We start from the raw sequence: 576716 nt of genomic DNA, 5'->3' as shown, positions 1-576716 counted from the left end.
ATCCATTTCTGGGTTTTCAACTTCACTCTAACATATTATTCCAGAGATGAAGTGCACTCAGGGGCTTCTGGTGACAACTAAATATCTTTGATTTCTTTTTCCTTTTATTTCTGTCTTTAATTTCTTCCTACCTCTGGGATTATACAGCACCTTCTGGGTAAGAACTGTCAGATTTTTCTCCCTGTGAAACATTTGTGGTTTACAAAAGCTGAGGTTTAAAATTAACTGATTGCAAGTCTTGAGAGTTGACAGGAAGCAGAGAAGGCAAAGAATAATACTTGAATTCATATTTTAAAAAAAGTAAAGGAGGAACACCAGCTCCTTTTCAGGCAAAGGGTGGTGAAGTTGGGCTTGATGATCTCAAAGGTCTTTTCCAACCTAGTGATTCTATGAAGTCTGTGCAGCTCCCTCAGTGTTGAGCTGGCACCGTGGGAGAGCCAAAGCACCCATACAGTCTGCGTTGCTTCCCTGGCTTCTGCTGAAGCCTCCAGGCTGTGAGACTGGCTGGATCTCCACTGAGTCTCTGGACCTCGGCACATCCTCCCCATGGGCACCTCGGTTCTCCCTGTGCATTACAGGGCCAGCTCTGCATGGGGAGCTGAGCACAAATGGGAGCAGCCAGGGCTGCTGGAGACTAATCCCCTGGAGGATTTATCACCAGGGATTGCAAGGTGCAGACAGCCTGCACGCGAGTGCTAAGCTGCAGCAGTTTGCAGCTGTGCTACAAGCCCCTGTGAGAGCAAGGCCAGGCACAAGGGCTGCGGAAATAAATGCACAGCAGCTCCTCGGTGGTGGGCAGGACTTCTCCAGTGAGTCACAGCATTTTACCCAGCACTGGAGCCACCACCAAGGGCTGCCCTTTAGTGCTTCTGGGATGCTGAGTACTAATTTTGTTGCACATTCTTCCCTCCTGAGAGGAGCTGACAGGTGTTGGGGAAAAATACATGTGCTTCAGTGCTGCTATTGACTCATAGAGTCATAGAATGGTTTAGGTTGGAAGACCTTAAAGATCATCCAGTTCCAACCCCCTGCCATGGGCAGGGACACTTCCCACCAGATCAGGCTGCCCAAGGCACCATCCAACCTGGCCTTGAACACCTCCAGGGATGGGGCAGCCACAGCTTCCCTGGGCAACCCATTCCAGACCTTCAACACCCTCTTCATGAAAAATTTCTTCCTAAAGCCTAGTCTAAATCTTCACTCTCCCTCCCTCCCCTAACTGAAAACCAAAATGGTCTCTGTGCCCAGGGAGCATTGAGGAGTAGGACTAGGGAGATCATAGAGGAGTCTCCAGGGGGGTCTTCACTGCATGAACACCCCTGCTCCTGGGCTAAGAAAAGTGCCTTATGGTGCATTAGACCAGAACCCACAAATCCCAGTGCTATATGAGTGGTAAGGGCCATGCTGAGTACAGGGAAAAGCAAATGCCACTCCCTGGACAGCCCTGCGTGGGAGAGGAGAATTATTCTCCCTGCCCAGCCCAGGCAGAGCCTCTTGCCCTACCAGCCATGCACTAGGGCTGTCTCTCTCCTTGGCTATGGGATCATCATTTCATAGAATCATAGAATCATAGAATAACCAGGTTGGAAGAGACCCACCGGATCATCGTGTCCAACCATTGGACTATTTCCCATAGGTTCGTCTTCCAGTTTGCTGTGAGATATTAATCTTCCCCTTTCAAGCACAGAACCAAGTGGGACTTTGATTGAGGCAAGCCTGGCCCCCAGCTAGTCAAACCTTGTTTTGATCACCATTGACTAGCTTTTCACCATGGAGCATGGCTCTGAGGCATCTTCTCCCCTGGAGACCTTGAGACACCCACAAAGCCCTTTCCTCCTGGCCATCAACTCACTACCCTGCCATGCAAAGGTTTACACTAAGTATCTAATAGAAAGCTGCAGTAAATCTCTCTGTTCCCCAGTCCTTCAGAGACTGAGGCCAAGATTTATCCAACCCCATGCAGACTTGTCCTGAAGGCAGGCACTGGAGCGTGGAGCTGCATTGCCTTTTCTTCTTGCTTCTGCTCCTGGTTTTGGAGACTATGGGTGACCAAGGACATACCCTCACAGTTCATGGCCAAAAACTCTTCCTGACTGAGAGGCTGAAACTTAAATGATTTCAGCTCTCAACCTTTGAGACAATGGCAAGAAAGACAGGCTGCATTTAAAATATGAAGAGCTACTCAGTGAAATATAATCTTTATTAATGTGATATTTATTTGCATTAAATCAGTGTTATTTATTAATAATTGTCACTCATAATGGACATGTTTTGCAGAAACACTCAGATCCATCATTCTTTGCCACCCGATTACTGTTATTAACTGCCATGGCTTTGTGATTTGCTGCTTTTAGATATCGTAGATCACCTGGATCACATGTGACTGTCATCTTCCTGACTAAGCATTGTAGATTTTTATGAACAGTAGTGCCTTCACCTCCTCTATAAGTACATGCAGGTAAGTTCAATTTTTTAATGAGTACCTCTAATTTATATTCTCTTAATCATTTGGTAAATAAAAGTTCTTCACAACACCCAAAAAGCAATTTCAGCAAGTGCCTTCCCAAAGACACTATTATCATCATCATCATCATATTTTATTACTACAGTGCTAGTGTCTAAAGATCAGAACATCACCAGAAAGCACTGAGTCATTAAATAGGAATAATATCCCTACCTTAAAGAATTTATGTCTATGCACAACAACATAGATCTGTATGTAGCTTAACATATAGATTTTATTTGCATTTAATGCAAATGTGTTTGCATTTAATGCAAATAAATTCTTGAGGAAACACAAGGAAATTAATGATGCTCCTGGGGGACAAAATAATTCCACTGGCATCATCAAATATAATGTGCTTCATTCAAGTTATCCAGCAGAGAAAACTTGTGCAATCAAACACCTGGAAAATTGAACTCACTTGATATGTAATGTTACTAATATTCTCCATGTTGTTTTTGTTTTGCTCTATTTACCTGGTCCTCATCTTTAGGACAATATGTTTCATTCCACCCCACCACTGGAGCACTTAACACCCCGCTGTGGTGATGCACAAGGAAACCAGGACTGTGGGCTGTTGCCTGGTCTGAACTGATTAGATAGTTGCTTCTTTTGACCTAGGGAATTTAATAAATTAATAAATTAATAAATGTTTCTACAAGGAAGAAAAAAAAGAGAGGTATGTTATTTTCAAAGTATGCAAAGCATTTTTTCTCCTGAGAGTAGTAAGAGCCCATAAGCAACACTCATTGTCTCTGTTCACGACTCCTTCCACCCAAAGTTTCATGCTTTGTTTTTTTTTCTCATGGTTTCACAGAAAGCACCTCTCTGGTTGTCTGCAGAGCTGAACCTTAACAGTTTCCCTCTTTGTCTCATAAATATGCAGCACCTACCACATCTTTCCTTCCTCCTCAGGATTTTCCATCACAGCATTAGGAAACATCTCAGACCCCAGGGTTGAAACCCATCACTTTATCGTAGAAGCATAGAATCATAAAAATGTTTGGGTTGGAAGAGACCTTTGAAGATCTAGTCCGAGCTGTTGACCATGGGCAGGGACATATTTCACTAGATCAGGCTGCTCAAAGTCTAGTCTAACCTGACTTTGAACATTTCCAATGATGGGGCATCACAACTTCTCTCGACAACTTGTCCCAGTGTCCGACCACCCTTATCACTTTTGCAGTAGCTTTCCACTATGTCTAAGCAAGGGGGACACTTAGTCTTCCCTTGTTACCCGAAAGCAAAGGCAGCACCCATGGTCAAAAGCTTCTGCATGTTGATATAACTGCTGAGCCCCCGGCACACCAAAGGTTCATTCTCCTTCTGTTTGATGGTGTTATGAATTCATGAAATCAAAACACACAGATCAGTCCCATGTCTAGGTCTTTGATGAGGTATTGGCCCCTCAGAGCAGAATGTTTAGGACACCACAAAAATGAAGCATTATGCTTACTACTTCTGCTGTATCGGTTTTGACCTGGCTGGAGGCTACTTTGGTTCCAGAAGAGAACAGAGCCCGCTCAGGGTGAGCAGGGAATTGATAACCCGGCCATTGAGCTTTAGAGAGGCATCTGTAGCACTTGAGAGCTTGGTAACCAGAAGGCTGTTTCGCAGGCTAGGTAGTGCCCACCTCACAATGACAGTCTCCTCCAAGCTGTCAAATATCTCTGATGGGAAGGAGGTTTGCACTGAGGTATATGAGAATGTAAGCTACCAAACTGTCTTTTACTTTGAGCTTCTTGCTTCAAAAAGGCAGAGGAAACCCATGAAATGAAAACACTTGCACTGGTTTTTATTAGCAATTAATGTGGGTCTCAGTGAATGAAAACAATATTGAAAAATGAAGAAATGCTTCAAAGAATTACGTTATGCAAATTGTTTTAATGGGAAAACATGCCTGCTTTATTAGAACCCATATTGCCTGCTCTAGAGTCATGTTCTTTATCAGACTAATTGCTCTTGCTTCTGCAGTTTAGAGGAAAGGCAGAGATGCACACAGTTGTCAATGTAGACTATAACTTGTTTATAACCTTAGAATCTGCACCACGCTCTGCAGTATCTCAGCTGAACCACAAATACAGCCTTCCTCCTCTGACTGAGCTTGACAATACTGTGCAAGGCAACAGTTTCTTGAAGAAGTGCCAAAATGTGGCTGTGCTATTGCCCTTGCTCCCCTTTTAACATAATCAGGCTATCTCTAAGAACTAGATAACAAGTACAAGCCCCAGGAAATGAGGTGGGTGTGCATGGACATCTACTGGGTTCACAGTAAACAGTACTGGTCTGAAAACTTGTCCCCTAGATGATGAGGACCTCTAGAGCAAATTTGCACATGCACAAGAATTGCTGTTCATATACACAAGGTGCACAGTGAATAGAAAGGCTGTTGACCTTCTCTGTGTTTGTCCATATGGGAAATACCACTTTTATTTAGGAATATAGCAACTACAAATTGTGCTATTCTGGAACACCTTATTTACCTAGAACAGTGATAGTCAATTTGTCATGTAAGACAAAAGGAATAAAGAGCTTATATGCTTTACCTAAAGAAAAGACTTCCACAACAGCCCCGTTCTCCATATGAGCTTTCCATATCAGAAACAAAAGCCTGCTCAACAAGCTTGGATCTTGCCATGCATCGATATGATACTTTAGTGACATTTTATGCAGTAATTCTTTGGACGGCACACTTTTCTGGTAGCACCAAAATAAGATATCTGCAAATTAACTAATGATTGTCCTTCCTTCTCCTCTCTTGGGCTGAAAACTGTGTGAGAATCTTCCCAGTTCCTACCAGCAAAGTAGATTTGTTGCTAGAAGAGCTGGATCTCAATTTAAACATGAATAAAACCTTCAGATCATCAAGTCCAACTCTCAGCTCTTGCAGTATTTTCCTTGGAGAGGGCTGCAAGACAATTAAATCAACATACAATTGGATTTGGACCTTCTTTATTTTTCCAATTGTTTGAAAACATCAAAGGTCAAAAGTGTGTCATTACTGTGAATACTTGCACAAATAGGGAAGACTCGGGTTTCTGTGTGTTTTCAGCACAATGATCACTTTGTAAAGAGCCTGTGGAAGTTCTGAGCAGAGAAACAAAGAGATGGGTTACTACTGCCAGCTTCAAATATTTAAATATCATGAGTCATATTTCCCCAAATCCAAACAAACAATTTTCTTTAAATAGCAGTAACTAAGGAGCTCTCTTGACCTAGTCATTATTATTCCTTTGGATCTCATTTCCTCTGCAAGCAAAAGGGCAAAATACTTACTTTCTGTAAAAGGCAAAACCCTCACCTCTTCTCCAATCTCCAGGACCAAGAGGTCTAAAAGCTCCCATGGTGACTAAAAAAATCACAGGCATGTTGCTAAATAAACCCGTCTCCGAATGCTGCTTTGGTTTCCAAGTGCATTGACTTGGCACCTGGGTAAGAACTGTGCTTCTCTTTTCTTCAGTGCTCTTTTGTTTCACATTACAGGGGCAAAACCAGTGCTTTTCCAGAAGGTAGTTTGATAACATCCTTGCAAGTAAGTCCAGAGTCTCTTTTTACCTTTGAAATGCTTTAGATTATGAGATATTTTCAAGTTAAAAAATTGCCAGGGAAGGAACTTTCTTCAGAAGGGTCCTTTGAGTCAAAGATAAAAGTGATGCCCAGCAGGTATAGGCTAGCAGTAGTCAAAGAAAAGCTGAACTCCCAGAAGAAGCTGTGAAATTCATTCCCTCTCATTCTGCTACTGTATAAAACTATGCAGTTCTCTATTCCTAATTTTTTTTCCTTATCCAGTGCCTGTACCAATAAGTGTGCAATAAATCCACCTGTGGGTTTGCCTTCCTAGCCTAAATATCCTGCTGTTTATCATGTTTGCTGTGAGAACAGAACTTAGGCCACAAACTATTTCATGCAATGACCCAAGTTCCACCCAGGAATGCCTTTGCTGGATGCCTTTGCAAAAAGTGGAGCACACATCAGGGCTAAGGGAGCAGGCACTAGCTTGGACCTCAGGAAGGTGATCTTCGGCTTCCAGGTTTGGCAATGACCTCCTGATACAACATTGAGAATTTACCAACTTCTGCATTGGTAAATCTGAGATTTTGGGGAGGTCCCTTAATATTCTGTGGAACTATACTTTTGATGCAATGCTATGGATACAGGGAATGGTAAAATCCTTTTGCAGAAGGGAGAAAATTAAAATGAAAAGGTAGGGTAAGCATCCACATCAAGTACCAAGAGAGATACTGGTGGAGAGAGGAGAGTTTCTGAAAAACTTGCTGTTATCTCCTCTAAATCTGTACTACTGTTTCAGCCCATACTATTCATTTTGATAGGAATGGTTGGACTCGATGATCCGGTGGGTCTCTTCCAACCTGGTTATTCTATGATTCTATGATTCTATGATTTGTCCTCAAGTCAACCATGTTGATTGTCACTGTAATTTAAAACTAAGGCAAGCCAAGGAGAGAATCTCAGCCTCAGGTCTGTATCCTCAGGTCTCTGATGCTACCTCCAGCTTCCCCGAGAAAGCCAGGTCTGCGAGGAGAGTGACATAATGCTGAATTTGTTGGTGCTACAATATAAAATCAATATTGCACATTAGAATGTCCTTTAATGGACATCAAGAAGGGAATATCATACTTGTTGGACTAGATAAATTAACTTTTAGAAATTAACTACATTCTTAGCACATCTCTAACTCATAGTCCTTTAAAATTGTTGAGGACCACATCACCCGTAAGATATTTCTCATCTCTAACTCCAGATGCATTTACAAAGAAAGCTGGTGTCTTCCTGGCCCCCTGTTAATACCTAGGAAACTTGAGTTTGGGAGATCAAATGACTTCCCCCAGTCACCTAACAGCCCTGTGGCAGACTGAGTCTCCAGTCTCAGATCCTGGGGTTCCAGCCGTCAGCACGGCCGCTCAGACCATGGCAGTTTCATCGTGTTATCTGAGAAGCTGTAATAAAATAGCTTATTTCCATGCTTTCTAAGTAACCCCCATTGTGCTGGTATTGCAAGCAGAAACCCAATAAGCCTGTGCTGACTCCTACATACCCAAACAGTAACCAAACAATACCATAACCCCAGTATGCAAAGAGGCTTTAATATACTTCTAAGTTAACTAAATGTTGCTGATGTTCTCTGATAAATAAAAGCCCTATAAACTATTCCCGCGGGTACAGTACTGATCAGGGAGAAATGTATCTCAAGGCAACTACTTTACACTGAAGTTTTATATCAAGAATATGCTGAAGCTTCACCATAAATAATTAAACACCTTTCTGAAATATTAATGCAGTTTGTTGATGGCTTCTGTTTTGCTTATGGTGTTTCAGAGACGTTGACTGTAGGCAAGTATAGATCTTATCTCTGATGAAAAAAAAGCTTTGAAAAAATAGTTTAACACCTTTGCAGTTGAAAGTCTTTCTCCAGACAGGAACTTTTAACTGAAGTGTGCTGTCTACAAGGCAGTGCTTCTATGGAGAAAGATCTAAATAGAGCCCAGTAAAGTCACTGCAAACAAATCTTTTCGGTGTTTGACCAACTAATGTCAGCCACTTACAAACGACAGAAGTTTGACTCCATAAGGCTACTTCCAGAAACATGCTGTTCTAGTAGAGATGATCTGAAGCAATGATTTGCATTATTTCCAAACTAACTACTAATTACTACCAAAATTGGTTCATCAAGGCACTTAAGTGAGAAATCAGATAACAGACTACAGTACATTACTTTTGTTATAGTAGTTCCCCTCCCATTCGGAAGACCTTATGGGTATCAAACCAATGAGTACCACTCCAGTTTCTGGAACCAATCATGACATTAAAGATAATTAGAAATGCATTTTTAAACTTGGAGAAATGTGACAAATATTTTCCAGTTATTTTTCTGTTTGGAAAGGTTCAAGGTTTCCAGTCAGATCAGGAGCGGGCCCAGAGTGGAATCCAAAGTACTCCAGTCTGGACCCTCTGCTGAAAACAGGGCACAAATGCCACAGCTCTGGTGCCAGCATTAGAAGTTAAATATCTGCCTAAGCTCACTCTTCTAAGAACGATCCCACTTGGCCAAGAGCAACTTTTGTTGTGAGATATGTGCCCTCTGCTCACAGCAGCACCAAGCTCGTCCATTGCTAATTTTTCTATGCCATTTGTTGATGAGGGCAGCCTGGTAAGGGCAAGTGTCCCAGTAACTTGTACTGAACACTAGGCATTTTGTGTCAAGAAAAGAAGGTTTATATCAAAGGAAACAGAGAAAATGAAGTATTGGATCAAAAAAAAAAATCTTCTGTTTGCTTATAAGCAAAGTCTCAGGTGTGAAAAAGCAGCCCTCACAACCTTGCCTTTGTGCCATTACCTTAAAATAACCACTTTCAAAATGCCAAAATTAAATTACCTCCTGTTACTGCAGTAAATCTGCAGACAAACATCGCTGATCTCTTGTACTGAGAGCAGAAAGCTATTGTTTGTGTTATTATCTGCTGAACACAGATTCCAGTGCTGCATACAAGTGCAGGGCATTGGTATGCTGTAGCTTGCCTGCTCTGGTATTTATGTTAAATGGCCTGACATAAGTCACAGCATAAATGGTCAAACTCATTATTCACTTCCCGGAATATGTTCTTTCTGTTTCAACATGAGAAGGAAGTTCTTCTGTTGACTCCCACGACTTTGCCAAACAACCAGATTAAGGTTTGCCTGCAGACCTGTCACTGCAACATGGCCTCAAGTCAACTTGGCCATTTCAAAATAGAAAGAAAATATAGAATGTCACTGGCAGATAGTGAAGCTCTGTACTAAGTAGTTAAAGTCTACATACATTTTCAGGGAACACGGTTGGAAAGAATAAGCAGATAAAACTGAAATGTTGCTAGACGTTGGAGCAGAAATGCAGTTTTCTGGGCTGTGTCCTGCCCCAGCGGAACAGGAATAGCAGAGCAAGAAGAAGAGGCATCAGAGTCAGTGTTCTCCTGCAGCCTGCCCTGAGTCATGGTCCTGCCTGCACCACTGAGGTTCCCAGCAGCCTCCATTCACAACAGAGTCTAAGCAGAATAATCAAGGTCCTGAGCGCTCATAGCTCAAGCCATTTACCTCTATGAAGAAGGATGTACATAACTTCCTCTCTGCTTCATACAGCACCAAACTTCAGTGGTGCTATCTTAGGGTACAGATGTTTTTCTGAGTGTCTGGTCCATCTTCCAAAAACAGCACTTTCAAAACCACCACCAAAGTACTTTCAAATTGATTTTGTACAGCACTATTGGTCTAGATTCTTATTTTAGCAATTCGGCATCAAAATGTCATCACCTGATCAAAGCAGTGGAATTCACACTACTTTCCTTCTGCTTGAAGAAATGAAATTATTAACTAGGTTATTAGAATAAAATTTAACACAGTATGTATTCACAACATTTTGCTCCTACTAATTAATTTCTGTCTGAATACCCTGCCAGAAGATCAGCTAACTACTGAGATAGAAATCACAGCTTAATTGGATGGGAACAAGTCCCAGAAGGACACAACTCTGGTGCATCTTGTTGCTGTGCCGTAATGAAGGATTCAACGGGCTGAGCAGAGCTGGAATTTTCTGAGCTTGTACAAATATATTTGCAAGGCTTTGCTGGCAGTGAATCTCTCATTGCAATTTTCGGAGCAGGACCATGTGTCTTTGAAAACAAAGAGGGGCTTTACTCAGCGTGGCATCCCTGAAGGAGTTAGGAGGGAGCTGGCCACTTCTCCCAGGGGACAGGACAAGAGGGAATGGCCTCAAGCTCCGCCAGGGGAGGTTCAGGCTTGACATAAGGAAAAAACTCTTCACTGAAAGGGTCATTAGGCTCTGGAACAGGCTGCCCAGGGAGGTGGTTGACTCGCCTTCCCTGGAGGTGTTTAAGGTGCGGGTGGATGAGGTGCTGAGGGACATGGTTTAGAGATTGGTGGGAATGGTTGGACTCAATGATCCAGTGGGTCTCTTCCAACCTGGTGATTCTATGATTCTATGATTCTATGACAGGATAGTCAGGTGTTCAGCAGCACCATGTCCATGCCAGGATGTCAGCAAGCCTCAGGTCTGCCCCTGAACGGCACATGTCCAGGGACAGCTGGAATAGCTCTTGCTCATTTGATTCCAAATTGCCCCATCACACCATGGCATCCACGCAAGCAACTCTTTTCTGTGTTGCCTTTAAGAGCAGAGGGGAGGGACAGTGGGGCTGGTGGGAACCATGCCCATGACTCTCCTTCCTGGGACCCACAAGGACACTCAGGATCGCATCCCACCTGCCAGATCATGTTGCCAGGATCCACCACAGATGGACATACCCGTAGTCAGGCAGGACTAACCTTGCTCTGGTTGATCACAGAAAGGGGAGACGAATGTGTTCATTTTAGCCAACATGAGAGAATCAAACCGGGAATGCAACCAAAATTCATCGAGCAAAAGCATCCATAGGGCAATCCCTTACTGGGAGAAACTAGACTGGCAGTTGTCATCTGCTCTGTCTCTCCTTCTTTAAGAGAAGACCAAGAAGGATTTGGTCACAGGTCAGCACCTGTCCTGCACTTACCTTTAAGGCCTCAATCAGTCTTGGTTTCAGTACATGGTCAATACCTCAGGGACACAAATCCATCAGCTTTGTCTGGAGCACCGTTCTCAGAGGGGCTCTTCCTGGAGGCTACAGGTTGGTCCAGTAACAAGTAACTCAACACAGCATCCCCAAAACACGATCAAAATTGAATATTGGGTTATTTTAATGAACTCTCTTTGATCTGCCACTTCTGCTAACTGAAAGGCAATCAAATGACCTGGGGCAAATCAAGACAGTCCCCGTGGAAAACTTCATAGCACTACCAGTAAATTAAAAAATAAAATGCAGGGTTTTTTTAAAACAATCTTAATTCAGTTTGTTACAAACCTGAATCCAAGTTCTGCCAGCAGCCTGATAACGCTACTAAAAGACAGATGTACTTTTTTGCAGAAAGAAAGGGTAGCAGTTCTTCAGTTCTCCTCATTCAGTTCTGAGATGAAAGGTCCTTTTCTTCACAAAAAAAAGCTTCTAGCTCTCAATATACCATAACCTTCATGCTGGAGTCTTAAGGTTAACTGCCTGGGTTGGGACATTTGTCTTTTGAAATGTCCTTCATACATGAATACATCATTCCCTTCCCTCGATGCGGTATCTTTTTACCCAGCGGTCATTCAAGAACAGTCAAAACATCTGTGAAGGGAGCGTAGATGGGAGAGACAGACACCTCAAAATTTTGAAAACTGCTGCAGGAAAATCAGATGGGTGTTTGATGCAACATTTTATATTTTATTAGCAGTAGTCTTAGTAACTTGCTGGAGCCTTTGAAGTGACTTGCTTTCTTCTCAGAGAGACTTGTCTCTCCTGTATCCCAAATCCTGCAGCCCATCGTGACAGGCAATACTTAAGTGGTAAGAGTGTGTGTTCTCCAAATTCTTTAATGAAAATAGGCCTTGCAGAAACAAATCAGGGCCTAGGTATGTGCATGAACTTGACATTTAAGAGACTGCCTTCACACTGACATCAATAACGTTCACGCTAATGCTCATTACTGGTTGATCCTGGATGAAGTACATGCAGATTCCTGGCACCCAAATGATTCTTGCAGAAAGCACACACCACAGGGGAGCAAAGGACATTACAACAGGAACCTGGAGTATGAGGTGAATCAGATTTATTTACCCCTGCTCAGTCTCCTCAAACTGTGTCACAATAGAATCATGTTGTGCACCTCGACCTGGGGACATGGAAGAACTGCAGGGTCCTTCCTCCTCCATTGACACCACCTGAGCTATCCAATGGTTCAGCTAACTTATGCGACAGCTTTCACTGGATGAAACATAGAAAATAAAATAAAGGTTGGCAAATTGTGGTCTGTGCTGGCTGGACTTCCCCAAACAAATTCAGAGAAGATCAGCACACACCAGCAGCTCATCCTGGAAGTCAGATCCATGTGGCCCTAGCTTTAAGGAAGGCAGTGTAGCTGTACAGACACAAGCTGTGGCACGTCACCTGTTGTCATATCTTGAATATTTTAGCTTCCTCACAGACAGTCTCTTGGGAGTGGGTCGGTCAGCCTCCACTGAAACCAAACTGGTGCACGGTTCCTGGCAAGAACCACTCCAGGTGGGTGTTGTGGACAAAGCTGCAGCAGGCTGAGCTCCCGCTGCTCTCTGCAGCCTCCCAGCACCCCCCTGGGGGACCTCACTGATCAGACAGACCCCCCCATGCCACCTGCCAGGGCCTATCTGATGCATCCTCAATTTCAAGAGATAAAACTATTCTGCTAGTGGGCTCTGATTCACCCTTCATGCCTTTTCAGATTCTGCAACTAAAGAAACTCTCAAAATAATAACCAGCATCTTAGAACCAACAGGGATTTCCAGAGATCCCAGGGAAAACGAGAGCTGAGTACTGTGCAAAGGGAGCATTGTTGCCAGCTGGAGGCACGATGGTGTGTGCTGTGCAGAAATTATAGAATCATAGAATCACCAGATTGGAAGAGACCTCTTGAATCATCAAGTCCAAGCCAATGGCCTCACCCAACACAGTGTCTCCTTCAACTGCTACCGTTCCCATTCAGAGAGCTGCTTCACTCAGGCTTTTGTGGTCACCTAGGGACACACTGCTGCCCACCCAGCACCCTGCTTTGATCAGGATCTCCTCCACACTGCTCCAGGAGACCAGAGCGGGAGCACCAGCCAAATTACATGATGTTTCACGGTTTCGCAGAAAGAGTTACTGCAAATCTGTGTGTGAGGGAACTCATCTTGGTGGAGGGTTTTTTTATTCCTGCTCCCTTCTCCTTTCTGATAAACCAACCTTCCAAAAAAGTTGATTTTTATGTTATTTGGGCAAGAAAAGTAGATAAATACATACACAGCAAGCAAAACTAAGAGGGGAAAAAACCAATAAATACAAAGCATAGGTTAAATTTGGCGTTGTACTGGTGTTTCTCAGAGCCTTTTACTTATTAGTTGTGATGAAGCTGCGAATGCCTTCATCTTTTCAAAAGCAAAATCCAAGCTGTGGCTGAACACATCCCAGCCAAGCGCCAGGCTCCCCACTGCCCCAGCAGAAGCCCCACGGCAGCTCGTGCAAGGATTAGAGGCAGGCAAGATATGCCCAGCACCCAGCCCTGCCTCCCCAGGCTTCTGTGCAAACAGAGAAGACACGGTCCCCACCAAATACATCCCTTAGATTAAGGGATAAGAGCAAAATCTCTCTGACAGAGTACAGCGTGTGTCACCATCCATGAGCTGGTGCAGCACAGAGATGAGACGGCGTTTCCTGTCTGCATGGATGAAATACATAGGTAGTTCTCAGACTGTATCTAGCTAATGCAGTCATCTCTCAGGTTAGCACGACTAGGCAAACACTGTAGGAAGGAAGGAATCGTGTCCTTGTGCACACCAATTCCTGTTTCACTTAATTCAGGACCTTCATATCGCATTGCCATGGCACGTGGGTTTATTCTATAATTGCATTCCAGCTGCCTGAATGCTTCTTTTAATTTAATTGTGCTCTCAAGAAACAAACTAATTTACAGATGTTACAAGAGACAGGATTACAGAGCAGGATTTCTTTTTATAACACATACAATGTATAAACTTTACTAAATGAAAGTAATTTCTTCAGGGAAATCCAACAGGCACTTACACTAATGGCAGAGGGACGCAAATTACAAAGGTTTTTGAGCTTCAAGGAGCATACAGTCTCCTCACAGTGGATTTGAAAGAGCTCTGCTGCAAACAACGCAGCAAAGCAAGAACATCAACAGTATCCTATACCTGTACAGGCTTTTACATACACACTGTTTTTTCAAGAGCACAAATATTACAGACACACACACACATTAAGGGCTTTAAATTGAACAGGGGATGATTTAGAGTAGCCATTAGGAAGAAATTCTTCGTGGTGAGGGTTTTGAGGCTCTGGAACATGTTGTTCAGGGAAGTTGTGGATGTCCCTTTCCCAGAAGCATTCAAAGCCAGGTTGGATGGGGCCTTGGGCAGCCTGGTCTGGTGGGAGGTGTCCCTGCCCAGGGCAGGGGGGTTGGAACTGGATGATCTTTAAGGTCCCTTCCAACCCAAACCATTCTATGATTTTGTTCTATGATGTTATCATCAGAATATGAAGCCGTGTCTTGTTTGAGATTGGTTGCATCTTCCTACTCGGAGTAAGCCTTTTCAGTCAGTTCAAATTCTTGTAATGGTCTTGGGTGATTTTTCAAGGAAGGGGTGTTTTATAAGCTCCACAATTACAGGCTAAAACCTAAAACATTCTCCACTTTTTTTGCAGAGATGTGTGTATGGATAAGCTATCTGGTTTATTAAATAATAATAATGAGTTTAAAAAAAAAACAAAACAATCTTTTCTGGACTACTGCCAAGCAGCCATACCCTTGTGCAGTCGTCTTCCTACCACATTTACCCTATTTCCAACCACACCCTTGGTTACTGAGTTATATTGTTGTGTTGTGGAAGGTGCACTTTTGCCTGTCAGAGTGCTGTTCCTAATTAAAATAATTAGACACAGTGTCAATAGATGGTGCTGTAGAGCAGCAGCAGAGCCCTGGACTGCTGTAGCATTAAGAATATTTCTAAAGAATTGCAACTGTTGTCACTAACTGCTATTTACATAAACTTTCAGTCTCCTTGACCTCTGGAGATCCGTACATAATAAACCTTGGTATTTCTATAAAAACATCTTGAAATTCTCAAATAAACATGAAAATATGTTTTGTACAATCGTAAGTCTCCATATTTTTTTTAGTCATCCTCTTCAATGCCTTCTTTGGAAGTTGTCTGTAATGTAGTTTTAGTATACATTGTTCTTTCAGAGTACTCTGGCTACTCTGACACTGATTCGTGAAAACAAAGGCATCTTTCACCTGTAGTCCCAGTGATCTTTCTGCCTTGTTGCACAAGTTCTGCCTATGGTATCGACAGCTAGGGAGACAGGCTGGAGATGAGCTGGTGCAATAAAGTCTGTTTTGAATAGGGTGATGTCATGGGCTTGAGTTTGGTGATACTGACCCCAGGCCATAGATTTAAGATGAAAATATCACAACTGTTCCCAGCTGGTAGCTTAACAAAAATATATCAGTCTGAAAGGGCATGGGAACCTGCTCTTGGAGGCTGCATGCTCTCAGAGGGCTCTGAGAACTCTTTCACTCTTCACTCTTTATACTTCCAAGAGAAAATGGATCATGAAAAAAAAAAATCGATTCTCCTACTTCCATAAGAAATGAATTTGATACTGCTTTGGGAATTCAACATCAAGATTTTAAAGAGATGCCACAACTTAACTGAAGCTACACATTTGACTCTGAGCAATCAGATGCAGTGTGTTGATCTGTGTTGTATAAGAAATCAGATTTTTCCTTCTGGCTCTTTTCTGTAAAATCTTTAACTTTCAGTATGGAATTCTCTTATGTGAGAGAAAATTGAATTGTATTTAGAGAGGATGGAAGGATGCACACTTTGGATGCCACTGCACACAAAGCTTGTTGAACCGGCCATAGGCTTCTCATAGCCGCTAAGCAAATCTCTCTATGCCTCTTTCATCTGTCACACTAACAGTAAAACTTCCAGCTTGGAATATCCCTTATTAGAGACACCAATACCCATAAGAAGGGGGAATTGAACTTGGTTGGGTCTCTACACTTGGCTTTATTCCACCAGAAACTAGGCACTCAAAACAAGGAATCTCAATAAACAAACACTGGCATCTCCAAAGGAAATGTGAATTGCTCCCTCCAAGGGCTGCAGAGGAAGAGCTCAGGAGAATGAGACTCCAAAAGTTTCAGATGCTGTTTGTCTGATGGGTATAGGTTTAGGTGTAGCCTCAAGTTATATATTAAATGCTGTAACATCACAGCTGATCAGATTGTCGTTGGCTCTAATGCTTAAACTGCCAGTTGGCTGTGTTTTGGTGAAAGACCAAGATAGTCCCAGGATCCTTCACTTTGCATTTTTAGGAATCTCTGTCTGTTTGCTTAAAATTGTTCAGGATTGTATATATTGTATATATATAGCTTGTGAAGCCTCCCTCTGTCAAAATCCCTAAATTGATTGAAGATTGTAGATATTTACAAGACGGGTACATATAACACAATGAAACATCCCACAATACATAAAGTGTGAGTGAATGGTGTTGACAAGCACTGATAAGCTTGTCCCAGACATCACATCATATAGAACTGAATATGTGCAACTTAAGAAAGGTCAAAAGCATTAAAATGACTGATGTCCAAAAGCTCATCCTCTCCCTCACACTCTAGCATGGATACTGCTGCACTATTTTTTTTCTTTTTTTCCAACACACCATGGCATTCTGATGTCAGATAATTTTTAACATCTTGCAACTGAACCTTGGAGACTGGTTGTCACACTTCTTTTTTTTTTTTTTTTGATTCTTGGGCTTAATGCTAGTGGTAGCTGGATTTTTTTCTACAGCTTATTCCAATGTTAAAAAGATATATGTTAAGAGACTCATCCATGCGCCTTGTCTAAGAGGTACCAGATGATCCAGCATATGCGATTCATTAACTGAACATGTTTCCCCAGGAGCAATACATGTGTCACTTGTGCTCTGAAGCGATGCATCTTTCTTAAAGAATCTGCACCTGCTTTCTTCGGGGGACAGTGATTAGGGGTGGTATATCTGTCTCTCATCCCTCACAGAGCAAGTTTAGGGCACCATCACCCCATGCTTAGGAGTTTGGAAGGCTAGGCTTCAAGTACCTCTCCTGTTCAAAGCCTGGACTACACTATAGTGCTGGTTTGTGATGTACATCCCTTCCACAAGTCATCCTTGCTTCTTCTTCCCCCAGGTAACTACTCCACAAGGACAGGAGTAGGAATTTAAGGTGAGGGAGGGTAGGACACCAGCCACGCAAAGCCATCGGCATGTGGCTGTCCACCCTCCCAGGCTGACGGAGGAGACCTCCTCATCCAGCAGAGTCACAGGCATAGAAATGAGAGCCTTGCATCATAGGGATGGCAAGGGCATAGCGTCATTGACAGAACGATTGACGAAAGTATCAACCCTGTCCTTGCCGAAGCCTGAAAGACCTTCTGGACCTTCTTTGCATTAATATACATCTTTTTGTTAGCTACCAACAATGTGGCATGAAAATATTTCTTGTGAAGTTAAATCACAGCTCGTATTTGTAAAATAAAGTTTTAAAGTTTTCAATTCTGAATATAAGCCAGCCAAATCACTAAGCCGTCCCAGTGGACCTTAAAGATCATCCAGTTCCAACCCCCCTGCCATGGGCAGGGACACCTCCCACTAGATCAGATTACCCAAGGCCCCACCCAACCTGGCCTTGAACACTCCAGGGATGGGGCAGCCACAACTTCCCTTGGAAACCTGTTCCAGTGTCTCACCACTCTCACGGTGAAGAAATTCTTCCTAATGTCTAGTCTAAAACTGCCCTTCTCCAGTTTATATCTGCTCCCCCTCACCCTATCACTGCAAGCCTTTATGAATAGTCCCTCTCCAGCTTTCTTCTTGTAGGCTCCTTTCAGGTGCTGGAAAGTCGCTATAAGATCTCCTTGGAGCCTTCTCTTCTCTAGGCTGAACAAGCCCAACTCTCTCAGCCTGTCCTCATATGGAAGGTGCTCCCGCCCTCGGATCATCTTTGTAGCCCTCCTCTGGACCCATTCCAACAGCTCCATATCCTTCTTACACTGAGGATTCCAGAACTGGGGGTAGAAAGGAAGATAGATGGAAGATAGTTTTGTGCTTGCACTAAAATATATTGGCATCCAGACTTCAATAATCAAATGTTTTGCCCTTGATTCTGCTACAATGGACATTTAGCAGTCTTCAAACACAGCCTGTGATGCTCATGGGTTTAAGAAGCACAAAATCTTTGTTGAACTGTTCATGCAATTGATCCATTTACTTTCAGAATTTCTCAAAAATGTAACCCCTCAATAACAGATCTACAAATTCTCAGAAGACATTGCAAAAGATACACCGTTTCTTAACTCATAGCCAAGATCTAATCCTTATTTTAATGCAGATTCATATGGTAGGTAATGCCGTTCCTCAAATCTGGAGAGCTGTAGTATTTTCTGCGCCAACACATAGGCAACAGCTAGTGGTTATCAAATTTAGTGAGATTATTGCTCAATCAAAGAAACGTTGTAAATTAACATTTAAACCAGGTGCACTTTTTCGTGGCACAGAAAAGCTTGTAAGTTTTCCGGATGTTTTCCAACATGTCCTCTACCATTTAAGTCATCGTTTATTTGAAATCAGGGAAGCAATCCCACCACAACTAAGTAATGAGTAAAAGACCAGCAAGTGGAGTTGAAAACATCCCAAAAAAGGTAAACACTATTTTTACTTCTCATATAGAAATCTCACTAAAAAATGTCCTTAGGTTAGATAATCGTTCTGAAGATAGCTATAAGAATATCTCTAATGTCCTTCCTGCGAGCAGGCCAGGGGGAGGCTCCACTCGAGATGCTACAGAACAATGCTAAGGTCCAGAAGGTAGCAGATACAGGCAGAGGAGGCATGGACCAACAGTGGGACATGCCAGGGGAGCTTCAAGATGAAGGCGTCCACATGGCCTCACTTAGGTATCTATTGCCAACAGAGTTCCTTACCCACTTGGTCGCCAGCTGCTTTAGATGTAGAGATGTCTATAGATGTAGAGATGTCTACAGATGTAGCAGTTTAGGTGTCTTAATCCATGACCTGAATCTCACTCCAGTAATAAAGGAAAATTAACTGGGCTGAAATGCTTTTCTGAAAACGTCAGCACCTTTTTACCCTTTCATGCATAAACTGCTCAATGAAAAGGCAACGTGCGTTGTTGTCGTGTCTACTGAACATTTGGTTTGCTATCACTAAATAAAATCAGGTAAGATTTTTGCAGAATTATTTTACTTGAATAAACTACATCAGAAGCACAGAAAACCAGTTTGTGTCATTTGATCACCAGTACCTTCAGAAAATGTTGGTCTTCCTTCTTCCAGCAAAGCTCAGACATTAAAAGAATTATTTGATGAGTAAAATCAACAGTATAATTTTAAGCTAGAATTTCTTTATTGCTCAAAAAAATATACAAACCAAGAGATGCCTCTTCAGCTGCTGAAAACTTTATTAATTTGTTCCTTCAAACACCTGAGCTACAAAGACTTGTACAAAAAAAATAAAATAAAATAAAGTCCCAGTATGTTTTACTGATGTTAAAACTGCAGCCTTGTATTTTTTAAATTATTTACTGTAAATATGAAGAGGGGGAGGAAAACTGCCAATGAATCTACTGAAAGCATTGAACCTTTTGGAGATTACGTCATTATTGATGCAATGAGGAATGCCTAGGATGCTTCAATTTGTTTTTAAGAAACGCCAATTTTATTCAAATCTTTCCAAAGAAATATGTCCTGTTTCAGGGAGAAATTAACTGAGAACTGAACTTCAATTCAAACTCTTTTGCTGTCTCTTCCAGAAGAAAAAAAAACACACATTCAGTTCTTACTGAATAGCGTAAGGCCTGAAGAACCTGATTTTGTCTCCTCCACCTAGTGGAAATGCACCAAACAACAGCCCACTGAGAGAGAAAAAGAAGGGATTATAAAAAAACACATTCAGACTTCCCTTACTAGCAAAATTCAAACTGAAACACTTGCTGCAGCTCCAGCTGTGACAGTGAGTGCAGCACTATGAAAAGATGAACATTTGGATGGGATGTAAGAAGCAAATCTCCAGCAGAGGAATGAAGTCCATCAGCACATGGAAGGCATTTCTATGTAATATGGCTTGAAGAACTAGATCCTCTGAGAAGCTGAGTGGCTTTTGTAAGATGCTGTTTGAGAGCACCCAGCACTGAGGTGTGGGAACCATTAAGCCCCCAGATAGTATCTTGCATATTTAATTCCCTAATGCAATATAAAAAAATATTTGCTCCTGTTACTGACCTGAGAGCTTGGTTTGGCTTAGTTTTTTCCCCTATGTACTTGCTGTTAAGTTAATTAAGCATTTAAAAATAACAGCCCTCACTTTGCAGAGACTCCACATAAATACTACTCTGTCTTCTTCTGAGGGCCAGATTTTCTGCCAGGGTAAATCAATACAGCTTCACTGATTGAGGATCTGGCCTTAAAAGTCCATCCAGTGCATTAAAACCAGCACAGCATGACATATGCCTTGACAGTATAACAGTTCTCCAGATTAATATTTGAGGGAATTTTGACAGTTAAAAAAAAAAAAAAAAAAGCTCCATTTAGAAATGCTGCCATTTCTTTAATCAGTGCTGACCACCACAGTTTCTCCTCTTGTGAACTGTACAGTTATGGCAGGAGTTTCACTGTCACTCTCCTCGAGCTTTAGTGCAGCGTTGTCCAAGCCGGTGCTGCTGGGCTGTGGCAAGGCAGTGGGTTCTGCTGTCCGAGTTGGAGTCGAGCAATACAGGGTGAAGCCCACCATGATGATAATGAAGGACAGGATATAAAGACCTGAAAACTGGCAAAAGAAAGAGACACATTAAGTCATCTGATGTCAATGCTGCCTTGTTTTAAGAATGTGAAAGCTACCCTTCCTTTTAAACATTATTTTAATGAGGATTACCACCACCATCTGTACTGAGGTCTGAAAATCAAAATTCAACAGCTCCATGCACTAATAGACTCAAGCTGCTGGCTGGTCTTCTCTGCATTTCATCCTCAACACTGTTGGACAGGGAGTTTCTCTAGGTCTACATACAAGAAACTTATGAAAGAGAACAAATGGCTGTAAATCTGGTGATGCACAAGGACAGTTGTCTACATGCATGAATGCGGAAACACTGTACCCCTAAGAGAATTTTGTTTCAGCACAGCCAAATATTTCAGGTCCTGGCAAGAATCTCTTCATCTTACTGCAAGTCACCAGAGCAGCTGGTTCTCTGCACAGCTCTCACAACCATCTGCAGGGCTAGATAAATGTTATTACTGGACTAAAACCAGTTTTCGCTCTACACCCAGTAAATTCTTGAAGAGAGGGAGACTGGGACTCCTTTTACAAGACTGGTATTTGTGCTGTGTTAAGAGTTGTGTGAGGTAAGACTCTGAACTGCTCAAGTACATTAGGCATTTCATTCTTTATGGTTTACTTGCCTGTTAGAAGTTCAATAATTGCCAAGATTCATTCACCTTGACAGAAAAATAAATGCTTACTTCTTAATGCCAGATTCAATAATACAAAGTGTTGAAGTTATCCACAGCCAGGAACACTTTTTCAGCAGATTTGCTGAAGTCTTCTGTTTTATCTTTGCCAAATCACACTGATTTAAACAGCAGGACAAAGGACACAACACATCCTACATCATAGTATCAATACTCCCTAACCTCCTTAGCTTCCTTAGGTGTACTTGAAAAATTCCTTCTGGCTTATCAAACAGCTGAACTGAATGAAATGAACAGTAGGACCTGAACAGTGAACTCTGATCAAAAAAAAGATGGAGGCATCTACAATTAAGGCATTGCAATTCCTTGGCTTGGAAACCCTTGGACTGTACCATGCAGAAGGAAAAGTAGACTGAAACACAGTGGCTTTGTGATACGTGCCCTTTCTCTCATCTTGCTGGCTGTTTGCCTGGAGGAGCTTGGCCTCAAGTATTCACTCTGCAAAGGAGGAAGCACCAAGCTCTGAAGATGTCCAGACGGAGGCAGCAGCAGCGTCCATGGCCCTACCTGTGACTCATCTGTTTCCATCAAATGAGCCAAGTCTGGGTCTGTGTCAAGGCACCTGCACAACTTCTCAGGCCAAACCTGTTGCAGCACAGCTATGATTCAAGGCCTGTCTGTGTTTCCAGTAACTGACACTCTTTCTTTTCTTCCTTCCTTTCCTTCCTTCCTTTCCTTCCTTCCTTTCCTTCCTTCCTTTCCTTCCTTCCTTTCCTTTCTTTCTTGGGGAGGGCTCACTTTTCCTGGGTGTTTCCCTTCCTTTTTTTTCTATTTCAAATATTTCTTCAAATTCATTGCTTCAGATACTGATTTCAGTCATACCTGCAAAGCTTATATCCCCATGCTCATTATCAAGACTAAAGATTACTTTAAGGTTAGCAGAGGACTCTAACTCCATCTAGTGTCAGTATTTGCAGTAAACTCCCTTCCATATGGATTTTAGACAAGAATATTTGGAAACCTTTTTTAACATCTCTGGTGGAATTATAAGTATCTATATAATTAGCTCACTAGGAACAAGCACAGTAAAGATTCATTATGGAATAAAAGAAAAAAAAAGAGCTTATCAAAACAGGAATGCAAAATTCACATTTCACCTTAAACAGGGCTGAAAAGTTTAGAATCATAGAATCACAGAATAACCAGGTTGGAAGAGACCCACCGGATCATCAAGTCCAACCATTCCCATCAATCTCTAAACCATGCCCCTCAGTGCCTTGTCCACCTGCACCTTAAACACCTCCAGGGAAGGCGAGTCAACCACCTCCCTGGACAGACCATTCCATTGCCTAATGACCCTAGGTAAAGAAACTATATGGTTAAATTGGCAGTAAAGATTTTCTACTGCTAAGTGTTCAGTTAGATTAAAAGCTGTGTCAAAATCGGTCTCTTAGTTCTTGGTTCCTAAGCTATCTCAGACCCTTTGGTTACCAAAGATGCAGCATTATTATTGCTCTCTTTTTTGCTATTTCATTGTTTCTAACCACAGATGCAAGTTCCTATTTTAATAAATATCTGAAATTCTCTCACAATACAATCCCAAAATCTTCTTTAATTCTTTTTTCGGTTTTGCCACCAGAATACCCTGCAGTGAGCAACATGAGACAAATCGCTCCCAGAAAAAGAATTCCCCAAAATAAGCTAAAAATGCTGAAGAATAAAAGTTTATTGTATCCCTTCCAAAGCTCTTGCTTACTTCTTCCTCTTTATTATTATGAATATAAATTTATCAACACTTCTTGAGTTAAGCTATCTGGGTGCCAAAATACATGTTTGGAAGTGACTTAGAAAGGATTTTTTTAATTGTTAGAATGTAAGTACAGTTTGATTCCTACATTCTTTTTAATGGAGGTTTTGTAGCTTGGGGTGAGTTTTGGAACCCTAACCAGGAAAGACAGCTGAGCTAAGACACTCTTGAAAAGAGTCAGATCTTACCATTACCAGACATCCCTGCTGTAAAATAAATTGGCCTTCATTTTCAGAAACAAATCTGACCTAAAAAGCTTCTGGCTCTCCATAATGCTGAAGAGAAAGCAACCACATGGAATAATACAAATTAAGTTCTTAAGCAAAGTTCACAGGCTTCTCACTAAGCCCTTCTAGTCACCAAGCAATTGATTCAATTACTCCAACTGCTGTAAAAAGGTTCCCACAAATTTTTCTGGATTAAAGCACAGAGTGGAATGAAATCTTTTTAGCACTGTCATTTGGCTTGAATAGACACTACCAGAAATATTTTAGACCACTGACTTTTGAGAACATACAGAATAGTATATTTGTCTGCATTTTTTTCAGCTCCTTTAGTCTCTCCCTAATACTGAGAGCACCTGAATCTTATCCCAAGATTCTTATCACAGAATCACAGAATCATAGAATAGTCTGGGTTGGAAGGGACCTTAAAGATCATCTAGTTCCAATCACCCTGCAATGGGCAGGGACACATCCCACTAGATCAGGCTGCCCAAGGCCCCATCCAACCTGGCCTGTTGGTAATGAACAGATTAAATTTCTAGAAGAAAACATCAATTTCTGGAAATTAGGCAAAACTGCTCCTCTCTCGGACATGAAATGCCTTTCAGAGCAGAGATTCAAACCCTTTGGGTACCTGGAGAGAAGAACCATATCACAGAATCACAGAATAACCAGGTTGGAAGAGACCCACCGGATCATCGAGTCCAACCGTTCCCATCAAACACTAAACCATATCCCTCAGCACCTCATCCACCCGTGCCTTAAACACCTCCAGGGAAGGTGACTCAACCACCTCCCTGGGCAGCCTGTTCCAGTGCCCAATGACCCTTTCTGTGAAGAATTTTTTCCTAACGTCTAGCCTAAACCTCCCCTGGCGGAGCTTGAGGCCATTCCCTCTTGTCCTGTCCCCTGTCACTTGGAAGAAGAGGCCAGCACCCTCCTCTCTACAACCTCCTTTCAGGTAGTTGTAGAGAGCAATGAGGTCACTCCTCAGCCTCCTCTTCTCCAGGCTCTCTCTTCCCCCAGCTCTCTCAGGCGCTCCTCATAAGGCCTGTTCTCCAGCCCCTTCACCAGCTTTGTTGCTCTTCTCTGGACTCGCTCCAGAGCCTCAACATCCTTCCTGTGGTGAGGGGCCCACAACTGAACACAGGATTCGAGGAGCGGTCTCACCAGTGCCAAGTTCAGAGGGAGGATAACCTCCCTGGACCTGCTGGTCACGCCGTTTCTGATACAAGCCAAGATGCCATTGGCCTTCTTGGCCACCTGGGCACACTGCTGGCTCATATTCAGTCGGCTGTCAACCAACACCCCCAGGTCCCTCTCCTCCAGGCAGCTTTCTAGACAGACTTCTCCCAGTCTGTAGCACTGCATAGGGTTGTTGTGCCCCAAGTGCAGGACCCGGCATTTGGCCTTGTTAAACCTCATGCCATTGGACTCTGCCCAGCGGTCCAGCCTGTTCAGATCCCTTTGCAGAGCCTCCCGACCCTCCAGCAGATGGACACTTCCACCCAGCTTAGTGTCGTCCGCAAACTTGCTAAGGGTGCACTCGATGCCTTCATCCAGGTCATTGATGAAGACATTGAACAGGGCTGGACCCAGCACTGAGCCCTGGGGAACCCCACTTGTCACTGGCCTCCAGCTGGATTTTGCACCATTTCCCACCACTCTCTGGGCCCAGCCAGCCAACCAGTTTTCCACCCAGGAGAGTGTGCGCCTGTCCAGGCCAGAGGCTGACAGTTTCTCAAGCAGAATGCTGTGAGAAACTGTGTCAAAGGCTTTGCTGAAGTCCAGGAAGACCACATCCACAACCTTTCCCTCATCCAGCAGCCGAGTCACTTTGTCATAGAAGTTGATCAGGTTAGTCTGGCAAGACCTGCCTTTTGTGAACCCATGTTGACTGGGCCTGATCACCCGGTTCTCTTGCATGTGCTTCATGATAGCACTCAAGATCACCTGCTCCATGACTTTCCCTGGCACTGAGGTCAGACTGACAGGCCTGTAGTTTCCTGGGTCCTCCCTGCGGCCCTTTTTGTAGATGGGCACAACATCAGCCAGCCTCCAGTCCAGTGGGACTTCCCCAGTCTTCCAGGACTGTTGGAAGATGATGGAAAGGGGTTTGGCCAGCACATCCGCCAGCTCCTTCAGTACCCTAGGGTGAATCCCGTCCGGCCCCATAGACTTGTAGCTGTCCAGTCGGGCTAGCAAGGCTCTGACCACCTCCTCTTGGATCACGGGAGCCTCATTATGCTCCTCTAGCTCCTGGGTTTGTACACAGACGGAACGACCCTCCTTACAACTAAAGACTGAGGCAAAGAAGGCATTAAGTACCTCAGCCTTTTCCTCATCCCCTGTTACTGTTGTCCCTTCTGTGTCCAATAGGGACTGTATGGTCTCCCTAGTCCGCCTTTTATTATTTATATATTTGTAGAAAGATTTTTTGTCATCTTTCACTGACTTGGCCAATCCAATTTCTAGCTGAGCCTTAGCCCTTCTGATTTTTTCCCTACACAATCTCACTTCCCTCCTGTAGTCCACCCAAGAGGCCTGTCCCTTCTTCCAGAGGCCATAAACATTTCTCTTCTTCTTGATATCCCTCAAGATCTCTCTATTCAACCAAGCTGGCTTTCTCCCCTGCCGGCTTTTTTTCCGGACCACGGGGATGGCTTTCTCCTGAGCTGCTAGGACCACCCTTTTGAAGAGCTCCCAGCCCTCCTGGGCTCCCTTGCCCTTGAGTACTGTCTCCCATGAGACTTCACCAACCAGCCTTCTGAAGAGATCAAAGTCTGCCCTCTGGAAATTTAATGTTACCGTCTTGCTAACCACCCTCTTCACTTCACCTAGAACAGGAAACCCTATCATCTCATGGTCACTTAGTCCTAGGCGTCCACCTACCGCCACATCCCCTACAAGGCCTTCTCTGTTCACCAACAGCAGGTCCAGGAGGGCACCCTCCCTTGTTGGTTCATTCACCAGCTGTGCGAGGAAGTTGTCTCCCACGCACTCCAGGAACCTCCTAGACTGCTTCCTTTCTGCTGTGTTGTACACCCAGCAGATATCAGGCAGATTGAAGTCTCCGACAGATTGAAGTCTCCTAACATACAGTTCCACATAGGGATTACAGCAAGAACTCTAACAGTTGAACAACTCAGGAAATTATTTACTGTCTCTTAACATTGACATATTCCATCAAGCATCAAATTGTTCGAAAATCACTATCTTCCTAAGGGTGCAGTGCTATGTAATTAGCTAAGCCTGATTCCTCCTGACTGACATCTGCCAGTGATGAGAGATACAAACTATAGAAATGTGCGAGTACAAATGACTGTTCTGGGGCTTTTCAGAATGTTATGCTTTATTTATAATTCTGGAGTAAAATCATATCTGAAATTATAGTGAAAAAACAAAGCTACTTACCTTATAGTAAAAGAGGAAAAGCCCAAAGAACAGACTGTAGAGATCCGCAGTCAGAATACCCAGGTTGACTGAGGTTGCGCTGGTAACTTTAATCACTACTGGCATGAAGCTATACAGCGCAAACATACACAGGGCAAAGACTGTAAACAGTAATGCTGTAAAACAAGATGACAATTTACTTCTAAGGCACAGAATAATGGTTTTTAAGAGCACTGATATTCTTCAGATGCTTTAAAACTATGCATTTTTATCTTTTAGGATAAGGTTTCCTAAAAGATATGGAAGCATAAGCTTAACAAAACATGGAAGAAATACTTCTTTTCCAAGACTACCTCATACGGCAAAAATTACTGCATCTACACAAAAAACTTCTCATTCTTTCCTAGTTAATGTAAGAGATGTACAGTTCTGTTGAGGTCAAAATGTGTCACAAAATCCATTTTTCCCATATTTCATTTAGGAAGGACAACAGAAAAATGTTTTTGTGATGTTCCAATATCAAACACATTTGTAATTAAATAGGATTAATTTTAACTTATTTCAATTTAACTTGAAAAATTATTTCATGTTATATGTAAAATGCAAAATTTGAGCTCGAAGCTTTTAATGTTTAATCCTGCAAACCTTATCTCTTTGCTGAGCTGTAAAGTTTGCAGAAAACAAATTTGGGACAGTATAATATGAATACTGCTTTATAGCGAAGGAAAGAAAATGAAACCCCCAGCATTTAAAGCCTAAAAGATTATCATTTTCCAGTGTTCTGTAAAAACGCATATCATTTTGTCAAGCACATACCAATTTTCCAGTTCCACTGAATTTTCATTATCTCCCTATGTTCCACAATGGCTCTAGAGTTAGAGAAATAATATAATACAGTAAAAAGAAAAAAAAAAGCACATTCAAATAGAGAATTTAAACCAAAATATATAAGAACCATTTTGATTAATAATTAGGGTTTTTTTTTTAAATTTTATTGAATGACATTAACTCCAACATCTAACAAGCATGAAAAAAAGACTTGAAAATTCAAGTGCCTGAAAGGCAAGAGCACTTTTATTTAATTCTTATGGCTACTTCCCAGGCTTTTTCATCCTTCAGATATTCAGTTTTATTTGATAAACCATGTGAGGAAATTATTAACTATAATGATGAGAAATTAGGAACATAAAATTCATTAGATAGACTTAAGTGCATGTGGTCTGTTACTGTAACGCGGTTATCTGTAGGAGTACACATGGCTTCATTTTGAACTGAAGTTTAAAACACAAGACCTCCTGCTAATGATTATCTCCTAAGCTTTTCCACAGAAAAAAATCATTAAGAAATATATTCCTGCGAACAGTCCTCAGCATACTGAGTGTCCTCATGAAGACCAACAAAATCAAAAATACAGGCAAGTATAGCATGTGTTCTATTGCAGGATTTCAGCTTTAGGATTGCTGTAATAAGAGTAGAGCAAAGAAAAAGAACACATAACGGATGCTGATCAGCAACAAAAATGAAATTCAAGTGGAAGGACTCCCATATAGGCCAAATGCAGATGTAGCAAAGAATTAATTTAATAAAAACAACAACATTTCATGGTAGACAAGCAATCATCTGTAGAATATTCTTAATTAGTTTTAAAATAAATATTAGATCCTTACAGCTGTAGACCGCTGATAACAGTCCCAAACAAGCCCACCATTCCTAGAAACTCCACTCTGCTCAGATTTTTCACAATGTATTCCTCACTCACATTAGAAATGGCATATAAAGAAGCACCAAGAAGCACTAAGACATCTCCAATCACCACGTCACTACCTGTACAGAAATATTAATCCACAATAAGGGCAATGCTGCAAACACTTTTTAATTTTCCTTATAAAAACAAGCAAATTTATCTCTAACATCTCTATCTTCCTAGCATTTTCAGGGGCAAGGGGAAAGGAAACATCTCCTGTGTGTGCAGAGGAGCAGCCTGGTGTCTGAGCACCAACTCCGCTACCTGTGCACCTCATCCTACACAATCTGGAATAAGCTAAACCCAGTGTTTAAATCTCATCCTGACCAAGCCACTGCTGTTTAGTCTGGTCCAACTCTACTTTTGCTGACCTTAGGCACTGTAGGGACTAGAGAAAATTCCTGGTTGTAGATGCTCTCCACCTTTCTAGAGATTACCCCTGTTTCTGCAGTGAGGCCTGATTCCAGTCTTGCTAAAATCAGTCTATCGATTTCAGCGGGACTGGATTCAGGTTCAGATTTATGACAGGTCTTAAGTGGGCGCTGCAGATGGTTGGTGTTGTGTGTCCTCTTGCGGTTTATTTATACTGTGCAAATGGGACTCCCTGTGATACAATCACTCATCAAGTAACTGCTGTTATGCATCAGCTAAATAGCAAGGGGATCACTGATGTTTAAATCCTTGAATTGATTTAAAATTTCCTTCCCTAAGCCAGCTGGCAATCACTGAGAAAACATGAGGGTAAGCAGTAGTAAGGATACCCAGGTCAGTGAATAGAGCACAAATGTCTTGAAGTCTCAGCAAAAGAAGGCTTTTTTCCCTGTGATACTTGTACCACATCACATTAAAGCTAAACCTCAGTTTCTCTTATCTCTTACCTACAGTTAAGGCCTCAAAATAACACCAAAGAAGCTTATCTTTATGCTGCCTGATGAAGGCAATACCCTGAAATTTACCTTGCCTCATAACCCTCTGGCTCTGAAAAATGCAAAATTCTTATTCAAAATACTATTGCAATGATGTGGGTTGATTTAGGCATGCGTCCTAGAGAAGATGAGATCTTCCCTTATCTGCAGCCGGATGGATCCTGGACCCCAGAGCCCAGCCTCCCTCACGGAGGTCCCAGGAACCCCAGCACCCTGCCTAGGTCTCCTCTTGCTCTCCCAAAGTAAGTCCCTGCTTCCCAGAATACGACCTGTGGGCCTTGAGGATACATGGACCGTTTCTGCTGGGTCTGCCAAAGATAGCTTGGAGAAGTCAGCCGCTGTTGAGTAACCTTTTGTTTGCTATTTGTGCTTATTAAAAACTGCAAATCAGAGAAGTCTGTTTGCCAGCAGCCTGATACTGTGTAAGCAAGACAAGGTTTGCAGGGAGAAGCAGCAACATTTATTAGACCATCTTACGTGATTAAGTAAAAGTGAACGAGCTTTCAAGAATGAGGTGCTTCATCGCATCCGATGAACAGCATCAAAATTTAAACTTGACCCAAGTGTTTCTCTTTTAAGGTGTAATAACCCAAATCTACAAGTAAAAACTTCCACAGCCCCCTGTAAAAATCAGCATCTCCTCAGCCACTACCTTCTTGGACAAGAAACAGAAATAGCAGTGTATCTTCTTCTCTTCTAAGATAAAACTATATCTGCTCCCCGCTTGCTCCTCTTTCTCCTTCACAAGTTAGCCCACCATGGGAAACATCTCTCCACTTTTCCCCCCGGGAATATAGGGCTCCTTACCTTCGCTGTCCTGTCTCCCTGCCAGAATGTCTGCACCCACCATTGTTCCCACACCCAGCAAGCAGACGGCAACAGCAAGAAAATGGATCAGCCTGTATCTTGCGCGGAGAATGAACCATGACAAAGCCATCAGCACAGGAATCCCAAAACAGTCCAGGAGCTGTGTGTGCAAAGAAACGGTTTGAATTAGAAACCCATCCCAAATCTGGATTGCCCTGTCCTGAAAGCAAAGGAAGAGGATTTTACTTTCCATCGCTATCAAATGTTAATGAAAGCTGCAAAGCAACCCCAGTGGATTAACTTGAGATGTCAGACCCAATTTTTACCATGAAAATCACTTTGCAAGTGAAGGAGGAGCTGGGGCAGAGTGTCCACTCTCTTCTGGTAGGAAGGGACTGATCTAGAAACTCTTCTACTAATGGATCTAATCGATCTTCACATCTTCACAAATGAATGCTAGGATGTTGCTCTGAAAGCACGTCATTCCCCATTAAATCAACAGAAAGGAGATGGTTCTCCGACATTACCTTTGCTCCCCAACACGTTTTGTCTTTTCACTCCTCCACAAATCTGTGATTAGAATCTAGGGCTCCATGTACACAAAGTAAAAATCTGAAACTATTAAAGGACACAAATGATCTGATTTTATATCAAAGCGAACGGGGCAAGAATCTGACCTGCAGTTTTGGTTTTGAGTTTATTTTCCCCACATGAATCCTACTGAAACAGAAATGTACATGAGCTGGAAGCCACAGGCAAAACTGGTAAAAGGAAGACAGGAATGGAAGAATAGCTTTCCAAAAGTCAGCTTCCCAATCTTCCAGCTTCCCACAACATCACATGCAATTCACCAATGCATTTTTGCTACTCTATTAGAGCCGACTCACAATTAGTCAGAAGCAGGTAAACCACTCTACTTCATCCACATCACAGCAGCAGAGATACAGGCAGCTGGAGTTTTGAAGTACTCTGGATGTGTTTGCAGGCACTGCCCAGAAGAGACCTAATAACTACTGCTCAAGGATGTCTGCCCTCCATGATAAGCAATGACATCAACCTCTCTTGTCTTTCTTCATTATTCCCCGTCCACGTGTTCCTAAAATGTTACATATCTTGGCTTTCATAGACCCACTCACATTCCACCCATCCTCCTTGATTACAGAAAAAAGTCAAAAGTCAGTTGTGTGTTTAATACAGAAAAACACATTGCAGCATAAGATGGTCATAATGTTCCAGAATAACCAAATAATACCAAGAACATTAGGTAATCATAACTAGTTTAATATTCAATTCAATCATAGAATCATAGAATCACCAGGTTGGAAAAGACCCACCGGATCATCAAGTCCAACCATTCCTATCAAACACTAAACCATGCCCCTCAGCACCTCGTCCACCCGTGCCTTAAACACCTCCAGGGAAGGTGACTCAACCACCTCCCTGGGCAGCCTCTGCCAGTGCCCAATGACCCTTCCCATGAAAAATTTTTTCCTAATGTTCAGCTTAAACCTCCCCTGGTGGAGCTTGAGGCCATTCCCTCTTGTCCTGTGCCCTGTCACTTGAGAGAAGAGGCCAGCACCCTCCTCTCCACAACCTCCCTTCAGGCAGTTGTAGAGAGCAACGAGGTCTCCCCTGAGCCTCCTCTTCTCCAGGCTAAACACCCCCAGCTCTCTCAGTCGCTCCTCGTAAGGCCTGTTCTCCAGCCCCTTCACCAGCTTTGTTGCTCTTCTCTGGACTCACTCCAGAGCCTCAACATCCTTCTTGTGGTGAGGGGCCCAGAACTGAACACAGGATTCGAGGAGTGGTCTCACCAGTGCCGAGTACAGAGGGAGAAGAACCTCCCTGGACCTGCTGGTCACGCCGTTTCTGATCCAAGCCAAGATGCCATTGGCCTTCTGGGCCACCTGGGCCACTGCTGGCTCATGGTCAGTCGGCTGTCAACCAACACCCCCAGGTCCCTCTCCTCCAGGTAGCTTTCTAGACAGACTTCTCCTAGTCTGTAGCACTGCACAGGGTTGTTGTGCCCCAAGTGCAGGACCCGGCCTTTGGCCTTGTTAAACCTCATGCCATTGGACTCTGCCCAGCGGTCCAGTCTGTTTAGATCCCTTTGCAGAGCCTCCCGACCCTCCAGCAGATCCACAATATAATAGAATAGATCCACAATAAAATAGACTTTGTTTCTAAATTTGCCTGGGGAAAAAATAGGTCTATTTTCTGATATGCCTCAGTAAAGTGCCATAAGAATATCAAAGCAAACAGTCTAGAGTACAACATACAGTCAGCCTTTCAAAGACTACTTACAAATTACTCTTAAATGTCAGCCCTTAAAATCTGGCCTCTTGAAGCCACTATGAAGTATTAGGAACAGGTCAATAGGATTGGGACATGATCATTAAAATCAAGGCAAAGCCCTTAGTCTTTAAAAGTTCACTGCGAACTACTGCCTGCCTGAATGCACAACCGCTGTTTTCTGCTGTGCTGGCTTCCACTAGCTCAGTCATCACCTCCAAAGGGCTTAACCAAACTCATAAGACTTCACAGTAACTACATAACTAGACATATTGAAGCCTCACCAGCACAGTACTAAGGGGAGTTTAATTACAGATTAAATCCTAACAGTGCTGTCTAAGCCTTCCATTTGTCTCTGTTCCTTGGATTGCCTCCAGCACGTCCAGTTTGAGAAGTGTGTGCAAAAGCACTTGTCTAGGCAGTTGTAAGGGACATTAGAGCCACACATGTCCTAATACGCAATACCATATATTTCAATACAACTTTGTTCTATCTGAAAAGTATTGTGCTGTGAGTTTTTATGTAGATCCAGGTTTTTGTCTCTATCTTGCCTTTTCTCTAAGCTCAAAACCAACTTTCTGACATTTCCTTCACATTTGACTAAAACAAGCATCACACAAGAGTCATTTATCTGTTTCTGCAAACGTACAATTTAACTCTCATAACTCTATCTTTCCACCTTTGGTCTGAACCACTTCTGTCCTGAGTATGGAAATGTATTTGTTCTTTCTGGCATGAAGTTGCAGTTCAAGAAACTAAGAAATATTACAAAAATTAGAAAGCAAAAATTTTACCCCCCTGGTAGTACACATCTCTCACATTAATACGTAAGTTTTCACTTCCTTGTTTAGTGAGACATTACCATATAGCTTTACAATCTCCCAAGCAGTTTTTCACCCCAAACAGAAAAAGTGGAATGAAAAGCCTTTTAAAAAAAAAATCTTAATTAGGATGTAAGGGGGTAGTAGATAATGAGCCACATGCTCTTTCAGTAGTGCCAGATGGGGAATTGCTGCATTCAAATCAATAACATGCTGTGGAGCTACAGCATCCTGGTTAGAGGACTTGCATCCAGGACACACAGGCACCAAATGATGAAGAATAAGCCCCGGCACTCTGTTCCAGGGGACAATTACCCTCAATTACAGACAGAAGAAATGTGATTTCAACTACTGGACCTTCCCTTCCCTTCATGTACTATGCTACAGGGCACTTTGGTGGAAAACACTCTCTTCCGTACTGAAGATCAAAGAGGTGCAAAGCAGATGTAACATCACAATGAATTATTTCAATGGAATAATTTAAAAGAATAACATTTATTCATTCAGGTTTTCTGACATTTATGGCAGCATTGCCATACAGATCATTACTGCCAGGAGAGCCTCAGCAAACTCATTCAATTCTACTCCGTATTTGTACAATGGAAAAGGCCAAATAACCTGTTAATTTGTTTTATAAACATTTTGACTCAAGCCAGCCTTTGGCCACATTGTTTATAGGAAGGCTTTAAAGGTACGGTGAGTAAATTATTAAAAGATGCTTTAATAGCTGGTTAATAAATGATCATAGACTGCTGGAGGTCATTGGTTTGCTTTGAAAGCTCCAGACAGCTTTGTGAGCAAGAAAGCTCAACAGCTCATCCTGTTTCCTTTTCCGCACAGTTCCTTTCAGGCAGCCTCTAGCTGAGCCCCAGGGGTTCATCCCGCATTTTCTCTTGTTGAGGTTAACACATTTCTACCAGCTGATATTCTGTTATTAGCTGCCTGTAAAATGCGTCCACTCAAATTTTCATCATCATCATCATCAAATGCTAATTGTGTCCTACTGGGCAACATGAAAAAAACCACAGATATGCTGCTTGGCTTTCATTATGAAAGATGTGGTCAAACAGCAGCTCAGCCAAGTCCTGCCACAAGACAGAAGGACACCAGCAGCAAGAAGTCCCTCTGGCACTGCCTCAGCCACAGCTGAACAGAAAGACTTCAGTTGTGGACCAAAGCCTTTGTCTGTAGGTATGGAGAAACGAGAGCTGCCATCCCAATGTTATCTATTTTAAAATCTTCCCAACCCCTTCCGTGTAATGCTACTATTTGATAACTACAGGAAAATCAGTTCTGCTTTTGTGTGCATGTGTGAGAAAATACATGGAAGTCCCCTGCTGAGCTGAGGAAACATCTTTGAAGACAAGTTTCACAGGGCTGAGATGAAGCTCCAGTCAGCCAGCATTTTAACAGTGATGACTTTGTATTCAGGAAGGTAAAATATACTCCTGCCTTGCTTTTATACCTCCCAGGCATCCACTCACAGGCAGTACTGCAAGCAGGCAAACAGGGTGGGTGCTCTGAACCACAGATTCTGATGCAGCTGTAGAACTGCTCGGTACTGACAGATAGCAAATGTCTTGCACTAGAGCAAATCACGGTGATTTTTTGGTCCTGTATCTCATTTCTGACAGTGATGACTTCAGAGAATGTGCAAGAAGCCTTACAGAAACAGGTAGTTACAATAAATTCATCATTACTGAACTGACACAAAGCAGCATCAGCCTGAGGGCTAGCACATGGAAAAAATGTTCAGTAAATGCTTGAGTGTGGCAATCAGACAGGACAACTTACTCTATTCTTTGTCGATTATTCATGGGAATGGCTTTACTACTTCTGAGAACTTGGATCAAAGTCCTGGCTTTTTCAGCTGTAAAGTATATGACTAAACAGTGTCTCGGTTGTCAGCTTAACTTGATCTTGAGACTAAAACCTGTTGCTCCTAAAGCTTTGATTTCTTAGGCATTATTTGTGAGGAAGTTAAAGGCCCACTGAGTCATAGCATGTTAGGTATGAGGTGGAAATGCGACAATAATCATACAGCACACACATGTTACTGGTCTTTACTAGCGCAAAGAAGAGTTACTGCGATTCTCTAAAGGGAGTCCAGACCACAGGAGTTTATTGCTTTACAGGTAATTCTTTTAAATATTAACCCCTGTTACTTTGACTCTGTAAAACTCTGACACCTAAACACTCCTTTCCAACTAACAGCCAGTTCTGTAAGGTACATTATTTTTTATTCAGGTAAGTAGGACCATGACCCCAGCCACAGATCCACCATCGGTAAGAGCAGGCGTAGGCTGGCACGGCCCCAGACACACTTTCTCCTTGCTTCTGCAGTGCCCTTCTTTGTTCTGGCAGCAACAGTGGAGCTAACTTGGTGAGCTAACTGAGACCTGACATGGCTTGCCAATAGCGCAGCAAAAGACAGGTTTTACTCCAACCTCACTCAGTACCCTGAGCCAGTTTGCTCAAAGGATTTGGCCACGGAAGCACAGCAGCATGCAGTTGAAGGCAGAAGGAAGGCACTAACTCCTCCAGTACCTTATGTCTATGTAGAGTGACAAACCTCAGCCTTAGCCCTCCTGCTTGTAGAGCTATTTCAGAACACAAGATTTATCCTAGTGGAACAGTGGAGCACCAAGCACTGGCATTGCAGAGGATGTCTGTCGCTTCAGGAGCCGGGCACACCGATGTCCCCTCCATTGCTTCCAGAGAGGGGCCTCAACTGAAGTGCCACATTCAAAAGCCATCAGGCTGGTCCTTCACTACATGCTCAGGAACACCAGCTAACTATTAGTATGTCCTCACATGTGGGGTTACACCTCACAATGCCTCCAACAGCTTCTAGGACTAGGCAAGAAATCCACCTCACTCTCATCAGCAAGAACCCATGCTGAGTGAGTGTTACCTGGTCATAAATCTTTATTTTGTGTTAGGAAAAAGCCTGAGTGGCTGTCTCTTAGAAGTGCTTTCTAGCAAAATAATTAGTGTTCAACTCAAGAGCTGGCACTGGGTAACACCTGCCAATTTTCTCTGCTTCCTGGAAATGTTATTCATGATGTAGGATGCTCTTTCCTGTACTGCAGAAAGAAAATAAATATTGGAACGTTTTTTCAAGATTAAATAGCTTTAATATCTGTCCTATGAATCTTATTTCAGAAACCAGTCCAAAACTGTAATAAAAGCAACAGCTCAAAAAGGGAGGTTGGTCCTTACCTGCACACTTGTGAGGGTCGTGTATTGGTAGGCTTTTACAATCATGTAATTGGCTTCAACATCAGCCAGTCCCAAAAAAATATACTTCCACCACCTCCGTTTCAAAATTTGCCAAAGACCGTCACTGCCTGTTTAGAGGAAAGCAGCAATCAATATATATTTCTTTCCAACCAAATTCTGCACAGAAATCTTGCTTTTTAGAAGCATAAATAATACTGAGATGCTCAATTCTGGTTGCCTCTGCTTAACAAAGATATAATACAGCAAAATGAAGCTTGGGAGGCAGTAAAGCAAATGGTAAAAAGAAATTCTTCCACATGAGCTAAAAAATGACAAGACTATACTTGTTTAAAGAGTAAATTAATAACAATAGGAGAAATATTACATAGCTTCTGGTAAAGAAGCTTGTTACAACAGAGCCTGTTTTCCCTAATATACCACAGAACTTGAAACTAAAGAGCACATAACTTTAAGCAGATGTAAAATTAAATCAAATTAAACGGACATTTAACCTGTGAAATTCATTTCAATATGTTATTACAAGGCAGGAATGTCAGCGGGAACTTTAAAAAGCTAAGATGAGGATGAAGTTCTTTAGTTTCTAAATCTGAAAAGAAAACATAGAAGAGAAAAAAAACCATGAACCAGAATCTCCCACCCTGTATTTCACATACCAGTCCTAAATGCCAGCATTGTTGTATAAACTAAAAGCAGCAAAGAATAGTTGATAAAGCTTTGAAACATTGGAGTATTCACTTGATAGCGTTCTGCTAGGTACTGGCTTGTAACAGCAGTCCCACAGATAAACAAGGACAGCATCTGGCCCAGAATTATCGTCTTCAAAATATGCCTGTGAATACAAAAGACCACACAGTAAGCTTAGAATTAAAAATTCATTTTTAAAAAAAAAATATTTGTTAATTGTACTGGGGAAATGCCATTGTTTAGACTGACAATTCATTCTTTTTTTACTCCCCATCAGTGTTGTTCTGATTTACTAGTAAGCAGGGTTTTGTCTACACAGAAGATCCAGTCTAACCTCACGACAGCCATATACGAAGGGAGGGCAGTTCAAACCACCAGTGACACAGACTGCAATAATTTGCACGGATATTCAAGCATCTCACCTGGGCAGGTTCAAACCAGTGGCAGAATCTATTCTCACCAAAAGAGGTTTTGATACACATGGCCTGAGTTAAAACCTTCATCTTCCAGCAAGTCCTTTTCTGACATTGGTCAATGGAAATCTGCCACATGGAGCTAAGGCACAACTGCATTCAGGCTCTTCCAAAACTTGAGTCTTTTAAAGTGAGTTGAGACCTAAGCTGAAGCATGCTAAGGAATAACAAAAGCATTAACCACAGAATTATAGAACAGCCCAGGTGAGGAGGACCCAGAAAGACCATCTGGTTCAATCTTTCATCAGAAAGGGACCTTAGATGAGATTATCCAGCACCCTGTGCAGACACATCTTAAAAACCTCCAGTGATGGGGACTCCACCACAACCTCTGGGAGGTTGTTCTAGTGACTGATTGTTCTCACTGTAGAAAAAAATCTTCCTTATAATAAGAATTGTTGGACTTAATATGCATTGTGGATTTTTTCTGCTGTATTGCATCACGTCCAGCTGTAAATGAGGATAGAGTCAAGAACATATTTTGGCCCAAGAACATGTTAGCATTTTCAGTACCTTTCAAGTCCAACCTGCAGCTGGAGAGGGCAGGTTTTGGTGAAGCTCATGGTTTTCTACTAGCAATTCTTCACCTAATATAAAGTCAACCATCCCAGATGATCCTAGACAAATACATATATTGTTGTGTATGCTTTGGTTTGCTGTTATTCCTGCCAGTGAAGCTATGCAGATTTGTGCCCCCCACAGTGGCACATTGTTGGGGGGCACCCCCAATATGCAGTGAAAGGGGCCTCAATGCTGTGCTGTCTGTACAGGTCTGCAAGGTTCACATCTAATCTGTTTACTCTGAAGACTACTGATGACAATTAAACTGTCTGCACAGTTGCTTCATTTGTTCCTACTCGAAGTAATCAAGCAAGGGACGAAAGCATCCCATTAGGATTCTGCACCTACCCTGCACCCACATCTCTCTCCCCAATGATTTCTGGCAGGGCAACCACGTGCCACGCACACCACCTGACAGTAACACCAGTTGTTTTTCCCAAGGTGGAAATGTAATAAATACCAGCTCACCCAGCTATGCTGTGCAATTTCGCTGTCAGGTAATGAGAAGGGTGTGTTCAGGGATGCTAAAATCAACTATAATTATACAGACAATCCTTCCTCTTGGAAAGGAGACATCTTCTCCGCATGACTTCTACCTCAGCTGCAGGAATCTCGTCTTCAACTCACTCTGACACCAAAGCTCTTCTGGCTTTAAAAACGCTGCACAGCACATTTTTCTCTCCAAGCCCATTTTGATGAGAGAGCAACTCTCTGCAATGTCTAGACAAACTGTATTTCCAAGAGATTCAAGCCCCACATTTTGCTACAGCTTGCCTTGCCAATCCAAGCAACAGTGCACATCCACGTTTTAAGTATCCATATATAATGAGACAATCTTGTAAGGTCCTATCCAACCTCACGTAAATAACTGCTTCTGGTGCGTGAAAGAATGAACATTCTTATTTCAGGCATTTTGAATGTTGAAGTAAGCAACAGAGACCACGTTTAACCTAGAAATTCATCATGGCTATTTGTAGCATCGCATACATACATGTATTTTTATACTTGTATATATTTGCACACTAAAAAAACCCCAAATCCTTTGAAGCTATCTCACTTCTGTTATATAAAATTTCAGGAATTAGACTACCTCTTCTCCCAAGCAGGCATGGACAATGGTGGCAGCTCACCCTTTGCCAGCCCTGCTGCTCCTTTGCAGGAAGTAAGACAATAGAAGACCCATAGAAATTTCAAAAAAGAAATAATATGGTGAACAACACATAAAAAATGTGGTTTCGGGCACTTAAAAAATACATATATACTTTTTATTATTCAAATTAAAAGTTCCTTGTTCAAAACTAGTGGAAAACATTTCTTCTTTACCCCTAGCGCTTGGACTAGCTGCAATGAGGACGTGGAGGTGGGGGATCAAACCTGAGTGAAGATGTGACCAGGCAAAACTGCTGCAATACTACTACAGCAAAGCTGCAAAGTCAACAAGATGGATTGTGCTTGTCAATACACTCCCAGGAGAGGTTAAAGCTGCTTGGGCTGGTAGAAGCCCTTCTCTCCCAGAAGCAAACTGGCCTCAAGCTCTGCCAGGGAAGATTTAGGCTGGACATTAGGAAAAAATTCTTCACAGAAAGGGTCATTGGGCACTGGAACAGGCTGCCCAGGGAGGTGGTTGAGTCACCTTCCCTGGAGGTGTTTAAGGCACGGGTGGACGAGGTGCTAAGGGGCATGGTTTAGTGTTTGATAGGAATGGTTGGACTCGATGATACGGTGGGTCTCTTCCAACCTGGTTATTCTATGATTCTATGAAACCCCCCTTCATCTATCTCCTGCCTGGTGCCACAAGGAGTGGCAGAAGCACAGGCGATGCTACTCCACAGGCACTTGGTTTGTTTTACATGGACTCCTCTGGGGCAAGGTTTTAAACATTTTCCTCCAGGATATGATATGCAAGGGGTAGCTGTGCTTCTCCTTAGCTACAACACTCACTCCATAGCAGATGCCAGGACGCTACTTGCACAGTGTTTTGGCAAACTGGATGGTGGCCAAGTTTCAGCACAAGGGTGAAACGGGGAAAATCTGCTGCCATCCAAATTTGCTAACAATTGATCAACTTCAATCATCATTTATTAACATCAAGAAATACCAGGTTGCCCTCTTGCAGTTGAGTAACTCTCCTCTAAGCCGATTTTCAGCTTTTCTAATAACTAAGTTTCTCCAGATTAAAGTACCTAGGGAGTGATGACCTTGCGTTTTTCTATAGGGGAAAAGAGATGTGAGTCCAGAATCTACAGAACTGTTTGTTTAGTCGTTACTGCACTAGCAATCATTGCTGTTTAGTTAATGTATGTCTCAGCAGTTCTACAGCATTTACTTCTATAGTACCAAAGCCATCTGACAAGGCAAGCAGTCAGTCTTCAACCTGCCTCATTTCCTTCTGTATTTTTCTGCCTGGGGATTTTTTTCTTCATGAAACAGATTCAAACTGTTCAGATCAAAAAAGCTACATAAAGACACTGTTCCCTGACAGTGGAAGGCTGCCCTGAAATCCTCTGTGAATCCCAAAAAATTACACGTCTGGCATCTTTCTCAGCTGTGTGTAAAATAAGACTCTAGCCCCACTCCCAGCTCCACATCAGGTGCAAGGCACAGCAATGATTTCCCTTCACGCCATTTGCCAAAGGGTCAAAATGAATTTCTTCAAAACGTGAAGGTGACATCAGTGCAATGTCCTGCACTCAAAGCAGGTGGAACAGAGTAAGATGACCTTAAGTGTGGGCTCAAGAGCCGCTTTATTTTAGTGCCCACTAAATTCCTGTATTTTGCCCTCTGTAAAAATTGAGAGTAAACTTTAAACCCTATTGGCTTCATTCTGCAAGACCATTTCTTATGAGAAAAATGTTTGGAAGATACGAGTTTCCATTCCTTTTGGTACTGACATGAGTATTGATGACTGTGATTTTCTTATTAATAATTTATCATCATTTTTTGAAATATATTAATTATTAACTTTCCCATGCCAGAACTTGATCCTCTCTGCTCATTTTTTTAATGCATTGGTAAGGACTAAATCACTTTGGACTCTCAGATGACGCAAGGTAAGTGGTCTGAAATGGCCTTCTAGTTTTATAATTTGGGACATGAGGGGTGTTGTTGTTTTTGTTGTTTTTTACTGCTTGTTATTTGGCTACTAAGTAATTGGTCTTAGTAATTGGAACCTCTTACTTCAGCCACCATATCTTAGGTAGCTATGTCTGTGGCTAGCAGCCAAGCTAGGAAACATTTGGGAATTTTTTTAGAATATACAAGTTTGCCACAGACTGGTCTAAAGCTGACACTGAACAACACGCAGCTCTTGACATCACGAGAAAGTCAGGTTGGCTTTCTTCAGCTTCATGTGAGATGCAGAAGAAAAATAACCCAAGATTTAAAATACAGAGTCAATATATGAGGGACTTAAGAAAATCTAATAAGCCCACAGCTAACAATTTTATTGTCTATTACTCTAATTAATCCTATAATTTTAATGTGATTTTTTTTTATGAAAGTAAATACAGCTTTACAAAAATTAAATTTATTTATGCCACCAGGTTTAAAGGGGCAAAGTCTGATAACACTTCACATAGACAGTTTGCTTGCACTTTAGCTTTACCTACAAACCCTTCCTGAAGGTGCAGGGGAGACACGATGGGGACACGGATGACACATAGACATGACTGCTTAATTTCTATTATCTCACACTTTCATGCAAGTAATTAAAGGAAAATCCAGGTTCAGACTGAGGCCATATTCCAACATGAGTATCAGGTAGCTCAGGACAGGAAAAGAATATTTTCAAGAACTACCATTTTCAGAAGTTAATGCTTCAGTGTTCTGCTTTGAAACTAAGGTCAATTTGATTTGTGAAAGTTAAAGAACAGAAATGAAAGATTTGTCTCAAGAACCAATAAGCATATTTTCTACTGGTCTTACTCCAAAAATATTGAGCTTATTACATACAAGTCTTAAACCTTGCTATGACCCAGAAAAGCCTCTAACAAAACTGAAGTGGCTGAGCCTCCAGCCACCCGGGCAAAAGAAGAAGAATCAATTCAGTATTTCAGTCCACACTTCGCAAAACTCAGTGGGAGCTCTTTCTTTTCTTTCAAGTACCATCAAAAGACTCACTTAGTGCAGCTCTCTAGTAACATTTTGGCAAAATGACTAGCACAGGTGAGGTTCCTGAACAGTTCAACAAGATCCTGTTTTCTCTTTTGGGGGAATTCCTTACAGGCAGGAGAAATAAAAAGAGAAAAAATCTATAAACAAAATCTAGAGCCATAAGAAAAGACTTTTAAACAGGATTTTTTTTCCCAGATGGATACTGAAACTGTAAGGGAATGGTAGCTCCTGCAGGCTGGAGGTGGTAGTTCTGCTCTCGCTAAAGGCACCACTTGGCAAGTACCAGTTTTGAGACGTGTGCAATGCCTGCACAACTTGGCAGAGCTTTTCCTCAAGTTTTCCATGCTTCACCAGAGCTCACATTTTAAGTAATATAACTTAGAATCACAGAATTACCAGGTTGGAAAAGACCCACCAGATCATCAGGGCCAACCATCCCTATCAAACACTAAACCATGCCCCTTTAGCACCTCGTCCACCCGTGCCTTAAACACCTCCAGGGAAGGGGACTCAACCACCGCCCTGGGCAGCCTGTTCCTGTGCCCAATGACCCTTTCCGTGAAAACTGTTTTCCTAATGTCCAGCCTAAACCTCCCCTGGTGGAGCTTGAGGCCATTCCCTCTTGTCCTGTCCCCTGTCACTTGGGAGAAGAGGCCAGCACCCTCCTCTCTACAACCTCCTTTCAGGCAGTTGTAGAGAGCAATGAGGTCTCCCCTCAGCTTCCTCTTCTCCAGGCTAAACACCCCCAGCTCTCTCAGCCGCTCCTCATAAGGCCTGTTCTCCAGCCCCTTCACCAGCTTTGTTGCTCTTCTCTGGACTCTCTCCAGAGCCTCAACATCCTTCTTGTGGTGAGGGGCCCAGAACTGAACACAGGATTCGAGGAGCGGTCTCACCAGTGCCGAGTACAGAGGGAGAAGAACCTCCCTGGACCTGCTGGTCACGCCGTTTCTGATCCAAGCCAAGATGCCATTGGCCTTCTTGGCCACCTGGGCCACTGCTGGCTCATATTCAGTCGCTGTCAACCAACACCCCCAGGTCTTTCTCTTCCAGGCAGCTAACTTGAATGGGTCTCTTTCCTAAGCTGATTCAAGGAAAAAGTAATTGTTTTAAGTTAAAAGAGGGTAAATTTAGGCTGTATATAAGGAAGACATTTTTTATAATGAGGGAGGCGAAACACTGGAACAGGTTGCCCAGGGTGGTAGTGGAGGCCCTGTTCCTAGAAACATTCAAGGTCAGGTTGGATGGAGCTCTAAGCAACCTGATCAAGTTAAAGGTGTCCCTGCTCCTGCAGGAGGATTGGACTAGATGACCTGCAAAGGTCCCTTCTGCCGCAAACCATTCTATGATTCTAAGGAGGGAAAGGGGATATTGTTCTTTCCGGACTCCACACCTCATTTCAGCTATTTTGTTCTGTTATCTTTTTTCCCACCCCGGTCTCCCCCAGCCCTGTTTTTCACAACAATGTTGGTAAGAATACAGAAAGTATGAGAAAAATAGGAAGACTAAAAAAAAAAAACTAATCCAGAATTACTAAAGAAAACCCCAAGTACATATGTGCATATGTAAGATTACACAGAAGTTTAACACCATCAAACACATTACTTGCTAATCCTGCACTTACTTTAGCTCCTCACTCTCACAGAACTGCAGGTGCTGCCTGGAGCTTGCCTGTGCTTCCCGATACACAATCACAGAGTCATAGAATGGTTTCATTTGGAAGGGACCTTAAAGATCATTCAGTTCCAATCCCCCTGCCATGGGAAGGGACACCTCCCACCAGACCAGGCTGCTCAAAGCCCCATCCAACTTGGCCTTGAACACCTCCAGGGATGGGGCAGCCACAACTTCCCCGAGCAACCTCACCACCCTCATCATAAAGAATTTCTTCCTAAGGTCTAATCTAAATCTCGCCCCTTCCAATTTAAAGCCATTTCCCCTCGTTCTGTCACTCCATGCCCTTATCAAAAGTCCTTCTCCAGCATTTCTGTAGCCCCCTTGAGGTACTGGAAAGCTGCTTTAAGGTCTCCTTGGAGCCTTCTCCAGGCTGAACAACCCCAACTCTCTCAGCTTGTGCTCACAGCAGAGATGATCCAGCCCTCTGAGCATCTTCGTAGCCCTCCTCTGGACCCGTTCCAACAGCTCCAAACCCTTCTAAACGTTGGGGATATCCCAACCCGCTGGGCACCCTGATGCTCTTCCCTCTGCCGGGCTCAGCAGAAGCCTGACGGCTTTCAATGCTCTCCCGAAGGACCAAAAGCTTCTCTCAGCCTCACGCAGCCCCCTGGGGCTCGCAGCCAGCCCACGCCCCTCACCCCGCGGGCTCCGGGTACCACAGGGTGACCACGCAGGAGCCACCGAGTCATCACCCGGCGCTCCACGTGGAAGCCGGGAGGATGCTGAGGACTCACCATGTGCAGAGCTTGGCCCCGAGCAACGCCAGCAGCCGGCGTGGAGGGGCTGTGGCAGCCCCGGGGGGGTGCTCAGCACCAGCACCACCAGGAGGGGTCTCAGCATCAACACCAGGAGCACCAGCAGCTCCAGGCGGGGTCTCAGCAGCACCAGCAGCACCTCCAGCAGCACCAGTAGCACCAGGCGGGGTCTCAGCAGCACCAGCAGCACCAGCAGCCACCTCCTCCATGCCCCAGCCCTGCGAGAGAGAGAGAGGGGGGCGGGCGCTGCGGAGGCGCACGGGGAAAGGGAGGAGGGAGGGGTGGAAGAAGGAAGGGAGGGAGGGAGGAGCGGTGGCTCCGGGCCTGCAGACGCAGCTCCACCAAGCGTGGCAGGGCTGAGCCAGCTTTGTAGCCGCCGAGGAGCCGCCCCCAGGCGGGGCACGGCTCGTCCTGCAGCGTGGGGGGGGCCAAGGTGGGGAGGGATGAGGCGCTGCTGGCAGCACAGGGATGCTCCTCGTGGTCCTTCACCCCCGGGAGCCTCAGCCCAGCTCCAAGGGTTTCCTCCCCCACGCTGGGTGCAGGTGAGCAGAGGAGCTGTGAAGCTGGCGGAACGTGAGGCAGCAGTGACCCAGGTGGCCAAGAAGGACGACAGCATCTTGGCCAGTGTCAGAAACAGGGTGGCCAGCAGGACCAGGGGGGTGATTGTGCCCCTGCCCTCGGCATCGGCTTGGATCCTGGGTTCAGTTTTGGGCCCTTCATTATAATTTCTTATAATTATACATTGAGGGGCCGGAGAGCATCCAGAGAAGGGCAACAAAGCTGGTGAAGGGGCTGGAGAACAAGGGTTATGGCGAGCGCCTGAGGGTCCTGGGGTTGTTTAGCCTAAAGAAAAAAGGGCTGAGAGGAAACCTTATCACTGTCTAGAACTGCCTGAAAGGAGGTTGTAGTGAGGTTGTGTTGGTCTCTTCTCCCAAGTGACAGGCGATCGGATGAGAGAGGATGTCCTCAAGTTGCACCAGGGGAGGTTCAGGCTGGATATTAGGAAGAATTTCTTCTCTGAAAGGTTTCTCAGGCACTGGCAGAGGCTGCTCAGGGAGGTGGTTGAGTGACCATCCCTGGAGGTATTTAAGAGATGGGTAGATGAGGTGCCCCCCCACCTCCCCCCGCAGCAACAATAATTTTAACCAAGCTTTTTGTTAGGTTTCGGCACTGAGTTCATTTCAGGTTATGATAAACTTGACTCTCTACAGACGTTTTTACAGCTTGTAGACAGCATTGCCCTGAACACAGAGATATCTGAGGTGTCTAAACATGGCTTTGTGTTCAACCTCTTCTGCTCCACGCTCCTGCCTTTACTGTGATTCAGGTTTCCCCTGTGACCGTGGCTGTGTGTTTCAGGATTTTTGTAAGCCCCTGAGCTTGCCTTGTGCCACACTGAAGCAATACGGCTGCCCAGAGTGTGTGCCAGCCAGGCTGCCTGCCCCAGAGACACCCCCCATGCAGCCCAGGACTGCTATTACCTCTCCACCATGCTGTCTCACCAGCAGAAACTCAGCCATGGATGTCCCATCCCTGGAGGTGTTCAAGGGCAGATTGGATCATAGAAGTGTCCATGGGTGGAAGTGTCGATCTGCTGGAGGGTCGGGAGGCTCTGCAAAGGGATCTGAACAGGCTGGACTGCTGGGCAGAGTCCAATGGCATGAGGTTTAACAAGGCCAAATGCCGGGTCCTGCACTTGGGGCACAACAACCTTATGCAGTGCTACAGACTAGGAGAAGTCTGTCTAGAAAGCTGCCTGGAGGAGAGGGACCTGGGGGTGTTGGTTGACAGCGACTGAACATGAGCCAGCAGTGTGCCCAGGTGGCCAAAAAGGCCAATGGCATCTTGGCTTGTATCAGAAACGGCGTGACCAGCAGGTCCAGGGAGGTTATCCTCCCTCTGTACTCGGCACTGGTGAGACCGCTCCTCGAATCCTGTGTTCAGTTCTGGGCCCCTCACCACAAGAAGGATGTTGAGGCTCTGGAGAGAGTCCAGAGAAGAGCAACAAAGCTGGTGAAGGGGCTGGAGAACAGGCCTTATGAGGAGCGGCTGAGAGAGCTGGGGTTGTTTAGCCTGGAGAAGAGGAGGCTGAGGGGAGACCTCATTGCTCTCTACAACTACCTGAAAGGAGGTTGTAGAGAGGAGGGTGCTGGGCTCTTCTCCCAAGTGACAGGGGACAGGACAAGAGGGAATGGCCTCAAGCTCCGCCAGGGGAGGTTTAGGCTAGACGTTAGGAAAAAATTCTTTACAGAAAGGGTCATTGGGCACTGGAACAGGCTGCCCAGGGCGGTGGTTGAGTCACCTTCCCTGGAGGTGTTTAAGGCACGAGTGGACGAGGTGCTGAGAGATATGGTTTAGTGTTTGGTAGGAACGGTTGGACTCGGTGATCCGGTGGGTCTCTTCCAACCTGGTTATTCTATGATTCTATCACAGAATCACAGAATCACAGAATAACCAGGTTGTAAGAGACCCACCGGATCATCGAGTCCAACCATTCCTATCAAACACTAAACCATGCCCCTTAGCACCTCGTGCCTTAAACACCTCCAGGGAAGGTGACTCAACCACCTCCCTGGGCAGCCTGTTCCAGTGCCCAATGACCCTTTCTGTGAAGAATTTTTTCCTAATGTCCAGCCTAAATCTCCCCTGGCGGAGCTTAAGGCCATTCCCTCTTGTCCTGTCCCCTGTCACTTGGGAGAAGAGGCCAGCACCCTTCTCTCTACAACCTCCTTTCGGGTAGTTGTAGGTTGGATGAGGCTTTGAGCAACCTGATCCAGTGGGAGGTGTCCCTGTCCATGGCAGAGGGGTTGGAACTGGGTGATCATTAAGGTCCCTTCCAACACAAACCATACAATAACTCTGTGATCTAAAGCTGTGCATCCTCTTTCCCATGCAAAAAACTCCATAGAAGTAACTAATTTCACTGGTTACTGTGTCTTTTCCAGGGTGAGTGAAATCCCTGTGAGTGGCTGTTGTTTATCTGAGCGCAGGATGTATTTGGATGGTTAACAGGCCTCTAGACTAGCAGGCACATTCCTCTATTTTGACTTTGAAATACTCTTGACAAAGAACTCTTACAATGTATTTGCAGAATTCCTAGAACCCAAGAATAGTTTGGGTTGGAAGGGACCTTAAATATCATCCAGTTCCAGCCCCTCTGCCAAGGGCAGGGACACCTCCCACCAGACCAGGCTGCCCAAGGCCCATCCAACCTGGCCTTGAACACCTCCAGGGATGGGGCAGCCACAGCTTTCCCTGGGCAACCTGGGCCAGGGCATCACTGCTCTCATGGTGAAGAAATTCTTCCTTATATCTAGTCTAAATCTGCCCCTCTCCAGTTTATACCCATTGCCCCTCATCCTATCACTACAAGCCTTTGTAAGCAGTCCCTCCCCAGCTCTCTTGCAACCTCCTTCAGGTACTGGAAGGTCGCTATAAGATCTCCTCAGAGCCTTTTCTCCAGGCTGAACAACCCCAGCTCTCTCAGCCTGTCCTCACATGGGAGATGCTCCAACATTTCCAGCAATTTCAAGCTGTTTTGAAGTGTGAGTGAAAGGGACTAGGAATCTAAATATTTCTTTTAGTCAGTTAATTGTAGAATGACTGAAGTACAGTCCAAAAGTAACAGCACAGCTTTTTTTCACTGCTTTTCCAAATAAATTAATTTTGAACTGAGAGCAAACAAAAGAATTAGCACAGCCTTAACAAATGAGACACTGACACAGCTCTCATATCTTAATCTGCTTTCAACTACTTTTTGTTGAACAGTTTTCCTTCAGTGTTTTTTCTTTCTTTCCTCCAGCAAAGAAAATCATGTGTTTGAGTAGGTGATATAAGTAGATAACAGTGGTAACAAGTAAAAACACAGAACATAATTTTTAAGTTGACAGCATCTGCTTTAAGTTTCAGGCAAGCTGTAGGGCAATGCCATTCCATGCCTAGACCTTTTATTGTCTGTTACTCTGATAAAATTATATTTTCCTTGTCAACAAAAGGAAAGACAAAAAAAGGTCTAATTTAAAATATGAAATTGCAGACCTGATCCCTTGTAAAATGATAAGCAAGCACAATTTTAGGGTTTATTTTAATTGACAATATCTATGTTACTAGAGGTCCTTCATAGTCAGAATATGATCTCCTCCACAGATACTTTGGGGTTTTTTTTCTATTTCTTTATCCATGCTACTACATACGAGAATTACTGTCTCTAAGAAAATTGTTTTATTAATGTAATGCATTCTTAGAATAACCGAGTGAGTTTTCCCTGATTCAGACTTTTCTAGGAAAATATCAATATAAGAATTTTTCAAATAGACTTCCTTTAATAAAAGCTCTTGTTTTATTATAAAATAAAATTTTGTTTATTTTTTAATTCAACAATTACACATTTTAACATTTCCAGTTTTTCATCATCTTACACCTCTCTCCAACATAACCACTTTTCTCTTCGAAAAATAAAGAATGAAGCAAAGCAAATGAAAAATTATTTCGAACTAATAAGAAAACTTAGAATAAACAACTGGAACAACAAAACACTATGTAAGGTAGTTTTTCTCTGTTGCTCGGTTATTTTCTTCTTATTTTTCATAATTAGAAGCCAGTTAAAAGTGTTTGAAAAAAACTTTTGGAAGAACTGTGCAGCCTTGGGAAACTGAGTGAGAGGACAGAGATTAAATTTATCACTACAGAACATAATGTTATTTAGTAGGAAATTAGTAACAAAGATTATAGCATAAACTCTTCGTTTGGAAATTATTAGGAACTAAGGCAAAGAAATACTTGCTGTTCCCAGGGTGACCATGAGCTGAAAAAGCCTAATAGCTGCCCAAAGGGTAAATGTAATTCTAGAATGCACCAGCTGGAATCAAGATGTGTTAGACTATACGAAGTCCTGGGGAGGCAACTCCTGAAATGTGGTGTTTGTGTTGGTTACTCCTGTTCAAGGAAAATGTGCAGAAAGATGCAGGAAGTTCTACAAGAGGTCATGGGAGCTTGGCTTGTAAGTCTAGCAAAACATACTGAGATGGGATGGGACTGCTGTCAAAAAGTGCACTGAGAGCAAACCCTAGGAAAAGAAAGAAACTTCTTTAAATATAAGACAACGTTAGCACAAGAACAAACATGACGAAATATATTGATGACACCAAGCTGAGTGGTGCAGTTGCCACACCGGAAGGATACGACGTCATCCAGAGGGACTTGGACAGTCTGGAGAAGTGGGCCTGTGTGAACCTCATGTGGATCAACAGGGCCAAGTGCAACGTCCTGCACCTGAGTTCAGGCAATCTGCTGTTTCAATACAGGACAAGGGATGATGCAATTGAGAGAGTCCTCTAGAGAAGGACTTGGGGGTGCTGGTTGATGAGAAGCTTGACATGAGCCAGTGATGTGCGCTCGCAGCCCAGAAGGCCAACCGTGTCCTGGGCTGCATCAAAAGAAGCATGGCCAGCAGGTCAAGGGAGGTGATTCTGCCCCTTTATTCCTCTCTTATGAGACCTCATCTGGAGTATTGAGTCCAGTTCTGGAATCCTCAACATAAGAAGGATATGGAGCTGTTGGAAGGGGTCCAGAAGAGGGCTACAAAGATGATCAGAGGGCTGCAGCACTTCCCATATGAGGACAGGCTGAGAGCATTGGGGTTGTTCAGCCTGGAGAAGAGAAGGCTCTGAGGAGACCTTAGAGTGACCTTCCAGTACCTGAAAAGTGCTACAAGAGGAGCTGGGGAGGGGCTTTACTTTACATGCTGTTACAAAAGCACATATTGATAAGACTAGGGGGACTGGCTAATAATTGGAAAGGGGCAGATCTAGACTAGACAGAGGAGGAATTTCTTCACTGCGAGAGTGGTGAGGCACTGGCACAGATTACCCAGGGAAGCTGTGGCTGCCCCATCCCTGGAGGTGCTGAAGGACAGGTTGGATGGGGCCTTGGGCAGCCTGGTCTAGTGGGAGGTGCCCCTGCCCAAGGCACTGGGGGGTTGGAACTGGATGATCTTCAAGGTCCCTTCCAACCCTAACTATTCTATGATTCTAAATATTATTTGGTTTGGGCTGAAAATGAGGAGATAGTTGCTTACTAATATTTGCAATACAACTGTCCTTGTTAGGACCATCAGGGACTGGAACATGTTTTCCACAGGAGAAGCAGAAACAAGAAAAGAACTACCTGGCAGCAGGACATTAGCTGTGATACAGCCAAGAGATTCTTCCCTGTTCTGTAGAAAAAAAGGGTTTGCAGACTAAGGAAATCACGATTTTAAAATTAAAGTATTCTAATATTCTTTAAAACTAGCCATAAAAATTAATATGAGAAATATCACAGTAGCTGCTCAGTGCAAAAACACGCCTTATGGCTGTGCCAACATTCCCTACAGTGCAGTGCTGGGTCTGTCTCTAGCAAGAAGGAAATATTAAGCAGAATGTGTTTCCACATGTCAATGTCAAAAAAGATATTAACTAAACAAAAGCAACCAAATGAGGAAGGCTGTGAATTTCAATACACAGAAAATTTTAATTAAGATAAAAGGTTAAGAATGGAATTTATGTACTTGATTGTTGCTGAAAATCACTGGAGCCAACAGAAATGGTATAAGAGGGCAGAATTAGGAGAGTGATTAATACGAGGTCACTAGAGTTTTAATGCGTTCCTAATTCCAGCCTCACACACCATCCTCACTTCACATTCATCTGTGACTACTCGCTTGGAACTGCACCCAGGCAAAAAACTGGGGTTCTGTTGCAAACATAGTGCCCCTGCGGCCTAAGAAAACTGATGTGAACATTGATTTCAGTAGTGTAAAATCTAGTAAAATCTCGAAGGACAATGACTTTGTACCCAGTCCAAACACAGCTCCCCCAGATCTTTAGTCTTCCAGTCCTGACACGAAAATAAATGATAATGGAAGAGCTAATGGGAAAACTGGAGATTACAGCTTCAAATCACAAGCTGTGCCTCAGAAAGGCAGACATAATAAAGCCCAAGGACCATCAAGATTTGAATCCACTTAGCAAATGTTGATAATATGATTGTTCTTTTTCAGACTCTGTCCCTGAAATGAAGGAAACAGTTCTTCAACCCTCTGACAGATTTCTTTCTCTTAAAAGAAATATTCTCCCAGTGGTTTCACAGAGTAGCAGTTAACACCTCTGACTGTGTAGCCACAGCCTACAATAAGACCTCTTCAACAAGCATCTCCTGCTCTTTGGACCAAACAGAATAGTTTTGACTTTTTTTTTTTGGTTGTATCACTCCGATGACCGTGCAAATAATATTTGAAAAGACACAGTGAGTTGCCTAGTGTTTTCTCTATACATACTGGGGTACAACCCTACCTGAAAGCTTTCCATGTTATTTAGGCTTTATAGCCCAATGAATACTCCTGAAGTCCAGGAAGACTTTGTGTTTTGTTTTCCTGGGAGAAACTCCTGGCAATGTGAATTTGGTGGGTGCACTTGGCTGCATTTCTGTCAGACTGAGCAAAGCACGCAAAATGGTTCTTCTGGCCGGCACTGTAGGCCTGGGATTTGATAAAAGGTGTGTTGTGTGCACCACTCAGTTCATGCCTTTAGCACAGGATCCCTGCCCAACTCTAGTATGGGAAGTTGAGAGCCATACTCTCCCACGGACTGACTGTCTTTCCTTTTGTAGGATGAGCCACTATGCCAAGCCTTCCACCTCTGGTTGTGTGGTCCTGCCTTTTTGATATTCATAGAATCATAGAATCGTAGAATCGTTGGGTTGGAAGTGACCTTAAAAATCATCTAGTTCCAACCTCCCTGCCATAGGCAGGAACATGTCCCACTAGATCAGTATAATTTGAAGACAGTTTGGCCTGGCACATAAGCAGTTCATCCAGTTTTCAGTACTGTGGACTTGGGCTACATCAACAAATTCTTTTTAAGATAGGGAACTAAGAAGGTGGTTTTCTGAAAGAGCTTGCGCCAACTTATTTTACCTCATCAATGAAAGACTGGATGTGAGGCAGCATGTCATGTAACTGTAGTCTCTGGCACACAGATAATTCGTCACATCTGAAACAGTAAGTGAAGAAAAAAGCTGCTTCTTTCATTTCTGCCCATTTTTTGCCATAGTCTTTCTTACAAGTACCAAAACCATTTCATCTGTATGGTCTGTATTTAAGATATGACAGGGCTCCCTTTAAAGAGCTGTCTACCCTAAAATACTCTGTGTAGTATTTGTGGGGTTTATATTGTTCATATGAACCCAGCTAAATCATTAAATTTCTGGTAATCACACTGTGAGTCTCTGTAGACTCCAATATTAACACTATCAGTACTACAAGTTTCAAAATATGCCCTGAATTTTACTTATTTTTGCACAGGAATGTTCTAATTGTTATAAGCTAATCGCGTGAATGTAGTTCTCCAAGTGTCCCACCCTAATGAATGGTCCTTTGCAAGTGTTTCTTAAATTTTGTTAAACAATATTCATAGAATTGCAAAATAGTTTAGGTTGGAAGGGCTCTCTGGTGGCCACCTAGCACAACTCCCTGCTCAAAGCAGGGTCAGCTAGAACAGGCTGTTCAGGGCCATGTCCTGTTATCGTAGAATCATAGAATCCAAGAATAGTTTGGGTTGAAAAGGACCTTATAGATCATCTAGTTCCAACCCCTCTGCCATGGGCAGGGACACCTCCCACCAGACCAAACAGGCCCCATCCAAACAGGCCTTGAATATCTCCAGGGATGGGGCAGCCACAGCTTCCCTGGGCAACCTGTGCCAGTGCCTCACCACTCTCATAGTGAAGAAATTCTTCCTTATGTCTAGTCTAAATCTGCCCCTCTCCAGTTTATACCCATTGCCCCTCATCCTATCACTCCAAGCCTTTGTAAATAGTCTCACCCCAGCTCTCTTGCAGCCTCCTTCAGGTACCGGAAGGTCGCTATGAGATCTCCTCGGAGCCTTCTCTTCTCCAGGATGAACAACCCCAACTCTCTCAGCCTGTCCTCATATGAGAGGTGCTCCAGCCCTCTGATCATCTTTGAAGCCCTCCTCTGGACCTATTCCAACAGTTCCATATCCTTCTTACATTGAGGATTCCAGAACTGGACACAATCCTCCAGACGAGGTCTCACAGAGAGGAACGGAGGGGCAGAATCACCTCCCTCACCCTGCTGCCCACGCATCTTTTATGACTGAGTATCTCCAAGGCTGGAGATTCCACAGCTCTCTGGGTTCCCGTTTCAGTGTTTAAGTATTCTAATGGGAAAAAAAATCATTATATCTAGTCAGAAATTCCCTCATTGTGAATCATTTTTGTCAGCCTTTGTCCTTTTGCTGTGTGCCTCCAAGAAAAGTCAGGGTTTGTCTTCTCTATGTTCTCCCATCAGGAAAGATGATGTCTGCGTGAAGATCTCCCTGAGCCTTACTTCTGGTTCCCTCATCGTCTCCTTAAATACCCTATGCGGCAGACCCTGATGATCTTGATGGCCTGGACACCTCCTATATGCTGTTTTCTTTCTTGTAGTGGAAAACCTAAACCTCAACACAGTAACACTTATCGAGGTGATCATACAGGGTGTTTTCAGAGTTTTTAACAGAAGCATGGTTTCTGCCAGCTCCTTTATGACACCTTACATTGCATTATTTATTTTCCTTCATTCTTTTTGCTGTTTGTAGACATTATTCTTAAAACAAAATACAACTTCTTTCACTTTAAGCCACATTTGGAGGAAAAGAAATGTAGAATCTTCTAAAGTGTTACACAAGAAAAAGCAGACATTGAGTACCAACTTTAATGTAGAATTAATATAAAATTATTCTTCATTTTAGTTTTTGTCAATGAAGACAAAACATGAGTAATAGCAAACAAGTGAATGGTGTAAAATCGAAGTATTCTACATATGAAAAGGTCCTGTGGAAAACAGATATTACAAGGTTATACAAATAATGCAGAGTTTAAACTACTTTTCCTAAAATTCCTACATATACAATAGCCATTTCATTAAAATTTCCTGCTTGAAGAAATTTTAGATACATAACATGTTTCATATCAATACCTTCTTTGAAAAATAATTACCTTTTATCAAGAACACTCTATTTTGGTATAGAGTATGTAAAGTTTTTTTTACTTTAATATGTGTGTTTTTATAGAACAGACATATTGGAATTGGAGTGTAGGTCTTGGTATTTTTATTCTGAACAGCTCCTAAACCCCTTATTTAAATGAGGACAGGAAAATATTTTGCCCAAGTAGAATAAAAGTTAACGAGGTTAGATGTCAACCAGACCTGTTGAGCAGCATTCCACACTGTTTTATTCTTGGCAAGGTAGTCCACTAATGAGTAAATGATGTAAGCTGCACCTTTAACATAGCATTACTTTAGTCAAACTTTCTCCATGTGGGAAGATACTGGAAGATGTTTTGAACCTACAGTTTAATATACACTCAAAGGGAAATTGTTTAGTTGTTCTCATAAATAAACACAAAATAAGTGAGGTTAATTCACTTTTATTTTTCTTTTGTTAATATGAGTGTCAGAAAATATTAGTCTTCCAGACACTTGCAGAGCTTAGTTGTTAGGTTAGGAAAATGTTAAATATCTACTTAACTTTATGCATTGAAGTGCTTTCCTAAACATTTTTGCTAAGAAATATAACCAGGTAGTTTCAGCCATTCCTGTTCCTGTTACAACTAACATTACTATTCTGCCTATTATTAGTATAGGACAAAGACTGATCACAGAATTCTCTTTATCTGGCAGTCTTAACTTACGTGCAACCTAAGTAAAATTAGTGTTATGTTGAAAAATAAACTAATAGGTAGAGGAATTATTCTTGGAGTTTTGCGGGGAGAGAGTTTACAAAAATAAAATACGTTCTTATCTGAAAGCTTAGCTATTTCATGGTAAAGTGTTGACTACATTTCAAAATTTTGTCTCATTTATAACTGTCTAGGGTAGCAGTAACTATATGGAAATTGCTAGTCTTGTCTAAAGATATGCAACTTAACTTACAATATTGACCAGAATTTTGGGTTTTTTTGTTTGGTTGGTTTTTTTTCTTACAACTTTTTCTTACACTCCTGGGTTTCAGTCCTAGAAACTACAAGTTAGGTCTTTTCACAGGAAATACCCAGGAGAAGAGTTGGTATCCCAGACTGAATAACTATGTAACAGAGTGCTATGATTGTTGCTTTGTCATTCTGTTTGGATATGATAAATGGAATATCCCATATAAGAAGTAGTTACATCTGTGAAAGAAGAAAAAGAATGACTAGACTGATCTACCGGAATGACTTGCATGATTTTATTACAAAGTCATTATTTTCTGATACCTGTAACTTTTGGTGTGTTCTTTTGTTTACAGGACTTTTCTGTGTGATGTCTTTTTGGCTTACAAATTTTGCAGGTATTCCCTCAACAACCATTTGATCCACTAACACCCCTTACTCCGCCACTACCACCCAGCCCACTTACACCACCACACCCCTTGCCACCGATTCCCAGCCTACCAGAACCAGACAGCGATATCAGCCACAACATCAGCAGTCACATCATGACACCTCAGTATTACAGGGATCACTTCCAAGACACCTTCTGTCTCTGTGAGCGCCATGTAGAAACCAATGGTTGTTAAATTCCCTTAGCACACTAAGGTACACTCTCCTGTTACCTGCACAGCACTAATGCAGAGTTAAAACTTTTTGAAAGAGCTCTAATTTTGCATTGTGAAAAGACCATTGTGCATTCCGGAGTTGTAAACAGTACAATATATTAGACAATGCATACGCAAGAAAAAGACATTTCTGAATTTGTGGTCAAATATGTATTTACTTGGATTTTGACCCATGTGGAGCTGTCAGACCTTTTCTCATTTCCTTCCAAGTAAGTCAGAACTTTAACAAAAGAAAGAATCAGGGATTCTGTTATTTGAACAACACCAGCCAGGTTTGGCTCAGAGCTACACTGGAATAATTTCAGACTTCCAAGACTGTACATACACATCTCAACTTGAACTTTGATCTAGTGACACTTCACGATCATCATGAAGGCTTGCATAGAATAATGACCTAAATCAAAGGACCCGGTAGTTGAGCTTGACAGCTGCCTTTGGCTAGCTGTAACTACTGAATGTAGGCAAAAAAATATTTAAAAAAAAATGCCCCTACAAATATTTGATATGAATGCATCTGCTTGAATGAACTATGAAAACCAGAATGTTTGAAACTATGGAATTGCAAAAGTCCTAAACAGTTTCAAAGAAATCACCTTTCCTTCCGAACAAGAAAAACAATGTGCATGGCAACCTAAGTGATAATTAAGAAGATAAAAGTCCAAAAGTTCCCATAACAATTGTTGTAAAAAAAAGAAAAGCAAACACTGTTCTGTTAAAAAGTGCTCTCTGGTATTGTGACGAAATAATAACTATATCATTGCTAATGTTTGATTATTAAACAGTTAAGAGCAATTTTCTCAGTACGTATCACACTCGTTCAGACCATAAAGTGTGTCTTGAGGAAGGACAAGTGGTTACATTGTTTGCTTATCCAGGAAAATCTTCAACATTATTGTCATACTCTGAATGTTAGAATGTGAGTTCTGCTAAATCAGTAATACCCACACATGGAAACATTACAGATACAGAGATGTTACACCTTTATTTTATGGAATAGGTATAATTTAAGAACTGTGAGAACGTTGGAGATACTCTAGAGAGCTTTAATTTCTGAAGTTAGATAAAATTACAAATTCTGTCTCTGCATTTCCACACTGTAAATAAATGTTGCGAGTTGAAGTTTCAGCAATGTTCTGCATTCACAGTGACCTTTTGTTGGTGGATTAAATGGCTATTACACATGCAATACAGATATGCTCATTTGAGCAAAGGCTCTGGTGCAGTGTTAGCCCTCTGGAGCATTTGTATGGCTCACTTCCAATTCTATCTATTTTATCTTTTTCTCTGCTTCCCTATATCTGTCTCTTCAGATTTGCACTGTACTTTTTGTACAGCTGAGAAGGAAACTCAGAGTTCTTCCTAGTCAGTCCTAGTTTATGTGTGGTGTGTGCAGTTTCCCCACAGGGGCAAGCAGCTCCTTACCCCTTCTAGACTTGGCAGGGTAACAGGTTTTACAGAGAAAACAATAGCACTGCTATTGTCCACTGTGTCCCCTCTGGTGTTTGGAAATAAACACACGCCTGCCTTCCACTCCAGTTCTTCCACAGGCTTTGCTAGAGCAAGCCCCAACCAACAGCCAGGCAGGTCAGAAACAAGAGTCGGGTTACCCAGCAGTGAGCTGAGGCTGCTATTGTGAACTTAATAAAAACTTGCAATAGCAAACAGAAGCACTGTAGAGAAATAGACCCTGACATCCTCTGCCCACATTGTGATAGTAAATCACTATCATAGAATCATAGAATCACCAGGTTGGAAGAGACCCACCGGATCATCGAGTCCAACCATTCCTATCAATCACTAAACCATGCCCCTCAGCACCTTGTCCACCCACACCTTAAACACCTCCAGGGAAGGTGACTCAACCACCTCCCTGGGCAGCCTGTTCCAGTGCCCAATGACCCTTTCTGTGAAAAATTTTCTCCTAATGTCCAGCCTAAACCTCCCCTGGTGGAGCTTGAGGCCATTCCCTCTTGTCCTGTCCCCTGTCACTTGGGAGAAGAGGCCAGCACCCTCCTCTCCACAACCTCCTTTCAGGTAGTTGTAGAGAGCAATGAGGTCTCCCCTCAGCCTCCTCTTCTCCAGGCTAAACACCCCCAGCTCTCTCAGCCGCTCCTCATAAGACCTGTTCTCCAGACCCTTCACCAGCTTTGTTGCTCTTCTCTAGACTCGCTCTAGAGCCTCAACATCCTTCTTGTGGTGAGGGGCCCAGAACTGAACACAGTATTCGAGGAGCAGTCTCACCAGTGCCGAGTAATTATGATGAAGAGAATCCTGTATGCTCTCCTGTACCCATAGTCACAGTTCAAACGCATTCAAGGAGCATCCAGTTCACTACCAGTACAGCATCCCTGCCTCAGTCAAGGCTCATCAGGCCTTCTCTTTTACTGGCAATGCATTATAACCCAATCTATTTACTGCACTGAGCAAGTGGGAACACAGGTAGCCCATTGCCTGGAACTGGTTGTCATTTTCTTCCCCGTTTCTCTTTTTGATTCTATTTGTCTCAAGGAGAGGGTGCTCTTTGATGACCCCTGATTTCTGTAAGTATTTGATAGGTATGGCCAGTTGCCACTGAGGACCTGAGCTCCTGCTGCCTGCCACACAGCAAGTTGCTCATCTACCTTCTCTAACTGCTGCCTCAAATCCCAGGAAGGAATGGTCATGTCTTCTCTGTCTCAGTGGTCAGCATATCACCTGAGAAAGCTTGAAGACCTCTGTTGAGCTTGGGCCTTGGAGGATTTGGGAAGGATGTAAGGAGAATCATAGATTCATAGAATCATAGAATCATTTGGGTTGGAAGGGACCTTAAAGATCATCCAGATCCAATGCCCCTGCCATGGACAGGGACACCTCCCACCAGCCCAGGCTGCTCAAGGCCCCATCCAATCTGTCCTTGCTTCCGTGGGCAGTGCCTCACTACCCTCATCATGAAGAATTTCTTCATAATGTCTAAGGTAAATCCTCCTCTTTCCAATTTAAAGCCATTGCCCCTTGTCCTATCACTCCATGCCCTTGTCAAAAGTCCCTTCCCAGCTTTCTTGTAGCCCCCTTCAGGTACTGGAAGGCTGCTCTAAGGTGTCCCCACAGCCTTCTCTTCTCCAGGCTGAACAATCCCAACTCTCTCAGCCTGTCCTCATAGCAGAAGCACTCCAGCCTTCTGATCATCTTTGTATCCCTCTTCTGGACCCGTTCCAACCTTTGTATGCTGGGAATTCCAGAACTGGACACATGATACCAGATGAGGTCTCATGAGAGCTGAGTAGAGGGGCAGAATTGCCTCCCTCAACCTGCTGTGCCTAGTGCAGTGTCACTCATCTACAAATACAGGAGCTTTTTTCTGTATTGTGAAAGAAACTCATCGTCTTGAGGTTTGCCAAATCTGGTAACCAAACAGAAGAAAGGCTGCCACAGCTCCATTTTGCCAGATGCAGTCAGCAGTGAAGCGGCCTGTTGCACCTATTCCCACTAGGCCCACAGATGCCATATATTATGTGTGTGTGTGTATACATATATATATGTATATGTATATATTTATATATAAAAATAAATATATATATTTATATATAAATAGATATGTATTTAAATAAATATATATCTATTAAAAAAATATATGCACACAGCTGGCCACACAATCATAGGTGGTACAAGCAGCCTAATCCTGTCTCCCTCTTTGACAGTTAAATGTTCATTAGTGTGAAGTGCATATGTATACATCCTATGGTATGTATAGTTCACCTTAGACACACTCAGTCTGTCCAGTAACTGACCCCAGACCCCTCGCCTTCCAGTTTACTTTGCATGCCCCCACACAGATCAACATCAAATCATTTGCGCTATGGATCTCCCCAATAACTGTGTCTGGATCTTCTTTTCTCCCTTTGACGCATGCACAGAGACATATACACGCAGATGGGTTTCAGTGAACACCTGACCTCATGGTCTCTTGAGTAATTGGCTTGGACCTCCTTTTCCCTACAGGATCCAACTGTTAGACTACTCCAGTGTGAGTAGTATCCAGGCCAGACGTATGGCAGCTCCAACACAAAGCTCCCAAGCCTCTTATCCTGCTCATCTTCTAATCCAACCTGATATCTGCAGGTGGACACACACTGACATACTCCCCTGCACAGTATCCAGTCTTCTCCAAAAAAGAAGCACCCTTCCTCAAACCAAAATTAATTCACCCGTACTTGTTCAAATTATAAGTCTCAAGTGAACTTTTCAAATAACACTGGAACAAGAGTTATTTCACTACAGCATCAAATAAGGTCTCAGTGAGATGTCTCTGAAGGTGGATCCAGTGTCCTTCATCACATGTGCCAGAGCCAATATACTTCTACCTACAATCTCAGAAAAGATAATGGCCTAGATGGACCTCACACCAGAACAGGTCTCATACCTTCTTGTCTGCAAGAACAAAACACGAGCTTCTCACTCTTACTACTTTTAACATTTGTTCTCTATCATTTCTTCTAAGGGCTGAATTTTCTAAGCACCGTTTCAGAGCAGATCTTAGCTCAACGATCCACATTCTGCACCAAATTATACCTCTGCAGCCAGGATGGCTCCTAAACAGCATAATATTGAGAAAGACCATCAATTGAATCTTCTGATCTGTCTAGTTGTCATGGACAAACCAGTCTCATCTTGGCAAATTTCACTGATTTGTAGTTTATTGCCAACTACATATTTTTCAATTACTGATGCAGGGGTACTGAGAAACAAGACAAAAACTAAATGCCTAGGTAAAACACCTCAGCTTCAATCCAGACACCTCTCTTCCCCCTTTTCTAGGGTCCACCCCCCTTGCTTTTGCCACATGTTATGCTTACTCCCTTCAGCAAGGCACCAGGCAGCACAGGAGGTTGGTAGCAAGGCACAGCGGTTTCCTTTCTTGCCACTCCACTTTTCTAACACTTTTCAGCTGCCTCAGAGTGGATTTCTCCCCAGACTGCAGCCCCCTTCAGGGATGACCTGCTTCTGTAGGGATTCCTTTAAGGGGACCTCTGTATATAGCCACTCCTGTATCTTTTTCTGTGTATCATCATGTGTATCTTCACACATGTCCTCCCAGCAGCTGCTCTGCTTTAAATATGTTTTCACAGAGGTGCCATATGCTTCTCTGGTTCAAGTTTTGGTGCATGGTGGGTTGGCATTGTCCGTTGCCAAGCCATCTGGGAACAGCTATGACTGAAGGGCAGTCTATGACCCTCTCTGCACAGGGCACCCCTGTAGCCCTCTTGCTACAAAATCTCTGCCAGCTATGTCCAATGTACCCGTCATTTTCAGTCCTGGGTAACTCGAGATGTTTCTAGTCAGGGCTCGTATTCAGGCAGAAGCGTTTTCAGACTCACCTCGGATTTCCCCAGCCTCTCACTGCCCTCCGGTGGTCAGTGCTGCTTATCAGCTTTGCCTGCTGTGGCAGCTTAAAGGAGCTTCCTTTCCTTCAACACTCTATCCTTCAGCACATAAAAAGACAGAAAAACATCTATTTGCACCAATTTATTGATTCAAACCAGCCATAGCATGTGAGTAGCAGCATTCTAGAATCTGAACATTGAGAAAAAAAAAATCTTTGACTGATTCCTAAAAAATCAAAGAGCTTTCCTTTTGAACCCAGACACGTTCTGGGGCGTAAGAGCTGAACGTTCTTAGTGACAGGATTGGTTAGAAAATAACTCATCAATTATTACATCATTTGCTTTCTGATTTGTTGCGCCAGTTACTCCTGGAAGCTTTTGCACTTCTTGATGATCAACAGGTCATTTGCACAGCTTGGCTATTCATGTCCTGAAGCACACCAGACCCACCCACCCCTGGGATGGAGACCTAGCTGGCAATGGCCCTGGCCCTTGCTGCACGTAAGCACAAGCATACTGACCAATAACCTGTTTACAGATGTCCAGCATCTTTTATCCCTTTTCTACTGTATTTCTCCACGCTTGTTCCTTCCCAGTTTAATTTGTTCTTTCCCTTCCCCTGTCTTTGATTCTGCGCCTAAATATCCCATAGTAAGTCTCACACAACCCCAAAGTATTTTTTCCAGCTTCCCATAATGAGCCCCATATTCCTGTAAGTAGTAATTCTCCCTGAGTCTGTAACAGGACTGATGGGGAGTTGATGGGGGACTATGGGTCTGACATCCATTAATGTCTGCTAATACCCTTTTACAAAACTCTTATTTGTTCTAAATATTCTCATGCGATACATGCTTTTTTGAGCAGAGGCACAGCATCTTAAATTTTTAAGAAACTTTATTGACTTCTAAGTGGCTTTAAATTCCCATGGGCTAGAGGCAGTCAGTCTACCTCCTGTGTAAATCAGGTGGAGCTCCAACTGGAAGCACAGGGGATGAAGTTTGGAGTAAAACACCATGGGATGTACTTCCAGTTACAAAGTCTAAGAAGAAAAGTCTTTGCACCAGAAGCAAGTGTGCAGGGCAGCTGTCATTTTTTAGAATGAAAGTTGTCTACCCTGTGCATCCAGTGGTAATGAAGACATCACGTGGTGTAGTGCTGTACTCAGTGATACACAGTCTAATATTTACCTTGGATGATGTGTACAGCAATCGGATAATGATTCCTGTTCTGCAAGCATACATATCACACACAGAACTCATCTTCAGTCCCACCAGTCCTATACTAGTAACCCCAGAAGAACAGGTCATATCGATATGCTAAGTCTATGGATGGCAGCTCAGCTTCTGTGTGTTTTGTTCCAGCTCTTGGTCTCCAACTTCTACATGGCATCAGATGGTCTGGTGCTTGCCTCAAGGGGCTATTGTCTTAAGTATTTATTATCTTTTATGTTAGATCATTGATAGAAGCTGGCAATGGCTCTGATAAACACATGGCCTGAGGCTCAATCTCTTTGATGTCCTCCATCCCTGAGGCAAATTAATCACTGCCACTGCAATTTCTATAATGCTTCAGCCTCCCACCCAAGTAATTTGCAAGGAAAGAAACAAGACCTGTGTTACCAGCTCACACTGGGTTAAGCTAGTCAGTTTAAGCTTGGCAGATGTAGTCACAGCTCATTTGTCTGGGCAATTCTTCCAGATAGACTAAACTCAGTGGTATCTACCATACACAGAATTTCTTTGTTTATTTTCTGCCAACAGTGCAAGGAGATTTGTCTGATTGTCCTGAATTAGCTCAGCAATTACATTTACATTATCAGTATCTTCAATGTCTTTTGCAAGGCATGCAGTAGTATGAAGCATGAAAAGAGTTGCAGATATTGGATAGGACAGAGACGTTGGGAAGGAAATTAGAAATCATTGTAGAATCATAGAATCGCTTGGTTAGAAAAGACCTTTGAGATTATCAAGTACAGCCTTACCTGTCTGCTAATAAACCATAATACTTCTCTTAAGAAATTATCAGAGAATGCATCTGGAGCAAAAGTGGGAATCTGGGAAAACAGATTACCATGACAGTGGGCAATGAATTGTAGGATTCTTTCAGAGATGCGATGCTTACAGAAAAAAAAGTATCTCTGAAAACGGTTGCATGTTTCTGTGTTTTCCTGACGCTTTGCTGAGTCAGATGTTCTTCTGTAACTGTGGCTATCTAAGATACCATCTTAGATGTCTAAGATGACAAGATTTTCAGAGATAGATACCATCTATTATACCTGGAGTAAACAGCCATTTGGGTGGGAAATACTATTCTTGTTATACATCTTATCTAGACACAACAAACACCAAGCTGGGAGTGATTTCTCTGAATATAACATAATATTACTTACATTCGGAGGAAGGAGATCATTAACAAAGAGGGATGAGACAATAATGGGTCTATAGATCAGATACAGGTGATTTGCTTGTGTGAAAAAGGATGTCTTAACAATTGGTGAGATGTGAGGAAAAGTATAGAAATAGCTAATGCTTTTAGAATGTTTATTGACTAAATACTCAGTCCTTGGTTTTTAATACTTTGAGAAGTTATGACTTTCTGTTCCCAGGCTTGTCTTTGAAGTTAAGTTGCAGTTCCTTCTGGAAGATCAGGTTTGAGAAGTTATGCAAAAATTTCCTTGTCCCAGCTGCGTGCTCCTGTTTTTCCCTGACTGCCTCTGTGAGCTCATTCTGCTCTGCAGTGGTTTCACTTGCACCACCTCCAGAGAGCTATTTTAATGCCTCATGAACAAAGTGGATATGTATGTGTAGGATCCATGGATTCGGATGACTCCATTGTGCATCCATTCCCTTCCTGGTTTTATACTGATGTTATACAATGCACATGTCTATCTCAAAAACATAAGGAACGCTGTCATGAAACAAGGACATCTTCTACGTGGTCAGAGTGTACCTTTTAATGAACAACCACATTAACACATAGATACATAAGTCACTATAAAAATATACCAAACAACCACTTATTTGTTGAAATCTATAGAGGAAATCATTAATGATACCATAAACTGAAAGAAGCTTATAACTCCTGCCATGTTTTCCTAGAATACTGCTTTCTCTTTCACCTCTGAAGAGCTGCAGGTGTTCCAGACACAGTAGCAGTAATAGACTTTCAGCAATAAATGACAAATGCACTAAGATGATGCAAATCAATAAACATTTTCAAGCACTTATCAAACACATATTTTCACCATCTTGCTACGTGAATATTGTCTCTGCACTTCTTTGCTATCCCATCATTTCTTACCACAGTAAAGCTAGCATAATGAGATGAACCCTAGCATTATGCAGAGCTGTTAATCATGATGAGGTGAACCCTGGCATCCTGCTACAAGATCAAGAAGTTGGACCTGGGCAGCTGGAACATTCCATTGTTCCTGTTCGTACTGCTGAGGATTTCTGTGGATCACGGGGGTAGCAGGCCTGGTGTCCTCCAGGTTTCCTGTCCTACTCAATTGTCTTTGGTGTCTGAGGAGATATGAGCACTCTTGGAAACTTTCAGAAGGAAGGCTTACAGCAAGAGTGGTGTTAAAATCTTGGCCTCAACCTGCTGCTCCCCCTCGACCATCCCAGCCAGCAGCAAGAGCTTTAGCTTCAGCAAGAGCTGGAGTGACTTACTAATTAACACCACAGAAGGAAGTATGAAACCCATCAAATACTATGTACGGCAAAAGATAAAAAGGGCAGTAGGTTTGTTCTTATACCACATACAAGATTGTTGGGCAGACTCATCACTTCACCATAGTGCTGTTCTACTACTCAGATATTAAATTTATACCTGTGCATCAGAGAAGTCTGTGGAAAAACCATTACCAAAACGTTGTGGTTTAAGAAATGTTCTTCCCAGCATCAGGTGAAACCTAGCTGGCTTGATGACATCTTAGAGGAAGGAAGAGTCATTGCTCATTAGTAGAGAGTATCCCATCTCCGGTTTATGTCTGTTGAAACTTTCACTGATAAAATGAGCATCTGTATTGGCCTCCAGACTAATAGCCTAGTCAATTAAAACAGGCATAGATGGCATCTCACTTCCAGACTGCTTCCTCAGTTCTCAGGTGGCAGCAGAAAACATAATTTCTCAGTCTCAGGTTGACTAGGATTGAGAATCAATTACATTCATCCATGCTTCTTTAAACTTCCATGTAATCACGTGTGCACATTCTTCAGGAGCGCTGTGCTCTACGTAATCCCTGGTAACTTACCAAAGGCTGAGAAAAACCCATGCCAAGTCAAAAATGTGAAAAGAAATAAACAATTTTTGATTGCAAGGTCTTGGATTTATAGCTTAGTGCAGTCATCTCACCAATAATGCAGTAGATTTGGAGGTTTGGGTTGCTTTGGGTTTTTTATTATTTCCCAAAATTTAGGTTTGTTTCAGCCCTTCTGGGAAGAGGAGATTCATTCCACCAACACCCAAGCAGTGGAAACTGTCTGCAGGGAGGTCTGGTTCATATTGCTGCTTTAACATCTCCCTTTTAACCTGTCCAGCTCCGTAAAGCATATCCATTTTTGATCGCTTCTTCTGACTGCTGGTTGAAGACCTTTGTGATGGATGCATACAGTGAGGGCTCCCATACTCACTGGCAAGAAACAAAAACTGAATGGCTGAGAGATAAAATTTACCCACCTTGTACATTCCATATTAAACAGGACAAATGCAAGTTCTCTGGGCAGCATTTCACATAAGCCATTCAAAAGGTCCCAGATGAATGTCTAAGGTTGAGCTTTGGATCTATGTGAATTTGCATACCATTGTCTTTCTATGACAACAAGCTTAGCTAGACAGACCAGACTGTGGAAGCCTGGAAATAGTTGCAAACGTATTTAGATCAACTGTAATGCCACAGGCATATTAACTTTGCTTACCTGTTAGGAATGAAATGAGCTGTGTCATTCATTAGTGTGAGGTTCTTGAGCCCAGAAGTGCAGAGGACAGTAATCTGCTGCGTATCTAACTGGAGAGAACTTATTTTAGGCTCTGAAGACCTGTGAGTGTCAGCCAGGGTGGTGATCCATGCAGGATCCAGCTATTATAGAAAGAGCAAAGTCTACTTAAGATTTTATCCTATTCACATTTGGCAAGTATGAGAGCTACTGATATCACATACCTCACATCTCTGTTTTATTTGCAAATCTTTCTTGTATCCAAATGCCACTTTTGTGAAAACATTCCTAGGAATGACCTGTAAGCATTGTCCCATGTAAAACTGCAAGAACTGAACTGATTTACCCTTCTGGAGGTTCATTTGCATGAGTTAATATTGTTTTGTTTAAATGGTTACTCGAAGGAGCAATTAGTCAAGTACAAGCCACATTCAACTTATTTTTTACAGACTACCTGGTTAAAGTAGAGGGGAGAAATGTGTAAGCTTCAGGGGGAAACACACTCCGAGACACACACATTTACCAGGTCCTGGAGACTGACTGGCCACACCAAAAGGTCCCTGGAGAGTGTGGATTCTTGGAACAGGCAGCATCCTGCAGCTTCAGCTCAGTGTGCATAGCAAGATAAAACCCTCTGGCATCTCCTGGCTGTGTCTTTTATAGGCAGGCGGGCAAGTTTGGCTGCTGGAAGGCCAAGCCTCTGCTGGAAGCTTTTGGGCTCACCCAGATGAGACTCCCAGGGCCAGTCATGCTCGTACATCCCACACAGACTCATTTGGGGGCTGGAGGAATCATAGAATAATTTGGGTTGGAAGGGACCCCAAAGATCATCTAGTTCCAATCCCGGGTGTCTCCTGAGCAGGAGATGCAACTCCCTCTTCTGACTTCACCCTTCCCTTGGTCAGATGAAGGGCCAAGGTGCCCTTGGTCTCATATATCCAGGCTGTGGAGCTGTGAGGTCTAGCAAAGTCTATGTGAGGAAATAAACTGGTCTCACAATGGTGACCACATAATGCACTGGAATTACAAAACCAGACTCAGGTAATAAGAATACTCTTCATAAAAAAACTGCCCCACAAAGTTACAAAATAAATGTAGTTTCAGATGTGCCCCTAGCCAGCCACAGGCAGTGCATATGTGCCTAATATTAACAGAGGAATACAGCGGGCTGTGTGAAAAACAACTGTCACCCATCTCTTCTCCCTGTCCTTTTCAGTATCAAAGTGCCTATTCAAATGAGTATTCACTTGTTGCTGACCTTCTGCCAGCAACAATCTACTTCCCAGCTCACTCACTCTGCTTTGCTCAGTTCTCAGGGTCTCTGCCCCCGGCTCCCTCACCCCAGCCCAATGTGCACAAGAAGTTGCTGCAATTCTTTTTACCAGAAGTCCTAGGATTTCTGTTTATTTGACTCTAATGTCCTTACCAGCTGTCTGAGGTCTGTTGGGTTTTGTTCTCCCAAGTGGCTCTGCGATTTTAAAAGAAATCTGAAGGATGTATTGCTCAGAGGATTTATCAGAACCTGATACTTCACTGACATCCCAGGGGGAGCAAAGACACTTCTCCGATTGGCAACTCTACCAACAGAATTGTTCTATTACCATAGGTAAAGGTAGTTCCACAAAGGCCCAATCCATGCAGTTTGTTGTACCAGGAAATGAAAAGTGTACATCCCTGTCATTTCCAGTAGTATGCCTTTTCTCAAGACAGTTGGCATAGTTCTCTCTAGGAATATCTTAATCCCTAACTCTCCCTTTCCCTTTAGCCACTTGCCCAGCCCATCTTTAGCACCTGGCACTTGTTCCTGTACTTGTTGTTCTCTCTTTCCTGGCTCACACTTCTCTGGTTGGTCCCTGCTCAGGAGCCACCCCACCTGGCAGCTTCTGTTTGGCTCCCTGCCCCTCTTTCACCTGCTGATCTGGTTCCTCCACTTCTTCTCACGTGTTTCCTTTCTGCTCCCACTTTCCTTTGCAAATCTCATATTTTAATAGCCTGGTTCTCTCTCACCTGATTTTCCAGGCTGGCCTGGTTCCTCCTCTCCCTAGCATCCCCTTTCTCCTCGGCCACCCCTACACGTGTCGCCCATGGAAGGAGCTGCACCATCCCACCTAGAGTATTGTGTGCAGTTTTGGGTGCCATAGTGCGGTATTATCATAAATCCCTCTGGCATCTTTTGGCTGTTCCTTTTATAGAAGGCAAGCTACTGAAGAGTGTCCAGAGTAGGGCCACAAAGTTGGTGAAGGGTGTAGAGGGGAAGGCATATGAGAAGCAGCTGAAGTCACTTGGTCTGTTCAGCCTGGAGAAGAGGACATTGAGGGGCCACCACATAGCAGCTTACTGCTTCCTCACAAGGGGAGGAGGAGCAGCAGGTGCTGATCCCTTCACTCTGCTGACCAATGACAGGACCTGAGGGAGTGGCAGGAAGATGTGCCTAGTGACATTTAGGTTGGATATTAGGAACAGATTCTTAACTCAGAGGGTGGTGGAGCACTGGAACAGGTTCCCCAGGGATGTAGTCATGGCACCAAGCCTGACAACATTCAAGGAGCAATTGTAAAATGCCCTCAGACACATGGTGTGAATGTTGGGGTTGTCCCTATGCAGGGACAAGAGTTGGACTTGGTGATCCTTGTGGATCTCTTCCAACTCAGGTCATTGATTCTGTAATTCTGTGAGTGACCTGGACCCTCCGGCTGTAGCCAGCAGGCAGCGTCCTCGCCACAGCAGTACAGCCAACAGCCAGTGGGTGCGGGGGAGTGTCCGTCTTGCCTTGTACATGACAGGACGGTGGAAGGCCCCGGCGGGCGGCTGGGCCGCGGCACCGCAGAGCGACCGGGAGGGGCGGCCCCGGCGGCCAGAACCGGGGATCGGGGCCGTTGGCAATGGTGGGGGCGGCGCGTGGTGCTGAAGGGACAGCGCCCGGGGGCACCACTAGTCCCGCTCGCGGTGGTGCTGAAGGGACAGCGCCTGCGGGCACCACTAGCCCGGCCCGGCTTTGTGCTGAAGGGGCAGCGCGCGCCCCGCCCCGGAGCCACGGGAGCCCGGGTGATGCTGAAGAGACAGCACCTGCGGACACCACCTGCCCCAGGCGGCGTAGGGCTGAAAGGACAGTGCCGACGGGCACGCCCAGCCCAACCCCGGGTGGCACTGAAAGGACGACGCCCGCTCTGGAGGCGCGTGAGCCTGGCGTGGTGCTGAAAGGACAGCGCCCGCCCCGCCCCGGAGCCGCGGAAGCCCGCGTGGTGCTGAAGGGACAGCGCCCGCCCCGGAGCCACGGGAGCCCGCGTGGTGCTGAAGGGACAGCGCCCGCCCCGCCCCGGAGCCGCGGGAGCCCGCGTGGTGCTGAAGGGACAGCGCCCGCCCCGCCCCGGAGCCGCGGGAGCCCGGCGGGGCGCCCCGGGAGCGGGGCGGGGGGACCCGGCCTCCGCCCGCCTCCCTACCCCGCTCGGTGTCCCCCGTGCTGTCCCCGAGGCTCCCCAGGCCCCGCGCAGCGCCGCCGCCTCCCGCCCGCTACGCAGATGCCGGGCGTTGGGGCGATCGGAGCGCGGTGCAGGCACCGCCCGCGCAGGAGCCCCAGGAAGAGCCCCAAGGCGGAGCCGGGCCAGGCCGGGGCCGCCATGGACGCGGCGATTTGGATCTACCAGTTCCGTCTGATCGTGCTGGGCGACTCTACCGTGGGCAAGTCCTGCCTTTTGCACCGTTTCACCGAGGGCCGCTTCCCGGGGCCGCTGCACTCCGACCCCACCGTGGGGGTGGACTTCTTCTCCCGGCTGGTGGAGATCGAGCCCGGCAAGAGGGTCAAGCTGCAGCTCTGGGACACGGCGGGGCAGGAGCGCTTCAGGTATGGGACCCGGGATCTTCTCCATTCCCACCCCCTTTCTCTCCACCTCGCCAAAACCTGGCGGCCCCCGGGCACACCCTCCTCCCGGTGCCGTACCCTCATCGTCCAACACATCTGCTGTCCCGAGGACTTCGCCTGGTCCCCCAGCACGTCTCACACTGCACCCGCTTGCTGATGTGCCCCAAACAGCCCTCCACTCCATTGCCTGCTGATGCCCCCCTGTCCCTCTCACCCCACTGTCCCTCTCGCCCCACTGTCCATTTCCTCCCCAGGAGCTTCCTCCTTCTCCTCCCATTCCCTTCACACCCACCGGGGAACAGCTGCCTTTCCCTTCCCAGCTCACACTAGCGGGTAACAAGTGGCCTTGTCCTGTTCCTCCTTCCCTCCCTCATCTTTGTCCTGAAGTCCTGGACCTACCGCAGCAATCCCTCCTCTGCATTTTTTTGTCTTCTTTGCAGCAAGAGGCCCCTGCTTCACTCTGCATTTCTTACTTTGTCATCACCTCCGAACTCATCCTCCCCTGCAGTATTTCCCTCTGCCATAACTCACCCTCCCATGCAATCTGGAGAGACCAGGCCACCTCCCTGCTTTTCATCCTTCCAGCGCAGCATCTCTGCAAGCACCAGGGCAGCCTTGGCAGTGTGGAAGCCACCGGGCAGCCAGCTACAGTCCCTCATTAGTGTTTTATCGGCCTTTTGCACCTGCTCTGCACTGATGGTTGCCAGGAGCCTTCAGTAATATCTCTGACGTTTATAGTGTAGCTAAACTAGCTCAAATGCAGCACTATTAAATCCTCTCCTTTCTTCTCTCTGTCACAAAAGGGTAGAAAAACTACCCTCTCTTTCTGCCCCAGAAGAGTCACCATCATTCCCCAACATACAAACTGATACTATCATTCACTCACTCTTGTGGCTGGGTTGTAGCTGTAGTGCAAGTTGTGCATGGATTTTAGTTTGGACTTGCGGTTCACCAAGTATGAATTTAGCTGGGAGGCTAATATGTAGCCTATCGGTGCGGTACCTGACCCACACACTTGTTACTGTGATGTTAGTAGTAGGGTTGAAATGCGTATCTTCACTGGCCAGAATAATTTTTTCTATGTTCCCTATCTTCTGCTGCAACAGTTGTGCAGGTTCTTGCACTCAGCTGAAGAGGTGGGATTTCACTATCTTACTAGGGGGTAACAACCCTGTTTTTCAAGAACAAGCGTAACAGTGAAACAAAAAACTTTCCTGGGCTTGCATGAGTCACATCTTTATATGTATTTTTGCAGGCAGGCCTCTTTAGGGCTATCAAAGAAAGTAACCATGATAATGGCAAGTTCCTAACATTTTTCATCCTCCTTGTGCTTTCGAGTGAAGCGCATAAAATACTTGTTAATAAGTGACTAAGAATGTATAATCTCTTTATTTTGAATTTGCTGACAAATAGCTGGGATGGCCAATGACAAGGCAGCTGCCTGAAAGGAATGCAAATGCATATAGTTTTGCATACAAATGACAGCCTTCCTTTAACCTGGGAATACTCAGGGGATATACAGTGATGAGTCATGTATTCGGTTGTTTATAAAATTACAATTAGTATACATCTAAGTTTTTTTTCTAATACCCAGAAGATAGAAACTGAAGGAACTAATTTTAAATATTTGTGTTTGCTTTTTTGCTAAGAGTTTCTTTTCAGTGTACGAAATATTGTAGCATTTATTGTATACTCTGTTTTACACTTAAGTAAAATATAACTATTTTACAAAGTTATACATCATGGGTTAAAATCTTGCACATTCTGTTCTCTGCTAATGGAGAAGACCACAGATCACAAGCAAAGATGGTCTTGGGGAAGAACTAGTTATTCCAAGAAGTAATCTAATTTTGCATAATGCCAAGCAGTTTGCAGTTCTGATTCCCGGTTCTGCGGTGATTCACTTGCTTTGTTTCATTAGAGGATGTAAAACCAGGCTTTAAAGTGCCCTGGGGAGTTCCCTGCATGCAGAGCAAACTACTGACTGCCTAATAACCCCCTTCTTTTGGTCCCAGGCATTAGGGAAATTCCCAGGGAAAAGGGTGTATGACACACCTGCCATCACACTCTCTTAAAAAAGGAAGTACTTATTTTATTGAAAAAAATTGTTTTGGAAAAAACTTACTTGTGTCTAGTTCATTGGTGCTGCTTTATTTGAACTGGATTTCATGTATTGTCTTAGAAATCATCTTTAACATGCATTGTTCACAATACTTCTCAAATAAAGTAATTTTTACCACTTCCACAAGAAGGGTAAGCAAGCTACAAATACTGATGCTGGAGAATTTACTTATTTTGAGCTCATACAGGGTAGCTATTGACTATATTTACTTTGACAACGGTAAGGTATCACCAAGCGGAATCTCCCATTGTTCTAGGTGCCATACCAACATTGTGATCAATAACTCCAACATTTCACTAAAACAAGAACCTACAGACTTGCTTAGTATAGACTCAGGTCCATAATGCAGACTGAGGTAAATGAGGGATACACTCTAGGTTGAGATTAGTTATTTAGAGCAATCTGCTGCTTTGGCTGTGCTTCACATTGTCTACTTTGCTGTGATTTGTTTGTTTAGTTTTCCTGTATATAAATCCAACAGTAGCTCTAAATCATGAACCTTCCAAGGCTAGAAAGTGCTTGGTAGATGTGCTAAGATTGAGCGTTCATGTCACAAACATAGGGCCAGAATATTGTGGGGATGTCTTAGTTATATCCCAATTAGATTCCAGAAGAAAATTTTTCACTATGAGAACAGTTCAAGGTTGGAATAATCTCCCCAGGGAAGGGATAGATTCCTCTACACTGGACACTTTTAAGGCTCAGCTTCACAGGGTTCTGGGCCATGGCATTTAAACTCTATATTGCCTAAAAAGGTTGGACTAGATGGTGCTTGAGGTCCCTTCCAACCTGGCATTCTATGATTCTACAATTCTATGGTGTTAACCCACATTTCAGTAAACAATGATATTATTAATAGATACCTTCTGTTTTAAACAAACGGCTCGAAAATAAAACATTATCCTTATTCTTCTTTTTGAGTAAGTAATGCGTATTTTTAAAATTAATAACATTGCACTGTAGTCTTTAGTCATAGCATAAAAAGGAGTCTTCAAAATTAGATAAAACATTTAGTGACAGTTTGGTTCATCTGGTAAGTATCAGTAAGATCAAAATGAAAAAGAGACATTGTGACTGATTTAAAGTCACCCTAAAGCCACAATCACAGAATCACATAGAAGATGTATTAATCAGATGTGATTAATGCATCTTCTAATTCATTTTTAGAAACAGTTGTCCAGTGGCCATCATCTCACCAAGGCTTTTCTTGAGAGTATTAATTAGGGCCTTACATCTTTAATCTAATATTTAGGTTAAGCTAAGAGGATGACTTCTGTTCCACTCAGCATTTTCCCCTTCCATAATGTTAGTTTAGGCAGAACTAATTAGCAGAACCAACACATATTCTACATGAAAATTCATGGAACAGGCACTGGAACAGGCTGCCCAGGGAGGTGGTTGAGTCACCTTCCCTGGAGGTGTTAAAGGATGTGTGGACGAGGCACTGAGGGGCATGGTTTAGTGATTGATAGGAATGGTTGGACTCAATGATCCAGTGGGTCTTTTCCAACCTAGTGAATCTATGATTCTATGATAATTTCAAAAAGAATCTGGGACTTTCATTTAACAAATATTCCCAATTAAAACTAAAGACTTTGAAGTTATCCTTTGCAAAAACATTCTAACATATCATTATTGCACATCACAACATAAAACTTCTTGAGGAGTAGTCTCATCTCCAGCAATTTCAAATACAGAACCATCTGGAGGTACCTTACTGCATTCAATATCAAGTGCTGTGGTTCCCTTTTAATACTTAGTGCAGTCTTACCTTTTTAGCTTGTTCTAATAAAAAAACCCAAACCAAAACAAAACAGATTTTCTCCAACCCTTTATCTGTATTTACCTTTCATTTATTACAAATGCCAAACATTATATGGAATAAGCAAAAATATTACTCATACAAGTATTCTTGATGAAAATAAAAGCTTAGGATAGTCTGGATGCTAGCACAATCCATATAACAACAGCATATATAACAACAGCTTTGTAATCTCTATTTATTTACAGAGCAGAGGAGAAATTAAGAATTACCTTTTCAATGTTTAATCTATGTTTGCAACTCTCAGGCAAAGAGGGCATAATAGTTCACATATTTAGTGTGGAGCAGCTGGAGGTTGTAGCGCACACCTCACCAGTGACTGGCATGACGTGCATACTCCAGTCTGAAACAGGAGGTGCAGCACAGCCATACAGACCTCTGGACACCAAAAGGATATAGTCACCTCTATTAAGTAGAAGGGTTGTTTCCTTGCATTTAATGTAGCCATAGATAGGAGGCAGAGTCCCTCCTGAAATATCAGTTTGCATTTTGAACAAAGGCCTGGGCAGACACATTAGTTTGGGCGCTTCCCTTTAGCTATCACTTTGAATCACAGAATCACTAGGTTGGACAAGACCCACTGAACCATCGAGTCCAACCGTTCCTATCAATCACTAATTGAGAAGGATTCAGAGTCTTCTGTGAAAGAGAAGCTGAGAGAGGAGTCAGCAAGGAAGTACTGGGCACAAAGAAATAGAAGAAAATGCATTTTGTGCAGAGATAGACAAGACAACGTGAATAAAGACAGATGCAGGGATGGATTTAAAAGTTCAATTCCTCATATATTCAAAGTCACAGGCATATTGGCCAGATTCTAAATCTGAACAAATTTCTGCTTCCAGCTTCCAACCAGCACTGCTTCTCAACAGTTTCCTAGGAGGAGGTGGCAGGCTTCATTGCTGTCTCCCAGATTTTAGAGGAAAGGCTGCTCTTTGGCCATTACTTTTTCATCCTAATTGCATCCTGGCCCTAACTTAAAGCTTTCCCCCTACTAAAGGAAGTACACCCCTCTCCTTGCCTCCCCACAGAATCATGGTGCTGCAAGTGACATGTTCCGTTCCATAGTGCTAGTTTAATGATGTTAATTAGTTGAAGAAAAGTTTATGTAAGAAGCCATCATTTTAGCAAGAATAATTTGAGAAATGGAAATTCAAACATCCTTTGGATGGATAAAATTAGACGATATCAAACCTGACCAGCCACCAGTTCCTCATCCTGACTTGAAAAAATTGCAGGACCCTAGGGTATTTTTTCTTCTATTAAAAAAGGGACAACTATAAGGGAATTAAAAACTTCATTTTTCTTTTAGAGTCTGATCTTGCAACACTTACCAAAGTGTGTATAATCATGTACATGGGTTTCCTGCTTGTGGAAGAACACAAGAGAGGCCAGTCTGATTTTGTCTGTGGTCCATATGTGGGTATTTTGTCTCTGATAAGAGTCTTCTGAATTCTCCTGAGTACTCTGCTATCCTCTACTTTCAACTTGAGGGACTTCTGGAGACTGGTACATTTTGTCTGTTTACTAAAGTTCACTTAGTCTCTAGTTCAGGACTTGTTCTGTCTTCCATGGAATACAGATACACTCTCTGCATTTGTAACGTCTTCCTCAAGGAGGTCTACAAGTCTACCAGCTGTTGCATGAAGAGCCATTTACTGTCAGCCGTCCTCAAATTTTGCTGGCCACCATGCACTCTCATCATCAAGCCTTTCAGTGAAGACGTATGCAGAACATTGGCATGGTCCGTAAAGTCTATAAAGCTGTATGTCTTCTGAGCAAGACCCCTCGAGCAGCCTCTGCACCATAGGGTCTGTGAACACTGACCTATGACTCGTGAAGTAGTGTGTTAGGAATCTGTGGGAAAGACAGGTACTGCCACTACATTGAAAGAAACCTCCTCTGCATTTTGCAAGGAGCTTGAACACATCTGAAGGTGTTGGTGTGCTCTTGGGAAGCCCGTCCAAGCAGAATCCTTATCACTCATCCAGGGGAATGGATTGTTTTCAGCTTTAATTTGAACCAAGAGGGAAGGGAGGACTCTCCCCTCTGGGTGGCTCGCAGCCTGCGCAGAGGTAGAGCGCTCAGGTCTCCAAGGAACATGCTCATTCACCATGTCTGAACACGCAGCTGAGAGGTGCACAACTTCAGATATTGGTGTTACAGTTCTGCCTAAGCCTTCTTGAAGGCACTTAAAGTCTTATAATCCTTAGTGATAATATTTAAGAGGCAAAAATTGCCCTTGCATTTATATTTAGAGAGAAAAAAACCAAACTAAAACAAAATCAGAGACCTACCAGACCACCTAAGTCAATGCTTTTTCATTCTTTCTAGGTGTGGTACAGGGCATCTATTAAAATTATATATGTCTATTCTTCATCTACTCTGATTGTCATATTTAAGTCAAATATTTTTGCATCTATATGATATTTCAGATACCATTGAACAATCTACAACATCGCCATGCCCAGACATTTTTCCAGTTGGTGGTCTAAACATTTGGCTTCAAAATTTTATCTTATTTATCAGGAATGTTTTCTATTAAAATAGAACTGTGAATAATAACTCACCTTAATAGTAAAACTATTCAAATATTTGTAGACCGTATTTTAGCAAACATCATCCTTTTCTCAGGCGTTGTCAATCACATAACAGGACAATGTATCACATATATTTTTAAAACTTTTGTGTTACTTTTTTCTTTTTTTACTGTTTTCTGTGGTACTCTAGTATCATAGACACATAGAATGGTTTGGGTTGGAAGGGACCTTAAAGGTCATACAGTTCCAACCCCTCTGCCATGGGCAGAGACACCTCCCACTCAGACTGTCCAAGCTGGCCTTGAATATTTCCAGGAGGAGCCATTCACAAACCCCCTGGGCAACCTGTGCCAGTGTCTCACCACCCTCACTGTGAAGAATTTCTTCCTAATGTCTAATCTAAATCTTTCCCCTTCCAATTTAAAGCCATTCTTCCTCATCCCATCAATCCATGCCCTTTTAAAAGTCCTTTCCCAGCTTTCTTGTAGCCCACTTCAGGTACTGGAAGGCTGCTCTAAGGTCTCCCTGCAGCCTTCTCTTCTCCAAGCTGAATAGCCCCAGCCTGTCTCTCACCCTGTGCTCATAGCAGAGGTGCTCCAGCTCTTTGGTCATCTTTGTAGCCCTGCTCTGGACCCATTCCAACAGTTCTGTATCCTTATTTTGGGAGTTCCAGAACTGGACGAAGTACTCCAGATGTGGTCTCATGAGAGCAGAGTAGAGGGGGAATACATCAACCTCAAGTTATGACCTCAAGTTGCACCAGGGAAGGTTCAGATTGGACATAAGGAAAAACTTCTTCATCAAAAGGGTTATCAAGCACAGGCAGAAGCTGCCCAGGGAGGTCATTGTGCCACCATACCTGGAGGTATTTAGAAGACAGGTAGTGCTTAGGGAGATGATGTAGCAGTGAACAGGTACAGTTGGGCTTGATGGTCTCAAAGGTATTTTCCAGCCTACTGATTCTATGAACCTCTTTTTGGTAATGAGAAAACTAATTTCAAATCATACATACTAAAACTACAGAAAAAATTACTCTCATCTATTAACCCAGTTTTCGTGATGCACAGCCCAAAGTTACAAATGCTTTTTAATCCTCTTTGTTACAGGCAACACATACACATAATTAACTATAATGGCTTAGATCACCAGGTACTGTAAATTAGCATAACTCTGCAGAAGTGAGTTACAGCAATGAGGGTACTGACTGTTTTGTATAAGCACCCAGTAACATACAGAGGGCTGTTTTTCTGTGCTGCAGTTCATAGATACATGATATTACATCATTCTGTCTAGAAATGTTTGGTAAATGGTGCACTGCATCTTCACTGCTAATGTACTTTCTTCCCTGGCTAATGAATCTCTTTGCCATAACAGTTTTCAAGATTTTTTAAAAATGAAAATAGGTTGTATTAGCTTCCATTTCTCCAAATTGAATCCTATTTTGTTACCCATTTCTGCTCTTTCTAGAAACACTTGAGTTATTTTAATGCACTCTTGCAGTGTTTGCAACTGCCCTACAGCCAAAAAGTTCAAGAAATACCTGAAACAGATGTTTATGACACCTTTATTTAATAGTTCAGAAAATGTATTGCCCCTCATTCATAGTCTTAAATAATTTTGTGAAACCATGTGTTATTTTTCATATCCAGGCTTTTTTAATTAATCTGAGGGTAAGTTCCTGTTGTCTTCACATTCAAACTGTTCAGACACTCCATAGACTCTGTTGCTGGAAATGTAAAGATCTTTCTAAACATTAGGGCAAGCAATCCTTCCCTGTTATCTAAATAAAACCATTTCCAAAGCCGTTTGCTGTAGCTAAATGGATTTAGATATGCCAAGAAACCAAAGCCTTATCTAGCTGTGCACTTCCCTATGTGTAATATGACTACTGCAGCTAATTATACAATTAAGTTTTCAAATTGTTATAAAACACTATGTGAAATGCAACAAACTGAAAATCAGAGGGAGCTCCTGTTATGGAAAGACATGTTACTGTGTAAGGTTCATCCTGATTTCAGAAGTTTTGAGGCTGCATCCTCTTTATAATCCTAAAATAAAATTGAATTAACTCTTGGCTAAATTATAATTTCAAATAATGGCTGTTAATAGAGCTTGTGCATTTTGTCTCAGTTGGAGAATACTTAAACACTAGCTATGAATTTATGCTAGTAATGAGTGTATGTGTTCATTCCTTGATAGGCTGCCACTTCCTTTAAAATGTCTCTTCTCACCTTCTCCATCCTCACCTATCACTCAGGATTACAGACTTACAATAAAGTTTTGATTTTTTTAATCACAGAATCATTTAGGCTGGAGAAGACCTATAATATCATCAGGTCCAACTGTAAACTAACACTTCCAAGACCACCACTTAACCTCAAGGGATGATGACTCAACCGCTTCCCTGTCTCTTTCTCTCTCTCCACATACTAACAAATACCATTTTCTTCTTCTAGAGCATGTTAAAAATCTTTTCAACCCAAGGACAAGTTTCCTCTTTTCAAAATTCCTTCCAGTAAATGCTCTGGAAAGTAGAAGGCTCAAAAGCAGAAAATATCTGTTGCCAACCCTGGAAGTCTCATCCTGAGAAAGAGTAAATATAATTTTAAAAAGCTTTTGAGTAGAAGTGTTCCTTGCCACTGCTGTAACAAGCATGTGTTTGCCCAGCTCAGTTACTTTTGGACAGTTTTGTTTAGGGAGTTTCCTTTCCTAGTCTGTTTGTTACCTGCTGATTTCTGCAAGCACAAAGAATTATGATTATCTGTACCTATTTCGCTATCAAAGAATTTTCTGCAAAGAATACAAAAGGATGCACTTGTACATCGGCAAGTTTAGGCTCCAGGTCTCTCAAAATCTGCCTACATAGTTCAGTTTGAAATCAGTGATTTGAACAGAGCAAAGTGCAAACTTGCATAAAACTAAAGGACTCAGACTTTAACACAAGTAAGTATTTGATAAATAAGTATATATTTTATTCTGTGAACATGTGCTACTGTTTGCTAATAAAGCATGCTTTGCGGAATAATTCAGCATTCAAAATTCACTCCAGAGATGTTTGCTTCAAGCATGTTTAGAAAATTACCTCTGAACAGGGCCTTGAGCAGCCTGATCTAGTAGGACGTGTTGCAGGGTTGGAATTAGGTGATCTTTAAGGACCTATCCAGCTTAAACTATTCTGTAATTCTATGATTCTAATGTAAGCAAAAATGAAAAGCAACATTTTTGTGCGTAGAGGGTAAATTAATAAATTCCAATGAGTTTTAAAAAAGGAAAGAAGTTTCATAAAGCTTATAGTAGATGAAAACACGTTGACACATGGGAAGGTAACCTACATACAAATGCAAGGAGACGTATTTTAATTTTCCTTTTTCTTTTTTTTCCTTCACAGGTCAATAACACGATCTTATTATCGCAATTCTGTGGGTGGCTTACTAGTCTTTGACATCACAAATCGTAGATCTTTTGAACATGTGAAGGACTGGCTAGAAGAAGCAAAAATGCACGTGCAGCCCTTTCAGATTGTGTTCCTGTTAGTAGGACACAAGTGTGACTTAGCGTCACAGCGTGAGGTTACGAGAGAAGAAGCTGAAAAACTGTCATCTGACTGTGGTATGAAATACATAGAAACTTCAGCAAAAGATGCCACGAATGTTGAAGAGTCCTTTACCATTCTTACACGAGATATCTATGAACTTGTGAAAAAAGGAGAAATCACAATACAAGATGGATGGGAAGGTGTCAAGAGTGGCTTTGTTCCAAACGTTGTACATTCATCAGAAGAAGCTGTAAAGCCCAGACAACAGTGCATCTGCTGAATTTGTAGCATGCCAAAGAGCACATTGGGTGTTCAGAAGATGATGCCAACCTAAATAACAGAATAATCATTTTGAAACAATATTAGATCATTACATAGCTGACTCATAGAACGGTAATTTGGTTTTTTATCCTACTGTCTAGGTCATAACTTTATAAAACTTTAAGTGCTTTTTTTCTGTTACAGACTACAATATCTTTGTGTAGTCTTCAGAAAAAGAAATTATATATTGCTAAAGGAAAAATGAATCCTATAGCAAGATACTGAGAAAGCGCAATAATCATTGTGACAACATCCTCTCTTGGGCTTTGTATTTTGAATACTGTTTAAAATCAAGGCTTGCTAGGTGAGGATCAGATGAGCTCATTACTTATTTTCATCCTGCCTTAGTTTTGGACAAGAAAATATTATACCTTATACTTTTTTAATGGGATTCCTTACTCAAGTGCAGGGTTGCTAATGACCATTAAAGTTTAGAATGCTGTAGAATTTAATAATAAAGATAACTCTAAAGAAAGCAAGTTGAAAGATTGCTCCAATAGCAAACACTTTTGATATGACTATGAATACAAGCCTTACTAAAGAAAAAGAATGTTTTAGAAAAGATGATTTATTTGTATACTAAAAAGGGGAATAGAAGCAATGAAATTTATTATTTAATATTTTCTGAATTGCCAATGATGCTAAATGTAACATCACATATGATCCAGCTGTTATTTGACTTGTATACAAAACGTATTTCCCAACTACTGGAGTTAACGTTTCAGAGGCTGGATCCTCATCTGGGTAATTATCATACCCACACTGACGCCTAGGGAATTATGTTAATTTACACAAACAAATTCCTTACTAGCTTTAAAAAATAAATCTACTTCTAGCTAGAAGTAAAAACAAGTTAAAAACTGCTGCAACCCATGGGGACCCAGGCCTTAAATTTGAATAGAGCAAGGATTGTTTTATTCTCAGCCAGCAAATGTTAAACTGTTGTCTAGAAACTGAAGGTTTTAAAACCAGAACTTTTATGAATAGACTGTTTGAAGAGGAGAGAAATTATAAAATGATGCTTTGCTAACAGTGATCAAAGCTGGAGAACCCCTGCTCTAAGGAAGCAACTCATAATAGCTTTTAATAACAATAACAATAGAAGAAATCTGTGATCGTGTAGCATTGTACTGAGCTCGAGGTCATCTTCCTGCTCCTCTGAATATAACACACACTAGCTTTATGCAAACTATGCCCTATATGCCTAGCACTTAAATGCCAAATAAGTCTACTTCTCTTGTATTGTAGTAAAATAACAAGGTGACTTGATCTCCAGAGTTGTTAAGCATCCACAGTTTATCTGGGCATACTCATAACCTCTGAACATCAAGCCAGTTGTCTTCATGTCAAGGTGTGTTATCATGTTACAATTCTCCATTTTCAAGACCAGGCAACAAGTCTATTTAATCTAACCTTTTTCTTCAACGTCTAAGTGATTTTCCCTCAGGTTACTTTTAGGTCCTTTTACAATCCTTTTGTAACTATTCCACAGCATAGAGACGGATTGTTTGGTTCCAATTATTTCATTCATCTAGAGCCACTAAAATTATTGACTTCAAAGGGAACTGAAAGATTAATGTTTTCAACAGCCTAAGTCTTGCTTGCACTGAGGCACTGTTACATTGTCATAGAAGGACACAGAGGCCTTAATATAAACAGGAATCAGCCTTAATTCATTAGCAAATAAAACAGTTAGTTAATTCTAGTCTCAGCATGCCACAAAGTAATTGCTGTGAGCCTGATTCTCTCTTAAACTATATATTTTAGTCATTTACACTGAAAAATTTTTGATTGAGGGCATTTTAGGCCCTCTTTGCATAAACGTAAGTTACTACAGATACCAAAAGATAGTGCAGAATCAGATTGTTTGCATTTTACACTGATTCCCCTACGATACTAGGCCTGTGTTATTTATCTCAAAAGGTATTCTCTTAGCTGTTTAAGAGGATAGAATGGGCCAATGAATAAATCAGTGGCTGGGGAGTAAACAGGGTCAAAGCCTGGCACTGGTGCACTGTGTGTTTCTGAGCAAGGCATTCGTGTTTTCCGTGCCTCACCTTCTGTATCTCAAAAATAGAGATGATCGTTCTGCCTCGAATTCGCAAAGACTGCTGAGACACAATCTGACTGTATGATCTTCAGCCTGGACTCTTCTCTGTGTGCTGCCTGTTGTAGAGTGTTTAGCACCATGGGATGTGGATACTGGTTTCTTCTGCCATACCAAAAAATATATTAAAAATATTAAATCAACTTTTTAAATACCCGGTATTGCTATTACTCTGAATATGTATTTCATTACACATTTCAGTACTTTCAGGTGAAAGTCTTTTATCTTAAACTTTTCTTCCTGAATCCTCTGGAGCCAATGAGATTTTCATTCTGTATGAAAAAATCAGAGGTGTTGGCAGGGGGAGGGACTGGTAGAAGACTGGAGTGGAGGGGAGGTACGCACAGAGAAATAAGCAGTCATCAGAACAGAGCCTATCTCTGCTGTCGATGTTGTACTTGTACTGTCACATTTATTACACTGGGAAGAGAGCTTTTAGCCAGGTTCAACTGTGTAAGGAACTGGTATTGTCAATGCAACTAGGAGAGAAGTTCACTGCATTTTAAAGTACTGTGCACATAGTTGTCTTATTTGTAAATCCGAAAAATGTGGATTAACATGTACGTTCAAACACTGTCTATCTTGGTGATATATTAAACCACTACTTTACCTTCTCACTACACACTTGCAGTTAATAGAATCTTCTGATAAATTGAGTTAACAGAATCGTCTATTAAAACCACTTTTTTTTTAAGATGCTTTGCAGTACAGTGTACAAGGAACATCTTGAATAGAATGTAGAACAGATTACAGTTCAGTGCATATATTTTTTTTTCTCTCAAGGAAGAACAAATACTGATACCAGAATGAAATTTCCAGAAATTACAAAAATCAGAGAAGTCTCATTAGTCAAATTAGTAAGTGGAAATTACTAATTAAGAAAACATCACAGCTTTGCAAATTAAATTTTGGTAAATCCCAGCTAGGAAAAACTTGCTGAAATAGTAAAAAGTTTGTATTTGGATTCACAGGCCTGGCAAATTAATGGATAGAAAGTTTTGGTTTGGGCTTCTAAAATGTTTACATTTTCATTGATTTTATTTTAAGTTTTATAAAGAAGAATAAATATCTTCTTCTACTCATTTAAATATTTTACATATTGATTTTTCTGATGTGTTGGCTTGCTTATAATCACATTTGTCCTATGCATGAAGCAGAACCTAACTGCACACCCTAGGAATCAACTAAGGGAAAAAATTCAAAGTAACATGTGTTCATACTATTTGTTTATGACTTCAGTTGGAATAGGCTGACCAACCTAACTCTGAGGTGGTGACTGTCCTGTGCTCACAGAAATAATAGAGACTTGGCTGAGCATCGAACTACACTGCAGTTGCTCTGTGCTGAGATCCCTCCTGCTGCAGCCAAACCACGACTGGTACCCAAGTTGCCCTACTTAGAGCAGTGGATGCACTATGCTCTCAGATACCTCAGTCTCAGTGTCTCAGCTCCCTTATTGAATACATGCTTCATTGCCCTCTTTTTACATGATTAACACCCTGGAAGAGTGCTTTTCTCCCAGCACATAACATCAAGTCCTCCAGATCTCCACCCTTGCCTTTTGCGGGGAGCTGGCACAGCAATAGAGCAGGCTTTCATCAGCCTTGAAGAGAAAGAAGGAGGGCTGAGGGTTCATTCTCTACAGGGGCAGGGAACCACACCACAAACATGCTAGGCTGTTTAAGAAATTTTTCAATATCAAACCACAATTGTCGATAGCAAACAATTGCGTTGCTCATCTCTCAAGTCTGGAGACAACCTTTTAAAGAAGCAAATGATATTGCAATTCTAAAGGAGGAATTTGTAAAATATAAATCTCTCTAAAAAGCCTCATGGATAGGACTGCATGGCAAAATAATTAGATTCTAAAATAACAGAAGTCCAAGCATTTGTGTAGCGATCCTTTGCATAAGTGCTTAACTGTATGCAGTAACACCTACGATGCCTAGGCTTATTAGCAATAATAATGGTATCATTGAATGCATTTAAAACTAGAAGAGTTCAATCAAAAATTCATCTGCCTGGTCCTCAGAGGAAAAAAAAGACTGTACCTCATGAATGTATGTACACTTATTTCCCAGCTCATTAGTAGTAGTAATCCATCTGGGTTTAGTGCTACGTTCCATGAGGCTTTCCTCTGAAAACCACCTACCTACATATACCATCATTTTCGTCAGTGACATTTCCTCTTCTGCAAAGTGAATACAGCTATGTATTCATAAAAAAAAAGCTGAATTTTACTTTCAAGCATGGCAGAACCGTTTATCGCATTCCAACGAATGTGCAAATCTAGTGAAAGTAATGTGAGTGAAGACGTGCCAGTTGAGCATAATATGAAGACAATGAAGTTGTACAGGTTCCTGAAGACAGTTTGCCTTGCATAACACATTATCAGTGGGAGTGTAGCATACATGTGAAGAATATTAAGGTGGTTCTGCGAACCCCAGAATATTTTGCTAAGCAGCACTATTAACATTGAACAGCTGGATCTATAGGCACAGGACTCCACAGAGCAATCATTTTTCTTCATGAAGTTGCTGCACCCACAACCAATCAATGGAATAGCAAACATGCAGGTAAAATGCATCCTGGAAAAGAACTTGATAACATAAATCCCCAAAAATATAATACACACACTGTTGGCTTTTTACCCCTGTGGAAAAAAGGAACGGTTGTTCAGCAGTAACCACCACAGCACTTGCACAATACCTCTTCCCACAACTGCCCATCACCCACAGAGGCCAGACAGGAATGGGAAGAAGAGGCTTTTTACATAGGGATAGGTAATTCTTCATTTAAACTCAAACTGAGGAATCCAAAAGCCCAAACTCGAGCTGCTAGAATGGATTACCATCTTTGAAAGTATTTCGTTCACTCATTTCTCAGGGAAAGTCACATTTTAACCTAGGCTTGAGCTACTTGGGAATGGACACTCAGCATGTAATCTTCTGAGAGGCTACTGCTCCATGGGAGCAGAGCTGTAATGCAGCCAACACCAACTTTCAGCCTCAACATCAACATCAACTTTTTTCAGCCTCACAGACTACAAAAGCAGCTCAAACTAAGAACAGCTCTGATTACCTTCACAGGCTACTTAAGGCCCACCTGGCAGCTAAAGGGCTTCTGTAGACACAGCAGAGTTGAAGTTAGAAAAAGTAATTCCATGTATTGCAAATAAAATGCATGTTGAGGTAAACAAGCTGAAGTTTCAGCTATAGTTCAACTACTGTGATTCCTCATGCCTGTGGCTTCAAATCTGCTTGCATGCAAACTGGTTTTTCCTGCTTCATGAGAACTGTGGAGAGATAGTCCGAGCCTCCTGTAGCAATAAACTCGGTCACCAGGGAAATGAATGTACAAGATAAGGATGGAAAGGAGAACACAGATAATTTCTTCCATCCCTGCACAGCCCTGGGGAGCAGTGAGACCAACCACTGCCAGAGCTGTCAAGACCCTATAGAAATTTCCACCACTCTTATGGGACTTGCAGCATGAAGGAAAGAGACAGGTACCCAGAGACAACACTGAAATGCAGACTACCAACTCTTCAACTTCATCGGCTCCCTAAGGAACAGTTAAGTCTGTGGGACAACCACCCAAAAGGAACAGTTGAGTAGAAATCTACATCAGCACTACATCTATGTTGTAGGCTTCTTCCCCTTTCACCTTCACCCCTGCATGGTTTCCTTGCAGGAAGGGACTGTCAGAAGCTGTATTTCACACCAAGGTCTGACTGTGAGCCGGGCGATAATTTAAAATGTGAGTGGTAGTTGCTAAGTATTAAGGTAATAACACTGAGAGGAAGAATTATGGAAAATATTTCAGCTATAACCTTGCATGGCTGGCACTGTTCTGTAGCACTTTTGAGAATTGTCAGCTTCTGTTAAGTTTTCAATGCCAAGCAAATAGTTTAGCTATTTTGTCATAATTTATATTAACTTGCTATTTTTAAAAAAATTACTGCTTCTGATTCAGGGGGAAAAAACTCCTCTATACAGATAATTTTTCTCCTTTCCCTGACATAGAGCTGCTGTCATATGCATTAAAAGAGAAAGTTATGCCAGGATATAAGTTTAGAAGACGTAAATCTCAATCCTAGTCAGTCAGACCATTGAAATTCACAGTGACACTGTTCATTCTATTGGGATTTTTCTTTGCCAAGTTCTCTATGGGAAACAGAGTCTTATTCTCAGAGAAAGTTTTAAAACAGAAGAAAGACAAAGCTTAATGAGCCCTGAAAAGAGCTGCACATGTTAACAACTGTCAGAAAAGCAGTATGTGAAATCATAATTTTTTCATGTTGTATCCTCTTTCACTCTATCATGCTTTGTAGACCAACTATAACTCCCTGAGCACACAGAGTGAATGGAACAGTAAATTTCTAGCTGTCCAGAAAAGGAGAGGAAAAATCAGATCAGATGTAATTCCCAACAGCAGCTCTCTGCAACTCTGTGCCTGGGCGTGGAACAATGGCCACATTTTGCCTAACGCATGTCACGTGCTCCTCCTTGTCCCAGCAGGAATTCAGCCTCAGCAAATATCCTCCTGCAGGTTCTGCTTGCAGTCGCTCTGCCAAAACCTTACATCTTCCCCACTGTAACTCAGAGCAAAAAGAGCAAAGTTTTTTGGCAAAGAAGCTCCAAGAGAATAGCACTGTTGTCTAAAAATACATCAGAGAAGAATAAACACCAGGGAGAGAGAAGTTATTTAAGCTAAAGTACAATATAGGCGTAAGAACAAACAGGTCAGCCTGAGACGCACAGGACAGGCAGTTCTGGTGATGCTAAAATACCAAAATCTTAACAATTTTAATTGAAAGCAACAATAATCTTTACTCCCACGCATAGACAATTTCTTCAGAATAGTATTGTTATTAACTGGAAGGGTTATGTGAGATAGAAAACACCAGAAATAAAATTTGAAATAGAAAAAAACATAGAAGCAGTTGTTTCATGTGAGAAGTCTGGTCACTGACAATGCTTCTTCTTTCAGCTCCAGATAGGTGTCTGTGTGTCCTTGTCCTCTTAAGAGGATTGTCTTCAGAGACACATGGCGTTGTTTGTGTATAGGGTCATCGTGACTGTCCAGAGCAGTGACAAATGAGACTTTCACACTGAAGGAAAACCCATAATTTTCAGCATCCCTACTGAATACATTTAGTTTGATTGAAGAGGAGTCTAAAACTGACTGATCAACCATCAAGTACTTTTTTCTATCATGGACTAAGTGAAGATTAGAAGAAATTATATACGTCTGATTTGTATTGTGTTTCATGGCATCAGAAGAGAACATAGCAGTATGTATTTCTCTCCAATGCCAACAGATTTGTGCCTGGCATCAATTCACTCTGAGACATATAGGATATTATGCACAGTACTAATTTCACTGATCATCCAAATCTTAATGAGCTGTTGCTTGCAAGACACTTCAAACCCACAGACAGCAATAGGGGTAAGTGTAATTCACGCTGTCTTTTACAATCCATGCAAAGGATGTGAAATTGTGTGCCAATGTATTACCACATGCTGATCAATTTTTTCATCATCATCAGAATTCAGTAATAATCCATTTACAACAGAATAAAAGCAAATAAATCAAGATTGCGTAACACTGTACTTTCAAAGTGCCCTGAAGTGGTACTAAAATACCCTCAAATCCTGAAGCTTGTAGGTCTCTTTACTTCCCAGAAAATTAATGAACAGATCTTTATGAAAAAATTATAGCCCTTATGTAAGCCATGCAAAATGAGATGCACCTTATTCTTTGTATCTGCAAAAACCATTGCTGTTTTATCGTCTCACTGCTTCTCAAGTGTTTGAATTTCTCTTTATTCCTTGGCTAGCACTACTCACAACTACTGCAGAAGAGTGTCTTCAGTGTCTTCCATTGCTGACCCTTTCAGGCCAACCCCATAAATGTTACAGCAATGGCTCCTGGGTAACTAAGGACACTTGGAACAGACAAGACCACGGAAGGTACTCAGGTACTGCTGCATCCCATGTACGCTTACACTTCTGTGGCAATGTTTAGTAGGTTTGCGTGAAAAGTGCAAATATAGGGAAATTCATCATTTCAAAACACAGCATTTTAAAACACAGCCCAACTTCACTTAGCCCAAGCACTGGCTAAGCCAAATTTGCAAATATAACATTCTAATCGTTTGCATTGTGGTTTTGTATTCTAAGCTTTGCATCAAAGGGAACTGAGAGTGATTTCTCTGTATTTACTTTATTTTTCTGGCTGAATGATGTCAACTTTATTTCTCAAAAACATTTTAAAAACACCACTGAATTGTGGTATTAAATAGCAAGCATATATTTTAAAAAATATAGATGCAATAGAAATTGAAAAGAAGAAAAAGTCTCAAATAATTGGAAATTATCACATTTTATATGGGTTTGGGGGAAAGAGGATAAATCAGTTCAAGGGGTAGTGGCTCCCAGAAATGTCTGCCTCCATATCACCATCTATAGGATATTTGTCTGGATCACAGATACTCTAGTACTTACATACCTGCAACATAGTATGCAGACTGTGAAGTGGAGTGACTGACATATGAATTCACAATACATGCATTTTACTGACTCTGCTGGAGGTCTCATAACTTTAGCACTGTGGTAGAATATATATGCAATGGACAGTATGTAATACACTGGGTTGTATATTGCATAATTTTATACTATACATATAACTATGACTGCATGCATTACATGTGCAATTAATATTGTATACTTAAATTTTTATATTATAGAACACACAATATATAATAATGACAAAATAAAAATTCAAGACTAACTGAAGCATTCAGAAGCTGGAAACTTTGTCAAAATGGGAAATTATTCTGTCGTTTTTAGCTCTCAGTTAAGAGAAACCTTTAATATGGCTATCTTAATTCATTAAGTTAAAAAGGCTGCAGGGCATATTTAGTCAGTATTATTGAAACTTCCATAGTGGACAGACTTGTCGAATATGTTACTACACCTTTTCTAACACTTGAGGGTCCCAGTGCTCTGTAATAGGAATTTATTTTCAAATTATAACCCTCACCCTGTGCCTTTGGAAAGACAAATGGGGTGCCATTGTCCTCAGTGGTGGGAGGCAGTGTGGCCGCCCTCGCAGGTGACATACAGCAAGCCAAGCTGAAGGGATGGCATCACCTCCCAGGTTTCCTAATGTGTAAGAAAAGCTCATGGAATTTTTCTTGAAGAAACATTTTAGATGAAGGCTAAATGTTTTAATAGAAAAAGAAGTACTGTTTCCCATAAGTAAAACCTGACAGTTTCCAAATCCCTCCTAAAATGTACCTAAGTGCTGGGTCCAACACTTCAGTCACAACAACCTCATGCAGAACTACAGGCTTGGGGAAGAGTGGCTGGAAAGCTGCCTGGCAGAGAAGTGTGCCCAGGTAGCCAAGAAGGCCAATGGCATCTTGGCTATTGAAGAAATAGTGTGGCCAGCAGGACCAGGGAAATGATCATCCCCCTGTACTCGGCACTACTGAGGCTGCACCTCAAATACCATGTACAAGAAGGACATTGAGGTGCTGGAGTGCATCCAGGGGCAATAACGCTGGTGGAGGGGCTGGATAGAGACCAAGTCTTATGAGAGGCAGCTGAAGGAATTGGGGTTGCTTAGCCTGGAGAAGAGGAGGCTGAGAGGAGACCTTATCACTGCCTACAACTGCCTGAAAGGAGGTTGCAGTGAGGCTGGTGTTTGTCACTTCTCCCAAGTGACAGGCGATAGGACTAGAGTAAATTGCCTCAAGCTGCACCAGGGCAGGTTCAGATTAGACATCAAGAAAAAATTCTTCACCAAAAGGGTTCTTTTGCACTGGCAGAGGCTGCCCAGGGAGGTGGTTAAGTCACCATCGCTAGAAGTGTTTAAAAGATGAGTAGATGTGATACAAGAAATAGTTACTGTTACAAAAAGTGGAACATTTTTTATTTAAGCTAAAGCAGAGTTAAGTTTCATCCAAGTAATTGTATATTTTTGAAAATGCTGGCAAATAAACTCTCTAAGACATTTTGGAGTTTTAGAAAGCAAGCATCCTCTGTCAGAGCTGGGCAACAGGAGGGAGCGATCTCCATCAATCGCATGCAGCAAGACAAGAGCTGGGGACAGAATGTATTTCCCACTTACACGCACATGTATAAATTCTCCCAGAAATCTCATGCATTCTATTACTTTCCAAGGACTAATTTTAACATCATTATGAACTTCACAACAGTCAAAATTCTTGCTAATTTGGAGCAGACTCCAGCTCTCTGCTTGACCTTGCATTTGAGATAGGGAGAGACTCCAAACAGAGGTGATTACAGAAGAAGAGACATCTGATCAGCACAGATCATACTTCACACAAGATGTTATCATCTTCAAAGATTGAACAGTGCCTGGATAAACACTGTTTGAAATAAAACATTCTGTCAGGGTGACATTCTGTCTAAATTGCAAAGAACACAATTACTTGGATGAAACGTATCTCTACTTTAACTTAAATATAAGTATTCCACTTTTTGTAATAGCAACTACTTCTTTTATCTCTATGACTCTATAATTCTATGACTATGATTCTATGACTCTTATGAATCTATATGTGGCCAGCAGCCCAAGGGAATTGATTCTGCCCCTCTGCTCTGCTCTCGTGAGACCTCATCTGGACTATTGGGTCCAGTTCTGGAACCCCCAACAAGAGAAGGATTTGGAACTGTTGGGACAGGTACATGGGGGGCCATGAAGATGATCAGAGGACTGGAGCACATCTGCTGTAAGGACAGGCTGAAAGAGTTGGGGTTGTTCAGCCTGGAGAAGAGAATGCTCTGAGGAGACCTTATAGCACTCTTTCAGTACCTGACGGGGCTACAAAAAAGCTGGGAAGGGTATTGGTTGACATGAAGAGGGGAAATGGCTTTAAATTGGAAGGGTGAAGATTTAGACCAGACATTAGGAAGAAATTCTTCACAATGAGGGTGATGAGGCACAGGCACAGGTTGCCCAGGGAAGCTGTGGCTGCCCCATCCCTGGAGGTGTTCAAGGCCAGGTTGGATGAGGCTTTGGGCAGCCTGGGCTGGTGGGAGGTGTCCCTGCCCTTGGCAGGGGGTTGGAACTGGATAGTCTTTAAGCCTTGGGAAAGGGGGGAAACCTTAGGAAATGGGGGAGCCCCTCCTGAGGGAGGCTGTCTTTGAAAGGAAGGGAGCCCTTTGGAAGTGGGGTGGCCTTTGGAATTGGGGGGGGAGCCTTTGGCAAAGAGGGGGGGGCTTTGGAAAGAGGAGGGAGCCCTTTGGGAAAAGGAAAAGCTTTGGAAAACGGGGAAGCCTTTGGGAAAGGGGGGGAAGCCTTTGGGAAAGGGGGAGAAGCCTTGTGAAAGAGGGAGAAGCCTTGGGAAAGGGGGGAGCCCCTCTTGAGGTGGGTTTCTTTGCAAAGGGAAGGGGAGCCTTTGGAAGGGGGGAAGCCTTTGGAAAGGGGGGGAAGCCTCTGGAAATGGCAGGGGGAGAGCCTTTGGTGAAAGGGGGGCTTTGGAAAGGGGGGGGGCTTTGGGGAAAGGGGGGGGGAGCCTTTTGGTGAAGCAGGGGAGCCTTTGGAAAACAGGGAAGCCTTTGGGAAAGGGAGAGTCTTTGGGAAAGGCGGGGGGGATCCCTTTGAGAAAGGGGGAGAGCCTCTCTTGAGGGGGGTGCTCTTGGGAAAGTGGAGGGAGCCCTTTGGGACAGGGCAAAGCTTTGGAAAACGGGGAAGCCTTTGGGAAAGGGGGGAAGCCTTGGGAAAGGGGGAGAAGCCTTGGGAAAGGGGGAGAAGCCTTGGGAAAGAGGGGAGCCCCTCTTGAGGGGGAGCCTTTGGAATGGGGGGGGCAGCCTCTGGAAAGTGTGGGGGGGGAGAGCCTTTGGTGAAAGGGGGGCTTTGGAAAGGGGAGGGAGCCCTGTGCGAAACTGGGGGCCCTTTGAAAAGGGAAAAGCTTTGGAAAACTGGGAAGCCTTTGGGAAAGGGGGGTTAGCCTTGGGAAAGGGGGGGAAGCCCCTCTTGAGAGGGGTGCCTTGGCAAAGGGGAGGGGAGCCTTTGGAAGGGGGGAAAGCCTCTGGAAAGGGAGTGGGAGAGCCTTTGGTGAAGAGGGAGCCCCTGGGGAAAGGGGGGGAGCCTTTTGGTGAAGCAAGGGAGCCTTTGAAAAACGGGGAAGCCTTTGGGAAAGGGGGAATCTTTGGGAAAGGGGGGGTCCCTTTGGAAAAGGGGGGAGCCCTTTGGGAAAGAGGGGAAACCTTGGGAAAGGGGGGAGCCTCTCTTGAGGGGGAGTGCCCTTTGGGCAAGGGGAGGAGCCCTTTGGGAAAGGGGGCGGGAGCCTTGGGACAGCGGGAGAGCCTCTCTGGAGGGGGGTGCCTTTGGGAAAGCGGCGGGGGGGGCGGTCCCCCCGCGGTACGGTGTCCCGGCCGCCGCCGCCAGGGGTCGCTGTGGGCGGAGGCCGCGGCGGCGGCCGCTCCGGGCGCTCCTCACGCCGCATCCTGTGGGCCGGGCCCTCGCGTGGGGCCGCGCTCGCCCTGCGCCGAGGCCGCCGCGGGGCGCTGAGCGGCGGGCGGGGAGCGCGGCGCCGGGGCGGCCGCGGGGCCATGTAGAGCGGCTGCGCCGAGCGCGGGAGGCACGGGAGGAGCCGCCGGGCGGGGAGGCCCCGCGGAGGGGGGGGGGCGGCATCATGGCGACATCCAATCTCTTAAAGGTGAGAGCGGGGCCCTGCGGCGCGGCAGGGAACGGCCCCGAGCTGCCGCTCCCCGGGGCCGAGCAGGGGGGAGAACCGGCCTCGGGGCTGCCAGCACCCGCTCCTTCCCTTTCCCAAAGGGTTCCCCCCACCCTTTACCCAAAGGGCTTCCCTACCACCCCCCACCCCCCCGCTTTCCCAAAGGGCTTCCCAGCCCCCCCGCTTTCCTACAGGGCGCCCCGCCCCCCCTTTCTATTTCCAGAGGCTCCCCACCGCTTTCCCTCTCCAGAGGCTCTCCCCCCCACTTTCCCTCTCCAGAGGCTCTGCCCCCCACTTTCCCTCTCCAGAGGCTCTGCCCCCCCCCTTTCCCTTTTCAGAGGCTCTACCCCCCCTTTGCCTTTCCAGAGGCTCTCCCCTCCCCTTTCCCTCTCCAAAGGGCCCACCCCCCCCCTTTCCCTTTCCCAAAGGGCTCCCCCCCGCCCCCGGTTCCCTTTCCCAGAGGGCTCCCCCCCAACCCTGTCCCCGTTCCCTTTCCCAGAGGGCTCCCCCTCCACCCTGTCCCCGTTCCCTTTCCCAGAGGGCTCCCCCCCCACCCCGGTCCCCGTTGCCTTTCCCAGAGGGCTCCCCCCCACCCCCGGTTCCCTTTCCCAGAGGGCTCCCCGCCCGCCCCAGTTGTCTTTCCCAGAGGGCTCCCCACCCCCCCATTCCCTTTCCCAAAGGGCTTCCCCGCTTTGCAAAGGTAGCCCCCCTCAAGAGGAGTCCCCCCCTTCCCAGGGGTTTCCCCCCTTCCCAAAAGCTCCCCCACTTTCCCAAGGCTCCCCCTTCCCAAACAGGTGCCGTGGGGAAAGAGCCTCTCGCGCCACACTGTTAGACAGGGCACAGGGTTGTCCCTTTGTTTATTTAAGAAGACTTGGGTGTTCGGAAAATGAGTTTTTAGTTAAAACGCGCTGAAATGCATCTTGATGGTGGGCAGGTGTCATCATTTGGGTGCCATTGTATTCCAGCTTTTTTTGTCAACTACAGATTTTTCTGCAAAAAAGAAATCTGGAGGCCTTTGCCTCATTGATTGTAAACTTTAGGATTTATGTTATTTAGATTGCGATTACCTAGTTCATGCCAAGAAGCACACACAAAACTCCATTTCAGTTGTAAAAACTGCATGTCCGCTTGTAAAGAACAGGGACCTCCTTAAAAAAAAATTCGTTAGATAAAGCTGGGCAGAAAATCATAGAATAGTTTGGTTTGGAAGGGACCTTAAAGATGATCCAGTTCCAACCCCTATGCTCTGGGCAGGGACACCTCCCACCAGACCAGGCTGCTCAAGACCCCATCCAACCTGGCCTTGAACACCTCCAGGGATGAGGCAGCCACAGCTTCCTTGGGCAACCTGTGCAAGTACCTCACCACTCTCATTGTGAAGAATTTCTTCCTAATGTCTGGTCTAAATCTTCACCCTTCCAATTTAAAGCCATTTCCCCTTTTCATGTCAACCCATGCCCTTGTAAAAAGTCCCTACCCAGCTTTCTTGTAGGCTGCTTCTTGCTTCTGTAGCTGAGTGTTTTCAAGGCCTTTCCCAGCGTTTGGTGACAGGCGTCAGTCATCGCGGGCTGCTGCAGATTGAAGCAGAAGTTTTCAGTGTGACAGTCCAGGTTTCGAGCTCGGAACTGCCTGTCCCAACGTTTGCAGCATGGGTGACGAGAGCTGTGTGTGGCCTTTGAGGCCACGCCAGTACGTGGAAGACAGGCCTGCTTTTAACGTTTGTTACTAATGCCTCCAGGAAGTGTTTCTGTATCACTGAAGATGGAGCGAGAAGCCTTGGGAAGGCTCTCAACTTCACTTCATCAGTTAGAATTTAAAATGTATGTGAATGTAGAAGTCCATGTGTGTTCAGCACTATGTATTAGTAGTTAAACGTGGTCCTGAAGAAGTGCTGCCCTACGTTTTAGCGATCTGACCTATTTTGGGATGTATAGATATGACCTGGAACTGCTGGTTGAGTTAGTGAGATGCTCCATGTGTAGAAGTGAGAAATAATTGATAGCCTCATTTCTTCCTGATATTCAAGAAAAGGTTTTTAGTATTACAAAGGTAATTCTTTTAAGATCTTTCCTGAAATTGAGATGTAATTGCATTGAGTTGTAATTCATTTCTCTTTAATTTTTATGCCTAAGCAGGTAGTAAGATTTTTAGGCAGATGAGACTTTTTAAATAAAAATCTAAAACTGAGATTCCAAGAGCACTGGTGAAAATAATTATATCCCATAAGAAGAAATGTGGGTTTTGTGGAAGAATGCTGTTTCAGAGCAGGGCTCAGACAGTTTATCTGCTTGTTAATGTTTTAGTCCACCTCTTTGCTGTGTGTTTAAGGATTTCTGGCAAGACCAATGTGTGCTTTGGCGAGACGTGGTTGTATAGCCCGTAGCAGATAGAAGAATCATAGGCCTGTGAGGTTTGTCAGTATTCCACTTCAGCTGTTTTGAAAGAGTAATAGGTGTGCAGTTAGTGAAGATAGAGTCAAAGGCCTTGATTCTGCAAGATGAAGCCTTTAGGCTGGCTTGTTATGTTTTTGCAACTGGCCTTCGAATCATTAATATTTTATACTGACAGCAAGATTTCCATGCATAGCATTTTTTAGGAAAAATGCTAGAGATGCCTGTTCTCAAATAGGCTTTTGTGGTGGCTTCTAATGTTTTTAAGCACTATAGCTTACTAATTAGTGAGTCTTCTAAGTAAAGTATGAGTCCTGCATTACAAAAGGAAAGATTATGCAGTGATTTCATTTTGTTTATAATGACACAATAAACCAATAAGGTAATTGGAACTAGATAAGATCTTTTGTTCCTCGGTTCTGCTCATCACTGGAGTGCTCTTGGAGCAGCACCCTGTTGATTCCAGGTGTGCTGATTGGCAGTGCCTCTTGCTAGTTGCAGACTGCAGAACATTCTTCTGCTTTAATGTTTAGGCAAAAAAAAAAAATCCTGGGTAAAAAATGAGAGGTGTTAAAGTCTGTAACCTTTTTCTGTATGTTTTCCAAATAAGCCTGCATAATCAAACCTGAGTTGGGTTTAGACAGGTCTTGGTTTTTCTAGAATAAACAGAAACTAAGAGTTTTCTCTGGTTTTCCCCCATTCTTGTTGAGCTTTCTACATAGTTGAGAAAATTAAGTGAAATGTACTCTTCCTTTACTAGCAATGGATACTAGCTGAATCCAAATCTGACTGGCTGTCATAACTTTAAAGGGCATCATCATAAACTCCACTAGTGCCTAATTTTCCTCATTATAAATTATTTTTTAATGAGAAGCATGTTCTCAGATAGCCTTCTTTAAATGCAGAATTAGCATTACCAATCACAGTGTATGTGAGCCTCATGAGGTTCAACGAGGCCAAGTGCAAGGTCCTACACCTGGGTCAGGGTAATCTGCAGTTTCAATACAGGATGGAGGGCAATGTGATTGAGAGCAGCCCTGTGGAGAAGGACTTGGGGATGTTGGTTGATAAGAAGCTTGGCGTGAGCTGGCATTGTGCACTCACAGCCCAGAAGGCTGTGTCCTGGGCTGCATCAAGAGAAGTGTGGCCAGCAGCTCGAGAGAGGTAATTCTTCCCACCTACTCTGTTCTCATGAGACTTCACCAGGAGTATTGTGTCCAGTTCTGGAATTCCTAACATTAGAAGGATATGGAACTGTTGGAACGGATCCAGAGGAGGACCTCAAAGGTGATCAGAGGGCTGCAGCATCTCTGCTATGAGGACAAGCTGAGAGAGTTGGGGCTGTTCAGCCTGGAGAAGACTAGAAGGAGACCTCAGAGCAGCCTTCCAGTACCTGAAGGGGGCTACAAGAAACCTGGGAAGGAACTTTTTACAAGAGCATGGAGTCATTGGCCGAGGGACAGTAGCTTCAAATTAGAGGGGGAAAGATTTAGATTAGACATTAGGAAGAAATTCTTCACAATGAGGGTGGTGAGGCACTGGCACAGATTGCCCAGGGAAGCTCCCTGGAAGTGTTGAAGTCCAGGTTGGATGGGGCCTTGGGCAGCCTGGTCTGGTGGGAGGTGTCCCTGCCCATGGCAGGGGGATGTTGGAATTGGATGATCTTTAAGGTACCTTCCAACCCAAACTAATCTATGATGTTACCTTGAGTTCTGGTGAAATACAACAAATTGTATGCAATGTGATGAAAATATTGAAGTACTTACTGAGAGCCAGCCATTGTGTGGTGAGGTGTGTACCCTACCTGCAGCAGAACTTTTTGGGGCATGGCTTTCTTGTAGGTGAATGAGCCATTAGTATGTGCGTCCCCTTCATTTTTTTCTCTCAACGTACTGTCACTTTTAAAACAGGGTGTTTCATTTCAGAGGGTGTGTTAGACTTGCAACCTGTTCCATTTGCAGTGATAAGATAGGCTAAACCAATTCCTGTGACATGAAGGTACAAGGGTGTTTCTGCCGTTTCTGGAACACCGAGAACCTCAGATTACTTGGCAGCACAAAGAAAAACCTGTAGCTGTGTCCATGCCAGCTGATCTTGACACTTCTGTAGAGATTTACTGGAGCTGCCAGCAAAACACAAGAGTCCATCCTTGAAAGATGAATTGCAGCTTGAGTGTGGTGGTGGTAAGAGAGAAACAGCAAAGGAAGCAGTAGATTTTGCACAGACTTAAATGAAACGAGAACCATTATTTACCTTTGCATTGGGTTCAGTTATTTTTTTGATCTCACGCCTTTGTCAATGACAACTGGAAACATGTCTCAAGTTTTTCAATTTTCAACTTAAAGTACATATTTCCAGATGTGTGTTTTAAGTTTGTCTGATTCTTTCCCACTATTTCTAATTAGGAAATCCTTGAGAAGGTAGGGAATGTTGCACACTAGTTGGTTACATAGCAAAGCTTGCCCTGTGGTTACTTTTCCGCTTTGTGTAGCAACTTCACCACAATCGTTACTCTGACTTTTAGAGCTCCTAGTAGGAGACTAATCAGGCAGTGAATTGTCATGCTTATTTCAGTCTAGGGCCTCATATTTCCTACTTCATCCCTCTGTGAACTACCCTTAATATATACAGTGTCTGAAAATGGTGAAGTAGTAAAGGCGAAGATGTTAGTCATATGTAGATAAGATGTGCAATGAGATGTAGAGGGTGTTGCTTTTTTACAGTGCTGTTTAGAGCATGTGATGGAAATCAGGGTTGCATGTGGCCTGAAATATTTAAGAGGGCCTAATAGACATTTCAACGTTCAGAGGGATGGTAGTCTGGAGGTCTTGTTATATTGCCTTGCCTTTTTGTAGTTCATGTTTATTTAGGGTTTTAGGCACCATATTCTGTGCCTGCTCCTGCTGCACTTCTTTTAAACTTGCTTAAAAGTAAAGAGGAGAATTTTGGTTATGTGGTAGTCTCCATGTAGTATATATTTAAGTAAAGAGTAGCTTTACAACAGAACTTTAAATCTCTGTGAACAATTTGAGTGAAGTGACTTTTGAAACAGATTATTTCATAAATGCATTTATTTTTCAAAGCATTACATTTTAAACTCCTAGAGTGGTTTCTTTGCCAGAGTATGGCTATCAATTGTAATCTGTGTTTTTAGAGAAGATTTGATAAGTGGAGTAATTTTATTTTATCAAAGGTGTGACTTCCCTTCCTGCTGAACTTTCCTTGGGAACTGTGGTCTGAGGCAACAAGTTAAGAAAGAAAAGTTACCCAGGAAAGTGGCAGAAGTTACCAGATTTTGAAGCATGTCCAGAGAAGGGCAATGAAGCTGGTGAAGGGGCTGGAGAACAAGCCTTGTGAGAAGCAGCTGAGGAAACTGGCTTTCTTTAGCCTGGAGAAAAGGAGGCTGAGGGTACACATTGTCACTGTCTACAACTACCTGAAAGGAGGCTGTAGTGAGGCGAGTGTTGGTCTTTTCTCCTGAGTGACAGGCCATAGGACAAGGGAATGGCCTCAAGTTGCACCAGGGGAGGTTCAGATTGGACATTAGGGAAAATGTCTTCACCAAAAGGGTTCTTAGGCACTGGCAGAGGCTGCCCAGGGAAGTGGTTCAGTCACCATCTCTGGAGGCATTTAGAAAATGGATAGGTGAGGGATATGGTTCAGTAGTGGACAGGTATGGTTGGACTCAGTGGTCTCAAAGGTCTTTTCTAACCAAGCACTTCTATGATTCTGTGAAATCCTGCTTAGAAATTGCATAGGTTTGTGAGTGGCTCAACAAATTGGGAAATGGGTTGCTCGTGATGTCCAAATCACTGGTGTATGTGTGACTTTAACAACTAAGAATTACTGGTGTTCAACTATACAAACTATAGTGTTCAACTATACAAACTATAAAGTTTGGCTTTCTTGTGCCCTAATATGAGTATAATTAATAAATGAGGATGACACGCAGTAGGTGGTGGTAGTGCACCATTTCTTCTTGTAATTTCAGTACAAAAGCATAAGGTCATAGAAACCACGATCTATCTAGAACACGTTGATTTGTTTATTGACCTTAAATAATAGTTTAGTTGAGTGGTATTTTTAATCCATTAATTTTATTTCCTCTTCTGCTTAATTTAGGAATAAAGGAGGAAGTATAAAAAAAGTTTTGCTCCTATGTTTAGGAAACAAAGTTCTAAGCTTCCTTAATGGCATTTTGAGCTGGCAGTGTGCACCTGCAGCCCAGAAGGCCAACTGCGTACCCTGGGCTGCATCAAAAGAGGCATGGGTAGCAGATTGAGGGAGGTGATTCTGCCCCTCTACTCCGCTCTCATGAGACCTCACCTGGAGTATTGTGTCCAGTTCCGGAAACCCCAAAAGAAGAAGGATATGGAGCTATTGGAACAGGTCCAGAGGAGGCCATGAAGATGATCAGAGGACTGGGGCACATCTGCCACGCGGACAGGCTGAGAGATTTGGAGCCGTTCAGCCTGGAGAAGAGAAGGCTTCGAGGAGACCTTAGAGCAGCCTTCCACTACCTAAAGGGGGCTACAGGAAAGTGAGGGAGGGACTTTTTACAAGGGCATGTAGAGATATGGTAAGGGAGAGCAGCTTCAAATTGGAGGGGGAAAGGTTTGGATTAGATATTAGGAAGAAGTTGTTCACGATGAGGGTGGTGAGGCACTGGCACATGTTGCCCAGGGAAGCTCCCTGGAAGTGTTGAAGGCCAGGTTGGATGGGGCCTTGTGGCAGGCTGGTCTTGTGGGAGGTGTCCCTGCCCATGGCAGGGGCATGTTGGAAGTGGATGGTCTTTTAGGTCCCTTCCAACCCAAACAATTCTATGATTCTATGGTTTCCTGCCCAGCTTTATTTGGGGAATTCTTTTTAAGGAGGTACCTGTTCTTTACAAGTGAACATGCAGCCTTTGGGTTTTAGCTTCACCGGAAGGGCTGAATTGCCCTTCTCCAAATTGGCTTTTTACTTCCTACACAAAACTTATGAAATCTTCTCTGGTTTACTCCAAAGGAGAACTTTGAGGAAGATGATTTTACTTACTTTATAATTTTTTACTGCAACTTCAAATTGTTGAGTAGATGGTTCATTACGCTACAAAGAGGGATTGGGAACAGAAATATCTGCAAGTAAAACTAATCATTTTCACAGGACTAGGAAAGATTAGATCAACTCCTCAGGGTTTAGGCAGTAATTGTAAAGCAGAAACTAAAAACCAAAGGCTCTACCTTTGTGAATAAGACCAGTTTCACTGTAAAGCTCTGTGTGGCAGAAGCACGTGATTGATGATTTTAATAGATGATGCCTTAAGATTGTTTTATTTTCTTTTTACATTGGAGGATAACAGGCAAAATTATCACTCTGAATTGGGAAATAATTTATTTTTCTCTTATTTTTGGTCTTTTAGTTTTTTTTCAATGTAGAAAGGATGATAATCTTTATCAAACAGGGCCCGCTTCCATGAAACCAATGTTCAGTACCTACTGCAATAGTTTGATAATGCTGCGAGACCTCCAGGTGCTGTTGCTGTAAAAATAGTTACCGTGATGCCTGTTGCATCTTTATAACTTGAAGATGAGGCATCTTTGCACTTAAGAGCAGCAGGGGATAGAGTTTCCGAACTGTTTATTCTGAATATTAAATAACAGATGTAATTGTAAATTTCAATGTATAAATTAATCAGAACGAGTGCTGCTCTTCCTTTTTTAACTGGAGAGATGTTAGTGGCAAAACAGTGTGCACGTCAAAATTTCAAGTAGTGAGACTGTATTATTTGCTGTATTCAAAGTGAATTGTGTCAAATGGAGTATTACTGACCAAGACAATGATCTGTTCAAAAGTAAACAGTGCATTGGAACAGAACACTGCACATAACCAGTAGTATTTCTGACACAGAACTCTCAGTCAACACTGGTTTTTAATTGCAGATTTTTCTTTTTAAAATGTGGAAGCTGTGAACAAATAGGATCACAGTATATGCAGCAGAACTGTTGGTTTTCTCTTAAAGTACTTTTTTTTTTAAAAAAAATAACTGGAATTAGCCTGTTAAGCCAGTACCCTTCCAGTACCTGAAGGGGGCCTGCGGGAAAGCTGGGAAGGGACCTTTTACAAGGGCATGGATGGTGGGAAATGGCTTTAAATTGGAAGGGGGAAGATGTAGATTAGACATTAAGAATAAATTCTTCACAATGAGGGTGGTGAGACACTGGCACAGGTTGTCCAGGGAAGTTGTAAATGGCTCCTCCTGGAAGTGTTCAAGGCCAGGACTTGAGCAGTTGTAGTGGGAGGTGTCCCTGCCCATGGCAGAGGGGTTGGAAGTGGATGATCTTTAAGGTCCCTTCCAACCCAAGCCATTCTACGGTTCTGTTCTAAGGGTCTGGAGAACAAGTCTTACGAGGAGTAGCTGAAGGAGCTGGGCTTGTTTAGCCTTGAGAAGAGGAGGGTGAGGGGTGACCTTATTGCTCTCTACAATTACCTGAAAGGAGATTGTGGAGAGGAGGGTGCTGATCTCTTCTGCCATGTGACAGGACAAGGGGGAATGGCCTCAAGCTGCGCCAGGGGCGGTTCAGACTAGATATCAGAAAAACAATTTTCACAGAAGGGGTCATCGGGCACTGAAACAAGCTGCATTACTCTGCCTTCTTCATCCCTCTTTGCTGCTCATGCCAAATGTGCAGTGGAGGAAAAGGTGCGTGGCAGGAGCCATAGCTCCTATTCCTGATTCCCGGCTGCCCTTTTGGTCATGATAATATTATCGAAATGGGTTTGCAGCTCTTCCTCATGACTTTAATTGCATGTATCTGGGCTGGGGCAGTGGTGCTCACTGGGTGTCATTCATATTGTCTATGTGTAACTCCATTCATAGGTGAAGAATGCTTCCTGGAACTTGTTGCACTATAGCTAATGCAGTGGATAAAGAAATAAGTTGGCAATCTGCTTCTGTAAGAAACAAATGATGGCTCTGCAACTTTTTAAAATAATACTGTGAAAAGTGTTGTTCAGCTGTGCTGTTGGAGCTTGAATGCTAGCTTGTGAGACACCTTTGAGAGGAAGATATTTTTACACTAACCATAGAAACTGCAATCCTTACAGATATCATTAATTAAGAAACTGGTTTATTAACGATATTTTTTGTTGTTCCTTCTAGAATAAAGGTTCCCTTCAGTTTGAAGACAAGTGGGATTTCATGCGCCCTATTGTTCTGAAACTGCTTCGTCAAGAGTCTGTCACAAAACAGCAATGGTTTGATCTGTTTTCGTAAGTAAATTTTGAGTATCTTGCATCCTTCTGCATATTGGGAATGCAGTTATGGTACTATTTCTGATACAGAAGTCGTGTATCACACAGACCATGTGTGAACACACAATAAAAGTACTGGTTTAAGCTTTATTCAGTGGTAAATGTACCTACATCACTGTAAATATGCCAAAGTAGAGTATTTCTGAGACTGAGATCTTTGCAAATAGGATGGAGAAAGAACAGCAGAGCTTTTGACTTCGGCTGATCACAGTAGACAAGTTTTGCACCTGCCCATAACGCTTTTGTTAGAATTGGAGAGAAAAATATTGTTTCCTGCTTTGGCAGTAAATTCATTTAAAGGCAATTTGCTGAATGTTATGTTATTCTGATTTGAATGGTTTGTTTCTGAAGTAACTTAAGAATGCTACCACAGTAATGGGGTAATGCAGTTTAACTGGTATAATTTGAATAGTTTTATACCCTAAGAATAACATATATCGTATTTTTCAGACATTTCAGTGTTTGCATTATTACACTTTCCAATAAAAATGCCATTTTGTTCCTTCCAAAAAGCCAGAGGTTGCTTCCTGTTTGGTGATTTTTGTTTTTTTTTCTTAAAATACGTTGTGTGGTCTTTGCCAACATAGTATGGAAGTGAATTAAAGCATATATACTGAAAGTATGTATTTGCCTCAACGTTGTTATTTTTCCTCAAATACATTTGTAGCTTAAATCTACAATCTTTTCTTCTGCTATTTAAAGTCTGCCACAAATTTGTTTTTATTTAAACACAATCACTTTGCCATCTGTACCTTTATTGTTCTTTTTGATGAGGACGGTGCAGTGGTTCTTCTTACACCCATCTTACTGCACCTGTCCCTCTTCTGCCAACCAACCAAAAGGAAAGGTAGTTTATTATGTAATGAGTTTTAATATCTTACAGCTGTAGTAGTTGCCAGAAACTTGCTATAACTAAGGTATAAATCCAGTTCTGAGTCATTGCTTACATTTTTTTATATCTAGTTTGATAATTCTGGATTGCTATTGAAATTTGCTGTTTATCGTATTTCTTGTAACTGAGTACTTAAATAGAACTCCAGTAAATTTGAGGCTAAATTAAGGATATTGAGGGAGAGGATCCCACTCTCTTAGATTCCTATTTTTGGACAGTGTTCTTTGTTAAGCTTTTTCATAAAAATTCAAAATTTGTAGGTGTCTTCTGCCTGTCCTTTGAGTATAATTATCCCGTATTACATTTTTCACTGCTGCCAGGAAACAGTGGCATTCTAAATACAGTAACATCTTTCCTGCGTGTGAAAGTTGCTTAAGTCTCAGGAGTTGGGTAGACCTCTCTAAATGCTAGGCCAGCACCTTTGGTCTGTGTCAAAGGAACTTCTTATCTTACAAGTTTTTCATCTGAACTAAAAAAGATGCTTTTGTATTGAAATAACAGTATTGATTGAATAGGAACAAAGCCATACCTTTAGATTATATAGTTCCTTTCCTGCAAAGACGTGGCCGTATTAATGAAAGGAGGAAGAGAAACCAGAGGAAGGTAATGAGTCAAAAAAAGGCTTGCTCAGCCACAGTATATATAGTGTATGTTTCATTTAGTGTTTAGTATGGAAAATAGTAGAAATTAAGTTACACTCACTGGCCTGTCAGCTAGGAAAAGCACAGATTTATGTGAATGTTGATTAAAACTCATTAAAAGAACTTTGCTTTCCAATGCTGTTTGATAATATTTCTGCAGTGGGGGTTCACTTTAAAATGCTACCACTGTCATGAAATGTTTAAGCGAACTTACTAAACTAATTAAAACATCTTTTAAACATCTGATGCCCCTGAGCTCAGGTTTCTCACAAGGAAGGTCTGTTTCCATTGTAGAACAAGGATGTTGTAGTGCTTGGATTGTGAAACTGAGAGTGGAGGCTGCATGTTAATGAGTATTTTAGAATAATACACACTGAGTAGCAATGCTTCTACTGGCAAATGATTTATGTCTTTGTCAACAGAAAGCTTTAAAAGTTGCTCCTAATGTAATATGGATTATTGAATAGATACTCAGAACAGAATTGGCTTCTACATCTCCTTCTTGACCATAGTCTTTTTCTAGAGAGTTTCTTTTATTCACTGTCCAGACTTTTTTACAGCTTCAAAACGCGTTTTGCATGTGTCAGTGGGATCTAACTATGTGTTGTTTGGCAATGATAGATGAAAAGTGTATTAATTTTGCTGACATACTTAAATTACAAATGTTTAAGCCTCGTACATTACAACATTAAACTTTGAGTAGCTATTAGTAAAAGATGGATAAATTGTTTTTTAGAGATGTACATGCAGTTTGCTTGTGGGATGATAAAGGTCCAGCGAAAATCCATCAGGCTCTGAAGGAAGACATCCTTGATTTTATTAAACAGGCACAAGCAGTAAGTTCTTACCATTTCGTAACTTCTATTCATATTGTTAGGAAAAATAACCAAGTACTTCTGACTTTGATTGGATCTAAATGGATTGCTGCTTTGTTTGAAATTCTGTAATGTTCTGGAGATCGTAATTACCCTGCAAACTTCTATTGACAAAATGAGCACTTAGCCTTGAGCATTTGTCTTGGGTTATTGTTTTCTCCCAGTCCTTGAAACTGGGATGGGCAATGATTTTTGTTATATTTTAAAAAAACCAAAACACAACATTATTTTTGTTTATCCAACAGTACTCATGGAACCTACTCCACTTGAAAACCTCTTGAGGCAAAATTTTCTATAAGAAATTACTGTCTGCAAAAATATTTTGTTTGTTTAGCTTCAGTGCTATGCCAACAAGATCATGGATGGCTTTAAAATAAGCCATATGCACAGCGTACTGGTATTGATAGCGTATTGTGCAATCAATTCAGAAAGCTTTGCTGTCCTGTTTTACAGGCTTCCCCCAAAATGATTGAAGTCATTAATAGATTCAAAGGGAATTTTTGTACTGATAACATTTATAGCAAAACATGTTTCTTGTAATAAGGGATTTAAAGAGGGGGTTGTGAGATTTAAGAAAAATAAATTTAAAAATCCCTTGACAAAGGTTTGGAAAGGAAAAATGAGAGTGTGCTAGATCTTTAATGAAGAGGTTTACACCACTAAGACTTTGCTCACAGGAAAAGTTTCTTATATAGACCTCTGAGTAACCAGGCGTGTAAATGTTGATTTTTAAGTTCCATCAGCTTGCTTGCTTATTTCCATCATCACTGTTCTGAACTGGGGCCTTTGATATAGTCTGCATTGGCTGTCATTTGAGGGGCGTATTTTTAGGCATTATGAGAGCCATTGTGCAGTGTAGTTGTAGTTTCCAGTCTTCAATGCAGTACAAGTTAACCAGCTACCTGGGTCTAATGAAAGGTTAGTAGATGCTATAGAGTATAACATAATCTTTACAGGTTTGCGGTCTTTTAGATATGGTTATCCTAATACATGCTTTTAGACCAAAGGTTTTAAGCTTTTTTACTTGCAGAAGGTTTAAAAGAAGAAAAATGTTCACTTGGAAAACTTAAACTCATTTGCTATTCCCTTCCTTTACTCTTTAGAAATGGTCTGTATTGGATTGGTAACTGCCACTTAAAGACATGCACTTTCTTATTCTGATATATGTATATTTTTGTATTATATATGGGGAGTTGTTCTCATTATAAGCAAAGTCTATCCATATTTTGTGCAGAAATTTGTTTCTAAATTACCTCCTCTTCTCCCCTCTCCCCCAGAGAGTGCTGAGTCATCAAGATGATACAGCATTGCTAAAAGCATATATCGTGGAGTGGCGCAAGTTCTTCACACAGTGCGATATTTTGCCCAAGCCATTTTGTCAATTAGAGATTACTTTAATGGGCAAGCAGGGCAGCAACAAGAAGTCTAATGTAGAAGACAGTATTGTTCGAAAGGTAAGTGGTGGGTACTAAGAGTTTTGTTGCACGCTGTTCTACCAACATGAATAGTACAGAAGGAATTCTCTAGCTGAGGGTGAAAGTGCACCAGTCATGTAACATGACGTATCACTTTGCTTCAGCGTGAGGGTCAGAACAACCCCACAATAGTTTCACTCTGTGTCTCCAGTTGTGCTTTAGCTATTAACAGTTTTGTTTGGGTGATTCAAGTACTTCGTTGTTGGAACAGAGGTTTCTTTGGGTTTTTTGTTTTTTTTTTTATTTATAACTTGAGTCCTGGGGTGGGAGACAGTTATAAATTCACCTGCTGTTTCTGTAATTGTAAGTGTGCTTGTATATATGTTAGTATTTTTTTTTACTTCTAATTTATTTCCCTAGGCCAACGTCTTAACTGGGACATACCTCAGCATTTTATAAATGACTAATTAAATACTGTCACCTGGAGTTAAATATGGCTGTTGATCTCCTAATTTCCCCTAATTTTTCTTCAAACTGCTATTGGACATTTAGAATCTTGTGAATATGATTTTTTACAGTTTCATATCAATGACATAAAGAAAATTTTGGGGGTTGAGTATGGAGTGATCAGTATTCTGAGTCCCATGAATAATGGTCTTTGAAATCATAGAATCATAGATTGGTTTATGTTGGAAGGGACCTTAAAGGCCAACCGTTCCAACCCTCCTGCCATGGGCAGGGACACCTCCCACCAGGCCAGGCTGCCCAAAGCCCAGTTCAACCTGGACTTCAACACTTCCAGGCATGGGGTATCCACAGCTTCCCTGGGCAACCAGTGCCAATGTCTCACCGCCGTCATAGGGAAGAGTATTTTCCTAATGTCTAATCTGCATCTTTCCCCCTCTAATTTGAAACTATTGTCCTTCAGCCTATCGCTCTATGCCGTTGTAAAAAGTCCCTTCCCAGCTTTCCTGTAGGCCCTCTTCAGGTACTGGAAGGCTTCTCTAAGGTCTCCACAGAGCCTTTTCATCTCTAGGCTGAACAACTCCAACTCTCTCAGCCTGTGCTCATAGCAGCCCTCTGGCCATCTTTGTCACCCTCTCTGGGCCTGTTCCAACACTTCCATGTCCTTCTTACGTTGGAGGTTCCAGAACCGGACGCAGTACTTCTGGTGGGGTCATTGATGGTTGAGTCACCATTCATGGAGGTATTTATAAGACGAGTAGATAAGTTAGGGATATGGTTTAGTAGTGGACAGATACAGTTGGACTTGATGATCTCTAAGGTCTTTTCCAATTAAGCTATTCTGTGATTCTGTGAATGCATTACTTTGGGCAAGGGTTTTTAATTCACTCCCCTATTTTGACATTTGATCTTCTATACCCCATGAAGAAAAGGAAACAGCGGGAAAGAGAGGAGTTATCTCCTCAAGTTACCTTTTTTTGGTTTCATTGTTTGTTAGAGAAATTATGTGATCTTATTAGGCTCTCCAGGATGTGACAAACAGACTTTTTGCTCTGCTGTATGCAAAAGGTAGGAGAACTGAGAAGTGAAAGAAACAACAAGGTGGAGTGGAGAAAGTAGTGAGGAGAAACTGGGAGAAAGATCTGCTGTTTAAAATTTCAGATTTTTTTCAGGGCTAAAGATGATGGAGATGTCTTTTCTGTCATATGCAGTTCAGTTGGGACTGTCTCATGTTGGCACATCAAAGCCCAGAGTCTCCAACCTACCTTATTATATCATATCATATATATCATATCTTTTCATATCGTGTCGTATTTGGTCACTTCCTGTTTCTGCTGTCGTTCTCTGTAGTATTCTAAAAAGTGCCTTGTGAAAACTTTTCCCATGCCTGAGAAGTTCCTCATATCTAAAACTCCAAAACTATTCTTAAAGAGTTTTATTTGCCAGCATTTTCAGTATCACATATTGTCACCCAAAATATGTGTGTTTTCCTTCAAGTATCTCCATAAACTTCCTTATCCATAATGTCTAAAAGCAGTTTGACCATGACAAAGCTGTTGATGTGCCTGCCTGCTTTCTTCTTCATTTTTCACTTGTTTCAGCTCTTGTAAAGCAATTCTGTAGTTGTAGAGTGCACCCATATTGTCATAGAATTGTAGAATGATTTGGGTTGGAAGGGACCTTAAAGGTGATCAAGCTCCAAACCGCCTGCCATGGGCAGGGACACCTCCCACTAGACCAGGCTGCCTAAGGCCTCATCCAGCCTAGGGCTGCATGTCAACAGTATGAAAATAATGAAAAAAAGAAATTGAGGAAGCATAATCAAAGAAAGCGTTGCTTCTGAGAATGTTCCAGTGCCTTGAACAGTAATTCCCTTCCAACACTATGACTTTAGAAATGGAAATGTAGCTGAAACGGAGAGACAGTTATGAAGCTAAGAATACAGGATGGTAAACTTAACTCTCTCAAAAGGATGTCTGACTTATTAGGTGCTTGCTATGTTTAAATCTGAAACTTACAAAGCAAGAATGGAACAAGACCATCTAGTTTTTACTATTAGCTTTGCCATACAACTGTGTCAAGTAGTCCTAAGCTCATTGTTAGACGAACTGATTCACAATCACAAGGTAAAATTTGAATTGGTAAATTTTATGATTCCAACCTGCTTTCTGCTGCCAGTGTAGGCTAACAATTGATGTGCTTAAATTACATTAGTAGCAGCTGCTCTCAAGTTTGAAGATACTGTAAGTTTGAGCTTTCTTCTAAAGCAGTGAGATAGTGTGAGTTGGGTAGTAAAAAGTAAAAATTACTTAATGAAATTATGCCAAAGCTTTAAAGGTATTCAGTGGTATAGAGAAAGATCCAGGTCCAGTGTCAAAGCACAAAAAAAATGACCCCAGTAACTTGAATTCTAAGGCAAATAAAGATTTTTAACAAACATTTAGCACGTTTTGAATATTTACTACTGAACATATGGGGGAGCTTATGTGGACTTAAGTATGGCCTGACCTACCAGTGAGCTTTTTGTGTTGCTGAGCTGCAGCAACATTAGATCTTGTGGTCAGTTGTAACACAGTACGTTTGCAGCAGTGTTGCACAGCAGAATGTGAAGGGACGTATTCAGTGATGAGGATTTTGTAAAGAGCCTCCATAACTAATTTTATGACTTTGCAGTGCTTAGCTGAGGTTCCAAGTTTTTAATAAATTAGATGTGCATTACTTGCATATTGAACTTTCATATTAGGTAAATCCCAAAACATCCTGTTTTTTCTTTATGTAGCTATGGTGTTAATTGGGTTTTTTGTTTTGCTTAGACTGAGTCTACTAAATTCTAGAATCATAGAATGGTTTGGGTTGGAAGGAACCTTAAAGATCATCCAGTTCCACCCCCAGTGCCTTGGACAGGGACATCTCCCACCAGACCTGGCTGCTCAAGGCCCCATCCAACCTGGCCTAGAACACCTCCAGGGAGGAGGGGCATCCACAATGTCCCTGGGCAGCCTGTGCCAGTGCCTCACCACCCTCATTGTGAAGAATTTCTTTCTAATGTCTGATCTGTGTCTTCCCCCTTCCAATTTAAAGCCATTCCCCCTTGTCCTGTCACTATATGCCCTTGTAAAAAGTCCCTTCCCAGATTTCTTGTACTCCCTCTTTAGGCACTGGAAGACTTGCTCTAAGGTGTCCTTGGAGTCTTCTCTTCTCCCAGCTCAACAACCCCAACTCTCTCAGCCTGTCCTCGTAGCAGAGATTTTCCTTTCCACTGATCATCTTTGTGACCCAAATAGTGAACTATACTTGGATGTTTGGCTCAAAAGTACCTACTGATATTGTGACTCGTGACACATGGAATTGATGGAAAAGTTACTTGACCGATTACCGAGAACCGCAGAATTATGGAATTAATATCTGAATTTAAAAGTAGTCAAACTACTGTATATAACCTAAATGGCTTGATTTCTCCTTCTAATCTCTTGTATTTCTTTTGCACAAGCTTAGGCCTGCATGCACCTTTCTGACAGGATTCTTTTTTTCTCTTCCTGATACACAGCTCATGCTGGATACGTGGAATGAATCCATATTTTCAAATATAAAAAATAGACTTCAGGACAGTGCAATGAAGCTCGTTCATGCTGAAAGACTAGGAGAAGCTTTTGACTCTCAGCTTGTTATTGGAGTTCGAGAGTCATATGGTATGTCCTGCACACACTGATCTATGTTGCCTCGTCACTTTATTAAATTAATTTTCATCATACAAAATGTACAGTCGTGGTGGTAGGGACGGAATTATAATCTTGGCATTTTGTATTTATTTGGTGGTGGTGGTGATATGTGGTACCGATTAAGTTTTGTTTAAAAGTTTTAACTTTTATGTTATTTAGCTGTATCTCAGTTTACTGCAAAATTAATGCTTTCAAAGAGCAAACTATTTTTTGACCTTTTAGGGTTGCAGATATAACTTTAAGTCTGCTCCTTTCTGTACTGTTTCAGACAGCTTGAAGAAGAAATTTTAACAGGCTGCATCTGAGGCTCATAGTCTTGTTCTTTGCAAGATCTTTGTATTTGAAACAATTGTGACGTTTTGCCATTGTCTGCTGATTCTTCAAAGCTCTGCAGCCTGTTGAATTAAACTTGTGGAATACTCTCTCAGATGGCTTTATAGATGCCCAATTCTAATTTTTTAAAACCTTTAAGGGCTTTATTTATTTATTTATGTCTCTTTAACAGTCAAGAGGAAGGTGGAAACCTTTTTCCAAACACTGCAAAGCACTGCAGTAAGTTTGTTGTCTCCATTCTTGTAAATTTCTAAAATGAAGACATTGAGATTCTAAGAATGGTATCTACTAAAAGCTGTTTGCTCAGTCAGGTGGAGAATTTTTCGCTTTATTAGGTGTTATGCTGAGCTTTTTTGTTGTTGCTTTTCCCATTTTGCAGTTGTGTATGTATTTCTGGTTACCATATTTGAATTTCTGAAATGCTGGAGATAAGCATGCAGTTCTTTCCAGTTCCCTATAGTTTATGTAAATGTGTTTGGAGCAAGCACTGGACAATTTTCATTACCTTTAGGGATTGGGTTGCTTTTATAGGATGCTTAAAATTTTTCAATGCATTGATTTAATAGAAGACTCGCTTTAATGAGAGAGGTTTGCTTATTATTTGCCTTATAAGTTTCCAAGACATGAGAGTAAATTTGGACTTTGTCTTTGCAGTTAACCTTTGTTCTAATCCTGAAGATAAACTTCAGATATATCGGGATAACTTCGAAAAGGCATATTTGGATTCAACAGAGAGATTTTATAGGACGCAGGCTCCTTCTTATTTACAACAAAATGGTGTACAGAATTATATGAAATATGTAAGTAAAAACTCTGTTGCAACTTTGTTCCGAAAGTGTTACTACTTAAAATGATTGCTGTTCTCCTTTTGCACAGGCAGATGCTAAACTAAAAGAAGAGGAGAAAAGAGCACTACGATACTTAGAAACAAGGCGTGAATGTAACTCTGTAGAAGCAGTAAGTGTAATTTGTAGAAAAGATTGATCTATTTTATATTTATATGGTATTATTACATCCCAGTTTTGATTTTTGTGTTAACAGTATTATTTGATAGCAGTAGATTGATATGAAATTGCTGATTTTATGTTTTTTCATCAGCCAGTATAAATCCATATTACTTTCCAAGCTGGCAATCTACCATTTCTACAGATGTTTTAATAGTAAATGTAGCTCAAAGGTTTAGATTGAAGCACAGGTTTTTATTCAAGTTGATTTTTACTCTTTCATTTTGAGTCAGGTATGATTTTTTTTCTATGTCATGCTTAACAGTGGTTGAGAACAATGTTTGAAAATAAGCTGGCCAATCCAGTAGGTAAAGGGCTTCTCAGTGCTCATTTAGAGGATCTGAGTTATCGTCCATTGCAATCAAAAGGAGCAAGAGAAATTACATTAAAACTGTTCTAGATTTCCCTTTAGGCTGAAATATGGCCAATTCATATAAAAGGTGTTTTTAATTTTTCACTCCTACAGCAATATTTTACACAGTTCAGATTCCAGGGTAAGATTTAACTGCAATTAGTAGTTCATAATTTTCCATGTTACAATTAGTTGATGAAACAGGTTATTTTCAATACATACCCTTTAAATCTGAAATTTCTGCAGTGGATCAAAATGTATTTTATGTCTTCTGCCAGTCAGTCAGTTTGAACAGCTTGTTAATTTTAACATGTATAAAGAGGCTGACAAAGGAGAGATGTACATGTACAAGCAGTTTCTGTCCAAGATCTACCATAGTGTCTGGTCCAAGTAGGGTATGCTGGAATGAGAACTATTCTCAGCTCTTGGATGTATGCTTGGAAACTAGGTCGGGTAGTTGGTATTCCAAAAGTGGTGACTCCTTTGAGAGAAAAGAGGTGACAGAAATATTAAGCTCATTACTGTTTTGGAAGAGAGTTCACCACATTTACTAACCTACACATTTTGAAGAGATTCATTTTTTTTGGTATAGATTTTATTCAAACTACTCATTCTTTTATGAATCAACGAATGAATTATTTTATAGAGCGTGGTTGTTGAGAACAGGCTAGGTTTTGTGTCACAGTGAAATTTAGACAGATCAGACTTTGGTGTTCTCGTGGCTAAATGAGCTAATACTGTGTTTAATATATTTCAGCTAATGGAGTGCTGCGTCAATGCCCTGGTGACTTCTTTTAAAGAGACTATTTTAGCTGAATGCCAAGGCATGATCAAACGAAATGAAACAGAAAGTAAGTGAAGCTTCAGTGCAGGATGAACTCAGCATCAACTGCATAAAAATAGATTTGTTTGTAGATATATCAAATTGCTGGTTTTAATAGATGGTGGCAGTGTTTTGTAGATAAAATACAACTGCATATGCGCAATTTTATCCCACGAAAATGACTGTCATTGGTGGTTATTTTTTAATATTACTTGTGAAATCTGTATGTACAGTACCTGATTTTGAATGACTTGGTAGCTGTCATCTTACTTGAAAGGCAAGAATATTTTGTGCTCCATTTTCTTTATTTTTCCTACAACTTACTTTCCTTGTGTTGACCAACTCTGGTAAATGTTGCATGTGTCTTCAATTCTGTTTGAATAGTTCAGATACAGACACTCACCCTTCATTCCACCCCTTCCACAAGAAAAAAAGTGAAGCATCTTTTTACAAAGCTATTTTTCTGAAAAGCAGAGAGACATTTTTCTTATTCTGATTATTGATGCAGGACCAATAGGAAGATAAACAAAATCTCTGCAAGTTTATAATCTGTTTTTATTGCCTGTATGTTGCTGTGAGGATTGAAAGTTACCTCTGCATGCCTTTTTTAAGTTTTCAAAAGTTTTTTTTAACTCTGCTGCCATAAATTGAGCGGTTAGTGTGATTCAGAAGTCTTGTGCTTCGTTCTGTATAATAAATTAAGCTACAGAAGTCATTAAAATGCCATAAATCAAGTAGGGGAGAAAAAAAAAGCAAGCTGAAATCACAGGTTAATTATTTTTTTGAACTCTCTGTATCCTGCAGCCAGGGAATATTAACAAATGTCTATGTGAAATTTTCATTTCTATGCAAATGTGGAAACTTTTTTATGACTTAGAACAGTGTTGAAAATACCCGCTGCTACAGGTAGCATTTCAGAAAATATTTGACCTCAAAACTATGTCATGCTGATCTTTTCATCTGGCAGCAGTCCAGAGCTAAATCTAGAAAGCCACCAAACTTACAAGTATATGTTACAGCCTTTGGGAGAATACAGGATGCATATTTAAATGCAGAGTTTCAGAAAGGTTCGTCTCTAGCATCCAAAGCATCATTCTATAGAAACTTTTTGAAGTATTCACAGTTTTCTCTTTCCTGGAGGCTGTGTCTGCTCCATGATATTGTTTGGCTGCAAATTATTTCCATTTGGTATATGAAAACTGGATGATCTTTAAGGTCCTTTTCAACCCCTAAACCATTCTATGAGTCTGTCCTCCGCTGTACTTTGCTTATGCATCTTTCTGATATGATTGGCCACAAAGGCCTGTGATGTTGTCTTTATTGAACAGCATTTGACAAAGAAGGCTGTGAGCTGGGCAGTGCTATAAAATACTGTGTTACGTTAAGTATTGAATATTTACATGCTATACAAGGGAAGGAAGGCATAATGTTTTCCAACTAAAAACTATCAAAGATGTCATAGCTTGTGAGAATTTTATAGCAAATAAAAAGCGAATGTAGCTTTTATGAATACAAACTGAAAACAGAACTTGTTTAAGTGCCCCAACAACTATAATATGGATTTCTTTACCTTTTGGTGTCATAATGCGTTCCGAGAGAAATTTCACTGAGATGTTGCTTTTGGATTTGTTACTTTGAAATCTGTCTTTGAAGAATCTTGCTTTTTAGGGTTCATACATTTTAGGGATACACCTCAAGTGTTCCTTTGCCACCATTTACTTGGAGAAACCACTGAATTTTTTAGTTGAATATTTATGCCATAACTAGTTTACAGAAACAACTATAGAACACTTTAATCTTTTTGTTTCCTTAATGTTTTTCTCCCTCTCCTCCTTTTTATAAGTACAGATGAAAAGAGCCAGGAAAAGTTGAGTGAGCTTTTTGGACTCAACCTATGTCAGACAGTGCTGCTATTACTTCCAGTACATTCAAGAAAATCTCTGGGTTTTGTCCCCTTAGTATTGCAGAGGAGAATTTTTGTCCCCTTAGTAGATAAGAGCATTGAGGAACTAAGCAAACCCGTCGGATTTATTCTCTGTCAAAAAAGAATCACAGTCCATTAAGCACAGTCCTTTGCTGTGTTTAGCTCAAATCTCTGAGGTTTCTCTAAAATAATATGGTGGCCTTAACCCAGCTGTTCCTTTGTGAACAGCTTTGTCAAAGTGGTTGCTGGTGTTCTAGTACCTTTATTTCTAGCAGCATTCAATAAAATTAGACAAACTATAAGAGTTTTTAAAGTGTTAGAACTGGTAACTTTCAGAAGAATTAAATAATCTCTTAGGGAAAATAGAAAGGGAAAAATGCTGCTTACCTTAGTCAGTTTTGGTGACTTTAGAATTAAGTATGCATTTAAATTTAAACAAAACATCTTAGAAGGCATTGGAAGATACACAAAGACAGCTCTGTTTGGCTTTAATTTAAAAAATAAAATCTTGAATTAATACAATTTCCTGCATAAACTCCTGTAAGCTTCCAACTGAAACATGTATTTTTGCCAGAGGTTTTAAGTCTGCTGTACTGAGAACCTAGACTCAGTCCAAACTGCCGTTGACTTAGGGGCTTAGACATTCAAGCTTGTGCTAAAAATGCATAAGCAAGTATTACATTGCAATAGAGATCTATTTCCCTTATGGAAGCAGAATTAGAACAGTCATCCAAACATTTTTCCTTTCAAAAGATTAATTGGATTATCTGTTCTTTAGGTGTTCATTGTTCCACTTGAAAGATTCCTAGCAGATCATAGAATAGTTTGATTGGAAAAGACCTTTGTGATCTTTGAATCCAACTGAACCTGTCCACTACTAAACCATATCCCTGAGCACCTCACCTATCCATATTTTAAATACCTCCAGGGATGGTGACTCAACCACCCCCATGGACAGCTTCTGCCAGTGCTTGGGAACCTTTTCAGTGAAGAAATTTTTCCTAGTATGCAGTCTCTGAACCTCCCCTGGTACAACTTGAGGCCATTTCCTCTTATCCTATCACCTGTCACTTGGGAGAAGAGACCAACACCCACCTTGCTACAACCTCCTTTCAGGTAGTTGTAGACAATGATAAGGTGTCCCCTCAGCCTCCTTTTCTCCAGGCTAAATAAGCCTAGTTGCCCTCAACCACCTCTCATAACCCTTGTTCTCCATCCGGCCCCTTCACCAGCTTTGTTGCCCTTCCTTGGACACGCTCCAGCACCTCAATGTCATTATTGTAGTGAGAGGCTCAAAACTGAACGCAGCATTCAAGGTACAGCCTCACCAGTGGTGAGTACAGGGGCACAGTCACTTCCCTGGTCCTGCTGGCCGTGCTGTTTCTGATAGAGCCCAAGATGCCATTGGCCAGTGTGGCAACCCGGGCACCCTGCTGGCTGATTCATATTCAGTCGGCTGTCAACCAGCACCCCCTTCTCTGCCAGGCAGCTTTCCAGCCGCTCTTCCCCAAGCCTGTAGCACTTGGCCTTGTTGAGCCTCCTACCACTGGTGTCAGTGCATCGATCCAGCCTGTTCAAATATGCAGTATATTTTATTTTTATAGAGGTCTCTAATTGGTGGCATTATCGGTGTTTTTGTCTTTCAGAGTTGCATTTAATGTTTTCACTGATGGATAAAGTTCCAAATGGCATAGAGCCCATGCTAAAAGACTTGGAAGAACATATTGTTAGTGCTGGACTTGCAGATATGGTAGCAGCTGCTGAAACTATTACTACTGTAAGTGTATTGATTTTTAATAAAATAACAATGAAAAAACAACTTTGCAGAAGTTAAATACCCTCTTAATTGTGGGACATACGTGTGAATGGAAATAATTTTTTAAGATTTTATGTTATTTGGAAGTTATGTGTCTTGTGTGTGCGTGTATGCGCACACACACCTTTGTATATGGGAAGTACTATCCTGAAAGTCGTGCTGAAGCTTCCATACTATAGGAAGCTCTTCAGTACAGTTTTTGTTAATTTTATTTTTACCTCTCTAATTTTAGGATTCTGAAAAATACGTGGAACAACTGCTCACACTATTTAATCGATTTAGTAAGTTGGTTAAAGAAGCATTTCAAGATGATCCAAGATTTCTTACTGCAAGAGATAAAGTATGTATTTCTGCTGATCATTTGTTTTCAGTTTAAGAATTGTTGTAATTCATATTATGATGTCTCTGAAATCCTTATGCCATTTCACTGTAAAATCTAGAAGCTGCTCTTAGTCTTGCAAACATGCAGATTGAAATGTTGATGAAGTCTACTACCAACTGATTAGCTTTTAATTTGTGTTGTAGCTACGCATAAAGTTGCATCCGTGTTTAGATTTTAATGCTGTAGAGCACATCAGAAGATGATCTTTGTGTTGAGTACCTTAATGTCTGAGTCAGAAATGTATTTATGTTTAGAATTTACTGCATATTTGAGCATAGTCTCATGATCTCAGATATGCAACTTGCTCTGTGCAATCCCTTTCTACATTGTCACTTAAAGGGAAGAAGTATGTTAATGGAAAGAGGAAATGCAAACATCTCAATGGGAAATTTGGTCGTAGGATTTGAACTCTCCTGTCAAACATCAAATCCACAAACTTTGGACTACTTTAAAAAATTGTATTAATTACATGTTACAGTAATCATAGAATGGTTTGGGTTGTAAGGTACCTTAAAGGTCATTCAGTTCCAGCCCCCCTGCCTTGGGAGGGACACCTCCCACCAGACCAGGCTCCTCTAGGCCTCATCCAACGTGGCCTTGAACACCTTCAGGGAGGGGGAAGTCACTGCTTCCCTGAGCAACCTGTGCCAGTGTCTCACCACCCTCATTGTGAAGAATTTCTCCCTAATGTCTGGAATAAATCTTCATCCTTCTAATTTATAGCCATTTCCCCTTGTCCTGTCAAAAAGGACTCTTGTAAAAAGTCCCTTCCCAGCTTTCCTGTAGCCCTCTTTAGGCACTGGAAAGCTGCTCTGAGGTCTCCTTGGAGCCTTCTCTTCTCCAGACTGAACAACCCCAACTCTCTCAGCCTGTGCTCATAGCAGAGGTGCTCCAGCCCTCTGATCATCTTTGTGGCCCTCCTCTGGACCTGTTCTAATAGTTCCATATCCTTCTTATGTTGAGGCTTCCAGAACTGAATACAGTACTCCAGGTAGGGTGTCGCAAGAGTGGAGTAATCTAAAAAGAGAAATAAAACATTTGTGATTCATATGTTAAAGAGAGAAATTTCTTGAAGCTCTAATAATCTGTAATTATTTTTCAGGCGTACAAAGCAGTTGTGAATGATGCTACGATATTTAAACTTGAATTGCCATTGAAGCAAAAGGGGTAAGCCGGATAAAGTTTATGTGCGTCAAGGATTTTAAATTGTTAAAGATTACGCTTCTCTTTTAAAATAGCTCTTTACACTCTGTATGGAAGTGCTTTGTGTCCTTTGCATTACAGAATTTCAGATTGCTTATACAACTCTGATAAGGCAATTCACATAGCAGTGGATCAGTGAATAGCAGCCTGTGTAAACTCAGAGTTATTTGTAGGAATTGAGGATCTATTCTTTTATAGTAGAGTCATGAGTCAATTTGTTAGCTGAATTTAGTAATACCTTGCTGAGTTATTAATTCCAAAAACCTGAGCTGTCTATCTCTGCTGCAACTTTAGCAAGAGCCCGGGGGAAAACTGAGGCAGTAATCTTCGTGGGAATAACTCTGTCTGGTTAAGGTGTAACCATCCACAAGCTGTTTCCTACCTTCTGTTGTGCCTGCTGTATGTGTGACCTGTCTGGTATTACATTTTTCTTTCAGTACAGGATTAACTAGGTGAGTTTTTAAACAACCCCCAGTAGACGAAACTCATGCTTACTCTGCTAACTCAGCCAAGAGAAAGTAGCAATCAGTTAATTGATAGTTAGCATTTAAGATACAATGTGCCACGTATGTATCGTTTAAGATAGATATGTTCCCCTGCCAGGAATGTGTGTATGTTTAGGGGTGTAGAATTTACTACAGGAATAAAGCTTATGTAGCTGGGCTGCCAGCTTCCCTTTCTTCTTCTTGGGGGTGGATGGGCATAAATATCTCTTGAGCATTCTGGTTCTTATTCTGTGTTTGCATTTGGACTAATGGTAAGCCTGAACAGGAATTAGCCTTGCTTACTTTATGTTATTGGAGGAATATCTTCACAAAAGACTGCATCCTTGCTTTGTATACCTCATATAGATGCAGGCAAGGTAGAGGAATCTTTTAGGGCTCTGCTAATGTTTTCATTTCCCCAGGAGTATACAAATCAATACCATTTTCAAAGTGCATTTCTCTCCTAAAGGTAAACCTACCTAGTAATTTTTTTAGAAACCACTATGAATGGTCACCAGTCCAATCCCCCTGCAACAAGCAGGGATGTCTTCAGCTCAGTCAGGTTGCTCAGAGCCCCACACAACCCTACCGTGAATATTTCCAGGGATGGGGCCATCTACCACCTCTCTGGACAACCTGTTCCAGTGTTTCACCACCTTCACTGTTAAAAATGTCTTTCTTATATCTGGTCTGACTCTACCTTCTTTTAGTTTAAAACCACTACCCTTTGTCCTATTGCAGCAGGCCCTACTACAATATCTGTCCCAATCATTCTTGTAGGCCCCATTTCACTACTTAAAGTACTGAAAGACTGCAGTAAGGTCTTCCCAGAGTCTTCTCTTCTTCAGGATTAACAATCCAAATTCTCTCAGCTTGTCTTCATAGGAGAGATGTTCCAACCCTCTGATCATTTTTGGGGCCCTGCTTTGGACCTGCTCCTGTCTTTTAAGAACCAAAAGACTTTTACTCCAAATGATTTAGGAGGGCAGAAGGCACCTGCAGGCTTCTTCATGAATTTAAAAGGACAAGTTATCTGAAGTGGTTTAGCACTGCTTACACTCATTGATGAGATGGTGAGAGAATGAGCAAGAACACTGGATTCCTGAGCAAGCCTACAGATTCTTAGATGCTGTCTTACTCGCTACCATTGTTTTGGGCCCTTTAGACGAGGAATCAAGATAGTGCCATCTGACTCTACAAATGGGGATTGGTCCTGGGCACTATTTTATTTTTGTGGTCACGTACCTTTTGAAGAACAACAGTCTGGCTAATGTAGCATCTTCTTGTTCAACTTTAATCTGCTTTTAATCTCCAAGATGTTTGATGATGCTTATACCTGCTATAAAATAATTGTATCTTGTTATTACATGATACGTGTGTTGGGTTTTACAGTCTATGAAATGCAGGCTGTTCTTGAAACTTTCATTAGATCATATTGACAAGATGAGCGAAATGTTTCATTGCAGCATTTGTTAATTTTCTACCAGAATGCTTATTGCCATGCAATATTTAGTTGTTTCAAATTGCAGCTTCAACGTAATCCTTCATTGTTAGAATTCTAAAGTTGAAAGTACTTGAAATAATCTAACCGTAGAATGTGTCTGAAAACATTTGGTTTGTTCTTTCAAGAAAAGGGAATTACCCCTTATTTTTCATTAATTAAACAAGGATCCTTGCCAAGTGGATCAGGAAAGACCAGTCTGTCTCGTTAACAGTGTGACTACTCCAGAACAGCAGGATTCTGTATGGTTTGAAGATCTGTTATTCTTCTTTTCTTTAGTGTTGGATTGAAAACACAGCCTGAATCCAAATGCCCTGAGCTTCTTGCTAATTACTGTGACATGTTGCTAAGAAAAACACCACTAAGCAAAAAATTAACCTCTGAAGAAATTGAAGCAAAGCTGAAAGAAGTGGTAAGTTTCTGCTTTCTACTACTTGATTATTCTGAAGAATGTATTTATTTACTTATGTGGGTTGAGGCCTTTATTTTCAAAAAGATATGCAAGGTGTAATAACAGGGAAAAGATTATGTCATCAAGTGTGTGTGTTTAAATCTTGTAAAGCACACGAAGTTTCATGTTTCTGTTAATTCACAAAATTAGGATGCTAAATTAATGCCTCTCTGAGATTGTAATGTGTTATAGTAACTAATCATAGAATGGTTTAGGTGTAAGGAATCTTAAAGATCATCCAATTCCAAACCCCCTGCCATGGGCAGGGACACCTCCCACCAGACCAGGCTGCTGAAGGCATTGTCTGACAATGCAAATAAATATTTTAAAATCTACTCTTTTGACAGCTTTTAGTTCTTAAATATGTACAGAATAAAGATGTTTTCATGCGCTATCACAAAGCTCACTTAACAAGACGCTTGATACTGGATATATCAGCTGATAGTGAAATCGAGGAGAATATGGTGGAATGGCTGAGAGTAAGTAGCCCAACATTTATCTTTCTTTGTGTTTCTTGCTTATGGTATTAATTCTCACTCTTCAACTTAGACATCCTTCTTGCTTAGGTGAGTTCTATCTTAAATTGCAGACCACTCAGGGCATCTTATACTTATGGTTAATTGCTTTATTTTGTGCATGGTAAACAGTTTAGCTCTTTCTCTTAGAAAAGTTGATCATAAGAGTGATAATGATAGATTTTTAAATATTTCCCGTATGATTATCTGAAGGCTTTATATATTCCATGAGCCAATGAACAAAATGAAGTGTACTTGTTGTTTAGGTATGTAAACAATTTGAGATGTGTTCCAATAGTGACATTTTATGTAGATTAGAATATTATTTGCATTCCTTCAGCTCTCAGAAGTCACTGATTCCTTACTGCTTGTATGTGTTCTTCAGCACTTGGATTTCTTTAAAAGAATAATCATATGCCTTTAAGGGGTAACTACTTAAAATTCCTGCAGAAAGACTTTATGTTGCATTGCAGGTTAACCACTGTTGTGAGGTGATGATATCTCTGTATTTCAATGTCTTCTTTTGTTTATTAGTTTGAAAATAAAGCTTTTTTTGTTTGTAGTTGCCTCTGTCATAGTTTAGTATTGTGTTTATTTATACAGGAAGTAGGAATGCCAGCAGACTATGTAAACAAGCTGGCTAGAATGTTCCAGGATATCAAAGTGTCTGAAGACTTGAACCAGGCCTTCAAAGAGATGCACAAAAATAATAAACTTGCTTTACCAGGTATGGTTTTCAAATTATTTGCTGTTTTTCATTTCTCTTAGGGAAAAATCATTCTGGTGAATCTTGAGTTAAATAATCAGCTACAGGTTGAATATAGTCTTTGAGGCATTGTTTCCTCTAAACTGGAAGTGTCTGTAGACTCTTCCACTAACAATTGACCATGGAGCTCTATCATTCCGTAAGTTATTGTCGGTTTTCGTTATGAGCAACCTTGAACATATAGACTCCCTACTCTTGTAGTTAAATTCCAAGCAGGGGCTTGGATCAGTAGAATGCGTGAACTACCCCTGTCTTTAATACCCTCATCATTCTTCATGAGTGCTTCATGCTGTGCTCCTCCTTTATCTGCCAGCAGGAGAGCTGGGTGCACGCTGTGAAGAGTTTAAATCACATTTCCAAGATTGAATTTCACTGATGAGAGAGGCTGAGGAACATCCAGTTCTGGACCTGCTACCGCTGAAACCCCTTGAGTAGTGCTTAGGAGCATCAGTTATAAAGCTGCATCAGGGATTAAGGAGCTCTGCAGAGACAAGCCCAAAAACCAGAGATTTCAATCAGCATTGCTGGCAGAAAGCCAGTGGTGCATAGAGTACCTTAATGTTTAAGTAGGTAGACATCCTTCTACTTTCTGAAAGTTCAATCCTCCATAATTGTATTTAGAGTAGGAGAAAAAAAATGTATTTTGTTTATCTGTTGTACCTGGAGATTCATATCCCATAACATCTTCCAGCTGACTCTGTGAATATTAAAATTTTAAATGCTGGTGCCTGGTCCCGAAGTTCTGAAAAAGTGTTTGTCTCGCTGCCCACGGAACTAGAAGATCTCATCCCAGAAGTTGAAGAATTTTATAAAAAGAATCACAGTGGTAGAAAACTGCACTGGCATCACCTCATGTCCAATGGAATTGTAAGTGTGTAGTTTTCAGTGTACCAATTGTAATGACTGCACTGTCTGTGGATTTATTTTAGTAAGTTTGTGATCCAGAAAGGCTTCTAAGTAAAACCATCCATTTGTTCACAGATAACATTTAAGAATGAGGTTGGCCAGTATGACTTGGAGGTAACAACATTTCAGCTAGCTGTGCTGTTTGCGTGGAACCAAAGACCGAGAGAGAAGATCAGCTTTGAGAATCTTAAACTGGCAACTGAACTCCCTGATGCAGAACTTAGGAGGACTTTATGGGTATTTCCCTTTCACTTGAAACAGATTTATCCTTGATTTTTGTGCTCTGAAATACTGGATTAGCATTTTTAAAGCGCTGTCAGACAACACTGAAACTGAAATGTGGACGCCTTTCTTGCTAATTATAGTTGTAATGCTGGCTCCTTGCACGACTGCTGAGCACATACAGCCTTTACATTAACATTTTCTCTCTAGGCAATATTATCACTTAAGCTTTTGGAAACAGCAAGACCTTTTTTTGATGGTATGCTGCCTAAAGTACAAAGTTATGATTGTGGTTTGTGGAGTGGGACTGGTCTAATTCTAGGAAATCAGTGGTACCTGATAAATACATGTTGCTTAAAAATAACTCCAGTGTTTGCTCTATCAGACTTTTAATTATTTAGCTCAAGAATAAAGAGAAAAATGGCATAAATCAGACTTAACACTACTTCTGTAGCCGTGAGTTTGTGCATTTTACTACTTTATATGATTTTACTTATGCTAACCCATTTCAGAAGGATATTTGGTAAACTGTGTCCCCTCTCTGGTTTTACTAGTATTTTTTTGTTGCCCTTTAGCAGCTCCAAACGTGGCTACATGGTTCCCTCACTACAGTCTGCACAGCAGTGAACTACGTTCTTAAAAAGTAATTGTTTCCGTTTAGAAAGTCTGGTGTTTTATTTTCATTCTTTCCCTCCCCTTTTCTCTGTAGTCTCTTGTAGCGTTTCCAAAGCTGAAACGTCAGGTTTTATTGTATGAACCTCAAGTCAATTCACCCAAAGACTTTACAGAAGGAACCCTCTTCTCGGTGAACCAGGAGTTCAGTTTAATGTAAGATGATGTTTGAAAAGTAAAATAACGATGTACTATTTTATGATTAAAGGAATTCACTTTAAGTTAACCTTCATCCTTCAAAGTTTTCAACTAGACACATGCTTTGCTGCCCTTTCCTTGCTTAGTTTTGGCGATAGTCACGCTTCAGGTAGGAGGTTGGACTAAATGCTTTCCAGCCACCCCGTCAGACAAATGTTTCTATGATTCTGATTTATGTGAAATTAAATTTCTTAAACACTTAGGGATGAGGTGCAGAATTGGGGGCTCTATTGTCTTCCTGTTACTGACGAGCCCATGAAATTTCATACAGGAAGAACAGCACATAAGCAGAGCACTAGTGTTGTATTGATTATTGCACACACATAGAGTTTCAAAAGCAGAGTGATAACTTAAAGGAAGTGAAACTGCTTAATTATATAGCATGCTGTCAAAAGCCAAGATATCTGGTGTGGCTTTCATCAGAGGAGTGTCCTTATTTCAGTGAGAACTGCAGTGCTATTTTATTGGTGCTTTGAAATCCTTTGAGCATAAGATAGTCTAAAGAAAGGATATCTAAATGGTATCAACCACATTCAGCATGTTTTACTTTGGGTTTTGCCTCTCTCTATTATGAATGACTACGATTAGAACTGGCTATTTGCTAGTAAGCTCAGATTCTGGGCCTCGTTCTCAGCTGCACATCTGGATCTGTGGGGACAGAGAGGTGATGAATCTGCTTTCTTGGGGCTTAGTTTCTTGCCTGGAGCCATGATGTTTGTTCCAGTCATCAGGATGATGGGAAGTGATGGGAGGGCATGACAGAAGAGAGGCTGTACAGAAAGTTCATGGGTAACCACTGAAGAATGCCATCAGCTTTTTGCCGTGTTTGTTTCAATAGCTGTTAGTCGCCTTTTTTTTGTGCTAGACAGACAGTTCTGATGAAAAATGAACTTGTCCTGTTTCCTGAGCTTCATTATAAAAACTTCCTTTAAAGAACTCTAGGTTTATGTAATTAAACAAGTAGATCTCTGCAATTTTTTTTCTTTAAAATAGTACTGGTAGCTTTTCAAGGTTGGACAATGACAGTTTCAGCTGATAGATTTTTTTTTTTTTTTGTAATGCTAGTATATTCAGGTTTTATTGTGCAGAGACATTGGCATTGAGTTTTGATTTGTCAGCCAGCTATCTTGCTGCTATGCTAATAGCCGATAAATATCTGATTTGTGGTGGTACTCCTTGCTGCTGTAATTTGAGTTTGATAGGAATTCCTTAATTGAAAATGCAATTTGTGCTTATTTTCATACAACGCAACTTTTTCAGAAAAAATGCTAAAGTTCAAAAAAGAGGGAAGATAAATTTGATTGGTCGATTGCAACTTACGACAGAGAGAATGCGAGAAGAGGAAAATGAAGGAATAGTCCAGCTAAGAATATTGCGAACCCAGGCAAGTAAACTGCCAGAGGAATAAAAAATTACCCTATTTATTCTGTTGTATCATGATTGCTGCATGCTATCCTCACTTGGATGTTGATATATTTATGTTTTAGGTATATTACTGATATACTGATATAGTATTGATATATTTTTGTTGATACATTTTAGACATCAGGAAAAAATTCTTCACCAAAAGGGTTCTCATGCACTGGCACAGGCTGACCAGAGAGGTGGTTGAATCAACATCCCTGGATGTTTTTAAAAGATGGGTAGATGAGGTGCTCAGGGATGTGATTTAGTAGTGGACAGGTATGGTTGCACTCAATAATTTCAAAGGTCATTTCCAACCAAATGATTCTATAATTCTGTGGTATAAAATGAATGTTTTTGAATCTTGTTGGAACTTAAATTTTGTTGTTTGTCTTAGGTGCTTTGTGAATACCAGATTGCATGTGTGTATTTGTGCAGTTGTTATTAGCCTCCTGTTCCAATGAACCAGGTTATCGTTTTAAAAGATGAAGAAGAAATAAAGCAAGTGGTGGAGGCCTATCTGTGTAGTGGTGGGAGGCAGCAGATGGTAAAGTTGACTAACTTGAGCCACCCAGATGAACAAATTTTATTGTTGATATTGAAATCTCTCTTGACTACTCTGATTGAAGAGAGCAGATTAATCTTGGAGATGGGATCATACTTCAGTAATATCAGTATGAGTTTTTGAGAGGCCTTCTCTTTAGAGGGAAAGTTTAGGTGTACAAACTGCAGCCTTCTGCTTATGATTTGTTGTCCTTCGGTCAAGTGCTCATGTCAAATCATTTGAGCTGACAGTTCTGAAAAAAAGGAATTCCTGGAGTGGGGAGCCATCGGAGATCATTACCTGCAATGGAATCTCAAAAATCCCATCTTGCCCCCAAACTGCAGGTCTCTTCTATCGGTCAGATTAGATTCCAGGCTGTGCACACTATGAATTGTACGACCTGCCTAAACATCTTGGCCATACCTCCAGCAGAAGGATTAATGACTGGTTGTATTTAGGAATTGAGAACTTCTTGCGAGTTCCAACTTGACATTAAGCTTGCATTTCATGAGGTATTCACAACATGTATCACAAGTCACCCTCGAAATGGCAACTTCTGCTCAGAGAGTGAATGAGCATTAGGTTTTAGTGAGTAATTCACACTCTAGATGCAAAATTTAACTGCAAATTCTCCTTTGACTGGAATTGTCTTATCTCTTGCATCTTAGAATCATAGAATGGTTTGGGTTGGAAGGGACCTTAGAGATCATCCAGTTCCAACCCCCCTGCCATGGGCAGAGATACCTCCTACCAGACCAGGCTGCTCAAGGCCCCATCCAGCCTGGCCTTGAACACTTGCAGGGGGGAGTAGTCCACAACTTCCCTGGGCAACCTGTGCCAGTGTCTCACCACCCTTAGTGTGAAGAATTTCTTCCTTCTGTCTAGTCTTAAATCCTCCCCTTCCAATTTAAAGCCATCTTGTCAGTGCTTCATTCTTTTCCTTTATCAACACCTTTGTAAAAGCAATTCAGGATCTAGTTAGGCTAAGAAATGCAGCACGTATCTGATTTTTGAGGAAAAATATAGATTTCTTTGCTGTCCTGCCTTACCAGGAGCCCCCTGTTAATGCTGTGTTCACTTTGTCACTTCACCCAGGCATTTTGACAAACTTCATATTGTTTTTCTCTTGTCCCCCACCAGGAGGCTATCATCCAAATAATGAAAATGAGGAAGAAAATTACTAATGCCCAGCTTCAGACTGAACTGGTAGAAATATTGAAAAACATGTTCTTGCCACAAAAGAAAATGATAAAAGAGCAAATTGAATGGCTTATAGAGCACAAATACATCAGAAGAGATGAGTCTGATATCAACACCTTTATATATATGGCATAAATGGAGGAGTCTGCTGGATGCTGAGAACGTAAATGGAAGGGTGCTTGGACAGACAGCTGCACCAGTTTGTGCTGCAAAAGGACTGGTTTTGACTTTCGTTACATATAAAATCCCTGCCTTACCTTACAGAGGACTATATTTTGCCAATCTCATTCAGCTAGCATGATGGCATTCCCTTCATGTTGCACACTTTTAACAGCATGCTGTTTTGTGGGAAACTTGCATTCATGAAGAGCCCATTGTGAACTTTTTAAAGTAGATTTGATTTACACCCACCAGGAAGAATACAGGTTTGGGTTTTTAGATGACCAGTACTTGCACAAGGAAAAAATATTCAAATATTCATGCACTGAGGAACTGCTATTAGTTTGGGTTTGGGTTTTTTTGTGTTTGTTTTTTTTTTTTAAATGCAATTAGGACTAGAAGTAGCACTTTCACTTTTGTGTTTTGGATCAACAGAGTAATGTACTGTCCATCTTTTGATCCTTTTTATGTAATAACATTTGAGAGACACAAACACACTCATCAGAACTGATAATGTATTTGTTACAGTTAAAACCTGTTGGCTAGAGCAGTGCTTCAATCTAGTAACTGGATTTCAGTGATCGACACAAGTGACATAAAAGTAATTCCAAGTCATGGGTGACATTTTTCCTTAAGCAAGAGATCATTGTTTTTAAATTGTTTGACATAAACAAGTGGATATATGTTATTTGTTACCTTATTTGGACAGATGATTTCCTACAGTCCTTTTTGAGAAGGTAAAGCTTTCTTGAATGATACTTTGCTCTAAAAGCCTTTTCCATGGGTGGGTCTGTTATACCGAAAAGAAATATTAAGTGTATTTCCTTGTACATTTAATATTTGTATTCCAAATATTTAAGTATGGCTACGTATATCTGAATGCATTAAAGAGTAATTGATGCACAGCTCCCTCAGAAAGAAAATAACACTTGAAGATCCCTGTACTAATTCCTCATTGGTAACTTTATCTATACATGCAAGGTTAATCCAGTTGGACTGGTTTGTTGCTTGGAAGTCAACATCTTTATATGAAAAACAAACCCTCTGCTTTTCATTTTGAAACTGGTGAGGAAGGAAATACAATTTTAATGAAAATAGTAAAAAGCTGCAGAAAAATACCTTGTTTAGTGTATGCAGAGAGAGTGCCAAATACACATCAGGAATTGCAACTTTTTAATGTTACCTCTTCTGTTTTCAATCATCTGAAGTAGTCGTTTGGCACTGCCTGCCTCTCTGCTACTCTGAAATGTCCCAGCATGTACTGGAGTGATAACAGGAATCACTGGAACAGAGTGCCTGTCTTGGGACAAAAGGTAAGTTGTGCTTTACTCAGTTCTGTGTGAGTATTCTGTAAATCGCAAGTGTGAGATTTTTATTTTAATTAACCAGTTCAAGTATAATATCTAAAGGTCTCATCTTAGATGATTGAAAGGGGGAAGAGCATGCAATTAACTTTAGTCAAAAAGGAAAATCTAGTAAGTAAGAGGAGAGTTTTGCTTTCACGTGGTTGCAGTAAAGCATAGAAGTAAGAGTGGTTTCAAAGCAAGCTGTACACGAATGGCTGTTTGCACCCTTAAACAGGCTGCCTGCTCTAGTACTAATGTAAACACCAGTGTGACTGCCTGAGAACAGCACGTACTTGGACATTTATTGGAGTAAGAAGTTTTGGGTAGTGAGGTCTTCATGAAGAAGAGATGGAGAGAAATCGAGACCTGGCCACTAACAATTGATTGAAGTCCCACAGCTTGTGTTTTATGCCTTTATTGATGCTCAAAAGCAGATGCTGTTTAAAAATATTGCATCTTTTCTGTTGGCCCTGTGGTGTTGTGATTCAGAATCAAAAGCAAGTGGTGCTCTGTGTAGTTAACCCATAAAACTATTCCATCATTAGAAAATGAAATTCTAATAAAAAACTTTGTGCTGCAAGACTTTCAGTCTTTGTAACTTGAAAGTAATAAATGCTCTCTTGGGATAATTGTGGGAAAACATGACAGTCTGAGCACGTTCTTCAACGTAAAAAAATTCCAACCCTTAACCAGAGAAAAACAGATGTTGAAATGGTCATGGAGAAAGAGCTGCTAAGGGGGTAATGCTGATTTTGAAGCCATTGGTTTAGGTTTGAGAGAGACATTTAAGAGACTGCATCTCGGATATAAGTGTTTAGGAAGTCGGAGTAAATGCAGGAAGCAAGAGGTTGCTGAAAGCTGAGGAGCTGCCTGTTCCCTCAATAAATATAAAATACTACAACCTAAACATTATCTATGTATTTCTCAACAGCTGGGATGCAGAAATACAATTGGTAATGTGCCTATGACGCGGTCATTTTTCTTTAAATACATACTGGAAATGGTCGGGTTTTTTATTAAGTCTGAGACTCACACCAGCAAATTTGTTAGAGATGCAGAATCATGTTTAGCGTCCTTCATCAGGTCACTTTCACCAATATGCACTTAAAACTAGTATCACCTGGGGCACAGGGAGATAACTGGGGTAAGCTGTTCTTTTGGGGAGGGTAGAGTTCAGATCTATATGAAAATGAACTATTCTTCACTTGCAATATGGCAACAACGCACTTTTAAAGCTGCAGTTTTTAGCTCTGAATATATATGTCCAAAGACCTAGCTTAAAGAGGTGCTGCATCTGAAAAACATGTTGCCACACACACACTGCCACGGTGATAGCGATGGAATGAAACCTGGTGATGGGGGGGTGGGAATCACTCTTAGTGGATTTAATTAACAAATACTGTTAAATCTTTCTCTGTCCCAACAACGTGATGAGGATCTCAGTTGCAATTCTGAAGTCTTCCATTTTCCTCTTTCCACAGTTGGTGTCCCTAGTTTCTATTTTTAATCATCTATCTTTCATTTGTTATGACTGTAATGCAATTACATTTTCAGAAGACAATGTGACTTGCTCATTTTCACCTTTTTAAACTTAATATCAATGTTCTGAATGTTCATTTGTCACATTTAGTTGCATTGGGATGCCATTGTCCTGTCAAATGCAAATTTTAAAACTAATTGGCAAAAAGGTTTGATAGTTTTACAGAAAGATTTGCTATCTTAAACACAAACTGTTTTCTATTTTCATCCAAATGACTGGGATGCTATCTTTGTAATTCTTGGAGGTCATATTTGTGAAATAAAACAATACATGAAAGCTTTCCTGTCATATACACTATGTGTAGTCTGGGGTGTTGAGCAAACTTGAGTTCCTGAGTTGTAATATCTCTCTACGTATGGTATTTACAATTTTGAATGTGTGCCACTACCGAGATAATGATGCTGTACAATTTTGAATGGTGGTAGTTTCAGTCCAGCTGAACTATTTTGATGTATTGCTTAATTTTTGAATTTTATTTTTTAAGTTGTATAATTTATTTTCTTGCAAAATAAAAATGTAATATAAAAGACTACTCATTTAGCCAAGGTAGTTTGGTGTCTGCAAAATTTTTAAGTTGAATTCAGGTGCTGCTCCTGAAAAATGCCACTGTATGAAATTTGCCTCTAAGTCCCAAGGCCTGTTATGATCAGATTCCTGGAAAAAACCAAACAAAGTTAAAGACTTAGATTTCTTTTGGGCCCTTACTACAAGAAGGACATTGAGGCCCTGGAGCATGTCCAGAGAAGGGCAACAAAGCTGGTGAAGGGGCTTGAGCACAGGTCTTAGGAGAGACAGCTGAGGGAACTGGGGACCTTATCACTCTCTACAAATACCTGAAAGGAGGTTGTAGGGAGGTCTCTTCTCCCAAGCAGCAAGTGAGAGGACAGGAGGCAATGGCCTCAAGCTGTGTCAGGAGAGGTTCAGATTAGACATCAGGAAAAACTTCTTCACCGAAAGAGTTCTTGGGCACTGGCACAGGCTGGCTAGAGAGGTGGTTGATTCCCCATCCCTGGAGGCATTTAAAAGACTGGTAGACGAGGTGCTCAGGAATATGATTTAGTAATGGAGATGGTTTTTTTTTCAACTAAACTATTGTTTTCTTGATAGGATTATTCAAGTACTTAATGTCTCATGTAGAGCTAGATACTCTTCCAAATTCTATCTAAAGATGAGCTGTAGTCTTTCAATTTAAATGTTATCATAGCCTGCCACACTACAAGTGTGGCTGGGGGTGCCTGAATTTGTCATTCATTAAAAGGGTTCTGTCTCTGTGTAGTTTACTGGAATAGGCTTGGATTGCTGAATGTTTTGGCTGATTTGTCTCTGAAATTATGACTGCCTCTGAAAATTAACTGGTGGTGTCATCAGACTGGTGACATGGGGATCTTCAGGTACCTGATCCCACAGGGAACAAACAGTGATGTGGAAAGAGTTGATGGCCTGAAGGAGTGCTTTTACTGTAATGGCTTTTCTTCTTTCCTTGTCCTTGCCTTTCAATGTGAATCTCTTTTTATGTTTCAACTCCTTTTTTTTCTTTAAGTGCATCAAGTAATGTCAGTGTATTGTGCTTTCTGGAATATGCAGAGGTTAGAACTATTTGTATGCAATAAGTAGCTATTTTTGAGTGACTACTCCATGCTCATGGTAATTTGAAAATGGGCAGCTCCTGCAGGCAGAACTTTGCTAGCTGCTGCCATTAGTTCTAAACAGTTGGTTTTTTTCACTGTTGGGGAAAGCATCATCTTTTGCAACAATGGTTTTCCAGGTAGAATTGTCCTCTAGAAATAAGCCATTTACCAAAGGAATTGCTTAGCTGAATCAACTCCTACCAGTTTCACCTGATCACAGTTTAGGTAGAGACACTGACCTAAGTATGAAAGGCTCTAAGCCTGCTTCATTATTTGGATAAACAAAGAACTTGGCTTTTTTAATTTCTTTTGTTGCTTTATGTGTAAACATGTCTCTGTAGGTGTAGATATGGTGCTTGCATTTCATCCTCATTTAATTTAGTGATGGAGATCCACAATGTAACTTCAGTTGGATATGGTGCTCCAAGCCCTGCATGGGATTGTAAGAGAGAGCAGTTGGGGGCAGGTAGGCTGCTGCTTCGATCTGCGGATCTGGGACACAATCAAAGTGAATTCTACCTCCTGAGCCAAGGAAGAGCAGCACAGTGTGGTTGGTTTTAATAGTCTAGAAGACTGAAAACTGGCAGCTTTGAAATTAGCCCATTATAGTTGTTCTTGGTGAGAAGAGATGGACTAAGGTTTTCTTTCTGCATGATTTCCCTGTTTTTCCTAAGCACAAGTCTTACGAGGAGCAGCTGAGGGAACTGTGCTTGTTTATGCTGGAGAAGAGGCTGGTGGGATACCTTATTGCTCCCTGATGAGAAGATGAGAAGAAAAGGCCTCAAGCTGTGCCAGGGGAGGTTTAGATTGGATATTAGGAAAGATGTCTTTACCAAAAGAGCGGTGAAGCATTGGAAGAGGTTGCCCGGGGAAGTGGTGGAGTCTCCATCCCTGGAGGTGTTCAAAAAGCATGTAGATGTGGCACTTCGGGACATGATTTAGTAGGCATAGTGCTGTTGGGCTGACAGTTGGACTGGATGATCTTAGAGGTCTTTTCCAACCTTAATGATTCTATGTCTTTAAGACCACAGTCTGATATTATGAATGTATAGCTCAGGATTTGACATCCACGGCTGTCATTGGTTTCTACTAGTGAAGACATGCAGGAGGTGTGGGAATTTCCTTCATCTTCTATAGCAGGCAGGTGGAACGTAGCTCAGGCCTACGTGATATGCAGGTTTTATTGCACCAAACAAGTATGTTACATGTGGCCTCAAGCTCCACCAGGGGAGATTTAGGCTGGACATTAGGAAAAAATTCTTCACAGAAAGGGTCATTGGGCACTGGAACAGGCTGCCCAGGGAGGTGGTTGAGTCACCTTCCCTGGAGGTGTTTAAGGCACGGGTGGACGGTGTGCTAAGGGGCATGGTTTAGTGTTTGATAGAAACGGTTGGACTAGATGATCCGGTGGGTCTCTTCCAACCTGGTTATTCTATGATTCTATGTCATAAGGAAGACACTGTGGCCCAGATGAAATTCACCGACAGAAACAGAGTAGGACCCAGAAATGCACTTAAACATTTAGAATTGTAATATTACAGGTAATAAACTAAGAGTATAAGCTTAAGTCTAGAGCAATACTAGCATCCTGTAAGAGTTTGTGAGGGACTATGCGACCTGTCCAGAGTTCAGTGATAAAGTTTTTTAAATGCTTCCACAAGGTTGCTGTTCAGTGATAAAGTTTTTTAAATGCTTCCACCAGGTTGCTGTAGGTAAAGTTTTTGCAGATGCTCTAGTGCTTGGAGGGATTGGATCCATGATATTATGTGGACATCGGTAGGGGACTCAGACCAGCTGAGAGGAAGCTCTGATTATGACCCGCTTCTCTCATTCTCCTATAGTCCTTCCTGGAGTGATAACATCTGGGATAGCAATCAGTCTAACTCCTTATCTTCTTTACCTTTGGTCACTGGCACCACTGATAAAGGACATGGTGGGTTGCTTTGGCCCCCCCACCGGTACAACCTCCACCACTATGTAGGGATCTGAAAAACTCCAGGGGCGTAGATCAAGCCATTTCCAATACACAAAATTTATAGTTCCCCCATCCATAAGTCATCCAAGTACAATATACATTGGTTTCTATTCATAAATCTTATTAATACTCCTGTTTTCACGATTACCTCTAATTCTTTGTTCTGTGGCTATGGTGTTACTCTGCATAGCTGTGTTGATGTAGAATCATAGAATAGTTTGAGTTGGAAGGTACCTTAAAGATCATCTAGTTCCAACCCCCCTGCCATGGGCAGGGACACCTCCCACCAGACCAGGCTGCCCAAGGCCCATCCAGTCAACACGGGTTCACAAAAGGCAGGTCTTGCCAAACTAACCTGATCGCCTTCCATGACGAAGTGACTTGGCTGCTGGATGAGGGAAAGGCTGTGGATGTATCTTGCTGGACTTCAGTAAAGCCTTTGACACAGTTTCTCACAGCATTCTGCTTCGGAAACTGTCAGCCTCTGGCCTGGACAGGCGCACGCTCTCCTGGGTGGAAAACTGGTTGGATGGCCGGGCCCAGAGAGTGGTGGGAAATGGTGTGAAATCCAGCTGGAGGCCAGTGACAAGTGGGGTTCCCCAGGGCTCAGTGCTGGGTCCAGCCCTGTTCAATGTCTTTATCAATGACCTGGATGAAGGCATCGAGTGCACCCTTAGCAAGTTTGCGGACGACACTAAGCTGGGTGGAAGTGTCGATCTGCTGGAGGGTCGGGAGGCTCCAAAGGGATCTGAACAGGCTGGACCGCTGGGCAGAGTCCAATGGCATGAGGTTTAACAAGGCCAAATGCCGGGTCCTGCACTTGGGGCACAACAACCCTGTGCAGTGCTACAGACTAGGAGAAGTCTGTCTAGAAAGCTGCCTGGAGGAGAGGGACCTGGGGGTGTTGACAGCGACTGAACATGAGCCAGCAGTGGCCCAGGTGGCCAAGAAGGCCAATGACATCTTGGCTTGGATCAGAAACGGTGTGACCAGCAGGTCCAGGGAGGTTCTTCTCCCTCTGTACTCAGCACTGGTGAGACCGCTCCTCGAATCCTGTGTTCAGTTCTGGGCCCCTCACCACAAGAAGGATGTTGAGGCTCTGGAACGAGTCCAGAGAAAAGCAACAAAGCTGGTGAAGGGGCTGGAGAACAGGCCTTATGAGGAGCGGCTGAGAGAGCTCCGGGTGTTTAGCCTGGAGAAGAGGAAGCTGAGGGGAGACCTCATTGCTCTCTACAACTGCCTGAAAGGAGGTTGTAGAGAGGAGGGTGCTGGCCTCTTCTCCCAAGTGATGGGGGACAGGACAAGAGGGAATGGCCTCAAGCTCCGCCAGGGGAGATTTAGGCTGGACATAAGGAAAAAATTCTTCACAGAAAGGGTCATTGGGCACTGGAACAGGCTGCCCAGGGAGGTGGTTGATTCACCTTCCCTGGAGGTGTTTAAGGCACGGGTGGACGAGGTGCTGAGGGACATGGTTTAGTGTTTGATAGGAATGGTTGGACTCGATGATCCGGTGGGTCTCTTCCAACCTGGTTATTCTATGATTCTATATTCTATGATCCACCCTGGCCTTGAACACCTCCAGGGATGGGGCAGCCACAGCTTCCCTGGGCAACCTGTGCCAGTGCCTCACCACCCTCATTGTGAAGAAATTCCTCCTTATGCCTAGTCTAAATGTGCCCCTCTCCTATCACCACAAGCTTTTATGGACAGTCTGTCCCCGGCTCTCTTGCAGCCCCCTGCAGGTACTGGAAGGTCGCTCTAAGGTCTCCCTGAAGCCTTCTCTTCTCCAGGCGGAACAAGCCCAACTCTCTCAGCCTGTCCTCGTATGGAAGGTGCCCCAGCCCTGTGATCATCCTTGCAGTCCTCTTCCGGGCCCGTTCCAACGGCTCCATATCCTTCTTACGTTGAGGATTCCAGAACTGGACACGTTACACCAGACGAGGTCTCACAAGACAGGAAGCGAGAGGCAGAATCTCCTCCCTCAATACTCGGTGGGGGGTGACCAGGGGCCAGTTCTGTTCAGGGCTTCCCCGGGGCTCTGGGCCAATGGGAGCTGGGAGGGGGCGTGGCTTATCCTGACCCCGCCCCTCCCAGCAGCTCTGCCCCTTCTCGCTCAGCCAATAGCAGGGCCGGATTCACCACCGCCCCCACCCGTGGACCAATGGGAGCTGGCGATGGGCGCGCCTTTGCGCCTCCGGCCCCCGTCCTGGCCCCGCCCCTCCTGCCCCTCAGCCAATAGCAGGACAGGATTCACGATGACCTCGGGGCTCTGGCCCAATGGGAGCCGGCGGTGGGCGGGGCTTCACCGCCGCGGGGCGGAAGCGCGAAGGCGGCGGCGGTGAAGGTGACGGGGGGCGAGCATGGCGGCGGCCGCGGCGGCGATGCTGGCGTGGCGGCGGCGCCCGGCCGCGGAGCTGCTGCGGGTGAGGCGGGCGGCGCGGGCCCCTTCCCCTCTCGTCGCCCTCGTGCAGCCCCTGGGGCGCGGAAAAACTTGGCCAGGGTCGTCCCTGCGGCTGCGGCGGGGCGGGCGGCGCCTCCCGCCTTCCCCGCTCCCCTCGGCCCGGCGTGACCCTGAGGGCAGCTTTTCCCAGGGCCTCCAGACCGCCTGTCGCCTCAGCGGGCCCTTCAGCTCCTTCCTTGTCCCTCCAGAGCCCCCGTGTCCATCTCCTACCCCGGGGAAAAGGGGGCTGAGGGGAGACCTTATTGCTGTCAGCAGCTCCCTGAAAGGAGGTTGTAAGGAGGTGGTGCTGGTCTCTTCTCCCAAGTGACAGGCCATAGGACAGGAGGAAATGGCCTCAAGTTCACCTCGGGAGGTTCAGGTTGGACATTAGGAAAAATTTCCTCACAAAACCGGTTCTCGGGCACTGGCAGAGGCTGCCCAGGGAGGTGGTTGAGTCCCCAACCCTCGAGGCGTTTAAAAGATGAGGCACTCGGGGATATCGTTCAGTAGTGGACAGATGTGGTTGGACTCAATCGTCTCAAATGTCTTTTCCAACCAAGCATTTCTGGGATTTTTATTCTGCCATAAAGATGTGTACCAGCCAGAATCTTCATCCACCTCTTCAGCTCCTTCCTCTGTAATGTGTTGCCCTGTATCCATCTGCTACCTGTCTCAGCCATAAGATTAGATTCATGGAATGGTTTGGGATGGAAGGGACCTTAAATATCATTCAATTACACCCCCCTGCCATGGACAGGGAGACATCCCACAGACCAGACTGCTCAAGGCCCCATTCAGCCTGGTTCTGAATGCTTCAGAGCAGGGCTGTCTGCAACTTCTCAGGACAACCTGTGCCAGTGCTCCACCACCCTTGTAGGGAAGAAGTTCTTCCTAATGTCTAATCTAAATCTTGCCCCTTCCAACTTAAAGTCATTCCTCCTTGTCCTATCACTCCATGCCCTCATAAAAAATTGTTCCCCACCTTTTCTGTAGGCCCCTTCGGGTACTGGAAGCTGCTCTAAGGTCTGTGCGGTGCCTTTTCCTCTCCAGGCTGAACAACCCCAACTCTCTCAGCCTGTCCTCATAGCAGAGGTGCTCCAGCCCTCTGATCATCTTTGCAGCCTCCTCTGGACCCGTTCCAACAGTTCTATGTCCTTGTAATGTTGGGGATTCCAGAAATGGACACAGGAGTCCAGGTGGGGGTCTCATGAGAGCAGAGAAGAGGGGGAGAATCACCTCCCTCAAGCCGCTTGCCATGCTTCTTTTGTTGCAGAAGCACAGCTAGCTTTTCTTTTTTGTTGGGTTTGTTGTTTGGGTTTTTTTAATTATCATCTCTGTTATAGCATTCTGAATTTTTTTTATCCTCATTTTTATTCATGAAAAACCAATGAAATGAAACTGTAGACTCAAACCACCGCTGTTTTAAAAGCAGGCAGGTTAATTATAGTAATGAATGAACTGAAGTCCAGAGAAGCAGGCAGGAATGAGGAAACTTTTTCAGGATAGCACCATTCACTCACGCATTTAAACCTGTGTTATAAGTGTACACAGCAGAGCTGGCCAAAAGGAATTGGCTTTTCTTTTTAAACATTTATCTATTTATTTTTCAAAAAACAGTTTAACGCAGTTGTTATGATGAGTCTCTGCACTAGACTACACTTTTTTTTTTAAAGGCATGTTATGATTTTTAATTTAGTATTTTTTCTAGTGTTTCCTAGATATTATTTTTTTAAATAATGACTTGTATGAAAATGGCTCATTACTCAAATGTCATGGCATTGGCTTTCTTGATATGAGATTCAGAGTACTTTCTTCTTTTCAGGCTTTGAAGTATACAAGCCGTGGCTATGCATCACAGCGTACTTTAAATGTAAGTATAAAGCACCATCTGATTGAATAAGTCACTGTCTTAAATTTGTTTCCTAATCACTGATATTTTTAAAGAAGTTATCACAAGAAAAACCCTGCATTGAAGACCACGTGACTTGTGCCCAAGTCATGCTTTACTGCAAAACTTGAAATAAAAGTCAGATTTCCTTTTTTATTTTGGTTTGCTAATTGTTACGTGGCATGGGACAAAATTAGTTTAAAATAAGCTTAACTCAACTATTTACCTGTGATTGGAAAAAAAACCTTAATACTTTTGAGGTTTTCCTGCAACTTGCTATTATTACCTAAAAGATAAGGATAAGTATGTTACTGTCAGTGAAGTCGATTATGATGAAGAAGGGGTTACGGAAACAGACAGACCTTGTTAGCTTTAAACAAGTATAACTTTTCTTGTATTGGTTTAATTTTCTTCTAGTGTTGTCTTTCTTTGCTTGTCTCTCTAAGTAAAGAACTCATGGTGAGACCATGTAAAGCTTTGTGTCTAACTTCTGCTGAAACCAGCACAGTTGGAGGCTTTCATTGCTGCTTCTCAGTAGCTGTCTGGGGCAGGTAGAGGTCTGAAATGTGCATCTTCTTGGTGTCAGATTCTTATGCAATGCTCAGAGGGTTAGCAGGTCAGCATGTTGACATACCAGTAAAACTAAGAGGCAAAATAAGAGATCTTTTCTGAGCTACTAGATATAGGGCTGAATGTCGTACAATGTCTTAAACTACTGCTTACACATTATGCTGGGACCCGGGCTTTTGCATATGGCCAAGGATAGAGTCTCCGCAAGCTCTCTGGGCAACCTGTTTCGGTGTTCAGACACACTCACAGTGAAAAAGTGTTTCCTCATGTTCAGGGGTAACTCCTGTGTGTCAGTTTGCGTCTGTTGCCTGTGGTCCTGTTGCTGAGCAGCACTGAAAAGAGCCTGGCTCTGTCCTCTTTGCAACCTCCCTTCGGGTGTTTATGGATGTGGATGAGGTGCCCCTGAGCCTTCTCTTCTCCAGGCTGAGCAGTCTCAGCTCTTTCAGCTTCTGCTTGTATGTCAGGTGCTCCAGTCCTTTAATCATCTTCCTCACCCTTTGGTGGACTCTCCAGTATGTCCATGTCTTGGTCATACTGAGGAGCCCAGAACTGGACACAATACTGCAGTTATGGCCTCGCCAGTGCTGAGTAGAGGTGAAGGATCATCTCTCTTGAAGTGCTGGCAGTGCTCTGCCTAATGCAGCCCTCCTTTGTCGCCAAGGCTCATTGCTGGATTGTGTTCAACCTGGTGCCCACCAGGACCCCCAGGTCATTTTCCACCAAGCTGCTTTCCATCTTGCTGGCCCCAAACCTGTACTAGTGGCTGGAGTTGGTCCTTCCCAGGTGCAGGGCTTTGCACTTAAAATCATAGAATGGTTTCAGTTGGAAAAGACCTGTAAGATCATCTAGTCCAGCCATGGATTCAGCCCTGCCAAGTCCATGACTAGACCATGTCCCCAAGTATGACATCTACTTCTCTTAGTTGGGCTTCATGTTGGCCCATTCAGCAGCCTGTCGATGTCACGCTGGATGACAGAGTGACACCCTGGCATATCAGCCACTCCTCCCAGTTTTGTGTCAGCAGCAAACCTGCTGAGAATACACTGCTCCATCAGCTGCATCGTTACTAAAGATATTAAACAGCACTGGATCCAGTTTTGACCCCTGGAGTACGTCTCTAGTTACTGGCCTCCCACCAGACTTTGTGCCACTGATCCCGACTCTCTGGGCCCAGCTGTTCAGCTGCTTTTCAGTGCATCTCACTGTCTGCTCATCTAACACATGCTTCATCAGCTTTTATGTGAGGATCTTATGAGAGGCAGTGTCAAAAGCCTTACTGTAGTCTAGGCAGACAATGTCCACCGCTGTCCTCTCCCAATCCTGTCATTTCATTGTAGAAGGTTGTAGGGTTGTTTGAGCATGACTTCCCCTTGGTGAAGCCATGCTGATGACTACTGATGATTTTCTTGTTCAAGATTCTGGAAATAGTTTCCAGGATTAGTTGTTTTGTCACCTTCCTGGGGATCAAGGTGAGGCTGATAGGCCTGGGTCCTTCTTCTTGCTCTTCTTGAAGATAGGAGTGACATCTGCTTTTCTGCAGCCCTCAGGCACCTCTCACAGTTTCTGTGACCATTCCAAGATCGTTGAGAATGACCTTACGAAAGCATCAGGTCTGTCCTTCCTAAAGAGTCGATATACATGCATGGCAGCCTTGGGAACCATCCCACCATGGCTCCATGATCCCAAGATTGTAGTCCTGCAGCTGCACACTGATCTCCTTAGGTTTGTTCCTCATACTGCATGCATTAATAAAGACCATTTTAGTACTTTGAGATGCTTGCAGGATAAAAGGGAAACTGTGATATCAGTGAAAGAGTAAAAATGGGTAAATTTTAAAAATACAGGTATGTGTGTGCACATGCGAGAGAGACTGACTTCAACTTTATGCTTCTTCTCTTAGGAGGTGGTGATAGCAAGTGCTGTAAGGACACCGATTGGGTCTTTCCAAGGATCTCTTTCATCATTGCCAGCCACTAAACTCGGTTCCATTGCAATTAAGGGAGCAATTGACAGAGCAGGTATGTGTAAATATTTTTTTGAGACAAAGACAGTCACAAGTGGCTCAGTATGGGTCTGTGTTTTTTAAACTGCATGGTAAACAGAAGGTCCTGGGTTTTTTGCTCCTGTGGTGCTCCGTGTATTCTTTATCTGCAAATGGTATTTATGTGAAGTTGACTATTGCGCTTTGTTTCAATCTGCATGAAGTGCTGCTTCTAGGAACAGAATGTTACTTACGGATATCTATGCTAATCCAACTCTGATTAAACATACTAATTGTTTTTCTGGGATGGAGATTTATGACACACCTAAGCTGATGCAAAGGCTACTTGTTGCTGAAACGAGTGGCCATTCCTTTCCCTGCCCATTTTTCACATGGACACTTATGCTTGTAGGGAACCCTTGTGAATCTATTGATGGAATTAAATTAGCTCAAAAGTCTTTTTTGGTGAAGGGAGAGTTCATTTTCTACAAATTTGGCTTCTTGAAACAGCACATTACAAGAACTTGAACCCAAGAGATGCAGCAGACTCATTCTGTCTGTTGGCATCTAGGGGTGGCCTTGGCTCACCTGTTATACTGACAAACAAAATTGTTTATTTAGACATAGTTGTGGCAGGTAGAAAGTTTGGTGCATTTAACCATCCATGGAAGTTGAGCTTCTGAGGTGACCAGTGAGACTCAGAAATGTGCTGCTAGCACACAGGATGGATGTGGCACATTTCATCAGTCTTTGATAGAAAGCTTCAATGGAAAGGTTCGTAAAAGGGGGTTACGTCGTCCATGCAAAGAACCCTGAATCGAAACGCTTTTGTTTTATAGGTATCCCTGCAGCAGAAGTGAAAGAAGCGTATATGGGCAATGTCTTGCAGGCTGGACAAGGACAAGCTCCAACAAGACAAGCGGTCCTGGGCGCAGGTATAAATTCTCATGGTTCTGGGGTTAAAGGATTTCTATCGTTATGTAGACAGTGTAGATTACCAGGTTCAGATTAGACATCAGGAAAATTTTTTTCACCAAAGGGGTTCTCAGGCACTGGCAGAGGCTGCCCAGGGAGGTGGTTGAATCCCCGTCTCTGGAGGTATTTGAAAGGCAGGGAGATGAGGTACTCAGGGGTATGGTTTAGTAGTGGGCAGGTGCAGTTGGACTCTGTGATCTCAAAGGTCTCTTCCAACCAAGCAGTTCTAGGATTCTGTGATTATTGAGCTTTGAGTCTAAGCAGAATGGTGTCCAGCCTGTTGTCAAGGCAATCTCTGTATGTTTTTTTTTGCTGTGATGGGCAAAGGGCATGCGTTGCACTCATGTAAGCAGGCCTAACTGTGCAACCTCAGGAAGTGATTTTCATGTGCACAGTGTATGTTCCTGCCTATGATGTTTACAGAACCTGAAGAAGATGATATTGTAGACCAGGCTGCTGCTTCCAGGATAATGATGAGGGCTGCTTTTGGAATCTTTCTTGGAACAGACTTGTTTTTCTTCAGCGTATTATTATAATTAAGGGTTATTGGATAAAGGGTCAGTGAGTTCCTTCAACTGCAGATAAGGGTATGTCATTACGCTTATCTTCCCATGGATTCTGGAGCTGTCACTGGAAGGATTCGCTCTGTAATGTTAGCTGCAGCATGAATGTTATTGGAATGCAGGAGTTATTTTCTTATCCCCTTTGCTGTGGAGATGGGATTCCGTACCTTGGTGTGACTCGAGGAATGTCTGTGGCTCAGGGAAGAACTGGATACTTTCTTGGCGCTGTCCCTATAATTTTTCACAAGAGAAGGAACTGCTTCCATGTGAGGCAAAGGGATGAATATGGCTGTTTTCTTTTCCCTGGCTAGTTTCCCCATCTCAGTGTTGCTAGTAGAGCAGGAATACTAGAGAGTAAACCCAGGGTAGAGGCAGTGATGCAATGGTCTTGAGCCAAGCTGTACACAGCAAAGCCCAGAGCTATTGTAATGAACATTTAATAGCAACTCAGTAACTGTGTGAATGACACTGACACCTGCCTAGCACTTTTAGACTTGTTCAGTTTTGCATGTGTTCAGAGTTCCTGCACTTGTGGGGTCTGTTTGGTTGCCAGTTGCTGAATCCTACAGCTTGTTTATGCTTTTTTTGGTCTAGAACGCTTCTTGGAGGAAGGGATCGGGATGTCAGGAGTTGGAATAGTTCTGGACCTGCTTCCCTGATCTTCTGTCTCTTGGTTTCTTCACATGTTTACTCCTCTGTTGTGAGTCTGTTCTTGGAAGGAGAGAAACAAGAGTCTCCAGGACAGGCAGTAACTAGGGGTGAGGGTAGATAAATTGTACAGCAGGCTAAGTGGTGCAACTGGGCACCCTGGGCTTAGACAAAAATTGGTCCCATATGAAATGTTGATCTTTAAGGTCCCTTCCAACCCAAACCATTCTATGATTCTATGAAATATTGCTGAGACACGAAAAAAGTGTTAGCTTACCCTTTAAATAATACAGTTGTTTGTACAACTTTTTTGACTCAGGTCTACCAATCGGCACTCCCTGTACAACTGTCAATAAAGTCTGTGCTTCAGGAATGAAATCAATCATGATGGCAGCACAAAGCCTTATGTGTGGGAGTCAGGTACGTGAATTTCGGTGCTGTTTTATGAAAAAAAACCCACAACTAATTTGTAGATTCTGTCCTGTTAATGACTGTGCTCTTTGATTTGGGACTGTGTTTTTACTTGGGAAATTAAAACTAGCTCGCGAGGTTTTGTTTTGCTTATGCAGCTCATAGTCACCTTGGCGTGTTTTGGTTGAAAACAGAAAAAAAATTAAGTATTATAGTTAGGAAATTGCCAGATGTGTTTTTAAAGCTGAGCAAATAAGATGAATTTGTTGTTGTTATTTACATCCTCTCTCTACTGCTTGTTTCCCACCCTGCCCCAAAAAAATAATGGAGGGAATTTTCAAGCTTTCTGCTTTTAAATATTGAAGATATTTTTGTAGTCTTCGTTTTTGATGAAACACAGTTAATCCTGATTTTCAGACACTTCAAATGCTTAAATGATTTAAATACATATTGTAGCAACGTTGTTTCCAAGTACATTAATGATGTTTCAGGTTTCCACTCTTTTTAGAAGTGGAATGTATTGTTGCTGAATAAGAGATTTCATTGAAGAGCTTGATGGAGGGGAATTCCTTATCTCTGTCAACTGTGTTCTAAGATTCTCTACGTGATGGGGAAAATGGTATCACTTAACAGGAAGATGGGAGAATACATCATCTTCAGCAAACCACTAAATGCTGTGCAGCAAAGAGTATGGGAAAAGTGTGAATGTGAAGAAAGACATTTCAGTATTATTTTTAATTTTAACTCAAAGTGCCGTGGCAGCATCTTCCTTTCTCTCAAATGACAATGTTGTGGAGCACCTCTACTGTGAAGACAGGCTGAGAGAGTTGGGATTGTTCAGTATTGGGAGGAGAAGGCTCTGGGGAGACCTTAGAGTGGCCTTCCAGGACCTGAAGGGGGCTGCAGGAAAGCTGGGGAGAGACTTTTGACAAGGGCATGGAGTGACAGGATGAGGGAAAATGGCTTTTAATTGGAAGGGGGAAGATTTAGATTAGACATTACGAAGAAATTCTTCATGCTGAGGGTAGTTAGGCACTGGCACAGGTTGCCCAGGGAAGTTGTGGATTCCCAGACCCTGGAAGTGTTCAAGGCCAGATTGGATGGGGCCTTGGGCAGCCTGGTCTGGTGGGAGGTGTCCCTGCCCATAGCAGGGGGAGTTGGAACTGGATGATTTTAAGGCCCTTTCCTGGTTCTATGGTATTGTCAGTTCAATGCATATTTTTGGTTTACAAAATTAGTTATGTCGTTCATGAAAAAACTTTGTGGGGGGTTTATTTGTTTATAACAAAGTAAAAGATTTATGTTTTGTTGTCCTTTCTGTGAAAATAACACTATAGCTGAGTTAAGCAACTACTTATTGCCTTGGCCTTGCTCTGCAGAGAACAGCACTTTGTCCAGTGCTTACTGAAGTCAATGGAAATCTTGTCACTGGACTTAGAACCGAGCCCAGCATGTCTGTGTAAACAGCTACATTTGGATTTAGTAATTTACATCCAATGGCTTTGTGACAGTGGTTGTGTCTTTGATTGGTCTGTTAGACACAGGCCATGAACTCTGCAGAGAACTGGAGTTTTCAGCTGAGCTAATTGTAGAATCATAGAATGGTTTGGGTTGGAAGGGACCTTGAAGTTCATCCAGTTGCAACCCCCCTGCCATGGGCAGGGACGTCTCCCACCAGACCAGGCTGCTCAAAACCTCATCCAGCCTGGCCTTGAACACCTCCAGGGAGGGGCTACCTACTGCTTCCCTGTGCAACCTGTGCAAGTACATGACCACTCTTATCGTGAAGAGTTTCTTCCTAATGTCTAATCTAAATCTTCGCTCCCCACCCCCAATTTAAAGCTATTCCTTCTCGTCCTTTCACTCCGTTTTAAGAAGTCCCTCCCCAGCTTTCCTGTAGCCCCCTTCAGGTACTGGAAGCTGCTCTAAGGTCTCTGTGGAGCCCTCTCTTCTCCAGGCTGAACAACCCCTACTCTCATAAATGATGTGCCGCCAGTCTTAGCAAGAGCAGAGACTTGGCCAGTTATTAGTCTCTTAGAGGTATAAATTATGGGGGTGATTGGTATTTGTTTGGCTTTCCTCTCTGCAGACTGTGAGGTATCTGTGGCATGAAAGTCAGTGATTGTTTCCAGTGGCTTGAGTCAGTGTACATCATCATATAAACAATGGTATTAACTCTGTCTCTCTTTTATGGAATTGAAATGCCAGGGACTCTTGTTCCTCTGATCTATTGCTGCTTCCATATCTCAGCTGCCTTTCTGATTTATCTGCCTTTCCCGTTTGTCTCCAGCCTACTTTCTTTTCTTTATTACTTGTGTCACTGTTCCTGGATCTAATTTATAACCTATTCTGAACTGAACCACTTTTTCTCTGACTCCTCTGGACCCATTCCAACAGTTCCATATCCTTCTTATGTTGAGAATTCCAGAACTTTATATAGGGATATGGAGCTGCTATTGGGAACAAAAACGAGAAATGTACAGGAAAAGAAACTGTGTAAAGTAAAACTTGTATTTGATCACAGAATCACAGAATCACAGAATAACCAGGTTGGAAGAGACCCACCGGATCATCGAGTCCAACAATCTTGGAAGCATTTGAAGTAAAGGCACCAGCAGCATTCCTCTTGCATCGTTCTGAAATTACATATGAGACAAAGTCCAGTTGTTCTGTCAAGGTGGATAAACTGTCTTCGGCTGTTGTTCCTGGTGTTTTCTTTTTAATGTGTAAATACTTTTTTCCTTTTTCTCTAAGACTCCTCAGAAATACGAAGCATTCGCACTTAAGCTTCTCCTAATATCTGTTCCTACAAGAAGTAATAGCGAATACACTGTGTTATTAATAATTTTAACTTGTTTCCTTTGAGCAGGACGTAATGGTTGCAGGTGGAATGGAGAGCATGTCTAACGTTCCCTATACAATGAGCAGAGGATCAACGCCTTATGGAGGAGTAAAGCTGGAAGATCTGATAGTAAAAGATGGGCTCACAGATGCTTACAACCATATCCATATGGTAAATATTCTGGCACTCTACTAAAATGTTGACCTTGGACTTGATGCACCTTTAAAGATCTTTAAATTATAAATTGTTATGAAACTGCTTCATGTAGCAAACCTAGAAATGAGGAATAACATTAATGGAGGAGGAAAAATTCTTCCATTTCCAGGATTCCTATAGTAGCTGTAATGGAGGGGGCTAGACAGAAGACCAAAACAGGGTAGCAAATTTTATGTTAATATTTTAGTTGTCTTTGATTGAAGTCTGAATAGCGTAGAGTAGGGATTTAACAAAATATTAAAGAATTCTGCCACTGCTATATTTCTTTTCAGTCAAGTGACTTGGTGTCTTTGAGGTTACCTACTCTGTGCAGTTCAGCAGGCTCTTCTGTTTGTTCTCCCTCCTCCAATGTACATATTTCACATCTTCTGTGGGAAGGTTTGAGTCAGCTGATGTCTCTACCCTTCAGCACAGTAACTTGGACAAACAACTGCAAATTCAGGATGGGTTTGGAAAACAACTGATCAGAAAATAGTGAAGAATAAGTGCCAGGGAAGAATAGTTTGAAAAGAGAATGATTGCTTTCAGCTTGTGAATATTTCTGACCTTTGCATATGGTAATTCGCAATCGTAGGATATTATTGATGGGTCACTTAGTGCTCTTGCTGCTGTACAGGAAAGCATCTTAGGAAGAGTATTCTCCTGTGATTCATATATTAGATGGAGACCTCACTGCTTCTCTGTGATTTATTCTTTTTGCAGTGTGGCACACTCTGCGTAGGCTGTTGGTTGAAATCCACTCCAACATTTAGCCAAAATGGATTTTGAGTGTGAGGATTTTTTATAGGAATGCAAATAGTGGCTTTGCTGTTTCCTGTACCTGGGAAAAACCTTGAGGAATGGGTTATGGAATGATAGAATGGTTTGGGTTGGAAGGGACCTTGAAGATCATCTAGTTCCAACCCCCCTGCCATGGGCAGGGACACCTCCCACCAGACCAGGCTGCTCAAGACTTTGTCCAACTTGGCCTTGAACACCTCCAGGGATGGGGCACCCACAGCTTCCCTGGGCAACCTGTGTCTCACCACCCTCAGCATGAAGAATTTCTTCCTAACGTCTAATCTAAGTCTTCCCCTCTCCAATTTGAAACTATTCCCCCTCATCCTACCACTACATGCCCTTGGAAAATGCCCTCCCTGGCTTTTCTGTAGGCCACCTTCAGCTACTGGACAGCTGCTCTAAGGTCTCCCTGGAGCCTTCTCTCAGCCTGTCCTCATAGCAGAGGTGCTCCAGCCCTCTGATCATCTTCATGCCCACCTTTGGACCCATTCCAACAGCTCCATATCCTTCATACGTTGAGGATTCCAGAACTGGGCACAATACTCCAGGTGGGGTCCTACGAGAGTGGAGTAGAGGGGGAGAATCCCCTCCATCAGTTTGCTGGCCATGCTTCTTATACCCGAAGTTCTTATCACATGCAAAATTTTAATAGATTTGGACAATATTTCAGACCCTTTTGTCTTCATAATAGCAGCTGCAGGTTGCTTGGAAAACTTTTAACGGTGAGAATATACAGGAAGGCCCATCCAATGGCTTTAGCAACTTACTCCTGTCTGTGCTTTGGCAACAGACTAAGCTGCTGGTGCTATAGAGACTTTAAGTTCTTTAGCTGCATAGAAGTGAACTTGCTTGTTTGAAGAACTGGAGGAACACGGTGCTCAAGGGTTGTGAGTTGATTCACTGAGGTCTTTTACAAAAATGAGAGGTGGAACAATCTTTCAGATTGGCTACATGAGTATCTTTTACTTTTTTTGTCACCAGATATTTAGATAGTGTTGTTAACTAATTATGATTGCATAATTATGATGGTATAAAATAATTTGAGTGTTTCATTCTATGTATTTCACTCTAGTTATTAGACAAAAGGCAAGTGTACTTTTATTTCTGCAGTTTATACAATGTCAGATCCTGAAGGGTAAAATTGCCCTGTGTATTCACCTGTTCCTGTGACCTCTGGAATAAATAAGCTAGTAGTGGAGTGAAAATACCAGTAAGATGATGTGAAATACTGTTTAGTCTCTGAAGGTATCAGTCCTAAGAACTTTAAAATTTATTTTTATATCCAGTTTTTAATGTTAAAAAAAGACTTGTAGGGGAAGTTCCTTCATGCTTTTAATAATCTGGATCCAGAAAACATTTACTAAATCTTGAGTTCGTATTCCAAAAGCAGGAGTTACTGTGTGATCATGACTGCATAATTTGGAATGGACACTGAATATTAGTTATGTTCAGTTCTGGGAATGTGCTGGTCGATTTTTTTCAGCTACATTGGTAGTTCACATCTCCAAAAATACCTACCCTAACGTGCCTGGTTTTCTTCAAGGGCAACTGTGCTGAGAATACAGCGAAGAAGTTTACTATTTCACGAGAGGAACAAGACACTTATGCCATAGGCTCTTACACAAAGAGCAAAACAGCGTGGGATTCAGGAATATTGAAAAATGAAATAGTTCCTGTCACGATTTCAAAAAAAGGTATTGTGGGAAGGTGTGATAAAATGAATCGTGCTTCTCGTTGAAAGTTGTAACATTATGTTCAGTGCAAACTGTGTTGTTTAAACATGCAGATCTCAGGAACATTAGTTTTAGGTTAGCTAAAAACTTTGTTATGCACACTTTCTCAGGAACAGCAGTCAGTGACCTCTGATCTGGTTTGGGTTTTAATATTTCTTTGATGTTACATGCTGTATCGTCTTCCTTTTCTATGTAAGTGGAAGACAAGCTATTGAATTGAGCTAGTATGGCTTGAGGACATCTGTGCTCTAATTACCTTAAAGATATGATTCTATGATATGATCTTTGTTGCTATCATTCAGCCACCAGGAGATGATACAAGAAGTAGCTACTACTGCAAAAAGTGGAACATTCTGATTTAAGCCTAATTATAAATTGGATTTACTGTGAATAAATTGGATTAAGCAATATTTTTTTGTCAATTATCATAAGGACATTTCTTGTCATGTGTTTTACATGCATTGACCTTTTTTCTACTGCAATAAGTTGTTTAAACAAGGCAGTATTTAAGCAAAATTCTGTGTTAGCATGTTGTAAAAATGAACTGTACTATAAAATACTGAACCAAATCTGCATTTCAGGAAAGCCAGATACAGAAGTAACAGAAGATGAAGAATACAAACGTGTTGATTTTAGTAAAGTTCCAAAGCTGAAAGCTGTTTTCCAAAAAGAAAATGGTAAGTATTGTTAAATAAACTGCTTAATTTTCTACCAAGTGCTACGGTATCTTGTTATAGCAAAGAATACTGTTCACAAGAGGCTTGAATGCCCAACAGTGGTCTGTTAACGTTTAAATGTCTGCTAAGATAAAAAGAAACATGCTTCACAACAGCATGAACTGGCTTGGATTAAAAGATGGCCCAAGCACCTTAAACTGGTGGAAACCTCTGTTTTGGAGGTCTCATTTAGAAAGACTGAATCAGATTGGCTTCAATAGCCATTACCTTGGTCTCCAGCAAGTACAAGCTCTTGTTTAGTGGGAACTGGAGTGCCTTTCCATAGTTACCTGTTACTTCCCTGTAATTGTTAAAAAAAAACCCAAACACAACAATGTTGCCACTCATTCACTACCCTTTTTGAGCTGGAATTCTCTGTTACTGCCCACAGTGCAGCTGGTGTGGAAGGTGTGATATAAACTGCCACTTTGATAAAGATAGGAATACATGGGATTGTACTTATGATCACACTGATTTAAAAATCCCTCCTTTTTAGTTAACCTAGCACAACAGATATCACCATGTAGTTGAGCCCTTATGTTCAAGGGCTTAACGTAAGAAAAAAAAAAAATCGTTAATGGGATATACCTGAGCTGTATCACACTTTCCGCTCTGTTTAAACAGTGCTTTGTCTTTTCTAGGCACAGTTACAGCTGCTAATGCCAGCACTCTGAATGATGGAGCAGCTGCGTTGGTGCTGATGACTACAGAGGCAGCCAAGAGACTGAAAGTCAAACCATTGGCACGGATAGTAGGTAAGATTTTTCTTTGCTTATCTTTGACTGTGGTCCTTGAAAAATATTCCTGTAGGATGTGCCCAGACTGGGAGTCCTTTTTGGCTGGTTGTCTGACGTTCACGGGATGAAAAAAGGTGAGCCCTTAGGTGTTATGGTTGCATATTCTCAATGCAGTCCTTGAAATATCAGTTGTACAAGCTGGCCTTTGATCATAAACAGAGTTTTCTATATGGAATAATATTAAAAATTTGAAAATGTTGTTACACGGCTCACTTATGGCACTAAACCTCAGCTCTATCTATTTCATTATATTCAGAATTTTTCTATCTTGGCTGGGTTTGTTGCTTGCAAAAATAAAAATCATGTCAGGTAAACCCAAAAGGTCTTTCAACGGCTTTTGTGATTTTTTTACAGCTTTTGCAGATGCTGCTGTCGATCCTATTGACTTCCCAATTGCACCTGCATACGCTGTTCCCAAGGTACGACTAAAACTGAGTGTCTGAAAAATGACACAATTCCTTAGTACTGGATCATTGGTTCATCCCTCCATGGATCATCTTGTAATTAAGATCAAAATTATAATTATGTCATAAATACAAAGGGCACGTTTTTCAGAGGATCAACTCCAGAATGCAGATTTTCAGAGCAACAAATTTCTTGCACTTACTTTGAAAGATGATATTCTTTTACACGGTGCTCACCAGCTTTGGGCTTGTTTACACTTTGGAGGCTTTGCAGCCTAAAAGGCAAAATAAATATGGCTGTACGAGTAGAGATGAGTTTGAAAATGAACTGGAGATCATAGGATCATAGAATGATTTGGGTTGCAAGGGACCTTAAAGATCATCCAGTTCCAACCCACCTGCCATGGACAGGGACACCTCCCACTTGATCTCCCCATACAATTTGGCCTTGAACACTTCCAGGGAAGGGACATTCACAGCTTCCCTGGGCAACCTGTTCCAGTGCCTCAACACTCCCACTGTGAAGAATTTCTTTCTAATGTCTAGTCTAACTCTTCCCCTCTCCACTGTGAAGCCATTCCCCCTCGTCCTGTCACTACATGCCTGTGTAAACGGTCCCTTCCCAGCTTTCTTGTAGCCCCCTTCTGGTACTGGAAGGCTGCTCTAAGGTCTCCCTGCAGCCTTCTCTTCTCCAGGCTGAACAACTCCCAACTCTCTCAGCCTGTTCTCATAGCAGAGGTGCTCCAGCCCTCCGCTCATCTTCATGCCCTCCTCTGGACCCATTCCAACAGTTCCATATCCTTCTTATGTTGAGGAGTCCAGAACTGGACACAATACTCCAGTGTGTACAGAAGATGAGTGCGCTGTTACCTCACACTATACATCAGTCTCAATGTACTTCGTGCTGCAGCAGACTTGGTGTGTGATGGAAACCTACGCTTGGCATAGGACACTCACCATTTCTTCTTTGTGAAAACTCAAGTTTGTGCTTCATTACCTCAATTTTGCATTTTCCCACAAAATAAGGAGGTTCCAAAATGTGGACTTGACTCAGACTATGGGCAGCCTGAGTCACCAAATTCCAAATAGATCTAATTATTCCTGCAATGAGCTTCCTAGTTTTTTCATAGCAGTAATTTATATTATTTCTAGATTCTAAGTGAGACAGGCCTGAAAAAAGAAGACATTGCCATGTGGGAAATCAATGAAGCCTTCAGTGTTGTTGTGCTGGCCAATATTAAAATGCTGGGTATTGATCCACAAAAAGTAAATATTAACGGAGGTGCCGTCTCTCTTGGACATCCAATAGGGTAAGTAAAATAAGTGCTGGGTTTTGTTCTGCACAGAGGCATTGTTTTCTTGACACTGCTAGCACATTAAGCTCTATTATCAAATTAAATGCAGGGAGGAAGGGTAACAGAAATTTACTATCAAGTACACAGTGACTTAAAGCAGGCAATGAATTCCAGGGCACCTTCGAAATAGCATGATCCCATTTTTCTCTTCACAGTTAGTCATCACCTACTTTATAAAGAGCTTGTTTGTTGCCATAGCCATGTGAATCAGAGAAAATGGTTTGGGTTGGAAGGGAACTTTAAATAGTTTCCATTTAAAGAGCAGCCTTCCAATACCTGAAGGGGGCTACAAGAAGGCTGGGGAGGGACTTTTGACAAGAGCCTGTAGTGACAGAACAAGGGGAAAGGGCTTTAAATTGGAAAGAGGAAGATCTAGAGTAGATATGAGGAAGAAATTCTTCACAATGAGGGTGGTGAGGCAGTGGCACAGGTTACCCAGGGAAGCTGTGGCTGCCCCAACCCTGGAGGTGTTCAAGGCCAGGTTGGATGTGGCCTTGAGCAGCCTGGTCTGATGGAAGGTGTCCCTGCCCAGAGCAGGGGGGTTGGAACTGGATGATAACTTTAAGGTCCCTCCCAACCCAAACCATTCTATGATTCTATGAATTTAGAAGTCAGATTTCACACATGAGGTAGGTCACATTAGTTACTGCAAGGTATCTAGTTGTAAGCAAATAGGAAACAGTTTGAAAGTAATTGTTGCTGTTGATTTGAGTCTTGTTGGAGGCTCCTTACCTTCTTTGAAAGAGCCTTACTGCTTGTAGGCATAATTGGTCATTACAGACTGACTTCAGAGGCAGTTTCATTTTCTGGAAGAATCTCAGACATGGAGTTTTTCTCAGTGTATGGATAAAGATCTTTCTGTTTAAGTACTGCAGCTAGAGATTAATAACCTGTGTTTTATCTAAACGTAGCTGAAAGGGTTGGTTTGGTCTTTTTGTTGGTGTTGTTTTTTTCCCTCCGGTGAATCAGTTCTGTATTCTGCCAACTGTCCTGGGTTGTTCTAATGAAGAATTTCCTTTAAACTAAGCTATAAATGTTCTTTTTTCTTTTATTTAGAATGTCTGGAGCAAGAATCGTTGTTCACATGGCCCATGCGTTGAAACAAGGACAATATGGTCTTGCAGGAATTTGCAATGGAGGAGGAGGTGCTTCTGCAATCTTGATAGAGAAGTTGTAGGCCCAAGTAGCGCTGGAAACCTTTAAAACACTCTAATCAGGACGATGTGTGGTACCTGTTACATCTTATTTATCAAAGTGGATGAACTTCTTATCTGCTGTTCTAAAATTTGTTAGAACATCATTGATTATTGATAGACAACTAGGGTTTTCTTACTTTGACTCCATACAAGCTTTTTATACAGTATAAATAAAAAATGCCCCATGATATGATAATGTCTTGAGATCTGAAAATAAAGAACATTTGTGAGCTGTGGCTCCTTTCTTACTGATGTATGGTTTCTCCAATGCCTTTGAAAAGGAACTCTGGTAACTGCTGTAGTGCTGCTCTACTTGAAGCAGCTACTTTCTTACAGTTTTGTTGCATAGTTTTCCTGGATTATTTCATGGAAAAAATAACTGCACTCTGAGGTCGTTTCTATGTTGTTGTGTATCACGAATCCAGGTCTAATGCAGAAGAGGAGCCCTGCTGTAACACTTGCTGCAGCTTGGGGTGCAGCATCAAAGCAAACTAGAACAGAGGGGTGTTGGAACTTACCCAGGCAAGTATTACATGGCTCCAAGGTGCTGCTGCTCCTTCTCTATTCATTTAAGCCACTGATGGTTGGTGCAGTCAATATACTTTTAAGTAGAGGCCAGTTCAGGACCAGAAGAGTGGCGTTACTGCTACTGCTTCATCACTGGGAGCTCCCCCAGGGCTCCCAAGTTCACAGCAGAGTTTTCAGGAACACGGAATTAAGTGTTCACATTGCAAGCAGGGGGAGAAAGGAAAACACTTTCTTGCACTCAATCTTTTTCAAGATTTCAGTGAGAAGTTCATGCAGTTTCTTAGGCAGGTGTTCTTAGCAGAGGGCAAAAATGGGCTTTTCCCCTCCACTACGAAAGCCTATTCCCACCTCACCCTTTTCACAAGGAATGAACATCAACCACTGAAGTTTCTCAGTTGGGATTTAGAACAGCTACTTTCTTATGGCCAACCGTAGCCTGGGCTGCATCAAAAGAAGCGTGGCCAGCAGGGTGAGGGAGGTGATTCTGCCCCTCTATTCCTCTCTTGTGAGACGTCATCTGGAGTACTGTGTCCAGTTCTGGAATCCTCAACTTATGAAGGATATGGAACTGTTGGAACGGGTCCAGAGGAGGGCTACAAAGATGATCCAGAGGGCTGGAGCACCTCCCATACGAGGACAGGAGGTGCTTAAGGGCAGGTTGGATGAGCCCCAAGGAGCCTGGTGTCTGGTGGGAGGTGTCCCTGCCCATGGCAGGGGGGTTGAAACCAGATGATCTTTAAAAGTCCCTTCCAACCGAAACCATTCTACGGTTCTAAACAGCAGATCTATTGCCACATATGAACTCAGAATACTGTGAAGCATAAAATGCCACCATGTAGTAAAAAGACAACTGGTTTCACCACTCTGACAATTGCTACCATTAGAACTTCGTGTTCGATACTAAAAAATGACTGACTAGCCTGACTTCTCTGTACAACATCTGCAAAGTTGCTCAGGGGACTTAGAAAATATTAAGCAAGACACAGAACTTCTTATTAAAACAAAAATATTTATTCAAGCTGTAAATGCTCTGCAGTATTTAGTTATCAGATGGGTTTAATATAAACATCTACTGCATAATATTGGTTCCTTAGGAATCCTTGTATTCTATCTGAAACATTGCCCTGTTGCTGTACAGATCTCTTACAAGAAAACTTGCATTTTTTAAGACCTCAACAATTTGAGAACAAAGGCAGAAATACCAGTCGAGAGAATTCTGTGGTGCTGGAGCAAGGCTTAGTGTGGCAACTTTCACCCACGCCAATGATGACTAAAACATAGGCTGAGCTTGTCCTGGGCCTGTTCTGAAGGAGTTTGTGTAGCAGCTATAACAAATTCTGTGCTAAAGGGAAAGGTTGGGTGCAATTTTTTTTCCATGTCAGGCTAAAGGCATAAGTGACACCACCAAACGCTGTCCCTGTCCAAACAGCTGTTAAAAGAATTTACTTTTGCAATAGAATATGCCAAAATCCTTACCTGGCTGTTGTTACAGCTTCAATACTCACACGGGCATATGAATATAGGGATTAAACTGCACCAAGGCGTGTTGCTTGAGAACAGCTTTTGCATTTAGACACCATCCTACACAGCAAATACTGTAAAGAGACGAGGCCTCTCCAAATATGAGTTCTTATCAAGTCACTGGTCGGGAAAAGCTTCGCTAGATGAGAAATAACTTTGGAGGTTTTATGGGCCTTACCTTTAGTTACAAGTATTTTTGTTAACTCATTCAAAGCCTTACGACATGAGGTGGACAGTTAGGAGAGAAGGGAGTGTTAGTACAAGTCAGTGACCTCTCAAGACTGGGTCCCTTTCAGCTTCAACAAGACAGTGGGAAGTGGCCAAGCAAGCTGCCCGCATCAAAAAACAGTGAACTACAAACGCTGCCTTCAAATTCACAACCTTCTCATAAACTGGCTAAGGGGTTTGGCTGGGTAAGTAGAGAACGCAGCAGAACACAGACAACGTGGTGGAACAGGAAAACATACAACTCTTCTTAGATTACATTTATACAAATGTACAAGTTTGCAAATTAAATGGCTCTATAATTACGCAAGTGCTTTTTCAAAAATAAACATATACCAACGCAATGATATTTACAATTAGCAACCTGCTTCAGAAAGCATGATTTTGCTATAAAGTGAAACTGCAGTGCACTGAAAGTGCAACTCCCCCCTTAAAATTGACTTCTCTTCCCATGCAAACCCTCAGCACAACACCACCTGGCTTTAGACAGTCACAGTTCAACCACTGTTTTCATTCATCATAATGCAAGGACAACAAGAACTTGTCCACATCCATTCCTGCTGGAAAAGAATTTGGTAGCTTCTTTTTCTGTAAGAAAGGAAAAGAACAGTTGAGTTAAATACTAAAAACCTGGGATACTGCAGCATCTCTGAGCATTTCTTTTTTCCTCATCCTTCCATATACCTTGTAGATGTCACAGCACAATGTTTGCTCAGAAGTCAGACACAGAAATGCATGTACGCTCCCACGTACCCCTGGGGTACAAACAGCGAGGTTGTGCGAGAGGGGTAGCAGAGTTCTCTGCTCCAGCACCGGCCGCCCACCCAGGCTCCTGACAGGAACTGCCTTGCAGCTCTTGTCCCATACACAGCACAATTAAGGGGTGGAACTGGATGATCTTTAAGGTCCCTTCCAATCTAAGCCATTCCATGGTTCTATGATTCTATAAACAGCTTGAATTCTAGTAAGGTCTAGTTTGAGTTTGGCCTAATTCCTACATTCCGCCTAGAAACTTAGTCTGAAGTTAGATTTAGAAACTCACTCATGATTTAAGAGAAATAATTTGATTTTCATAAGTATGTGCAGAGTCAGCAGGAGTTACTGGTGTCTATCTGAAGGCTACACTAATCTTAAAAAACCTGTTGGTTCAGAGTAAGCTCAAGAGTTGGTAACACTGAAAAATATAAATAGGAAGTCAGTGATCCGGACCAGGGCTTTGAACCATCCCATTATAAATAATATCTACATAGATGTCTAACAGATATCATTTAAATTAAAAGAGAAATGCCTGTACTTGCCTTTATTTTCTTCTTTTTTGATGGTGTTGGAGAGCTTTGAAGCTCTTTTCTATTTGCCGAACGAGAACTGCTCTCGTTCAAGTCCTCTAGTTTCCTTTTCTTTACCGTGCTCCGTAAAGACCTGAACTGTTGAGTATTGTCCTTCAGGGGAGTTGCAGTGCTAGTCCTTGCAATAGCTGCCCGGGACAGTATCATCAGCGTGTGAGCAGCCATACTGACGCTGTTTTCGCTCCCCGTTTCACTCGCTGGGCTGCAGGCAGGCAAGTCTGGCGTAGCAGGGGGTACCATTATTCTAGGGGTTGTGCTGTCCTCACTGAAGCGACGACAGGTCGGCGTCCGTACGCTATCTGTAGTATCATCTGTGTGCCTGTCCCCAACTCCAGATGGCGTACGGGGTACCGGCAGTTCTCCGTTTTCAACTGTTTTACTGGTCGGACTATGCCACTGAATGTCTTGCAGCATTTCCACACATTGTTTAGTGAATGGACTTGACAGGCAAAGGCTTTGGTTGGTAACTTTACCTGGTTCTCGCTTTGGCTCCTTTGAAGACAAAGAAACCGACGCAGAAGATTTGCTAGTCCCATTTGACAGTGACCCTTGTTTTTTGCTGAGTTCTTGCACAGAAGGAACCGTCTTCTCATTCCATAAGCTAACACTTTGCTGGCCGTTTGAGAGTTTAGCAGTGTCCTGGTTCTTCTGTTTTTCATCAGTATCTCTTCGTAATTCATTTTCTTTATTTGCTGTCGTCTTGTGGAACGGATCTAAAGGAAGTGCTACAGTCGCCGCCTTCCGCTCAGGCTGCGGCTCCTTTGCAGATGTGCTTCTGTTGCTACAAACCTCTGGCTTACACAGAATTCGAGGCAACGTTTTATCTTTCTCTCTCTTTGCCAACTGCGCCTTAGCAGAGGATGATGCTGAGTCAACAGCAAATAAAGTATTTTCGTTTCTTTCTTTTTGGCATAAACTCTTAGTAGTCTGAATTTGAGTGTTTCCTCCTGAAGTGGGTAGGATGTTATCAAAGCAAAGCACTCTCCTATGACTTTCACTTGGTCTTGAATTTGAGCTCGTGCTCTCTCCTGGTGCCAGCAATAAGTTCTCCTCTACTTTCCTTCCTAGTTCTGCAGTGATAAGCCTGTCTGAATTTCCAGTCCTGAAAATAAGATGAAAATACTTAAGCAACATCCTTGTTCTTACTATACAAGGTCATTTCAGCTGCCTCAAGACCGCACCCATCTCTCCACATACCCATTTAAAGCTCTCTCCATTCTCTGAAGTATTTTAGTGGCACGCAAAGACCAAGAGTAACAGATGATAATGGCAGAAAGCTCAGAGAAGGCCAAAAAAGATGACAAAAAGATATGAAATAAAGTCTGTACAAAGAACAATTAGGCAGACTGAGCTCTTCAGCCTTGAAAGAGAGATGATTTAGTAGAGGACAGGTATGGTTTGGTTTGATGATCTCAAAAGTCTTTTCCAACCTAGTAATTCTATGACGGAGGGGAAATGCAACACAGCTCTGGGGAAAAAAAAGCCAACAAGAAGGAAACTATTTGTTGTAAATTCCAGCGGAAAAACTAGGGACATCAAGTACAACTGGAGTCAGGTTCAAAACTAAACCAGGTTCGGACACTGCATGTAGTTAAGCCTGGTAGCTTTTAAACCCTGGGATATTTGTGGATGCTGGCAGTTTACTTGAGTTCTAAAGGAAACTAAGTACATTCATGACAGGACAGTCCATTCCAGAATACTGGTTGTGGCTCTGGAAGGGTAACCGTGGTATCTCAGAGATGGTAAAGAAGGTACAAACAGTAGCAGTTTGAGACGAGACAGACAGCAGAGAGTAGAAGTGAGAAATTACATCTCTCTATGGGGAACATTCTGCTCTTCTCAATGCAAAACACACCTGAGATTGATTAAAACTAACAGAAAGCTGAATCATCAAAATTATATTATTCCAAATCTTGCTCCTGTGGCTATTTAAAAATCACTACTTTTTGCATGCATGTACCTCGTAAGCCTTGGTATACGTTGGGGTTATTTTATTGGGTTTTTTGGGGTTTTTTTTTTCTTCAATAAGTCAACTTTATTGTTCCTGTTTTCTTCCACTTTTCTAACATTTTAACCAAGTTCTGAATCAGAATGGTTTGAGCTGGAAGGGATCTTAAAGCTCATCTAATTCCAACCTCCCTGCCATGGGCAGGAACACTTCCCACTAGATCAGGCATGTGTTTTTTTAAAGTACATTTAATTTTCATAATAAAAGAATGTTTCACCTTTAACATTTCAAGAGAACATATCTCTTTCTACACTCTTGCTCATTTCAACATCCTTTTGATCCTTAAGGCCATTAATGATAAAGAGGAGTTATTACTGACGCCTTGCCTTCTTCTCTCTCACACGCCCAACAGAACACTAGTGCTTATCCTGATTAGCAATTAAATTATATTCAACAGTATATTTTTTAAAAAGGAATTAGTCATTAAAATCTTCCAGTAAACGTAATTTTTGCTACCCTGGGATTCCATTCAAACAATTTTTATTCGGTGACTGAGATGCATGAAAATAAACACAAAGCCATATAAAATTAACAGAGGAACAGTAACAGCAGAATTCTAGCACAGGCTTGTCATTCATACGTCGCTGCACTAGTACTGACACACATCTGCATGGATAATCCTAGCATACAGCAAGGGAAGAAAACAGAAAGAGATAATGCTTATGTGATTGCTAAAAAACCTGTTCTCCTCCTAGTCAGTACAGTACAGAGAAATTCACAGCAGGAAAAAGAAAGCAAGCTTGAATACCCAGCACTACTGACCTTTGCGTTCGAGAATTTGTATGGTTCAGAGGCTCAGCTACGCTTGCTATCAGTTTTCCTGGAACAAAAGATAACGCATTAATAACTACAGCATTCCAAGTCAATCACCTCACAGTTAGTCCAATGACATCTATAAACGTGGCACTTAGGGACATGGTTTAGCAATGGACTTGGCAGCGTTAGGTTAATGGTTGTTCTCAATCCGAAGGACCTTTTCTAACCTAAACGATGCTGTGATTCTGTGACATTTCACGTGAGAGAGAAGGAATACAGAAAAACCCAGCAACAAAACTCCGCAACTTTTTTCATAGTTTTCAAATGTATGGATTACCAGCTCAGCAAAGGTCACCAAGGAACCATAAAAAAGAAGTTTCCTTGCTGTTTACATTTAGACAATACATGGCCCTGGCAAAATAAAACTCCTCAAGCTGGACTTACAAATGGACAGCAGGGATTTACAAGTAGAAGGAAAATAACCACAGTGAGCTCTCAGTTATCCATCGGCAAACCAGAATGCAGACTACCTACACCACCCTAGCTTTCTTCTTGTTTTGCAGCATCCTTCTGTTTTCATTTTTATGTGTAAGCCTACTCTTCTTGAAAAAAGGCTAAGATAGGCTAACGTACAAGTTGTCCTTATAACTCTGTTCATACTGTACTGTCCATTATTTTTCTTTAACCATTCCAAATACTGAGAAATGAATGTAACTCCAATCTTGTTTCAATTCACTAAAGCAAGGCTACAATTAAATAATTAATAGAAATGTATTCTTGAAATAGGAAAGATAAAACAGTGCATTTTTAAAATAAATGTGCAACACTTCCATTAAATATTTTCCTTCATAAATGAGTGGAAATGTTGATTCTCCTAATAACTTCTGTATTCTTTGTATTTCTGTGTGGCTTCATATTGATGGCAGCAGTAAACTGTGCTTACAACCAATGAGATGAAAAATAACTAGAAATATAAAGAAAGGTACTTTTTTTAACTGAAAATTTAAATTTCAAAAATAAGCTTGATCCCAAATCTGGCATTATTTAATATGCTGGGAGTCTTCTTTATAAATCAAGGAAATAGTTACCAATTACAGGTTACAGGCCTCTCTCAAAGCCATCCCAGCAGTTTCCTGGCAGAGGAGCACTGGAATTTATGGAACCATCGGTAAGAACCAACACATCTATAGAATCCCCACTTTCTTTCTCAGAAATGCAAGGTGAGTACCTGTATTAGTTTTGGTTCTTGCTCCAGGAATCTTTTGTGATTTGGGAGGAATGGGAAGTTTCGGGACACTTCTGTTGCACGCTGGATTAGCCACAGGCATATGTAAAACCTTGAAAGAATCGTAACATTCCATTACAATTTACCAAAAAAGACTCCTTATCCCTTCAGCTTTTATTTTGAAATATTTGTGATGCATTACCTGGCGGGTAGGTGCTGAGAAAGTATTTCCATTTTGTCCTACTACTGAGAGGGGTATCATTCCCACCATTCCTTGCAAAACAGGTTGCACTGGAGATGCAATTATAATAGCAGAACCTAAAAAATATCAGGGTTGCAATTACACAGAAACAAAAAGACTTCAGAAAAAAGTAAAGCTTCAAGATAGGATTTCTTAAAATGATGCATGGTCAAACCTGTGGCAAAAGCTCTGTATTTTTAAAAATACTTTATGGTTCTTACCATATCTCACTGCTAGGAACTGGGTAAGTAGCTCTTATTTTAGTTTAGACTTAAGTAAATAATCCGATTTGTCTTCCCTTTTAAGAAGTGGTTCACAACTCTCAGCCATTGTGCCCTTGTAATCGGCACTCATCACATCTCAAATCCTGTGCTCAATTTTGGGCCTCTCATTACAAGGACACTGAGACACTGGAGTACGTCCAAGGAAGGGCAATGAAGCTGGTGAAGGAGCTGGAGATCAAGTCTTATGAGGAGCAGCTGAGGGAACTGGGGTTGTTTAGCTTGGACTTAAAAACGAAGGCTGAGGGGAAACCTTATCATGGTCTACAATTACCAGAAAGGAGGTTGTAGCAAGGTGGGTGCTGGTCTCTTCTCCCAAGAGACAGCTGACAGGATGAGAGGAAATGGCCTCAACTGGTGCCAGGGAAGGTTCAGATTGGACATCAGGAAAAAATCCTTCACAGAAAGGGTTTCAGGCACTGTCACAGGCTGCCCAGGGAGGTGGTTGAATCACCATCCCGGGAGGTACTTAAAAGATGGGTAGATGAAGTGCTCAGGGATATCATTTACTAGTGGACAGGTATGGTTGGATTCAATGGTCTCAAAGATCTTTTCCAACCAATCAACTCTAAGATGCTAGTTAATCTTGAAGTAAGGATAGCATACCCATGTTAAGGCTTGAACTTCAAATTAATTTATTGAAACCAGAAAAAGCATTACACAGCTCATGTGACTGCCGAGCAAAAATAAACTACTGTTTACAGCCTATTCCCAACAATCACCATGCTCAAAAGTTGTTAGTGGAATTTTTTTTCCTTTCAGTGCACCCACTCCACCTTCCCCTTTTGAGAACAAGAGAAGTTGAGAACGGCTAAGTATATAGATATCTAACATATATTCCTGGCTGGTAAGAAGCGTTAAATGAGGTACATAAAGACTTCAGTTATTAGTGGGTTTGAGATCAGCTGTTGAAGTTTAAAAAAAGGCACAATGGAACCAATATGGACTATTTAGGCCAAAGTTTCCCACCTAATTACTGAAATCACCATTACAACAGTAGTTTTAAATAAGTTATCAAAGATTCATAGAATGGTTTGGGTTGGAAAGGATCTTAAATATCGAGTTCCAAGCCTGCAACTATGGGTGGGGACACCTCCCACCAGACCAGGCTGCTCAAGGCCCCATCCAACCTGGCCTTGAGCACCTCCAGGGATGGGGCAGCCACAACTTTCCTGGGCAACCTCTTCCAGTGCCTCACCAAGCACATCGTGAAGAATTTCCTTATGTCTAGCGTAAATCTGCCCCTCTCCAGTTTATAGCCATTCCCCCCAGTCCTAGTTTACAAGCCTTTGTAAACAGTCCCTCCCCAGCTTTCTTGTAGCCCCCTTCAGGAATTAGAAGGCCACTAATAAGGTCTCCAAAGAGCCTTCTCTTCTCCAGGCTGAACACCCCCATCTCTCTCAGCCCATCCTCACAGCAGAGGTGCTCCAGCCCTTTGATCATCTTCATGGCCCTCCTCTGGACCTGTTCCAACAGTACCAATACTTAGGCTAAATAATCGGTTGTAAGTGTGTCCTACTGCCAGATATAGTGTCATTATAAAAGAAAGGAAACTATTCTCCCACATTAATTGAAAATTCGAAGAAAAATTAAAGAAGTGAAAGAAATATTGATTCCACGCAGTTCTTCAGTTACATGAGCACCACCAGGAAAAATATAAAATGCAGAAAACTGGGCAAATTTCTATTTCACTCCCTGTGAAAAAGCCTGAAGCCAATAGCCGCATAAAGAAATCACAAAGACAGGAAAGGCCAGCATGCTAAAATCCTGTTGCCCTGACCTCTAACCACAACAAAACAACTACACACCAAAATTCACGGCTAACTGCGAACCATTTTTAATTTTGAAAAGAAATCTCAATGTGTTGCTTATAATCAATTTATAGTTAGGTTTAACATTTTAAAAAGTGCTCAGAATTCTCATCACTATCTTAATAAAAATGTCTGCACCAGGAGAGATTTTGTATTATGGAAAGATATAATGACAGACCTTTATATTTGTCTAAAAGTACTTCTGGTGCAGACTAGGTCTTTGGAAAAATGAAACAAAACAAATCAAGAAAGCAGTTTTGGGAGGAGCATCTACATCCAGCCAGTTCTCTAAACTATATGCAGGTACAACATACAGCGTTCTATTTATACCAAGAATCTTAAGAAAACCATCAGTTTTATTTAGCTGAAGCAACAATCTTTTCTAGTATACACCAAAACGTGCTTCCTAAATTTATCGCTGCTAAATTTTAAGCTTCTGAAATATGAAGCTGGGTTGGTTTTTTTCAAAGCAGCCTGCTCAATGACTCTTCATAATTTTCATTTCATTTTTAGTACCAACTAATATGGTCAAAGAATACAGAACTCCTGGCTAGTTCCAATGGGCAGATAGAGCAGTGTTTAAAAGCTCTGTGTACTTTTAATGCCCTTACAAGAAAAAAAGAATAAAAATGCTATATAAACAGTCATTTTTCTAATAATGAGGTTACCTTGTGAAAAATTTGGGGACACGGCCTGGTTTGCTGCAAATGAACTGCTGGACCTAAGAGGAGTCCGTAACTGTTGTACAGCTGGAGCTTGAGCAGCAAGAGGCATAGAATTGCTGGGCAATACAACCACATTTGATGGCGTTACAGCTGGATCAGACACACAGGTGGCTATATAAAGGTTGTTTGAATTCCCAAAAGCTGTGCTTGTTGTCGGCATCAACTGTATAAACCCCCCTTCCTTGGAAAGGTTAGTTTTATCTGCAACTGAAAAAACAGAGCCATCTTCATTCTGAGAGTTAACTGACATGACCACAGGATCCTTAGGTCTAAACACAAGAAGATTCTGCTCTGCCAAAGCTGAATCCACATTTTTTTCTGTGTCTTCTGAACTTAGACATTTGGACAGGCCCATGCTTTTGCTTGGAGATTTGGCTGGAGAAGACAATATTATAGTCGGCAAATTGTCTCCTGTGATGCTGGAAACAGCATTATTTAACTCCGTGTCTGATGAAATAAATGGATCGTCACTAATGATGATCTTGAGGGACATTATATTAGAAGGATCCACATCCATTGGTTGACTACTAGAAGATACACCGCTTACACTTTTGGCCTCAGTACCTGACTCATTTGTAGAGGATGCAGTTTCTGGGAGAGGAGAATCGCATATTTCAGATGTAGTAAGATGGTTTTCAGTGGATACTACAGAAATTTCTGTACATGCCACATCACCAGAAGAGAAATAGATATTATCAGCATCTACTTTTGTAGAAGATGAAGGTTCTTGCATTTCCAATTGTGTTCCCTCTGAGTTTGACAGTCCTGAAGGAAGGTTAGCATCTTTCTTACAAGGCTTATCAAGTGTTTGCTGATCATTTGAATAAGGTTTGTTAGAAGTATCCACCACTTCAAGCTGCAACTCTGTTTTGTCAAGATTGGAAATCTTCACTGCAGACCTTGCAGCACAGTCCAACTGCATACTCTGGTCCTGATGGTCAGAGTGGTGGCTAGAGTTCTCCTGTAAAACATCAGGTAAGGCAGCGGTATCATTTGTTAAAGCCTGTTCCTTTCCTGTATCTGCTGATGGGCTAGAAACGGATGAATTGTTTTTTCTCAGCAGCGCGCTGTGGCCAGGGCTCCCATCAGGAGGGCTTTTAGCAAGTGTTTTTTCAGACAGTGACGTGTCTGGTGATAAGTGACATTTACTTCCAGAATGTGTTTTGTTTTCACTGGCTGTAGTACCTTCTGCCAAAGAAATCAGAGAAACCTGTGGACGATCAGAGTGAGCGTATTCTAAATTAGGACTACTTTCAGCACTATGACTCAGTGGGCCTTTTTCAATTTCCATAGCTCTTTCACTGTCAGAGACCAACATGGGTGACTCTCTTTTATCATAAGACTCTCCACACTGCTCATTACATTCGCCATCAGAACTCTGTCTCTTGTTCAGTTCAGTCAAACCAGGCACAGAGTCAAAAGCGATTTCAAGCTCTCCAATATGTTCAGAAGTAACAGTTTTAAGTACTTCAGTCTGCTTCCTTGGTCTACAGTTTCCATGCAGCTGCTCGTGGTTTGTATTTTTCTTAGTCACATCATCATCACCAACGCTGGTCTTCAAGGCACACGATGCTTCTCCTAACTGAAAACCTTTACAGGAGAGCGATTCCCTAGAATTATCACCTGTAAAACAGAGAAAAAAATAGTTCTGTAACTATTAGAACAGATGATCCTTTTACAGCCTTTTAAAAACAACTTATCAGTTAAATGGACAACTGTTTCACATGAAAACTAAATAGGAATAATGCTACTCATTCTTACTTTCAAGCTTAGTGGAAAGCATGTGAAACATACAGTTATACACATTAGGCAATCTATTAAATCAGTTTGTACACAAATAATAAGTGTATACATCATAAGCAATGGCTCAAATCACTAAATCAGATTTCCAGTAGCACAAAAAAAATCTCTCAGGATAAAGACCTCTTGGGTCTGCTTTCATTAAGTGTCTGCTACTGATGCTAAGAACAGGGCAGACAGACTAACTGCCCCTTTTGTCCAAAAGTAAGACTCTGTGTATTAATTAACCATTACAGAATAGTGAAAAAAGGTTAATACGGTTAAATGTAAAAATATTATCTTTGTGTGTTCCACAATGAATATTGCCAGGTATCTCAGTTTTGAATGAGAAAATGAATATTTGAAGATATAAGCAGGGGACTGTAGTACCTCTCTTTATGAGGAAAGGCTGAGTGAAGTCTGTTCAGCCTGGACAAGACAAGGCTGAGAGAGGATTTATCAATGCTTATAAATATCTAAGGGGCAGGTATCAGGAGGATGGGACCAGACTCTTCTCAAAAGTGCCCAACAACAGGATAAGGAACAAAGGGCACAAATTGGAACACAGGATCAACATGAGGAAAAGCTTCTTTACTGTGAGGGTGACAAAGCACTGGAACAGGCTGCCCAGAGAGGTCATGGAACCTCCTTCTCTAGAGATGGACATGTTCCTGAGCAACTTGCTGTAGGTGAACCTGCTTTAGCAGGAGGGTTGGACTAGGCGACCTCCAGAGGTCCCTTATGAGCCTGAACATCCTGTGATTTCCTGGTTTCATTTAGGAACTTATCAAGTACGACTTGTAAGTACACTGATGGACTACTGTTAAATTTAATAGACTGAAACTTTCTTACAGAATAGGCATATCTGAATATTCATGCAATGTAAATGTCACACTGGATATTACTATTCAAAACAAAGATTTTGAAATGAACAAGTTGTCTGAAAATATTTTCATAATGAAAAGCAAACAGACTCATAGAGATCTTAAAGAAAAAAACCTAACCACCTACATCTACTAGTTTCTTCTGTTCCTAAAGAACTTTCAAGTGTTTCCAGGTTATCCTCATCCACCAGGATTGCATTTTCTACTCCACTCTGGCCAGAAATACCAGCAGGTAAGTTCTTGTTGACCTTGCTCTTTCCTATTTTCAAAATAAAGGATGAAGAATGATTAAACATGCCATTTTACACACAAATGTCATTATAACATTTTAGATAAAGCATGGAGATTACAAATTCAAGACATGCCAACTATTTCTCTGTATTCATTACTAATCCAGAAAGAGCATAAAAACATCCTTATCTTTTATATGAGGATATTCCTGAGCAGACAAAAATTTTGCAACAGCATAGAAAACTAAGTATGAACTATCATCCTTTAGACCAGAAAAGTCTAAAATTAACAGCAACAAACAATCACTGATCCAGCACAAAACCAGAATTTCAGCCACAAGAAAATGCTGTACTTTGAAGGTATCTGTAAATGTATATGAAAACTTCTGAATTGAGAAACACATACCATACAGTCCCTCCCTTTCTCTTGCATAAGAGGCCAGCTGGATTACCTCTGCTTCTTCAAGCAATTCTTAGGAAAACTCAATTTGTGATGCCTTATGGCAACGGTACAACTGAGAATAATAGAGCCTACCATAATCAAACAAGTCAAAGAGCGCCTGAAAAGCTGGATCCGACTCTGTCTGTTCTAGAATGTCCTGTATAGCCTCTTCTGACATATGAATTTCACCCTGAGAAACGACAAAGTACACAGAACTGTTAGATGGCTACTTTCATATCTTAAAAGAAAGACAAGAATTGTTTTCTTTTCAGATGATTTTTAGTTTTATTACTTCTGCACATCAACATAAGGACTAATGCTGGAAAGATTTCTGTCACAAGTTTAATGTGTTAAAATCTTAGTGATTGGATTTTAAGAAATAACATCTCCTACAACCCAAACATCTTTGTCAGACATTACACCCTGCAACATGCACTTTGGAGTGCTCTCCATATAATGACCTGCACTGTTTGAAAAGGGCTAAACCATGGGCCTCTCTGGAAGCATATGCTGATGGTACAAATGCTACAAGCCTGCACTAGCCCACTACTGATAAAAAAATCCCCAAATTAATCCAAGTTTCTTGGTTTTGATTATATCTAGAAGACAATTCTAAGCAACAGGAAGTTTTATTTAATTTACCCATTACATATTCCATGATATAACTCCCAACTACTCTTCTGTGAAAAGCAGTTGGAAGGCACAGCTAAATAGGACACTGCTCTCGTGTTCCTGTTTCAAGCTGACTTATTTGATAGCAGCCCAGGAAGAAAAAGCTGGGCACTGAGTACATATTCAAGCGCTCACACACGAAGTCTCTCCTGACTTCAAGGAGATCCCCTAAGCACTCTACAACTTTCAATATGGTTGTGGTAAGTGTGGATATCCCATATGATATGCTTGATTATTTTTTCCTCAGCTACTTTACATCAGGATGCTGCTTTCATTTTTGTTATGCTCAGAAAAAGAGAATACAGCTTTTCAGCTCCATATTTTGACAAAAATTGACCTAAAAATCATGAAATGCCAGAATAGCTTTTAAAAGAAACCTCTACTTTGTAAAAAGGAAACTGCCTCTACTTTCCTGCTCTTTTCACAAGGGCTGCGAAAATTATAATACTCTCTTTAAGATCCCTTTCTGACTCTGATTGCCAGCTCGAGGACTGCAGGACAATGAAGGGAGAACTCTAGAAGTTTAGTTTGCAGAAGCAGAATGTACATTTCCTCTAAAAGCAAAGTAATATTAAATTTGAACAAAGAGCATCCTTGTTTAGGCTCCAGAGACAATTTCTCTTGCTATCCCAGACAATGCAGGTTTATGATACAGCAAATCAGAAAATCATATCAGATCAAACATGTTTGGAGACCATAAGGTATTTTAAATTCCATTTTTTCTTTACAATGCTATTGATCAGACCCCCAGTCAGGAGCTGGTACCCAATTACTGGTACCAAAGATGCAGTGCAAGAAGGTAGCTGGTGACTGTGAGACAGGGTACTTAGCTCTCAGTCTAGCGATAACACTAACAGCTAACCACTGCCAGAAGAGGCCCTACTCCCTTGGATTCTGACCTTACTGCATGCTTACGTTGCCTTCTACAGGGCATTGGGCATGAATCCAGGGTGCTAAACTGGTCCAAAATTCAACTGAGTAAAATACTAGTATCCTGTTAGGTCAGCCTCTCAAACCAGCCCACTACCATACAACAAGGTAAGAGTTAAAGTCAATACAAAAGAAGCTGTGAAACTGCCCCTAGGTAGAAGCAATCCATTTGATTGCATTACAGTACAGCTACGCCTAACTGGTAAAATGAAAGAAGAGAGCAACCTCAGATATCAGACAGCACAAAGAGATTCAGCCTAGTTCCCACAACTGATCATTTTCACGTACCCAGTCTTCAAAAAAGGTAAATGGGGCAATCCACACCTACCTGAAGCCCAAGGATTTCATCAATTGAAGTCTCCTGTTCCGTGGGACCACTGTCTGTCTGTTTAGGAGCCTGAGCTACGTTGCCATCACTGGAATACATCAATCAGAGGTGAGTTCAGAACTCAAAACTAAATCAAATTAAGAATACGTGTGAAGTTTAGAAGTTCCTTTCATTACCTGCCCAGGATTTTGTTAATATTCTCAGCAAGCTTCTCCTGAAGAGATTTGTTGCTCAAGATTTTTTCTCTGGCATTTTCAATAACCAGTTGCTGAAAAACAACAGTTTTAAAGTGGTCGGGTTTCTATTTTTATCATCACTAGAAAAGAAGCATGAACTGACAACTTACTGATAAAAAAATAAAAATCATTTCAACACAGAGAACACTCTTTGTAACAGAGAGACAACCAACCTGCATCTGCATAACATCGCAATGAAAAATCATGACAAAACATTCCTGCACTTCTAACTCTTCTAAAGTACAGCAAGGTTTATTCTGCTCTTTGGTTTCCATTCTCTAAAGAACTACTTTATTCTGACAGCTTACAGGTATTTTAGCAAAGCAAATAAGTCAAAGAATTAACTCTACATAGCCATGCCATGCTCACCAGTTTAGTAAACAGAAGAACTAGTTCAAACACAAAACACATTTATCTTCTAAAGTTAATTTCTATAATATCCAAGACAAACAACATGTAAAAGACTAGTCCTCCTTAGTATGAATTTGTTTGTTAAATGTAAACACCCTCCACAAGTATATACTCACTGGGAAGTTACCATCTATGAATTCTTCAAGTGGCTCACTTTCTTTTTCTATTATTAATTCATCAGGGTCTTGAGAACTTCTAGTTGCTGAAGGAGGTACAGATGTTGCAACGCTTTTCCTCTTCTGAGATTCACTGAAACGTACCAGGAAATTTATGACAGATTTTGTGAAAACACAGCAAACAATACACCTAATGGTCAGTAAATCAAATGTTTCTCTTCCTTCTTTACACATGAAAGAACTAATCCTTGGGCAGCCTGATCTAGTGGGATGTGTCCCTGCCCATGGTAGGAGGGGGTTGGAACTAGATGACCTTTGAGATCCCTTCCGACCCGAACAATTCTATGATAATCAACAGAAAATGATGTCTTTACTGGAAATACAACAAAAGCCAATACCTGTTTAATTATGTGGGGTATATATATATTGTGTTTGACTACACAGAAGTTACAAACAAATATAATGGCTGTGGGTAAGCAGCACAATGACAAACTGAATTCCGGGCCTATTACTCAGTATTTTCCACCCCTCCAGCACAGGTTACCGTAACTGGTGGTACAGGTTCTAATTAACAAGAAAAAGATTTGGGCATCACCACTGAAAATAAAGATCTCTCAAGGAGTAGCTCTTCCCAAAAAGAAAACATATGTTGGGTTGTTCAAGAATTTAGATGATGAATAGGAAATGTAATGATTTTATATGAAACCACAGTGTAGGCTCTTCTGAAGCCACCAATAACCAGTAGCACTAAAATCACTAATATACAAAAAAAATTATACACAAATAGAGGACTTGGAAAAGGTATAAATTACTAAGAATTTGGAAAAACAATAAGCGAAACAACTGACTGCAATTTAGTCAGAGATAAAGACAACAAATAGAATACAAAGAGATCAGTCAATTCATTAAAACCAAAAGGACACTGGAATCAAAGAAATGCAAAACTAGCATAATAAAATTTTTCACAGTGCCTTTAATGCAAATATGAAAATTTTCACTGACAAAATTCACTGAAGCCAATATTTTTTCTAAGTTAAAAACAGGCAAAATGCACATTTATACAAATACAGAGAATTTTCATAATTGATAAGGATACTTTGGAAGGAATACTAACTCTCAGGCTCCAAGATTATTTACTTATGTCTAATACTGGAATAATCTAAAGACTGGCTACGTGCAATAAAGAAGCACAAGTAGCCTGCTATCAGTCAAATGTAAGTTCTTTCACTTTCCTTCCTGAACACCACACACTGGCTACTCTCAGTGAGTCTTAAACATGAAAAACTTCACCATCTAAGAAAATTTACACTGGAGGTTAGAACACCACATAACCTCTAAATGATCTTTAAAACAACGCTACTACCCTCCCATGTTTACCTTTTCCGTCTTCCTGGAGACAATAAGTTTGAATGAAGCTTTCGTTCTTGTGGTGCTGGTACTTGAATGTGTATGAAATCTCCTGCTTTATAAAGAAAAAAACCAAACAGAGATCACAATGCCAGTACCTTTTCCAGTGACAGGGTTAAAACACTACAGAAACCTTCACATTACTTATGTTCCAATTGGTTCCTGTGAATTTACATAAAATATTCGGTATTGTCACAAAAATGAGAATAATTCCTTTTAAATATATCCTGAGAAAAACATCCACTCAATGTGGATCATTCCTGTCTGCTAAAAGAAGAGTTTTGGGTGAGGATAGAATAACAACAGACTAATGCACTTCTGATCTCTGAACTCACATTAGCAAACAAATATTCAAGAGCCTTCTCTCTTTTGGGCATTCCTTCTATTTTAATCACCTGAAGCAGTTTGCAGAGTTAAGGGAAGAAACCATGAATTTTCTGAAAATTTTTGGTGGAAGATGACCAACCCTGGTTTTAGAAAACTTTTCTCTATATCTATAGATTTTTCACAGAAAAAAAGGTTTAAAAGAAGTGCGTAACTTACTGCTGCTCTTGTTTTCTTGGGTCTGTGACTGGTGCACAAACAACGTATTCAGTCTTGGCTGTGACACGCTTTGATTTATCACTGGCCTGTGAATAACTTGTGCAGATACAACAGAAGAGGAATTCTGTGGCCCTGACTGATGGGCTACTGACAACAACCCCGAGTTTGCAGGAGCTGATTGCTGAAGCATTCTCTGTCTTTTCATTTCTACAATTCCACTTCGTGTACGTGCTGGAAATAATAAAGACGAGATGAAGATGTATGACGAAGTACTTTTAAAAGAAGCTTGCTGATGTTCCAAGACCTAATTAAGGACACGCCTTTTCGTGCTTTAACGACTACTCATGAAACTCAGAGAGTAAGCAACATTCATCTTTTTCTTCTGTCTTACAGGTTTGAATCAAAATAATTCAAGCAGCACAGCCAACTTATGCAGACACTGGAACCACGCTTGTATCCCTGCTTACAGGAAAGATTCATGCCAAAATGATATTTCATTACATAATATACCACTCATATAATTGACCTTAACTGAAACAGCTAAACCAACAGAAGTTCACATTTATTTACCAGACTAAATCTGACTAATTTAAACAACAGAACACCACCCAACCCAGTGAATCTCAGATCCAAGAACAATGACTACCTATATTTTGCATTCTCTTCTCTCACAGGTTACTCAGTAGAAGTACTATAGGGAGAAAAAAATACTTTAAAATAACATAATTCTTCATTTTTGAGAGTTCGTTCAGCAGTTTTCATAATGAAAGACACGAATGTAGACTGAACAAGTATCTTTTCATATTTTGCTTATATGTTTGCATGCAGGCCTAAAAAACTGTTTCAAGGTTGTAATATTTTTTATATTTCCCTTGTACAGAAATGAAACTGCATCATGATTAGACTGGTTAAGTTTTTGGCTCCTCTATGAATCGCAAATTTAAGTCAACAACTTCAGGACTGAAGCAGTATTTTTTAAATATTTTAACTATGTACACTTCTAAAAAGTTTTCACCAGAGAAGAAAATGCTATGCAGAGAATTTAAGCCCCCTGGAAAAAGCTCAGCTTTTCTTATTTTCCTTTCTTGATCATTACAGTAATCCACAGACTATACTGAAGACAACAGACATGCTGAAAAAAAACCACTGCAGAAGAGATCTGACAAGATTTTAAGAGTAAGGATGTGTTATTGATTGCTGCAGCATTCCCCCGTTTTTTGCAAAACCAGATCCCATGAACTGGCTCAGTTACTTACTCCTCTGGTTAGCAGAAAATCCTGTGGAATTCTGCATGCTCCTAAAAAATAAAGCAGGTGACATAAATAAAAGGAGCACAATGGAAACACTCACCTACACAGTGCGATGGGATATATCACATGGTTAATACCAGTCTGACCCCAACCACACATTACTTCAGGAAGCGTCAATCAACTGGTTTTTCTTTCTATGCTTTCAAACGATGGTCACAGATCCTTCAAATTAAGCTTACTGTTACATTTTTGATCAAGTAACTGCAATGGTACTGGATTCTCAATGACTCATAGTATACTGTTTTATTAGAGAAGGCTACATACGACGATGCCCTCCTTATCTGCTAGTGCTGCCTTAAAATGTTGAAGTGTCTATTCAACTATGGATTCTCACATATCTACCTTTTTCACTACCTCTAGAGGCAACAGGGAGCAAAATGATTCTCAATGTTAACAGGAATTGATCAACATAGGGACTCACCCTTAAGGGTGAAAGTTTACTTTCTTGATTTCAAAACTATGTTACCTGATCTGAGAAAGCGTATAGTCTAACTTTTTCCACAGAGATGACATCATTGCTGGAACTTCATTTGTTGTTTCTAAAATAAACCACAAGAACATTTTAGATGCCTAAAACAGACACATATTGAGAAAAAGTAAAGTCACAAGCAAAATAATTACTATGGGGTGTTTCAAACACCATTTAACTTTAGGTGTCTAGTTGCCTTCTTAATATTCTCTTAATTAGACAGCCCTAACTCTGTATTTAAGAACTTTGATTTACATGAACACACAGATATCATAAATATCATAAATGAAATGTAGGCAAAGATGTTTATGATGATTCTCAACAGAATCTGCACATGGCGTTGACTCTGGGCAAACACATGCTAACCTAACCTAATTCAGTTCTGGAAATGGTATCCATATTCCGTGTGTGCTTTTGGAAATTGTAATCTGGTGGACAGGCCTTTAAAAGTAATGGCTTACTTCAAGATGTTCACCCAAACAGGTGAAAATGCTTAGTATTTTTGAAGCACAGACCACTAAAGTATAGATGGAAAGATGCAAACAAATCAATTTATGAAGTTTTTCAAGGTGCCATGCACAAAGAATTTTGAAGAAAGTATGTTTGCGTCTTAGTTACTATTTCTATGAAACCTATGTGAAAGGAAAAAAAATCATTCAGAAATGTTCCAAGCAAGATTTGTACTAAACTGCAAGTCTTAGAACAAAGCACCACTAAAATCTGATCATACAACACACATCAGAAAATTATTCTAAGACTTGGCAACGTTCAGAAGCTCAGTAACTGCTTTTAAAAACAGAAAATGCTCTGTCTCTATCTCTAATATTCATACAAAATATTAGGTTATTCTGAAATGATTTTTATTAATTTTAAAAACAAGACAAGAAACATTTCACACCACAGGACTATTCCTGGTTACTTTATGGAATCACAGAACATCTCAAGTTAAAAGGTATTCATAAGGATAATAAAAGTCCAACTCCCTGCTCCTTGCAGGGCTACCTAAAACTAAACCATATGACTAGAAGTGTTGTTCAGACACTCCTTGATAGGCTTGGTGCAGTGACTGCCTCCCTGGGGAGCCTGTTCTAGTGACCACGTACCCTCTCAGTGAAAAGCCATTTCCTAATGCCTAATCTGAACTACCCCTGATGCAGCTCCATTCCATTTCCTCGTGTCCTGTTGCAGGTCACCAGAGAGAGATCAGCATCTCCGCCTCCTATTTATAGTATAAATAATGAACACTATAATTTCACAAGCATAAACATATGTTTTTTCCACACTATATTCTTTGTGCTTTATTACATTAGAAGTTCTGCTTAAATCTGAAGTGAAAATACGTGACAGCAAATCCAAACCAAGATACTCAATTAATTTTGCTCACAAGAAGCTGATCTAAGTGGCCATTGTCTGCATCGTATGGAAACTTCAACTTCAAGGCTAGAAGGATTACTCCAAGTCCATATAGCAGCAGAGACAGTACCACTTCCTCAAGGAGTTCATAATAGATAAGCAAGAAAAAAATAAAATCTCATTCTGAAGGCTTACCTTTTGTTTTCATGACTACGTATTCGTTAAGAATTGTTGTCAAGTTTTTTCCACACAGGGACTGGAAAAAGAATCAGAAGCTTCACTAATAACTCATACCTCACCTGCTGTATCACATTATATTTATATTCAAGCAGTTCTTTAGAAGACTACACCATGCTGACCCTCAACACAAGGAACTGTACTGTACACTGCTGGTGCTGAGTTCTCTCAAACTAGGTAGGTACAAAACAATCTCTGGAACAAAATGTCATTACAAGCAAAATTCGAAGTACTTGTTCCCATTGCACGACACTAGTATAGCAGTTAGAGCTATATGACCTCCACTCTCCTTTGTTATTATGGAATAAAACCACAAAAGTAAGATGAGAACAGCTTTAATGGAGCAACGAGCATGTATCATTCTGGAACACAACATAAAGATGAAAATGTGACGAGAACTTCTGTCTCAAGTAGAATTCTTTACAGTCACACAGAATTAACGTTCATATTATATTTGCTTGTTGTATTATTTTAGGTGAAACAAAGATAATTAAGGTTAACACTATCACTTGTTGTGCCTTCTTATCTTGTTTACTACTGGGAACTCCACGAGACATGATAAATACAGCCCTTTACTGCAAGTATTTTGAGCTGCAGCACGAATTTTTTCTTAGACACTATCACATAATCACTTTTCTATGAGAAAAATGACTAATGTTTCTACAGTGAAAAGGAAGATAATGAAAAGCTTCAAGAATCTGGATAATCTATTTACATTTGTATTTTCTAATTTTTGCTGGCCAAAGCTTGGTTCTCAATTCCTACCCCCGAAGTCCAGATGCCTAAGGGCTTGTAAACTAAAGAGTTCAATGGTCTGTTTTGAATAGGTGCCCTGGATCTTTTTGAAGATTTCCACAAATTTTGAATACCGTGGACAAAGTTCCAGATCATACATATAAATAATTGGTATATTAGAAGAATGAAACAGAAAACAGGAAGAAGATGCACATATAACTTGCATACTATATTAAAAATGCCATTTTGTGTAAGTTAAAAATGCAAAGTATCCAGCTAACCTGTAACTATATGCACACATCTACATATGTAGCTACACACTGTATTTATGCACACTCCAAGTCCCACAAGTCCCATGAGGGACAAAACAGATGATACGGATCAAAGGAGAAGCTGAACTGAAACACAGTTTCTGTCAAAAAAATTTGGTGGCCTTAGATAAAACTAAGGTATCTTACCTAAATATTTAATACGTAGTAGAAATGGAAAATTACTGGCTGCTGTGTCTAGGGTAGGAATAAATTACAAGAGCAACTCTGAAACAAACAAAACAAAACCCATGCGACACCCTTCCATAAATCAACTTCAAAGCTATAAAGCAGACTAAGAGTAAGAAGCTGAAATCAATTTGCATATTCTGTACTTAAATGTTTCTTAGTAAGATTAAATACTAGAAACCAAACAGCTGCTAATACAGCAGGATGCAAAAAAAAAACCCAAAACCCAACCAAAAACCAGAGGGAACGATCTAGCTAGATATTTTAAGCAGTATTTGAGAAGAAATTGTTGCACTAAGAAACTGCAGTTTCCTTTTCCATAGATGCAAGACAATTTAGCTTTCTACTTTGCAAATACAAACTCACCAGCAAGCAGGCTGGAATAAACCCATCCTCCGTACAATGCTCTGCATATTCTTTCAAATCTGAGCTTTCCAAAATAAATTCACGGCAGGTAGCTAGGAGCTTTTCCTGTTGCAAATACCCTGCAACCAATCAGATGGAAAATGTTGCTATTTTATTCTTATTATTCTTATTTATTCTTATTATTACTTTGGCTCAATAAGTATCAAAGAATTAACATAACCAGCTGCAGGCAGAGTTGAAATGATCAGGAAAAGATTTGAATGTTAGACAAGGAAAAAGAAGTTATTGTGAGAAAACATATATCTTGCAATGTATTTCTTTAACAGTTAAAACCAGGAAGTACAGAATATTGATTTTACACTGTATTTACAAGCTATTTAATACTGGAAGTGAGGCAATATGAACAATTTCTGATTAATCTTTAGTACAAACAAGAAAATAAAAGTCCTTGGCTCAGGAGGCTGACAAGCTAACCCTCATACGGCTGAACAATCCAGTTTGATAATGAAATGGAATTCTACAATATAGTGTTAATAAAATGCATTTCTATGTAACAACAACTCTCCTGTTACAAAACAGGTAAAACCTGTGCAAGACTTCTTGAAAAAATTGGCATAGTACAAATACTAATAACAGAAAAATTTTACCACCATCACCGATTGTAATTTTCATTTCAAACAGATGGACCAGCTGCAACTTGTGTCCTTATGCACACCAAGCCTCAGTACTTAACTTTAACAGGAAATGTACTGAAACAGTTTACTTTTCCTGAATTCCATTCCTCAGAAAATATGTTTCTGTTCTAATGAAATTTTTTAAGCCTGCTTTAATCTTCAAATACTCTAAATATTAAAAGATAGAAACAGACCAATCTGAATAAAGGATTCGAGAACAAAGAGCCACAAAGAAAATACCTCTCCTTTCTTGCTTGTAGCAGAACTGAACGTACAATGTTTTAAAGAAAGGATAAAACATGTGCCTAATTAGACAAGGCAGGATACATATACATTAGCATATTTATTTCCTTGGACCCTCAAAATGGTGCACCTCGGTTCTGGAATGCCTACAGAAAAATGCAGCCTTTAAGTTTGCACGAAGATAAATGGGGAGGGACTTCTGACAAGGGCATGGAGTCACAGGACAAGGGGTAATGGCTTTAAATTGGAAGGGGGAAGATTTTGATTAGACATTAGGAAGATACTCTTCACGCTGAGGGTGGTGAGGCACTGGAACAGGTTGCTCAGGGAAGCTGTGGCTGCCCCAACCCTGGAAGTGTTCAAGGCCAGGTTGGATGAGGCCTTGGGCAGCCTGGACTGGTGGGAGATATCCCTGCCCGTGGCAGCAGGGTTGGAACTGGATGATCTTTAAGGTCCCTTCCAACCCAAAGCGTTCTTTGATTACATGAAATATCTTTCTGCAGATCAACAATATAGCTGAAAAAACAGATCATATTTCAGACGTATAACCAAACTTAAAAGTTAAGCAGTTTTGGAATAACCACTATGATTTTAATCATAATGCGTAACCTGGACTATCTAGCAGAATCCATCAGCACAACCCTCAGTATTGATACAGTCTGGGGGATGAAGACATTGAGAACAGCCCTGCGGAGAAGGACCTGAGGGCCCTACTGGATGAGAAATTAGACAGGAGCTGGCAACATGCGTTTGCAGCCCAGAAGGCTAACCTGGGCTGCAGCAAAAGAAGCGCCGCCAGCAGGTCGAGAGAGGGGATTCTTCCCCTCTACTCTGCCCTGCTGAGACCACACCTAAAGTCCTGTATCCAGCTCTGTGTTCCTCAGCACAGGAAAGACATGGACCTGTTGGAGTGGGTCCAGAGGACCACTAAAATGATCACAGGCCTCCCCTATGAACACACGCTGAGAGCGCTATGGTTGCTCAATTTAGAGAAGACTCCAAGGAGACCTTATTGCGGCCTTTCAATACTTAGAGGCGCCCATAAAGAAGAAAAAGGAGGCCTGTAAGAAGAAAAGGGGGCCTCACCACGACCCCTCTCCAGCCCCAGGGGTCAGAGCCGCCACCCCTTCTCCCCTCCCCGTCGCGCCCGCGGTTCCAACGGCGCCGCCGCCCTCCCCGCCCCACTCACCCAGCACCAGCCGGGCCACGTCGGACGGCAGCAGCATGGCCCGCGGGGGGCGTAGAGGGGCGTACGGGAGCGCAGGGAGGAGGCAGAAGGACGCACAGCGAGCCGGGGCCGCGGGGAGCCCCGGCACCGAGGGGGAAGGCGCGGAAACTCCGCCAGACAGCGCCGCGCCCGGCCCCGCCCCTTCCGCCGGAAACCGCGGCCGCCGCATCCGCTTCCGGGTTCTGCCCGCGCGCGGCTGGGGGGGGCCTCTCCACGCGTGCGCATGCGCGGCGGCGCCTCCGCTTCCGGGTTGTGCCCGCGGCGCCCACGTGCGCCCCGCGCCGCCGGGAGGAGAGCGGCCCGAGCGGAGGTGGGACCGCTCCGCGGCGGCTGCCGCCCCTCCCTGCCCCGGCCGCCCCTTCTCCTCCGCTTTCTCATCCTTCTCCCCCCTTTCTCATTCTTTTGTCTCCGCTTGCCTCCGCTTTTCCTGCTTTTCCCCCATTCCACCTCCTTCTCTCTCTTCTACCACCCCTCTCCCCACTCCCCCTTTCCTCTTTCCCGTTCTTCCTTTCTTCCTTCCTCTTCTCCATCCTTCCTTCCTTCTCTTTCCTCCCTTCCTCTTCCTCCTCCCTTCCTCTTCCTCCTCCCTTCCTCTTCCTCCTCCCTTCCTCTTCCTCCTCCCTTCCTCTTCCTCCTCCCTTCCTCTTCCTCCTCCCTTCCTCTTCCTCCTTCCTTCCCTTTTCCCCTTCTCTCCCTCTTCTCCCTCGTCTTCTCCCTCCCTCCCTCCTTCCCTCCCTCCCTCCTTCCCTCCCTCCCTCCTTCCCTCTCTCCCTCCTTCCTTCCCTTCCTCCTCCCTCCTTTCTCCTTCCCTCCCTCCTTTCTTCCCGTTCTCCGGTCTCAGGTCCTTGCGGGATGGTGGCAAACCCCGTTCTTGGCCCCATTGCCCGCGAGGTGAGGGGCTTTGGGCGAGGGGCTGGGGCTAATCGCCCTCCTCAGCGCTCCTGCAGCCACTCGCAGGCACCTCTCAGATTTGTTTGTTTTGCCTCGGTGTGTGCCTGGTGTAGTGGGAGGTGTCCCTGCCCACGGCAGATAGGGTGGAGCTGGATGATCCTTAAGGTCCCGATGCTGAAAATGTCAGCAAATAAACTCTTTTTTCGAAGTTCTAGGAAGCAAGGATCCTTCATCAGGCCTGGGCAACAGTAGGGAGTGGTCTTCATCAATCATGTGCAGAGAGACAAGAGCTGGTTACAGGATGTATTTCCCACTTATGTGCATATGTATAAACTTTCCCATAAATCTTAAGCATGTGCTATTACTTTCTAAGGACTAATTTTAATGAACTTAACAGCAGTCAAAACTCTTGCTAGTTTGGAACTGGCTCCAGCTCTGCTTGACCTTGCATTTGAGACAGGGAAGCACCGCAAGCAGGTGATTAGAGAAGCAGAGACATCTGTTCGGCATAGATCATACCTCGTCGTCAAAGAATGAACAGTGTCTGGAAAAAACACTGCTTGAAAGGAAACATGCTATCAGAGGGACATTCTGCCTAAATTTCCAACTAAAAAAAAAAAGAAATTACAATTTCTCAGGTGAAACTTTAGCTTAAATAAAAAATATTTCACTTTTTGTAATAGCACCTACTTCTTTTATTAGTCCCTTCCAACCCAAACCATTTTAGGATTCTACGAATTTAAATGTTGGATTTCACACATGAGGTGGGCTACATTGCTTACTGCAGGGTATCAAGTTGTAAAGAGATAGGGAACAGCTTGAAATTAATTGTTGCTGTCAGTTTGAGTTTTGTGGTGGGCTCCTTACCTTCTTTGAAAGAGCTTTACTACATGTAGACATAGTTGGTCATACACAGACTGACTTTTCCAGAAGAATCTTAGATAAACGTGGAGTTTTTCTTAGTGTCTGGATAAGGTTTGTTCTGTTTAGATACTGCAGCTAGAGAAAAATAACCTGTATTGCATCTAAATGTAGCTGAAATGGCTGGTTTGGGTTTTTTGTTAGTGTGTTGGTTTTTTTTTCCTCCAGCAGATCAGTACTGCGTTCTGCCTGCTCTGTTGTATACAATGACATTGTTGGGACATTGTAGGTAGCTAATTCCTACCTTTGCTGAAGGAGATGAGGCATAATTTTCAGTGATCACAGAAGGAAAAAGTTGTTTCGTCTTATTATTGATACTTGAACATCCTTTGACATGTTGAGTCCAGAGGGATTTGTCAATGTGATAGTGAATACCTATGAAAATGTAGGGTGTGAGAGAGGAAGAGAGTTTATTTGTCCATGCAGTAGTGAATACCTATGAAAACGTAGGATGTGAGAGAGGAAGAGAGTTTATGAAGTGCTACCTTCTGGCAGCATCAGGTTAAGACCCTTGCTGTTAACATCTAGCTCTGAAAGTTAGTGCTGTTTGCTTGGGTGTATTTGGCCCTGTGTTATTTTAATCTTATTATAATTTTGCTCAGTATTATCTGACTAATCTGTTATCACTCATAATAAAGGAGCAAGTCAGAGTGGCATGAAGTGGGTCTTTGCTGTTACTGTCTGCAACTATTGATTTGGAACTGACTACATTCTTGATATTAGGCCTTGCTGCAGTCTTGGACTGATTGACTTGGCTCTGTCTTAAATAAAATAATTAGTTTTATCCTTTTCTTCTGCAGATACGAGTGACTCTTCTGTTAAACTGAACCATGAGTCTTGCATTACACGATCTGCTCGTTTGTTGTCGTCGCCTTGAGAATGAGAAAGCTTTGGAGCGAAGGGTAACAAATGTATTTTTTGGAGTGTCAGCTTCAATTATCAATGAATGGAATCATTAATTCTTTTTCTTGAAATACATTTTCAGAAGGAAATTGAAAATTTCAAGCGACTTCTCCGTGATTCTGAAACCATTCTGCAGCTGGACCGAAATTCTGATTCTAAACAAGGAAAACAAGTCAACTGGGATGCTGTATTTAGGTAATTTCAGTGTTTTTCTTTGTTTGGTCCTGCCAAATGAACCTGATCTCCTTCTGTGACAAGGTTACCTGCTGAATGGATGAGGGAAAGGCTATGGGTATAGTGTACCTAGACTTTAGTAAAGTCTTTCATACTGTTAAATCCAATTGGAGGGTGGTCACAAGTGGTGTCCCCCAGGGCTCAGTGCTGGGTCCACTTCTTATGAATGACCTGGATGAGGGGGTTCTATGTACCCTTAGTAAGTTCACGGATGCCACTTAAGCTGGGAGGTAGTGTCAATCTGCTTGAGGGTGGGGAGGCTCTACAGAGGGATCTGAACAGGCTGGATTGATGGGCTGAGACCAACAGGATGAGGCAAGTGCAGACACAACAACCCCGTGCAGCGCTACAGGCTTGGGGAAGAGTGGCTGGAAAGCTGCCTGGAAGAGAAGGACCTGGGAGTGTTGTTTGACAGCCAGCTGAATGTGAATGAATACATGTAACTGCCAGGAAACCAATCATTAACTGGGTAGTCAATTTTCCTTGCATAAATAATGTTTACTTTCTTTTATTGATAATTACCTTCTGCATCTGATTTTCAATGTATAGTTATATATAGGTGATAGATAGGTTATAGATAGCTCATTGGAGTTTTTTTGTGATACTGAGTTCTTCAAAAAACAATAGAAGGACTGTGTATTGTGCTGAGGTTTGTAGAGGCCCATCTTTGATAAAATCTACTTAAGTGTATTACAGGAGTGAACTAAGCATGAGTGTAATAAGTTCTTAGAGCGGCTGGGAGCAGCGTTATATTTCATGTTAAAAGTCTGTCTGAGGTATTAGTTTTCACAGGCTGGTGCCTGGTCAGCTTTCCATTATGATTTTTAATTAGACAGCATTGGAATAGTTCTTGTTTCATAGCTGTACCAAAAATATTATACAAAGGGTTTGGTAGATTTTTATATGTTGCTTTTGAGACAGCCAATAGCATCTTAGCAGGAGTGCAAAAATAGAGACTCTAAACTGAATACAAATAACAGGACACAAACTAAAGTGACAAAGCCAGTGAAAAGTTTAAGCTATTCTTAGATTTAAAATCTAATTTATATGACAATTTTCAATGATTGAGAAATAAGGCTTGAAGATTTTCCCCAATAAAAACAATGAAGTGTACTTATTATTTTGTTTTCTAATGTTGCAGTATAAATAAAAAGACATAGCGTTGCTTTTTTTCCTAATTATAAATTGCATGCTTAGCATTATGCAAAGTTTAAAGGAAAGTTTGGTGCCTGTTCAAGTTGCTTCTGGATTATCTTTAAAACTAATAGCTCCTTTTGTGGATTATTTCTGTTATGTTTAGATTGTAATATATTTCAGCCATTTTTAGTCTTTGATAATTAGAACTATGAGAAGAACAAGCACTGACATTTTAGGCTAAACCAACATTTACCTATTTTGCTTTAGTCTTAAATATGCAGCTCCTTGTTTAATACCTCTTTATTTTTGTAGCGTCTTGCAGAAGTATTTCCAGAAAGAAATGAAAAACCTGCAGCTGACAAAACCAAATGCATCTGCTTCAACCCAAACTATGAGACAGAAAAAGATGCAAGAAGTTGGAAGTTTGGTCAAATATTTCATCAGATGTGCTAATAAAAGTTAGTAATATCTATTCATATAGAATTACTGCTTTGTTTTGGTGCTTTGCATTAAACTTTGAATTTTCGCTCTGAATTAATTTACGAGGGTAGGGTTCATCTTGCTCACTTCCAGATGTTTTCAACTTACATATCTTCATGTGAATCAGTGATTTGTGCTCCTTCTCTGACCCTGTTAATGTTCACAGTTATGTGTACATAACTGATAAATCCTGTCATAAGTAATTTCTTATGAACGGTTTAAGGAGATGATGCCTAACAGAACTGTTTCTGAACTGTAGGGCTTTTGTTTGTTTCTAAGTAAATGTTTACAAACGATTCCAAATGTATTGGGCACACTTTGGGTTAATTACAGTCTCATGTTGTTTCTTCATGTAGGAGGACCCAGACTGAAATGTCAGGAACTTCTGATGTACGTAATGGAAATTATAAGAGAGCAAACAAGTTGTGCTGCTTACGGATCTGACTGTAGTAGTATACTGCTAAAAGATATCCTTTCAGTAAGGAAATACTGGTGTGAGATATCCCAGAAGCAATGGTCAGGTAATATTTTTAACTCTGCTCACAAATGTCTTTTCCTATTCTAGAAGCATGTTTAGGTGCATTTTAATTTGTTTGATGCCCTGTTGTGTGAGATACTACACAAAGCATGGAGTAAAACAGTATCAGTCTTGAAGGCTTACAGTTGAAATAAAAAAGCAGCAGCCACTAGGAATTGATTTTTTAATTTCTACATGCTGTTTGTCTGTTGCTTACTGAAACATATATACAGTCAGGTTATGTATGCATGGAGGCTTAATAGCCTCAGTAAAACTGTTGTTAGTATGCAATTGTTTGCATATTATTAGGTATTGTCTGGTACAGTTTCGATACAGTTAATGTATTACTGGTAAACTTTGTTATCTGGGTTTTGTTGGCTTATGAAGGTCCTAAAAAAGCATGGAGTCACTGCTGTTAGAGGCACGTATTGCACATAAAGAAAAACTGAGAAAGTTTTAAGTTTTACTGGGAGTGGAACGGGAGGCAAAACAAACCTGCTGGAGGCTGGCAAAGCAGTGTGACTAAAATGGAACCATTCAGGTTGGGAAATGTGGCTGGGTGATTAGAGAGCCCAAGGGTGAGATTTCAGAAGTTAAAGAAATTGGTCCCATTTGGCTATGGAGAAAGGACTGGAAGGTGATGATTGGAGGGGAAGCTGGAAATATATGGGAAAGCTGCCTGAGACTAGGAGCCAATGAGGAGAGTGGAAAACAAAAGGGCTATCAGCATGCAGGTTGGAGCAGAATGTGATGGCAGGGTCCAATTGGATAGGGAGGCTGGAAGCAAAACTTCAAAGCAACGAACAGGAATGGCATCTGAAGAACTGAGTACAGCGGAGGGTAGGTAGGTATGGAATGGGGAAAGAAGGCAGGGGTTATGAATATATTGAAGAAGGCAGAGAAGGGCAAATGAGACTGAGTGTCGCTGGAAGGGAACGTACAGGTTGTGCGAGGAGCCTATGGGAGTTGCTGTTTGGTAGTTAGGCAGTTTAGGAACATGGAAGCTGGCCGAGTCTTTTAGTGTATGGATGAAAACTGGAAATGTGACAGAAGAAATTTTAACATGAGATAATAAGGGGCACAGTAGAATTTAATTAATGAAGTGAAGCAGGGACCGAAGGCCATAAATCTAGAGGAAGTCAGACTTAAATCCATTAAGAGAAACAAGTTGTTTTTATTAAAGGAAGTGTATTGGACCTTTGTGTATTATAACCTTTTTTTAGTTGATTGCACCTTAACGCTGCCTAGTGGGTGTTAGGAATGTAATTTTTTGTCAGATAAAGCACAGTTAGGCAGATGTTTCAGGGAAAGAAATGACATAACTGGCAGAAATAGCAGAACCGAGTTCACACAAGAATGAGTGATCTAACAACACTAGCTGATCTCATCTCATGGCTGAGCATGCTTAAATGATCCAATGACTCGCTATATCATTCAATGAAAAGTGGTTTTCTATGATGGGGTAACCACAGCAGTTGACACAGGAAAACCAATGTGTGGGATCTGTCTGGACTTCTGTAAAGCCTTTGGCACGGTACCCCACAACATCCTTCTCTCTAAATTGCAGAGATATAGATTTGATGGGTGGACATTACAGTGGATAAGAAATTGGTTGCATGGTTGTATTCAGAAAGTAACGGTCAACAGCTTGATATACAGATGCAGATCCATGACAAGTGGTGTCCCTCGGGCATCCGTACTGGAACCAGTGCTGTTTAACATCTTCATCAATGACATTGACAGTGAGATTGAGTGCACCCTCAGCAAGTTGGCAGATGACACCAAGCTGAGTGGTCCAGTTGCCACACCAGAAGGACAGGATGTCATCCAGAGGGACCTGGACAGGCTGGAGAAAGTGGGCCTGTGAGAACCTCTTGAGGTTCAACAAGGCCAAGTGCAAGATCCTACACCTGGGTCTGGGCAATCCCCAATTTCAGTACACAATGGGGGAATGATGTGACTAAGAGCTGCCCTGCGGAGAAGGACTTGGGCGTGCTGGTTGGTGAGAAGTTTGACGTGAGCCGGCAAAGTGCGCTCGCAGCCTAGAAGGCTGACCATATCGTGGGCTGCATCAAAAGAAGCGTGGCCAGCAGATCAGGGGAAGTGATTCTGCCCCTCTGTTCCTCTCTTGTTAGGCCTTGTCTGGAGTACCGTGTCCAGTTCTGGAATCCGTAATGTAAGAAGTATATAGAGCTGTTGGAATGGGTCTAGAGGAGGGCTACAAAGATGATCTGAGGGCTGGAGCACCTTCCATATGAGGACAGGCTGAGAAAGTTGGGCTTGTTCAGCCTGGAGAAGAGAAGGCTCTGAGGGGACTTTATAGTGACCTTCCAGTACCAGTAACTGGAAGTAACTATTGTGTGATTCTGTGAAAAGCAACTTGGAGCACTCCACTGACCGGTAAACACAAAGCAATCTGGAAGATGCTCTCCACCTCTTAAAACTCATCTGCCTTCTGCTTGAAGGGGCAGAGGAGTGGTGATGTGTCAGCATGGTTCTGCCTTTAGACTGTGGAGGACCTCCAGAGATGCCTGGGACGGGCCTCATAGCCAGAACCTGCACGCTTAACACTCTGCTGCTGCTGACCCCTGTCAACCACTGCTCTTGTCAGCAAGGAGAGGGGAAGGACAGAGTACAATTTTTCTGCAGCTTTATAGTATTCTGTTTATGTAATAGTTTCTGAGGCAATAAATACGCAAATTAACATGCGCATTTAGTCTGTCCTGACGAGGTGCTGAGGGATATGGTTTAGTGTTTGATAGGAACGGTTGGACTCGATGATCTGGTGGGTCTCTTCCAACCTGGTTGTTCTGTGATTCTGTGATTCTGTGTAAACCATGACAGTGGGTTAAAGGTTACCATTTATTTAGCATGTGTGGTTTCGAGTGAGGTGGCAGGCGGTTGTGGTGACGACCCCTTGCCACACACACCCATAAGCATAATACCAAGGCTGCATGTTCAGGTGTACGGAGGAGCTGTCTTGCTCCTTTAACCTCTACCAGTCAGGAATGTTCTAATACAGTGAGCCTGAGTGGTGCTAAACGGTGACTTGTGTTTCATGGCACTGGCAGTTCATAAGCATACAATACGTAGAGTTGAGAAGCACTCTAATTCATCGGTTAGTCTATAACTTAGGGGCTCACCAACAGGGAGAAAGGATGAAAAGGATGTTCCATTCCTCTTGCTAATGCTGTTGCTTCTGAGGATCATGGCATGCCAAGTCTTCATCCAAGACATACTAGTAAACTTTTGCATCAGCAGAAATTCCAGGTAGCTGATTACTGATGTGGGCAGTTTGTGTGATCTCTGTAGGATGCAAGCCTAAACTGTTCCTTCATCTAGGAAAGTAATTCCTTTGTTCAGAGCACATTCACAGCAAAAATGGATGAAATAGTCCATAAGCGCTCAAAAGACCTCATCCAGTACCCACTTGAGGCACTGAAAGCAGCAGAAGACGCTCCATCCATCTTCCAGTAAACACCAGTCACCAAAACAGGAGAAACTGATGCTGCAAAGGAGGCCTCTTTCACTGTTGCTGCCTAACAAATTACACTGTGTCTTCCTTAATCTAAATGTCCAGATGCTGTATTTGCCGTGCCACCCATTTAGCAAATCTTAGGGTTTCCAGAGCTTGATTTTGCTTGTCTATGAATTAAGGCAGAACTGGATCTATCCCAGTATTACTGCCACCTACCAAAAGCTGTGTCCTTGATGCCCTAAGAACGGTGGGAAAGATGGCAGTGAGTAAACAACAGAACCGTGCATTATCATGTATATTCAATGACCAACAGACTGACTTTTCAAAGGAGGATGCCACAGCAGTTGCTTTCCTCTACCTCTTCACTCTCACTGTTGTCCCCTCATTGTTGCAGGCATCCCAGAGATGGTGCTGCAACACTGTGATGGTGCTGCAACAGCATGAAAGCTGTGTTTGAGAGGATCGTAAAGCTTCGTAGACGGGACTTACGGCTCGCTTAGATGAGGCTTGACAGAGGCTTAGGAACATGAAGCACTAGGGAGATGCTAGGAATACCAGTTCCAGCACAAAAATACAGTAGACCGTGCTCTTAAATAATGACTGGTTGTGCAAGCAGTTGGACTTGGAGAAAGAAGAGGAGCCTCAGCCCAGCAGTGAAGGGGTTTTCAACTCTTCCAGCAGCTTGTGCAGGGGACTGGTCGACAAAGTCTCTATTCTGGTGTCTAAATGGAGCATGGAGGATAAGGCATGACAGCAGAATCTAGAGACCATTATGGCTTTTCTCCGTGGAGATAGGAGGCATTGTGCCTGCTCTTGTATTTCAGCCAGATTAACCAGAGTTTGTTCATTTTCAGTAGACCCCATTGGCCTTCCCAGCCTGAGGAGGTCCCAGTATAAGAATCTCCTGCAGGGACAGGGAGCATTGACTGTGAGCTGTTGTGATCCTGAGCTGCAGTGCACTTACAATTTTGTAGGGTCCACTGTTCTGAGAGTGTTGAGAACTCACTGAGGCACATTTTACTTCCTGTCTTTATGCAGAAGGGGCACTGTTAAACCAGGCTCAGGCACTGTGGTCACTGACGTTTTGTGACCCAGTAATATAGGATCATAGAATAGTTTGGGTTGGAAGGGACCTCAAAGTCCATCTAGTTCCAACCCCCCTGCCATGCACAGGGACATCCCACCAGACCAGGCTGCCCAAGGCCCCATCCAACCTGGCCTTGAACACCTCCAGGGATGGGGCAGCAACAGCTTCTTGGGCAACCTGTGCCAGTGTCTCACCAACCTCATAGTGAAGAAATTCTTCTTTATGTCTAGCCTAAATCTGCTCCTCTCCAGTTTACACCCATTGCCCCTTGTCCTATCTCTACAAGCCTTTGTGAACAGTCCCTCCCCAGCTTTCTTGTAGCCCCTTTCAGGCACTGGGAGGTTGCTATAAGATCTCCTTGGAGCTCCAGGCTGAACAAGCCCAACTCTTTCAGCCTCTCCTTGTATGGGAGGTGCTCCAGCCCTCTGATACTCTATATAGTCTCCTCTGGACCTGTTCCAACAGCTCCATATCCTTCTTATGTTGAGGACTCCATAACTGGTGAAGGTGGCATTATAAGTCCTGCTGGAGCTAAAGTAGTCATAGTGGCTGGAATTCCCTAAAATTCATTCTACCTATATTTTTGCTTAGAGAAAAGGAGGCCTGAGAGGTGCATGTCCATTCATTCAAAATGTTGTCCCAGAAGAGCTGCTGCCAAGATCACAGGACTGAATCAGTGCAGTTCTTTGCAGTGGATGTTGTCCTTTGGTGGTCTGAGTATCATGTCACTTGTAGGTGGCATAAATGAAACGGCAGCCAGGCTTTTGTATGTGTCGTGTTAGACTGATGGTGATGGCTGGATCAGTAATGTGCTACCATGATTTGATGATTTGTATGATGCTGATGGAAGGACAGTGTGATTATTCCTAAACAGGATTGAGAAAAGAAAGCAAAAATCTGAAGAAGGGGCCTTTCCTTAGGAGAACTTGTAAATGATTGCAAAGCCAGGGATGTGTTGATTTGTGGGCTGTAGTGAAGAAGCTGAACTGCATGTGATGGAAATACAGGAAGCCTCCTTACCAACTGTTCTGCTCAGTTTACCTATTCCTGCTGCACCAAAATCTTTGTTAATGTACGTGTGGCTGTAAGTTTGTTCTGAGTACTTTTATCGTGTATTCTGCAACACATGGAGCCCCCCGTGCTGCGCAATCAGTGCAGAGTAGAAGCTGAAGGTGGAAGTAATTGTGAAAGTTGATTTTGTGACTGTGGTTGCTTTGCTCAGTGTAACACAAAGCTAGTTGTATCCCAGCTCAGAATGAATGTGAATTCCAGTATAGACAAGACCACGTTTTATTTTTTTTTCCCCAGTTGACTTTTGTGAATAACAACATGCAGCTAATTCGGAATGGTGGTTTCTGTGTGTTTAATGCAATATTTTGCTTCAAGCATTTCTTATGGAATCCTCTGTAATATACATAGAATCATAGAATAACCAAGTTGGAAGAGACCCACCGGATCATCAAGTCCAACCATTCCTATCAAACACTAAACCATGCCCCTTAGCACCTCGTCCACCCGTGCCTTAAACACCTCCAGGGAAGGTGACTCAACCACCTCCCTGGGCAGCCTCTGCCAGTGCCCAATGACCCTTTCTGTGAAGAATTTTTTCCTAATGTCCAGCCTAAACCTCCCCTGGCGGAGCTTGAGGCCATTCCCTCTTGTCCTGTCCCCTGTCACTTGGGAGAAGAGGCCAGCACCCTCCTCTCTACAACCTCCTTTCAGGTAGTTGTAGAGAGCAATGAGGTCTCCCCTCAGCCTCCTCTTCTCCAGGCTAAACAACCCCAGCTCATATGTTTATACATATGTTTGTATATTTACAAGATGTATACACGCTATACCGTATATATGTTTTTTTAATACATTTGCAGAGTTGCTGATCCTGTATGGCCAATTATACCTCAAACCTTCTGGGAAGATTAATAGAGTCTTGGTGGCCAGAATAATTCACACGCTTACAAAGGGGTATTGCTTCCAAACTGATAAGTTGAGTTCTGATATGCTCATCTTCTTTTCAAAAGCAGTGCAGTGTGCAAGGTATGTTGCAAGCGCTCCTTTTCTATGCTAATACCTACTTTTAAAGAATAACTAAATTTAAGTATTTGGGATTTAACTTCAGTAATAGCAAGGAATATTTCTTTAGGCGTATTTTGTTCTGTCTTTGATCATCAATTTAATACATTCTTTAAAATACTAATAACTTTTGCCTTTGTTAGGCAAATAATGTTCTGAATATTGTTACTTGCTAGTACTTGCATTTAAACAATTCCTGTGGAAAGAAATAAGATTATTTCTGCTGGAAGTTTGATTGTTTTGTTTGTCTTGCAGGCAGGAGAAGAATACTGCAGGCCTGGATCATATTGTTGGAGCAATGAATATCTTTTGCAATAAATTTGCTGTCAACTATCGCATACGGATTTGTAAAGCAGGGGAAGAAATTTTGCCTACAATGCTTTATATATGCACTCAGTATAGACCAAAGGATTCCCTGAAGGAGTCAATAATTGAGTTATTTCGTCTCCAAGTTCATATTCATCACCCAAAGGGTGCAAAAACTCAGGGAAAAGGTACAATAAAAAGCTCTCTGTTTTTTTTTCTCTCACTGTATGTGATTGTTTGAATTATTGTGCCAGCTTTCTTAAGTCCTGTAAAGGTTGATTTTTTTGTTTAATCAAAAGGTGATTTTAATTACTATATCAAAACTCAAAGTGTTTGGGGAAGGGAAATAGTGGTTTAGATTGCCATATGGATTCCTATCTTACCAGGTTTATTTAAGCCCAGAATTTCAGTTATAGCAACTTTTTTTTAAGATTTTTTTTTTTTTTTTACTTTATGCACAACTGACAAAAGGTTTTATAATTAGTCCTAATTCATCCATTTCATTGTAGTCTTTTTAGTTAGGTAAAGAATTAGTAGAAACTTTGTATCTATCTTAATTACTTGTACATACTGATTAAATTCTTAGATTCTTTTCTTTATTTATTCTCCATTGTAAGATTTGTTTTGCAGGCCTGCATTTGTTAAGCTTTGTATACTTTACTCTGATTCTGGCTATATTTTGTGTTGTCTAAGTAGGTTTATATGTTGTTTGAAGTAGGTGGTGCATGTTATCTTTCGATTGATTTTGCATGTACAGGTGCATATGACTCGACAAAATGGCAAAGTATCTTACATAACCTATATGATCTGCTGGTGAATGAAATAAACCTCATTGGTAGTAGAGGAAAGTATTCTTCAGGCTCACGTAATATTGCTGTAAAGGAAAATCTGATTGAGTTAATGGCTGATATTTGTCATCAGGTAACATTTTTCTTTGAATATACAGTTGACTATATATGTACCGTGTTGAATGTTTTGTTTTTTTAAAGCAACATGGTTTTAGCGTTTCTTCCAAATCATTTACTGAAGTATTAGTACATTTTTTCTAAGTTCTGTTGTATTTAGTTGATAATTTTTGTGCAGTTCAGGACTTTGTGGACTCCTAAATTATACTGGGTTTCGTTAGTGTTACTTATTAGACTATATGCAGAGATTCTCTTATAGTAAATAATAACAAATAATAATTCTGGTTGCCTCTTAAGAGGCTTTATACACAGTAAAAAAAAAGGACCAGTTTAGTCTGTCATTTCAGTGTTCCTGTAATGACTACTTTTTTTTAATTTGCATACTTATTAACTTCTTATGATAAAAGGTTTTTACAGAGGATACCAAAGTTCTGGAAATTACTCAGTCGTATGCCATTTCACAAAGAGAGTCCAGCGATGAAGCAGGGCCAAGCAAGCGCAGGAGGATTGAACTAGGCTGGGAAGTAATTCGCGACAACCTGCAAAGATCCCAGAAGGATTTTGATGTCATACCTTGGTAATAACATCTTCACATGAAACAAATGTCACTACAGACGTCTTTTGATATTTAAGCATACTCCTGAGTATGTTGTGCTTTCAAATTAGGGTTTTGCATGTCCTGTAATTATATATCTAAGCACTAGGCTTTGATTCTTAGAGCATTTGGAAAGTAGTGAGTAGTGTTCTTGGCACTCTTGCTTTAAAAACTTTGTGCCTTTGGTTTCCTGAGAACTAACAGATGAAGTCTGGTAAACAGTGTTGTAGTGTATAAGGTATTACTGCCTCTGAATTTTTACCTGTCTTTTGCGCTAGATATTACCAGTCTTCATGCGAGTGTTGAGTGTGTGACCCAGCTGATGAGTATTAGGAAATTAGAATCACTGAACAGTTTGGGTTGGAAGAGACCTTAAGGACCATCCAGTTCCAGCCCCCCTGCCATGGGCAGGGACACCTCCCACCAAACCAGGCTGCCCAAGGCCCCATCCAACCTGGCCTTGAACACCTCCAGGGATGGGGCAGCCACAACTTCCCTGGGCAACCGGTTCCAGTGTCTCAGATTTATGTGTGATTTACTGCTGTCTTAAGCTGGCTGTGTCATTGAACAGCAGCCATTAACAGTTTGGCCATTTTGGACTAGTTCACTCATTTTTCCATAATACCTGGCCTGAAAACTGTTGAAATACAAGACCCTAGCATCTTAGCTTGAACCTTGGTTCAGAGGTATTTTATTTGACATGAGGTACAGCCACGCATCTTAGAATTATAGAATCATAGAATCACCAAGTTGGAAAAGACCTCTTGAATCAAGTCCAACCATTCCTATCTGCCACTAAACCATGTCCCTGAGCACCTTGTCTACCTGTCTTTTAAGTACTTCCAGGGTTGGTGACTCAACCATCTCCCTGGGCCATCTGTTCCAATGCCCAATGACCCTTCTGTGAAAAATTTTTTCCTGATACCCAGTCTGAACCTCTCCTGGAGGAGCTTGAGGCCATTTCATCTTCTCCTGTCCCCTGTCACTTGGAAGAAGAGGCCAGCTCCCTCCTCTCCACAACTTTCCTTTCAGGTAGCTGTAGAGAGCAATAAGATTTCCCCTCAGCCTCCTCTTCTCAAGGCTAAACATTTGTGTGTGTGTGAATGTGTATATGCTTATTGCTCACAGTATTGAGGCAAAGTGGCTGTTTAGGGTTCAGTTGACAAGTTAACCTGCCGTTCTGTGCTGAGGTGGCAATCTCCAAGCAATAATGTGAGTACTGTGCTTTACTAATTTGAGTAGAGTTGCAGCCATTGCTGTGAGCAAAACCCTTCCAACTTACTATTCCCAGCTAAACATGTTGTTCATTTGATAAATTTTATTTTTCTTACCTGCAGAGATGTTGTTATGTTTCCTGTTCATGTAATTTCTCCCCTGAGGTCATTCCTTGGGTCAGAGTGTATAACAGACTCGTCCAGAAGAAGGAGAAAGTAATTTTCTTGCCTGAAAATTTTTTCCCTTGTGGTCAGAAGTCAGAGGTTGGTTTGTAAGAAATTATTAGTGATAGTGAGGCTAGATGAGCAGACTTCATAAGTAAAAACAGTAGAAATACTGAATCTTTAACCTTTGATAGTAAACAAATCAGCTCAATACTGCAAGGTATAAATCAGAGAACGCTGTTCATTTGCTTTTGAAGACGCATATTTATGTATGTTTGATACTAATAGCTTCACTTTGTGTTTTCAAGGTTACAGATTACAGCTCGATTGATATCAAAGTATCCCACGAGTCTTCCTAACAGTGAGCTACTTCCCTTACTCAATGTACTTCACCAGTTACTGCCTCAGCAGCGCCGAGGAGAAAGGACCCCGTATGTGCTTAGGTGTCTTACAGAGGTAGCTTTGTGTCAATCCCAGAAAACTGATTTGAGAAACACCCACAGGCTGGAGCTCCAGAAAACCTGGGCAAAAATTTGGTCTGTTACCATTCGTAGCATAAGTTTCCAGCAGATTGAAGTGGAGAGCTTTGGACTACTTGGAGCTATGATTCAAGGAAACCTTGTTGTAACTGATAAAGATCTCTGGAGGATATTTTCAGGACCAGCATGCAAGCCTTCAAGGTAAAAAAATGGACTGAAAATTTGAAGTCTGACTGAATGTGGTGTTTTTTTGAACTTAGAATATATGTTTTCTTCTAAATATATTTTGATTCTGAAATGAGTATTCTGAAACAGTCTTTAAAATAGACAGGAAATGTCAGTAATAGCCAAAATGTGGCTCTTGTAAATGCAAAGATTGTAATAAAGGAGTTTTCCAGTATCTTGACTGTCACTTGAGTACTTGATTGTCCCCGAGTATGCAGAAATACTGACTTGGCTTTCAGAGTGCTGATCAAAAAACACCATGTTGTTTCTCACAAATGCCCTGTGTTCCATTTTTGTTACAGTTCTGCTGTATGTTGTTTATCATTAGTGATATCTACCTATTCAGTGCCAGAAAATTTGGATGTAGGAATGGAACAGAATAATTGTGAAAGAAATCTGAATTCTGTGTTAAAGGAGGCAATAATGAAATGGATACTGTCCTGCTATTTGGAGGAAGAAATGGAAGAATGTGGAGAGTTGCCCCCTGTGCTCTGCAGGTAAGGTCTTCTTGGCATAATTTTGCATGTAAGTTCACCCTACAACACAGAAAATTGCACAGGGAAAAGCAGATTTGCAGAACTGTATTATGGTAATGCTTTGGTAGAGCCTATAGGGTTTTTAAGCTTACTGTGGAAGGTCTTTCTGGGGACATAGTTTAGTAATCTGTCCATAGCAGAGCAGAAATCTATGCATTAGAAATCTTAAGTGAAAACCTAAGCTTGTTTGTAGATATACTGTTACTGGTTAATGTTTGGGTGCACTTCAGGAATGCCAAGAGCTTGCCTTATTGCAAGAAAATACAAAACTATTTTCTTTTTTCACAGTGATTTTCCGCATCTTATTGTACAAAACATTCTTGTGAGCCTTACAATGAAGAACAGTAGAGCTGCCATGATTTTTTTCCAAAATGATGCTAAATGGTATGTTTTTAAATCAAACCTTATAGACACTTAAACTTCTTATATTTGTCGTTGTAGCATGCAGAGGTAATGAAATGCATAATTCCTCAAGCTCTTTTGCATCTTTCAGTGCATCTTTTAGACCCTATAGAAATAATAAAGCTTTTGCAATTTGTTATGATGTTTTAAGTAGATCTTAAAATAAAGTCTTGCTGGCAGAGTCAAAGCTTCAGGTGCAAAATAAAATAACTTAGAAGGAATATGTGTATCATCTCTCTTCAGCAGTACAGCTAAATATTCAACTCTTTATCCATAAGTACATTAGGTATTTTTAACTAAATCCAGTTATATTTTTTGAATTATCTGTAACTTTGTGCAAATATGTATTCATGCTTTTTAACATTACCTTCCATTCTAAAGGAAGGAATTTTTTACTGTGAGGGTGGCGAGGCACTGGAGCAGGTTTTCCAGAGAAGGCATGGATGCCCCATCCTCAAAGGAGTTCAAGGTCAGGTTGGATGGGGCTTTGAGCAGCCTCATCTAATGGAAGGTGTTCTTGCCCGTGGCAGGGGAACTGAAACTATATGATCTTTCAGGTTCCTTCTGAAAATCATTCTATGTTTCTGTGATTCTATGAAAGTCACCTCAGAAACTGAAGATCAACCAGGGTTTGGAAGCACAAAAGGATAAAATTGTGGTTTTCTTCTGTTTATTTTTTGCATTGAAATAATAGTTCTAAAGACTTGTAAGTTGTATACTGGCTGCTAAAGTAAAAATTATGTCTCTTCTTCAAGTGTACAACACTTGCAGCAGAAAGAAGAAAACAGTTTTTCTGAAGTTGAAGAGCTGTATCTGCAAACAACATTTGATGAAATGGATATTTTCACTGACATTGCACTAAATGTTGCAGACAACAATGTGACTAGGTCAAGACTTGCCATCAACCAAAATCTTAGGGAAACACTGGAGAGTTGTCTTTTATCAATGTCAGAAAAGCTTTTAAGCAGCTATAGTCCTAAGGTAAGTTAGAAATTATCCCTGGTTTCGCATGTTTAACAATGGGCTGTATGTATAAGCTTTTCCATGTTTTTTCTAGATACTTGCTTTTCAAGAATGTGATAGCAATACTTTTCAATCTCCCTTTCTGAGAAAGTAAGACAAACTATTTGTCTACTGTTTCTCCTCCTTTGATACAAATAATTTAGACAGCTAAAACCGATCTCTAGAATACTCCTGCAGTAAGCTTGCATGTATTTACAGCCATCTTCGCCATGTGTTTGTTGACACAATAGCTACTAAGAAGCAATTTAAGGATTTACTAAGATCAGAGGAGGCAGCAGTAGGAATGGGATATAGGTCCTGACCAGTTCATGCTGTCTTCTCCTGGCAGGAGGTGAAATGGATAAACGGATCATGTGGGAAGAGCTGGAAGGATTGCTTTGATGGAATCTAAAGGAGAGGGAGAATTTAAAATATTATGAAGGAAGGCAGTGTAAGGGTCGTGGGACATACAGAGAATATTTTAACATGGAGACCCATTTTAACATGGAGACCCAAAAGGACATTTTAGGGTGCTAAAACACTGCAAAACACTAGGATGCGAATCTCTGTTAATTTTGGTGAATTTATATATTAAAGTGTTTTAAAGAAACTAAAGAATTCTGTAGTTTTTTGAAAAAGTTTAGTAATAAACCACTGGTTTATCATTAAATAAACTCATAAATCATTAAATACTCTGTTTTGAATTTAGTCTAAGTTGGTTGCTGCAGAACACCTCATCCGATGTGTCACTCTCTTGATTGGTGTTCTTGGTTGCTATTGCTACACTGGTATACTTAAAGAAGAGGATGCCTGCAAATCAGAGTTGTTCCAGAAGGCTAAGGTAAGCAACAGTGTGTTTGGGAGCTATTAAAAGTGAAATAAACCATTAAATATACATTACTTCAAAAAAAATCTGTTCATGTTGATACATTTTTAGAACATGAATGTTTCTACTGGTTTCTGCTTACAAAAAGACAATTGAGAGAGATTTAAGTATGTTACTCTGTCTGAGTCACTGAAATTCTGTCAATACAGCAATACATCAGTTTTACAGTGGAGTATATTCTAAATATTGATACGTTTCTGAGTCACCCTTTTTAGAAGAGTAAAATAATCATGGGCACGTGGACAAAATGCTACTAAGAGGCATTTCATATATAGGTTTGTTATGCCGGAATTTGTTAAGTTCCTTTGATGGTTTAAACCAGTATGAAGGCAGCTGCTATTATTATTACTACTACTACTGTCTGAGATGGTTTCTTGCTTAAATGTGAAAACCCAAAATTTACATATTAGGGAGGGATGCTTTATTTTTATTTTGTGATGAAAATATCAATGTTTCAGGCAGGTCTAGGCCATCTTGTATCACTTATGGAGCAGAATGAGTAAAACAAATATCCAAGAAAGAAAAAAGTAATCCAAACTCATTGATGCACATTGTGTCCAAATGGCAGGGGGGTTGGAACTAGATGATCTTTAAGGTCCCTTCCAAACCAAACTATTCTGTGATTCTATGATTCTTTTGTCTCTGTGTGTGTGCTGTATATGTGCCAATGTATGAAGAAATTGAACTGAAGTATTTTAACCGTGTTGTGTTTTTACTAGTCTCTCATTCATTATGCTGGAGAAAGCATTGCTCAGTCTAAAAACAAACTAAATGACGATGCCCAGATCAACTCACTGAGGACTTTGATAATGCAGTGTACAAAATGTTTATGCAATTGTACCAAGGTAAAGTTTATAAAATGTATTTATATTTCTTTCTTCAATAATGAGATTACAAAGTTGGATATCATACATACAATACCTGAAAAAAAAAAGTGAATTAACCTATCTGTACATCTTGCTTTCTTACAGAACAGTGCTAATAAAATGCTTTCTAGTATATTCCTGCGTTTGTTAAGTTCAAAATTTATGAATGATCTCGTAGATATCTGCAAAAATCTGGTAAGTACATTTTGTCTGTTTCTAAATGTGGTCTTCTGTGAGAGGATTGTTTTCACAGTATAATAGTTTGGAGTCAAGCCAAATGAGATACTTATTACTGAAAAAAAAATCAAAATACATTGAGTTTTATGGAGAATTCCTAACTGGAAACATTTCTGTTTAGCATTTGAGTTAGGCATAAGGGGAAAATGAGAGCAGATGAAAAACATTTGATCAAGGTTAGCATGCCAGCTCACATTAAGAAACAAATTATGTTATTTTTGGAAACGTTTTAACACTGTGTTAGAGTAAAAGTATATACAGATTTTATACTACAACAAGAATTTCTGTAACACTGACATTTGACTTTAATGCGCTTGTAAAGTGTGAAAAGCTTCTTTTTATTTTGTAGTTTGATGGATTTATGTGCCTTAAACCACTTTACAGATGTTTATTATATGTATTAAATCTTCTAAGTGTAAATGACTCTCCTTTCTCACTGACAATAGCAATAGTGTGTTTAGCACAGCCCTTAAAAATTTTCTCTTTTTGGCACATTGTTCTGTAATCTGGTCTAGGTAGGAGAAATCCTGTCTTTTTCAGATGAGGAGAAGCTGAGAGTCTTACCTTCTGTTAACTTGTCATCTGGTAGGGAAGGGAGTAATGGGTGTGCCCTCAAAAATGTCATCTATGCCTTCCTTTCATTTCTCTGTAAATATGAAGTATAGTGAGAAATTTGTAAATCTTGTATAGAGAATTCTTTGTCAAATATTGACAGTGTCCTTGGCACTGTCTAAGTCACAAAGACTAGTATCTGTCTTAGGAAGCTTGTGTCCTAAGGAGAATAGTTCAAATCAAACAGTTCACATGAGTAGAAGACAGGTTTATCGCAGAGGATGACATTTGTCAATTCAGTGTAGCCCTTATTGTCTTCACCCATTCTAGTCGACTGAGAACTGGAGTGTCTTTCCTTGTTTTATGCCTGTGGTGTTTCTCCTGTCCTTAAAAACCACCTTTAAAAGGGTGTGGTGTTTTTGTCAGATGGCATTTACTGGAAAACCAAATGAACTGGGAGAAGGGGATCTAATGGGGAACGATCCTGAGGAGAGTATAATGGAAGTAGATAACCAGGTATCTGATGATCTGTTTGATGATCATTCGGTGACTGACATCAGTGATACAAATGAATCTGGTGAGATGCAAAATGTAGCAGGTAAGTCTTATCTGTGTCCAAAATTATTTGCAAAAGCTTATTTTTACAGATTGCTCTTTACTCGAATGACAGTGAGCTTCAAAGTTGTGCTGCGTTGTTAATAGTTGAAGCATGTAATTGTTTAATGAGATACTTTATTAATAATTCTTTTGTACCTCATTAGTGTTTTAAAGATGTTAATGAAGTCCTAACTCATTTGGAAAGGAGATTATTTTTTATTTTATAAACAGCAAAATGCAAGCAGAGAAGTTAGCTAACTTGTTCAAAGTCTGGCAGAAATTTTGGCAAAGAGGAGACTAGAAAGTGTGTCTCTTGGATACCTGTCTCTGTCATTAGTGTGCTTAGTTTTCTTAAAAGTAGTCCTATTTAACTTTGCTTCTTTTACCCATCACGGAATAGTAATAATAATTCCTGATAATTCTTGACAAGATCAGCTTTCTTACCTCTCTGGACCTGCAAAGGGACATGAATCTGTCCATCTGTTCCTGTAAGGAGCTACGTGTACTGATGTTCTCTTTTGTTTTAATTGCTTAATTTATTAAATTAAATATATATTTAATTAATAAAATTCATAAATTAATTATTTTTGTTTAGATTTTTATTCATAAAATAGTGTGCATCTTAGTTTTCAGTCAGGACTGTCTCCTGTTTATTATTCAATGCGAAGAAATCAGGGTGTTACATTAACAACACAAACAGCAGCTGATCTGTTTTCTGTCTCAAATTGAATAAGTGTCTTTAGAAGTGTCTTCTCCCACCATCTGATAAATAATTCTAGTAAATAAAGTTTACAATTGCAGAAGACCACAAGAGTTCTAAATGTGACGGGAAAATAGCATTTGTAACTATTTTGTTTAGGATATAATTGAAATTTCAGTGAGCGTATTAACATAGTAGTGATTGTCATAACTTCAATATTTAGTAAGCTTTGAATCCACAGTTTAAAATATATCTTAAGTTACAGCTAGCAACGGAAAAAAACCACAGCTGCAAATGGTTCCACTGAGTTTTTTGTAGCCTTGATGGAGACATCAGCTGTATGTATGGGCACATAAAATTCAAAACTTACCGTTCAGAATGTACCTTTGTAGAAGTGCAAAACACTTTAGAAGCTGTTACTGTTGCAGTGACTGCTCAATAACAAATTAAAGATTGCTAGTACTCTGTCTCTTCTGAGAATTTAAATTAGTTTTGTAAAGACGTAACTAGGAGGTTGGAACTGGATCATCTTTAAGGTCCCTTCCAACCCAAACCACTGTATGATTGTGTTCTTGGAGAAGCATTTCTTACATGAAAATCTTATTTTCAGGTGCTTTGAGTCCGTTAGCTGAAGAACAGTTGACTAAGCAAGATTTACTTCTCCTTGAAATTCTGCGTTTCTTATGTATTTGTGTAACTACCGTCCAAATTCAGACAGTGAGCTTCCGGACCTCCGATGTACGGAGGAAGCTGTTAATGCTCACTGATGGCAGCGTCTTTGATAGTGCTAAACCATTGCATTTGCGCATGGTGAGTGTGAGCTTTTTTTTAGCAGACCCACCAGTACTTCTACTGTTTTTAAATTTGTATATTCTTGTCAGTTGTATATTCCTGTCTTTCTTTTGTCATCAGTAACCTGAGAAGACATTAAAATGGCTGCTTTTAGTGTTTTGAACTGTGCTGTGTTCAGGGAAAGAGCAATTAGAATTTGTAAGCCAGAAAATAGAGTTGAGAAGTAAATCTACTTGCCTTTATCACTAATAATTTGTTAAATAGCTGGAAATGGAGTCTGTAGTGGAATAGGATCTGTCTTTTAGTTTACAAAGGAAATGCTTTTGACTGCCAAAAATGAAAATTTCCTGACCTGTGTTACTGTGTGACAGTCTTTGCATGAAAATATGGTCAGCGTGTAACATGTAAGAGCTGACAATAGGTATCCTCGCTGCATGATTTCACCTGAGGCTTGTTACTGAAAATATTTGATTGGTTTTGTCTGTTTATTTTCATAAGTATTATTTTCCATTTTGGTTCTTCTTTTTTTTCCTCAGTACTTGGTCCTTTTGAAGGAGCTCCCTGTTGAAGAACACCTCTTGCCTGAAGATGACATTCTTATGCTTCTTCGGCCTCTTTCGTAAGAGAAACTATTCAGCATGTATTGTAGCTATTTTAGTTCAACAGCAAAAGGATTTGGGGGCTGTTTAGTGTTTCAAGACATTTTTTCTTTCTTTCTTTCACAGTACAGTGTGTTCTTCGTACCGTCGAGATCAAGAAGTTTGTAAAGTGATTCTAAATAATTTGCTTCCTATAGCAGCAGGATTGGGTCGGTCCAATGCACATGCTGAAGAGACAGGGCTTGCCAGAGGACAACTTCTAAAAGTTGTTGGAGCCTTTTGGTATGTTTTACCTGTTTAATGCATAAGAAGTCTGTTGGGCATAAAATATTTAACTTTGCTGTCAGAGTGAAGACTGTAGTGCTGTTGTGTGTCTTCCTGTTGGGATCTTGTGATATCTTGATCCATCATTTAACTTCCCAGATTTTCTTTGTTGTGTTACGTTTATGGCAAAGAATGAGAGCATCCTTAAGATGATATTAGAACAATATATACCACACTGTCATGTATTAACAAAAAGTGATTGTACTCTGAATGGCATCAGTAGTTAGAAGTGGTAACTTCAGCAACCAAAAATGATTATTCTTTACAATTGTAAATTACCAATAAAAACGTCAAATCATCCCATATGTGCCTATCAAACACAAACGAATGAACTGTGAGCAGCAGAAAGTAACTTGTTAGACTTTTCCTCAAAATTGTTTTCAAATTTTTCCTTTATTCAAATCTTCCTTGCTTTAGGTATTTATCTCAAGGAGGGGACTGCACAGCGCCAGTAAGAGTGGCCCTTTTAAACTGCATGAAAGCCCTGCTTGAGGTAATCCCGGATTTTCTTACATTCATTAGCATGTTAAATGTACACCTAAGGTGTACTTGAAAACAGTATTTAAAGATCTTTTGTGTACATCAGTGTATATTCCATTTTAGGTCTTCTGTATATTTTAAACCACAATATTAACTTTCTTCAGGCTGATCCACATTGCAAGTGGGCAATCCTTAATGTGGTGAATGAAGATCTACCTGTGAGTGATGCTTTCCCCCGTTTTCTCACAGATACTCACCATCAAGTTCGCATTCTTGCTGCGAAGTCAATTACCAGGTGATAATGTAGATCTTTTTTCTGTTTATAAGAATATGCTTAATTTCACTTAACTGGGTCTTAGTCCTGCTACTGTATGGCTGCTTTTTTCAGTACTTCTGGGGCTTTAATCTTGATGGAATATAAAAGCCTACCAAGTTGCTTTGCTTAAGGTGTTCAAATCTTTTCTACATTTCAGTTATCCTGTGATGTGAGATATATATATATATTGAGAGAGAGATAAACAAAATATCTATAAAAATTATATGTGACAGCAAATGTTGCACTAATTTTATTGTGCAAAACTTGAATAGAAAATAGTTGTTTATCCTCTAGGAACAGATTAGTAATTTGTGTAGCAATAAAAAGTTTTCAAAGGATCTAGTGTTTTGAATACTGTATATAGTTCTTTCTCCGTATGTTGGCAAGCATGCAATTGAACTGGAAGAGAAGTAGAGGAGGGGTGTTCAAAAGTGTGAAACGCTTTATGCACAGCTGTCAGTTGCATAAACTGGAGCCCTTCAGCACAAAAATAGTTGAATTGCAGAAGGTATAACATAACCCTACAAAATCTGGAGCAGAACAAAATGAAACTTGGCAGCCTTTTCCAGTTTAAAGACATGGGGACATCAAATGAAGCTTACAGGTTCGAGAGTCTTAAGAAAATATGGCTTACTTCTTCGTACAACATTCAGTTATCCTGAGTGTTATCCTATTACCTTCAGCTGTCTGGATGTTTTCAGGGGTTCATGCGGCAACATATTCATGAAAGAGAAAATCATTGAAGTGACTAAATACAGTCACTGCTTCTAATTCATGATCTGCCTAGGTCACCTGTGGTCATTTGTGGTATTCAAGGAATTATTATGCATACAAGCAAGCGTACAGTGACCTTTCTCGAGTATCTGCTAACAGGCACTTAGAAATGGCTGGAGTAACCATTGGTCCAATCCATTATGTCTTTCCCATTTTTGTTACAAAGAGCAGTGTGGGTTGAGCCTGCATCTACAAAAACCAATTTATTTAAGAAACCCTTTTTGCATATACATCTGCTCAATAAATATATTCTCAATGTAATTCATGACTTGAAATATTCCGTTACGAACAACTGAAGTTCAGCTTCCTGCACTGGCAGAGATTGGGAAACTTAAATCTTTTCAGGCTCTTCTCCTCCATTCTAGTGGGAGGTGTCCCTGCCCATAGCAGGGAGGTTGGAACTGGATGATCTTTAAGGTCCCTCCCAACCCGAACTATTCTATGATTCTGCCCAATAAATATTCTTAGGTAATGTTTGAGGGAGAGGAAGGGAAGACTGCTGTACAAGCAAGTTAAGAGGAAAAGAATGATATTCAGAACATCAGAATCTTATTATTTGGTAGCACAATATGCAGTAATTCTGTAAGCCGGAATCATAAATCGTGCTAATAATTATTGTTCTTATTTTGAAGTTTGTTTCAAGATGTGAAACAGAGAGATTCTTCTGGAATGCCAAAACCTCTTCCCTTGAAGCTCCAGCAGAAGGCTTTTGAGAATGCATATCTCAGAGTTCAGGAAGGCATGAGAAATCTGGTACCAACATCTAATTATTAACTTTGCCTACTTTTCATGTTATTCATAAGGTGGATTTTTTAAATGATCAAGTTTAGTTTTCTGAGAATATTAGTTTTTCTGGATTTCTGATAATCTGAGGTTGTGAAGCAAAGTGGTAGTTGGGAAACACATTACACATCCAGTCAGTCATTGTTTTGCCCATGTTAGAAGTTTGTAAACTTTTTCACTGTCTGTTCTAGACTGTATCATTTTTTTGTTGTTGTTTCCGTATCGTTATTTGTTTTTGTGGGTTTCAGTACTGTAAAATCAGAGATAATTGGAGCCTCAGTGTTCTAGACAACATATAAATAGTAAATAAGAAGCAATGTAAATTCAAATTTTGTGTTTAAATATTATAAAACCATATTTGTACATTTCAGTAAGATTTTTCTAGTCTTCACTGATAACCACTCTCCTCACCCCTCCTGGGTCATGGGATAGCAAGGTGGTGACCAGGGGGTAGACTCCCCTCCCATTGTAGAGGAGGATCAGGTTTGTGACCACCTGAGGAACCTGAACATTTATAAGTCTATAGGACCTGATGAGATGCATCCCAGAGTCCTGAGGGAATTGGCCAATGTGGTTACCAAACCACTCTCCATGATATTTGAAAAGTCATGGCAATCAGGAGATGTCCCTGGTGACTGGAAGAAGGGTAAATTTGTGCCCATTTTTGAAAAGGGTAGAAAAGACGACCCTGAGAACTACCGACCTGTGTCAGCCTCACCTCTGTGCCTGGGAAGATCGTGGAACAGATCCTCCTAAAAGCTGTGCTAAAGCCCATAGAGGACAGGGAGGTGATTAGAGGCAGCCAGCACGGCTTCACCAGGGGCAAATTCTCTGTGACCAACTTAGTGGCTTTCTATGATGGGGTGACCGCAGCAGTGGACACAGGTAAACCGATAGATGTGATCTATATAGAATTTTGTAAAGCCTTTGACATGCTCCCCCACAACATCCTTTTCTCTAAATGGGAGTGATATGGATTTGGTGGGTGGACAGTAGGGTGGATAAGAAACTGGGTGGTTGGTCGTATTCAAAGAGTAATGGTCAGTGGCTCAAAGTCCAGATGAAGATCCATGGTGTCCCTCAGGGGTCCATATTGGGACCGGGGCTGTTTAAGATCTTCATCAATGACATTGACAACGAGATTGAGTGCACCCTCAGCAAGTTTGCAGATGACACCGAGTGGCATGGTGTGGTTGCCATACCAGAAAAATAGGACCTGGACAGCCTGGAGAAGTAGGCCTGTGAGAACCTCATTAGGTTCAATAAGGCCAAGAGCAAGGTCCTACACCTAGGTCAGGGCAATCGCCGATTTCAGTACACGATGGGGGATGACATGATTGAGAGCTGCCCTGCAGAGAAGTTCAACATGAGCTGGCAGTGTGCGCTCGCAGCCCAGAAGATGTCCTGGGCTGCATCAAAAGAAGCATGACCAGCAGGTCAAGGGAAGTGATTCTGCCCCTCTATTCCTCTCTTGGGAGACTTCATCTGGAGTATTGTGTCCAGTTCTGGAATCCTCAGTGTAAGAAGGATATGGTACTGTTGGAACAGGTCCAGAGGAGAGTGACAAAGATGATCAGAGGGCTGGAGTACCTTCTATACAAGGTCAGATGGCTGAGACAGTTGGGCTTATTCAGCCTGGAGAACAGAAGGCTCCAAGGAGATCTTATAGCGACCTTCCAGTACCTGAAAGGAGCCTACAAGAAAGCTGCAGAGGGACTATTCTTAAAGGCTTGTGGTGATAGGACAAGGGGGAATGGGTATAAACTGGAGAGGGGCAGATTTGGACTAGACAATAAGGAAGAATTTCTTCACCATGCGAGTGGTAAGGCACTGGCACAGGTTGCCCAGGGAAGCTGTGGCTGCCCCATCCCTGGAGGTCTTCAGGGCCAGGTTGGATGGGGCCTTGGGCAGCCTGGTCTGGTGGGAGGTGCCCCTGCCCATGGCAGGGGGGTTGGAACGGTATGATCTTTAAGGTCCCTCCCAACCCTAACTATTCTATGATTTTGTTAGCAGTGGTTTTCACAAAAATAGAATTTGCTTAAAAAATTAAACTATTCAGAAGAAACTTTGAGTGTAGGGACAGTTTTTCTTCAGTGCAGTGACTGGAAATTTAACCATGTATGTTACTGTGGAATTTCTTTAGCTATTAATTTTTTATTAGTGTCTTTCACTTTTCCTCCTTCCTTGCTACCATGCTAAGTTGCCGACATCATCTACACCTTCCATTTTTTTTCTGTCATACTATTATCTATCTGCATGTCATCTCACTGCTGCATTTTCTCTCTGTTCCCTTTGCCTGCTGTCTTGTATCCTGGGCTTAATCTCTCTGTACCGTTGCCTCCAGCTCTTTGTTGTCTCATCTCATACCTCAATTCATACCTTGCCTCCCAGTTTGGACACCTCACCTTGCTGTTGTCTGTTAGCTTCTGCCTTTTCATTGCAGTTGAGGAAGAACTGGACCTGAATTACAAGGCAGTTCTCTCTTGTACGCATCAGGGGGGAGCAGAAAGGAGACTTGTCAATGCCTCTGTCATTTCTCTGTTAAGTGTATCACCTTTGTTTAAACTGGTTATACTGCAACATGAACTGGAGCTTATGAGGTATGGCCATGTGTTCTGGCTTGCCGGAGGCAGTAACTTCTGGTTGAGGAGTGGAGCAGACAGGTGGAGGCAATTTTTAAGCAACTAAAGGAAGATGTTCAGCAGTATTTATGGCAATGCCCTAATTTTAAATTACTTATGCTCATTTATTAATTAGGAGATGCTTTAACAGAGTATTTGTATGCGTTCTTCATCATTTCTTATTGAAGGTCACTGGTGATGGAAGTCCTGAAGATCTTTTGGACAAACAGTGTAATGGAAAAGCGGGTTTGCTGATGCTTATAACTATGGTTCTGTGCTGCAGTCCAGTCTGTGAAAAGCAAGCTTTGTTTGCTATTTGCCAGTCTGTGAAAGAGAATGGATTAGAACCTCACCTTGTGAAAAAGGCGAGTATAAAATTCCCTTTCATATTTAAGTTATAAATTAAGGTTAGTTTGACATTGGAACAGTACAAAGTGCTTTTGTCTGTACTGAAAGTTGCTGGATTTGTAAAAGCGTGACTGATGTGGGACTTAAATTATCTGAATGAATTTGTAATTATAGTTAATGTGCTTCATAGAAATAATGGCATCATAAAAGGTAATTTTAAAGGTAAATCTTGTATGTTAAAAGCACAGATCTGAAATTCAAACAGATTTTTATACATGAAGATTGCAGATCCCATTTGAAAGAATCCAGTGGAAGTAAAGTGCGTTTTCCAATGTGGACAATGTGTAAAATAAATGCAAAATAGCAGAAGATGATATGTGCCTTGTGGATTTCTGTACTGAAATTCATAAGGGCATACCGAAGTAATTTCTGTTCATGCTGTAGCCTTTTATGCCAGTCATTTTTCTAGTTCACATGTTCTTTCCTCTTTATCTTTTCTTTATATTCATTCCCTCTTGTTTTTACACACAGTCTCTACCCCATTAAATGTGTACTGGCTATCCTTTTCTTTGCATACCAACTAATACAAGGTAGTTGTTCATTGATTGCACCTTTTTGAGGTATGAGAGTACAATTAATAAAAACATTGCTTATGCTAAATAGAAGCTGTGTTATACAAATACCCATTAAAAGCGAGGAGGATGTTTTAGGACTGTCAGTTTGCCATATACCATGTACTCTGCATGCTATCTCTGCAGTCTTATTTCATGCACAGGTTTTGAAAAAAGTATCTGACATTTTCGGCTATAAAAGTATAGAAGACTTCATGACATCACATTTGGACTATTTGGTGATGGAGTGGCTGAAAATAAATGACAGAGGATACAGTCTGTCTGCTTTCCCCTATATTCTTCTGAACTGTACTAGCCTTGAGGAATTCTACAGGTGAGTTTGTGATATGAAAGCAGTTTATTTAGATTTATTTACAATTATGACACAGGGTTTCACATTTCAAAATGTAGGAATGCATCAGGATTTTGTTATAAGATAACATTGAGGGCATTTAAAATATATTCTGAGTGTCTTGTATTTATGCTGGTACAATTTTTTTGCTTAGCAGTAGCTAAATACTAATTACAAGTTTAGTTATGCAGCAGAGGAATGGTATTTGCTATATTTTACTTGAGGTTATTTTTAAATTCCAGTGCAAGGACATTCTGTAAATGTATTTATTGTGTGTAGGTCTTGCTATAAAGTTTTGGTTCCACACCTGGTGATTAGAAGTCAATTTGAAGATGTGAAATCACTTGCCAACAAGATTGAAAAAGATTGGAGGCAGGTTCTAGCAGACTGTTTTCCAAAGATACTTGTGAATATCCTCCCTTATTTTGCCTATCAATGCCACGGAAAGAGTGAAGTAGCAGAGCAACGAGACACAGCTTCTAAAGTCTATGACATGCTTAAAGATGAAAACTGCTTAGGAAAACAGGTATCTGTTTTAAATGTCTAAATTGAGTCCTGTGGCATTCAACAGACCTGAAAGAAACTTCTATGTGTTCTGTAAATACCTGATGAATTTTTATCCCATAGTTTTGAAGTAGCTATTCAATAGAAACTTTCAGGCAGGCAGTTGACTTGAAGTATATGTATTTTTAAATGTAGTAGGTTTTTTTATTTATCATTCATTATACAACCCTGACTTTCCCTGTCATGTATCTGTTTAAGTTAGTCATATTTGCCTCTTAAAACATTTTGTTAATGCTTTGTGAGGAGCTGTCTTCCCCAGAGGCAGACTATATTCAGAACTAGTAGTAAAATTAAACATCTTGTTTTTCTCCAAATACCGTAGGAAAGTAAATTGTTCTACTTGTGACTACCATGGATATGTCTTAACCGGACTTAATTTCTGAATGAATTGTACATCATGGAAAATTAAACAAATAGAGAATCCAGACAGGAAAAAATAGTGTTTTCTCAGGAGGAAAAGTTAAATTATTTTAGCTAAAAGATTTTTTTCTTAATAAACCACTATTTTTTTCTTCTAGCAAATTGACAATTTATCCCATAATAACTTACCAGAGATCGTGGTTGAACTGTTGATGACCTTACACGAACCACCTGATAGCACAGTAGAAGAAGGAGCTCATCTAAGTAAATATATAAGGTATGTGCTTGTGGATTTTCTAAACATAGAATGTGTTTGTATAACATTGTGCATTAAAATATGCTTCAGGCCCAAGAAGAGTTGGCCTTGAAGTTGAGAATTAAAGGATTTTATTGTCATTAGTAATGCTGTATGGTAGGCATGCTTTCTCACATAGTTATTCCCCAGTATCAATAAGGGGAACTGCTGTGATACTTCATTTAATGGAAAAAATGAATGGATGATCAAGAGAATGTTGTATGTTAGTGAGCTGGACTAGAGCAATGCCAGTTTAGATTAGTTCAAATTTGGATGGGCTGCCCTCACTTTTAAACAGATCAGGTTTTAATGTCTAAATTCAAGCGATTCTTTTAAAGGTCTTTAATTATTTAGAAGTCACTGAGAAGTGAAGCGAACCATTTCTTAACTGTTCTTGTAGTGGCAGCTCTTGCTTTTGGTAAGGAGATTGCTTAAGGGATGCCAAATAAACAAATTCCCAATTAATAGAAATATTCTAATGCCATAAATACCTTCTCTTTTATGAGCTTTTCAGTCTTTGTTGATGTCTTAAAAGTGTTGCTATTTGGATAATAATATCCGGAAATAATTTTTCAGATTTTTGTGTTTAGATCCAAAGTTTTTCTTCCTAAGAAGTGAATGTTAACACTAAGAATGATGAAACTTAGATTTTGCTGGTTTGTTACTATCATAATGCATTTATTTTCTTTGTGAGGGCCTAGAAAAGTTGATTACCCCTTTTTTTTTAAGTGGGGAGATGAATGATTACATTTTTCTCAACCAAATTGTTCCCATAATTAAAAAATCCAGAAGCTTTATCCATGAGTTGCAATTAGATTTCCCTACGAAGTACCTTAGGTGAGGCAGATGTGTGAGTTTTAGCAATATGATCTTTCAAAAATGGTAGAAGGATGTTAAGAAAGTACAAGTTAGAAAGCTGCCATAGAAGGAAAACAAGCAGCTACAAATAAGATGTATGTCACTTTGCTGGATGCTTGTGGTGGTTCTTACTTACGGAAAGCAGAGAAGATTTCCTAGGAGTTACGTATTTATTCAGTGAGACTTATTTAATACATGGGGTTTGATTTTGGGAATTAAAATAAAATAAATCTCTTTTTCTTCCATTTAGGGAACTGGATCCTGCTCCTAATCCTCCTCATTTTCCATCTTATGTGATTAAGGCAACCTTGGACTATATTAGCAACTGTCATAAAAGCAAATTGAAAAGTCTTGTAGCAGTTCTTTCTAAAAGCCCTGTAAGTATGTAATGATTTTTTTTTTTTGTAGAACATAAAATTTCTTTTATGGTTACATTTTGGTTTAATTAGACATTTCTGTTATGTATATATGAGGGAAAAAAGCTAGGATGGGTTTCATTATCAGGAAGTGCAGGGATAAGATAAGGGCTAATTTTTAAGCTGAAATATTTAGATTAGTTATTAGGAAGAAATATTTTACTGTGAAGGTGGTGAGGCACTGGCACACGTTGCCCAGACAAGTCATGGATGCCCCCTCCCTGGAAGTGTTCAAGGTTGGATGGACCTTGATCAGCCTGGTCTGGTGGGAGGTGTCCCTGCCCATGGGAGGGTGGGTTGCAACTGGATGATCTTTAAGGTCCCTTCCAATCCAACCCATTCTATGATTCTATGAGAAAATACAACCTTAGAAACCTTTCTGTTCTTTTGTTTGCCTTTTGAAATTAAACAAGTCCTAAGTTCAAGGACAAGGTAACCTTACAAAAATTACATGCTTGAACTATTACATGCATTGTATGATATATATAAAATAATGTATAAATAGAGGGGAATATTGTAGAGGTTGGAGAAATCCATGTATCAGTCAGAATTTAGATATGATTTATTTCTTTGCCATGTGTCTGAAGAACAATCTAAAATAATTAAATTGGGGCAATTTTATCTAAATACGGTCTACAGTTAAGATATTAAAGTTTGCTCCCCTTACTGACAGTATGAAATCTTATAGTCTGTGATATTTTTAAACATTTGATTTTCAGTTGTTAAAGGCAAATATGAATGCATATAAAATGCTTTGCTATTTCTCCTGCTGCTGAAAACTGCCATAACTGTTTGGTTTTCCAAAAAATGTGCATAACCTTTCTCATGTGGGAAAAAAAAGAGCAAAGGAGGTGTGGGGCTATAGTCCTGCTTGGAGAGGTGGTCTCTATGTAGGTCCTTTGTTTGTTTAAAGCAGTAAAAATAAAAATCCTTTTTGTCTATGTACTTTAAAAACAACATTTATTGCTTAAGTTTTTTCTTGATAACCTATGTTGGCATTATGAATTATTTTTTTACTCATAGTTTATTAATTTTTAGGATTCATTCCAGAAAATCCTTCTGGCTCTTTGTAAGCATGCATCAGATACAAACAACATTTACAAGAAACACAGGGTTCTTATAATTTATCACTTGTTTGTCAGTCTACTACTTAAAGAGATTAGAGATGGTTTAGGAGGAGCATGGGCTTTTGTCCTTCGAGATGTAATTTACACCCTGATTCATCACATCAGCAGCAGGTAAATGCAGTAATTATATATTGTTCTTCCTGTCTTCTTATAACTTCTTGTATTTCAGTATTGCAGGTATTAATGCATTTGTAGAAATAATTAAAATTTACTGAAAGAAAAAATTAAATTGCCTTTCTTTGATGTTTTTGGAATTTAAATTCAGAACTCATACTAAAATTTGGGAATTCCTGCACATTCCTTGTGTTTGCATGTTTGCTCGACAAATTGTAGAAATAAGAAGTGTTGGGACATTTTGATGACAGAAAGGGTGTTTGGGAATTTAAAGGTTATAGAAAAAATATTCAAGTTGTGGGGTCAAGTGCAAAGTAAGCATATGCAAAATGAAATGTGGTAATTGAGTTAGTGAGGAGTATTGACACATTTTCACCGATAAGAAGCTAACAAAATGAGTCAGAATCGGCACATGCTATCTCTTGTCTTCAGCTTGTCTTCAGATTGAGAAACCTGGTACTTCATCAGGCTTAAGGTTTAGAGATTTTTATCTTTCATAAGGACTAGAGATATTTTCTTACTTAAGGTGTGGCTTTGGATTTCTAAGACAGTTATTCATCGAAATGTCATTGAGTTTCATTGCAAGTTGATTGCTTTGCTTGTTGAAAGCACTTCATATCCTGAAATATTGAAGAGAGGTGTGGATTTTATGGTAAATGCCATTATTATGGGACGTGTTGTTGGGATCAACACTGAACTGGGGCAGGAGCAGTTGATGCAGTGGAGGGCAAAGCTCCCATTCAGGGGGACTTCATCTACCTCTACAAGTGGGACAACAGGTACATTGAAGTTGAACATAGACAATCCATAGTTGTTTCACCTGAGATGGAATAACTCCATGCACAAGTGCAGGCTTGGGAGCTGACTGGCTTTCCAGGAGAGGACCCAGGAGGCTTGGAGGACGGGCTGAACGAGTTATTAGTGTGCCTTTCGACACTGAAGGCTGACTGTGTGCTGAACTATGCTGGCAAGAGCATAGCCAGCAATTTGAGGGAAGGAGTCGTTCCCCTCCAAGTTATATGAACCTGCAGTAGGACCACTGTGTCCAGTGTGAGGCCTCTTCAGCCTGGACATGAGAGATAATGACAAATGGGGATGAACGGAGTGGAACACTCCCAGGGGAATAAGTGGAGTTGTATTTTCTGTTCTCCAGAGGGGAAGATACCTTCTAGAGAACATAGAGCCAGAATTTTCCTAGAAGTATATGCTGGAAGGACAAGAGGTAGCAGCCACCAAGCTGCAGTATGGGAAGTTCTGATTGGACACAAGGGAACAGATGTTCCTCAGTGAGAACAGTCAAATACTGAAGCAGGTTGCTCAGAGAGGCTATTGGTTTTCCATCCAAGCAATGTGTTAGAATTAAGCTCAACAAAACTCTGAGAACCTAAAGCTGATCTTGCTTCAGGCAGGAAGCTGGACTAGATAATTCCCACGTCTTTTGTAACTTAAATCTTTTTTTGTTATTTTGTTTTTTCTTGAACTAACGGTTAGGTGAGAGAGGGGATGTGTTTTCCACTTTATTTTGTTTCTGTCAACATTGATTAAGTTGATAAATAAAAGTTCAGAATCAGTTCCTCTCATAATATTTATTTACGTTTGTCCTTTTCCCTCATTTTTCACTGTTGTATAAGTTAGTACTTACACAACATTAGAGATAATGACAGTTTGTATTTCTGAATTTCACTTTTTTGTTTCCTGTGACAGACCAGCTATTCTCAGAGACGTATCCATGCGCAGCTTTTCACTCTGTTGTGATCTTCTTCATCATGTTTGCCACATAGCGGTAACATGTTGCAAAGATGCTCTAGAGAGCCACCTTCATGTTATTGTAGGAACCCTAATACCTCTAATCCCTAATGCTGTGGACCAGCCTGAGATTCAGGAGCAGGTAGTTTTGACTTATTCCTTATTATTATGTTTATTCCTTATCTGTTAGCCTTTTAGTTCATGTTTACTGTTGTTAAGGCTCTGTCTATACTTATGTTCAATTTTGATTCCTTCTTTCTATGCTTTGTAGATTTATATTAAAAATATTATCTGCGATGTAACACTATTACCTTTAATTTTTTATATATTTCTTGGTTCTGTACTTCTGTTTTGACAAATATGTGTTCTGTATCTAATTCCTGTGGCTTAAAGCAGTAATTGAGATGTTTGTATCATAATTGCTGAGATTACTGTATCACTTAACTTCCTAATTCTCTGCTTACTTAGTCTGTAAAAAAATCAGATTTCTAAAAGAGCTTTAATGCTTTTGTAAGGTCTTATATGTCTACTTTGAATCTGTGAACCTTTTTCAGCCAAATGTGAACAGTTTATAATTTTTAACAGTGTAAATAAGTCATCTTATTATTTTTACAGAGCTCTTTGTTTAATGGAATTTGGAGAAATACAGACTTTATAACCTGAATAAGAAATATGACTCAAGAATATTTCCCTGTCTTTTTTGGTTTTCCTTTACTTTTTATGTTCAGGTCTTAGGCCTGTTGAAGTACCTGGTGGTAGATAATAAGGATAATGAAAATCTGTACCATGCAATCAAATGCTTAGATCCTTTTCCCGAATATCCTGCTTTTAAAGATTTGCGAGCGACTCAACAGAAAATAAAATACAGTAAAGGACCTTATTCGCTTATGGAGGTAAATACTTCGTAAAATATTTCCCATGACAAAGTGGGTTTTGTAATGCAAACTTTCAAAAGAAAATTAATGTTCTGTCTGTAGGTATAGAATTAGAGGATGGTTTGGGTTGGAAGGGACCTTAGAGGTCATCCAGTTCCATCCCTTCTCCCACCAGACCAGGCTGCTCAAGGTCCCATCCAACCTGGCCTTGAACACCTCCAGGGAGAGGGCATCCACAAATTCACCGAGCAACTTGTGCCAGTGTCTGACCACCCTCACAGGGAAGAATTTCTTCCCTATGTCTGATCTGAATAGTTGAGAAAGATTTAATCTAGATATGGGGATTCTTTTTATTGTGAGTTTCAGACACTGAGATATAAGTCTCCATTATTTTGCATGTATTAATATCCACATTGTGGACTGCAACTTCTTTACTTGAAGCCTTTATTTTTATCCTGTATGTGCTTAATAAAAAATATGATTTTGCAGGAAATTAATCACTTTCTCTCAGTTGGTGTTTGTGATTCACTGCCTGTGACACGACTTGAAGGGCTGTATGATTTACGCAAAAAATTGGAACAATATAAAGATCAGATGAAGGATCTCCTGAAAAATTTCCAAGGTACTGACATCTGATTATGTATTTTATTTCTTTTGTATCTGGTTTTAGGTGTATAATGATATAACCCTATTCTACTTTGACATGGACTATTTTATTTTATGTCTTCATATTTGTATGGTTAACAATGTAACCTTATAATTTTACAAGCAGACTAAAATGGGATTTATTATTCATGCAAAATCTGAAATATCTTTAGCAGAGTGTATTATAGATATTATATGAGGTGTTATATGGCAGAGAGGATAAAACACCCTTCAGCTTTTTTGGCACGAGGCGCTTACAGAATCACAGAATTGTTTGGTTGGAAAAGACCTTTTAGATCATCAGGTCCAACTATACCTATCCACTACTAAACCATATTCCTGAGCACATCATCTACCCATCTTTTAAATACCTCTGTGGATGGTAACTCAACCACCTCCCTGGGCAGCCCGTGCCAGCGCCTGAGAACTTTTTCCTAATGTCTAATCTGAACCTCCCCGATGCAACTTGAGGACATTTCCACTCATCCTACGGAAGTTAGGAATACAGAGAAGTGCATGAACTGGTGAATGTTATGATGACGCTGAGTAGGGAACACTTACCGCTTTTAGCACACTACAAGAACAGACTAAATCATCTGGCAACAGTTATACAAGAAGAACCATGGTTTTTTTGAACAGTCTGTATACAGCGTGGAACTTGCTGCCACTTCTTGTGGAGAAAAGCATAAAGGACCGTGAAAGGAGTTACACATATCTCATAGAGCTTCTAGGTATGAAGGTCTGCCTAGAAGTTCTCAGTCTGCTGACTGGCAGAACATGAAAAGAAAAACTCTTGTTTTGTTGGAGGTGGGCTAGCAGGCTTGGTGGGCCTGTTGCCTTGATCTTGCCTTATACTATAAGTCTGTTGAGCACTGCAAATAACTTTATTATTATTATTGTTGTAGGCGTTAAGTGAAGAAAACAATTATTGATCAAAACTTGGGGCCCAACAACCCTAAGCAGTGCTACAGACTAGGAGAAGTGTGGCTAGAAAGCTGCCTGGAGGAGAGGGACCTGGGAGTGTTGGTTGACAGCGACTGAACATGAGCCAGCAGTGTGCCCAGGTGGCCAAGAAGGCCAATGGCATCTTGGCTTGGATCAGAAACGGCGTGACCAGCAGGTCCAGGGAGGTTCTTCTCCCTCTGTACTCGGCACTGGTGAGACCGCTCCTCGAATCCTGTGTTCAGTTCTGGGCCCCTCACCACAAGAAGGATGTTGAGGCTCTGGAGCGAGTCCAGAGAAGAGCAACAAAGCTGATGAGGGGGCTGGAGAACAGGCCTTATGAGGAACGGCTGAGAGAGCTGGGGTTGTTTAGCCTGGAGAAGAGGAGGCTGAGGGGAGACCTCATTGCTCTCTACAACTACCTGGAAGGAGGTTGTAGAGAGGAGGGTGGTGGCCTCTTCTCCCAAGTGACAGGGGACAGGACAAGAGGGAATGGCCTCAAGCTCCGCCAGGGGAGATTTAGGCTGGACATTAGGAAAAAATTGTTCACAGAAAGGGTCATTGGGCACTGGAACAGGCTGCCCAGGGAGGTGCTTGATTCACCTTCCCTGGAGGTGTTGAAGGCACGGGGCATGGTTTAGTGTTTGATAGGAATGGTTGGACTTGATGATCCGGTTGGTCTCTTCCAACCTGGTTATTCTATGATTCTATGATTCTATGATTCTATGATTCTATGTTTCTATGACTATAAAACTGTATGCCGAAATAGATAACATTTAAGAAATAACTACTGCAGTTTGACCACGTGTGTCTTCATTTTCATAAAAATGTCAACAAGTCCGATTCCAAGTTTCTATTCCAGTCAGCAGGGCAGCAGGATGTTTTTTAAAGAAATGCTGCTTTTATTTTTTTACATTGACAAATCATATTTTTTCCTAGACCTTATTCCTGGAAAAAGCAAAACCCTTTTGTTTAGAATTCTTATTTTATGAAAAAGTTCCTAGAAAAATATGCAAGTGATTATCCGTCTTGAGAGTTTATAATTTGGCAAAGTTAATTAAGCAACTGAAAACTATTGAAATTCTCTGAGATTCCTGGCAGAAATTTATTTTGGGATATTTCTTGGATTTGGATTTAGAACAGAACTGTGATATTAGCTTAAGTGCTGTCAGTGGAGTCGCACAGTACAACGTCACTGTTTCAGATAACATTCTTGCGCTAACTTAAGCTAATATTTCATGGAGTTAGTTATCATTTCTACATCAAAAAATGGCAGATAACAGCATTTGTGTATTCTTGATTTGGAGATTCTTTGGCATAGTCAAATGCATAGAAATTTTTTCAAGATATCATGAGTGAGTTTTTCTTTTAATGTACTGTTTAATGCCAACGAGCTTCAATATTAATAATGCACGTTGATGTTTGTAGACAAAAGACACTAAAGCAGGGTTCCTTTTTCTTTCTGATTGATAGAAAACCCAGAAGATTCTGTAATAGTGAAATTGGTTGTGAGCTTACTACAGCTGTCCAAGATGGCAGTTAACCATACAGGTGAAAAAGCCGTGCTCGGTGAGTTGATTGGTCCCACAGGCATCCTGGGGCTGTCATTGCACACCCCGGGCTGAAACTGTGGCCATTCTCAATGTTACTTCCCACTGCTGTTTTGTGTTTGCTGCCAGGAATGTTGAAGTAGGTGATATATCTTTTTAGTCGCTGTATTTTACAGCTTTGACTAATAACTTAAATCGTCATCAGTTTATATCCAGATGTCTTCTCTACTGAATAGAGAGTCATCTTTTACATGGGTCATTTTCTTAGGCTGAAAAATAGAAGAAAATTAATCTGAAAATTTGGAAGGCATGTCTTAGTGGAAATTAAGATAGTTGTCCTTCATCTTAAAGCCTCTTTTGTTTTATTAAAATTATTTTCATCGTTTGTGTTGAGCACCTGAATAATGTTTGATTCAAAGCATCAAAACGAAAATCCAAATTGTCTCTTCCCCAGGTGGGGTGAATCTCCACGAAGGTGATGTTTAGTGGAATTAGATGTCTGAACTAGACAGAAATACAAGTAATGAGAGCATGTGCCTTAGAATATTTTTTGTCTAAAAGACTAATAACTGATAACTATAAATGCTGAGCAGTTGAAGCTCACATCGACTTCAGTACGATACATTCTTCAGCGCTTCTGCAAGCTCTGAGATTCAGCCTTTTCTGCATTGTGTTTCTTTAGATGATTGGTAAGATTCAGTTCAAAACACAACCTGTATGTCTTCAGTCTGTTCTTTATTTGCTCTGGCAGTTAAAACAATGTCGTAGAAAATGGAAAAGTTTTCAAGATATATGCTGAGTATGAAGGAAAGAGCAGGGAAATAGATTTTGGTTTCTTTCTGATGAACATTAATATTCCTTTCTTAAAAATATTTTCAAGGTCAATCTTGTTTTGTGTTTTCTTGTCTGTAGTCATGTAGTTTTATAAAATATTTTGTCTGGAAAGCAAATGATACACATTGATACATCATTTTGTGTAAAATATAGATTAATTCTTACTGAGTTTCCAGGCTACTGTTTGTATCTATGGAGTGAAAATGAGTGTCTCTTAGTGGCTGTGATTCTGACCTTTTGAACTTACCTGTTTCTGATGGAAGCAAAAATTAAATTTTTATTAGATTTAAATTGCAAAAATACAGAGCCATAGGCATTCTTAGAAATCTGAGTTAGAAAACGTAGCTGTTACTTACAAATTCTGCAGCTTAAGACTTGTATAAGTGTAATTTTAATCATAACCTCCTCAAGTGATTACTTAAAATTGTTTGCAGATTTTACCCCACAATAATCTTAGTTCATGAGACCTTGTTTTAGTGTGCTAAGAGTATAAAATTATCTGCATTTGCAGAGGCTGTTGGAAGTTGCTTGGGAGAAATAGGTCCCATGGATTTCTCCACCATAGCTCTTCAGCATGCTGAAAATGCACTGGATTCTAAAGCAGCAGACTTACTTGAAAAAAAAAATCTTCAGTGGGTCTTCATAATGTTAACACAAATAAATGTTGCTTTAACAGATAACTGGTGAGTATACTTATTCATTTAATTTATTTAGTTCAAAGCTTAATAGGAGCCGTTAAGTTGTACATTGTTCACGTCATCTCAGAGTAACACTCTGAAAGCGTTATTAACCCCTCTTAGTTTCCAGCTGTATGCTCCTTCAAGGCTCAGATTAGTTATCCAGTCAAGCTGAGATGTTTCCTAGAAATTCTCTAGTTGGACTCAAGCCAGAGAGTTTCTTCTGCTCTATAGAGAACAGCAGTGCTGTGGAGTAAATCGTGAGGCTTTGCTTTATAACAAAATATGCAATGGAATATCCTAGTCCAAATTTTCTGATTTGATGCACACATTATTAGATTGTGGAATGATTTTTCTTGTATGTTTAGGTGATTTTGTAAATAAAATATCAGACTGAAAGTAAAAATAATGATATTGTGTGTCTTATTCTTTCAGTATTGATGTTAGAGCTGCTGCTGTTTCCTGTTTGAAAAACATATTAGCCACCGAGTCTGGCAGTGAATTTTGGGAAGTTTACAAAAATAGAGCTGATCCCATGTTAATCTATCTACAGCCTTTCAGAATATCTAGAAAAAAGGTACCTCTTCTGATATACCTTATTTGTATGGCATAGGGAGTAGAGAAAACATAAAAATACATGCTTTTTAAAAAAAACTAAAAATATTTTTAGATAGTCGTAGTTGAATGCAAAATCTGGACTTTTCATCAGTCTAACTGCAAACATGATTGCTTTTTATGCATCTATTTCCCCTTTTTGTTTCAGCATTTGTGGCTTTTTCCACATAGGAAGTTACCAATTTGACATTAAAAAGCTGTGTGTAGCTTCATTTTTAGACTTATAATTTTTGATTACCTACTCAGTAATGTAATACATTCTTTCTCAGGATTCTAGTATCATTTGAGACAAAAACTTAATGGAAAATAGGTCAGAAAAAAAGATGCATATTTAACCAAGTATTTCCTAATTGTGAAACTTCTTGTTTGTAACTTAAAGGAAGTGTCTATTGTGACCTTGTCGATGTTGCCAGTAAAATATAATTTTTAATAGTTACAGAGTTCCTTGGTAACCTTTACATTTACATGAAAAAAATTGTTATTATCAGTCAGTTGAAGAACAGCTAATATTTAAAATGTTTTAATCTGTGCAGATTGCAATATGAGAGTTTTTATAATGCTTTAGAATTTGTTTATATTTGAAATGTGTATCTCTACTTTCTAGTGTTTTGTAGTACCTACTAAGGAAACGGAGGCTCCTTTAGAAAGGTTGGATGATGCAAATCTGTGGATTCCTGTGGGAGACAGTCATGAGACCTGGATCAAGCACCTAACTAGTTCAATACTGGACAGCGGAGGTGTGCAAAATGAAGTTCTGCAGTTAATGAAGCCTCTATGTGAGGTGAGCTAAATTATACATATGTGTGTATATATATGTATGTGTGCCGTGATGCACAAAAATATGTGATTACTCATCTTGATAGCAAATAGTAATTTCTGCTATTGAGTTACTAGTTTTTCTTAAGAGTAATTCAGATACCTATAAAGTACACTCTTGAAATACAAGATTTGAGAATAGATAAACTTTATAACTTAACTGAATGCCAGCATAGCCGTATTGAGTGGTTTACATTTTCTATATTGCATGTTCTTTCTCAAGCTTTACATTTCATTTGAGTAGATGTCAGTTTGGTTATAACCTGAGAAAGAAAGGCTTTTTGTTGTTTTTCTTAGCAGCTGCTGTGCACAATTGTTTTCTAGGTGAAAACAGACTTGTGTCAAACTCTGCTTCCATACCTGATTCATGATATACTTCTTCATGACTCAGATGAATCTTGGAGAAATCTTTTGTCAGGTCACATCCAGAAGTTTTTTACAGCCTGCTGCAGACTTGCCTCTTCTAGTAGATCTACCACACCTCCAAATTCTGATTCAGGTAATGTCATAAGATTTTTGTTTCAGCTGAAAGAGGGATTCTGGTCATGAACAATTTATCTTGCGACATCAAACATATGATGCACATTTGTAGGCAGACAGAATTTTAGAAAGTTCTGTCCAATTGCTTGATCTTTGTCAGTGGAGATACCAGTCATTTTGAAGCTGTTAATTGGCAAGACTAAAGCTGTTTTTTCTGTGTATCTTGTTTCTTCATTCACAATTGGATGTTTATTACTTTCTCAGTGTAGATCTGATGCAATATTGTGTGCTGCAAGACCAAGTCTTCAATTGTCTCTTAAAATGACTTATTAGTAGTTAAAATTCCTCTCTTACTCAAACAAGAGGGATTAAAGGCAGTTTTCACCTGGATTTTCCCCTTGGAAAAAATATTAACCCTTGCTTTAGGTTCTGCCTGATGTTGATAATGGTTTCACTGAACATTCCAAAGACCTGTTCCATTTCAGCAGAATGAAAGGCATTTGTAACAAAAAGAACTGCAGCAGACTCTGAGTAGTGCAGTAAATTCCAATAAAAACAGTGCATTTTCTAATCAAGCTCACTGATGTCCTTTCCAGTTAGACTGTGGTTAAAATTAGCAAAAACCTGTGTAAAAAATAAGATCTTTGTTAGTAGGCTATGGGAATGGTACACGCACCTATTTTCAGGAGCTGGAATAATGTATTTCTTTTATTTGTGCATGTCCCTTACTTAACACGAATACAGTAACTGCAGATTAATATTTTTTGTGCAGTACCTGCTTTGCTATATCTTCCAGCTACCTTCTTCAGTGACAAATCACCAAAGGAATGAGTCTGCACAATGTCTTGCAGTCTCTTTACAGGCAAGTCATGCAAGCTTCAGGTTGCCAGAGAGGTAAACAAACCCTTAGTACTGCAATTTGTGCAAAGATTGGTGTAAATAAACCTAGTGACACCAGGTATATTTTAAAGTGATTATTATAGATGCAGACTAGCCTAGCCAGAAAGACTAGAGCAGTATTCTTTCACATTTTTGTAGTCAGGTAACAAGCTGTTCATGTGATCCAGATATTTTTATTACTGTCCCTCTTTGCAAGATAGAAAAGAATTAACAATTTCCTGTTTCCTTCCTGTAAACAGCCATGGAAACTACCGCACAAACTTATGCTGAAATGCATAGAGTAACCCAAATGGTTCTTTGAAAAGTATGAGGGGATTTTTCCAAGATATATAAATTTGCCGTTAGTTCAGTGACACCAACGGGCACAATATAGAGTCCTCTTCAAACGTTGTGATTCTGTGCAAGGAATCTTACTGAGGCAATAAGAGAACTTGAAATGGAGTTCTTGAGATGAAAAACTGTCCTAGTACCAAACCTCCCCCCCGGCCCCGTGAAGTTGCATGCTGGTCTAGGTAGTCGTTCACAGGTAAACTGGAGCTGCACTGGCCAGCAGAGCAAAGAGACATTCATTCCAAAGTTAGGATGATAGAATATCAGCAGTATTCAAAATAAAAATTTTAAAACATCTGGTGACTACCAATTTCTTCAAGGAAAAGCTGTTTCTGTATCGAAACAAGGAGAAAAATCTTACTAGAAAACCTACAGAAATTTAATTCCAACCTATCAGGATCCAAACTGTGGCAAGGACCACACAGTTATACATGAGAGAGCTAAGTATTTCTGAACAAGGGTCTTCCTGTCAATACAGTTTGACACGCAAGTTCGAGGAACTTGGAAATTTAAAGCATAGTGTCAACATCATGCCAGTCATTGTTCCACCTGAGAAACCAAACCTCACTGTATAAATGGCCAACTGCTTGACAAAAGTCATACCTACCAAACTGAAAACAAAGAATGTTTTGGACTTTGTGCATCTCAGTCTGGTCAGAGTCATGTGAATCTGTTATTTTGTAATTTTTGGTTGAGTGAATCTTTCAACTATGAGTTGATGTTGAGTGAATCTTTCAACTACTTACATGTTCAACTATTTGTCCTTAGAATTTCGGATTTCTATCTGATGCCATGAAAATAAATGGCACCATTTTCATTTTCTGTCTGTAAGCTTCTAGTTAGCAAGTGAGTATGAACATCATGCTGGCAGCTCATAGTTACTGTTGTACTCATTTAATCTGTTGTTCAAGAAATCCTGAATAACTTTCTTCTTCCAGTTTCCTTGCCCAGTACTTTTTCCTTCCCCCAGCTTGTTAATACTTTCTGGTACTCACAAATAATTCGTTTGGAAATTTTCAAATATTCATCTGATCAAATTATGAAAGAAGAAGTAAGCAAACTCCATGAGGCGTTGACTATACAGTGCTAACAGAACACACCCTGCCTGTGAGATGCTATGTCTGCATTTGCAAGCAGTGCAGGTGTGGGGATGGATCTGGACAGCAAAATGGCATGAAGCGTTAGGAACTAACAGTCAGATGTCCCTATTGCATGTCTTTTGGAAGTTAAGCATGTGGGAGATGATTTACAAAGGAGTTGGTATTCTTTCTATAAGGTCTTTGGTAGCAGTGAAAAGTAAGCATTGTTCTTTAGTTATAACACACAAAATACCAGATATTTCTTTTTTTTTTATGTGGCTTTTGCTTTCTTTAGGAGAAATTTCTAATTCTACTTCTTACTATAGCGTAGTAGTGATCAAACCTTTGCTTGTGCGTTCCTTATTTCTTGCTTCTTGTAATTTCTAAATTAAATTCTCCAAAAAAAAAAAAGAAAAAAATGTAACCCAGCAACCACAGCAAAACCTGTAGATATCGGTTTGTTTTTTCTAATCCAGGAGCAGTGCATGGAAATATAAATCCTTTAAAGGTATGTTTCTGTTTGTTGGACATGCTGCTTTTTGTACAAGCATACGCACTCTGTAAAATCTACAATGAAGCTAGTAAGAAGTATTTAGCTTCATAATAACTTTATATGCCTCATGCCAAAGGGAAGAGGTCTGTTATGGAGCTTTGTGCGATGTTGTTGGATCATCTCTGATTTCTATGGAAAGAAACAGAATCCACAAATTATTAAGGCAAAGATAATTTGGTAAAGAAAATTGTGGTATAAACTATTGTAATGTTGCTGACATCCTGTAAGGAGGGGAAATACACTTTGTGATGAATTATTACTTTAATTCTGGAAATGCTATCCAAGGGAGTTTTTAGTTCTTTTCTTGAGTTTAAAATGCACCTTTCAATTTTGTAAATGTATACGTTATGACAAAACTTCATTATATTCTTTCTTTTAAAATATACATCCTAGAGCAAGAAACCCATAACTTTAGAAGTTTGGATAAAGTATCTCGACGAGCCATGCTTGCAGTTGTGGATTACTTAAGAAGACAAAAAAGGTGAATTATAGCTTTCCAAAATTTTGCTGCAATTTTATTATGACTGTTCTAAGATCTGTTGATGCTCTAGATGAAGGAAGAAGGATGTGGTAGAGAACATGTCAGTTAAAAGAATAAAGATGTAGTTGTGGCCTCGTGTTTGTTACAGAAGTAATATGGCTAGCTGCAAGGGATTTTAACTGTGCTGAATGAGTTATCTAAAACATTTTTGTCTCATAAAATGTTTATGATCTTGATTTTCAGAGAACTAAGATAAAATTAGCCTTTGGAAGGCTTTGTAGTTAGATTGGATTTATTTTGTTTAATGTTTGAGAGAAGGTCTGTTACAGCAATATTAAAGTCTTTATTTAATCAGATCTTTTTCAGGTACAGTCTTTGATGACAGCTTCTGGCTAGATCTGAATTATCTTGAGGTTGCTATGGCAGCACAGTCTTGCGCTGCTCACTTCACAGCCTTGCTCTATGCAGAAATCTATGCAGACAAGATAAATACAGACAAACAGCAAGAAAGGTACAAGGCTTGAAGAATGTAATATACTGACTTTTCTGCTAAAATGGATCGTGGTTTTGTGTCTCTGAAGTGTTTTGTTACATGAAAAGTCAAGGAAACTTAAAAAAAAGTTCTTAGGCATGTGTACTGACCTAGAAAATATTTCTACCAGTCCTTGAATATGATCCCAACCTTGCTAGTTTGCTACCTGTGACACACTCAAAATAGTGTTGTTTTGACTTCTAACCAGAAAGTGTTCTTAGTAGTGTGCATTCTGAGAAACTTCACTAAGGCTGATACTTCTAGATACTAAAATGTATTGAATCTCACTTTCTAGATTGAACACTTTTCAGAGTCTGTTTCTTGCATGTTAATGGTGTGCTAGTGATTGAATTATGTCCAAACGTGAATCAAGGAGAGGAAGAAACCACAGAATAATGACCAGAACTGTGTGGGTTTAACTTCTATAATTTCATAATCTCTAGTATAGGGCTGAATGATACTTGTAGAAGGAGCTTTCTTATGGAATGGACAATTATCTTTGTCTTCTGGTCTAAGAAGATCCAAACATGGAACTAGCTTTGTTTTGGCAACAAACAAAGATACATTCTCAGATAGTGAGTGTATAATAAAAGTACGGTTCTAAGCATAGCTGTTATGTAGTTGTTTTTATTCTTTCCTGGAAGAGAATACTCTTCCTTCTGGCAGTCACAGAAGCAATTTGATTTAATACATGATTAGACACTAAAAGGTGGGGTTTTATTCAGAGGAGAAAAAAAAACTTCCTTTATGTTGGAATATCTTGATTGTTGATATTTTCCGTTCAGCTGACTGCTTTTGTCATTCTGACTGAGAGCCTTTTTGAATAACCTGGTGATATGATAGGCTTGATTTTGCATTTGGTGTTTGTGCTCCTTAGTTCTTAAGTGTTGCTTCAGCATTTCTTTAATATGGAAGTTCATTTAACTAGCATTTGAAACATTTCTTGTAGGTCATCCTTCAAAGCAGCTAGGAGTCTGACATTTGAAGAAGAAAGTCAAAGGTCAACTATTAGTATTTTGGATGAAAAGAGTAAAGAAGAAACTGGAATAAGTTTACAGGTACCTGCGTGTGCTTCATAATCTGAAAGCAAACCTTTAGAATTACTGTTAACAGTAGGTCTCATCTGAGCTGAAGGCAGATCTTGTTAAACTTCAAGAAATATACTTTAAAGTTCTCCTCATGCTCTGATTCAAACTGAAGTCAGTGGCCTGGATGTACAAGTTAAACTGAGGATTCATTCACCTGAAACACTGATTAACTGGCAAAACAGATTTTGTTCCCCTAAAGAACTGACCTCATGGTGGTAGTTAGCCAAGTATCTTTCCGGTTTGTTTCGTCAGAGAGTTATGTTCATTAAAAATCAGCAAGTGAGTAGGAGTAGCAAGTTGTAATAACCAGAACAATGGTAGTATAAATTCCTACAGTTTGTTTAATATGTAAAATCTGATTTAGTAGCCTTATCTAAGTTATTTCCTTCCATAGTTCATTATTCCAGAATTGTGCTTGCTTAGCTGCTATGTCTGATGCTCATTCACTACTCCTGCCTTTTGCTTTTCAGCCAGTCCACCTAAGGCCCAGCAGTGTTTTTAAAAACATAACAGAGAAGTTAGGTAGTCCTGAAGGGTTTTGCTAGACTACAAGACTTTTCTTTCTGTAACAATGGCAGGTTCCGGTGTTGCATAAGGGAAAATTAAGCAATGATAGCAACATGTTACGTGGAAAGACCTGAATTTATAAATTTACATGATATATATAAAACTCACTTGAACTAGTTCTAAAAGAGGTAATTTTTGGTTTGTGGTGCATGTTCTAGGACCTTCTCATGGACATATATAGAAGCATTGGAGAACCTGATAGCCTCTATGGCTGTGGTGGAGGAAGAATGTTACAGCCATTAGCAAGGTATAATTTATTAATGTTCTTATGTTTATTAAAGTCATTGCTTTCATTAATTAGTAAGGACCTTTTAATTGAAAACTTCTTGTTGACTTATAGGATAAGGACATATGAGCATGAAGCAGTATGGGAGAAAGCTCTTGTAACATATGACCTTGAGACAAGCCTCCCTCCATCTACTCGCCAGGCAGGAATAATAGAGGTAATTTTATATTATAATAAGAAATGAATGTAGGAATCGATATCCACCCTACTCAAAGTCATTTGCAGTAAATGCAAAATTGTTTTAGGACTTAAAGAGACCTCTTTGTCATCAAGCCCAGCCTTCTGTCATCGGCAGTAAAACTGCATAATCTAAGTTAACTCAATATAAGTACCTTAGATTAGATATTAGAAAGAAATTTTTTACTGTAAGGGTGATTCTAATATTTGTCCTGAAAACCTGAAGGCTTCTGTTCTTCTTGTCACTCATCCATAATCCCTATCTTGGGTAATAAATCTTGTGAAATATTTCAAGATATATGTATTTAATTTTGTATTTAATTTGGCCAGTTCCAAAAATGATAGGATATAGAAAGTAAAGTAATTGGTTTTTTTACCATCTCGTTCTCTAAACTTGTCCATTATGGCAGGTATCTTACTGAAGCTACAGTATTTCTGATAAACTAAATAAATAGAATTTATATTGTTTTATTTTGATCCTTTAAAAATATGTCACTTTTTTGCCTATACTGGTTCTGTAATAACATAGCAGAGATAAATCCGTGTTTCCAATAATTTCGTTTTCCCGTGGTACTCTTCTTTCCCTGCTCCAAATTAGTTAGCATCATTGTTAAAGTTTTGCTGTGTTTCCCCTTGATTACAGTTGCACACATAACCTGGGCACAATTATAATGTCTTCACGGTCTTCAAACAGATAGGACTTTAGGTAGGAAATGTTTTCAAATCCCCACCAGGAATAACAGTTCATTATGAAGTAAAACCAGTTTTGGCTTACTACCCAGCAATGATGGAATGGAGAAGTATACAGACATAGTTTGTTTGATACACAACATAGAAGTTTATTTGAAAGAATTTCTGCTACAGTAGTAACGAAACCGTTTTTCCAGGGTTGCATGTATCAACAATGTAATCAGTAGTCTTATCAATAAGTATTGATGTTATATAGTGCCGAGATTAAAATACTGATGGTTCTGCCTTACCCACAAAGGCTTCTTTTTTAACAAAGCTAAACAAAGCCTTTTTAAAAAGCCAGTTCAGTCTATTAAATGAGGAAATCAACTTGCAGTAATTTTGTTAATTCCAGGCTTTGCAGAATTTTGGCCTTTGCCACACTCTTTCGATGTATTTAAAAGGTCTGGAACATGAAAACACTGAGTGGTGTGCGAAGCTACAGGAAATACGCTACCAGGCGGCATGGAGGAATATGCAGTGGGGCCACATCTCTTCTGTCAAGTAAACCAAATTACGTTTTTTGCTAGTTCTTTAAGTGAAAGGCAGCGGTTTCAGTTCCAAGCAAAAAGACAACACTAGAGCATAATTTTCATGAAGCAGGTCACCTAATTTAAAACTTTAATTGAAAAGCAGTCTTTTACACTGAGACCTGTGTGGTTTGTATGCATGTTACTTTTCATTATCCTCAGAAACTTTACACAGTTGATTCTTCTTTTTCATTGTTTGTAACTATAAACTGAAATTTTCCATTTTTTACTCAGATAGTAAATGTCTTAAGTAGGTATGGATAAGTGGGATGGATAGTTTATAATGTTTAATTTACAGTCAAATGGGGAAAATTAAGGATATGGAACTGTTGGAACGGGTCCAGAGGAGAGCTACAAAGATGATCAGAGGGCTGGAGCATCTCCCATACAAGGACAGACTGAGAGAGTTGGGGTTGTTCAGCCTGGAGAAGAGAAGGCTCCGAGGAGATCTTATGGCAGCCTTCCAGTACCTGAAAGGGGCTACACAAAAGCTGGGGAGGGACTGTTCACGAAGTCTTGTAGTGATAGAATGAGGGGGAACAGGTATAAACTGGAAAGAGGCAGATTTAGGCTAGACATTAGGAAAAATTTCTTCACCATGAGAGTGATGAGGCACTGGAACAGGTTGCCCAGGGAAGCTGTGGCTGCCCCGGCCTTGGAGGTGTTCAAGGCCAGGTTGGATGAGGCCTTGGGCAGCCTGGTCTGGTGGGATGCCCCTGCCCATGGCAGGGGGCTTGGAACTGGATGATCTTTAAGGTCCCTTTCAACCCAAACTGTTCTATGAAAATATTACTTGGTAAGCCAGAAGAGGCTATCAAGACCTGGATAAGCAAGCACCGATGTGGATTCATGGCTGCTCCTCCATAGAGGAATCTCCTCCCTTGTGTCATGTTGAGTGCCTGGCATTAGTTATTTCGTATGACTGGCCAGGATAGTTTGTGACCTTTGTCCCTTCCAAGTACAGCTATATCATTGCACATTTTAGGAGGAACAAGGGTCACATGGAAAAGGTAATGGGTATAAATTGCTCATGGGGACATTCCGATTGGATTCCAGAAGAAAATTTTTCACCATGGGAACAGTTAAACATTGGAATAAGCTCCCCAGGGAAGTGGTAGATTACTCTACCCTGGACACCTTTAAGGCTCAGCTTGACAGGGTGCTGGGCCATCCCATATAATCTATATATCACTTAAGACTCTTACTGGAAGGTGGATCTGAGGGACATACTCTTGGTGTGTTTACTCTTTTCTCCCACACTGTCCTAAGATCGTTGTTTAGAAGCACCTAGAGAATTTCACAGACATACCCTGTTGAAGGGCATACCTCGTGCCACAAGCAGAACAGTCTTCGTAGAGGTGGGCTCCGTCACTGTGTTAGAGACTGTATAAAACCTGTTAGGCAAACAGGGTATTCAGCTTCAATGCAGGAGCAGGAAAACGACTTAAAAGAAGAGAGCGAGTGAGATGGCAGGAAAGTGAAAAGGGCAAATGACAAAATTTATTTGAACAAGATACATTTTTTCAACCTTCTGACTTTCTCTGTTTTTTCTTTTTTAAAAATATTGCTGAGGTTAAATGTAAATATTGTTCATTCTGAACTGAAGGTGCGTATATACCATAATATAGATAATTCAGCTTAATACTGTGAGGGATGTGTGATTAAATTTTTATTGTGCACTTGGTTTTGTGTCATATTTTTGACACAACCTGGAACATATTCTATGTATTCCAAACATGTTGACAATTACTGAGGGAAGGGGTGTTTTAAACAGCAATTTGAGTTTATAAAGTGCTATATTAATTTTAAATTTAAAGGGTTGTGTTGTTATTTTTCATCATGCAAAACAACAATCCACTCAGCTGCAGAAAATGTACTATTGAAAGCATTTGTCATGAAGATAAAATTGATTTCTTTGTAGAGAAGGATACTTTTTATTTTATGTTCTTTTGTTCTATTTTTAAGAGATGAGACAGGAAGACCAGGGTACCATGAATCATTGTATGATGCTCTTCAGTCTTTACGAGATAAGGAATTCTCTACGTTCTATGATAGTCTTAAAGATGCCAGGTAAGTGTATGCAAATATTTCCTGTTAGAGTGAGAGATGGAGAGTATGTATGTGTGTTTGTGTTCACAAGTTATATGTAAAAGTGTATTATGGGGTTTTATGGACTTAAACAAAGATTCACACAAAGAATAAAATAAACACTACTGGATTGCAACATCATTTCTAAGTTGTTTAACTTAAATTTGTCTTTTCCTCGTATGCAATTTCTGTGTTAAATGACAATAGATTTCCTGTAGTGTACATCACTTACTTTTCTTTTTTAAGTGGATTTGAATGGCGACTACTCTTCTTTAGCTCAGCTATCACGTTTGTCGAAAACTTTATTTTTTGAACTTCAATGGTAATACAAAGTAATTCTGACCTGAATAGTTTTGCTATTTAAGTTCTGCTCACTATGGAAGTTACATTAAGCGCATTTGGATTTATTTATGAGTATTAAAAAAAAAATAATAATTTACTATTTCTCTGTTAAATCCACAGAGTGAATGAAGTAGAAGAGCTGTGCAAAGGCAGTCTTGAGTCTGTTTATTCATTATATCCAACTCTTTGCCGACTACAACTAATTGGAGAGTTGGAAAATATAGGTCTGCTATTCTCCAGGTATTTTTTAAGCTTGTTTTCTACTCCTTTCTCAGTTTTCAGAATGTTTGTTAAGCAAGTCTAGCACAAAAATAAAATAACCTCAACAAATTTTGTTAATTAACATCTCAAACTTTATCTTAAAATTAGCTTTTTATTTTAGCTTTACCATGTGAAGACAAATCTAGATTATGTCCAGACTGGGTTTATTCATGGTCTAATTTTAATTAGTTGATATTATGCCAATATTTACAATAATTGTTTTCTTTTCCTGTATTTTGAGTTCCCTGGTATGCTCCAAGGCAACAGTGGTATCTCTTGGTTTTCCAGAGTGTCTGAGTCATCCTTTTCTGGTTTGCTTTCTGAAAATGTTTTCCATTTCTGTGATGATCTCCATAGATCTATTGGAAGTTGTTTCTGTTTGAATCACTTTCTTCATGAACCACTATTACCATCAGTGTTCTACTAGAATTCTTTACTTTGCTTTTCAGTCACAGGAGGGTATTCACTTCCGTAGTGCTATTGACATGGAATTTTTTTCTGCTACAGTTGCATCAGTTTGGTAGCTTATTTTCATCCTGCAGTTACTTACCATGTCCAGGATTTTGTGAGCTATTGCTATATGCAGTTAATGAATTACATAAGAAAATAATACATATAATGGCAACCAACTCAACTATGGTGTCACATTTTGGAATTTGTTCTTATATTAATCCTTATACAACCTATAAAATAAAATAGCAATCTTGGTCTGTAATGTTTCAAGTGGCCCTGTATTTGAATGCAATTCCCTTTGCTGATGGACTTCTAAGACAACAGTTTTTGAAGCTTAATCAAGAATGTTTGCAGTGGAGTTGTTCACCTTACTGATGTTGATGTCTTTAAACTGGAAGCCTGACAGTTTATTCCGCATACTAACCATTGTAGGGTTTCATTAACTGTGTCTTGGTAGGTTTTGAACTACCTTAGTAGTTTACTTTTGTTACTCATCTTGCATTTCACTAATATTTAGCAAGAGTTTACAACAGATCTTTTTCCTTTTGGTAACAATTGCAGATCTGTTACTACTCAACAACTGAATGATATTTATTTGAAATGGCAGAGACATTCCCAGCTTCTCAAGGACAGCGACTTCTGTTTCCAGGAACCTATCATGGCTCTGCGGACTGTAATTTTGGAGATCTTACTTGAAAAGGAGAATGAAAATACCAAGAGAGAATGTATTAAAGACATCCTGACCAAACATCTAGTGGAGCTTTCTAGATTGGCAAGAACTGCTAAAAATACACAGGTAATACATTTTGGGAAAGATGAGTGGTGGGTATTCTAGTTTATGGAAGAACTTCATTTTTTAACAGTAATAAAGATTAACTGTAGTATAAGTTTATTCAATGAATCAATTAGTTGGAGACTTAAACTAAGTAGGACTTATTCATAAACTGTATTTATGAACATGTTTCTCGGGTTTTTTTCTGAGATATCTTAGGATGTAATAATAATCACTAAGCTAAAATTTTAAATCCAGTATTTCAGTGGGTACTGATTGTAGAATTTATATACTTTATACCTTCAAGCAATTTAAAATGTTACACGTTGATTATTTTGGGGTTTGTGAGGTCTAATTCCATAGCCTATTTTTGTTGCAAATCAGAATTTTCTGTAGGTATATGGAAAAATACCATAATCTCTTTGCTGCAAATAAATTCTTAGTGTTGGATAGGCAGAGTATGCTGCACAAGTAGAACAAATGCAGATGAAATTTAAAAACAAAACTTGCTGTGAGATACATGTATTTGATGTAAAGAATTGTTTATAATGTTTTGTTCATTTTCAGCTTCCAGAAAGAGCTATGTTCCAGATCAAACAGTACAATCCAACAGGATATGGAGTTTCTGAATGGCAACTAGAAGAAGCTCAGGTTTTCTGGGCTAAAAAGGAAGAGAGTCTTGCACTGAATATTCTTAAAGGCATGATAAAAAAATTAGAAGCAGATTGGTTTCAGGTATGTTTATATAATGTATAAACATCTGTCACCTGCCATTCGCTTACATTAAGGCAATTTCAAGCAGGAGTTTTTATGCCTTTTTTAGTAGCTCAGTTATTTCCTCTGTGAGTTACTGCAGGAGTTTTGGAAAAATGCATTCTGATCCTTGTGAGTTAATAGCTCTGATTTTGTCCACTTATTCAGTAGCCTTTGCTGTTGACCATTTAGTAGCAAATAGACCTCTGAATTTATCATAAAGAAAGGTTTTGCAGTGAGACTTGTCCATCTTCTTCGTAGTGAACACAAATACAAGAAAAATTAGATTTTTTTCTGTTCTGGCTTCTCAGAGCATTATTTGTTTTGTAACTCTATTTTCTTTTTATCAAGTGGACTGTCTGGTGGCTTGCTGCTCCTAAAATATTTTTTAAATGCTTTTTTCTTATTTTTTGGAGTCTTCAAGTTGTTTGGGGTTTTGGACAGCTTGATGGTGGGTTTTTAGTTTATCATTTGACAGGACATTTTATGATTTTTGTAAATATATTTTCTTTTTGCTTGGACAAAACTTTATGTTGTGTACTGATGTGCAGAAAATTTCTTCATCATCCTTACCTTTGAGTTTAGCCACAATGGTTTTCTTTGAGTGATTTTTGGAGATTAAGAAGCATTCACTTTGAATCCATATTCTCTACTAAGGAATTTCAGAAAAGCTGGAGAAGTTCTCCAAACATATCAGACTTGCTGCTCCTCCTTTGGTTTTCATGATTGCTTCATTAATCAGTTAATGAAGGCCTCCAAAAATTTAGTCCTTATTTCACCTTCCAGTGTTATGCATACCCTGTCCACGTAAGGAGATTTTATTGTTTTACTGCCTGTGATATACTTCAATATTTCACAGTTAGCATTGCCATCTTGACCAGGTGGTTCTTACTGTGTACCTTATACTAGAAGTATTTTGGAAACTTGTCCTACTGTACAGCCAGCTGAGCTGGTGTCAAATCATATGAAAATCTGCTTATTCATTGTCTCAGATCACTTTTAACCAAGATTCCATGTAGACGTCTATCTGTAAAATATAATGATGACACATATTTATTACAATTTCTGAATGTTTCCAACAGAGTGTGCTGTGGTACTTTACATTAAATGAGGATATTAGAAGTAACAGTTCTGGAAACATGCTGTGAATTTATTTGATTTCTATTGCATTTTGTCGTTGTTGTTCTGTTTTCGTTGTTCAAACTGTCAGGTATTTAAAAATATATGCTCTCTTTTAGTCTAACATAGAAGGTGATTTAAGATTATTGACTACTCTAGGTGTGCATTGTAAATGACTCTGTAGGTGCATTATGTGTAATAGGCCCAAGTGATTACATTATATTCAGGTTTTATGAATTGCCTATCTTGTATGTAAAAGATACTTTTGTTTGATGCCTCTCTCTTTATTCTTTTTACTCCCAAACTTGCTTTCTGAAAGGTTGAGAATGATCCTCATCTGAAATTGATGTATACAGAGTGTCTGAGGCTATGCGGAACCTGGCTGGCAGAAACGTGCTTGGAAAACCCTACGGTCATCATGCAGAAATACTTAGAAAAGGTGCATCCAGTCTTTAAACTGTGCAGTCTTTGAGATAATGTTGTGCTAAAATGTTGTTAAAATGTCAAGTAAATTTTGTGATGCAGCTTTTATTTTTCTGGATTCTTATATTATAGTTTCACGTCACATATAACATCACGGTCTTATAAAAGAGTGAGAATATGGCTTTATAGAATTCACAGTGAAACTTTTGTGTGATGCTGGCTTAGAAGTTCAGTGACAACAACTGCCAATCCCGATTCCCTTTCCTCTTCCACGCCATCCCCATGCTTTCCTTTTCAGGACAAATCATTTTCTTATTGTGTTTTTGATATGGGGATTGCGTTGTTAACAATCTCATTCCAAGTGCTGGAAAGTCTCGCACTAGTGTTTCAAAGTACTGTAATTATTTGTTACTGTTAGTCGGTAGTAGAAACATTTTTATTAGTGTAACTCTGCATTTCTTTATTTTGTGCTAGTTTTATAGAATCATAGAATGCCAGGTTGAAAGGGACCTCAAGGATCATCTGATCCAACCTTTCTTCGTAAAAGCACAATCCAGACAAGATGGCCCAGCAACCTCTCCAGCCAGATCTTGAAATTGTCCAATGTTGGGGAATCCACCGCTTTCCTGGGGAGATTATTCCAATGGCTGATTGTTGTCATTGTGATTTATTTTTCTTTTTCTATCCAGTCGGAATCTCCCCAGGAGTAACTTGTACCCTTTACAAAAGATGACTTGAGCACCAATACTTTTCATTTGCACCATCAGGGCTTTGTAGTCTTCCTTGGTTCTGCCCAGGTTCCAATATCATTCGTGCCCATGTGAATACCAGTGTCTGTGCTCAAGTTGTGGCACCCTCTCAACCACATCTTGGACCTTAGCTTTTGGAGGGCAGCATGCCTCTCCTGACTCCTTGTCAGGTCAGCAGATAGGTGCCTCAGTGCCCTTTAACAGAGTCACCCACTACAAGCTCTCATCATTTCTTTTTGCAATATCCACTCTGTGCTGCTGGTACCATATCTGCATGTAGACCTTGCTCGCAACTGAAATTTGTGAAATGCTGCATAGTTACGCTCCACAGGGTTTATTCACTCTGATGGTTTGAGTCAATGACCTTTACATATAATTTCCTTCTCTTTGGGGCACTTTTTTGACTGTCTTCTATTTTTTTCTCACCATCATATGAGATAAGGTTGTTAAACTATTGTAAAATAGTTTATATTAGATATAGATATATCTAATATAAACTAGATCTCTAACATAAACTAGATATATAGATATATAGATATATAGATATATAGATATATAGATATATAGATATATAGATATATAGATATATAGATATATAGATATATAGATATATATCTAGTTTATATTAGATATAGATATATCTAATAGATATAAACTAGATCTCTAATATAAACTAGATAGATAGATAGATAGATAGATAGATAGATAGATAGCGGTAGGAGCCTTGTGTATGATTATTAAAGCTGTTTCATGCAGGGTAATACTTTGACTATTAGCACTGGAACAGTTCTCAAAGATTTCATTCACTTAGAAGGGAAATACTCAGTTGGTGGTTTTATTTTGTATGCTTATATATTACATCAGGGGAACATCAAAATAACCTGTTCAGGCAGATGACACTGCTTAGTAGGGGGTGTGGACAAGATGGTCTCCAGCCATTCTGCATTTCTATGATAACAGAGTTTAATCAAGTATTATGCAGCACTTTTAATCTGATTATCAGTCTCTTCATTATTGTAACTTTCCTTTTAGGCTGTGGAAATTGCTGCAAGCCAAAGTGGAGACAGCAGTGATGAACTGAAGAAAGGAAAGATGAAGGCTTTCCTGTCTTTGGCTCGTTTCTCAGATAATCAGTACCAGCGAATTGAGAACTACATGAAATCCTCAGAGTTTGAAAATAAGCAGGCATTACTGAAGAAGGCCAAGGAGGAGGTTGGCCTCATCATGGAGCGTAGAGTTCAGACAAACAGGTGAGCAGTCAAATGGAGAGGTGGTTACTGTGGAGCCATCAAGGGCTCCATCTTTACTAATTCTCTGTCCCTCTGGGCAAGTGGTACAGCATGAATCACATCTGCACAGCTGAATTTTCCCTCCTTCCCAAAACAGTGGCCAAGTCTGTAGTGCATGTTGCAAGTACTTTCTGAACTTGGTGTAGGGGAGCGCTAGATAGCTAAGCCAAGGAATGTTACGACAGTTAAACAGTATCGATGATCTTGGCCCAGAATTCACATTTATTCTCTGGATGTGTTTAGTCTATTTGACAGCGAAAACATTACAGAGTGAAAAAAAAATGAGTTTGAGATTTTTCTCCATTACGCATTTGGTGAAAGAGCAGCAGCATTCATCTTAATAAAGAATTCTTAAACGTTTAGTAAAAGCAATTGCAAGTGAGCAGAAAAAAACTGTGCTTGAGCAGTTAGAAAGTGAAATAGTTAGACAGTGATCTTTACTGGATATTCACATTTCCACCAGTATTGAGATTAAATCATGAAAAACTAAAAAGACACTGACTGAAAATTCACTTAGAGTGGTGAATCTGTGTAGACATACACCAAAGAAATAGCTCCCACAGTTTGGTTCCTCGGTTGTTTTACTGTGCTGGTATATACAAAACAAGTGAAAAAAAAGTTAAATTAGTAAGCAAGAGAAGTAGAGACAGCCTGGCTTGTGAGTTCATTAAAAGAGAAATTGTTTAAAATTGTCTGTTCACACAGATACACGGTGAAGGTTCAGCGAGAACTTAAACTGGATGAGTGTGCCATACATGCCCTAACTGAGGATCGTAAACGTTTCTTGTGTAAAGCAGTGGAGAACTACATCAGCTGTTTACTAAGTGGAGAAGAGCACGATATGTGGATCTTCCGACTCTGTTCCCTGTGGCTTGAAAATTCTGGAGTTGATAGAGTTAATGAAATGATGAAGGTATCTTTCTGTTGTTGCTTTTTATTATTATGCTTTGACATTAAATTGTCCACCTTTCTTCTCCTGCTTTTTCTAGAAGACGAACTACAGCGCTGCGCAGTGTGCTTTCCTGTGTATCTCCTTATCTTTTCCCTCAAAAGTTATTTTTTCAGTCATCGTTGCTCAGCAGTTAGTTTTTCATCAGAGCTGTAGTTCTCAATGCATTTTAATTTGAACTAATTTAATTTAACATTTTCATTTTCACAGGTCTGTATAATTAAGCATATCTCATGATCTTTCATTGTTGTCACCTAGTTCTTTACATACCTTGGATACTACCCATCTTCAACAAGCTTATTATTCAACAGCGTTATTATTCTAGTTAATATTATATATACTTTCAGGTAAAAGGTTGTGCTTTTAGACTGTCTGTGTAACACAGTAATTGTGGACTAGTAAAGTTCTCTTTCAGAGGTTGGTTCTGTCATTTCTAGAATTGTGTAGGAATTCTGCTAATTCTTATCTGAAAGATCTGGTTATAATGGATATCTGTATAATTCTTCACTTTGTGTTGTAACCAACTTTGAAAAATAGAGAATGCTCATTGACTCGTGTTTTTAACATAGACTTGTTTCTTGTCTTAAACTAAATTGTGGGGTTTTTTTAAAGAAAAAGAATCTAGAAATGAATTCTGGATCAATTTATCCAAGCTCTGCTCTAATAGTGTAGAAAATAGTAATTGTCTTATGAAGGACTTGCAGCATTCAGGGGACGTGGACCAAGATGATGTGTTACTGGATTGCCATTTGATCACACAGCAGTGATTACTTTCAGGTTAACAAAAATTGCAACCCCGAAATTGCTGGTCTTTTCTTGATGTTTTCTGATTGCATTTTCTTTGTGTCTAGTAGAACTTTCTAACTGATTTTTCTCTACCACAGAAAAATGCAGAGAAGATCCCTTCGTACAAGTTTTTGCCTCTAATGTACCAGCTGGCTGCTCGGATGGGAACCAAGATGATGGGTGGTTTAGGATTTCATGAAGTTCTGAACAATGTAATTGATGTTTCTCGTATCTAAAAATATCTTGCTTGGCCTAGTAGCGCACACTTGAAAACAACAGGTGTCTTCCTTTCTGGAGTTATAGCTAAATGAGTGATGGAGGTGATAAAGGTGTATGAAAAACTAATGATGCAAAATCTCCATAGTAGCGGGGGAGGATTTGGGACTTTTTTCCTCGTTACTTAATTGATTGTTGTTTTGTATAAGAGTAGCCTTATGCAGATATAGGAATATACTTTGTATTTTAGTTGTGGAAATACCATCTAACTATTACTTTTTAGTTCTTATTAGGAGTCTTAGACATTTGAAAGAACTAATAATGTTAACTAAGTAATTTTTTTTTCTATATTTCTATATATTTCTATATTTATTTTTCTATTTTTTTCAATAATGGGATCTTTTTCTTGGCAGCTGATGTCTAGAATCTCACGGGATCATCCACATCACTCTTTGTTTATAATACTAGCTTTGGCAAATGCTAGCAAAGATGAACTCCTTACAAAACCAGATGCAATAAGAAGAAATAAGTTAATTAAAAATGTACCGAAAGAAATCTCCCAGCTTGATGTGGTAACTACAAAAAATTCCATTCTGTTAATCACATTTGTTCCTTTTATTTTGTTAAAAAATGAAAAAGAAAATTATGTCAAATTGTATTTTAGTTTAGAGCTCATCAGCTAACTTTTGTTAAGAAAGACTGTGAGGGAAAAGAAGTATTTTTAATAATAAAAAACCCCTCCTTTTGTGCATACATTGGTAATTGTTATTGAAAGGATTATGGGGCTGAATGAAACATGGTTAACCCTTTCCACAAGAAATAGCCCCAATTACATCAAAGAGTTTTGTGATAAACATCCTTGATGCGTGATTCTGTAAGAGGCATTTTAGTTGCATCAAAGACTCGAGTGAGTTTGTTGTTAAAAGTACATACTGAATTGAGTTCTTTTTCCCTGCTTTGAGTGATGACGTCTCTTCTGTTGAAGTATTTAGCCTTATGCAGTGTATGTTTTGTTCCTTTATATGACCTTTATATGTTAAAAGCCAAGATGATGGGTAATACTGAATTGTGGCTTCGTGTTAATGTCGTTACTGCTTAATTTTTGTTGGAACCTGTATTTGGAATCATCTCATATCTAGATTAGTTGCCTCTTCTTTCCCCACTCACTACAGACTTGTCATTACCTCCTTCCCCTCCATATATCCATGATATAATTTTTCAGCATGTTTTTAGGTGGCTTTTTTTTTACCTTTCTCTCAGGCTTGTAGTTCTTTTGTGCTCCCATTCTTAGGAGTAAGATTATACTAAACTCATCTTAGTCTTCTCAGAGTTTGGCACAGAAGGGACACATGGTCAGATTTTTGCAGGCTTTTCTTCTGTTGGAAAGCAGGAAGGTAGTGGAAGAACATCCAATACTGCCTGTCCCTTTTTCTGAAGAATTTTTGCATTTTTTTTGCACTTTGCCTGGACAGATTTGCTCTCTCTCTATCCAAGATAATATTGTACTTTATTAGTTATCTTCAATTAGACAACACAGAACTTTTCTTTGAATTATTTCTGTTCATATCACAAAAGACTGTCCATAATTGCCTTTTTCTCTGTTTTCATGGGATGTATCTCAATTGTACTTATTTGATGGCATGTTGTGATGCATCTTTAATCTTACAAGATGCAGTTTGCAAGATCTGATGTTTGTATTCTGTTGCATTTTTTAGGACAGAATGGAGGCTGCTAGCAATATAATCAATATTGTAAGAAAAAAGAGAGCTCGTATGGTTAGAGACATTGAAGCACTTTGTGATGCTTACATCACGTTAGCAAATCTAGATGCTACTCCATGGAAAACCCATAGAAGTAAGTCTTGGAAAGTATTTTGTATTTAATAGTGAAGATACGTTACATTTTCTTGGGTTAAAAAGTATATGTCTACATATTGATATTTAGATAAAGGAGATACCGTGTTAGCTCTGTGTTCTGTTTTTGATAAATGTAGAATTTAGTCTGGATTAAAAAGATCATAGTAAGTACTTGCACTGCAAGGTTCAGACTTCCTAAGTATGAAACTTGAGAAAATTCCAGTTATCCTCTTGTCATCTTCATCAGCTTGACAGAAGCATGCAGTGAGGTCCCAAAAGCAATATAAGTCGTTTTTTTTAATGAGCTTTGGTGTATGTTTATACTTCTGAATTTAAAAATATTAATTCCTTTTAGTTACAGAAGGAATAAGTATTCCAGCTGACCAGCCAATTATTAAACTGAAGAACCTGGAGGATGTTGTTGTCCCTACCATGGAAATTAAGGTGACTGAAGTTGAAATAAATATACAGTATAATATCAAATCTTAGAATCAACTTCACATTTTTATAAGGCAATCAGGGCATATATCTCTTCATCAAATTCCCATGTCCTTTACAGATTAGCCTACCAGGGGTGCTTTTCTGTCAGGTGGGAGATGCAGCATGAGATGGTTTCCTTAGGCTTTGATCCCAAGTCTTATATTTGTGGTATAGTGGCTTATTGTAGGAAGATGGCTTTGCCACTGCCACTATTACCACTGACTTTTCTTTCGTTATCAAAAGGGGTGAGGAGCTTGTAAAGAAGATCTTATTTTGTAGGTGCTAGCTCAAGAGTTTCAGGGAGGTGCTTAATTCCCAGAAATAGAAATTGAAGAGATAGATAGAGATACCTTTTTGGCTGTTCCTAAATGGCCAGCCTGTATGTTTTTACCGTTTAGTAATGGTGAATGATCCGTTCTTACTAGCATAAGTGGTTGATGGGATGGGTGCATAGGCACTCATTCTTGGATGCCGCATGCTCTACCTAGACAACTTATAAGTTTCAGGAGTGCACAGCCACCTAAAATTTACATGTTATGAAGCAAGACTTCCCTATGTAGAAGTCCCTCAGGCTGTGTCTATAAATGTAAATAAAACAAGCCTAGGGACATTTTGCTGTTTGACTTCGAGGCCAGAAATTGCCACGCATGCTAAATAGCATTTGTTTGTAGAGCTCCTGTTGACCCAGGGTGTTGCTGCTTTGGACAACTCGGTTGTCCTTTTCTTTGCCTTTCTTCTTCTCCACTACAAACTATCTCAAATAGTTGGAGGTGTGTGATGTAAACAGCAGAAGCGATGTTTCCATTCAGCTGAGCGGGGCTGCATCGTGGCATGAAGATAGGGAGGCAGGCGGAGGGTACATGTCCTGTAAAATACAACAGTTTTAGGATTGTAGATTGGGTCCATTTGAAGCCTAATGCACCCCAGCTGTACATAAACATCTCTTGACAGAATGCTTGTTGGGACATGCTGAAATTGTTTCAGAGGTTGTTCTGTGGGAGTCTGCAGCACCAGGTCCCCTGTGACATGAAAAAGGAGAAATCAAATTCACTCCTTTGCTCAGCAGATTTTTCCAGCCTTTGTGGTTATCCTTGTAGGTGATGGAATGCTTATATTAATATTTAGCATGTAGTCTGCTAACGAGGTTTGCAAACAACTCATTACCACTTTCTCTGAGTGAAATGGAGGTAATATTTATATTACTTTTAAACTGATTTATAATTGCAGGTGGATCCCACAGGACAGTATGAAAATTTGGTCACAATAAAGTCTTTTAAGCCAGAATTTCGTTTAGCAGGAGGCCTGAATCTGCCTAAAATAATAGACTGTGTAGGATCAGATGGTAAAGAAAGGAGGCAGCTGGTTAAGGTAGGTTCTGTCGATTGTAATGACATATCAGAGGCTTAGTGTGTTGGAATTTTTTAAGATCATGTCAGTTTTCTCATGTGTCACTTCTGTACCATTAGCAGACTTTTCACAGTTCAGTGTCAGCTTTCTCAGTTCAGAAATGCTCTGATAAAGGAAATTACAAAGATAATATATGATATGATGTGATATAAACTATTTTTGTCATTATTTTTCAACAATGCATGTAATACACAGTGGCTTAACTGACAACTAGCAGACCTGTGACCTAGAGTGTACAGGGAATAAAAGCCATCAGCATTTTGTGTTAAGTATTTCCTTTTTCCCATGTTCTCCATGTAAAAAGAATTACAAATTCAGACACAATCGAAAACACGCACGTGGAAACACAGATCTCTAAAGATATTTATTCTCTTTAAACTCAATTGATGTCATTCTCTCTGTCTTTGAATGTAAATGTGCAGCAGCTGCTGGCAGAATTCTGTTCTGCTTTTAAGTGTGGGCTAGTTTTGAAGTGTTTTAAGAGAAGCATGAATATCTGCATCCAGTAATCAGAACTGCTGATGCTGCTTCAGCAGTGTGCTGGATGGCTAAATATGATGAATGAAACGTCTGTTTTTTGAAAGCATGCCATAAGGCATGCAGGTTGATTGAATCCTTAATGAAAGAACATTTGTCAGAAAAAAAAAACTAAGAAAAAGATGATGATTTAAGTTAATGATGGTTCTGCTTAAGCAGCTGAGCACTATTAGAAAACCATATGCAGAGAAAAAAGCAGTTGTTAATTATATTTTATTACAGGTGATTACTGTGGAAAAGTAACTTGTACTTTCTGGATTTTTTTTAAAATAATTTCTTAAAGTTGTTGAACAGGAAATTAAATACTGAAGTGTGTTCTTTCACTGCTTTTTCTCTTTATGCTAAAGGGGCGGGATGACCTGAGACAAGATGCTGTTATGCAGCAGGTTTTCCAGATGTGCAATACATTGCTCCAGCAAAACACTGAAACACGGAAGAGAAAATTAACTATCCGAAGATACAAGGTAATGCTGAATAGCTGCTGCATCAGAAGAATATTTGCTATAGATAAAATGTATTTCCCCATTCTTGTCTTTTTAACCCAAAGACAGTATAAGGTATATTACATTTATTTGTTATTAAAACAGCCACTGTGCTTCAAGGTGTGTGATGAACAATTAATACAATTTAATTATTACAATTAGAACAGTTATTACAATTTCTTTTTTCCAGATCTTTAAAAAATTTCAAATACCCAATATATATTAAAATACTCTTCAAAGCTTTCTTTATATGAACTTGTAAGTGAAAAGAAATTGTCATGCACTGTCCTTGAATTGCGAGTTGCTAGTCATTAAACTTGAGCATATGAGTTTGTTTATGAATTCTCATTATTTTTAGTCTTTCCATATTCCTTAATTAATTATTAATAAATTGTAGTCTTGCAGTATTCCTTAAAATTTAATCCAGAAGTCCCATCTAGGGTCTGCTCATGCAGGATTTGAATTGCAGAACTGTTTTTGTTGGAATTGAGAATACAGAAATAAATTTTTACTGTGAATGCAGAAAACTTGTTTAAACAGGAGCTTTCCTCTCCTCCTTCTTTTATGTGCTTGGGCTTAGAGTAATAGCTATGAATGTGACCTCTGAATAAGTACTGTCTAAGTAAAAGTTCTTGTTGTCAAGTGAGAAATGTGTATTCTGGAATTTCTAGAGGAGATTATCTGAATTGTTAGCATAGTTCTAAGAATTTACAGGTGGAGTTAGGGCCACATTTTTTGAATGACTTTCAATGAAGACTCAGGTTTCTGTGTGTGTAAATTCATAGAACCACAGAATGGTTTGGGTTGGAAGGGACCTTAAAGATCATTAGTTCTAACCCCACTGCCATGGGCAGGGACACCTTCTGCTACATCAGGTTGGTCAAAGCCTCATCCAACCTGGCAGAGAAAAAGAGAATGGGGGTTGCATTATGAGATAGAGACTTCCATAAAAAAAGAAAATTGAAGGAATCAGGCCATAGGTATTTCTCTCAGGACAGAAGATTGTTCATTCTGGCCAGTTCTGTCTGCTCCTGTAGTTAAAGTAACTGTTACAGCCAGTTATGAAGTGAGAAACACTTCCCTGGGATGGGAAGTGTTTCTAAGACTACCCTCATATGTTTACGCACCTACCATGTGTTTGTTCCAGATTTTACTGTTTACATGCAGTTTGCACACTGCTTGTATTATCCCATTCAAGTGCAGCAATCTGTTGGCAGTCACAGATCAGCGAGAATACTGATGCAAATGTGCACATGGAGTAGGATCATTAGATTGTACAGAAGTTTGTAGTGGAAGGTTCTCTGGGCGAGGAAAAAATACCAAGTGGAATCATAGAATAGTTTGGGTTGGAAGGGGCCTTAAAGATCATCCAGTTCCAACCCCCCTGCCATGGGCAGGGACATCTCCCACTAGATTAGGCTTCCCAAGGCCCCATCCAGCCTAGCCTTGAACACCTCCAAGGATGGGGCATCCACAACTTCCCTGGGCAACTTGTTCCAGTGGCGCACCACTCTCATTGTGAAGAAATTCCTCTTTGTGTCTAATCTAAATCTGCCTCTCTCTAATTAATAGCCATTCTCCCCTAGTCCTATCACTACATGTCTTTTTACAAAGTCCCTCCCCAGGTCCCTTGTAGCCCCCTTCAGGTACTGGAAGGCCACTCTAAGATCTCCTCAGAGCCTTCTCTTCTCCAGGCTGAACAACCCAAACTCTCTCAGCCTGTCCTCATAGCAGAGGTGCTCCAGCCCTGTGATCGTCTTTGTAGCCCTCCTCTGGACCTGTTCCAACAGCTCCATATCCTCCTTTCATTGAGGATTCCAGAACTGGACACAATACTCCAGGTGGGGTCTCACAAGAGAGGAATAGAGGGGCAGAATCACCTCCCTTGACCTGCTGGCCACGCTTCTTTTGGTGCAGCCTAGGATACAGTTGGCCTTCAGGGCTGCAAGTGCACATGGCCACCTCATGTTGAGCTTTTCATCAATCAGCACCCCAAAATCCTTCTGTGCAGGGCTGCTCTCAATCACATCATCCCCCATCCTCTATGGAAACCACAAAAAGGTAGAAAAATCCTGAAGGTATTTTATGTATACATGTGTATTTAAACCATATTTTGTGGTTTGATCTTTTGTATTTTTCAACAAACCCCAGTGCTCGGTAGCAGCATGCATGTTCGTAGTTGTGTGTCACCCTCCCCCATGCAGCTTTGGGTTTGTTTTACAGGTGGTGCCCCTTTCTCAGAGAAGTGGTGTTCTTGAGTGGTGCTCAGGAACAACTCCCATTGGGGAGTTTCTTGTCAATGTCCACAAGGGAGCTCACAAGAGATACAGACCAAAAGATTACTGCGCTTCTCAGTGTCAAAAAATAATGATGGTGAGTCAAAGGAACTGAAAAAAAATGCTGGCTCATGTTTCCTGGGGACGTGGGAGGGTAGAATTTACAGAGAATAATATATTACACTTTTAGTCTATTATAATGAATATGACCAGTGGCGAGTTTTTACTAAATCAAAAGTTACTGAGTGGATGACAGTTGCAAGAATGATCTGAATACAGCTCAATCTCCGATAAATCCGTGCGTTGTTTTCTATAATGTAAATCTATTGGTATTCCAAAATTTTCATGAAAGACCAAATAAAATCAGTGTAAATTTATCTTACAGAATTAATTTATGTTTGTCCTGTTTCTAATTGCATTGAAAAATCATTTTCTTTTCATGAATAAATTAAAATTCTAAATACTAGTCCTTGAAAATAAAAATATAATTTTAGAATGAAGCTGAGATTATGGTACTGCCTTAATTGCTGGGAGGCAGTGGGAAGGGATCTGGCTTCTCTACTGTGACAGCTACGTACTCCCTGCCCCTCACAATGAGTCAGTTCAGGGAGCTAAGCCAGAAGATTAACTTTATGTTCAAGTGACTGAAAGACGCCTGGTGCCTTAGGTACAAGTAGGGGAGGGTTCTTCTTTCTTCTGGTGATAGGCGGCTGCTAGATGAGTTCAGCTGCTTTAGTTCAGTTCCACAAACCACTTCACCATGTGTTTAGAAAATCACAGTTTTACCTGTTACTTTATACAGCCATACTATGCAAGAGATTATTTCCTCTTGAATCTGTGGAATATTAACAGGATAAAAATATATTTCATTTTGTCTCTGTGCAACTTTTGCCTGTGAATTACTGAGAAGGACTTCTTCACAGTGACATGATCCATCAGGTGAGCAAAGTTGCCAGAACGGAGTGCAAGGGAAAGCATCCCCCAAGGAAATGGATGCATTTACTGGTACTTGCACGTGAAATGCAGGCACCTGCCAAGCCAAAGAAATGGGAGGATGTAGCCCAAGTTGTGTATGAAAATATAATTGTATAGTGAAACAGATATTAATGATCACTGTAAAAAAGACATTCCGTATAGCTCAGAGAGCTATAACAGTATTTGTTGGAGGAGAGAGGTGTAGAAAGAAGAAATATATTTCTTTTGAAAGGAGGAGGTAATTTCCTTCCAAAGCAGTCAGTCATGGAGAAAACATCTCTTATTTGTTTAAAGGATGCACAAAAGAAGCGTCCTGAAGAGAAATATGGCATCTTCATGAAAGTCTGCGAGAACTTTCAGCCTGTCTTTCGTTATTTCTGCATGGAAAAGTTCCTGGATCCAGCTGTGTGGTTTGAAAAACGGTTGGCTTACACTCGCAGTGTGGCTACATCTTCTATAGGTATTAAGTTGGGTTTCTGACATTGGCTTTTTAGATTTATACCATTTATTTATTATTATTATTTACACCATTTCAGAGGGAGTGGCTGTTCTGATTTTGTCATATGCCAGAAAAGGGGGGAGTAGGAGGTAAAACAGGCCAGTAAGGAAACACCAGCATTATTTTCATAATAAAGATTTCCGATTCTTTCTGCAGTAGAAAGACAGAAGGGAATTCTGTGTTTCTTTGTTTAATATAGTGGTTTGTATTTTTAGGTTCTGGTATTTTTTAAACGTTGTCTAACAGACTAATTCTGTTGTTTTATTTAGCGTTTACTCGTTTCACCTGTAGCCTCAAATGTTATAACTGAGTTGAAAAGCTTAATCATTTTTTGCAGTGGCATCATTAGGCATGGCTGAAATGGTTGTTTAAGCTTTGGCATTTTTCCTGTGATTTTTCTGTCTTAAGGAAATAAATGTATTTGGATTATGGGTTTCTTTTGGGTGACTCAGTTTTGCATTGAGTTTCTGGAAGGTATTTGATAATATATTTTATACATTGCAGTAGATGTTGGCATATTCTTTATACACTCCCTTTTTTGGTGATAAAAATGAAGTAAATCTGCGGATAAACAGAACTCGGTGAAAGAATTTTATAGCAAATACTGTTACCCATGTCCACTTGCTAACAGAGTAATAGTAACAGGCTTAACTTGTAGCAAGGGAGAATTAACTTGGAGGTTTTCTAGGTGTAAGGACAGTGAAGCACTGAAATAGGCCTACATGAAAGATCTTATTATTTGTGTCACTGGAGATTTTTTAAAACCAACTTAGACAAATATCCTTCGGGAACTATATAGGTGCTCCAGCTGAATTATGGACTGAATTATGTCCAGTGCTGTTTTCTGGATTACATGAGTTGAAATTATGATTTTATTGTGTACTTGATTTTTATCGTTTTAATTTTTTTGAAAGCTGGGAAATTGTTTGGCAAAGAAGTCTGTGGAGTAGATAAAACAATATACATCTGCATGAAAGCAACCTTTTTGCAACTGCGTGCAGATAACTTTTTCATTTTGGATTTGTGGATTGGCATTTGCTTTTTGCTGGAGTAATATGTATACATTAGGGAAGAAATATTCTCACTTTTAATTTGTTGGCATGTGTTAACACTGATTGTAATCATCTTCTCTTTATTAAATATTCCCTGTTTTTTATGGCATGTAAATATTCAGCACTTGCCTTTTTCTTTCAGTTGGCTACATACTTGGACTTGGAGACAGGCACGTTCAGAATATTCTGATAGATGAAGAAACAGCAGAACTCGTGCATATAGATCTGGGTAAGTGCAACAGACAGGAGAACCTTAAATTTTCTTTGCTTTAGTGTTTTTAAAAATATTTATTATCCTCTCATTTAGGGGTTGCTTTTGAGCAGGGTAAAGTCCTCCCCACACCAGAGACTGTGCCATTTAGATTAACCAGGGACATTGTGGATGGAATGGGCATCACTGGCGTGGAAGGAGTCTTCAGGAGGTAAGTGCTCCTGTATTGCATAGTGGGTAAGGAGACACCAGAGTACTTTTGGCTTTACAATTGTTACATGTTCACAGAATCACAGAATAACCAGGTTGGAAGAGACCCACCGGATCACCGAGTCCAACGGTTCCTACCAAACACTAAACCATATCCCTCAGCACCTCGTCCACCCGTGCCTTAAACACCTCCAGGGAAGGTGACTCAACCACCTCCCTGGGCAGCCTGTTCCAGTGCCCAATGACCCTTTCTGTGAAGAATTTTTTCCTAATGTCCAGCCTAAACCTCCCCTGGCGGAGCTTGAGGCCATTCCCTCTTGTCCTGTCCCCTGTCACTTGGGAGAAGAGGCCAGCACCCTCCTCTCCACAACGTCCTTTCAGGTAGTTGTAGAGAGCAATGAGGTCACCCCTCAGCCTCCTCTTCTCCAGGCTAAACAACCCCAGCTCTCTCAGCCGCTCCTCATAAGGCCTGTTCTCCAGCCCTTTCACCAGCTTTGTTGCTCTTCTCTGGACTCTCTCCAGAGCCTCAACATCCTTCTTGTGGTGAGGGGCCCAGAACTGAACACAGTATTCGAGGAGCGGTCTCACCAGTGCCGAGTACAGAGGGAGGATAACCCTGTTAAGTAGTTCTGATTCTTGGGAGGACACTGATTTCTACGGATGATATCCAAACATAAATGCTGTCCTCTAACCCACTCGCTGTTGTTTATGTAGCCAATTACGTGTTCATTTTTGTTGCCCAGCTTTTCATATTCTTCACTAACTGATGGGTTATTGTCACCCTCTTTGGAAATCAGGGATGGCCTAGTGCTTCCAGAGGCTCCACAGCTGAATTTCATCCCTTGTTTTAGACTGGTGTTTATTTTCCTGGAGTGCTATGTGTTTCTTTCAGACCCATACATTCACAGTTGTTAAGTTTCTTTGAACCATTTTGCCTTGAATTTCTTCTCAAATTTATGTAAATAATTTGCAGTGTTTTCCCTCTTTTGGATCCTATATTTGATATCATTTTCAAATATAAATCCCACAATAGATTTGAACGGCAAAACAGAAAAATCACAAAGGGCTGACTTTAATCTCCTGTGAATGAGCCGGGGTGGGGTCCTAAAAAGCAGGCCATTTCTCCTGTTAAAGACTTTAATGATGTTCATGAATGTAGTGCTTGCAAACCCCAAATTTCATGTCTTTAACAAAGTATATAGCACAGGTGTTGTCTTAGTAAGGTAGCAATTAGCTTTAATAAGTAGTTCTTAATATATCTTTGTACTGTGAAGGTACAGTCACTGCTACTTCTGTTCTAAACGTGAGGCTGTCACGTTCACAGTTTCATGCTACTTCTGAAACTTTTGTCCATGATACAGAAAAGCATGAATTGTTTGCCTCTTGCTGAAGTATATAGAGTATAAAAGGCACTGGTGCAGGTACTGTTTCTGCCTCAGTCGGAATGACTTGTAATAACAGTATAGGTGTAAGTGTATAAATGAGTCACCTTGTTTGTGTTCTCATCCTGGAGCACACAGGAGGCCTAATCCCTCTTCACTGAAGTACCTCTCCCATAAAGAAATCTTCCTATTCCTTCCACAGGGTTACTTTACTTGAGTGTGAATGTCGGTAACCACTTCTGTGTCTAAACTCATTGGAGAGATTTCAGAAGTAGCTTGATATCTCTGGCTACTGGATCTGCTCATTTCATCCAAAGGAATCCTACCAAGATTCTTCGTGTTGCTGAGCACCCCTGGCACCTCAATGACCACTGTTGACTCAGTGGTTAATTCTATGTATAGAAACATTTCAGACTAGTGAAATGTGTAATCTCTTTCCCATAGGAATATTGTGAGTGAACTACTCGATCTCTTTGTGGTCTTACATTTCTATACTAATCCAGTTTTTTTTCCCAAATGGAAACATCAGAGAGGTTACTCATTTGTTAGAAATGAACTTTTGACTACAAATGTCCATTACTTAAATGATGAAAATACCATTCTGTGAAAAAGAACCTAAAAATACAGTAAAATAATATTTTCTAGATGCTGTGAGAAAACAATGGCTGTTATGAGAAATTCTCAAGAAGCTTTGCTGACTATTGTAGAGGTAAGCACTTCATCGTTCTTTCTAACAGTAACCTGCTGGACTATCTTCAGTTTCTTGTCTTCATCTTCATATGCATTACTAGAGTGGATATTTGTGTAGAGTTTTTTGTTCAGTTTTTCATTTAGTAGTGTTGTTAGATTTGTTAATTCATGAAGATATGTTGGTCAGATTTGTTAATTTAGCCCAGAGAAAAGGAGGCTGAGGAGAGACCTTGTCACTGTCTACAACTGCCTGAAAGGAGATTGTAGCAAGGTGGGTGCTGGTCTCTTCTCCAAAGTAACAGGCGATAGGATGAGAGGAAATGACTTCAAGTTGCACCAGGGGAAATTCAGATTAGATATCAGGAAAGATTTCTTCACCAGAAGTGTTCTTGAGCACTGGCAGAGGCTCCCCAGGGAGGTGGTTGAGTCACCATCCCTGGAGGTATTGAAAAGACAGGTAGATGAAGTGCTCAGGGACACGGCTTAGTAGTGGACGGGTACAGTTGGACTTCATGATCTCAAAAGATCTTTCCCAACCAAGCGATTTTATGATTTTATGTAATCTTCAATAAAATCAAGACTAGTTTGCAATTTTCCATCTTCAGTATCTAAATGCTTCTAGCCATAGTGCAACATTCCTAGCATGCATTGTGCGAATGGAATTAAATCTTTTTTGCATAGGTTACAAAGATGAGAATTAAACTGATTTTTAGAAGTAGTTTATACTATAGATTAAAAAATAATGAGGTACCTAGAACTGTATTAAAAAATTATCTCTTCATTGCTGAGATGGAACTGAATGGCAAAAGTGAGTCAAGTAGGAATAACTCAAATAGCTGGAAATGATAGATGCAGTTTTATCACTGGGTTGTCTACTAAGCAGTTTAGCCCAATTCTTCTAGGGCACCAGACTGGCTGCAATTCGCAGTTTAAATTAAATAGAGATTTATTTACTGTGTAGGTGCTGCTCTATGATCCTCTTTTCGACTGGACCATGAACCCCTTGAAAGCTTTGTACTTGCAGCAGAGACCGGAGGATGAGTCTGACATGAGCTCTACGCTTGGTACTGATCCACAAGAATGTAAAAGAAAAGCCAGGTGCAAGATTTTTTTCTTACTGTCTTGCTTAGTGCCCCGTTGCCTTGCTTTGTGATTTTCTTACTTCTTTTTTTATTCCACCAGCAGCGATGACCAGAGTTTTAACAAAGTGGCTGAGCGCGTTCTGATGAGGCTTCAGGAGAAGCTGAAAGGTGTTGAGGAGGGAACAGTGCTCAATGTGGGAGGGCAGGTGAACCTCCTCATACAGCAGGCCATGGACCCTAAAAATCTGAGCCAACTCTTCCCTGGATGGAAAGCCTGGGTGTGACCTGGAAGAATCCAGCACGTTTTTAGAAGAAACCTATTTTTATGCAGCAAGTGGCTTAACATTTCACATTGGTATTTCACAATTAAAACTTATATCAGGAGCAGCTGTGAAGGATTATATGTATTAGTATTTGGTGGATGGTTTGGGGTTTTTTTCAATAATTTGTTACAGAGAAAACATTTCTTGTCCACTTAATGTTCACCATAGAGTATAAACACCAGACAGTGCTTTGATGTTCCTTGTGACCTGCAAGGACTTTGCTTGGACATGCTGGATGCTTTATATTCTTAAAACCTGAGATTCGTCACTTTTGTTCATCTGTTAAATAGCTGGAGTCTTGCATATAATAATTCTGTATGGTAACCAGCCCATGCAGAGCTGATGATCTAAAAACCATGAGTCACAAAGTAACCAGCTAAAGTGCATTTCAAAAGGAGGTGCAGACTTTAAGGATAATCCTACAGTGAATGTAAAAGAAAACCAAAGAACCTCATGCTTTACGAACTGAGGGTTCTTTGGGTTGCTTTATTTCAGCTCAGTTAAATGGACGCTTCTTTATATAGATAAGGACTTTGAGCCAAGTGGAGGACTGCTGCATTTTTTCCTGTTGTAAATGAAATTATGTTGGTACTTTATTTTTATAACATTACTTTAATAGTATAGAACAATAAAAAAATATTTAGCTTTTGTAGCTCAGACTTCCTTCATAAAATGGACTGTACGAGGAAGCTAAGCATACAGGATACACCACTAAAGCAAACAGTCATCCTGTATCAGGAATAAACACCTGTCAGAAACATTGCAGTTGCATTTTGAGCACAAAGATATCATCCTGATTACCCGCAGCTTTACAGAAGATATTGCTCCTTCTGAGATAAAAAAACCTATTATAATTAGATAGTCAATGAATATGGATAATGCAAGAATCCACGCAAATAACAGTCTCACTGCTATATTTAATACATCTTCCTGAATCATCTTTGTATTTAAAAATAAGAATAAAATTTGGCATAATCTCACATTATCTTAGTTTACACTTTATGCATTTTTATGGTGGTGTTAGTGAAGAATTTTTATTCTAATTAGCATTTCACTGATTTTTATTTGTACAGCATTTGCACAATTTTTATGCTGTATCTTTGTTTTGTAAGCTTATGTCCACATGGCAACGTGGTTTGTGTTAACGTTTTCATGAAGCTGACATAAATTTCTGTTTATTCTTGGAACCAAAACTGCGTCCTGGCTTTTCTGTGGGGATGAACTCTCATCCAGGGATAGAATCATTCAATCATTGAATGGTTTGGGTTGGAAGAGACCTTAAAGATCATCCAGTTGCAACCCCCTTCCATGGGCAGGGACACCTCCCACCAGACCAGGCTGCCCAAGGCCCCATCCAACCTGGCCTTGAACTTTTCCAGGTGGGGCAGCCACAGCTTCCCTGGGCAACCTGTGCCAGTGCCTCACCACTCTCATGGGGAAGAAATTCTTCCTTATGTCTAGTCTAAATCTGCCCCTCTCCAGTTTATACCCATTGCCTGGAGAGGGGCAGATTTAGACTAGTGATACAGTGATTTGTGCTTTGAAAATTACTTACCTGACAGAGCTCGTGGTCTGCATGTGAATTTTAAATGACAATTAGGAAAACGAGAAAAGTCCTGTCAGGCAATTACAGAATGGCAGGTAGGAAAGGACTAAACAAAAAGCAGTTTTTCAGCACAGACTAAAAGAAATCTGGTAGTATTTCATGGAAATTTTCTCATGTTTCTTATAGAGGAAGTTCTTTAGGCTTTTAAATGTTATTTAACAGTAGAGTTCTAGTTGTCTTATTGTATAAAAGCTGTGGGCAGATCCTGTTCTTCCCTTGTGAGTTACTGATGCTCCAATTGAAAAGAAATATTTTCATCTTGCTGGATGGCAATTTAGATTTTTTACTTACAGCAAAGAGTGAAACATTAATGCAGTTGTCTTGGGGAAATCTTAACTTAAAAGGAAAGAATTGAGTTATGGTGTTCAGTGCGTGCTTTTGAATGTCTGTATGTTTTTATTGTTCAAGCCAAATGAAACACAAATGAAAATGCATGCAAATGTTGTAAAAGTAATTGAAACCTGCTTACATTCTTTGTTAGCTTCTGTAGCAGTGAAACACCAGTGAGCTGACAAACATGCTGGTCTGGCAATGCCTTAATTTTTAAAAGTCAAAATTGGAAATTGAATTTGGGTTGCAAAAATGTATCATCTATAGATACACTCCTTCCTTATATAAGAACAGAAAAATAACATGTGGATGGAAATAATGTTTAATTCTCAACAATGGCTTTGTCATAAATGCTACTCCTGATGGTCAGGTGGATTAGTATTTGGGAGCCTCAAATGCATTTGCTGTATTAGTAACTTAAAAATATGTGAAATTTCTTTTCTTGGACTGAGTTGTGAATTCTTATATTCTTTAAAAAACTCTTCAGCCGTGTTGCACCAAGTCTTCCCTGCAGCTTTTAGGGTGAAGCAGGGTGAGTACAGGTGCTCAGTGTTGATGGACTGCTTCTCAAAGGTTGTTAACTAGCAGAATTTGACCAAGAATTAGTTTTCTTCACAGACAACAGCTTTTTTCTGTCATTAAAATGGAACTGAAATGGCGCTGGGCATACTCCTCATGTCCAGCATTTTTGAGAATGGGAGAAGGGGGGGCAGAAAGAGAGAGCCTCTGCTTTTCAAACTACTTTAAAGTAAAGTTTTGAAGTCTCCAGTCACAACATATGCTGTTTGACTGTACCGCTGGGATACAGCTAGCATCCTCATCACTAAATCACCTTGCTGTTCGCAGAGTACAGTTCCAGAAGTGCAGGAAAATCTTGCCATAGACAACATGTTTGACCATCAAGAATTTTTTAGTATCCTGACCTGTTCGTTCACCCAAAGCCCGTGTTTGGCACATGCACACTATGTTTTCTTTCACAAAAGCAAAGAAAACTGAGCTTCCAGACTTGCAATTTTGTGTTCTAGAGAAAAAACAAGTGATGTAGCAGAAATAAAATGATTTCCTAAAATGTAGTCCTTCTGCATCACAGCTAGAACTTGTTTTATAGGAAGCTGGACTGCTACCGACCATAAAAAGTACTTCAGCCTGTAATATCCCGATCAGCATTATGGAATAGATTGAGGGGGGTAAAGATTAATTTCTTTGTATTTGGTAAAATTTCTTAATGCTGTGTGAGATGTCAGCATGTGAAATGCCAAAATGGCACTTCCTGAAACTGAGTGAAGTTCATTCATTTGTGATTTTGATGCTTCATTTAACAATGGGTGGTTAAGTAGATTTCCTGCATCCATTATGATGTCCATTATATAACCATAAATATATATATTATTGAAGTACCTACTTAAAGTACATTCATCTGAAACAAAGACCTTATTCCCAAGAGACTTCAATCTTTTCAGTCCTCACCAGTCCCTCATATGAACATGTAGCATTATGCTTTCCAATTTTAGTCATGATTATGGCATTTTTACAGTATTTAACCAGAGTAAATGGAGAGTAGATTACTGCTTTATGTGATTTTTTTCCCACTTAGACAAGGACCTGTTAGATTGTCACCAAAGATGGTGAATTCTGTGTGAAAACAAGCTTTGCCCCCACATACACTTTCCCCAAACTACCTGCATCTGCAGTAGAGTTCTTCAGATTTCCCATAGAGACAGATATTCCTTTCTAGAGGAAAAAACACCTGGTTGTAGGTGTTTCTCAAGTCTGTGCCACTGCAGAGAGACTGATGGCTTTGGAAACTATCCCAAAGTGCTCCAAACAGAGTTCAGACTATAATAAAATAAAAAAGAACAGAGTAGTTATACTTCATCTCTCATGACTTACCTGGGATTTCCAGAAACCTTCCAGTCATGGTAACCCCTGAGCTTTACCTTTAACTGAAAACTACACTTGGATTGTGGCCCATCGGTAGCTGGACAGTCAGTCAGCTGAAGGACAGTCAGGAATTACATAGGTGTACGGTAGCTGAACCTTGTGATATGCATGTTCCACAACGAGTCTTCCACCCCCGCTGTCCTGTTCCTTTAGGGAGTTTTAACTTCTTAGCAGCAAGGTCATACACCATAAATGTTATCAACAGAATCGTTGTTCAACAGAAAGTTACAGTTTGAGTCCTCAAGTTTCCAGCCCTGTTTCCAGCCCCTAACATGCCTTGGAAGTTGTTGGTAACACTTGTCAACAGGAGAGTCTTTGCTCAAAGGGGTACTTAGAATCATAGAATCATAGAATAACCAGGTTGGAAGAGACCCACCAGATCATCGAGTCCAACCATTCTTATCAAACACTAAACCATGCCCCTCAGCACCTCGTCCACCCGTGCCTTAAACACCTCCAGGGAAGGTGACTCAACCCCCTCCCTGGGCAGCCTGTTCCAGTGCCCAATGACCCTTTCTGGGAAAAATTTTTTTCCTAATGTTCTGCTTAAACCTCCCCTGGCGGAGCTTGAGGCCATTCCCTCCTGTCCTGTCCCCCGTCACTTGGGAGAAGAGGCCATGGGAAATATTTCCCATGGGAAATTTCCAAACCAAATGCTTCCATGGAGGAGACACTTGGAGTATTCCTGACCCATGTTCAAGTGTTTGGCACTTCAGGACCTGTGCTCCTCTCTTAATATTTTCATTCCATTAAATTTGCCAAGACATCTGAAATAACTTATATAATGCAGATATTTTGAAAGGAACATCAGCTTATTTGATTAATATTTAAAAATTCGGTCAATTGCTATAATCAGATATTAAAAAATCACAGAATCACAGAATAACCAGATTGGAAGAGACTCACTGGATCATCGAGTCCAACCGTTCCCATCAAACACTAAACCATGTCCCTCAGCACCTCATCCACCCGTGCCTTAAACACCTCCAGGGAAGGTGAATCAACCACCTCCCTGGGCAGCCTCGGACAGGGACCAATGACCCTTTCTGTAAAGAATTTTTTCCTAATGTCCAGCCTAAACCTCCCCTGGTGCAGCTTGAGGCCATTCCCTCTTGTCCTGTCCCCTGTCACTTGGAAGAAGAGGCCAGCACCCTCCTCTCTACAACCTCCTCTCAGGTAGTTGTAGAGAGCAATGAGGTCTCCCCTCAGCCTCCTCTTCTCCAGGCTAAACACCCCCAGCTCTCTCAGCCGCTCCTCATAAGGCCTGTTCTCCAGCCCCTTCACCAGCTTTGTTGCTCTTCTCTGGACTCGCTCCAGAGCCTCAACATCCTTCTTGTAGCAAGGGGCCCAGAACTGAACACAGGATTCGAGGAGCGGTCTCACCAGTGCCGAGTACAGAGGGAGAAGAACCTCCCTGGACCTGCTGGTCACGCCGTTTCTGATCCAAGCCAAGATGCCATTGGCCTTCTTGGCCACCTGGGCCACTGCTGGCTCATGTTCAGTCGCTGTCAACCAATACCCCCAGGTCCCTCTCCTCCAGGCAGCTTTCTAGACAGACTTCTCCTAGTCTGTAGCACTGCACAGGGTTGTTGTGCCCCAAGTGCAGGACCCGGCATTTGGCCTTGTTAAACCTCCTGCCATTGGACTCTGCCCAGCGGTCCAGCCTGTTCAGATCCCTTTGCAGAGCCTCCCTACCCTCCAGCAGATCCACACTTCCACCCAGCTTAGTGTCGTCCGCAAACTTGCTAAGGGTGCACTCGAAGCTAACCAGCTTCATTAGCATCTCTCACGCTGCTTGTCTTCACATTCATTTATGTTTCCTTTTTCTAGCAGACTCTCTGACCGCGCCCACAGAGCAATTGCAAGGATCGATCCCTGCCAGGGGCTCTTTTGAGTACCACGTACATTCATTGCCTTGGGTCAGTTTCTGAAATCCCTCTCTGTTGCAGACAAATCTGCAGCAGTTGTTTTAGGCTGATGCTGAATCCGGTGTTGCATGAATCAGGTGTAACATAAGGTTATCTGGGAGCGTTTGAGGATGTAAAGCCTGTTGGGCTGCTGTGTAGTTGGGAGCAGCCAAAACCTGTGCAGTGCTTTCCACTCTCCCTTTTGGACCCTGTTCCTGGAACGTACCGTCTGCCAAACTGAAGCTGAGTATTGCTCAGGGAAGGCCAACTGGTGCTGTCCAAAACAGAGCCCAGAAATGAGATGATGATTAAGCAGCGTGGAGAACCAGTGATCCAGCTTGCTTGGCCCATGGCCCCTGCATATTCTGCCTAGCCCCTTTCTTTTGTAGCAGTACAAAGACTTCAGTTAAGCAAAATCCATGATGAATTACATAGTTCTTAAGGGCTTAGAGTTTATGCTTCAGACAGGCCCTGTGGTTAGGCTTCATCTTCCCTAAAACCTATACTGACTGCAACAAAACATCCCCTCATCCACCTGTCTTCTAAACACCTCCAGGGATGGTGACTCAACCACCTCCCTGGGCAGCCTCTGCCAGTGCCCAATGACACTTTCTGTGAAAACTTTTTTCCTGATGTCCAGCCTGAACCTCCCCTGGTGGAGCTTGAGGCCATTCCCTCTTGTCCTGTCCCCTGTCACTTGGGAGAAGAGGCCAGCACCCTCCTCTCTACAACGTCCTTTCAGGTAGTTGTAGAGAGCAATGAGGTCTCCCCTCAGCCTCCTCTTCTCCAGGCTAAACAACCCCAGCTCTCTCAGCCGCTCCTCATAAGACTTGTTCTCCAGCTCCTTCACCAGCTTCGTTGCTCTTCTCTGGACATGAAAAATATGCGTGGACTGCAAAAGATATTTAAGTAAATGCTTTCAAAACAGCTTAAGTTTAAAATTCCTGGAAATAAGTGCTAACAATAAGTATCAATTTTTCATAACTTTTTCAGCTTTCGGTATAAAGCTTGGGCATTAATTCAGCCCTCTAGCCTTATGCTGCGCTCTAAGAAACACATTCTGTAAAGGGAAATTATTGTAAATGTGATTTAGAACACAGCATTGCCATTTGTGATTTTTAAGCAATAGAGTCCACTGTAAAGCAGCTGACATTTGCCTTTTCTGCCAGGTGCTGCTTGTTTATCCAGCTTCTATTGCTGAAATTGCAACTCTGCTTCACAACCCAATGGTGTAAAAAATTTTGGCAAAATTACCATTTAGGATTTGTATCCATTTGAGAAATGTCTTCCTTGGAGTTAAGGTGGGCTCACTGATGTTATATCTGCTCCTGATGTGAAGTCTGCTTCATGAAAGGCAAAAAGAGTTTCTATTATTTGGAAGTTACGGTGTTCAATCCGAGACAATTCACATGGATCATATTGTGGCTTAGGAAAATGGAAGTCTAAAAAAAAAAGAGTGGAAGTACAAGTAAAGATATAATATAGACCTCTAAAATTACACTGTCTTTCCCTATACCTGCTCCAAATCCTTATAAAACTAACTTAAAACTAAATAAAAAAAAAAACCACAAAAAAAACCCACAAAAAATCAGAGCTAGAGACTTTGATTTGTGTTACAGAAATGGAGATATAAGATAATTAGTTTTCCCTGAGAATGCACACTAACAAGCTAGTTTCTGTAATTGTGAGACATAATCTGATGTCAATGCTCTGTGGTTGTTTTTTGGTTTTACTTAATAATTTGTACTTAATATTGTTCTATTGTTAAAAAGCACTATTTCTCACAAAATCAATTTGTTGGTGAACTTTTTCCAGACAGCAGTGCAAGTCCTAGATTACATCAAACAATTTCAGTCATGTAAGTGTAAATGAGAAGAGATTCTGGCTCTTCACATGATTTTGGTTTTCTTTTTTACTTGCCTCACTTCCTTAATCCGTCGACAATGTATGTTAACACACCTACACGTTGCATAACACATCAGTAGATCGTACACACTAAAAGCCCCTTGGCTATGTCAAAACACAGAAACCGAGGCCTGACTATCAGCACGCGGCAGTCCTACCGGTATAATTAAAACCAGCTTTAAATGAATTTATTTAGGTCTGTCAAAACCACCATGGGTGCAAACCTTGCTGTGACACACATCTGCTTATAATGATCTCTTATCTGTTTATCTTAATTCGGCCATTTACACACAAGGTCTCATAAAGCGATGGCAATACATGAGGTATTGTGTTAGGGTAGACATTATATACAGGAAGATAAACACAGACCTTTAAGATTGTGGTTCTCCTCAGGATATATGACGATTACTTAAAGCAAAAGTGTTCTGTCATCATTCAGTTTCAAATTACCAGCTTTACTTTATGTAAAATGTGGAAGCTGGCTTGTAGGCTCCCCGACTGCACTGTCCTTCTCAACTGCTTTCCTTCTTACTCCTACACTATTTTCTGAGTGTTGGTCCTAATGGTTTCAAAGAATCCTTTTTTTATTCATTCCAGAAGTCATAGAATCATAGAATAACCAGATTGGAAGAGACCCGCCGGATCATCGAGTCCAACCATTCCCATCAATCACTAAACCATGCCCCTCAGCACCTCGTCCACCCGTGCCTTAAACACCTCCAGGGAAGGTGAATCAACCACCTCCCTGGGCAGCCTGTTCCAGTGCCCAATGACCCTTTCTGTGAACAATTTTTTCCTAATGTCCAGCATAAACCTCCCCTGGCGGAGCTTGAGGCCATTCCCTCTTGTCCTGTCCCCTGTCGCTTGGGAGAAGAGGCCAGCACCCTCCTCTCCACAACCTCCTTTCAGGTAGTTGTAGAGAGCAATGAGGTCTCCCCTCAGCCTCCTCTTCTCCAGGCTAAACAACCCCAGCTCTCTCAGCCGCTCCTCATAAGGCCTGTTCTCCAGCCCCCTCACCAGCTTTGTTGCTCTTCTCTGGACTCGCTCCAGAGCCTCAACATCCTTCTTGTGGTGAGGGGCCCAGAACTGAACACAGGATTCGAGGAGCGGTCTCACCAGTGCCGAGTACAGAGGGAGAAGAACCTCCCTGGACCTGCTGGTCACACCGTTTCTGATCCAAGCCAAGATGCCATTGGCCTTCTTGGCCACCTGGGCCACTGCTGGCTCATGTTCAGTCGCTGTCAACCAACACCCCCAGGTCCCTCTCCTCCAGGCAGCTTTCTAGCCAGACTTCTCCTAGTCTGTAGCACTGCACAGGGTTGTTGTGCCCCAAGTGCAGGACCCGGCATTTGGCCTTGGCCTTACTGGTTGCAACTTTCAGCCCGTCTCTCTCATACTTCACTCAATGCTTCCTGTTTTCATTCCACCATCTGCATTACAGATGTAGCTCAGGGGTCTTTTTATAGGTTGCTGCTATGTAAGAACTACAGAACTACACTTAATTATAGGCATGCTTGAAGCTTTTACAGTTAAATAATGCTTTAAGAAATTGCATGTCTGTAAAATATTTTAATAAATTGATGGTATAAAAAAGCAAAACATCTTTTTACATTTCTATCCTACTGCACTGCCCAATTACTCTTTATTAGAAATACAAATGTCTCAGTAAGCAAGTGATCCAATTGACTATACACCAAGGAGTTTAATGGATTTCTTAACTGGAGAAGGAGGCTGTTGCAACATGTTCCGTATATAAAATAAGTCATTTACTTTAAATGCTGTCTGACACAATGCATTTAACATATCCAATTTATGAATAACTCATTATTTTGATATTGGTCTTCCAAGTCTCTCTATGAAGTAATTGTAATTTACTGAAAAATGCTTTATCATCCACTAAGAAGAAAATTATTACTTCCCTTTGCATAACGCTTAAGATTTTTCTGGTCTGAGAGTGATTTATCCGTGTAAAATAATACAAGCCAGCTGTTTTTTCCTGAAAAATTCATGAGATCATTGCCGTATACTGATGTCTGGCCTTTGTGACATTTTCTTGTTATATACAATAAGACACATTTTCTAATATTGGAATTGCTGAATATAGACAGAAAGAAAGCACAGAAAAAAACACATTTGCCTTTATGAGACTGGGTGTTTCTCTTCTTACTTCTAAAATATATTAAGTGCACATGCAGTTGTATTACAACCTTGATTAACCAAACCATATGCCAACAATAAAAGACAATAAAAATAATCCTCGGAGTCATTCAAAAGTGTAGATGAAGTATACACAGATCTTGCTGACTGCAGCAGTTTTATATTTCAAACCAAGCTTTAGTGGACTGAAGGGGCTACAAGAAAGCTGAGGAGGGACTGCTTACAAAGGTTTGTAGTGATAGGACTAAGGGCAATGGGGATAAACTGGAGAGCGGCAGATTTAAACTAGACATAAGGAGGAATTTCTTCACACTGAGGGTGGTGAGGCACTGGCACAGGTTTCCCAGGGAAGCTGTGGCTGTCCCATCCCTGCAGGTGTTCAAGACCAGGTTGGATGGAGCCTTGGGCAGCCTGATCTGGTGAGAGGTGTCCCTGCCCATCGCAGGGGGGCTGGAACTGGATGATCTCTAAGGTCCCTTCCAACCCAAACTATTCTATGATGAGGTTTTTGGATTCAGCTGGTTGATTGCCTTGCTACGTGTTGCTATGGAGGAGTGTTCATGGCAACAAGTGCATATGACACTTCACTGTAGAAGTATCACAGTTTTCTGTCAACCAGTGTGATAAGAAGGATGAGCATTTGCTTATTTTTTCACAGATGAACAGCACTTGTGTCTGGGGCAATGACCACTAAACTGCAGAAATAAACACAGAATCATGATTCACAATGTTGAGTCTGGCACAAAATATTTCTCATAGAAGTACTTATTTGTCAGATATAAGTACTTTCATTAGGAGTTCTCACTGCACAGATGCTACATGTATTTTTTCCTCTCAAAAGCTGATTCTGTTAATTCTTACCTATGTACTCTTTCCTTACTTCATACTTACTTTTACTGAAGGGATTCATCTTGTAAAAAATAAATGAACTTTTCAACCTGGCTTCTACACTACAGCTGGAGAAGAGGACGCTGAGGGGAGATCTTATCACTCTCTACAACTACCTGAAGGAGTCTGTAGTGAGGTGAATGCTGGTCTCTTCTGCCAATTAACAAGCGATAGGGCAAGAGGAAATGGCCTCAAGCTGCGTCAGGGGAGGTTTAGATCAAATATTAGGAAAAAATTCTTTACCAAAAGAGTGGTGAAGCATTGAAACAGGCAGCGCAGGGTAGTGGTGGAGTCTTCTTCCCTGGAAGTGTTCAAAAAGCATGTAGAGGTGGCACTTGGAGGCATGTTTTAATGGGCACGATTGTGTTGGACTTGATGATCTTAGAGGTCTTTTCCAACCTTAATGATTCTATGAACATGAACAGAAGACTAAGTAGTGTCTAATGCTTCATTAGCCTCATGTATAATGGATGTGAGGTACACCAGTGGTGTTTTGTTCATAATGCAAAATTAAATGAGGAGTAAGAGGTTTGGAACAGAAAACAAATAATTATGGAAGAGCAGAAATATTGCAAATATGCCAGGCAGCGGAACAATAATTTGGGCAATAAATTAGCTTCCTTCTAGCAATTTCAGATGTTGCAGCCATAATTCTTATTTCTTCATTCAATACTGTAAAAGCATGAGACATTTAGATAGGACTATGATAATTCAAGTTATTTCAATATCACAAATCAAGAGGCCAGGTATTTTATGCTAAAGCAAAACAGGGGCATGCACCAAGATATATTTCAAGTAAAAGAATATTTAATCATTTTCTACTATTTTTTACAACTCACAGTAGTCAGAAGCCTACACACCACAGGCTTGCACTGTAGCTACCAGAGCCAGAAAGGTACTTCTCCAGAGCAATTTTACACAGCCAAGATGTTAATGCCATACAGAGAGAACAATTTATTCCTCTTGACTATACAGGGACCTTGACCAACTATGCTCCTTGCTGATGTAACTCCACAGTCATCAAAGACAGGTAGAATTAATCTGGCCACTAAAAGTCACCATGGAAACCAGGCTCAATTCAAATCAACACAAAAACTAAGACTGATAAAACCAGCTGTGCTTTTAGTAGGATCACACCCACAAATCTCCGGATCAATAAGATTGACAAGTGCTTACAGAATCACAGAATGAATTGGGTTGGAAGAGATGTCTAGTCAAACTTGCTTGCTAAAGCAGGTTCACCTGCAGCAGGTTGCACAGGAAAGTGTCCAAGCAGGTTTTGAATATCTCCAGAGAAGAGATTCCACACCCTCCCTAGGCAGCCTGTTCCAGTGCTCTGCCACCCTCTCAGTAAAGAAATTTTTCCTCCTGTTGAGGTGGAACTTCCCATGATCCAGCTTGTGCCTATTGTCCCTTGTCCTGTTGCTGGGCATCGTTGAGAAGAGTCTGGCCCCCTCCTCTTGACACCTGCCACTTAGATATTTATAAGTATTGATAAGGTCCCCGCTCAACCTTCTCTTCCCCAGGCTAAGCAGACCCAGATCACTCAGCCTTTCCTCATAAAAGAGATGTTCCAGCCCCTAATCATCTTCATGGCTTTCCACTGGACTCTCTTCAGTAGTTCCTTGTCTTTCTTGAGCTGGGGAGCCCAGAACTGGACACAGTACTCCAGATGGGGCCTCACTAGGGCAGAGTAGTTGGGAGGAGAACCTTCCTCGACCTGCTGGCCACGCTCTTCTTGATGCACCCCAGTATATCATTTGCCTTCTTGGCCACGAGGGCACATTTCTGGCTCATGGTTAGCTTATTGTCCACCAGGACTCACAGGTCCTTCTCCTCAACTCCTAACCTGTGTTGGTGCTAGGTGTTATTCTTCCTGAGGTGCAGAAGCCTATACTTGCCTTTGCTAAACTTCATTACGTTCTTCTCCACCCAATTCTCCAGCCTGTCTAGGTCTTGCTGTACGGCAGCACAGCCTTCTGGTGTACAAACCACTCCTCCCAGATTTTTCAGGAATATATTTTTGTCCACCTTGACTTGCTTAAATATATACAGGATATATATATCCTGTATATAATGATATGGTCTTTAATTACATACTACAGTCCTTTTAATTTTATTTCCACACAAACTCCCTGTCATCTATAAATGTACCACAGTTCTATATTGTTTAATGCCTATTATACTTTTAAGTGTTAGAAGGTGATAGAAGGCAAGATAGAATCGTGGAATGGTTTGGGTTGGAAGGGACCTTAAAGATCATCCAGTTTCAACCCTCTTGCCATGGGCAGGGACACGTCCCACCAGCCCAGGCTGCCCAAGCCCCATCCAACCTGGCCTTGAACACCTCCAGGGATGGGGCAGCTTCCCTGAGCAACCTGTGCCAGTGCCTCACTGCTCTCATTGTGAAGAATTTCTTCGTAATGTCTAGTCTAAATCTTCCCCCTTACAGTTTAAAGCCATTAATTTGGATAAAAGATAAAATATCTCATTTTTAAAGGTCATTTGAAACTGCAAACAGATCATTCCTGTGGTCACTCACCATAACTACATGTACAACTGATCTAGTTTGGCTGGGCACACAACTTGCAATTTTAAGTGTCTTTGCAAACCACTCCTATGAACCTCTATTTTCAGAGATAAAAATGGCATAGAAGAATCCAAGAACTCTGCAAGTAAAACCCAAGCAAAATAACATACCTAAAAGAATACAAAATCTTATCACACATTTTCACCAAATCTGATTTGGGACAGAGTTGGACAAAGGACTGTTATTGCCGGTGGCTGCATTTGGTGACTGAGGGTTGTAGGGTACAAAAGAATCAGAGCAGGAGTGCATCATTTCTAAAACAAAGCAGAATGGATTCAAATTGACAGGAAGGGTTTCAGAATGAAATCTTCATTTCTTGGAAAGATAAGTGGGAAGCACATTTCCTCGTAGAAGGAGGAAAAGAACTAAAGACACATAAAACTTATTGCTAACACTAGCAATAAAGATAAGAAGCAATAAAAATAAACTGCTTAAACTGAAGATCAAGAATAGTTCCTGGAAGACACCAACAATAGACTGGGAGAAGTATCTAGTAATGAACAAATCTGCAGCAGCAGATTGTCAGCAGCAAAAAAAGCATGAGCTAAAAAGACTTTTAGATGTCTGAATATCATGATTCCAGTCCTCATAAAACAGAAAATACTTTGTTTATCTCTGGAGCAACACAAAAGATATGCCCTCTGGTTAAAAGAAAAAGCTCTCAGAGCTTCTGCTTCAGCAGCATTAATCACAGTCAGTAATTAAATTATTATTGATCCTTTCTCTTTTTGATGTATAAACTCAATTTTCATTGTTGCTAACGACATTACATGTTTTCAGTGAGTACCAGTGATGATGCTTACACAAACCTCATTATCAGAGGGAGAAAAAGAGAACAAGGGCTTATGCAAGGAAAGACACAAGACTTTCTACTATGTATAAACAGCTCTGCAACAAAATACCAGAAAATTAAAAGCAGAATATTATCTGAAATGTTAATGAGAGGGTCTGCCTGTTGAGTCAGTATTTCTTTTCCCTAACTACCCATGCTTAGACCTTCCGGCTAAAGACATTACCTGTCGCTGTCCATTTGAGTATCCAGCTTCAGAGAATATTTCTAGCCATCAAATTTGTATTACCTTCAAACTATTTTTTCTTCTTAACATGCAGTTATAAAAAAATAAAACCATAGAATCATTAAGGGAGGAAAAGACCTCTAAGATCATCAAATCCAATACCACCATGCCTACTAAACCCTGTCCCAAAGTGCCACATTCACCTTGTTTTGAACACTTCCATGGATGGAGACTCCAATACTTCCCTGCGCAGACTGTGCCAGTGCTTACCCACTCTTTCAGTAAAGAATTTTTTCCTAACATTCAATGTGAACTTCCCCTGGTGCAACTTGAGGCCATTTCCTCTTGTCCTATCATTAGTTACTTAGGAGGAGAGACCAGCACCCATCTCGCTACAACCTCCTTTCCGGCAGTTGTAGAGAGTGATGAGGTCTCTTCTCAGCCTCCTTTTCCCCAGACTAAACAACTCCAGTTCCCTCAGCCACCCCTCACAGGACGTGTGCTCCAGACCATTCACCAGCTTCATTGCGCTCCTCTGGACAGGCTCCAGCACCTCAGTGTCTTTCTTGTAGTTAGAGAGTTGGGTTTGTTTAGTCTAGAAAAGAGAAGTTTCCAAGGAGACCTCCTAGCAGCTTTCCAGAACTTACAGAGCATCTACAGGAAAGCTGGAGAGGGGCTTTTGGTCATGGAGTGTAGGGGCCATGGTTTTAAGCTGAAAGAGGGATTAGATATTAGGGAGAATTTTTTTAGTGTGAGGCACTGGAACAGATTGCCCAGAGAAATTGTGGCTGCCCCATCCCTGGAGATGTTCAAGGCTAGGTTGGATGGGGCTTCGGGCAGCCTGGTCTGGTGGGAGGTGTCCCCGCCCAAGGCAGGGGGGCTGGAACTGGATGATCTTTAAGGTCCCTTCCATCCCAAACTATTCTATGATCTTATGATACAGCAGGCAAAACAAGACCATTCCCCCTCCCTTCTGAGTTTTTAATCATGAACCAAAGTAAGATGAGGGTATTTAGGTATTTTTGTTATTCTCTTGGGTTTTTTATTTTATATTTGTTCATTACAATACTTCTATTACTGAACAGTTTCAGCATTTATATTATTATTGAACTGTAAATATTCAGAAAGGAAAGCATTGATGAGTATCCTCCCTGTTAGAATGTCCCATTTCTTAAAGAATAATATAATATCCACTGTCAACAAGGTAAGTTTCATCCCTAGTATCAATGACAGTTGAAGATGCAGTTTTATCAATCAATCTCTTTTTAAATGGATTTGTCTGTAAATATGCAATGTCCATCACTTTGGAACGTGATGTGGAATCTGTTTCTTAAATCAGAAATTACAAGATAACCTAATCAAACACTTTATTTCTGGATAGCCTAAATTCTCATGTGATCACTAAGTTATTTTAGCAGCATGTGTGTTACTTTGACTTTCTTTATTAATAATGTGAAGTCCTGCTACATGACTTTCATACTCACTCTGTAGAACCAGTCCCAGGCGATGGGAATTTTTAAATTAATCAGACTTTATTTCCTTTTGGTTTATTATTCCTCACTGTGTAGCGTATTATCCTGTCATATTTGTATTATCAAGTACAAAATATAATTAAAATATTTTAAAGTCAATCTTTTAAATAATGATCAGGTAGATGCAAGGAGGAAAGGAGGAAAGAAGGCCTGTACTGATTAAACCAGGAGATACTGTTTCACTGAAACTTGTGTCTTGTGTGTGCAAATGAGATTCAAAATCCTTGAAGGAGGAAGAAGACATAAGGTACAAGAAGAAAACCACTCGACATTTACTGATGACATTGCAGCTTGATTTCAAAGACAAAGACTTCGAAACAGCAGTCAAAAAGCTATGTAAGTAACCTGAATTCTGTTTGAAAGTAGGTCCAAATACGCTAGCTCAGAAGATACAACTTTTGAAAGGTGCTCAGGCCAGTTTTAAGAGCCAGATTTTGCCAAAGGCCTTCATCTTCATCAGTACTCCAAATTAAAATTTATTACACAAAGTAATTACATGTAATTTCATATTAAATTAAAATGCAAAGCTGAATCCAGACAAGTGTTAATTTGACAGTATAGGAAGAATAAAAATGTATATACATTATTATGCAAACAGGCAGCTATAATGATAAATATATTCTTAATTGGAAGAATGGAGAGGAACTTGTAATAAGTGCTAACCTAACTGAAAACACCGAGGCTAGGTTCTCTTCTGAGAGTGAATTCTGCTTGGTAACAGGGAAATGGCAGGAGAGGTGTCACAGCTCTCAGATCTTGAGACGCTAACTGAGGGAGCATCTGCCAGCTCCACCCCAGGAGCAAGTGTTCCTGTGAAGTCAGAGCACAAATTTTGCCATCAGGATTTCAGTTTCTTTGCTTGTTTCCCAAAGCGGAGTCTGTCTCAGTATTTAATAAACAATTGGTACTTCAGGAGGGGAAAGAGGAAAATTTATAGGTTTTGATTCAATCCAAAACACAGTATTTCTTGTGTGAAAGCAAGCCTAGCTTAGTTCTTCTTGTCTTCTTTTTCAGGCAACCCACTTCAAGTCTTGAGCACTATCAGAATGTATTTATTTAATCAGAAACATTTATTTCCTATTAAAGAGATTTTGACCATTCATCAGCTTGGGATGGTGTAGCCTAGTGATCCCCTTCAAAAACGCAAAACTAATAAAATGGTTAACTAACACAGTTCTGCAGTAAAAAACAATCCGTTTTAAGTGAGAAGCCCCAGAAAATGTCTGAGTTAATTCACTTATCTATTAAACTGAGTTACCTAAGTGACCAGCAACCTTACATATTTTCTCTTTTTTCTACAGAGCTGAAAATTCCTTAGGAAGGAACCCTTTTATTATCAGAAACATGTAGGACACTATGATCTGATATGATGCTATATGTTTTCAAGGGCAAAATTTATGAGTTCAGTGAGAGTTGATCATAGAATCATAGAATAACCAGGTTGGAAGAGACCCACCGGATCATCGAGTCCAACCATCCCTATCAAACACTAAACCATGCCCCTCAGCACCTCGTCCACCCATCCCTTAAACACCTCCAGGGAAGGTGACTCAACCCCCTCCCTGGGCAGTCTGTTCCAGTGCCCAATAACCCTTTCTGTGAAGAATTTTTTCCTGATGTTGCTTCTACTACTCTGAAAATTATATAGTTTGTCATCCACAATCATAAGGCTCTTCATATCTGGGCATAGATTGTTAAAACTGTGTTGCACTTGATGGTGTAACAGTAAGAAATAAACCTAACTACAAAGCAGTGGAAGTTTCTTCTCCATAACTTCTCAGGTTTTGCATATCTTTTCTTAATTGTTTTAGGTTGTTCGATAGTCTTGACAGATGATGGCATGATCCAAGGCAATTGGTTTTGGGGACAACTTGATAAGATATTCAACCACTGGAAGAAGGAAGCTTCTTAGCCAGTCTTAGAAGGTGTCCTGTGTCACAAACCCAAAGATATTTAAGCCAATTTTTTCATTTGCCTATGGACAGTAGGGGCTTTTCACTCATTTCTTTTTTTTTTATTGGATCAAATAACCTCCTAGACCTTATTTTTTATCACAAGCATGAATGCAGTCAGCAAAAATCCTATGCCTTTTACTCTAATAGGCTTCTCTAAGTGAGTATAATTTGTCTTCCCCATCAGAAGTGATTTTATAATGGCTTCCTTAACAAGATAATGCATCAAGGAACTGACGAAAACCGTACCTAGTAACCTACTTAACAGATCCAGTTTGACAACTATTACACATTAGAGCATGTCATCAAAGCAGGGTGTAACTTAGTATTAAATTAATATAGCAAACCCATTGGAGAGTGGACCATAATTTCTTGAGAAGCTTGAAGGTGATAACTTCTGAGCATAAGAATTGTTTGGCCTTCAAATAATAATGTTGCAATTGGAATGGAGAAAATACCTAGAGCTTATGAGGGTGGTTTGAGAATCAGATTCAAGTAAATGCTTGAACTCAGTTGCTAATGCTATGTTGCGATGCTCAGTTGCAGTGCTATAGACTGGGAGAAGTCTGTCTAGAAAGCTGCCTGGAGGAGAGGGACCTGGGGGTGTTGGTTGACAGCCGACTGAATATGAGCCAGCAGTGGCCCAGGTGGCCAAGAAGGCCAATGGCATCTTGGCTTGTATCAGAAACGGCGTGACCAGCAGGTCCAGGGAGGTTATCCTCCCTCTGTACTCGGCACTGGTGAGACCGCTCCTCGAATCCTGTGTTCAGTTCTGGGCCCCTCACCACAAGAAGGATGTTGAGGCTCTGGAGAGAGTCCAGAGAAGAGCAACAAAGCTGGTGAGGGGGCTGGAGAACAGGCCTTATGAGGAGCGGCTGAGAGAGCTGGGGTTGTTTAGCCTGGAGAAGAGGAGGCTGAGGGGAGACCTCATTGCTCTCTACAACTACCTGAAAGGACGTTGTAGAGAGGAGGGTGCTGGGCTCTTCTCCCAAGTGACAGGGGACAGGACAAGAGGGAATGGTCTCAAGCTCCACCAGGGGAGGTTTAGGCTAGATGTTAGGAAAAAATTCTTTACAGAAAGGGTCATTGGGCACTGGAACAGGCTGCCCAGGGAGGTGGTTGAGTCACCTTCCCTGGAGGTGTTTAAGGCACGGGTGGACGAGGTGCTGAGGGATATGGTTTAGTGTTTGGTAGGAACGGTTGGACTCGGTGATCCGGTGGGTCTCTTCCAACCTGGTTATTCTGTGATTCTGTGATTCTGTAATGGTACTTATAGCTGTGTGTTCATGAAGGATTTCCCCAAGATTTAATTTCATTTGGTTCACAAACAGGGATTTGATAGTAGCAACTGTCTCTAAAGGAGACGTCATTCAAACTGGCATCTTCCATGCACATATTGCATGTTCTGAGTGATCAGCTCAAGTTTTACAGGAAAAAGCCAATTTTCCTGTGGCTCTGTTAATTTTGAAATAAAAAATCTAGTTGCAACTGTGTTTCTCTGACTGGAATGAACTGTGATGAGTAAGTTTATTATCCTGCCAAAATGAATAGCAATAGTCTTGGTCTTAATTCCAGTGAACGATTCACTATTTGCACAGTATTATTAATAACCAGGAAAAGATTGCATTTTTACTGGATCCTTGGGAATATTTTTTATTGGATACATTTTATCACAGGAAAATTTCTTTCCCTGCATGTAATCAGAATTTAGAAACTATTTCATAAGAAATGCTTAAAATTATTTTGTGTCTTATATATGTATTACTTTCATTTAAGTATTGTCAAATACTTATAGGATCATAGAATCACAGAACTTATGATATGTTATTGCTTATAAAATTCACTTCATGCTTTGCCTTCACTACAAAGAATATACCAAAGTATATCTAACAGCCTTCCTTCTTCTGTTTTTACTTCTACCAGCAGAGTGTTTTTTTGGTTTGGGATATTATCATTTCTATTTTTTTTAAAATTCATTAGATGAAGTGTACTGACAGAATTCCCTTTCTCATGAGGTAACAGCTGATGGGTTTGAGCATAGGAGCAAAAACATTATCATTTAGAAGACAGTGCAGTTTTCACTATAAACTATTTTCATTCTTTCCATGTTAAAATTAAGGAAGTACTCAAATCTCTTTCTGTTGCAACAGTGAAAAATTTCTTGAGAATAACATACAAGATGAAATCAGGGGTCAGACCTGTTGGTTTATCCTGGCCATTGGTCATAAAGTGGTTTATCTCTACAGCTGGAGTGATATAATAACTTGGCTGGACATTTTGGGAGAAACTCACTTTTATGTGTGACATAAGCTATAGTGGAAATTATGGTCTCACAAATATAGCTTGATTGATCAACTTTTAAAATAATAGAATAGAATCATAGAACAGAATCATAGAATGGTTTGGGTTGGAAGGCATATTAAAGATCATCCAGTTCCAACCCCCCTGCCATGGACAGGGACACGTCCCACCAGACCAGGCTGCTTAAGGCCCCATCCAACCTGGCCTCGAACACTTCCAGGGATGGGGCAACAACAACTTCTCTGGGCAGCCTGTTCCAGTGCCTCACCACCCTTATCACAAAGAAGTTCCTCCTTAATGTCCAGTCTAAATAGACAGGCTCCGTCCAGAATTATGGGAAGATCTGTCCTATTTCAGGAAGGCCCTTCTGGTATCCTGCCTAGATACCTTGAGTATCTCTATGCTAGATTGCAGATCTGTGGTACAGATATATCCTGACTGATTTTTTTTAGTGTTGGGAGTGGAATGGGAATGTGTCATACTCACTCATCAGCAGCTTACAGAGTATGCTAGCATTTAAGTGTATGTATAACTTACATAGTACATTAATATCCCCATTGACTGCTTACAATTCAATACTTTTGTTGTTTATATTTTTGTATTGAGAATCTTTTGTACTTGTTTCATAAATATGAAGTGCATATACAACTTCTTGAAAAAGTAGGGCTTGCACTTTTGAATCAGTCAAAGCAGATAATGCTAAATCAAAGTATCCTCTATCTGTCAAATCCCTTGTGTGCTGCATGAGTATGGTATATTGTGATAATATGTAGTAATAATATCTAATATTAATATATGCCTGGAGAAGAGGAGGCTGAAGGGAGACCTCATTGCTCTCTACAACTACCTGAAAGGACGTTGTAGAGAGGAGGGTGCTGGCCTCTTCTCCCAAGTGACAGGGGACAGGACAAGAGGGAATGGCCTCAAGCTCCACCAGGGGAGATTTAGGCTGGACATTAGGAAAAAATTTTTCACAGAAAGGGTCATTGGGCACTGGAACAGGCTGCCCAGGGAGGTGGTTGAGTGACCTTTCCTGGAGGTGTTTAAGGCACGGGTGGACGAGGTGCTGAGGGGCATGGTTTAGTGTTTGATGGGAATGGTTGGACTCGATGATCCGGCGGGTCTCTTCCAACCTGGTTATTCTATGATTCTATGATTCTATATAATATTATAGTGTTGTAAGGCAGCAGAAAAATATCTGTAAAACTTAATATAAAAATATAACATTTAAATAAAACTGTAAGTATTTATCTAAAACTATCTATAAAATATCTGTGAAACTTAATCAATATTACCAAGAGAGACGTAAACATCAATAGCAACAGAAATGTCAGCACAGAAAGCCTACATTGCCTCTTGAGGACACTCAAGAGCTGGATGTTTTTATTCTTCTGCTATGTGACTAGATAATTCCTTGTCCTGTGACCAAACTGTAGTTTGTAGAATAATGGACATCTGGAGGTCATTCAGGCCAAGCTTCGTCTCTTAGGGGATAACATTGTGAAGATCTTTTTTTCCCCTATCTAACTGGAATTTCCGATGTTTCAGGTTGTGTCTGCTGTTTGCAGGACTTCCCTGAGAAGTCTGGCTTCATCTTTTCTACACCCTCCCTTTAGAGTTCAGCAATGTAATCTTTCCCTTGCCTTTTCTTTATAAGGCTGACCAAACCCTGCTCCTTCAGCTCCTCCTCCTACTTCATGTGCCTCAACCACTTTATCGCCTTGATGGTCCTCAGCTGGATCTGCTTTGCAGTGTCAATGCATTTCTCGTATAGGCAAGTCCAAAACTGACCAGCACTCCAACTGCAGTCTCACAACTGCCAGAGGGAAGAAACATTCCCTGAGCTGCTGGCCATGCTCTTGCTAATCCACCTCTTGCATATCACCACTCACAGGATGGGATTTGATTAAGGTGTCTTCAAACAAGCATACGAAATAATCCTTTCCCCCTTATTCTTACAGCACAATACAAACTTAGTTCCAGAGCTCACTACATCATAGATTCGCTTGCATTATTAACAACTCAAAACAGAAGCCAAGCGTTAGTACTCATATAGCCTTATTAGAATGCCATAAAACTATTCACAGACAAGAAGATTCTAGTAGTTAAATCCTGTGAACCAAACCACTATAATTATATAAAATCTTGCACCCTACCACTGCCCTTAGAGAGAACACTCTTGAAAAACTGAAGCCATAAAGGAGCTGATAATATCCTACGTTTATGTAATGCTTCTTTTCCTTATTATAGTTTCTTTGCAAGCTTCTCAAACGTGCTCAAACAGGTGATGTATGTTTTTCCTGTCAGCTCTCCTCCCTAACTAAATAATTTACTTTCTAATGTAATAAATGTCAGGCGTATGCTTCCCAGGACAGATACTTGAATCTAACATGCCATCAGGCAAGCTTTGATTATAGTTTTTTTTTAATTACGGATCTACTAGGCGGACCTGGCACAATATTGTCATGAAACTAGCATATTTGTTGTCTTGAGATAAATCTCAAAAGATAGAGCCTAAAAATGTACTGAATTTATATCTCATTTATGTTCAACAGATCATGGTTTACTAGTTCTCATTTCAAGATGAAATTTAGGTTGTGTGTTTCCAAATGTGGTACCTAAATGTAGTAGGATATAACACAAAAGGCCTAATTTTCTCAAGTATTCAGTGCATGAAAATATGGTTAAGGATAAAATGATCTGAAAATAAGGAACCTTAACTAAAGACTCTACACGACTGACAGTTTTACAAGTCAGTGCACTTCTATGTGGAGTCCTATGTTTGAAAACAACTGCCCTGAGCTTTAGGACATACCATTTCAAACAAATAAACCTGTCTCCATCATCAGTAATAAATTCTACAGTGTGTTAAAAATTACTACCACTAATGAAAATTGATGGATGCCCCCTCCCTGGAGGTGTTCAAGGACAGGTTGGATGGGGCCTTGGTCAGTCTGATCTAGTGGGAGTTGTCCCTGCCCATGGCAGGGGTGTTGGAACGGGATGATCTTTAAGGTCCCTTCCAACCCAAACTATTCTATGATTCTATGATTCTATGAAAACAGGACAGATTATAGTAAAACCCATGCTCAGTATTAGAAGCTGAAATTTCTGTAGCAAAATACAGTATTGCGGTATGGTAACTTTTTTTGCCTTAAATTATCACCAGCTGGTCGATGCACAAGAGATTCACTTAGTTCAAGAATTACAATAAAATAATAGAAACTTTAGTGTATGTATGTTGCTTAAAAGTACTACCTGATGTATTAAATTGACTTGCACAAACAGGTTTTCCCGAATATTTAGCAATTCCTGTAACACACCAGGCCAATGAGTATCATCTTTTCATCAAACTAAAATAGATCTGACATCTTTTCTGCCCTGGAGAGGCAATTGTTAGGATTACTCTTCATTACGATTTAAATTGCACATAGCATAACCAATGGAAAGAAGAGTGGATTTGCCTTACATTCTTTTATCTTTGTAAGATCTGTAGATATAAACTGAACCAGATTTTCTCAGATGACTAAGCACTTTCAACGAAAGTTCTACCACATCTCTACTGTTTTTTAATTTTGGCAGGAAGGTGAGCATATTCATATTTTTCAGGGTATTTCTTGCCTCTAAGCCATAAAGCAAGTGTAAGGCATTCTGTGACAAACCAGTCTTTGGTTTGGGAAGAGAAGAATTTAGAATAGGGTTTTTTTTCCTTTTTTATGAGGGAAGAAAGGAGAGATGAAATATTCACATTTATTTATATTCATGACCATTTAAATTTTATCTGATTCTTCTTTCACTTTGAAAGACTTCTGTTTCAAGCCAGGCAAGTTTTCCCCTACAGAGATATTTCTGAAGAATCCTAAAGTATGCATCAAGACTCACCCTGTTCCCTCCCAGTTTAAAAAATACAATTTAGGGACTTTGGGGTTGAAATATGTGTGTGAGAGGTGAAAAACTTGCTTGCTTCAGCCATCTGGCATGCATAATTACAGTTGCTGAGAACTCCACTTCCATTAATACTGCTGAACATAAAGTGCACATAGTATAATGGATAATATCACAAAATAAGATCGTATCATACAGTAAAAATTACTGTACACAGAGAAGGAAAGAGGAGCACACACAGTTTGATGAGTCAGCTTCAGCAATGGAATCCTGTTCCTGAATTTTGATGCAGAAAATTTTATGTCAGATGAGCTAAACATATATTTGTAGTCTGAAGTTCTAGGACTGATTGTCATTCTAAATAAAAATACAAACACTATATATATATATTAGTGCTAGAACCAGAACAGAGGATGATGCATAGAAAAACATGTTCCAGGTTTTTCAACTGGCATAATGTAATAAATGACTGATGGACAGTGATATCAACCCCTTTAGAAACTTGGCATTCTTTCCATGCTTAGCATACTTCAAGATCTAGTCTCTCTTCTTGTTTAGTGTAAAAATTTTGGTTTATGTATTTTATGACAGTAATTTCCAGTGTAGAACCAAGAATAAAGTCTGCATGAGGTACAGAGCAGTAAACTGTGGACACCTAAGCAATTAGAAGAGCTCACAATGTTAAGATGTTTCCATTCCTTTTTGCGTAAGGAGAATTTGGTATCCAGGAAAGACATTATCTGAACTTAGCTGAGTAGGAAGCTGCTGAGGCAGGCTACAATAGCCAAGATGAAAATGCAGAGGACAGAAATGGATGCCTGTGGGCACTGGTCTTGGCATTGATCTCTACTTCCAGGACTGCTTATGCATTTTGAAGTAAACAAACTTGGGTAAAAATCAACAGAGGCATTTGGGAGCTACCTCCAGGACTAGGATTTTTCTCCCACCTGACCCAAAGGCACACTTTATTGCACCCCTGTGAGTTTTGCACTGTTAGTTTCATGGCTGCATAACTTCAGTGGAATACCCGAAGACCTCTTCTTCAGTCTGGAGCTAAGGCACTCTCTGGAAAAATGGCTTTGAATCAAACCAAGGAGGACAATTGGCTTCCCAATTGCTTAGTATGGTCTCTAACCAGTAGACTATTACATAGAAAGTGCACATTTTTCTATCATATGTTTGAATCAAAGCAATGAAGTCTGATCTGCTGTCTGATGTCAGTATAAGGTCAGGTATGATCTAAACTCAAAAAACAGGTAAGATCTCTGTGGGAGCTTAGTCACAGGAAAACGTAGTTCATGAACCCAAGTGAAAAAGTTGGGAGCACCTTCAGAGGAGCTAAATCTAGATGGTCTAAAACTCTACTAACACTTTTCCAATGTGTGAATACTCAAGTAGCCTAGAATACTTTAGACTGTATTGCTGAACTAAGAAACCATTATTTCACCTGAATTCCCCAAAGCCTTTTGTGGATCTGTGCTTATATTCACAGACATGGTCACTGGCAGGGGACAGGTCTTCAGAGTGGTGTCTTGGCACTCAAAGCACCGTGACTGGGATAGCTACACAGTCTGCTTTAAAGCAGCATTTAATTTTGGTGATTCACAGCCATGGTGCTTACAAAAATATTATTCTGATCTCTCCGCTCCCCTCTTCATTTTCCTCTGGAATTGATAACTATTACATCATATTCTCTATTCTGTTTTCTGTCATAGACCACAAAATAATCTCAAAACAACCAGATTTCATATCTGTAAATCTCAAATATTCATTTTCTTTGTCTAGGTAGAAAATTGTTTTGTATACAAGAAACAATCTAACAATGAGGTAAACTTTATGAAGAAATCATAATACTGTTCTAGTATGTTGCAAATGCGCCTTTAGAATAAATTGCACTGACTCATGGATGATCTTTTGTAGATGACTGGTTCCTCATAAAACTTGGATAACTAGGTCCCAGCTGGAACACGAGCAGCACTATGCTCTTCTTCCTGATGATGCAGTTTATCAAACAAATCCCCTAGATGTTCCCCATTACAGGCTCAGTATCTGTCTGGTGGTGCTCACGGAGACAAAATTGTGGGAACCAACACTGTAGGTCAGAGTCAGTGTGAAAAAGAATATGTAAATACAAGATGAATACATAACTAAGAATGTCTGCTAGTGCATAAGTGTCTTAGATTTCACAGCTTAATTCCTATTTAAATTCTTGCATTTTACGTGGGCCATTTTCTCCATCTGGTACAGTTATAGATCTTCCCTTAAAGGCTTATTCCTGTGGCAACTGCAAACTGAGTCTCTGTCATCAGGCTGAGATACAAGTTCCATTCCATCCCGTATTTCAGGTTTGCTGGCTTGGCGTTCAGCGTATTTCTGAAATATGTAAACAACATTTAAGAATGCTATAAGCACCAACGTATAATTCATGAAACAGAATTTTCCTCCTCCCTTCCAGTCACAAGCTTGCCTTTATGAAGGCTCCTTCTGTCATTGTTTACAGCCTGTTTACAAGATGCCTTCATAACACGCCCACTAATAGGTTACATCGCCTCTGAAAACCTCCTTTAGTGTTTCCCCCTGTCCTATTATTAATTTGAATATTGTCACTATTTGTGCCTCTAACCATTTTGTGCAGGTAATGCTGCCTTTTTTGTACATTGAACAGTTCCAAACTTTGTGTCAACCTGTGGCTGCTGAAGCTGAGATCCAAGTGTGCGCAGAAAGAGAAATTAGTACTTTCAGAGAACAGAAAACTCTTTCACTAGAGAACTAGGGAGGCAATGACTATCTGGCCTGCTTCATCCCTTACTCTTCTACTAGTCATACTCGTGGAATTTCTTTTCCATGTTTTGTAATGCAGCAGAGTAGCTGTATTTGAAATTTATAACATTAGTAGCAGTAGCAGTTCAGCAAAGTAATAAAAAGTGATCGATTGTACTAACCTGAAGCACTTTATAATAGTAGCAGTAAAGCCTGTGAGGCTGAAGTAAATCTCTTGCCATTAATTGTCCTTCTTTAGCAATTTTTCTTGCTTCTTCATCATTTTCCTGGAAAATTGAGACAAGATGAATGAATAACAGAGCAATCAGTGAGTTAATCAAAGCTTGGCTGGCATTAGAAGTTTTATTGAAGGGTATATTCAAACCTGCAACTTTATGTGCAGTCCCTGATAGACTGCAAAGGCACACTTTAAATTGCAGTTTTTTAAATACTGGATTGCTTTTATGGCCACAACCAGTACCTTAGGGGTATCAACAACAACTTCCATAGATAACTATACATTTTTGAAAGCCCAGCTGACTGCTGCTGTACTGTTTTGTCCAAGCCACAAGCCTCTTTAAAATCAGGCCTGACATCTCTACATGTACTTAGTTTTACAGAAGATAAAGCCACAGATATTGTCATCTCCTATGCAATGTAATTCAACGTTTTCCTTTTAAAAATAACTCTGTTTGAATTCATGTACTTACTCTCAAGTATTTTAAGTCTATATTTCAAAGCTTGTAGTATTCTTATCTGATTCTTTATGAGGAACCATAGCAGCCCCAGAACAGAAAATTTTCCTGTTTTTTACTCTGACAGCTAAACTTAAAGCAAAACGGCGTTTTCAGTCACACAATTATATTGGTCTGTTTTGTTACAGAATCCCAGCCTCTTATTCTGAGCATGTAACAGAGCAGGAACTTTTTGTGCATTGAAACAGAACACACAATGACGTCTGTTCTAGTCAGGTCCTTAAAAAAAGCAATAGAATTAATTAAGCAATATCTAGGATTCGGTGCACTTCTTTGAAAATTACCTGCATTAGTGAGTAACTAAGGCTCTGACTCATTAAATACTTCCGCACATACCTAAATGATTCTTATTTCCCTGAACAGAGATGGCTGCTTGAATTTAGGCCTCCCCACCCTATACTAAGGACAAAATGCATGAATTCCTTTACGCCAGGATCTCAATAGGGTTTGTACAAACGTGTGTGTTGAAATACAAAAAGAACAGTATTAAGATAAATTGTTTACATGTTTGTTTCTCACTTTGAACTTGAATTAGTAACGGAACTTACCTTGGCCCATTTTATTTTCTCTATCAAGTCCTCTAAGTTTCTCTTAACTGGAACATAATGCTTCCATGGTTTTAATCCAATATAAAAGTGTTCATAGTACTGTGAATCTTGCTTCAGTACTAGGCTGTCACCCAGCAAGAGATATGGAAACCTGTAAGCTGCTACGGTCCCATCTACATTCACTTGGTATTTGTACTGTAACAGGAAGACAAGAGGAAAACAAGGTGAAATGTTTTGAACCGGAACACTGATTGTATAAAAGATGATTTTCACAGGTAAGATGTACTTGTATTTATTAAGTCTCATCTTCAATCCCGTTTTACTGTTAAGTAGGTATGGTTTCGTGGTGTTTTGGATAACATAACGAAAAAAGAGTTTGTTTTCCAACTCAAGACGTCTTGACAGGCAGAACCTTTGTGTCACATGAACTGCCTGGTGGGTATGCTGTTAAAGTGTCCTGAGAGACAGTAAGCGGTAGAGCTCAGAAGGAAATAAAACTGTCTATACTTAAATGCAAGAATTTATTCTCGCTTAAAATTATATTATAATGCAAAATAATCTGAAACATCTATTATTGTATGGGATAATATGAAACATTATGCTGAAAGTAACCATGAATATACTGCTCAGGCAGATGCTCTTGGCTGTTACAGCATTTCTTACACATTTATCTCTGGAACACAACTTGCCATATAGTATAATTACTTTATACTGGACTCTGTCCCCTTTATTTTACTCCACTGTTGCAGTGGAGTTTGTGTGTTAAAGTGCAACAAAAACACCCATCTATTTTTCTAACTTTTTACTACAAGGACTGTTTCTGACATCCATAATGTACTTGTAATGGACACAAGTTGTTCATATTCATATTCACCCCAGATAAAAGATACCTTGATGGTGAGAAATTAAATTCCTCAATCTATTAAAAAATACATATATCAGCAAGAACTCTCTCTAAGGGACACCTCAAAGATTATAGTGCCTTTCTTTCAAAGTCTATCTCACTATGATTTTGATTACAGGTGCTCTATCTACCCCACGTGGACCAGTGTTCCCAGCGTAGCATAATTTTGTTTACTGGATGGAATTAGGAAAAGTGAGCCTCATCTTTTCACTTGGCAAGAACTTGACAGCAAAATTAATTCAAGACTGTCATTTGCTTTATACCTTAAAGAAGTCAAAGAAGCCCATTAGCGGAACCTTTCCCAGGTCTTTTTCTTTCTCTCTAAAGAAGAAATATCCTGTTATTCCAGCATCTAGTAATTCTGGATTTTCCTTGGATAACCTGACAAGACGGAGACGTTCTTCTCGGCTGTCTCGACCTCTAAATAAGGCTCGCTCAGTTTTGTTTTCCCAGAATGGGCCTACAAGCATTGAGTGATAAGATAAAAGCCAACAGTAATAAAATGTTCATGACATGTTTAGTGCAAATAAGGAACTTGCTATGAGAGTGGTGTTACAGTCAGAGACATGGTAAAACAGGCATGATTTCTTATGAATCTATAATCACTTATTAATCACAAGGTTTAAACTTCCAGTTCTGGCACGAATTTTGGAATAAGAAACTGAGCTACTAATAAAAGGAAAAGCAGAGAATTGCTTTTCTACTTAACAATTTTATATTTAAATAACCTGAAATGTTTTGGAAGCTACATAAGGTATTACAAGCAAATTATGTGAGTAAAGTACTAACAATCAAAGTAATTCTCCATCCATAAAGCCTTCCACAATAACCAAAATTTCTTTCTTACCCAATGATTTTGTTAGGTCTTTGTGAAATCACTTAATGATGACTTAGAAAAGAAAAAATGGCCAAACTACGTCCTTAAGATACTTAGCAAGATTGTGAAAAACTTATCTCTGCTTACTGCCTGCTTTTAAAAATGTTAAATATATCCTTCCATATTCTTCTGCTGGAATTTTCCCTAAAGGGTCTACTAAAGTGGAGTAGGGTTTTATCATATCCTAGTTGGAAAAGCAGCCGTACTAAATCAATAAACACAGAGTGCTTCAAACTGATAATATTTAATTTATAAATTAATAAAGTAAAGAGAAACTCAAGTTTTATTTAGCTATTGCTCATGCAACTTGTCTGATCCTTAAGTATTAATTTCCTGGAGGGTTAGACACCTGTTAGTAAAACTGACTCTTCCTTCAGTACTAGAAAAACAATTCAGAAGATCCTACTGTGAGGTATTTTTTTCATACAGACAATATTTTATTATTTGAAACAGGCCACAGCATAGTACTAGTTTACTTTGCTAAGGACTGAAATTTATTTTCATGTAAACAGAACACTGGGTGAAATCAGTGTCAGGAAGGATTACTGTTTGATTAGAAGGAACACGATCAAGTCCTTCACTGAGGAGAAAGGCCTTTTAATTATATTTACTTTCTTTTGACAGGTCATGGTAGCTATCTTCTGGATATCTTTAAGTTAAAATTCACCATCATTACGGACTTAGATTTTCACTCTAAATCCACATAATTAACACCTGGTTAGTAGCAGTGTTGAAAGTGTTTAGACTCTGTAAAGACTAACCTGTTTGTATTAAGCAGGTTACCTCCTAAGGTGCTCCGAACGAAAGATTTTAACACATTATTTGAAAGCAACTTGCTTTTATCTGAATGCAACTTGCTTCTTTGATGGAATTTAGAAATTCTCTTTTGAAATCCACAATCTCTAATTTACCTGTATTTCCTTGAATAGAAAGGAGATCATTTGTGACACCACGTAGGGTTTCAAGAGTTGAGTGAGTTACATCATACGTTGGAAGGACTATATCTCTTGAATCCACAGAGCCACACCATGAAATGATAGGTATGGGACCAGGTGTATCATTAGCTTTCCGATACTCAACTGGCCAGTCTCCAACATTAAGATAAAACTCCACATCCGGAAGATGAACCTAAAGGTACACCCAAGAAAAGATAATAACACAAAGATTGAACCTGTTGTCACTCTTACATATATTCCTCAGTTCTCTTATGTCATGCAGAATCAATAAACCTACTAGATGATATAGATTTAGCTAAGCTTAATGTATCAAGTTTCTGCTCTGCAAGAAAATATGAAAGGAACATAGAAGCCTGGAAAAGGCTTCCAGAGTTGGGCCTTAGCCCCTCCTGCTTTCCTAACAATTCCATTACTATCAAGCTCAACCCTCCCACTTTAATTACAGCCTGATCCCCAGCGATACACTGTCATCTTGATGAAAAACAGAGTCAAATCTCACTTTAGGAATCACAAATCTGAAGACACAACAACAAATGCAGTTTCATCATCTTAGAACATAACTTAATAGCTCTAAATGATCAGAACTGATACCTTTCTTGCCAGCGACAGGAACATTTCATCAGAGAACATTTTGAAGTCTGTATACTTCCCTAAGGAGCGACGGTAGATGCGATTATTGAGAATAGTGTAATGAACAATAGCACCTCTTGACTGACTGAACTTTATTGGGATTTCCTTAAGCATTCGCTGAAGATCAATGGTGGGAAAAGAAATTAAGTCCTTTATAATCTGAGGTTCTTGGGATGGACAAGACATAGCATTCTGCCATATCTCAGGATCTTCTTCAGGACAGTCACAATACTCATGATAAACTGGTCCTGCAGAAAAAAAAGCACCGAGCATCAGTATTTGTGATTCTACATTAATCACAATTCCCCAAAAGCATGGACATACAGATCTAGAAATTACAGTGGTTTGACATTTCTCACTCCAAGTTTTCCAAAGTTTTCCTGGGAAATCATATTCCCTATAACATTTCTGGGGTTTAGCAGTATAATCCAGGAATCATATAATTCATGAATCAATTCACAGAATAATTCTATGATAATTCAGAAAACAACAACATTGTTCTCTTTTCAGAAATCAAAATACTAGATTTGTTGTTATCAGAGTAAAATTGATCTGCAAAATGAAGCTCCATTATTGTGCTACCTGCCAATGACACAAAATATTCTGAATTGTTCTAATTATCTATAACTACCAAAGCTCTGGTACTAATCTGGCTGAAGTTCCAATTTCAGCCTAATTCAGAACTTTGGTAGAGTAGTCTTTTGCGCATATTTCTACTGTAGGTAACACAATGTTTAAGTGAATAGTCACTTGAAAACAGTAAAAATAGAAGCATTGCTCTCTTATTCCCTAGCAGATCTGAAGGGATCCATGTCTTTGTGCAAGAGAGGGAAGGGGAGACGTCAAGACAGAGAACCTTAAAGTCTGAGGCCATAATCTACATGCTTATGCATCTATGTCCTCTAACTTGGCAACATATAGATTGTCACTGCTTACTTCTCTGTATAAGGAGAACGTTTATGAAGAAACTACATGAACAAGGGGAAACAAGGCTCCAATTGCCCAACTCTTACTCTAGCAGTAAAAAACATTGCATTATATTACATTACATTAAATAAAAGAAATACCCGTACCTTTTAAAATGTATGGAGACTGAGCTACATGCTGATCACCATAAAGTATCTCAATTTTCAACCCTTTTTTGACACTCTCATACATCCGATACCGCATAAGAAATGTGCCATCATTTCTATCCAAAGGGCGTGGGGTATGAATTCTGGTGACTTCTTTTGGAGAAAGTGCTTTAATTACCACTTTAAACTGTGTTGCTCCTGAAGAGGAAAATAAAAACAGATAAAATCACTTTAAGCTATTAAAATCACATACCTGAAGTAAAGGTGCAAACTCTACTGGATTAAGCCCATGGAATTTAATTTAACTTTGCACTGAAATTTTTTATTATACCAAGTAAAATTTATTTCCAGTAGTGGAAATTAACCTATCAAATATTCTTGCTTATCACACACCAAATAAATAGAAAAGCTGTAGATGGAGATAAAAAGTAAAAAAAAATATTACAAGATAGAAAGGTTAACAGTATTTTGAAGAACAGATTAGGTTTAATATTAACATTTTAAGCTAGTGCTTAGAAGAACGGTCATTTCCACTAGAGTAAGAAAGACAGGAAACCAAGTTAGAATAAGAGGAGAAAAGAATACTTGCCAGTTTGTGGAAAGGAAATTGCAGCATGCAGGAGGCAGATAGAAATTATTCACCTTATGGCTGCAGCTGACTCTTGCAAATTTGAAGTCCCAGCTACTGAAGCGCAGGGACAAGAGAATGATAGTAGAGACGTTTCCTGAACATCTGTCTGGCCTGTGCTTAAAGAGCACCATCATTTCATCATTAATGCACTATGACTTTTTAGATGGGCATGGGATGTTTTGCTGACAACATAATTGTGCATAAACATAAATGTGCGACATTCCCTTATTTCATTAAGAAACGGTCATCATCAACTTTATTCTCCAGAAGAGAGATTATTCCCAAAATGTTATTAATGATGGTTCATAAATACATTAATGATGGTTCATAGAATCACCAGGTTGGAAGAGACCCACCGGATCATCGAGTCCAATCATTCCTATAGTCTAAGCATTGCAAATGGAACAAAAGTAATGCATGTTGCCACAAAGTACTATACCAAGATAAATGAAAATGAAAAAATCCAGATGAAATCAACATTGGTACTAAAATCTGGTGTCCCATCAGCAGTAACATAACAAGTTCTCATTATCTGCTTCCTATTAGTTTATTTGAGAGGATTTAAAATAGCATGAGAATCCAACTGAGCTTCACTCCTTTCTACCTTTACCAACTTGATGTTTGAAGCCAAGGCTCTCCCTGCCTGGCTGAAATCAGCCTCCACTTCAGTGGCAGTGAATGGGCAGTTGCATCCTTCAGTGCAATTACAAAACTGTGCTACACTCCAGCACCAAACCACAAAAGCAGCTGGAGGAAGCCCAGACCTTATCGCTCTCTACAACTACTGGAAAGGAGATTGCAGTAAGGTGGGTGGTGGCCTCTTCTCCCAAATAACAAGTGATAGGTCGAAAGGAAATGGCTTCTTGGATGTTCAGATTGGATAGTGGAAAAAATTTCTTTACTGAGTGAAAACAGGAACAGGCTACGCAGGGAAGTGGTGTTGTCTCCATCCCTAGTGGTGGCCAAAAAACGTGCAGACATGGCACTTTGTGATGTGGTTTGGTACACATGATGCTGTTGGCCTGGCGGCTGGACTTCACAGAATCACATAATCACTAGGTTGGAAAAGACCCACTGGATCATCGAGTCCAACCATTCCTATCAACCACTAAACCATGCTTCTCAGCACCTCATTCACCTGTCTTTAAAACACCTCCAGGGATGGTGACTCAATCACCTCCCTGGGCAGCCTGTTCCAGTGCCCTATGACCCTTTCCATGAAAATTTTTTTTTTCCTAATGTCCAGCCTGAACCTTCCCTGGCAGAGCTTAAGTCCATTCCCTCTTGTCCTGTCAAGACTTGATCTTAAAGGCGTATTCCAACCTCAATGACTCTATGATTCTATGTGGGATTCTGTCAGACTGAACATAACCTATATAACATATGTCCATTCCTTAATTTCACAAGTAGCAGCCTTCTAAACGCAAGAGAGGAAGGGGTGATGCACACTTGGCAGATACCCTCTCAGTACCACGTACATGAATAGTAGATGATACAGAGCAAAATTATGAGTTCTACCCCATAAAAATTCGCAACACAGCAATTCCACTGACAGCTATCTCACATAATCTTCATCGTTAGAACCATGATGTAAGTGATTTTTATTCTAAAAAAAACTGTTAATACAGAGTGAGCCTGTAGAATGACCTTGTAGCAGAGGAGGGCTGGCTGGCAGCATCTCGCTGGACTGCGGGAACAAAACCCGGTTCCCACCCTCAGCAGAAGCCACATGGGATGCATTGTGCTTGTGCTGAGGAAATGAGATGAAAATTACTCCTTCTTAAGGGAGTGGCAGCAGGATAACAGAGTCCAGAGTGCTGTGCTTACTGAGACAGAAATTTTTAACAACTATTGCAGCCCCACCTTGAGTATTGTGTACAGTTTTGGGCATCCCAGTATAAAAAGGATATCAAGCTACTAGAGAGCATCCAGAAGAGGCCACAAAGTTGGTGAAGGCTACAGAGGGAAAATCACATGAGGAGTGGCTGAAGTCACTTGGTCTGTTCAGCCTGGAGAGTAGGAGATTGAGGAGGAACCTCACAGCAGTTATAGAATCATAGAATCATCGAACAGTTAGGGTTGGAAGTGATCTTAAAGATCATCCAGTTCCAAGCCCCCTGCCATGGGCAGGGACATCCCACTAGATCAGGCTGCTCAAGGCCCCATCCAACCTGGCCTTGAACACCTCCAGGGATGGGGCAGCCACAGCTTCCCTTGGCAACCTGTTCCAGTGTCTCACCACTTTCGTGGTGAAGAGATTCTTCCTTATAGCAAGCCTAAGTCTGCCCTTCTCCAGTTTATACCCATTCACCCTTGTCCTATCACCACAAGCCTTTATGAATAGTCCCTCTCCAGCTCCATTCAGATACTGGAAGGTCGCTGTAAGACCTCCTTGGAGCCTTCTTTTCTCCAGGCTGAAAAAGCCCAACTCTCTCAGCCTGTCCTCATAGGGAAGGTGCTCCAGCCCTCTGATCATCTTTGTAGCCCTCCTCTGGAGCCATTACAACAGCTCCATACCCTTCTTACGTTGAGGATTCCAGAACTGGACACAGTACTCCACATGAGGTCTCACAAGAGAGGAATAGAGGGGCAGAATCACTTCCCTCGACCTGCCAGCCACGCTTCTTTTGATGCAGCCCAGGATACACTTGGCCTTCTGGGCTGTGAGAGCACATTGCTGGCTCATGTTGAGCTTCTCATCGACCAGCATCCCTTCTCTGCAGGGCTGCTCTTAGTCACATCATCCTCCATCATGTACTGAAAACAGGGATTGCCTCAACCCAGGTGTAGGACCTTGCACTTGGCCTTGTTGAACCTCATGAAGTTCTCACAGCCCCACTTCTCCAGCCTGTCCAGGTCCCTCTGGATGGCATCCTGTCCTTCCGGTGTGGCAACTACGCCACTCAACTTGATGTCATCTGCAAACTTGCTGAGGGTGCACTGAATCTCGCTGTCAACATCATTGATAAAGACAGTAAACAGCACTGGTCCCAGTATGGACCCCTGAGGGACATCACCAGTTATGGATCACCATCTGGACTTTGAGCCATTGACCTCTACTCTCTGAATATGACCCTCCAACCAGTTTCTTATCAAATGTATCATCAACCCATCAAATCCATATCTCTCCAATTTAGAGAGTAGGATGTTGTGGGGGACCATGTCAAAGGCTTTACAGAAGTCTATATAGATCACATCTACCGGTTTACCCATGTCCACTGCTGTGGTCACCCCATCACAGAAAGCCACTAAGTCGGTCATACAGGATTTGACCCGGGTGAAGCCATGCTGGCTGCCATTAATCACATCCCTGTCCTCCATGTGCTTTAGCACAGCTTCTAGGAGGATCGGTTCCATGATCTTCCCAGGCACAGAGGTGAGGCTGTCAGGTCAGTAGTTCTCAGGGTCATCTTTCCTACCCTTTTTAAAAATGGGTACAAAGTTACCCTTCTTCCAGTCATCAGGGACTTCCTCTGATTGCCATGACTTTTCAAATATCATGGAGAGTGGTTTGGCAACCACATTGGCCAATTCCCTCAGGACTCTGGGATGCATCTCATCAGGTCCCATAGACTTATAAATGTTCAAGTTCCTCATGTGGTCATGAAGCTGATCCTCCTCTATAATGGGAGGGGGTTTATCCCCCTGGTCATCATCTTGCTGTCCCATGACCCAGGATGGGCGAAGAAAGCAGTTATCAGTGAAGACTGAGGCAAAAAAAGTTGTTGAGTACCTCAGCCTTCTCCTCGTCTGTTGATACACTGTCACCATTCCCAACGTGGGGGTACGTTCTTTCTGACCTTCCTCTTTTGATTGACATACCTGTAGAAGCCCTTCTTGTTAGTCTTTACTTCCCTTGCCAAGTTCAGCTCCAGCCACACCTTGGCCTTCCTGACCTCATCCCTATACAATCAGGCAGCATCCCTATACACATCCCAGGTTCCCTGTCCCTGCTTGCACTGCCTATGTAGTTCCCTCTTCTTCTTCAGTTTAACCAGCAGGTCTTGACTCAGCCACAGCGGTCTCTTCACTTCCCTGCCTGATTTCCTATATACAGGGACTGAGCACTCTTGCGCTTTATGGAAAGCATCCTTTAATATTTTCCAGCTCTGTTCCGCTCCCTTGTCTCAGAGGATCACTGATGAGTTCGCTTGTATTGGTGACCATAAGGTCCAGTATTGCATCTCCATTGAGTCTCCTGGATTGCCTACAGCTTGCTGTACTAATTTTCCCTCATATGTCGGAGTGGTTGAAGTCCCTGAATCGGATGAGAGCTTGCAGTTGTGAAGCCTCCTGTAGCTCAAGGAAGAAGACTTCATCAGTTGGTTCTCCTTGATCAGATGGCCTGTAGTATACACCAAAAAAAAAAAATAACTCTTTACTGAAAGAGTAGGGGAGCATTGGAAGAGGCTGCCTAGGGAAGTGGTGGAGTCTGCTTCCTTGAAGGTGTTCAACAAACGTATAGATGTGGCACTTCAGGACATGGTTTGGTAGGCCTGGTGGTATTGGGCTGATGGCTGGAACACATGATCTTAGAATCATACACTTGTTGGAAGGGGCCTTAAAGATCATACAGTTCCAACTGTCCTGCCATGGGCAGGGACGCCCCCCACGAAATCAGGCTGCTCAAGGACCCATCCAACTTGGCCTTTAACTCTTCCTGGGATGGGGCAGCCACAGCTTCCCTGGGCAACCTGTGCCAATGCTTCACCACCCTCAGCACGGAGAATTTCTTCCTAATGTCTAATCTAAATCTTTCCCCTTCCTATTTCAAGCCATTATCCCTTGTTCTATCACTACATGCCCTTGTAAAATATTCCTCCCCAGCTTTCTTGTACACCCCCTTCAAGTACTAGAAGGCCATTATAAGGTCTCCCCTGAGCCTTCTCTTCTCCAGGCTGAAGAATCTCAACTCTCTCAGCCTGTGCTCATAGCAGAGGTGCTCCAGCCCTCGGAAAATTCTTCGTGGCCATTTTCTGGACCCATTCCAACAGTTCTGAATCCTTCTTATGTTGGAGATTCCAGAACTAAACAGAATAGTCCAGGTGGGGTCTCACAAGAGTAGAGTAGAGGGGCAGAATCACCTCTCTTGACCTGCTGGCCATGCTTCTTTTGATGCAGCCCAGGATACGGTTGGCCTTTTGGGCTGTGAGCACACATTGTCGGTTCATGTCAAGCTTCTCATCAATCACCACCCCCAAGTTCTTCTCCTCAGAGTTGCTCTCAATCAAGTTGTCCCCTGTCCTGTATTGAAACTATGGATTGCCCCAATCCAGGTGTAGGACCTTGCACTTGGCCTCATGAGGTCCACACAGGCCCACTTCTCCAGCTTGTCCAGGTCCCCCTGGATGACATCTCATCCTTCGGGTGTGACAAGTGCTCCGCTCAGCTTGGTGTCACCTGCAAACTTGCTGTGGGTGCATTCAATCTTGCTGGCGATATCATTGATCTCAGAGGTCTTTTCCAACACGAATGATGTGATGAGCGTGTGCTTCGCTCACGGCTGGATCTGCATGTCTCAGGCATGATACAAGAAGTAGTCAGCATTACAAAAAGTGGAATATTTTTGACTTAAGCTAAAGCCGAGTTAAGTTTCATCTATGTAATTGTATTCTTTGAAAGACAGGCATGACTCTGATAGCATGGTTTTTTTTTTAAACGGTGTTTTCCAGATACAATTCATTCCTTGAATCATAGAATCATAGAATAACCAGGTTGGAAGAGACCCACCGGATCATCAAGTCCAACCATTCCTATCAAACACTAAACCATATCCCTCAGCACCTCGTCCACCCGTGCCTTAAACACCTCCAGGGAAGGTGACTCCACCACCTCCCTGGGCAGCCTCTGCCAGTGCCCAGTGACCCTTTCTGGGAAGAATTTTTTCCTAACGTCCAGCAAGATGAAGATGATAAAGATTGAAGATGATAAAGTCTTGTGTGAGGTATACTCTGCGCTGTATCGATGTTTCCTCTTCTCGTATCACCTCTATTTGGAGTTTCTTTCTATCTTAAAGGCGAGGTCAAGCAGGGAGCTGGAGCCAGCTCCAACTTGGAAGAGTTTTGACCGTTGTGAAGCTCATGATAAGAGTCGAATGAGACCTTGGAAGTAATAGAATCCGCATAGTATTTCTGGGAAAATGTATACACGTGTATGGAAGCGGGAGATGAATTCTGTGCACAGCCCTTGTCCCGCTGCACAGGATTGATGGCGATCGCTGCGGGATAAGGGCTGCTCGCCCCCTAAAACTCCAAAACGAGTCTCAGAGAGTTTGTTCGCCGGTGTTTTCGGGGTCGGGGGGACGCCGAGAGGGGCGAGGGGCGAGAAGGGGGCTCAGAGGGCACAGCGAGGGCTGGGGAGAGGGGGGAAAGGAGGGAAAGGGGGGGGAAGCCGAGCGCCCACCCCGCAACCCCTGCCCTCCCGGCAGCCCCACGGCCGGTACCTGGCGGGGAGCGGGAGAAGTTGAGTCCGGCCTCGCCGACCGCCTGGATGTAGAAATGCCGCACGGGCAGCGCCGGCCCCGCCCGCAGCCCGGGCCCCCACGCCAGGGAGCGCCCCGGACTCACCGCCCCCGCCGCCCCCCGCCCCGCGGCGCCCAGCAGCACCCACAGCCACAGCCCCCGGCCCCCCAGCGGCCACAGCCCCCGGCTCCCCAGCATCGCCCCCCGGCTCCCCAGCGGCCACAGCCCCCGGCCCCCCAGCATCGCCCCCCGGCTCCCCAGCACCCCCCGCCGCTCCCAGGCCATGCGCGGCCCCCACACCGCAACCCGGGATCGGGGGGCGGGAATTCTGCCTTCCTCCCTCCTCTTTCCCCTCCTCCTCCTTCTCTTTCTCCTCCCTTCTCCCCTCCTTCTCCTCCTCCTTCTCCTCCTCCTTCTCTCTTCTTCTCCTCCTACTTCTCCCACCTCCTCCTCCTCCTCCTTTTCCTCCTTCTCAGCCCTCTCCTCCTCTTCCCTCTCCTTCTCCCTCTGCCCCCTCCTTCTCCTCCTCTGCCATCTCCTCCTCCTCGTCGTCCCTCTCCCTCTGTCCCTCCTCCTCCTTCCTCTCGTCCTTCTCCTCCTTTTCCTTATTCTCCTCCACCTCCACCACCTTCTCCTTTTCCTCCTACATTTCCTCCTTTTCCTCCTCCTCCTCCCTCCCTCTCCTCTTTCTCCTTCTCCTTTTCCTCCTACATTTCCTCCTTTTCCTCCTCCTCCTCCCTCCCTCTCCTCTTTCTCCTTCTCCTTCTCCTTCTCCTTCTCCTTCTCCTTCTCCTTCTCCTTCTCCTTCTCCTTCTCCTTCTCCTTCTCCTTCTCCTTCTCCTTCTCCTTCTCCTTCTCCTTCTCCTTCTCCTCCTCAGAATCACAGAATCACTAGGTTGGAAAAGACCCACCAGATCATCGAGTCCAACCATTCCTATCAACCCCTAAACCATGCCTCTCAGCACCTCGTCCACCCGTGCCTTAAACACCTCCAGGGAAGGTGACTCCACCATGTCCCTGGGCAGCCTCTGCCCAGTGCCCAATGACCCTTTCTGTGAAAAATTTTTTTGTGATGCCAAGCCTGAACCTCCCTTGGTAGAGCTTGAGGCCATTCCCTCTTGTCCTGTCCCCTGTCACTTGGGAGAAGAGGCCAGCTCCCTCCTCTCCACAACCTCCTTTCGGGTAGTTGTAGAGAGCAATAAGCAATAATTTCCTCCTTCTCCTTCTCCGCCTCGGGGCTGTCCTGAGTGGGAGCCCAGGCAGCCAGGAGCTTCTGCTGCTGATACCAGTAGTTCCTACTACAGAGTGCAATATTTTGATACAAGCAGTTACTATTACAAAAAGTGGAATATTTTGATTCTAGCTAACATAGAGTTACATCTCGTCTAAGTCCCTGTATTCTTTGAAAGTCAGAATGTCCCTCTGATCGCATGCTTTCTTCCTCTGATTGCTCGATTTCTTTTAGACAGCTGATACAAGAAGTAGTTAGTCTTATAAATGTGGAATATTTTGATACAAGAGGTAGTTACTATTACAAATTGCAGAATATTTTGATTTAAGCTAATGTAGAATTACATCTCCTCTAAGCAACTGTGTTCTTTGAAAGTCAGAATGTCCCGCTGACAGCTTGTTCTTCCTCTGATAGCTTGTTTTCTTTTCGACAGTTGATACAAGTCATTGCTATTACAAAAAGTGAAAGGCCAGGTTGGCTGAGGATTTGAGCAACCTGATCCAGTGAAAGATATCCCTGCCTATGGCAGGGACGTTTGAACTGGATGACCTTTAAGGTCCCTTCCGACCCAGATCATTCTGTGTTTCTGTGATTCTATGTACAGACAGAGACTGCTGTGCAAGAAAGAACCCCCACCCCTAATTTGAAATTCTTCTTCACCATTCCTAGGATTTCCCGCAGTATTTAAAGGGCAGAATGGAGCGGGAACTCTATTGGGATGTTCTGCTACCTTGTTCCCCATCACTGGACTCACCCTTCCAACTGCAGATGAAGCTGAGCCCAAGCCTTCCAGCCCAGTGCCCCATCCCTGCATGGCCTGTACACACACCCATGTTCAAGATTTGAAGAGCACATTTGGAGCCTGTGAGTGAGGCCACCTGTGGCCTCTTCTCCCAAGTGACAGGGGACAGGACAAGACGAAATGGCCTCAAGCTCCACCAGGGGAGATTTAGGCTGGGCATTAGGAAAAAATTCTTCACAGAAAGGGTCATTGGTCACTGGAACAGGCTGCCCAGGGAGGTGGTTGAGTCACCTTCCCTGGAGGTGTTTAAGGCACGGGTGGACGAGGTGCTGAGGGGAATGGTTTAGTGTTTGATAGGAATGGTTGGACTTGATGATCCGGTGGGTCTCTTCCAACCTGGTTATTCTATGATTCTATGATTCTGTAGGTGACCCACATCCATGCAGTAACATATGGTGGTGGGAAAGGAGGGACCAGGTCATTATACTCCTGAAAATGTGACCACAAAGTAGTCTCATGGATTTGAAATGATGGAATGGAAGTAAGCATGGAAAACCTCCAAGTGGTTGTACCATTTTTGTCGGAAGTGTTTGCTACCACTAGGAAATATTTCAGGATGTTGGTAAATGGGAGGGCTTACAAAGCTGTAGGAGGACTAAATCAAGCTTCCGTGCAACCCTGGGATTTCGCATGCAAAACAATGAGAGCACGAGTGAATGCTGTGTGTTTTTTAATAACGTGAACTTCAAGTCTCTGTGCATACAGACCATGAAAAACAGGTTCCTTGAAAGTGGAATTACCAACTCTGGTTTCCTCCTTGCTTTTGTCTTTAGTCACCTAAACTGCCTCACCTCAGATAACTACAGATCTCCACTGATGTACCATGTGTTATACTCCCAACAGGCAAGAGAAAACATGTATAGTCTTAATCTGGAATTACGTGTGTGTTTCTTGGCCAGGTGGGGCATCCCTGGCTTCTGCTCTCAGTGCAGGGATCAGCTTGGGCAGATTATTCTCCCTCTGCACCAGCTGGGAGCACGTTTGGAGGAGAAGGTGGGTGGGAGCAGTCAGTGTGGACTGACCAAGGGCCAACCATGCCTGGATAAACTGGCTCTGTGGATGAGGAGAGAGCAGGGAATATAATTTACCTTGGATTTAGCAATATCACCGTGTCCTTCAGCATTATTGTACTCAAGTTAGGATCTTATTGTCTTGATGGGTGGGCAACAAGATGAGTAAAAAAACAGCAGGTTGTTTGTTTTGGCTTAGAGGGGGCTGGTTAATGGTTTATCCCTACCTGGCAGCTGGTAAAATGGGAGAACCACAGGGACCTGGCCTGGGATGAGACAATGGAGGGCCCAGTTGCTGGGTTTTCAGATGATGCCAAACAGGGGAACAAATTTGTGTGCAAAGCCACCATCCTGAGGGACCTGGACAGGCTGCAGGAACGGGCCATGAAATTCAGCAAAAAGTTATGGAATCACAGAATCATAGAACACCAGGCTGGAATGGACCTCAAGGATCATCTGGTCCAACCTTTCTGGGCAAGGTCTAGACAAGATGGCCCAGCACTCTGTCCTGCACTTGACTGCTAGGGAGCACTGAGGGCAAGCTGCTCCCTGGGGAACAGGAGTGTGGAGCCCACCCCACACATGGCAAACAGCATCTGGGGCAGCCAAGAGGCCTTATCACCCAGCTGGCTTGTTGGGACAGGGCAGGGCTGACGTCTAGCAGGGATGTCAATCTGCAGACCAGGATCAGGCCCAGCGAGGGGAACCAGGGTCAGGTGCAGTTCTGCGATGGCTGCAGGGCCCTGGAGACCTCAGCCTGCAGATGGGGCTGGGCTTGGTGGTGCCCATAGCTGGCCAGGCAGGGCTGTGGGGAGAACATAGAGCCATTGAATCATAGAATCATAGAATCATAGAATAGTTTGGGTTGGAAGGAACCTCAAAGTTCATCAAGTTCCAACCCCCTTGCAATGGACAGGGACATGTCCCACTAAATTGGGCTGCCCAAGGCCCCATCCAGCCTGGCCTTGAACACCTCCAGGGATGGGGCAGCCACAACTTCCCTGGGAAATCTGTGTCAGTGCCTCACCACTCTCATGATGAAGAAATTCTTCCCTATGCCTAGTCTAAACCTGCCCTTTTCCCACTTATACCCATTGTCTGTAGTCCTGTCACTATCAGCCTTTGTGAACAGTCCCTCCCCAGCTTTATTGTAGCCCCTTTCAGGTGCTGGAAGGTCGCTGTAAGATCTCCTTGGAGCCTTCTCTTCTCCAGGCTGAACAACCCCAGCTTTCTCAGTCTGTTCTTCTATGGGAGGTGCTCCAGCCCTCTGATCATCTTTGTAGCCCTCCTCTGGACCCATTCCAACACTTCCATCTCCTCCTTATACTGAGGATTTCAGAACTGGACACAATACTCCAGATGGGGTCTCATGGAGACCAACATCCTACAGCATTGCTGGGGTGGGGAGTGGTGGGTCCAAGCTGGGCTGAAATGGGGTCCTGCACAGGCAGGGCAGGGTCACCCTGGAGATCTGGGGTTCAGGGCTGTTGGTGCCCTCAGGGTGTTGTCCCTAGGAAGGAGCCACCCATAGGCTCTGTGGTAACAACCTTGGATGTCCTGGTGGGCAGTGGACATAGGTCATCAGTGAGTCCTGGCAGCAGTGACAGCCAGTGGCAGCCAGGGTTGTATGAACAGGGGCAGAGCCAGAGGCAGAGGGGAGTCATCCCCGTCCACTCAGTACTTGTTAGACCACATGGAGACACCACACCCAGCTTTGGGCTCCCCAGTACAAGACATCAATAAACTGGATCAAATTCTGGAGGCCACTGAGATGTTAGGCTGGAACGCTGACCCTGTGAGGAGAGATGGAAGAGATATGTTCAGCCTGGAGCAGAGATGGCTTCAGGGTGGAGATGGACCTTGCAGAGCCCCCAGCATCCCTGGGAAGTTTGTTCAGGAGATGGTGCAGGGTGAGAAGATGAGAGACAACAGGCATAATCCTATGGAAGAGAGGCCCAGCTTGTATACGTTTCCCTATGGGGACAGGCAGGCAGAGGCACAGGTTGCCCAGAGAGGCTGTCCTGTCTTTATCTGTAGAGATTTTCAAGCGTCAGCTGGATGAAGCCCTGCGCAGCCTTATCTGACATCACAGCTGACCTGCTGTAAGCAGGTCAGTTCAGAGGCCTTCTATGACTCTAAGGTCCCTTCAGCCTCAGCTATCCTGTGATGAAACCATGAGACTTCTGTCCTTCTTTCAAATGTCATTGGGATTTATTAGAAAGGTCAAAGGTCATCTAGGGACACAAGTGACCTAATGGGTGGACAGAGATCTAGACAACACCACCACCTTAGCTCATAAACCCTGTTTCCTTCTGAAACTGGGTTGAGGGACTGCGTCACTGAACTCGGGTACCACGCGCACTGGCTGTAGTAATTAAGGTTGAAAGCCAGTGGTGAGTCTTATGCACCCTCACCCCACACGTGGCAGCCAGGCTCCACTCATGCCTAATTCCAGCTGAAATGTTTTTTCACGTGGAGCACATCGCCTTGTAAAACTACTCATCAAATACTACCCTTGGCCCCTACGTGGAGTATCGGCTCCTCAAGGCAAGTTGTAGCCATCTGGCTCGCTAAGAGGTTAACATCTCTGCTGTAAAGCTGCTACTGAAAACTATTTGTGTGCTAGAGACTCATCAGCTGGCAGAGTCAGCATGACCACTGCCTCCAGCTGTGTGGTGGACTCAGGCTGAGTGCCCCATTCTAAATCTAGGGCATTATTTGTCCCCAGCACCCCAGCAACAATACTAAGATGCTGGATTTTATTCTTAATTTTATATAAACACAGTACCAATACATTTTTTTCACTTAAACGCAGAATTTATTCCAAACAAATACTTTTAAATATGAAAATCCTTTAAATTATGAACATTTACAGAATATACTTTTGCAAGAAAAAGCCTGGAAGAGCAAAGGTATCAAAATCTGGCTCTGCTTAACTGAACAGAGCTGATCGCTATTCAAAGGGTATCTCTCCCTATATTTTCATGCAGTTGACCGTCTTACAGAATTCCATTATTCGGTGGCAATATTAGTTTGCAGATCCTCAACAGGCTGTTGTCTTCCACAACTGATTTATGACTAAAAGTAGTTTTCACGTGCTTACATGAAATCAAGCCACCCGCTTTCCTGTACATACACAGCATAACAAATGAAAAAAAACAACTATGCTGCCAAGGTGAGAACTTTATCCAACTTCTGTTAACAGGTAGAAAATATTTGTAAATACAAATGTTTTATACTACCCACTTCAGTCAATAAAAACTGTAAGACCACCTACTTCCTTTGTAAACATTTATTTTATCATTCTTTACCTTATGCAGGCTGGTATTCCCAATTTTTGGTTTAAAACATTTTGCAGAAATGTACAGCAGCAGCAATTCCTCGCTGACCCTCAGCTAGCGTTATTGTCTTACTCTACAGAGTCCTGTACATGTAATACAGAGCTGTCTTCAGAAAACCACCACTTCTCCTGTGAATACCTCATATTAAAAGATTTCCTTACAGCATTCTATACATCAGCATATGCTTATATCCTTCCAAACCAGGCATGGTGTAGAGATCAATTCTGACTATAAATACATAGTTTATATTAGTTCTTCCATGTACAACAAAAGACAAATCCCCCCTGTACAAAGTAATAACACTTATATATTAGTACAGATTTGAACTACAGACCCACTTCTTTAACGAAGTTTACACTATAAAAAAATAAGGATACCAGTTACCTACTATAATATTTCCATCTTTTAAGTTCTTGTGGAGTAGTCAGTGTCACAAGCAGTGCTCGTTTCATGGAAAATATATTATTTTAAAATACAAGTATACTCTCCTTCCAGTTACAAAAATATAATTGTGTCCTACAGAAATTTTATTGAATTAAAAGTGTATAAAAAATATGGATCATCATTTTTGACCATATTTGACATTAGAAATACAGTAGAAGTAAATGTATAATTATTTTAAAATACTATCTTCTGGCTCAGTAAGCCATTTCTGATTTTGCATAAAAAGAGATCAAAGCTTAGTTAGAAACTTAATAGCCAGGGATGAGTTTTGGCTACTGAGCAATAACACTACATTGCTAGCGTGGCTGAAGAAAAGCCACCAGAAAATAGAATCACAGAATCATTGAACAGTTTGGGTTGGAAGGGACCTTAAAGATGATCCAGTCCCAACCTCCTTGCCATGGGTAGGGACATCCCGCTAGAAAATGTTTACAGTCATTCAGTTTGAAGGATAAAAAGAACATCAGTGACAGCAGGAACGGTTGAAAAATACCCAGATGGGGGTAGTAATTTAGCAAAAGGCAAAGGAAATTTCTTTCTCGTTTTATTTACTTTGCATGTAAAAAACCTGCCAGTTGGAATGGCACCACTGCAACCCGGCCAAGTGTCCTCTTGGGCTGCTTCAGGTGATGCTGCCTTGAAGGAGCTCAGCAGCTACAGGTGCCTCAGCCCAGGACTGGCCCAGTGCAGAGGCAGCCAGAGAAATTAGGAATGTAACAAACTATACTGGTTATGTTGGTCTTCCCATTATTAAGACAACTTAGGATTCAACCTATGAGGTTTATACAGAAAATACATAGAGTAAATATTTTTACATTTTTTTAGTCTCGCATTATTAATCCAAACTAACCTGTTCCTAAATCCAAGGCAGAAATCTGGCCGTTCATCTCAACTGTAACCAAAGCTGTGCCAGTTCTGAACCTCCAGTGTCTGAAAAGCAGATTTCCATGCTCAGCTGTGTTTCTGAATGTCCTCAGGAATTCTGGTGACTTTCCCAGTGCAGTGCCCGTGCCTGAGCCGTTTTCCATGCACTTACCAGCACTTCTGTAACTCACATTGTTCGCTGCTCTTGCAACGCAGAGGAGAAAAATCTTAGTGTGGAATCCACATGGCAGAGTAAGCCCCACTGCTACGCTTTCCAGGAATGTTGAAAAAGAACATTCATACAGAATACGCTGTAAAAGTTGAACAGGTTTCGTTTTGTCGGAGTGTTTGTTGGGTGGCATGGACCAGTGCTATCATGCTTGATCTGGTAAATGAGGGAAATTGGAGTAACAGCAATTTATCAACCAAGTTACCTCTTGGTTTTCTGTTAAGTCTCATAAGTAGTTTAAGTGAGAATTTATCCATTCCAGCACTGTGTAGCTGGCAGGAGCCTAAGCCACTGCTTGCTGACTCAGAAGAAAGCCATCTCTGGTGTTACACTGTCCAAAGCTCCACAGTTGTTTACCTTCTACTATTTTGGGAGGGGATTTTTTTAACATTCTTTTTCCCTGCTAGGAGTAACAGCTATGGTGAAGCCATATACTTAATAAAAAAGTCAAGTGCTCAGCTAACAAACATACTAACTTTAAAACTAATGAAGTCATACCAATTTATAGCAGCACAAGAACTGGCTCGAAGTATTTTACATGTTTTTGCCTGCCCAGAAACAACCAAGTTGTCATCCCATCTTAGTACCACGAGCCCTTCATAGCTCTGATTCTTTATCTATTTCATCTAGGTAGTATTCATCATCAGTGGTGGTATCACTGTCTGAGTCTGAATAAGCTGCTGAATATTCCTGATAGATATCAGTTGGCTCTCGAGGGGATGAAGCAGTTGATGACATTCTGCTCCCAGCAGAACTTGAGCTCAAAAGCTCAGCCCTGTTTATAGGATTCTCTTCATCTCTGAAAGCACCAGGGTTATTAAGAAGACAAGGTCTCCATAATCGCCCTTCTGTAAGTGACCTCTTGATATTTTGCAGGAAAGCCAACTGTTGTTCTTTGCCAAATATACCAAATTCAACAGACGGATACATGAGATTTCTAGTGCTGTGACACTTTTCGTTGTCTGATGCCCAGTTTTCATTTTCATCACAAGACAACAGTTCCGAGTAAGATTTAAATCTCTTCCCACGTATACCATCTTTTGCTAGAATATTGCTTCCCAAGGCAAAGGTCTCATGGGAATCTCGAGCACAAATACTCTCAGAAAGGTGACGCTCACGCTGACTTTTGGCATGACTCTTGCGCAACTGATAGCTATGCAAGTTAGCATTTTTTAAGCTAGCAGATTGAGGCATATTTTGCCACTGACCAAGCACTGTCTGAGAAGTGAAGTCTTGCTCTGGACATATGTCTGCCTGCAAGCAGCTATTTACATATGTGTTTGAGTTTTTGTCAGTCAGAAGTGGCAAAGGAGGACTGCAGGCATGACTGCTTGCTCTTCTTTTCTCATCGTCCAGTGGTTCTAATGTAGTAGCACTTGGACAGACGGGCTGGCTTTTGCTTTCTAACCTAAGTTCAAAAGTTTGGGAATTCTTATTTCTTGTGGTTACTGCTTTATCTGGAAAGAGGGTTATAAGACTTGGCCTATTTTCCACTTTCACTGTAGTATTTTTGGGACCGATGGCTTCATTCTGGGTGTATGAGCCTGTAAAAAACCTCCAGTTGGTGTTATTAACAAGCAAAGAAGGATCATTCTGATTTTCAGTCTTCTTATTCTCAGTTGTTCTTGGTCTTGGCATGTTCTTATCAGGGTCCAAACTGTGATTCTGATTTTCGTTGTCCAATTGTAGGAACGGCTGATGGGAATCCGTTGAAATCAATGAGTCAAGGGACAGGTCTGCTTCTAAAGAAGTGGCACTTCCATTATTCTGTGAAAAAATGTTACTTATGTGTGGTTTGGGGGGTAAGTTTTTACTTGAAAATTTTCTACTCGTTTTGTAAACAGCTGCCAGTTTATTTTTAATTGAAGGCCTGTTTTTCCTTTTTTCTAAATCTTTGACTTTGTCTCTCGTGCAGTCAGAGAGAAGCTTGTTCTCATCTTCTGCACTCTCTGTTAACTTCTGATCTTGTGTAACCCTAAGGACTTTACAGTTAACATTAAGGCTGCCTTCACTGTGCCTCTGTGATTCCTGCAAATCACTACAATCTGTACCCACCTGAGTACTCAGTGAGATTTGCTCTTTTTTAATTCTTGAATTCCTTAACTCATCTGTACCTGTGCTAAACACTTCGTCTAGCTGAAGTAATGGGTCACTGCTGGAAGATATGCTTACTTCAGCTGCTTTGTTCTGAGACTCTGAAAGCACTTTGCTACAAGAGTTTAAATTATTTGCATTTTTTCTTGATCTGTCAGCCCTTAATTGCAGCCCACTACACTTATTATTATACAGAAGGGTGTTCTGGTGCAGGAGATTTACTCTCTGTTTCACTTTGGTACTATCCCTGTACCTGTTTTCTGCAGGAGAAGGCGGCACATCAGCACGCTCTGTGTTACCGTTCCTTCCAAGGGAACTCTTTTTGCCTGAGTGGAGGAGTGAACTGTTCAGATTTTTAAGAGTGTTCACTTTAGGGGGCTGACAGCCGTTTTCAGAGTTCCCCTTCTGCATATTACTTTTATTTGTTGAAGTAGAATACAAAGGATTGACTAAATGTCTGCCTGGCTTGGGAGGGGTTGATAAAGTGGACGCTCGCGGCGTGGCTGCTTGTACAATTTCCTTCTTTTCTTTTAGACATACTTTTGTACTTTGGCTGCTTGAAACATCAGAAATGGCTTTATCTAACTTAGTCACTATTGCAGTGGCTTGCGGACCACCAAATGAAATTTCTTTTGTCACCATGTCAGAAAGCACATTTTCAGCTAATGAAAGATCTGCTGAACTGTCTTTCCTGTTAGGTACCATACTCACTGACTTTGAAGTACGTATCTTCTCAGAGCTAGGAGATAAATGGGAATTCTCTTCTTCATTATCAACAGCAGTTCCTAAGTTCTGAGATGTAACCAGAGCTGAAGATACTTGGTCAGAAGAATACGAAGGCACCTCTTTTTCCAAATTACTGGGGAAAAAAACATTTCCTAAACTCACATAACCTTCATTTTTCTTGTTTTGTATTCTTGGTGACTGAGCATTTTCTTTGGGACAAGGTAAATCTGCATCCTCTTGCTTATCTCTAAAGAGGTTACAAAATGTTCTTGAGTGCCTCCGTGGCAAAGTGTAATAAATTGAAACTAGTTCATGATACTTGATATGATCTTCATCAACACAAACTGTAAATGTGCTTGTAGTTTTAAATTTCTGCAAAAAATTCCCGCTCTCCTTACAATCTGAAAACTCACAGGATTCTCTTCTGTGTAGATGTTTACATCTGTCAGTCAGTTCAGCTGATGTGCTGCTACATACTGAATCGTTGGGGCTTTTGGTTAAAGGACTAGGGTAATCTTTGTTACTTGTAGCAGCATTTAGTGGTGCTGATGTTAAAAAGGAATGTTTTGAATCTAAACAAGACACATCTCTTTGATTAGAACAAAAGGCATCATCCCTATATGGAGTTTCAGATCCTATACAATCACACCTTCTTCTGCTTTCTCTAGGTAAAGAGATGGGCGTACCTGACGTAATACTACCAGCAATGCTAGCTGATTTTCTAGGCAAAGTGTAATAAATAACAAGTGGGTCAGGAGATTTGAGACTGTTTCTTCTAGGGGAGCCAGTAATGCTGCAGCTACTGCTATGTTTCAGCAAGCTGTCTTGCTTGTGAAGCCTTTTAATATAGGGTGAATTATCCCTTATTTTTCCACTTTCTTTTTCTAGGGAAAAATAACTTAAACTATGTTCAGAGGCCTTGGGGTTTCCATCAAAGCCGTGTGTATAAATATTTCCAGAACTTCCATTTTGTGGAGAACTAGCACTGAATTGTCCATTATAGTCCTTAGTAACTAAAGTACTTGTATTTTGCAGTGTTCTCTGTGTAATCTTATTGCTAACAGCTATTCTGCTCACTTCAGCTGTTTTTCCACCTTCTGCTTGAGATTCAGTAACTGTGCAATTTACTGAAGAGCTTGTTCCTAAACAGTTAGAATTGTCTTTATTAGAAAGTGCTTCTGGAGAGCTTTGTGAGGAGCTAGGTGAACATTCAGGAGGACAGGACAAAATGCCTTGAGAGCTTGCTAGATTTTCAGTGGATGAAGCAGAAGCAATATTCAACAGGGAGGACTGTCTCTTTGGAGTAGCTTGGTTAACGGCTTCCGCACTCCAATTATCCTGTTTCATGCTCCCTCTTTTTGCTGCATAATGCAGAGTATATTCCCATTCTTTCTGGCTTGGAAGAAAAGGTTCCTTCCTGCTCTTGTCAACTGGCAAAATACAGGGAGGCTGACTGAAAACACTGTTGCTGGGCGGGCAATCATTTTCCTTCATTTGTATATTTCTTTTATCACCATTTGACGTATACATTTTTGTAATATCTCCTTTGGCAGCGGCTTGGGTTTGTCTCTTCGGTCTCACTGTGTTAGACAGAGATACATCTCTTTGCCACATGGCAGAAGCAGGGCTGTTAGAGGGAAAACCCAGGCTACTGATATAGTCTGTATCTGCTTGCTGAGGAACTGACTGTAACAGCATGTCTTCATCTGGCAGTTTCACACTTTCAGCATTTTCTAGTTGTGTAAAGTCTGCTTTAGTGTTTCTTTGGGCAACGATGACTGAATTCCTGTTCAGTCCTACAGGTTTTGTTGGGTCCTTCGGATTATGAAAGACTGGCTCATCACTTCTGATACCAGATGAAGAAACTGCTGAGCTACAACTCAGCCAAGGCTGACAGACGTCACCGAATTCTGAAGTTCTACTCGCACTTCTTGTTATCCTTTTCGTATGTGTATTTTCTGGGGAATATATGTGAAGATCGTTATGCAGGCACTGTGAGCCAAACTTTGCATTCTTCGTATGTGCCCACTGCTGGTCATTTAAATTACTCATCATCACTTCAAAGCTGGCTTCAGGGGAAAGAAATACTTCATCACTGTAGTACTGAGGAATATCAGCCCATGAACAATAGCTGTCTTTTTTTCCATATGAAGAATTCTTTTGGTTTGCATACAACTTGCCAAGAGAATTATCTCTATAGTAGGATCTAGAGAGATTATTTTCTGATTTGTATAACGGATAATTCTCCCAGTTATCAAAGGGCAATGGAGAAGTAGCTTTGTCAGGGCTACTGACTCTACTAAAGCAATTACTGCTTGAAATAGATCTTCTGTAGTGGTGTTTTGAGTGGTAACATGCGTATTTCTCGGTTTCTTGTAAAGAGCTAGAGTTCCTACAATGGTCTGTAGCATGAAACTCCATCAGTGATTGGGTTTTAAACATTTTTTCTTGAGTTTGTCCAGGAGAGTCTGGTATGTTGTTCCATACAATAGAAGACAAAGGAATTCTCTTTGGGTTCTGCCTACCAAATCTTGGTACAAACCCATTGTTGCTCTCCCTTGCCAGCGGATGTTGTAAACTAGATGCTGATAGCTGGTCAGAAGATACTGATGAGTGACATCTCCGAAGGGAACATACTGAGTAACTTCTGCCAGCTGTATCCCTGTTCATACAAGTCTTGTGCCTAAATCCACTGTTCTGTGTTACAGAAGGAGGATATAAGCTACCTTCTGAAGACCGCCCGAAAGAAACAGAAGACAGCCTGCTGCTTAGCAGATGAGGATTTCCATCAACTGGATCTCCATACTTGCAATCTTCTTGAAAGGCCGTCTGGTGCCAGTTTATATACGCACTGTGCAGTTTCCTTGGTCTCATGAAAACCTTGTGTTCATCTTTGGCTCTTATTGTTCTCAGTCCATCTGGGAAAAACGTGCTAGGTATGTCACTCCAGTCATTTCTGTGTTGCCCCCTATTAGCAGGCTGCCTCTTTGAAGTGGGGAATGCACTATTGTACTGGATGCTTGATGCACTGCTAGTAGAAACTGCCCTGTCCAATGCGTCTTTCGCTTGCTCCTGGGCCAGCTGATCATCTAGATCATTTAGAACTATATAGGAAAAAAAAAAAAAGAGACACTTGGTTTTGTTTTCTTTAATAATATTCAGACTATTTATGATAAAAAGTTTTACATATTACATTAACAATCAGAACTGGTTTTGAAAAGAATCAGCTTCTCAGCATTCAAACCCCTCCCCAAACCACCCATTCTTCCCCCACAGGAGCTTTCAGGAGTCACTCATTATGATTAGAAGGAAAAAAATGCGCCGCTCCATGACTGATCTTAAAACAGCTCTTTATGTAAATGTTAGCCTTTATTCTATTTAAAAGAAAAACAAAACAGTTTGAAGCCTGGATTCTTACTCACATGCTATGTATGTGTGTATGTGCAAACCTTTCAAATCTAGTTTGTAAGCAGAAAATCCCTGAAAAGAATTCACTAGCAAACACAGACCTTTCTGTGTGTTCACAAAGCACAGTTATGATCTAACAGTGAGAAAACACAGAAACCTGCAAACCATCAAACAGGTGTATTCAGAAGTCTGGCATGTCCACCATTTGTTTTATTCAGAGAAGTTCTCCACTAAATTATAGCTTACTACTTTTAAATAAGCTCTCTGAAAATGGCATTTTCTTGATAAAAAGGATAATGAAATGGGAACCTGTGATTTATTCTAGCAACAAAGCTGTATTTATATATAGGCAGTTTCCTGGACTGGAATTAAACACTACACAGCTCAGTTAACCATTATCAAAACTACGCATGCAGGAAACCGGGATGAAATTGTTCTCGCAGAACTGTATGTCTGCATCTAAAGGATGCAATATGGGCTCCTATCAGAATCAGCAGAGAGAAATGCACTCTGTTTAAAGTGTGATTCTTCTGAACCGGATCAGTTTCCAACCTGGTGATTCTATGATTCTATGATTCAGTATGAGAAGAAATGCATTCTTAAGAGTGACCAGTGACACATCTTGAAGCCTATGTCAGAGCAGACATTCTGCTGTCAGATGAAGCCAGCAAAAAGTAGCCCCTATCCTAGAAAATAATGCACCGTATCTTTACAGCCTATGTCTTTGCTGAAAATTCTCTGAAACCAGTCACCAGTCACTTCTGGTAACAATAAAATCAGAACAATGTAAGAACACACACTTACTGCTGAAAAACTCCTCCTCTAGCTGTTCGTTCCATTCCTGTGTACTTTTCTCCATCACTTCATTTTGGTTTGCATCAAAAGAATGACCACTTGTTTCAGCTGACATTGGGGAATTACACATTTCAGCCTGTTAAAAAAACGTAAGGCAACATGATTTTGGCTTTATATATGGGTTCAAATCATGTTTCACATGTCACATCACGAATCATGTCACAGAGGTCAGTAAACACTTTGTGGGTCCATTAAATACTGTATTATTAAAATAATAATCCTGCTTATGGATATGATTTAGTAGTGGACAGGTATCGTTGGGCTTGATGATCTCAAAGGTCTTTTCCAACCTAGTGATTCTATTAAAATATACAACTAATGATTGTAAAGCTGCATGCATTTTAGAGACTTACAACAATTTGCTCATTTTGTCCTCATAACGTAGCAAATTTTGCATAAATGAGTTAAAATGACCTTATAATATGGGTCATAGTTTATTTATTTTCTGCATATGCATCCTCATTTCATTACCTCTCTTAATTTAGTTTTTCCTAATCACTTCTTTCTTGACCAACACAGGCTAAAACTCATGCACTCACCTGCCCACAGAGATTTAATAATTTAACACCATAGTCAATCTTCATATTGCAAGACAGCACTTTATGGGGCTTAGCAGTGGGGAAAATGTCATCCCATACTTGTCTAGCTGTAATAGTCTATATATATAATCGGCAGGATTCTCTGATAAGATCTTTGTTCAGTCATATATTAGTATAGATTAACCTGTCGTTTTTGAAACATGAGAGAAGGGAGGTGGCCAATTTACCTCCTCTATACCTTTGATTACATACTGTATACCTTCTTAGTCTCCTCTGTGGTTATACCACACAATTGAAGAAGAGGAAAGACATGTTACTAACGCAGGGTAATAAAGCAATTAAAATAGCAAATATCATCCTTGGAAGAAATCTTGTTTATTTCAACAGTGTGCATCAGAAAGAAATCTGTTGTTTCATCCTTAAATTTAAATTAATAAAATGGAACATTCAGCCAAAAAAATAATTTCCATAAAAATTTACATTTACATGGTAATTCTACACATGGGAATGTTGTAAGAGTGTCTAGCTCACTTCCTCCCCAAGTCAGCTACTCTTTTTCACCCTTGTACAAACAAAAAGAAACAAAATAAATAATATAGTAGATTATTTATTCAGTATAAGTCTTGACCTATTTGCAGGCCGGTTACAGTTGCCAAAATATGTGATGGTTTTGGCCTAGGAAATTATCCATGGGATTATTCTGTCATTAAGAGAGCTGAAACTTGATCAGAGCTAGACTTAGACCTTACCTAGGGAAGCTCTGGACTTGTATAGTTAACAGGACAAGCTCATTCTACTGTATTCACCAGTCTCACGACACAATTACTTTACTCAGAGTTTAATAAAAGAACCGCAAGAATTCTGTTTAAACAGGAGTTATATCAACAGCCTAAACAAAGGCGACTAGTTTTTGAAAAATCGGTGATTTAAACATTGCCGACAATAAAGTTGATGGGCTGCTTACCGTTGCCATTTCTTCCGCTTTCGAAGGTGGGTTAGCAGGACTGTCATATCTGTAGGCAGAGGGATTAAAATATTTGTTTTGAAAAGGAATGTGATGTAATTTTACCAGGTAGTAAATATCCAGCGTTTTCTCTTTTAACAACTATTGAGAAGCATCCAAAAAAAAGACTTCTCCATGAAGAATATACCCTTCCCTTGCTAAAAAATCCTGCTAAAATAATGCTGGGGACATCTTACATACAATTTGGTCTTGTCAGCTTGCAAATGTAGCTGCACAGCCAAGAATGAACTCAACCTACTGACAGCTCAACATCTGCAACAGCCATAAAGTAATTGTTTCAATCCAGCATTTACGATAAGATGGTGTTAACCTCCTGTGCCAAACAACAATAATTTAGTAGGTGCTATGAACAGCTGAAGTTAACTCCTTGTAAATACGAAAGTGGTTTGCATCTGCAATTCTACTGTTTTTCATTTCACCCTGCTGAGACCCAGAGCTGAGCAGAGAGACAGAGAGCAGATTGGTTTTGGTGTGAGCTTTGGAACTTGCTGCTACTCACCCCAAACCACCTTTATTTACCAATTTTTAAGTCATGGTAGAAGGCTCGTCTGCTTTCGTAAGCTATATAGGACTGCAAGGGCTTGGCAGAGAACTAGCTAGAATGGCTGTGAGTAATACAGTGGTTAGAACAAGCTGAGAAGCCCTGAACATAAAAGGTATCCTGTTCTATGGGGTGTCTTGCAGACATACAAATACAAAATAAACTAAAGAAACAAGAATAGGTCTGCAGATCCTTATTTCACAACTAAACAAACGCAGTCCCTTCAAAAGCCCTGAGGGAAACGTTGCTCAGCTTGTGTTTATTGCCAGTTCTTCCTTGTCTCAGAGACAGGGTTTTGTTGTTTTTTTTTTTCCCAGGAAGTTAATTCTTGAGAGAGAGTGAAGCAGGGAAAGAAGATTCTGCTCAGTCCTGTTTGTCTCCAAATCTTTTTGAAGGCTTTTAAAATCTTCTTGTGCTCAGGTAGACTACTTTATTGTGCTTCAACAGCAAGTATAAACCGGCTTGTTGGCAGGTTCTTTGTGGCCCAGCCTTTCCTCCTGAAGTGCTTTGTCATTTGTTTGCAATGTGCTTGCAGGCAGGGAAGAACAGTTGAAAGGTGCAATTTGTTTTTGCTGCTGTAATTGTGAACTGTAAAACCAGGAATCCTCTCCGACATGGGGTCCAACTGAAACCAAAGGAAATAAGCCTGTCGACCTCAGTGGGCTTAGGATCCGGCCAGACAATCTGAACCTGAAATTCCTAATTTTTCCTTGCATCACTGACTATCAACAGCCATTGGTTCAGTGGGTTATCGCTCCCCGTGGATGAAGCTTATAGAACCAGGACTCAGAGATGTACGTAGCTCTTCCTTTAAACTAAAATAATGTTGAATATGTTTTAATGCTTCTACAACAAATTAAGATGAAACTTACGTTACAGAGTTTTTACTATTTCCTGCGAACCAACTGCACTGCAATCCTGTAGCTTAGCGAGCTACCTTAATTTTAACTTTACGTGTAACAAAAATGTAAAATATTTTCAGAAACAATCTTCTTTGGCTTTCCTGTGCAAAGCCTCTCTACAATTCTATCACTTGGTGCTGTACTTGGTTGTAAGTTAATCGCTCCTTGCAATGAAGCTACATGAAGCAGTTAGAAATATCTTCTGATAGTCTAGGCAAAATCTGAATTTTCACTTGCACCTCTGGCACTACTTTAAACTCCTTATGTTTTCGTTTTCACTGTTCTTTCAGAAATAAGTTGTCATTGCAACCTCCCTTACTTTCCTCCCTGCCAACCTAGACAGACAAAGTTATTTTAATCTTTTCCCTATGGCAATACCTCCACTTCTCAAACTGCATCAGTTTTTCTGACCTCTTTTAAGTTTTACAGCACTTCAGGATTAAAGTTTTGCTTACTTCCAGAGAAATATTGCTTCATGTAGGAAAAAAAAATTCAGTTTCCTTCTTGGATAAAGATATTGAGCAATGTTTACATTATTTCACACACGCATGCAGGCGCACAAACACACAGTTGTAAACATCATCTATTATTGGTAAACAGAAAAGAAGTAAAATTACTGCTCAAGTTCCGAAATATTTGCCATCAGAAAAATACTACCCACTATGGAAAAAAAGAAGTTACATTTTACATTTTTTCACTTATATACATACGTGTCTTTTCTATGACAACCGAATGTAAGATTAAACGTAAAGGATCACTCCACTTACTACTGGTAACAATCATATAAATCCATGAATTAAAATCTGCTGCAACTTAGTATTTCCACTGAGGCACTTGTCTTCCCCAGGCCATCTCCAAGTTGTCTAATGTCAGAGCGCAATCCGTTTTCTTCTATACTATTCTTATCAGTACTGCATAAGAAGCCAGCTAAGCAACCAACAGAACTTAAATATGCTGAAAACACAATTATACAGCATTTCCTTTCCAGCATGAATCACTCTTACATATTAGAAAAGAATATGGATGAATTCAAGAACACCAAACACCTTCAAACCAAAAGCGAGCAAGTATTTCACTACCTTTAAACTACAGTTACAAACCTTTTATTAGCATCTTCTGTATCTCCACATAAGCATTCTCTTTTGTGCAGCATCCATAATTTATTCTCACAGCAAAACACCACCACAGCTGATGAAACTCTCCAGTACAGAAAGGATCCTCTACACAGCCATTAATACTTAACTATTCAAAAGCTTCTGCCAGTTAGGCTTACTTACAGGATTCACAGTGCTGCCTCCTACTGTATTTCACTAGCTCTCCAAAATAACTCTACCTGGTGAGAGGCAGATTATTTCAGTGCTTTGTCTATGCATAAACCAAACCACATGCCACGGCAACACCTAGAAGAGGGTGGGGGAAGTTTTCGACAGAGAGGCGTGACTAGAAAATGTAGCAATCAGCTCAGTTACACGTCAGGATTGACTTGTTTATTTTTCAAGCTGTGCTGGGTAAGAAACCAAAGGCGTCTGAGCCTGAGATACAGTGGATTTTCTGTGGAAAAGCCAGAAAAGCACATATTAGAAAATCTGATGCAGCAAGTAGGCATGGCTTATTTTTTTGTCTTCTGAAATTACGAAATCATTTCAATGCTTAGATTCTATGGCAAAGTTACACCTGTGCTTGTGCACTGGCTGCCTTACTGTGCTCCAGGATAAAATGTCCTTGAAATCTGATTCTCAGCTCCACAAGTGCCCCTTTGTTCTGCAAGGAGGGCTGCAGTCCGGTGTCAGGAGTCCCAGCTAAGGGGTATTAGGTTGTCCCAGGAAAGGAGGGAGCAGATGACATGTATGGAGCAGTGTTAACACTTTGCAATTTTTTTTTTCTATGCCGTGTTGCTATACGAGAGAATTGTTACTAGTAAACATCCACATAGCTAACTTCACAGCCTCTATTCAAGTCTCTCCTTAAACCTCTTTCTGCTTTGATAAAAACACTCCACAATGGCAAGCTGCTGTGCTACAAAACCAACATATGAGAGTAAAACTTCTTTCTTTAGAGGCTTGCGTCCCCTGTCAGTGTTTATTACAGCTGCTCCTTCTTAGCATCCTGCCACCCAGGAGCCCCAGGCATGGACTGGAATACCAGCCTGAGACTCACAAGCAGAGTGAAAATCAGCACTTTGTGCCGAAGTTCTCGCAGCTTCATACTTGGATTTCACAGCTCTGCACAATGCATCTTTACCTACGATTGCCAGTCCCAAGCATTACCTTAAGATGCACACAAAAATAATAATAGTTCACTCAGGTGTTGCTGACATACAGGACAATAGAGGGCAAAAGTTAGGAGACACCAGCCAGGGGAGGTTTAGGCTGGATATTAGAAAAAAATTCTTCACAGAAAGGGTCATTGGGCACTGGAACAGGCTGCCCAGGGAGGGGGTTGAGTCACCTTTCCTGGAGGTGTTTAAGGGACGGGTGGACGAGGTGCTGAGGGACATGGTTTAGTATTTGATAGGGATGGTTGGACTCGATGATCCAGTGGGTCTATTTGAACCCGATGATTCTATGATTCTATGAACCTGCTGGAGTGCAGCTCTCACCCCATTCCCTCTGAACAACAGCTTTTCCTCTGCAGATGGCAAGGGAGAAGGGTGCTCTTCAAACAGCAGCTGCAGAGAAGACCAGCTTTGGTTCAGATCCAGATGAAACCGAAGCCCTGACGAAGCACAGAAGACAAAAGCACTGGAGAGATGCCTTGTTTGTCCGGCTAGAACTAAAGCTACAGGCCTAGCTACAAGCTGCCTCTGGGCTAGAAATGGTGGGAACTGGTAGAGCAGAGCTCCCTGGGGCTGTTACTCTGCCATGGCCTGGGAAAAATACACTTGCCTCTTATCTCACAGCCACAGGGCACCAGATCCCCACACACCTTACATCTTGTCCTCGTGAGAGGGAATTAGTTAGGATGCAGCTGCTGGTAAGTCTAGGGGCTTCCTTACACTTAAAGCCTTTATGCAAAACCTGACCAAAATAGATGTAGCCGAGAGATATTATCTATTACTTGCCACTCAGTCCTCATTCTTCTGACACAGAACAGTCAGTGTCCCATTACACGACCAAGCAAAATTTCAGTCTCTCCAGTGAGATGAATGGCAAAAGATGGAAAAAATAATTTTAAATTTTTCTAAGCAAAACACAGAACAATTCATAGACTTTTTTAAAAGCTGGAAATAATGTATGTTCTGATTAAAACTCACCGTGGTTGCTTCTGAGCCTGGTTTTTCCTTGATTTTCTAAAGGAGAAAAGCCAAGCAAAAGGTGATCTGAACCCCAGAAAGGAAGCTGAAGAGTTCTTTTGTGCTTGATTATTTGTATGGGATGACATTTTTAGTTCTTTGTGACCTAAAAATATTACAAGAATTTGATTTGTTTCAGGTTCTCACTAAACACTATTAAAATACACATAAAAAGTCTTCATAAACAATTTTATTTTGCTTACCTTTTATGCCAGGAAAATCCAGTTTTATTCACATTTTTTGACGTGCTCATTTATAATGACTAACTAGAAGACTAAGAGAAAGATAAACAGGTCTAAAGTTTCAAAAAGTATTATTGATTTTGGGTGAAATGTGAGACAAATGAGGCTGATTTTCAGAAAGTAATCAGCACTCAACTGTTTGAAAACCAGAACCATTTTAAAATATAGGCAAATTATACAGTTGAAAATTGAGGCACCCACAATCATTAGTCACTTTCTTTACACCTTTGTAAGAAATATAAATATGACAACCCTGAATATACAATGGTTTAATAGACTGTAATGTAACTACATAACAGTAATTCAGCTTTGAGTGTCTTCTGTATCATGTGATTCTTTCTTATGGGATTCCCATGGCCCCTGGAGTACATTTTTTCCTGCTACAAAATGCTTATCAGAACTGTATTTTAAATGCAAGATATCATGAATGATTTCTTTGGGTTGTGATTTCATTTCTTCAAATGAAACATAAACCCAGTCTACCTGTAAAAGCAGCTGGCAACTGGTATGAAGGAGAGAATAAGTATTTCTCAGAGATTAGGGAAAGAAAATGCAGGGTTTGTTATTAAAACATGCCACAGAAAACCAGAGGAAATAAGGAGACAAGACTTCACTCAGGAATGAGACACTGCGTCTTTTTTTTGCCCCCCCATTTAACACATCACATGCCTGAAACAGTACAACAGCCTGAAAATGGCTTAACCAGTAAGTTGTGTGAGAAAGTAAAACCAGAAGTGAGAGCCAAGCGCCACTAATAACAACAGCAAGAGGCAGAATTCTGCACCTAGGCCAAAATGAAGTGAAAAACTCATATCCTGCAATTTAAAACCTGTGTGTAATACATGGATTTCACTTCAGTGACAATCATGGATGCATCCTTTACCCTTTTCAGAGCCTAACCTCTTGGTGGCATTGTTTGATTTGACAATAAAGGTGACGCCAGGAGAGTCCTAACTGCACTCTACCGTAGTCAGGATGGTCTAGGGATGCAGACAGAGCAAGGCTTGCTGGTAGAAGTAGTACCTTTTATCAAACTAACTTATACGATTAGAAATACCAGACAAGCCTCTGAGGCACACAACCTCTTCTTCAGATCTGGAATAGAAACAGTACCTTTCAAAGTTAAATACCAAAGAACAATTGCACAGAGTTTAGCTAGCTAATGCATCAACTAGACCATCGCTGAAAAATAGTAGATAGCTGTGGACTAGAGGGGATGTTGGGGAAAACCAGGAAAGGGAGAGATCCGTCCTGTGCAGGCCTGCAGTTTCAGGAAAGTATTTAGTGTTTGACTTTTCTTTTGAAATACATGACTTTGCTTCCAGTTGCTATGAAGCACAAATAGGAAGAGCTCAATGAAAAACATGCAGGAATGCAAATGGCATAAAAGGATATATTATGCATGAAAACTATCTGGATGAAAGATAAAAAAAGACAGGACAGAATGCCATGCTTGGTATAGAGACGCTGTGTTTCTTGTGTATGCTCATGGGCAACCTGTGAAATGAGATCTCCAGAAGCTGCTTCCTGGTCAGTCCGACTTTTCAGGCTTTGTCACTCTCCCTGATAATCACCACTGGTATGTTTTTATCTCTGTGTTACCAGGAAAAGTTTTCACTGGTATAGTCAAACCTCTCTCACCCAAGCCCAGATTACCTACTTACTCCAAATGCCACCTAGGTGCTCCTGGTTTCTTTAAGAAAACTAGGCAAAAAGGAAACAGTTTTTATACAAAAATAAACATTATGTCTTTGATTGGGAAACCACCACTGTATTTAGTATAATTACAGCAACTTCATCTTGATTAAGGAAGAATTTTTTTACAGGAAGGATAATCAATCTCTGGAACAACATCCCTGGGGCCATGGTGGAGTCCCCATCTCTGGAAGTATTCAAGACGTGGCTGGACAGAATGGTAGATAATCTCATCCAGGTTGGACAAGATGATCTTTCAATGTCCTCCCAACCCGGGCTGTTCCATGATTTTAGATGTAGGATAAGAATATCAGGGATTTTCTATTGTGATTTCCAGCTGTGCTTAAATAAACAATCATTTTGAAAAGATACCTTAGGTAAAACTTCGGCATGAGAAGAAATTCAATGCAGTTTCAGAAACTCCTTAGTTATTACACTCTAAGATGCTCTAAGACATTAGTTTTGTGACCATTATCATGCAGATAAGGAACTGGGAAAATGCAACTTACTGGTGGTGTTGGTCTTCCTTAGCTGATGCTCTAATGGTGATTTTATCATCTTATTGACATCAATGTAATCCTGAAATTTTTTTCTTTGTATTTCTTCAAACCATTCTCCGGTCACTCCCTGCAGCCCTGTTTCAGACTTCTTTTTCTTCAGAAGTTTGCTAGAAAGGAAAAAAAAACAATTTACTTTTAAGCCATTTTAGATATTGCAGGCACATCATTAGGAAGTCTTCCTCTTGTTAATTTAAGTATTTACAGAACATTTATACATAGAATGACTTATAAAAAGACACAGTGGGACACGATACATCACCACAATCACATAAAAGTTTTTGAGACAGCAGAATTCTCCAGCTTAACGATGAGATTATGTGACCAGGTTAAGCGGACAACTCATAAATTGCATTAGTCTCTGCCTCAAAGAAGTGCATCATTCTTCCTTGCAAAAAATGAGGTCATCATTCATAAATATGATAAAACTAATTGAAAGTAAGATTAAGTTCAGCCAATACTCAAATTAGAATAAATAATACTCTAACAAAGCAGTTCTCGAAATATTTATTCACTCATTTAAGCAGAAGCAATAACAAGATTATTCCGATTTTCAAGAGGAAGCTTACTGAGGCCCTGACAGTGAGGTGCTCATCATACGTTTTCTATGTAAAGGAGAATAATAACTTGTATGCTCAGCTAATAGGCATCCATCCAACATGTTCAACAAGTTTATCACATTTTCTTCTTTCCCTGCTGCATAGCGATTCTGCCTGTGTTTAATATGTACAGAAGCAACTAACAATGAATATGAATGTTCTGCCATGCAGAGGTGGAGCCTGAAGAAGCTGCACACATGTGGCTGCAACTGAGGAAGATGATTAGTAGCAAATTCAGGCTTTAGACCAAGAGGTCAGAGGAATGAATTGTTTATCAGGCATAAAAGAACAAGGTACAGTTGCAAAAGAGTTGGAATAGTGCAACGCACATGCAAATTTACTTGTTTTCAAATTAAATCACACAAGTGCCTAAAGTGCAGATGCAAAAGCAGCAAACCCACACCCCAAACGATTCTGATGGCAACAGAGCAGGACTTTGCGCACAATACGGAGATGTAATACTGATGTTTTAGCAAGGCTCTCATGTAAATCTTCCATCTTAATCTGTGGCAAAACCCATGTCTAGGAATACAGATGCTCTCAGAGAAAATAAATTATTTCAGTTATCAATGAAAATAAAAACTCATATTCTCTGAGACCACATTACTTGGCCAACTGTATTCTGGGCTGCATCAAAAGAAGCGTGGCCAGCAGGTCAAGGAATGTGGTTCTGTCCCTCTATTCCTCTCTTGTCAGACCTCATCTGGAGGATTGTGTCCAGTTCTGGAATCCTCAACATAAGAAGGATATGGAGCTGTTGGGACGGGTCCAGAGGAGGGCTACAAAGATGATCAGAGGGCTGGAGCACCTTCCATGCAAGGACAGGCTGAGACAGTTGGGGTTGTTCATCCTGGAGAAGGCTCCAAGGAGATCTCATAGTGACCTTGCAGTACCTGAAAGGAGCCTACAAGATAGCTGGAGAGGGAATGTTCATAAAGGCTTGTGGTGACAGGATGAGGGGGAATGGGTGTAAACTGGAAAGGGGCAGATTTAGGCTTGATATAAGGAAGAATTTCTTCACCATGAGGGTGGTGAGACCCTGGCACAGGTTGCCCAGGGAAGCTGTGGCTGCCCCATCCCTGGAGGTGTTCAAGGCCAGGTTGGATGGGGCCTTGAGCAGCCTGGGCTGGTGGGAGGTGTCCCTGCCCATGGCAGGGGGGTTGGAACTGGATGATCTTTAAGGTCCCTTCCAACCCAAACTATTCTATGATTCTAAATAAACTTATTACAAAGGCAAAAGTGTTAATCATCGCAGCTGTTACCACACCATGGGAGTGACTGAACACCGTCAACGCCATCTGCAGCCTGGAAAACAGCCCAGCAGTAAATATGAAACAGGAGGAGGTGATGAACACAGCGCTCACAAGCGCCAACTTCATGACCTCACTCCCGTGGGCTCCGCGAACGGGATCCAAGTCACCAGGAGGAGTTACAGCGCCGCGCCAGGCATGAGCTGTTCGGGGAGTGGCTGCAGCCACGGCGCTTGCCGGGAACCCGAGCCCGAGGCAGTTCTGCGGGAGGCCCGAAGCGGCTCCTCGCACCCACCCCGGGGGCTTTGCAACCCCGGGCTGTAAGAAGGAGCCGCGATGGAGGCTCCGAGCGCCCCCCGGCGGCGGCGGCACGAAGCGCAGTGAGCGCCCGGCGGGCAGCAGCGCCCCCTGGTGGGAGCAGGGCAGAACCGCAGCCGGCTCTCCGGTATCTCTATCAATGACTTGGATGAAGGCATCGAGCGCACCCTGAGCAAGTTTTAAGATGACACTAAGCTGGGTGGAAGTGTCGATCTGCTGGAGGGTCGGGAGGCTCTGCAAAGGGATCTGAACAGGCTGGACCGCTGGGCTGAGTCCAATGGCATGAGGTTTAACAAGGCCAAATGCCAGGTCCTGCACTTGGGGCACAACAACCCTGTGCAGTGCTACAGACTAGGAGAAGTCTGTCTAGAAAGCTGCCTGGAGGAGAGGGACCTGGGGGTGTTGGTTGACAGCGACTGAACATGAGCCAGCAGTGGCCCAGGTGGCCAAGAAGGCCAATGGCATCTTGGCTTGTATCAGAAACGGTGTGACCAGCAGGTCCAGGGAGGTTCTTCTCCCTCTGTACTCGGCACTGGTGAGACCGCTCCTTCAATCCTGTGTTCAGTTCTGGGCCCCTCACCACAAGAAGGATGTTGAGGCTCTGGAGCGAGTCCAGAGAAGAGCAACAAAGCTGGTGAGGGGGCTGGAGAACAGGCCTTACGAGGAGCGGCTGAGAGAGCTGGGGGTGTTTAGCCTGGAGAAGAGGAGGCTGAGGGGAGACCTCATTGCTCTCTGCAACTACCTGAAAGGAGGTTGTGGAGAGGAGGGTGCTGGCCTCTTCTCCCAAGTGACAGGGGACAGGACGAGAGGGAATGGCCTCAAGCTGCACCAGGGGACATGGTTTAGTGGCAGATAGGAATGGTTGGACTCAATATTCTAAGAAGTCTTTTCCAGCCTATATATTCTATGATTCTACTGACCCACAACTGGAGTCACCCACACAAAAACACCTCTTTGCTTCAACTCTTTGCTTCACATCCAGGGCTGCACCAAAAGAAGTGTGGCCAGCAGGCAGAGGGAGAGGATTCTGCCCCTCTACTCTGCTCTTGTGAGACCTCACCTGGATGATTGTGTCCAGTTCTGGAAGCCCCAGCATAAGAAGGGTATGGAACTGTTGAAACAGGTCCAGAGGAGGGCTACAAAGATGATCAGAGGGCTGCAGCACCACCCATACAAGGAGAGGCTGAGACAGTCGGGATTGTTCAGCCTTGAGAAGAGAAGGCTCCGAGGAGACCTTAGAGTGGCCTTCCAGTACCTGACAGGGGCTACAAGGGAATTGGGGAGGGACTTTTTACAAATGCATGTAGTGATAAGACAAGGCGCAATGGCTTTAAATTCGAGGGGGAAAGATTTACATTAGACATTAGGAAGAAATTCTTCATGATGAGGATGGTGAGGCACTGGCACACGCTGGCCAGGGAAGCTGTGGCTGCCCCATCCCTGCAGGTGTTCAAGGCCAGGTTGGACGGGGCCTTGAGCAGCCTGATCTGGTGGGAGGTGTCCCTGCCCATGGCAGGGGTTTGGAACTGGATGCTCTTCAAGGTCCCTTCCAACCCAAACTAGTCTATCATTCTGTGATTCACATTCTTCCTCTCTAGAGAGAAGTAAAACATTTAAAATCCATAGAATCAACATAGGTTGGAAAAGATCTCCAAGATCATCAATTACAATTGCCAGGCCAACACCATTGTGCCTATTATACAATGTCCTAGAGTGCCACATCTACATGGTTTCTGAACACCTCCAGGGATGGAGACTCCAACACTTCCCTGGGCAGCCTCTTCCAATGCTTCACCACTCTTTCAGTAAAGAAATTTTTCCTAATACCCAGTCTAAACTTCCCCTGGCACAACTTGAGGCCATTTCCTCTCGTCCTATCACCTGTAACTTGGGAGAAGAGACCAGCACTCACCTCACTACAACCTCCTTTTAGGTAGTCATAGAGAGCAATGAGGTCTCCCCTCAGCCTTCTCTTCTCCACAGGCTAAACAACCTCAGGTCCCTCAGCTGCTCTTCATAAGACCTGTGTTCCAGCCCCTTCACCAGCTTCGTTGCCCTCCTCTAGACAAGCTCCAGCACCTCAATGTCCTTCTTGTAGGGAAGTGCCCAAAACTGAACACAGTATTCAAGAATTGGCCTCACCACTGATGAGTAGAGGAGAACGATCACTTCCCTACTCTTGCTGTTCACACCATTCCTGTTATGAGTCAGGATGCTGTCGGCCTTCTTGGCCACCTGTACACGCTGTTGGCTCATGTTGAGCTGGCTGTTGGCCAACAGCCCAGGTTCTTTTCCACCAGGCAGCTTTCCAGCCATTTGTCCCCAAGCCTGTAGCATTGCATGGGGTTCCTGTGACCAAAGTGCAGGACCCAGCACTTGACCTTGTTGAACCTTATAAAACTGGCCTCAGCCCACTGATCCAACCTGTCCAGATCCCTTTGTGAAGCCTTCCGGTCCTCAAGCAGATCAACACTCTCACCCAATTTAGTGTCATCTGCAAACTTACTGAAGGAGCACTCAGTCCCCCTCATACAGATCACCAAAACGCACACTCACTCTCACATGGATCATATCAGGCATTGTACGAACATGCCTTTATCTGAAAAGCGTATTAAAAATCTTGCACAATCACCAACACTAACATTTAAATATTGTATAGTCCTTCTTCATGCATGTCTGGCATTACCTGTACTCATCTGTGAACGTGCAGCTTTTGAATTGTGCTGTCATCCTGAACTCATGAAATAAACCCTTTAAATTGCTTGTGCATATTTACATTTACACACACACGCATCCTATATGTAGAGTTATGGAAGTACCAAATAACATGAATATGTAATCGCAATATCACACGGCTATTAAATATTACTCATTTGTGACGGCTCCTAGCCAAACCACATCATTTCCCTACATACCTGCTCTGTCAAGTCTACATGCCCCCTCATGATCCTAATGCATGACAGTTGTGAACTAGAAGGAAGGCCCGTCTCAAGAAACAATTACAGCCGAAGATGGTATCTGCAGTCATTATTGCAATGAACTTGCCTTTGAGGCAGCGCTATTGTTACTTCGATTGCAAATTATATATTGAGACATTGCTCTGTAGGAGAGTGAAAACACCTAATGCCCTCTAAGCTAAATGTACTAATCCTTCTTCTCTGTCTGCTCCATCCATCCTTCCTCCTCATTTCTCTACAGCCACTTTGGACACTCAGAGCCACTTTGAGAGGAGAAAACATCATTATGACTGAGAAAAATGCCTGTAAGCTATTGCAGAATTAAAGGTAACTCCATTCCCAGGAGAACTCACAGCAGACTGCTCCACAAACTGGAGCAGGCAGCAATCCTAAATGACCTCACAGGCTACACCTCGTTACCTTTTCCCATCTACACAGCATATAAACTAATGAATCACTCGGGAGCAATTCCTTTGCACTGTTTTTAAAAACATCTCTTCCTTATTGGCACAAGGATGCCCCAGTATTTCTTACACAGATGTCTCCGGGGAAAAGTTAACCTACGTGTTTGGATGTACTCAACTTTCATGTGGGTTATCATAAAGACGGTGAAAAGCGCTGTAGCCTCTCCCTGCCACTTCCTGTTGGGATAATAAGGAGCTTTAATTGCTACTGTAAGAGGAAAGGTATTTTCTCTACTGTCTTCATCCTGAATATAAAGCAGGAGACAAATGCGTGAGGCAGTAGAAACTAGGTTGCCAAAGAGGACACCTGGGGACAACTCTGCTGTTTGCAAGGTACAGAGAACTCAATCCCACTTCTGCCAGAGCAGGAAAAATAGTTCCTACTGGCTTCAGCAGAAGCAGGATTTGGCCCTAAATGACTCTTACCACACACCTTATGAGAGGACAGACACACAGCAGCTATGGAGCATGAGGGATTGCACCAGGCCAAGGATTAGTGTTTGATGGGAACGGTTGGACTCGATGATCCGGTGGGTCTCTTCCAACCTGGTTGTTCTGTGATTCTGTGATTCTGTGATTTGCAGGCCAGTATTTGCTCGCCGGATCAAAGCTCTCAGTGTCTGAGAAAACACGGCTGAAAGGATTGCATATAAACCAGTGCTGAAAGCATTAGATAAAAACCCACAGCAGGGCAGTTAATTCGCAAATACAGTTACCTAAAACAAGCTAATGTCTTCACTCTGTTTACATTCCTTACTCTGTCAGTGAAAAAAGGCTAAGAAATAGTGCCTAAAGAATTTGCTCTTTTCTAGTTGTTTTGATTCCACTTATCACCTTGCCGTTGCTTTATGCATTATGGTGAACCGTGCATCTCTAGCATTTCTATGACCAGTTCATTTTCTAGAAAATTCTGCCCATATCACAGCCATGGGTAGCTCTAAAATGCATAGGCAAGAATATTTTCTTACTTATAGCTCCTTTTAATTTTATAAAAATAATTTAAAGACAAATCACCAAGTTGCCACTTTACTTTAAAAGACGGGGCTGGGGGGTGGAAGGAGGGGAAGAAGCATTACTGAGAGCAGCAAAGACTACCATAGCTGAAGTAATTTGAAAAAATTATCATCTGCCATTTCACATAAACATATAATGCAGTAAAAAACCCCACTCTGGTTTCCAAGGTGCCAGAGAAGCTTCTGTGGCAGGTTAATCTTACCAGGAAGAGATGTGAAGATACACAGAGCCAAGATACTGTTTCCTAGCATGTTAGACACAACAGGGCCATTTTCCAAGTAGTCTTTATTCTTAGTAGCTGGTACATTTTTCCTTTAGACATTTGACTTTACACATTAAAGCAACCCTTTGTTTATTTTCCTTTCTTAGTCTTTTCTGTTTGGCTAATGTCAATAATCCAAGGCAGCTTCATTGTTACATGTAAAATAGGTGAATCAGAGAGGAAAATTGACTCCCATGTTTTGGCTCCACACACTACAAAGACAGTGTAAAAAGATCTAACTGAAAATGCAGTTATTTTTCCTTTGGCTTTTATATTTGTAATTAAGCATTTCTGCAGTAATTATCTGGTAAACCAAGGCTTCCTTCATTTGAGGAACAAAATTTGCATTGGCAATAATGCTGGAATCTAACCTGCTAGGCTGTTTCTAATCAACCACTCATAACTAATTTTCTCTTTGCCCCAAATATTAGTTCTCTACCTAAGTCTTTAAGGTCCCTTCCAACCCAAACTATTCTATGATTCTATTAGGAGCAATGAGTATAAACTGGACAGGGGCAGATTTAGACTAGACATAAGGAAGAAATTCTTCACCATCAGTGTGGTGAGGCACTGGTACAGGTTTCCCAAGGAAGCTGTGGCTGCCCCATCCCTGGAGGTGTTCAAGGCCAGGTTGGATGGGGCCTTGGGCAACCTGGTCTAGTGGGAGGTGTCCCTGCCCATGGCAGGGGATTGGAACTGGATGATCTTTAAGGTCCCCTCCAACCCAAGCTATTCTATGATTCTATCCCTTTTCATTGTTAGTACTGCTGCTGTCATTTTTTCTATTATATATTGATTGTTTAATGTCCATTAAGGTGCCTTCAGAAGACGTATTTGTCTGAGTATGTGACCAATACAACTGAAGACATCTGCCAGCAAAGAGGACGTGCCACAACAAGCAAGACTGAAGAGTGCGTTGCTTTGATGTTTCTTTCTGACCATGACCCCAGTACTAATAAATGTAATGGAAGGACTTTCACTGTCCTGAACTGGCATCAGGTGAGGCTGCTGGACAGTCACCTAGTGGTGACAGCCCTGGATGGAAAGGAGTAACCGGAAGCACCAAGAAAGGTTCCCCTGAAGGACAAGGGAAACGCTTCACAGCCCAGCACTGAACTGCATGGGGTATGTTTTCAATCTCCCTTTGATGGACACATCAAGTTGCCAGCTCATAATTATCCCTAAATATCTGGATTCTAGAAACATGCAAAAACACAAGACAGAAGAAGAGAGAAAGTGGAAAAGGAATTCTCTAGTTTCTCCTCCCAGAGTGTACGCTTCATAGACAGGAGTACTTTAAACACAAAGATACCACTTCTGCACATGATTTTGATACGCATTCTGTAGCACCCTTTGAAGCAGCAAGTAGGGCTTCTTAAGCAGATAGCTGCAAACAGTAAATGTCATTTTGTCTCCAGAACACTTTACTGGAAAAAGACATCAGCTTCACACACTAAATCTTGTCATGTGTGTCAGGGATACAGGCAGAGAACATGTGAGGTAAAGGCAGAACATCTTTTCTGCCCTTATTGAAGTTCTACCCTGCTTATTCATGGGGAAAATACTTCCAAATATTCCACCTCTCTTCTTTCTAATTGAAAACTAGAAAAATCACAAAACCTGACATTATTACACTACCTCTATTCAGCAGATTTACTCGTTTAAATAAAAGCTGATCACCTGCTTTGAGACAGACTAACATGCTGGCAACGTGTACATTCACTACACCCAATTCGTAAAGACAACGAGACTATCAGCATACACAAACATTCTCATCAGACTCCCAAGAAGAGTTGAATACTTCTTTCCACTCTGTTACTCTCAATGTCTTTTGTGTCTACAATCTTTTTAACTTAAGCACCCTCTAAAAGTTAAAGTGGCTAAAAGTTACCTTTGTTTTTTCCCAAATCATTAACTTCTTATATTAAGCTGTATGAAATAAATTTACCGCAGGTGACTTCATCTAGATGCTCTTTTCTTTTGCTGAGTCAAACACACCATTTGCCCTCAAAGCTTCTGTCTGTTCCCCTGGCCAAGAGCACAGACTGACACTTTCCTTTGAAACAGAAAACTAGGAAATGCAAGAGCAAGGATGAGGTTCATTCTCATGCTGACCACATAACTCTTCTCTACTCTGGCAGCTCAGGAATCAGAAGTTCTCAGTTAAAGCTCAGAAATCAGCAGCTCAATGACTGTCTTCATAAAGTTAAGTTGTTAAGCACAGAGCATTGGAAAACACAGGAACCGAGGGTGATTAATCATACATCTCAAGCCGTAAAAATGCCTCAAAACATTACTTTTAACATGAAACTAGTTCTTTAGCAGCTACCCTGGTTTTACAGTGAAAACGTTATTTCAGCCCTGCTGTAACAAACAGAAAAGACTGTACATATATATCTTTTAATTGAGTTTATACATACTTAGAATATGAAATCTTTTAGTCCTTGTGCAGCTGGTCAGCAAGAGGGAATGAGATGAAACACCGCTAGTAATGTCACAACAGTCAGTGACTCAGGCTGACTCTCTGCCATTTCCTCTACAGTAAGTGTGAAACATGGAAAGCTCCACTCAGAATGTTTTACAGATGATTTACGATCTCTCTGTACAGTCTGCAAATGACAGGTCAAAGAAAAAGGGTGTTATTTTATTAGGCTGTCAATACTTACAAGCTGCTTACCTATTTTATATGGTAATAACAAAACAAATCCATGATGCAATGGAAAGGAAAGCTACCTATCATTTTTAAAGTGTGTCACATAGCTTCTTAATGTAGTAATTAATATCTCTAATGACATAACTTCATTAATAGGAATTCCCATTAGCATTAATAAATGCTAAAAGGTGCAATGGGCATAATTCTCCACTCCAATTTGTTTGTAGTCTCAAACCAAAAACATTGCATGACAAGACTAAGTTTTGGGCTCCTGAATTTCTGTCACGGAGATCTTACACAGAAACACAGACGTATACCATGAGTGCCATATGATAGGTTGGAAGGCTGGGGATCACATCTTCTTAGGTCTCCTAGCATATCTAAAGCTAATGATTAACAGCAAACATATTTACTCTGCCAGGGTAGAGCTGCCAGTTGAGACCTTCTATAAATACTGATAGCATGCAAAGAGACAGCCATCCATGCAAGTAATTTACAGTTCAGCTATGTATTATAAACTTAATTGCCTTGCAAAGACATACAAGGTAGATGCTATTCTTCGTGTTACTGTACGACTTTCGTTATGCAAAACCTTTCCTTGTTAACAGTATAAGGGGAAAAACAAGTAAGGGACACAGGCCAAGCGAGAACTCTGAGTGAGGGAAATTGGTTTCAAATGAAGACCAACGTCTCATCTCTGCAAGCAGGTTTGCATATGAAAGCCCAGGGATCTCGACAGAGCTTTAAAACTGAGGGGCACCAGACAGGCTTAGCCATTTGTTTGTACAGAGCCAAGCTTGAAGCCTAGGGCTCTCAAAATACAATTTCAGGTAACTGTGCAGAGTCTCATGCAGAGCTGAAGGAATATTCTGGTCAACAGAAGCGAGACAGAAGGTCAGAATGTACCTGCACACACTTTATGTGTTACTGTAACACTACAAAAGCCTCATTTACATTACTTAGAATTAAGGAAAGCAATCATGAGAATTAATGTAAGCTCTAGAATTTGACATAGCAGATGCTTTTCATCTGGAAATAAAATGCTTACATATATGTATATAATACATACTTACACAGATCTGCTGCTATATCAGCTCAGAATCTCATAATCTCATAATTCATCACAACTCTTCCAATGGAAATAGAAATATTGTTGTATAATAATACTTTAAAATATAATATTTTTATATATATACATAATTTTATATATACACTTAAAGACATACAAATATATATGTAAGAACACACAAGTCGATAATGTAGGAAGAAACAGACCACAGAGCCTCCCAGCCACCCTGCAGCTCTCTGCACTCAGGCCCTTGTATCTGGAAAACCACAGATACAGCAAGCAGAAGTATTGCAGTTCCTTAATTATTCAACCACAAATTAAACTGTGTGTTATTTATATGCAATAAAATGCAAGCAGACTGCACTTTTCATCATTTACTCTTAGCTTTTGTTTTCTGGTTTTGATGTGCGTGGTGACAATATGGTACCAGTACATCCACCTATTTATTTTTGAGGTAAGAGTGATAAAAGGAATACAGTTTCTGGTAGGAGTTTAAGATGCAGGCATTTAAATACATCTTATTACATTTAACAGTGTTATCATCATAATCTAACTGCAGGGAAGGATTAGAAATATATTTCACATGAACATTTAGATGCACAAATCACCAGGAAAAATTCCCAATTTTTCCCTACTTGCTTTAATGCATTTCTCACATGAAACCTGTAAGTTATGATACTTTTCAGGCTGTCAGCTCCAGGGAATTAAGTAATTTTTCAACTTAAAAGAAGTACAGGAAAGACTGAACAGAGGTCAATCCTTAGTCTACATAGTCCTGTGTCAAAGTTGCAGAACACAGAAGAAAATGGAATCTCTGTGCCTCAGAACTCTACTGGACTAAACTCCACTTGATTTGAAAACTAGATTCAGAGAGCAAAAAGATTTTAAAGGATGATTAAATTCAGGATACATAAACCACTGACAGAACCTAAATTTTGAAGAAGAAAAGGAGATGCATGCATGCAACATTTTTCAAATGTTGTCAAAACAGTGTCTGATGCAAACTAGGTAACACCAGCTGAAATCTTGACATCCAGCCCAGCAAGCCTGATCTCCAAGAGCCACATCTACAAGAGGTGCAAGTGCTGCACGTCGAGATGGATCCAAGAATCTGAAGTACCTGGGGTACCAAATCCAGCAAAACTCCAGCACTTCGGGCTTCACCATGGAAAGCATACGCTGACAGGATTACAAGGCACAAACACACCACTGAAGCAGAGCTGTGCCAGTACCAAGGGAGGTACTTCAGCCACTGAGCATCAGTCAGACATGTTCCCATGCAACACTTCTTTTTTTGACTTCCTGGCATAACCAATTTAATATTTCTGAAATACGCATGTGGACTTGAAGGTGCTGGGCCACAGAGAGTCTGTAGAAGCTGTCAGCACCTGAAAACATTTCTGGGGTCCCTCCAAGACTGCTCACAGCATACTGATAGTCATTACAGCGATGAAAGGCAGCGTGTGTTACACCTCACTGGCATTACGTTCCAGAGGCTCAGTGATTATACCACGCATGCCACTGGCATTGCAAACAACCTTTAATTGGTACATATAAGAAAGCTGAGGTAAAGTAAGAGTGACCATACTTTGCTGATGTTTTCAGCATTTCAATTCCTCATGCATCTCCGTGACTTTTTGTTCGCTCAGTATGGGAGGCTGTGTTCTTCCCCCTGATGGCCATTTCCAGTTCCAATTATTATTTTAACTTCTGCACTTGAAGAGGCAGACAAGAGGCTGTTGAGAACATTACTACAGGAAAGGTCAAACCTGAGAAACGCAGACTTCCTACAAGGTGCACAAGTCCTTAACTAGGTCACAGCTCCACAGAAAAACTAACAAAATTGGACTGTTGTGCATTAGCTATTCCAGAATAACTCCCCATATTGACTGTCTACTCAGTAGCTAATGCTGGCTTGTACCGCTGTGTGTGACCTATTTATTCTTGAAGTCTGGTCAATTTATACATATAGATAAATCTCAATTAATTCTACTTTTGCCATTAAGCTTGTACTTAGAAAATGTCTACCCATGGGCTTAACATTAAGCCTTGGCTTAAATCTAATCAGTTTCAACAATACATTCTTTTTGGCAGCTCCAGTGGGCTAGATAGTAATAGTAATCATTGTGATTTTCATTTTTACAGTATTTTGTCACGTGAAAATGCAAATTATTATTTTGAGCCCTGACACAAGGTCTGTTTTGAATGAGGATGGGTATAAATGCCCTGAGTGTGTCCTTCCTGCTTCTGTGGGTTAGGCTGCCAGGGCTCAGGGCCAGAGCTGGTGGCCTTAGAGAAGGTTGTCATGAAGAGAGCCAGAAACCTCAGCAAGGGCTGCCCCTCCTTCCCCTAGGAGCTGCTTTTAAGTGGAGGCTGTCCCACTGGGGCTTGCCCCAGCTCCAGCGTGAGGTGGGTGAGATGCAAGATGTGCACAGCCACTGCCCCACTGATCTGGGCTTTGACTGCTGAGCTGCCGTCTCAAACTGTCTTCAGCCTGGCCACCTCACCCTTGACCTGCCTGGACATCACGGGGTCGTGGTTAACTCTGGTCACTATCACTAAGCATGACCATGATGTGACTTCACGGCTTGACCTTGACCCTGTATCATCACCATGATGATGGGGAGCCCCTGTGACCCCAATAATGTGAAGAAAGAAGAAATATATTCAGTGCACTAGCAGAGAGGCTCTTCCAAACATAACACACCACAAAGGTGCTCCTGGGTCTCCTTCTGCGCCACAGATGCTGTAGGAACACTCTGCTCTCAGAAAGAAGTGCAAAGCTTTGGAGGAAAGGATTGACCCTCTGTTAGCACTGATGAAAAGATAAGTCCTTGACTCCAGGCCTCACCATGAGATAGGATAATCCAAAGAAAGCGAGGAGGAAAAAACTTAATATGCAATTCAACTAATTTTGTCTTTGGTTATAACACCGCCACTTGAACAAAGGGAGTCCCAAAGTGGTATTATCACAGTAATTGTTTACCAAATGGAGTAAAGGTTTTAAAATTACAGTCTTCCCTGCCATTTTTTGCTTCTATTCGCACTTGTTTAGCATATTAGCACTTCAGGGCTTCAAGGACCTGTTTTCACAAGTGTTTACAAACCACTAAAGACGCCAGCGGCACAGTATCAGTAGTAAATAATAATAGTAACTCCTCCACAAACAGGACAATAGAACATCTGGTCTCTGAAACATCCCGGGTGGAGTATCTCTTATGAAAGAATTTCTTTATTAATACTTTGTTCAGGGAGGGAGCTCCACTGGAACAACAATATACCCAAGTGGTGCTGTCCTGGTATTCTGCTGGCTCTCCTCACCCATGCAGCTTATGGGTATTTTGGGGTTGATTCTGAAAATTCTTTATCATTATAAGGAGCTGGGCCCCTAATCTAGATCTCTAACACCAAAGAAGTTACTCTTAGTCTCCAGGAGGCTGTGAGAGTGTCAACAGGACTGCTTCTGTAAATAAGCCAAAATAAAGGCTGCAATGTTAGACCACTCAAACCATAAGCAAACCAAAATAATTGAAGCACAAAAAAGGTGTTTCTGCACCTCTGCAACAAATGCCTTCCAAGGTCAGGAGTATAGAAAACGGTGAAAAAATACATTCTTCACACAGCATTTTACTCCCACTTTCTATTGCCAGATCCCTGAGAGCAAATGTCAGTAGAGAGAATACAATAAGTAATTACTTGCAACAAACAATGAACTGGGTAAATGATCTGCCATAAGGTAATAAGAAGAGCTACGTTCCTGCAACAAATATCTATGTCCAAATGATTTGTTGTAGAGACTGTCAGGAGGGGATTCATCATTGCCACAAGAATCATATATTGTTAATGGGTCACTTTGAGAGGAACAGCCAGTGGTGCGGACCACCATATTTCTTTTGCTTTTAATCTTTAAATTTGAGGATAAGTTAAAAAAACCCCTCTGTTTTGCTGCCATGAGAATAAATTTACTAAATAAAAAAAAAATCAAAAAAGCATAAACCAGTCTGGAAATAAGCAAAACTATTTAAATCAAAGGGAATAAGTGTTCTTCTCTCCTAAAAGCTCTATTTTCCTTTCCTTTTTTTTTTTTTACAGTTTCCATTCATAGACAGTGGCTAATGCCTAAGATACATTCTACAGCTTGTAATTACTTTTTTTCATTATTCCATTATTTCCAGTATTAAAAAGAAAAGAATCCTTACACAATACAGACCTAGTTACTGCTTGAAACATGATCTAGCAGGCAGACTGCTATTCAGGGAGGTAGGTCCATTTTCCTGTTCAGGGGCTCAGCCTCTCAGCTACTTTCAGTGTCTCATTTGAAAGTGAAGACAACAATATCTCATTCTTTCTCAAGGATCAAGAAACTAAACCAGCACAAGGCTATTGTATGTAGTCATAATAGGCATATTATATAAAACATATAAATCTAAATAAAAGTTATTAATTAAAGAATTCCGAGCTCTTCAACCCGTTTAAATAGATTCTCTGTTTACCCACAGCTCTTCTGCTGTATCTCCAAACTGCCGTTTGGACAACCTGCAAATGTACCAGCTACCTCCCCCCATGCCAGAGCCCCCCTACCTGCTGACTCTTTTAAGTAGCTGGATCCATGTCTCCAGGCTCCTCTTATCTCAGCTGCCTTCTCTGAACCCTGGTACTGTTTCAGCAGTGGAGGTGCATCTCGACAACCAGTAATGAGACACTCTGAAGCATCGGAACCTCAAAGCTGACTGGAAGGACACCTGTGTGCTTCTCCACACTCTGCAGAGGGAGGAGCTGCCTTGGAGATAAAAAGCTCCACCTCTGCATCCCACAGCTTCATGTCCTATTCCTGGGGAGCCTTCCTGCAGAGACTCCAGTCTCTCTGCGACCCGCCGGGCTCCGAGGTGCTGTCCTGAGGAGACTGGAAGCAGCCCAGCCAGCCTCACTTGTCACTCTGCCCACTGGCTTCTTGGAGAAAGGAGTGAAGAGAAGCACCTACAGGTCTGCTAAGCCTCTGGGACCTGGGGCTCTGCATGTAAACATCAGCTGACAATTCTCTTTTAATTTCTGTCCCCAGCAGCTGCCGAACAAAGCTTAAGAAAATGAGCCAGATGCACCCTGAAGCCCTAAAACTAGAAGTTGAATAAGACCTGGAATGTTTTTATGTCATGATTTCCAGACATATGGGAAGCTGACCTGTGCCTACAGCAGGCACTCACTGTGTTCTTACGGAAACTGAATTTTTAGGGAGCCACCTGAACATGATATTGTCCTCTGAACACTCTGGATTCCTCCCCGTCTACTCCTGGACATCTAACCATAGTTGCAATATTTAGGAGAAGGAACCTGCTTCCACAAGCATCTGCAAAATCATAAATTTCATTAACCAGGCTTACTAAAATTTGCATTTAGTGACCAAGTTGGACTTTCATCTTAATATTGCAATTACTATTATGAAATAATGCATGTATACAGATATACAGGCCCTATATTGCGTTTTTTCTCCCATGCTAACACTTAGGGTAAATGTGTTTTTCTCCAAGTTGGTATCATGATTGAGACCGGATTTGATGAACAACAAAGAATACTGAAGCTGGGTGGTACCCAAGTCAAAAACTGATGTGCATTTTTTCTTTTAAATTATTAAATGCACGATTACTAAGTATGAAGTTTCTACATTATTTTTCAGAGTATATGGCAGTGAAAATTCACGTGAGTTACACAAAAGCTGACTGTCGTTGCTTATGTGAACCTGTTTCATGAGAGAGGGAGTCAGGTAGGGTTGGTTTGCTGTTGGTAGTCAAAGGTGCTGCTGAGAGGAGCCACGAGAGGGCTCTAGAAAGGAGTAACAGGCAAAAAAGTGCAGCCCTGGGAATCAGCAGCTCAGGGCACATCAGGAGCTCAGCTCCCTGTCAGTAAGAAGGACAAACAGAGGTCCAACAGGTCATACATTTCATGTCTGTACAAAAGGAAAAGCAAAATTTGAGAGGTCTTCCAAGCCAGGCACAGAGGTCTGAAGCCTGCTAAGGAAGCAGAGAAAGGGCCGATGGTACCTGGAGGATGCGCTGGGGCATCAGGCAAAACAGGGAGCCACAGCACAAAGGTGACACAAGATCTACAGAGAGAAAGAGAAAAGGAGATGGAGAGGGGCTGTATAAAGTAACTAGCCTTTTACCAGAGAATGTCCTCAATATTTGTTTAATTTCATGAGGATGTGGGCTGTCTAGGTCAAGAGAGATCCAGTGGTTCTATCAAGTTTCCGCTGTAGGTAAGCAGTAAGAAACAAAAAAAAAATTATGTATTTGCCTGACTTCATGATTACTTAGCTGAAAGCTCAATGCACATGAGAAGGAATCTGTCAGTATTTCATGCTACACTGCATTACATTTGTGTTTATATGAAAATCAACTCCCCGGATCTGCGATTGTCATTTGTTGGACAAAATAAGCTATGCAGGATGTCAGGATTCATCTTTTGATCTTATTTCTGATTTAATCTTTCAAATCTAATAGGTATTAATATTTGCTTATATAATAAATGCAGCTCGGGGGGGGGGGGGTGGGAAGAGAAAAGCCTGTTCCTGCTTTTTTGATTCCAGAGTTGTATCTGGGAATGGATTTCAATTTTTCATTGATCTTTTAAGAGATTTGCAGACAGCTATGCGCCTGTTCATGTAACATCAAACAGATGAGTGCAGTCATTAGAACCTGGCTTGTGGTCTGCCAGCAGACACCTCATTCCCTCTGTCAATCCAGTCCTGGTTGATTTATACAAGGACATGGTATATTGTAAACAAAGATGGTCACCAAACAAACTTGACCAGTGAGCCCACTGGTTATTACTCACTTGCTCCCTGGCCCTGCCCAGCTTCAACTAGCATTTTCCAAAACCATGTTCAAGAGCAGTTTGAGGGACTTCAATGTCTTCACGTAAAAAAGTAGTATTGATGAAGCTGCTCCTTATATTCCACAGCATCTCCTCTATGCCTCATTTGACTGATGGCATAAATCAAATAGCTTCAAAATCCCACTTTGAAAGCTTCCCAGGAGGGGGCTGCCACAGTGTTTGGGCATTATTTTATAACTTTTGAACTGAAAAACTGTGTACAAAGTTAATTATCAAAATAATCATAGTGAGAATGACACAGAGACAAACTGGCAGGCATATAAGACCACAAGGAGGAAATTCAATTTTGTTTAGAGCCTCTGAAGCTCCCTGTGGTTATATAGGAACTACAGGACTTCATCCTCCAGGGTGATCACTGTCATTACTTAGATTACAGTAGCACAGGGCAACAACACACTGACTGGAACCTGTCTGCTCCTGATGGGAGTCCCCTGGCCTGGAGAGTTTACAGTCTAAATGAGACCAGGTAGACAAGTGGAGTGAGAAGGAAAGTACTTCTCTTTAGGCCCAGGAGAGATTAAGAAACATGCCCAAGGACACGTCCAAAGCCTTTGACGGATCCAGGAGTTTAACCTAGATTTCAGTATGGTGCCTTGATCATAAACACTCCATCTATCAACTGCTCAACTTCTGAATGCCTCTTCAACCGAGATTTAAAGTGGACTCCACCTCAGTAAAGCATCACCAGAAATGCCCCCTTATACTATGTTTATTTTGACAGCTTTTGCATAAAGAGACACTATTTTCTCTCTCAATAAAGTCACACGTACGCAGGTGGAGGAACAAATACAAATCTCATGGCAGTTGAAAGCCTTGAGTTCAAGTGTCTCTACAGCACTGAAAGCCTCACTGCGTTTGCTCCAGTTTTAAAGTCTCACACAGAGTCTTAAACTTATAATGACCCAACTATGTAATTCTCCACATCCAGCAAAACACTCCTCCTTTTCTTGATTATAATGGGGCAGATGGAACAGAAATTAATCAAAGCCAGAAAGGTAATGCCAAATTACGGAAGAAATAAATCACCAAACTTAACTCAGTCGGGGCTCACCTGCTGCAGGAAACTAACACAAGTGTTGACACATAATGTTGAACCGTGCCCATCTTAAAAGCCACTCGACTGAAATGTTACTCAGTAAGATTCCTTCTTGCAGGGAAGCGTTACTTGTGAAAAGTAACATGCCCATTTGTGAAAAGTAATGTACCCAGTCGTGAATCTGAGCAGGCGCTGCCTTCCACTTGCACGCTGCCCACGAGGCACCTCAGGTCTCATCTGGAGGAAGAAATTATAACCCTTCCTAACAAACAGCTCATTTTCCAGCATAGTTCCTTATTAGTTCTTTGATCTTTGCTTTCACTACCAACACAAATAGCATTGGTGATTGCACCCAGGGGAGACAGGAGCTAGAAAAAAGGTCGAGGCTGTTCTGTTTCTTCATCCAGGTCTTATGAGACAATGTGACTTCTGTACCTGAATGCGGGTGGAATTCAGCGAAGGCACTTGTAAGGGTCTTGGCTCCCAACAGCTGCCCGAATTGACGCCGAGAGCTGCCCCCAGCGACACGGGGAGAGGCAGCAGCCGCCTCCTCCTGCTGCTCCTCCCCGGGGAAGGCGAGGAGCCGCGGGGAGCAGCCGCCGTGACTCAGAGCCGCCTCGCTCCCAACGCGCGTCTCCCGGCCGCCCCGCAGCCGCAGCCCCGGGGCCGGGGGAGGCGCTGGCGGGACCGCAGCCCCTTCCCCACCCCTGTCCCTGCCCCGCTCTGCGGGGACACGCAGCCCCGGCTCCTCCGAGCCTCCGCTGCCCGGCCCCGAGCCTCCCACCCCCGAGCGGCGACGGTGGGAAGCGATGGGGGGAGACGGGGAGCGATGGGGGGAGATGGGGAGGGATGGGGGGAGATGGGGAGGGATGGGGAGACACGGGGAGGGATGGGGAGACACGGGGAGAGATGGGGAGACACGGGGAGACACGGGGAGACACGGGGAGAGATGGAGAGAGATGGAGAGAGACGGGGAGAGACAGAGGAGCAATGGGGAGAGACGAGGAGAGACGGAGAGGGATGGGGAGAGATGGGGAGGAATGGGGAGAGACAGGGAGGGATGGGGAGTGACGAGGAGAGATGGAGAGGGATGGGGAGAGACGGGGAGACACGGAGAGGGATGGGGAGAGATGGAGAGGGATGGGGAGAGACGGGGAGGGATGGGGAGTGACGAGGAGAGATGGGGAGAGAGACGGGGAGCGATAGGGAGGGATGGGGAGACACGGGGAGGGATGGGGAGAGATGGAGAGAGACGGGGAGAGACAGAGGAGCAATGGGGAGAGACGAGGAGAGACGGAGAGGGATGGGGAGAGATGGGGAGGAATGGGGAGAGATGGGAAACCGTGGAAAGCGACGGGGAGCGACGAGGAGCGATAGGAAACGATGGGAGCGACGGGGAGGGATGGGGAGGGTGTTAAGCGGCGTACCTGACTCTGTCCTTCTCAGCCCGCCGGAGCTCCGAGTCCCTCTGCAACACCTGGAAAATCGCCCTGGCTTCCTCCTCGTTCAGAAAGCTGAGGTCTGGCCCGCGGGGCGCTGCGCTCATGGCTTTGCTCGTGGCCGGGGCGGCGGGCGGAGGCGGGCGGGCAGCGCTGAGCCCCGCGGAGCCCCGAGCGGAGCCCGCATGGCCCAGCCCGGCCTGCACCTTCCCCCCCGGGGCCACCGGGACCGGCCTCCTCCTGCCCGGCCCCGGCCCGGCCCCCGGGAGACACCCAGCGGGGCGGAGCGGGGACCGGGGCTGGGAGTCACGGCATGGAGGCAGGGAATCACCGGGTTGGAAAAGACCCACCGGGTCATCGAGTCCAACCATTCCCGTCAAACACTAAACCATGCCCCTCAGCACCTCGTCCACCCGTGCCTTAAACACCTCCCTGGGCAGCCTGTTCCAGTGCCCAATGACCCTTTCCGTGAAAAATTTTTTCCTAATGTTCAGCCTAAACCTCCCCTGGCAGAGCTTGAGGCCATTCCCTCTTGTCCTGTCCCCTGTCACTTGGGAGAAGAGCCCAGCACCCTCCTCTCCACAGCCTCCTTTCAGGTAGTTGTAGAGAGCAATGAGGTCTCCCCTCAGCCTCCTCTTCTCCAGGCTAAACACCCCCAGCTCTCTCAGCCGCTCCTCATAAGGCCTGTTCTCCAGCCCCTTCACCAGCTTTGTTGCTCTTCTCTGGGCTCGCTCCAGAGCCTCAACATCCTTCTTGTGGTGAGGGGCCCAGAACTGAACACAGTATTCGAGGAGCGGTCTCACCAGTGCCGAGTACAGAGGGAGAATAACCTCCCTGGACCTGCTGGTCACGCCGTTTCTGATCCAAGCCAAGATGCCATTGGCCTTCTTGGCCACCTGGGCCACTGCTGGCTCATGTTCAGTCGCTGTCAACCAACACCCCCAGGTCCCTCTCCTCCAGGCAGCTTTCTAGACAGACTTCTCCCAGTCTGTAGCACTGCACAGGGTTGTTGTGCCCCAAGTGCAGGACCCGGCACTTGGCCTTGTTAAACCTCATGCCATTGGACTCTGCCCAGCGGTCCAGCCTGTTCAGATCCCTTTGGAGCCTCCCGACCCTCCAGCAGATCGACACTTTCACCCAGCTTAGTGTCGTCCACAAACTTGCTCAGGGTGCACTCAATGCCTTCATCCAGGTCATTGATAAAGACATTGAACAGGGCTGGACCCAGCACTGAGCCCTGGGGAACCCCACTTGTCACTGGCCTCCAGCTGGATTTCACACCATTTCCCACCACTCTCTGGGCCCGGCCATCCAACCAGTTTTCCACCCAGGAGAGTGTGCGCCTGTCCAGGCCAGACGCTGACAGTTTCCGAAGCAGAATGCTGTGAGAAACTGTGTCAAAGGCTTTACTGAAGTCCAGGAAGACCACATCCACAGCCTTTGCATATATGTATATCATGCATAAAAGTCAAGAGTGGAATCATATTTCTAAGTCACCCTTTTGTTTCTAGCAATCTGATTAAATGGCTTTTTTTTCTCATCACCAAAATGTATTTTAGCCTATTTTCAGTGCAGAGGGAGTAAGGACAAAATGTTCATTTCATATGTGAGCAATGTCTTTCAGACAATAGCAAAGAAATAAGCTTTTCATTCTGTACTAAGTGATGGGATTATTTAGAAGAATGACAAGTCACTAGTGACCAGTACTTTAGTACTGTGCACTAAAGTGTACCAATGACTTTAGAGAGGCTGCAGACCTGAGATGCCTATTAGTAATGTTAATTGCCAATGCCACTGAAGAGGATGCTGACACACATACCTTAATTATAGGGCAAATTCTTCAAAAACTGCTTTTCACAAATACTGTTGTACTAATGGGTGATGTTAACGCCACTTGCTCTCACTGGAGGATTTCAAAGTGTAGGATGTCCAGAAAGCTGGAGGGGGTATTTCTAAAAGCTGATCTGTAACCAGGGAATCGAGGGGAATGTGCAGAAGGGTTGGTTGAATCTTGTAGCAATTGACCTTGAGGTTCCTGCCAGCCTTGAGGCTTGGAAGAACTGTGAAGTCTTGTCTATTTCTGTTGAACTAATTACTGTGTAAGTTGTCACACTGATTAGTGATGGCTAGTGTAATTAAATTCCTGTGTTAGATGAAAAAGGCTTCATGGCAAGACAAAGACAAAATATGAAGCGTCTTTCATTTAAAATTTATTAAATCTGCTTATTGTGTTTGAAATAATATTTCTAACACTAACCTAGATCAAAATTAGTTTGAATATACCACTTATACAAACAAAACCAGTGCCTCCTCCACTGTTTAACAAGATCTTCATTTATATCTCAGTTTACCCCAGTAGTCATTATTGATATATGTGTATGAAGTTATAATAACTAGAGGTGCAGCAGAGTTTCAGGGGGCACGTTGGCTTGCATTGCATGCTTCCCACTCCACAGGTGGACATTTCCACTGAGCAGTGAGTGTCCTCCAAATCCTCCAGGATTTGTCACTGGGCCCTCAGCTCCCACTTCGAAAAAGCTTTGGTCATTCGTTTAGGTGTTTTAACTGTGAAGCTGCACACTTTGAATCATAGAATCATAGAATAACCAGGTTGGAAGAGACCCACCGGATCATCGAGTCCAACCATTCCTATCAAACACTAAACCATTCCCCTTAGCACCTTGTCCACCTGTGCCTTAAACACCTCCAGGGAAGGTGACTCAACCACCTCCCTGGGCAGCCTGTTCCAGTGCCCAATGACCCTTTCTGTGAAGAATTTTTTCCTAATGTCCAGCCTAAACCTCCCCTGGCAGAGCTTGAGGCCATTGCCTCTTGTCCTGTCCCCTGTCACTTGGGAGAAGAGGCCAGCACCCTCCTCTCCACAACCTCCTTTCAGGTAGTTGTAGAGAGCAATGAGGTCTCCCCTCAGCCTCCTCTTCTCCAGGCTAAACACCCCCAGCTCTCTCAGCCGCTCCTCATAAGGCCTGTTCTCCAGCCCCTTCACCAGCTTTGTTGCTCTTCTCTGGACTCGCCCCAGAGCCTCAACATCCTTCTTGTGGTGAGGGGCCCAGAACTGAACACAGGATTCGAGGAGCGGTCTCACCAGTGCTGAGTACAGAGGGAGAAGAACCTCCCTGGACCTGCTGGTCACGCCGTTTCTGATCCAAGCCAAGATGCCATTGGCCTTCTTGGCCACCTGGGCCACTGCTGGCTCATGTTCAGTCGCTGTCAACCAACACCCCCAGGTCCCTCTCCTCCAGGCAGCTTTCTAGACAGACTTCTCCTAGTCTGTAGCACTGCACAGGGTTGTTGTGCCCCAAGTGCAGGACCCGGCATTTGGCCTTGTTAAACCTCATCCCATTGGACTCTGCCCAGCGGTCCAGCCTGTTCAGATCCCTTTGCAGAGCCTCCCTACCCTCCAGCAGCATATCTCTATGAACTCCTCAGTTTATTCCAGTACAAGGTTGTTTGTGCTGAAATGGACTTCTTTCCTTAGAATGGCACAAGGGTAACATGTAAAAAATTTTGCCTACAGGACAAAAGGCAAGAGTGACACCACAAAAGCATTTTAGTGCTGCATAGCAGCAAAGAAAAGTGGCTGTGAGAGAGAGCTGTGATATAGTGGCTGCAGTCTGACCCTTTGTGACGTTGCTCTTGGTGAGGCACTGGAGCAGGTTACCCAGGGAAACTGTGGCTGCCCCATCCCTGGAGGTGTTCAAGGCCAGGTTGGATGGGGCCTTGGGCAGCCTGATCTAGTGGGAGGTGTCCCTGCCCATGGCAGGGGGGTTGGAACTGGATGATCTTTAAGGTCCCTTCCAACCCAAACTACTCTATGATTCTATGATTCTATGAATCTATGGTTCTGTGATTCTATGATTCTATATTTGGTGCTGCTTTGGACAATGACTCTGTGACACTCTTTCCTTTTCCTTTTGCTTATGACTGTCTGTCTGTCCTTCTTCCTCCCGTACTTCTAGGCTTCAGTTAGTCACTAATTTAATTTTCAATACTCATTGGGACTGCACTTTCTCTGGACTGGAGTGAAGAGAAGATCGTGAACAGGATCCCTCACAGTGCAGGATAGGTTGGGATTTTAGGGGGTTGCTGAAGAGGGCTGTGGTCTGGAGAAGTAGATGAAGAAGGACGAGAGTGGTTGTTAGTAGATACCTGGAGTATAAGAGCACTGTTTGGAATGAGAGTGGGAAACTGTTTTGTTGAAATTGTGCAGGATTTCTGCTTTATTGGGGGTACTTCTATGTCTGGTGCCCTGGCTGAGAGAGCCATATGTTGGCTAGTACTGTATGTTACATCTCTTCTCTTGGCAGAAACTACATAGCCTTCTCTTCCTTCTTAACTAATACATGCACAAACGTAATTACTAGAGGCCAATATGTGGGACACAGCAGAATTATGTATTTAATATATTAAGGTTATATGCCAGTGCATGCTACCTATTAAGACAGGCTTGAGTAAAGGCAAAAGGAATCAGGCATGATTAAACAATAAGGAAGAGATGTTATTAGAAGCAAGAAGGCAACCTTCAAAACACTGAAGTCAAATCCAAATGAAGAAAATAGAAAAAATCATGAATCCTGGCTGCTAACACATAAAAATGAAATTAAGCAGGAAAAAAACCCAACCCAACCCCAAACAAACAGAGCTGGGAGGAGCAATTTTCTAAAAGACCCTAATCCAGAACTAAATCCTTCTTCAAACACACCAAGAAGCTCATCAGAGATTCTTTTGAGCTGATCAATAGTCAGAGTACATGAGGAGCACTACAGGGAGCAGCAGAACTTTTCAGAGAAGGAGTTGGTGTTCACTGTGGAAGAAATTAGGAAAACCTACATGCCAGAGTCCTTTTCCAGGAGAGGATCTGACTGAAACTGAAATGACTATAAAAGAGATTATGTGACAAACAGGAAAAATAAACATTTACACATCACCAGTACTAGAAGTTATTTCATCCAGTTGTTCTAAGAAGACATACCATGATCTGTAACCACTCACTGCAGCAGATACACAATGAATATTGTAAATATATATTCATATGTATTCTAGATATAAATAATGGCATTAGAATATGGAAATCTATATATTCCATATTTATATATGGCATAGGAAGGTCAAAAGGAATTGACTTCGACATTTCTTCAAATATGAGAATGAGGGAGGAATAACAAAAAGTGATTTCAATGCAAACAAAAGGAGATGAACTTGCACAACTCTTTGCTTCAAGGGGAGACTGCAGAAGTAGTTAAAATAGAGATGATTTAATAAAGGAATCACTCAGGAAAAACTCTGAGCTGAGGACAGACACATTTTCATAGAATCATAGAATCCCTAGGTTGGAAAAGACCTTTGAGTTTATGAAGTCCATCTGTACCTGTCCACTACTAAATCATATCCCTAAGCACTCCATCTGCCAATCTTTTAAATACTTTCAGGGATAGTGACTCAATCACCTTCCTGGGCAGAGAGAGAAAGCTTCATGTACACTACCATAGGCATTTGTAGTCTGAACCAGTACGAGCATTTGCATGTTTTAACAGACATACCTGAAGAATATGTATGTGAAACCTGGGGACATGGGCTCACAGCAAGGTACTGTCACCTCTGGATGGGCTGTGAATTGGATTAACTGTGGAGCCTTGGCTGGACATTCTTTGAAAACAGTGATGCCTCAATGTTAGAGATCTGTCTCTGGGATCTGACAGCTAGATCCATAACTGCAGACATGATTATGGGTTTGATGTGGCTGAAGATATGTCTTACATAAGACATTCCTGAGGTTTTGTCTTCTTTTACACCCTTCTTTTTGACTGTTCTAATAATGTGATCATGATCAGCTGCTATGAGATCTTGTTGAAGTGGCTGTCCCCAAACAATTTCCAGATATTTACAAATACTGCTACATGTTATGTCCTCGGGAGCCAAACAGATTCCCTGTTGATACCAAACATTCTTCACTGTCAAAGTCTTTAAAATTTAGCAACTCATCAACTACAGCTAACGGGAGGGTGTCAGAGTGGATGCGGAGTGGTGTCAAGACATGAGGCTGTCAAGATACACACAGTTAGGTGAGGCTGCCCTGTATGGTGTGGCAAGTTTATAGAATTGAAAGTAGGCCAATTCAAATGACTTGTGCATTTTTTACATCCAAACTGCTTAAAGGGGTTAAGTTCAAACTCAAAACTCTTCTAGTTTTACCTTAATTCCTTATCAAGCCTTTTTTCTTGCTTATGCTAGACTCAGGCTTATGAACCAGCCCATGAGAAATATAGGCAAGGCACACAAATTCAGTTCCAAGCTGACATGACGTTAGAGACACAGCTCAGGAGTCCCTGTGCCTCCCTCTGCACGTGTTGTCATATGAAAGCAGCCCACATCCGACTGCTGCTTCATTAAGCCATTGGTAATCCCTAGAACTGCTGTAGCTGTGTAGGGTGATATATCTGTTCTTTCTTCACAAAAAACCTAATGCAATTTAAGAGCATCCAGCATGGTCTTACCACAGATAACTGCCTGCCTTCAATGATGAGATCATTGCTTTGGGGATGAGAAGTGAGCAATGGATATTGCTTATTTTGCTTTTAGCAAGACTATCAAGACCATCTTTTATTTACATGCACGTTTTTGGAGGACAAGGTACAGCAACTCCGATACAGCAAAGTTACAATGCCTCTGTGAATATGACAGCGGAAATTGATATAAATTATGGGGTGAAAATGCCTTCTATCCCACCTAAGAAGCAGATTGTCTAGAACTTAGTTATATCACAGATAATTCTGCGATCTTTTTTAGCGCTTAACTCCAAGAGCTCTTTATTGCAGGAGCATCACTAGGATAAGGCAAAATCCTCACTCTACCTGATTTGCATAAATATCCCTAACAGCAGATTTTGGAGCAGTAGCCTGTTTACATCCCTCTTTTAAATATCAGTGGCTATTGATGTTGGTCAGTTATGAATATAGAATGTCAGAAGAATAAACGTGAAGAGTGTTATTGACTAAAAAATGTTTTACCCTTGCTTTGTTTATAGCCAGCAAGTTCCACTTGGAACATCAGGTAAAAGACACATTTGTGCTTGTTCAACTCACTAGCTAGTCCTCTTCTATATAGAATACGTTGACAGCAAGTTTAAATACCTTCAGCTGTCAGGAGAAAGTATTCATCTTATTAAATGTAAACACTTGCAGTGTAGACAGCTCCCTTAAAATGAGTTTGCCTAATTACATTTCTTTTCAATGAAGAAAACCAAATGCTTATAGTACACAATTTACCTTATTCTAAAGTAGGTCAGATGAATCATGCCTTAAAAGAAGCTCTCTCCCTCCATTGAATATAAAGGCAGTCTGGCATGAGCAGCTTCCAATTGTACATTGTATATGTCTAAGTTTAGGTAAGAGGAATCCCATCCCACCTGTTTGTATACTTCATAAAAGAATACAAATACGGTATAAAAATGAACAAACTGTCCCCAGGCTTTAAAACAAGTTGTTTTAATCTTGAGCAATTCATCTCTTAATTTAGGGTTTGATTCAACTCCCATTGAAGTCAATAGCTGTATGTTTTAAGGGGAATTTAATGAGGCTTGTCAATTAACTTTTACTCTCTCATCAAGCATACTTAACTAAATTCAATGAGAAATGGATATCCAGTTCTTAATGAGAAAGGATATTCTATAAATACAGGTTACATTTTGAATAGGATTTTTTTGTAAATTAGTTTTTTTCCTTCTATCTTTTAAATTAAATATGTAAGCAATGTATATAAGGCCTTAGTGATAAATACATTTAATAATTCTAATTCAAGTAATACCAGAAAGTACAGATGTTGCTTCCTTCACAGGATGATTAGCTCTTTAATTAATGTGTGTAATATATTAAAGGAGGTCCAGCAGGATGTTATTGCACTGTTTAAGTGATGACTCTGAAATTTGCTTTACACTGTTGGTTTTGCAGAGCTCCTTGACACTGGACCCCAGAGAACAACAGGCATACAGTACTATTTATAACGTAGAATTCGATGGAGTTGTAGTTGAAAAGTCTAATAAAAGCTTTAAAGGCCTGGTGCAGGTGAGGAAATGAATGTCTATCTAGATGAAACAATTGAAGATTTCTTATATTGCCTGGGTGTAATCCAGTCCTGATATCAATGAAGGGAATTGAAACAAGTAGCATGCACTTGCATGGCTATGACAGTTCCCTCTTACACAGGAGCCTCTGCTGGCACCAGTGGGAGAGATGAAGCCAAATGACTCGTGTTCCCTTTCCTCTTCACTGAATTCATGCTAATCTCACTGGCTTCACAGTTCATTGATTTGCATGTGCAACTGGTACAGAGGAAGGAGAGGAGAGAGGGAATTTTGTCAAAGGAAAGAGTTTGCATCTGAGTGCGATTTACAAACTCTGTAGTTAGAGTAAACTCTGAACTTCTATTCTCTAATTTAGTTTCTATTTCTACCTGTAAATCTGTTTCATGATAAGCCAGAACACAACCAGGACCTGCGTGAGCAATGTGAGAAAGAAGTCTGTCTTTCCTCGGCTCTGCACTGAGAAGTGCACATTATGGGTTCCCCAGCCAACCCCTGTTTGACAACCCTGGTGCCAAGGCAAAAGGATTCTTTTAAACTTATCAAAAACTGAAGTAGCGACTCTGCATATTAATAACAGGATGAAATAAAAAGAGCTGGATCAGTGTGAGAGTGGCTGAAGGCAGAGGACTCTCCAGTGCACCTGGCAGAGGATTTAACTAGATGGAGAAATATAAGCAGCTTTGAGTGGTCAGAAACAATGATGCAAAACTGAAAGCTTTTACTTTTATTCTTCCTATCCCATTCTTTTGGCATGAGATTTTCACTAAACAAGCAGTTCTGTAGACTAGCTCTCCTGTGCCATTCCTAGCTTTCATCCTCTCAATATCCTGGCTACCTTTGATTATGCCAGACAATTGTGAATAGCTGGTGTGTGTAAGCTTGTAAAGGAGAACCGTGGGCCCTGCAGAGCTCTTTCATGGTGAGTACTGAAGATGATAGCACATAATGCTAGTAAGGTAATCAGCACCTTTGGTGCTCTCCTCCCTGGTAAATCTATGCTTAAATTGGTCTAATTGTGTCAACCTGTATTGAAGAAAATGTGGTACAGACTAACTGAAACTCTGGGTCCTGAAGGGATGCAGAATTAAGAAGTGTTTCCTGTTCCAATTGAATTAACTACATTACTAGCTTTCCTGCAAATTATCACTTTGTTAATTAACCTTGCAGACTTTATGTGTCATACTGAAAAAAATAGAAGTTTGTGTGCATTAAAAGCAACAGTGATACATAATCTATGTTTTTTTAAACAAAGAATAAAGAAAAATAGAGAAACTGTATTAATATATACACAGGGAAGTTGTTAGAGGCTGCATATATGACTATAACTGCAGCATTCCCTAGTAACTTTTATGGTGAAGAATTTATCTGTGATCTCATTTTCCTGTAATACTATCCATAAATTTTATCCTATATGGGTCTATTTAATCAGAAAAAAACCTCAACACATGAGTTTTACAACCCTATTAAGTTAGGATGAGTTTCACTTTTTTAATTACTAGCACAAAAATGCTAGTAAAAGGATTTTGATGACACAAGAGCTGTCAAAATAGCTCATTCAGTTTTAACTTCATGTTTTATTTATCACCTCACATGAACTACATAAAAGCCTCTTTCTTAAGAGCAAATGAAAGATACAGAGCCAAGATGGCAAAGTCTTAGTAACGCTGGGATTTATCTGAGATCTGTATGTTTGGTAAACAATCATGTTCATCTGCTCTGCTGGATTTGATGGTGGAAACGTTGCCACATAGCAACAGTCATTACCAAATTAGTAAAATTACACAACGATGACTTTGCGCCACATGTAACATAAATACTTTATCTAGTATCACAGGCTAATTTGTAAGGGCTTGTCTACTCTGCAGGTCCTTTGATACCAGTCCTATTGCATTATAGGGATCCTTATATAGTAGTGTTGATACACCTGACAGCTTGTTTTTGAGATCAGTTGCTGCCCCAGGAAATAGAAAATGGTACTGGTAGGACTGACAGTCTCGCAGGACTGACTACCTAAGTGTCTTAGCATGTTGAAAAGCAACATGTTGCAAAAGCTATTATTCAGCAACAGAAGCAGTTGCCAGCAGAGTGGAAGTAGTTTGGCTCTCAGCTGGAAAAATAATCTGAAGGGAGGTAGGAGTTGCCTATCACCCTTAGCTTCTCTCCTTGGTATGGGCAAGCTGTGCTGATGGTGGCTACGTTTGGTGTGATCTTAAAAAGCATGATGTCACTAGCAGTTGGACATGCAGTCCTGGGGATGGAAAGAATGATAACAAAAAAACAGTCTCCTAAGCAGGAGCTGAATCCAGCTACCCAGAACAGCAAAATTTTCCCTCTATCCTCAATATCCTTAACACTGTGATGCTTGGCAAAAGGGACTCAGAAATAATTTTATGCCTTTGCAATTAACCCTTCTCATAGATGATTGGTGTTAAATCAGAGCAGCAAAGATACATTTTAATTCAAACACCTCCTCATTCAAGATCAGGAGCAAAACCAGTTCTTCTTCCACCCCCTGATGGTGACATTTATACCTGTTTTCCATCAGCCCTGGTGACGAAGAACAGATCTGTATTTGTTCAGGACAGTAAAAAGTCTTTGTCAGCCAAGGCCAAGGTAGTGTGAGTGCTGTGGTGGGCTTACCCTGGACAGTGGTTGAGCCCCTACCCAGTCTCTTGCTTACTCCCCCACGGAGGGATGGGGGAGAGACTTGGAACAGCAAAAGCTGAGAACCCATTGGTCAAGATAAGGGCAGTTTAATACTGAAGAAAAGCTGCACAGGCAAAGAAAGCAAAATGAAGGATGAATTCACTACTTCCTATCAGCAAGCAGATGTTCAGCCACTTCCTGGGAAGTAGGACCTAAGCAAGCATAACATGCATACTTTAAATGAAAACATCCCTCTTTCCTCCTCCTTTCTCTGAGATTCTACCCTTGAGCGCAATGTTATATGGAATGGAACATCTCTTCAGTCAGCCTGGGTCAGCTGTCCTGGTTGTGTCCCCTCCCCAGCCTAATTGCTGGTGGGGCAGAGTGGGGAAAAGGGAGACAACTCAACACCTGATGCTGTGCAAACATTGCTCAGCAACACCCAAAACAGCGGTGCATTATCAACACTGTTTTAGTCACAAATGCAAAACACAGCAGGGTATGGTCTGCTATGGAGAAAGTTAACTCCATCCCATCCAGACCCAGTACAAGTGCTGACCATGTTCTGCTGCTGCAAAAGTCATCATGAGAGAAGAGGAATACCTGTGCTAGAAAATGTTCCTATAGAAAAGCCTGATAGCATATCACTATGTCACAGAATCATAGAATCACTAGGTTGCAAAAGACCCTAGAGATCATCAACTCCAACCATACCTGTCCACTACTAAATCATGTCCCCAAGCACCTAATCTACCCACCTTTTAAACTCCTCCAGAGATGGTGACTCAACCACCTCCCTGGGCAGCCTGTTCTAGTGCTTGATAACCCTTTCTGTGAAGAAATTTTTCTTAATGTCCAATCTAAACTTCCCCTGACACAGCCAAAGGCCATTCCCTCTTGTCCTATCACCCATCACCTGGGAGAAGAGACCAAGACCCACCTGTTTGCAACCTCCTTTTAGGTAGTTGTAGAAAGCAACAAGGTCTCCCCCTCCGTCTCCTCTTCTCCAGGCTAAACAACTTGCAGTTCCCTCAGCTGCTCCTTGTAAGATGTCAATCTACTAAACAATTGAATATCCATGACATGTTAGATGTCTAATTAATGCTTATCTGGGAGAGAAGCCTACTGTTAGAGCCCATGTTCTCTCCTTTTCTCAAGCAGAATAAATTGTAGTCGTACCTATAGATATGTTTTGTCTGCATTCAAAATTCAAGTTATCGAGCACTACAGCTTGATGGACCCAGGTTGGGTTCCAGTGCTGGCTGAATAGTGGAGGAAGACAGTAGGGAAGCACAAGACCTGGGGTGTGGGGAGGAGCCCAGGCTGGGGCACAGCTTCACAGGTGGGGCTAGCACAGAGGTGTTCGGGCCAGGACCAGGAGTGGCTCAGCTGCAGGGGTGTATGAAGGGGTGCGGCCCCAGGCAAGGCTCCAGAGGTGAGGTAGGTATGAAGACATGAGGTCCAGGGTGGGGTGGGAGAGCAGCATGTGTGCTGGCAAAATGCCTATATCCTGGCTCTCTGCCCAGAACCTGATGAAAGAGGAAACTAGGAAAGGACCGACAAAATTACCTCCGTACTTGGGAAACCTAGTTTTGGCTCCAGCATGGGCAGTGGTGATACTTTGCTTGTGCACAAGATGATGGAAGCAACAGCATAGGCTGAAGGTGGAACAAAACAGGCTCTGAGGAATGCAAATGCCCAGTGAAGGGACTGAGTGAAAGATTAGGAAAAGTCTGAGGTTAAGAGTCTGAAGTTAAAACAAACTGTTAAATTGGAACCTGCAGCATCCAGACCAAACAATCGCCAGCATCAATGACCAGGAGGGAGGGCAGGAGAAACTGGTGAAAAGGATGGTGAGACAGTAGTAGAAAGTCTCACAGATCACTTGCACAGAAAGGCAGTGCCTAATCTGACAAAGCCTACTAGTGCATAGTTGACTCAGGAACGTATCTGGAATAACTTTGAACTGGCAGAATACTTTTGACTTGGTCACTGGTTCACGTCACGAAGGTAAAATATTATTGACCCGGTTGTAGGAGGCTTCAGCTCCACTCTGGTGAATGATCAAACCAAAGTAACTCCTAGAATGGGGAAAGGGAAGAATGTTGGTTTTGTTGCATGAGAATCAGACTTTAGGAGTGTATAAAAGCAACTGGGAGATAAGAAAGAGCACTGTGGCCTGGAGGGGAACCCAAAAAAAGGAGTAAGTTTTAGTCACTGGCTGACAGCCTTCTTCAAATCTTCTTTTTAAATTCACATTACTTAATGACATACAATTTTCTATTATTGCTGTCATGGAATTATATATTCTCACTTAACAGAAAACAGTAAGCATCAAATTTGCGTTGATGTATGAATTCTGCTACAGGAATAAAACAAACAGTAAAATCCAGTACTTGTAGTTCTACATGATCCAGAAATTCTGAACCCAGGCCTATCTGGAAGCAGAGCTAGGCTTCTGAATGTGGAAGTTACCCTCCTGCTGTCGTGTATTGTTGTTATATTTAGGAAACAGGACTTTGGATAGATGATTTGCACAACCAGGATACGCAGAGTGGTTTTACAGTGGAAAAGGTCCAACAAAATAATCCTGAATACTGTCTAGCTGCTTGGGTTAAAGGTAAACATAGTTTATACATACTGAGGTGGTTGTAAACTGGCTGAGTAACTTTGTTAGATGGGGATCCACTTAACCATGCACTTAATATCAGTAATTTGTTAGAAGCATTGTTAATAACAACACTAGCATATCCTATCTCTGAATATTACTGTTATTTTCCATCCACTCCTCGTAAGTCTCCAGTATTGTTCATGTGCATCTGTGGGAAGAGTTTGTTTCTCTGTCACCATCATGTAGAAGCCTTTGCAGAAGAGTAATAGCATCAATTTTTCTCACTAAATGTAGCATCATTTGTGAATGATGGCACTTCAACAGCTGTAGAGCTTCTGTATAACTAGTGACATATCCTAGTACGTAGTGATGCTCTGGATAGTATAAGCATCGATGAGGCAAAAAAATACAGTGGTTTCTTAGAAATTACAGTGCAACTTTATTGCTCTAGTTGGAAGCTCCTGGGAGACCTAAATGACAAATTACTAAGTAAGTGCACAAATACTTGTAAAATTTTTTACAAACAAACTAGCATATGCCACTGGATCCATTTTCTGAGAAAGCAAAAGTCAATTTTATTTGTTTTGGAACTCAGAAGAGGGGAACTTGTATTTCACTACTTCTCATGTCCTCATATATTGCGAAATCAGGTCTTGAGTCAGAGGAGAGGTCTCTAGGCATGCAAATGTGTATGATATAAACAAACATAGCTTCTATGTCTGCACTCTTCACTGAAAAGCTGTTAGTATTGAATTCTATATGAGAAACTACTTTAATACTGATATCTTGATACCTTTTGGAGACTATCCAGCCTGCGAAGTACTTTCCCAACTTACTTTCAGAGGCTGAATTATGATAGTAAAATCAAAGTCTCAAATGCTTCTGAGTTTTGTTGTTCCTTTCTGGTTTTCCTCCATTTATTGTTTTTAATGTTTACATGCCGTAGAGGTAAAATGATGTAGTTAAGTGACCAGGCTAATAAACTGTTCAGATATGTTCAGATGTTGGTCTCCTACTGCTGAAGGCAGTCATGAAGTAAATCCAAGACATTTATTTTTTGTGTAAATTTTAACCATTATTGAAGCAAAACTTACAGTTTGTTAATGTTGATCCTAAACCACAGAACATGAAAGAAAATTAAGCTTCAAGGTTTCCAGGGCAGCTTCCATCCCTCCAGTAAGAAGTTAATCCAACACAGGAATGTCAACTGAGACTATTGAGATACTTCAAAAATAACATACCATGAATGCTTCTTGCACATGTAAGCTGCTAAATACAACAGAAATGGTGATAAATTTATAGCAAGGACACTTAAAAATCTGCAGCTCATCAGAAACTTACCTGTTCACAAGAGTTTTAATACCCTGAATACCATAAAAACTGTAGAAGGGTCCCTGTGAACCCCTGGGCCCCGTGCTCCCCTGCACCATGGGTCTGAGCTGTTGAAGAGTCAGGGAAATATCACTACGTTGGACACCATGGTTTGAGGCTTGGAGGAACCATTTGCCTGGTCAGATAAATGCCTTGCACAGTGAATCAGCACATAGAGAGCTGCTTTGATAGTTCATAATCTGGTAGGTCTGTAATTACTTCAAATGATACAATTATCAATGTTTATCACAGGATTTATAAAGACTTCTCTGTCTTTCTAGAAAGAGCTTGCTTTTCAACAACTTAGATTTCACTGGTTTTTTTTAAACTTCAATTGATGCTCATGCCCTTCATGAATTACAGTGTATCTCCATAGTCTTTATTTGGCAAAACACATTTTTCCAGCCCATACTGGCCAAGAACTGACACAGAATTTGTTCATCCTGTACAAGGAATTTTGGGAGCCTAGAAATATGCAGTTACCTAGTCCAGCCTGTAGCAGATACCTTACCTGCCTCACCACCTTGAGGGCTGTGAAGGGCTTTTAAACGTTTATCTGTGACACCAATCTGTCTTCCCTGTTACATTTGTTGCCCATTGAACCCTTCCCTGGAACCACAGTAATCCGATTTACTGCAGAAAGGCATCCACGAACAGGAAGTTTCTCATTAATGTTACTGCAAGGAATGGGGTGGAGTGATTACAACAAAGATGCAAAATAGCTGCTATCAAGAGCAAGGATCAAAGAGAAGGTGATGAATGGGTGGTTTTGGTTGTTATTGCTTTTGAAAGGTGACTGAAGGGAAAACAAAGCAGAACACGCATGCATACTAATTGTTGTTAGCAAGTTAAAGCTATTGATCTGGATATGCAGTTCACCAACTCCACTCCTGCTGCACAGTTTAAAACAATTCCACATTAGGAAAAATAAATCTTTTTCTTCTCTATGAGAACATAAATAGCAACCCAAACACCTCTTCCTTTTTACTAAATTTAAACTGAAATCTTTTACTGTGTGTCCTGGGTTTTCTACTCTGTTCTTTAGTTCCTTTTCAAGCACATGTTTTTTAAGCAAGACCTGTCTTTCATGTCATCTTTCTAACTCATGCAATGCCATAATATGCCATATTATGCTGATATATATTCTTCCATTTTTTATGGCACAACTAACAGTAAGCACAGATTTTCAATGAAACACAGTAACAATAATAAGTGGCAGGAAGAACAGAAGCTTTTTGTCACTCAGGTTTTGAATTCTTATTTGTTTTTCTTTGAACTCATTGATACTAATCTGAGCACAGAGGCAATGCCCTACAAAAGAACACATTCTTGTCATGGTGTTCTTCAGCTAGCTCTTGGGGATTAGATACACTTAGAATCATAGAATCATCAGGTTGGAAAAGACCCACTGGATCATCGAGTCCAACCACTCCTATCAATCACTATACCATGCCCCTCAGCACCTTTAACTTGACCTTTATTTACATTTAATTTCAATTGCAGTTTTATTACCTAGCCTATTATTCTACTGTCTTCACAGGAAATCCTTTGTCACATAAGATAACATACTGCTGGGAGAAGTAAGGCTGCTCTGCAAGGAAAGGTCAGCAGGGAGTGCAGGAAAACCATGAACTTGAGCTCTCCGGCAGAAAGTTTGTGCGGCAGAGCCTGTTAGCTTGGACTGAGAGGCTGTGGCTCTCAAGTGCCTGAATTTGGCAGGAACTAATCTTCTGCAGAGCTGTGTAGAGCTCTTATGGGATTTTTGTTTGTTTGTTTTTATGAGTTGTTAAACCAGTATAATTTAAATCTGAAATAGAGATGCTAATTTCATTAAAGAGCACTGAATAGTTTGTGAACCGGATCAAAAAAGCAGCCACTGAATTCAACTGAAAGATTTGTTTAGGCCATAACTTTGCCTGTGAATTAACCACATCTGCTCAAACAACCTGTTTTCTGAGTGTTATTGTTGACGCTAAAATGATTTAAAGGATTGTTAAATGAAGTGAAACTTGAACACTAATCTGCTGAGAGGCTCAGTGAAGCTTTTTAGGTCCATGTTTTCACATGCCTGTTATTGAGTCTTTACATTTGGTGAACATTAAACTCTCTGGGAAAGGATGTGAGACAGTCAGTTCTAGCCTGTAGACACTTTAATGTCATGTCTACATGTTGTGCTTCCATTCTAGTGAGTGGAGAACTAGTTAGTAGAGCTAATGGACTCTAGAGGGGGATTCAGATGGACAAATGTCCATCTGAATGTCTCTTTCAAAATGAGTAAAATAGCTCTACAGTTTCCAGTGGGATTAAATATAAGCATCTAGTGTGCTAGGGTATAGAAGCATCTGCACGAGGCTGGCAGAGATGACATGGGGCACATGGGTGATTTGTGCCCTCGTGGAGAAGCAGCTGAAGCTCAGGCAGGATGCCTTACAGCATCTCAGATGGCAACAGAGCAACAGAACCAAGCCTCTCACATTTGTATAGGCATCTAAATGATCTGCAGTGTGGGGCTGAATCCCACTTCTAGGATTTGAACATTAAGAAATGTTAAATCTTTACATTGGTTTGTCTAACAAAAGTACCCAGAATTTTCCATAAAAACATTGTGGATTTTGTTTTTTTTTAACGTTCCTGGTTTTGCTTTTCCCTGTTACCACGACCAGCAGCACTATGGACATGTTATTGTTAGCTTCATCAAGCCAGCTATTTGGATGAACACTGAGTTGCTGGAGCATGTCCACAGAAGGGCAGCTAAGTTGGCGAAGGGTCTGGAGCACAGGTCTTATTAGGAGAAGTTGAGGGAACTGGGTTTGTTTGATCTGGAGAAAATGAGCCTGAGGGGAGATCTTACCACTGTGTAAAACTGCTTGAAAGGAGAGGTATGTGTTTGTCTCTTCTCCCAAGTAACAAGTGATGAGATGAGAGGAAATGGACTCAAGTTGTGCCAGGGGAGGCTTAGATTGAGTATTAGGAAAAGTTTCTTTACTCAAAGAGTGGTGAAGCATTGGAAGAGGCTGCCCAGGGCAGTGTTGGAGTCTCCATCCGTGGAGGTGTTATAAAAGCATGTAGATGTGGCACTTCATGACATGGTTTAGTAGGCATGGTGGTGTTGGGTTGATGGTTGGACTTCATGATCTTAGAGGTCTTTTTCCAACCTTAATGATTTTATGATTCAGACACATGGATCTATTCCACCCGTCGCGAACTGACCTTCAATAGGAAACTGCAGAGAAATCTGCACAGCTTCATTACCATGCTTCTTACCTGAAAAAAATCTTATACCCTTCCCTTGCATTAGCAAGTGTGTAGATGAGGAGAACCAACACAGCAGTTTTCTGTCTTCATTTTTTAGAAAGTTGTGCCTGTGCTCATTTTTGGATGTCCCGTGTAGCTATCCATGACTGTATGGACACGTGCCACAGTGACAGTATCATTTCCACCCGAGTCTTCACAATGCCTTCTACTTGAGAAATCTGGTACAACTGAAATAATAAATCATGAAGATAAATTAATTTTTGATGTGACTTCGCAGTTTTATATGAGATGAGATTTGTTTGAAAGCTTCACAGTTTATGCACTTGTTATCCATATGGGTGCACACCGGATTCCTACCAGAGCATAAGTATAGGGATTGTCACTAGGAATCATTGAGTGCTATGGACAGGCACTACTAAGACAGTTTATCCTCAGTTTCCTTTTGCCCTCTGTGCAAAAGGCCCTCTTTTTGCCTTTCTGTGACTGACTCCCAGCCCATATCTTTTCTCTAAAACTGGTCTCATGACCCATTACTCTCAAGTATGAGTCTAATGAGTATAAACATTTAAACCAAATTTAATTTCTAGAGCCAGAAATATGCAGCTAGATAGGACAGGCTGCATGGATTAGACTTTACAGTCACACAAAGAGGTGTTATTAAGTTAGTATAAATAGAAGGGAAATGTGCACCTCAAAATTGAGCAATACAACTAGTGAATAAACCACAGAATCAAAATAGTAAATCATGATTATTTATCCAAATGGAGGAATAATAAAGCACATAAACCCAAGGATATATTCGTTCTGCATAAAGGTGCAGTGCTGTTTTTGTCTAAATATATTGTACTATGCTGATGGATTGCAAAAAACCACTACATTAACTGTCTCCTGAAAGGACTCTGAAATACAAAGATCCCAAGAACTGTGTTCTATGCAAGTCCTTTTTTTTTCCATGAAGTTCTTCTAATTCAGGATGGCATTTAAGTGTCTTAAGCTTCAGTAGCCCCACGGTGTATACAATTCAGTTTCAGAACTGGTGTTCTTCCAGAGTAGGCGACTGTCTGAAAGGCTACCTAATCTTTTGTAATTTGATTTGTCAACTCTGTATCTCAGTCAGGAAATCAGCTCAGTTTGCAAAAGAATCATCAAACACATTAAAAATTAAACATATTTATGGAGCTCCCTGAACTGGAATAAAAGCCTGTGCCCTGGGACTGCACCCAGATCTCAGCCATCACAAAAAAGCAGGCTTGATTATTTAATGGCTTATTTTAGTATGTATCTCTTACCATCACGGTTTATTTGTCAGCTTGATTTCTACAGGTCTGTTACGGCCCCTAGTGGCTTAGATATACTGAAACATCATCATGGTCCCTGCACCAAAAGCTCTGAGAAGTGAAAAGTGCTACAGGGCAAACTGTAGAAAGCAGTGAAGTGACAGGGCTTGCAGAGCCTTGGTGCGTTTGACATTTCTGTGAGGGAAGACAAGTTTCAGCAAATCCTGTCTTATGTTTCTTGCGAGATTTGTAATGCTTATAACTTTCAATAAAAATAATTTCATTGGCTTAAAGGAAAAATGTTTCGATTTTGTATTTATCTTCCATCCTGTGTCTTTAAAAAACAACTTACACATCATTACATTTTGAAGAGACAGGTGCTTAATTTATTTAAGGACTGAAAATATGACACGGTAATAATTCATTTTTTAAATTATTTTCTGTCCTGTAGGTGGTCACCTTGCCTGACAATCTGAGTGGAAGCTTTACCTTGACTATGGAAGTGTTCTCTTTGACCAGGGCTTTAATCACCACTTTCCCAACAGTTGGATGGACTTTCATTGGCAAAAACTTTAATTTTGAGGGCCCTGCAGACTAAATAATGAATATTAGATTCAACAACAGTTCCCTAGAACACAAGAAGTCCTTTGTTCTTCCAGAAGAAATGTGCTTATGTCATCTTATTAAACATGTCTTTCGTTTTTTCCCAAAGCATTCTATTGTATCATACAGTATCATCCTGACTAACAGTACCAATATTTTTTGGTGTTTCTGGAGACGTGATAAGCTGGCTTTTCTTCTGATTTTTTAAGAGACTTGGAAAGCTGCCTGGTGGAACAGGAGCTGGGGTGCTGGTCAACAGCTGGCTGAAAATGGCCATGTGCCCATGTTGCCAACGGGGCCAACAGTGTCCTGGCTTTTATCAGAAATAGTGTGGCCAACAGGAGTAGAGAAGTGATTGTTCCCTTGTGCTCGGCACTGGTGAGGCTGCACCTTGAATACTGTGTTCGCTTTTGGGCCCCTCGGTACAAGAAAGACATTGAGGTGCTGGAGAGTGTCCAGAGAAGGAAAATGATGCTAGTGAGGGGTCTGGAGCACAAGTGTTGTGAGGAGCGGCTGAAGGAATTGGGGTTGTTTAGCCTGGAGAAGAGAAGGCTGAGTGGAGACCTTATCACTCACTATAACAACCTGAAAGGAGGTTGCAGAGAGGTGGGTGTTGGTCTCTTCTGCCGAGGGACAAGTGATAGCATAAGAGGAAACGGCCTCAAGCTGTACCAGGGGAGTTTTAGGCTAGATATTAGGAAATATTACTTCATGGAAAGGGTCGTCAAGCACCGGCACAGGCTGCCCATGGAAATGGTTGTGTCACAATCCCTGGGGGTATTTATAAGATGTGTAGACGTGGTCCTTAGGGACATGGTTAAGTGGTGGACTTGGCAGTGTTATGTTTACAGTTGGACTTGATGATCTTAACTGTCTTTTCCAATCTACATGATTCTGTGATTCTGTAATTTTTTGCTATTGCTGTTTTTCATATACATTAAGTGGTTTTGCAACATCATGGTACAAAGTTTTATCCTACTGTGTAAACTTAAATCTGTTCCTTGGAGAGTGGTTTTCATTTAAACATTCAGTCAGTTGATTGCTGTCACTCTGACCAATATAATTGACACTTAGTCAAAATCCTGGTAATCAAGAGAACAGCAAAGCATAATCCCTCTCAACTCCCCAACTTTTCTCAGTCTATTTCACCCCAGGTTTTAAGAGGATAACAGGTTTATAACCTCCTTCTCCTAAAAGAATACGAATTTGGAAACTTTTTGAAAGACAATTATAAGAACTGAGGGCTGTTGCCACAGTGGTGACTACTAAATTGCCCACGGCTACAGAGAACAAGTGAAGGACTGGACTGAAGAAGGCCGTATTTCTCTCTATGAAGATGCCGTGTGAGAGGACAGCAAAGAAAACAGAAAGGTGGATCCCAGACCTTTGCAGGCTCCCAGACCTCCAGCAAGGGGATGAGAGTCTCTCAGTGTTTTACCTTCTACTGTGGGACACAAGGCAGCCTACTTTTGGCATTCTGGTTTTCCTCTCCTGGTATATGGACTTCTTGGCTAATGAACAAAGAAATCATTAGAAAGCATTGGAAACATATAGGCATAATTAACAGTGTTTGTCATGATAGCAGCATAAAAAGTTGTTTTAGAAGTAGGATGGCAACATACTTTCCATATAACTTTTTTTCATTGAGGATTATATCCGTAGTGACTCACAGACCACTGTCGCTGTTCTGCTATTACAGATGAGCCTGTAGGCAAAACATAGACCAGGTGAGCAAAGATGGCATGTTCTGACACAACACTTCTACCTGCGCATTTACTTACAAAAAGGTTAAACTCACACCAGTGCTGCAGGAGCAAAAATTCAACACAGGAGAGGGTTTTTTGGTTTTTTTTTTTGTTTGTTTGTTTCTGTTAGAGGCAGACAGATAAGGTTTGAATTGGCACCTGAGCCCTGCAGTAGTCTGACCGTGCTAGACTGGTATCTTGTTTTGTATGTCAAGTTGATGTGCTGCAATTGTGGGAAAGATGTGCCTCCCCCCAGAAGCAAATCCTTCAGGGTGGAGCAGCACCTCCTGCAAAGAGCTTTTCACCAGATGCTTCTAGAAAAAACACTACTGAGAATAAAACCCTCAATATTCTTCCTTAGTCATCTTAACAGCAAACAACCCCCTAGAGAAAACCATCCCATTCAAAGCTGTACCCAGAAGGAGAGATCCCATTGGGGCATAATGAACAGAAGTTTTTCCAGGGCTTCATGGAATTAGGAACTTAATGTATTTTAAAGGGAAAACAAACAATTCTATGATCACAGGTTTCCCTGATCTCGGGGAGGAGAGAAAACATCTTCAGTGAAACACTCAATGTATATATGGCTAATTAAGAGACACTCCCTTTTTCCCTTGGCTTTCTGGAATTCTAAACCTCATCAGAGGCAGTAATTATTTTAGGAGTCTTTTACTGTTCCCCTCATCAACGCATTTACTTCCTTCTTGTGGCACTGCGTGAATGTTTGTAGTTTTTTCTTCCTGATGTGGGGCAATAACTCTGTGGCCTGATTTTGTTTTTAATTCTGTGCTCTGACAAAGTGCTAAAACTGACTCAGCACATTGTGTCTGACGATGCAAACCTGCCCTGTAGGGAGGGGTTAAGAATTGGTGCACATAATGATAGCATAATATAAATTTGCAGGTTGACTAAGTCTAATTACTTTGAGAGACAGTGCTTCTTACAGAGACCACTCTTACACCACGCAGGGTAAAAGGACTCTGCCTGTTTGTTGTTTTCCCTGGGATATTGTGCCAACCCTTTGCATAGCCCAAGGCTCTGAGCCAAAGCCATTGTCCACAGCTAGATTATTAGAGAACCACAGAATGTCTTGAGTTGGAAGGGACCCACGAGGATCATCAAGTCCAACTCCTGTCCCTGCACAGGACAACCCCAACATTGAGCTCTTCAAAAAGGAAGTCCTAGCAGCTCAGGAGAAAGCCATCCCCCTGTTCCGGAAAAAAAGCCGGCAGGGGAGAAAGCCAGCTTGGTTGAATAGAGAGATCTTGAGGGATATCAAGAGGAAGAGAAATGTTTATGGGCTCTGGAAGAGGGGACAGGCCTCTTGGGAGGACTACAGGAGGGAAGTGAGATTGTGTAGGGAAAAAATCAGAAGGGCTAAGGCTCAGCTAGAAATTGGATTGGCCAAGTCAGTGAAAGATAACAAAAAATCTTTCTACAAATATATAAATAATAAAAGGAGGACTAGGGAGACCATACAGTCCCTATTGGACGCAGAAGGAACAACAGTGACAGAGGATGAGGAAAAGGCTGAGGTACTTAATGCCTTCTTTGCCTCAGTCTTTAATTGTAAAGAAAGTTGTTCCATCTGTGTACAAACCCAGGAGCTAGAGGAGCATAATGAGGCTCCCGTGATCCAAGAGGAGGTAGTCAGAGCCTTGCTAGCCCAACTAGACAGTCACAAGTCCATGGGGCCGGACGGGATTCACCCAAGGTATTGAAGGAGCTGGCGGATGTGCTGGCCAAACCCCTTTCCATCATCTTCCAACAGTCCTGGAAGACTGGGGAAGTCCCACTGGACTGGAGGCTGGCTGATGTCGTGCCCATCTACAAGAAGGGTCGCAGGGAGGACCCAGGGAACTACAGGCCTGTCAGTCTGACCTCAGTGCCAGGGAAAGTCATGGAGCAGGTGATCTTGAGTGCTATCATGAAGCACATGCAAGAGAACCAGGTGATCAGGCCCAGTCAACAAGGGTTCACAAAAGGCAGGTCTTGCCAAACTAACCTGATCGCCTTCTATGACAAAGTCACTCGGCTGCTGGATGAGGGAAGGGCTGTGGATGTATCTTCCTGGACTTCAGTAAAGCCTTTGACACAATTTCTCACAGCGTTCTGCTTGAGAAACTGTCAGCCTCTGGCCTGGACAGGTGCACACTCTCCTGGGTGGAAAACTGGTTGGATGGCCGGGCCCAGAGAGTGGTGGGAAATGGTGCAAAATCCAGCTGGAGGCCAATGACAAGTGGGGTTCCCCAGGGCTCAGTGCTGGGTCCAGCGCTGTTCAATGTCTTTATCAATGATCTGGATGAAGGCATCGAGTGCACCCTTAGCAAGTTTGCAGACGACACTAAGCTGGGTGGAAGTGTGGATCTGCTGGAGGGTTGGGAGGCTCTGCAAAGGGATCTGAACAGGCTGGACCGCTGGGCAGAGTCCAATGGGATGAGGTTTAACAAGGCCAAATGCCGGGTCCTGCACTTGGGGCACAACAACCCTGTGCAGTGCTACAGACTAGGAGAAGTCTGTCTAGAAAGCTGCCTGGAGGAGAGGGACCTGGGGGTGTTGGTTGACAACCGACTGAATATGAGCCAGCAGTGTGCCCAGGTGGCCAAGAAGGTCAATGGCATCTTGGCTTGGATCAGACATGGCATGACCAGCAGGTCCAGGGAGGTTCTTCTCCCTCTGTACTCGGCACTGGTGAGACCGCTCCTCGAATCCTGTGTTCAGTTCTGGGCCCCTCACCACAAGAAGGATGTTGAGGCTCTGGAGCGAGTCCAGAGAAGAGCAACAAAGCTGGTGAGGGGGCTGGAGAGCAGGTCTTATGAAGAGCGGCTGAGAGAGCTGGGGGTGTTTAGCCTGGAGAAGAGGAGGCTGAGGGGAGACCTCATTGCTCTCTACAACTACCTGAAAGGAGGTTGTGGAGAGGAGGGTGCTGGCCTCTTCTCCCAAGTGACAGGGGACAGGACAAGAGGGAATGGCCTCAAGCTCCGCCAGGGGAGGTTTAGGCTGGACATTAGGAAAAAATTTTTCACAGAAAGGGTCACTGGGCACTGGAACAGGCTGCCCAGGGAGGTGGTTGAGTCACCTTCCCTGGAGGTGTTTAAGGCACGGGTGGACGAGGTGCTAAGGGGCATGGTTTAGTGTTTGATAGGAATGGTTGGACTCGATGATCCGGTGGGTCTCTTCCAACCTGGTTATTCTATGATTCTATGATTCTATGATTCTATGATTCACCTCATGTATATGAGAGTGTTGTCCAAATGTTTCTTGGACATTGCCAGGCCTGGTGCCATGACTGCTTCCTGGGAGCCTGTTCCAGTGCTTTGTTCTGAGCAAAGAACCATATCCCAATATCTAATTATCCCTAAACCTCCACTGGCACATCTTCCTGCCATCCCCTCGGGTCCTGTCATTGGTGGCCAGAGATCAGTGCCTGCTCCTTCTCTTGTGAGGAAGCTATAGATCGCGATGAGGTCTCCCGTTAGTCTCCTCCTCTCCAGGCTGAACAGACAATGTGACTTTAGCTGCTCCTCATACAGCTTTCCCCTCTAAACCCTTCCTCTGCTTTGTAGCACTCCCCTGGACAGTCTCCAGTAGCTTTATAGACTTTTTGTACTGTAGTGCTCAAAACTGCACACAGTACTCACGGTGGTCAAACCACACGTCCAACAAAGCTTAAATCCAGCATCTTAACCACAGAGCCCACTGGATGGCTTTCAATTACTTTTTGATTTTTTCAGATTTGCCAGCTTTCCACCTGTGATTAATTAGCAAATAAAGACTTGGAACTCTCTCCCAACCCCCTACAACACCGTATTGCAGAGGACAAGGGGGAGTGGGTATAAGCTGGAGAGAAGCAGCCTGAACCTCCCCTGGCAGAGCTTGAGGCCATTCCCTCTTGTCCTGTCCCCTGTCGCTTGGGAGAAGAGGCCAGCACCCTGCTCTCTACACCCTCCTTTCAGGTAGTTGTAGAGAGCAATGAGGTCTCCCCTCAGCCTCCTCTTCTCCAGGCTAAACACCCCCAGCTCTCTCAGCCGCTCCTCATAAGGCCTGTTCTCCAGCCCCTTCACCAGCTTTGTTGCTCTTCTCTGGACTCGCTCCAGAGCCTCAACATCCTCCTTGTGGTGAGGGGCCCAGAACTGAACACAGGATTCGAGGAGCGGTCTCACCAGTGCCGAGTACAGAGGGAGAAGAACCTCCCTGGACCTGCTGGTCGCGCCGTTTCTGATACAAGCCAAGATGAATCACAGAATCATAGAATAACCAGGTTGGAAGAGACCCACCGGATCATTGAGTCCAACCATTCCCATCAAACACTAAACCATGCCCCTTAGCACCTCGTCCATCCATTGGAATGGCCTCAAGCTCCGCCAGGGGAGGTTTAGGCTGGACATTAGGAAAAAATTCTTCACAGAAAGGGTCATTGGGCACTGGAACAGGCTGCCCAGGGAGGTGGTTGATTCACCTTCCCTGGAGGTGTTTAAGGCACGGGTGGACGAGGTGCTGAGGGGCATGGTTTAGTGTTTGATGGGAATGGTTGGACTCGATGATCCTTTGGATCTTTTCCAACCTAGTGATTATGCGACTCGAGCGGAGCCATCACAAGCCGCCCCGGGCCGTGCGGAGCGGCGCCGCCCCTTCCTCCTTCCCCGCCTCCCTCCCGCCCCGCCATGACGCGCTCCGCCTGCGCCGGCCTCGAGCGCGACCACGCGGGGAGGCGGCGGCGCGGGGCCGGGTCGGGGCGATGGGCAGGGTCGGTGGGGACGGGGCGGACGAGGACCCGGTGCGCAGCTTCGAGCGCTGGAAGAAGAAGTACACGCGGCAGACGAGGAAGCTGCGGCTGCAGCGCAAGGAAAGGCAGAAGCCCGAGTGGCAGGTGGAGAGGGAGGGCATCGGCCGCCTGGTGCAGCGCTACCCCGAGGTGAGCGGGGGGAGAGGGGCGGGGGTGGCCCCGAAAAGGCCGGTAAATAAACTCTCTAAGGCTCGTTTTGGAGCTTTAGAAAGCGAGCGTGCTCTGTCAGGTGTGGGCAACGCGAGGGAGCGGTCTCCATCAATCACGTGCGGCGAGACAAGAGCTGGGGACAGAATGTATTTCTCACACGTGTATAAATTTTCCCAGTAATCTTAAGCGTATTCTGTTACTTTCCAAGGACTAATTTTAGTGTTATTATGAACTTCACAACAGGCAAAACTCTTGCTAATTTGGAGCTGGCTCCAACTCTCTGCTTGACCTTAAAAGACAGGAGAAACTGCAAACAGGTGATTCGCAAAGAAGACACATCTGTTCAGCACACATCATGCTTCTCACAAGACATTGTCATAGAATCATAGAGTCATAGAACAATTTGGATTGGAATCGTAGAATCATAGAATAACCAGGTTGGAAGAGACCCACCGGATCATCGAGTCCAACCATTCCTATCAAACACTAAACCATGCCCCTTAGCACCTCGTCCACCCGTGCCTTAAACACCTCCAGGGAAGGTGACTCAACCGCCTCCCTGGGCAGCCTGTTCCAGTGCCCAATGACCCTTTCTGTGAAGAATTTTTTCCTAATGTCCAGCCTAAACCTCCCCTGGCGGAGCTTGAGGCCATTCCCTCTTGTCCTGTCCCCTGTCACTTGGGAGAAGAGGCCAGCTCCCTCCTCTCTACAACCTCCTTTCAGGTAGTTATAGAGTGCAGTAAGGTCTCCGCTCAGCCTCCCCTTCTCCAGGCTGAACAACCCCAGCTCTCTCAGCCGCTCCTCATAAGGCCTGTTCTCCAGCCCCTTCACCAGCTTTGGAAGGGACCTTAAGGATCATCCAGTTCCAACCCCCAGGGGCAGGGACACCTCCCACCAGCCCAGGCTGCCCAAGGCCCCATCCAACCTGGCCTTGAACACCTCCAGGGATGGGGCAGCCACAGCTTCCCTGGGCAACCTGTGCCAGTGCCTCACCACCCTCATGGTGAAGAAATTCTTCCTAATGTCTAGTCTAAATTGCTCCTCTCCAGTTATACCCATTATCATCTAGAAAGAATGAACAGTGTCTGGAAAAACACTGAAAGCATGCTATCAGAGGGACATTCTGTCTAACTTTCAAAAAATGCAGTTACTTAGATGAAGCTTAACTCTCTCTTAAGTCAAATTATTCCCCTTCTTGTAATAATAACTATTTCTTGTATCATGGGGTTAGGGCTGGGAGGAAGAGGTGGAGGAGGGGAGAGGACTGTGCCTCCTGATGTTGGTGGTGACTGTAGGTCACAGCTTTTGTGGGTGACAGTGCTTAACTGGAGGTGAGTGCTTAACATGAGGCTATGGTGATTATGGAATGGTTTGGGTTGGAAGGGACAGTAAAGAACATCCAGTTCCACACTCCTCGTGCCCCCCCCCTCCTCTGTCATGGGCAGGGAATTTCTTCCTAATATCTAATATAAATCTCCCCTTGTTCGGCTTAAAACTGTTACTCCTTGTCCTATCAGTGCACTCCCTGATAAAGAGACCCTTCCCAGCTTTCCTGCAGGCCCTCTTTAAATACTGGAAGGCTGCTCTAAGGTCTCCCTGGAGCCTTCTCTTCTCTAGGATAAATAACTCCAACTCTCTCAGCCTTTCTTTGTATGGGAGGTGTTCCATCCCTCTGATAATCTTCATGGCGCTCCTCTTCTCTTGCTCCAACAGATTTATGTCTTTCCTGTGTTGAGGACTCCTGGACTGAACACAGTGCTCTATGTGAAGTATTACAAGGGCAGAGTAGAGGAGCAGGGAGCAGAGTTATGAGCAGAGCGACCCTCTGGTTTTTACCTTTCTTCCCCTGGGCAGAGGAAGAGAGGGCAGTAGCTGTAGCCCCAGTGGGTTCTGGTGGAGGTGACTGTGGGCAAACTGTGGAGCCAGGGGTCGTGGGTGGTGGAGAGCACAGGAAGGAGAAAGAGGTTGAAGTATTTGTTGAGAATGACCTCAAGATCAGGTTGGATGGGGCTGTGAGCAACCTGATCTAGTTGGAGATGTCCTGATTCCCTGGAGGGGAGTTGGACTAGGGAAGTGACTGTCACCATATACTTGGTACTGGTGAGGTTGCACTTTGAGAGCTGTGTTCAGTTTTGAGACGCTCACCTCAAGAGAAACATTGATGTGCTAGGTCGTGTCGAGAGAAGGGCAGTGAAGCTGGTGAAGGGTCTGGAGCAGAAGTGTTATGAGGAGTGGCTGAAGAAACTGGGGCTGTTTAGTCTGGGGAAGAGGAGGCTGAGGGGAGACCTTATTTCTCTCTAGAACTACCTAGATGGAGGTTGTAGCCAGGCAGGTGTTGGTCTCTTCTTCCAAGTGATAAGACAAAAGGAAGTGGCCTCAAGTTGTGTCAGGAGAGGTTTAGATTGCATATTAGGAAATATTATTTCATGGAAAGGATTGCCAAGCGCTGGAACAGGCTGCCCAGGGAAGTGATTGTGTCACCATCTTTGGAGGTATTAGTAAGATGGGTAGATGTGGTCCTTAGGGACATGGTTTAATGGTGGAATTGGTGGTGTTTGGTATACAGCTGAGCTTGATGATCTTAAAGGTCCCTTCCAACCCAAGCTGTTCTATGATTCTGTGAATGGTTGTAACCAAATGGCACGTGGCCCTTCTGACCTAGCAGCATGGATGTCTCACTGTTGGAGATTGGACACATTTGCCTCCTCAGGTACTTCCTTCACAGGCAAACATCCCACTAGAAGAGTATGTTGATTGACGTCAAGTCAGGAAACAGGTATTTGAATATTAGAGGTGGAGTCAGTGGTGTTGGTTTTGTCACTCAGATTCCCTTGAGTCCCCCTGGGAGGCAGCAATCTTTTGAACAATACTATCAGCAGAAAGTGTGGTAGTTGTGGATGAGTTGTGGCTTAAACGTGCTCTGCATGTGGTAGTGCTATACACACTGCTAACTTTTGCTGGGGAGAAACATCACAATTGTACTCAACTTGTTTTGACAATATTCGGTAGAAATAGAGGACTTAGATACCAATTTTGAAAGCGGAACACCCAAGTTGTTCAAACTTGTGGTTTTTTTTTTTTTTTTTCTGAGTGGGGTGAGCACTGCTTGGTATGTATCTTTCCCTGAGGAATGAAAAGCCTCTTATACTGCTACGGTGCTGTTGGACTGCTTATCATAAGCTTGTTGTAAAGGCTTGTGGTGATAGGACAAGAGAGAACGAATATAAGCTGGAGAAGGGCAGATTTAGACTAGATGTTAGGAAGAAATTCTTTACCATGAGAGTGATGAGACACTGGCACAGATTGCCCAGGGAAGTTGTGGCTGCCCCATCCCCGGAGGCGTTCAAGGCCAGGTTGGATGGGGCCTTGGGTAATCTGATCTAGGGGGATGTCACACAAGCAGTGAATTAATGGAAACTGCATTCTTCAAGGGAATGATATAATAATTGCTTTTCCGTAGTGGGATCAGGTTTTTTTTCTTACAGTCATACATTTTAAGGTGGTATATCTGGATTGAGGTGGGTAGATGTACAGTTCTCAGGATTTTAGGTTGAGTAGTCCTCATTTTGGTTTTCTGCAGTAGCTTTTTCCTCCACTGCTAGCCTTTTTTTGTGCTATATTTAAATATAGTCACTTTTTCCCGTGAAACGGATCTTACACAAGCATTTCATTTCCATTCATTCTACATACTTCTGTTTATAGCGGCCTTACAGTCATCTCTGTGAATTGCTTCCATAGATACTTGCATTTATTTGCTGTGTATATGACTGAATATGTACTAATGCCTCTGTGTCACCAGAGTGCGTGTCTGCACATGCACCTGCTTGGGGACACAGGTGATAGTTCTGTGTGTCTGTGGAGCTTGGAGCAGCATGTGTAAGGATTGGGTAGTGAGGAGTGGCATTTGTGTGTATTTCTGGAGAGAGAAGAAGAGAAGCTGGTAGTGATCAGGCATGTATCCATCATAACGAAGATAGGGTAAACATATGTTTGTATTAGGGTTGTTTTGGGGACTCCTGGTCTCAGCTCTTTTGGAGTTTTACTGTCATCTTGCTCCAGGAGTCTCCTGCCTGTGAGTATACAGGTGGATGTCCACCTCGATTCCTGTCCTTCACATCTGCTTTTCTGGTCCCTGACAAAAGTTTTCCATTTGATCTTATGCATTTCTTCTGTTACCCTGGACCTGGCTATAGTGAGGGTGGAGACGGTAGGGACGTGCCGTGTGCTTCCATCTTCAGGGGTTTCAAGTGAGCTCTCTGTGAGGCAAATACCTTCTTAGGGACAAGGGAATTGGAAAGCTCTTCGTTTTGCTCCTCTCTGTGAAGAGCACTGGCTGGGGTATCTGGCACACAGGGTGTGGAGGTGGGTAAGATCTTCATGTGCTTCTGTCATTTCCAGTGTGGCATGACAGGGGACAGGATCAGAGGGAATGGCTTCAAGCTCCACCAGGGGAGGTTCAGGCTTGACATCAGGAAAAGATTTTTTATGGAAAGGGTCATTGGACACTAGCAGAGGCTGCCCAGGGAGGTGGTTGATTCACCTTCCCTGGAGGTGTTTAAGGCCCGGGTGGACAAGGCGCTGAGGGGCATGGTTTAGTGTTTGATAGGAAAATTTGGACTCAATGATCCAGTGGGTCTTTTCCAACCTAGTGATTCTGTGATTCTGAGTAGGGGTAGTGTGACTGTTGGACACGAGTATCTACCTCACCTTTCCTCTTAGAGTATATTATCTGTAATTTCCAGTGTAAGAATGACTGCAAGATATAAACAAGGCAAAATTAAATAATAATGAAGAGATAACCAACATACTTTGTTACTGCACTGTTTTTTTTTTTTTGGTCATTTGTTAACATCTGATGCCAAATGTGTGGCAAAATAGATAGAATATGTGAAATTTAGTTTCATTGTGTCCTAGTCTTGTGACCTTATTCTGTGTTATTTGTTCATAGATGATCTGTTGATGCAGCAACTTTGTTGTCTAATTGTAATACTGCTGCTGAACATTTGTCTTCTTTATCCAGTTCTGCTTATGAAAAGCATTAACAGCTAACTGTATGCGCCGGGGAGTTGTTGGTGTAAACTCCTTCTAGCCTGTTTTATGCCAAATTAGTCAAGTTAGATGGGAATACCATTTGAAGTATTTGAAATAACCTGGCTGCTCTCACCTAGCAGACTGGGAGCCGATTAGAGAAAGATCTCACAAGTAAAGATTCCCAGCAGATCAGAGGAGGTGTTAACTTCTGACAGGGAAACAAACTAAATAGAATTCGGTGTTGTTTTTCCCTGATCCATGTAGACATGGAATAGCTCTATTAGAAGATCTAACCCTGACACCGATCCTTCTTACTCCTGCCATTCAGACTTTATTTAAAAATAAACCAATTTCTTTGGAGTTTAAGGGTTCTACAACAGATCATTCTTTCGATCCTGGAATTTTCCAGGGCAGAGATATAATATAGGAAGCTTTATGGCATAGCCTTTCATAGCATTCCTGCTCCACGCTTTTTTAATACGATTCTCACTTCAATTTCCCCCCTTCTTGGACATTTTTAATGGTTTAAAGGAGTTTTTAATGGTTTAAAGGAGTTTAAGGCAGAAGAGCAGAATGCTATTTGTCTCCTTTGTGATTGATACATCAGTTCTTACTGGGTCATCTAGAGTTAAAAAGAAGTTGACCTCTGAAATACTTAAAGCAGGTATGATTTAGAACAGTGTCACATTGCTGCACTAGCCCGTTTCATGTATCATAAACCTATTAAAATTGATCCCTATTACTTGAATTATTTTTTTGATGCTGGTAATGTATTTTTCCCTCCTGCAGGCATACTGTTTTCCTGTGGGGACAGTCTCCTGGTTGAAATTCAGCTGAACCTGTATAAATCACCAAGTTATGGTCCTTTAGCATGCAAATTAATAAGACTGGGAATTAGCCCAATATGCCGTATTACACGTAATGTCTTCAAAACTGTCAACTGACTTTGGGAATATTGGTCAGAAACTGCAAATTGTGAGAGTAGGAAAAAAAAGACCTTTTAGGGGTGATTTCTGGTACCTTTTCCCTTCTCCCAGAAATGTACTGGCTTAAAGTACGTACTTCTCAGCACAAGTAGGTTTTATAAAAATACGTCACCTTTGGGAGTTCTAAGTAACATTTGGCAGAAGTTTAATTGCTCTGCTAGGACACAGTGAAAGTTTGAAATCTACCTTACAAGAGCTTTGTCTTGAAATATGTCAAAACTAGGTTTTAATAAGGGTGTTATTACTTTTTATCTAGAGATCAAATTCATGCATTAAATTACTTTTCAGCCTAGTTCTCTCCAGTAAAAACAAGAAGAGAGTAGTGGTGTCGTCTAATGCTTTAAACGGGTATAACCTCTCCGTTTTCTGTAATAGGCAGAGCCTGTAGAAGGCTTGGTACCTCAAGTGAATATAAGGCTGATCTGACAGCTCAGTAGCTCTTCATTTTATTGATCTCCTATCTGCTACAACAGACTTAAAAACATTGCGTTTTTCTTAAGATCTGTACCTGACATCTCAGAGTCTTGGTAAATCGTTGAGCCAACTTATGGACTCGGATACATGCTCTTGGGGGTTTTGTGTGTGTAATTAACAGCTCTCAAGAATGCATGCAGAGAAGTAAATTAGTAGGTGTCAGGACAATGAACTACTTTTTTTTTTTTTAGTATGTTTTGAACCCTGTAGGATGGCTTTAAAAAATTAAGCATGCCAAGTGATAGAGGTTGGTGAGTCTGTTGAGCTTTAGGACATAGGCAGACTCTTCTTGTCCCAGTCGAGTAGATGCAAGATTGCTGCAGGTCTAGGGGCTACAGAAGTTCTGATTTTTGGAGATACTGTATGTCCGTGAAAAGCTTAGCATGAGATTTAGTTGCAAGTTGTGTCTGGGGCTTGTGGCATGCTGCATTGCAGAAACTTTAGACCTTGCTTGCATGCTCCGAGATCTTTTTAAAATGTGATTTTAAAAAAACTTCTATTTTTTTTTTGGGGGGGTTTTTTCATCTTTTTTTTTTCTCACCTTCTGAAGAATACTGCATCCAATTTTGGACCCCCAATAGGAAAAAGGCATCAATAAATGGAACCAGTTCAGTGAAATGGTGGAGGCTGGAGCATGTATCCTGTGAGGAGAGGCTTGGGGAGCTGGGCTTGTCAGTCTGTAGCAGAGATGGCTTGGGATGGGGACCTTACAGAAGCCCTCAGTCAGTGCTTGTGGAGAGATCATTGAGGAGATGGTGCAGGATGGAAAAATGAGGGACAACATTTGTTAGTTGGCACAGGAGAGGCTAAGCCTGGAACACGCTTGTCCCATAGGGACAGTCAGGCTGAGACTCAGGTGGCCTGGAGAGGCTGACCAGTCTCTGTCCTTGAATGATTTCAGGCCCAGACTGGATGAAACTCAGAGCAGCCTGGTCTGACCTAGGTTTGACTTAGGTCAAACTAGTATAAATTGCCTGACCAGATATCTTGGATCAAGTCATGCTGAACTGCTACGTATTTATATTAACAGCAACTTAGAGTGCTGTTTGATTTCTGTCATACTCAAGCTGTAACCTCTGATTAAACTTACTTTGTTTCAGATAAATCCAAGTGAAATTCAAAGATTTTCGGACTTTCCATTGTCAAAGAAAACCCTAAAAGGTGAGTACAAAAGTTTTCTTTGGAAAGTAATTTAAGTAAAAACAATTATAACGATTGTATTTATTACATACATCTGATTTTTTTCTTTAAACTAAGATTTCCTTTAATCTTTAGATAAAGTATTGCGATGTACAGTGTTTTCTAAACAGAGGAATAAATTTCTGAGCAAAACAGAAATAAAGATTTTTTTTTCTGTTTTTTTCAATCCTTCCCCTTCTGCACCCTCTCCCTTCTCCCCTTTCCCCCTGCAAATACTAGGATTGCAGGAAGCTCAGTATCGCTTCGTAACGGAGATACAGAGGCAAACCATAGGTTTGGCTTTACAAGGTAAAGATGTGCTTGGAGCTGCAAAGACTGGATCAGGCAAAACCTTGGCTTTTATTGTCCCAGTAAGTAATTTACATCCTGCCATTTGTACTTAAACCAAGTTATGTGGGAAGTATTTAATATCAAAGAGTTTAGATTAATAGATCCTGGAAGAAAAGTTCTAATTCAACTGATCTAGATGTTACAAGAAAGCCAAGATAATAGTTTAATAAAGCCTCTTGAGGTTCTGAAGGTTGTATATCTTTGGCCCCAGGAATATTCTGCCACTTAAAACTTCTGTTTTGATACTTATGTTAATACACACCAAGTGATTTATGAAGTGCTTTGTTTTTCTCTCAGGAATCTGTTTTCCTGGTGCAACTGTAGTTGGCAAATTATTTTAAAATTTGAAAACTAAGTGTGTGAAATAGAATGGTGAGATTTCTTCAGTTCTGTAGACTTGAAATTTTTAGATGAGTAGTTTTCACCCCTTTAAAATTTTAGGATTTGGACCTTGTATAGCAAACTTAAGCTTAGTGATTGTGGACTTCATTGCCTTGTTGTCTTTGTGTACTCCTTAGAAATCACTTCTAGGTGCAATCAAGAAAACAGATTAAACCCCCCTGTCTTAGATAATGCATGCTTAACTGTTTTCCTCAAAGCATCATGCTCTGCCTTTCATTTCTTCAAGTTGAAAGTGCAATTGAATCATTTGCTTAAAGTGTGCACATGACACGATAGGTTTTTAATCCACTTACAATCAGATAAAGAGAAAAATAAATGTTTTGATTACAGAGGCTTTTATGATTGTTTTAAACATTACTTGCATTTTTGTGAGCATAAATTTCTTTGGAGAATGTTCTGTCAGTAACTGTGAGAACAGCAGTAGGGGTTTTGAATACCGTCTCTAGTTGAAAAAATTTGTGCTTTGTGCTCTTTTTTTTGAGGTTTTATTTTTTATCAGTAAAGAGTGAAAAATGCAAGTGGCTTCAGAAAACAGTCTTGTGAGCTTGAGAAACAAAAGTGAGATTGCTCAGTTACTTCATCTTCACAAACCTTGTCTTAAAACAGTTTTAAGGGAGAAAATTGATGAAAGAGGAGCTTGAGAGATGAAGAGTGAAAAAAAAATTTAATTGTACAAAGATGCTTCATAGCCTTCAATATTTCAGAATACTTCAGGTAGTCATACCCGTGAAATCTTTGTGTTAGGATTAGCTGACTGACAATGTTTCTGCAGTGTGAATTCATGACAGGAGGAGGAATAATCCTGGTCTGAGATACATGACAAGTTTAGTCAGAATGCTTTGTATGTAGCATGTGTGCATAGTACTGATTCAAGTCTATAACCAGAATTAAATCTGCAATAATTGACTTTCTTCTAATTGCTCATACTGTTTCTGGTTCCCACAAAACCTTATATGCAGGGAGGTTTCTCATTTTTTTTTACATCTGATATCTATTCTACAAATGATTAAGGCTTACTTTCCAGAATTTAACAGAATAGGGCTAATCGTGCAGTAAAGTGTTTATGATTTACCACCAATTACTGCATGTCCTAGATTGGTACCGAGGAACTTTGCTACAGAATGTATCATTACTGTCAGTTAGAATAAGTATATGTGAAATTTACACTGATGTTTCTTAAAGTCATTATTTTAATTAGACTGGCTTTATTTTTTTTTATGATACTTCGTTACAAATTTTTTGCTGCTACGTATTTTCCTTCTGAGATTTCTTATGGTGAGAATATGGTATTTTTTTCAGGCTTTGGAACTCCTGTATCGCCAGCAGTGGACTTCAGCTGATGGACTAGGAGTTTTGATAATATCGCCTACCCGGGAATTGGCATATCAAACCTTCAAGGTTCTGCGTAAAGTGGGAAAGAATCATGAGTTCTCAGCTGGCCTTATCATTGGAGGAAAGGTGTGTCCTCTTGGAGTTTTGCTATATGGAAGCATAAATGAGTGCTATATGAAGTTTTAGTTTAGGAAGGAAACCCTGGAAGTGAAAAGTCAGGGAATAGAGTAGGTAATGGGAACCGATCAATGACCCACTCATTTTCCTCTGTGCAGTCTGTGTCTTTTGCGTATTTACAGCCTTTACAGGTTACATGACTGGATGGACCTTCCTGCCAATCCTTCCAGGACGATCCTGTTAATTTAGATTACTCTGAAATACTTTTTGTTCAAGCCACAAGTGTGAACATGCTGAAGAAATTGTGATATCTCTGTAGAAAAAGGAAAGGCTGATCCTCGATTATTCTTTCCAAAAGCTGTCAATAGTTTAAGCTGGCCTGACGATCTCTGGTACTGGGCTTCTAGTATGAACAGCTAGAGCTTATCTTGTTTAACTCCTTTTCAGGATCTGAAAGAAGAGTCTGAAAGAATCCACCACATAAATATGCTAATTTGCACTCCAGGACGGCTTCTGCAGCACATGGATGAAACTTCGTATTTCTATGCTTCTGATCTGCAAATGTTGAGTAAGTTTTTTTTAAGTACTTGAAAGAACTCAGAAATATCTTGTAACGGTTCATAATTGTGTGGAACACTTCCTTGGATAAAACATTTATTCCAGTCATGGTATGTAGATGAAATGGCATTTCAGTTCACACGTACAAATTTAAAATGGGAAACAAGAAACTGCTTTCTTGTGTGTACTTTCTCTCTAAGTGATTGCTGAGCGTGCCTTCCTTAGAATAATACCAACAAGCAGGTGAGTTAGTGAGGAACCCAAAATCAAATGTAGTGCCTCATATAATCCTTTAGATCACTTGCCTCTCCTTTCTGGCTGTGGCTCTCTTGTTTTTCCTGACATGGTAATTAACTATATGGAATATACATTAGAGTGTGTGTATTTTGGGCCAGTTCTAGGAAACGCTTTTCTTTGAATTTTAAGACATATTGCTCTTCTTTTCATCATTTTGTTAGTATTGTTAACAGCATTTCTTTTCATCTTTCCAACCTGAATAAATATTTCAGTATAATGAAAAGGTTTGCCTGCCTCTAAGAACTGTGCATAATCTTTAACATAGCTTGAGGAACTTAGAAGTAATTAAGCTAATGAAGCCGGTAAAATGTGAAATTATGGTTGCTACACTGAATACAATTCATGGCAGTTAGACAAGAATTGCATTAAACGTAGACCCTTTTCTTAAAGCTTTGTCTCTCTGCTACTCTGTTTATTCTCTGTGTTTGAATGGTAAATTCAGCTTAGGTACAGGAGGGTCTGTTTTGTTCTGTCATGAATAGTGCAGCACTGTTTTATATTCCATGCTTTTGTTTCAGTAGTAGAACAAGGATTTTTTTGATTTGCAAATTGCTGAACTGTGTACTGGAAATGCTGATCTCTTATGCCGTGACTTCTATTGCAGTTTTTCTAAAAGCATATTTCACGGATTACAGGAATATCTAAAGAGAATCCTGTTAGATACAGTAATTTAAGCTAATCTCTGCAGTTTAAGCAGGCATGGATTTTTGTACCATATGGATTTAATGCATGACTATTATGTCTTTTTTATAATAAATAAAGCTAAATCCAGTTTTTCTCAAATCTTTTCTCAATTCAGTTCTTGATGAAGCTGATAGAATTCTAGACATGGGGTTTGCTGATACGATGAACGCAATCATAGAAAATCTACCTAAGAAACGCCAGACCCTGCTTTTTTCTGCAACACAAACAAAATCTGTGAAGGATCTTGCACGATTGAGTCTGAAAGATCCGGAATATGTTTGGGTTCATGAGAAAGCCAAGTTCAGGTATGTTGGGATAATGTATTTTTCTCAAGGAGGCGTCTGTGTGTGTTAAACAGATGGTGATCCTACCCAATTGCTTTTCTTACTGTTGAGTTCCTTGAATCAGAAGTTACCTTGTGTATCCTCCTCCTTCCTTCAGTGTCTGAACCTGTTGTGTCCCTTCCTGAAAGCAAGGGATTTCCAGATAAAGGGGTACTAGTTCTGACTGATTACAGGAAGGCTGAATCTATACTTTCATCTTGTCTCCTCAGGTACTTTCTCAGACTAGGTATTTTGTGGCTCAGTAGCAAGCCCCAGGGTGGGTTATAGCCTGGATCGAGCTGTGTCCTGAGTATCACAGCACTCACTTCTGAATTGCTGCTTTTTCTGTGGTTTGGTTTCCTTGCCTCCTGTGTGTGCATACTTAGTGTGCAGAACCACCAGATGTGTTGCACAAACACAATTTTGTGGGTCACTGATAATTCTGGTTTTCCAAGGAAATGCTACTCTACTGGGAAAATGCAGAATTAGTCTTGCTTGTGTACTCAGTATTAGGTGCCCAAAGGGAAGCATGTGGCATTAGTCCATGTGCAGTAAGTCTTTTGGGTTCCTGATGTGCTCTTTATGTGAGATGCAGGAGAAACGCGAAGCACAATGACTGATAAAAATGGATTTCCCAGAAGTAAACAAGAAATCATCAGCAAAATGAACAGTAGAACCAGGTTGAATCCTGAGGCAGTTTGAATTACTGTATTATCCCTTCATTGCACTGCGAATACCTTTTTCAGACCAGCAGGACTATCAAAGGCATCTGAAATAAGCATGATTGCCTAAAAAAATCTGTGTGATTAATAGCCTCTTAGCAGAAAAGGATGTGCAAGCCTAGTATGTTGTCTTCATTTTGAAGACTGACTATACAACTGTTTCACAGGTCTCGCATTTTTTTTAGAGGTCTATTTTAAATTATGTTTTTAAAAAAATATTTAGGAGAGTACAGTTAGATAATAAAGTGAATCAAAAAAAGAAAATGTTCATTTGTTTTAGGATTCATGGCCTTAGTATAGAATAGGTTATTATTATGAAAGCAGTTTCCTCTGGAAGACTTAGAAAGCAAGAGGTGCTATGGCATAATTCAAATTGACTACCTGAACTGGAGCAGCATCTTTTAATTTCATCCTCTCAATTGACACTTTTAATGAAATTATTTTGAATACCCTTGGCCTGTTTAGGGTGAAACAGAGGAACTGTGAGCGATGAGCATTTAGATGTTTTTGAAGGGCAAATTCTTCAGTTTAGTTTTTTTTTTTGTAAAGAATGTAAAGCGTTAAGATGACATTTCAGAGCTTTACAAAGTCACCTTGCATGTCAGGGTGTAATCAGCAGAAGTACATTAATACTGTCTTTTTGTGTGCGATTAGGCTGTGCTTTGACATTGCCTCAAGCATAAATGATGCTTCTATAGGACTAATAGACAAAACCGCATTTTAAGTAGAAGCAGTTTGAATGTTGCTGCTTAGACATGGAAGAAGTTTGGCTCGCTAGTAGCAAATGAATTTAGAAGTAATGTCAAAAGTCATCCCCTCCTCCCCACTGGTGTTTAGTGAGCAAGTTGATTCATCTTTCAAGAGTAGCTTTCTAGGGAGGTTGCTAAGAATTGTTCCTCAAAGTGAGAGAACTGCCTGACTTTTTTCTTTTTTGTTTTTTATTTTTCTTTTCTGCATATTTTTCAGATGCTCTTGACTTAAAAGAAAGGACAGGCGGCTCTGTAGATACTATATGCCTGTGTATTCTCTTTCTTTTCCCTCCTTTCCTTTCTCATTTTAATGTTGTGGGAACTAACAGTATCAAAATGTACTTTCTGGGTGGGTTTTTTTTTTTTTTTAGTACCCCGGCAACTTTGGATCAGAACTACGTTGTCTGTGAGCTTCAGCAAAAAGTAAATATGCTATACTCATTCCTGAGAAGTCACTTAAAAAAGAAGAGCATTGTGTTTTTTGCAAGCTGTAAAGAGGTATGGCTATCCCCCCAACCCTGACTTCCTAGTAGATTGTTAAAACTCTTACAATTAAGATTAATAGATGTTGAAGCACCAGAGAGGTGAGATACTGGAGTAGTTTGCAACAGGAAATTGTGGGAGGAACCAAACATCACCTACTCCTGTAGGGATGTCACGCAGGGCCTGGCTGCCAGGAAGCACAGTGACCCAGGCTTGATGCAGGGAGGTCTTAGAGACCTTGGTGTACTCAACCGTTTTGTGCTTTGCCGTTAAAAAAATGCTGAAAGTTGTGTCACTAAGGGCCAGCTGTTTCAGTTTTGTCTTATTATGCATTTCATAGTTGGGATACAGTGTTTTAATAGTTGCACCTACTTTCTTAGTGAACTTTTAAATCTGCCTGTATAAGAAACTATAATTGTGAAATATTGTGAAGTTTTTTTTCTTATGGTTATATAGAAAGTAGTCCTTCAGGTATCTTCTTGTATAAATGTTGGGACTGTTGAAGTTATTTGTGTGTGTTTGTATAGCAACTTGAAAATATAGCAAATATTCATTGCAGTTCTTCCACTTGTGCAAGAGGTTGCAATGGTTCTCTTGTTCTGCAGTTGGCTGCTGACTACAGTGGGGTGATAGGTTTAATTGTATAGAAATTCTCTGAGCTGTTGCTGGAATATGTGCAGTTTCTGTAACTATATTCTTGAAAAGAATGCTAGATTGCTGCCAGCTGTCAAATGATGCTGCATCTTGTTTTGTATGTAAGAGTAAACAGACTGCTTTTTATAAGAGAAGCTGTTGAAGCTTGGAATAGTAAGCCAAGACTGTGAAAACTGCTTTGAGTGCAAGCCTAAGACACTACGTCACCCCGTTATTGTTTAAAAGCAGTTCTTCTGATGGACTTTACACTTTGACCCTTTTGCATACAGCCTAACTAGTCACGGGCCAAGTCGTTCTTGCTGTTACCTGCTCTGGTTCTTCTTATGAAATGCCAGCAGAAGCACGCCAATTGTGTGCCACGGTTCATTTCCTCATTTAGTAAAGACAGAAGTCCTTAGACAAAGTCTCAAAATAGCATCTTTTGTCCTTGATCGGATGTGTATTTTGTTTGGTGTGCGAAGTCAGTTGCTATGTACTGGATATGATCTTACCAAGTCTAACGTTGCATGGTAAATTTTTTTGTTTCCTGATTTCTTGGGTAGGTCCAGTATCTATTCAGAGTGTTCTGTAAGCTTCAGCCTGGTCTTCCTGTACTGGCACTCCACGGCAAGCAGCAGCAGATGAAGAGAATGGAAGTCTACACTTGTTTTGTCCGGAAAAAGGCAGCAGTACTCTTTGCTACAGATATTGCAGCTCGTGGCCTGGGTATGTATGTGCAGAAGCAGTAGTTATTGACAGAGGGATGGTCTAACCTTATTGAGACTTCATCAGACTTTATGCTCTGAAGACCATATTGATCATTAAGAAATTAAGGTTTAGTTTGCTGAAGAGCTCCTTAGAGTATCTCAGAAGAAATAGGCATCTTTGAGTTCTGCTGTTTCTTTACTGAAGTGGTCTACTCCATTGGTCTTCAGCTTTTCTTTTCGTCACAGGAAGACCTGTGTTGAAGGTAGTTTTGTAATGGCATTTGTTAGTGAAATAGTCAGTGGAAGCTATATTCTTCTTTTCCTAGGTCTGTAAACAGTCTAGTTTTTCCAGCCGTACTCTGTGACAAATATCTGGAATGAGAGAAAATGGAAATGCTGATGTATTGGCTTACTGCGTTCTTTAAGGCAAGATTTCAGCAGTTTTAAGTATTTCTGATATGCCTGTATACTGCAGTTCATTCCAAAAGATATGAAACATTACTTACCTACCAGTATATGGAAATGAAAACCTGAAGAAATTTTAATGTCTGAACTATGAATGACATCATAAGACTGTATTTTTGAGAAGGCAGAAAAATAGATGAAGTCAAAAGCAAGAACATGTATAGGACCTGTTTTGGCTTGGATTTCTTTCCTCTGGTCATTACCTGCTGAATTATGATTTACTACTTCATATTTTCTGTGAATATTTTGGAGCTTTTTTTTATTTTTTTGGTACTCGAAGGCATTTAAGTGTGATTGAAGACTTTGCAGGAGTCTAGTCTTTCTTCTTTCAGATAGCAGACTCCGTTGTCCAAAGCAGAAGGTTTTGTCAGCATGCTGCAAAAGGAAGGCAGGTGCTCTAAAAACTGAAGGCAGAAGTGAAACCTGTTTATCGTGCCTTCTGCGCTTCTGAAATCTCAATGAGCGTATGGTTGTTTGGGTTTAGAGTGTAGGTATAATTGTGGAATACAGCAAGGCTACAGACTTGGTAAGGAAGTAACAAAAAATTATTCAAATGTGAAACGTGTTGCTTCCAGATTAAGTGTAGCAGTTACAAAATGCTTATTAATAATATCATTCACATTCAATGTTGACTGCTTTGTCAGGCTTGGTCTCCTTGCTCCCATCTTTGAGAGGGCCTGTGGCAGCTGAAGTAGTGCTATCTCGGCACAGCTAGCTTCAAACCCCAGTGATGTAGAATATTGATACTCTAGGTTAAAAAGTGGGTCAGATGTTGTTATTTAATCATTAAACGTAGTGGTGTGTTATCATCTATGTGACACAAAGCATGTCTGTTCTTGTCAAGTGTGAAATTATGTTCTATTCAGTGCACTGTCATAATTTAGGAAATGAAGACACCATTAATTTTAGCTTTCTTTAATGAAGAGGATGATTGTTTATGATATGCTAATACATGCAATTAATTCTATTTTTATTTCAGAAGTTGCACCCACTGTCTGTAAATTGGTCTAAATGATGGTTCTTAGGGGAAATAATGCTCAAAAATAATACGTTGCTCTTGAATAGGAGGATTTTAAGTATGGTGAGCTTAAATTTTGATGCATGTTTTTCTTTACACAGATTTTCCAGCAGTGAACTGGGTCATTCAGTTTGATTGTCCAGAAGATGCAAACACATACATCCACAGAGTGGGAAGAACAGCCAGGTTTGTTTTCACTTTTCATTAATATTTTAATGTTTAAAACTAGATTGCTGTAGGACAGATAATTGCCAAAAACTCACTTGAAAAAAATCAAAACATAAACTGGAAAGAAAGAAGGGCTGTTATCAGCAAAAGACCGTTTTGATTACTTAACAGTAATGATTTGACTTAATTTCTTAATGAGTCTCAGAGACTTCTTACAGTAGACAAACAATGTACCCAGTTGTTTAATCTGATCAGGGAAGATTAATAGTGAGGAAGCAGAAATCTTTTGCGCTTGGCAGGATTGCCACAAAGGTAAGCGTGTTTGTGGGTGGAAAAGCTTGTTTTGCCACTACCATTTATAGATAAATAAGGCTTTAGACTGTGAATCAAATTTCTTTGTGCCATTGAAGACTCTTCAAAAGAATGGAAATGTTTCTTCCTTATTTTAATTCGGGGGGAGGAAGGAATCAAAGTTAATTACAGGTTAAATTTTTAAAAGGTTAAATTTTTAATTTTCAAAATCTTTTGTAGAATTATATTCTTAGGGATAGCTTTAGTTTAAATATTTGTGACTAAACCTTTATGATGGAAGGGAGTTACCCAAATATACTATTACAAACCTGGGCCTTGATCTCCGCAGTAGATTTTAAGAGAAACAGGAGTGGTTGTTGCACGTATATTCATTAGGTCAAAAACTTTATGCAATTATCTGAAGGATGAAGTACAAGACCTGGAATTCTGTCTTGTACATAATTTAATTTGTTTGTAGTAGGGTTTTTTTTGTAGGGTGTTTGTCAATCCTAATGACACAATAGTTTCTTAGATGAGGACTTCAGCACTCTGCACTATAGGAGTTTGGAATCTATCTTTCTGGATCAGATGACATTAAATTTTGGAGGCTGTAACAGGGATATGTCCTTCCAGCCCTCTTTCAAAATGTGGAATTTCCAGCTGTGTTTTCATTGTACTTGATAACGCTTCTGCCCATTCTTTGCTGTGTCCTCCATTTTCCTGTCTAGCTGTTCTAACAGATGGCAATAATAAAATTTTAAATGCTTTTGGAAAAGAAAAAAGGCTATCAACAAAATCTGTGAATGTAATCAATTATTAGATAAAACATGTATCTACTTACATCTACGCATTCAAATTTAGCCAATCTGATGGGTCCCAGTTGAGAAATAAAGCATATGGTCTTGGTTAGAATTCAGGGGTTTTGTTTGTTTTGGGTAGGTGTTTTTTTAAGAAAGAACAAAAAAAGAAAACCAATCCCTTGTAGCTTCCACAGAAGGGTTGTAATTTTGTCTTAATGGCATACTGTCATTGTGGAAGGAAAACTGATATGTTGGGCACTGTTTAATTGGCAGTTTCTGGAAGGCTTGTTGAGGTCTGTCTGAGCCACGTCATAGAGTCAAAGTACATGCCTGGAGTTACAGTCCTTGGGACTTTCCCTGATTCTCATTAAGCATTGAGAATAGTCATTTTGGAAGTACGTTTAGAGAGGAAAGAACCTGCATAAAGACAAACCATCCCTCTTTCCCCCAGTGTTTTTAGTAAAATGTCACTGATGAGGATGTTAGCCATGCAACCTTAAGGGTCTGTCTTCAGCTCTGTCCTGAATACAACCCTCTGTGATTGCTTGAGGGACAGATTTAGGCAGAAAACTAGGGCAGAAGATCTGTCCCAGAGGCCATGGGCTGTGCTGGATGCATGCCCCTTGCTTTGCTGGGCTGTTGTTTTAATAAATTTTTTAATAGCCAGACCTTACTGAAATTGGGAGTATGTCTGAGCGAGTTATTTGGGCTGGCAGATTGGTTAGTGATACTGAAAGCAAATTCTTTCTGTAGCAAAAACTTGATGGGTATTTTCTATCTCTTAACTTGATGCAAAGGTCAAGGAAATTTCTTCCTACATTGACCTTTCATTTTGGAGAAACATGCAGGGTCTCTGTCCTTAAAGTAAAGCAGTCCTAGAAAGAGCTTCATTTAGTGAACTTCATGGCATGAAATAAATCTTTGAAAATAAAACAAGGAGTGTCTCTGGTAGTTTTAGGTAAATAGCACACAGTAAATAAATAAGCTAATGCAGTTTTAGGTATGGATAATTGAGAAAGTGCTTCTTGGTGAACTCCAGATGTTGAGTAGGAAACTTCTCCTGTTTTCAATAGCTACAGTTAGTATAGGGGAAGCTCTTATTTCTTCTAGAAACTTGATAAAAGTGAACTGTGGTTTAGTAGTCCTCATTAATGAGGTTAGAGATAATTACAAATTTTCATGGGTTATGAGAGTGTATAATTACATGGAATGAAAGCTAAATTAAATATCGCAGCTAATTAAGAGACTGTGTTAAACTGTAATTAAACTGGGATGCCAAATAGTGTTTACTTTTGAAATCAAATTAATTTGTGATACAAAAGTAAATATGGAAGTCAAGAGAGAAATTCTGTTGGGGATGGTCCTGAAAAACCTTTGACTAACAAACATAGATATGTTCTTGCATCTGGTTTACAGTTTTGCAAAGCCTTATCTGTGATAAAAGATTAATGATTGATTTTTTTAAGTGAATAAGAGCACTGTGTTCTCTAAGTAGCATTTCGCTTGCATTTAATCCTACTGAAGAACATAAATTGCAACTCCTGCATCTTTGATTTATGGTAAAATAAGATCAAGAAAATCCGACTGTTGTCCAGTAATGCTTTTACTTTATAGTAGAATTGGCATATCATGAGGTTTTAGTGTTTGTTTTTTTTTTTTTTTATTTAAACTTGAAAGATATGCTGTGACTAGACTGATTAGAAGCTATTACTTCTAACTGCATTTTTAAGTATTTAAAGTCTGAACCAGTTCAGTAATTTCTGAAATTTCAGAATTTCTTAAATACTGATAATGTCATGGCTGTACCCTTAAATATTTTTTGGCTATATTTTTGTCACACAATCTCTTAGCAAAGTCTGTAATTTAAAGTACTAGATCACAGTATTTTCCTTTGGGTTTTAGTTTCAAAAATTCTGAGTAAGTAAGATCTACGTGTAGCAGTTTTCTGAAAAACTAATATCTTCCGGCTTTTAATTTCAGTTGATGGCTTCTGTTCCATAGCCTATGAAGCCTACAATTGAAAACGTTCTTTGACTCTTGTGGAACCAGTTAGAATGCCACTAGAGGACAGCAGAAGATAATAATTTCTGAAGCACGCTGATGCTCCCTTTTTCCCCTTCAATTGTTTTTCCAAACGTAATTTGTAACTTGTGTGGCATGAAATGAACATATATAGGGATGTTTTTCTTTCAGTCGTGATTGCATTGGTGAGTATAAAAGACGCTGAAAAATCTATTTTATCTTTCTATTCATGCGTAAATATCTTGTATTTTGGATGTCCCTGTATCCTGCCCGATCTCAGTAAACAATCTCTTTCTTTCCTAAGCATTACATTCCTCTCTTTGCTCCATTTTTTTTTCTTTTCCTTCAGACGAGACTGTTAATAACTGTTACTTGAGTTTAGTGTTTTTTCTTTCAGGAGTCTTTTTTAAAAGATACTGTCAGTGGAAGGTTAAACAGAATAGATCTTTTTGCTCTGCAGTTTATCTGTGGTATGCCCAGAACTTTATACAGGCTTTAGATTTGACTCCGGCTTAGAGTTCTGATGCTATTTAACCCAGGCTAGTTGTGTAGGTACTTAAGCTGATTTAGGAAAGTCATTGTAATTTTGTTGTTGTTGGTGACCATAGAAGGCATGCATGTTCTATGCATACTTTTTTTTCTTTTGGTGAGTTATATTCTGAAAACAAATGGAATAACAGAAGTCCATCTTGCCGAAGCAGGATACTCTATTGCCTACTATCTTTGTACTGGCTGGTATGATGATTAGGGCCAAGAAGTATGAATAAAGGCTTTAGAACCTATAGTCTTTTTGATGCCTTGTGAATACTGAAGAATACACACAGAGCAAATTTTGGGAAGGTGAAAGAGGCAGATGATACAGTGATCTCGCTCTGTCATGAAGTAAAATGCTTTGAAGCGTCCTCATTGGGGCACCTCGTAAGTAATTGCACATAATGTGTGTGAAAGTGAGACTGATTAGCCTTTAGAGTACTGCTTGCAAGTGGCGCTAAAGCATTTAAAAATGTGAATGGCTTAATGGAGCTGTTTATTAATGGTGGAAGCTTGTTTGGTTTTTTTTCTTTGCTTTGGGAAATATGTCCCAGGAATACGTGCCTTGGGTCCTGAATAAATAGTACAGTCAAGATGGCAGCTCCTTGTTTGATTGTTGTTTTTTTGGATTTAAGATCCATGGAACCACTTCTATTGACATTTTTTAGAACTGAATGCAATATTTAGACCATCTCATATTATATAGCAGTCAAGTCATTATCCTAAATCAAGCTGAGTCAAAAATGCTGCTGGTGGAGGTCACAAGAAACTGTTAACACCACATATTTAACTTGCAATTCACATTATTACATTCTCTAAAATTAAACACTGTACCCTAGCTACATTTATGCCAGTGGCCCACAATGCTACAGTCGTACTGACTGACACTGTTTATCTCTTAGAATTCTTTTTATAATGGCAGGGTATGAATGTTTTAACACACTGAAATATTAAGTGGCTGAGGGTCTTACCTGCTGACATGAAGCTATCCTGTAAGCTGTAATGAAAGAAAATGAATAAGCAGATGTATTTTAATGCAGCAGAGTGGACACAGCTTAAATGGATTGTTTATGGTCTAAGCTGGAGGACCCAACAACCTCCCAAGGCCTTTTAAATTAAATTTATTCCGAGACTAGTATGATAAGGTTGGTGAACCACTGCCTATTTTTGTTCATTATTGTCTGGCAAACAAGGATGCCTAGCCAGGGTGACTTAATGAAGGGGATTATGGTTTTGTGGTACGAATAAAAGCCAGTTGCATGGTTCTGAGAACTTGGCAATAGATCTAAATGGGCCACTGTTCAGACGGGAGAAAGAAAAGGATATTAAGCGACCAGCAGAAAACATACCAGACCCCAACATTAACAAGCCCTGAAGCAAACTCTAACTTCAAAGCAATATTTACTGATAATTTTTCTAGGATATTAAACTAAGGTCTATGCAGTGGAGAAATAGGGGTGTACAAAGCATTAAAAGTGAGCTAAAGCAAAACCAAACAAATGAAGCCAGTTCAGTTTTTGTTGTTTGTTTTAAATGCTCTGTGGGATGTTGCACTGTTTACAGCCCATGGGGAAAAGCTCTTCTCCCTGGCTGAATCGAGGAACCAGCAGTGAACGTGGTCTGTCTGCAGTGTTTGCTCAGCTGTGAATAGCAAGCACGCTTTCCAGTCTCTTGTTTTGTTGGGTTGCTTTAGTAGGGCTTGCTATAGATGATGTAGCCCAGTTTCAGTTAGCAGTGCATGCAGATCTCTTGTTTAAGATTTGTTGTTTTAAAGAAAAATATCTGTTACACACACAAAAAAAAGACCATTGATCATGTCAATGGGATAGAAATTCCAATATTCGCGCATTTCTTTTCTATGCTCATTTGTTACTTAAAAGATAGAAAAATGACCGTGTTAGGGAAGAAACCCAGCAGTGTAGAAGGTATGATAAACAGTAGATAAACTCCTCTAGCTCCTTGGCTTGGAGAAATAATGTTTTCTTGTTTTGAAGCTTAAATTTCACCAATGCTCATTTTTTCAGATGCCTGGAAGGTAGTATAATTGGAAACAAAGTTTTGCCTGAATTAAGCCTAGTATGAGAGACCTAAAGCTGTTACTTTGTTTAAGAGATATGTTTAAAAATGGTTGTTTATATAATCAGATTTAAGGGTTGAATTTTAAAACAAAACTATGAATTACTGTGTTTCTGTGGGAGGCCTTAGGGGTAGAAATGGATATTAGTTTCTTTTTGTTGAAGGATACTGTGTGGGTGAAGAGATTTATTCGTAGGCTTATCAGATTGAAGTAGGTCTTCTCTAAATAAAACTGTCCATTTTGATGTTTTTATAGATGTTATATTTTTCCTTTACATAAAAAGAATGCAACAAAACCATCTGCATCAATGAAATGCTTTTTACCTCACTACCAAAGTTATTTTATCAAAAAATAGAAAATAATTTAAAAATAAATATAAATTACATGCTAGAAATAATAGAACTTGACTCACATTAACTTTGTCTAGTCCGTATCATATTAAATATGATTATTAGGTTTTTAACCAACCTAAAGATTGGGAAGTCACTGTTTGTAACCTGACTTTCAAAACCTACATCTATATTTGCATACTCGGCTGATGATTCTCTCTTTTCAAGTCCTCCTTGCAGTAGATGAAGCACTGTATTATGCCAGGATTTTTCTTCCCTCATCCTCAAGTCTCAATTGCAATAGTATGTACCTTAACAAATACCTACATAATTTCACTGGCATGTTCTTTCAGTTTTCACAGGGGTAAATCTTTGCTTTAGAAGCGGGCATTTGTGCTACTTTTTGAATTTTGCTTGTCGGTTATTCCACATGATGGAATTACTCTGTATTCTTTATGGAAACTAAAATGCTATTCAAAGGTTTCAAGAACATTAGTGCTGCAAAATCAAGTGCTCCAGAATATTTATGTTCTGAGAAAGGATGTGAATAAATCACCACCTTACTTAGTGAATAATTTGGCTTCACAGTGGAAATAACTATTAAATGGTTTTATATTGATAGTTTGGCAACAGCATTTGATGAACAAAGGGTCCAGTGAAAAAAGAGTGAAAATCCGCTCTTGTGAGACCTCATCTGGAGTACTGTATCCAGGTCTGGAATCCTCAATGTAAGAAGGATATGGAGCTGTTGGAACGGATCCAGAGGAGGCGACAAAGATGATCTGAGGGCTGAAGCACCTCCCATACGAGGACAGGCTGAGAGAGTTGGGGTTGTTCAGCCTGGAGAAGAGAAGGCTCCAAGGAGCTCTTACAGCGACCTTCCAGTACCTGAAGGGAGCCTACAAGAAATCTGGAGAGGGACTATTCATAAAGGCTTGTGATGATAGGATGAGGGGGACCGGGTATAAACTAGAGAAGGGCAGATTTAGACTAGATATTAGGAAGAGTTTTTTCACCATGAGTATGGAGAGACACTGGCCCAGGGAAGTGGCTGCCCCATCCCTGGCAATGTTTAGGGCCAGGTTGGATGGGGCCTTGGGTAATCTGATCTAGTGGGAGGTGTCCCTGCCCATGGCAGCAGGATTGGAACTAGATGATCTTTGCGGTCCCTTCCAACCCAAACTATTCTATGATTCTGTATAGTTAAAATGTATCATAATGTACGTGCAAAACCTGGCAAATTTATTGAATTGGTTTTGGTGCTATTCCAAGTGCTTAACTTACTGACCTTAATGTTTTAAGGAAAGGAGTCTTTTGCTTACTTCTTATGGGTCTCTAGCAAATTTGATCTGGGTGAGAAAGACACAGTTGAGAAGTTAATTAGGCTTCCTTCATGCCTGATTTCCTTTCTCAGAAGGGATCTGCTATGGGAAATTTCTGCAATACTAGTGTATCTGAATGTGGCTTGTTGGCTTGGAATGCAAGACTTTTTAGGAATGGACTTTGATTTAAGCTCACAACTTTTGCAGTGATAGCTTACTTCCTTCTATGTCTTTTGACAGATGAGATGATAGCGTATGTTGATACTACCCATCCTGGCCCAGTTATGCTAAAATTAGATCTTTAAACAAGTCAACTTGGTAAAGTCCCATTTAAATTACAAATTAAAAAAACCCACCAAACACTTTTTTTTTTTTTTGAGCATGGTGATAGATGTGTGACCTCCACGGCATAAAAATTATATACTTTTGGTTATTTGCATGTTCATGTATGGTAAATATCTTCAATAACATTATCACCTCCTTTATATCGAGTTTTCTGTAATGAGAAATATTCCAGTTCAGGAAACTGTAATGCAAGTATCTTTACATCCGCAACCCGTCTCCCCCAAATTTTACAATTATCTCATCATCTCCATTTTCTTCTTTGCCAGTTTTTAAAATAGGTTATTTTTTTCTTGCCAAATAAAACAGAAATACTGCCTTTAACTCTCTTGAAATTTGGCATCAACTTACATCTTCTGAAATATAAATGTTAGGGAAACGTGTTGCAATACATCTGTTCAAGACAACCTGTGTAACATTTCCTGTGTGATCTGCTTATCCACGCAGGCTATGCTTACAGTTCTCTTTCCGTTGCTTTCCCATTATATTTTCCCCCTATATTTTCCCCCTACTGGATGTCTGCCCTGCAGCAGTACATGAGTACCAGATGACCATCAATCAGATGATTTCCATTCCTACTTTATTCTGGTATCCCCGTGACTCATATATCAGTGACAATTAAAATATGGTGCATTTGACTGAACTAGGTGGTATGATGGTCACAGCAAGGATGTAAAATGACTCAGTGTAGGCAGAACAAACTTAACTCTAGCTGCATGGCAAGGTGGAATAGATTAGTAGCCACAGTATGTTTTAATCTATTGCCTTTGTGATGAAAGTAGTATTGTTTACTTTAGTGGTATTGGCTAAGAATATACGCAGCTTTTGCCTAGAGGCTGGATCTGATCAAGGGCAGCTTAAGAGAGGTTAAGATTAACAAAAGTTGAGTATCTCTCTGGCCTGCAATTGGTTTCTTCATGCTTGACACCAGCTAATTTTTAGCAGAAGTTTAAGATAGATTCTGTCACGGTGAATAAACTATCCTCTTGATTTTACCTTTTCCTTTTTTTTTCCAGTAAGAAATGAAACTATTTGGCAACTCTTCATGTTTCTTTGCTGGGGAAATGATGCTCTTGACATTTTAAACCATTTTTCACTACTTCTAATTAGCCGGTATCACATTGTCCTGAATAATTAATCCAATTTCCTTCTTATCCAGCCTTTTGGTGCTTGCCCTTGATTGTAGGCATCCTTTTGCTCATCTTCAGTCAGTGTGAATATATCATTCCTACCCTTTGCTTTATAGTGCTAATGATGATTTGTCACAGCTTCCTTGCTTGTAAGAAAAGATTGAGTTGCAGGAAAGTTACTTGCCTTTTTGATAAGTATAAAAGCCAGTAGACTAGAAAATAAGACAGATGTGAACTAGAAGTATGTGATTTTTTGTTTTTTCAAAGACTTTCTGTGTGTAAGATGCAATTTTTCTGTAGAATTGGAATGAATTGTATCTGGTATCCTAAGAGACTGTTAAAATCACAATGCACAAATGAGTCCCTGCTCTGGTTTCTTGATCACCTTGAGGAGATGACAAGATAAGTAATATCATTTGATAATGGGGTGGCCTACACAGCACCAGGATTACAGCTATCGGATAGGAGCCACCTTTCTCAGAGGGGGATGCTGATCAATGAGAAGTTTAACATGAGCTGGCAATGTGCTCTCGCAGCCCAGAAGGCCAACCATATCCTGGGCTCCATCAAAAGAAGTGTGGCCAGCAGGTCGAGTGACTACACAGTCCAAGAAAGTGTGATGACTTTGAGATTTTTAATTTACTTTTCTGCAGCACAGTTGAAGTGCGTAGTTAGTGATTAATACATCACCAGAATCAATTAGCCTTTTAGAATGGATGTTTGGTTTTGAAGACGGACAACTTCCAGGGTGCAGTCTGCAAGAATGGGGAGAACTTCTCCTTATATCATCTCATCCGCAGAAGCAGTAGTCCTGAAGAATTTCAGTAGCTGTGATTGACTCTTTGCTGCTTTGTCGTCTATAAAGGTTTAAAGGTTTTAGCTCTCTACTGAAAATAATTACAGAAATGTTCTTTTGTTGGCTTTAGCGTTCCCTTAGAATGCTGAAGGATGTTCTTTTCTTCTGTTTTAGGCAATGTAATGGAAACAAATTTTGAACAGAAGATCTAAGTGTTTTTTTTTCTTTAGTGTTTATGTCAGTTTTCAGTAGCTTGTGCTTTAATAAGTTTGTAGCTTATAGTATGAAAGACATGGAGAAAAGCTTTGAAAAACTTAAGTTTTCTACTGCAACCTTTTTTTTTGATGTCATCTTTAAGAACACGATTTTCTTCCTAGCAGATTACTAAGTTGTTCTTTTCTTTTTTGAGACATAAGATAGTAGCCTGCCTAAGTAAAATTCCTTTTTTAGAGGCTTGCATTTTGCTTTCTTTACTTAAACACCCATTGGGGACACCAAAGGGGGATACAAACCTTCCCAGATGACACTTAAGGTCGTTTTGGTTTTCTCAATTTTGTAATGATATCATTTTAGTGTTTAGCTCTGAAGAACAGCATTAATATGAAACTGTCTGTTTTAATTAATTAAATCACACTTACAATATAAAACTGGGCAAAGACTGTTCCTCCTTAACTTCAAGTACATTTAAAATATTGGGATTTAAAAGAGTGAATGTTTCCAAAATACATAAGGCAAAAGATTACATTGCATCAGCAGTTACCAGGTGTCTTTCAATACCCTTGAATTTGTTAAGGCATCGGCTCTGAGAAATGATTTTATGTTACTTTTTTCTATTTTTTTTTCCTTAATAGTTGCCAAAAGATGGGAAAGATTCGGTGTTTGTAAACCTCTGCCTCTTCTTTGTCTATTTTCATGTGATTGTTCTTTATTTAGCTATAATACCATGTTCTGTACATGACTTAACTGTAAACATTGAGTTAGTTGTTCATAGATAATCAGATTTAATGCTTGTTTTCTTTTTGTGAGTTATCTATGGAATGCGCCTTTAGAATTACATCCCGTGAAATTGTACTTTATGAAAAGATTACTGACTCAGTGTAGACTGTTTAGCACTAATAGCACCAGAACACCTTTCAAAGGTGAGACTGAAGGTTCGTCTGATCTTGCATCCTGGTTTGAGAGTTAACCTTGTGGGTACTAAGGAAAAGGTATAAAAGCAAAACCAGCGTAGGATGACACTTCCTGTACTATATTGCTCCAGAGTTTGGGTTTGTGGCTTGCAGAGAGGACGTCTTTGGCTCTTGATGGGTGTTTCTTGCATGATTTGTATGGCACTGGTCTTTCATAACATGTCACATGCTGAATAAAATGAATATAGTAAAACAACAATTTAAGAATGCCAAGTCAGGCACTCCAGGATAAGAAAGAAATAGCAGAAGCAACATAACTCCACAAACTGCTTCATGTCTTTGACTAAATTTAAGGAATCTGCAAAAAACATCCTTTGTGCAGGTTTATATGGTAGGATCAAAACTTTGTCTTCTTGACAAATGAGGAAGATTCTTGTTAAGAGACTAAACAAACATTTATTTCCAGGTATTGGATCATCCTCATAGCTCTTTTTGGAATCTGTAGCATCTGTTTTGGAGAAAAGCAGAGCTGGGTGTTATTCTGAGACTGATGTTATCCATGAGACTAATATTGGCAGCAATATTATCTCTGTCTTCCTGTCTGATATAAGAGAATGTTTTCATCCTTCTTTCCAACAGTGCTCTGAGAGCTCAGGTTCTTTTGATGAATAATTAGCTGCCTTGGAACTGTGATAATCAATTTTTGCCATAAAATGCGAAGTCCTAATGTTCAGTGGCATTCTAGTCTTTCATTGCTTGCTCAGGTGGTGTCAGTGTCTGACATGCACGCACTTTGTGGAAATACCACATGGAATTTGGCTGAGTTAAAATGTATAGAGCTTTCTTACAAGATGTGCCTGGTCTATATAAGTCAGTCATTCCCAATTATGATAAAAGAACCCAAACATTCATGGGATTTTTGGTCAGCAGTGACTTAACGTCCTTCTGTGCCAATGGTAAAGTTAATACATTGCCTTAATCCAAATATATGAGTTGCTTAAGAACTCTTTTTTTAGAGAGGTTCCGCAAACTGGTATTTCTGCATTAAGAACACTTTAGGTCTAGTAATTAAATAGATTAAAATCAAGTTATTATAGCTTTTGTACAGTATCTGACCATTTCTTTTGGTAGTCTTGCCAAACCATATAAACTCAGTCAATTTATTTAGCTTTAGTATGAGACAGAAACTCTCCTCTGGTATTAATTTGATTTTCATGTCAAATTTCAAAATCTAAAATATAAAGGTTAAAACTTCATGATAAAAACATGTATTAAACATTTAAAAATATCTTTAAATATCAGTCCTCAAACCTATCGTATATAGCATTGGGGGGGACCATCTGAGAGCATTTGGTTGTGATTTTTCGAATTCATCAAATGAAAGCAGAGAGCTGTAATAAAAGCTGTCAGACTGTTTTAACTGCAGATTTTGTTGCTACTTGCATTGCTTACTATGATGTGACAGACAATGTTTATAGTTTTCAAACAGTTCTGCAGTGCTGTTTTTGCCAAGTAATAACTGTTTATACTTGGAGAAATGCAGGCTTCCTATATTCCATCTGAAATAATTTTTATCAGTGTAATGGTATGATTCTTGCTTAGTGTGCCTCAGAACATCCTTCTGTGTTCTCTGGCCTCCATCATAAAACCTCTCTGAAGCCAAGAAGTCTTGATTTTGACACTTCCTTAAATAGCACTGATAGCCTCTTTTTTTATCCACAAAACCTGAACTGATGTTTTCTTCTGTCATTGCTGAGCTTTTATTGGAAAGATATGTGACCTACCCCGGCACAGTCTTATTCTTGGTGGTCTCTGAGCCAAAGACAAACTAACATCTTCCACCTTTGTGCTGGCGGTTTGTAGCTTTTGTATAATACCCTTTCCTTGATGGTTCTCCTGATGGAGAAGAGTGAATGCAATTGGAGTAAAGATGCAGCAGGAGAATGTATGATGGAGTAACAGAAGCTGAGGATTTATGAAATGGCAGGAGGCTGAATGGAATAAAACCAAAGGAAACAGTTAATTTTCCCGATAGAAAACAGAAGGGACAAACCAGACATGCCTGAGACGGATAAAGGGTTTTACCAGCATCAGAATAAAAAGACAAATATGAGTGGAGTAGGAGCCAAACCAAATACCTATTAAGGTAGTAAGTAGTTCAGTGTAAGTTGACACTTGCAAAATAATATGAGAATTTTTTATTTTCCTATCAATCTGTACTGTAAATGAAGAAAAAATATGTATTATAATAGATATGGACTTAAGTAATGCAGATAAGCTAACTCATCATTACTACTTTTTCATGAGGACTTACTTATGTTTTCTTGTTTGGTTACTAATGCTCTGGGATATTTTTTCTCCTCCATGAATATCCTGAAGTTGCTAAATTTGCCAGAAGTAGGAACTGATGCTTTCTTAGACAAAAAGAAAGTAAACAAGAAGCTAATTTAAAAATAAAATGGAAGAGTTTTTGATTCATTGCCAACCATCTGTCTTGAGTAATTACTAACTAGCTGTGTTTGATACAACTGTTAAATGCATTGATGAGTGAATACTACGTATGATCTTAGGGGATCAGTCTGATTGTATTTTTGCTTTTGCACTTAAATACTGCATCTATAAATGAAAGAACTCCTGGTTTTATGCTTTTCTTTCAGTGATGCCTCTGACCTGTTAAAAGAGTAGCCTTTATTGAACGTGCAAGATTTGTTGTTTGGGATTAAAGCACTTACCCTTTACCTAGCGTTCACCTTCTTTACTTGCAGGTTATGCAAAGGAGAGTCACTTGTTACCAAGTGTTTCATCTTGCCTATGGGTAAAAGATCAATGCAAGTAGCTAGATCTTATAGCTTTGTAAGCTTTGATAAAGTGCCATTTGATTACCACTAACATATCTATGGTAGGGAAGAAGAGATCCAGTGATCTGAATCCATGTCTTAGCCCCAGATGTTTAGGGCTCTAGATGTGGTTTTGAAATCATCTCAAGTGGAGATATTAACAAGTCACTTAACTGGTTGACCTCTTCTTTTCCCTTTGTAAAGTGTGGAGTTTCGTCTGCTCTTTGGGCTGCTTATAAGGAAGTAAAAATAAATTCTCATTGGCTATGGAAAACATTTAAAAAAGTTGTATTTTTTGCATGTTTGTTTGAGGTCTCTCTTTTGTTTTTTCTTCCCCTGCCCCCGTTCAGGTACAAAGAAGGTGGTGAAGCTTTGCTGGTTTTGCTTCCTTCAGAAGAAAAAGGAATGGTGGAACAGCTGGCACAGAGGAAAGTACCTATCAGTGAAATCAAGTAAGTGACTAATGGCCTGTTTGTTATTCAGCCTTCTTTCTGCAGGAGTAATATGTAATGTGTCTATGACAATGCTGATAAAGTGCTTGAGTTACCTGGAGCTGGGCAAACAAGGGAGATTATTTGGTTTTGGTAGGGATGTAGAAGGAAAAGACCTTGAGAGGTTACCTCTTCCATCCGTTTTCCCAAACACAGGATCAGCTGCACAAATCATTCTTATCAAATGCTTGTCTAACTTGCCAGTGAGTATCTTCACAATTTCCCAAAGTGATCTCATTTATACTCAGCAGTCCCTACCATTAACATTTTTTCTTCAAGTGTCTGATAAGCCTTGTAAGTAATTTAAGTGAAATATTTCTTTTGTCTTGTGCCAAGATATATGGAATATGATGTATTCTCTTACTTTTTGCAAGTACTCTATGTAATTGAGCGTTATCATGTATCTCTTCCTTTTCTCTTGCAGATTTAACAATTACGACTTCTTTAATCTGTCCTTGTATGTTTTTTTAATATCCTTTATCATTCTTGTTTCTCATACCTTTCAGTTCTTTAGTTCTATACTATTTCTCCAATTTGTTGTGATTTTTCCGAATCAGTTGAAGAACATGAAATAAAAGGTGTAGCTAAGTAATCAGTGGAGACCTGTAGACCTGTGGAGGTCTATGCTATCTGTATGAAAGAGAACTGACTTTGAAAGAGTCGCAGAAGCATATAATGGTACTAAGTAAAAGTGAAAAAGCACTTGTGTTCCAAATTTCTGTTAAGTGGAGAGTAATGGACTTTTAGGAAAGAAAAAATACATTAACTGTAAAAATGCCCCACCTCCAAGGAAATAGTGATAATTTCTTAATTATCAGCTACAGGTAGTAAGGAGTTCATTGTTTGAGCCTGTGAGTCCAATGTTAAATCAAAAAAGGAAACATAAGGAAGGGTGGAAGAAGAATTGAAAACAAACCAGAAAATATGCTATCAGCCTTGCTCTATTTCGAATACATATACAGTTCAGGCTACACCACACAAAAAAATCATAGAGTGGAACTAGAAGAAATGCAGAGAAGGATGACAAGGTAGAAAATTAAGTTTCTGTACAAGTGCATGTGAGCAAGGCTAGGACTGTTCTACTTTGAAAAGCTGTGGTTTGGATGAGAAGATATGGCTACGTAAGGAAAAAAGATTATATGAGTGTATGCAGAAAATGTGGAACGGTTGTTTTTGAGAAGAAAAAATGGAGTAAAACTTAAAAGTGGTTAATATTACCTCATTGCTTAAACTTTCAGGTCTGCTCAAAATTATCTATTCTAAATTCTTCGAATTCCAGTGTAAGGATGGATGGTAGGAAATCACCATTACTTAAACTGTTATCAGTTTTTTGCAACGCTTTACATATATGTTTAAGTAAAAACTTGAGTTAAGAAATGAAGTGAACACAAACTTTGGGACTTGTCATTATTAAGATCTACTAAATGAGAGTATTTTTCACTTCATTAGCTTTTTCTATTGTAGATTTAATAACTGGATACACTAAAATAAGTCAGGATAGCCTGGTTAATAGCGATTTGATATGATGCTGACTTTTAATGAACTTCTTTTTTTGTTTTTACAAACTAAAAGGAAGGCTTGTGTGATCTGTGGTGAAGGGGAAAGAAGCAAGATCTTGGAATGATAGCCACAAAATACTGTCAGTTCCTACTTAATCTCAGTCTTTTATGAGTGTTCCACTGTTCAACTGATTTTTCTGTTTGGTTTCCCTGAGAATTGCCATTCTTGATACCATAGCTGGATGTCGTCACTCCAGACACGCTGCACCCGGACACAATTTGACTTTCCTACAGAGAACAGAGACATATAGAAATTTCCAGATTTAAGGTGTATTGTTTTTTAAAGTTTTTTTTTTGATGTATGGGATGTGCCATTTCAGAACATCTTGTGAACTTGTGAGTGCTTTTTCTATGTAACAGACTGAGTACTTGGCAGCCAGTGAAGTAACTACACCTTTACTGGTCAAACATGGGTATCAGTTCCATGTAGAACACGTATGAATGTCAAACATTAGACAACTTTTGCTAATACAGTGAACATAAGGACCAAAAGGAAATCAAGCAAGTCCAGTTTTATCTAAAGGTTTTTTTGACACTGTTGCTAAAAGAAGAAAACCTAACCATGACCACATCAACAAAAAAACCCTAAACACTTCCCCAAAGTGAGTGTGGGCAATATCAGAAAGGAAACCAAATTGAAGTCTGGTACTTTCTTTCCCTTTAAATATCACAGTGCTTTAAAAGGTTATGTTGAGTAACCACCACAACCTAAACAAATTGTCTCCTTTTCAAAACTTCATCTTTTTCCTTCTTAAAAGGATAATTATTCAGGTGATAATTTATCCCATTTTTTTAATCACTAAATAAATGTCTGCTCTATGCATACTAGAAATATTTCACCATTTTTTGACAGCTAAGCTTTTAACTTCTTGAGTAATGCAGTTAATTTTTGGAACAGTTTATCATAGAATAGAACATGGTAAAAAAGCCCATTTATTTACTTATCCACGTAAGTCCAAATTGATATTTTTGAACTGAATAACGATTCAGTTTTAATAAGGCAAATATTTCATTTCCTGTCTAATAAATGCATCTTCTGTTTGTAATCTGGGTTTGATGTGTATCTGGAAAAACGTCCATAGCTGCAGCTCCTAACAAATTCCTGATAATTTCATGCTACATCAATGGAAATTCAGCTGCGGGGTTCTTTCTTTTCTTTTTTTTTGTAAACACTCCTCCATAAATTCATTCATTTACCAATTAGATACAAAGGTACTAGGGCATATGTATAATAAATACATTTAAGTAACATTCTTAACTGGAATCATAAGCAAAGTTGGGGCTTTTGATTGAGAATATATTTTAGCAGCCTGCCCCCAAGAACCAATTTTTCAGTCTCTCAAATGCACCTTATTAGAATTTGTAACATCATAATGAAGAGGAAAGCTTTTATTTAGAATTATCTGCCTGCTGGGGTTAAGGCTTAAGCGTGTTGGTATTGTGTTTCTAAAAGTCTAACTACAACCCGTAAAGTAATTTTTGGAATTACTTGTGGGTTGCAATCCTACTTCATCCTAAAAGTTTTTAACTACAAATTTGCTTAGGTTTGCTTCTAGCCAGATTCCCAATTCATATGACTCTGGTGTGTTTTGTCACTTTTTGATAAATTGTTCAAGAAGTTCCGTTATTCCATGGATAGTATTGCAGGTCTTCTGTTGAAGTCTTCTGCTGCCGTTTGTGCATGTTCACCTAATTACACAATCTCAAGAAATGATAGAACTTGTGAGTTAGAAGGCAGTGTGCATTGCTTGCTGCAAAAAGTTAAACTCCTCAAACTTCTGAAATGCATGATTTCCAAAAAGCTTTCGCTTTTGGTTTCTGAGACATCACTGTCAATTCAAGTGTTTGTTCTGCTGTTCTTGTTAACCTGTCGTCTTGCGTGGGGATCACAACAACCATTTTTCTGTTACTTTCCCTGTTTTGTATTTTTTGACTTACAAACAGCTGTTAACATTTCTTTATTTCATGTAGAGAAAGCTTTTAAAACAGTTCATAATTTGAAAGGAGGGAGGGAAAGAACTTTTCTTTCTCTGAATATCTATTGAAAAGGCTAGGGCTTGGGCCATTTTCTTAATTTTTCAGTTTTAAATCTAAGCTCCCTGTGGATGCTGTTAGTAGACCATGCCTTTCTAATCAGCACAAGCTATCAATTTGCAGGTACTGCTTTTAACAATAAATTTCTCTTTCATTGTTCAAACAGAGCAAGAGAAAATGCCCAATATGCAATTATAAATGCCGTATTTTAGAGCATTCAATGATGGCAAAAAGCTACTCTGAAAGAATTAAATATTATGTGCATATTTATAAAGAGCCTATAATTTCAGTATTATAGATGCAAGCTGTAAACTGAAATTATTTTTTATAAGACCTTGAGACTACTTTGCTGCATCCATTTTTGTTCAGTAACAAGAAAAGAGCTGATTCCTAAGGGGTTATTGTTAACAAACTTCATGTCTAGAAAATTTTAGCAGAGGAAGCACAAGTATGTAGATGTCCATGATGTAATATGGCTTTGTGTAGTAGCTTTACAAAAATGTGTTTTTTGAAGAAAACAGTAACAACAACAAAACATTTTTCTTCTGACAATGGAGAATATGTAGAATTTGTGTGGAATACATATTCAGCTGTTTGATTCTTAGCTGTTTAGACAAGCTTATAAATTGTGATAATTAATTAATTGTTTAGATTTTAGTTCTGTCTCTCCAAATAGTCACACATATACAATTACTGTGAAGAGTTTTATTTGTTCTGAAAGAACATGCAAGCTCATGGAAACCAATGTCCAATTTAACAGTGACCAACTTTCTTATTTTTGGAATCCCAGCACGTGATGAAGATGAGAGTGGGCTGTTGTGGGTATGTTGGAGAGCAAAGAATCCAGTATTATGACCTTTTTGTTTTTTTAATATTCAATATTGAAGATTTACTCTTGGTGCTTGGGGTACTGTATTCTTGACATTCCTTAGATTTGTACCACAGTATCTTGCCTTGCTTTTAACTGTAAAACATCTCGTTTTCTCTCTTTTTCAAATCCTTTTCCTGCAAATTTCAACCAAATTACTGAAACTACAAGGAAATGTTGTTACAACTTGCCTAGGATTATTGTCTGTTATGCTTGAAGCCCCAGTGATGTATTGTCTCTTGTAAATAATGAAACCTATTCCTACAATAATCAAATTATTATAGACAACAATGAGTAATAGTGGGGCCAGGTGAGAATCAATACGCATTCTGAGTTTGGAAATGAGTCAATAACTAACTACTGTTTGAGTACAGCTTCAAGGCCAGTTTTGCATTCATTTAAAGATTTCATGTAGAACATATTTCCCTAGCTTAAGATAATGTGCAACTGTTGGAGGCTTTGCTAAGATCAAGATATGAATCTGCTCTTTCTTTCCTATTCTTAAAGCCCTCTAATGTAGCTATGAAGGGCAGTCAAACTGATTAGTCATGTTTTGCGTCTGACTAAGCTATGTTGACCATTATGTGTTTGCTTATTTTCTTTAGGTGCTTACAAATTGTTTTTTCAGTATCAAGAATAAATTTAAACTGTTAACTTCTCTTTACTGCCCCCTTTGAAGATAAGCACCATATTTACCTGCCCTGTGTCATAGATTTTTGTTTCTTGGATGACTTCTCAGGAATAGATACAGCTAGACTCAAGGTGCTCTGACTTTCTCTCTAATTACTCTAATTTCTTTTGAGGCAGCAGATTTATCTACATACTTGTTATCCCGTGATCTGCGATAATGATGTGAGCCGAGGTTGTGCTGTACTTGTTGCTCCCTGTCTGATCACAGCTGTCACTTTGAGTGAAGACAAGGGAAAAAAAGGCACTGGGAAATTTAAGTGCCTTGAAGTCATCTCTTAGTAATTTCCCATAACTTAACAGCAACTCAGCACTACTCTGGGCTGTCTTACTACTGACGTTCATGTTAGTTGTTGTTGTTGTTGTTATTCATGCTATCCCTTCCTTACTTTTTGTATCTCATTTTATGCTTGTGTTTCTTATTTTATCCCAGTGTACTTTTGCTGGTTTTATACTTGTCTTCAGTTCTACTATAAGGTTTCTTCTTGAGTTTCAGGCCACTGTAAACAAGTGGATTTTATCTAACTAGCCTTTTTACTTTTCCTCCTCTATTTCCTCTGCAGTGAGGCAGTATACTTTGTTTTTAACTTCTAAAACAATTTGGTACTAAGTGGACCACTACTTTACTTTTTGTATTCTACCATTTCCCCTTTGTTAGCATCACAAGTATTTTCATTGTCACCTTCTCAATCTTGTTTTATGGAATAAACTCTAGAAAAGCCTTCTCTCTGTTTACTTTTTCTGTCTTTGGTATCTTATGTACGCTCCATCCTGTGTTGCATTTCAAAGACGTATTGGTCAGTTTGTCCCCCAGTGGATAGTTATTTCATGTTTCTTCCTTTCTCTCTTATGTCTTAACGCTTTCAGAGCAAATTATGTGCTGGTTTGCAACTTTGATGTTTCACTGAAACTGTAGCCAAATAGCTCGTGTGCACTGCAGTCTTCCACTGGCTGTATCTAACAGAGATAAGAAGTTGAAATGGTGTGGGGAATAGAGCTTGATGTCTTAATAAATGAGAGTATTCTTTGGTAAAACTCTCCAACATCTTGCTTAACTGCTGCATTCATGTTTAATAAGAGTAATAAGTGATCATGAAGGCTTACTTATTGAGAGCAGCCCTACAGGGGAGGATTTGGGGTGCTGATTGGTGAGAAGCTCGATAATAGCTGGCAATGTGCACTCACAGCCCAGAAAGCCAACCGTATCCTGGACTGCATCAAAAGAAAGGGTTCCAGCAGGTCGAGGGAGGTGATTCTGCCCCTTTATTCCTCTCTTATGAGACCTCATCTGGAGTATTGTGTCCACTTCTGGAATCCTCAACATAAGAAGGGTATGGAACTGTTGGAACGGGTCCAGAGGAGGCTACAAAGATGATCCGAGGGCTGGAGCCCCTCCCATATGAAGATAGGCTGAGAGAGTTGGGGTTGTTCAGCCTGGAGAAGAGAAGGCTCCGAGGAGACCTTATAGCGACCTTCCAGTACCTGAAGGGGGCTACAAGAAATCTGGAGAGGGACTGTTCATAATGGCTTGTAGTGATAGGACGAGGGGCAATGGGTATAAACTGGAAAAAGGCAGATTTAGGCTGGACATAAGGAGGAATTTCTTCACCATGAGAGGGACGAGGCACTGGAACGGGCTGCCAAGAGAACTTGTGGCTGCCCCATCCCCAGAGGTGTTCAAGGCCAGGTTGGATGGGGCCTTGGGCAGCCTGGTCTGGTGGGAGGTGTCCCTGCCCATGGCAGGGGGGTTGGAGCTGGATGATCCTTGAGGTCCCTTCCAACCCAAATTGTTCTATGATTCTATGTTAGAAAAAAAGATTATAACATGTTTTTTTAATCACTTATGTTTTCTAGACTTACTATGTGAAGAAGTGTGGCTTTTATTTTCTTTTTCTTGACTTTCTTCCACAAAGGCTATGTTTTTCTGTATGGTAAGAGATGACGTGGTGCACAGCAGCAAGAACCAGTTTAAGAAACCTATAGTTGTGCGTATCTTGACCTCTACTTGAGGGGTACCCTCCTACCATGTTTAGTAGGTTGCATAGTACACTTAGTTGGCACTATTAGATCAAACCCAGAAGTAGCTAAGGAAAGATCTGGGCAAAGAAACCTGGAATAGTGTAGATATCACTGAAATACTTGTAAGAATCCAGAGTCTGGGAGAGGACTTGCATAACTTCTCGGCAGATTTAATGGCAATTTGTGTAGTACGGTCACTCTTCTTTATTCACCTGATCAATATCTTAAGGAGCTCTTAGTCTGTTTAATCTCAATATCCTTTATTTTTGCTCATTTGTCTGTAAGAAAGAAGTACTTAAATTTCATGATTCCCAGGACAATGGATCCTATTTAAGCTTTAAAAAATGCTGAGAATTTCCTTATGGAGACTGCTATCTCTGTTAATTAGTATTGTAATTCATTATGCTGCTTCTGTATTTTTTCCCAGCATTTTTATAAGATCAAGGAGTTCTTTACTGCTTATTTTGGCTCTGCTTGGAAGAAGTTTCTCCACCTTCATTGAAAACTGTCTCTGGATAAAAAGTCTGAGCTCCTAATTGGTTTTTGTGTATTATTTGTTTGAGGAGTGTATGCTTCATCCTTGATATGGTTCCATTCTAAGCTTGTTCAGAGCAGTAATAGCTTTATGCATATAGAAGCAATGCAAAATATGTGAAGATACTCCTGCTTAATTTTGCATTTTCTAATAATTTATTTTGTTTGTTTTAATTAGAATTAATCCTGAAAAACTTACAGACATTCAAAAAAGAATGCAAGCTTTCTTAGCTCAAGACCAGGAGTTAAAAGACAAAGCTCAAAGGGTAAGTCATATACTGCACTGTAGTTCCTGAGGCATGCTAGTCGAATTAAACAGCTGTTGGAATAACTGATCCTAGCAGCAGTGTTTGGAACTGCTGAATTGTTCTGATATTTAAGCTTTACAACATGGCATCAGTAGAAAAAATAATCATGTATTAGCAGTTGATGGTAAGTATGCTTGTAGAGTCTCTGGGAGCTGGGTGTCAGCACAGGCTCATGACCCACTGCTACTGTGCCCGAGTTAAGTCATTGATGGGAACGTATTGATATTTTAGAGTCTTGAGTGTGAAAGTAGTTTTTTATTTAGTAGTAACTGCTTCTTAGCTGTTTGAGGGTTATTACTGTTTTGTTTGGGTCTTTCCCAGCTGTTAGAATACTGAACCTGAGCAGGAGTAACCCCATACACCAGTACAGGCTGGGACCAAATGGCTGGAAGGTTGCTTTGCAGCAGAGGACTCTCAAAGGTTGTCCTAGTGGACAACATGCTGAACATGAGCCAGCAGCGTGCCTTTGCAACAAAGAAGGCCAACCACATCTTAGGTGGCATTATGCACAGCATTGCTGTCGAGTCAAGGGAGATCATCCTCCCCTTCCCCTCTGCTCAGCACTGGTGAGGCACATCTGGAGCGCAAAGCTTGATTCTGGGCTTCCTGTACAAGACAGACATTGACATACTGGAGACAAGACCAATTAAGAACCACAAAGATGATTGAGCACTTGGAATATCTCCTGGATTAAGAGAGAAGTGTAAATAAGACAGAGCCGGAGTCTTCTGACTGGTGTCTAGTGACAGGATAGGAGGCAGTGGGCGCAAAAGGTCCACTTAAACCCATGAGAAAACTTTTTATTGTGGAGGTGGTTGAACACTAGAACAGGTTGCACATTGAAACTGTGCAGTCTCCTTGGTTGGATATTCAAAAATGTGTGCATTCCTGAGCAGCCTGGTGTAGCTCAAGTTGCTTTGAGCAGGAATTTGGACTAGCTGGTGTCTTCAGGTTCCTTTCAAATTCAACTCTTTTGTATTTCTGTAAAGCACGAAGCTGTTAAATAGGTACAAATAGATCTTTTTTCATCATATATCCTTGGTGGCATGATGGAACAGTGGACTCTTCTGATTGAAATGGATAGTTATATTGGTAGCTCTCCCTGAAAGGGCTTTTCTTGGGAAGCCAATATAAAACATTTTGAAATAATTAAAAGAAAATTACTGAAAAGTAGCAGGTCTCATTCTTTGGCTTAAAAAGTTAAAAATATGAAACCATGTAGGCCTCACGTGCTTACTTTCTTAACGAATTTTTAATGCTGTATCTCCTGAATATATGTGACACTTTGTCCTTTCTCAGGGGTAAAAAGCAATGCATTGAATAAAGCATTTTAACTTTCATTTGGATTTAAATGAGAATCAAAATAGCTTAGCACTTCCAGGTAAGACAGAGAAGTCTTGGATGGGATTTCTTTGCTGTGCTGCTTAATGTTGGGAGTCTCTTTGAACAAAACATTTATTTTACCAAGATTTTAGATGCTTTGTGGAAAGTAAGGAAACTTATTATAGGTGGATTCCTGGACTAGAATGAGCTTATTGTAGAAGACGCTTTCCATGGAAGATGATCTGTGAAACATTTCTGGGCATTACACTGCCCCTTCTTGCCATCACTAGACACGTTTAATGACTGTTCTGTGGTTTTATAATATCTCTAGGCTGTGAATTTTTTGGGACAGAGCTTACTGTTTATGTTATTGAAACACTACAGTGTGTTAGTTTTCTGAGGTTGGTTTATTTCTTTGTTTGTTTTTAAACAATGCGGATGTCATGAGTCTATGGATTCTGGAGGTGTACCAAGTGTCTTCCAAACTGTGCAAAATCAGGAGTTCAAGTTGAGATGCAGGGAAACAACATGATTAGAAGAAAAATAAGGAAGTCTTCAGGGCCCTTTTTTTTGTTATAGGTCAGATTTAAAGAGCATTGCCAAAGCCCAAATGATCAGGAATGAATCAGTGCCAAAGTCTGAGAAATAAAAGTTCTGCCCAAGGAATTGGAAAAGGATTGCAGAAATTCTGGATTAGTGTAAGCAACTGTTTGTTTGTCTGAGCTAGCATGGGGATTTATGACACCTGGAGATATTCTGGTAAACCTGAGTGATACGGTAAAATGAAAAGGGGATCATGAATGCTTCAGGACAGGCTGAGAGAGTTGTAGACTTTCTACTCAACTTGCATGTAAAATGAGGCAAGCCGCAGTGTTTAAACCTCTTAAGGTGAGGTTAATCTCACCTAACCTTAGATGGCCTTTATCAGGTAGTCTGAGCTTTCATTTATAGCTGAGAGAGGGGAATTGGCACTTCTACGATGCAGTCTAACATAGATACCTTAAAAACCCTTTGTGATGGATGAATGGCATTTTTTTTATTACATGACCTAGCTTGGATGCCTGCGGTGAAGACACTGGGTCAGAGGAATGTCATTCTTACTTTCCTAAATAAGGAGTCTTAAATTAAAGTGCCTGAGGAAGTCTGTGGAGCTTTGTGAATAAAATGTCTAAGGCAATGTTCAAAGGAGTACTTCTAAAACTATTTTTGGCGTTTAGGTATCCCAGGCTTTTGGAATGCACAGAGTATTGTGAGATGTCAGTATAAGCTTCATCCTGATGTTGCTCAGGCCAGATGTGCTGGTGACGTATTATGATCATCTGGAACTACCACAGGAAGTTGCAGTTGCACCAGTTTGTATCCAAAGTGACAGAGCAGCTGGTTGGGGGAGGACGAGAGTAGGAGGAAACCAGCACCATCTTACTTAGAATGAAAATACTAACAAAATTCTGTTTCTGGCTTTGGGTTTTTAAGTTCTTTTAAAAGGCAGAGAAAGATAATTCTGAATTGGGCAGAAAAATAATGATAAAAGTTTAAGAAGAGCACAAGAGTAAAATTAAACAGGGGCTATTTGTCAGTGTTTACAGTTAAATGCTTAAATTAATTTTTTTTTTTTTAAATTGCCGTTTAGTTACCCTTTCAAGCAATTTTTGTTGCAATTTTTCCATTATGGGTAGCAGTGCAGTGTCATTGTGCAGACACACTGTATATACATTCATTTCTTGAAAATTTTGAAGTATGGACAAGTAGTTGATCGTAGAAATGTCCCTTCTTAATAAGATTTAAGTCTGAGTGTTCAGACATTCTGTGCAAATATGCCCTGGTAGTCTTACATATCAATGTGAATAGAACACTGAAAATAATGCAAATGAAATCCTGACCTTGGATCCTTTCCTGGAATGCTGGATTTCTCAGAGGCAAGGTTATTGTGCTGTCTTGCCTGTCTATTGCAAGCTGCAAAATTCTTGACATTTGTAAGAAATAAATTCCTTGCCTGCATGGATCAGAGACCCGTGAAACACCATAGCTATGGACAGAAGTTTACATAGGGTGTCATTTACTGTGTTGAGGGCATGAGGTCTAAGTGATTACATCCTCTAAGCTTGTTGGTTTATTTCAAGATTCTTTTACTTTGTTTAAAAAAAGAAAAAAATCTTGATTACTAATTGCTTCAAGAAACTTCATGTTTCATTTGATAGGATGTGGTTCCTCTCTGCTGTTGCTTGCAAAGAAAGAAGGTACATCAGACTGGGGCTCCTTTGAAACCTTTGCAGTTCCTCTCATGGACTGATACTGCCTTTTGGCATTTCTTGTTATTTTAATATTTAATATGCCAATTCATCCAGTTCTGAAAAACAGTTTAGAAAAGAATGCGTTTTTCATGCTATTTTCAATGTTACTGTGTAGGGGGTTGTGAAGTGGTGTCTGTCCATTAAATTCTTCATCACACCCAGAGGGATGTGCAACCTGAGGTTCCAGTCGTGCCCTGTTACTTTGAATTCTGTCAAAACAGCACATAAATTGAATCCTGTGTGTTTTAATATTTAAAGCAGTTTAAAAATTTGAATGTGGCAAATTAGTAGAGCACATTTCATTTTGTCTTATGTATTTCTAGTACTTGTACAATAATCTCAGGTGGCTTTGGGGGCCTTTAGCTACTATTATGATAGAGCTGCAATGTATTTCTGGTGCCCAGCATTAACATTTTCTGTAATGGTATAAATTAATATATTTTGTGATGTTCACTTATTAAAAAAAACTCAAACCCTTGAAAGTGAAAACAAACCAGCAAAAGTAGCGTTGGACAACAGCCATTGATAAGAGGCCAGGAAGAAAATTTAGACTGACTAAACTTGTTTTCCCTTGGGAAGAGAAATGTATGTACGTAGTGACCAAATCTTAGGAGGACTTAATAATATCCAAGAGAGATGACAGAGTTTTTAGAAGGAGGTTAAAAGGAAGATACTGAAATCAAAGAAGTGATTTGCTCTTTCTGTACTTTGTTTCTCAACTTGTAAAGTAGAGCAACTCTTCTCTGCTGTATCTACCTTTTCTAATTTGGGTGTAAGTGCTCGGAGTAGGGAATGTCTTTTGCTGGAAGTGTTCCTGGTGCCTAAAATAATAGAGAATGAGGTCAACGGAAGACTATAATCATCATTACATTACTATTGAATGATCTTTGAAGCATCTTACCATAATTAGATGCTAATTTCTTTGAAGACAGAGCAATACCAGCCTGCATCCAGTCCATGACGAAGTCAGATTTGTTTTGAGTTTTAGTGGGCTGACCCCTATTGACAGCTGGTGGATGTGAGTTAGAGCATCTGGTACTTGCTTGGTGGTTGATTCTTAGTTATTATAGAGTTTGATAAATGGGCAAAAGGTGTGTTCTTTCTGCCTTTTATCTATCATTTATTAATTCCTAGACCATGTATACCAAAGGAATACTAGTAAAGTAAGTGGATGGATTTATGGGTTATCCAAAAGGCAGAATGACATTTCTGCCTTGTGGCATGCAGTGACTCATATAGATGTTACGCCTATTAGATTCTCAGGGAAGGTACTTCTTGAAACTACTTTTTAAATCCATCTGCCAATACAGAGAAAGACGAAACTGTCATTTATTTTTGTCACTGCTTGCTAGACAGCAATAGATTGATGAGATCTGCTAGATCTGAAGCCTTTTCCTAAAGCTTCTAGATATCTTCGTAAAATGATTAAAAATCTAATATTAGCAAACGAGTGTTTTATTCCACACTTCATTCTTGGTAGCAGCTGAATGCATAGTCCTAGCACCTTTCACTGCTAAAATTAATTGAAAGATATAATCTGGACAGGAAACTTTACCCAAAAACTTAAAATATGGAATAATAAGCAAACAAAAATTCTCTAACAAGGTGTGCAACGTCTTTAAAAGTATATCCCTTAGCTCTAGATATCTTACAATTAATAGTGATTATTTCAATTTGCCCAGAGGAAAAGTATGACTTATGACATTGATTAGTTTACTGTCTAGTCTTTGTTTTCATTTTTAGAGATTTTTTTTCTCTTATGTGCATTTAAAGAACCCCTAGAAGAGGTCAATGCTCCTAGCTGATGGGTCTTTTCCTACTCTGTATCAGGTTTACAAGAAATAGATTTTTAGAAAAATTCCCCACAAATTATTAATAGAACACTGTTCTCCTATGGGTGTCTGCACATAGCAAAACAAGGGTGTGATTGTAGTATGCTTGGATATAACCCTGTAAGCTTAATTTGCTATCCTTACTAGTATTTGCTGCTTTAAGCATTGTGGTAGAATTTTGGCATGTGTTAGAAATTAGGTTACGGCAACAGAAATCCAAGGATCTTTTCTGATGCTTAAAATATTAAAGCATTTATGCTGCTGCTGATCGGCAGAAATAGACTATGTAAAAGAAACTTGAGAATAAGGATCTTTCCTTTCGGGAAGATTGGAGGGAAAATACAACACAAGATTAAGTTATCCTATTATGCAGCGATTCCAGTTTTCTTGAAAGTCTGGGATTAATTGAAGCTTCAGCCTTGGAGTGGTTTTAGTAAATATTGTATAGTGAATTTATGTTGGTCAATAGAGTTGCATTCATTGACTGTGCATGTGTGACGAGCTGATGGCAAATGCAAGGCAATAAGAATTATTCTAGGCCACAGTGAAAGGCAGCTACAGTGAGTCAAATCACTTTCTGTTAATGGCTGAGATTGTCAGGACAACTCAGATTGATAGCAACGCAGTCTCTTCTTGCTTCCACATAACTCAGATGTCAGAACAGCATAGCAACATTTTTAAAAGCTGGGAGAAAAAAAACAATTGAATCAGTGATGCTTCTTCCTGACTAAATTGCCATATTTTCTTTCTAGTGAAAATAACATGACATACCATTGGGAAATTCAGCCAATTAATGTGCATTTAATGAAATATTTGAATACTTGAAGTTGCATTACTTCTGTACTACTGATAGATTTCAACTGATGGGTGCTGGGTAAACAATTTCAATCTGAAATCGGTGTTAGACCAATTAAGAGTGGAATTCTATTTTGTATTTAGAACAACAGTGGGTTCGTTTCATGTGTTAGTAATTGAATGGTTTCTTTTTGTGTTAAATACTTGTCTTTTTCTTTCAGTGTTTTGTGTCCTACCTGCGTTCAGTTTATTTAATGAAGAATAAGGAAGTTTTTGATGTTTTCAAATTGCCTCTAGCAGAATATGCCCTGTAAGTATGATTGACTTGGAAAATGAAAAACTGTACAGTGAGAAGTTTCACAGTATATGATAGCCAGAACAGCTAGTTAAAGCTATGTTAGCACACAGAACTGGACAATCTTGTAATGTATTTACAGTTTCAAATTTATGCTCTGCTTTGGCATATTTTCAAACATATTTAAATATAAATTATGTGTAAAAATAACATATCTCTACGAAGAGAAATAACTTCTACAGCAGAAGGTATGTTTACTATATACAATAGGAAACAAAACTTGTGAAGTAAAAGGGTAGAGCTCATAGCTGAATGCCAGCCTGTAGAGTGCATTATTTATAAAGAAATTGCAGTATCTAAAGATGATACATTGCAGTCTTGTGTTGAGTGTGATTGGGACATTGCTTCTTGGACCTAAGTTGCTTTTAAGAAGATAAAGCATCTGCACTGGACTGAACAGCATCTGTTTTACTCTGCCTATTTTTGTACATGTATGTGAGCCATTCCACATTTTATATGAGAGGGAAATTAATTTTGACAGGTTGACTTTACAGGTGACAACCATTTGAGATTGTTTTAAGATGTGAAGTTTTAGAATAATCTCATGGGACATACGGAAGGTGCTCAAAAATACATGGTAAATTAATTTTATGTCTTTGGAATTTCATACTGAGGAGACTTAAGTCTTCAAACTTGTCAGCACATGGCATAATGAACTAAAATGTGACAAATGCCTAGACTGCAGAACACCTGGTCTTCCTGTGCTATGATGCAGTTAACATGATTATGTTTTTTAAGGCACATAAGCCTATGTCATAAAAGATGCTTTCTTACTTTATGGACTGAGAAATTTTTAAAAAGGAGATCTAACAAAAACTTGAAGAGTTTCACTATGTACATTGCTTGCCCCTTCATCTGTGTGATTTGTCAGCATCTTTAAAAGCCTGTTGTAGGTCTTACTATGATGAATGTAAGGGGTAGTGGCAGAAGATTAGGACTAAGTAGGGTGACCACACAAATATAACCACCTGACAGATGGTGGTAAGGTAATTTTTGGAATCGCAGTGCCTCTTTATGGATTTCAGCATGGTGTGCTACCTAATATCTGATATTTAAGTGAACAGATTTGTCCAGTTTTCTTCTCAGGCCTCTGTGCCAGGATTTGACTCTTCATCAAAATAAATTCTAATCTCAGATTTGCAAATTTACTAGCAAAGTCACACCTGTGTTAAAATGGAAGAAACCAGACAGTTGTTTGAAGAGCGTAGGAGAAGTTTGTTCAAGAGTGTAAAATATATGGCAGTGTAATCAAAAAGTCAGAAGATAATAAATCTGGGTGATAACTTGGGCGTTCTGCTCTAGATGAACAGTTTGTTGGCTCTGTTCTTCCCCACTCTCCAGACTGCTAGTCCTCCTAAATACATCATGCACTCCCCTGGCTTTTGGTTCAGTGCACGTTCACTGATACAGTGGATCAATCAGCTTAATGTATCTGAAAGGCCCTCAAAGTCTGGTATGTTTGAGTTCTGCATTCAGAAGCAGCCTTGGTTTATGCTCTGCACATAAACTCATGGCAAAACCTGGAATGAGAATCCATTCTTTCCTTTATCTTAGGTGTGTATTCTCTGAAAATATTTCAGCCTTTCTATGGAGATTTACTGCTGGCTTGATAGATGTTACTCCACTAAAAATCCTGCAGCTAAAACTGGCTGCTTAATGCCCCTGTCAGGCTTGTGTTTCAGTCTGTCAGGCTGCTGCTCGCTTTCTCCATTGCTCTCTTGCCTGGCTTGTCTGTGATCTGAGATTCTCTTAAGCTCTGTTGATTGAACCTGCAGAAAAGCAGTGATCTTTTGATTTTTATATATTTATAAAACTATTGTATATCTAGAAAACAATCTATGTAGATAGTAAGAGGTGTGCCTGTGCATGTCTATACACATATAGACGTGTATCTGAGAGATCGATCACCTTTAAGCCGTGGTACATTAGTATTCTTTTCAGTATCCTCTCATTACAAATTGCTATCAAGAGGAACTTGCTAGAGGAAGGCTTGCACAACCCTTGTGGTAACATAAGCAGCCTTTAAATTTGGTGAAGAACCATCTCGATGCTTGCCTAAAAGAGAAATTTGTCTTTTCATTGCAAGGGACAGCTTTGAAAACATAAGAAAATGTAAACAACAGGGTGGAAAGGAATAATGTTTTTCTCACCTTCTGGATAGCAGACAAGTTAATGATGAGGCAGGTATTCAAAATCTTTTATTTCTCAGGCACTTTATTTTGCTCAATGCTAATGTATATATGTATATCAGTTTTCAAGGACAGATCTAATGCCTGAAATTTACTCAGGGAAGTTGTGTCTTCCCCCTCCCTGAAAATGTTAAAGGCCAGGTTAGATGGAGTGCTGAGCAGCCTGGTCTGGTGGGAGGTGTCCCTGCCCATGGCAATGGGGCTGGAATGGGATGATCTTTAGGGTCCCTTCCAACCCACAATCTTAACAGGTGAGTGTGCTGGATGGACGTTTAGTCACACTTTTAAGGGGCTGACAGGGAAGGCAATTTCCTCCGTGATTTTTGTTGTATCTCCCAGGAGGAATGCAGTGTGTTATTCACTGTTTATCCCTGTGCTGGTGCCTAGAAAATAAACAAAGCAAGTTGAAGCCAAGTTATTTGGGAAACCTCTCTCACACACACAACTTAGTACCCTGCTAATTTTGCAAATATTGCTTACAGATCAGTGACACAAAGCAGTAGGTAACTGTCAGGTCTGAAATGGGTGATACCAGGATACATGATCCATCTGTTCGCATCTGTCTATCCACATCTGTCTGTCCTCTAACTGACCAGGCAAAGCTCCCACTGCATTCTTACCCTACTCTCCCCGGTTGTGGATGTGGATCTGACCATTACTGTGTGATCAGGGTAGAGGGTTTTGTTTGTTGTCGTGCCCTGGCTGCCATGATCAAGTGTCAAGCTGCTCATCCCATCCCCCAGACAGTGCCCATCACAGGCTTTGCACATCTTATTATCCACCTGCTGGTTCTTAGCCCTCCTTTGCGCTGCCCTTGTAACTCCTCTTCTAGATCCCGGTTTCCTTTCCACTAAAATGCCTGCTCCTTGTTGATTTTTCAGTTGTTTCCAGTCTTCATACACATATAACCAGACTTCGTATTTCTTATGCTGTGACCTAGTTAATCTCAGCCTCATACAGACCTCAGTATTCTTTTTGGTGGTAGTGTTTGAGCAAAATCCAGCCATCCCTTTCTGAGCTTTCTGTAAGCTTTTTCTTTAAGCTTCTGAGCTTTCTGATGCTGCCATGCAGATTTCAGAACAAAAGCTGCAGTTTCCTCTCTTCAAGCCTAGGGTCATTATTATTTTAGTCATCATCCTTGTTTCTTCTAGGATCTTGAACTACCTTTTCTCATTGTGCAGCCAAGCCTGCTATTGACCTTCACTCACCTTAGAAGTTAAATATACTTGCATATGCATGAGTAGTAGCTCCAGCAGAGTACCTCTCAGCGCTGGCTGATCCACCTCACTTGGAGAAATGGTCTTTAATGCCCTCTAGAAGTCTCTGTTGTATGTGCTCTGCTGTTTCGCCCGTTGAGCAGGTGTCAGGGTGGCTCAGGTACCTAGGGCCTCCAATTGCAATGTGGAGGCCTCTTTTATAAAGAAGACTACATCTTAGTCTTCTAAGTGGTTGGATTCCAACCGTGACAATCCTCTTTGTTGGCCTTCTTTTTAATCCTGACCCATAAAATCTTGATTAGCTTGGCTCTCATTATAGTAGGGCACCATGCATTTTTGCTCCTTAATGTAGAGGACTAAAGCTGGCTAGTCAAATAAATTACTGGTAAAAGCTGTTTCTCTGTTCGTTTTGGTTGTTAATCAGACCATTGGGAAAGCCTGTTAATTCAAATTTGTGTCACTTCAGTTGATTTGATTTCTCTTCTTTTCAAATGATGTCTCATCCTGTCTTCTGAAAACATTTGAAATGTTAGATGTACATGTAACATAGCAAGGCAAGTAATACACATCTTCTCTTGAAATAGCTTGTGGGAGCATTTAACCCTGTTCAGGCTATTTTAAATCTTTGTCTCAACCTGTTTTACAGTAAAATAAATCACTATGCTGTGTTTTCATGTGTTCAGATCATTATGAAGAAATTCACTAACAGAATATGTCTCCTAATTAGTAAATGTGGTAAATTAATATTAGAATGAAGCACTAATTTGTGTAAAACCGTATACGATCCAGATTCTAAGTGCAGATTAGGACCTCTTGGGACACTTAAAAGTAGAAGGTCTTAATTTCCTGGTTTGTTTGTTTTGTGCAAGGACAGATGTTACTCTGAGTTTCTAAGGTTCTGTCTCTTTCAAGCATGGAGAGATGCCCAGCTTTTCACCCAATCCAAGTAGAGGCATAGTGAAGTTACTGTGTTAATGTAAACATACTCAAAATCTTTGTAAAAGCAGAAATAACAACTTTGAAAAGTCAGTATTTTAAGTCATACATCATTCATTTCAATTAAATTTTAACAATGTTTACTAATGCTTGATTTTCCTTGTTGAATAAAGGAAACCTTGTGCAAACAAAAGCGGTATTCCTCTTACAGCCACGTGTTGTCTGTTTTTTTTGAGTTTTACTCTTTTAACTTATTTTCTGAAAGTAATTGTCAACTTGCTTTGAGTTCATTGTAGGCATTTTGTTCAGTTACTTCTGTGCATTCCCTGATCAATGTTGGGGAATGATGATGTCTGGCCACATCAGTTTCAATTGATGAATAGAACTGTCAGCCTTACTTTCATTTATAGTAGCAAAATAATCTGTTACTTTCAATATTGCTTTTAGAAGCTGATTTAAGATGTGTTTCTGTAAGAGGTTGCTCCTGAGAAGTCACTGCATTTCACACCAAAATATGAAACAGATTGCTGAATTTGTGTTGTCGTTTTCAGGTTACCGTAGTCTGAGGACTGTGTTGTGGTGCTAGCGTGTTTTTTGTGTTCTGTATTAGAACTTATGAAATCTCGCTAAATAACTTACCTGCTTTTTGTCTGTCTTTGACAAAACCTTGCATGTTTCTTATTTCAGAAGAGTGTGTGACCGTTTGCACTGGAATCAAAGAACAGATGTAACTTCAGTCTGAGTAGGATTGTGGTCTGAGTGACATCTAATGAAATAATGAAAGTTAGTATTGCCCTTTCTAGTTGATGGACAGAAAAACTGGTTTGTATATTCAGTTATTTTAGTTTGACTGAACTCTAGATTTGGCAGATAATTAAGGAATACGTTCTAAAGGAACTGTCGAATCTATAACATGAAGAAACTTTAGCAGTAGTAGAATGCGATTGTCCCAAATTGTTCTCTGTTTGGAATATACTATAGAAACAATTCTGCCCTTTCTTTAAGAAGTTATGTAATTGAAAGTGTTTGTGAACTGTTGGTACACAATTTTAATTGTATCACTTTCTTAGGAAGTTCAACCTTAACACCTTCCCTTTCCCCCAAGACTGAGGGCTGTATTCTTGTAGTTCAGATGCCACTTGATTATGATGGCGCTGGTCATTTTTGGTAGGATTGCTAAGCAGTGTAGAAAAATTGGCCTACAGAAACTGATAGTTAAGTTTATGCAGTCATTAAAGAAAAGCATCAATGCAGAACAGCAGTATGGTGGGTGAGATTTCATATTTGAAGGAAAAAAGCTGTTCTGAGGTCTCTTCCACATCCTGAGCTGCTCTTCTCGACTTGTAATTTTTAGCATTTCCTATGGATAGTAGTTCTTCGCCTTGTCAAACTTTTGTCTGCAGCCATGATCCTGATCTTTGAAACTAACTCGGGAGACATAGAAGAGAAGCTGTGATAAAATTGGAGTTTGCAGCCCTCTGTACATTGTGTCTTTGTCTGCATGCGGAGGAGAAACGAACACAGATTGCGTAGTTGCCATACAGTACTACTGCTTGCAGTACTTTGTCAACAGTTGATGACAATTCTTTGTGTAGACTAACATGGTGAAATCTGGAAAAACAGAAGAGTATTGCTTTTGTTAAGGATGTTTTTGGTACTCTCATCCCCTTGCCAAAGAGTTTGCACATTCTTCGACATTGCAGCATTCTCTGTGTTTTACTGTGCCTGGTGTTAACACCCAGTTCCAGGTCTGAATCTCTTCCAGCTTATATATCTGCTTTGTTTGGGTATTTTTGTTTGAGTTAGTCAGCAGGCCAAACTTTAGCACATAGTTTCCTTGCAAAGGTAGTGTTAACTGTCAAACACTGAAACAAGTTTAAGCTTGCTGGTTGCTCTAATTTTTATTCCCAAATGTATTGTATTATTCTCTCAGCAGTGCATTGTGAGTAAGTGTGCAAAATACACCTGATAAAAACTTACTTTGACCTTTTCTTGGTAAAACTGTATTTGCTTTACTACTGCTATTACTTTCTTGTAGAAGAACAGTATTGGTTTATCAGAAATACTTAAACAAAATTAGCTACACATTAAAAGTAAGGATTTATTTATTGAAAAATGTGTTCCTCATCCTGACTGTGTGGGCTGCTTTTTGGGTGTGTGTCTGCTTTTCAATGCTTTAACCTGTGGCCAGTACCAATACTGCCCCATTTAACCATGGGTGTGGTTACATTTGAGGCTTTATCGTTTGTTTGTTTGTTATTTAAGCAAAGTGCCTCTCCTGTTGACTGCTTTGTCCCATTGGCTACTATTAACAGTTCAAGGCTCTCTTGCTGCTCTGTGGTTCTGTTTGGATGCTTCAAGGACTGTTCATAATGTCATTTCCACCAGGGAGTATATATTTGATTTTGTTTCTGTGACATAACTCAGGTTTATTTATGCATAGTTGTACGGTGAGGGGAACACATAATGCTGCCTACTTGAAGAGAGCAGCACTGAGGGGAGATGTAGTGTATAACTAAGCATAATCTGAATCAAAAGAGACTGGGCTTTTATATGTGTGTGCACGTGTATATGTAGCTATTTAGTTGGTTAAATATGCCTTTGCTAAGTGTATGTATGAGCCATGAGCATTACAAACACTATCAGTTCTGTATTGTATGTTTTAAAATGTTGCTGTGGTCACCATACGTGCCTTGCACAGGACTGATGCTCCCCTACATTCGTTATTCACCTAATGAGAAGGCTAATGAATATTACTTGTTTTGAATTTGGATCTGACAGGGTCAGGTGTAATAATACTGAGCAGTTGTGAAGTTTACTGAAGTCAAATGGTCTGTTGGAGGCAGAGTATCTGTTGCCATGCGGTGCTCTCTGGTATTGTTGCTATTCAATATTTTTGTTTTTTGGCTAATATTTGTCCCTTCATGTTTAGAGTATTAGTATAAATTTGAATTTTAATGAGTAAATTGGTAAAAACAATACTTGATACTATTGTTGGTACTGCTAGTTATATATGTAATCAAAGTAAATCCTTGCTGTAGAGGGGTGCAGGCAGGTGAGATTTCCTTCAAGGGAGAAATGTCTCTCCCTTAGCTTGTTCTGCAATTAGTCATTTATCTGTACTGTGTTTGTTCTTCTAATCTTTCTGTCAGCATGAGATGATGGGGATAATACTCTGGCTGCAATTCTGGCAGTGAAGGATGCTGACAGAGGTCAGTGCTGTCTCAGTCCTTGATGTGACATCTTCAATTCCATGACATTGGTATTTCTGCCACCATATTTTACTACGAACGATAGACAGTTTGCTCTTGCTACAGCTTTTCCGGTTCTTTTTTCGCTTTCTTTCCCGGAAGGATTTGGAGCTTTTCTTGGGAGTTCTCAGTTATTTCATCTTCGTTTTTCTTCCAGTGTTCACTAGTGTTTTTCAACTTAGATTGTCCTGTTGTAGGATAAATATTGTTTTGTAAATATGTTGGTCAAAACGTATCAATCTGAATTACCATAATTAAAATTGAATCACTTGAGCCATTGATGTGGGCTTCCAATTTAGTCAGCTTCTGTGTATCTACCTCACAGATTAATTTAATTGTTTAATTCCATGCTCTAGATCCCTTGGTCTTGCAATGGCACCTCGTGTGAGATTTCTTCAAAAAGTACAGAAACAGCTGGGTGCAAATGAGGCAGCGGATGGGATGAATCACTTGAAGGAGACAGAGCCGAATAAAAATACCATCTCCTTTATGAACAGTGAAGGAGTGGAGAAAAGTGGAACTAATTTCAGTGGAAAGGCTTCTGTTAACAAAACAAAGGCAAAGGAGAGAAGGAAAGAAACTGAGGAATGTCCTGCTTCCAGTGAGGAGAGTGGTGAGTCTGAGGATGACTTGAAAGAGATAATTGAGGAGGAGGAGGAAAAAGAAGTTCCTGTATCAAGCAGAGTTCCAAACCCAGAGTCCATGCAGTTCTTTGAAGATGATGATGACGATGACGATACTAAAGATCTTGATTTACTGACAGTGAAAAGACGGAATGTTTTTGGTATTGATGCTAAAGATAATCCAGCACCGGTAAGTTCACTTTATGGTCTGACTCTCACTGATTTTATGTTGGACATACTCCAAGTAAGGAAGAGGAGAAAAGAGAAATTTCTGCTCTGTCATACTCTTTGTCCTTGTGTGTCAGAGGTCAGAACTCTCTCAAAGATAAGTGGTGTGACTTACGCTTTCATCATTTTATGTTAGTAGCAGAAAGTAATGTTATTTGCATAACAAATATGCTTGTAGTTGCTTTAATTTATGAATAACATGATTTGAATACCTGGGAAATTTTGACTATCTTAATCCTTATCACTTACCAATACCTCTCTGCTTGTACCTCTCTAAAATAGCTGCCACTTTCAGTCATAATTTTCATGCTGTACTGCAGTTTATGGCACTGGGAACCAAACTGCAATACGTGATGAGCCACTTCCCGATACAAATTGTAACAAATGATCATTACAGTAAAGTAAAACCATGATTTTTATGTTCAGCAGGACCTTTGCTATTAGAAATAGAGCCAGTATCAGAGAAAGCGAGTGAGTGTGTGCTTGCAGTTCTTGTAAAGCATGATTATAAAGGCTTATTAAAAGTATTCATGTAGATCTTTCATTTCCTTGGTGAGTAGCTTTATAATTGAAGATTTCTCTGGGCCTGGTGTTCTGAGAAATGTTGCTTTCATTTAGTCTTTAATACAGTGTTTATAGTAAGAGTGGTTTGGGGTTTTTTTTATTTCTATAAAGCAGATTTGGTATGTGCATATTGTGATTTTTTTTGGTGTGTGTGTGTATCCTTTGCTGTCTAGCAACTGTATCTCTGTAGTAAAGAGATCCAAGTGAAATAGCCATCTGCTTCAGCAAGATGTTTTTCTGAAATTCTGTGCATGCAAGGGGAGCCTCCTGTTAAGCAGAGTATTTATTTTTTCAACCGGCATTTTAAATCTTTCTTTTTCTGTGCTGTTATTTAACAGCCCAGGGCAGTTGTCATGAACTTATGCTAATCAGCCCACTAGCTGCTTTTCTGAGCAGCATCTTTCCTTTAGTCTTTAGTGAAGTGTTATAAACTAGTTTTATCAGCTAACTTTTTGAAGAGAAGCAGCTGAACAATAACCTAACCGCTGCCTGCACTCTGATTTTTCTGGTGAGGAGGTTGTCCCAGAACTATGGGAGGAGGATGCTCCTGGAATTACCCTTCTGTTACTGTTATTCTGAGCTACCCTGGTACTGCCAATGCCTGGCAGTGGCTTGCATGCATTAATAAATTTCAGTTTCATGTAGAAAAGATATTGTTGTTTTAAAAACAAAAGGGAGTAACAGTTTTCTGCCTTAGTTAAGGGATGTTGTTCTCACAGCTTTCATAGTACTCACATGATTTTCTGTGCTGAAATACACAGGCAATTTCATGTTGCTTTTGTATGTTGGAAAGTGAATTTGGAAGTTTTGTTCAGGGAATGGTAAAAGGAGAAACTTTAATGCAAAGGAATGAACAAAAGAAATTGAATGAAGAGTGCTGGTGTTTTACAAAGTAACGTGGAACCTTGCTGGGTAACCTTTTAACAGTTTTCCCCTATTTAACATTTATAGGTTAGTTTGTGCTCAGGCAAGTCAGACATTATATTTTGTGATTCAGTGTTGATAAACTGCATTAAGGATTAGTGGTTTGTACTTGGTGTGCAAGTGTGGAATACCTCATATAATCTGAAACCCCTTGTACATGGGAGCATAATAATGAAATATTTACTTATTCTTCTAAGCAGCTGTGAACAAAAAAAATCACAAGTTTCAAGATCTGTATCATTATGAGCTTAAATATCATTTAAATAATCTCTTTCGGAAATGCCGGCAGTAACACAATATGTAATTTTTAGAAATCAGAAATGCAGAGCATACTGTGGGAACTGGTCTTGATTGATGCATACACTGGTCTGGTGTTTATTAACTTACGACATTGTGAAAATGTCTGATAAATTGTGGAATGCTTAAAATATAAGGATTCTATTTTTAGCAGGAGTAGGAAAATAAAGGTTTCTATCACTAATCATGTATTGTCTTTTAATGTTTTGGTATACAAGTGTACGTAATAGAAGTTTCATGGAATGATTCAGGCATTGTGCATCTTGTATTTCGTATTTATACCTCAGCACCACATTTTGTGGATTTAAAAAAATGGATAACTTGCAAAACATTTTATATTTTTTGCCCATTTGTTTGTTTTCTGGATAAAAAAATTTGAAATTATTATTACTGCATTAAGGCAGATGAGTTCATCTCTGAAAAAACATAAAGAACTGTTTCTTCAGGGGCTGAGCAGCATGAGTGCAGTTTTCCTGTTGCTTTGTGTTGGAGTGTCCTCCTAGGGAGGAGCTGGGAACCAGTTTGACTGCAGGGCACTGGATCATTGCTGCATTTCTAGAATGAGGCATTACAGTCATTAATGTTATCAACGCTGCAGAAAGTCTAGGAGTGTGAACATACTGTTTACTTGGCTAGATCAGTTAGGGCTTATTTAAAAGTCTGTTCTTTGTGCTGGATAAGGTAGGATTCCTCTGGAATCCTCTGTACATGATTATCTAATTGGGATATTATAACTATGCCGAACAAGGCTGAATTCAGTTTGCGTTTATGCTTTTAGTGTGTGTGATTGATTTTGCAATTTCACTATTCTTATATTATGCTTCATGTTGACAGCAAAACAGTCCCACTGCGATTGTTGAGCTTCAGGATGTTTTTATAAATGGAGATATTTCATTCTGTTTCAGTTCTTGAATAGCTGTTGTTAGAGACACCATTGTTTCCTCAGCTTGGTCTTCCACAGCTTCTCCAGTGGAAGGAGGAGCAAGAGAAGGTGTCAGGCTGGCTTTGAGTGTCCCGTGCGATGGTGAAGTGCCCTGACTTTTGATCCTATGTGGGGTGGGCTCATCCATCTTTGTAACAAGGGGAAAGAGCTAGGCAAAGGTTATTTAAACTGGTGATGGAATAAAGGAGGATTTGTGTGACTTTCTTGGAACCCTTTTTTATTGTTGGATGTCCATGGTACTCAACCTACCAGTGAAAGGTATGTCATGATGTGAAGTAGACACATCTGATGTTAGTTCTGTTAATCGTGTGATTTGTGGGTCGATTGCTTTCTTTCCTCTTTGCCTTTCTTAGGGTGGCCCTTGGCTGTGAGCGTACTCCATCTCTGTCATTTTGTGGCAGCAGATACAAAGAAAAATGTGTTCTCTCTACACCGCCGTAGAAAAGAAGAAACCTTGGATAAGGTGGAAGACCTTGGCAGATGTTACAGTTTTGTTATGAGCTTCTGAGCTCGTTTTTAAGAGATACTCATCAGCTGCCCTACTTTTGAATTTTACTTAAATATGTCAAGTTTTTTAGCTGGTAATATAGCTCATGGGACTTATTTAGAAGTAGAGTGTTCTCCTGCCTAAAAAGAAGGTCAGCTGTGTGCATAGAGCCATTAGCAGACGTGCAGTATTTAGCTGTTGTGTTAGCATTATGGAAATTGTTTAAAGTGCATCTGACAATATTAGCAGTATTGATGTTGCAAAGACTATAAGTACTCCCTGGCTACAAAATGTTTTTAATGCTAATTTTAAGAAAAGGATTGTTACATTTGGAAATACAAAGGCTATACTACTTAATCTTCAAGCACTGTTTGTTTTGAGAATTAAGATTAAGCTCATATTATTATTATTATTGGTTTCTTAATTTTAGTCATCTTATCAGATGTATCACATATTGCCATATTTGCCTTCTGCTTTTTTTTTTCTGTTTTAGGATAGAAAATGAGTGCTGTGATTCCCTCCCTGCTCTCTTGTCTTCTGATCTCTAAAACTTTTAAAGTTGGGTACTTACTGGCTATTTGGAATACTGTAGTAAGCATAAGCATATAGAGAGCTGCCTTAAATAGGAATTGCAAATTCCTCAGAATTAATCTGCACTGTCTAAGAGCCTGCTGTTTGAATATTGTAGCTACAGAGGGAAGTTGTTTTATATGTCATGATTCAGTCTCAGCTAGCTGGCTTGCCTTGTAATCCCATAATATTGCATATAATGACTTTTTTCTTTTATGCTTCTCAAACATATGAACACTGTAAACCAGAATATTATGATCTGGTTATATGCACGTTTCTAAAAGCCAGACTAGAGAGGATAGGGGAGTCTATGCCAAAAAGTTGTAATGTGGACTTCACACGGGGAGTGCATTAAGGATATATAATTCATTGTATATCGAAGTTAGGACATAGTCCTCTAGAACTTTCTTGTGTGATGTTGTTACCACCCAGAGAGGTAAAAATTATTTTTCTGAGTTGTGATTCATCTCGTTTGCTTCTCTTTCATTGACTTTTCCCGCTGAATGGGATCTCTCTCCTTTCGTTCAATCTTATGAGATATATTTTTGCCAATCTTGTGTTTATCTTGTGCTTTTTCTGTGTGAAATTTCTTCTCATTCCTCTTACTAGTTCTTTTTCTTATGCTTTCATATTAATTTATTTTAAATGTATGACTGTCTCCACGGTGCCTTTCAGGATGATGGTGACATAGGAAAGACCCAAAGGAGACAAGAAGCTGTGAGCGAGCTGGGTGACACCGGTAGCAGCGTTGTTTCATTTACTGATAGTCCTCTCTGCATTTGCTGTATTAGTGTGTTGTCCAAGAGAAGAAAGCTGCTCTGGGCAGCCCACTAGCTATAAAAAGAGCATTATTTCTTGGAGACATGTTGCAGAGCTAGCATTGTGGCAGAGAAAATATAGAAGTTACTTATTTTTGAGTTAAATGAAAGTCAATACTGTGATGCACTATATACAGTAAATTCTCCTTCCTATGGAACGCAAGTGCCTTAGGTTCTCAGCCGAGTAACAAAGTGCTTGTATATTTCTAGTTGAATTATAGGGAGTAATGATTTATACAAAGTACAAAATATTTGCATACAAGTGAAGTAGGCCTGTGTTTGGATATTAGCCAAAGGGCTTCAAGAATACAGCATTAGGAAAAAAGTATCTTTTATCAGTCATGAATGGAAAGGAAACCTGCGTGTGGTGCCTCAAGCCTCTTTTGTGCACAGCAGCCAACACAGAATGTGTAACACAGAATGCATGGAAAATTTTAAAGAAATCACATTTTCTTTCTGTGCAATTTCAGTACCTCGAGTATAACCAAAACTTAGTTTTTAAGAATGTCTACGATTATCAGTTTTATTATTTTCTATGTAACGTAAAAAAAAAAAATCAGTCAGGAGTGTTTCTGTAAGCTATGCAAGGGACAGAGCAAAACCGTTTCTTTGTGTTCTTGGACAACTTACGCTCTTGAGATGCTCAGGAATGTTCCTTCCCCTGGCTGCTTTATTTTTGAGTGGAACATTCATGAATTACTTTCTGGGTTAAAACTGCATAACACAGGCTTTTCAGAGAAAACCCATAAGGCACGTTAAACTCCAGATCCAGAGATCACTTAGTGTCTTCATTGTTCTTTCAGACTGGCTGCGCTCGTACCCTTGTCTGCTCCACATCCATCTTGAGATTTCTCACTGGTGATTTCTATTTCAATTATTCTTTTAGCAACATACTAAAAGCATCTATAGTATATGAAAAAGATCACAGTAAATATTTGTGTTTCTTGGACCTTTAGGGGAGCATTCGAGATACTTGTGTCAATCTGATCCATGTGATGTTTAGAAAAACTGGAAAATCTGTAGGATTAAAATACTCTCAGAGTTGCTGGTAAACTGTATATTTCAAATAAATGACTGCTATGTATCTCTTAAGGTATATGTGCAGCACAAAATGGTCATCCTAAATATTTTAATTGTGTTTAAAATCTGAATATAAAGTATAATTTAGGAATTCTATTTGAATATCTGCTTTTATCACGTATCTTGGGTTTCTTTATCTAAAGCTGTGGAGTAGATGTGCTCGGCTTAGCTTCTGTCAAAAGCTTTACATTTGAAAGTGCTGTTGAGCCATTCCAAACTCCTGGGATTTTTTGATGTTCTGGGGTTTTGTTGCTTTTGTAAATAAGAATATGGTGTAGAGAGGTGCCACATATAGGGGACTTGCTTTGAACATCTCTGTGCTAATTGTCTTCTAGAGCAAGGGGTCTCATAAGCTAGTGTAAGCACTGTAGCACACTCCTGAACTAAGAAGTGCCACCTTTTTGTTATCCTTAATTCCCTTTCCTATCCGAAGCAACGTTATAACTGATCTTCACTCCGCTGAACCTACGAAGTACCACATTATTTGCTGTCCAAACCAGAGAAAGCTATTTTGCGAAGTGCTTCTGTGGCTAACTTATGCTTAAGTACTTAAAAACTTGTGTTTAACAATATAAGTTGTGAACCTGTCCCTCAGTGAAGCTCTTGCTGGTGGATTGATGGTTCGTGCAGTGCAGCGTGATATGAACAGGCTACGCTGTTGCTTAAATGCTCAGTTTCAGCCTCTGGTGCGAATTGAGGTTGGAATGAGACACACTTTGTCTTGTGATTGAATAGACTCAAAATGACTGAGAGGGATGCACGGTCTTATCTCAAGTAATATCTCAGTAATAGGGTACTGTCTGATTTAAAATGATGCACTAAAACATAATTTGTTAAATACTTCTGGTGGGTTACTCAAGCCTGCAGTAATACCCTCAGTTTTAATTGTGCTTAATTGCTGATTTATAGCCTTATTTAATAAATTGCAGCAGTTTCATAGATGGGGGTGAGCCAAATACTCTGCAATAAGACTTCCTAGTTGTAATCAATGTTCCCTGAATCCATAGGATTTGTAAGATCTGTAATGCCACAGTTTCATTTAAAATCATTAGTGCCTGAATACTTGCTGAGTGATGGTATTGGAAGTATTTATAACTATGACATAGTTGTTGGACGAGTGATATTCTAGAAGTTGAGTGCTAAAATTGTGAAGTGCTACTAGAAATTGTACAGCACTAATTTTTAAAGGAAATGCTGCTTCCCAAAACAGTAATAAAGCAGACCTATTAACAAATAAATATCTGGAGGCTCTGGACTTCTGTCAGCACAGTACGTAGTTGAAATTATGAGTATTATTCTTTACTGTATATGTGAATGTCTTCTCTGATCCAGACATCTGCTACTCTAAGAACTGGTTAACAAAGTACCCGTGCATACTTTAAACAATATTTTGGGGCAGATTTCAGAATTTTTATGTGAGCTGTATAATTTTTAGCTGTAATAATTTGATTATTGTGGGAAAAAAAATTGTGGTTTTGGTGATGATTCATCAACTGTTAGCCAAAATGGGTTCCTGGGTAAGTTATTACAGTAACATGCAAATTCTCATTTAATGACTATTTTAAAAAGGAAAAAAATGTGTGTAGTACACTGTTTCCAAATAGAGACCTGCTGACTGACCAGGAACTAGGCCAGTGATCACAGAAAATCTGCTTGGTCACATGGAGCTGGTGTTTTTTGTTTTCATGAGACTTTGATTTGTCCCAGCTGAGAAGAGTTGTGGAGTTGGGAAGAGTCTTTTACCTTCTGTAGGCTTGGCTCTGTACTCTCCATTTTGAGTAAAGGAACAGCTATTGCCTCTGGGGATAAAAATCCCCTAAAGGAGCTTTGCTTTGAATGAGTGAAAGGAAACTAGAACAGTTAAGGCCACAGCTGCTAGCTTTATTTCAGTCAAAAATAAATGTAGTATAAATTGCTTTTGGGGCAGCTTGGCAGGGAAGTCTTGGAGATCTTCCCGTCCTTCATTACCTGGACCGTGCTGTTCCTGTGGTAGCTCTCTGCTTATTTCAACACAAGGTTGTTCCTCTCCTTTGCTGAGCTGGGTGTGACTGTTCCTATAGCAGTAAATCTTGGTCTAGCTAATGCTTACCAAGTCAAGATAAACCGCTTTCCCTGTTTCTTATGCCCTGTGCGTTTTGTATAGACCCCTGTGAGGTAACGGGGTTTTGCTTGAGAAGTGAGATGTTTGGCAAACATGCCTGAAGAAAATGAGAATGTGTTAGTAAATCCCTCAGAAAAGTGTACAGATGGGAACAAGGGTTGGCGTCCTTGAGTGAGGGAAACCCATGGGAAAACAAAATGACAGTGCTAACTTTTTGAGAAGCTGCGTGGAAATATAATTTCTCTCAGATCTGTCCCCTATGTGACCAAGACCACAAAGCGTTACTTAAAACCGTTTTTCATAGTGGTTTTGTGTGCTAATGTTGTTGTGCTTCTTTCAGGAAGACTGCAGGTAGGCAGCTGGAGAAGATTAGACAGCCTCATTAGTGTCATTGTTAAAACCAGGTTTATCACCTGGCAGTGTGGGAGAGGAGGAGTGAGTTTGAGATACTTGTGCTATGCCAGCCTTCCTATGAGCATCCTGGGAAGGGAATACAAACCAGTACCAGCCTGGCCTTGAACACCTCCAGGGATGTGGCAGCCACAGCTTCCCTGGGCAAACTGTGGCAGTGCCTCACCACTCTCGTGGTAAAGAATTTCCTCCTTATGTCTAGTCTAAATCTTCCCCTTTCCAATTTATACCCATTCCCCTCATACTATCATTACATGCCCTTGTAAAAGTCCCTCTTTGGCTTTCTCATATAACCCCTTCAGGTACTGCAAGGTTGCTATAAGATCTCCCCAGAGCCTTTTTTTCTCCAGGCTGAACAGTCCCAACTCTCTCAGCCTGTCCTTGTATGGGAGGTGCTCCAGCCCTCAGATCATCTTTGTAGACCTCCTCTGGACCTGTTCCAAAAGCTCCATCTCCTTTTTCTGTTGAGGGTTCCAGAACTGAAGACAATACTCTGGATGAGGTCTCACAGGAGTGGAGCAGAGGAGCAGAACCACCTCCCTCAACCTGCTGGCCACGCTTCTTTTGATGTAGCCAGGATCCAGTTGGCCTTCTAGGCTGTGAGTGCACATTGACGGCACATGCTGAGCTTCTCATCAATCAGCATCAATTAGTTGATGTTGTGTTTATGTTGGCAGTTTCTTATCTTCGAATCAGAGTGCTCAAGTCTCTGAAACACCTGCTCTGCAGTGGCAGCTTTCTACCAGATTCACAACAGAAGGGCCAGGTCTTTTGGAGCATAGGACAGTATGTACTTCTGTCATAGGTCTTGTTCTGTATTAGTGGAGAAATAATGCCTCATCATTTTGCGGAAATACTATTTTTGCAGTCATTATTCGTTCCCTGTGTATGTAGTACTAGTTTGAGTTTTGTTGTTCTGTACAGGTGATATTCTTGCATTAGGCTTTATACATCTACTGCAGGGCAGGAGGTCTTTCTGGTGAGGTCACAAATTCCGGTGTCACTCCTAAGCTTTTTATTTTGACAAAGGGAGAGAAAAGAACAAGCTGATAATCCTAAAGTGGATATTAACAGCTACCTTTTGCCTTTCCATCTGAGGCTTGTTTATATTAAGATACACTGAAAGTCAAAACTGACCTCGGCTATAGTTGTTTGTGAGCTTGTAATATGGTAGGCTCATGTTCAGCGGGATCCTGTTATGCTCTAGCCACGGGAATTCACTGATTTAGGCTTGCAGAAACGGGCGTTTCCTTGGTTTGCTCGTCTGTTTTAGGAACTATGTGCTGATCTAGAATTACATCATCTCTGCTAAAGAATAAATCACTGAACTGTTGCAGTTATCTCCTGTGATGTCTAGTTGTGAATTGGGTATGGGAAGAGGGCAACTTCTAGGAAGTTCTGGGAAAGTGTGCACATCCTAGCTCATGGATGATTACTGTGTTTGCAGGACAGGGGTTCACTATGTCTTCTAATGTCCTGTTTCTTGAGGTTTTCACTTCAGGTTGAAATTTGAGACTCACTTGAATTGTAAATGGGAAGTAAAATTGCAGAATGAAGTTAAAAGTCTTTTTTTTCATAGTGCCATTTCTGGGTCAACCTTAGGGTCTCAGATGAAAGACTTGTTTGGGTTTGTTTTTTTTTTTATTTTTTTTTTTAAACCAGCTGTGAATTATAGTAATTTGTTGCTTTATGTAGCTTTTTTTCTAATATGTTCCCCAAAAGCGTCTGAGAAGTATAAATAAGCTCTTTTTTTATCTGTCCATTATTATTGTCGTCACAAAAAGCTTAGGCTTATTTTTAAAAATAAGATTATCATCTAGAATATATTTTTATACATCTATGCTACATGTCATAATGACATAGTAACAAAAAAAAGACCAGTAGCAGAAATCAAGAGGGGCTATCAATGAGAATGTGGTAGGTCAGTAAGCGATGCAAATTGTGTTTTGATTAGTGGACTGCAAAGAAATACTCCTGTTGTTTCCAGCTTTGGGACACAAATTGTGAATGGGTATTTTTAGTATGTACATCTCTTAGACCAGTTTAGGAACAGCGTTGGAAGGAGGGGGCGCACTGTAAAAGAAAGCTCTGTAAATAGCTGTGACTCAAGCTACTGGGACTAGAGGGGACTGAAGGAAGGAACGAGGTATAGGGTGAGAGACCAGAGCTTAAGGGCCATGGTTTTGTATGAGGATGACAAATGCATGGGCAGTTTTTCCAACCTGATCCTTGGGGATCCCGTAGGATACTGTCAGCAGATTCCTTTCTCCTTTAATGTCATGTTTCATGAGAATTTATACTACCTCCCTTGTACTAACTTTTTAAAAGCTACGTTAGCATGCTGCTCACTACCACGGTTTAGAATATTCGCTATTTATCTGGTATGTGATCACTCCTCCCCTTCCTTACAGCTCTTTAGTGCCACAGTAGTTATATTTTATAGATGTAAAGGGAAGCAGTCACCTGGTCTGACTTCCTTGGATATCATAACCCTCATGTTTTACTCTGTCGCTCCTGTATTGAATACAAGAATTGAGTTTTACTTAAGTGCGTCTTTCAAAAGGCATCCTGTCTGGATCTGAAAACACAAAGAGATTATAAATCCACCACTACTAGTAACGTTTTCCAGTGGTTTTAACTAATTTTTTCATCTTGCGTTGAAGAGGCGAGTATGGGATTGAAGAAGAGACAGCAGAGGACATAATAAGAGGGCAGCAGCTGAAAAGAAAGATATTCCAGCAAATATTCCTTTGGCCTGCAAAAGAGAATTTATTTTAGCACACAGAAGAGTGTGAGAAAAAAATACGATGCTGTTATGGAGGAGGTGACTGATATGTGATATAAATTGAAAATGCAATGTGCAAATGCAAATTAAGACAGCATCTTGCTTAGGGGCACTTTGTTACTGAATGTTATCCAATGTTGCAAGAAGCTATGGGATGCCTTCCAAATTACTTAGGTATGGAAAAGATGGTGGGGGAGTTGAAGGTTGAATATTTTGACTGGCTGTTCTTGAGTAAAATTTCTCCTCGTTGCTAGTTCAAGTATTATGATTAGCTTAATAAGTCAAGCCTTAAAATAAAAGAAAAGTTTTATGTACCATGTCTGCAGGTAATTTGTCTTTCTTTGGTTTCAAGTTCATCTTTTACTTAAAGCCAAGGAAGTGTAATGTTTTCATTAGCTGATTTTGTTCTTGTGGCTGTGCTCTCCCCGTCCTTTATTAATGTGGGAAATTTAAAGCATAAATTATTTTGACTTCTCTCCATTTTCAAGAAGTATCTTATTCTTTTTAGTGTAGCTGAATTTTCCAGTAGGTTGTTGAAGCTAATCAATCTTGATATTTCTCTGTTACTGCTAATCTTCCTTTATGGTTGGAAAAATAACATCTTCATATATTATTTTACCTTTGGACACTTTTTAAACACTTATGAGCAATAATATTCTTCTAAAACATTTCATGTTGCAATGTGGAACAGCTGTTAATGATTAAAACTAAGAGCTATAATGGAGTGTTTACTGGGTAAATTGAGAAGAGACAAACAAATAGTGGTATGAGAAATGCTGAGTTCTTCTAGTGGAAAATCATTAGAGAGTTGAAATGTAATTTTAGGTTGAATCTTTATATCAAGTGTGAGCATCTCAATGAAACTGAAGTCTTGGCACACAGTTTTCAATTTTTGCTTTAGTTGCTGAAATAATAATTAAAAGGAATTTCATATGATGCTGCTGTTACATACCCACCTCGATGTAGCATAAGTGCTGTGGTCTCTCAAAGGGGCTGTCTTGGCACCCACACTGTGCTGGTTTTGGGCTGGGTGGTAACTGGTATAGTTGAAAGCTGTTCTTGTCCTTTTTCTGTGGTTCTTCAGCTAGGTGAATTTCTTGCCTGTGTGGCTGTACCAGACTAGCAGGATATTCTTTTGTATGGGAGCTTCTTGGCCATAATATCTACAGAGCCAGGCAATTCTTCAGGTATTTTCTTGGGAAAACCCCCCCCCGTGAATTACATTGGAGCAGATTTTACTTTACATTTTGATTTTGTGCCTGTCTGAACATTAGGATGGAGTTTAGAAAGGGTCACATTCTCTGCTGGTGCAGGTTGTTTGCTACCCAGAAGGAGATCAAAGAAGTTCAATGCCTTTATCAATGACCTGGATGAAGGCATCGAGTGCACCCTTAGCAAGTTTGCAGACGACACTAAGCTGGGTGGAAGTGTCGATCTGCTGGAGGGTCGGGAGGCTCTGCAAAGGGATCTGAACAGGCTGGACTGCTGGGCAGAGTCCAATGGCATGAGGTTTAACAAGGCCAAATGCCGGGTCCTGCACTTGGGGCACAACAACCCTGTGCAGTGCTACAGACTAGGAGAAGTCTGTCTAGAAAGCTGCCTGGAGGAGAGGGACCTGGGGGTGTTGGTTGACAGCGACTGAACATGAGCCAGCAGTGGCCCAGGTGGCCAAGAAGGCCAATGGCATCTTGGCTTGGATCAGAAACGGCGTGACCAGCAGGTCCAGGGAGGTTATTCTCCCTCTGTACTCGGCACTGGTGAGACCGCTCCTCGAATCCTGTGTTCAGTTCTGGGCCCCTCACCACAAGAAGGATGTTGAGGCTCTGGAGCGAGTCCAGAGAAGAGCAACAAAGCTGGTGAGGGGGCTGGAGAACAGGCCTTATGAGGAGCGGCTGAGAGAGCTGGGGGTGTTTAGCCTGGAGAAGAGGAGGCTGAGGGGAGACCTCATTGCTCTCTACAACTACCTGAAAGGAGGTTGTGGCCTCTTCTCCCAAGTGACGGGGGACAGGACAAGAGGGAATGGCCTCAAGCTCCGCCAGGGGATGTTCAGACTAGATATCAGAAAGAAATTTTTCACAGAAAGGGTCATTGGGCACTGGCGGAGGCTGCCCAGGGAGGTGGTTGATTCACCTTCCCTGGAGGTGTTTAAGGCACGGGTGGACGAGGTGCTGAGGGGCATGGTTTAGTGTTTGATTCTTATTGCTCTAATGCTCATACTAAAAGCTGATTCTTTTGAAATCCTGTGTTTGCTCTTTGCATATTTATTGGCTCTTTGCATATTTTAGACTACATGCAATACAGTCTGTCTTGCCATTGTCTGTTGAAGTGCAGGTTTGATCCAGCCAGTATAGAACTAGCTCTGTAGGGGTGAGGAGGACTGTGCTGTGTATCATCCTTGATTGTTCCTTCAAGGAGCATTGCACTGTAAGTACATCAGAATGACAAATTGATGAACTGCAACAGTATCTTTTTGTCAATGTTCCACATAATGAAAATGCCATACTTATGTGACTATTATGTTGGAATACAGTGCTGATAACTTAGGAAAATCATAATTTCTTCTTAATTCAGAAACATAGGTTCTATGGTTTAGTGTTTGATGGGAACGGTTGGACTCGATGATCTGGTGGGTCTCTTCCAACCTGGTTATTCTGTGATAGGAATGGTTGGACTCGATGATCCGGTGGGTCTCTTCCAACCTGGTTGTTCTATGATTCTAAGTTACTTCCCCCTTATGGTGAAGGAAAAGGGACTTAGGGAAGAGGCTCTTTGGGGTGCTTGATTTTTGTGGGGGTAAGGCAGGTGATAGAGTGGAAATACATTTTTTTCTTTCCAGTTGCCTGGACAAGTTTCCAGTTGCTTCCAGTTGCCTGGAGAAGACTGTAGCCATGTCCCACTGGAGACTCCTGCAGTCAGGGCTTGGACTTCTGTTGAGCTGAAGCTGGCATTTGGCCTCTGCTGCCGATGGGATGGAGTGATGCTGCTAGTAAACATCTGTGCTGCCTTGTGTCTCACCTCTGTCTGCTACTTTGGGTTTTTTTGGGACCAGAATGCTGCAGCATTCCCCCTCTCCTGAAGCAGTGACTTTATTGCATGGCCCCTGATGGGTTATGTGGTATCTCTGAAGATACTCACCCAGTTAGCTAAAAGGGAATTAATGGCAAGGATTTCAGTGGAGGAATAGCTAGTGTACTGTTGCTTCTGTCTCTCAAGTCTGAATGTAGGGAGGAAGGTCAAATCCACAAAAATTAGCAAAAGCAATTTTTATGCACACATAACTGTCTAAATTAAGTTTTTATAACTAAATAATTATTATCTCTTGCCTAAAGTTATTAATCTTTGAAATTTAGCGACTCTCAAAGACATTCCCAGCTAAATTAGTTCTTATTTTTGCAGCAGAAAGGCTCAAATCAACATTTTCATCAAAAACATGTTCAAATGGAATTTTTATAGAGATTCAAGTTTCAGCAGGTTAAAGTTTGTATTAAATGTTAAAACATTAAAATCTGGATTATTGATCAAAGTGTTCTTTTCCTTGTATGTATTTCAAAAAGTCTTCGACGACACTTGTGTAGGGTTTCAGAGGACTTTGGTTATGTTGGTATGTAATTTAGAACTCTGTACCTGGACAGAAGGACCGTAGGAAACTGGGTGTGAAAAAGTGCGTCTCAGGTTGTCTTTCAATAAACTGAGTGTGTGTGTGCCACAAAAAGAGAAGGAGAATAATGTTTCAGTTTGGAGTCGTAAGAGGGAAGGAAAATTGTAATACCTGTTTTTCACAGGTATAGCTGTATGGTTGAGCGTAGTGACATTAACATAAGGTGACTCCAATTTCTTCAGTCAAGAGAGATTATAGAGCGGTGAAGGAAGTTGAAGGTAATGGGAGAAACTTAGGTAATTAACTATGAACCTGTAACCAGTTTCTTTTCTTGTATTTTGTTTGTTTGCTCTAAGCGCATGCTATGAGCTCATTTTCCATGCTGTGTAAAAATATTCTTTAGTTACACATAAGTTGTTTAGAATTCATTGGGCAGTTCTGTGTACACTAATGTCTGGTGTTCGTGACCTGGGTGTCTGTAGCCCCTGTTGCTTGCATCTGCAAAACGATGGGGAAACTCTTGAAGGTTAAAGCTTGTGTCTCACATTAACCTGCAATGTGAATATAAAGAGGACATTCAGGCTTTTTAAACTTATCCTTTCATTTTTTTATTTATTCTTTTTGTATATCTTAACAAGGAAACGGTCTAGCTTTTATCTTCGGAGCACTCTGAAAGCAGAATTTCCTGTGCAGCCGAGATTGATGAATTATAACTGAATTTCACTGTCTTGAGCCAGACTTTTGCTGTTCTTTTACCTTCAGCTGAGCGGCTGAAATCTATCAACAAGAACAGTTTTGGGCTATCTTTCATCTGCCTTTTCAAGCTGTCCTTCCCAAGATCCTGCTGGAGTGTATAGCAACTGCACTTGCCGTGTTCACAGCGTAAAAGGACTTGGTACAAAACAGAAATTCAATGCTGATGCCGTGAGACCTGGGGCATCTGAATGTCAAACTCTATCTGATGAAATTGCATTCTTTTTCTACTTCAATAGAATTGCGAGGATAATATAGTTGAAATTTATAGTTGTCATAAGGATAAGGTCAGCAAGTAGATCAGAGATAAATTGGAATTGACCCTGTTTTCTTTCACTTGAGTTAATTTACTGACTTACTGGGCCACCAGTTGCAGGATTCGGTGTGTGACTAAGTTGTGTGACAGGTTGGGTTGTCTTAAACTTTTTTTTTTCAATAAAATAGATGACTTTATATACATAAAATATTTAACCCTTATGTTTTATATATACAAAGTGTATATATATATAATGTATAAAGATAAAATGTTTTATATAGAATAATATATATGGAAAATTCATATATTTGTATTAAAAAGATGCTACTGAAATGTTTCCACCTGTAACATCTTTTCTAAAAAACCTTATTGTTAAGTCCATGAGCTCAGCACATTTTACAAGGGCTTAATTTTGCTAATGTAAGTGGCAAAAATCTGATGAGTAACACTAATTTTCTTTGTGAAAATTCTTACTATCTCAACTAGGATACCAGCTCCTTAACAGGGATTTTTTTGGGTTTTTTTTTTTTTTTGTGATTGTCTTGAAGATGTCTCGTTTTAGAAGGTAGTCGGCAAAGGCTGTAGAGAATTGGGGTATGCCTCTGTAGATATTTCATGTGATGGTTATAGGATAAACTTACTGTTACGCAAGAGCTGTACCTCACTTTATGTTCCCTCTGGATTGTTTTTCCTTCCTGTAGTGCTGACTCTGTCAGAAATGCGGGAGTTAGCTGACTGGGGAGAAAGAATTTCTCCGCTGTCAGTTTTCTTTGTGCAGACAGATATATCTGCTGACTCTCCCAGCCTTGTATTTATTCTGAAATGTTGGTTGTTAGATTTTCAGGAAAGAGAATGAGTTGATACCATCTTGAGCTCATTTTTATATGTATTCAAGGCCAAATACGAAGATTTCATCTTCATCCCAGGGAACAATGGTAGGGGTTCTTGGACCATTTTTCAGGAGTAAATGTAGGAACGTAAGCAATCCTGTTTATCTCTAGCTTTAGGGCTGAGATGCTGGAGGATAAGATTTACGTTATGGCTGTGTATGGTAATGAATAGCTGGACTTGAGGAAAACCAAGTCATCCCTTTTGGTTTACTCAACCTGCATGATTTCCTTCAGCAGAAGTGGTTATGGGTTTGTAGCTTGAACTTTGGCAGGTGCCCCCTTTACATCAGGAGCAGCAGAAGTCAACTAACTGTTGTGTAGCATTGGCTCTAATTATTTAGAGAGAGGGAAGAAGTTTGGGGTTTTTGTTCTTGTTTTTGTTTTGCTCTAGGCAAATTTCAGGGAAGGTATTGCTCACCAAAAGGCATGTGCAATAATAGTATAAGTAAAAGTATATAAAGAATAGCAGATTTTAGGAGAGAAAGCACAAACACAGTGATACCTGAACAGAAATGTGATTTTACTGGTGGCAATTGGAATTTTTTAGTTCTTCTAAGATATGAGTTAATTTAAAATGTATGAATTGTTGATGCTTAATATTTTCATTGTATTCCTTATTTTGCCTTGGATAGGGAGACCATACAGTCCCTATTGGACACAGAAGGAACAACAGTAACAGGGGATGAGGAAAAGGCTGAGGTACTTAATGCCTTCTTTGCCTCAGTCTTTAGTCGTAAGGAGGGTCGTTCCGTCTGTGTACTAACCCAGGAGCTAGAGGAGCATAATGAGGCTCCCGTGATCCAAGAGGAGGTGGTCAGAGCCTTGCTAGACCGACTGGACAGCCACAAGTCCATGGGGCCGGACGGGATTCACCCTAGGGTACTGAAGGAGCTGGCGGATGTGCTGGCCAAACCCCTTTCCATCATCTTCCAACAGTCCTGGAAGACTGGGGAAGTCCCACTGGACTGGAGGCTGGCTGATGTTGTGCCCATCTACAAAAAGGGCCGCAGGGAGGACCCAGGAATCTACAGGCCTGTCAGTCTGACCTCAGTGCCAGGGAAAGTCATGGAACAGGTGATCTTGAGTGCTATCATGAAGCACATGCAGGAGAACCAGGTGATCAGGCCCAGTCAACATGGGTTCACAAAAGGCAGGTCTTGCCAGACTAACCTGATCGCCTTCTATGACAAAGTCACTCGGCTGCTGGATGAGGGAAAGGCTGTGGATGTGGTCTTCCTGGACTTCAGCAAAGCCTTTGACACAGTTTCTCACAGCGTTCTGCTTGAGAAACTGTCAGCCTCTGGGCTGGACAGGCGCACACTCTCCTGGGTGGAAAACTGGTTGGCTGGCTGGGCCCAGAGAGTGGTGGGAAATGGTGTGAAATCCAGCTGGAGGCCAGTGACAAGTGGGGTTCCCCAGGGCTCGGTGCTGGGTCCAGCCCTGTTCAATGTCTTCATCAATGATCTGGATGAAGGCATCGAGTGCACCTTTAGCAAGTTTGCGGACGACACTAAGCTGGGTGGAAGTGTTGATCTGCTGGAGGGTAGGGAGGCTCTGCAAAGGGATCTGAACAGGCTGGACCGCTGGGCAGAGTCCAATGGCAGGAGGTTTAACAAGGCCAAGTGCCGGGTCCTGCACTTGGGGCACAACAACCCTATGCAGTGCTACAGACTGGGAGAAGTCTGTCTAGAAAGCTGCCTGGAGGAGAGGGACCTGGGGGTGTTGGTTGACAGCGACTGAACATGAGCCAGCAGTGGCCCAGGTGGCCAAGAAGGCCAATGGCATCTTGGCTTGTATCAGAAACGGTGTGACCAGCAGGTCCAGGGAGGTTATTCTCCCTCTGTACTCGGCACTGGTGAGACCGCTCCTCGAATCCTGTGTTCAGTTCTGGGCCCCTCACCATAAGAAGGATGTTGAGGCTCTGGAGAGAGTCTAGAGAAGAGCAACAAAGCTGGTGAAAGGGCTGGAGAACAGGCCTTATGAGGAGCGGCTGAGAGAGCTGGGGTTGTTTAGCCTGGAGAAGAGGAGGCTGAGGGGAGACCTCATTGCTCTCTACAACTACCTGAAAGGAGGTTGTAGAGAGGAGGGTGCTGGGCTCTTCTCCCAAGTGACAGGGGACAGGACAAGAGGGAATGGCCTCAAGCTCCGCCAGGGGAGGTTTAGGCTGGACATTAGGAAAAAATTTTTCACGGAAAGGGTCATTGGGCACTGGAACAGGCTGCCCAGGGAGGTGGTTGAGTCACCTTCCCTGGAGGTGTTTAAGGCACGGGTGGACGAGGTGCTGAGGAATATGGTTTAGTGTTTGGTGGGAACGGTTGGACTCGATGATCCGGTGGGTCTCTTCCAACCTGGTTGTTCTGTGATTCTGTCTAAACAGGTATGAAAGAGTTAAAATTATTGCTCTAGACAAGATCTCCAAGCCCAGAAACATCACTTCATGTGAAATCCATCTCATAGGATGGATTTCTGATAGGAACTGATATAGGAACATCTGATAGGAATGGTTGGACTCGATGATCCGGTGGGTCTCTTCCAACCTGGTTATTCTATGATTCTATGAGTCTATGATATTCTAATGGCTTTTAAGCCAGCAAAACCTACTTCTGCTTTATCTGAAAGCTACTGCAGCTGTCAGATTTTATTTTGTTAACATCTGTCACTTTTAATATTGGATAGCCAATATTAAAATTGGGTAACCCCCAAGCTGGTAATGAATAAATGAAGTCTAAGATCTGAACAGGCTGAGCTTGTATCCGAAAGCTTTGGTGACTAGCTGCATACACAACAGGCAACGCATAAATGCTGGCCCTAGAGTAATTAGTCTGTTCTAATATGTGGTTGTTGAGGAAAGCACTTAAAACTTTAGCTGAAAGAATCTTACAACAAACACAAACAAATAAAACCCAACCAAAAAGCATACTGAACAACTTCTTCTTGAGATTCAAATGGAGAAGTACTGCTAATCCCAGCTGTGCAGCTGTCCCAGACCTGACTTTGACAGCTGACTGCTGTAGGCAGAGTGATGAGTAGTAGACAACAGGAGAGATCATTTGTCATACTGTCTGGGGGAATAAAACCCACATAAAATACTATTTTTTTTAATGGTTGCTTGGCACAGAATGAGAGAATACTGAGGCAGCAGTAGCAGCAGCATCCCTTCCTCTTCATGAAGGCGTCACCAAACTGAATGCAGCAAAGTGCTGCATTGAAGAAATGTGGGTTGGTATTTTTTTTTTCAGCAGATGAACCATTCAGTTCTTTAAGCTATGAAATAGAATGTTTTTTCCTTTTTCAGGGTTTTAAAGGCATTGAGATACATGGGTTAAGGAGGGTGATTTTTTTGGGGCACACTCAGAAGGTGAGAAAAGGAAACTTCTTACTTCAGAAGGAGACGAAGTTGCTTTAGGACATGTTACAGACCTTTCTGCGTGTCTTGGGCAGGCCACACCATCTTTCTGGCCATTGCAAAGCTTTTGAGGTGTGTGCTTAATGCACCTATAGGTGCATTCACAGACTTACAGGTGCAGGTGCCTAAATTATTTGTCTTTACTCACCTGTGAAAAGAAGGCAACATATTTTTAAGAGGATAACTAACAGCTGTTTTTGGAGTGCTCAGATAATTACAGTGATGGAATCTGTCCAAGTTATGACATGACCCTCCATGTTCTACCAGTTAAGGCCTCAGTGATGTCTGCATTGCTTTCTGTGCTTGAACTACCACGTTTCAGCTTCAATGGACATGGTTAAAACTTCAAGTTGCTGGGAAACTTCCAGCACACTGATATTTTTTTTTATTCTATTTAACAAAAAAAATCCACCCTAAACCAGCATCATCAGATTTTTTTAAATTGGAGGCTTCTTCCCTCTACCCTTCACTGATATGAAGGAAGTCCCTAAAAATTCGATTTATAGAAAAATGTTTTGCCAAAACCCAGCTGTTTGATTCCACAAGTGTTCCAGAGTGTTCATTTTTATCTTTAGTGGTGGGAAATAACCATGGAGAGTAAGAGGTTGAACAAATGCCTTTTGCAGATTTTTTTTTTTTTCTGATGGAAGATATTATATCCAAATACCCTGTAGTTCTGTAAAGTGTAATGCATTTTTGATCAAACTAAATTCTTAATATCCGTTACTACCTGTGCATGAGTTTCACAATCTAATTATGTATTGTATGAAAAAGAATATCCTGCCTTCTAGTTCAATTCTGACTTTTTAATTTCGTCTACTGTCTTGTTCTTGTATTATGAAACAGAATGCACCACTGCACTTATTATATGCATTTTAAAATTTCTAATATATTGTTTTCTTTCTAAGGGCAAGGATTTCTAATGTTTTTATTTTCTATGTATATGCAAGTTATTTTATAATGTTCTTCACCCTTCCAGTCTCTCTTCTATGAACTTCCTGTAATTGTTTCTCCATAGAGACAAAACAAATTCATCAAGAAATCCAAATAAAGTTGTAACAAAGTAGTAACTTTAAAGCATGAATTTCTGGGAAGTTTGTAGCTTGGTGAGAGAATTGTATTACTTCTTTCAGTGGTGTTATTCTTTGTTCTGGTAGTATTTATGCTCCTTTCATTTTGATAAAGAAGTCACTGGAGGTTGTACTGCATAAAGAGTAAAGCTATTTGCCTTAGCAGTGTTTTTTGTGCTTGAAAGAGCCTGATGAGAAGCATCCAAGCAAATGAACGAGAGTGGAAGAAACCTTATGCTTGACTTGCAGAATTGATTATGTCTGGAAATGAAGAACAAGAAGTCTGGAAGGAAATACATAAGGTGGATAGTAGTACCTAAGGCCAGTAGGATCTGGGCTTGTATCGGAATCTCTGTGGCCAGCAGCAATCATCTCCCTGTACTCGGTGCTGGTGAGGCCACACCTAAAATCCCATGTTAAGTTTTGGGCCCCCACTACAAAAAAAATATTGAGGTGCTGGGGAGTGTCCAGAGAGGGGCAGCAAGGCTGGTGAAGGGTCTGGAGAACACGTGTTATGAGGAATGGCTGAGGGAACTGGGACTGTTTAGACCTTATTGCTGTCTACAAGTGCCTGAAAGGATCTTTTCTGCCAAGTAACAAGTGATAGGAAGGGAGGAAATGGCCTCAAACTGTGTAAGTGGGGGTTTAGGTTTGATATTAGGAAAAATTTCTTCATTGAAAAGGTTATCCAGTATTGGAACAGGCTTCCCAGGGAAGTGGTTGAGTCACAATCCCTGGAGGTATTTCGAAGACTTGTAGATGTAGCACTTAAGGTCTTGGCTTCGTGGTGAACTTGGCAGTGTTAGGTTTATGGTTGGACTTAATGATCTTAAGGGTCTTTTCCAACCTAAACAATTCTGTGATTCTACATATTGAAGTCTTGAGTAATTCTTCTCCTCCTGGGCAAGAAGAACAGTTTCCAGTATCACAAATCAGTGGGTATTCTTACAAGATACATTCTACTGAGTCTCCATTAAAATATCCTGGACCTCCTTTGGTTTATACTTCTGCATATATCTGTGTGTATTCAGAACACAGAAGATAACACTGACCCATTTAGTAAATCAAAGCCTAGAACAAAATGTTTTACAGATCTGTTGGAACCCTAGACAAACTTTTCCCAGCAGTTGAAGACAGGAAATAAATTCGCACATTATCTACAGAATTTCTCAAGAGAAAAGACACAAGGCTTAAAATCTGGAATGTTTTAGTGAAGAAACCTATACATAGTTCAGTCTGATGCTGGAAGGACTACTGTCTGAATTTGTCCTTGGAAAAAAAAGGCATGCATGAGCTGTTCTTTGATGAAACTCTAAATTTGAGTTAACAATTCATTGTTGGTTATTTTTATTTTTTTTCCTAAACCAGCCTTAAGATAATATTTTCAGCTTTGCTTCTTCATTTAAGGGAATAAGTAGTAGAATTTGAAAGTGTTTTATTTGAATCAAAAAGCCATGAAGCAAACACTAGGTTTTTCATTTGAACGAAAGTACAGATAATGAAGTTCCATTGTATCAGTGACTGTCACATGACAAAATTTATTTGCATTAAGTGTCCTAGCAGTAAATGTGAAATTTTTGATAGCAGTTAGCCACAAGCAAGGGAGAATGAAGAATTTTTTAATTTGTTTTTCTTTTTGATGGAGAACAGAAGCATCTTTTCTGTTTAGCTCTGTAGTTATGTGCTAGCTAGAACTATATCATTCCTCCAACCTGGAATGTTCAGCATTTATTCCTGCTTCATTTTGAGAAGCCTTTTTCTTTCTTAAAAGGAAGAATTTTTTTTTTCTGGCAAATGTTTGTATTTGGAATCATCATCCTTCATTAGCTGGAGATATATATTTTTTTATTATTATCTGGTACCTGCTTACGCATCATCTATATTCCTGTGACATGTTGATTTTAAGTAGTAACTTGGCAGCCAAACTAGAGGAAGTAGAACACTCAAAACCCCCTATTCTTCGTATACTGTCTGAGCGGATGCAGTATTTTCTTTTTGAATGAGAAAGCAGTACAAAGATCGAGTGAGATATCCATGCTGTCATAATTGCAGTCACACAACCAAGCTAAGGTCACACATAGCATGTATGTATCTCTTCCACATCTGCCACCTTGAGGCTGCAGTGCTGCAACTTATTTGGCATAATACCTTGATCTTGGCAACTGGAATGTTCATAAATTGGGAAGTGAATGTAATCCTACATATATATATATATACACACACACACACTTGAGTGCTGAGGCTGACAGACCACTACACGTGCATTCGCTTCTGTTGGCATTTCCAGTACTCAAGCAAGGTATGTTCCTGTGTAGCTAGTTTGAAATTTGAAAGCTTCTCTATTTCCAAACAGTGTCAAAACCCCCAAAAGCACAGCTCAGGTCTGTAGACTTTCGCAGAAAATGTTTATTCTTGTTGTATGAACTTGAGTCTTAATCTTGTTCAGCTCATCTGACCCAATACACCTTGCTTTTAAAATAGAGTTGGTACTTATATCTGAAATGAGGAAGCTTAGAAGTAAATTAACACATGAAATACATTTATGTAACAAAATGTGTGATGGTTCTCTTCTCAGAAATTCTTCTCAATGACTGAGGTGGCAGCCAGCTTGCTGTAGCTATTGGTGCACTTCCTTGCGTTCACTTGTGTGTGAAAATGTACTTCAAATAACCCAAATGTTTAAAAGCCCTTTGCTTGTGCGAGCTGTTATCAAATAATTGAATTTGTAATTTTGTAGTTTACTAAGACTCCATCAGTATACTTGTCTCGTTGATACGTCCCAAGAGATGCTTTTATTATTTTTTGAATGACAATCCAAGTGCTGCACTCAACCGCTGTAATGAGTGGGCTGAGCTTATGATTGGGAAACGGAGCTGTTACTGACAGTGTGTTCCCTTCAGACTTGGTTAGGGCAGTAAATAAAAAGTACATAATTTGCATAAGCCTATTAAGTGGTATTCTCAAGGGGAATAGCAATAATTTTCAATGCTTTTTTCAGTGCTGACAGCTGATCCATTTACAAATTAGATATTGAAAAGGGTTTCAGTGAAAGGATAAGGTGGCTTGGGTTGTGGCTGTTGTGCAGCAGTGTCAGGAAAACGCAGAAAGTCTAAGTCCTGTGAGCAGTGAATGTCCAGTATCTTAGATTTTCTGGAATGAATGGAAAACCAATTTATACCAATACTGTTGTTTGAAAGGTCAGGTGGTTTCAAAGGTTTGTAGAGAAATTAGTGAGCACGTTATAAATTACGTGTGGCTATTTTTTTTTAACCTTTGAGTGTACAGATGTTTGTTTTTCTGCCTAAAATAAGTCAAAATGAATCAAAATCAAGTTGGACATAATGTTATTTGCACTGGTTTGTTTAATCTGTTTCACAACAAACCTTTATTTGAAACTCGGATTTGTGTGGGTAAAAAAAAAAGCTTTTGTGCTTTAAGGTGTTCCTTGGAGTGGCAGATTGGAAGTTCAGTACCTCATCACTGTTAAAGTTTCTGTATGCTGTCTTTTTAAAATGGGACTCGGAGAGTATCTTGACTTGGTGAAAGTCTGAAAAGAAGTAAACTTCTCTCTAAGTATTTATATAATTATTTCCAGTTTCTCCTTTAGTTGTCCTCTAGAGAAGGTCTCCCATCGTGCTCTCTTACCATTCAAGAGGGTGAGCGACGCAGTGGGCAGTGGTAAGGTTGGCCAAAGTTTGTATGTCTCCCAAAACCAAAAATGGTTTGTTGATAAGCATGGTTATGAAATAAATATAGCAATATCCTCCCTCTTTTTTTTAGAGATGGAAAACTAGTCTAGCCTGAATTGTTGGGATGCCAATATGTGCTCAAAATAGAGCTTTCACATTTATCTAAGATGCCTCAGAAGCAAATTGTTTTTTTGTTGTCTTTTAAAAAAATACAGAAAAGTGTTTTTTGTACAAGTCGTTTTTGTAAATGTTGAGTGGTTTAGAAAAATGAGCTGTAGAGAAAAAAAGAGAAAATATTTAGACTGTTTTAAACCCCTTCATTATTCTAAAAAAATATTTGTCATGGTTTAAAAAGCAGATTTTAATTTGTAGAATAGCCAAAATGTTACTCAAAGTCAACATTAGATTGTGTTCATAGGGCTTGAAATTATGATTTTTATTAATACTATCTAATTGAAATGAAAAGTGCAAAATTAGGACTCTACATTTGGGAATAGTTTTATTGATATATTCCATGATGTATTTTGTGTGCTTATCCAGCCTGCAAGTGTGCATAACTTCTTAAACTTCTGGCTGTTTGTCGAAACTTGAATTAATGAAAGCCTTTTCAAAAGATACTCCAGAATACTTAGTAGTAGGTATTGACTTTGTGATAATGATTCAAAATATAATTATCTCTGGTCTCTTGACACATTGTGAAATATTTGCATAGGTGTCACAGAAAACAGAATTAGTATTTGTTGAATGCTTTCTGATTTGAAAATGTGATGCCTTTATGCCCAGAATTAACATGTCAGGTTATTGTTGCAGCAGTTTTCAGTTCAGTGCCAGTAAAACAGGCAGCTTTGATTAACTGTTGCAATGCAGTCAACAGGATTGTAGTCTGTCAAATGAAACTGCCTTGATTTCAGCATGGAAATGCTTGCAGAAGGAGAAGCTTCTGAGTCTGCAGGTTTGCCTGCATTAGCTAAGGTTTGCCTGCTGTTCTGTCTTAAACGGCAGGATCTTTTTAATATGAACGCTGTAATTCTTTTAAGCACTTGCTTGATCTCTACTGGAATTCTTAGAGATGCACAGTGTCAAGGTAAAATATATTTAAAAATAAGTATTTTGGGAACTATTAATTTGGAGAACTATCAATCACTGGAATGACCTCTGCCCAAGACATGATGCAGTCCCCGCTGCTGGATTTTTTCAAGATGTGTCTTGACAGAATGCTTGATTATCTCATTGAGGCTTCCTTTCCCATGACAAGTTAGACCAGATGATCTTTCGAGGTCCTTCTGTGGTTTTATTTTAATGTGGTTACATGACAGATTGGTCATATAACTGGTGAACAGGGATGTAAACAGAGGAGGATCAGGACAATCTGAAAGTGTAGTCTGGGCTCCCAAGCATTATCTGTTCAGCACAATGACCTTAACTTGTGTCACAGCCAGCGCTGCTGGATGCCTGACAGACTCAACAATCAGCTCCTGAGCACACCTTTTCTCGTGTCATACTTCAAGGTGAGGTAGCACGCTTTGATAAACCACAAATCTTATGGTTATGCTCTGCAAAAATTCCAGGGCTGATGGCTGACCAGCTTCAAATGCTACTGTGACATGAACCTGGCAGGCAGCAAAGTCAACCTCAAATGGTCATAAGCTGAGCCTTCCATGTCTCCAGTCATTAAGGGTCTGAAAAGATGCAACCCTGGGTCTTGCTTTAGAGTTGCTTAATCCTTCGTTTCCTATCACAGTGAGGCAGGCATAAAATAAATGTTGCTGCTGATTTCAGAGGACTTATGGGATGCCTTCTAGGATTACTGTCTTCCTCTCTTTTCCTTGGATTTGTGTCCAGTTTCAGCGAGTGGTGTGGACAACTGCATGTACTGGTTTAGATGTAGCTGCAAATGCTGGAGTTGAGATTGTAGATTTAAAAGTGGGGACCAGAATTTTGCTTCTTCAGGTTGTTATTCTTCCCATACTGCTTGATACTGAGCTGCCTTTAGTAGATTTGTGTGTGTGTAACTTTATTTTTTTTAAAATCATGTAGAAAGCTTCAGAATTCCTGGACTGCCCCTAAAACAGAGTTGAAAATGTATTCTTTGAGCGCTTTTCATTATGAAAAACCACCAAAACTTATTTCTGCTCTTTCAAAGATGATAATAGTTAAATTTCAAAATTGTACTAAAACTGGATAAGGGATCTTTAGCTTTTGTCACTTGAAAAAAGAGTCTTTATCCCAGTATATGCTTTATTCTTCTTTAATACATTACTTTGAGTTCTTAAGGTTCGAGTCAGTTTAAAAAAAAGAAGGGATTTTTTCTGGATTTCTTGAGATTCTATGGATTTCAGCACCAAGCTGGAATGCTGTGTTTGTTCTGTACAGCACGCACAATTCCTGGTGTCACATGTGGCTCTGTAGAAGGGTGGTTGGGAAAACCTCAAGTACTCATGATCAAGGCTATGAAGTTAATTTTGCTGACTCATTTTCTTGAAGGAATGGTTTATCATTAAAATATGGGACTGAAGGCATTTTTCGTTCTGCTCATGGTGAAACTTCCTTTTGTGAGTCTTTAACTTTCCTTAATTCCATATAACAGTTAGACCTAAGTACTTGCCTACATCAGTGTTGATTTCCAGGTCACTGGGGTGGTGATTCAGTGCAAGTCTCAGGCTCGAACTTACCATTGACTTACCTGTCTCTCTGTTGACGCAGCAAATGGAGAACTGAGTGAAAAGCCTAGTATTGTGCTTAACTTTGAAGGCAGATTCTGCTTTGTAAGTGCTGCTGTACTTGTTCTGAGAGGTTTTTCAAGTGGTACTTCAGTGTTTTAGAGGGATACTTAGAGCTGCTACCTAGAATCACACAGGTTTGACTGTTTTCAGAGCGCTCAGTGCAATCTCTGTTCCTTTAAATGATGCTTTTGTTTCCATAGAATTTAAGCGATAGAGCCAGCGTGGGTCCTTTGAGAAATCCCCCAGTGGCCAATTTCATTGTAGACCAAGAACTGTCGTGTTAAAATGCTATTCTGGTTTTCAAACCTTCTAGTCTCCCTGGTAATGAATCAGGAGATATGGATGAGGCAGTTTATTTCAATTGCCTTTAGTTGTATACATTTAAGAAGCAGTGGAATAACCTTTTGTGTAAATGAAAGGAAATATTTGCATCCCCTGTGCCAGTGTCATTGTAAGCAAGTTACTGCCTGAGTAGTATAATACATGTTTAATTCGAGGCCTTTTTCACTCATAAATACTGATAATTTAGCTGATGCTAAATGAAATGGTTGGAAGCTTAACTATACAGAAATAAGTGGAAAACTAGTTATGATGCTTTCTTAATTTGATGAAAATGTGATGACTGAATGAAAATTATTTTGAATAGGAATTATTGATATTTAAAAAGATTTTAAACTCAAAGAAAAACTGTGGACCTTCTAGTATATGATCTTAATTTTCCCTCTTCAGCCCGGATTGTTTAATGTGTTTAAAAGAAAAATAGGTTCTTTATGTGCTGTTTATTTTTGTTGAAAGGAAATGATTGGTACTGATATATACATTATAAAAGCTGAGGGGGTCTTGTGTTGATCAAGGCATCTCTCAATTATTTTACTCAGTTTGCAGATTGGCTGCATACTTTATATTTTCCTTTCTTGGAAGCAACAGCAGAAAACCTGCCATTCTTGTTCTGAATCCATACACCAATCACTCTGTGATTATGCTCTCAGCTTGAAAAAGGTAAACACTGGATTCAGTACTGAAGTATCAAAGATGCCCACGTGGAATGAGACTTAGCTGATTGATTTGCGCCTCGTATTTCCCTGCAGCTAAAGTTTACATAGTGCGCTCTTAGGTCACACAATCAACATGTGCAAGCCAAGTTCCTTGAGATGGTGGGGAAATGGGGCAGAGAGTGTGTGATGTGACCCTAGAACTCTGTGGGAGCTGGTGGGAAGCCAGCCCAGCCCATCACCAAGTGCTCTGGCTGCTTGTGTGTTGTTTGTCCAGAAGCATCAGGTGTTGCTTGCATTGTTGGCCTCGTTTGCCGGGAAAGGAATCTGCTGAAAGATCTGAACTATTGCCTTCTGTTTTAAGTAGTGCCAAGCATTTTCACTGATAGGGACCCATCTTTCAAACTCTACCAAGTTATAAAATTCTGTTGTGCATTTTATGAACTTTAACAGAAATATGTTTAATGTATAGGACAGCGAGTCATTGGTTCTAGAGGACAGTACTTAACCTGGCTGTTCCCCATTACAGGATGCTCATGTGTAATCAAATTAGGCTTTAAAATATATAATTTGAATTATTTTCTGATTGACTGTGACATTTTTTATATAGACCAAATATAAATGGAAGAGTAGGACTCTGATAAAGGTACACTGTGCCCGTAGAGAACACGCTAGGAGTTTTAATAGTCTGAAATGCTCTTCTCAGTTTGCTTTAGGAAAAGTGGCACCTCAAAGCATCCAATCCCTAGAACGTTTTGGAGCATTCATTTTTCTTCTTTATCTGTTCCAGAGGTCCTTTATTTTCTTTGTAATTACTTACCATGTCAGGAACCTGCCTAATTGACGTCTAATAAGGGCATGTCCTAAAATTGTTTATTTCTACATACATGGCTTTCAACCTTTCTGGCAGGGCACCCTAGTAACACAGATGTATCTTACTTATGTATGAGTAAATTCTGTCTCTCATGTATTGCCTCTGTTTCTTCAAAATCCTCTGATTCTATTTTATTTGGTATTCACCGTTAGTGAGTTCAGCAGGCCTAATTCTTGTACATAGCGTGAATTTTGTGGTGAGCAAAGTGATTATGATTAGTTTCATGGGAACTAATATTGCAGTTGAAAAAATTTTCTTCAGCAAGTTGCAGAGGGTTTTTTTGGCATGCAGCTTAATTTAGCTAGCAAATACCGCGTGATGCTGTCAGTGCTCTCTAGCCCTTAAGTGATTGTTTCCACCAAAATATGGATCAGTACATTAACACTTTCTCCCATATGTGACAGCACATAGGCAGGCTGTGTTCTGTAAAAGACTGTATAGCAAGCTGGCACTTTGAGGGGAGAAGTGGGGACATATGAACTGGCAACTTAAAATCTGTGAAATCTGTTGGCTTGTGTTCTTTCTGTACAGAATTATCTGTGGCTGCAGAGGCAAGTACTGTACTTCAGGAAGAGTGAGTCTGCAGAGCAAACCCATGTCCACCCTACATACATAGGGTTTTATTTTGGAGTTAATCTCATCAGTTCCTCTGGACCTGTTGCACATAAGCAGGCAGAGGATGTAAGGTGCAATCCTAGCGTGCATTTGCAAGTCTTCACCCAAGAGGAGCCCATGTGCTCTGAGACTTCTCTAATGTGCCCACCAAGATGTGGTAGGTAGGAATAATCAGGAGAATAAGTACTGAAGCATCCTTTCTCGAAAACTGAAACATCAGTGGAAACACAACCTGTAGTACTGGTGGCTTTTTTATGATGCCTTTTTTAGTACCTTCCTTTTTTTTGAGTAACTTTTTTCTCTACTTCTTACTGAATATCACTGATATTTATTCTGCACAAAATGACTGTGTTCTACTATATCGATTTACTTTCATTCTTAGGAGAGTATAAATTAGATGAATCATAGAATCATAGAATACATTGGGTTGGAAGGGACCTTAGAGATGATCTAGTTCCAACCCCCCTGCCATGGGCAGGGACACCTCCCGCTAGATCAAGCTGCCCAAGGCTCCATTCAACCTGGCCTTGAACACCTCTAGGGATGGGGCAGCCACAGCTTCCCTGGGTAACCTGTGCCAGTGTCTCACCATTCTCATGGTGAAGAAATTCTTCCTCATTTCTAGTCCAAATCTGCCCCTTTCCAATTTATACCCGTTCCCCCTTGTCCTATCACTACAAGCCTTTATGAATAGTCCCTGCCTAGCTTTCTTGTAGCCCCTTCAGGTACTGGAAAGTCGCTATAAGATCTCCTCGGAGCCTTTTTTTCTCCACGCTGAGCAATCCCAACTCTCTCAGCCTGTCCTCGTATGGGAGGTGCTCCAGCCCTCTGATCATCTTTGTAGCCCTCCTCTGGACCTGTTCTAATAGTTCCATATCCTTCTTCTGTTAAGGATTCCAGAACTGGACACAATACTCCAGATGAGGTCTCACAAGAGAGGAATAAAGGGGTAGAATCACCTCCCTTGACCTGCTGGCTGAGCTTCTTTTGATGCAGCCCAGGATACGGTTGGCCTTCTGGGCTGAGAGCACACACTGCTCATGTCGAGCTTCACATTGACCAGCACCCTCAAGTCCTTCTCTGCATGGCTGCTCTCATTAGTTCTTGCATTATGAGGTTACTTCAAACATTGGGACATAGTGACTTCTAAATGTATTGTTCCCTCCTACAAGGTCGATGTTTTGTCAGTGCATGTTTGTGTGGTTCATAATGCAGTTCTCATTTTTGATGTTGAGATGCTACTGTAATGTGACTTCTGATTTAAAGGAGAGAAGGATTTATGACTGTTTGCTCTATTTTGCTTATGGAAGCTTCAAATGTGAAATTTTGAATACCTAAAGCTCCTATCGGATATTCAGTTGAAACTCTATGCTTCCACTGAGGACATAAGAAATGGTAAGCTCTTAAAATGGAAGATTGCTATCACAAATGAAAAATGATTGTGTAGCCCCAAACAGTGCGCTCAGAATAGAGGCTTAGAGTGTACAGTTAACCTTGAACAATCCGCACTAGTGTGTTTCATGGGTTTAAGCCTCCACACCAATATGAAACTACACTTCTTCAGATGTTTGGCTTTCCACTTGTGGAACTGACACTGCCTGGTGGTATCAGCCATATGGGGATTGTTTGCAAGCCTGGCCAGTAATGGTGTTCTCAGGAGTTGTGTTTTGTTATTTTACTTGAGTAAAATAACAAGTGAAGCTATCGAGTTGGGTCAAGTGCTTGGTCTTCTACTCAGGTTTTTGTGTCAGTGTTTTCAATAGAGACAAAGCAGGGAAAGTTTCAGCCGCCAGTGCCTCCAGGCTGCATGGCAATTGCAGTATTAAGAACGTTGAGAACTTTTTAAGGTCTTCTCTAAAACTAAAATCTGCCACAGCTTTTACAGGGAAGATAAGGCAGGTGATGTCACTTCCCTATTCCTCGTTGAAGTATAGGTACGTCACCGGAGGGAAGAGTAAAATTAAATCTCGGATTCTGTACAGAGACACGACATTTCAAATATTATTAGCTATCTGATGCAATATATAAAATAGTGTAGTTTGAATTTAATAGTTCTACAGATGAAATTTACAAAAGAGCATATTTCTAGAATACAGCTAGAAGGCAAGAATATTGTAGTATCAGATCCATGTTGAAACAATATTGAGTTTGTCAAGTCTTTGTATCCTTATCTCTCTTCTTTAATGTAGCTGTTATTTCTACTCTGCAAGGTCACACTCAACCTTGTGCACCACCAGGATATTTGTCACGGTACAGTCCTTCAAAATTTTCTCCTTTGTCCCAGTTTTTAACTCCTTCCTTGTATTTGTTTGAAGTTCATGGATCCACAGCATTTTCTTTATAAACTACTGAAATCTGAAAGACTTTTATCATCCTGGATTTTTTTTTGCCTAGGGACACAATGTCTTGGAAGGGACTCTTGGATTTCAGGATTCAGGTTCCTGTGTTCACAAAGGCTTGTGGTGATAGGATGAGGGGGAATGGTTATAAACTGGAGAGGGACAGATTTAGACTAGACATGAGGAAGAATTTCTTCACCATGACAGCGGTGTGGCACTGGCCCAGGTTGCCCAGGGAAGTTGCAGCTGCCCCATCCCTAGAGGTGTTCAAGGCCAGGTTGGATGGGGCCTTGGGTAACCTGATCCAGTGGGATGTCCCTGCCCATGGCAGGGGGGTTGGAACTAGATGATCTTTAAGGTCCCTTCCAACTCAATCTATTCTATGATTGCACATGGAAGCACCACCATCACTTTTTTTTTTTCTTCCTTCTTTATTTTCCCCTTTTTAATTTTTTTCCTCCTAGTTCCAACTGAGGGCAGGCTTAGGCTTCTTGCTCAAATTATTGTTTGGGAAGCTGTAGTTTTAGTTCTCTAATGATTAAAAAGGTCTTCTGTTTAATTTTTTCTTTAGATTAAAGTTGTATCTCCCTCTTCCTATGCAGGCTTCATTTTTGAATCTTCATCTCTCAGTATTTTAGGGGCATATAATTTGATTCTATGTCGTGTGAAGGAGACTTTTTTAGAGGGTTTATTATATTACATCCCTCATCCCCATGGTAAATTTGATACGTAGGATTTGCTTGTGGTTGCTCTGTGCAGAAGCTGCTCCCTACCTCTGATGATCTGTGTTGCTTTGTTCTGTATTTCTTGCAAAGGGTCTATAGCTCTGAGGCAAGACGATCAGAGCAGATGTAGCTATCAGAATGTGGAGTGTATCATGAATATATAATGTTTAGTTTTCTCTTTTGTTCTTGATTTATCTGCCTTTTTAACTGTGCTTAAATGGTTAGCTCATGTTTAAAAAATTATGCACAGTGATTTTGAGGTCTTTGAGTGGGTTGTATAGGTAATGCAGGACTCATAAGTGTGCCAATAATGCTGTATAGGCATTTTTCAGTGTTATTTTGTGTTTTCTGTAATTTAATACATCATTTTATTATCAAGTTGCTTCAATATCACTGTGATCCTTTGCAATAAGTTTGTTGTCTACAGGTTTTTCTAACCTAGTTATTCTCTCTTGCTTCAAATGTCTTGGGAACGTGTGGAGTGGTATAAATATTAGTTTAAATCTTTGGAAGACGCTGTTAACAATCTTCCTACATTGTGAAAAATGTCCTTCACTCTTTTCTATATATTAACTCTTTATGAATATATAAGGGGTCTGCCCGCTCATCCTGCAGTGTTTCGTCGTTTAATATTCTTTCCTGGTCTTTGCAGGCTGTGCCTCCCTGTTCTTTTTCTGCAGAAAATATCATTAGTGTAGTCTTTGTGTAGAATTAATTAATTAGAATCCTGAAAATAGCAATGCCATGACTGATATTTCTGTTGCCGAAGTGATTGATGTGGGTAGTTGGGCAGCTGAGCAGCAAGCAAGCAGAATGCAGATGCTGGATTCTCTTGGTGGAGCAGCTGCAGGAGTGGTGCTCAGCTGGCCAAGCGGAAGCTGTGCTGTGTGGAGCCTCTAGGTAGGAGCTCGCTGAGCTGGATTGGGGATGGATAATACTGAGCTGGAGGCAGATAATCCTGAGAGCAGCTGAGGGCCTGGACATGGCCAAAGACCAGGCTTGCGGATTCCGCTTCTTCATGTGCATTTGCAGTTCCTTTGCTGTCATTGCCTTTTACAATTTTCTGCTATTTCATAGAATCACAGAATCATAGAATAACCAGGTTGGAAGAGACCCACCGGATCATCGAGTCCAACCGTTCCTATCAAACACTAAACCATGCCCCTCAGCACCTCGTCCACCCATCCCTTAAACACCTCCAGGGAAGGTGACTCAACCACCTCCCTGGGCAGCCTCCGCCAGCGCCCAATGACCCGTTCCGTGAAAAATTTTTTCCTAATGTCCAGCCTAAACCTCCCCCGGTGGAGCTTGAGGCCATTCCCTCTTGTCCTGTCCCCTGTCACTTGGGAGAAGAGGCCAGCACCCTCCTCTCCACAACCTCTTTTCAGGTGGTTGTAGAGAGCAATGAGGTCTCCCCTCAGCCTCCTCTTCTCCAGGCTAAATACCCCCAGCTCTCTCAGCCGTTCCTCATAAGGCCTGTTCTCCAGCCCCCTCACCAGCTTCGTTGCTCTTCTCTGGACTCGTTCTGTTTTTTTCTGCTACAAACAAGCTGATAGGACTTCGTTCTGTGGCAGTGGTTCCTTCCTGCCTCCAACTGTTCATATTTCCTTACCTTTCCATGGATGATTTTTGGCTTTTTCTCTTCCGTTATGCATAGGAAGTCTCAAATCACACAGTGGCAGCTGCTGGTTTTATTCTGGGAGGTTCATTCATAGGCTACTTACGCTATCGGTTGCTGCTGCCGCCTACGGGCCTTTTAGGCTGCGCTTAAGGGACGTGTAACCTCCTCTGCTCTTAAACTTGCAGCAACACCTTCTCGCCGTCTTCAGCATAGCTAGATGACTTCTAGCTAAATCACACCAGTGCCTCTTCTTCAGCTTAAGTAGTAATTTTCCATGTGGCACAGTATCAAAAGCTCTATTGAAGAACAGGTTTTTCTGCGTTTCTGTTCTGAAAATAATTTCTTTGATAACTGAAGAATATTGGTTGAGCCTGGCATCCTTGGTCAACCCCCGCTGAATCTTGTCCTATTTTGCATCTTTGTCTTCTGTTACTGTTTCCACCAAATGGTGTTCCAGATCTTTTCATCCCACTGGGTCACCTGGTGATAGTTGCTCTATTTTCCTTAGGGTCCATTTGTTACTATGCTGTATTGTTCTGGAAGCATGTTCAGATAATCTGTAATTCTTTATTCTAGCTGCCTAACAACTCCACTGCTATTGTTCTTCCTCTGTCTTTATGTGCAGACCTAGGAATCTGTTTAACTTCAGTCCTGTTAGCTGATGTGTACGATTTCTCACATGGATCCCTGTTTCTCTGCTCCTTGTAGGGTTCCCAGTAAGTTGTCTTGTAATCCTTATTTATGCAGGAAACTCTATAATCCTACAGGTTTGGTTTTGCTTAGATATATATTCCTAAGAATTTCACATTTGTTGGCATGCTGTCTTTCCTAATAAAGCTGATCAATCCTCCAGCTGGTCTCTGGTTGCTTGCTTTCTCAGCATGACTTTCTCAGTTTTAATTTTCCATGCGTAGAGCATCCAGGGCAGTAGATGCTGAAGTTTATGGCACTGGTACTCCGCATCAGGGAAGCGTAGGTCCTGAGGCATCAGTTCTTTGGAGAGAATGAAATGCTGTCTTTGGGGATCTCTGACCAAATTTGACTCTCTGGGTGGTGCTTGCAGTTCCCCAAACCCTGATTTCCTAAAGTGCAAATTTATGGTTTTGAATTCTGTTTTTATTTGGATCTTATTTCTTTAGCATGTTATAACAGGAATTGGCACTGCTTTTCTTATCAGCTTTCTGTAGTGCTTGTGGGAAAGGAAATGAGATTTTTTAATGTCCATTTCATATCAGACTTTACTGACCATTAATGGCCAAGGATAACAATAAAAAAAACACCAAACCTGAAAAAAGCACATTCAGTAGGAAAGTTAGTCTGTTAGTTCTCACAATAAATAAATAAATCTTTATTTCACGGAGCCACTAAACAGCATAATATACTTCATCCCTAACTGTGTAGGAGTTGTGGGCTGTTGCTGGTTATAGAAAAGTTTGTTCAATGTCACATCCCTGATTTCTGGTCTTAAATTTTACTTCACTCTCCTGAAAATGCTTCTTTTTAGTAGTTTATGGTATGCTATATTTGTTAAAAAACATGGCAAATAATGCCCTTTTATTTTTTTAACTTCATCTTCCTTCTTTTGTTCATTATTTTGGTGTTCTGAATACGATAGCTATATCAAAATGGTTCAAAATGGGAAGCTTTTCTCAGACTATCCAAACAAAACCACATAAAAATGGTTATTGTAGTTGCTATAAAAAAACCAGGCATCTTTGTTGTTGGCTGTACACACAGATACAGATATTGAAATCTGCTTTTAACAGATCATGAATCTTTGGGTTAGCAATTAATGTAGAAACTCATAACTTTTTATCTCCAGTGGTGTCACCTTATGCTCAGTGTATTCCTGTCCCGGTTGATGTGCCTTTAACCTTCTGTGTGCCTCTAATGAGCTCTTTAGTTTACCTTTAGCCTAGCATTGCTTTTGTAACCTTCCTGGATATAAATTGGAAAGTCTTCCAGTAAAAAATGCTTTACAGTTCAGCTTTGCACCACTGTGTCGCTTTTTTAAAAAGTGTTTTTTTTTCTTCTTGCCACATTTACCCATTTACCATTCCCCCTCGTCCTATCCCTGCACACCCTGAGCAAGAGCCTCTCTCCAGCTTTTCCTGCAGGCTCCCTCTAAATGCTGCAAGGCTGCTCTACGGTTTCCCCAGAGCCAGGGAGGTGAACAAGCCCAGCTTTCAGCCTGGCCTCATAGCAGAGGTGCCCCATCCCTTGGATCATTTTCATCCCCCTCCTCTGGACCCGCTCTGGCAGCTCCATGTCCTTCCTATGCTGAGGAAAAATCATGCATGGGAAGAAACAATAGCACTTTAAGTAGTATATGTAGAGGTAATAAATAAAAAAATGCATTAAATGTTTAGGGGTAAGCTGATCTTAAGAGAACAAAAAGGAGTTTCAGATGGCTTTTATTGTCAGAGCTTGCTATTTGTCTTCTGTGCTTTTTCTTCACTGCATTATGTAACCTCCATTTGCTGAAACTTGCCTTTCTGCCTTCACGAATACATGATTTTTCAGAAACGTTTTGGGTTAATGTGAAGCTTTATTGGAATTTCTGTTTATTTAGGAAATACATCTCTGGAAGCTCCAGAAGAAATAATATCCTGTAATGTTTAAGGTTCGGTATTTCTGAAGTATTTATTGCTTTAAGAAGAATTTATAGAGAAGGAGAATATTAGTATATTAAATTTACAATCAGAATAAAAATTGCTTTACAAATATAATTTGGAAGAAATCTAAGGTATTAGAGTAAATAGGCCTCCATCACTACCTTTGTTAAATGATGCATACGAAAAGATAGTAATGGATTTTTAAGCACAACGATTGCCTCAGTTAGAGATTAACAATTTGCATTTGAAAAAAAAGAGATTGGTATAAAGGCTTAACGCGTGCAGTTTCCTTTTTAACTGCTTATTAAAACAACTGATCAAATGCTTTCTATCGGATTTATTACTTGCTTTCATTTTGTCTTAGCCATGTATTTCACTAATGTAGAGTGATATTTTAGTGAAGTGATTTGGTAATGGCTCAGCAATGAGATGGTGTGTGATCTAGGCATAAAGGTTCTGCGTTTGATGTTGTGTTTTCTTCTATAGTACAGCATTCAGGACACAATTAACAAGGACTTACAGACTATAAAGGAGAAAGTTGGGGCACAAAGGAGATGTGCCGCTTCACAGCAATGCTCACCTTGTGGCAGAGTAAACGAGAATTTCTTTGCAGGCTACAACTACTGACAAAAAAACATTGGAGAATACGTGGGTGAAGAGGATTTACTCTAATGAGAATGCTGAGAATGAGGAAGCAACAGGATAAAAATAAACACCTTGTATTTCACTGTACCTTCTGTTACTGTAGCGATAGAGATTTTTGTATATCTTATGAACAGTGGGAATCTTCTGTCTGAGTCCAGCAGAAGCTCTTAAAACATTTCAGCTCCAAAATGCATCCAAGCTGCCGATTCCTGAGTTTTGGTCTGTGGACCATCACTAATCCTTGAGGTTTATGGAACGAGGCAAGCTGAACACTAAGTAATGGTGGAGGAAGCAGAGAGGCAAGACAGTAAAAAGGACCATCTGTCTTGAATTCTGTAGATTAGCAGTTCCTTTCCTACAATGTAAAGTAAAATTCTTGCTTTTGAAGGCAAGGGAACACTAGAAATCTATTTCCTTTACTAACTAAATAAAAAAAAATACTGCGTGATTTGTAGATGTTTATAATGTACATATTAAATAATCCATGTGCAATCCTGACTAAATGCAATTTATATTTTATTCAGGATAGATTATGAAATCTCTAAGTAAACGCTGGGGCTTCGTTGCTCTAGGCACTTTACTGCGTATCTGCTGGGCAGAGTTGCCAGTTTAAGGCAAGAAAACAGGTGGACGCAAAAGACAGAAGGGGAGACACGAGGTAATGGAGACAGTTATGAGTGTTGTAATAAGCTGTAGTTGCAGTGTACCATCTGCCCAGCTATGGAGAGAGATTTTATAATATTGGTTTTTTTATTGTTGTGCTATATTTTCTCATTCTGCTTTAAGGACGTAGCAGTGCTCATGCGTATATAATTATATGCCTGAGTAGTGTTGGTTGGTAAAGTTTATTATGGTGGCAGAGAGCTGATTCTCAGCTGTATTCAGTATCCATATTTTGTGGGGGCCTGGGACCTGCTTCCTGGAATTACATTTAGTAAGGGAATATCGGTAATTGTTGATCTTTAATAACAATCCAATTATATTTGTTCCAGTCTTGCAATGAAGTATTTTCTTCTAGTGTTGCATTACCCTTTTGATTTGACTAGATTTGACTGAGGTTTCTAAGAATTTTACTTTGACTACTCATTTAAGAGTAGTCATCTTTCCTACCAGCAAGGAATCAAGATTTATGTGTAAAGGCTGATACTGGTGAGTTGTGTCTTTTGAAATACAGCCGGTGTTGCGGTCCAGTACCTCACTACTGTGTTGTGGTGGGGATGCAGTAGCAGAAGGCATGTGAAGAGTATGAAGCTCTCTGGGGAAACAAATATTCCGCAAGCACCTTGTACGTTTTGGGGGAGCCCAAGTGAAAATTGCTGGTTCACATCTTGAAGAGGGGGTAGAGGTGACCACAAGGGTAATTACAAATCTCTCCTTGGTAGGCTAGTCATCCAGGATTGCTCCTGTAGTGCAAAAGGGAGGTAATACTTCTCCAGGAGTTGATTCACAGCTCCTAGTGTTTTCCTCTTGCTCAGAATTACCTCGCTTTGTTTGCAGAAGTAGCCAAGAGGCAATAGTTTCCTTTGCTTCCTTGTCTGCCTCTCTATTCTTCCTGTTTACTTTGTCCCTGCTTTGTTTGAGAACCGCTTGTGTTCTGCCCTTTGGGTGAGAAAAGCACTGAATCTGTAAAATACCATCCTGCTCTCTGCCGAACGTCTGCTACTTGCTCCGTAGAATATTTGGAAGGAAAAAAAGAAATCTGTGTAATACAATTGCTTTGTACACGTGTGATATTTGTACTGCATTATGAGTTGTGCTTGCATCTTCTAAGTAAAAATGAGACCTTTACAGCTGAGAAATAGCACATCAGCGACTGTCTACTGGGTGAACGCGTTGATGCATTGGCGATGGTGTTTACTGCATCGTTGTTAAAACTCTGCTACAGAAAATCTTCAGCCAAAACAGTTGGTGAATCATTGTCCCTTTAGATGTGGAAGTGACATAATTGCAATTTTCTTGAAATCTCATGGTAATGCTTTGCAGTAAAATGGCTTTATATTAATCCAGATGGCAGAACACGTAACTGTCATGTCAGTAAACTTCTCGCCGCTTCTGTCTTGGTTACGTCAGTCAGAATCGCTTCTGGCTAGCGGTGCAGTGTGCCCTGAAGTTAGAACGCAGTAATGGTGAAAATTGTTTTGAGTATTTTAAAACTGTAAGTAGGTTTTGGGTTCTTTTTTTCCTAGTTCACCTTTGAAAGAAAAATAGCATTCTTAGATTCATTTTATTCCTCTCTATCTCACCTTCCTAGAAATGTAGAAATTTTCTAGACAAGATTTTCAGAAAGTTTGAAGGAAATGTCATTTTGGACTTCCTTTAAAATTAAGGTTATTTCTCCAACTAGCCAAGCAATTGAGAAGCGTGCTAACTGTCCAGATTTTTGATATCCTTATGGTGATTTTGAAAATCCTGGACCAGAAAATGAACTCATGGTGGCTTATTTGAAAACCCAATTGTTATAAAGAATTTTGCAAGCGAAGGACTTAATAGCCTCAAATTTCAAAATAGAAAAATTTGAGTCTGTCTGAAGCACGGTCTTTGGGAAAGAGCAGTCCTTGAAACTATGAACAAGTAATACCTGATTGAGCAAATGTTCATGGAAAAGGAATTTATTTTTGCTGTGGGAGGTGTGCTCGCAGTTTCAGTTTGAATATTCAAAGTCAGTTTTGTTTTAATATGAAATACCTGCTGCCACTTTCAGCAATTTTTTTCCCCAAAGAAAAAAAATATTTTCCTACTTGGTTTGTTGTTTTTTTTTTTTTAATTTATGGGGTGAATTTTTTGACTTCATGTACGTTTTCTTTTAAGCAGTGAGGATGGAACTTATCAGAAGACAAATTTTATTAAAGCATTGTAAATAAGTGAGCAGATGGATTCTAAAGTTAATAATGGTTTTGCATAACCTTGTGTTAAAGGTAGATATAAAATATATCAAGAAGAAATATTTACTGGTACACTGGCTCTGCATAATACACATAGTTTTGATTACTGAACATTTCAGTTTTATCCTAGCTAAACTATTGATGTCTTTGCACTGATGGCCTGTAGCTGCCTCATTGTTTTTCCCATAGTTGTATTAAATACCAAAACCTACTCATATTTTAAACAGCAAAGTAGAGAAATAAGATAATAAATTATGACGGTTATCTTCTGGAAACTGCTCAACACATAGAAGATGTATTATGGTTATGTCCTTGAAAGAAGCTTGCTTGTGCAACGTAGTGTGAACTTTTTATCATGCTTCTTGTCATGTCCTGATTATTGACCACTGAATATCCTGAGCTGCTTTTTCCATTTTAAAACAAATCGATCAAATTTCCTTACTTTTTAGGGGAAGTTTCGTATTAGACAAAGCGTAAGAGAGAATTGCACACTAGAATAAATTAAATGGAAGATTCCCTTTATCCATAATGTTCTCTCAGACTCTGCTTGCCTATGTTAGCCTAAACTTGCATGTGCTGTTTTCTATTTGTTGCAAATGTTAGATTAGAAGAATCTTACCCACATTTCTGTAAATGGCTACAGGAATAAAATATATCAAATGCATGATAAAAAATTACTGTACTGTAAAAAGCTGTGCTGTTCAAGCATGGATACACTGTAAAAAGTGCTTGTAAAAGGATTTCAGATATTTTTTCCCTGCCAGAGCAAGAGTAAGTCATAGTATCTTCTCCCTTTTGAGGCAAATCAAAACAATATCAATGCAGCAATGCAGTGGGATAACCTCACTTTCTGTAGATGCAGTAGGAAAAATTACTTCCTTGAGTTTTCTTCCTGTTATATATGATCTTTCGTGATCTTGGGAAAAGAAATATGTATGAAATTCTGTAAGCATTATCTCGAAGTACTATACTTACAGGCTTTCAATTCAGGGGCTTGTGCAGAAGGTCAAATTGGCTGTTCTTATGGAGTGGACCCTTTGCAACAGCCGTATCTGACTGCATTATCACAGTTGCAGAACTTGGAAAGAATACTTACTTTGGAGAAGAGGGATTTAAATTATACTTTATTTCAAGTGGTTCTATCTTGCATTACAATTTTGAATAAGAAAAAGATCACTAGCAATGTGGAGAACCCAGATGTCTTCTCACTCAATAGTGTTTCTTATGTAGGAACTTTTTAGGAAAGAATTTTGCTGCTGGAAAGTTTTAAAAGGGTGTTCTTGTCTAATCTACAATAAAATCTGTCAATGTGAACGCACAGATCTAAAATCCATTTTTGTGCATTGGCAGTTATTCTGCCATTGTTCCTAATTTTCCTGCTTTTCCTAACTTTTTCTCTGCTGTTAAGACCTTTTCCAGCTGCCTTTATATTCTGGACTTGTGCACTTTCTGGGTAAGTGGCATTTGGGATTCTTCCAGCTGTGATCAATGAGTGGCTCCTGGCACAATGTGAAAACACTTGCAATCGAAATGGGAAACATTTCTCATCATCCTAGAAAACTTGACTTCCAGACAGATTATTCTTAACTGAACAAATGTCATCTGCCATATGTGACCCATGAGGTCTCTGGAGCTGCTTCAGAAACCATTTTTTTTGGTAAGAGATGAATATTGCCCTTATCTCTTACGCTACCTATTTAGATTTTTTTTTCTTTGTTTAATGGAGAGCTCAGTGAGATGGAAACAGGATCAACATGTTAGCCCATAGTGATAACAGATCCTTAGGCCTAAACATATTTTTTCTTCTTTTTCTCTTCTCTCTTTCAAATTATTATTTCAAACTCCTGATTTTTCACTACACCAGTTTGCTTGAATTAGAATGTGTAAAGTTGCTCCAGCTAAGGTAGGTGGGCTTTTCTGTCTCAGTGGAGTGAGAATGAGCATGGGGGAGACCTGGGGTGGGTGATAATTGAATTGCAGTGACTGGCTACTGCTAACACAAGCTCTTGCATTCCCACGGTATTACCAGCTCCAGGCTATTTTCTTTGGTGTGACTGGGAGCTCCGGCTTGCTTCTTCACTTAAGACAGCGTAATTTTCTGCGCCTGTGCCCAAGGGCCTGGCTAAAGCTCAAATCAGGTAGTTCTTTTGTGGTAGAGAAGTGTAGTGAAGTTCAATCAGGAAATGTCTGTCAAGAGAGGAGTTTTAATTTAGGGAAATTTCTCAGGAGATGACGTTCTTTGAATTACAAGGATGGGAATTAAGCCAGAAAATGGACAACCTGCAGCTTTTTTTTTTTATTAATATTTTTTTTTGGCAGGACTCATACTTCAGGAATAGGAATGTGTCAGTTTGTATCGCTTAAATTGATATGGTCCAGCTAATGATCTACATACCCAATGTGTCCTGCAACAGACCTCCCAGCAATTCACTGTACTTTCAGTGGAAAGACTGGAGACATCTCTTGGGATGATATTTTCCATTGTCGAATGTTGAATCTTTTCTTGCAAATGGTCTGGCACTTAGACCTCAAATGGTGATGCAGCTCCTCCCTCCTTGCTTGTGCTTTCACGTGACTGGGCTGCAGTGGTGGGCTTGCTGTGGCGATGGAGGAGAGGTGGGGGGGATGGCTGATCAGTGCTGCAAAACTGGTGATGCACTTCTATCAACTCTGGTTTGTGAAACTTCGGTGTTTAATGCTTACTGAATATCCTTAAAAGCTGAGACATCCACGTCTCAGCTATACGTTAGGTAAATAGCTTGCAAGAAGCACATTTACTCCTATGTTATCCCTGTAGACTTATTTTTCTGTCTACGCAGAATGCAGCGACCACATTTCTTGAAAAGTAGTGCAATTAAATTTAAAGGAAGGAGAAAAGGGTGTAATGTGTTACAAAAACAAAGTTAATTTATGATGATGAAATAACTATAAGAAGTAGGTTAGTCCAGAGAAGAGTAACGAGGCTGGTGAGGGGGCTGGAGAACAGGCCTTATGAGGGACGGCTGAGAGAGCTGGGGGTGTTTAGCCTGGAGAAGAGGAGGCTGAGGGGAGACCTCATTGCTCTCTACAACTACCTGAAAGGAGGTTGTGGATAGGAGGGTGCTGGCCTCTTCTCCCAAGTGACAGGGGACAGGACAAGAGGGAATGGCCTCAAGCCCCGCCAGGGGAGGTTTAGGCTGGACATTAGGAAAAAATTTTTCACGGAAAGGGTCATTGGGCACTGGAACAGGCTGCCCAGGGAGGTGGTTGATTCACCTTCCCTGGAGGTGTTCAAGGCACGGGTGGACGAGGCGCTGAGGGGCATGGTTTAGTGTTTGATAGGAATGGTTGGACTCAATGATCCGGTTGGTCTTTTCCAACCTGATGATTCTATGATTCAATGATTCATTCCTCAATATCTGTGAAGTCCAGTGCATTCCTCTAGAAATAACTACTAGTTTGATTTCAGCTTGACTTTCTTCCACAGATCTCTAAAATATGAATATTATGACTCAGACAGGATACCCAAAACATAAGTTTTCCCAGAAACAGTAGCAGAGTTGTTAATGCAGCTCAGGAGGAGAGTTAGAATGAGTGTTAGAATGCAGTTAAAGGCCTGCCGTAATTTAAGACTATTAGTATTGTGAATGACAGATGTTTGTTCTATTTTCACAAGAGTTATGAATGGGTGCAGAAGTTCTTATAAGCTTGGAAGAATGCTATTGTCCCAGAGGTACTTTTATTATTAAGTATAATAAGGCATAGGTTTGTTTAGAAAAATAAAGAAAGGATCAGCTCTCCTAAAAGGTTTTCCTGTTTGTAGTTGCTGATATTTTAAATGGATATGTAAATATAGCGTGACTGTAGTAGTATGGGAGTTGCATTGCATGCCATACTTAGTGAAACCTTAACCAAACTCCCTTTTTATACAGGTCATTATAATAGGTGGAATCCTAGATTTTTTCTAGGTTTTGATGGTGAGATAAAGTGGGAAAGCATGCCCTCTACTTTGTGGCTTTTTAAAGTACAATAAGTTCATAGTTGAATGAAAAGATAGTTCAGAACTAGCTCGATATAAAAGCTCAAGTATGTGCTTAATTTCATGGTGTGGTCAATGGAACAGTTCTGTAAAAGTATGTGGAACAAACCTTTGTGCAGACTTAAGAAAAATAAATGATCTGTCTTTGAAAGGTCAGTGGAAGTCATGTTGCCTATGTGCCATCTCTGTGATCTGAAAGACAGTCTTTTTAATTACAAAAGTGGGATTGGTTTGAAGGGACAGGGGGGAAAATGGTCCTTTTTGGTTTAGTACTGAAACCCAATGTTGCATCTAATTTGGGTTCCTCTTTTCCATTTGGTGCTTTAAAAGTTCGATGTGTTGTAGAAATAGAATGCCCTAATGCTTCTGGAAGCTGAAGTTTGAAGTCATCACCTTCTGAAGTTATTGGTAGTTAAGTCAGTCATGTCTGGTCCTACAATTTATAACTTTTGTAGGCACAGTGATTCAGAGACAGTGCACAGCTGAAATGTCCTTTTCCTGATTTCTGTCTTTTTAATTTGAGTATCCATTAAAGTTTGCTTTTGACTTTCTGAGTAGTTTGGCCAGGTATAGAGTATGTTTGTGATAGCAGATGTCTTTGAAGAAGGCAACTTCTAAGGAATGCTGGGAATTCAGCCTTTAGAGTGAGGTACTTCAGAGTTAAAATTTGTGGAATATGCTTTACCAATTTCTAATTTCTATATTTTATTTAACTTTATTGTGTTCAGTGTGAAAACTCAGATATTTGTAACATTTCCTCCATTTACATTCTTAATGTTACCAATATCAAACAGTCATTTTGTGCAGCAGTGATATAGGAATTTAAGATACTGCACAAAATAATAGCCATATTGAAGTCCAAAAGCAAAATGAATTAGTATCTTCTTGTAAGATTAGTATTTTCTTTCAGTGATTCGTAGAAATGTTTCCTGAAGGCCTGAAATAAAGGAGTATGTTATAACATAAGGAACATAAACACAGTCTTGTGGAAAACAAGCATAATTTCTCATCCTTGTAGATTAAACTTAGTTCTGTAATGTACTTTTTTGGTATTTCTCTTTTCTTTATTGATAACTTGTCTACTCACCTTTAAAATCATTTGGGATCTATGGAGTGTTGTAGATGTCTTTATGGAATACTAAAGATATGATTTTATTGTGAAGACACTTTTCTAAAACGTTGATAGCAGAGCTACTCTATGAAGTACCAATATTAGAATGAAAACATTGTGAAATGTTCTCCTTTTTTTGGTCACTAACTTTGAATACAGCTGAAAAAACTGACCATATTCAAAGGTTTTAAATGAAATTTTAACATACTTACATTTACTAAATCGACAAAATGTGTGGGTGTTTTTTTTTTTTTTCATTTATTGGTTAATGTACTGTTGCAGCTTTTGTTGTTGTTTGTAACAATTGAGTTCTGATCCTTTTAGGGTCTAGTGCTCTGATTAGGTTGAGTCCAGTCCCTGGGTATCACAGAGACATATCAAATGTGTCTGGTTCTTTCTATAAAATTATTTCAGCTACTTTACAAAAGGGTAGGATGATTTGCCTTTATTCGTCCTATTTTCTAGGGCTTTTTTTTTAGATTATCCTCTATCCTGACTTATGTCCCAACACATATTTTTATGGTGAGTTTATACTCATTTATTCCTATTCAAACATTGCTCTTAAATGTTTTTTCTCGCTCTCCTGTATTTATTAAAGACACGTTTACAAGAAAGCTGTCATATTCCTTCTGATGCTTCTTTTAGCTCATTTCATTTCCTCTCAAAAGATGAGCTTTTCATCCTGGTAACTCTTCTCTGCTCATGATCCATCTGAATTCATTGTGGCTTGCTCTGAGAAGCTGGAGGTGCACATAGTGTATTGTTCGAGTTCACACCGTTGCCTTCAGCAGTCGCATTAATTCCTGTTGGCTTTACCTGGCAGTCGCTTGCCTGAGAAGTCTTAGGGTTTACATTTGTCTCTTCTGTGGCTGGATGAACAGTGGGGTTCATGGTCACTCTGTGACAGAAAGTGTCCGATTCCTTTGCTTGTTCTTTCTTCAGTTTAAGCTCTTACTTGAAATTTTAAATTCTGAATAGCTGTTGCACTTCTGCTATTCAATTTCATCTAATTTTAACGTCTCTCATTTTCAAGGCTGTCTTGCTCTTTTGAGTAACCTGTTGCTTATTCTCTTGAGCTGCCAACAGCTTCCAGCTTTGTGCAGTCAGGGCATTTTTCATTGCTAACTCTGCTGGGCAGAGCTGGGACCAAGGAACTGATCTGGGAGAATCACTAGAGCCCTAGTGATCTGTCTTTTCAGCACAGATCACTGTAGTCACCATTTATAACTCTTATAATCCTTGATCTTTTTTCTACTTCAGCTAATACTATTTAGCGTGACACTGTGTTAAATCTTCCACTGAAATGTAAATGAATTAGTCCTGTTACATTGGCTTTGTTTAAAAAGTCAAGAAAACATTTTTATTGCAAATGTACTTTTGGCATTCCTGTGCTATAATATATTTCTTATTCCAATTTCCATTCCATTTTTGTAATCCATCATTCCTTTAAAACTTGCTTTTCTGCTTTGCATCCTGTTGAGGTCAGACTGAGAGCCTGTAATAGTCTGGAGTAGCCTGGGTCGTATTTCCTTTCCCTGCACCATTTTTGATAAGGATTGATATTTCCAATTCTATATCACCTGTCACTTCCAGTAAGAAGGTATTTTCAGAATTCCTTGGTGGGGATTGTCTTATCAATTAATGCCTGAATTGGAGGAGAGAATGGAAAAAAAAATAATTTTTTTTCTTCCAAGTGGACAGTTTTTATGTTGTAGTTCCGAGAAGCTAAGTTGCCTTTGTCCATCTCATACCTTAGTAGTATTTCTGAGAGCTGAGTTAAAACTGAGAGCCTGGCAAACATATGTTATCTAACCACTCATACAGCTTATAAATCTCACTTTTTTATTGGTTTTAATTTTAGTTGCATTGCTGAGGACTTTAAACCATAGGACTTGTGTCCCTCTATACCTCTATCTTCTCCCAGTGCTTGGCTGGTGATAGGAGTTCCCCTTTTCTTCTGCCTACTCTTGTTCTCTATTTCTAGGTGATTATTCTTCTATTTCAATCTGGTCCAGACTTTCTAATCCTTTTCAATGTAGATAAATGTCTAAATCCTGCCTAAATTTTTTAACGTAAGGACATCTGTGCTGAATTAATGCATTTTTACACCTACTTGCCTTGTTTTTAAAAGGAAAGAAAATTACAACAAACTGATCAGGTTTCTTGAAATCTTTGCATTTTTCTGATTGCATGAAGTGGTAAAAATATTTCCACCTTTACTGTTTCTTCAGAAGCAACGGAAAAAAATATTAGCGTACTTCAGGACATCAGCCTACTACACTTAGGTCATTGTATCCTGGCAACTGAAAGCATTTTTAAATGAGTGTTTTGTTCTTTATCGGTCTCATGTTCATTAGTCTGAAAACTGTAAAACCGAAAACTTCTGACAAATCACCACAGAATCCTGGAAGAGTGAGAAGGACTGAGAAAACATTAAACAACATCACCTTCGTGAGTGCTTTCTTCTAGCAAGATCCCTTTATGTGTAAGGCGTTCAAGACTGAGTAGTATGAAAACTATTAAAGGCATAAGCTCCCAAGAGAGGTGTTTGGGACCAGCTGACTGTGGCCATACAGTGTGTCCTTCGCTTGTAAATTTGCTTCAAGCCTTCTTCCCATTTGTTCTTAACAGATTCTGAACTCTCTCCTATTAAATGCTGGGAGCCAGGTAGAGCTTAGACTATCTGAATATGTATTGCTGCAACAATTGAAAACTTTTGATTGCTTCTGCAGGAGACAGCTTTGTATGGTTTTGAAATAATCTTTTAAGAAACAGGTTGAAAATATTGATTATGTAAATGCCTATATAAATTTGACCTCTTGCTAAGAATTGACTCCTGCAAAGTCAATTGCAAATTGTTGCTAAGAATTGACTCCTGCAAAAGAGTGATGAAGGTTTCAGCCCAGAGGCAAAATGTTTCAAAAGACATAGGAAGGCAGATTTAACCTACAAACAATTTTGGAGCCCTAAGACAAGTAGTTGCTAGTGCATGTATTTATATAGATGGCTGTGCTTATAGTTACCAAGTTCTTTCAGACAACTTGAGGTGAGCATCATTTTTGGTGGGGATTTTGCCTTGGGCATTTCTGTGATGGAACAAAAGCAAAACCCTAACAGACTGAATCGCTCCCTCTGGCTGTGCTGGTTTAAGTGGATGTTGGTCCCGCCAGTATTTATTTGTCTTGATTTACTGGATTTGCTGGACATTAGGAAAAAATTCTTCACAGAAAGGGTCATTGGGCACTGGAACAGGCTGCTCAGGGAGGTGGTTGAGTCACCTTCCCTGGAGGTGTTTAAGGCACGGGTGGACGAGGTGCTGAGGGACACGGTTTAGTGTTTGATGGGAACGGTTGGACTCGATGATCCGGTGGGTGTCTTCCAACCTGGTTATTCTATGATCCTATGATTCTATTCTATAGTTTGGAGAGGAGCATTTGCTCCGTGTGGTTTGTGTTCTTGTGATGGCAGTAGCACTAGGCACAGGTGCATGTTCTTCCTATACAGGAATACAAACATTTCCTCCCATTTATCAATGCTTAAAGTTCTCATTGTGTATCTTAAGCTCTGAGAGTGAATTTTGCTACTTTTCTTATCCAGATTCTTAAACGTATTTAAGGTGTTATTTCCACCTTGCAGTATGGCTGAGATGCTGGTTGTTGCTGAAGGGGCCGTATGTCCCTTCTCCAGCAGTGCTGCTTTCTCCCACGAGCCTAACGAAGTGCTTGTCTGACCCTGGGAGTCTTAGTGTTAGCTTTTTGCCAATTCTAAATCCTTGAAGCAGCTTTTCTCAGAGTTGGGTAAGGGCCCATGCTAGCGAACGGCAGCGATGAGAGTGTTTGATGGAGCACGCACAGAAAATACAAGCCCACTCGGGGCAACATTTTTAGTCTGTGTTGAGTGCATGGTGCAAGCATATTAAACTGTTTTTAAAGAAAAAAAATAATAGGCATGATTTTTTTTTCTTTTAATTGTTGTTATTATTGCGGCTTCTCCTTCAGCCCGTGGTTGTGAAGAAATTCTGTCTTTCCAGATTATCCCTGATTGATATTTGGTTGGAAGAAACTAGCTACGTTCTTCCAGCAATGAGCAACTCAGTTGACACCTCTCCCCCCGCCCCCTTTTTTTTTTCTCCTCTTCTGTGTGCCTCATGTTTACTGTGCTGCCACCTTCACCCCGGCTCCCGTGCTGTGCTGTCTGATGTATGGGAGAGAGTTGGGCTTGTTTAGCCTAGAGAAGAGAAGGCTCCAGAGAAGCCTTGTAGCAGCCTTCTGGTACTTAAAGGGGGCCTACAAGAAAGCTGGGGAGGGGTAAGTGCAGTAAGTGCAGGGCTGGGATGAGGAGGAACGGCTTTAAGCTGAAAGAGGGGAGATTTAGATTAGGTATTAGGCAGTATTTTTAGTAGTATTAGTATTTTTTTCCTTTGAGGCTTTGGCACAGGTTGCCCAGACAACTTATGGATGCCCCATCCCTAGAGGTGTTCAAGGTGAGGTTGGATGAGGCTTTGAGCAGCCTGATCGATCGAGTGGAAGGTGTCCTTGCCCATGGTATGGAAGGTTAGAACTACATGATCTTTAAGATCCCTTCTAACCCAAACCGTTCTATGATTCTGTATTTCCGTTCTATGTCTGGGATTGCTGAGGATGCCCTGATGTAGTTCTGAGATAGGCTGTGTGCGCTTCCGATTTGGAGCTAAATTCAATTAAGCCTCATCCTGCAGATAACCCTCACAGGCTGCCAACTAGTACTGCCTCTTCTTTCTCTTTTGAGTGGCCTTGGTCACAACCTACGAAGGATGTCTTTGTGGTGTGGTAATGAAATGGGCATGGGTTTTGGTTTTACCATGTGCAAAGAGAGGATGGGTGAGCACTGATATAAATATATTTATCTTTGCAGAGTAACAGTTTTGTTACTTTCTGATGGCAGATCAGGAGAATGTAGTGAACAAAATGTTTTAAGCTTCAGACTTGTCAGCAGCTGTATCCCTGGGACCACGTGTGGTGCCTTTTGAGGGAGAAAGGGAATATCACATTGCTCACAGATGGTAAAATGTATTCAGCCTTAAAAGAAAAACAGCACTGAAGTGTGATCTTCTCATCCCACCTTTTGACCTAAGATTCCTCTGTGGAATATTTTTAAGCCATAATTTTAATGATGTTATGGTGTTTATTTAAGTCTTAACTGCCTTCATGATTATGCTTTTTTTTTTTTTTTTTTTTTAGAATAGCTATCTTATTACTAGAAAGTACATTACTCTCTAACTAAAACAGCCCCAAACTTTCAGTTCATTAAATATCAGTTCAATGTTACCTTCTTGTTGTGTTGCTCAGTGATTCCATTTCTATGAATATTTCCATTTAACTGACTTGCACTAAAACACTAAGGGCAGTCTGGGAGAGAAGGATCAATTCTAATTCTTCTGGAGACTGAAAAATTCCAAGTTTCAGAAAGTAGCATGTTGTCAGTGCACCTGAAGGGTTTAAGAGTCCTTTTCATCCCCAAACAAGGCAGCTCTTCCTTCCTGCTTGTGTCCCCTCACCTGCATTTGGAGTGTGGGTCTTGTTTCACGTTAGGTGTTAGTGGGGCAGGATCTTGCACCTGCTGGAAGGTGAGAAAAGATCTGTTGTCATTGTTGGAGATCTGTAATAGAACAAAAGGTGTGAAGTGGGTGCAGGTTTTCCTCGCCCCTCAACTCCACATTAATGTATTATGAAGTTTGGGTTGGTTTGGTTGGTTGATGGGTTGCTTTTTTGGGGTTTGTGGCGGGAGTTTGGTTGTTCATGCTCTTATTTCTACTTTGTCATGTGTTGCTGGAAAAAGGATCTTTATGATGTCCTTTTCTTTCTCACAAAAATGCAAGCTCTGGAATAGGGAGGATGAATAACAATCAAGAAAATCATGTTCTTTGCTTGTTAATTGATGTTGTATGAGGAACACTCATTCATTTACTAAGATTTAATCTTCATTTTAGGATAACTGCAAGCAGTTAAGCTATTCTCTTGGCTGTAGAAGTACTGGAGAATTAGATGGTTACTATGTGTTTCTGTTGGATTTTACCAGAGGAAGATTGTGTTGTAATGGTGTGTTACCTTGTAATGACAGAGAGGTGTGGAATGAAAACATTTCACGCCTTGATATGGCACTGCAGTTACTAGTGGTATTAATCATGATTGTATATTGTGTATTTTCAGTCTGAGGCAGTTGTTGAGTTACTAGAATATTTTACCTTGTATGTGTTTCTTTGAAAGATATTTTTCTACCAACATTAGCTGGAAGATGAATAAACTATGACAATATGTTTGGTTTTGAATTACAATCTTCTGGAATGCCTTTATCTTCATTTAGTCAGGCGTACTCAATTATAACTTAATTTACTTTTTGCCTAGGAATATGTAAAGTAGTTCACTGTTCTCTGTTAAACCTTTCTTTTAAATAAACTCCATGAGAAGTTGTGATCTTGAATTGCTAAAGGCCTAATGCTTTAGAAAGGGATCCTGTTGCTTCTTATGCTCACAGGTAATGGAGTTTTTCAGGGCTAATGCAATAGTTGCACTGGAAAGTTTTGTGGTGCAGTGTATTACAGACATCTTCCAGAGTGAGTGCTATCTAATTACTGTAACTCACAAATTCCTTAAACAGTAGCTTTGTCCATAATGTCATAGTGATAAATGTAGTTATTTAATTTTTTTTCCTTATTTCACATTCTTATACTTCAAGATTTGGAAAATCAAGTGCAGTGATTTTGCGTACCAATGACAAAATCTGTTTGCTGGTGTATGCAGATACTAGAATTGTGTGTACATTTACATAATTTATAGTATTCAAATCACATGTTTGTTTTGTGGGCTGAGAAGCTGGGCTCTTCACTAAGGCGTTCTTTAAAAATCTTCATTTTCTGTGGAGGACTCAGAGAGATATATTTAAAAAAAAAGGAAAGAAAGCAGAGGGAGATAAGGAGGAAAAAATCATGAAAAATTGTGTAATACTGCTCATTCATGGTTCCTTCTGAACTTTAAAACAAGGTAAAACATTAACATCCTCTTTTCAATATAGGAAATGAAAGCAATGAAAATTTTCTTGATGGAAAGATACAGATGCCCTTTTTTATTTTCAGGATTGGTTTTAAATTTCTAGATGATAAATGCTGCTTTGCGGATACAGTAATTGTATTTCAGAAGACATCTCAGGAGTAGGAATGGTACCCAGGCACTTCTTTCCTTAACTGTAAAGAAAGAAGAGGAAATAGTTAAATTAAACTTAACATGAATGGAGGGTAGGGATGTGTGTGGAATAAAAGGCCCTTTCTCTAATCTAAATTGGTAATTGAAAGGGCAGAGCTGCTGATGGAACCCTCACTGTCCTTCAAAAATAGTTTGTGTTGACATCTGTCATTGTTTAGCTGGTTATAATTTTGAAGGTGTAATTCACAGAATAAGTTCAGTAATTTAATGTAAATTTTGCTACAACATAATATTTTTTTTTTTAATCTTTGCTTTTTTTACTGGCTTTCTTGGAAGAGAAACTCCAACCTATGTCTCTGTTCATCTTTTGCCAAAGCTCCCAATTTTTAGTCTTGATAGCACCTGCTGAAATGAAGTCAGGTTCACGTGGAGTGTTCATTCATTCCTAGGAAAAGCTTAACAATTCAGTAGAAAACTATTTTAGTTGTTGTCATTGTTTTAGAAGCATTGTAGAAGTACTACTATGTGGCATGTGTTAGAAATGGGAATAAGATTTATCACTGAAGAACTATTTATTAAAGATTTCTGTTCTTAAGCTTGGTTCATGTTTGTACTTGGAATATTGTACTTGTACTGGGTATGGGGGACATCTTTCTCCTGTTTTCTGGTAGCAGTGTATATTCAAGTAAAATGATCTCCTAAATAAATGCCCTTTTAAAAATACAAGTAAATGTAGCAAATACCTGTCTAAACATAGAACCGAGCTCATAATATTATTATATTGCAGAAAATTCTAGTTATTTTACCAGCTTGTACATTGGCAAGTTTTTTATTCCTCACTCCTGCATTTTGTTTTAGATGCTGAAATGTTAATCTTAAATCTGGCTCTTATCAACTTTCATTGCTTAATTTAATCTGTTTTTGAGAAAGCAATACTATGTTGTTTACAAAGATATTCTCTCACCAAACTCTTGCACCCAAACACAAAACTCTAATGAAATTCACATTCAGATGTAATCTTCTATCCTAACAGTAATCAAAGAAAAAGGCAAACATCATCTAAGCGTGTGGTTGCCATAGTACAGTTCTCTCTTTGCTATGTTTTCTCGTACCTGTTGCTGTTTCTTTGATCTGAAGGGCAATTTAAATGGGAATGATAGTGTAGCGAACAGGTCTTGTGGTCTTTGTCCATAATGTAGTTAGCACTATTGAACAGTGCTTATTAGAAGCTTGTCTTATCTCCCCTGGTTTTTTTTTTTCCTCCTGTTGCTGTGATTTTGAAAGGCTTTGTATCTATGCTATTCTGTATGCCAAGATTGATGTTTTCCTTTTGAATACCAGCCTGGATTTATCCTAATCTTCACAAGTGTTCATGCAAAAACTATGTTCAGTTCTCTATGTAGGTTGTTCTGCCCTAGAAAATGGTCTTTTTCAAGATCAACATTCTTTCAGTAGGTTTAGAAAGTAAACTATACACAGACGTAGCAAGTAATTTAGCTGTCTCAGAGTTTCCCTGTTCGAACAGTAATATTGAGTGAGGAATTACCAACCAATAATTTTGACTTTTTCAGCATCCTGGTTGATATCTTACATGATACTTGCTACAAAGAAACCGAAATAACACAGCCAGCCACGCTCTGAAGAAAAAACACCCGAAAATAAGAAGAAATCCATAGAATTATAGAATGGTTTGGGTTTGAAGGAACCTTAAAGATCATCTAGTTCCAACTCCACTGCCATGAGCAGGGACACCTTCCACTAGATCAGGCTTTTCATAGCCTCATCCAACCTGGTTTTCAACACCTCCAAGAATGGGGCATCCATGACTTCTCTGGGCAACCTGTGCCAGTGTCTTCCTGCCTTCACAGTAAAAAAATTTCTTTCTAATATCTCATCTAAGTCTTCCCTCTTTCAGCTTAAAACTATTGTCCCGTGTCTTATCACTGCACTCCATCTATCCACCTTGTTAATTTAAGCCATTGCTTTCAAATGTCAAGAACGTGTTGATCTTGATAATTGATTGATGTGCTTTAAAAGTTCATAGAGAAGGAGATAGAACAACGTGTAAGAAGTACTAGTTTTATCTTTTGCGTACCAACCTGCCTATTGCCATATCTTTACAATTGTCATGATAAAAGCTGTGCTCAGTGATGTATATAGATGCTGTGCAAGTTGGTTGGATACTGTCTATGAATTTAGTCTTACTAATATTTAACACTTAATTAAAAAAAAAAAAATAGAATACTTCACCAAACCAAAATTAGCCTCACTTATATTACATCTAAAACCCCAACATGTTAAAAAAAAAAAGGCTTCTTTTCCAAGGTAAGGGTGGTGGGTTTGTGTTGTGGAAGTGAAGGAATGGTTTGAAGAACTTATGCTACTTCTCAGTGTCTTCAGCTTGCTCTGGTGTTCATGACAGCATAAAGTGGCCTGTGGCTTGTGAGCAGTTAGCAGAAGTCAGAGAGGATTGAAATAGCTGTCGTTACAGAGAAGTGGGCTGGAAATTAAAATAGAGTCCACCTAGCTGCCACGGGTCATGCAGGAAAGCAGTTTCCGTACTTCTCCTTGGGGTCCTGCTGATGCAAGAGAGTGAAAACCTAAAAATAAAATTAATAATCTGAACCAGATAATGCTGCTATAAGCTCTCTAAGTTAGGTTAGTATCTGTTAATGATTTGTAGAAAGTAATTAAGCTTCCTCTGTGTGTGGCAAATAAAAAGAACATGTAAGGCCTTTAATGAACAAAACTACCTAAACCATAAGGAAGACTATTGTCTCAGCAGGGTCCCAAGCTGATGGTTTGCCAACTAACATGAACTCAGCAGAATTTTTGAAGTGGGACGGAGGTAATTTTGGGAAGGAGCACTGCGACCCCTCACAGACCACCAAACCAAGAAACCTTCTGACCAAAAATTTGGGCACGACAGGGCATGCACAGCTAATTCACATAGAATCATAGAATAACCAGGTTGGAAGAGACCCACTGGATCATCGAGTCCAACCATTCCTATCAAACACTAAACCATGCCCCTTAGCACCTCGTCCACCCGTGCCTTAAACACCTCCAGGGAAGGTGACTCAACCACCTCCCTGGGCAGCCTGTTCCAGTGCCCAATGACCCTTTCTGTGAACAATTTTTTCCTAATGTCCAGCCTAAACCTCCCCTGGCGGAGCTTGAGGCCATTCCCTCTTGTCCTGTCCCCTGGCACTTGGGAGAAGAGGCCAGCACCCTCCTCTCTACAACGTCCTTTCAGGTAGTTGTAAAGAGCAATGAGGTCTCCCCTCAGCCTTCTCTTCTCCAGGCTAAACAACCCCAATAGCAAATAGCAAACGAGGACTGTGTTAACCAGGAAGACATAGAGTATTAATTAATAAGGTAGATAACCTATTAATGTAAATCTGATGTAATTATGGGCGATGTCTTGTAAATGAAGGATGGGATAAATACTGTGTGATATTATCTTGAGGTGACCTGGAATAAAATTCAATACCCCACCTGTCTGTGTTATTGGCTTGCACGTTGGGTAAACAATCCTACGAGTTTTGTGACAGTGTGGCCACATCCTAGGATTTCTGCTTCTCTGATCCTTTGTACCCAACAGGAAGACAGATGTCTGGTTGAGTCAAATCGTTTTTCTAAAAGGAAGCTTTTTGATTTTTAGTTTTATAAGTGCTTGAAGAGATATGGACTGGACTTCAAAGTCCGTTTATTTTGCTTCTCTTGATGTTTTCCTTCTTACGTTTTATAATTATGTGTAAAGCGTGAAGTTTGTAGCTCACTGCTGCTTCTGTGGTTAGAAGTTTGTCAGGAGGAGGGAAGATTTCTCTCTCCTGTAACCTCATCTCCGTTGTAGGTAATCAAAGCCTCGTAGTGTGAGCTCAGGAATTTTAGGGGGTTGAGAGGTAACACTTTATGGTTACATGAAAACCACATCTGTGTGCTCTCAATGGCACGAAGTGGAAGACAACCCTTCTCTTTGCCTAAAGTTCAATAGTTTCAGTGTGGCCAAGCCTGTGTTGTGTTCTGCAGGGAATGACTTCTGAGTCCAGACTCAGTAACTCAGCAGGGAGATTGATGTACTCGGTGGTAATACAAATGTGGTAATACTTGCTCCTGTTGTGGGCAGTTTCTTGAAGAAATACAAAACAAGTGTGTGAAATTGAGTGCCACATCGATTTTTGTTTCTCAGAGGCGGTTGCTATTGAATTCTGGGTAAAGTAATGTAATAATGTTGGGAGAGACTCAAAAATATTTCCAGGTACAGCACCATTCTTCCTAGGAATTATAAGGTATAAGCAAGGGGAAGAAAAAAGCCCACAAGCCCTCTAGAAAAGCTCGTTATAGTTACCGTGACTGGAAAATGGATTGTAACTTCTTTTCTACTAATATTTTGCCCCATCACAGTAATGTAGCCCTGTCTTTAGACAACTTCTGTAGTGAATATGCTGTGCTTGCTTTCACAGGCTTGTTGAATTAAATTAAAAAGGAAATTATAGTTAGAAACAAAGAAACTTTACATTTGATGTTTAGTAACAATCCAAATGTGAAAGCAAGCCTGTTTGTTACCATACGAGATTATAAGTGCTTTGATACTGAGTTGCTGAGGATTAGGTACTCGGGCTACACAATTGACTGTAAAAATTATATTAATAAGAAACAATATTCCATATTAGAAGAGTAAATTTACTGACATTCATGTTTCTGATGCCCTGTCTTTCCAGGAAAAGAAAAATAGTAAATAATGTGTTAAACTCGTCAGTGTCTTCATTTAGAAAACTTTTGTCATGGAGTCAGCTAATTATTTCAGCTCTTTTAGGCCAGAAAACAAAAGCGTACTCCTTCTTGAGAAAAACAGAAAAGAACTTGCATATTAGCTCTATTGTTTTTGATTACATATGAAAATATTTGACTTTTCTCCGCTTCTAAGAGCTAGTTTTTATTCTAACTCATTAAATAATCCAGCAAGCCATCTGGTGTGTGTATGTGCAGAAGGAAGAAGAAATTTAGGCTTTTGATTAGTAACAATAGAAAATCCCCCAACCCTGCAGCTGAGCCTGTGTTTTATGAAAGTTTTATAATCTCTTTTGACTCCTTAACTTCTAATGCTCAACTCTTACATACCATTTTGGTGCTATACAACATTGGTGAAGGGTCTGGAGCACGAGTGTTATGAGGAGCAGCTGAGGGAACTGGAGAAGAGGACATGTACATCTCTTGTAGTACATCTCTCAAAATCTTCCTCTAGTCAATTCGTGTTGTTTTACTTATTCCGTGTTTTGAGGTAAGGATTTTATGCTTATGCAGACTCGCAAACAATTTGTGTTTGTAGGAGAAGCAACAGGAGAGAGGGAAGAGCACAGCTTTCTAAGCTGTGAAAAGTGATGTGCCTGGGTTAGCAGGAGCTTCACAGTGCAGCAAAAATTGTATTACAATATTGAGGACATAAGTGCTGCTACAGTTACTATTTTCTATAATAGATATGGTCATTACTTGATAACGCAGTGCAGTAGCTGTCACAAACCATTTTTCCTGTTAGGAGGACTGTAATTTTTCTCTTTTATAGTTCATGCATTTCTGTGCCTTAGTATACTGACCAGAATGACAGTGGCATTCTGAGGTGTGGGGTTTTTTGTGTCCTTTTGAAGTGGATTTGGTATAGAAGATGAAACCGATTAAAATGACCTAAACGACAACAACAAAAAAAAGAGTGAGAGAAAGAAGTTCAGTGTTTCCTTTTTCTATCTGGTTGCTTTGACCACATTCTATTATTTAGAAATTTATAGAAAATATATAGAAATTTAGAGCTTTTAGTGACTATTTTTCAGGTACTTTTCCCCTGAGTAGTGGAGCTCTGCAGCCTTTAAAGGATGATGAATGAGTTGGGGGTCTTCTTCTGTGGAGTCTCCACTTATTCCTGTGGAATATCTTTTACTGTAAAATACTTTCTGCAATGGCAGTTATTGCTCAAAGTGTCCTCCATGTGTATTGTGTCCTGTTAGATGCCTCACACATATGGCCTTTTTTCCTGAAAGAAGGACTCACAGAAGAGCTGGAGCTTGAGAATCTCCACGTTCTTTTTTTCCTGTATGGTGCCATGGGATGGGTGGCTCTGTGAAATCTATGCAGGTGGTCGGTGGGTGTGACAATTTATTTTCCACTGCATTTTACAGTAGTAATTAAAATGTTCTCCTAGGTAAACTCCCTCGAAAATCTGAAAATACTCTGGATAAATCCTCAGTTTCTGTCAAAAATAGAAGTGACCTCTTCACCTCTTCTTTCTTATTACAGCAAGATTGCACACACAAGAAATAAATGTAACGTCACTCTTACTGTGTTTTATACCAGGATACTGTTCTGCTGATATTTGCTTTTTCTGGTCAACGTTGCTTTCTCAGTAGTAGCTGGGAAAGAACAAACTCAATCTGTTACAAGTGGTGTTAATGCCTGGATTTCACAATTTCTGCTGAATCTTATTAGTTTCCCTGGTGTCTTCGTCACTTTGTTTCACCTCAGCTTTTTTCCTATGATGGTAAAAACTTCTGTGAGTCTGAGCTTTTATTTAATGCTAAGTTTGGTAAACATCACCTAGTACTAATTTTCTGTGCCCTGGTGGGACTGCAAGGGACAAGATTAATGAAGTAGGGAGGCCTCTTCTCCCAAGTGACAGGGGACAGGACAAGAGGCAGTGGCCTCAAGCTCTGCCAGGGGAGATTTACGCTGGACATTAGGAAAAAATTCTTCACAGAAAGGGTCATTGGGCACTGGAACAGGCTGCCCAGGGAGGTGGTTGATTCACCTTCCCTGGAGGTGCTTAAGGCATGGGTGGATGAGGTGCTGAGGGGCATGGTTTAGTGATTGATAGGAATGGTTGGACTCAATGATCCAGTGGGTCTCTTCCAACGTGGTTATTCTATGATCTTGCATGGCCATTGTGCCCTTCATTGGCACAGAAATGACTCAGACTGATGTGCTGTGGTGTTTGGGGACAAGGTGATGTTGAGTGAGGTTAAAGTGATATCTGATCAGTTGTAGCTAATGGATTCAGTCAGTTATACTGGATTTCTTGTCTGATGAGGCTTGCAAACAGCATTTAGCTGGTGCATCTAGTGTCCTTGTCTCAAAAAGGTTAGAGAGATTTGAATGAGTTAAGTGTCCTGCGGCTGACAGGATTTAAGTTAAGCTGAATTGTTATCAAAGTAAATGAATTTTGCATGATATGACCAGCTTAAAACACTTCTATGAAGTGGTCTGCTAGCTAATTTTTATTGGAAATTACTCTGTAATATATTGTAAGAATTACATTTTCATATATCTAATTGCATTTAAGAAAGTCTGATGCATATACTCTGTGACTAGAAAAAAATCCATGTGAAATCTTTTCTTTTATACAGAATGCCTCAAAATCAAAAATGAAGAAAAAAACAACTAAAACTCAAGAAGCCAAAAAAATTTTAAAGAAGAAATTTAAAGTCAACACAAAAATAGTTTTTAATGAAGATGGAGAGGTAAGATCAATTCCAAAGAGTTGTATTTTGGTGGGAACTGAAGGCAAAGACAAAAATAGGTACAATTTATATCAGTATAAAAAGATATTTTTCAGAATGTGTGATTTTTTTTTGTAATTGGTTTAAGCTTTGCAAAACTGTTCAGCTTCCATTTAGAATTCAGTTCCACTGTGAAAAAGGAATGCTGAGCATTGACCTTTTTCACCTTTTTATGTGTAAGATACTTGTATAAGAGCTATTAGTGGATGTACAAAACTGTACGTATTTTCTGTCTATTATCCTCAGTTTCAAGAGAAATAAAAAGCCTGTTTTTTCCTTACAGGGATGTAAAATGATTTTCCTGTAGGCATTTGCCAAAGCTCCCCCAGGTCTGGAGCTGAAGTGTTGGAATTAGAGGAAGTCCCTGGTTTTCTTTCCAGCATTCACTGTTGTTATGAAGGCACCAAATTTTTGCCTGCTGGTGCTGATGTAGCAGTGCATTGAAATTTTGCCAGTAATTTATTGGATCTTTTAATAGCCTCTGGAAGAATGTATTGATTTTATACAGAAAGGAACTATTGTGGAAGCCAATCACTCTAGGGTTTCATTGTGGCAATAACCTCACTAGCAAGTCTCCACACTCCATAAACTTTTCTAACACTAGATTTCACAGCTGTGTGCGTTGTTTTTTCCATTTCCAGCAATAAGGAAAAAGTAGCTTTATTGTTTTTACTCAGATAATTTCAGTAAGGCCAGAACTGAAAAGAGGTCACCTTTACAAGTATATAATTTGCTTTTGTGACCAAATAAAATAAAGCATTTTATATTGCAGAGGAAGGGAGTGTAGCCATATAATAACTGTCATTAGAGAAAATTTAAAAGATTTAGGAGGTTGACCCATTAACTACAGATTGTATCTTCAGATATTTTTAGATATTCTAAAGCTGTTATCTCATCTTAAAATACCAATGTTTTATGTATCCTTGCAATAAAGCGAAAGGAGGAAGGGTGGAGAAAAGAATTAGCAAAACGATTCTAGTTAGGAAACGATCACAATAGAGAAGGAGTGACTTATTTAAGGAAGCATAAAGTTTACATGTATGGACATTGTTCCTGCCTTTTTTTCCTAACTGCATAAAACTGCGCTTTAGAATTTAAAATGTTTTATTCCACATGCTTGTTGACAAAATAAAACTCCTTTAAGAAATATATCTTCCTAGAAAATGCAGGCATACAAATTCCATTTTACAATGGAAACAGGAGATTGGATTTATCAGTATCCATCCTGGTGAATAACACCCTGTGTGCATTAGGGAGTCCTAAACATATTTGGTTTTACATTTGTATCTGAAAGATGTTTTCTGCCTCAGAATTTCTTTTTAAGAGTTGCCACTCTACCAATCAATAAGCAAGGATGACTTTTGCGAAGACCAACCCCAGATGATGTCTGCTCATGATGTCAGGTCATAAGATAGGGTGGGGATATTTTTTAGTGAATATGTAGTTAGTTTTTGTCTTCAGTGTAGAGTTTCAGAAATTTAAGGGAAGCTGCCTGTGTTCAGCATGTCACCCACAAGTCAAACTTGAATCATTAAACATTTCCAATCCAGTTTTCATTCAATAACCAATAAAACCCCTCCACATATGTCCTTCTTGCTTCCCCCAAAACGTGAACCTGCAGTCATGGGTTTTGGTGTACTGTGTAATGAAGGCTTATGTAATTTTTCTCTCATTTTGCAACATGTAATATGTTAGAGTATAGTTTACATGAAAACATACTGTTTAGGTTTACTGGTGTTTTGTTCTATTGCATATATTTTGGAGAGTCATTTCTTGAAAGCAAATATAATTTTTCTTCCAAAATTACTAGCAGGGTTATAAATTATTTCTTCTTTAAGGCAAAGAGAGAAAAACAGAGGAAGAAGTTCAAGTGAATCTATTAAGCAGTAATATGGTGTAACGGAGACAGTATTTTCAAGTATTCATTTTTGACTGAACATGATGTTAAATTAGGTATCCTAGTTTGTATTTTGCGAGAGTTTGTTTTTTTTTTTTGTTGTTTCATTTGCAGATGGCCTTTTTATTTAGTCTAGGAAAATAGTGTGTTAGAATATCTAGAGCATGAAAACTTGCATGTGGAAAAAAATATTCTAACTATTATTTTTCTTGTTGACATGTATAATTCAGTTAGTGCAGCAGTGGCCACCTGTGCAAAAATCCAGTTTGGCAAAAGCAGACGAGGAGGATGATGCCAGTGGTATCAATTTGGATAAAGCGAAAGAGATACTGCGGGAAGAAGATAAATTTGACAAAGAAGAATACAGGAAGAAAATAAAGGAAAAACATAGGGTAAGTTGATTTTTACCTCACTTACTGAAATGCAGAAATAGATACTGTGATATGGATTAGTCAGTGAGGAAAAATACTGAAATACATCATGAAGTAAGTATAGTAAAAGGTTATTTAAATTAATCAGGTTTTGGGGGGACTGTATAGCACAGAGGAAGACTGCTCTGACATAAGTAGCTGGGTAACAAAAAGCTTTATGCGGTACCCATTGCTTGTAACAGTGGAGCTTTATTTACAACTTTAAAATCTGCAAAGAGTTTCGTAGGAGCATCAGTTTTTCTGAGCAGCATTCAGCAGAAGGGTTTGTTTCAGAAAAGGTGTTGTTTGACGTACATACTCTGGCAAATGCTGAACATATTTAGGGGGAAGGAGAAGTAAGAGAGTGTCTCCAAAATGTCTTCAGACTACCACTTGCTTAATATTCAATACTACGATTCAGGTAGACAAAGTATTAACTTTTTGCATTGGTGTTATTAGGGCTCACAGAGTTGATTTCCTGAATTATTCAAATAGTGTCAGTCTCTGCAGTCTGTTTCCATCTGGTGTTTAAAATCATTTAAATTGCAGACCATAAGTTAGCAAACTGCTACCATATTATTTGTAATGGACCAAAGCAGAGTTTTCTAACCTTGGCACACACCAGTCGTATGGACACAGCTGAATGCTTGTGAGTTCATGGATCATTCTGTCATTGTCAAAGGGTTTGGATTTGTCCAGATAACAAATGAATGCAAGATCCCAGAACTGCATTATTAGAGACCTACTTTTTACTCAAAGCTCCTAATTTTCAGAGCACTAGAAGTGTTGTTTTAATTCCCTGCTCTGAAAATGCTGACTTTATCAAGTTTGCCTTTATCCACTGTTTGCAAGTAATAGTGCTCAATGTTCTAGTGTCTGTTCAGGTGTGTATTTGAACAAAATAATTTGGAGGGGATTTGTGAAAGCTTCAAGTTACGTTTGGGCATGGGAGTACTCCATCTAAAGTCAAAGCATACTTCACACATTTAATTTGAAAGCCTACTACTATAGTCCTACTTTAGTCCTTTGATGTCTACGAAAAATCTCACCTCTTCTTTAGGGAAGTGCTGCATTTGAAAGTAGCTACAAAGAAACAATGTTTTCTGTGCTATAGGTGAAATCATAGTCAATTTTACAGAATATGATATAAAATTTCAAGGATGCAGCTTAATAAACGAGGAGGGAGAGACTGGCTTATGATTTACCAATCAATCTGCTGCTCATTAGTATATTCATATACTTTGAGTGATGCAGTTGTATGTTTGATATCAGACTTAAGTGGTTAAATACTCCATCAGTTGGTAGAGAAAGTAATGGTAGTTTGACAAAAAGAGGGAAATATATTTTTAAAAAAAAGTCTTCTGATTGAGATACTGTGAAATTGGTGTCTCATTTTTAGGGCTGTCTTACTGCATTCAGTCATTGCATGCACATTCAGATTTTTTATTTGTGGCCTAACGTTTGAGGTGAAACACGTTTCATATGGTAAAATCCCTGTACATGATGAAATATTCAGTTTCCCGATTGTCAATTAATTTTTTAAATGGTCTTACAAACTGTTTTGTATCCTAATTTTTCACTTTCCCAAATTTAAAGAAGGTCAAACTTCAAAGGACAGAAGAGGCAGGAAGATCATAGGTGGGAGTTCAGGGTTCACTTTGGTAGAGTTTGCCTCTCCACTGGCTCTCTAACCCTGTGCTTAACAATGATCCTCCACCCTCACTTCAAAAGGCATTCAAGTTTGAGATATCAATTATTTTTATGTATAAATTAATACAGTCTATGTAAGGCAAGGCTGCCACACAGATTGAATGCATTTCTGTTACTTTATGCTGTTACTCAGTCATCCTTTATGTCTGGGATTCTTGACAGTCAGTTGTTGCTGCTTAGAAAATAGCTGTAATTGTAATAGTTGGGAAACTATGTCTAATCCTCCTTTTGTCTCATCCAAGCAGAGACAAGTGCTACCTCCTTTCTCTTGGCTCATGTTAATCTGGTCATAAACCTGACCTTCTCTTACAGTGGTAGGGACTTTACTCCCCCAGTTCCTGTCTTGTGGTCCATCTGCTCAAGACGTGGGAAGAGAGGCTGCTGGGGATGCCTGAGTCAAAGGAGTTGTTGAGTGCCTCAGCCTTCTCCTTGTCTGTTGTTACCAGAGGGACAGTTGTGTTCATTATAGGGGATAACGCTTTCTTTGACCTTCCTTTTCTGGCTGACATACTTGTAGAAGCCCATATCCACCAGGACCATGAACTCCACAGATGTGAAGACCACGTTGCCTCCAGTCTTGATGTCACCAATGAGCTCACTTGTGTTGGTGACTATCAGGTCCAGTATTGCATCTCCTATGGCAGGGCTGTCTATTACCTGGCTTAAGAAGTTATACTTGTCAGTCATCAGTGCTTCGTTAATGAAAGAATGCTAGGTAAAGACTTGAACTACCTCACAGTTAAAAGGAAGTAATTACATGACCACTTTAACAGTGACCACTCAATGTATTACCCCACCTCATAAGGTTTCCCTTTCCAATAGATAATGTAATCGTTCTGCAGCGGGTACTTAGCAGAGTTTGAATATTTGGCTGGAATATTAGTGATGTGATGGAAGAACTACCCTAGTCCATGTATCATGACTGTACTGAAGAAGCCTGATCAGGTGCTTGATTGTTGTCTGAGTTTGCTCTTAGAATTTTGGTTGTGTGTATAAACCTTATGAGCTCGTGGTGCGAGTTATTTCTTAGCCTCAATTGGAGCGAGAGGATGAAACCTAGAAGAGCTTCAAGTGTGTTACCAACAGAGGATATGAAAGCAACAAAAAGACTAGGAGACTTATCTTATTTTCACGACTTCATGTTTTACGTGAAGTATGGATGTCTTAGTGCTCCTTCCTGTGATATTGAAAGAGGAGCTTTTCAAAGTCACATGCTTTCATCACATCTTCTACATCCCCTTAGTGGCATTCAGCAGTCCTTTTTATAAAAAGTCTTAGATCCATCACTTGTGAATGTCATTGCTTCTTCTAAAATCCTCCATACTTCGCTGTCAGCCAAAATACATCATGGCAGAGCATGAACTCTGTCATCTGACCTTTCCTTTCTGCAGTAACACTAATTATTTTATTCCCATCTTTGTTTTAATTTCCTTCCTGCAAGCAGACTGCTGTAGATCTCTTCTTTGTCCATTTGACATCTTTTCTAACAGCCAAATGTGACAACTCTCTGTTTCTTGATTTCCCACTTCGGCTACTGAATTCTCTCTCTTCTTCCTTCTCCTTACTAGCTTTTTAGAAAAAGCTGTGGCTAAGTTTATCCTCTCCACTTTTGCTTCAGATTTCTTCAAGATTTTTTCTTAACTTGTTCATCACTTTAATTTTCTTCTTTCATTTTCAGCAAGTTTCAAATGTCTGTATCTTGATTTATATTTCCTCATCTTAATTCCTTTTGTTCCTATTGCAGCTGATGCCTGGTGTACTTTACTGGTTTGTGTATTTGGCACTCTTTTTTTTTTTTCTTTTCCTCTTAAACCATTTTTTTGAAACATGATACCTCTATTAAAGTTATTGTATAGATAGGGACGAATGTGTTTAGGTTTTTATAACCCAAATGTAGCAGTCTACTACATGATAAGGTACGTCAGTAATCAAAAAGTCCTGAAGCTGAATTTATGCTAATCCCTGAAGTCTCTACATAGGCTTTAAAATGGTGACTGAGAATAGTAAAATAGTTTACGGAAGGCTATGGAAGTGTATATTGTTTCATCCAGTTCTTTATATCTTGCACGTGTTTTCAGGTTTTGATTTAGATTGTGAGTTGATGCAGAAAAAAAACCCACATTGTTTTTATAAAGCTTGTAATTTACAGATCATCTTCCGTTGAGAATCCTCCTCTTATGATTTCTTCAGTGTAATCTTGAAAATAAAAACTTTTGGGGAAAAAGTTCAGAAAATTAACGACTTAAACCCAAAACTTGTGCAAAATGGGTTTTTTTTTGGTGAATGCAGCCTGTCAGCTTTATATGAACTGTCCTTGTGAAACCGTTCCTGATGAAGAGCAGTACTCTTCAGAAAGTATCCACAAGCCATTGCTTTAAAATTCATTTGTGAATGTCATTTAAATGAGCAGAGTTTTCAGTATGATTAGAAATATGTTTCGGTGCATTTATGAGGTGTTGGATTAGATCAGATGTGTGTTGCAGTGCCTTAAGGCTTATGGAAACTTGCAAAGCACCTACATTATAATTAGGTTTCCTTCATGAGTCTCACGTTTTGTTATTCTCTCCTTCCTCTGCAAATGGGGAAAAATTGAAAATTGGATGAAAATAAATAAAAGTTTAAGGTATAATTGTTTTATAATTCATGTTTATTGAAGTTTTGGAAGCAAACTAAATTTTAGCAGTTGTGCACAAGGGATAGGGCAGTAACGCTGATCGAGGTGATGTGAAAAGAATTTTGCATTAACGGATCTTTAATGACAGCCTAGTGAGAGCTATAGATTTGAGCTGTTTTGAAACATGTAAAATGTTATAAACAACAGTAAAGGGAGAAGTGAATAAAGTATTCAGAACATGTTTTTGCACTCCATTTTTCTAGTTTTCAGCTGAAAATGCACTGTTGTTAGGAGGGAGATAGCGGCAGAGAGGGATTCATTTCGCTTCTTAATAACCTCTCAGTATCCTAACCCAAGCTCAGAAAACTTCTCATTGATGCTGAAGGAGAAATGAGCAGAAGCCTTATTTCTTACCTTACTTTTTGGCAAGTAAAATACACTGTGAACTTGAGATGATTGATATGAGAAGATGGCTAGAAGCAATTTGTTATAATTTTATTATATTTGTGTGGCATTAGTAGCAAACAAACTGCAGCTGTCTTGGGGGGTCTGATACTGTAAGGTGCAGGGAGTCCCCCCTGGAAGAAGTTAAACAACCATGATTATAGAGGTATGACAGCAGTTGGACTTCAGGTCACAGAGGGATCTTTCAGAGGAATTACTATTGTTGGGAGGAAATTGGAGATGTTTTGTAGCCCTTGTGCTACTGAAATCATGGAAGAGGGGTGAGATGACTCGTACAACTGGAGTGCAGGTATGAAGGGGTATAAACTCTTTAGGCGCGACAGGAAGGGTAGGAGAGGTGGTGGGGTAGCCCTCTGTGTTAGGGAGTGCTTTGATACCCTCGAGCTTGATTATGGTGATGACGGGATCGAGTGCCTGTGGGTTAAAATCAGAGGAGCCCACAAGAAGGCGGATATTGTGATGGGAGTCTGTTATAGACCACCCAGCCAAGAAGAAGAAGCTGATGAGCTCTTCTATAAAGAACTGAGACAAATCTCAAGATCGCTAGCTCTTGTCCTTGTAGAAGACTTCAATCTTTGATATGTCTGCTGGTAGTACAATACAGCAGAAAGGAAGCAATCTACTAGTGAATCATGGAATTGTAGAATCACTAGGTTGGAAAAGACCCACTGGATCATCCAGGCCAACCATTCGTATCAATCACTAAACCATGCCCCTCAGCACCTCGTCCACCCGTCCCTTAAACACCTCCAGGGAAGGAGGCTCAACCACCTCCCTGGGCAGCCTGTTCCAGTGCCCAATGACCCTTTCTGTGAAAAATTTTTTCCTAATGTCCAGCCTAAACCTCCCCTGGTGGAGCTTGAGGCCATTCCCTCTTGTCCTGTCCCCTGTCACTTGGGAGAAGAGGCCAGCACCCTCCTCTCTACAACCTCCTTTCAGGTAGTTGTAGAGAGCAATGAGGTCTCCCCTCAGCCTCCTCTTCTCCAGGCTAAACACCCCCAGCTCTCTCAGCTGCTCCTCATAAGGCCTGTTCTCCAGCCTGTTCACCAGCTTTGTTGCTCTTCTCTGGACTCATTCCAGAGCCTCAACGTCCTTCTTGTGGTGAGGGGCCCAGAACTGAACACAGGATTGAAGGAGCGGTCTCACCAGTGCCGAGTCCAGAGGGAGGATAACCTCCCTGGACCTGCTGGTCACGCCGTTTCTGATCCAAGCCAAGATGCCATTGGCCTTCTTGGCCACCTGGGGAAGTGAGGCTAATTTTTCACAGAATCAACTGAAGTCCAAAGCTGTGTGGTCTCTTAGTTTTGCTCATACTGTTCTTAATTTAGTAGAAAATATAGAACTGTCTTAGAAACTGAATTGAAACAGAACACGTTTGGTTGGTTGGTCTCCGGTTCCCTAAACACATTTGCTAATGGGAGAATGGTTAGTTTTAATGAGGAGGATACACTGTTGTATATTTGCTCTCTCAAATATCATTACTTAACTCTTCCAAGGCTAAAAGAGGAAATTCCTCATGCCAAACTTTGATAAAAACTGGTATAAATTGAAGAAACTCACAGTTTTATGAAGAGTGTACTTACCCTAGTGAATGTATTTGGTAACTTCCTGGTAAAAATTTGTTCCTGGAAGTGGAAGATTACAGACTGGTGAGTGAAACCAAATGCCTTGGATTTCAAGCCAGGAGGTTTCTTCTGCAGGTGTGTTAGATGGAGGCTGCTGCTTGTCCCAGTTACAGACCCAGTCCTAGCAAGGCTGCACATGCATTGCACAGATGTGCACACCTAGTACACACACGGTGGCCACAGAGACAAGAGAGGCAGCATCCACACAAGCATTAACAGCACAGGCAGCACAACCTCATTCCTTCTTGCTGGCTGGTGAAGGTTGAAGTTTCTAGCAGAACTACCAACTCCCTTGCTTTGCAAGCGCACTCACCTTCACCAGTCCCTTAATTGTGTGGGCCCTAAGGATGTCCAATATCCATACCCCTGCCATAAGGCCCCTACACAGTTACTGGCCTTGACTTTCAGTCTTTCTTAGTGCTGATCTTTTCACACAGTCTCACAGTGCTTTGCAAATATTCTGTAATAATTTTGCTCTTTCTTATGAGACTGATAAACAGAGACAACATAGTTTCTCTTATTCTCATCAGTTATGAAGTTCTATGTGAACCTTTTCAAGGTTGTGCTTGTGTGGTTCCTTTAGTGTTCCTTTATCAGTGACTTTGGAGTTCACTTCTCCATTGCTGTCTGCCTTACTGATTGTTTAGGGTTAGTGTATTTGGTTTTCAATTTATTACTTTTTCTCCTTCTTGTCTCTGTCTCACTGTTAACAGGATATCCTTACAAACCACATTGTCACATTCAAGGTATCCCTAGTGACACCATTCAGGTAGATCTAAACATGGAATTTGAAAGGGATATTTTCTAATAATGATTGCATCAGTATGTAGGGGGAGAGTAGGAGAGAGACTGTAACTTTATTAATTTTGTCTTAATTCACATGCAGAATCTGGAAATAGGCTTCCCCCTAGGAAGAAAAATGGAGTTATAATACCAGGGATGATTTAACAGCCTCAGTACTGAGTTTAGAGCAGATGTTTAGAAAGCATGAAGATTTCTGGAGGCATTTAGGGGGAGAAAAACTACTATACAGCTATACAGGATATCTAACATGGTTGGAGAGAGTACTTGGACAGCTATGGTCACCTCACAGTGACTTAAAACCTGTATAAATTGAATTGATCCAATGCAGGATGCATCTGATGTAGGAAGCTGAAAAGGAGATATAGATTCACTTATGAAGGAAGAATCAATTTCCTTTACAACATGCAGTTTTGGCCAAAGGTTAGAATCAAACTGTGTGTTTATTTTTAAAAGCAGTAATGCAGGTAATTTTAACTAGTAGAACAGTGTGACCAAATCAATTAAGATGTCAGCTGATATTTATAGTGGTTTTTTTTTCTCTTTTTCCTTTATGTCTCTCCTGCTACACTACATTCTTTGTATTTTACTTCCTATTGTAATGCTCTAGCCTTTATCTATCTCCTGCCTCCAGCCCCTGCTGCAAGCCTCATCCCTTGTCTTGGCTGAGCACCTCCAAGCTTGGTTGGGCTGTGGCCCAGATGGAGAAGCTTCTGGGGGCGAACACCCTGCCCCTTCCTTTAGCAGCCCTTTTGCAGCACCCCCTCCAGCTGGAGCTCTTGGCTCTGTCTTGCTCCCAGTCCTGCTTTTGCAAATGATTTCTGTTGATGACAAGAGTGGTTCTTATTTAAACATGTTTGGTTTATAGTTTTATAAAATAATACTAAACGTACTCGTAGCATATTGTAATAGATCATTCAATACTGGGTATAACAGTTCAAGAAACAGAAAAGACCCCTCTGGGGATTTTCTTTATTTTATCATATCTTAAATTAAAAAAAAAATTAGATGCAGTCATTAAAAGAAAAACCAGATGCTATACAGCGCAAACCATTCTGTATGCTGGAACATAAATGCACCCATAAAAAATAGTATTTGTAGTTTGAAATGAATCGATACATTAATTCTGAAGAGAGATTGCTTAATATTTCAAAGGAAGTAATCTGAAGGGAAAGAATCTCGGTGGAGTATTATGCTTTTTATTAAGTAAAGCATTTGAATAGTCCTTGACTTTGAGGTGAAATTTGTCAGATTTCCATGTAATTGTACAGTTGGTTTAATGTGCTGGGTGAGGAAGATAAAATTCTCTCACATAAAGAGTGCAGCAGTGTAGGAGCAAAATATAAAGGGAAGAATGTTGCTGCTGAGGAGCGTTTAGCTGAACAGCAAAGAAGAAGAGTATTAGAGATGGAGAGATGTGTAAAATAAATGAAGAATGTATGACTTTGTTAGAAAGTCTCTCAGAGCACTTTTGTAGCTATTGTGTGCAGGCAGTGCTGCTGTTATGTTCCAACTTCAGAGCTGTTAAGATAAGGGGAACGGACACTAACAAGTGAGTTGACAGACGTCCCCTTTCAGTCTTAGCAGCAGAAGGCAAGGGCTTGCTCAGTGTTTGCTTTTCTTCAACAGCTGGATGGGCTGCACTTAAAGCTTGAAGTGCCCTTGAGTGTTTTCTGAGTGTTTTCAAGCAAAATCAGAGTTCCTGGGCTCATCTTGTTGATGTGAAAAATAAGAAAATGAAATAACTGTGAATAGGTTGTTTGTGCACGCCATGGTCGGGTGGATGCTAGGAAAATGCAGCTGGAAGGTGGGTGGAAGCTGAAGTAGTGCAGGCTTAATTTAACTGCAGCTCAGGTGGAGTTGTAGCCTTAGTGCTATAAGGGGAAGAACTTACAGAGGCAGGCTGCTCGTCCTGCCCAGGGATGTAATGGTACATCTGCCAAAAATGCCACCTTCTACATTTCATGGGTCTTTGAGGCAACCTGGCAGCTTCTGATGGGAGCTGCACCCCTCACTTGCTGAGGAATTGGATACTGCTGGGGACATCAACAGGCGCAGATAGCTCTGGGGGCTTTCTGTCTTCTCTCTCTGGTTTATGAGAGTGGGGTGTTTCCTTAAGAGTGGCTGCATTAAGACAGCTCAAGAGTCTGTGACCTGTCTAGATTATGAATTCCTACTCTTAAATTGTATCATCCCTTCAAAACTGAAGGCAGACAGAGAATCAGATGAAATGCATCTTCATCAACCTTTTTCTTCTGCTTTTCTCTAGAAAATAGTAGCATATTTTGCAGTGCAACTCCCATTTTCTTTACAGAATTACAGCATCACAGAATGGTGGGTGTTGGAAGGTACCCCTGGAGATCATCAGTGCCCCTGCTAAAGCAGGTTCGCCTACAGCATGTTTCACAAGAACATGTCGAGGCGGGCTTTGAGTATCTCCAGTGAAGGCGATTCCACAACCTCCCTGCTTTGCTCACAGCAAAGAAATTTTACCTGATGTTCAAGTGGAAACTGTCTTCTGGTTAGTGCCTGTTCTTCCTAGTTCTGTCACTGGGCACCAGTGAAAAGAGTCTGGCCCCATCCTCTTGACACCAGCCCCCTAGATATGTATAAGCATTTATAAAGTTCCCTCTCAGTCTTCTCTTTCCAGGCTAAACTGACCGAACTCACTGAGCCTTTCCTCATAAGAGATGCTCCAGTCCACTCATCATCTTCGTGGCCTTCCACCGGACTCTCTCCAGAAGTTCCTTTCTTTAGCTGGGAAGCCCAGAACTGAACATAGTACTCCAGATGGGGCCTCACAAGGGCAGAGTAGAGGGGAGGAGAACCTCCCTCAACCTGCTGGCCACACTCTTCTTGTTGCACCCCAGAATACCAATGCCCTTCTTGGCCACAAGGGCACATTGTGGTTGTTCAGCCTGGAGAAGAGGAGGCTACGAGGAGACCTTATAGTGACCTTCCAGTACGTGAAGGGGGCCTGCAAGAAAGCTGGGGAGGGGCTGTTTGCAAAGTCTTGGAGTGATAGGGCTGGGGGAAAAGGGTACATACTGGAGAATGGCAGATTTAGACTAGACATAAGGAGGAATTTCTTCACTCTGAGAGTGGTGAGGCACTGGCACAGATTTCCCGGGGAAGTTGTGGATACCCCATCCCTGGAGGTGTTCAAGGCCAGGCTGGATGGTACCTTGGGCAGCCTGATCTAGTGGGAGGTGTCCATGGCAGGGGTGTTGGAACTGGATGATGTTTAAGGCCCCTTCCACCCCAAACTATTCTATGATTCTATTATTGCTGGCTCATGGTTAGCTTGTTGTCCACCAGGACTCCTACATCCTTCTCCTCAGACCAGCTTTCCAGCAGGTCAACTCGTAACCTTTACTGGTGTAGGGGGTTATTCCTCACCAGGTGCAGAAACCTACACTTGCCTCTGTTTAACTTCATAAAGTTCCTTTCTGCCCAACTCTAGCCTGTTCAGGTTTCATTTAATGGCAGCAGAGCCTTCTGGTGTATCAGCTGCTCTTCCCAGTTTTGTATCATCAGTAACCTTTGTCCACTCATCCAGGTCATTGATGAAGATGTTCAACAGGACTGGGCCCAGTACTGACCCCTGGCAAAAACCACTAGCTACAGGCCTCCAACCAGACTCTACACCCCCAAGCACAACCCTCTGAGCTCTGTAATCCAGCCAGTTCTCAATCCCCCTCACTTTCCACTCATTTAATGCACACTTCCTAAGCTTTTTCAATGATGTTTTGTTTTAGTGGCTGGAGCATTGCTTGCATGTGGATGATTTGCTAATCTCTATAGCAAGACAATTATTAAACTCCATAACAATATAAAATATAAAAGTGGCCACAAAGTGACAGCTGAAACAATTTTCTTACTCAATGTGTATTCAATCGCCCCCCATTCTGTTTGGTTTTAAGTCTTCAGTAAATAGTTCTCACTAATTCTAGTTTTGCTTCTGTCCACCTATGCAGAGGAAAAGCACCACAGAAGAGGGCACAATTTGATTCTTGGTCAGCTTATGTATATGCTGATTGTGGAGTTAGAGGATAATATTGCTTTATGGGCTGGTGATATTAGAGCTGGATTTTCGGATGCCAAGTTGCCTGCAAGCTGAGCTGTTAATAATAATGATAAAATCATATTTTGCATGTAAGCAGCACAAACTTGGTGTGAAATCTGAGAAAAGGCAAATGTGGGATACCACAGTGCCATTCATTAAGTCACTTTCCAGAGCATGTTTGTGCTTTAAAGTTTGGGTAGAAACCAGCTCTTGAACATGATGATGCCAGTATATAGGAGATGCTGTGAATTTTTGAACAGCTGTGTCTGTATTTTCTGCGGCACAGCTGACTGTCCCTAACTATGTCCCACTAAAATAGCAAGAGATATTATACTGAGAAATTCTATCACGTGCTGGTATCAACTAAGATGTATTTGCAAATGGTAGCCAGATTTTTCCAGGCAACTGAGTGATTTCTTCCAAACCTTGGCCAGCTCTAAAAACTGTTGTGTTCTATTACCTCATCTGTTAAATAGAGTAGGTTGGTAGGTCCAAATCACAGCATCGCTATGTAAAGGATCAATTATTAAAAACGCAGCATTAAAATCTTTAATCAAAACCTGTGGGAGATCTTGAACGTTTAGATAAAAAGACTTCAGATGACTCACATGAATGTGAAATTTTTACAGGAAATAGGTTTGCAATAGGCTTTTTTAATGCTCTCAGGGCTAAATGTGCAGTAAGATGCATTAATATTACTGAGTGAAACTATTTCTTGCCTTTAGGTAAGCAAATAGAAGAGGTCAGTGAAATTTGAGGCTGATAAAACAGCAGTGTATTACCAGCTAAAGGAATTTATTTAATATAAATCTAAACTGTTATGACCTATGTACAAATTCTTAAACAGAAAGAAAGGCTTTCATTGCACAAATTGATTACACATTACAAAGCTGAAAGAAAAATAATTTTATGAAACAAAGCTGTTAATAATACATGGCAAGAAGCTTGTGGTTTGTTTTTTCTTTAAATATTGCAGTTAACCCTCTGGACCAAATAAAATGAACTCCTAATCAACTGTAGAAAGAAGATAGTCAAAGGAAGAGGAGATTTCAGGATGGGAGGGCAGGGAAGACTCAGACTAGTAACAGCAGCTAGTTTTGACCAGTTGTGGTGCACTGTCCTTCAGTGAAATGTTTTAAAATCTAGACAGAATGTTCTTCCAAACCAGGATATGAACGTTGCAGTAGACTGATTCAGTCCTACAGCCTGTGTTGTTCTAGTCAGGCACATTGATTCCATCACCTCTCCTGTTTCCTAAGTCCATGAACCTGTGGTTCTTGATCTATTCAGACTGCTTCTTACATGATGTCTCCTTAATTTGCATTTAGCCACTGTTCAAAGCCTGCATGCACAATGTTGCTGACCTAAGATAATAAATTAATGTTCTGGCTATAGCCCTTAAGGTGAGGTTGTTTGGGTTTGGTCAAAAGAGGCTGGAAGCACTTTCTTAGCAGTTGAGCTACAACAAATTACTGTGTTTAGTTTTGGTTAAACTTTCTTATGCTCAGTGTTGATAGCCTGGAAAGGACGTGCCTAGATCTCTCAGCTGTGAAGAAGGTGGGATATGGGGGCAAAGGAATTACTCAGAATAAATGCAGAAGAAAATATGTGTGTCACCATTGTAGATAAAAATATTTAATCAGATTGTGGTATTTTAGAGCTTTATCTGACAGCCTCATGGTGCTGTGTTATGAAGTTATGCTATAACAGTGTCAGCCAGTAACACATATAATTAAGTACGCATTCATACCTTGAAACATAATCTTTTGTTTTCCTGCCCTAGTAAATTGGATTTTTATCTCTAAATAACGTGCTGGTTCTACAAGTAATAATGTATAGCTTTAAAGAACAGTGATAAAAGCTGGTGTTCTTATTGGTTATAGTTTAGGTATGCCAAAAAAACCCAGGCTTTTCTGTTATTTTTGCCTGTGTGTGAAAAATAATCTTGGACAGCTTAGTTACAGACTTACCCATAGATGAACAGAACGTATTCACATGAAATAAATCAATATCCAACTGTTTGACTGGCTCAGCTTCACCTCTTCTGATTACTTTTTACAGCTGTCTTACAGTACGTTGTCTGTATGTGTTCTACATGGGCCCATATTTCTTCCTAGCAGTAGCAATGTGAGAATCAATGACATTGTAGTTAAAATACTCATCAGAGTATATGGAGATCTGTGTTTCTGGCTGTACTCTAGCATTTCTTTGTAACCTAAGGCAAGGTAGTTAATTTCTGGGGTTTATGCAGTCATATAAAAGAGTGTCTTTATTATGTGGGGTTATTACCTTGGCACAGTAGAATATACGGGTGTCCTCTAGGTACTAGGAAATGAGGTCCTGATTGGGGAAAAGTAGTTAAACAGTTGCTCAGCACACTGTATGTACTCACACATGTGCCTTAATAGGGTTGTTTTCCAGAACTGAAGCCTGAGTTAGAGCCAGATGGCTATTCCTGCAGTAGCAAGCAAAGTAACAGCAAGAGCAGTTTTGCAGAGAAAGATTGTGCTGAAAACCAGTTACATGCTGTGTGGTGGTGGTGGGTTACACTATACTAGCTCTTATCTGATGCTTTGAACTGAGTCACTCTGGGGAAAGTCATTCCTCTGCTCAGTATTCATGATATCCTACACACTCCCAGTACAGGAGGGTATTGAAAAAAAACAGAGTGAGTTCCCTCAGATGGTGGTACTACATGAGGAGGCTGTGGGAGCTTGACTTGTTCAGCCTGGAACAAAGTTGACTTTGGGGGGACCTGACAGCAGCCCCCAATGCCTACAGATTTGCCATGGAGGAGACAGATGGAGCCGGGCTCTTCACAACAGTGCAGAGCAAGAGGGCAAAAGGCAACGGCCGTAAGTCAGAACAAGAAATTCAGTGTAGATGTAGGGGAGACTTACCTGTGTGAGGACAGTTAGGCAGTGGCACTGGTTTCCCAGACATGTGCCATGTCCAGCCTTGGGATTTTGACCCAGCTGGCCCTGCTGGTGAGCAGGATGTTGGACCAGAGACTCCCTGATGTTTATTTTGGGTGGAAAACTGGTTGGCTGGCTGGGCCCAGAGAGTGGTGGTAAATGGTGTGAAATCCAGCTGGAGGCCAGTGACAAGTGGGGTTCCCCAGGGCTCAGTGCTGGGTCCAGCCCTCTTCAGTGTCTTTATCAATGACCTGGATGAAGGCATCGAGTGCACCCTTAGCAAGTTTGCGGATGACGCTAAGCTGGGTGGAAGTGTTGAGCTGCTGGAGGGTAGGGAGGCTCTGCAGAGGGATCTGAACAGGCTGGACCACTGGGCAGAGTCCAATGGCAGGAGGTTTAACAAGGCCAAATGCCGGGTCCTGCACTTGGGGCACAACAACCCTGTGCAGTGCTACAGACTAGAAGTCTGTCTAGAAAGCTGCCTGGAGGAGAGGGACCTGGGGGTGTTGGTTGACAGCGACTGAACATGAGCCAGCAGTGGCCCAGGTGGCCAAGAAGGCCAATGGCATCTTGGCTTGGATCAGAAACGGCGTGACCAGCAGGTCCAGGGAGGTTATCCTCCCTCTGTACTCGGCACTGGTGAGACTGCTCCTCGAATCCTGTGTTCAGTTCTGGGCCCCTCACCACAAGAAGGATGTTGAGGCTCTGGAGCGAGTCCAGAGAAGAGCAATGAAGCTGGTGAGGGGGTTGGAGATTTAGGCTGGACATTAGGAAAAAACTTTCCACAGAAAGGGTCACTGGGCACCGGAACAGGCTGCCCAGGGAGCTGGTTGATTCACCTTCCCTGGAGGTGTTTAAGGCACGGGTGGATGAGGTGCTGAGGGGCATGGTTTAGTGTCTGATAGGAATGGTTGGACTTGATGATCCAGTGGGTCTCTTCCAACCTGGTTATTTTATGATTCTATGATTCTGTGATCCCAGTCAGAATGATCTGAAGACCTTGTGCATGCCTGGTGTTGGTTGGCTTGTATTAGGTGTGCTTCTTGTAGTCTAAAACACTGCATAAGTGGGCCTGATTAGGACATACACTTCTGAAATGTGCTCCTAAGTCCAAGTCTGTGCCAATGCAGATGCACTCTATGCAAAATCTCCTTTTGTTTTTCATTGACAAGGAACCAAATCTCATCTCTCTCTCTTTCCCTGAAAAAAAAAAAAGTACATCTTGACAAAATCTCCTGGTGATTACTGCTCTGTCTCATTTTTCTTTGGTACTCTTTATTTCAGTCTCTGCATCTATTAACTTCAGAATCTTTTTGCATCTTACCATTCTTTAGAGACTTACTTATATTGTGCTGTCTGGCATCCTCCTCTTCTGTGGCATTATGTCAATCTTCTGCTTTCATAGCTGTCTTTTCAGTGCTCTGTTGTGAATCCCTTGAGCAGGAGATTCGACTGCTGCTATATTGGCTTAAGCCTGTGACTTTAGTTATGACGCAGTCTTTTCATATACTGTAGAATTTTTCTATCTAAAATTTTCCAGACTATCCAATTTAAAAGCTGCTTTATCCTGCTTTGTAATATCTAATGTGTTACTTTCTAGCTCTGTTCTTTTTTTACTTTTTATAGTGATAAAGTTTGAAAGGGATTTTTAGCAGAAAGATGAGAAAAACCCAGCAGTGACCCCAAAAAGCAAAGAACTCACAACTAACCCATTTAAAAACACACTGGGTGAAAGTGGAAAACTTCAGTAAAATCATTAGAACAGCATAAGTAAAAATTATCAGAAATTAGTGCGAATTTTACTTGGAAGAGAAGGAATCGTTACAGGGACGACGTGTTGTAATCATGAGGTCAGGATGCTTAGGTCTAGCTTATTGGAGAGCAGACTGCCTGTGTACATACCAGACAGTACTTGCTCCTGGTGGTTTCTTTTGCCCCATATGACACTCTTGTAGCCTTAAATGTAATTATTATTTTTTATTGTTTTTTCTTACTTTAACAAACCTGAAATAATGAGACAGCTGTGTTGTATCTGTGTATAGTGGTGGGGGTTTTGTGTTGTTTCATAGCCCTGGCACACGGCTCTGACTGTATTGATGTGTTTGTATCTGACAGCTTTGCACATAGCACTGGAGAACTGTATAAAGCAGAGAGACACAAGCCTTATGTAGTTTTTGTCTCTGTCTCTTGTGAAGGGGGATGGACTGTTTAGTTTTGATTTGGAGAGAAAAGGTTGTCTTACTCAGAAAGAGAGTCTGAAAGTAAGCTAACACTTCTGTAGTTTGGGCAATTCAGAGAATAGAAAATAGCACATACCAGACAAATGGCTCAAAAGAAACTGAATTTAGCCACCAGTTTTGAAAATCTTGGTGCCTGTATTCTCCTTTTCCCAAGTCTGCGCTCAGACTTGCTGTTTTTCCAAACAGCTTTGTGTGGTACCTACCAATGTGCTTTGGTAGCATCATTGTGATGTTATGGTACCAGGATTGCTGTAGCTTCCTTGTTGCTCATATGAGTGAGCTGAAATGTGACTGATTTTCAGCCTTTTCTGTGCTGAGGTGTTGCCCATGGACTGATGGCCTGTATTCCTCAAGGAAACTGAGAGTTGTACGCCAGAAACATTTTAACACTAGCATAAAAAAATTTCAACACCATTGTCATTGGCATCACTACAACAAGGAGAGAAAAAAAAAAAAAGAGGGATCAACATGCTTTTCTAAGGGACATGTGCCCTCACGTGAATTTCTGTCCTTACTTCATGAAATAGATGATTTATAGGATGTTCAATTGCAAGGACCTGACAGAGTCTAAATTAGAGATAACACTTCAATTGGTTTTAAAATAAACCAGTCTCAGTAAGAATGACAACAACAAAAAAGCAGCAATAAATGTAAATTGAATTAAATATCATGGCCATTTTTGTGTACTCTGATATCTAGCAAGCAGCTTTAAATGACTTTTGTCATTGTGTTTTGCTCGTTTTCCCATAGCAGAATCCCTTTGGAGGGAACTTAATGTTGTGGCTTCTGAATCGATGCAATTACAAAGCAAATGCTATTGTAGAGTGTTAATAATGGAGATACAAAAGCTAGGGAGAGTATATTATAGCTTTCACTCCCCAGCTGATTTAGTAATCCTGAACTTATGAAAATTATCATTTTAGTTTGTTAAATGGATTGGATTTCATATTAAGCCACTGAGAAATAAGAAAAGTCGATCTCTTGGTGCTGTTTTAGCTACCTTGCTTTAGAGACAAATACTAACTTAGTGAAAATCCTTAACTGCGTCATCCTGTTAAGAGTAGCAAATTTCAGTGAAGATAAAATGTGAGTTTGAATCATTCTTGCAGTTTAATTTCCTTTAAAAGGCAAGAAGAATGAATAATATCTCAATTAGATCTTTTTATTTATAGTTTTTCATCAGTAACGTGTAGGGTGGGTACCACTAGTGTAGCATGTGTGCATTAAAAATATCTAGGTAGCTCAATTTTAATCTTAAAATATTAAAAGAAAAAAGACCCAGGAAGTTGCTTTAAAACTGTGCATCATATTTGTTTCAGGAGAAAAGGCTGAAGGAAAAAGCAGCAAGGAGAGAAGCCAGGAATAAGAATGCACAGGTAAGGATTTTTGTTGTCTTGGTCAAGGTACTGATTGTGGGTTTGAAACTGTTTTAATTATTTTTCTCCTTTCTTTGAAAAACAATATTGTGATTAATGACTCTTTAAAGGCATTTTCTGTTTGCTTGCCTTTTCTTATTCCCTTGAGCTGATGTGGTTCTAATGACTTGCTATGGAAGGATACAGGGAAAGCATCAATATGTATGTATATGTATAAATATATAAAATATATGAAGCCTTTTGGAATTGCAGCTTCTTTATTCTGTATATCAAGGAGTTGCAATTTCAGCTGCAATGCTGATGCCATGTTTTTATTCTTCAATACTTGGTCGTGTTTATAACTTTTTTTTTTTTGTGAAACCTCGTTTCAACATGTTTCTGCTGAACCTTTTCTTTAAACAGCAAGTGTTTACATATAAGTTTATTCCTACCCCTTGTTAGACCTACAAATAAAACCTTTGGTATCCTTTATATTATATGTAAATTACAAATTTTCTAGAGGCTGTTTTGGTTTTTCATGTTGCTTGGTTTGTGGTAAACTGAGATTTCATTCAACTGCAATGATTTTTCCAGAGTAACGCGTGTCGTTTCTCATGCTGCATCTCCTTATTCTACACATGAATAGTTAAGGTTTGTTCTTGGCACTTGGCAAATATCTTACTCCCTTGAGAAAATCAATAATGTTCTTTGTTTGATTTTTGCAAGCTGGCCGTGCGCTGGGAGGCTTAAGGATGGGAAGGTGCTTCATTCTGCAGTTCTAAGGTGGAAAGTAATTACAATTTAAGATGAAAAGCCTAGTTATACTGAGTATTAAGTATGATTCTGTCTTCAGAGCTGGCAAGCTACAGAAGCTGTTAGCATCATGGCTCCCCAATCAAGCAATAGAATTTTTCTGCATGTGATTGAATGTGTAGATATGCCTACTTTTTAATGTATTGAGCAAGCATTTTAGGAAAATTATGGAATGAATGATTAACATCTTAATGTAGGGAGAAAATGTTGATAAAATCAGGATGTATCGCATTTGTCAATGCTGCTTGTTAGTTTTGCCTCCTTTTAAGGAATAACCCCCCCCCTCCAGTGTCGTGTTGTTCAGCAGCTGGAGAAATAAGCCTGTTCCTTTCAGAAAGATCTTCTTGCTGATGCACTTCTCCTATCCTGTTCTTTAACAAGCAAACGAATCTCTGTCCTGTTAGAAAATGAATTAAGTTGATCTCTGATGAATGATCTGTCTGTGGTGGGTGTGTCCCTGTGGGTACAGTGTGAGTTAATTGCTGAGTCTTGCCGTGGAATCTGTGGAAGATAAAGGCACAATATGATGCCCCCCTGCCTCTCTACTTTGGGCTTGGAACGCTGACTGGCTAGTCCTGGTCTAGTGTGAGATTGGCATCTGCTTTGTGTGAGAGGACCAGCTGGGCAAACCTCCCATTGTTTTGACGTAATTTTATTCCTGAAGGGCTTAGCTCACTCTCTGCAAGAAGGTGCAAGCCTCTGGAGCTGACACGTCTCCTCAGTAAAAACTGCTGGGCTTTTCTTCATATTTAGCGGCTGTTTTTGCCCGGAGTGTGTGCAGCCAGATCCTGTCATTTTCAGTGGGGCTCATTTGATGGGAAAATGCTTCCACTGGGAAAGGCTGCCAGCTTGGACCCAGGCTGTTCACGCCTGGAAGTGGAAGGGAGCAGTAGACGGTAGATAAAGGTGGCAGTTCCCGTCTGCTGGGTGTCTGAGGAATTAATTAAGAGCACTCCCTGCTTCACAGAGTCTTAGAGATGAAGCCACAGTAGCTGAAGCTTTCCGTAGTCCGGGTGGGATATGACTCAAGCAGCTCCTAGGAGACACCCAGGAAAAGAAAAAAAAAAAAAAAAAAGAAGGAAACAGTAAAACGCAGAAACTACTGAAGAAGAAACTAGTTTAGAAAATACGTGCTGCCTAAATCAGGAGTTCAAAAACATTCTGATTTTCACTAGTGCTTTCAGAATAGGGCTTGTGACCCACTTACTGTGCCATATACAACTCCTTTGGCAATTAATAGAGGGTTTTTTTTTTAAAAGGGAAAGCAATAAGGAGAACCAAAAAAAAGCAGAAAATGTATTTTTAGCTATATTAGTGCAGTTTAGCAGCTGGAGAAAAGGGCTAAATCAACAATTATGAGCAGCCAGTCACTCCAAAGCAGCTGTCATCATAATTTGTTGTTCCATGTCTACCTGTTTATTCCCCTTGTTTGTTTTATTAACTATGTCTCTCTCACATTATAAAATCCTTGGGTTGGCGAGTGTTACTTACTGTCTTTTGCTAGTATGCAGCCTACCAAGTTTGACATGACTGAAACAGCAATTCACTAAACAATAAATAATAACTTGTTGGATTTAATCTTAGACTTAATTTAATCTCAGATCCTTGGATTGTGATAATCTTAGTTTTAGGATTTTTTTTTTGTGCCTTTCCTGTGCCTTTTTTTTTTGTGCTTTTCCTGTGTCAGGAATCTTGACTTCTTGCTTTATTTAATTTACCTTACCTGTAATTTTTTAACTTATGGCCTACCCTTTTCAGTAACAGCTTTCCTTTCAGTTTTATACCCTTACATTGTTTTAGAGAGGATGGGGAGTATCTCCATTTTAAGGTTTTTTTTTTTTCTTTTCTTTTTAATTTCTAAGTTTTAATGCCTTGCACCAGTGCAGTTTTTGTCTGTATGCCAACAGGAAGGAAAGGTCCCAGGAGAGATGGGGCTCCTGTTTTCTTCAGCTGGTGCTGCAGGAGCAATTGCAGGGAAGGTTTTGCTCAGCCTTCGCTGTGCTGGGACAGGGCAGGCTCCCTGCAACTGGAATTGAACGACCAGATTCTGGCACGCTCTGCTGAATGTACTTGAGCAGGGGATTAGATGAGCAGGTAGCTGCAGTGTTATTGACTCCACCTTGGATAAATCCCCATGCAATAAACAAACTGGGTAAGAAGTGAGGGCTCTTAAAGGATGCTTTGGAGAAGGTATTTCTTGAAATTTATGACCATTAATTAAATTTGAGTGCAAAAGGCTGTGAAAACAGATAAAAGATTTTTTCTCTTATATTCCTGTTGAGAAAAACTGGAAACAGTTTTTTGAGGGAATTTTTTTATCATCAGATATTTAATCATCTCCCAGTTTTGGCGAACTTGATGAGATAATTACAAATGCAGTGTTTTTAGATGAAAAAAAGCAAATATTTTGTCCTCAGTACTGATAACATTGCAGTCGTCAAGCCCTTAAAGAAGTTTTGGTACTATTTACTTGAAGATGGTCTAGAGAAAATTAGGCAACTGTGTTATCTTATCATCAAGGAACAAAACACTGTGCAGAAGCTGTAGCAAGATGGATAGCTGCTCCGAGGCACTAGCTGGATTTTAGTTGGTGAAACCAGCCCCTGGCCTCAAGCAGGACATCCCTGCACCATGCAGTACTCTGCTTTTGACTTTGCTCTTTTACGTCTAGTAACCTATCGTATACCGATTTCTGTTTTTCTAAAATAAAGGACTTTTAGGTTTCAACCAGCATTTAGAGGTCTTTGCTTTGCAAGCAACTGTTAGCTGCAATGAAGCTGAATAGGACTGTATTTCTCCTTTAGTGAGTTTAGTGTTTTGCCATCCTGATGCCTTAGAGCAGTATTGATGTGCGAAGAATTATGAAGTGAGAAAGGTTTTAGTTTCTTGTAAAGAAAACTGGTTTTGTAGGAAAAGCATTTTCCAGGAGCAACTGAACAGGTCTGTGGGTCAAGGTGGAGAAGCAGAGCAGGAGTCAGGAGAAGGTGCTGTTTCCTGCCCCCAGTGATCCTCAGCTACCAGCTCCGAGCATCACATAAGAAATGATAACTGGCCCCTAAAAGAAGGCATCAATGTTTTCTAGAAATTGTTCGGACAACAACTTTAAGCAGTGCCAGGAGGTAAAACCTGCTCAGTCATGACACTTTGGTGCATCAATTCAGCCACTGGCAATCCTATAGCAGTTACACCTGCTGATGTCTGAAGCAAAACAGAAAAACCTAAAAAAAACCACTGACTAGCTGACCGGAGGCTGTTTATCCAAGGTCTATAAGAAAAATGTAGCCCTCTGAAAACCTAGGGAAATCCAGCTTGAATGCATGCTCCTTAGTGAGAGAGTTCTTTTTGTTTTAGAAAAGAATGAAGAGGACAAATCATTGGAATAAAGTTGAGGATCAGGGTTGTTATCAGACCAGAAAACTGACCTCTTCTGAGAAAGAGCCAAGCACTCGGTTGTCAGGGGCAGTTTTTCATAGGAATGGATTCTAGCTGAATAATTGTAGATCATGAAAAGAGCAACAGCAGGATAATAAGTATGCTTTAACTGTTATCACGTCCTCTCTTTCTCCCCTGCTCTCTCTATTTTGCTGTTCCCAAAGGAATTAGTACTTGTGTATGAGAATTTACACATTTTACAAAATATATATTTGATATAATTTTTATATGTATAATTTAAGATTTTCACAGGGTTGCAATGAAGTTAGGAATCTTTCTACTCTGTTATGAAGGGATTTGTATGAGCACATCTATGGAATACACTTGGGTGAGCAGGATGCACATACTTAAAGATATGACAGATTCAGACATTGATATCTGCCTATATCACGTCACTGCAAGGTATAATCCTCAACATAGCATTCTGTTTTCTGCACCTTGTGCTGTACTCTTGAGATTTTATCCAGAAAAAACACGTAAAAGCATAATTTTCTTTTAATCTCCAGTAACCTCTATGGGACTTGAGATATACTTGCTGAACATAGCTCAAGAAATCCTAGCACTGTGTGGCAAAATTCAAACAAGAGTCAGATCTCTTGGGTAGCTGTTGCTAGTAATCTACTGGGAGAAATATAACGTTATGAAAATTCTGCATCCACTGTATATCCTTCCTGTGGGAACTAGAACTGACGTTTATTACGTGACAGCTCAGCTTCTACTTTGGATGTCCTTTTCCTTGAGCTCGTCCTTGACCTGATTTTAAGTCTTTAGATACATTGTGGATGTGAACAGTAATTGCAGTGTGGAAAGGGGTTTACAGGAGTGAAATGGGAATATTGTCTGAACCTCATGTGAACACAGGTCCCCAAATCCCTTTAATCATTTTATCACTAAGTATTCTTGGGAACATCCTTTAGGATGCCCGGCATACTGATGATTAATGGTGAAGGTGCTTTGGGCTTGGATCACCTCTTGTGACTTTCATGAATGGTGTTGAGGAGCCATTGCTTTAGCCCATGTGATTTCTGGAACTGGAACATGCTTTCAGGGATGGATTCTTCTGGTGGCCTGGAGAATATAGCCATTCTGGAGTTTATTTTGTTCAGAGAAGGCCTCAGGAGAGGGTTATGTTGTCTGATACAGCCTCAGGATAGGCTGCAGTCTGTCACCACTGTTTGACAGTTGCAAAGAACTTTAATTTGTTCTTCATCAATAATTATTCTTGATTCTGCAGACCACAAAGAGCAGCAAAAATTGAAGCGATTATGCTTCTGTTGAGCTACAAAATCTTCCAATATCTCTTAAGTGGGGAGCTTACAGCTGAAACCACAATGTGAATTAGATCACTATTATTAAGTAAAACTTAATAAATTAAGTCAAATTTACTTGAAATGATTTAATAAACCTTAGTTTAGAAGTAGCTCTGGTTTGTTAGCCCTTGTGTTCTGTATGCATATCTGAAAACTGTAAGTAGCTTTATTCATTATTCATTATGAGTTTGTTTATATTGTTACTCTGGATAAACAGAATAATCTGGAATAGCAACTTTTTCACCTACTAATTTAGTAATTTCAAACAGGTTTCTGAAGGCAGAATCATGATTTCATGTTCTAATTGTTGAATAGAAAATACATCACTGATTCTGAACTACTCGCGTACTGAAAAATATTTTTAAAATCTATGTATTCTACAATATTTACGTTAATATTTGAAAATGGGTATTATGTGCCTGTATGGGCATGTTAACTGTATTTTACTTTTTGACATTAACGTGTTGATTATTCTGGTTAATATAACACTTACATGGCTTCAAGTAAAGCTGTCATTAATCCTATCTTTTCTGCAATTAAGAATGTATATGATTAAACCAGTATTTCTGTCATAACCCTGAATAAGTAACAAGGAAGGATTCTGATGGATTGATTTGCTAATTATGCACGCTTCGGTGAAGCTTTTCATTGCAACCACCAACACACTGAGGACTTTAAATATATTTATCAGATTGACCATTTAAACTAATTGGGCGTAGCCATAGCAATTGAATTCTGTGAGTATAATATTCACAACTGTTATTTTTAATTATATGTGGTTTGTGATGGCAGTCGGCTGCTATAGAGTCGTAGAATCAGTAAGGTTGGAAAAGACCTCTAAGATCATCAACCGTCAGCCCAACACCACCGTGCCTACTAAACCAGATCCCGAAGTTCCATCTCTATATGTTTTTTAATGCCTCCAGGGATGGAGACTCCACCGTTTCCCTGGGCAGCCTGTTCCAATGCTTCATCACTCCTTGAGTAAAGAATTTTTTTCTAATTTCCAGTCTAAATCTGCCCTGGAACAACTTGAGGCCATTTCTTCTTGTCCTATAGCCTGTCACTTGGGGGAAGAGACCAACACTCACCTCGCTGAGTCTCCCCTCAGCCTCCTCTTCTCCAGGCTAAACAATTCAAGTTCCCTCAGCCACTCCTCATAACACTTGTGCTCCAGGCCCTTCACCAGCATTCTTGCCCTCGTCTGGACACACTTCAGCACCTCAATGTCTTTCATGTAGTGAGGGGCCCAGAACTGACCACAGTGTTCAAGGCGTGGCCTCAGCAGTGCTAAGTACAGGGGCACAATCACCTCCCTGGTCCTGTTGGCCACAACATTTTTGAAACAAGCCAGGATGTTGCTGGCCTTCTTGGCCAATGTATGCTGCCATACAAGCAGTAACCTGCTGATTTACTGGTTGCTGAGGCAATTTCTTCATGGTCCTGGCAGAAGATTAGGTTAGGGTGGCTGTGGACCTAGCATATGCCCTGCTACGCCCTGAAGGTCTTCTGGGATGAGGTGGATGGGGTTATTGTCTTGCTTGATTGCAAATGATTTTCTCAAATTTCTAGGAAAATACAGAATAAATTTCTCCAATAGCTAGGGAAGATTATGCTGTGTAATTCATTGTTTTTTAGGGAACTTTTTGTTTCTAGGATGTCCATGTAAGTTCGATAGCATTGGAACAAGAGCCTTGGAGCCATCTTAGACTTCCACTACTGAGTTTCATAGCTTTCAACATGTTAATAACTAAGCATTTTTTGTTTATTTCAGAACCAACAATGTTTTGGCATTGGAGCGAAAAAAACCGAATTATCTTTCTTGTTAAAGGCTTAGGCTATCAGAATTGCAAGATTGGGAATTGAAATGAGTATGTGCCAAGATATATGCATTTCTTTCTTCCTCTTGAATTGTGGGGCTTGTTATTGTTTATTTGGATTGGGTAGTTATGAGAAACTCTTGGTAGCTGTAGAATTAAGGAGTGCTTTGGCACTATTCTACCCAGGCTCTTGAATGGGGATCAGCAAATAAGTGAGTAGCTATTTGAGTCACTGCTTAAGCTCCGTCTCTTTGAATAAGGGAGATATTTATTACTCTGCTTTGCTTTCCCTCTTTGATGGTCTCTGTGGATATTAGGTGCAGGATTCCAGCACCGCATTCCTCCCTGCATATGGCAATGTGGTGGAGCACTGGGAAAACAATATGAGAGCTCTGTTAATCTTGCGCGGATGCTTTTCTGAGGCTTAAGCCCCAGTGGCTAAGGTTATATACATTTTTCCACTTGATTATGCACTCAATCAATTCAGGCAACATGTGTTCGATTTATGCATTTAGAAAAATAGTAGGCATGCAGGAAACCAGACAAGAACTCTTTGTGCATTGCACATTGCAAACACATATATTCAAGGGCAAAGGCCTTTCCACCTGAGTTTCAGATTTCCATTTAAGCATTAATTGAATGTTTTAATGCTAATTATATAGCAACATGTTCTGTAAACGTAAGGAGGGGAAGAAGACAGCACTAGGACTTTGCTTTGTGATCACTGTCCATCAATATGCAAGCATTTCACTTTTGAATATGGTCTCCTGTGAAGGTGGCAAGTGTACAATTTAAACATAACAAGCCACTTCTGTGTGGTTTAAAATTTATATCTAAATTAGCAGCATCTTTTCTTCTTGGCTTACAAAATTTCTTTGACAGAAATGGTCACTTTGCCCCTGCCTGACTCTGAGTAAGGAACAAGGGGCAATGAACAGTGCTGTACGGGTATGAAAAGAGGAAAGAAAAAAGGAAAGGAAAGAAAAAAAGCTCTTCTAAAGCAAAGTGTTACAAAACATCCTTTAGGCACTTTCATCTTAGTAAACAGACCACGGTAGGAAGTCAGTTATAAATATATTTCATTTGTTAATCTGCTTTATGCTACTAGTTAATAGTGTATAGTAAACAATATTTGAAGTTTCTCTCCCCTTGAAGCACAACTCTTAAAGTTGTTATACCGAGCTCTTTTGCTGTGTTCCATATACGTTTTGAGCAGCAAATCAAGTTTTTGTTTATTAATGTGGTGTTCTTGTTTGCTTTGCCTCACCCCCATCCTTTGATGCCTTAACCAACACAGTACAGTGAAATTGGCTGGAATTGAACTTTTGGAGATCTTAACCCTCATCTACCTTTTCCACATCTTCAAGATTAAAGGTAGCCCCCAAACAATCCAAAAATAATGATCTGAGGCTTGCAGCAGCTTTCACACAAAGCTTTTATTTAGGAATTGGATATTCTTTCTGGATTGATAGGTCATTTAATGTTCTGTGGTGAAAAGCATGTGTATTCAGGTCTCAATTCTGGCTGTATAAATATTATACAGATGGTTGCATTTCATAAGTAAGCTCAATCAGACTGTTCAAGCTTGTTTATTTTGCATCTTGATTTGTTGTGGTATTACTCTGAGCCACTTCCCAGCTTTCCTTACATGCTAGAAACTGTCTTAGATTATCGACTTCAAATGCAGGGATTCTGCTTTGCTTAGGTCTGAGTTTAAGAATGAGTTAATTGGCTAATGTGCAAGGGTAATCTTTCAGACGTGTTTTGATGATGCTGACATCCCCCTGCCGAAAGAAATTGTAGTTAGTTTTAAATGAAGCAGCTCTCTTTTCTCGGCATGCCCCCTGTTTATATTTTTGGAATGTCTTGCTTGCAGTATTGTATGTACTCTGCTAGAGCTTCTGCAGCTGTAATTGCTACTAGTGATGAAAACTGATTTGGGCAATCAGAAAACCATTATCTGCATTCTGATTGATAACGCTGCAGTTGTTAACAATTTAAAATTCTGAATGATGGCTTTTTTTTTTCAAAATTCCTTGAGGTCATGCAGTCACCAGGATTCCAGCTGCTTTATGCTGAATCTTATGTGAGCATTAAAGGAAAAGGAAAAACCTCTTAATGTTGTCTCAATATGTTTTTTTTCAAAGAAATTTCAAAGGTTAATGTTTTGTCAGAATCCTCCTTTGCTAGGTATTCTAAATCAGGAGTAGTGCAGTGTCGTATGTTCTACCACAGCGTTCGGTGTTTTCAATAGGATTTCTGTTCTTTAATGCTATCAACTGCATTGATAAACCAAACAGTTTGTTATTAGGAAATGCCAAACTAGTAACTAATACACATGGCTATTTAACAGGCTGTCGTGTCCTGGTTTTAGGTGGGACAGAGTTAATTTTCTTCTTAGTAGCTGTGGCCCGACTCTTGGATATGTGAGCATCTACGTGATGTACTTTTATGTCTAGGTGCTCCACATGGACAATAATATCTTGCCACAACGCGGCAGCCTGGGTGAGTTCGCCTCTGCACTGCCGACTGCTTTGCTACCATTGCTGTAACCACCCCCACAGGGCATTTGCCACCATCCGTGAGTCAGTATGGAGAAAGAGCACTGGCCATTTTTCTCATTCAGCAATATCTGAAGCCAGCTGGATGGCTTTTGCCTCTGCAAACTGACTCAATTCACCTTCCTTTTTGGCAGTTTCTGAGAATTGTTTTATAGGACTCCAGATAGCGGCCTTCCACTTCTGATGTTTTTCTATGGTATGACAGGACCCATCAGTGAACAGGGCATATTGCTTCTCATTCTCTGGCAATTTATGATACAGTGGGGCCTCTTCAGCATGTGTCACCTCCTCCTCTGCTGATATTCCAAAAGCTTTGCCTTCTTTCCAGTCCATGATCACTTCCAAGATTCCTGGGTGACTGGGGTTTCCTATTTTAGCCTGTTGTATGATCAGTGCAACCCACTTACTCCACGTAGTTTAAGTTGTGTGGTGTGTAGAGGAGACCCCCCACTTTGAACATCCAGCTCAGCACCAGCAGCTGGGGTGCCAGAAGGAACTGTGCTTCAGTACCAACCACTTCTGAAACAGCTTGAAGTCCTTCATATGCTGCCAATATTTCTTTTTCAGTTGGAGTGTAGTGAGTTCCAGATTGTTTGTATCCCTGACTCCAAAAAACCTAAGGGTTGACCTTGAGTCTCTCCAGGTAGGGCCATTCTCCCTGGCCTTGATGTCGAGCACAGTCTTTACATTTTGTCCTGCCCAGACTAGCCCAAGGGCTACTGTGCGAACCGTCTCCTGTTTAATTTGTTCAAAGACTTGTCGTTGCTCAGGTCTCCGTTTGAAATCATTCTTGTTCAGGGTCACTTGATAGAAGGGGGCTTACAATTGCACTAATTTTGAATATGCATTCTCCAAAACCCCACAATGCCCAAGAAAGCTTATATTTCATTTTGACTAGTTGGTGAAGCTGTAGCTGTTATTTTGTTGATCACATCCATTGGGACCTGGCGCTGTCCATCTTGCCATTTATTCCTTAAAACTGTGCAAGTCCCTTTGACCATACTTTTGCCTTATAGCAAAACTGGCTTTCAGAAGGATTGGACTATTTTCTTCCCTTTCTCAAAACTTCTGCTGTATTGCCTCACATTGGGTGCCAAAATAGACTGTCATAGCTTAATTCCACTGGGCAGCTAAACACCACATAGCCACTTGCCTATGCATCAACCCACTTGCTCACTGCATCAACCCATCCTTTCCTCCACTTTCCTACCCCACCACTCTCCCCCAGTGGAACAGGGGAGACAATTGGACGTGTAGCAGTGAGAAGACTCATGGGTTGATAAGAATTCATGATTGAACTATAACAATAATGATAATAAATAAATACTGATTATAATTTGCTGGGCTGGGCAGTTTCAGTACTGCTGAATAAAAGTTGATTTTTCCAGTCCCACCATTCCTTCATTGTAGGGAGAGCTAGAAGAGGTTCCGTCTCTATTACTTCCTGCACACATTTATCTTCTCACAAGAACCCTTTTAGTGAAAGAGCATCATTAAGGGTTTGAAGGTAATTACTTGTAAGCTAAGAAAAAACAGAATTAAAGTTGTCAGTGCTTGTCCCTTGCTGTATAAATATAATGATGTAGATTAGGAGAGATGACTCTGTTTCTCCTTACGTGTTCGCCTGTGCTTCCAACTGAGCCAGCTTCTCAACTCAGAGTTTTCTTAGTGTGTAATAAGGAGTGGAGGAGACTGTATGTTTTCCAGCTGTTCAATATTTTCATTTGCTTATGGTGTTAGTGCCATCTGTTTCATAAATGGATTAAAAATCATTTGACAGACAATAAGTACACATAAATTGTGAGCTGGACTGTTGCTAACATTCTTATTTCTAGCATTTACTGATTTTTTTTTTTTTCTCTCCCCACAAACTTTTGTGTCTTTTGACAATATTTCCCAGAATACCCAGGTTTCATTTTTTGTAGTTTTGGAACTATGTGCTGTTCTGGCCCCTCTCAGCTTAGAAAGGACGTAGTAGAAAGAGCTCCAGAAGACGTGAAGAGCAAGATCTGAAAAGCCTGATGTTAATAGAGGAATAAGACAAGTGAAGGAAGATGCCAAGACATTTCCTAATTGATTAAAGTAAAAAAAAATTACAGCTCTGTTCTTCATAGGGAAAAGTTCCTCAAGTACAATTCCTTCTGAAATGAAGCTTAGTGCTGCACTCCATGACACAGTGTGGATTTGGCCCAATGAAAGGGTTGAGCTCAGTTTCCTGCTGCTGCTGAAAGCTGGCAAAATGTGTACGTGAAGGAGAACATGGAGCAGTAGGGTGCTGTTCTCAAAGCTTATGCTTAAATGTAGGAGCTGCTAATCATAGGCTGTGAAGGGTCGGTTTGCAAATGCTTTGTTTGCAAAACATTTGAGATTGGGCTTCTTAACTTAGTGCTTTAATTTCTTTAGTATCATTTCTATCCTTGCTATCATTGGGAATTGCAGTTTGGTGTATTGTAACAGCTAAGAACTGTGACTTGTGCCTAAGGTAACGTGCAGGTGGGTTGACTGTGCACACACCGAACTCTACACACAGGTCTTTCAAAAGTGTGTTGTGGTATTCCTACCCATCCTTTTTCTTTTTTTATGGTATCTGAAATTCCCCGAGATGTGGAAATAGGTTTGCTTTGTGGTAACTCCCTAGATGCCGAAATGTTAATGGTGAGTTCTGTTTCAGAGAGTTGAGTTGTTCAGCCTGGAGAAGAGAAGGTTCCAAGGAGACCTTATAGCGACCTTCCAATACCTGAAGGGGGCTACAAGAAAGCTGGGGAGGGACTGTTCACAAAGGCTTGGAGTGATAGGACGAAGGGCAGTGGACATAAACTGGAGAGGGGCAGATTTAGACTAGACATAAGGAAGAAGCTCTCCACAATGAGGGTGGTGAGGGAAGCTGTGGCTGCCCCATCCCTGGAGGTGTTCAAGACCAGATTGGATGGGGCCTTGAGCAGCCTGATCTAGTGGGATGTCCCTGCCCGTGGCAGGGGGGGTGGAACTAGATGATCTTCAAGGTCTCCTCCAGTCCAACCTATTCTATGTTTTATGGTAGTTAATCACAGATTGCCTTGTCATTTTTGTGGCATTTGCCCATAGTCTCGTTTCTTCTTTTGTGTTTGTGCAGCTTCTTCCTTTTTTCTTTAGTACTTGATTTTCCCCTTGTCTTCAAGCTTACATTTTAATGAGGAATGGCGAAATTAGTGTCTTCCCGCATGTGATTTTCTAAATTACTACTACAGAATTGAACTGTGTCTGTAATTGAGAGATTTTTGTTCTTGCCTTGTTTTGCATTTAGAGCAACAGCTCGGAAGGGGACCTTGTATTTACAGGGTTTGTACGTGTTGTGGGCTTCCTTTGTGCAGAACTTTCCAACCATTCTTATGTGGTGGTAAATATCAAATATAGTTAACTGACCCTTTATAGAATCATAGAATAACCAGGTTGGAAGAGACCCACCGGATCATCGAGTCCAACCATTCCTATCAAACACTAAACCATGCCCCTTAGCACCTCGTCCACCCGTGCCTTAAACACCTCCAGAGAAGGTGACTCAACCACCTCCCTGGGCAATGACTAATGAGAGGTCACCAAGTGCCCTTCTATCTGTGACATGGAGAAAAAAATTTCCATGTTTTCCATATTTTCAAAAATGGGTTATTGTGCCTTCACGGTACATTGGCACTGATCTTCCTCTGCCTTTGTAGAAAATACTTGTAATTATGTAGAATTGCCTTGCAAGCAGTTAAGCAAAGCAAACAGTTACTACTGACAGAAAGGTACATTAAGTATTTTGTCAGGAGAAAGATCTTGGTGAAAAGCTAAAAGAGCATTTCCAATCTTACTGCTACTGGTTTTTCTGGGTGTAGTTATATGGATAGCAACATAACAATTTTAGGAAGTACTCCATTCATGTATGATCTTTAGTTCGCCGTTTATATGCAGTGTTTCAGTGTATTATGTTAAAAAAAAATTTCAAATGGACGTTCATAAGGACAAATTGATTTAAAAAAAAAAATCAGTCAGCAGCATGTAATAGGATTAGACTTCATTTGCAGAAGTATATTACTCTCCTCTGTTCATTCTTGTTGGACAGTCTGCCAAAGCTTTGAAATTCTCAGCAGAAGAAACTGTGGGTGGACAAGAGAAGGTGATTGATTAATTACAGTCACAGTCAACTTACGTTTACACGATTTACATGAGCAGCTCCTTGAGCTGAAAGCTTCATTCAGCTTCATTTTAAATGGCAATCTCATACAGTCCATTTTCTTTGATAATTCATGTGCTGTTAAAAATGTCAAAAGTTATTAGCATTTTTTATTTCCCATCACCTAGTATTCTAGCAGATCACGTATCTACAGAAGTAGTGCTTAGGGTAATTACCACTGTTCAAGGTGTTTACTAACTTAGGAGGTGCATGGAGTTTATGAAATTCATCCTTCCCACGCACTTGTGTAGCAGGATTCTATGACTAATATGAAAGGTAACCCATTTTTTTTGTTAATCTTGCATTATTCAGATTTAATTTTCAAGATCCTTCGCGTGCTACTGTTGTCATACTTAGAAGAACTCTAATGTTCACTGATACTATTTTTCTGGTACATGGTTAAGACTTACCACTATCTCTGTGATGCTGTTTCCTCAAGAAAATTAGCCTGGAGTGAAGTCTAGTTTACTTGCATATGAAGTGCCAATGAAATAATTATCCCTGAGCCAGTTTAGCCAGTGAGGTATTAGGCAGGGATCGTGGTCTGAGCACAGTAGGAGTAAGTGCTGAGAAGTGGGTTTTTCTCAAAGCAGAGGCTGTAGTTGGATGTATCTTTCCTAGGCTGTAATCTGTCAGACTTTTAGTCGTATTCTGTACTCCTACATCTTAGTTCTCAGTTTCCTTGCAACATTAAGGGAAACCGAATAAATGGATTGAACAATCACCTGAATATATAAAAGCAGAAATACTCTAAGATTTAATATTCACTCAGTGCTTTCAAAGAAGAGGTACTGGTGTAGGTGCTTAATGCTACCTAAGTGACTGATATAGCTTTACTCTCAATTATTCTTTTCTGAGTGAAGATTATGTCATTTTAGGTGTAAACACATGCATTTTGGGTTCATTCTATTCCCTTTGAGGTATAAACATTTTATTAAATCACTTTGTTTTGGAGTTCCGTTTAGTTCATCAATCACGTATTCATTCTATCTGTTTTAGACAAATACATAATACTAGGTTCCCAGCTCAAGTCTGCTCTTCCTCTTTATTTATGGCAAAATATGAGCATGTTAACTATCCATTTGCAGTGTCTGAAAATGTTTCCTAATGTGCTATCTTCAAGGATTGTTTTGTATAATTTTGCTTTAAGGAACACTTCTATTTACATATTAGGTTTTCAGTAACATTAAATACTTTCATTTTTATTTATGACCATTTAACTGAGCAGCTGCCAAATATAAACTTAATGTAATGGCTCTAGCCATATCTTGGACCCATAAAGATTATTAGGAGCTTGCTAGTCACAATTATGCAGATATTGCACTTCAGCACCTATTTGCAGCACGGCTTCCTGAACAGCACGGCTTTGTACGCTGGAAAAATTACTTTGCTATTATCATTATACCCAATAGTAAAAAGCAGGATAAAGAAAGATTCAATGGCATTAAAAAGGTGAAACAAGTATTTGAAACTGACTTTGCTCAGCTAGGAAAAAGAAAAGAGTCTTGTTAAACATTTTAGCACTTGTGCAGCCTACCTTGAGTTCCATCATGACCTCATCAAAACCAAAATCTTTTGGATATGATGTGAAGGGGTCTGTAAAAGCACCTTGCTACTATGATAAAAAGCATCATTAAAGTTGCATGTATAAGTAAAATAACGTTAAAGGTATATTGCAAAGTACCAACCTAAATGCAGTAATATTTAAATCTTCTTATTCTTCTGTATCTCTTCCTGTAAGCCATTACCAATCTCCTTGACCTTGGAGAGACTCTAAATGCTGTGCCTATTTCAGCAGAACTATTCAGAAAAGAATTAGGAATTGTGATAGCAAAAGTATGAGAAGTTTAACTGAGATTCAGTGATTTCACATGATGGACTAAGACTTTACAGTTCTGTTTGAGACTAGTTGTCTTGACTGTGAGTAGATCAAGTTGAAATGTATGTGAGAGTTGGCCTGGTGAGAGTTTTTGGTGATTTCTGTGAAGCTACCACTATTCATTTCTGCCTTTTGAGAATGACACATAAGAGCAGAAGAAAAATCTTCCTTTCTGAGCAAGAGAAGGAGCAAGTGAAAATTAATTTTTCCCCAACAGGAGGAGAGGGAGTGGGGGGAAAGGGAAGGAACGGAGGGAAGGGGAGGGGAAGAGGGAGAGGAGAGACATATGGGAGAGGAGAGGAAGAGAGAAAGGAGAGGGAAGGGAAGGGGAGGGAAGGAGAGGGAGAGGGAATATACTGTGAGAGGGCATACATTTTGAGGCTTGATCTGGAGCAATGAAATTATGTACTCAAAAACTGACAAAATGGGTTACATTGGAAGAGTCATGGTTAGCAGAATGAGGAAAGTTAGTATCTGGTTTTTCTGTCTGTGGAGCTATATTGAGAATATTGTGTCCAATTCCCAGTTCTCCAGTTCAGGGTGGATGTGGAGAAAGTGGATAGGGGCCAGTGAAGTCTACTGAAACGGTCTGGAGTCTAGAGCATATGACCTAGAAAGAGTAAAGGAGCTGAACTTGTTCAATTTGATGAAGAGGGGGCTAAGGGACAATCTTAGAGCACATTTAAGGGCAGTCACAGAGGTGGTAGAACCGACTTTTTTTCCTAGTAGCGAATACTTTAAGTTTGCTAAAAATTGTGATTTGAAAGTTTCAGAGTGGATGCTAGGGAAAAGCTTGTTTACAGGGACAGTATTGCTGATGTGAAATAGATTACCCTGCGAGGCTGAGCCTCCCTGCTGGGAGGTTTTTTGAGACTTAGATGGACAAAGCCTCAGCTGACCTGATCTAATATTTGTGATAGTACAGCTTTATGTGGGAAATTGACCTAGGGATCTCTAAATATCTCTTTCCCACCTACCTTTCCATCTCTTCCCTAAACAGCATAATCAATTTGGGGTCCTTCCTCCAATGTTTCTGCTTCTAGAGTTAGACCTTGGAGTTTTCAGTCAGTAGGAGGTGAGCAGATAGCAGGCAGTAGCTAAATCTGGCACTGAAAAAATGATTTTGCCACCTGCTTGTTCCTGCAGAACTCATATCTTAGCACTACACTGCTACATATGATATTTTCTTTCTTTAAATAGATACATTTTTCCCAGTGAAATTATACAATGCTTACATAAAGGTCCCAGTTGACTGATGTAAGGCAAAGAAACAGCTAAAATTAGAAGAGGTAAAAATAGCAGTTGGGAAACTGTCTGAACGATCTCATAAGCAACACATTTATGCTGAATTCTGCCAGTTAGGTCTGCTCTATTTATTAGGTCAGGCTGTAGCTCAGAAAGAGTTCATAGAAAAGAAAAAGGTGTCATGCTGAAAAACATGCGTTTAAAATTTTATTGAAGTCTGTCAAAATTTAACGTCTTTAAAATTGGTTGCTATGGACAGAATGTTTGGCTTTGTCCCTTGGTAGAAGGGCCAGGTTCAGTGTTTGAGCCTTGAGAGGAAGGCAGATTATTTATGAACTTTGAAGAGAGTTTGCTTAGAAGCTTATCAGAACCCTGCAACTGCACGATACATCGAATAGTTGGTGAAAGGACTTTTGACATCATAATGTTGCAGCACAAAAAGGAATGTATTTGCTGGGGAATTCCAACCAGTTCCCTCTGTTGCTAGTGAGTACAAAGTTGTACTCATGGTACTGCATGGTACTCATGGTACTGCATGGTACTGCCATCAGTACCATGGCAGAAAAGACAAGTTCCTGATTTTAATTTATCTTTTGAGGATTTACCATACAGACACAGGTCAGGAATAAGCTTGTGGTCATACTTCGCTGCATGCTGGCTTCTCTGTGTCAATGTGTTTACTCATAAAAAGGCTAGATAGCCGTTGCTCATCTGAGAGTGCCTTACTTTGCCATGGGTTGAAAACACTTTATGGATACTCTGTGAGGAATAGTTTGCACGTTCACGCTCTAGTTTACCCTGTAGTGTTTTTCAGTGTCTTCGTTCTCTTCGTTGGTAATGCTAGTGATAACTGGAAACATTCAGAAAACACTGACATGTAGACAAAGACTGAGAGATTTATGCAGATAATATTAGTGACTTCTGATCCACTGACTGAAAGACCAATTCTTTTAATTACCTTTGTTTAAAAAGAAGGCAACGTACTCACAAGTTAATTATTACAAATCCTTGAGAAGAGTTTTGCAGGTGCTAAAGAAAATTTGCTGTATTGTTTTTTCTGATAGACATGAAAGACATGTATAATGCATTAGGCATTGCATTTCAAAAACAGTCTTTGGTTGAAATTCTTCATATTTTTACAGATCGCTAATTGCGTTTGACTGCAGTGAATTAAACTCCTAGAAGGCTTCTTGGTAGGAACACAAAAGAGTATTAAAAAGATTAATGGAGCCTGCATACGTAAAAGTGTTTGGGTTTTTTTTTTCTATGTCACTGAGATCATTCACAGCAGCATCAAAATATTTCAGACTTCTGGAAGGATATCCCTTTGTATGACTGCCTAGAAGATATGTAACGAAATTTAATTGCGCCTGTTACAAGGTGGTTAAAAGAAGGTTAGTTTGTATAAATTATTGTGCAATCCAAGGCCCTCATCTGTCTCAGTAAGCAGGTATTGACTTAACACAAGGATCAGTTTGTGACCATCTGAGAACTGTATTCTTCTAGAGTCTTTCCTTATGTTAAAATCTGTGAATATAGGGATGGAATCTAGAGGAGGGCCACGAAGATATCAGAGGACTTGAGCACCTCTCATACAAGGACAGACTGAGAGAGTTGGGGTTGTTCAGCCTGGAGAAGAGAAGGCTGTGAGGAGACCTTCTAGCAGCTTTCCAGTACTTAAAGGGGGCCTGCAGGGAAGCTGGAGAGGGGCTCTTTATCAGGGAATGTAGTGATAGGATGAGGAGACATTTAGATTAGACATTGGGAAGAAATTTTTTAGTGTGAGGGTGGTGAGGCACTGGAACAGGTTGCTCAGAGAAGTCGTGGAAGCCCCATCCCTGGAGGTGTTCAAGGCCAGGTTGGATGAGGCTATGAGCAACCTGATCCAGTGGAAAGTGTCCCTGCAGGAGGACTGGAACTGGATAATACTTAAAGTCCCTTCCAACCCAAGCTCTTCTGTGATTTTATGATTTCTGTGTTAAAGTCTAGTGTAAATGTAGTCTTGGAATTCAGTAAAGCCTTTGACACAGTTTCTCACAGCATTCTGCTTGAGAAACTGTCAGCCTCTGGCCTGGACAGGCGCACACTCTCCTGGGTGGAAAACTGGTTGGCTGGAGGGCCCAGAGAGTGGTGGGAAATGGTGTGAAATCCAGCTGGAGGCCAGTGACAAGTGGGGTTCCCCAGGGCTCAGTGCTGGGTCCAGCCCTGTTCAATGTCTTTACCAATGACCCGGATGAAGGCATCGAGTGCACCCTTAGCAAGTTTGCGGACGACACTAAGCTGGGTGGAAGTGTGGATCTGCTGGAGGGTCGGGAGGCTCTGCAAAGGGATCTGAACAGGCTGGACTGCTGGGCTGAGTCCAATGGCACGAGGTTTAACAAGGCCAAATGCCGGGTCCTGCACTTGGGGCACAACAACCCTGTGCAGTGCTACAGACTAGGAGAAGTCTGTCTAGAAAGCTGCCTGGAGGAGAGGGACCTGGGGGTGTTGGTTGACAGCGACTGAATATGAGCCAGCAGTGTGCCCAGGTGGCCAAGAAGGTCAATGGCATCTTGGCTTGGATCAGAAACGGCGCGACCAGCAGGTCCAGGGAGGTTCTTCTCCCTCTGTACTCGGCACTGGTGAGACCGCTCCTCAAATCCTGTGTTCAGTTCTGGTTCCCTCACCACAAGAAGGATGTTGAGGCTCTGGAGCAAGTCCAGAGAAGAGCAACAAAGCTGGTGAGGGGGCTGGAGAACAGGCCTTATGAGGAGCGGCTGAGAGAGCTGGGGGTGTTTAGCCTGGAGAAGAGGAGGCTGAGGGGAGACCTTATTGCTCTTTATAACTACCTGAAAGGAGGTCGTAGAGAGGAGGGTGCTGGCCTCTTCTCCCAAGTGACGGGGGACAGGACAAGAGGGAATGGGTCAAGCTCCACCAGGGGAGGTTTAGGCTGGACATCAGATAAAAATTCTTCACAGAAAGGGTCATTGGTCACTGGCAGAGGCTGCCCAGGGAGGTGGTTGATTCACCTTCCCTGGGGGAGTTTAAAAGATGGGTGGATGAGGTGCTAAGGGGCATGGTTTAGTGTTTGATAGGAATGGTTGGACTCTATGATCCTGTGGGTCTTTTCCAACCTAGTGATTCTGTGATCCTGTGAAAGGATTTGGTTTCTACGTCCATTTTTTTAACCTAGAATCACAGTGCATAGCAGTGTCAGTCCAGCAAAAGACAAAAAAAAAGGTACCTGACCTCTATCAAAGTCTCATTTGGAGAGTTAGCTTGCAAAGATGTAGAAAATGCTGATGCAAGGTTTGAAACAAATAGTTTAGAGGCTGTGGGTGCAGGACGGGCACCTTCCATAGCACATGTGAAATGGGACACAGTCTGCTGTGCTATAACTTCTTCTTGCTTGAAACATTGTGGACTCTTCATTTGGAAAATGAGTCTTTGAAGTTCTTCAGAGAAGTCATACCATTTGAAACTTTCTCATTGTTTGTGCAGCATCTTCTTGTGTCATCTTTTTTAGGAATGCTTTTTAAAAGGAAGCGGGACAGATTACAGTATAATACAAGTATGATTCATAGCGATCAGGCAATATCCAGTGGTTTGATGAAGAACTGGAATGTTTTTTTCTTTTTGGCCATTGCATATTGATTTTGTAAGTTTATTCATCTGTTTGTTACCTCAATTCTTGCAGCTTTGAAAGGTATTTAAAGTGAAAAATTATATCCTTATGTCTAATCTGCCATTGGAGCCAAGGTCTTGACTTTATTGAAGTTCCTCAAGTGCATTTTTAAAAAGAAAACTTGAATATAATTTTCTGATTTTTCTGTATCTGGTGATAGACTTTAATTTTACAGAAATCAATAGTAAGTATTCGTATGGTCAGTAGCAGGCTGGGTTTTTTTTTCCAAATCAGAAGTCTTCAGGCATTATACATTCTTGTACAAAAAATATTTCAGAACAGCTTCATACGAATAATACAGCTGTCACTGAACAAAAATGTTGATTTATCAGGTGAAAATGGTCTTTAAAAGTAGTTAAAATAAATCGTAGCAATTATATCTATTTCCATGGTCAAATGGTTAGAGAAGCTATCAAAAGCTGCATCATTAAACTGGATTTAAAGGAACCATAATGAGATACAGTGGTTTGGCTTTTCTAATCAGGTCATTAAGTTAGAGCTGATATGAAAAACAAGTTGATTATATATCTTTTACACTAGAAAAAAATGTATTTTAATATAATAAAGATGCATTTTAATGTTAGTTTTGTGATTGGGACTTCTTTCTGCTTTGTCTGGAAGCTGGAGTTAGGATATATTGCTGAGGCTATTGGATACTTCATGGATGCACTTTTCCTCTTGGGAGCATTGGGGTTGAAGGCTTATTTTTGTTTTGCTTTGTAATTAGAGGTACAGCATCTTCTGAAAATATCCCTCTACAAATTCCTAGTTATCGCAGGAACTAGGAAAAATCTGCTTCCTGAGCATTTTATAGTTGTGGGTTTGGGTGCTCATATTGAATCTGAGGTTTCTCTTGTAAAGTTTCAGGAAGTGTTTGAGTTCATGGCAGGAAGGTTGTTAAGGAGTGGTTACCTACAATTGTGAGATGCTGCATCCAGTGACCAAGAGAAGCTTCTTTCATTCCTGCATTCCTTGGATTTTTAGTGCTGTCTTAGATTTTGTTTTCAAGCAGTTGAATTGTTATTTCTAAATAATCAGTAGTAAAGATGTCCAAAGGCTGTGTTGTAGTCTTCCTCTTGTTTCACTTCCAGAAGTTGTTACTGTCTTAGGGGAAATCCCTGGTGTCTGAACTTACCTAAGGGCAGTTTTTGTGGGAACAGGTTCACACAAAATGTCACCGAAGATGGCAAACAAAAAGCAAATTTAAAGATCATAGAATAGAATCATAGAATAACCAGGTTGGAAGAGACCCACTGGATCATCGAGTCCAACCATTCCTATCAAAAGATGTCAATACATAACAGACTGTAGTATTATCTAAGTTGAAATACCTCGCAAATGCTCCTTGATCTAGTGGCACTTCAACGTGGTACTGCTTGTAAATACTGTAATCTGGGTGGTATCAGAGTTTAAGTAGAAATGATAACCAGTTGCCTCAGATTTTCTGTACCCTCTAATCTCAATTACTTGAAACTGTACTCAAAGCAGGTGTTTTAATCTCTCTCCTTCCCCATTGCATATATAATCAGATAAGAAAAAAGATTAAGTTATAAGTGCCTTGCTTAATTTTACATGGTGGTAGGTGATTTCTCGTTGATGTTGAGAACCTGACTATTCTCATTTATTTCTTCAGTTGTTGTTACTTTCCCCTACTGGAATTCAGCTCCAGTTGAAAAGAATGCAAGATGTGCAAGTCTATGGAGTAGCATTTTCGTGAAATAAACAGAAAGCATAATTGTAAAGCAAATCATTTCATACAAATGTGCTTGGTTGGAGGTCTTGCTGTAGCCTTCAGTCATCCAAATTTTTTCCTAAGTATTTTTTGATTAAATTAAACACCTTTTTTGCTTATGTCCTTATGGCAACTGCATTAATCATGACTGCACTGAAAGAGTTGCATGCTGGCAACAGTTTTTAATTTATTGTTCTTAAAGAGGAGTTCATAAAACCTTTATTATATGTAGCATATGTCTTTAAGTATTGCAACTTTATAAGTAAAATAATACATCAGCTGAGTCATCTTGCTACTCTGGGATGAGACACAGTGGACTTTCTATAGGAAAACTTGTACCTAACACCATCTGAGTAGTGAATTGACCAAGATACATGATGGGATGGCTCACTAAAAATTAAGTTGTTTTTTTTTTTGAGATGAAGTAAAATTTCCATTTTAAAAATTTTTTTGAGTCTTAAATCACAAGCCATTTAATAGGAGTTACTTAGATAGTAGTCACAAGGATTTGAACTAAAGGGGGCAAGTATCATATATCTAGTGTGCTTTCAAGCACAGCCTATCTCAGATATTCCAGCTGAGTTTAGTAATTTGAATTTATAGTTTCCTTCTCATCTTCCAGTGAGGAGACTGAAATGAAGAAAGAGACTTTGTGAGTTATGGTAAATTCCAACAATTTGCAAATTAGTTATCCCCTCATTTGTTAGATTTTACCTCGATTTCTAGGAATGTAGCTAACTGTTTTCTTTAAACAAGTCAGTGTAAATATTGTTTGCATTAAAGTGCCATCTTTATTTTATGGCACTGGCCTACTTGTTTAGGAAAATAAGTGCTAAACTTGAACAATTTGTGACAACGCCAAGAGAAATTTGTTTGATCATAAAGGTGCCGGTTAGTATTTTTTAAATAACTGTGAAAAACTGTATATTCTACTAATTAACATTTATAATTAGGATTATTTTGAAAGCCTATGCTTACTCAGGTAATTAGCCAAGAACAATTGAGCCTAGTCTTTTGAGCATTATCTGAGCTAGGATTAAAGGTAAGTCACCATAGATTTACAGGTAAAGTAACACTATTTGAACAGGCACAGAGCAAACGGAGTTAAATTCCAAGCTTCTCTGTGAGCTGTAACCTGATCGGTGGGACACATGCTAAAATACAGGTGCTTTGTCTTGACTAGATTTTAGGAGTTATTTAGATTGGCAATTTGATCAGCTGTTTCTGATAACCGATTGTTGACATGCCCAGTTTAGCACTTAAAAATAACTTGAGCATCTGAAATGCTGCAAAAAGCCACTGTTGTAACAATCTAACAGCATTTGGATGTAAGCAATCAAGATTAGCTTCACCTAGGAGAACATGGGCACACGAACACAATCTTTTGGAACACGTGACTGTTCAATGCTTTCACTTAGAGCAGGTTAAGGCAAATATGCCTGTTTCCCCAGAGTCAATCCTAACTGGAAATTGGCTACTTTCTCCTCATAACCTATCTTGTGAACGTTGATTACTGATGGAGACATGTCAGCTCATTTAACTAAAAATAAGTTGGTGAACACTGAACTGATCTTCTGATGTAGAATTAGAATCATAGAATAACCAGGTTGGAAGAGACCCACCAGATCATCAAGTCCAACCATTCCTATCAAACACTAAACCATGCCCCTCAGCACCTCATCCACCCGTCCCTTAAACGCCTCCAGGGAAGGTGACTCAACCACCTCCCTGGGCAGCCTGTTCCAGTGCCCAATGACCCTTTCAGTGAAAAATTTTTTCCTAATGTCCAGCCTAAATCTCCCCTGGTGGAGCTTGAGGCCATTCCCTCTTGTCCTGTCCCCTGTCACTTGGGAGAAGAGGCCAGCTCCCTCCTCTCCACAACCTCCTTCCAGGTAGTTGTAGAGAGCAATGAGGTCTCCCCTCAGCCTCCTCTTCTCCAGGCTAAACAACCCCAGCTCTCTCAGCCGTTCCTCATAAGGCCTGTTCTCCAGCCCCCTCACCAGCTTTATTGCTCTTCTCTGGACTCGCTCCAGAGCCTCAACATCCTTCTTGTGGTGAGGGGCCCAGAATTGAACACAGGATTCGAGGAGCGGTCTCACCAGTGCCGAGTCCAGAGGGAGAATAACCTCCCTGGACCTGCTGGTCACGCCGTTTCTGATCCAAGCCAAGATGCCATTGACCTTCTTGGCCACCTGGGCCACTGCTGGCTCATGTTCAGTCGCTGTCAACCAACACCCCCAGGTCCCTCTCCTCCAGGCAGCTTTCTAGACAGACTTCTCCTAGTCTGTAGCACTGCACAGGGTTGTTGTGCCCCAAGTGCAGGACCCGGCATTTGGCCTTGTTAAACCTCGTGCCATTGGACTCTGCCCAGCGGTCCAGCCTGTTCAGATCCCTTTGCAGAGCCTCCCGACCCTCCAGCAGATCCACACTTGCATTTGCTACTGACCATCTCCATAGGAGTCCTAGACTGTGCAGCAGTGTGCAGAAAGCTCACCTGTTGACTGGAGGTAACTGAAATAGTTGCATATTATTCTGCCTTGGACCATAAGGGCACATCTTACGGTGGTTCTGGGCAGCTTCAGATAGGATCAAGTATTTTATGAAAAGATAATTTGTTGGTTGAAAATTATTTTTACCTCTGTTTGGAAGTACTCCTGGAGAAATAAGCATGCCTGATTTAAGTCAGAGTGGATGATGAACTTTGTTTTGTTTCCTTTGCATGGATTCATTGACCTAATCAGTGTTTCAGCCCTTCCAGTGTAGCTGACTCGATTTTTCTTTCTGTATACCTGCATTAAATATTATAAATTCTTGAGTATAGGAAAACATCTAGTTGGTGTATCTATGCAAATGTTTTGTAAATACTTTATATATGACAAAGTAAATCACTGCTCTTATTAGCAAACTAAACAGAAATGAGTTGAAATTAAAAGATTAATAGATTAGGTAATTAAAACCAATAAAGAAATCTTGAAAATGTCATATGCCAACACACATTTTTGTTAAATGGACAAGGATATAAGTAATGATAGGTTTGGAGAGGTTAGCAAAACAGTCATGCTACAAAAGCATGAAAAGGCTCAGTAAATATGCAGCTCACTTCTTCTTAGTTATTTTTCTTTAACATCTGGAACATTGATCTGGTCAGTGCGCAAAGGAGGAGCAAAAGTCAGGCTTCTGGATGGCATCTGTGTGGGACCAGCATGCTGTTCATGTGCTGCAATGTTGAAACAGCATAAACCTTACCTGACTCTCCCTCTTCAGCACTTGCTATTATTCTTAGCAATCCCAGCCTGTGTGTGTGCACCTGCATTGAGCAATTCCCGTTTAATTATTTTTTTTTGTAAAAGTGAGAAAAATAATGAGCTTTAAGTCTCTCTTGAAAACTGAACATTCCCACCGGATAACACTATTGCTGCACTCAAACTACCATTCAGTTAAATGAAAAAAAGTCAGCATCCTCTCAGTTGTTGGAAAGCTTCCAGCATATTAACAGCTCGGCTCTCAACCACATTTTGCACAGATGTGCCATGATGACCCTTATTTTTCTCTCTAAAATACCAGCTTTACCTGTCTGTAGAATTATTCTGTTTGGGCCATTCATTTAGCTTTTCTACACCTTTTGAAGAAACCAGAGATTTAAGACTGATCAGCTGAAACCTCTTCAGACTTATTATAGCAAATTCAATACATTGGTTCTTGCCTTTCTACCTATAGTGGAAAGAAAATAAAATTCATAAATAAGGTACCTACAAGTGGAGCACTTTGGAAAACCTCCATTTCAGTTTTGTCTTTATTCTGCCTCAGCTTAATGAGCCACATTTGTTCAAATCCAGAGATGTCAGTTGAGCAGCAGCAAGAACATTTTGGCACAGTATTTCTTGTATGTCTTGCAGTCCGTGGCTCTATTTTGCATTCAGGAGGTTTTATTGTTGTTCACTTTTCATTCTTTCCAAATGCTTTGGAATACAATTTGGTGCATCTTCATTTCCAAATAAGTGTTCTTTAACAAAATGAAACTGGCTGCAGTGTGCATTACGCAAACCATATAATAAAAAACTGAATAGACTGAAAAAGTGAGAAGGAATAGGAAAATAAAATTAATAACAAATTTGAACCAGTTGTCCAAACTTCTGTCCAGGAAAATTCTATGTTTAAATTCTAGTTATTTCGCATTTGTAAAAGAAATTAATTGATCTTGAAAATGCAGTACGCTGCTTGCCTGTTGGAATTGGTGATCTTTGTGGGTCCCTTCCAACTAAGGACATCCTATGATTCTATAACATAACGTGCACACAATCTGTTTGTTACAGGAATGATGTTGTCAAGAAATATTATGATAGTCAAGAAATATTTTGATAAGTCTCATCTTGCAGGTTATTTCCTGCACTTCCTGGAAACTTGTAGTAGCTGCTGTAAATTTTGTTTATCTGTGACTGTCATCTGTGCAAGATGGTCATCCACACGACTCAATACACACAAAATGTGTTGGATATTCTTTGTGCCAGTACACGGTCATGTCAAACCTCTGGTACCTGCTGGTCTGAAAAGCAAGAGGAAATGCACGTGTAAAATCAGAATTTTCTGGCAGTACATATTATTTCAGAAAATAAAAAAAGGGCAGTTTAAACCACAATTTGTGCTGAATTAGTACTGAAATGCTAGAAGATGCAGCATTCTAACTGTCCAGTTTTCATGAAGTGGAGTAGAGTTGCTCAGACGAATCAGAAGCTGCTCAGACAAATTGGAAGCCATTAGTTTCTTCTCTTGGATACTAAGTAGGATTCTCCGTCAGGAAAATAGCTTTCTGGTCTTACAATAAAGCCCTTTTTCCAAAAGGAAGATACTTTCAGCTTCTACTTAATACTGAGTGGGCAATAATGCTGTGTTTGTGCATTTGATTGGTATCAAAGAGGAAGTGGCGTAGAATTTGTAAATATAAATGTGCTGATGCCAAGGAGTTTGTTTGGATGGTTCTGAAAAGGTCTTTATCCAAATCAAAAGGTGAATGCTATAGTACTAGGCTCTATAAATAAAAACTGCTTACTGGCAAATGTAGAGAAAGTAAAACAACGCAGAAAAGCGTTGTAGTGGTAGAAAAACCCCAACCAAACTGACCATAAAACCACCTGTCTTTTGGGTCACGGTGTCAGTACTATTCTCATAGTTTTCCTGCAGTTCAAAATGTTGATTCCTTTAAGCTGGGCTTCACTTGTTGTTTGAGAAGTGCTATTTGGTTTTGTGAACTTAGTGTGATAGTTATTCTAGTTTCATTTCTTGCTGGAGACTCCTTTGAAATGGTTCATTTTGTGAATGGAATATTTCGGGGGCCAGCACCTGATAAATTTGCTGCAGTTTTTTGATGAGTCAGTGGTCCTTTGTGCTGACAGGGCTGAGACCCTGCATTTAACAGGCATTGCCAGCTTCTATTGTCTAGCAAAGATGCAGGCACTTCTGACGTGACTATATGCAAACTGATGCAGTGGGTAACGCTTAGTCAGAACAGCATCGTATTTGTGCATGTGGCACTCGTGGGTTAAATGAGAGCACCACTGGGTTTAGTGATAGGACTCCGTAGCTATGAAACCAAATGCTCCTCTGAAAAAGGAGTCTCTTCCAACCTGGTTATTCTATGATTCTATGATTCTATGAAAAATGCAGTGGGGAAGACCTGGAAACACGAGTGGGATTAGTCTGCTGAAAGGGTTTCTTCTGCCTGTGACTGGAGGGGAACAACCTTTCTCTTGAAAGTTTCTGCCTTCACAGCAGAAGTGGCTGGGCGGAACCTGAACCACCAAAACCCATGGCACAATCCAGAATCAAGGTTGCGTGGCTTTCATACGCCAGGGAGTAAACTGATAGGTTTCAGGGCTACTGCTGTGGAGTTCTGCTGTCTCTGCTCTGGGAGATGCAGCTTCCAGGAGAAAAGAGCAGTCAGGACTTCATCCTTCTTGACTTCATCTAGGTGCATCTTCATGTTTCTTTTTGTTATAGTAGGGAGTTGTGAAGATCCTTTAAATGTGATGTGCCGTGTGGAAAAATGGAGAGACCTCATCTACTTAGTGGTGAGAGATCCTCAGTACAAAAGGACAGCAACTGTGGAATCCAAGGGTTAGTCTGATGCTTCAGAGATGTCCAACAATCTTTGTTTTTATTTTTTGATCATTTATTTCCTGACAAAGAAGTAATCCATGCCCTGTATCATCCAACAATCTAATTTATCAGCCTGTATACAGGCAGTAGTATTTGGGGTGCTGAAACAGGTTGCCAGTAAGGCGGTTGAAGCCCTCAAAGAGCTAGATTGTGTTCAGTAGTGATGCCTCTTCATCATAACTGTAAAGAGAGTTCTGGAACAGTAACTTGAAATATAAAGTCCCTTTAAGAAAGGACGTTTACAAATAACTTTAAATAATCTCTTTTTAGTTGATGCATAATATGCAAAACACGATTCTATGCCTAGTTAATAAAAATAGACTTAACACAAAAAGCAAGTTTAATTAAAACTCATAGCTGGATATGTCAGAATGCTGATCACAGGTCTAAATGTACCTCTTTCTAAATTTAGTTATATATTCTGCATTTCATGATGGATATTATGTACTCAGTGCCTTGGGAAGTCATGCATAATGTAACGAGGATTTTCACTTAACAGTACCTCTAGCAAATGTTCTCTGCGCTAATATTGTATGCCAAATAGAATGTGATATAATGAATGATTTATTTATTTTCAATAGGTCATTAAATTTTATCCTGAAAATTTTGTGAAAATGCAAGAAATTGAAAAGGAAGTGTAACCCATTTAAGTTACATGCGTGAGGAGATAGGTTTGTGGATGCAATCAAGTCACAACTGAGTTTTATAATCAAGGGACTCTGCTGAGGCAGAAAATCATTTTAGTTACTCTCTAAAGATGAAACCCTGAACTTGTCCGCTGCAAAGAATGGTAGTCCTGAAGAAAGCAAACCCATTATTTTTCAAGATTAAATATTCCCATGCAGATATGTGACTTATGTAAAGAGGACCAGGCACTTAGGGTCCACTGTGTCTCAGATAAAGAAATACTGCTATGTCTCTAAAATTATAGTAATGTTTAACATTGTTTCAAAGTCACAATACTTTTTTTTTTGAGTGTTTTTATTCAGCATAACAGATGAAAAACGTTGCTAAGCAAAAAAAAAAAGGGAGGGGGGATTGGTTTTCATGTATCATTTTAAGTGTTAGGTCAAGGACTGAAAAATTATCACTGCATGACAAGTAGTGGAAAAAGTAGCAATTGAATGTAATTCTTATGTATAGGGTATGTTATGGTTGTTGGGTTTGAATTTTTGTTGAGATTAAAATGGTAAACGCCAGTGGCTGCTAATTGATCCTCTGTGTGACTTTGTAGGTTCTCAGACCCAAATAAATCTTGAGGAGGGGTTTCTAGGAGGTACTAAAAACAATCTGAGTTTGATTGTGTTAGTTTGCTTTTCTGGAGAAGGGATGATTTATGTTGAAAACAGAAATTATGGGTTGAGATGTCATCCTACAGTTTGCACTGGGTGGATTATTCTTTGAGTCCCATAGGGACTTCAGGGATGTGATGAAGGGCATATGTCTTCTTCAATATCTTGCTGGGGATGTATGGGTTAGCGCACTGAGGCCTGTGCCTGTGAGTTGAATGTCCCAGTGGTGGGATATAGCCAAGACCACCAGAACCTCATGGTAGCCTGCATCCTAGGGCTGCTCATGGTTTTCAAATTTGAGTGTACGGCACGGAAACCAGGCTTGCTGTGATGGTTTTGGTAACAATATAACTATGTTTTGAATTTATTCAGCATGAAAATAAGTAATGTGGAGTTTCCTCCATTATTTCTTTCATATATTTTATGCTGTCTGAGGGTTGTCGGTTCTCCAAGAAGGCAGGAGGGGGTGGACAGTGCTGCCTGGAGCAGGGGAGCCCAGCCGAAGTGGGTGGCTGTTGTGGATCTCTGATGAACCCACAGTACAGGGCACCACTTCACAGTGGTTACAGAATCACAGAATGGTTGGGGTTGGAAGGGACCGCTGGGGATCATCCAGTTCAGTCCCTCCTGGTAAAGCAGGTTCACCTTCAGCGGGTTGCACAGGAACACCTCCAGGTGGGTTTTGAAAATCTCCAGAGAAGGAGACTCCACAACCTCCCTGGGCAGCCTGTTCCAGTGCTCCATCACCCTCACAGCAAAGAAGTTTTTCCTCATGTTAAGGTGGAAGGTTCTAATCTGTGCCCATTGCCCCTAGTTCTGTCGCTGTGCATCACTGAAAAGAATCTGGCCCCATCCTCCTGATACCCACTCTGTAGGTATTTATAAGCATTGGTAAGAATCCCATCTCAGTCTTCTTTTCCCGAAGCTGAAGGGACCCCGGTCCCTCAGCCTCTCATCATGAGAGATGCTCTAGACCTTTGTGGCTCTGTGCTGGGCTTGCTTCAGTAGTTCCTTGAACACACTGGAGGGTAGTTCCAGTTGTCCTGTCCCACACTGTGTGGACACTCTTTACTTCTCTCTCCTTCTCCGTTACTAGATTTCTCCTCATGCAGAAGAACATAAGCAATGTTGCGCTGTTCAGTTTGTCTGCTGGTTGGAAGCCAAACCAGCTGGGAGATCTGTTCATTTTCTTAACTTCGGAAAGTAGACTTCCAGAGTCTTTTTTTTTTTCCTCTTGAGCCAGACAAGTAACATCTCTGTATCTCAATTTTTAGCAGGCCTTAAATGTGTTCTTCAAACTTGTATCCAGGCTGGTGACCTTGTGTGTTAGTTGATAGGAGCTAGAGGATTGGAATTAGGTAAAATACTTGAAAAGTAAATGATCTGTTCCCAGACTGGTGCAAAAGATAGCTGGTTTCTAACAGGGAAGTTCAGCATAGACTCTAGATGCATTCCTGTGGTGAGAGATTATCTAAGTACTGGAATAAGTTTGTGAGGAAACCGAAGACCGGAGTGATGGAATTGTACCTTCTTCACTGGTAAGGGGGATGGAGCTGTTGGCCATCAGCCCTCTTTTTCTGGAAGTCCTTATTTTTTCTGCTGACACAGCTGCACTGCAGCATGTGTCACAGAGGCTTCTGTGACAGGATTGGAGATGTCCCAGCTGTGAAGGTGAGAGAGACAATTTTTTAATTGTTTTTTAACACGTCTATTCACTGTTTTTTTCCCTCTGTCAGAGAGCACTTAACAGTATCTGTCTGTGGGTACTGAAATTATCAATGTAGTGAGTTTTACCAGCCATCCAGTTGCTATCAGTCTCAAGAAGCTATTGTTACAGCAGTTCGGCCAGTTCACGTCTATGAGCTTCTTACAGCACAATTCAGAATTAATTCATTTTATTAATTTAAAACAAACAAGCAAAGGTTCTGGAGGATGATGATATAATTCAGAGTTAGAGCCTAAACTTTACAGAATAACACTGTGTCAGCTCATGAATATTGCATAGTGTCAGGCTTATGTTTTATTTCCTGTATTTATTTTTATTTGTAGTGAAGATAGTGCTTTTCATCAATGTGACCTACAGAGAAAGCGTGTCGTGGAGCTGTACTAAATTCTGCTGCTGGTGGAGGTCTGTTAGGGTAATAAGTTTACGCTTTTATATCAGTTGTGGTCAATGTAATAATGAGGACTGGAAATATGTCTACAATCAGGCCAGTAGATCCTGTTTTCAGTTTGCTATTTCTGTTTCCAGTGTTTACTAATGGATGGCAAATCATAATTGCGAGCAGATTGTATAATGCCAAAAAGTCAGTAGAACAAATGAGCTGTTTGCACTGAATTTCATAATGAGCAGTAAAGTTAGGCTAAAATTACTTTTTCTTATGGCTTTCTAATCATGCTATGATTTATTTTTAAATCTATGAGATTAACATTTATCCTTCTTGTTCTCCCTTTCCATGACATTTTGTTGTGTGTTGCAGCTGTTAGGGGGAACGGGGTGCAGAGAACCATATTATAATTGTTAAGAATGTGATAGCTAAAAATCAACAGCTCAGTAAAAACACCAAAGCAGTTATTTAAATGCATAATTTAATTTTAAAGTAGTAGGTAAAACTAAGGTATTCAGGAATGATCTATGGAAATAATATACTAGTATAACCTAAAAATAAACAATTCAAGAAATAAAATTGCTGATAAAGTTTCAGGTAGTAATGTGATTTAGAGAACAATCATTAACTGGGTAACTTAACTGTATTTTTATAAGAAGTTTTATCCTTTCCTGGTTGTGAAATAAACTTTTCTTCATTTAGATATATTTGATAAGTTAAATTCAATGTGCAGTTAAAGGTTGAAAAACATATTAGGATTTGAGGACCTGGATATGTTTGTTTATTCTTACTGTCCTCTTTCAGTCTGTGAATATAAACTAGGTTTAAGGCTGTTAGCCATACCAAAATCTCATAAGCTAGGATGTTCAGAGATAAATTTCATTAGCAACAGAGAATATATACCTTCATAAATGTTAAATTTACAATATAGCACCTACTTGGATCAACTTAATTTTTCTTCATATATCTGCTGTATTTAAGGTGTTTCTACTTAACTATTTTAGTAGCTTTCAAGATAAGATACGTATTTTAGGAAATGATTAGGATGATTGAAATCTGTTTCAATTTAAGATGGCATAAGAGTCAACTTGACAATAGCCATCATTAATAAGAAAAAGAGCAGTAATCGCTTGGCAAATGAATGATGGCTCTTTTATCATTTGCTTATGTCATTATGGAAAAGAAAAATGTAAAAGGGAAAATTGGGACTTCAATTAGGATAAAATGGTACCAAATTTTGTGTAAAACCATGTAAAACAATCATGCCTAAGAATATTGAAATAAAATCAAAAGTAGCAGTGCTTACTTGGATAAACCAGTGTGTGAATTAGAAGTTTGTTGATTTTAGTCAGCATTATAATTAGTGATTTAAAGGAGTGATTTAAATTTATCAACCCTGACTTCACTACCTCTAATTCCTCGAGTAACAAATGTAGAACAGTGTTGTTGTGGTATAGTATGAAATGTTCAAGTTTGTAGCTGCCTCTGCAATGTTAATAACATTGTGTCTAGCCATACGAAAGTTTGATTGTTCAGACAGTTTTACCAAAATGTAATTTTCTAGGAGTCCAATAGAGCCATGTTTCACAAAAGCTATTTCCACAAGAGCTAAATGCCAAGGTAATCAATCATAGAGTGTACTGTATCCTGTTGTTATGGATATAGCACATTATTTATGCAGTATAAAGATTTTTCAGATGATGTTGAAATAAACAGGCGAGCAAATGAACAACTGTAAGGCATAATATATCCTTAGCTGAAAATTGCAATTTTCTAGGTTAAAATTTGCGAAGATGCCTTCAATGCTTACAGTGTATTTGAGACTTCGAGGGAGTAGTGAGAAGTCAGTTAGAAATCTATAGTACACTAATTACACCTACAGATGAGTGCCAGATCTTCGGCTCTTGGTATTTGTTTATCATTTGTGTTTCAGTTACTAAAACCAGAAGTTGTTACTCAGTTACTGGAAATGTTTTGGCAGCAGTACAAAACTCAAAGACTGTTTGAGGTAGTACATGTGGGTTCCTTAATGAGCCATTCCATATGATCACCACTGACACCTTTAATGAATATGATTAAGTACAGCCTTAGCCTTTTGATGGAAGGTTGTCCCAGGTTTCAAGTTTCCCCTCACTGCATTGTTTCAAGCATTCTGTTCTTGTGCTGAGAATGAGATGATAGTCGTCTTCACCAGATGCATTTAATAAACTACGATATTTGTGTGAGAAGCCCTAAAAGGCTGGTGGAAAGCAGTATAGCTGTGGAAAAGAAATTGCTTCCATAAATGGTTGCATATTGAAATGAGGTGACCTTCCCTTCTCCCTGTCAGATCTGGCAGTTCTTTCTAGTTGATTTGCAGGGAAACCTGCAGTCCTACCTGCAGAATAGTTTTCAAACTGTGATTTTGTTACACTCCGTGGCTGAAGAGATCTGCAGCCTGAGGGACTTCCAGGGACAAAGGCATGGCACTGCTGTACTTATTATACCCTGACAGATTATTACTGTTAACTTACCTGCCTGCTTTTTGAGCCCATGTAAACTCTTAACACCTTCTGTATTCTTTGGTAGAACATTCACGGCTTTGCCACTTGCCATGTGAAGGAGTGCCTTTGGGTGTTTAGCCACACATTTCCTAGTTGTGTTTGCTGCTGTTGATTTTATTCCTCCATACCTGCTGTTCCTCTTCTCTTTTTACCTCCTTCTAAGTCAGCTCCAATACCATTCTCGTGCTTTCTTACTCCTCTTCTTTCCCACTCTTTCCTGTTTTTTAAATAGCTTTGGTCAGCTCTTCTCTCCACCGTGATTCCCTTTGTTGTCACTGTTACCTCCATCACATCATCTTTTGATAGTTTTCCTCCCTTTAGCCTTCTCACCTTTGCCTTATGATTCTGCCTGGATCATCTTTGATTTCTGCTTCTACACTGCCCTTTTGTACTTTTCAAGCTGCCACATTTCTTCATGCCCTTCTATTAATTTCCACATGTAGACGTGTTTGAGTTCTACTCAGTAGACATCATCCATCCTGATATTTGGCAACTGCTCTCTGATTTCCCTCTTACTCAGCTTCTCTTCCCCGAGAGCCCTGACCTTAATCAGTCTTCATCTCACTTGCTGGTTGTTCATGTGGCCTTTCCATATGTGCTCCAGGTTCTAGGAGGTTTGCAAATGTGATGACCCTCTCTTCTGGTGTCTGTCTTCTCTAGTAGTTCCTCCTTCGTTATTTCAAGAATCTCTTCAGTCTCCTTCTATGACAACATTTTGCACAGCTCTGCCTTTTGCTTTATTCCTCCTCTTATCTGTGGAGAAATAGCATCTGTGAATACAAATCAGTGTCTGTACTAATGAGTTTTATTGCAGTCAATCTACTCCAGCTCTACCTTTCTATACAAATTACAGTCTTAGCACACATTTAATGGATTAGGAAATTCTCGAGAAAAAAAGTTCAGCCTTCCTTGCTATCCTCTTTCACTGTCTCTGTGAGTATCACCACGATCTCTTACTTTAGCGTATGGCTTAGTATTGCCATGATCACTTACTGGTGCTTATCTAAATTCTTCTTAACTCTCCTTCTGTCCCTTGGTTTTCCACAGGTGACAATTTAGGTGTTCTCCCTTTCCTAAAGAAAACCTTTCTGTAGCTTCTCTCTGTACTAACATTCCCTAGTCCTGTTGCACATTTTAACTCAATTCCCCAAGTAACACTAACTCTCAGCAATTATTCTTAATTTGATTTTTTTTAATTTGCTTTGTATTATTTTAGACCTGAAAAATTGTGGGTTTTATCAATTGCTTGGTCTAAAAGATCTTGCCTTTTATAAATCTTTATTCTTCTTCTTCCCACTTGGCATATCTAAGACATGCTTTTTCTATTCGTGCACATAGATAAAATTGTTATCAAGGGATATGATTTTTAGTTCTGACTTCTGCTGTGTCTTCTCCACCTTCCTTTATGAGTGCCATTTTGCCCCATTAGTATCTATTCAAAATGCTGCTGCAAAGTACCTCTCTTCATGGGTCTCTGCAAGCTCTTAACTTTTAGCACCCTTCATGGTCTCTTGTCTTTCAATTACTAACAAGAGCTTAGTTTTCACTGGTTGTTGCCCACTTGCTTATTTTTCAAACACCACCGTGATAATTTTTTTCGGCCTCAGGTTTTTCCTCACACTAAACAAAAGCTGCTTGTGGATGGCTGCCAGTCTGTCTCAGGAGCTTTTTCAGTTTCTCCATCCAGGATCCCCTTTCCAGCAATGCCTGTGGAAATACAAGAGGGTGCTTCCTTGTCCTTCATCAGGCTATATTTGTATGTTCTTCTGTGTCTCCTAATTAACCCGTGTGGCCAGTAGGTTTCTTCTGCAAAATTTAGTAGAAAGGGATTCATGGCTGGGGAAAGTGGGTTTGACAACAACAAAAATATTAATAATAAATGACCCTGCAAGCCTGCAGCATCAGTCAGGTGTTTTTTTTATTTACTCATTATTCATTTGCATATTTGAACAAAAATGAATCTGTCGCTGCTGATAAATAGATCCTGAACGAAGGCAGACAAGGTCTTATTCTCACAGCAGGTGGTTGAGGCAGTGCCATGAGCAGCAATGCTACTTCTGCATTTCTTTTCCTCAATTCTGTACGTAGAAGCATCAGTAGCAGTTAAAATAACCTCTGCTGTGAGGAATTAATTTCATATTTTCCCCCCTGTAAATGTTCTATTTTACATGAGTATTTTGAACAAGCATTTAGAGTACAGAGAAAACATGAAAATCTTGTTGTAGGACAAGTGCTTAATGCCAGTGTTGCTGTTTCTTGTGTACGGAATACACATCAGTTGTTTCAAGAAAGAGCAGAAGTAAGCAGCTTACAGAATTACATGACTTACAAGGTTTTCATTCTGATTATTTCCTATCAGTGCTGCCATTGATCTGTTCATTCTTGAAAAATACATCGTTTAATAAGCAAAGAGTGATCTCTACTTCCAGTCTGTGCTGTGAATAGTAGTGGTGGTGGTGGTGGTGGTGGTGGGACACCTCTGCTGTGTCACGACAGAGGATGCAATTCTTTCAGGCTCGTTCAAAAGGGCCAAAAAGTGATACAGAGAAAATTCTCTTGTGTTCGCACCATCTCTGTGGATACGTGCTGAGGCTTCCCAGAGAAGACTGATGTCTTGGAAATGTTTGAACACAGATACTACTTTGGAGAATTACTTTTTGTATTTGAGCTTACAACCCTGACTGCTGTGAACCTAAAAGTGGAGTGGAAGAGGGAGTATAAAGAGGCAGTCCAAGGATTACATGTGGAGAATATAAGTTTAAAAAATGTTATGCATTGTGGTTTTTGAGAGGGCCTTAGACTTTTGGACATGTCTGTTGGTGTGTTCAATTCACCCAGACCTTTTTACTAACTTTTTTTTTTTATAAGGCACAACAAATATTGCCCTCCTGTTTTTTTTTTTTAACCTGTACTGCTTGCTCACTTGCCAGCAAAATGGTACCTGACAACCTAGCATTAGAAAATTTCAAAACAAAAATTGTTTGGGCTTTTCTAGTTTGAAGCCTTTGCATTATTAAATACTTTGAATCAATTTTGTTTCAGACAGGGATTTGATGCGCGTTGTAGCATCCCTGTCTGGCTGCTGGTGTGGCAGGTGTGGGAAGCTTTATGCCTTGCCAGAGATGAAGCTACTACTTTGCTAACTCAAATGCCAGAGACTTTTCTTTTGGTACTGAACATCCTAGATTTCATCTTTTATGGCAAATAGAACAACTGTGTTAATAGAACAACTCATGCTAATATTTCATTCCACTGGAACTACTAACTTGCACTCCTGTGCAATCGGTGTACAAGCAATCTCTAAAATCAAGAATATATACAATAGGTTAAACTCTGTCTGTTTGACAAAATTTCTTATATTTCTTTATATTTCTTATATTTACTTCCAGTGCTGCCCGCCTCATAATTTAGTTTCTTTTAAGTTATATTTTCATGTCTGAAAATTGAGCTATATTTATAGTTAACAGTATAGTTGTTTTATGCTGACCTTTCCACGAGAAGTAATTTAGTCTGCCCTTTTGTTAAGGTCACATTGATAATTGTGGCGAGTAACACTTGAAAAATCTTATCTTTAAAATACATGTTCCACATGGATCATATAAGAGAAAATAAAAAAAAATGAAAAGCATACGGTCTAGTTGTGAGATGTACCCATTATAGTTCAAATGCAGATAAGACCAAATACTTCTTTAAAAAAAAAAAAAGAGACGTTCTCTGCATTTCATTTTGAGGTAGATGAGATTGTAATTGTGAATTTACCAAATCATATTATCTTTCCTTATACGCATTCATTAGTTTGCTATTAGTTCTGGTACGGACCAAAAGTACTTTGTAGAGATCAAGTCTACAGATAAAACATGTGCTTACGACTATGAAAATGACAGAAGCTTTACTAATATATAAAAAGCTGAAAAGCAGCAGTGAATGCATGAAAAATTCTACTGTTTTTATTTTTTCAATGTTTCTGATCTGTGCTTGCAGCAGGAGCCATTTCCAGCACAAATTGCTTTGTTATAGTTACACAGCAAAGATTTGAATGTCAGTATAACATGCATCAGCGGGTGCTAGTTTGAAACACAGGCTTACCCATTCACTGACCATAAAATGCAGGCTATTTAGGAAAGCCAAAAAAGAAAATCCAAGGTTCTGCTGGCTAAACGAGGCTAATTATATTATTTAAGATGTCATATTGCTTAAAAAAAAATAAAGAAAAAATGACTGGATGAAGTTGAACCTTTATGTGACTGCTAGTGATTGGGAAAGGTGAACGCTTAGAACATGAAACTGAGAATTATCTGTCCCTTTTGCTGAAAACCAAAAATTGTATTCTCTAACGTGATGTGAAAACTAGGAGCTATGGCTAACTCCTCCCAGAGCCTGAAGATCGGTTAGATCATCTTAGCGCAATGCTTTCGTCTGACAACCTACAACCCTGGTTTCTCCGGTTTTGGATACCAGCCTTCCTGACCAGACCCATGGAACTTGGCCAAACCTTAGTTTGTGTCCACATCATCCTCTTTTTGTGGTTTACCTTGAATGCATCTATGTGCTTCAGATGAAGAGAACAGAAGGTCAACAACAACCTGTTCTCTGCTCTTCCCACCCTTTTGTGTATTCATCCAAATTACCCATAAGAAGAAGCAAGCCTTAGAGGAAAGGCAAAACCAATTGTGGAATGGACATCTTGGACCCGTAAGAACTAATGTTCAGTGTTGATGCAGATGACAAATAGATGACAACAGGAAGAAAGCTTGCATGACTTGGTCACCACTCATGAAGGTTAACCTTGAAACAGTACGGTACCCATGTGGTCAATGTGGCCTTTCGCCTCGTAGATTGCAAGATCCTTCCCTCAATGGAAATGGTGCTTTATGTGTTTGGATTTGAAGGCTTTTGATGAGCATTAGACGGTCTTGAGTGCAGTTGTCCAATTTTGGCATGATTTAGGCAGCTCTTTGCATGTCAGATCAGCACTTGGTTTGCTCCATTGGCTCCCAGTCAGTTTTCATATCATCTAAAGTTTTAGTCTTGATCTTCAAAGCAACTGCTGCATCAAACACCCCAGCTACATCAAAGCTGTGTTTCTATTTGTGAACTGTTAGAATAGATATATTCCTTTGGGGCAATGTAGATGATAAAATATCGGAGCAACTATGCGTCGGCTGGGGACGCAGTGTTGTGGGAGTACAGGCTGTGAAAAAAACCCTGTGTGGCAGTCGGGTGAATCCAGACTAATATGTTTTGAAGGAAGTTCTACGAGACCTCTGTTTGTGAATATATTCTGTCACAAACATAATGCAGAAACAACTCCATTTTTTTATCTGAAAAATAATTGTCAACAGAAGAAAACTAATAAAATTTTGAGTTCTGTCAGATCATGAAAGGGATTTTAACTGTCCTTCTATATGAGCTGTAGTATACTGATTTTTTAGAAGTTATATACTTCCGTAGGGTAATATCTTACCAGTATTTGAAGTTTACCTTTTCTTATTATTAATATTACAAACACCACTTACTTGCACAAGCCATGTTATTAGCAAAAGCTGAAGGGTGGCATAGCTCAAAAGGAATAATATATGACTGTTGATGGACTAAAATCAAGCCTGATCAACTTCTAGACAAACCTTAGAGGTTTTGGTTTTAGCTAAACAAAATATTCCCCCTCTGTGCTTTATAAAGTACTATGACAGAACTGATAATGCCAAAACAATTCTTCCTCCTGCCTCAACCTGTTTCCTGGGAACTGATAAATTACTTAAAGCATCGAACATAAAGATTGTAAGTCCAGAAAATTTAATTGGATTTTAAAAAACCCTATTAAATTAGATATGCATTATATATGATAGTAAATATGTATTCTATAAAATAAATCTTGGAAAATACAACATTTTTCATCTTTATGCAGGTTTTCATGCTATGTTTTTTCAGTTCTCCCTTTTTATCTGGTGGTAATAAATAATTTTCATCTGAGTGCCTAATGCCTGGTAGAAATCATAGAATTGTAGTATGGTTTGGGTTGGAATGGACCTTAAAGCTCATCTAATTCCAACCTCTCTGCCATGGGCAGGGGCACCTTCCACTAGATCAGGTTGCTTGAAGCCTTATCCAACCTGGCCTTGAACAGCACCAGGGACTGGGCATCCACAACTTCTCTGGAAAACCTGTTCCAGTGCCTCACCACCCTCATTGTAAAAAATTTCTTTCTTGTGTTTAATATAAATCTACCCTCTCTGCTTAAGACTGTTACCCTATATCCTATAACTACGTTCCCTTGTAACAAGTCCCTCTCCAGCTTTGTTGTAGACTCCTTTAGGTACTGGAAGGCTGTTATAAAGTTTCTCTGGAGCCTTCTAAACAACCCAAACTCTCTCAGCCTGTCGTGGTAGAAGAGGTGCTCCAGCCCCTGATCAACTTTGTGCCCCTCCTCTGAATTTACTTCAAAAGATCGATGTCCTTCTTATGCTGATGGCCCCAGAGCTGAATGCATCATTTGGCTCTTTTGAACATTTGAGTCACTTGAGTGTTTTCTTAAAGGTACATACATTTTTTAATTTTAAGCTTCTCTCAGCCCTTCTAACACGTTTACCTGAGTTCTACCAGCCTTTCAACCTTCTTTATGTAGAGAAGTTGTCATTATGTCTTGTAACAAAGGCAACTAGAAGTTGAATTGGAGGTATGCTGTCAAGAAGCAGCACAAAAGCTCTAAAGGAACCTGCCTTGTTAATCTTATCTGGTGTGTGTTTCCAAAATGACTACAGTAAGGTCAAGGGCATTCATTGTTGGCTTGCTATAGTGTGGAGATTGAAGGCAACGAGGTTTCCAAAACTTCCAGGACAGAAAGTTTGCTAAATTTTTCCATAATGTTGAGTTTGCATAAGAAGAATCTCCTTACGCCTCCAAGGGAGACCATGTGTATGCAGAAATATTTTTGTCTCGGTGTCACGTTCAAACTGAAAGTCTTCATGTGAAGTTTTTATGGAACTAGATTGCAAAATACATGGGCCAGTCTGGTGTTAAAAAAGAGAGAGCTTGTCGCCCCTGAACAGAAAGGCAAGGTGATTGCCACTGAATCCTGTTCCCCTGCCTGGCCTGATTTGATGTCTGAATGGGTTTCCTTCCACAGCTGAACTTTGTAATAAGAACACACTCTAAAGCAGATTGTTGCTAAACTTAAAGTACAGGTGGTCAAAATCTGTTCGTCACTTAATCTCTTCTTTGATAGCAGTTGCCTTAGGAAGGGTTTAATCCTGAAGTCTACAAATTGCATCCTATTTGTATCTGAAGAACTTTTACAAGTGTTATCTTGAACGTACAACTAAATTTTTTTCTCTAGCTCGTATGGTGAATAATGTAATGTTAAGTCACAAGGTTTCTTTTTCCTGACTAGCTGATAGAAATTTGAGCAAATGGGGAGAAATAATGAGTTTCGGTTGTTCAGCTGTGGATGATAAATGTTCATGTTTAAGGCCTTAACAATTTTAAGGTCTTACAGATATTTTAATGCATATGTAACTGGTGGAACTTACAAGAAATATGACCTCATGATTCCTGATGTATTAGAGGCATCTTTCCCAATTACTTCTTTTGTCGTAGTAAGCATTATGTTGCACACATCTCTGCAAATTTTCTGCTGGGAAAAAAGTGAATATGAATGTGTGATGAATGGAAAGCTTTGATCTGTGTATGTGTAATTCTTATGTGTGCATCTATAAATGACAAAACTTAGGAAACAAAGCAGCTGCAACATTTTACTGACATAACTACAAATGTAAATGGACAGCCCTGTTCTTAAAAGATAACTGCTAATAAATGCTAGTATTGGAAAACTCTGCATAATGTCACACATACATGTTAAAAAATACTTTGATCCATACAAAAGCTTTGAGTACTACTTCTCTTTTTTGTCTCTTTTTTTTTTAATATATAATGAGTATGCACCAGTTGTATTGGAGGAATAGATGCAATGAGAGAGACAAGTAAAGAGCAAATATTTAGTGCTTGAAGGCATTGAAATAAAGTATCATTTAATGCAGAATGGTTTTCAAATATGGAAATTAATTAAGAAAAAGGTGACCTTCAAAATAGATTCCTCTAGAGTTAGTAGTGCTCTGTAAAATTGTTCTAAAAGATGAGCTAGAAGATATTTTTCTAAGCAAACAATTACTGTAAAAAAACTCACAAAATCAAACCCAACTTTGGTATGAGGTCGCACCTGAAGCTCCTGGTAATCAATGTGCTTTTAGTCAGTGGTTATGTCACCTTACAGAGTTTACGGTGCTGCTGAGTCTGATGATATATTTAGTTATTTTTATATACCTAGCTATACAATTACCTTTACTAGTATTATGAAACAGTCAAGAACAATCTGTGTTTAGTATGTTTGTCTTCTGCCTTCTGGTTCCAAACCGGGATTTTATCCCTTTCTTCTGCTGCTTGCACTGCAGAAGCATTACTGGATAAGCAGTAAGGAACTCTTGCAGTGGTGAATAATCTTACTCTTGACCAGCTCATTTCCTTTTACTTACTCTATTTACAGATATAAAAGTGACTTTTGATTGGTTTTTGTTTAATTTTGGTTTTTTTACAATTTTTGTTGTGGTGAGGTGTGTGCAAGCAAGTATTGTGTTTTTTTTAAAACTTGGTGATAGATGCAAATGTGAAAAATCAGAACAAAAATGAACTTTAAATATTTAATGATATGAAGTTTTTCGTAGAATGAAGGATCATTTAAATGAGCACTGTTTTGGAAACTTAGCTGTGTGCGCGTTGATTAGATATATAAACAAAAGGTACTTAACCTCTTTAATCATAGTTTCTTTGCATTTCTTTTCAGCATAAATATACATAGATGTATGGTTGACATTGCTAAAAAATGTGTGTAAGCTCTTTGTTAGCATGTTTGTGTGCATATGCCTTCCAGTATGTCTGCTTTCTTCATGCCTGTTAGCACAAATTTACAAAAGTGGTGCCGTCAGTTCAGGACCACATGGAGCAGAACCTATCTCTGCAAAATCAGTCAGACTTATTATGTTATGCAAGACCTTTATGGATCAGCATCTTCTGTGCCCTCTTTGTTAAGGAATTAGCTGGGCGTTCCCACACTGCGGGGAAACTTGCCAGTGCCAGCAGCTCATCCTGAGACGTGCTGTGGGGACAGAGGGAAGCTGAGCCCCACAGAGGAAGGATGAAGAAGTCTGGTGGAAGCCTGAAGAATGGAAGCCTCCTCCTGAAAGGAGGTTGTAGAGAGGAGGGTGCTGGCCTCTTCTCCCAAGTGACAGGGGACAGGACAAGAGGGAATGGCCTCAAGCTCCGCCAGGGGAGATTTAGGCTGGACATTAGGAAAAAATTCTTCACAGAAAGGGTCATTGGAAACTGGAACAGGCTGTCCAGAGAGGTGGTTGAGTCCCCTTCCCTGGAGGTGTTTAAGGCACGGGTGGATGAGGTGCTGAGGGGCATGGTTTAGTGTTTGATAGGAATGGTTGGACTCGATGATCCGGTGGGTCTCTTCCAACCTGGTTGTTTTGTGATTCTGTGAATGTCTGTCACTTGTGATAGTTGACTGGAACTGCCTTAGGGGAGTTAATCCAGCTTAAGCAGAATTTTGGGTTTTGACTGCAAGGACACCCAGATGAGTTTTAAATCAGGGATATTTAGTGAATTACAGTTTATAACAGTGATTAGTGTGTCTGCAATCTAGCATCTGTTTGCCAGTGTGTTTCTGAGAGACAGTAAAGCTCCATATTACTTATAACAGTTCATCTCAGAGGACTGTTTATTAGTTGCTGCCTAAATCTCTCTAAGATTTGGTAGATTGGCATGATGATATTGGGAAGGTAGAATTTGAATGTAAATCCTTGTTCTTCCTTTTTGAATACAATTTTTTCAACCTTTGACAGCCTTGGAGGAGAGCAGTGGTGATGGCAGGGATACAAAGATGATCAAAGGGCTGGAGCACCTCCTATACGAGGGCAGGCTGAGAGAGTTGGGGTCGTTCAGCCTGGAGAAGAGAAGGCTCTGAGGAGATCTTATAGCAACCTTCCAGTACCTGGAGGAGGCCAACAAGGAAACTGGGGAGGGACTGTTTACAAAGGCTTGTAGTAATAGGACTAGGGGGAATGGGTATAAATTGGAAAGGGGTTGATTTAGACTACATATTAGGAAGAAACTCTTCACAATGAGGGTGGTGAGGCACTGGCACAGGTTGCTTAGGGGAGTTGTGGCTGCCCCATCCCTGGAAGTGTTCAAGGCCAGGTTGGATGGGGCTTTGAGCATCCTGGTCTGGTGGGAGGTGTCCCTGCCCATGGCGGGGGTGTTGGAATTAGATGATCTCTAAGGTCCCTTCTAACTGAAACCATCCTATGATTCTATGTTTTCCTGGCTATACTGCCAGTGGCCTTTGACTGCGGTTGAGGGCAATGTTTTTTGTTGCAACATGCATATTAACGGGGTTGTGACAAGTAGCATGGTCTTGTTTGCTTCTCTTGTAACTCTCCATTTGTCACCTGGCAGGCTGAAGAGGAAACAGTGGCCTTTCTTGCTCACAGTGGAAGTGAAGAAGAGTTTGATCCAAGTACTCTTCCAGATCCTGATAAATACAAAGATTCTGATGAAGAGCAGGATTCAGAAAGTGAAGACAGCTATAGGTATGTACACATCTTCCACATTCATTTAAAAATGTTCATATTTTTTAGAAACTGTTCTGTTGAGATGTTAATTCATTTTACAGTCATTCTCTTGCTCCTGCAACTATTTGTTTGTGAGGTAGGTGCTGAACAGAAATCTGTGCTAGAAATCTGTGAAGCTGTACGAGGAAGGTTTTTGAGTCAGTGTTGAAATGATCTTGGTGAGACTGTTCCACATGAAAAAAATATTTACTAATTCCCTGGATGTTTCGTGTATTTCAGAAATACTTTTCTCTACTGTCACATTACATGTTCTGTTTGAAACAAGAAATGTTGAAGTCTTTTGAGGATTTGGATAAGCCCCCTGTACCTGTGATATGTTAAATAAATCTGTGCACAGTGCAACTTGATAAGTTTTATGATTCTGTGTTGCTCAGGCTCTTCAACACTGCAAGTGAAGTGGAATGCGAGTTAGAATTAAATATATAATAAAATTAAAAATGTTAAACTTTTCTTCTTAATTTAGAAGTGGTTTTCATTGTATAAACCAGAAGGATTTTGTATCTTGTAGTTTAACAGAAAGCACGGAGTGGGGTGAGGAACTGTAGTTTATGACAACTTTATTTCTTCAGCACATACATACAGGAAGAGTGAGAGATGCTGCGTGAAGCCCTGTGTGTTTTTTGTTGTTGGCTTCACGGTGTATTTCTGGCAAACAGCCTATTGTGTAACAAATTAAGAAATATCATCTTGACTCTTAAATGGGAGTATAGATCTTTATTTTGCTCTCTTCTAGGTGTCTAGGTTCATAAATCTCTTGCTTTTCATGTCTGAATTGGTTAATCCTAGTGGCTAGACTGTCCCTAACCATGTGTAACTACACATTGTGGGGCAGAATGTAGGACTGGATGTTGGGACATGGATTTAAGGACTGAAGAGCTCTAGGTTAACAAGCTGGTGATCATGTCCCCTGTAGCCTCATCACCAGTGTGCTGAGCGACAGAACTGACAGGGGTGGGGGAAATGCATTGCTTTTTCTGAGAGCAGTGAACTGCTCCTTTTTTGTGCAAGGAGGAGAAGGAGGGTAACTATAAGAAAATTATAGTTCCTTCTGGTCCATCACTTCCCTAAGTTTATTCAGTATATCCACTCCATGTAAAATGAATTAAAAAAGCTGTGTAAAATGTCAATACAGCTTCCTAAAAACAAACAGAAAATGAGATCTGTCAATCTTAAACAAGATTCTTCCAGTTCCTTCTGTATTTATGGTTGCTTGACTCTTTGACCTTCAGCCTTTAGTTGGGGAAACTGCATAGTTTGTTTAGGAAGTTCTCTTTTAATGAAGTTTAAACTTTGGTGTTTATTGAGGAGGGCCATATAAGAGGATTTGTAGGTTGTTTTTCCCATGCTATTGAGTTGAAATATATCTCTCCCTATTTGATAAATGTATTCCCTAGTGATATTCTTATATTGCTTGTAGTGGAACCAGGTTAATAATTCGAAACTGTATTCTCAGCTTCCACCAGGTAACATCAATAACATGGTTAATATTGTCTTTTTAATATATGAGATTCTGTTGAGTAAAATCTGGATATAAAGTGGTGATTTGAGTAGAGGATCTTCTAAAACCCTGTTTTGTTTGAAGGGGCCATCTGTTTGGCTTAGTATTAACTAGGAGACAAGGACCAGCAGAAAAGTGTATTTAGCAATTCTGCATTTACATAGGGCATTAATGGAAATGCCAAGATAAGTATTTCAGGATGATCATGCTTCTCCATCTGGGACCATAGTAGTGCTGCTTCTGTCCTTTTGCCTTTGAGAGCAAATTCTGAGCTGACGTTTGTAGTAATGCTTTGCTGCAAGTAACGAAGTAGAGAGGGACTTTTGATAGTTATTTGTAGTTAGTTTTGTGGAGGGCTTAAAGTAAATTGAGAAGGTCTGAAGTAGAGCTTTGGTATGTGATCACCACTTGTCTTGTTTATTGGGGTGTGTGTGGGTGCTGAAGGACAGATTCCTGGAATCCATTAAGTTAATGGACAACTGAGCTGGTAGGAAGGAGTTGCCAGCAACCAAGAATAGGAAACCTAGTGTCACAACATCACCTATTAAACATTTAATTGTCTCAGGCATTTCCTAATTACTACTGAATTGTTGTAGACTTCCTGCATTTCTTAACCAAGATTTTGCATTATTTCAACTTGTGTAACTGCTTCAAGGCCAGGTTGGATGGGGCCTTGGGCAGCCTGATCTAGTAGGACGTGTCCCTGCCCATCGCAGGGGAGTTGGAACCAGATGATCTTTAAGGTCCCTTCCAACCTAAACTAGGCTAAATTAAACTATGCTAAACTAAACTATGCTATACTATTCTATTCTAATAAGTATTTTGGAAAAAGTTATGGGGTCAGTCAGGTTAAAATTGGGCATTTTTGCTAGTTTACTTTCAGTATCATTAAGTAACCATTTGACTAGGGGACATGACTCCTGTCTGATTTTTATGTATTCATACACCACTATTTGTATTGATCCGTTCCCAGAGGATGACAGAAAGACAAAAAGTTACCTAAGCTTTAAGAACAGAAGTTGACAGAGAAGGACAGATCACTGGCAGTGGTCATCAGTGCATATTTGGAATCTGCGGTGACTCCACTGCAGTCGGAGTGTCTGTTCTCAAGAAGAATTAAGGCTCAAAGAAGGTTTAGGGCCTTGATAATTTTCTGTTACTATGAAGTAGGTTGGAAAAGAACATGCAGAAAAGGAAAACGGGAATTTAGTAATGATTTTTGACAAAGTGTTTTCCTCCGAAAATCTCAAAACACTTTACAAAAGAGATCAGTGTGATTTTTGTAGGCAGGTATGTGGACTCATGTAGTAATTTGTCTTTAGGTCATGGCAGTGATACATCTGGGAGTAAAATTCAGGCACTGAGAGGGTGCATTCAGTGCTCCACCCCTAGACAGATGGCATTACCTTTGAAGCTACAACAAATCACATGTGGTAACTGATTTTTAAATAATATTTTTCTTGTTTTCAGTATGCTAGGTTTACACATGTAAAATTAATACCAAGCAGACACAGTTTAATCCTTTTTGGTTTTCCCTTTTATTAGACGTGTCCTTATTTGAGTTACTTTTTGAGGGAATGTTTTCTGGGAACTTTGATATCTACAGTATTTCAGTTATCTCAAGGACATTAGTCTTGAATGTAATCTGTGCTGAAGGGAGTAACTTTCAGCACAAAAAAAATAGGCGCTATATATATCATTCAACTAGAGTTGAGTTATGGGTTTTTTTCTGCCATGTATTACGACTTGTCAGATTTTGATTTACTAAGTGTACTTTAAGTATGTTTTTTGGACTATGCTTGGAAGTGACTTCAGAATGAAGTGCAACAACTGAAACGTTTTCCATGGTACACTACTATCTACACTGTATCCGTGTATTTGAAATGCAACTTAAAATCTAGGAGGGTTTTTCCAATGAAATTTTCTTTTTTTAAATTACGATTTTTTTCTTAAGCCTAGCAAAGGATCATTTATTTGGAAGGTTGGATTTTATTTGGTCTGTGCAACTTAGTCATGTGTGAAAGCTAATTTGTCTAAAACTCATTTTTCAGATTTTTAGTAGGAGATGCCAACCAAGGTTCATAAAATAAAACATATTTTTTAAGATTATATATATATATATATATGAACGTAGGATCTTTTCATATGTCTGAAAATGCTGTTAATGATTGCTTAAAATCTCAGCTTTATTCAATTCTTTAAAGGGTAGTCTTGCAAAGAAACTGTCAAAACATAAATTTTATTATGATTTTTATATGCAATATCAGCACATTCTTGCCATGCAAACCCTGCTGACTGTTACAGCTATGGGGCTTTTTTTGGCATTCATTTTATGACTACAAAGTTGCAATTTGGTTTCAATTCCTTAAGTAAAATGTTTGTGTAAATCTGTCCTGCTCCTTTTAGTGCTCTGGGGGTGTGATCTGGCTGGGTCATTTTTTAGGTGTCAGTTTGAAGGGTTGCACTTTCCCTGGCTAGGGGCGAGATATTCTTGGGGTAGCAATCATGTCCCAGGAACTGGGATCACTTGAAGCTTTATAACCAGCTTCTGTCAACTTCAGGACACTATACTGTTATACTTTTTAATACTAGGAAAGGTCTTTAACTTCCTCCAAGGGGATTCTGAAAGGATTTTCTTCATTTTTCTAACTTTACACGATCGGACTGAATCCTTTCTTGCTTTTCATTCTTGTCTGTGTTTGCTGGAGGATGAGGGCAATGGGTAGTAGATGTTTTCAGCTTTTTTTAGGAAGGCAGGAGGACAGAAATTTGGAAAGTGAGTCCATTTGCTTCAGGTTCTTCTGCAGCACTTAAGCTGAACAGAAGTTAAAAAGTACCTAAGGAGCAGTTTCAATCAGCCTAGCTAGACCTGACTTCCAGAGCTTCCCTAGAAAAGACCACGTTAGTGTAGGCACTGCTCTGATGAGGAAAGTACTACAGATAAACCTGCAATATCAAAGACAACAATTTTGAGTTTATTATCAGCGGTGATTTCCAGAGGCAGATAGTAGGGACGCTGATATTATCTGGTAGCTGGGGGTAGACCAGGAGTGGATTTGACAGTCATTGCTAAGGGTAGTAATTAAACTGAAGTGAGTAGTGAGAACAGTTATGACAGGTATGCAAAGGGACGAGGAGACAGAAAAGCTGTGGGATGCTCAAGAGAGCAAGAACTGTGGGCGACAACGTTCTGATACATAAATTTGGAAGATGATAGGGTCCAGGATAAAATTAGATTTCTAGGAGTGCCTGAAAGGAATGTGTTGAAATTAAGAGCCATTGATGGCTCCGGTGCTGAGCGCAGCATGTGGTGGATAATCCTGTGCTGGCTTGGGCTTGCCTGGGGAACATCAATCATGTCTTTATAGGCTAAACGGATTTGGCCAGAAAACAGGCTTAAGCCCTGGCACATGATTGTGTGTATTGTCCACAACTGCTATGACTTCAGATGGTGCCAAAAAGAGCTCTTCTGGGCAATGTCCCACTGTATTTTGGTGTGGTAGGACAGGCCAAGGACTTTCCCAATAGGCAATGTTGATGAAATTGCATTTCTTTTAGGTGCACATGGGTGAAAAATGTTGCCATTTGTTCTCTAGTTCTGAAGTCGGCTTTGAGGCTCAGTGTAGGTATGTCTGGAAACTTATGAGGTGCTCTGAGCACCCCTTAGGTGGCTTTTGTGAAAGCAGAGGCACAACCAAAAGAGGAAGACGCAGCACAGGAAATTAATTTAGGACTGGAAAAAGAGGAAATTGATAAAAGCAGGAGACTTTGAATGACCAGTAAGCCTACGGGTAAAGGAAAGTGGTAGCTAGGGAGGCTGATGGTGAGCCTAAGGCGATGGAGAAATGTTACTGATTTTGTGTGAGGGAGGAAAGGGGTGGAGGGGATGTATGCATGAAAGGCAGAGAGAGGATGATGGGGATCTGGTGGGTCAAGAAAAATAAGTATGAGACCAGGCAAGAAATCTTTCTGCCAGTGGGAAAGAGGATTTTCTGTTAAATCAACACTCATGTCTCATGTACCTCTCCTTGAGCTGTCACTGGATTGTATGATGAGTTGCTCTTTGGGCTGGGAAATATTGACCTAAAGATTTTAAGAAAAGCAAATCAGTTGATAGTAGCATATAGTGAAATTAGGCTTGTGAGATTAAGTGATACAGCTCTTTTATGGTTTACATTTCCAAAATTCAGAGATTTTGCTGCAAATGTTGGATTGAAATAGAAATATATTGGTCTATGCTAGCTACTACTTGCTTTAAGAAGAAAAAAAGTGCTTCTAAAAGGGATAATTCAAAGCAAGTATGTGAGACCTAGGGTATCTTTCTTCAACAGTCTTTAAAAACATACTATCTCCCCATGGTTTAAGAAGTCAAAAACATTCTTAGTCTTTTCTCCCTCCCTCTCCGTACTTTTTTTTAATTGGGGGAGCTATACCAATCATGAGTTAAATTTGCCTTTGAATAGAATTCCCTTCCAGCCATACCTCTACAAGCAGAGTAATTAATGACTGCAAGCATGTAATATGAGATTAATTTTTGTATATCTAGCAGCATTCATTGTATTTGGTTTAAGGCTATCAATGTAAATTGTTAATGAGGTGAAAAATTTAAGTGTATCGAATAGGCTGGAAGAAAAGCAGCTGGATTTCTTAAATATTCATTTTGCAGTCAAATTGAGTTTCTGATATTTCTAATCCCTCAACCTCTCTAAATAAAAATGTTGATGAAGAACAAAGTTATCACTGACCTCAACATTGCCTTCCTTAAATCTCTAATAGGTCCAACTGATCACATTAACTTTTAGATCAGCATGGAAAAGATCTTGGACGTCAGGGGAAAGAAGAAACCTGTTCTGTTTTTGAATTTTTGGTTGATCACCAGTTGACAGGCATCCAAGCAGCAGTCAGTAGTGCTTGGTTATGTACCTTGCTTTATTTATGAAAATTGTAAGCAAATTGCAGTTCTTTATACCATCTTCGTATACCAGGATGCTGATGTTGACCTGCTAAGATTTATGTGGTTCTTAGTGCAGTTGGCGTTACCTTGTCTTTGGAGATGATCATCTGCAGCTCATGGTATTCCCTCTAACATGTCATGTCAGTGACTTTGTGAAGGCTGGAACTTAATGTTGTGATGGCCAGACTGCAAGACAGACTTTGTAAAAGGTCTCTGTTTCTGGGCTTGGTTGTGCTTTTTAGCTGCAAAACTGGACGTTGAGACATTAGATCGCTTTTGAATGAGATGTGTTATTCTCATGCCATGTAAGTCTTCATAATAGTTATACTCTAGCTCACTGCATGAAATGGGCTTGACAGTAGAATTTCATAATGAAATCAGTAACCTATGCTGTGCAGGTCAGACTAGATCCTTCCTGTGGTACCTGTGAATTTGTCAGCTACAGAAATTACCTTTAAAAAAAAAGAAAAAAGTAGTGTATCATCGTCAAGTGTATGCATGAATGAAGGAGAAGTGAGAGAAGAACTTACCGAAACTCTGCACTTCAGAAATAAACTGTCAAGAATTGGATGGTGATACTGGTCACAAAAAAGAAAAGGAGATGAACAGATTTGAAGAATGTGAGTGTCAGACGAAGCTGAGGAGGAGTGACTGAATGCAAGGATTAGGTATGTTGTTAGCAGCATCTTCAAAGGCAGCAGCACATTTCAGAGGTTAAGCCTCTGACAGCAGGACATTCAGCAAAATCAAAATGGTTTGATTGAAGCCATGGTCACCTCCAGCTGAAGTAGTTTTAACCCAGAGCAGTGATACTTGATCCATTTAAGAATCAATGCCTGAATGATTTCCATTTTCAGACTGGTGTATAAAGATGAGTTAAAATTGCATAGCTCACATATACTGAATAGAAACTCCAGTGGTCCAGGGCTGGGTCAGGTACTGCTGATTTCTGGTCAGCCACGTCTGTGACAGGAATTGGGAAGAAAAGTGCTGCTACATCTGATTTGAGTCCACTGCTACTTGTCCACTGGAGCCTTTGGAAAGTAAAGGGGACCTGAGAGCAGAAGCAAGATGTTGATGGTTGATTTGAGTGCTTTTTCTCAATAAATCTTCTTCCCTTGCAGTAGGAAGAAATCATACTCTCTTGCTGGTCTGGTTTCTAGTTAAGTTTTTGTTTTTCTTCTTCCAGATTCTGGCACTTAGCTTCAAGACAGACTTGTCTTTTGCTTTTAGTACAGCTAAACCGGTATTTCATTGCAAGTAGATTATTCATCCCTTTTCCTGCAATTGTTTTTTTAATAAATCTAGTTTTAGAGCTATTTTGATTTACATCAGCATGATAGGCAGTAAGGGAAGTAACGCACCACCATGTATTTTGATTACCATCTCTGTATTCTCTAGCATTCTGACAACAAGTAAGAAAGAAGCTGCACTGGGCCTTATGGAAGGGACTGCAGTAATTAATCTTCGTTAAGGTTGCTGCCATGGCCTTGTGAATTAAAATTTATTACATGAAAAAAGGTTTGTGGCACAGCATGTTTGATTAGAAAAATGCCAATACTTATGGGATAAATTATTCCTAACTTTTTTGTACTGTATTTTATTAGCAGATTTATTCATTATTGCAGCCTGGAAACTTGACTCATGGCCTGCAATTCAGTGGCAAGGGCAGATTATTTCCAGAGCATTGCTGGTAAACCGAGGCTCCAAAGGAAGCTCTGATATCAATGTTAACTGAAGCAGCAGCCGTCTAGAGATCTTGCAGGACCACGTTGTTTCAACAAGGGTGACTTGGCTGTGTGGACGCACATTTCAAATGGCTGACTCTCAAGCACTTAAATCAAAACCTTACAGCTTGTCAAGACATACCTTGAAGCTGAGAAGCAAGTTAAATACTAACAATTAAAAGCTTTCTGGTATCGCTTCAAAACACACTTGTGAGATTATTTTTTAGTAGTTAAATTAAGAGAGATTTGTGGTGTATAGCTGTCAGGGTTGTAATTAGACACCCTGTTTCTCACATGTCATTCATATGGAACATTCATTTGGAACAGGCTGCCCAGGGAGGTGGTTGAGTCACCTTCCCTGGAGGTGTTTAAGGCACGGGTGGACGAGGTGCTAAGGGGCATGGTTTAGTGTTTGATAGGAATGGTTGGACTCGATGATCCAGTGGGTCTCTTCCAACCTGGTTATTCTATGATTCTATGATTCTATATGTGCTGGCATTTATTTAAGGGACAGGATTCATAAGTCCTGCTTTAGTGTTTGAGTAATAAACATTACCTATTAAATGCTAGCACCTTCCTTTGTTGTTACAGCTGTGCAAATGGTGACCACAGAAATTACTGTGCCTGTTGATAAGTCGGCTGCTAGTACCTCCTTGCCTGTGTAAACACAGCCTGTCCCAGTAAATCCTTTCATCAGGCAGCTTCACACTGCGCAGGTCATTCAGGCGGCTGAAAAGCTAAATTGCACCAGATGGTGAAAGGAAGGAGTTGTAATCCAGCTGCACATGCCACTTTCTAAGTGTTATTAATAGGAGACGAAGAGACTTACTAGCTTTGATTTGAATCTGAATTATAGGGCTGCTTTCTAACTGCGTCGTTCTGTTAGAAAATAGTTCACCTTAGAATAACTTTATTTTGTTTTGGCTATTTGTGGATGCCAGCTGGTGGTGCATCGGTTTGTGTGTTTGTGAGGAGTAAGGGCCATTTATAATCACGGAAAGTGACCAATGGTAAAGAGATAATCTCTGCAGGGTGTGCTGACAGGTCTTTGGGCGATGGAGACCAGGGAGGAATTAATTTAATGTAAGTGCAGAAGTGGTCCCCATATAGATGCCCTTCTGCACATGCACCTGAGAATTACCCCTACTGCATCTCGTCCAAAGAGCATTCTATCCAAAAGGTGAGGAGGAGCACCCAGATGGAGTACAGGGTACCCTTCGCATCATGCCAGGCATCCTGGTGATTGTGGCTGCCCCATCCCTGGAGGTGTTCAAGGCCAGGTTGGATGGGGCCTTGGGCAACCTGGTCTGGTGGGACATGTCCCTGCCCATGGCAAGGGGGGTTGGTACTGGATGATTTTTAAGGTCTAACTCAAACTATTCTATGATTTTCCAGCTTCCTTTTAAAATTACCACTTTCACCCTTTATAAAAGCTTCATTTCTGCTCCTCTGGAGTGGAGGCCCATCTCCACCTCACCCAAGCCACTGCTGATAAAAACCCATCCCGGAGGAACAGGGTTAGGAGATGGACTAGCTGATCTTTAAAGGTCCCTTCCAACCCAAACCATTCTACGGGCAAGCAAGGTCTGTCTTCTCTCTGTGTTTCGATATTCTGAACAACTTATTTGCACATTCCACATGAGACTCTGCTTTCCTTCCTAAGTTGCCTTAATCAAATACTGTTTTGCTTCTACTTTTTGCGCATCGTGAAAACACAAGCCATTAGGTATCTTCATCACTCTGTGGTTTTGCTGCCACTGCCTCCTGTGTTATGCATTCCTCCTTATTCACCTGTCCAGCTTACAGCCCAGTAGGAGTCAAATTACTGTGAAAGTTCCCCTGCTGATGTGTAGATACATCTATAGTGTGCACTTCTGTTTGAGCACTGTGATTCCTCAGTAATAATAAGAAACAGCTGGACTCAGCATAATCTTCCCACAAAGCTTAAGATGAAAATTCGTCGTAATAGTGTCTATTTGCTTTTGTTTGGGGGAAAAATTAGAAATCTCACAGTTCCTTCTGAATTTGTTTTGTATTTAAGTGTTATATCTTACACACATCTAGGCCTGTGGGCCTGTGAAACTCCAAAAATTAATATAACTTGGTATTTAAAGTCTGCTGTTTCATAACTTGTGAGATTTCTGTATTGTTTTAATTGCTAAGATGTTTTCAGCTAATGTCCTAGCTGAAGCATTACTCAATTATGAATGCAAACTGGGCTTCAGAGTCCATTCAGATGCTGGAAGGCTATTCAGATGTTGTAATTGGCTTTTTTGCAAACAAGCTGAAATGCTTTTACTTAGTAAGATTTCAGCCGTACACTTTTAAAGTGAACCCCCGTACTCTGTTCAAAGCAAACACCATGAAACTCCAGTCCATACTGGCACCGGTCACTTAGAAAAGTGAGAAGTCTTAGTATTTTAGAGTATTTTCATATACTGTCAGTATAGCTTCAGCATTTATGGAATATCTTAAGCAGTAGAAAGAGAAACAGAGAGACCTTTCCCCAGAAAGGCAATAAAATAAACATTAGTAGCAAGCACTGAAAAGCCGTCCCCATGCAAATGAAAGTTCAAAGTTGCTATATCCTTTGAAATTTCCCAGTTTTAGGAAGTGTTTGATGCCCAGTCACCAGCTATTCACAGAGTCATAGAATGGTTTGGGTTAGGAGGAACCTTTAAAGATCACCTGGTACAACCCTCTGCCATGAGCAGGGACATCTCACTAGATCAGATTGCTTGATGCTATTTCTTTTGGACAGGTAGGGAAAGATGATAATATAAGGTAGAGTGTTAGGTTGGTTTTAACTTTGGGAATGCAAGGTGTTTCTCACAGGATTTCCCACTTCTCTCTGTGCTGTAATGAGTAGGCAGGGGTTGGCATTGTTCTTCCATGAAAGGTGGGCTGGATGAGAATGGGAGGTAGGTCATACGTCTGTAGTCCAGTACAAGGCCATCAGATCTCATGTTATTCCTTTGCCTTGATGATGGAGAGTCAGACAGAAAGCTCCGAGTATGAGCCAGGAAGAGGAGGAAGCGTCGTGCTGCCAATTCTTCTTGAACTTACTGAAAACTGCCGTGTTTTGGGGTTAATGGTTGGATTAGGCTGATTTCCAGTGAGTAGTGAAACCAGCATTTCACATACTGGTAACCAGTCCTATTAATGGAAAAATGAGGTGGGCAGCTGAAGATGGCTTGAATTGGACTTTGGGTTTCTGTGCTGTGTTGGTTTGAAGGACAGTATTCCACAGTTGGAGCTTTTTGTTATAGCTGCTGTTTCTAATTGTTAACTCTCTAAACAGTATTTCTGAAGGGAATATTTCAGAAACATTACATTTACACTTAAGCAATTATAAAAATAAAGGCAATTAAAAAAAAAAATCTTGTTGAGACTTTTTTTAGCAAATTGAATTTTCTGAATTGAATTTGCCAAATTGTAATTGAAAACATGAATTTTACAAAAACCTAAGCTCAGTCTTTGAAGTTCCATTTTAATTTTTGTGTTATTCTTTAAAATACAAAAATGAAGAACTGAGAAGGCAGTTTTGTTTCAGTTAGCTTGTTTGGAGAGCATGGTTTGGGATGCCAGGGGTTGCATCTGGGTTTTTTTGGTATGAATTCTTCCCTATAACATATGACAACCAGTTCTTTATATCCTGGTACATGAATATTATATCTTAGAATAGATTTTGTGCAATTAGATTATTTTATTCTTAAATAAGATGATTTATAGCAAATTTTCAATGCTATGAAAAAAACCTGCATGAAGATACAGGAAAGGTTGGGCTTTCCTCCTGTTCCAGTCATGTGGCCATGTGATATAAGTCAACTATTAAAACAGACATGCAGTTGTTTCATCCAGATTGAAGGCTGCAAAAGACTACTCATTCAAGTCTTAAGAACAGCAACAGAAGAAATAGGAATTTACCAGGGAAAATAACTGGATTTGGGTTTTCATTTTCCTCTTATGGCAAAGAGGTGAATAGCCCCCAAGGAAATTTTCTGCAAGAAGGGGAAAGAGTGGCTTGAATGAGATGGACCCAAATCAAAACTGTATAAAGTGCAGGATTTGCCAGTTAATTGGCAGTTCTCATATTTTTTATTTTTGTCACATGTTTATTTCAGACAAGATCTTGAATGCATGTCAGGGTCCACTGACGCATCACTAAATCAGTTTTGTCAAGTTGTCTGTCACTTTATAAGGCAGCAAATATTAGATAAGACTGAAAGCAATATCTTCATGTACTGTAATCAATTAAGACAGCAGAACATTCGCCACTGCCACAGCCTGAGAGCAGCTCTAATTTAGACATTGAGTTCATCAGCTTCTATTGCTTCACTCTTCTGAATTGTAATTTTGTTTGCTCTTATCTTGACGTAAATTTGCTTTGTTTAAAATGAATTGTTTGATTATATGATGATATTGATTACCACGGTTGTTAAAAAGACTAATTGATTTGTTTCTGCAGTGAACTTGAGGAGAAGAGTGGAAGAAAGAAGAGAAGCTATAGCAACAGTGATGCCACAGAAGAAATGCCACTGAAAAGAAAGAAGGCAAAACTCAGCCAAGAGGAGGACCCCTATTTGCCATTAGATACTGGGCTTTCTTTGGCAGAGGATGAAGAGCTTGTACTACATCTGCTCAACAGTCAGAGCTAATTATTTTTCTGCAGTTTTTTTTTTTTTTCTGGGACAGCTTCAAAATTTTGTCAGTAGTCTACACAAAATGAATTTGGCAGCTGGGCAGCTGGGTACTGGTGGACACAGATAAATGAGTTGCATATGCAATGGGATTGTCTGAGGTTGGCTCATAGATTATAGACAATATTTGGTTTGATTTATAAGGCTTTCTGAACCAACTTTCCAACCTAAATCCCCAGATGTCATTTTGCAGTAACACGTACATAATTGAAGATCTCCAAGTTTTGAAGCAATTGTCTTTTTTAATTTTAATCTTGCTTTAAATAAGGACAGGATTTTCCTTTCTTGACTGTGTCAGGTTCGTTATTCTAGAAGATAAATGTGTACTAAAGTTATTGAAGAAGAAATGCTGTTGGCAGCTCAAATCATATTACTTAAACTGCATTTTTTTCTTCTGTGTATAATGCACATATTTTAAAAATATTTTAATAAAAATTTCTGAAGCCTAGGTGTGAACTTTGGGTGTCTTTTTCAGTTTTGTTATGAAAGCATTTACTTATCCTCCAGTTATCATTTCTATTATGATTCTGTCACTAGTGTTAGGCAATTCAGAAAAACATTTTTAGAAGCTAAAACTTTGAATCCTGCATTTGGGTAATATATGAATGAGAACACAAGGATGCTACAAAAAAAGGTAAAGCATAAAACTGCTTAATAAAATTGGTTACAAGGTAGACTTTGTGGCAGAGTTACAACTGGAAGCGAGCTACTTTTTTTTTCTTGTGTCGAAATATAATGAAGAAAAATAATTTTTGAGTGTGTTTTGAGGTTTCTTCCCATCAAAGCTTGGTTGTTTGTCTCACAGTTTGTGCGCGCTTACCCCTAGCTGCTGCTCCTTGATGAACAGGAACAAGACATATGCTGTGCAAGTCTTTTCCTGAGGAATGGAAGAAGCAGGCATTCTTTCTGAAGCAAACCAAAATAGTAATACAATACCAAATTCTTAGTTATTTAAGTAGATTTTCTTCTCTTACTTGTACCCAAATGCCAGCTATAAGCCAAGTTAATTTGAATTAATTAATTTATAAGCTATAAGCTGTCCTTTTACTTGCCTTCTTGACTACTCCCTTAAGAATATTGGCACTTTGTTCAGACAAAAGCGTGGTGAATCCTTGCAGGCAGTATGGAGAATGATGAACGTTCCTGGGAGTTTTATACATCTCTGAAACTACCTAGGCAAGAGGAAGGCTGCTGGGCAAGAAAACTAAAAAAAGCAGAGTTTTGCTGGCACTTTTTTTGACAGACAACAGGCATATAAAGTGATGATGATTTGTTTTGAGTAGACTTGTGACTTAGTGAAGTTTATATGGCAGTGTAGAGTATAACACTGAGTAGGTACAAATGCCTGGGGGCTTTGCCCTGTTGCTTCTTTTCAGCAAATCTTAAAGTATACATTGTCTCAAAAAGCCGCTCGTTCTTCCCATCACCTATATGAAGAACACATTGAAGTAAGTACTCTTTTTTATTTTCCTAGTGTCGATTTTTTTTTGTTACAGAAATCGATTGGCGCCAATTCAGTACAAGCCTTTCTTCCTCTCCCTGTACCCCATGTTATCTTTTAGATCAGTTACCCCAAACTGAAATTATAGAGCAAATTCTTGTCTCCAAATGTTGCTTCCACTGTTCTGCCAGCAGGCAGGGGATCATCAAAACAATATTATAAGGCAGAGCACATCTGCCATCTGCTCCTTCCTGACAGTGTGGAATGAGAAGAAATGACTGAGTTTCACAACCAGCTAAACATGAAAGATGGGACCTGCTTTGCAGCTGATGCACAGAGTTGTTTAGTCTACAGTACTGCAGTAGGCCTGGAAAATACTGTGATCTGGGAATAGTATTGCAGATTAATCTATTAATGAAGAACTGTTTGCTATGATGACATTGTGACTGTGCTTAGGTTGCATCATGTGAACGGCTGAAGTGAATGTGATGAAGTGGTGTCAGTAAATGCTTCTGCGCTGGGGTAACAGACATTCTACTCCTGCCGTTGTGGAAGAAAGCAGTAAACTTCAGCGTAAGGAGCACCAACAGCAGAAAGATACTCAAAGATGAGCTGGATGTAGATGATAATACGTATGGTGGGATGTAGATCTTATTCAGAGTTAATTGTAAATTCATAGTGTACTTCATGGTGATCAATTGTTTTGTACATCACCTGATGTCTTTCAACTCAAATCTTTGCTCTGAGGAGGCTGAATGTAGTTCGCTGGGGCAAGTAAGTAATAAAGCAGAAGATTTACCATTTCTTACTGGGATGTTCTCATTTGTACACTGGATGTGAGAGAACTATTATTACCCAGTAAGCAGTAAGACTGAAAATTAAATTGTGTTTATTGAAAGGATTGCACTGCTCTTCTATTCTTGTGATGTTTTCATTGTCTGTGTAAAATAATTTTTCCAATATTCTTACTTTTGTGTTTTGGGATAATAAAGATTCTAATTTATTTATATTCTCTGATACAGAGCCATTGTTTCTCAAATCCTCGTTTGTTCATCTGCTTCATAGGTGGCTGTCCTTGGGAGGATGGTGTATCTAGAGTGTGACAGAAAAAGAAAAGCCAGCATCCAGCATTTTGGGGCAATGGCTGTGGTTCTGAGTGGTCATTCCTGTGAGCTGTAAGTCTGGTTTAAGAGGCTCCTCACAAGCCCTGCGTTTAGCTGTGCTTCTGGAGTAAGGAAAAAAAAAGTGCAAAGCACACGAAAGGAATATTAATCTCAGAAACGCAAGGACTGACGTGCCTGAAGGGTGTTTTCCAGGCAGCTTGTTTGTATTTCATACCCATGGACCTCTCAACCTTCTGCCAAAAGACCTGGCATGTGTGTCCAAGGACTAACTGGCAGGTGGAGTGGAGCCAGCTTGGAATGCCACCCATTGTCTCCATTTCTCTTGATCTCAGGTATGGCATGTGCTGTCGTAGCATCAGAACAAATCCCAGGCTTTTGCAAGTTTGTATTTCACATGCTTTATAATCCAAGCTTTACACAGGAGAAATGGAAGTGTGGAAATCATTTGGCTTGCCTGTAATCAAAGATTTAATTGGTGACTTGGTGTAGTTGAATCTACAAAACTAAAAAGTGGCCCTGTGTGAACCTCATGAGGTTCAACAAGGCCAAGTGCAAGGTTCTACACCTAGGCTGGGGCAATCCATGGTTTCAATATAGGATGGGGTTGATGTGATTGAGAGCAGCCCTGCAGAGGAGGACTTGGGGGTGCTGATTGATGAGAAGCTTGATGTGAGCCGGCAATGTGCGCTCGCAGTCCGACTTGAGCTGGCCACCTTGTAGGCCATCTCTTTCCTGTGCTGCATCAAAAGAGGCATGGCCAGCAGGTTGAGGGAGGTGATTTTCCCTCTCTGCTCTCATTGAGAACCCACCTGGAGTACTGTGTCCACTTCTGGAATCCCCAACATAAGCATATGGAACTGTTGGAATGGGTCTAGAGGAGGGCCATGAAGATGATCAGAGGGCTGGAGCACCTCTGCTGAGGTGAGACAGGCTGAGACAGTTGGGGTTGTTCAGCCTGGAGAAGAAAAGGCTCAGGGGAGATCTTATAGTGGACTTCAAGTACCTGAAGGGGATCTACAAGAAGGCTGGGGAGGGACTTTTTACAAAGGCATGTAGTGATAGGACTAAGGGGAATGGCTTTAAATTGGAAGGGAGAAGATTTAGATTAGGAAGAAATTCTTCACAATGAGGGTGGTGAGGCACTGGCACAGGTTGCCCAGGGAAGCTGTGGATGCCACAGTCCTGGAGGTGTTCTAGGCCAGGTTAGATGGGACCTTGGGTAGCCTGGTCTGGTGGGAGGTGTCCCTGCCCGTGGCAGGGGGGTTGGAACTGGATGATGTTTGAGGTCCCTTCCAACCCAAACTATTCTATGATTCTAAATCACTTGTGATTTAGCAAGAGCAGCCTCTCACTTGGCACCTGAATTGCCTTCTGTGCAGGACACTAACCTTCAGGTGCTGCAGTGCCTGGTGCTGTGAACACCCTGGGATGGGTTTCAGGCTGCTCCTCACCTCTGCAGGACACAGTCCTCCACAAGGATGGGAGGTAAAGTCCCCTTTGGAAACTCCTTTAGGAGAAGTAGCCAGGTCAGAATATGGTGGTATTTTCCAAGGCCATTGGACAGGAGACATCTTAGATTGTCAAGGAGGAAATCCTGTTTTACATAATGAATTAATCATATTAGTTTGCATTTGTACTTTATATGAAATAATGTTTGATTTCCTTCTTCTGCTAGAATGGTTCCGTTGTGTTGTTTTATACCTTGGTATTGCGCTAAGAGTAAATCCGGAACATACAGCTAATTCTGAAGATATACATTAGGCATTTATATAATAGTATAATTTAGTTGGCTTTTATTCAGAATTCAGTTTTCTCTGTTGCATACAAAGTAATAGATACATTTGTTTATTGGATAACTTATTACAATTTGATTGAAGCCTCTTTTGGATAGAAACTGGGAGTCAGGTAGAAGTCATGGAGGCATTGAAGAGTTTGGGTTTTTTAGGTTAGTTAAACAGCCTGACACGAAATGTGCAAACTGCCGAAGGTGTCCAGCTTGCATTATTTTCATGAGCATATAGAATGTGTCGTTCTGCCTCAGCATCATAGAAATTTCTGTTAGGTGTTCACTTTGTAAAGACCTTATTGGTGCGGCACATTAAATTGGGAAGAGCATAAGAAATTTAGGGTCTAACCTAAATGGTTGTAAATTAATATTTAACATTTTAAATGGTTATTTTTCTTTAAACATTATGGGAATAGAAATAAAAGTAATTTTTATTCCTCCTGCCACTGACTGAGTCCAGCTAGAGCATTGACTGCCGTGTCCTACTGTCTGGCCAAGCTCATAAAGAGAGAGAAATGCCTGAAGCAAGACATTAAAAACGAGAGCGCTATGGTAGACAACATTAAATACAGACTATAAGAAATAGTACAAGATTTGAAGGTACTGAAGTGACCCTGTGGGTTTCTATAGCCCTGGATATGTCTGATAAAACTGATATAAAACACAAAAAGAAAAAGTCTGTTAGTAAAGGTCACAAATGGGTATTTCTCCTTATTCTGCTCTCTAGTTTGACCTGATTGATGCTTATTTCTTGTGAGGGATTGAGTAATGCCTTGTAGCAGGGTGTAAGCTGCTGCAGAAATGTTCTCTGTGGTTCAGGATGTTGCTGCTTTCATGCTGGAGGTCACTGCCCCAGCTGTAACATCCCTCTGACTAATAATAAGCTGGTTGGTTCTGTCCTGAAACAGGAGGATCCATACACCATCTGTTTTTCTAGCTGGGCAAAGGGCTGGTAACAGGCAGCTGGGGGACAGTAACCCTTTCTCACGCAGCAGCTGATCTCACTGTTAATTGGTAGGGACCTTGAGCTGAGTGTGGCTAAACCTTGTACCCAGCACGCTTCAAGCTGGAAGATCCAGAACACATCTTAACTCCAAGAGAAATAAAATTTCCAATCAATACTGGTAGTAAGAAATGACTATAACTTTCACTTTTTGACCGTATTTCATTAGAGTTGTTTTTTTATTGCTTCTCTGGGGTTTGCAGCTCCTCTGAATTTGGTTTCATCCTTGCAGATTTTTTTATTTATTTATTTTTTATTCTCAGAAGAATTTGTCGGGTTTATCTTTAAAATGTAGAACTAGATGCTGGAAAATTGTATTGTTATCTTTGTAAGTCATAAAAATTGCTGTCAAGGCTTTACTCTATATGAAGTGAACACCTTTATAATTAAATCCCCCCCAAACTTCAAATGAGTCAGTCAAGAACTTCAACGAATTAGAATGCCTAATGCAGAAGATTCTTTTCGAGCCTGTTAGGAGGTACAGCTGTGATTAACGTGGTAGCGAGAAGTCGAACTGCTCCAAGAATGCCTTGAGCATTTTTTTGTCCATGTCTGGCCAGAAGCCATTTATTTTGCAAAGAAAACTATTCATCAGGTTCAGTGATGTAAAATGATTGCTTAAATTACACTGGGATATCAGCTAGTGGATTTACCCAGGGGTGGAATCCCTTGGGTAGGTACTGTCTGGAAGTTTTGCACCTCATCCGAGATGTGTTTTGTTTATAAAATATAGATAACTTAATTAAACTAAATTAATTTTGTTGAGCATTTTTTGAAATCCTTTGGAGTTGAGAAGTAGCCGTGCTGAGACTCCAGCTGCATTAAGAGGAAACTAGCTGGGGTTGTTTAGCCTGGAGAAGAGGAGGCTGAGGGGAGACCTCATTGCTCTCTATAACTACCTGAAAGGAGGTTGTAGAGAGGAGGGAGCTGGCCTCTTCTTCCAAGTGACAGGGGACAGGACAAGAGGGAATGGCCTCAAGCTCCACCAGGGGAGGTTTAGGCTGGACATTAGGAAAAAATTCTTCACAGAAAGGGCCACTGGTCACTGGAACAGGCTGCCCAGGGAGGTGGTTGAGTCACCTTCCCTGGAGGTGTTTAAGGCACGGGTGGACGAGGCGCTGAGGGGCATGGTTTAGTGTTTGATAGGAATGGTTGGACTCGATGATCTGGTGGGTCTCTTCCAACCTGGTTATTCTATGATTCTAATGAGCATTGTTCTCCTAATCACGTATGGGTTCCTGGAGGAAGATCATGTTCCTGGCTATGGCCTCTCTGGGGCTGCAGAGTCCTCTCTCTCATGCACAGCTTGTCCCTCTGATGCTAAACCTCAGCTGTTGTGAAAAAGCCATTTGTAAGTACAGGCTGTAAATGGAACTTGCTGTTACTGATGTCGACGTCTTTAGCTTATCACTTAGGGTGAAATGCAAGTCCGTTATACATGCATAATGCTGTTCTTCATATGGAAGTCAAATGGTTCCTCCAGTCTGCATTTAGTGGCCATACCCGTGATCCCTCCCACCAATTTTATTTGATTATACTGAAATACAACTTTGTTTTATTTGTGAACTCAGTGAAAGTTAATGAATGTAGTGTAGGAACTAATTAAATCTCGCTAATCATCACAAATGTCTTACAAATTGCATCTCAGCAGATTACAGGTTTTTAATGCCACTGCCCCAAGTACTGTTTTTATTTATTTGGAGATGTTACTAGGCCTTTGTGAAAAACACTGGGATTTGGTTTTGCTTTTAAATGTACTTTATGTTCCCTTCTCTAAGCAGATACTAATGTGAATCATTAGTAATGAGGTGAATCTATTCCAGTACCCTCTCGGTTGCTCTCAGAAACTTGCTGACGTGCTTCAAATTGATGCCCTGATTTGTCAATAAAAGAGCTGCACATGGGTGGGCAAGTGTGCCTTGTACTGGGGCTGAGCCAGCACGAGCTCTGCCCTGGCTTCCAGCCCTGGGCAGACCGACACAGCAGCCAAAGCCTCCCAGTTACCCCTGCGCTGTCCTATGTAGCTTTATGAGCAACGTGAGAGGGGGTAAAAAGCCTCTTAAGCACTTCCCTGGATGTTGAGGCTCTGGAGCGAGTCCAGAGAAGAGCAACGAAGCTGGTGAAGGTGCTGGAGAACAGGCCTTATGAGGAACGGCTGAGAGAGCTGGGGTTGTTTAGCCTGGAGAAGAGGAGGCTGAGGGGAGACCTCATTGCTCTCTACAACTACCTGAAAGGAGGTTCTAGAGTGGAGGGTTCTGGCCTCTTCTCCCAAGTGACAGGGGACAGGACAAGAGGGAATGGCCTCAAGCTCCGCCAGGGGAGGTTTAGGCTGGACATTAGGAAAAAATTTTTCACAGAAAGGGTCATTGGTCACTGGAACAGGCTGCTCAGGGAGGTGGTTGAGTCACCTTCCCTGGAGGTGTTTAAGGCACGGGTGGACGAGGTACTACGGGGCATCGTTTAGTGTTTGATAGGAATGGTTGAATTCGATGATCTGGTGGGTCTTTTCCAACCTGGTGATTCTATGATTCTATAATTCTATGATTCTATGAAGAGGTTTGCTCCTTGCATGCTCCAGGCACACCCAGGCCATGCTCTGCAGTGATGAGATGATGATGTGGCTCGAGCCCATGGGCCGGCTTGAAATGAGACAGTTTACCGAACCTCTGCAATTCAGTATTTGAATCCAGCTGGGAATTTTAGACAGTGCTAGGTATTTTCCTCAAGGCAACTCCTTCTGCGTCCAGTCCTGTTCGTGTGGCCTCATTAACATCCTAAGGATGCCCAGGCCATTGCATGCTCTTAATAGTCAATAGAAGTTGTTCCTGCAAAAATGCATGGACAGGACAATCTTTTTAACGTGCTTAAGATGTTTAAAGGATGTTTTGTATGTAGTTAAGGTACACCAATAGCAGTGAATTATGCATGTGTGAGGATGGTCACGGGACCTAGACTAAGTGGGTGCTAAGCATTGAGCAAAACAGTAGTTTGAAGAGTCTCTTCTGATCCAGCTGAAGATGCTGCCACAAAGACTTTTGCCATGGAGACTCTTGCTGCCACCAGGAAGCAGATTATCATCCAGCTGGGATTACCCACGAGAGTGTTAATCTGTGCCAACCTCTCCATAATTTAGGTTCTTTCCTTTTAACAAACACTCAGAGTGTCTGTGCAACCCTAACCTTATCAGTTTTGGCTGGAATAATCATTAGTGAATGCAGACAAAGCAGAGAAATGCTAGGAATTCAGTAAAGGTTTGGTGTCATCCCACACAATATCACACACTCTAATAACTGCAGTTCAGCTTGCAGATGGATCCTGTTCCCTGAAGGGAAACCAAGTGTCCTGTTCAAAATTCTCAGATCATGGTTAAAGGCATAATTCCTAAACCTGCCCTCAGTGGTCCTGACCTGTTGTGAGGATTCTGTGATGGAGACCTGGGATGTAGTTAAGAAACATGAAAATAAATAACCAGCAAAGTTGTGGTGAGCAACAAACATCCCATTTCACTCTAACACTGAAATGCACAAAGTGTACAGGAGTCCCTTGCTTCCTCCAAAAGATAAAGAATGATACTTGCCTTTATCTCACTATTCTTAGAGTTTTCCTCTGTAAACCTCCATCCTGAATGAGGAAAATAAGAACACCCGGTAGCCTTGTAGGGAGTTATCAAACTTGGTTGTGGCACCAAAACCTTCTGTTCCCTGTCACAGGGGAGAAACTACCTTGCAGGAGCACAGAGGTCTGGCTGATGTCCCTTGGCAGAGCTTTGTACTGCAATGTAAGGTAGTGACAAGGTGACATGAAGATGACAGCTGTCAGGGGCTTGGCCAGGAGTTCTATTTCAAGCCAACATCCTCACTGACATGTTTTGGTTGGGTTTTTTTTAACTCCATAATTCGTTTTCCTAATCTTACATGTAGCAGAAAGCCAGTGGAGGGCATTGCAAGGGATCAGCGCACGGAGAGAGGGAACTCAGCCTGCAGGGAAAGTCTCCACTGCTGCCTTCCCTCAGGCTACGCTCTCGTCCAGCATCTGCTCTGTGGCTGCTGCGCTAGATGGTCCTTGACCCACACAGCTGTTCAGTCGTCTTTAGAAAGACGAGTTCTCCTGTGTAAGGAATCAAGTGCACTGGGGAGGATGAAAAGCTTGCATTTCTTAAATATATGTTAGAATGCGCTAATCTAGTTCCTTGTCTAGTGCCTAATTAAGCCCATTTACTCTTTCTGCCTCTTCTTGATGACGCTGATACATTTTTGCAAACTAATTTGCTTCTTCAGCACCTAATTTCAGCATAAACAATACCAAACTCCTAGTGATGCAGAATTGCCTGGCTAAAAGAGAAACTCTCCTCCAGAAACTTGCTAAATAAAATCAAGCGGGGGGGGGGGGTGGGGGTGTAAAATTCTACATTATGCTCTCTCCTTTTTTTTCCCCATTGAATTTACCTTGCTAAGCATCTGAGGTTCTCATTTCTTTTCTATTTCCTATTTCATATGGTAGAAGTGACATACAGGAGTGCAGGACTTGGCCACCTTCTGCCTGCCCCGATCCCCCTCTGTCCGGGGCTGAGCAGCTGCCACAATCCCACCCTGGTGGGACCTGGATAGTCCCACTTGCTAAGGGTGGGCACTAGGATGATGCCTAAGCCCCTAGGAGTGATGTCTGCAGCAGTATATGGTCTACACAGAGACAAACTGCACAGAAAAAAAATCGATCAGTGGGAGAGACCCTTTGTAGGTTGAGGAGCAAGAAAGCACCAAGGAGAGCAAAGTCAGAAAGGGTGAGATATTGGGGTGAGATGTAGCCAGCGCTGGCTTCTGCCTACTGAAGTCTAGCTGGGCCCCACAGAGATGCCTTGGGTGGGTTTGGCTGTGGGGACATGTCCTCTCCTGCCCATCAGAAGTTGCCGGCTCTGGAGTGGTTGTTCCTGCCCTGTGGGTGCAACCATGGGGGCCTGGCATGTGCAGCTGTGCCCCAGGGCTGCGCGGTGGCCAGTGCCAACATAGCCATTTGGTCTTTCCCGAAATTTAATCGAATTTTCTCTGGTTATTTGACAAGAATTATTGGCCAGCTACACCATTTTGCAAGACTGCGTGCTTAAAATAAGCACTTTCACTGCATTAGGTACTCAGAATTATTTTGAACATCCAAAATATGACTCTCTGTGATAATATAAGGTCTTAGATATTTTACAACAATTCACAGCACATTTCTGATGGGTAATATTCAATATGTCACCTAAATATTCTCTGTATTGTAAATATTCATCATTTTCCCCATCTACTCCTGGCTGCTGGCACAGACACTGGAATTTTCTTTCTGTCAGTCAAGTCATAAAGCATTAAGAGGGGCAGTTTTTCTCAACTAAGTGAAAATATGAGCTTGTCTATTTAGCTCTGCAGCAATGTTAGCATCCACTCTGTGTTCAGTTAATGTATGTGGCTGCAGCAGCCACAGGTTCTGGAGAAACAAATAACACTGCAAAATCATGTGCTGAGCGTTTTATTGGGGAAATAAAGCTCAGTGTTTGATCTTCTATGGTAAATCCTCTAAAATACCCCCCACCCCTGCTCTCATCCCCCTAACTCCCTGTGTTCCTAGTTTGCTGTGTGTTACTGTGCAAGTGCTGCCTCTTTGACAGACAACACCTGCTCTGGAGCAGCCTGGCAAAGTGAGTTGGAAGTGATCTTAAAGATCATTCAGTTCCAATCCCCTGCCACGGGCAGGGACACCTCCCACCCGACCAGGCTGCCCAAGGCCCATCCAACCTGGCCTTGAACACCTCCAGGGATGGGGCAGCCACAGCTTCCCTGGGCAACCTGAGCTAGTGTCTCACCATCCTCATTGTGAAGAATTTCCTCCTTATGCCTAGTCTAAATTTTCCCCTCTCCAATTTATAGCCCTTGCTGCTTGGTCTGTCACTCTGTGCCTTTTTAAAAAGCCCCTCCTCGGCTTTCTTGCAGGTGCTGGAAGGTCCCTATAAGGTCTCCTCAGAGCCTTTTCTTCTCCAGGCTGGACAACCCTAAGTCTCTCAGCCTGTGCTCATAGCAAGAGGTGCTCCAGCCCTCTGATCATCTTTGTAGCCCTTTGTAGCCAAGTCAAGGTTGGGTACTTCCCTTTCACCAGAGGCAAAACTTCCCCCAGGTTAGTCCTTGCATAATTCAGGGTCAGAGCCTGTGTCCAGGCAGCTGTCATGGGCCGTCTGCAAATTATTAACTGGCTCTCTGTGCAGAGTGTCTTTCATCATCTGTGCTTTCATTTTATCACTACATAAAAGCTCACAGATTCGTCATGACTGATGTGAGCTTGAAGTGAGGAACACGGGCACACTCCTGCACTGCCAGCTCTCATTGTTGCCCAATACATGTCATAGATTCACAGAACTATTTTGGTTGGAAGGGACCTTAAATATCATCTAGTTCTAACCCCTCCTGCTATGGGCAGGGACATTTCCCACTAGACCAGCTTGCTCAAAGCCTCTTCCAACCTGGCTTTGAGCACCTCCAGGGATGAAGCATACATGACTTCTCTGGGCAGGCTGTTCCAGTGCCTCACCACCCTCACAGGACAAAATTTCTTCCCAGTATTTAGTCTAAATCTCCCCTCTTTCAGCTTAAAACCATTAGCCCTTGTCCTATCACTACACTCCCTGGTAAAGATCTCCTCCCTTCTTTGAAAAATGTGTAAGCTTCAGTAGAGCACAGGCTAACGAGTGAAAGCGCAGATGTGATTCCTGACACTCAGTGTCCCAGCCAGCAGGACCACTGTCCTTGTGAAGTCTCTGGTTCATTGTGAGAACTGTGGGGAGAACATTCCGAGTTTATTTTGCAAGTCCAAAGCGCATCCTTGGTGCAACAACTGTTCTCTGAACAAGTGGTGCCCAGGGCTGATACTGAGCCTTCTGGACAAGCACTGAGAAAATGATGTGAGTTCTTAAGGACCTGATGTTATGCATAGTGTAAGAAATATTACAGTGAACAGAAATGAACAACTATGAGCTGGGAGAGGGAGGAAAAGTCTTCACTTTACTGAAAATGTTGCATTGAGTTGCCGCGTCATTAAAGAAAACCATGTTCTTGATCAGATTAATGAGTGATTACGGTATGAAGAGCCACTTTAGTATTATGTGTGAACAGTAATGAAAATCTGCCTAGCGTGGCTCATTTCAATTAAAAATAGTCATTTTAGCTGCCATCTACCAGTGTGGGATTCAGCTGTGGCTAACGAATGGCACAGTCTCTGCTGAGGGTTTTAAGGATCCTGTTTTGCGACATGTAACACTTGTTTTATGAGCAGGGTTGTTGGTCCCAGGTGAGCACTGAGCCAGTGGCAGAGCTAGAAGAACTTTGGTCTTGGTGCAACGGATTTTAAGGTGCAAACTCTGCAAGTGCCTCTGGCTATTGTTCCAAAGAGAGAGAGACAGTAAGCTGTGTGCCTTGGAAGTGTGTGCTGTTAATTCCCCCTTATTCACATCGGTGCCTGAAGAACTGCTGGCATCAGCCTACAACCCTTGTTTGAAAACAGCAGGATGAACGAGGACGTCTCGATGTGTTTGTGACTGTGCTTTACGTACCGCTTGAAGCATCTCAAAGTCACTGGGTTGACTCTTTGAAATGGTTGGCACTTTCTGTGCCTCAAGGTCAGCAATGAAAGTCCTGCTGATTTGTTAAGAGCAGAGGTGGCCTCAGCGCTGATGCTTCTGAAAAAAACCTCGCTTTTGACCCCATCATCAAAGAAATGATCCCCTAGCTTGTGACCTGTCACCTGTGCTCCCGCAGAGCAGCACTTACTAGTTCACTAGTTCACTAGGTTCAAGGGCCTATATTTAGCCAAAGTGTTGTGAAAAAACATACCAGGAGGTTGTCTCTGGGGCAGATTTAGGGAGCCGCTTTTGTTTTCTGGGCAGTGATTCAGTTGTACCAGAGATGGTGGGGAGGCCCAGATGGAGGGGAAAATAGGATTTCAGCTACTGAAATTGCTTAAATACTGGTGTAGGTTTATTAAAAAGTCCATGTAGTTAATCCCTGTATGGGAGGGGAGAAATGAAGATTGGTAGCAAGACTTAAAGCGAGCATTTTTCTCATCTCAGGTTTCTTGCAAAGACACAGTCAGGTGAGTGAACCCAGCCAAGAAAAAAGGGACTGATTGTGACCCAGCAGAGTTCCAGAGTATGGGGCTGGGAAGGGGGGTGAGAAGGGCTGGATTCCCTGGTCTGTGAGGGGAGAAGAAGTGAAGAGACATGAGTTTCACTGATGATCCGGTGAGTTAGGAGTCCTGAGCATGTCCTGCTCTTGTGGTGAGCAGGAGGTGAGAGGTAGGCTCCGGTCTAGTGCAATAATGCACATTGGCCTTTGTCCTTCAAAAATCCCAGTTTCTCCCAGCTTTACTGGTTTGCCTATGGACTCCCGTTCTTTTTCTCCCCTGCCCTGAGCCCTTTTCTAACTTGAAAGGAGGAGGCTGCCAGGTCTCTTCAGCAACACTAGCGTCAAAGCACAGTTATACCACCAAGTTCCCCCTCGCATGTGGACAAGGAATTTTTGGGGTTCTCTCCTTGCTCCCTCACTTCCTCCAGGCAGCCGATCTTGCTGGAGAACACGAATACAGAAGCACCAGCAATTAGTCATGTCAGGGTCATGGGCATTTAAGGCTGTTACAGCTATGGTGGCAGCCCATACCCTTCCAGTACAGGCAGCTCATCTATGAGCAGCACCCTCAGGTCTGAAGAGCCATGAAAAACCACTGGTGGAGCTCTGCAAGGATGTGTAAAAGCCACTCACTGTTCCCTCAATGCTGGGAGGTGCATGGCACTGCTATGTTAGGGAGGCTTGTCCTGTCTCACAGTGATGACGGGGCTGTATATATGTGTATACATACATATGTCTTTAAAAAATGTATGTAAAACCTGGACTGATGATGATGCGGACAGCTAGTACACTTTGGGATGATTTTCTTGTACAACAGATCCTCTGTGATTTTGGTTTTGAAGAGCCCCGCCAGTCCAGAGGGGACCTGTGGCCATTTCACTGAGACAAATGGTGCGTGAGTGAGACACTGGGCAAGATGGAGCTGCAGCCTTTCACTAGTCTTCAGGAGGCTACATGTGCTGTTCCAGAAAATGTGGTGCCTGATACACGGGGAAAAAACATTTTTGTTCACTTTAGATCGCTTTGCAGTTTTATCTTTATGGCTTATGAAGAATAATCTATGTTATACTCAATGATCTGGTGGGTCTCTTCCAACCTGGTTATTCTATGATTCTATGATTCTATGAATTCTACATAGATAACATTTCTCTGTTTAATATGTAGCTCTGGACAGCTGCACAAGCCAGGTGGTGGTGAGCTGTACAAGGGCTCTTGGAAGAAAACTTTGTGCTGTGTAAAAGTGATGCATTAGAAGGTAAGTGTGCTCAGGTCAGGCTATGTGCTGAAATGCTTTGAAGTGTCCTGTAACTTTGCAGGCATTCAGCAATAATCAGCCACTGATAAAAAAAAACCCTCTGTAAATTAGCAAGGACACCATCGATTGCTTTCTCATCACTTGACTGGTAGCCTTGCATAGTCATTTTCTGCATTTGGTGAAAAATCATTTTTAGAGGAAGGAAAAGTAGTTGGCTGTTTTCTGCCACGTTTTGACCATAGTCATATTCATGGAAATGAAACCACGAAGGTGACTGCTTAGTTTTACCAGCCCGTACCTTTTGTTTATGAACAACTTGTGTACCTGTTATTCTTTCAGGAATTCACCCTTCATGTGTAGGCAACTCAATTGCAGAAGTAATAACAGAGTCAGGAAGGGGTTATAATTCATTCTAATGTTAAAATGAGAAGCTATTCAAAGTTACCCTGCATTCAGGAGAGAAAACAGAAAATTCCTTTCTCTATGAAGTAGATTTGATCATGGTTTGAAAATATTCAGGCAGGACCTTGCTCTGGAGCTCCTGAAGGCAATAACAACGTGCATTAGCATTGAACAGAGGCCCTGAGCTCACTACAAGTTCATTTTGCTTTCTCTCCTGAAGCAAACAACAGGTTTGTCATTGAAGTTTGTGGTTAACAAGATAAGGATGCAGAAACTCTTGGAATGAGACGAGGGACTGATTTTGCATCTGGAAAACTTGAGCTCAGATGTGAAAAGCCCATCCTAAGCCCTGCAGTGGCTCTAATGTTTATTATTCATTTAGCATAGGAGAAGGTCTGCCAAACCTAAAAAGTGGATCCAGGCAGGCTGTTTCTGGGCCCATCCTTCACCTAGAACAAATGTGTAGAGCAGGTGGCACCAGCAGCCATGTCTCTGGAGGGATAGTTCCAGCTTCTGAGGAGTAGCCTGGGAAGAAAGGCTGTTTGGAAAGACTTAAAAGGGGACAAACCCTGCTTGCCTGGATCAAAGAGCTCGATGTTGTCCATTCTCTGTCCAGAACTTTAGCTGGTGGCTACCAGCATCACCCCAATGGAGTCATGTTGGTTTAGATCACCCATGGGTTTCTCTGCTCAGTGTATTGACGTGACAAGTCTTATGAGGAACGGCTGAGAGAGTTGGGGTTGTTTAGCCTGGAGAAGAGGAGACTGAGGGGAGACTTCATTGCTCTCTACAACTACCTGAAAGGAGGTTGTGGAGAGGAGGGAGCTGGTCTCTTCTGCCAAGTGACAGGGGACAGGGCAAGAGGGAATGGCCTCAAGCTCCACCAGGGGAGGTTTAGGCTGGACATTAGGAAAAAATTCTTCACAGAAAGGGTCATTGGGCACTGGAACAGGCTGCCCAGGGAGGTGGTTGAGTCACCTTCCCTGGAGGTGTTTAAAGGACGGGTGGATGAGGTGCTGAGGGGCATGGTTTAGTGTTTGATAGGAATGGTTGGACTCAATGATCCGGTGGGTCTCTTCCAACCTAATGATTCTGTGATTCTGTAATTCTGTGATTCTATAATTCTGTGATTCTGTGATGAAATACCAGCAAAAACTCAGAGCCCTCAGTGCAGGAGATGACAGGTCTAGAAATCAAAACAGAGAAGCATCACCTGAGAGGAGGGGGAGGTGGGGAAAGAGCTGCCCTGTCGTGAATACTGGGCTTTGAGTACTTTGAAGACCTCTTATTCGTGACGATCTATGGTGTTATTGCCTTGCTGGTGAGCTTGCTGCTGCTTCTCAGTGTATATGTAAACACTTCATACTAACGATCATTTATTATGTGCAGTAATGCAAATGTGTTCTCACCAGTGATATGAGAGATCTGCCATTGCCTCAGCTTTTCTTCTGATTTGACAAGTGCTTTATAGCAGGTGATAACAGGCCCTGACACAGCCGAGATTCTCCTGCAGCATTTTGTACCTCTGTCAGTTTAACTGAGCTGACTCGTGATCCATTTTTAGGGCTGGTGAGTGATTTTTTCCAGGATTTTCCTTTAGTGGGTCGAAGCATTTCTGTGAGATATTTTCATGAGTTAACAACCTCCCATTTGATCCCTATTTGTGTGTCCTTGATGGTGTTGCTTTGAGAGCAGGGCTCTTCTGTGCTGGAACTCCCACCTGCCTCCCAGGAGCACAGGCATCCCGTAGCATCGTGTGGTGAAACTTGGGTTTTTCTTATGGAATAGACCCAAGTGAGTCTCATAATGAAGAATAAATGCTGCAAACCTGGTTTCAAGGCGTTTCAGATGCTGTTCAGATGGCCACGAAATACATGGAACCTCTAAATAAGAGAACATTAATAGCCACTCTCTTATCAGAAATACGGTCGAGCAGAGGGATTGGGGGAAAATGCATATTTTTGTTATTTTGTTTGGTAGAATTTTTTTCTACTACTGCATACAGGTTTCCTTGGCACCAAGGCAGTGCTAGGAGACAGCTCCTCAGAAAAATAAACATGGCTTTACTATGTAGTGCACAGCTTAAAGCTCAGGACAGTGGTTGGTACTGCTGCTGTTATGGAAATGTCGTTTCTCTGCAATGAGAAGTACCGGAGAGAAGTTTGCAACTGTCAAAAAATGTTGCTTGAATGGATACAGCTGGCTTTGTTTAGTTTTGGGTCTTCTTCAGGGTGGATAACACTTACTTAATGACTATTCCCATTAAAATTGCCATATTGATTCTTTTGCCAGGAAAATAAATTGGTGGATATTTCATATCATACATTTGTATTGATCTTCTAGAAGCTGATGCGACGGCGGCTTTCATCATTGGACAGCACATTACCACTTGATATATTCTGAAAGCTAATTAGAAGCCAGCTGGATTCCTTGTGGGAATAATATTTATTTTTGATGTTGACAAAGTGCTCCGAAGCACAAGTCATATGGTGCGATTTAACAGTGATTAAAACTTGGCTACAGACATAGAAAACTTCAGGAAACTGCCAAGCAGCCAGGACAAGAAAGAGTGAAAACCTAGATCTATATAATTACTTTGTGCTCTGTCACATATACACACATCTCTGTCTATCTATCAGTCAGTGAAATATCTAGAAAACGGTTGCAGCACTTGAATTATTCACTGTCAATCACCCTCTAACCAGCCGAGACATGTGTGCCTGTGCGTACCATGAGCAGCCTTGTCTAGACACTCTTTGGAGAAGAGGTTATAAGGTCACGCAGATAAGTACAGATGAATCAAGAAACTTTAACATGGTATCTTACAGTGCAGCTTCTCTGATAGGATGGTGTTTCTCACCCTATAAAATATAAAAACTTTTTTTCCCCCCATAACTCATGTATCCTTTCTCCTGTGTATGTGCTTCTTGCTGCTCACAGAGGAAAGAGGGGATGACCCAGGGATCCTGTCCTCATAAAAACCCTAAAGTGAACACACAGGGCACCTGGGGTCGTTAGCTGAGATGTAGCCATCTGCATCTTGTCAGATGGATCCCACCACTAATTTTGTGCTGTCTGATCTTTTATACATCTGTCTGCCGATTTAGTATGAAGAATTATTTTTCCAAATGTTCCCCGGTGTTTTGGATGACTCTAGCAAAGAATCCTCTGCATTATCAGTTCACTACATTTGATTTTTCTGGTTTATTTCTTTAGAGGGGAGGTATTCATGATGATAAATTTGAAGAGTTTCATTGAAAATTGCAGACGAGCTCTAGCCACAGCACATTTTTTTCTCCTGCAAAGAGCAAAGTCGAGCAACCCTGCCTTCTCCTTGTGTGCTTCTGCAGGCTCTGCTCTCAGACTCTCATCTATAGGCTGAACCATTTTCTTTTTATTACTATTGAAGGCTGTGACTGTTTTTCAATTTTCTTTCATTTGTGGCAGGTACGAGCTCTATCTGTTTTTCTGTAATTGATTCCTGTTCTCATTTCTCTCCTCCTGCCTTCAGTTGAGCTTTGTGCTCCGCAGAGCTCTGTCAATGTCTGCAGCCCTTGGAGCTCTGCCTTTGCAGCAGTTGCCTCTGCCTGGCTGCCAGCACCCGCCTGTGGCATCCCGGCTGATGCTCATGCCTCCTGTCCTCCCATGGGACCGCTTGTGCTGTGAACCACGCTGATGCTTGGTGGGATTTCTTAATTCATTTTTGTAGGACCATGTCCTGCTCCTGCGCTGCTTTGTCTTTGAGAGTGGGAAATGGTGAGTGTGTGCTCAGTGCAGGCTGAAGTGTTTGCAAGTGTCTGTGGCACAAGATGAGTGTGTTTCCAATCCTCTTACCTGCTTACTCTAGTTCCCGAGAGTGGTCTTCTGCTTCTCTTACTACTGTAGTAAGGTCACTCACCTTGGTTAAAGAGCTGAGCAGGCACCAAATTAAGCGTTCGCTAGATCCTGCAAGCTTGGTTGCCTTCCTATGGCTTCATTTTTGTGTTGCCTCTGCTGTAGCCCTCTTGATTTTGTCAAATCCCAGCTGTGCCTTCAGGAGCTCATATCAGAGAGGGAGTCTGAAAGAGCAGGCCTGTAGGGGACATCACTGACCACTGGTGTTGGTCCCCTGCTGTGGCAGGTGGCTGCAGCATCCTCTCACAGAATCACAGAATCACTAGGTTGGAAAAGACCCACCGGATCATCGAGTCCAACCATTCCTACCAATCACTAAACCATGACCCTCAGCACCTCATCCACCCATCCTTTAAACACCTCCAGGGGCGATGACTCCACCATGTCCCTGGGCGACCTCTGCCCAGTGCCCAGTGACCCTTTCTGTGAAAAATTTTTTCCTGATGTCAAGCCTGAACCTCCCCTGGTGGAGCTTGAGGCCATTCCCTCTTGTCCTGTCCCCTGTCACTTGGGAGAAGAGGCCAGCTTGGGAGAAGCTCAAAAACAATGAAGCTCTCAAAACAATGCTTCTTATTTTCTGCTAATACTTGGCCTCTTCTTGTTCTCAGCTGTAATCTCATCTCCCTTGATTCTTGGAGCAGCTGCAAGAGGAGAGAGAATCTCCTCAACGTCTACGGAGAGGTTTTACGTTTCTGCTCAACTGCAAAAAATCATCAAGAAAATATTTGTTTCCATTAGTCTGAGCAAGGAATTAGGTTTTGAAACTAAATTCCTGTTTTCTCCTGGCGGTGCTCTCTTTAGGTAAGTCTTCATGAAGCTGATATTATCATTCTTTTGCCAGTGACTTTCCATTTTATCATGAGTAGAGTCTTGTGACAATTGACCTCCAAAATTGACTAGTTCTCAATTTGGGTAACCTGCAGGCTTTCCTGCTTCTCAGCCCAGAGCTGATCTTGCTTCTCAGCCTCCACACAGGGGCAACAGCTCTCAGGACGCTTTTCCAAAGTCCACTGAGACATGGAGGTCTTCTTACACCAATAGTTCCTGAGCTGGAATATGTCACCAGTGGCATCCCCGAAGGGCATATATACTGCGTGGCCAGTGGGACTCACAGGACGCCTCTGGTGGAGGAGATCCTGGAGGTGAGCAGGGTTCCTGTCAGCTCCCGTGAGGTGGCTGCGGTTGCCATGGAGCAATTTCCCTAGTGGGGCTGGTGTAACAAATTTATGCCTGTGTTTCCCTTGCTGGGAATGCCTTGGGGGATTTCTAGTGCCCCAGAGCTGCTTAACATCAAACGGCACCATGTGCTGGAGGTTGAAAGTCTGCTTGCTGAACGGTAAAGCTTAATGGATCAGGTAGATGCCTATGGCTACAA

At 40.7% G+C, this 576716-nt stretch overlaps 9 protein-coding genes across 12 annotated transcripts; 5 read left to right on the top strand and 4 right to left on the bottom strand.

Annotated features, from left to right (window-relative positions):
• Positions 1-19618: 19618 nt before the first annotated feature.
• On the bottom strand, positions 19619-45376 carry SLC35F2 (solute carrier family 35 member F2). The gene is made up of 8 exons (XM_069858727.1): positions 45147-45376; positions 37561-37736; positions 36887-37014; positions 30555-30714; positions 28745-28901; positions 27894-27946; positions 27099-27253; positions 19619-21012 (listed from the first exon to the last, which is right to left on the bottom strand). The coding sequence occupies exons 1-8, from the start codon at positions 45374-45376 to the stop codon at positions 20794-20796; spliced, it is 1278 nt and encodes a 425-aa protein (XP_069714828.1). The 3' UTR covers positions 19619-20793.
• A 25066-nt stretch (positions 45377-70442) lies between these two features.
• Positions 70443-83680, top strand: RAB39A (RAB39A, member RAS oncogene family). Its single transcript, XM_069883547.1, has 2 exons — positions 70443-70941; positions 80829-83680. The coding sequence occupies exons 1-2, from the start codon at positions 70619-70621 to the stop codon at positions 81253-81255; spliced, it is 750 nt and encodes a 249-aa protein (XP_069739648.1). The 5' UTR covers positions 70443-70618; the 3' UTR covers positions 81256-83680.
• Positions 83681-93973: 10293 nt separating this feature from the next.
• Positions 93974-132085, top strand: CUL5 (cullin 5). The gene is made up of 19 exons (XM_069883498.1): positions 93974-94099; positions 103649-103758; positions 106070-106169; positions 107486-107662; positions 111636-111777; positions 112795-112940; positions 113017-113097; positions 114254-114347; positions 117890-118020; positions 118292-118399; positions 119544-119608; positions 121910-122042; positions 122429-122560; positions 123200-123323; positions 124054-124229; positions 124344-124505; positions 125200-125318; positions 126621-126744; positions 128449-132085. Exons 1-19 carry the CDS (start codon positions 94076-94078, stop codon positions 128641-128643), a joined length of 2343 nt encoding a protein of 780 aa, XP_069739599.1. The 5' UTR covers positions 93974-94075; the 3' UTR covers positions 128644-132085.
• A 5377-nt stretch (positions 132086-137462) lies between these two features.
• On the top strand, positions 137463-154901 carry ACAT1 (acetyl-CoA acetyltransferase 1). Its single transcript, XM_069883529.1, has 12 exons — positions 137463-137579; positions 139419-139466; positions 141955-142072; positions 142875-142970; positions 144541-144641; positions 147502-147645; positions 150014-150164; positions 150785-150880; positions 151561-151674; positions 152071-152135; positions 153273-153430; positions 154532-154901. The coding sequence occupies exons 1-12, from the start codon at positions 137517-137519 to the stop codon at positions 154650-154652; spliced, it is 1275 nt and encodes a 424-aa protein (XP_069739630.1). The 5' UTR covers positions 137463-137516; the 3' UTR covers positions 154653-154901.
• A 1287-nt stretch (positions 154902-156188) lies between these two features.
• Positions 156189-180559, bottom strand: NPAT (nuclear protein, coactivator of histone transcription). Of its 2 annotated transcripts, none has more exons than XM_069883459.1 (18): positions 180390-180559; positions 178284-178402; positions 176644-176704; positions 175093-175165; positions 174573-174613; positions 173317-173547; positions 172744-172828; positions 171367-171499; positions 170780-170871; positions 170604-170691; positions 168767-168863; positions 168129-168260; positions 165282-166961; positions 162483-162598; positions 162284-162392; positions 161062-161119; positions 158244-159393; positions 156189-157533 (listed from the first exon to the last, which is right to left on the bottom strand). In XM_069883459.1, the coding sequence occupies exons 1-18, from the start codon at positions 180424-180426 to the stop codon at positions 157456-157458; spliced, it is 4380 nt and encodes a 1459-aa protein (XP_069739560.1). In that variant the 5' UTR covers positions 180427-180559; the 3' UTR covers positions 156189-157455. The 2 variants fall into 2 exon arrangements, with proteins under 2 accessions (XP_069739560.1, XP_069739561.1); XM_069883460.1 differs by having other exon boundaries at positions 172744-172825.
• A 113-nt stretch (positions 180560-180672) lies between these two features.
• Positions 180673-254832, top strand: ATM (ATM serine/threonine kinase). Its single transcript, XM_069883448.1, has 63 exons — positions 180673-180738; positions 183041-183142; positions 183226-183338; positions 184827-184972; positions 185351-185515; positions 191945-192110; positions 192402-192640; positions 193210-193373; positions 193765-193934; positions 195640-196011; positions 196338-196532; positions 196860-196955; positions 197729-197954; positions 198685-198816; positions 199581-199706; positions 199833-199922; positions 200943-201114; positions 202424-202623; positions 203142-203224; positions 203331-203486; positions 203946-204021; positions 204173-204303; positions 205731-205851; positions 208691-208867; positions 209626-209795; positions 210093-210339; positions 210896-211014; positions 212141-212267; positions 213345-213544; positions 215252-215435; positions 216022-216186; positions 216658-216790; positions 219229-219324; positions 220651-220822; positions 221252-221393; positions 222036-222212; positions 222572-222746; positions 225983-226070; positions 226426-226581; positions 227552-227660; positions 228416-228504; positions 228598-228700; positions 229805-229953; positions 231945-232049; positions 232530-232649; positions 233685-233919; positions 234463-234630; positions 236087-236206; positions 237972-238189; positions 238934-239141; positions 240062-240175; positions 240593-240751; positions 241895-242033; positions 242391-242479; positions 243743-243883; positions 244807-244923; positions 247165-247314; positions 248487-248652; positions 249886-249972; positions 250051-250165; positions 252192-252255; positions 253198-253334; positions 253422-254832. Exons 2-63 carry the CDS (start codon positions 183071-183073, stop codon positions 253600-253602), a joined length of 9222 nt encoding a protein of 3073 aa, XP_069739549.1. The 5' UTR covers positions 180673-180738; positions 183041-183070; the 3' UTR covers positions 253603-254832.
• A 24054-nt stretch (positions 254833-278886) lies between these two features.
• On the bottom strand, positions 278887-293361 carry POGLUT3 (protein O-glucosyltransferase 3). The gene is made up of 8 exons (XM_069883530.1): positions 293228-293361; positions 286155-286352; positions 285043-285329; positions 284407-284623; positions 282882-283078; positions 281715-281909; positions 280594-280698; positions 278887-280024 (listed from the first exon to the last, which is right to left on the bottom strand). Exons 2-8 carry the CDS (start codon positions 286249-286251, stop codon positions 279899-279901), a joined length of 1224 nt encoding a protein of 407 aa, XP_069739631.1. The 5' UTR covers positions 286252-286352; positions 293228-293361; the 3' UTR covers positions 278887-279898.
• Positions 293362-300912: 7551 nt separating this feature from the next.
• Positions 300913-337185, bottom strand: EXPH5 (exophilin 5). Of its 3 annotated transcripts, none has more exons than XM_069883450.1 (6): positions 336980-337185; positions 316995-317152; positions 314510-314654; positions 309754-309802; positions 308200-308326; positions 300913-307091 (listed from the first exon to the last, which is right to left on the bottom strand). In XM_069883450.1, exons 1-6 carry the CDS (start codon positions 337096-337098, stop codon positions 301765-301767), a joined length of 5925 nt encoding a protein of 1974 aa, XP_069739551.1. In that variant the 5' UTR covers positions 337099-337185; the 3' UTR covers positions 300913-301764. The 3 variants fall into 3 exon arrangements, with proteins under 3 accessions (XP_069739551.1, XP_069739552.1, XP_069739553.1); XM_069883451.1 differs by lacking the exon at positions 336980-337185 and adding an exon at positions 332210-332336; XM_069883452.1 differs by lacking the exons at positions 314510-314654; positions 316995-317152; positions 336980-337185 and adding an exon at positions 312357-312727.
• Positions 337186-363335: 26150 nt separating this feature from the next.
• DDX10 (DEAD-box helicase 10) lies at positions 363336-556740 on the top strand. The gene is made up of 18 exons (XM_069883490.1): positions 363336-363512; positions 371125-371185; positions 371444-371574; positions 373256-373414; positions 373853-373973; positions 375060-375249; positions 377110-377236; positions 378418-378580; positions 380146-380230; positions 394170-394271; positions 402190-402277; positions 408782-408870; positions 416865-417321; positions 477734-477847; positions 480014-480175; positions 497949-498005; positions 543238-543371; positions 556061-556740. The coding sequence occupies exons 1-18, from the start codon at positions 363336-363338 to the stop codon at positions 556248-556250; spliced, it is 2607 nt and encodes an 868-aa protein (XP_069739591.1). The 3' UTR covers positions 556251-556740.
• The last annotated feature ends 19976 nt before the right edge of the window (positions 556741-576716 follow it).

Source organism: Phaenicophaeus curvirostris, chromosome 1 (genome assembly GCF_032191515.1).
Source record: "Phaenicophaeus curvirostris isolate KB17595 chromosome 1, BPBGC_Pcur_1.0, whole genome shotgun sequence".
In the NCBI taxonomy this organism is placed as follows: Eukaryota; Metazoa; Chordata; class Aves; order Cuculiformes; family Cuculidae; genus Phaenicophaeus; species Phaenicophaeus curvirostris.
Note: the sequence above shows the minus strand (reverse complement) of the source record. Positions and strands in the feature narration are given on the sequence as shown.

What these genes read in the sequence shown, in the direction of transcription:
- POGLUT3 (XM_069883530.1), bottom strand. Translation starts at nt 286,251, where the DNA reads ATGCGGTATCGGATGTATGAGAGTGTCAAAAAAGGGTTGAAAATTGAG. An exon ending in AGAAAATAAAATGGGCCAAG is followed by an intron (nt 280,699 to 281,714) that starts GTAAGTTCCGTT and finishes TCAATTTTCCAG; the next exon opens with GAAAATGATGAAGAAGCAAG. An exon ending in ACTATTATAAAGTGCTTCAG is followed by an intron (nt 280,025 to 280,593) that starts GTTAGTACAATC and finishes TACATATTTCAG; the next exon opens with AAATACGCTGAACGCCAAGC.
- ACAT1 (XM_069883529.1), top strand. Translation starts at nt 137,517, where the DNA reads ATGGCGGCGGCCGCGGCGGCGATGCTGGCGTGGCGGCGGCGCCCGGCC. An exon ending in TGTCACGATTTCAAAAAAAG is followed by an intron (nt 150,165 to 150,784) that starts GTATTGTGGGAA and finishes TCTGCATTTCAG; the next exon opens with GAAAGCCAGATACAGAAGTA. An exon ending in TGTTTTCCAAAAAGAAAATG is followed by an intron (nt 150,881 to 151,560) that starts GTAAGTATTGTT and finishes TGTCTTTTCTAG; the next exon opens with GCACAGTTACAGCTGCTAAT.
- EXPH5 (XM_069883450.1), bottom strand. Translation starts at nt 337,098, where the DNA reads ATGAGCGCAGCGCCCCGCGGGCCAGACCTCAGCTTTCTGAACGAGGAG. An exon ending in GCTGAGAAGGACAGAGTCAG is followed by an intron (nt 317,153 to 336,979) that starts GTACGCCGCTTA and finishes TTTCCTTTCTAG; the next exon opens with CAAACTTCTGAAGAAAAAGA. An exon ending in CAGGCTCAGAAGCAACCACG is followed by an intron (nt 309,803 to 314,509) that starts GTGAGTTTTAAT and finishes CTCTGCCTACAG; the next exon opens with ATATGACAGTCCTGCTAACC.
- NPAT (XM_069883459.1), bottom strand. Translation starts at nt 180,426, where the DNA reads ATGCTGCTGCCGTCCGACGTGGCCCGGCTGGTGCTGG. An exon ending in ATTAACAAAATCCTGGGCAG is followed by an intron (nt 170,692 to 170,779) that starts GTAATGAAAGGA and finishes GATGTATTCCAG; the next exon opens with TGATGGCAACGTAGCTCAGG. An exon ending in CTTTGACTTGTTTGATTATG is followed by an intron (nt 168,261 to 168,766) that starts GTAGGCTCTATT and finishes TTTTGAAAATAG; the next exon opens with GAAAGAGCAAGGTCAACAAG.
- DDX10 (XM_069883490.1), top strand. Translation starts at nt 363,336, where the DNA reads ATGGGCAGGGTCGGTGGGGACGGGGCGGACGAGGACCCGGTGCGCAGC. An exon ending in CTAAAGATAATCCAGCACCG is followed by an intron (nt 417,322 to 477,733) that starts GTAAGTTCACTT and finishes TCTTTTATACAG; the next exon opens with AATGCCTCAAAATCAAAAAT. An exon ending in AAATAAAGGAAAAACATAGG is followed by an intron (nt 480,176 to 497,948) that starts GTAAGTTGATTT and finishes TATTTGTTTCAG; the next exon opens with GAGAAAAGGCTGAAGGAAAA.
- RAB39A (XM_069883547.1), top strand. Translation starts at nt 70,619, where the DNA reads ATGCCGGGCGTTGGGGCGATCGGAGCGCGGTGCAGGCACCGCCCGCGC. An exon ending in GCGGGGCAGGAGCGCTTCAG is followed by an intron (nt 70,942 to 80,828) that starts GTATGGGACCCG and finishes TTTCCTTCACAG; the next exon opens with GTCAATAACACGATCTTATT.
- ATM (XM_069883448.1), top strand. Translation starts at nt 183,071, where the DNA reads ATGAGTCTTGCATTACACGATCTGCTCGTTTGTTGTCGTCGCCTTGAG. An exon ending in ATCCCAGAAGCAATGGTCAG is followed by an intron (nt 185,516 to 191,944) that starts GTAATATTTTTA and finishes ATACATTTGCAG; the next exon opens with AGTTGCTGATCCTGTATGGC. An exon ending in CATCTAAGTAAATATATAAG is followed by an intron (nt 211,015 to 212,140) that starts GTATGTGCTTGT and finishes TCTTCCATTTAG; the next exon opens with GGAACTGGATCCTGCTCCTA.
- CUL5 (XM_069883498.1), top strand. Translation starts at nt 94,076, where the DNA reads ATGGCGACATCCAATCTCTTAAAG. An exon ending in TTATTAAACAGGCACAAGCA is followed by an intron (nt 106,170 to 107,485) that starts GTAAGTTCTTAC and finishes CCTCTCCCCCAG; the next exon opens with AGAGTGCTGAGTCATCAAGA. An exon ending in AAGCAAAGCTGAAAGAAGTG is followed by an intron (nt 122,043 to 122,428) that starts GTAAGTTTCTGC and finishes CTCTTTTGACAG; the next exon opens with CTTTTAGTTCTTAAATATGT.
- SLC35F2 (XM_069858727.1), bottom strand. Translation starts at nt 45,376, where the DNA reads ATGGAGGAGGTGGCTGCTGGTGCTGCTGGTGCTGCTGAGACCCCGCCT. An exon ending in AGGGAGACAGGACAGCGAAG is followed by an intron (nt 28,902 to 30,554) that starts GTAAGGAGCCCT and finishes ATTTCTGTACAG; the next exon opens with GTAGTGACGTGGTGATTGGA. An exon ending in GTTATCAGCGGTCTACAGCT is followed by an intron (nt 27,947 to 28,744) that starts GTAAGGATCTAA and finishes CTCTAACTCTAG; the next exon opens with AGCCATTGTGGAACATAGGG.